The sequence below is a fragment of the Synchiropus splendidus genome, chromosome 8 (genome assembly GCF_027744825.2).
Source record: "Synchiropus splendidus isolate RoL2022-P1 chromosome 8, RoL_Sspl_1.0, whole genome shotgun sequence".
Classification (NCBI taxonomy): Eukaryota; Metazoa; Chordata; class Actinopteri; order Syngnathiformes; family Callionymidae; genus Synchiropus; species Synchiropus splendidus.
This window is the reverse complement of record NC_071341.1, coordinates 18,347,447-18,862,500: the sequence shown is the minus strand read 5'-3', so window position 1 is coordinate 18,862,500 and position 515,054 is coordinate 18,347,447. Positions and strand designations below refer to the sequence as shown.

The following is a 515,054-nucleotide window of genomic DNA, read 5'->3' as shown; positions in this document are numbered from 1 at the left end:
GACGCAACGGTGTTGACTTAAGAGAAAGGTTGTTTCCCTAAGTCATGTCTACGTGCGAGCGCGCGCGTGTTTATTTAGGCAACCCTCATGAATCTGTTATTGAGCTGCTCTGTTATGTCATTACAGAGCTATGTCTGACATTTCCTGATGAATGTAGTGGCATCCTTCCAAATCCAACTCAAAACGAATCACTAAAAAGATCGAAATACCAATAATCATTATTATAATATTATTACATGCTTATGATGTTATTAAAATTATTATTACAATGACAATAAAACATGCAATCAAATCTCTGAAACAATAAACTGTGTTTGGTGTATCAAAAGCTCATGTTCAAAAACACCTATTCACCTGTTGGAAAACTTTAGCGCTGCATTTGTACATTATTACTGTGGTTTAGAGGTGAGAGCACTTTGCCAAAGTTAAGGATGCAGCATTGAGAGCAACGAGTACATTCAAAATATCAAAGTAATAAGATGACTTAGTGTGCCTTTTAATCACCAAAACCCCAAAAGATCCCAATATAACACATTTATCTGTCTTGTCAGCTGTTTGGTTGCCGCTCTGCTCGGCATCAGGAGGAGCGGTACGGGCTTGTGTACGGGCTTGTAAGCACTGCGGTGCAGGTCGGCGAATGATTCTCACCAGAACTCTAGCAAACGTCCCTTCAGAAGCGATGACAGTAGCTTTTTTCCCCTCAAGAACATAAGAATGAAGACAAACAAGGCTCCTGAAGGGGCAGATGTCCTTATATTATTCTTAATGTGTAACACATCACCTATTCACATAAGCTACAAACCTATGCCACAACATGGCATGGCAACAACCATCTCCAAGGGCTGAGAAAGAATGGCCTGCCAGAGGAAAATATGAGCTGCAGTTGGTGTGGAGGAAAAGGCCTTGACCCCATGCCACGGAGAACTGAGGCAACTCTGAAGGCAGGTCCAACTGGGATCGATAAAAATGGTGTGGGAAGTTTCCATTTAAAATGAGCGGATTCTTGTTTGTTTCTGAAGCCCCAGATCATTTTCACCTTCTCCCCATTACAGTTTGTGGGTGTGAAGTGTTTAGCGCAGAGTTAGTTGGAGCCGCTTGACACCAGCTCTAGTAATTGGATGCTGGGTTTCACTTGTGTCTCCTGGGCCAGAACACTGAGCTGTGAAGAACATTCTCATCTGCCTGAAGAGTTTGTGATATGGCGCCGGCCTCCGCAGCCAACATTCCACATAATAAAATCTTTTTTATCAGCAAACTTCCTTGTTAGCTGGGTTGAGGAAGCGGCGCCGACAGACTCTTCTCTGTGCGGACGTGGATGATGTGACTCCCAACCTTCACCTTTAACCTCCAGCACCAGTGGACTGAGTATGTATTATTAATCAGGCTCAAATTCCTCTCATGAAAAGCCCCTATTGTGGACGGAATTATAGCTTCATGCAGCTTCTGCTTCCACTGTTCGCTTCCACTGCAGTGGCTTGGTTATCAATTAAAATGTACAGAACAAATATTGTGGATGAGAATTTAGTAAAATGTGAAAAAAATCGTTTAACCAGGAAACGCCACCTAAAAACACTGGTATTTGTTTGCTTACTGTCAGCTCCATGAAGCATGTTCACCACCCAACTACTATGAATGACAGTTTAAATGGACACTGCTTCATGAAGATTCCTCGTCCCACTGAAAGGTCAAATGCAGTAAACATGGGCCACATATTTTTAATCACATTTACTCATCGAAATTAAACGCAACCAAGGAGATTAAGTTCTGATGAGTCATGCTTTGTTTGTGCCAAAAATCCCATGATATTTACATTTTTCTACTGCACTCGTTTCTGATTCCAGATAAGCTGATGCAGGATCTATACATGACCACCAGATGCCGCTGTTTTTCACAGCAACCTTCACGTTCACACGGAAATCTGCCAGTCTTGGGAATGACTTCGCTACTGAAGTCTACATAGAAGTCAGTCTAAGCCTATGTAAAAGCCTATGTAAAGAAAATCCCGCCTTGTTGTGGAAAAACACTCCGGTCACATTTCAGATCCTCGGCGGAGGATGGAATAGGCGAAAAAAAACAGGTAATTGACGATATCAGGATCACCGAAGTGTCCAGATCGTCGTTCACCCACGGCGACGGAGCCAACTCACACGGGTCTGCACCACCAATAAAGTTCAATTTTTCCAAGTGTCGCGCATTTTCGTGTTCATGAAGTCCCTCTCTGTATGTCATGTCACTCCCAACTCATTTCGACAAGCCTTTCTGTTTGTTTGTTTTTTTTGCGTTTTTCCATCGCACTCCACTCACAGCCTATGGGGATGTTTACAAAGAACTGCAACTGGATTCTCAGGAACTGAGAAGTGTAGCGAGAGAAGCGTGAGGTGAGGGTCACTGTGCCAAGGGACGTGTTGTGAGTTATTTTGACTCACGCTGCCAAATCTACTTGCCACCTTCACACTCACAAAATCCACGTCATTTACACTTGAAATAAAATGGTAGAAAACCTCACAGAGGAGATTTTAATGAACCAGAATCACAGTAGAACAGTGAGAGGGCAACAATATATTTTCTGTATCGCGCACCATTCATGTTCCGGCCCCTCACAGTGGATCATTTCCTGCAGCCGGATCGATATCCTGCCGGCTGCTGGGTGACCCAGCCGGGTTCTTGAAGGCGTCTGCGGGCAAAGCGGTGTCCCTGAATCACGTTAATGTCCACTCAATCACGACCACGGTGACTTGGCTAAGTTTAGCAGGGAATCCAGGACGAACGGATCGGCTTACACTTGCAAGCAGATGACCCTAATCGCTCGGTCAGAAAGCACCGGCAGGCGGAACAAAAGTTTGTCAACACAGATGAACTTTAATCACCAGCTCAACATTTTCCAGCTTTTCCCACAACAGCTCTATTAGAGCCGCGACTTGACCTCACCATGGATTCTATTTTCTCCCCCCGGTGAAGATATTAACTGGACACCTGCCCGTGGTGAATGTGCACATTTATTTGAGGCCATTTTTCACCTCACCTAAGCCCCGACCATCAATCTTTCCCAGACACGGCGACACCAACGCGACTTCAAGTCTGCACACGAGCATCGATGGGCAGCCGCACACTGACCCGCCCGCATTGATAGAGGAGTCAGTCAAGCAGCTCAGAATAATAGAATTTAAACAGCAAGGCTTAGAGACAAGTGCTGAGGGGGAAGAGGAAAGAAGGGGGAGGCCAGAGAGAGAAGGCCACTGGAGGTCGGGGAAAGGAAGGGCTTATTTGTGATGGTGGAAGAAGTGATGGTGAAGGTGAAATTGCTAATGATAAGGCGCCGGGCAGCCATATTTATTTGTCAAGGCGTTCTTCTATTATTAGCTCCGGAGCTGTGCGTGTGTGGGTGTTTTCAGAGGACAGAGTGTTTTATCAGCTATTTCCCTGAGCAGGGAACGCACCTGAATGCTGATGGTATTTTTCTATTAATGGATTATAGAGGGAGAGCGGAACCAAAGTGTGTGTGTTTCAGCATGCACTTTTGAGTGCACCACAGATGCAGACGTGCCGGAATATTCTAAAAGCACTTTACTTTTATTTAAATTGCTCGCTCCTCTCAGTCATTTATCAGTGCCGCGTTGAGAATGTCATCATTTTACCGGCGATGTCCACGCTTCTCTTCCATGAGCCGGAGCTGAGAGTGGAGGTCTCTTTACTGTGACAGCCTCATGAGCTGGAGCGGAAATGTAACCTTTAGTCGACACTTTCATTCTAGAAACGTACAGAACTGTTCAGGGATGATGCAGATCCAACTTGAATATCTTTTTTTCCAGCAGAATATATGGCATCACGCAGGGTACACCTCCTCCGAATCACTCCAGTAGCTCAATGAGTCACAGACACATAAGCGCCTCTAAAACGATGCATAAATATGCCGTATGAAATGATCATACATCATCCACAAAGGTGGTTCCGGTGAATTACAACACTATAATATGAGTAAATCTACTTCTAAGTGAATCAAATTCAGAGCGAGAACTGGAAAGGAGCCTTCGTGACCTCAATAGAGGAGGATCCCGTCGGCGCACCAATAGAATGCATATGTTCTTATCAAAACGTGAAGAGCGTCACATATAACTGAAGCCAGTTCAAAGAATTAGGGTGACTAGTTTCACTGCTTTGTCAGATTGTTTTGCCCTGAAAGTTTGCCTCAAACGGCTTTTGGACTGCAAATCCCTGCAGTTTTCTAAAATAAACAAAGGGCAAGCAATGATACCAACACTATCAAAACAGTACAAAGACACCATGAAAACAGTGGAGAGGAGGCGTCAACCCTGGCTGAATACGTGCCACTGTTTACCCAATCACACAATGTTTTGTACTTCTGACCCTTCTTACATTACTGTTCAGTGTTGCTGTCCGTCTGTCATCCGTTCAGGCACTTCATCCTCTCATAATAGCCCGTGTCATCATTTCAACAACAACATGGTTGGGCTAAAAATAAGTCCTTTGCTTACATGAACCTGCTCTTCTTCTTCAAAAACCGTTGACAAATCCCACATTATTTGCGGAGATTGCCGCTACTTCCACCACTATTGAGCACAGCTCGCCGGTGATTGGTACCTACCTTATTTGCTGTTTGCTTGCCAATCCCCAAACACAGATTTTGGAATCCTTCCCATTTTGAGTTTCTACTTCATGCCACCGCTATGTGAGTAATGGTGTCAGCCTCGCCACCCCCACCTTTTTTCTATCCTTTTTTCTTTAAAAAGACAGTGACACAGTTTCAGTTTATTTTGGTTTGAACACAAAAATGAACACAACACAACACACACACACACATATATATATATATATATATGAGTGGCCAATGCTACTCAAAGCATGAGGCATTTTTGGTTAATTTATCTCAACAATTTATAGCTCATGTCAACACCAGCGTTGTCCTGAAGTGTCATCATTGAGCAAATATTAAAACAGGGTGTGAGTCGTTTGACTAATCCTGACAAAACACAGACACACACATATTAGGACAGGCACCAAACCAAGAGACGATTAAGATTCATGCTGGATGTATCCGAGCGTGAGTCAAACACAGCGGTGCGAGTCCAAAACTTCCATCGGACGCTCTCAGCCTCAGCTACATTTGGAGCTGCCATAGGGTAACTTTGGTTTATGACGACGATAGCTGGATGAACTCACTTGCTGGGAGCTATTAAAAGCACAAAGCTCCAGGTTTAGAGTCAAGGGGGGGTATTCACCCTGGGTATTTTTAAAGGTGTCTCCCTTTGGAGCTCAAACATGTCTTCTCAGAGCGCCCTCCCACAGGTTCATGAGGATTAGCTTAATCCTATTTTGGGGTGAATCTTGTCTCATAACTCCATAAAAAGATGTGTTGTTTGTCTTGAGTCATGCCCTCCTGATAGTGAGGGCTTTGTGTTTCATTGCAACGCCTTGGGTCCGGGGGATTAAGACGCTTATTGTACAACACTCCGCCGCTCATCCTTTCATTCTTTATTCCTGCCAGAGGTTTGGCTCCGCTGAAGACCAGATGTCATGAATAAGAAGTCGGCGCAGCAGAACATGCACGTGCTTGCGATGCTATTGAGGTGATTCAAAGTCATGAGTCGACATGAATATCTAGTTCGGCACAGAATGACGACTCATGTTTAGCGCCGTTCCCCACACGCCCAGTTTGCGACGTTTCCGCTCATGTATCTGCATTGTTAATAATCTTTCAGCATATTAGCTGCGGCGACTGCTTTTTGTTCTCCCTTATCTTTTCCCCGTCCATTTCCTTTCATCCAGCCTGTGTGCGCCTGCTTTTATCCCAACTTCATTTCACAGCTCCACTGCAATCTCGCCACTCTTATCAGACTGGCTGAGTGCGAATGTTCTATCTCGCTCTCGGGGTTTTACAAATATCCTGTGAGGCGACACACGGTCCCTCAGAGACAGTTGACGTGAGTATTTGGCAATTACTGCATAAAGTGTGATTTAAACAGCAACAGGCTGGACAACCAACCGCAGTCAACAGATGGGGAATAAATCTTTCATCTAGTCTTCTAGACCTGTTCGGTACGAAAGTGCGTTACACGTTCATGGTTCGGTGTCGCAATTAAAGCAATAAATTAATGTGGAAGTAGAAACCATTGAAGTAGTAGGGGGGTGGGGAGGGGAGCAACAAGGCAGCTTCAGCGTCAAAAACTGAAAATCCGAAAAAATCCAGATTTCATGTATGAAGAGTGGAATGAAATGAAAGAGAGGTTGACTGTTTTTTTGGTTTTAGGGCTACAATTCTGCCTCTCCGATCTACCACTAACCCCCCCAAACCTGTTGCTGTTCACCAATACTGCCACCAGGGGGAGCAGCCCAGAGTCAAAACCAATATGGCGACTGTGGAAGAAGTATTGATAATGCACCTCTTGCACAAAAGACGAAACGGAGGCAGCGTTGCAGAAAGCGGTGGTTGGTGAGGACCTTAAATATATCGTGACAGGAGGACGGAGAATTTCCGCCATTGTTATGTCTTCTTCGTATCTCATTTGAGCTACATATCGGGTAGTAACAGCAACACTGCTCCCCACGGTTTCTAGTGCTTCTGCACTCTTTGGTCTGTATCCGTAAGCTTTATGGAAACATGCAGAAACAAGGAGAATACAAACGCAGAGCACGGACAGAAGGATCCGTCCGTATCTGGATCTGTACGTAACATTGAGCATAAATGGGCCAAAACCGGCGATTACTTGGCAAAAAAGGCATCAAACGTTTAGTGTGAAATCATGTGTAAGGGACCTCACAGAGTAGAACCCATGTGCGTGTGGTATGAGGAGCTCTCGGAATGAAAGTGAAGCAGTTTAATAGACACAAATACACGAACAATAGAGACACAGTAAGAAGAACTCAGTAAACTTCCCTGTCAGATGCCATCCATTCCAGATCCATTTAGGCAGAAATTATTATTTATATTATTAACAATTTAAGAAAGACAGAAAAACGGACTGTACTTTTTTTCAATGTAAGAAAGAGCACCTATAGGGGCCACACCTGTACATGCATTTTTTGTGTAAAGCAGTTGCTCGGTAGAGATCTGTGCTCTTACTTCACCCAGCAAAAAGCTGGATGATGGCTCCAGAGTCAAAAGGGGACGGTGAAGAATAGTTTGGATTTTCTCTGCGTGGGGGGGAAATAAGGTGCCTCACCAATCTTTTTCTGGCAATCCAATCCCATCACTGAAAACACCAGGACGAAGCCGCACATATCAACACTGACACAAGTCTTTTCTCAACTCTCAACAAGAGCCCCGAGTCGATCATCCACTTGAAAGAAGTCGAAAATGCTGAGCCCCTTGATGTCAGCTAATCGTTCCGGCTGACTGCAGAGATCAAGCCAAGGTCTGATGGAAATGTGAGGAGATTTATTGAGCTAGAATCCAAACATCTGCTGTTCACCTCACTCTGCCTCCCCTGTCTGACGTGGCGCACTGGCTCGCTTTACACTGTATAAACGTGACCTGGCTCCAGGCTGGTGGCTGCTGTGAACACCTTCCTGCGACTGCCACGAAAAGAGTCGCTGTTGTTTTGACTAGTAAGCAGTAAATCAGACCCTCCAGTACATTTGGCCGTCACACTCTCTCATGTCTCGCTGTCAAAATGAAGTCATTACATGCAGGTTGAAAGAGGCCGACCCGAAAACTATTCCCCCCCCCCGCAGACACTTGTCACAGTCTGGCTTTAAGTGGCTGTTACAGTCGGCGGCGACGCTGCCTCTGGATGTGTCGTTCAGACATCCATCATCTTGACAGGGTGGTGGTGACACAGCTGACTGTATTGATTCTGAGAAGGAAAATGAACCCAAATAAAAACACTGCTGCAGATTACGTCCACAGTAGGTGGAGACAGGTCAAACCCTTAACAGGAAAGTCGATTGATTTCATTATAATTCATATTAGATCTTGTTCTGTTTCAATTTGAGTAACATGTTTATCCTCAAAAACAGGCTGCGTCTGGCAGAACACGTCTTGCCGTTTCAGCTGAGCTGCCCTAAACTTGATTACCGTCTGGGCACTGTGCCACGAGTGTCCTCAGAAAACACACAGGACGACTCTCCTGAAAGACGAATCCCAAACTATCCATTCCCAACGTTTTAAATGGGTCTTCTTGTGAACAAAACAGGTAGCAAAACCATTGTTTTCTAATTTTCTTCCCCTGAAAAGACAGGGAGGGCGAAAGGTGGAAGCGAAGGAGGAGGAACTGGCCAGCAGCCCAAATTTCTGCAAGTTAAGATTTGACACTCGGGAGCTTTTGGCTCGAGGCTCCAGCGCTGGCTGAGTGCGGTCTTCCTTTCACCTACTCACGTGTGCGCACTGAAGATTTATATCACAAACAGATTTATTTATACGCCAGCAAGTCTGTGCTTCATGTTCGTGACACCAACGCCGCTTTTTCAACAACCATCAAATAGATATCAGGACTGAAATTCACACCTACTGAAATAAGGTCTTTGTTGCCTTTAGGCTTTCAAAGAGGACTACACACACACACTCACACACGCCACACACACACAGAACAACTGCAGTTTACACCTCAAAGTCAGGAAATCAAAAGCTGTTTGTACTCATGGGCTCTGTTTGGATGAAGAAGGTCGGTGGGCTTCCTGTCCCCCACAGCTCAGGGGGAGGCCCTGGGTCCTGGCGACTGCCACCCCCCCACCGTTGCATGCATCAATAACCCTCCACCATTGTGACGGTCACAAAAGCTGTCTGAAAACAAGCCAAAAGGGAAAAGGTGCCACTCTATATTCCTCTCTCGTTCATTTCACTTCCTCCTGGACATGTTAAAGGAGAGTCAAGTGGAACACGGGGAAGAAGAGCAGGGAGGAAGATGGTGAGCTGAATAATCCCAGAGTCAGTCCAGCCACTTCAGCGTGACGTTGGTGTTTATCACAGAGAAATTCAAAACCATGTTTTTATTCCACTAGTTTTCCATGACATATGATGCTCACTGCAATATCATAAACAAAGTTCTCCCCCTGACCTTTCCTACCGTCTTCAGTGTATTGATAGTATTGGATTTAAGATGTTTTTGGCAAGACAAGGCGGCTGTTTGACATCGCTACATATCAAAAGGAAAGGTGACACCAGACTTTTGATCAAGTCCTTCGGCTAGAAATCCACCCGAATGGCGATAATCCCTTTCTGTGGGAGATGCAGTACGCTGACATGAACCCCGAGGACTAAAAACCTCTGACAGTGATGTATTATCGTGCATGACAAGGCTGCCAAACTCAAGCTTCAAACTTGATCTGAAACTGATTTACAGTTCAAACACAATGCCACAATCTTTAACCAAGTTGTAGTTCAGGTACTGAGATGTTGCCAGTTTTAGCTGTTTTAACCCTTTAACCACCATCATGGCAAAACTGCGAAAGGCAACGTCACAGCATTTAAACAAGCCCAGCTGCAAATATGAAGCCCGATGTAGTTACTACCTCACACAGGCAGAGAGGTAACTTAAATCATAAATCCAAGCAACATTTGTGGGGCATTTTGATAGTGTTGGAGTAAATTGAGGTTTTAAAACCGACCCCACAGTAAACAAGGGAGGTTGTAGTTATGTGGCAGCAGCACAAGCGAACACATTTGACGGACTCAGATTGCGAAGAGGAATCATCCTCTGATGAAGATGCTTAGTCGTGCAGTGAGACAGAAAGTGACACTTCTTCCGCATGTATAGGGAATGTGGGGAAAATGCGGGAATAGCGGCAGATACAAAGTAAGCCATAGAGAATGCAAAGCAAAAAGTGGCAACAGTGGTGTTCACAATCCTGTGGCTGGAAACATGAAGAAGAGTATCAACAGTGGACCAGAAAAACATCTGTTAAAGTCATAAGATACAACTTAGATGAATGAATTTACTCCCATCCAAAACTTTGGTCCATACTGCGGAGTACAGTAAGCTTTGTTCTTTTCAAGCCACAGCATTTTGAAATTGCCATATTAAAGCTGAATATTGAAAAAAGAAATAATAAAGAATAATAAATAAATAAAACCTGGCGGGTAACAGAACTTAGAACTGATTCTTTCTGTATGTTTGGAATTGCGAACATACTAAAAATCTTCCGATGCCATATAAGCCATGTGACCGGCCGATAAACGCAACATAAAACCATGTGGCCAAGCAGAGAAAATGATTGGTCATGTTCACTCAAAATTACTTTACGACAACAAGTACAGATACTATAAGAAGGAGTGGGAAACTAGAGCAAACAGCCACTGTGGGGCGGCAGTAAGCCCTTTGGACCTGATGGTGAAAAAGGGTTTAATTTTATTTAATTATTTACAGGTTTTGCCATTCATTTATTTGGATTCTGTTTTTAATAAAGACCTTTGGAATGGTGGAGGTGAGTGCTGTCACAGTGCTTTTCTTGTTCATGGTGGTTCAGTCTCGCTGGCTTATCATATGTTTTGCTTTCCTTTCCCACATTTGTAATTGAAATAGCCACTTTCAATCTCATAAATACAGATGAACGTGATATATGAGCAGCAATCAATAGCCACAGCACGCGTAACATCCGATAGGACAGAATCTTTCAATGAATTATCAACAAGAATCGGGATGTTGGGTAAACATCAGCCACATGAACAACTTACCAAATGATCTGAGATCCACGTGGCACATTTATTTACGTCGCTTCTTTCACAACAGCTCACCACATGACAGATACACGGGGCGTTTAGCACAGACATCTAACATCTACTCCTGGTCAGTGTACAGTAGGCACACGATCATTTGTCCAGACTGACACCAACAACACACAAACACAGTGCAGTATTTTACACATCGAGGTATGTTCACACATAAACCGGATATTAATGATACAAAGTCCTTTGTACACAACCTTCTGAAGTTTGTCAGTGTTTATACTCATGCACTTCATCTCAGTAAGTGATAAAGTAGTTCACATCTAAAACATCACGATAGCCTATACAGTACATGGGTAATACCGTATATACACAAAATACTGCCAGTAAAAGTCTCCCTCACAGTCCCGGCCAGTGACCTGCTGCGGACCTGATCACGGCTGCATGGAGGATCGAAGAGCAGAAGAGATGGGTCCTCTTTAAAACAGACTACAACCATAGTGCATTACATTGCCTCACCGCACATCCGTGCAGAAGAATAGTGCATTTCCAAACACCGTGGTGGAGCGTCACTTTCTCAAAACAAGGAAACATGTTGATGTTCAGTGATCACGACAGGAGAGGAACCTACTGTGGGACGTCCCTAACACCGTCAGTGCTGGGCGGCACACCAGTTCAGACACTGGTGTTTACGTAGGTTCAACACCCTTAGCTGGAATGACATATAGACTGCGATAACTTGTTCAAATGCTGAGCTGTGGCTGAAGAATGCAACAGTGGGCTAACGCGAAACTAACCAGTGGAGCGAGCTCGGACAAGCCATGGCCTTCAGTGGGGAGGCTAGATATTTTGCGCCAACCCAAGCCTGCACAGCTGTATTGATGTTACCAATGCTTAGCCACAACTTGTCCTGATAGGTGGCCACTTAAAAATTGTCTTCTTCTCAAGATAAACTGAGCTCTGATACCGTATGACTTCCTCCGCCTCTTCTATCTTTCGGCATTTCCCATCAAGGGTTGCCAAAAACTCAGCCTCCTCTGCCTCAGCGGAACTTACGCATCCTCCCTAGCTAGTTATCCGCTTCCCAATGATTCCTGATATGCTCCCTGGAATGTCGCAACTGACTTGGCACTTCCACTTCGGAATGTAAACTGCTCTTGACACATTAATACTGCACAGTTAGGTCTTTTGGGGTTCATTTTAGCGTGATGAGATGAAGTAAGAGAAAAGGTCTGTCGGCATCCCATATCACTGCCAAGTTTGCCTGGGTCCAACTCAAAGCCCAGGGGCCAAATCCGGCCTGGAAGTCATTTCACATGTTCCGCAAAAGCTCGGTATTGAAATCCTCGTCAAAAGCTTGGACACACCTTCTCCATTCATGGCTTTATTTTCATGACTATTTATTGTGTGAAATTTCTCAAAACCTTTTTGATTCTTCAAAACCAGCCACTATTTGCTTCCTTGCACACTCTTGGTATGAAGTCATGACCTGCAATTTTCCAACAGGTCACTACATCATGAGGCTCATTCTGAGTCCAAGGGTTGGCAGCGCTGTCAACAAAGCAAATGGTGGCAACTTTGAGTGACCAAAAATATAAATGTGTTATTTGATTTTTTTTTCTTTGCTATGCTTTATGATTCCATATTATCCTGCTTCATATATTTGATGCATCGACGTTGCAGAAAGTAGTACAAATAAACACTAGTGACCCACTTATTGCTTCGGTATTCAACAGGCTGTTGTTACGAAAACAGAGTCAAAATGAATCTAAGAAACTTCCCCAAAATGAAAATGATGCAGTTGTGACTTGGTTAAAAGAGGATGTGCTTCATGGAGAAAGCTGGAGTCATGAGACATGAGATTTACTATTGAAACTCGACTTGAAACTTGAAAATCGATACTAAAATTATCCTCGAATAGTCGTTGATTTCCTGTTGTTCAGAAAGTATAAAGCCAGCGTTTACAAGTGATTTCAGTTTGAGTGTTCGAGTACAGCTGTGTTGAGCCTGTCTTGCTCAAGAGCAACATCAGGTGGAAGATGAGGCGGAGCCAACATGATCAACCATCAACCTTTTAGCACCTGCAAGCTACTCCAAGGGCGCTGTGTGACCTAGCATGGGTTCAGTACACACTTCTAAAATCATGATATACAATGAACGATAAATAATATTCCTCTCCTTGCTGAGTTTTCACAATAATTACCAATGGTGTAATTAAAAAAGTAATAACAAAATTAAACATAATAAGATGGTTATTACATGAAAAAAAATACATATTTTATTTATTTATTTTATTCAGACCCTTGGGTCTCTGTGGGCTACCTAGTGCACCATGTTAGTGACACCTAATACACACCATGGAAGCAAGCACTATGTTTTTATACCAAAATATATGTATAGATTTTTTCCTCCTAGAAATAAGGTTTCTTCACTTTAGGAAATCATCTATTGGCATTCTTGGTGTTACCGTCCAGCACTGACAACTAGGTAAGATATATCCAAATGGAAATGTTTTTTCGAATCACAACGCAGCCTTCAATCCACAGAGTGATAGTAAATACGAGGCCCACTGTTGGCATTTGGAGCTTATTTCCTGAATCTCCACCCGTCGCCGGGCACAATGCAGTCACCTCTGTGCTCCCTCACATCCTCCGCTCGCCATTCTCCACATACTCCGCCAGACTGTTGAGCGCCGTCTCCTCGCTCTTGGACTGGAGAACGTTGTCCCCCTTCCTGGAGGGCTTTTTAGTAGCCTTCGACAGCTTCCTCCTGAAGGTGTCGCCGGCCAGGAAGTAAAGCACCGGATCCACGCAGCTGTTGAGGCTGGCTAGACCTCGAGTCACCTGGTAGGTGGCATAGACCCGGTTGTTAAACTCGCACATGTCGGGGCTCTGGAAGTAGAGGCGAGCCCTCATGTTGAGGTTCTTCATCACGTGAAAAGGCAAGTAAGAGATGGCGAAGACGACCAGCACGATGATGACCAGGTGGATGGACTTCTGCCGCAGGTGCGCATTGTTCATGTCGTTGTAGATTAAGGACTTGACGATCATGCCGTAGCAGCAGAAGATGATGATGAAGGGGACGCAGAAGCCAAGGACAGTCAGCGTCATGCTGTAGATGAAGTAGCCCGGCAGCTCGTCCACGGTCGTGGTGTCGTAGCACGTGGTGGCGTTGCGCTTCAGCCCCGTCCTGGAGTAGTAGAGGATGGGAGACATTCCTACCACGACCACGGTCCACACCAAGGCGCTGGTGATGACCGCGTTCTTCTTCTTCAGTCGACCCAGAGACTTCAGCGGGTGCACCACGCCGGTGTAGCGGTGAATACTGATGCAGGTGAGGAACAAAATGCTCCCATAAAGATTCACGTGGAAAATGAACCTCTGCAGGCGACACAGGACGTCGCCGAATATCCAGTCGGTTTTGTTGAAGTAGTAGAAAATAAGGAAGGGCAGGGAGAGGACGTAGCAGAAGTCGGCCAGCGCCAGGTTAAACATGTAGACCGAGATGCTGCTCCAGGGCCGCATGTGGCACACAAACATCCAGATGGCCAGACTGTTGCCCACCAAGCCGGCGATGAACACCATGATGTAAACGGTGGGCAGGTAGTAGAACTGGAAGCCGGTCTTGGTGAGGGAGCATCCTCGCGTGTGGTTCTGGAGCTCTGCGTTCAGCAGGGAGGTCAGGTTGAGGTCTGAAGTCATGATTCTGGAAACAGTGGGTCAGAAACATCGCAGAGAGTTAAAGAGGCTGAGATCTGAAACTGGGATCGACAACACAATCCTGGACCTCTTAAGAACAATCACTTGCTCCTGAATAGAGGGCAAAGTACACAGACAATATTACAGTGCCGTAAACATTCAATACATAGGTATATAGTTTATACTGAAAATCTTCTAAGGGTGGATCAATAATATTTTTTAAAATAAAAAATGCTCAGTTAGTACTGTTTTTTCAGAGCAGATGACCTTATGACCAAATAAAATTCTTGTGAAAATTCGTATTTATGTGTACATTTGTATTTACGTGTTTGTAAAACTATATACACGAAAAACACTCCTACTACACAAAAGCCATTATTTTTAATCAACAATTATTACAATGTAGTCACACTTATTTCCTCATCTCCTCAAGCATTTGTAGTCAGAGCTACAGCTCAAATATTTGCACAAGTAATGGGATTCTTTTTCACCGTTTTAAATGATAATTTCTCTCACATTATTCGCAGTGATTGCCGTGACATGTTTTGTCATTGTGTGGCAGCTGGTCACGTTCCTGACTGACCTCTGCAGGGGTCCAGGACTCCAGCTTGCCAACAAGTAGGTACAATAACCTGGTCCTCGGCACTTGTTTATTACATATCAGTGATGATGTTACGGACTGTGACGGTGCTATACTATTATTTTTCTCCTTGTTGGGGGTCAAAGTGAGAGGTGGGGGACACCCTGGACAGACGGCCAGTCCACACGGGCTTCAGTGTGTGGTATGGGACTGCGTTTATTGAATTTAGCTTCCCTTAAATGACGCGGTTAAAGCCGTTTGTATGGCTCTAGAAGCCGAACACAAGCGACATTGAAGTTCTCGCGAAACACCCACGCATTACACACAACTCCACGCACATTCATGACAGCACTCACCAGTGGCAAACGCTCATATTCCACATTCCTGAAGGCGTCACGCAGTTCTCCCACCCACGGATGAGGCGTCGCGCGCAGTCAGGTGTCTTCATCCAGGCCTCGCGCTGCCCCGAAGTTGCGTCGCTTCTGGGGAAAAGCAGAGGAAAGTGCTCCGTGGGTCGGTCGTCGGTGCAGGGGCAGAGACAGCTGCAGGCTTCTGGCATGAGGAGCAGGGATCGCGGAGCAGAGAAGGAAGCGCGAGGGGAGGAGGCGCGCTTCTCCACACCGCTCAACTCCGCAGCTTCCCCCCGTCCACACGCCGCTCTTTCACTTCCTCCCGCCCTCTCATGTTTTAATATCGCTCTGCTCGCCAAACCGCTGGCCAGGAGACGCGCAGAGGTGGACTCGGATGCGATAAAGTCAGCTGGACTTTGGCCGGGCTTGTATCAACCACCCTACTTGAATTAGGTGTGTGGGTTTTATGGCATTTTTACCACCGCTTTACTCAAGTTTAACACTATAATCCTCGGTATATTTACATGAGTTTCAGTGATCTGACAAATGCCCTCAAATCCACGTTTACATTAGAATATAACGCGCGACAAAAACGTTAAAATAAAAGTCGTAATTCAACATTCTGTTGCTGGTGTGCACAGGAATGCGAAGAGAAATGAGGCAATTAAGAATTTTCTATTGGATTCCAAAACATCCCCAACAAGGGTGTAATCGAATTGCCAACCGCAGAGAGAGAAACAGAATGAATTGATGGCCGTTCACAGGAATCTCTGCACTATTTGTTCCGTCAGCGAAAAACAACCTTAAATCAAAACAAACCATGCTTGAATATGTGAAATATTACTGGAGAATATACATTTTTATATTTGCCGTGTGTCACTTTCATTTGAACCTGGTAAATTGTGGCATTGTCCCATAAAAAAACACAAAAAACCCTAAATAATAACTGCACTGCAAGACCAGGCATTTAGGAAAAATGAATGCAAACTGAAATTCAGTTTCAAAAACACATATTTACCACTTAGATTTGTGTGATCTGAATACACTGGAACCTGATTTTCATTTGCAACCATTTAATATGGACAGTATTCAAGAATCTGCAATAAAACATGTCCATCATTACTGATATTTTGCCCTCATGAGAGACATGTATTGCCTGTTCTAACTATTTAAAATCAGCCTGACTTTCAAACTTATGTTTATCATTTAATTCCTGTTGATATCCTGACTCATCAGTAAACAAGACTGGTGTGTAGTGAGGAGAGACACATGACACCAGTGACAAAGCCGCTCTGATCAGCGATGCATCCATAAATAAAGGCTTCTATCAGAAGAGCAGCATCAGGCTGGCTGTCACTATTCTGTTCAATACTCTCTGGTCAAGAGCGGCCTCTGTTATTGACAGGGCAATAAGGATAGCATCACAATGGACAGGTTGAAACAGAAACAGAGTTGAAGCTCCAGTTAAGAGCAACAATCCAGAAGCATAAAAACCTCCTCTCGATGCGGAGACTGATTTTATGTCTCAGAGAGAGACAGAGACGGAGGAAGAGATGAGGATGGATTCAGGACAAGGTAGTGGAAGACCTAAAGGTTAAACTAATTATGCTGGGATGCAGAAGTGTCTCTCGCCGTGAGGCCGGTTGAAGCTATACCAGAACAAACAGAATAGTCATGTGAATATACTTGCCTCATCGTCCCTCTAAGTCCACAACAAAGTCCAAAATAAATAAATGTACCAAGTTATCAGAGAGCTGAAATCATCAGTCTGTTTGTGTAGCTGTTTGTTCGACCTGCTTTGAACCCTCTCCGCCAGTAATGACTAAACAACAGCTGGAAAGAGGCATGTCTTAACTGTCGTGACGTATTTACAGAGAAATACAGAGAAAGAAGATGAGTGATGGCTACACAAAGGCACAAATGAAAACAGGATGTTATTTCCTGATCAAGCTGCCGTTTGCTTTATTAATCACCAAGGCTATCCACCAGTAGGGGGCAGTAGCAAATGCAGTAGTGCGGTGAAGGAGAAGGGAAAGAATGGGTTGTTGAAGTGGAAGGAAAAAGAGTGAGAAGAGGGGATGAGAGCAGGGAAGAGAAGAGCAACAGGAAGGGAAAAAAGGCGTCCATCAAGCTATTGTCTGCTGTAAAGATGCAGAATGCCTCACTTTCTTTCCACAGAGGAGCATCTAAAGCAAGAGTCCAGAAGTCCTTATATACCAATCCATGATGAGTTCAACCTTGTCTGTGGTTTATAGTTGTCTCTGCTTCTCCTGTGGCTTTGATCTTTGGCCAGGTTTGACCAAACAAACTTGGACTGGCGAGTCTTTGATCCGTTATCTGTTTCTGAACAAGTACAGCACAGATGACAACACACCATGGACTGAAAGAAAGCCATCATTAAGGAGATGAAGACGTGGTGGAAGAATAGAAGTGCAGCAGAAGAAGCCGAGAAGAAGAGGAGCATCAATCCAGTGTTTGCCCGGGGTCCACAGAATAGTAGCCACCGCAGAGCCAATAGTTTCTTCAATTCAAGTTGAGTTCATCCACCTCCGTGTCTTGCTTCTACAGCTGTCTCTCACTCTGCTGTGGTTTTCAACTGCTCTGACCCAACCAAGTTGAAGAGTTAAGTCTTTGATAATTGGTGACATCACCAGGAACAAAAAGAACAGGAGGGCGTCGTGATTATCATTGCTGCAGTGGGACATGAAGAAGGGCAGTTGATGAGAAGATGGGATGGAGTATAAGTAGAACTGGGGAGGAAGGAAGATGATAAGAGGTGAAATAGAAGAGGAACATCAAACCATAGTCGACCATCAATTTCTTCATCAATGTCTTTGAAAGAAGATTCAAGTAAGTTCACCATTTGCTCAACCTTTCCTGTTGATGTAGCGGTTTCTCCCTCCAACTTGACCCAGTTATGACAAAACAAAGATGATGGATGACAGCATGAAGGAGCACAAGCTTTGACATGACTTGTTCACGTCTTTAACTGACTTTTTTAGAGGAAAGCAGTTGCACAGTGAAAGAGAAGATGATGGCATGGAGGAGTAGAAGAACGTATACTGAGTTTCAGCCTGTGTGCCCAGTCGCTGTCTCCCCTTCCACCTAGACTTTGAACCAGTTATGACTCAGCAAAGACAGTTCAACGCAATGGATGACAACATAGAGAAACACAAGGGATGCATGACTTTTCATGTCTGCAACGTTCTTCATCCAACCACCTACCTGCAGGGGGCAGTAGAAAAGTACTGTGCCATGAAAGAAGCGACGTGATGTGATGGCGGAGAGTAGGGAAAAGAGGTGGTGAAGAGAAGGTCCACAAGCACCAGATAAAAGAACCAACTAGCTACCAGTGGGGGGCAGTATGAAATGCCGTGGTGGAGGAGGGAGAAGGAGATGATGGGTTAGTGGAGAAGTAGAGAAGTAGAAGGATACGAAGCAGATGAGGACGGAAGACAGGGAGGAGAGGAAAGTCCAATCGATTTGTTTGCTCCTACCAGAATTCCAAATGACCTGTTTTCACTGAGGGTCCACAAAGTGAGTCAGCAGCCAGATACCAGTCCAGAAGCAGCTTGTCGGAGTGTTCCAACCAATGAGGAAGCTGAGCCTCATCTGCATCTGCTTATGTAGCCGTCAGTCCGTCCGCTCTGGCTTTCAAATCCTTTGACCAGTTACGACAAACGGGACAAACAAAAAGGTAATGAAGGACTCAAAGGTTCGTTTACATCAGTGGTGATGACAACTCCAAGGACGTTGCTCTCTGTGGTGCGGTTTGTACATGTGCCAAACTGCAGAAACAAATGTACAAACAGACTTGCTGTTTATTCACACTTTGCTGTGAAAGGCAGAGACGGGGAATCTGCTGGCAGAGAAGAAATCAATCGGCTCTCGGGAGGGTCTGGTTGTACATTCCTGAAACACAGCAGAGCAGCCGGTTTGACAGGAGAAACGCAAACCATCAAAGAAATCTGACGGTTGACTTGGAAACTGCAGAAGTAAATAGAGAAAATGCTCAATCAAAAACATGGCTGAATGAGGGTGAACAAACATGGCCGCCATCACCGCTGCTGCGCCAAAGAGCCTCACGACTTCTGACCCAGGATAATTCACATTAATCCTAATAATAAACCTCCATTTACGAGGTTATCGTGGCTCATGTTGGCATGAGACCGCAGCATAACGCAATTATATATCGGTGCATTGTAGCAGTGCACATGATAACATAATCCAGTGTGACACAAATACACCCATTAAACATTCAGTCATCATCCAGGATTCCTCTTGGGCAGGTGGCACCGCTGAGTGCTGGAGCCGGCCCAACGGGGGGAAGTCAGGGGACGTCCTGGAAAGGCTGCCAGGTCACCTGGAGCTGAAGCCAGGAGTGCTCTAGTGTTGTGCTGCTGCGGGTGGGAACCAGGCAGAAAACTGCTTAACTTCAAAACTATGTTTATTGTAAGGCTTTAGGCAAAAAGTCATGAAAATACACCAACTTATAATGTTTTAGCGATCAGAAAATCCAGCTTAGTGTATTAAAATATTGGGAAAAACTATTTTCATATGTATCTTTTGCAGTAAAAGAATCAAAACTATTTGTAATTTAGGCTCCTTCATTCATGGGTTTGTTTATGTGCTCCTGCTATTTGAATGGAGCTCTGTGACACACATGTCTGCGGCTAAACATAGTAACTAAACACATAAAGGTTCAAACATGTTTTTCTCACATGCAAGCCAAGGATCATTTGGCAATGTTTTTGTGTCCGTTAAAAAGTGTTGTTTCATCATGGCATAAAGTAAAAGCTCTAAACCAAAGATATTTAAGTGAAAATTAGTGGTGGGACTTTAACAAGTTTAACAACATTGTTATGATTCATTAATTACAACAAAAAAAGTTATTTTATTTAATTTAACAGTTTGCTCTCCAGACAACAGGGAACCTTTGTAAGTGCTTGTGACAATATAATTCCAGTTCTTGATGCATAAATAGCAGGGTTAAACTCCCTCATGGCTGCACTCTGCAAGGCCAGCAGAAAATGTCAATAACTCATTTGGATATTAAGAGCGTTCTTAGGAACTGCATGGTGACTATTATTTATAAATCGCCTCCACTTTCACTTTCATTTCCGCTGCAGCTGCGTCAGGTGTTCCGTCCCCGGGCGGCTCGCATGCCTCCAGGTGTGACCTCAGATAAGCCCAGAGTTGAAATCATCTTCTTCCGTTATTAGAAGAGGAAGCTGGTGTTGCTGGTTCGCTGCCCTCTAGTTGGAAACCACTGCCGCCTCTCGGATTTTAATGACCGTCAACAACACACACTCGCACTCAGACCTGCAGGGATTGCAGAAGCGTCGGCTCCTTCACTCATTCATTTTCTCCGGTTTCTTCCCAGTACGGAGTCACAGCAGTAATTTCGTTTGATTCACTTGGGTGAGTTCCGCGACCGCTGTGAAGCATCGCTCCGGCAGATGTTGTTTTGACTTGTAAAAAATGCAGCATCTCTGGTTGAGCAAGTAAATTGAGTACTTCCTAATAAAGGCCAGAAATAAACCTGAAGATAAACAAAGCGCTTTCTTTCAATGGTTTAAATGAACGCAACAACAGTGTTGGACTTACCTTCATTGTTTCCCGCACCTAGTAGGTCATGTTATTGTTAGCGCACCGAGCAGAATTTTCTGGAAAGTATTTCAGCAACTTTTGGTTTCTGTGTCTTTGAAGCAGGTTCCAAATGCAAGGCTGAGGCATCCTGCACATTGTCTCAGCCAATTATTCCCCAAAAGCGTACCGTTTAGACAAAGCTGTTTCCGCCGTCCATGTGGATCTATGCTAACAAATAGCAGATTAGCATCATAAATTGACTGCGTCAAGAGACACCGGCAACATGGAACTACTGAGCCAGAGTGAGAGTGTGTGTGGTGACAAGTGTTTCTCATGTTCTTCGAGCGTCGAGCTGAGCTGTGGTAACCTGCTTCGTTCAACGTCGACACCAAAGGAAGTCATCAGCTTGAACTTCAATTCCGGTTCTTGTTAGCTGCTCATTGGAATGAAACCGCTACTGCTTCAAAGTGGCGACTTTCGAGGAGAGGCAGACGAAGCGTGATGTTTCAAAACAATCCACTGTCCATACAGAGATTCGGATTTGGCGCTTTTAAACGTATTCGCTCTCGTACCTGGTTTCAAATAGTGTCGGATACGGTGCATGAAAACGGCAGGTCCGTTTTGACGTACACACAACTACGACCGAGTCCGTCTTCGTCTGGACGGGAAGAACGTGGTATCATGTCATTCAGGCTCAGGTGGCGAAGTGGGCCTTACATGATGCCACTTCTCATGGCCTATGACAAACCATTGACCAGAAATGCTACTATTCTTTGGCGTTAATCTGCTCTGATCAGGTGATCTAGGTGCAAAGCACACATGGGCACCAATAAAACATGATCAACTGTGACTCACACTTTAACACTGAATGAAATTAAATAATGATAGAATGATAGATTCACTTTGATGCTGAGGCACCAAAGACAAAAAGTAACAAGAAACATACCAATAATGTCGAGTTTTGAGTCAGACGGGACCATTAAATTATTATTTTTTTCTTCTTCAGGATTCCGTTTCATATCTTTTGCTTCATTTTTTTCTCCAGTAATTGACTGTGACATACTTATCGAGTATTTGCATCAAAATGAAACGCTCATATTTCTGCTAGATTACGTTCAATCTGGTTTGCATAGAAAGACAATGACTAGAGAAATGTTTATCCCAGTGACTTGTGATCATTTGCACCCAAACTGTGATCTTTTTTTTTCCTTGTTTTTTTCACTCAGCAATGGCTGATCGTCGATCTTTCACATTCCAGCGAGTTTTCATTTGGCTATCGCTGCAGATGACTTAACACTTGCAAAACCTTGCTTCTCTTCAGACCCTTAAAAGCGGCGGACAATGAAAAAAGGATAGAGACGACTTGTCCTGACACCGTAAAAGCCTAAATATACCCCATTATTTCAGGTGCCTGAGGGTGGAGGACTCAATAAAGCTTTGCCCGGTGACTCCATTACAAACATGGCAGCCGCCATAAAGAAAGAAACCCAGCGTTGCCTCGCATTGCTGGACTCGTTGCTTCCTCTGACAACCCATTCTTTATCAGACGTGGAGCGGGCGCGCGTCCCGCTCCTGTTACTGCGATTGACCACGGTGGCGCTGATCCCAGCCGGCGGCTCGCAGCGACGAAAATCAGACTCGTAATTGCATTTGCATACTGGGAGCGTGCGCTTGAGTCTCGCTAACAATTTCACAAACTCCAGGAAACTTGCCGCTGCATCTCTATCGTGGGTCACATTGTGCTCATCCGCAGTCGCAGCCGTTTGTCTTTCCACAGCACTAGTCTCTCTCTTCCTTTCCGATTCATCTGCTTCCAAGAGCAGCACACAGCACATGATGATTAGACAGAACAGCAGCGCTGCCACTGATATTTCCTTATCAGCTGTCTGACAGACGGGAGTTGAGACTACTCATGTTTTGCTTGCCATCTTTCCAAATGACTTCCCTCCCTCCTTTCATTTACAGCAAGATCCCCGATTTCTCTCTCTCTCCTCGGTGAGTTCCCTCAATGTTTGTGGTCAAAACAGCAATTAACATCGTCCGCTATTTTCCCGACATGTCGTTTGACGAAGAGTAAAACGGGGACAGATCAACTGTCGGCTGCCTCTGGCCGCAGTGGGTCTTCTGGCTTTAATGATATTTCATGGCTCACTTGCTAAGCTTGGTGCCGACAACATGCTTGGATCCCGCTGCTGTTTTGCTGGTGTCACGGAGCCGAGCTCAGCAGGAATCAACCATAATATGTTTATTTTCATTTGGATCTTGGGACATTTCGGTGGTCAAGTGTCCGGGTAAGCGTCACAAAAAATAAAAATAAATACAAAAATAAATTAAATTTGACTTTAATTTGAATGTAGTTACAAAATCCACGTCTATTTAACATCACTTTCTGAAAACTTTAAAGTTAATAGTATAATAATAGTACTGTAGTGCAGTGATTCTTAGCCATACGGTACATCGTGTTTACCTGTCTCGTGCTGCAGGTCAGGGGGGCGTTGGACTGCTGCTCTGAGCGGCATGAGGGGGAGTGGGAGGGGCCAGTGCAGGGGTGCAGGTCAGGGAATTTTTTTTTTAAACCTTTTCCAATCCCTCTCTTTGCGATGCTGCAGGTTCAAGCATTCACGGTGTAATACTGGCTGTGACCACCAGGGCTCTTATCAGAATTAATAAAAGAAGTAGTAGTATTTTGAGAGGTAAAGCTTCCTCCCAAACTTTGCCACCCTTGAACCGACATCTCTTCTGTTCTCTCCAACATTGGAGTTAGTTGAAAAGTCCCGAGCTTCATCGATGTCACTCTTCTCTTCAGCTGAAGTGATCACATGACTGATGCAGACGGGGCCTTAAAAGAAAGGTCAGTGAAGTGGGCACCGAGGAGGTGTGACAACCAACCTCAAACACACGCACACACACACTCTGAAAGGTCAGCCAGTCCACGGGGCTCCTTCAGCTGCAACCAGGTCAACATGATGATTGACTGAAACATCAAAGCTTCATTTTCTCCTCTCGCTTCGAATCCAAAATGAATTTTTCTTCGTCCAAATTTAGATCTATTGGCTATTAATCAAGCTGAAGCGAGGGCCGTCCATCTTGGACTTCCGTTGGACGGCGGACCTTTGTGTAAGACGATCGATGGCGCTGAATGTCACTGTTAAATACAGGAAAAGGGCAACGTGTCCATCATGTCAGCAACAGTCCAGCAAAACATTTCAGAGATTTGATAAAGTGACGCTGACCGTCGCACAGTTGTGAAGCGTGAAGATCCATTATTCATCTCCCGAGTGCATCTTCCTCCAACCAGCGAACGAACCAGACCAACAGTATAATTAGAAAAAAGTCATTTTTTTCCACAGGAAGTAATTTCCTACTGCTCTTAAAAGGCTATTAAGATCTGATACTGGCCTCATTCTTTATCTTCTCCATCGCACATTCCAAAGTTCTGTGACTATTATTTGTAACTTAATCCTTTTCTGTTTCATTTTCTGAACACAAATAAACTTGGTAACAGAAAACTCAATAAAAATGTGAGCGTCAAATATGGAAGGACTGTTGAGTGAAGCGGGAAAATTATTCTGTGAGTTTACATTACCAGAGGGTCTGCAGCGGCTCGGCCAACTCTTCATAAATAACCCAAGAAATAGAAGAAGAAGAGCCCAACAATTGATGTGGAAATCATGCTATATTCCTGCGTGAATGTGTGTGAGTTCAAGGCAGATGTTGTTGACTTAAGTCCAATGTTCTGCTTATCGAGAGCAGAAGGCAAGACGCATCAATATCAGATAAACTACTCTTTATTCCTCTGACTGTAATGTTGCAGTCTTACAAAACAGCAACACCAGTGAAAATGCTTCTCATAGGTGAACAGGTGAATGTGTCAAACCCATGGTCCAGGGGCCAAATCCAACCTTCAGAGAGCCGAAGTCTCCGCCCCTTTGCCTCGTGCCCTGGATTTTTCATGTGCTGTACCTAAACTTAAATAATAAATAATGATGCGAGTTGCGACCATATTTGTCATGTCATTTATGATTTATTTGCTGGTGAAAACACGTAGTTATTTGAACTACAAATCAAAGGCCACATATCTGGCGTCACAGCAGAATCCGACAGAATCCCACATATGCTTTATTATTTGAATTCTTCATATAATTATTAATTTTGTTTTTTAGGTGTTCATTCAAGAGATTATTTTGATGAGTGATTTTTTTGTATTTTTTTTAGTTCCCTCAAAATAAATAAAAGATACAGTCGAAAAAATAATCAAAGTGCCTATGAAAATTCATTATAATAATAAAAAAATTATATTTTATTACATTATATTATTATTTATACAGAAAATCTCTGTAAAAAATAATAAATAATATTTTATCCAATAACAAAAGCATATAATGTCATGGCATCTTTCCCCTATTTTAATCCAGGTGAGTTTTTTTTTTTCCTTTTCAATCTCTGTATCATGTAAGAAGAAATAGTGACAGCATTATCTGTAATGTATGTAAGTAACACAGTAGTTACAAAACAATCATACAATTTGTCAAGTAACGTTTGAAATGCCTGTAATTCATCTGTAATGCATCAGAGAAGTGAAATAAACATTCATTCTAAGTTTCCTTCTGTCCCTCGGTCTTTGGATTGAGGGTCCCTCACGTTGATCACAGGAAAGATTGTGGCCCCTGAGGGAACGTAATGGCCCACCCTTGCTTTAAGCACATTCCTGGCATGATCAAATCCTACTGACCCAAACAACACAACTTTTATTTGCTTCATGGTGACAACAGACATCTATATTTTCACATTTCCGTCATCCTGAAACGTTTCAGATCAGTAGTAGTGGACTTGAAAGTGTGCAGCGTACTGTTCCTTCCCTCCGCGCCTGTGAGCAAGTGTGGGTCACAGAGTTAGTGCTAATGGGGCACATTAGAGCAAAGCTCTTTGACATAGTGGTCCTAATGTTGATTTCTCCCGACTCAGCGAGACATAGCGGATGTGCATTACCGTCCTCGGATATCCCATCGCCCGTCCGTATTCCCCGCTTTTTTTCCTAATAGAATTTAAATCCTGTGTACAGTGTATCTGCTTTTCTACTGTAAAGGCTGGTGCTCATATATCAGGTATGTGGTGCAGCCATTGCACTTGTGTTTGGTCCAAGGCTGTGGATTAGTCTGAAAGTGTTTTAGAGTGGAAGTCCCAAATGGAATGCTGCCAATTGCTGAAAGACAGAACAGACAAATGGGAGGAAACGTGAGTCTAAATGACACGCAACCCATAGGAGGACTGCACAAGCTGTTGAATGCATCCATATTTCTGAGACGTCATTTTCTGTTTAATCTGTTATCTGTCGAAGCGCTGCAGGTCGGAACATGTGCTTGCACAACCACAATACACATTTGGAAACAAGTGGGAGGGAAACTGAGATGCCAAAATAAAAAGGGTTGCGAGAAAGTGATCGAAGACGACATGATGTAACAAGTTTGAGCGCGTACACCCACAAGCCCTCGCACACCGTGTGAATCGGCCTGACACTAGCGTGTCTCTTCAGTGTGTCAAAAACCAAATTCACTGTTTATTTTTTTCATATCTGCTGTTATTTTTGTTGAAGAAAGTGATGCGGTTACAATCCGAATAATAGTGCGAGGCCGGTGCAATGGTGTCAGCGTTACAGAGACTCCACCTAAGTAACCTATCAGAAAGGAGCACTGCTGAATGTCCATATGTTTCAATGGACTATTCAGTGGACCGAGTCCATGTTTTTGGAGGGGCTTCACATGTCGGACTCTGTCTCAGGTTAAAGTGAGGCTCAAGTGTGAACACAAGTGAAGCGGACTTCAGTCCGCCTGGAGTGGCGCCTTCTGAATAGTAGAGCAAGCTCACAGCAGGAGGAGCGAGATATCAAAAAGTGGAAAATGAAATGAGCGTTGGAAAGTTTGAAGCCATTAAATATGTTGTCCAGTCAATATTTGAGCAGAAAACATCTCTACAAAACACATTATAATGTGTTTGACAGGAAGCAGTTTAAACTGAGCAAGAGTGGGGCGTTGGTGTTCAGAATGAGTCACTCACAAACAACAACTCCATCCTGCTACCTGATGGCCAAAGTAAGTATTGAAGAAAAGACTGTGTGGCACAGTGCTGCTGAAATGCCCTCGGGAGCGTCATGTGTGAAAGTGTCCTTGGTCTCTCTGGAGTTGATTTGATTCTCAGAGAATAGCTGCTAAGCAGGTGTGCGATGTTTAGCCCATCATAATTTGCGCGACTCAAAACTGCAAAACAGTCAAGGGCAAAAGGATGTTTCTGATGCAGTGAAGTAGAGTTGTCATATCAGTGTTGAGGTCCATTTATGCCATTTGTACCTGTCCGTTTCAAATGTTACCGCCACTGATCACATGAGTTCTTTACATTGGTATCGCTGTTCACCAATATATCCACCAGGGGGAGCAGCCCAGAGTCAAACGTTTATGACAGCGACAAACTGCTAAACCAACACGGCGACTGTGTAAGAAGTATTGAAAATGTACCTCACTAAAGAGGACGGCGGAGGCAGCATGGTAGGAGGCGGTGGTCAGTGAGGCCTTTGAATATATCACAAATGGAGGACAGAGAATTCCTGCCCTTGTTATGTCTTTTTCGTGTCTCATTAGAGCCGCGTATCGGGTAGTAACAGCAACACTACCTCCCACGGTTTTCATTGGTACTGCTCTGTTTGGTCCAAATCTGCAAGCTTTACAGAAACAAGGATGACTTGAATACAGAGCATGTACAGAAAGCTCTATCCATATCCGCATCCGTACGTAGTGTTGAGCATAAACATGGCCTATAGGATCACCACTTGGACACTACTTAAGGTGGGGTCTTACTATCACACAATTCAAGTCAACTCCCAAAACGTCCAATAAGAGAAAAGCTCTTTAAAGGTGTTGGACCTTTCTGTCCTACACGTTTATGATTTTATCACTCTCGCGTTTATGTCCATATCAGAGCGAGCTAAATTCCACATCAGGCGGCCAAATCCTGCGTCTGCCAACGGTGCAGCTGGAAAGTGTGCAGAAGAGCTTAACAGAGCACAAACAACTGACAGAGAGATTGAAAGTCAGTTTTCACTCCAATGTCGACACCAGAAGGAGAGAGGTGTAGCGTCTTAGCATATGATGCTATCAACAAGGAGAGTGTGTCTACTGTACATGGATGGCAAACAATCCCAGTAGATCAGAGGTGGGCAGTTAAAGTTCCTAAAGGGCCACATTTTGACCTGTGACTGTTGTGCGGGGCCATCATGCCAAAAGAAAGGCAGCGATGGCTATGAAAAGTGACGAAAAAAAAAAATCTTAAGTGACGTGGATGGAATGAACCACTAAATATTCAATGGAAGCAAGGATATTACGAAGTGTAAATATGACATGAAACCTATTAAAAAAGGTTTTACAAGCATCTTATTTGAATATGAATCATAAAAAAACTACAAAATACTTATTGATAAGTGAAAAGAAGAAACAAAATTTAGTCATGAATGTGTTGTATTTACTCTTGAACCAGTACTGGCTAAAACGGAAGCCACAGAAAAGTGACAACGTTTCAGTTGTATAATTTTTTGTCTGACCTCAGGAGGGCCACAAGAACACAGGCAAAGGGCCACATGTGGCCCCCGGGTCACACTTTGCCCAGGCCTGCAGTAGATGATGAAAACGGGTAAAATAATCTGTTTCATGACAATTCCAGGAGATGGGAGATTTTTTTTTATTATCATGGATTCAAGTTAAACGCTTCAACAGAGGGAGTCACACTTCAATAAACGAGTACTTGAGGAAGTATTAAAGCTGACGGTTCTTACGACAAACAGTGCCTCGCCCTCTCTCCTGTTAATGGTCTTCATCCTCTCATTGCTCTTTGCTGCACTGAGAAGATTCACAATCATCTGTCTCCACGAGATGCATCTGTGTGTCCGGGGGCAGATGTTCTGGGGTTTGTTAGTACAGAAACAGACAAATGTACAGAAACATAAACCGCCCTTCCTGTGCAGTACACAGTCATCAAGTGACTGAGTTGAAGGTTCTTAGTGGTTTGGTCTGAATGTTGCTCTTTGTAAGATAAAGATACAGAGAATTCAGACTGTGGATCACGACTGTAAACTGTTGTTACTGTATTTTTTTGGACTAAAAGTTGTTCTAGAATATAAGAAATGATGTGTATGAGACACTGCATGATAAGTAGCATTTTTTGGGAGGGGATTTATTTTACAAAGACGGAAAACAGGAGTGGACACTTTATAATAATAGCAATAGAGCAACAGGCTGAATAGGTGTTGCGCATGTGACTCATAGTTATATCTACATTTGTCGCACCCAAGAGTAAGTTACAGGACCAGCAAAACTAGAAAGAACTGTGTTTTTTTTAATCCAGAAAATAAGTTTTTGTATGTATCCACGCCCCCTTTGATGTCATTGGTCAGCTCAAAATAGCAGACATTTCTCTGTGTGGAGAGACACACCAATAGCAGGATGACTACGCAACTGGATGTTTTATTACAACGGAAAACTACTAAGACAATTTTTTTTTTTTTAAATAAAAGCTAAAAATGGATTCACATTTGTATTTCATATTTCATATGCACGCTGATCCACCAATAACCCAAAATTACAACCCCTCAAAACTTGGCAGTTTTGGTGCCCTTAAACATCAAAATATTTGCCTCTGAAGACAGGAAAGTTGAATGAATCATCCTGTTGCCAGCTAATGGTCATCGACTTCTTTGATCGACACAAGTCATGGATGGTTTTATTTACATCATTTTTTTGTTTCGATAATGTGCCAGGATCAGCGTGTTTTTAGGAGTGAAGGAGCCAGTGAGTCCCTCTCCAGAGTCATGCCTAAACCCCTTTCATATTTCTGAAGCCAACCATTACCCACCTTTCCATTGACACCACGTTTCCCTCAGTCAATAGCACATCTGCGCCCAGTGCTCCTGCTAGTAAACCAAACAAACTGATTGATGTTATCTGCGATCCAGCGACATGAATCCAGGCGACAGCTTGCCAATTAGGAGAGAACCCTGGTCGGATTCCTCACAGATAAAACAGGGACACATGAAACGTACCGTGAAAGAAACACAGAGCTGCACGGCAAAGGCTATTTCCCTGCTGGACTGATCATTACAAACATTCCGTCGCCACACAGCAAACAAGACCAGGGGGGAGGGTTAAAGCAGGTGGAGAGGAGTGAGGGAAATAGGTGCTGAAACTGGCTATAATTTGGCGTAAGAAATTAGAATTATGTCACGGAGCTGTGGGAGGAAAATAGCTCGAGACTAGAGAGACTTTTTGTGATCACTGTGGCGCAACACTTTGAAACATAAGCTCACAGGAAGCGGCCGACCGGACGATGCATGTGTTTTGGATATATGGCTCTGAAGTGCAGCAACTGTTGCAGTGCATTATGGGAGTCGCAGTGGTGGGAGAGCTTTTTACCTTTCAGGCTCTCAGGTACATGTCGCCGACTGACATGGTTTGAAGAGGAGACTGTGTGGGATGATGGAGATGGAGGTGCCAGGAGGTTTTAGCTTGCTGCAGTTCAAGGACTGGATGGAGCATATTTTTTCAGCTCCACGAGTTAAATTCTAAGGCTGTTTTTTGTGAATGTTTTTTATCAACATTTTGCCATTTTGGATTACACAAGACTGCGTCACACAAAGCAACAGTGTGAAGCACATCTCTTTCTTCTTCAGAGGAGAATGAGGAGCGGCAGGAGAGCAGTGCACCATGGGAGCTCTTTGGTGTTTAATTAAAGATACAACGCTGAATAAGAAGAACAAAGCACTTTCAGTCTGATTGTCTGCAGTTTACGTTGAACCGTGGAAGTCGATTAAGTGGTGGAGAAACTCTTCAGTTCAGCAGTTTTCTCCAGCCAACTCTGATTGTAGGATCCTGCGAAGAAGATGGACGATAACTAAGTCCTAATTTCATCATCTGCTGACCCTGCTTTCGCCCCTCTCCACCATATCCGATTGCTCTCACTTATGAAGAAAAGCAGCAGCTCTTTGATGGATGACCAAGTTCTCTCTTTATTGCTGGGAGTTTGACACACCCCTTTCACACACTTGTGGACATGATGTTGCCAAAAAAGGTCTTTAACTTCCTGTTCCATTGTCTGATCTTCCATGAACCTCACTAGAAATATCTGCTCAGACGTTCTCATTCCATCCAAGCAACATCTATATGTGGATGATGCCATGCTGATTTTCTTTTGTGGATGAATAAATGTACTTCAGGTGGTGGTAGCGGTGGTGGTGGTGGGGAGCTCACTCAGTGGATTAAAAGTGACACATGAATTTAAAAAATATGAAAATATGAACACAATTTAAAAATCGTCCTGTGAAAGTCAGTGGCCCAAAAGCTGGACTTTGGACTTACTCTTGAGATCACATTTGACAGTGAAAAGTGTCCAATATTTGGGGCATTATTTTTCATTGGCTGTCCATCCATCCATCAAAAAATGAAATCCATGAGGCCCAGAATTCATGGCAGCACCAGTCCCTGTGACACTTCTATGGTCAACCCTTTCCCCGAACTCGAAGACTAAGTGTCGTAAGATGTTTGGCTTCAGGAGGACACGCTCCCTTTGGACTCAGAGGTTCTGGTCCAGGCCCATCTCCATTCGTTCTTGTTCTGATGGTGTGGAAACGAGTGTCAGGCGCTGAAGTCCAACGTCAAGTTCTTTAATGTACAAAAATAAACAGTCCAATCATCTAAACGGATAAATCCACTTGACGAAACAAAACAGGGAAGTCAGTAGTGTAAACAAGCGACTGGGCAGTTCTGCCTGAGAAGAGAAAATAACCAGATAGATCCACTGAAGAACTGGGAACAAGATGAGGGAGTGGTCAGCCTGAGTGTGGAAAACTGACCTTCTGGTGGTGCATTAAGAGGCACCTCGCTTCTTAGCAATGATGGCGAATGTCCAGCCTCTGTCATGGTAGAGGGACCAGGAAGACAAGCACCAAAATAAAACTAAGAGGAAGTGAATGTTGGCGGTACTTCCTCATACAAAGATTCAGTTTCTTTTCTTTTGTTATTTGTGTGAACACATTGATCTTCTTGACCCTTTTTATGTCACTATTTTCTTCTTCATGTGAAAGGAGTTTTGTTGCTTTTACCACGTAGTAATTTAGTGCTGCTCACACCAAACCCTTTCCTTCCCTAGATGCATATCTTAACTGCCTCACTGGATTCTTTCTGTTTTCCTCTGCCGTCTTGGAAGGAATTTCAAACTTCATTTTAAACCCAATGATAGCACAATTTTTCCAAGCCTAATATAGTGACAGTTTCTGGGAATGGCAGCGTTTGCTTCCCCAAATGTGCATCGCTTCCCCAAATGTGCATTGCAACGTTGAAATCTTCACCAACGGGTCCGAAAGTGGCAGAGATAAAAGTAGAGCGTCGCGGGCAGCTGTTTGTTCTTGTGTGATTAAGTGAGTCTGAGTCACGCTGCTTGGGATTTTTCACGCTCGACTTCATGAGAAAGTGGCTTCCTGCATGAACACACCCGGCCTGAAGGTCACATCAGAGAGCACGCGCTGGCTGCAGCAGATAAATGAGCTTGGCCAGCTTTAAATAAAAAAGCCATCCAGTGCTTCTGACACTCTCTGGCCATGGGGTCGTCCCTAAACTATTCTAGATCATACCATTGTTTGTTTTTCCAGGAGCCAAACAAAGCTGCGAGATCTTTGTGAGCAGAGAAGATTAAGACCTCGTCCGCACCGTCGTGTCCGCAGTTCATTTCTTTCATCCAATAGAAGTTTTTTTAAAACCGGGTCTCACACATTTCAAAATGTCTGACAGCTGAACCACAACCTTCTGAAAAGGACGCCGGCACTGTCTCATGAAGTCGCCGCTTCACGACTGTAGTGCAGCGCTCAAGCAACAGCTGCCGTTGGGATCGTGGCTATTGTTATTATGCTGTGTTCCAGTTACCTGTGAAGTGGGAGTAACAAGAATGATGTGACAGCTGAGCTCTGCGTGTTCCAGTTGCTGAAGCAAGACACTCTATAAACAATGTTGCAGGCATCGACCAGACTAGCAATATCCACTGTTAGCACTACAAATTCCACTACAGAAACACACCTCCTTCTGGGGTCTTTTTGCCGGTCCCCACAAGATTAGGTCTCAATTTGAGGATGAGGGCTTCAAAATAACTGGGTCATTGTAATTGCATTTACCGTAATTTCCGGACTATAAGCCGCTACTTTTTCTCACGGTCTGAACCCTGCGGCTTATACAACGGCGCGGCTAATATATGGATTTTTACAGGCTGAAATCAGATGAAATCGGAGGCCAGGAAACCAATGGAATCTGAGGCTTTTTATTTACTCATAAAGCGCTCAAAATGCGCTGTTTTCGCCCGTGTATCCGCAGCTCCATCAACTGAGCCGATCTCCAGGAAGTCTAGAATCGAGAGGCAGCAGCTGAGACCAGCAGTGGTGTCGGAACTTCGGGCATGCGGGTGAAAACAGCGCATTTTGAGCACTTTAATGTCAATAAAAGATGTGAGGAGTTCATGATTCAAGTTCAGAGGATTGCTTTGTTTGTTTCATGAGTCAGTCTCCATGCCGAAGCCTGTTTTCAAAACTAGTTTGGAAACTGAAGTTTGGTTGAGAGTCTTAATGTTTAGCCATATGTTTTGGATGGTTAGGTTTCGGATGAGAAGCTTGGCGAAGGGTTATGTCAAAGATGGCATGAGAAACCGAACACTGTGTGTTGAACAACACTATGTGTGCGACTGATACAGAGACAGAAATAATAGCTAGAAGTCGAATATACGCAATATTCCAGAAGGTCTACTGACACTCCGAGCAGCCATCTTGGATTGTGGTGAGAATACTCCCACCTTCTGACCAGGAAATCCAACGTTGGGTGATGTCAACTAGGGGGTGGAGCTTCTCAGTTCAGAGGGCAACTGGAACGCAGCAAAGTCCTCATAAACACGCTTCCACATTCAGATTGTTATGCTAATGTGCTAGCCTCCATGCTAACAATCTTCCTCCAGCATCCAGTATGTGCACCATGATACTACTACTATTCCAACAATTCGAATGACTGTGGACACCTTCATTTTCACAGAGTACTTCTTTTTGACTCCGACAGAGAAAACTACGTGTCTCTGTGTGGATGTAACTTGAACTTGACGGCTATCTGCTTTAGCTTCAAGGACTTCAGGACAAGTGTTCTCAATGTTTGAAGTAGAACAAGAGAAGAAGCCCTTGAGACTGTTTGCAATCTTGTTCACCGTGTCAGCGTCTTATTTAAATATGGCGATCGACCATCGCACTGCGTTACAAGCAGCCTCCGCTGATACACACAGGCGGAGCAATACTCCAGCCTCAGCAGCCGCCGAGCTCACTATCCTTAAATCTCTGAATTACTGACACTGCGGGCAATTTGGATGCCGACCACAGCTCTGGCCAACAACCTGGCTTCATGAGCTTAACGCCAGTTCGGAAGATGAATCAGATGAAGGCGAGAATGAGAGCTTTAAATGCCGAAGATGGTCCTTAATGAGCGGGATGGATTACAGGTAATAGTACTCGGACGCCCGCTGCATACTAACTAGACTCAGATGTGTGTTATTGTCAGATGTGAATGTTTTACACTCTTCATGAAGTGCTGGAGATTCAAAACACCTCTTTGTGCCTCTCCTGACCCCCCGTCTTCCCTCTTTGTACCCGTCTCTGTAGGCTTCACGTCACGCCGAGGGACATCCTGTCGCCGTGTGAATAGCGGCCGTTCTTCTCTGGGTACAGCTGTGGCCTCAGTACAGTCTTTGTGTGACCCATATTCAGTCAGCAAGATTCCTTGCCAAGTCTATTCCCCCCAACCCCCACAGGCCCTTGCCAGCTCCCGCTCCATTATCTAAGCATCGAAGTGTTCAGGACAATAAAATCGGATCTTGCTGAAGGAACATGACCACGTTTAATTTGGCGTGTACTAGTCAAAGTTTGAATGTTTTTCGCTGCAACATTAAATTCTCATTAGGATAATAACGGAGAGAGTCACTTTCACCATCTTGGTGAGGAGCGCTTCACTCCGCCGGGAGCGAAGAGACCTGGAGCACGGTCAGTGTTGACGGTAAATACAGGCAGCCGCTGGTGTCCCTGGTGACCTCTGTGAGACTAGGGACCCCAGGTGAGTCGCGCCGTTCGAGAAGTGGCGGAATTTTCAAAAACTTCAGCTACTTGTATTAAGATACGCAATGTTTTCCCTGCATTAGTGGCACCACAGATGCTAAAAATGGTCATGCCACTCAGTCATGTCCACATCGAGTTTTACCGTAAGAGGAACTCGGGAAGAACTGCACGACCTCGTCAGTCAACCCAGTAGAACCGGTCTGTTTCCACAAGCAGGATGTGATGCTAACCTAGCATTGTGCTCAGGCTGTGCTTCTTTGAGTGTTCCAACGCCACCCACTGGCCAGAATGAGAAGTACATAAAAAAAAGTTTCGAACATTTTTAAGGAGCACCTTTTTGAATAGGAAAATGTGCGTCACCTACTCATTCCCACTCCCAATGCGTCAAATATTATTTTCAACTGGACTTTCGTGTCCGATGTTGATGCTGAAGTTAGTCATGCTGACTCAGCTGTAGGAGTTCCAACGTGATATAATGTTGTCCCTCCCATGTGCCATTCCAAAGGGAGGAGTTAGAGTGCGGACATGCTCTATTCACTACTTCACTTGGAGCACTCTAGCTGGCTCCGCCCTCCCGTAGGGAGCCGTGAAGGCACCAAGACTATAATGCACGATCGTGCGACAGTATATACCAAATACCAAGAGACACACAAATTCATTTTGAGCGAAATGTGCGCCAACCCGTGGTGAAACCCCATCCCGATCACTGCCTTACAATGTTTAAATCCGGGGTTCTTAACCTTTTTGATCTTGGGTCCCACCTTCTCCAGAACAAATGGATTCTGGGCCCATTCAAGGAATAGAAAACTGATTCATTACTGTGATTCCTGATTTCTGATTTCAGAATTACTGATTTCATTTGTGTCCAGTAACCATGCCTGTAAACAAACTAAAACCATATGAAATTACTTGAAACTATGTGGTCAACGCAAAGATATTTGTCATGGAAAAGTCCAACCAGCAGGAGAATCAGGTGCAAGTCATGTTCACCAAATTTACTAGAGAAAATAAAAAGAAACAAAAATACACTTGATGCAAACTGTTGAGAAAATTGGAAAAACTGTTTGTCGTCAATAAAATTCCGAATAAAATGTAAAAAAAAACTATCATGCTTTTATCCATAAATAAACTCTAAAAAATATAAGTAAAATGTAAATGACAGTATTGCCATAAAATCCTCTGACAGGTGAACAGGTTTTACTTCATTTTTTCTTTTCAAGAACTTCTCCATAGTTAACTATCACAGATTTGCAGCATCACTTTGCAGTCAAGTCAATTCAATTCAATGACACACTACTGCCACCATACATGGCTAATGTATTAAAACTGGTGTAAAGAAAAGAGGTGTAAAACAACAACAAAAAAAAACTTTCTGCGACCCAACCATGGACCTCGGCCCTATGGTTAACAATCACTGGTTTAAGTGACTCGCTGCCCATGGTGGCAGTATATGCCACCATGGGCTACCTGATGCCTTGGGAGTGAGACTGTGTTCATGTCTTACTGTCTAAAGTGAGTTGCAAGAAGTGGAGTCAGAGTCTGGCACTCAAAATACACAGTTGTCAGATCCAGATTAGCAACAGCACGGTACAGAAAGTTGCATCAATAGTTAAAAGCTACATGTCCTTTTGTGTATTTTTCTACCCAGGATAAAACAATTCGGCCTATTTGCAGTGAGGCAAGCATGACTGCAACACAACCAGAAGGTTGGAGACACAGTCTGGTTGCTTGCCTCTTCTTCAGGAGCTGAAGTGAACTTCTTATGGTCCTAGTCCCTCTACTACACTTGTCCTTGTCTTCTAATCAGTTAAATAAAATAAAAACATAAATGGAAACCTCATGATCCAGTGTGATGAAAGCTGAAGCTATATCAGATGAACAACCAGCCAGGCTGAAGCTGCCGTGACGTTCGGCTCCTTCCATAAAAAATGTCTCTTTAACTTGCAATGCAACAAGTGTGAGGAGGGGCGACAGGTACCAGAGACTTCAGGCTGCATGGAACTAAAGGTGCAAAGAGCAGATAACCAGATGAAAGGGAGCGTTTGTACTGCTAGGCTTCTTTTTTTTCCCAACTCCTCTTTACAACATATGAAAAGAAAACCTTGCTACGGCGATGCGTTGCCATGGCTACATCATGCTTTTACGATAATTGAAAAGAACTCAGTGGCAAAAGCCTCCAAAGAATGGTAATGAGCGAGGAAACACGCGGAGAAGCTCAACACCTAATGGGGTCTAATGTGGGCCTCTTCGGGGGACCAAACTTGGGCACCTGGAGGCACCAGCTCCCACCACAGCGCAGCCGAGCGCGGACACTTCCTGTCTTAATGACTGCGCAGTAAGTGGCTGACGTTAAAGTCGGCGATGGACTTGAACCGGCCGATCGATCGGCGGGTTCCCACGGGGGCTGGTGTGGTTACAGTTGCCATCCGGACAGGAAAACACTCACGCACACTTACGGAAAACTCACACAAACACTTACTGTAACAAGCAGAGGAGCAGGAATAAATGGAAGTGTGAGCTCGGGAAAGCTCTCTGAGAAAGCCGGGGTGTTTGGGAACGCCGCTTCGTCGTCGCTGTCGAGCCGCACAACTCACTCCAAGTGTGCGTCGGATCAATACAGTTCGTGTCTTGCTCCACTTGGTCAGTCCTCACGACCCATTAACAAATCCGGATCCTCGGTGACTCACTCCCGACAGGCCTTTTAATGATTCCACCAATCGTTTTAGACTCGCTCTGATCGAGTTACACGTGTGAGGATCGATGCACATATCTGACGCGCTCATGTCGGGATCACCTCCAGAAGTGTTCTCGGCTGGAGAGACCTCTAAGACGGGACAGTCCTTGAGAGGTTGTTGATGATGGTATCTGCTGGTCTCAAGGGGGTTTGGTCAAGTCCAACATGTATGAGCCAAGGTTTGCCGGGAATATGATGGCAGTTACAATAAAATGATTGACAGCTTGAAACACAAGCATCAGTCATCACACAGCCGCTCTAATTGAGAGTCTCGAGCGCGTTAAAGGGGCCAGTGACATGCGTGATTCATGAGTGAAGCACGTCGTAAATCACACTTTGCAAGGCAGCCAACAGAAGCAGCCATTAATGGATCATTAAATCATAACACAATTCGGCCTGTCATAAGTGGCCCTGAACACGAAGGGTGAAGGGAGGAGGAGACAGAGGGGTGTGAAACAGGGGGCGTGGTCGCCATGGTTTTTCCAAGTTGAAACGATGCAGGTGATGTGAGTCGCTCCCGGAACTTACAAAGGAAATGCTGCGCTCTGGTGGTTGATATTTTTATTGCACTATTGCGCTGACGTCACCAAAAGGAAGGAAGTCTTGAATAAATCTATAAAAAAACGTGGTGATATTCAGACGGAGGAGACGCTTGTGAGACGTTTATTGGCAGAGAATGTCTGTGTTGACTCATAGTAAACACATTCAAAGACAAAAAAACACAATTGTTTGCTCAGTTTATGCAAATGTATCCAATCCAACGTTCGGTTTGGGGCTGTATTGGTTCCAATACACAAAAATAAACATGAATATTCTCCTAGTTACCCAGCATTTTTATTTTTTAGTATTTATGTGTATTGAAAATGTAATCAATTTATACCAAACGGTATTAGAGACAAGAGGAACTGTCAATAGGATGAATGTCAGTTGGACTTTTTGCGTTCAAAAAATGAAAACATAAATTCACACATTGTTTTGTTGTATAGTGTTTTTTTCTTTGTAAATGACATAATAGAAAAAATGCAAATACTTTGATGAATATAATTAGTAGTCAGAATGGAAGAAACAGGAAAAAAAAGAATAAATATAATACATTTAGTTTTACTAGTTTAAAGGAATGGAGTTCATGAGAACAAGCCAATTATTATTTACAGGTATGATAGACATGCAGCTCAAAGGGATCATTAATAACACATGTACAGCACACTGTGTCGTGTTTGTTATTTTTATTTTATTTTCAAATTTCATAACAGCAAGAATCAAATATAGCCGAACAGACCCCATGGAAAAATAGCCCGGAGCTCATCTTGGACCGGCGCACTGTCACCCATGTAATATTCCGACCTGCTATTACGATAAATAATCTTCAGAGATACCGCTCATTTTTCATTTGACGTAGTTATGGCTTGCAACCGCCAGGCTCACGTGATCTTTCCGTGGGGTCTGGAACAGTTAAACGAGCAGAAACAAACCGCAGAAGACAGAATACATCATAGTAGCACTTCAAGCAGAGCAAACAAACCCAAGTGTTCAGTTTACAGTATATCAGAAGGGTGTGCTTTTGGGAGATGAGCCGGACCTACCTCAACCAAACCAAAAATAAATAGTTCCGTCTGCTTCATCTGCTAAAAGCACAGCGTATATCAACATAAAGAACAAACTTATCGCTAAGGTGTTTGTGTTGCATGTATTTTTACCTCCAAGTGTGAAACTTTAGTGAATATACTCTTTTTTTTTCTTCTTTTTTTTCCCTTTTAAATGAAACACTATTCTATTTTTGTATGTTTTATATAGATTTTACTCCTTTACATTGATAGAATATTGAATATTGTGAATACATCTGTCTGCGTTTTTCTTACTCAATAGTACTGTGTTATGGTTTTTTATCTTTTTCTGTATAGTTTGTTAAACATGCATTCCTCAGAGTAAAGAAACAGGACAAGTTGTGTTTGGTTGGTTTTGGCCTGGCAGGGTTTGATCATGACACGCCAGCTGGGTTCCCTTCGTCTCAGGAGTCACATTTGGCTCTGAATTAGTTAACTCTGAGTTAACTCAACACTGGGTCTTCTATTATAATGTTTTTTTCTGATCACATAAAACAAAGATCTTTTGAGTGATGTTTGTTTTTCAGGATGTTTTATCAGTGTCTTGCATGGTGGAACAGTGGTTAGTTCAGGTTAGTTCAATCCAGGTTTAGGAAACTCTGAATTGGGCACTTGACTCTTTTTGAGTTTGTCCCTCAGTCAGACATACAGAGGTTAATTTCTGACTACAATTTGTCAGAGTGTTTGTCTATATGTGAACTAGCTCGGGGTGAACCCCAACTCTGGGATAGGCTCCACCCCTGTTATGGGAATATACGGTCAGAAATGAATGAGTGAAAGGATCCATAAAGTTGCTCAAATAATAAGGGTTTTCTTTTTTAAATTGTCGAAATAATCTTTAAAATAAAACGCTAGACAGTACCAAGAGATTTGATGAGTCAACTGTTAATATATGCTAAACAGATACGTCTGTGTGTTTCAGATGCCAATTTCTTTGTCCACAAATGCATGGGAAAATCGGGTTTCATGGTAGCGTGACTGTGGATTCTTCAAAATCATTTTTAAAAGGCGCTTCCGTTGCTATCGCAATGCGGTCCTGCTGAAACACGACCAATAGGGGGAAACTTCAGTGGGACCTATCCAAGTCTGTATGGAGACAGTTGTGCTCCACGAGAACGCAGCGGCGAACCAGACCAACCCATCCAGGCCAGTTTTGCCGGAAGTTTATCTGGCAAACTACAAGCTGCTGACAAAAAAGAAGAGCGACACTTCAGCCTTTTTCCAAAAAGCGGAGTCAAGAACTCCCTTTTTGATGCAAGCGATTTTGTTCAGCCTTTCATAAGATATTTTTGTTGTCCTAGCAAAATTCCTTGTCGTTATAGACACTTTTTTTTTTTATTCAAAATAAGATCTCAATATACATGATTCTCTCTTTTTTGACTATGTACAGAAGTGCAAAAAAGTCAACCTCGATCAGCTTCATCACTTCAGCACCGCACCTCGACTAGGAAAGGTCGCTCCTCCTCATCGATCTCCGTCCCGACAGCAACGCTCACGTTAACGTGATTCAATATGCAGCTTGTTTTCCAACATGGCCCGATTTCCAGGGAGAGTAAAAATATGAAAACATGAGTCATTGTTATTATTAATTGAAATGGATACAGTAGAAAATAACATCTTCAGTCTAAACATCTAGCAACTAGATTATATTCTTTTTAATCTTATCTGACTAGTTACAAACCATACAGTCAATAAAATATCACTTGGCAACGGTCGCTATGACAACAACCCGGCCTTGCTGCTCTATTATTATTATCACTGTTAGATATAAAACATCTTTGTTCAAAGAACATACACACGACAAGGACTCGGTGAAATGAACACGACAGTTCAACATGAAGATACAATCAAACGGAACATGGAATTTTCGGTGCAGTAACACACACGAACACACAACCTTTATGTTTAGTTTGTTTTTTTTAAGAAAGATAAATAGAATGTGCTCAAACAATAGACTCCTAAAACAGCACATTTGAATAAACATTAAGACAACAAAGCAGTCGAGTGCTCTGCGTGTGGATGTGGTGAGAGTTAGGCATCTGGATGGTACTTAATGGCGTTGTGCTGACCCGATGGTACATTCTAAGGCTTTGATGAGAAATACAATCGTTTCGATTCCTTCCACATTCTCGACACCGATTAAATACAAACAGGAGACATGTTGGAAATGAGAACATCTACTCAGCCTCAGCACGACCTCGAAAGCTGACCCAACCGTAACATTTACACTTTGGATTTTGAACGTGTTTTGAAGAAATGCTTGCATTCGACACTTGAAACAACATAGAGACACGTTTCATGTCTCGACACGACGCCAAGGATCTCATGAATCTCATACGATACATTCATATGTAAGAGCCAGAAATATACTTGCTTTTCAACATAGGAACTGCTCTCAATAGAAGCAGCTGTCTGGTTTCTCCCAGGTCAGCTGTGCTCCCACCAAAAGAGGGCACTCAAACTTATTTCAATCTGCTCTTGCGAGAAAAAACAAGATGAAAGATGGCGAACTTTAGCTTTGTAACTGCAACTGAGCAAACCAGTTCCAGTTTCACTTCTGAGCGATGTCTACAACTGTCCATAGTTTTCCACAATGTGGGTTTGTCAGTCTGCGTACAAAAGAACTTGAAAAGTTAGGGACAGATATGGATGAAATTTTCCGGAAACGGACGAAGCAACGCATTTTGCATGTAATCTGGATCAGTTTTTAGCCGTCGGTTCAGGGGTTCAGTTCACATGACTTTTTTGACACACTTTACAGGACTCCATAATTCCTGGTGGCCCACGGGGATTCCGTGCTCTCACTGCCCACTCAGGGAGTTAAGTTTTAGTCCTTTTAAGGAAATTCTTCATTGGCAGAGGCACCTTGACCCTGGTCTGCCCAGTGCCATTAGATCCTTGAAACCTCCATCTCGGTGATTTATTTTTCTTATTTTGCAGTTGAGTCACTGTTAAAAGTTCTGTGCCAGGCCTCCTCCTTCATTGCTTATTTTTGGATCATCAAGGACATCATGGCGTTGGTTTGTCTGTGCCTCAAATAAGTCATGGATGGATTTGGACAAATGTTCATGAAATATGTGAAATGGGATGAGGAACAAATGGCTCCATCTTGGGCGTGATCCGGACCACTGGAATTGATTTAAAGGATTTTATTTTTGAAAGATGCCTTGTCTTTGTTAGATTGTGTTGGGGTGGACTGAAGCTGCTTGGCAGAACTTTGCGCTCAGTGCTTTTCTCGTTTTTACTACGAGGCTTTACTACCTCCATGAAAGAGGTTGTGTGACAGTCTGCATCTGTCAGCAAAATAACTCAACAGATGAACAGATTTCAATAAAAAACTCCAGGAAATGTTGAAAATGGACCCAAGGATGAATCTTCGGTGGTGATCCGAACTACCACCTGGATCCACAAATCCAGGGTTTCCACTACATGTGAACAAGCGCGGCACACCACCACGGCTGAAATGAGAGCCGCCACGACTTCAGAAAAATTATCTTTTTATAGATGAACTATGATCAAACGTATGAAGTGGAAACATAGAAACAAACGATTAACACATCATGGCATGTTTTTCAGTGATAAAGACATTGCTGGCAGACGTCAAGTCGCACACTCCGGCCGGACATAAGAATAGACGACTGCTTATTGGAGAGAAATTTACTTTTCATGATTGAAAACTAAAGTTTCAATTGTCACCAATTCTGTAAATGCCAAAATTTTCCACACTGATTCATTGTTTCTCTAAGGTGTCTTTATTAGTGGTGGTCCTTCACTGTTTTTTTCTACTTTTTTTGCTGCTCTGCCACAAAACCCTGAAATCATTTTAGGATTTTATACTTTCTTGCGAGAAAGTGCTGCAGTGTGAGCTAGTGTGTGTGTGTGGTCCAAGTGAGAGCCTGCCACCTGCTGTCAAATTGAGCTCACTGCTGTCAATTTTGGTTCAAAAGCTTCATGAATAAATAAATGAATTGGTGGGGGAAAAAGGGTTTAACTCAAAGTCATTGACCCACTTTATGATTTGTGTTAATGATCATAACTATGTATATAGTTTTGTTCTTTCAAGAACTGGTTTCCACAGTCAAAGCAAGTATATTTCCAGGCTCGTTGCTTCCTGTGAACCTTGGTGGAAAATACAGGGACAATCTTGAGTTTCTCCACTTCAGGTTTCCTGCTTCACTTCCTGCTCATTGCAAATGTTGTGGTTTGGTAAATGCACCAGCCTGTGGGGACCGTCGACAGCCATCAGACGCTCACCGATAAAAAGAGTCAGAACTACATCATGAGTCGGTGACAATCAGTATTTGGTGAAACTACCAGATCTTCTGTGTTCTAAAGTGCCTGCGCGCATAGTTAATCCATTGGCTGTGACATAGTTGGATGTTCTTAGTTGTCTGACTCGGACATTAAGACTTCAAGGGTTCAGTTACACTTAACTGCCATCTATCAACTCAGTTTTCACTACACAGCACTGCAAAATAAAGGATGAAGTCTAAAGTTTGCATAATTTGAATAAATAGATTTTGTTATCCTGCAAAATCTACTGACATCAACATGTGGGTGAAAACAGCATTTTTCTCTTGATCCTGGATACTTGGCTCGAAGCTCATTCTTTAAAACCACACTCAAAAGAAACAGGAGAATTTGGTGTTCAGTGACCTTCAGACTAAACAGCTCAACAATAGTCAACATGTGATTAAGTTAAAAAAGACATTCAGAACTTTCAAGTTTCCCTTTTTCTGTTTCAGCTAAGAATTAAAGTGAGACCACAACTGAAATACATGGATCACTCTTTGTGTAAACACAGAAACAAATACACATTAAACCCACAAACCAAACCATCTTGGTCTCAGGACGCACGACATCATCGGACACGATGACCAACACGTAGGGTTTTTTTTTTCTTTGTTTTTTAAAACCAAATTTGAACATTCAAAGTGTGTCGGTTGAATTAAGAGCATTAGAATGTCCTTGAACGTCACTCATGGTCTCTGGTGCGTGAGTGTGTGTGTGTGTGTGTGTGTGTGTGTGTGTGTGTGTGTGTGTGTGTGTGTGTGTGTGTGTGTGTGTGTGTGTGTGTGTGTGTGTGTGTGTGTGTGTGTGTGTGTGTGACGTCAGTGAAAACAACCGGAACACCCCGTGTTAACATGCAGGTCTGTTTTCAAACCAGTCCTGTGTCCGGGTTCCATTTCCAGGGCGGATGTTGGAGATATGAAGGGTGACAGCTCATCTTGGACTCAACATCAGCTTGCTCCAGTTCCATCTGCAACCAGTCAGCAAACACAGCGCAGTTGGAAAAGTGAAGATCTCTAATCCAAGTCAACAAATTTGTTTATGAATTTAACCCTCAGTCATTGCTGTGGCATTTCAAACACAGTCTTAATTCCTCCTAGAACCGAAATAAACCTTTCAAAATTAATCTAAATAAACCTCCTCCAGGTCCGAAGTGATGGTACTTCTCCTCAAAACTTCTACTTAAACTTACTTCCTTTTGTGATATGATATTTTTATGTGCAATACTGTTTTTTAGGCATGGAATTGTTCTTTTTAAATAAAATAAAATAAAATAAATCAAAATTAACTCTCGCCAGTGACATTGGGTTCAATAATCCAGCATTAATGGAACACCCCAAAAAATAAGATGCAGAAGGATACGCTCGAGGATCGAGTTCTTCGAGGTCCTGTTCCATGCTTGGTGAGTCTCTTTCACACTTCCTTCATGCCGCGAAGGAAAAATGATCAATGTCACATTGTACTGTTTCGTCATTTCCAGTCTTTATTGGAACACAACTCTACTCGATTGACAGCTAATGTTAGCATAATGCTAACACCTTCACAAGGCTTTTTATCAATCAAAGAACTTAAATTCACATGAAGATCCGCTGGTAAATAATTCTCTTCTTATGGTGCTATATGTGTCTCAAAACTGAAGGAATCTATAACAAAAAACAGTTCATAAATTATTTTTCTTATGTACTTGATTATTCAACAGTATGATGATAAATTACTGGTTAAAAATAAAATCTTATTTAATTTCTTCTTATTATCATTACTACAGTATTTTTAGAATTTATTCATTTTTTTTCCCAGAGGTGCCACACTAATCTCTGAAAGGAAGGACTTTGAAAAATAATTTCACAAAGATGATGCGCACACAACATTTCTGGTGCTTCGATCCTGAAGTTTCTTTAAACTTGAATCTTCTGTCCATTAAAGGGGGCCACACACATAAGGATTTTCAAAGCAATGCTTTTTTAAAAATCATTCAGAGACCCCACATATCAAGACAAAAACTCCCGCGTGTTCACGTGACAGAAACATTGCTACATGCGGGAAGTTGTAGCACAGCTCAGCATGAAAGCCTATTGGAAAACGGTGGTTTTTCAACCCGAAGAAAGAAACATCCGCTGCTCACGAACGGATGTTCACCACCCGCATCAATACTTTGATTTGCTATGTTCCGTTCCAGGTCACAGTTGAGGTTGGAAGCAGCCAAGTCTCAAGTATTCAACACTTACAACTCGACTATGTTCAGAGCATGTTATCAGGACAAATTCACTCTGAACACAACCAGGACATAAGGATTCTCTATTGGGACAGGAGCTGCTGCGATCATGCGTTTAGCATCCTTGGTCAGGAAGAGCCAATAATCGATGATCATTATGTGTGTGGCCCCATTAGCCTGCTTCATCATGACTGGTTTTTTATGACATCACATTGTGATCCTCCAAGAATAAAGCTACTTTACGCTAGGTTATGCTACACGCCTCTACGGCTGAAAAACGCTCCCCGTGTTCTTTTGAGCATTTAATTCAGGTCCCAGCTCTAGTCTGAATACTAACAGATAGACATTTAAAATATAGATCAAATCCCTTGCATTTGATGTTGGAGAATCCAGCAAATCCCAGCGTTGATAAACCAGACATGGCAGCGAGTGGGGTCAGTACCAGTGCACTCATAGCGCTGTGAGCGAATCGGCTACAAATGTATTCACTAAATGAGTGAAAGAAATCCAAGATAGAGAAACTGGTCGAGCGGAGAGAGATGTTTTTGAAGCCAGATTACAGACAGACTGTGGCGTTTATACTTCAAAGACTAGTTTAAAGGAGGATGAAAGTGACCCGGGCGACGCTGGAATAGAAGGGAGGTGCGGTACATACTGTTCAGGTTGGGACTCCTACATCTGGGTCACATACTTGTGACTAGTCAGATGCTCGGCAGATATTATTGGAATCTGATCAGAGGAGAGGAGAAGAAATAGAGGGAGAGAACAAAGTCAGAGAAAGGAGTGACGTGGAGACAAGATGAAATGAGGACGCCGATGAATTCACATCAAAATGGCTAATAAAGACGTGCATGCTAATGAGCAAAGTAATCACAGCATCAGATGTTCTGGAGAGGATCGGAGATTAGCCTCGTGCTTTCATGCATTTTTCAGCGAAGGACACCAGGGAATAGACGAACAGAGCTGTGTGGGCGGAGAGCGAAAGACGGGGAGGCAGGAGAGGAGCAAACCTGATTGGCTGTTGCAGTTGCAAAGGGGACACTTGTGGCAGATGTGGTGGCGGCTGTAGCTGGAGTAGCACCGTGCATCATGGGTACTTTGTGGGGGGGAAAGATCACACAAGCATTTGAACTGGAGCATGTTCACAAATCATCCGTCGGTCAGTGACATTAACACGAAGCTAATGGACGTCCACGCTGCGCTGCTGACGTCCAGGTCATGCAGCGCATCACTACACAAACAATCAGAGGCCGCGTTTCAGACTAGGCGCACGGCGTGAGGAGAACGGGATGGTGGTGCGACTACGGTGTGACTGCAACAAGCATTAGGTGAGAGACAGACCTTGCAAAGCCGAGTTTACAGCACAGGACAATAATGCACACCAAAGGTTAAGACCAAATTTGAAGGGCTGCTTTGGAAATAACTGGGAAGGAAATCTGGCACCTACCCACACTTGTTGCAGGTGTCATGCACAATATGGAGCCTGTCCATCATGCATTGCAAAAGGAAGTGGGTTGAATAGAGAGAGGAAAAACAAAAAACAAAAACAAACATTACAATTGTCATAAGAGAACAGAAATGACAGTCCTTTAAAGACCTTTTCCTTTTTGTCCATGTAGCTCATAGATCTATTATAAATGGACATATACCAGAATGACCTGCTTTCGGAAGCCGTCTGCAGATCTGACAGGCTCCTGCCAAGCCAGTTGGCTGGCTATTTTTGGAGTGTCAGATTGGAATATAGGACTTAGTGCAAGATGACGGTGTCGCGCCCAAAAAGGTGCCAGACTATGCGAAGGAATGTGGAAATTGCCTGCTGAAACTTTGTCGGGTCACCTAAATGTTCAGACGCCAGGTTCCACTGCATGAAAGCGAAATGCAAGATGGACCGCAGCAAACATGACTGATCCTGCTCCTGGCAGTAAATGATCTGCTTTCAGTCAGTTCAGTTTAACACTGATATCTCGGCATTGTGCTCGAGATAGGTTTGATGGTGGCGTGTAGGCATCCTTTCACCAACTTCTGTACTCAGAATTCCTCTTTTATGATAATAATAATGGTCATAATTAGGACCATATATTACCTATATTAACATCTTATTAAGACTGACTTTATTGACTTAGGAAAGGTCCCAGAAAGTTCACTCTAAACTAAGCACTAGTTATTATTAACAGTCAACAAGCAAGCTTATGAATAGTTGATATGGTTTCCCCCGGTACAAAGTGTTTCCTAACAATAATAATATTGTTTATTTTTATTATCATGATTATTAATGATAAAAATTGTTTCGTTTAAAGGCTGCTTTCCCCTTTTATTACACTCGCCATACAGGTCGTGAACAATACCACAACTACAGAAGTAAACAACAACACAATAACATTCCCTTCAACACCCATTGTTTTCTCATCCCAAGCTGCTATCCAGAAACCTTTATCTACTGTAGAGAGTGGTATGTGTGTACTAGTTTCTGGGTCATATAAACTGTAGACTTATTTTAGGATAGGATAATTTTGTTTTTTGCTTAATACAAATGTTTGTGTCTTATTTTTTGCTGTGCGTACAACACAAATATCACTGTAAAATCCCAAAATTTCAACTTCATTTTAGGTCACAGTGAGGGAAACAGTTCACAGTTTCAGATCTTGTGAAATGAACTGACAAATTAGATGTTAATACAGCAGGAGTCGATCACGCATCCAAAGTGCCCTAATTCATGACTCTGCAAAAGAGGGTCACCCTATTCACCCTCATATTTACGACTTGAGACGGAGGTGAGTAGCACTGTTTAAATGAGCCGATCACTCCAAAAGCATGGTCATTGTGGAAGAAGCTTCTAACCAGAAAAATAATAAATAGGTGAGCCTGGATTAGTTTTGACCAAGGGACATGGGATAAGAGCTGCCACAAGATGTCACTAACATTAATGGCCAGTTCCTGATATTGCTGCCAAACAAGGCAAAACAGCAGTTGCTGTAATTAACTGAACCAGGTCGTTGGATCTAATCCAACACAGGCAACTGCCACCATCACAAAATGTGGCTAGAGATACGTTGAATGGACATGTTTACTGCAGGTGTATTCACACTGGATTCATAGTGAGATCAGCTTCCTCCCTAAGCAAAACCAATCTAGTCGGAATAGTCCTTAAAACTGGGCATCAGAAGCCGTGTAGAGCAAGAACATTTAAAGTTCATGCTACTAGATGTGGTAAAAGTGCTCCACTCTGCGTACAATTATTGAGCGGAGCGTTTCAAACTGCCTCCAACTGTGAGTAAGTACCTTCTGCTGCATATTCTTGCAAGTAGCGGCTTGTAGTTGTGACTCAGCAGAATGCAACACGGTCGATCATGAGGCCACTTGCTTTGGCTTTACCTGATGGGATGAAGGCTGCCTGCTGCTGAAACTGCATGTTGGCCAGGGCCTGTTGGTACTGGAACACGCCAGCGTTGAACACTGTGTTGGCACCGTTGGCTTTTTCAAGTGCAGGTCTCTTTGGTAAAGGAGGCAAAACTGGAGGGAGGCCCTTGTGAGAGGAGCATAATGGAGGGAATTAGAGAAACTGGAGGAACAGAACTAAATCTTCATGAACTAACAGTGCAGTTTATACCACTAGAACGAGTGCAGCTGCTCTGATTTGAATGAGAAACGCCGTGAATGTTCCATGGTAGAGTCATGTAAAGTCATAACATGCATGCAGCATGGAAAGAAAAAAGTTCATGCAAAAGGTTAAAAAAGGATCCTGCAGCGATGAATTCTAATGAATCTGCCGTATTTGTTAGTCAATGTTCACATCTACGACTGCAGCAGCCAAAGCCAACAGAATAACACCACAACATGCCAAGCTAAAAGGTGAAAGGTCATAATACCAGGTCAAAAGTTGCGTCGAGGGGTCGCTTCAGCGATTCGACAGCCGACTGAGTCTTAATTATCAGGCAGCGAGCACATGATGGCAATGGGCCAATGGGGTTCAAGCACATTAACATAAACCAGCAAGCGGCGGTGCGTCATGGCGACAGCAGTGCATTGTGGGTCGGTGAGAAAAAATACAAACAAAAAAACAAACAAATCAATTGAATGCAATATACAAGAGTTACAAGACTGGAGCATGCAGAGTAGTTCATGTTCAGTCACTGATGATTCTGCTTATTTCGCCATGTGGCGACTACACAGCTGTGCAAATCAATCTCATTTACATCGACTCAGTGCTGAGCTATGAAGAAGTAACGTTAGCGGAATAGTGGTTGAAGGGTCTTTGCTAATAATGCAGCGTTCCAGTTACCTCGGAAAAGGGAAGTCAGGGCAGGGAATTACATCACAGACAGGATAAGTGTGTTTGGCTATTGAAGGCAGAAAACAAGAAAACGATTCCTGCAAAATATATTTTCACTCACTCCTCATCTGGATGAGCAAGTTCATGATAAACATTTGCTGCATTTGCAGCTAGTAAACCTGCAGGATAAAGAGGAGACACAAGTTTGCAGAATAAGTGCGTCGCTTTTGGCGTGTTTCATTGATTCAATAATTTTGTTTGGGGGCGCCATCTTGGATTGCGTACGAGGGATGGAAATCAGGTGACTTAACCGGGAATTCCCAAGTTCCGAGCACAACTGGAACACATCTCAAGACATTCTAAGTTGTTTCAAGAAAGTTATTTTTGCTTCTTTCCTCATGGGATGTTTGAGTGGATAGCTACCATGGCTGCCGCCGCCGCCGCCTGGTTGACTTGGTGTTGGGCCGCCTTGATCTTGGCCTGCAGGTGAGCCGGCGGGTGAAAGTACTTGCACTTCTCCCTGGAGCAGCGACCTTTGATGTAGTCCATACAAACAGTGACCGTGTTGTCGTTGGTGTCGATCATGGTGCTGTCAGCCGGGTGGGCGAAGCGGCAGTCGTTCTCCCCGCGTGTGCAGTTTCCTCTCTGGTATTCCCGACACACCTGATGGACAGACGTGGACTCCTTCAGCACGTGTATCGAGCAACTTTACCTGGCTTCATATTTGATGAAGCCATCAATCCTGGGCGCCTGACAGCGGCCTCGCCAGATATAACCAATCCTAATGAAAGCACAGCCATTACAGGTGATGGATGAGCAGAACAGAGCGAAACTGGAGTTTACAGACTCATCAATCACAGCATCTAACTCATATTCAAATGAGCTTCCCGCATGCGGTTCTGTAGAGGAACAGCAGGGGGCAGCATCCGAGAGGCTGGATGAGGGCGACTCATTGCTGAGGGGAAAGCTGAAGCTGCACTTCACTCTCTTCCAGTCCTTCGAGCTGAACTTTGAGTTTTCAGTCAGTGACACATTTGTGCATAAAGAGAAGGTCGTGGTTGGTCAATGATGCACATGAGGAGCACGTGTTTTGCAAATGCATGTGACAGACCACTGGAGCTGAAACTGCTGATGGTAGTTGGGATACATCACAATACAAAACTGTAAAACTGTAGGATGCTTATCGTTGCATTATGTAAAGCACTATTTAATTTCCCACCTCTGCCCTAGATCCCTATCAATATTATCATTTTATCATGTTGTTTTCACAGAACAAATGAAGTCTTCTTTGCCACCACATAACCCACTAGAGACAGAATTAATACATTGATTTAAAACATTGAATGTGTTCTTGCCATTAAAACGGTGTGACTTTGGTATCACATATCAGTTTGTTTTATTTCTCAAAATATGTAGTGTCACCAGGTGAGAAAATTTCAACGTAGCAAGTTATCAAGCTATAATATGCAAATAATATGGCCCTTATCAAACCACGCTGAGTGGGATCTGCCTCCTTCTCCTGCAAGAGTTTGAGTGATGTCACCAAGGAAGAGTTACACCACAGAACAGCGGGACCAACACTGGGTTGGGGGTATAAATCGTGATTTCATAAAAGAAATTATTCTTATATTAAAAATAAAATGTACAGGGCAATAATAATAATAATGAAAAGTCTATCACTTGACATGAGACTTTCCTCTCAGATCTATTAGATGTATATAGGTTTGTTTTTATGACATCTGCAGTTAAACTGTCTCCGGCGATTTATGTAACCGTCTTCTTTCCGTCTGCCTTTAATGCAATACTCTCAGATCAGGCTTGCCCTTCGAATAATGTCCCGGCGTCTGACGCGGCCCTGAGGGGGAAATCATTTCCCCTCTGTGCAGTAACAAATGACTTATGATTTCATGAAGTCGTATCGATCAATCCATAATTGGAGGAACAAATTGTTGTTTACCAAATGTCTCGCTTATTAGCGTCTGAACGCTGAAGCGTGTGATTTGTGTCTGCCGGATAAAAAGGCCACCGGTGCTGTTCCGTTCACGCTAACCCGACTCCTGTCACGAGGGCTCATCATCGGAGAATCACGGATCCTTGTGAGCGATCCAGTGCGATACCCTCTCTCTCTCTCTCTCTCACTCTCTCTCTCTCTCACTCTCTCTCTCTCTCTGCTGTCTGTCACCTCTTACACAGAAAATATACACATGCTCTCCACAACCAGCACAGCTGCGACTGGCCTTATTTAAAGGGAGGTTGTTGTCGGGCAGATGTTGGAGAGGAGTGAGGGAGGGAGGGAAGGAGGAGGAGAACGTTAGAGCGGATGGGAGAGAGATTGTGATCCAGATAGCGTGAGACTTCACTGCAATTAAGAGACTCGGGCGGAAATGAAGCACATTTAAGGTTCTTCTCACCAGGTGACAACAGGTGTCTGGTCCAAGTATTTAAACCCACACGAGGGGCAACAAACCCAGCAGATAGATGAACAATAAAACAAAGTTTCTCATGATAAAAATATGGGAATGTTGACTACATCTACATCTACAACACGAACTCGATTCTTACTCATGCTTTGTCTGGATATAAGCCTGGTAAATATGCTCCCCTTGCTACTGAAAAATCCACCAGATGAAGAAACAAATGAACTCAACAGGTTTGTGTCTTTTGGTGTGTTTCAATGATTCAAAACTACTTCCTGTTTGTGATTCGGGAAGCCATCTTGGATTGCGTACTTGCAGCGGTGACAATTCTCCCACTTTCCGAGTGGAAAATCTTGTATCAGGTGATGTCACCAGGGGGGCATAACTGGGAATTTCACAAGTGAAACGCACCATAAAGCACACACATTGACCAGTGAGCTATGCCAACCTAAACAAGGGTCCATGATATTGTTTTTTTGCCCCCACCATGGAGTTTCTGTTTTTCACAGTCTGTCTGTGTTAAAAATAACTTGGGTGTAACGTACCTCAACAGGGAGATATGTAAAGAGGAGAGCAGCTTTAGATCAGATAGTGTCACAATATAATCAAGTTTGTTTTCCAAGATCAGCCAACTGGGATGGAGGGAGCAGATGGAGAGATTGCATCAGAAATCTGGCCCGGGATCTTCATCTGGGTGGTCCTCAGCAGAAGAGCATGAATTGGCCGACAAAATATCCAGCACTGGTGCGCTTGTGTAAGGTCGAAATCCAGATCAAGGGATCATTTCAGGCTTCAAAGTACATCTTCTGAGTCTCAACCACTGACCTGAATTTGTAAAACCCTGGCTGTGGTTTACAGCACTTTCTTAAGGTGACAAACTCTGGTTTTCTGGAAGCTAAAGTCGTGGCTAAAATACAGAAGCCGTTCTGCGTAATGATAATAGCCCCTCATTCCAGCAAGACATTATCATGTGTTCATACGAGCCTTGTGACTTCATATGTCTTTGGGTGCCAGACACTTAGTCTGGAAAACATTTCAGACACAGCAGTCGCGAGGGGTTTCTTCTATAATAGGAGTGCGTCGGAAAGGAAATGACCTGCAACTAATCTACTAACTGGTCTGAGCACTAAATTTCATCAGTGTTTATTTTAAAGGACGTAGTGCAGAAACCAAAAAAATGGCTGCTGTTTTCCACCGGAGATATTTTTAGCGACCCCAGTTTCAGAGACATTGGGCTCTTTGAGAATTTGAGCATCCAGTCCTTAACTGGATGAAAATATCAGATATCTAACTGCACCAGTGGACAAAGTAAGTCGTGTCCCTGGATGACGTCGCTTCTATGATATTCAAATTGACTTTCTCTTTGTTTTTTAAATTAAATAACGTTTTTTTTTTAAATCTCTGCTTCCCACACTGGCATCGATTCCTGCGCTCCCTCCATCACTCTCCAGTCATTGACCCACTCCCTTGCTCTGCATGTTGCCCACTCTGTTATTGGGCCTGCAGACTCCAACCACCTCTCCCCCATTAATTACCCGACTACCTAATGCTACAATTTAAATGTGTCCCTCCTAATGTTCCCGCTCGCCTCCTGCCCACGTCCAACGATTTCTCCATTATTCCGCTGCAAGTGTTTCCCGGGTGGGGCAGCGTAATGGATGACATTGACTTACAGTCCAATTAATGATCATCCCAACACGACCAGAAGGGGCTGCACTCATCAGCTTCCCTGTGACTGATGGCTTTCATTGAAGAAGTAAAGATTCCCTTGCAAACGGCACACTGTAACGGCAGCGCTGCAGCCTCTGCGGCCACCTGTTTTAATGGGGAGCTGACAATGTTTGTACAGATGAACACACTGACATCTCTGTGCTCGCATTTGGGTGATGACTGTATTATGGTAATGGGCTGTACTTTACAGCAACAACAACTGTGTACCAGATACATAATTAAAGTCCACGAGCAGAAACTGATGAATGAAGAAGGAATAAAACACACATCTTTAATATTCAAACAGGCCGATCTGTAAAAGAAGCAGGGAAAACAACCTCCTGGGGTTCATGTAAGCAAGAATCCCGGTATTCAATTAACCAATCTTGTGTTTGTATTTTAAATTACATGCCCATTTTATCTCTCCATATATACATATATTTATATTTTATGTTTTATGAGTGGGTGGTGTCCAGTGCAATTCGGTTCGCTGTGGTTTGCTGGGGCGGCAGATTAACAGACACTAACAGACTCAACAGACTCATCCCCAAAGCTGGTGATGTGGTGTGGTGGTTATGGAGAGAAGATTGCTCCTGAAACCAAGGAGCATCCTGCACAACATCATCCACCCCCTCCATGAGCTCCTGGTCCAGTACAGAAGCACATGGACCAATAGACCGAGACTGCCCAACTCAAACACCGAGCAGCACAGGAGGTCCTTTCTTCCTGTGGCAATGAAAACATACAATTCGTCCCTGAAAAAAATGCAGTGAGGAATGCAACTAACTTTGTTTGGAAATGATCTCACTGCAATACTCCGACACCATACATTATTAAGCAAGTACATTAAAATAATGACACATAATCCAGGAACATGTATTAACCCTGTGAGGCACAGACCATGAAACAGTCGACAGAGTGCTCCAGTTCTTTAAAACTGAGGCCTATATTGGTCCTTGAGAGGAATTTAAAATCATCAATATTCATATATGTGTCTCATCAAAAGGTCATAGTTGAATAATGTGTAGCTCCCTAGTTCAGTTCTGGTTATTATTAGAAGGAGGAGAGACACTGAGGACACTTCACTGCATCTACAACTTACAACCAGTTAGCTCTGAGCTAACCGCCATGCTAGCTGTTAGCTCCAGAGTGTGTGGCGTCTCAGACCAAACACTCTTTCATCATTCTACCATGGTGTGGAAGGGGTTTGCTCATCCTTAAAACGTGTTATCTTCACAAAGAAAACGAAGCCACACTTTACATACATGCACTTTACATGTATACACGCACACACACATTGTTTTTTTTCTCAGTTTTCCTTTGATGCATTCTTCAATACACTTCATTTTATTTGTTTCTTATACTTCCCTTCCTCACTTCCTTTTATTTAATCCATTTATTTTCCATCATTTCACCAGTACTTTTAGATGATTTTTACACTGCTGTGGTGGCTACCAACACTGTGTGACCTCTGTTTCCGTTGTACATTTTCTAACCAGATTCCGTTGGTGGGTTTGTGTCTCACCTCCAGTCTGTCTGTTCTCATTAGCTTCTGTGCAGCAGCAGCAGCTGCAACAGGTACAGGGATGCTTGGGTTGCTGGTGACCAGTACAGGGGCGCTGGGCAAGATGTCGGCAGGCATCAGGCCAGGCGACACAGGACCAAGGTACGGGTTAAATGCAGCGGCCGCTGCTGCAGCAGCATTGGCGTTGGTTGCAAGGCTGGGGGTGACTGAAAACATGGGCTGTGGAAAGACAGGCAGAAAGGAGTTTATTTTCTTTTTAAAATGTGTTACAAAAAAATAGCAGATTGGCTTTGATATAATATACATTAGGGGTGGAAGAAAATATTTATACGCTCATGTATTGTTGTACTTGATTGCATGATATTGTATCAATATATTTTCTTTAATATCGCAACAGTCAATTGTGTGACATTGTCTTGATATTTTATGTCGGCTATATCAATATTTACTACACAGATACTTGGATGTGCTGCTGCATTTTGACATGTTTAATACTAACATTTTCTAAATTAAACTGAAAATATAACTGGACTGATATAACATTACACTGGACATAACAATACACTCTTTTTCATGGTCATAACAATGTACTGCATTATCTGTTTTACCCCTTAAAATTATGGCTCTAATAATATTGCTGAACTTTCACTATCACAATATCTCGCAATGTATTGAAAGGCCTCTCCTGTATCGGGATATTTATCGTATCAACCGGCGAACAAGTATCAAATACTTGCCAAGACACGGCCCTAATATGTATAGAATAATCGTAATAACCGCTAATATCTTTGAGGTGCAGGTGTTTGACCATCCACTTCTTTGCGTGCTGGTCTTGAATGACCCAACATCCCAGTGGAGGCTTGAGGTGAGATGCTAGTGAGACTGTCTATTGATTGTCAGGTTTAAAGTCATGCCAAATGCTCTTTTCAACAAGGCTGAGGTTATTTGTAGTTACTGTCAATGAACTCTGTCGTCCACTGAGTATGGCAAGTACACGGCTGAAGGTTCCGACTTCGAGCAGTCCCTTCACGATCGATGAACGCTGGATTGGACAAGCAAATGCGATAGATTCTATCATGCTTGTTTCAGTGAAATGGTATTGGTTTTATTCAGATAAATAAATTCTATATATTCAGCAATCCATTCCCAATGTGAGTAGAAAAGGAGGCTCTACTCTGTATGACTTTTGCAATAGTACAACCACCTGTTTGTCCACGCCATGACCCCATAAATCCTGCGTTACAGTCGATTAGAAAACTCTCCATGTACAACATTTTAAGAGCTTCATTTAGAAACATTGATTTTTCTCCTGAATCTGCCTCATGAATTATGTCCACGCCGGTCCAGAGTATTGAGTGCTGAAACTATTTTAATCACTGCAAGTCCAGTTTTAATTCCATTGAAGCTCTACATTGCTCCACTGATGGGAATTAGTCTTCCTGTAGGGAGCACTGTTCATAGAGAGGAAAATGTCATCCGAAGGATTTACCTCGTTGAGTGGCAGAAGCTCGTTCCTGATGACATTTCTAAAGGAAACGGATCCCTAATATGATTTTGTCTTCCATAACCTGGCAATGAAAGTGACAGCACCAATTGCTGTGCATTAAAAATGAAGGGTTTTGACTTGCTTCTCTTCTTGCTAATGTAAATAGCTTAACTCGCTGTGTTCCTCACTACCCCTTAAGTCTTGGACTGCTGCTATTGTGGCTGTGGTGCGCACAAACAAAGGAGGGCTGAACTCAGGTACATCCAGACTCTGCCACTGTTTTTTTTTTTTTATTGAAGGAGCCGCAGGAGTTTGACGACGTTTCAAGTTTTCCGTGCACGTTCCTGACCTCGGCCTCAGTTAGAGAACTGTTTTCTGCTCCTAAAAATCAGACAGTGTGGGTAGAAAAGAAGCTTTCTGGGCTGCTGCATTCCGCCAAAAAGTCGGGCAACCAGCTCCAGCAAAATTCAGGAATCCAATAATAATAATTTGTCAAGCCAAAACTATTCAGCATCACGTCGTGTTCTAGGAAGATATGTGTTCTACTTGGCGATAAATCCCAAGGAGTCATTGATCAATGTACAATGAAGGAGCAGAACTCTGTTGAGGAGACATATAGGCTCATGAAATATTCAGCCTTCGCTGGGAAACCTGAATTCAGATAGGATTTGAGCTTCTTCTGGATGTAGATACTTCAGTACAACAAATACTGCAGACTGTGAGGTGGGGCGGGTCGACTCAGAGACGACACGGCTGAATGTAGTTTTGGCCGATCACAAATAACTGAGCATAATCCAGTAGATAAGAGGTTCTCAAGAACAGCGTTTGACAAGATGAGTGAATCACCTGTGAGCGGGTGAAGCTATAGAAGAAATAAATCAGGAGTGTCAAACTAAGGAGCTGCTTTTAAATTGGGGTTATTTTCTTGTGTTTCCTTCCAGGTTTGTCTACTTTATTCTCTGTATATTCCTCATGCGCGTTTCCCTAATGAGGGATTTCTGTTCTTGAGTGTGTTTCTGGTCCTCATGTTATTTCTGTTTCAAGTTCTTCCTCTGGTTCCTTTCATTTTTGTCTCCCAGGTCAGTTCTACTTCAGTGTGCTCCGCCCTCAGACTTCACCACTGGTACGGTATATTCCTCCGACTCAGGCCAGCAGGCGGCAGTGTGCCCTCCTATTAAGGAAGGAAGCACCCACAGATCGCCCATGAATAACTTCAGTCATGGTCGCGGCCACTGGGAAGAAAGCAAGTTGCATGTATTCATAGCACCTTGGTGACATTCGGTAACCGGGGGTTTCTCCTTATTGCATGTCTCTTGTATTGTGTGTATTTGTTGTTAAGTATGACGTACGCGTCTCCCTACTTTTGGACATCGCTCACACTTGGGCCCATCTTAGTTCCATTTAGTGACGGGATGTAACGATTGCTGTCGTGGATCTGTGTAGATCATCCCGTAGATCAATATATCGATTATATCACTACCAGCCTTTTAGCTAGGGAGTCGCTTTAAATGTGAGCCATGGAAAAATGGACTCCCAGTTTTTCAGAAGGATGACCTAGCTGTCAGATTATTAGTGCCCGTATAATGCCCAACTCGTAGTGTCATCATACTGGTTTCCATGAAAAGGGTGCTTCCGCCAATTCACAACCCGTTTGCAGCCATCGCAGTCGCCATATTTGTTTACCGTAATCTATCCACATTTCACAGGAGGGGAATGGATTGGGGGCGTGGGCGGGGCTTTGGACGCCCTGTTTTAAAATCCTAGCTAAAAAGCCAGATCACGACGATCCAGCTGGATTGATCTGCGTTCGATAGATCGGCCTTCCTAATATCCTATATTGATCTAAAATGGTTTTATAAAGTAGTCGACTGTAGATATATTAGGAAATAACGCAGTGCATTTCATCGCAGAATTTATACAACTGTGAATTGATACAACTGTGTTATAAAACTTTTATCATGATTGTCACTCGATTCCTGGTACTGTGGCATCAGGTCACAATGTTATCGCCACAAACAAAGGTGAAAACAACATTGAATTTACAGTCATCCTAGTTGCACCTTATTTTTAAGTATTGCAGAGGTTTGCTTGACTTTAATTCAATCTCAAGAGTTGGATGCATTTGTTTCCAAATGACAAATATATTGTTTCCTTTTCAGGACACAACAGGAATCGAGAAAATGTCACTTGTCTAGTATCAAGGATCATTATCTCAGTTACACAGGTTGGAAGTTTTGGCTCAAAAGCTACTGAATCGATTTCAAGTTACTGAATCACATGGAATCGTACCATTCTAAATGAACCAACATCGAATCTTATGGGCAACCCCACACCATGATGTGAATTGAATACTATTGAATATTATTGTTTAATTGTTATACTCCAAGTTTTGTGAAAAAAAAACGTCATTCAAGGGGCCAAAATTCTGGTCTTGGTGTCCCTTTTTCCTACGGAGGACATTTTTTTATATAAATGCCATCCGTTTTTTAGAATATTTAATCGAATATCATGACAAAGTAATTAACTAAATAAGCAAAAGTGTAGTTGCAAGTTAAGGTTCTCAAGAGTATATTAAATGTACCCTGATCCCAGTTGTGAATGTGTCCATGGCATGATTCTGTCTTTGTGTAAAATCTATCTATTTGAAATAGACGGATGGTGTGTGTGGATCCAAATCACACTGCAGAATGGGTCGAGCTGTCGGAGGGAGACAGAGCTATTGGTATAAATTTAGCCCCAAAAAAGGAGCTTCCTGGAACGCCATTAGCCTTCTGCTCCCAGTGCAAGCGCCTCACCTTTGTTTTCCTGACTTTTCTCTTTAGCTTTAAAGGCCTGTCATCCTATCTCCTTCACTTTACCAGCCCATCTCCTCCCCGTCCACTCGCCTCTCCTTGCCTCATCCTCCCTTTCTTCTCCTGCTATGTCCTTCTCTGTCAGCTAATTCTCTTCCTGTTGGCTCGTCTTACTCTCCTTCTCTCCATGACATAAACAGAAAAGAAAAGGTTTACAGTCCCGGTGCGATCTATCGCTTCCGCAAATCCTTTCACGGCTCCTTCTCTGTCTCTCAATGGGCCTTTCTGCTCACCTTCTTCTAAACAGATCGCAGCGATAGGGCCGGTGGTAAACTGTGAATGTGTGCCACGAGGCAGAAGCTACTCTCAGTATTCTAAATAAAGTTTTGCTCCTGACTGTCACTTTGACTCGAGCCATATTGTCTGCGCTGGCTGAATGAGGTTGTCAAAAATCCTTCTCTGTTATTCCACACTAGCATACATATTATAAAATATTCAGGGGGAAAAAAGTCTCGATATTGCCTCATAAATATTTGATTATGTTTAAAATTGAAGCACCGTACTTTAAGTGTATCCAAAAGTTATAAAATGCAAAGCATTTCCTCAATAAATGTAAGAGGTTTGCCTATGTCATATACTTTGGCTTCATAAAATTATTTCAGCCCATGATACATAAATATTCCAGAGAAGATTCTCTAGCTTCATTTCAGTCCATTTTTTATTCACTGTCATACAGTTTGAAAAGTTAGTAAGAAAGAATATATTTAATAACTTATGTAAAACCCAGATACTGCAGAATTTGTTTTTCAAAAATTTATGAACATCTTTTGAATAGATTTGTTTACATTTTTATATTTCAGGAGGTGCCAAGCTCAACCACACTAAAGACAAACATGTACAATTCTATGTACAAAAAAAAAAATCACCTTTCAATAAGTCTAACAGAGTGCATTGGAAATTTTGAGTCTGAACATATTTGAAGCTTTTGAGGGCCACGTAACACTTGTTGGCAGGCCAGATTTGGCTCCCAAGCCTCAAGTTTCACAGAGCAAAGTTAGCCTGGCAAGTAGGACCGCGTATACAGATGGGAATAATAGTGAAAGTAAATGAGGGAATTCTGTTTTTAGACCGCAAAATATTGATTTTGGTTGCAGAATGAGTGAAGAAACCTAACTGAGATGACTAATAGGCGACATTTTTTGGAAACAAAAATGCTAAAATAATAGACGGGGCACTCCGTGGAGTGGTTTGAAGTGAACTTTTCTTTGAAATTTTCATTTCAATTTTTGGATTCCAACATATCTTGGAGATGAATCCAGACAAGTAAGATTAATGGGACTGTGAATAGCTCTTCTTCTGGTGCCGAGAACACCTTCATCCTTCTTTTTAGATTGTTATTGAGTCCTCGGGGGAAAATAGGTAGAAACCCATGAACCATGGTCTGGTATTATGATACAGCATTTCACATCGACATACTGCCTGGTATTACTGGTACCTGTTTATTGTTTTATATTTATTGTTTATTTTAATTCACGACTGTTGCATGACACCTATTTATTACATGCTAGAGATTGCTATAGCGTAGTGTAGATTATTGCTAACACTTTATTTATTACGGTCAATACTTGGTAACTATGTAATTATAATACAAATACTTGGTATTATGTTGTTTAGAGTGAACTTTCAGTGACTATTCCAGGGTAAAATCGAGTCAGTGTTAACAAGACACCAATCAATACTTAATATATACTACTACTACTACTACTAATAATAATAATAATAATACCGTGTGGGGAAAACCAGTGATGCAAATTTTATTTGCAATCCATTTCTTATCTCTTTTCTTTGTTTTTATTCATTTATCATTTCTTGCGATCCGAAAACATGGAGAAAAACGCTGCCTTACCACTGGCTGCAGCTGCGTGCCGGGGATCATGGCGTTGGCCAGCTGCATTTGCTGGGCCAGCATCACCATGTTTTTCTGCTGGATGAGATTGTTCCTCCCATTGATCTCCAGCTGGGTCTTCAGATGGGGCGGCGGATGCAGGTATTTACAATTCTCCCTAGAACAGCGGCTCTGATGGCAGAAAAAAAAGGGAAGAAGGTGAGGACAAGGAAGGAGAAAAGGCGGACGGGGGAGGGACGGGCGAAATAGAGACAAGGAAAGGGCCGTTCGGAACGTGTTTCTCTTAACTGTTGACTAATGTAAAAAGTAATGAGCCTCGGCAAAAAGTTGCTGCCCTCGCTTTTACAAGGTGCTGACCTAATGCACTCGACGATAGGGCCGGCAGTGTGTGTGCGTTTATAGACGACGGATCAATTCCACTCGCAGATATTTGCGTTCCACTGATTCCTTAAAGAAGAGATGAAGCAAGCTATTTGTGTGCACGGCAACGTATTAAGCACATCATTAGAAGCAATGTGAATTTAAAAGCATAAGGAGCAACAACAGCCACCACACCAAGTCAGTGAAGCAAAAAACAGACACACTTTTCAACCTTAGAAGATCCTATCTTTTGAGTCACAAGCTCAAGTTTTATATACACTTCTTCATCTGATTTATTTCACCATAAACATTCTAATAAATTCAAGAATCCAGTCGCCTGCTTATTATATTAAAAAATGATGTGAGAGGAAATGACCTGAAATGTATTTATTCTACCCTGAACCTAACCTTTGAATCTAATCTTTTCACCACTTTTTTAGAAATGAAATGATCATATATATGGACTCTTTTCAAAGTGACTTTAGATGTTGCTTTCATGATTCTACATTTCATCCTTATCGCTCTCAAAAAAAGGGGAGATGGTTCTGTTTTAATCCTGTCAGATCAAAGTACAGCTTATGACATCATGAACCACACGTTTTTGCTGAATGGTCTTAACTCTTGAGTGGTTGTCAAAGCCACTGAACATTTCATCCATTTCAGTCCATTAAAATAGAACGTCTTAAGTTGCCATTCCGAGCTTCTTGTTATACATTGCAAAATTTACATCTGGAGTTCCGCAAGGTTCTATTTTGGGCACCATTATATTTCCCATCTTAAAGTTGCCTCCTCTACTTATTCAATTTCTTTCAGCATTTGCTGTTGGCAGTTGCCATAGCAACTTATACTCCTCCTGCTTAACTTATCTTAATGGTGTGACCATTGCTCACGCCTCTAGTGTTCATGTCCTCCTTTATCATATCCATGAGCTTCAGTGCTTGCCATCCTCATCTTCCTTAGCACAGAACTTGCATTTCTAACATTCCTTTTCCAACGTGTTCTCAGTTTTATGTCTCCACACCTCCAAACCACCTGAGCCTGGCCTCTCAAACTTTATCATCCAATGCATTCTGCACTCTTCTTTGCTTTCACTAAAGATCACTATAAGGTCAGCAAACATCATCGTCCCTAACCTTGTCTGTCAGTCTGGCCATAACAATGGCCAATAGGCAGGGCCTGGGACCTCACCCCTGATGTTCTTCTACTCTCTCCTTGATACCCTCCGGCGCTCCTACAGCAGGCCTCAAACATGTTCTGCACAACCCTCAGATACTTCTGTGATGCCCCTGACTTGAAAAGACGGATCAGCGAAAGGTAGAATAATTAAATAAATAAGAAAAAAAAACGAAATTATCTGAGTTAGGAGCAAACTTTTATGAGTCGAGAAAATCCCTTTGAGCTCATGGCGATATGTTTTGTGAGCACTTACTTCGGATGATAAACAACTTTTTCCTTGCACATCAATATTTATCTTTTACAAACAGGCAATGAATTGCAGCGTTATGCTTCATATTGTTTTACTAAAGATGATGAAGTCACAGGACAAGAAATCAATACTTGATTGGACTCTTCTGCGACAGCAGAGATCCACGCTCTCGGGCACCGGGTCCGATATTGTGGAAGTGTCCCGAGACGCCACAATTTGTGTCGCGGTGCTCTGTGCTGTGGGTGATTATATTCATCCAGCAGCCAGTTGCCTGAGGGGAGAAGGAGGGAATGTAATTTAGACTCTCATAATGCCTGCTCCACTGAGCACTCCCCCGGATAGGTATAATATCTTACACATCGCCCCCTTTTTCTTTACATCCCTCCTTTCTCCTCTGGTTTCTTTCCTCCTGCCTCAGTCCTCATACATCCTGAGCCTCATGCTGATATTTGCTCTCCTCATCATGAATACAGAGCAGCGATGGCGCAGAGGTGCTGCTGTGCCCAGGGTATTTGAACATGCATGCGTGCAGAATACTCAAAAACATACAAGTACTCGACTCTATCATTCTTTCCTGTTCCCCACTTTCTTCCCTCTAATGAAAATGCAGGGCGTCCGCTGCCCATCTCTTTCCTGTGGAGTTCTTTCTCCCATGAAAGCAGCTCTACAGTGTCACCTCCCATGGGGAATTAAAGGTTGACTGTCATGCTTCTGCTTATCGCCGTGCGATTACCTGCTGCAGCTCTCCATGGCTGCTTTCATGCCCACTCTTCTCCTCTCACCTCACTTCCCTCACCTCCTTTTACCAAGGATTTTCATCCCTCCCATTTGTTTTCCATTGCAGTCTGTTCTGCCTAGCGACAGCACTGGAGACATACTTTGCATTGGACAGTGCTAGTATGTCAAGAGATTCCCTGGATTCTCATTGGTGAAGAGGCCCAATATACCCGGCGTGCCGGTTGGCCTTGAGGCACACATTCACTAGGCTCCCAGTCTTGCTTGCTGCTGTGTGACTACTGCAGTTTATCGTCACTAACTCAATAACATCTTCTAATTTTCAGCACACCTGGCTTCTGGTTAAGTCAACTCCAGCTGTGCGTGACTCATTTGCATGTACAAAGTCAAATAGCAGTAATATGAGGTCATAATGTTTATATCAACAGAGACACTCTCCTTCCACTCTTCCATTTCCTTAAATATTTACCTTGTACTGTCCGTGCTTTGATTGTTGAGGTCCAAGCCAGGCTGAACCTCCCTCCTTTGATCTGCCCTGGGGCATCCAACCAGTTCGGCATTTCTGTTGCACCTCAACACGACACCTCCAAGTGTGCTGGCTAGCTACCAGAGCCACCTCAATAAAGTGCAGTGGTTTGACTCGAAGTGGTAATAGGGGTATACCACCACTATGTCCTGTCAATAAGGAACGGTCCTTACAACCTGGAGAGAAAGGAGTTCTTTCAATCATACCTTGCACTTTCGGTCGATAGTCAAAAGTGTGGATTGGAATAAGGCCTGCACAATTCGGAGGAAAATAAGAATCCCGATGTTTTAGTGAAGAACTGATATCACGATTCTCTGCCATGTTTTTTTTTCCTCATGAAAAATGAAGTTTATTGCCCACATAAACCATGACAAAACAAAGTTGCAGCACCAAACATATAACGTTCCGAATGTCACACTCGGATCGGCAGCCTGCCGCTGAGGAACCAGTGGTCTCACTTTCATGAGCCCAGAAAACTCTGTGCGCGGTCAAGTGCTGGCGCTTTACATGAATCCAAAATACAGTCACACAACTGAATGTGAGCCTATTTTTGGAACAAGTTCCATTTGGGACTGCTTGTTGGGCAGATTCTCGTAACTAGTTCCCGGTTTGCCATCCATATTTCTTCAATTTCAATCCTGTTGTCAAGCTATCGAATCATTACCACATTCACGTCACGAGTGAAACACGTGACTACAAGGCGCTTTGTCATTGGCTGAAGGTAAAGTCATGAGCGTCGTGGGAACTCAGAAAGTAGTAGCTTACAGTGTCGCTTGGGGGCGTAAAAGTCAGGAAAGTAGCAAGAGCAATGCAAATCCAGTCAGTTTGTAAATTAAATGCGAATCAAAGTGAACTGAAAATTAAATCCGACAAGGGTGAATCGAAATCTTTTTTTTTACCATTTTTCGTGCAGGCAATTGGAATCTGGATGGTAGTACTTGTAGTCTTTATTATATGTCTTTATTTATCTATCTGTTGGTCTTACACTTCTTCCTTCTGTAAATGCAGACAAGAACCAAAGCCAAATGGTTGGTTGCACCAGAAGTGCCCTACTCCCGTAATAGAGTCGCGCCTGGCACCCAATTACACAGTGAGAGTTTTAAATTGGAGCGTCTCTGCCGCCGCTGGACTTCAAATTATGCTTTCGTCGGAACCCAGGGGAAAGACACTTGGACTCCACCTGGGATAGCTTCAACATTCAAGGTACCCTCCTGTTCAGAGTGAACCATCGACAAGACAACCACAAAATCCAATTTAAAATGCTCAACATGGCCCATTACGGTAGTATCCAAAACTTTCTTTCTGCCCTTCTCAACTTATGGAGGATTTCCAGAGAGATCTTTCTCAACAACGGTAATCTACGGTACTGGTTACTGGCTTTCAGGACCAGAGCCACGCAGTGTTGACAAGCAGAAACTGACACCTGATTTTCTGAATCTGAAGTGATGGCGACACACAGCCAGCTGAAAATCTGAATGGATCTTTGGCCTCTGTTTGGTGAAGTAATCGCACACAATAAACTGTTGGAGAAATAATTTGTGCCAAATTGTAATTAAAACATTGAAGCGTCTTTGCGACCTTGACTCACTGATTTATGAAAATGACTGAAATACAAGGTTAAGTTTGAGACTGGAGCTGCTGCCAAACACAGTTAACAACTCACCAAATCATCTCTTGTTTCTGAGCTGAACCAGACCTGGAAACTAACTTCAGGGGTTAGTGACTTGCACACACATTATGACCTGTTTACTCAACAAGTCTAGCAAAAATATCCTTACATTATTGCCATTAAGTTGTGGCAGTTTGCCAGGATTTAGAAAAATATAATGGACCTATTTTTAATAAATCATAAATGCTTTGCTCCAATTTTATATTCATCGTGCATCTCATTTATTTATCTTCTTCCTATTGCCAAATGGGGGAGCTGGAGCCTGTCCCAGCCACTTAGGGCAAAAGGCAGGAGGCACCTTGAATAGGTTACCAGCCAGCTGCAGGGCGCATATTCAATCGCACACCAGCAAATAACTTAAAGACACAGCCTCTGTGTATGGTTTTTTTTGCACTGTAGGAGGAAACCAGAGCGCCGGAGGAAAGAAGCCCAAGGAGAACAAACAAATTTCACTCACACATACAGAGATGATGCAAGGCGCACACGAGTGGAGAGTGAAAGTGCAACCCCACAGTTCAAACAAGGGAAGGTCTTGATCCAAATGCAGGCTTGCGAAGCTACGCCAAAAGGTAACTAAGAATAAAATGGCATTCATTTGAATTCAACCTTTAAGAAGCCAAAGAAAGGACAAATAATGGCAAGATGAGATGAGAGGGGTCAAAAAGCTTGACACAAATCAGGACCAAGAAAATGTTAATGGAACAGAGACGTATATACCGACGTCTTGATTTTGAACGATGGTTTTTAGGTAATGTCAGCTTGTGTTGGCGTCATCCATCACAGCCGAGGACGACTCCTCTTTGTTATCAATCTCTCTTGCCACATATATCATTCCGGTGAGGCTTCTCCGACATAAACAGGAAGATTAATTAAGATGGAAATATAATGAAGTCTTACTCTTTATTGAAACCCTGCAGCTCAGCGCATCAATACGTCATCAATTTGTATCAATATTCTGCTTCCACTTGACTTGCCTGAACCTGCACCTGTGGCTGTAATAATCTGGCTTCCCTCCAGCTTTCCTCCCTCATCGTTTCCCTGCTATATAAACAGTGTCAGAATAGGTTAACAGCAAGTCTGCGCGCCCTCCAACAGTGCTCCCGCGGCTTTAGTCAGTGATGTCACCCAAGTTTGTTCCGACTCTCTCACTCTTTGCCACTTACCTGTTGCAATGTTAATTCTTTACTCATCTCATTCCAGAATGCTGCGCCGATGGTTTTTAACACGACCGTTCAGACATCCCAGTTTGACAGCTGTTGCAGACAGATCCACCCCTGAGATTCAATGATAGTCCCCAGATGAGGAGATGTGTAATTTCTCTCATCACTTCAAGTATCCTTACATTAAAACCGTACTCATAATCTCCTTCTAATGTGGACCTGCAGCAGCAGCAGAGCGGTGGCAGAGCTTTGGATGCTTTTATGCAGCATAGTGTCGGCCATGAGAGTCCACTTCTTTCTCTGTTCTTCTCCTTCAGGCCATAATGTTGTGAAGACCGTAGCTCAGAAAATTAGAGTTTATCCTGGTTATGTCTGGATAGCACAACGCCAAAGAAGGACCTCTCACTTCCACTGTGAATCTCATTTCAAAACTCACCCGGTGAGAAACAAACTTAATGAAGCACTTAATGAGAAGGCCCTTTATGGAGATTTAGGAGGTTTCCTGATGAAAAATGGAGCTAAATGTATAGGTGAAGATTTGAGGTTTTCAAGCTGTGAACACAAACAGAACGGGCTCAGGTCCCGGACTTCAGTTCTTGCGGAGAGGTGAGTTTTGTCCCGGATTTCTCTGGCAGATGCGCAGCAGGGGTGCCATTGTTTGCCAGAGCCAAGTCTGAGTAAGATAGGTTGGGTCCCATTCGTCCCCCGCGGGTCAGCCTCGCACCTCTGCACCTCAGGCGATGTCCATTTAGTTCTTCTCAGCTGGCGATGCAAAGTTGTTTTTGAAAGTTGACGTCAGTCGAGATCAGAAATCTTTTTACTGTATACGTAGTTTCCTGCATGTCGCGCCGTGTCACCTGAGGCGAGACGCTCACCCTCCCACGCGGTGAGGTGCAGCTCTCCAGGCAGGATCAAGTCCGCGGGCAAAACCCGGGTCACTTGAGGTCACATGCAAGACTTCTGAGCCGAATGCACTTTGTCTCAAGACAGAGTCCGCAGTGTGAAAAGCCCCTTGCGCTGTTTCGGGCCTAGCTGTGATCTGAAGATTGGTTTGATGAAGCAACTGTGTTCCTGAGGTTTTAAAGGAAAGTCTTTGCGTTAAATTGACCAGATCAGACCAATGATCTTTGCTTTGACTTTGCGGGTCTCTGTGATGGCAAATCCAGGTCCAGTACACCCCTAGTGGCTGTCGTGTCCCAGTTCTCAGCTGCGCATTCATCATTCCTGCTGAACATTTTGCTTTTCCACACATGTGAAAACAACCAAGTGAAGCCCTTAAACACGTCCCTTTAACTGTTGATTCAAATTTAAATATACATACATACTAGCCCTGCGCGATAAAAAATTGCGAGTTTGATTCACCCTTGTGTCCGATTTAATTTTCAATTCATACATTTGCATTTAGTTTACAAACCAACTGCATCACAAATGCTACTTTCCTTTGTGACTTTTATGCTCCAAAGCAGCGCTGCAAACTGCTGCTTTCTGAGCTCCCACGATGCTCATGAGTTCATGTGTGTTTCATTCGTGACGTGAACGCGGTAGTGATTGGATAGGCTCTGAGACAGGCTGGAAACTGAAGAAATATGGAACACAAACTGGGAACTAGTTACGAAAATCAGCCCACCAAACGGTCTCAAAAGGAACTTGTTCCGAAAAAAAGGCTCGCATTCGGTGGTGTGACTGTATTTTGGATTCAAACCAGAGACGACGTGTTTTTCACTTGTCGCAGCAAGGTAACACCACAAATCTTTATCACCACCTCAAACGTCATACGTTTGGTGCTGCAGCTTTGTTTTTGTCATGGTTTATGTGTGCAATGAACTTCGTATTTCATGAGGGAAAAAAATCATGGCAGAGAATGGTGATATCAATTCTTAGCTAAAAAAATTGTGCAGGCCTAATACATACCATAATAACTAGACACCTCATGAAAAAACACCTTCAAAATTTGGAACTACAAATCCATATACCCACTTATGCCAGTATCCTTGTATCTTTCTCTTATCTTAAAACTGTCTTAATAGGCAATGAGGTATAAGCATGACCCAGCTGCGGTGGTCCAACATGCATGTGTCCTTGTGCATGTGTGCGTGTGCACTCGCTGGGGAACAGAGCATTCCGCACTTATAAATCACTTTGGCCCCATTACACCAGACATCTCTCAGCCGTATTTCAAATTCTAGACACACATGTACCGCGTTGTCTAGACAGAGACGCGCACACTCTGAGATTTTATTTTTTTTCTTTCGGTCCCTCCGAGGGATGTCACAGAGGCTTAGAGATGCTTCCCAAAACATATTTATCTTGTCACATGGTTTAACCACTCGGAGTAAATAATAAGGCTATTTCTCAAGCGCAGGAAGGAAATTAGCATAAAGCAGGCGTTCAAATTTGGAAATTTGTTCACTATCCCCAAGATGAAGTGTCCAAACTCCTGTCACCAAGAAAAGACCTTATTTGCATGATCAAGCGAAACATGAGTTTCACCTTTAACTTAAACTGTTGAGCCGTAGTTCTGTTACGTCATATATGGGAAGACGGAGAATGACAGACCCACGTCAACTTTCCTCTGGTAACTTTTGGTGTTTCATTATCAACCATCATCACTGTTAAATAAACAGCCAAAATAGGTTGTGGGTCCCACACGAATTTAGCCTTGACTCACATTCTTCATTTGCAAAGATTCATGAAGAGTTTTCCTTCAGACTGAAGGACACAGGAAACGGAATACAATGATACAGATTATATTTAATGAGAGCAACCACCGACATCACCTTTTGGATTATTGTCCCATCATGTTTTTCTGCTATGGAATAACCTGCCGAAGTTTGATTCAAGTGACTTAGCAGTGTATTACTCAGTTATTAGTGTCTTGTTAAACCAAAAGTTCACTTTAAACAATTTTTCATCTGCACAAATCACATGTTTGCATCACATTGAAGCTTATTTTTGCAATTCATAATACAACATAACATCGCATCAATAACATAACAACAAACATAAAAATACCAGACAGCTAACTAGAACTGAGGGGGCATATACTTCTACATAGAATCCCCAGGAACAGAGCTACGTACAGAACACTATTGGGCAACAAGCTCCTGAAGACCGGAGTGAGGAGAAGAAAAGCAGAAAACCAGATTGAGAATGAGAAAGCAACCTATTAATATTAATCAAAGCAGCCGGTGCGAGCGACTTCTTAACAGTGAATATGGACACTGATTCAATCAAAACCTGTTTTTACTGGAAACGCACCACCTTTGATCACGGCGTTGACTTGGCCAGCTGTTTGTGGAGTCACCTCGGTCTGCCGCAGCTTCTCAGCGAACACCGTGACCGACATGACAACTGTACCACTGAAGTCTGGACAGCCACTGTCCAAAGCCCCTGTGCATTATTAATTCCCTCCCATCGGCAGCACCTCTTCATGCCGCTCCAAAAGACAGCCATCAATCAAGTCTGCACCATCTGGATGGGGTCTGTGACAAGAATACACAAACTCTAAAGTGAGGACGGGGGAGTCAGATTAGCCAGCCGACTTGGGAACTCAAAGTTAAAGGAGGGTAAGCTACAAAGAGCAATTTGCAGCACAACTTTTGACTTCAGATGCAATAAATGTATCAGTGACCTGAAGCCTTTCTGTGCAGTGACTGATCATATCCGGAGCACTGCTGGTACATTAGAACACGGTTAGTTAATGACATCTAAACCTCATTTAGAGCAGAGGGATAACCATCTCTGAGACAAGGAAACGATCCGTGTGCCGACAAAACATCGACTGTCATGCAGGAAAAACAACCAGCGGATTCTCAGAAAACACTGGACATGTACCTCATCAAAGAAGGAACATCCCATCGAAGCTTTTAACTCCAGTGCTCAATTAGTCAAACCCAATGGCATCACCCTCGGCGCTCTGGTTAGCCTCAGAACATCCAAACATGCTTTCGGTGGGTTTGCACAGGCTCCCAACGATGGAGCCAAATCATTAGCCGCTGTGGTTGATGAAAGCACTTTGCATTAGCTGACCTGAACTCCTTTTTTTTTTGGTCCGTAAAAGCAACAATGGAGACAGAAAAGTGCCCGAAAAATGTTCACTTTAGTTCTATAAATAAAGGGTAGACACATCCAATAAACAAATGTGCACTGTGCTACTTCTTGGTCTGAGAGTCCGGAAAGGTGAAAAGCTCGTTCTTTGAGGAGCATTTTTCGCTGTACATTAATAAATGTATCGGTGATGGTCGTAGGTGTCGACTGAGAAGACGATAATAATGGCAAATAATAAAAAGAAAATGCATGGAAATGCCAGCCAATCACGATGAGTATGTTGTCAGACCAGGAAGTATAGAAGAAGAAAGTAGACATATGCTTGGCAAATGACCATCGAATCCTCCGTTTCCAGTTTCATTTACTCATTACTCACTGTCACGCAGTGTTAGCCGTCGCCAAATCGGATTCCACCAGAGAATTTCTGAGAAACTAAAATGAAACTTTTAGCCATTGAATTATTAGAATAGCTTAATTTGTTGCTGTACACTTTGAAGTATTGGTCCGTTTTTACACATGAAAGTCATATTTAACAGCCACATATTTGCAACAGGTTCAATGGGAAGAGTATGTTTGCAGAGACTGTGGAAAGAAAAAAAGAAAGAAGATTTAGCACTTAAACTACAAACATCCAACACAGACTCGGAGTAGAAGAAGCGCTCCTCTATATTGAAAGAGAATGGCGATGATCAAGATGCCTCCTGGAGTGAACCTCTTTGGAGACAATGGCAAGGTTGTTAGGATTCCTCCATAATAGCTTGAGGTCACTTCAGTAGAGAGGGAATCCAAGTCTATTTGCCTAAAGTGGAACTCAACTTCTGCTAGCTGGAAACCAGATGGCTCAATCTGCTGCGTTAACTAGCATCGGACCTCCAGTTTTAGTTTAACGTTCTTTTAATACCTAAGAATTTTTGGCAGATATTGATCTGTCCAATAAAATAACTGAAGTATGAAATGGTGCACATGTCCTTGCAAATAAAGACAAGACTGACAATGAGCGTTAGCTGCCTCCGAGTAGTTCTGTGATCTTTAGCAACAACAGAAAGTGGCCTCAAGGTGAAAACCAAAAAAAAAGACATTTATTTTCTTGCAGCTTGTAAAGCTTACGAGACACCAACAACAACAGGCAGAGAAATGTTAATGTCTTCTCTTTCTACAATCCAAGGCAGGCTGTTGTTTGCCCCCACAGAGTCGAGATCAGACGCACTGAAGTCAGACTGCTGGAATGTTCTTTTCTATTCCTCATCTGATGAGCTAACAGCGACGTGACAGAGGAATCACAACACCAGCACGCGAAGCAAAGACTAGAAACCTCTCTCTGGTACACACCAACATTGTGTGTCACATCACTGGCATCAGCAGTTAGTGTCATTGCCTCGAGGTTAAAGCAGATAAGAGAGGATTAGCATTCATTACAGCATAAAGCCATGATACCCAACACAGACACACATGGGAGAAAGACCAGCCCTCCTTTCTTTGTAGCTGCTGCTCTTCCAACAGTTTCAAGACTATCCATCGTAAAAGAATTAACTCTAATAAAATAAGTAATCCTACAACTACAGATGTGGAAAATCCTCTGACAGGGGGCTTAATGAACAGAAAAACGATTGAGAAATAGAAGATAAATTCGTTCTCCTCGGAGCATTTGATTAAAGTTGTCACTGCTATGATTAAGTAGTATGAGGAGTAATGCTGCGGGGGAGCAGCTCTTCATTTAAGCAGGGGAAAAAAACGATTTGGAGATGTGCGGTCTCAGACCTACTGAAGATCATTGTATGTATTCATAGAAGTGTACGGAACGTTACTTCTGAAAAGTAATTCATTTGCACTTCTCTCAAAATGTCATTGAGTTAGCAACTTAATAACTTTGAATAAATCCACAATAAAACTCACTATTTACCAGGCAACAATGGCATCAGTGAAAAAAAAAAGAGAGAGAAATTTGTCCGAAGTTAGTTTTACTTTTACAATTGCAGAATTCATAATTTGAAAAAAATAAAATATTAATTTAAAAAATAGAATTCAGCACGCAATCAAATCAACAAACAACTTCCATTACTCAAGAATTGTGTTATTTTATGGCAAAAAAAGAAGCATCCAAACTACGTATTGAACCTAGGCTGTAATGTTAGCTTAGCAACATTTACAGAGGTGTCGAAACTATAGCAATCTAATCTAGATGCTGTGTTTCACAGTGTTTATAAAGATGACCTTGGAGAGCAGTGGCCCATGCAAGTGAATACAGCTTCATAAATCCTCATGGAACCACCACGTAAATTTAGTCATCCGTTCCTTTACCCCTTCCATTTCACTTTCAGTTTCTCCTATTAATTCCACCACATCACAGCGACAGCATGTTCTCTTGAACATACCTGGTGATCATTCTACTGCACTAAATTCTGTTTCGATCACATTTTTTTTTACATTTTTAAATCCAATATGAGCTGCTTGTCCTTCTCTGATAGTAGAGCTAACATAAGACATATCTGGTCAGTGATGACAACGTCTTTTTGGCCACAAGTTTTGTGGAAGTGTGAGACATACTTCATTAGAATAGTGCTACTCACAACTTCAAGTAGAGTAATGGTCCATTCAGTTTGTGTTTAGAGCAGGGAAATTCCCATCTACGACCCAGTGATGTCACCCAATGTAGGATTTCCCAATTGAATAGCCTTCACCACCCCAAGTATGCAATCCAAGATGGCCTCCCTATATGTAAACATAAAGTTGAAGTTTTGAATCAATGAAATACACCAAACGAAAAAACACATTCTGCAAATTGGTGTTTCCTCTTCACCCCGCGGGTTTTGTATTTGCAAAAGGACTGAGAAGAAGTAGTTAAAATCCGGAAGTGTGGGAACAACTTTCCGACTATGATGCCTAAACTCGACTTGCATGTTGCTTCTGCTTCAACTTCTGGTTTCTTAGGTCACTGGGACACAGCATTAGTAATGTCAACACATCCTCACTCAAAGATGTGACGGGGAAGGCTGCCATTGTCTTCGTTACAGGACAGAGACGTCCACTTTCCAGGTAAAAGAGGCAGGAAAAAGCCGCGGAGATGAAAGATCAATGGAGGTGAAGAGGAGAGTGCAGGGCAGGGTGGAATGAGAGGAAAGAAAGGTAAGTTAAGATGCTCAGGTTTACATTGAGAATGACTGAAAAGAACAAATGAGTAGATCGGAGGGCCACAGCTTGTTTGGGGAAGTTTGGAGACCAAAGCCACGGGCAGATGGTTTGGTGGAAAGTCAATGTTGGACCAAGAATGGAGGCAGCAGGGATGAGGTTCATGGATGTGGAGAATCAGGATGCTTGAGATACTGCCGCTGACTTGCAGTGCCAGCCCCAGATCGCAGATGCAGGAAGACAAATCAGTTATAAACATATTTAAAAAATAAAGTGGCAAGAAGATAAACTCATCTCATCCAGAGACATGTTGAAAAGAGTAACAGAGAGGCAGGAAAACAGTGAAAGAGATGGACGGAGACAGACATTTATAGGTTAAGGATATATTTTGTTAGTGTGATACATCACCGAGAAGACCGTGTCATGGTGTGTCTTAATTCCCTCCCACACACACACACGCTGCGCGTCAGAGCAGAAGGCCATCACCCCTCCCTCGCCACGTCGCGCCTTCCGGCTGCACACTCATCCACATCGATTCACATTGATCAAAGTCAGCTTGTACCACTTTAGCGAGGAGAAGGGGAACTGAAGAATGACTTGCTGGGACACTTGTTTCTAATCACGTCGCTCTGCGGCCATAATTCCTGCAGAAAATCCAATCAAAAAGTGGCAAAATTATAAAAACAATATTGAGCAAATTACTCAACGATATTTGTTTTGACATTCAAATTGAATTTTCACTGTCGTTGCGACTGTAAATCCAGTGCGGGCCGGTGACCGACAGCATCCTGTCGGCAGACACAACAAGCCTCAGCTGTTGTGTGTTCCTCTGATGGCTAACTCTGATAGCCACGTAATCCGGTTAAAGCCTTTTTGAAGAATCACAAAAGAAGCTTTGCACGTTAAAGCGATATTACAGACATTCCTCACCCTCACGTGCGCCCAGCAGACGTGGAACATGAACTGCCACTCTGGCACTGACTGGTGTTATTACTTTTTCCCTCCACATTTTCCCCGTCTTCATCCGTCTGTCACTTGTCCATGTTACACCATTAAAGTCTGCGCAGTCATCCATCACTCTTTCCTCTGTTCCAGCGCTCCACAGTCACTTTTGCTCCATAATCTGCTTGTTGACGCCGCCCGGCTGTCTGCCTGTCTCCGCAGAGTTGTCTAATGTCATCCTGACGCAATCGCAGATGTAGCCACATGACAGGTGTAATATTACTAAGATTCCATCTGAAGATAATGAAAATATGGAAGCAGCCTTCGGGTCAATGATAAACGTTTCTGTGAATTACTATTCATCAAACAAACACTCCCAGCCCCCTTTGTTCATTAAAAATGTTGTTCCTTAACTTGGTGATTTGTTCATTTCTCAGCGTCTGTTTATGTTGTCCTCCCAGCCAGTGAGACATATCCGAGCAGGGACAAACAAGAGGGGGGTTCTGTGTTCCTCTCATAGGCGTGATGAATACTGCACTCCTGTGTTTGCGGCTGATGGCTCTTACGGACCAGATTTAATGAACCTCTCATCCAACTCTGATTATTTTCTAATTAAAGGAGTGAGTGATGGAAACAATGAGTGAATTTATGAATGTCTTCATTCCTTCCGGGGGAAAATGTCTAACAACAACGTGATGACAGACAGTCCCCCGCTGAAGTCAGGTGGTTTTAGCAAACATAGGAAATGTTGTTGCTTCATAATCCATTCGGATGGGTTCTTGACTTTAAAGTTCGGAAAAGACGCTCAAGCTTTCTTATCGCTGGAGTCTGGATGCGTTGCGTTTCCTGGCCTCAGCTGCTGAGACGGCGAGCGTGAGCTCCCCATCAAGGGCAGGAAGTACTGCGAAATGTTATTTGAGTAGACGCAACAGAAGTGCGCATGGTGGTTTTGTCCAGTTTAAAAGTGTAGTGAAGTATAGCCAGTCGCAGTTCGAACTAAATAACGTCACGCAACTGAAGCGGCTAATATACAAGAATATTCTGATACATTTTGGAGCATCATAAATTGAAGTGCATTCTGTGATTATGAATAACCAGATGAGAAATATGAGACATCTTCATTTCACCTCGACAGTAACATCAGAGGACGATATATCAGTTACACGCCTCTTCGTATTACAGACGTGGCGTGTAAAAACTACCATCGCTATAATATTGTGTTTCGCCATAATGAGAGCGAAATTTAAGGCAAAATAAACACTGTTATGGACAATTATGATTAGATTTATTTGCTATGATTCAGTTGGGCTGTGAGTGAGCAAGTTTGATCTGTGTTTCAGGATAAAAGCGAATAAAATCGTCATGAACTGCTTCCATACCTGCGAAATAACAATGCCCTTTCCCCTCAAAAAAGTCAATTATTACAGATTATGGTCGTATTTGTTGAGAGAAATATAGGCAACTGCCAACCAAATAAATTATTTACGTGAAGTACTGACACTCAACACTGTATTTAGATACAGTTGATAGGCGTTCTGTTGCTCTTCACCTCTGGCTTCTGGCTTGTTGGACTCCGGAAGCAGCTGCCGGGTAACAAGTGGAATCATGGTGTGCAGCTGTGAGGCAACCATTCAGATGCGGGAAGGGTTGGGCGAGACCATGGAAAAGAAGTTTTAGTTGGCCTCAGAGAGATTCTAGCCCACCACACGATGGATCCAGGGAGGGGAAACAAGGGCAGGTAAGAGACTTTGCAGTGGTGATGGACATTGTTGGCAAGCAGGAGAAATACTTTGAGGACCTCCTACACTGACTGCTCTCCACTGAGGAGGCAGAGTCAGAGGACTGTGAGGCAGGTCAGCTAGTTAAAAAGCTCCTCAGAGGTCGCGCCCCTGGCGAGGATGAGATCTGACTGAGGATCGGGAAGAAGAGAGTCGGGGCTTCTGTGCCTCCATTGGTGTCCCTGGATAGACGATGGATTACTATACCATAAGGAAACACATTTATTTCTAAACATCACCACGTCTCAATGCTCTGACTGGGTTTCTAAAGGCGTTTAGGAACTCCAATAACACTTTAAATAGAGATGAGTTTCGGCTATGTGGCACCGCTTGATGTAGAGCCAAATCAAAGCAGTATATTAAAATAATAACTTATGATAAATACAGTTAATGATGCGGCTGAAAAACCCGATTAGTCGGGTAGTGCATTGGAATCGAAAGAAACGGTGCGAGAGGACGAGTAGAGGGATTCCAGCGGTGATAGTGGAGCTCAGCAGAACTGATGATCAAAGCATTTTAGCGGTGCGTTTTATGTAACCCTGCTTGTTACGACCCGAGTGCAGCACTTGAACTTACTTCAGTAACACATGTAAAGTCCTCATCAAAATGATCTTTAAACAATGGATTTCCTTTTGTTCTATCATTTCATTATAAAAAGCAAGATGTTTTCTCAGTGTAAAACAGGAGGTATTATTTTTATTTTGTCAACAAGCAACTGATTAAAGTGACCTAGATTTAAAAGTTCAACATCGCACTTAAGCGAAACACAAATGTGATTTGTTCACAGCCACAGTGATTACAGGTAAAGCAAAGAGACGCTACCCTCAGCCTTGAGATTCAGCAGTACAAAAAGCTTGGTTAAACTACAGAGAATATCTCATGTAAATATGTTATCTCTGAATATTTACAGCCTGTTTGTAACCGCCCTCTAAAGAGTGATGCAGCACATTCACGTGAGACGGCCGACAAGTGTTGGGGATGAGAGCAGAAGCTGCGGAACATTCATTCACTCCGAATTATTTGCCAGTTTCTCCTTGTCGGTGGCTTGGCAGCTGCATATGTCTTTGACTCCTGTCTGCTTGATTCCCTCTTCTCCTTCCCGGTCACATTCTCTGCTTCCTCTGAGACGCTTCAACATGGCCAGGTGTGGCGTCAAATTGACAACAAAAGCCATGTTGGATCTCCTCATTACGGAGTGAGTTTTGCCTCTGCTGCCTTTGGACATGTTGAGGTGCTAAGCAAACAAGGCTCTGCAGCGTTTTTTGCTCAACATCAAGGTAACTAAAATATATATTTTTTGGATATTGAAAGCCATGTTTGCCTTTATGAAGCACCATTTGGTGTAAAATTAAACAAGACAATTGTCACTGAACACGACCACAGTGTCCCATGAGCTCCCCTTCTACACCAGCAGCTCTATTTTTAATACAGAGTGTTAGCATTGCTGCCCACACACATGTTCTCTATTTCATCTTATATCTCTTTGACAGTCGAGTTTGGAGACCTTGTATTGATTTTTCTGCCACAGGAACTACACTTAAATATATTTATATTCAACTATATCAATTCCACGAGCTCTTAAAATCAACAGCAAAACAAAACGTTTTTTGGCAAATACCACAATAAAGACACAGTTTATTTATGTTGCTTTACTTTTTTGACAAATATTGTACTCGAAAAAATGTCGCTGAGACAATAGGAAAACAGTGTAATATGAATAAGGCACAAATGAAGAAAAGCAACTTCAGCGTAACACTGTTAGCGGAAATCTTATTTTTCAGCCTCACAGGTGAAAAAAATATTTTCAAGTTCCGATAGAGCATCTCGTTCTCTTTGGTCTTCCCATGTTTACAATCACTTGTAACACTTGCTAGCCGGTAGCCATGCTATGGTAGCGCTAGCTAACAACTGGCACTGCTGCGGCTGCTGTGAGCAGGGTTCTTCAGTCTGGAGTAGAAGGCGGAGAGAAGATAGTGCGGACGCGGAAAACACATTAAGTGGCGCTGGATGCTTTACATGGTACTATCCCATTCCCTTTTTTCAACACAGGATTGATTTATTTGTTTAAATTCACCTCAATTTCAACTGATGTCTTCAGTCAGTTCTATTCTTCACAGGTGGGACGTCATAGAGACGTGGTGAAAACGATGGCAGATGACAGTTCATGACACATTTTCAATCAAACGTATGCACAATAAAACAATGTTTACTGTGTTCGCCTGTTGACTGACAGTTTGGAATCTCTGGACGAATCAGGATGAAAAGCTTTTTTCCATCTCGCCCGCACTGTATTGTCAAGCGTAACTTTGCGTTATCGTGACGTGACATTCAAATGACAGGAGATCAGCTCAAAGTAAAATTGCGTCTTTACCAATAATCTTTCACTTAACATTAAATTATCTTAACAGCAAACCATATCACCCAAACGAATAAGCAACCGTGTTGAATAAAGTTAAATGTTGCCATGGTAACCCATCACACTAGTAAGCATAACAGTTCTAACAACATCCGTTGTTAGTCTCAGTTTTATAAAAAAAGTAGTGTCATTGCAAAGTTTGAAATATTTTCTGTGTTGTGCACACAGAGTCTGGCGATCTCCTGTTTGCAGGAGGTGAAGGCAGATCTTCTCAGCATCCACAGGCACAAGGTTCTATTTTAGGACACATTTCTTTTCTATCATTCCACTGCTACTGGGATGACACACACATATCTGCCGAGGGATTCGCAAGGCGATTGTTTTAGCCTGTGTTGATGATGTCACCAGTCGACTGGCTCAAATTCCCTGCGGCTGAACCAGTCAAAAGAATAAGTTGACGTCCTTGATGATTTAATGAGAGCCAGTTCTTAGAAAAGCATGAATAAAAAAATGGAAGAAGGAAAGCGTATTGTGTTACATTCCCCTCATCATTTTCATTCATGGCTTCCATGGAACTCAATGGCGAGCCACGTGATCGGCACGTTTACCCCATTTGACGGCCAGTTAATCCACTAACAGACCATCTCCGCAAGAACCAGGTCATTTAACAGCACAGAGAGTGTGTGTGAGAGAGAGTCGATGCTGCTTAAACAGACGGCAAAGTGTGCAACAATGCTTAAAACAATTATTTCACATCGACAGACAGGTGACTCACAGAGTGGCAGAGTTTTAACTTCATAAGTGCATGAAGCGCCTTGGATTCAGATGTTTAGCCCTGCTCCCGACGGACTCGGTCCAGGTTGCCCAAGTATCAGCAGAGAGACAGAAAGATGGATAATTCAGTGGGGGAGCATGACAGGCTAACAGGGATATATTGGGCCATAACTGATTAGCTATTCGCTTCACAACAGCAGGAACAGCAGGAGCTGCAATAGCGGTGGGACATTACAACTCAGCATGCAGGGATTCGCTTTTACCTCTGGACTGCTAAAACAACCAGAATCCTTCAGCACTGTCTGACACAAACAGATGAGTCACTTCGGTAGGCTGGGGCAGAATTTTTATGTTCGGCTAATAATGCGTGGAAAGGGAGTAAATGAAGGGTGACAAAGCATTGGTGGCAGTGGCCGCTTCCTAAATGCCCTTGTATGTATTTCTGGCTCCAACGTTGTGTCGTGTCTCCATGCTGAGGCAGCAGGTTAAGAGATGGATGTGAATGTGCATGTGTTGTCCATGCTGAGGCAGCGCATCCACAGATGGATGTAGAAGTGGTCGCCTCTCTGAGGGCACAGAGACATTTAGAGGAGACACCGCAGCTACTGACCAGTAGCGTCCCGCAAACTTTGTTGTCATGTCAAAGTCACTGTTGTTTTCAGTGGAAGTATCACAGGGGTTTCCACTACGTAGAATATATTAGCCTTAAAATGTGATGCTATTGTACAGTGGACAATTCATCTTATGAATGCCATAAATTCCGGGCTATAGAGTACAACAGAATATTAGCCACACCCAGTAAATTGAAGAAGGAAAACAGATCTTGTTCATGCATAAGCCGCAGCGGTCTATAAGCCACGGATGCAGTGGTGCTATATGCTCCGTAGAAAGGTCAGTGGGGCTTAAAAATTCATGAGGATCACTTCTAAACTAGTTTTGAAAACAGGTTGCAGCACTGAAACTGACTCATGAAACAAACTAGGCAGTGTTCTAAACTTGCATCATCAACTCCTGACATCTTTTATTGACCTTAAAGTACTCAAAATGCACTGTATTCGGCCATGTGTCCAAAGTTCCGACACCACAGCCGGTCTCAGCTGCTGCTTCTCGTCTCCGGTCCTCCAGAAGGTCGGCTCTGTGGGTGGACCCGCGACAACACGGGACGAAAACAACGCATTTTGAGCGCTTTAGGGTCAATAAATGCCTATGATGACATCAGTTTGATGTGAGGAGACTCGATATTTTGGCTCTTTAGCCTGTAAAAACCCATATATTAGCTGCATAATTACACAAACCACAAGGTTCAGAGAGAGAAAAAAGTAGTGGCTTATAGTCGGGAAAATGCGATACATCTACTGATACCCAATTTGGGTGACTGGACTCTCCTCTTCCTCTCACTCATATTTGGATGACGACTCCATCATCTCACGGCACCAATAGCTTCAGTAGCCCAGCTAACATTGTCAGTTCCAGGACACTGTGATCACCCATTGGCATCCCATCTACTGCAGAGGTCAGGATCACAAGATAAGTTTCTCAAGAGGGTGAGAACTGCTCTGTCTGCATCAGTCCGGTGCTCATGGCTTCTGCAGTGGTCATAATGAGTTGGTGCAGCCAGTCAGTAGAGCAGCTGAGGTTGTGTTTTGGGATACCTTTCTTTGAACACAATTTGAAGTCGGAAATAGAAATAAAATTGTAAAAAAAAAAAAAAAACATTTCAGCAGCCCTGACACAGGCTTTTTATTTTTATATTTTTTAAGGATTCATTGCAAAAGGACTGGAGACAAAGTATTCATAGCAGTCTTTGTTGCTCTGATGTAACAAAGACCAGCAGTAGAAGAGTTTTCTTGGATCTATATTTGAAGTCAATACATGAAAGAATAACATTGAGCTATGTTTATGTACTCTATGCAATTCTGGGAGTCAGACGACACCTCCAAGTTAAGGACTTTTTTGAAAGTAGCCATTAGCGTGGTGATAGAGAGAGAGGCCAGACTCTGTGGTGGTGGTGAATAAGGAGGTGATGAGGAAAGGGTGGAATGATCAAGATAGGCTGAGGTGGTAGGAGTCTCTCTTGCTCATGCAACCCTCCATGAGAGATGCTGACAGAAAAAGAATCTTGCAAAACTCTAAACTGAACCGTCCACTTCGCCTCCTCTGGTTCCCAACTCATGCAGAAGCTCCACACAGAACAACTTACTGACACCAGTGTGGCTGTTTTTCAGTTATGAACCACCTCTTATGAGGACAGGGAATTGACAAGAGAAGACACGATAAAGACAGGAAATTGATTCCCCTCACTCGCAAACAAAACAACAATTTGAGAGGCTCTTTATCACAATCAGCTTCAAAATACTATTTCGATTAGAGTTTCTCTCAAAATCTCCAGTCAAAGCACCGCTTTTAAATAAATTTGAGCAAACGTGTGACTCACTCGTCCTCGCAGAACGTCGCTGGAAGACGAGTGGTGCCCATCAGCCACAATTATTACCTAATAGTTCTCTACAGGCCGACAAGTGAGAGACTTATGATGAGAAGGGGGGGAAAAATGATAAAAACCACAAGGCTTGAAATGGAAATGAAAGTGTCTGGGATCCTCTTTGGAGAAGAGGGAGAGAAGGGGAGGATGTTGGGGTTGAGTAGAGACGGATTAACAGAGGTAATGAGAGAAGAGGATGAGAGTGAAGAGCATGACAGTGGAATACAGATACGGAGCAGATTAACACCGCTGGAGTACGTTTCTCTTTCAAAGAGTTCTTATCCGCTGTGTCACATCCCTCTGAGAACCAAGACACACTCTCACACACACACCACCGTTACCTGCTTCCTAAAGGGCTCTCAGCTCAGCACACATCCAGCTGCTGTGATATACTTCTCTCCAGCCATTTTAAAGACACCATCTAATACACAGAAATACTGACACATACAGCACACTATATATATGTACTGCCCTCAGTGTGCGTTTCATTAAACGTTCATCTCTGGCTACAGTATATGAATTGCATGTGTGTGTTTGTGTAGGAGTGTGTGCGCAAACCCGTTCAAATCATTTAATTTCAACTTTTATTATTTTGCTGCCTCTGGCCTATTAAAAAAAAAAAAGAAAAGTCATAATTCTTCAGAGTAATTTTTAATTAAAATGTGTCCCACACTCTCACCAACCGAAGGTGAGTAAACACACACTCTCGTGCCTCATTTGCAGCGTGTGCTCAACTTAAACTGTGCAAATATGCACGTGTGTGTGCTCAGCTTCAAGAGGGGGTGTGTGAGCGGTTAAACAATCAGAACTAAGTGCAGTCTCCAGCTCCCCTTTCATGCCCGCGAGTCATACTGATAACTGCCTTTTACTGGAGTTTCATTGGACTCCACGCTGTATGGAGCATGTGCTCTGCACATATGGAAGCTGAATCTTTCAAAGTACACTCTAGTACTACTAAAGCACGCTTCCATGCACATCTGAAGAGCTGAAATGGCTCTTCAGATTGTTGAGCGGATTGTTTAAGATGTAGAATTGTGTTTGGTTTAATGTAATTCCACCAGCGACTGACTATAACAAGAGTTGAACTGATATTACTAGTATTTCATGACAACACTATCACACTGTCTAAATGACGGGTACAATGTACAATGTGTACAGTGTTATTACTGCTATTATGAATAATCTGGTTCAGTGTCAGTAAATAAATAAAAAGGGCCCAATAGGCTCAAACTATTTAAACTGCAGGCTGAAGAGAAACTATTTTTTAGCATTTTCAAACTGCCATTGCTAAATAAGTGTGTATTAAATCACAGTAATGTCCATTGTCAGGGTCCTGTTCCTCATAAGATACCAAAGTTTTACCCCCATTTTAATGAACTTGCATTTAAACCTTTCATTACACTGGCTTACGTCTGCAGCAAAATTATTTCAGCCGATGATCTCTGCATTGTGACTTGACCCATTTATAACAACTTTAATTGATATACATTCTAAGCTATATTTTAACTTACTTTGTAACTTTGCATAGATATTGAGGCAAAAAAATGATAATACTGCCTTTTTATTTAGCTCAATTCAGAAAAATAACTATAAATAGGTCCTTTAAAGTTTTAAATTCAAGATTAAATTCATTTACATCAATAGACAAAATAACATTGGAACGTTGACAAGCATGTTGCTCGGACAGCCTCACTCTTACTGTACGCTGTTGTACTGTACTGCAACGGTTTGTTTGCATTCTCCTATAAATGTTTAAATACCGAGATAGCGCCTGTACCAAGGTCGTCTCGTAAAGGTTTTATGGGCTACACATAAACTTAAAATTCCAGTCTGCAATTGAGTCAGCGTGAAAATGACTTCCCCCAGTGAGACTTTAACAGGAGCAACAACATAAACGGACCATGAACGAAATGCAATAAACTACGGTAAAGGTCAGGCTACTGGATCTCAAATGAATTTTGAAATAGCTTTTAGATTTGGAGAAAAAACCTTTTTATTTTAAAACGTTTTATTACATAGGTGTTCAGGTAGATGTTTAAAATGTTTTTTTTGTGAATATTTATGTTTTAGGAAAATATTTTCCTTGAATTAACAACTATTTTTTTTCTGAGAATTTCACGTTGCCACGTGAATGATTATTCCTAGTTCAACAAGTAGTCATTTATGTAAATAGATATTGTGTTTCTTAAAGTGTCTGTGTCACATGAACTCAACAATTTGAACTTGGAACGTGACACAGCCGTACGGAAAACTCCCACGTGCTTTGACTCGAATCATCAACAATGACAGGTTTGTCGCTTCAGAAAAGGTTTGGAGTAAAAAAAAAATCAAGTGAAGAGTAAAATTGACGTGATGAATAGAAAGTTGCCACACACTAAAATCACTGTCCACCAGATGAGCAATTTGAGAAAAGCACCGCTCCAGAGTGAACAATGTGGCCATTTTGTTTTGGGGATGAAACAACCGCAGTGAGAATATTGCCTGTGAGAACAAAGCGAAACATAATAAATCCTCTGGGTCGTAAGTGTGGGGTCTGTCACCTCTTTGTGATTCTCCCTCTGCCGGAGTCGGAGTTTCACTGGATTTAAATGACAGGTGATATCACTCAGCGGCGTTAGCCACACTCCCCTCTGTGGATTTACACAGTCTGGCTGGTCGCCGTGTGAGCGCGGATACACGGATGAGAGGCGGACGAGGCTCTAAAATGTCCACAGCTGCCTGCAGCAAGATAACCACTGTGTCTCATGGTGCATGAGTAAGTCCCAGTCTTTGACAACGTTGCAGGAGTGGGCAACGGTTGAGGGCTTTGGCAAGATTGATGCTTTGTGAAACAAGCTTTCTGAGCGGAAAGCGTGGTGGATGTCGGCGAAAGGGAGAATATCCAAGCACATCCTCGGATTCTGAGTTTCCCAAACTTTCCCACGCGTGAGGGCTACGTGGTTAAAACATCAGTGTTTCAAGAAGTTTGATCTTCTCGCTCGAAATAAGGCTTTTTGTTTTCATATTTCATGTAACGTATTTATTTGTATTTTTTGACAGGTACTTGCTGACCTTTGACCAAGGCATTAATATGTCTTTTGGACTAAACATTGAGGAAAAAAATGACATGTTTTGTACATTTTTAAATGTAAGTTTTAAAATGAGCTATTCATATAACAATAACATATCGGGTACCAAATTTAAGTTGATATTATTAACATATTTTTTACGCTGATTTATTTATTTATTTTAATTTCCACTCACAAGCACTTATTTTGTCTCCCTCATATTGGATGTTTTGGTTATGAAATCACATTGTGTAATGTGGCACCAGGAAGTGGTGAACTGCGTCATATGTATATTCATGTGACTCATCTGTGATTTGCACCAATTTATTTTTTTTTCTCAGTAATTAACTGTGTGAAATTCACATTTTAATGTATATTCTCATCGTGAAACTGCTTCACGTGATGTTGCATTTCCCTCTTTTGTTTGGCACAGAAACACAATTCCATTGTCGATCAGATAGTCAATACGATCACACATTCATTTCAACTAGAATATAAATGCTTTTCCACCGCCTATTTTTTGTTCCTCTTTATCACACAATTTGAAGCAAAACAATTTTCCTCACCTCAATTAATTCTGTAAAATGCTCCACAGGCTGTGAAGTTGCTCAATTCTGCGGGGTGAGAATCGCGGTGAGCAGGATTGACAAGGTGCTGCTCCGAGAACCATCCCTCTCCTTGTCACTGAATTGCTTTGTTTGCTGGATTGTGAAAGTTTGAATTGGGTCGGATTCAAATGGCTGCGTTTGGATTGGAAGTTTTGATTTATTGCAACAGCGATTTCTACCAGAATCTGCGCTGGAGCACCATAGACACATGGGTTGGTGATGCGTCCCCCTCATCAACACATGCGCACCGATTAGTGACATCACCGCAGAGCTACTCTTTCACTGTCGTTCTCAATGTATTCAAACTTCCCTGGCTCCTCTCTGTAGACATGAACGTAAAGTAGCTCCACTTAGACATATTTTTCATCCCTAAAAAACCCCATCTCTCCAGGTGCGATAGCGTTTCATCGTAACTCAGCAACGGCACCAAAATGATGATGTGTCATAAAGCCTTTCAAAACTGATCCTTTAATCCCGAATCATTAGCGTTCAAGGTGTGAAACATTTGCGAAGTCCTTCGATTCAGTGCCTTTATCTATCGCACATCCGCTTGCCAATTTCCTTCATACTTTCTTTTTTAATCGAGCACTTTGTTGTACACTGATGTCTTTGTTACTGCAGCCAGCGCACGCACTTCCTGCTGCAGAAAAATCGTCTTGTTATTCACTGCTGTCTCTACCATCTTTAATGTTTCGCCAAGGACTATTAAACAACTGGATACCTTTCAAAGGATTTTGGCTCTCGCTGTAGACTTCGTCTTAGTCGTTCTCCTTCGCTTCATCCGCCCGTGCTGTTCTGCTGAAACAACCTCACTTTTGCCCTCCGCCATTGTCTCCTTATTAAAAAAAAACACCCTTTCAAACACCACCTGTTCAAGTCTAATTCAATAGCCTTGTCGTGTGAAGTGGATTCATCTCGGTGAAATTGATTTCATGGTGCCGGCCACACGGCTCCTCAGACGACGCTAATGTGGCATCGGATTTACACAATAACAACCCAGAAAGTATTAGAAGAGACGTCAACAGAGGGTGGTTAAACAGCCTTTTGGGTTGTTGTTTGTTTGCTTTGATACCTGCAAGTGTTCTATAAAAGGTATCTAATATTCCTAAGTTGCTATATGAACAAGCAGCTTACAAGAAGCGTGCATCTTCAGTCCTCAGGTAAAAATGTTACAAATTGCTTTTATAAAGTTTTGAGCATTAAGTGCTTGTCATTGTTACAGATAAACCACCTTCTAATTCACACATATGTACTGCTATATTATTTCACATCAAACATCCATACGACAATTCTTTCATCAACTTGATCTGAGGGCTGAAAAGGAGGTGAAAAACAGTATTGTTCTTATAATTTTCTTTCTTTTTTGGGCTTTTTTTTCCCCAGACAGGCGTCCTTTTTGCCGTCCATTTTGATTCGGCGAGTCATGTAAGTGAACTTAAGTGTAGGATACAGTGATAGCATGGAAGCTAATTACTTTAGCATGAGAATAAATCATTACTAATAACTGTTTACTGCTGCAAACATGTACATATTGTTAGTTGAATAATGTCTAGAACATCAGCTACAAAGCTTTATTAACTACATGTATGTTATGGATTTGACTAGATAGCGCTGCTAGACTTTTGAATATCTTTGGGCGGCTAGCAGTAGCATTCCTGAACTTGTTAGCAGTAGCGTGGGTAAAATGGCAGCAGCTGTGTTGGGAGTCTATAGGAAACAGATGGCTATTTGGATCACCACCAAAATTCACTGACCTGGTCCTTGACCCTTTTTCAACATGTCCCAAAATTTTCCCTTCAATCTGTCCCAACCTTTTTGAGTTATTTTGCAGACAGACAAATGCAGTGATCATCAATGGGTGATGGATATACGTTTCCAACGACACATTCTGGGAACGCAGAAGTCAGCCTTTTCAGTTGCGTCAACTCCTTTTCGACAATGTGAAAGGCCTCGGAAAGGAAGAATATGATACATTTGAAAAGTCTGATGCATCAACAAGCCACTTCGGTGTCAACATTTGAAGCCAATGTCCACCACACCGGGGGTCAATCTGAGACGGCTTTGGTGTGAGAATGTGTTGTTTACAAAGGTCGGATCACGCACCTAAACAAGACGACAATAAAAACGAAAACTACATTGTTTGTTAAAGAACCCGTGTCGAAAAGATGAACAGACCAGCGACAACTTGAGGACAGTGGTCGGCCTGAACACCAGCAAATCAATCTGTCTTTTCATTGCCGAACAATACCCGCAGAATGAACGGTGACACTCCTGTATTACGCCCATCCTCCATCATTTTCAAGCGGATGATTAAAATGCGCCTGACAGGACACATGATTTTCTTCCATTAACTCAAGTAGTCCATCTCTTCTGTCTGCTGTATTCTAATGGAGTTAGTTCGCCCACACTTCCGCCGTCTTCCGCTGCCACCCTGCAACTGCTGCCTGCGGTCCTCTCTTTTCTAAAGCCACATCCAACTTTGTCAGTGAAATGAATTTTAAAAGAAATGTTTAAGTTAAATATGCGCAACTAATGCACAAGTAAAGTGGCTTCAAAACAACAAGGAGGATTAAGAAGAGACAGGTGAGTAAGATGAGGAGAAGAAGTCCAAGACGTCACTTTCTTTTCTCTGGTTTTGAATCTCCATGCCTCCTCTTCCTGATCCCCTTGCCTCTCCTCACCACGCCTGTGGGTTATGAATTCATCTAAAGATAAAACAGATATATCATGCTGTCATGGAGGCAGGGGAGGGAGGTTGACTGTGGAATGCCCTGGCACAGAGAGCAGGGAAGGGATCTGAGTACCGTGCTACGCCTCCTCCAACATTCTCAGCTCAGCCTGCTTTGCCCTCTTTGGTTGTGTCTGCTGCTCATGTGAGCCAAGAAACGCTCCCACAGCAGGCACTTCTTTACCTGTGCCGAGATTTTAATATCCGTCGAGGAACGTTACAATAACACGGCTAAACAAGAACGACACCTCAGCAGGCAAAAAGCTTTTGTAAGGACGCTGTTTGAGCGGCTTCCAGCGCCGGTCTCCAGTGACATTAAATGACGCTTGCCGATCTCAGAGGAGACAAATTGGAGAACAAGTCTACGGCACAAACAAGTCTGGATTCCTCAGTCATCAAGCCAAAGCAGAGCATCCAAACAATGAGACGCGTTATCAGAAGTGAAGGTAGAAACATGTTTGGAAATGGTTGGAGCAAACATATTCCTTCCCCATGGTAAACTGGTACCTATCATGAGTGTTGCTGTTCTAAAGACCAAGATGTTTAATGACATTGACAGAATTTCTGTGGATTCATTGAGAACACAGGTGGGCAACTCCATTTCCTAAAGGACCACATTAGAAACAAAAGAAAGACATAGATGACTACAAAACATGACGGCAAAATATATACTTAAGTAACAAGGACAAAATCAACCGAAAAAGATGTGAGTAAAGATATTAAGAAGTGTAAATATGCCATGAAACATAATGAAATATTTCATTTTATAGGTATTTAATTTAAATATAAATCAACATAACTATGGACCAATTTATTTCATATAATATATTTTCAATATTCCTTCAATGTATTTTGAGGAACAACAAAACCACACAATAATGGCCAATGAAAAGAATATATATTTATATTAATATATTTACTTTGGGAGTGGTGGTGTTGGTGACTAAAAGAGAAAAAAAGAGAAAAATTACAATATTTCAGTTTTAGTCTGATGTCAAAAGGGCCACAAAAATACAGGCATCGGGCCACATAGGGCCCCCGCGCTGCACTTTGCCCAGGTCTGACTCATCTCGTTTTTCATGAGTGAACAGACTCAAGGAAGAACGTGATATTTAGGAATCTGTTTTTGGCGACACCGTTGCAAGTGCTTTTGCTTATGTATAAAGGTCTCGGACAAGCAGCAACAAAAAATGTTATCACAGGTGATAATTCACGGCATGCAGTCAACCATATGCTTGCTGTGGGAACTCGGGTTTGTTGCTCTGTCCTATCGGCCAGCGAAACTGCTTGACCCAGATTAGTAAACTTTATTAATATCACACGTTTCAGAACGCTGTTCGAGAACATTAACAAGAATATGCAAAGATAAAGGCCCAGTTTTTCTTGTGTTTTCTCGACATCATGCATGAATTGTCTTTCAAACTGTTTGTTTTATTTTTATCCAACTTCAGAGTAACAAACTAGAACAGTAATGTTGGTTGCATAATGTAGACAGAGACACCAACTTTCTGCAAGTCCTGCAGAGAGGCATTAGCCAAAGAATTCCCACCATAACGGTGTTCAGTCACAACTCAACCGAAATGCAGAAAAAAGGGATGAGGTGAACTCCTCTTCCAGTGAATTATGAGAGCAAGCACTCTGGAGCTTCTTTTGTTCTTCAGCCATAAGTGAATGTGGCAACTGTACATGGTTTCTAGCCACCAAATGCAGGATGCGGTGGAGACGACAGACAAGGAACATTAGGTGTCAATGAAAAGACATTTATGCTTGTGTAAGCAAAGCCACGCTGAAGTACATGTCCCTCTTTATTTATGTATTTTCTAATATTCTTCCATCCATCTGTTGATCGAGAAATGGAGACAGAGTGTGTTGGCTCAATTTGCCAAGACGAAAATAGAAGGCAAATTGCAGGGCCGTCTTTGAGAAGCCTACTATGCTGCATGAACTCAAAATAACACTCTCTGGCAACAACTCTGGGTCCCACGTCCAAATGCTTAACTAACTATTCTACTTCTGTTTCACTTGCATGACAACAACATCACTCATGTGCTCAAGGCAAAGTCACTCTCTCCAAAAACATTCGATTTTTAGACCAACAGTACTGTATATTTCCACAGTGAGAAAAACAATCATTCAAAATAGACCTGTAAATGGTGATGTATGAACGGGTGGACATGCATTTTGGCTAGGTAAATATGGCGGGGCACAGTTGCTGAAGCCAGTGGACGTGAACAGTCGGCCTACAAAGATCACAAAATTATATCTGCAAAAGTGACGGATGTCAGAACCGTGCAACACCAGCGAGCTGCACAGGAGGTTACTGACTGTAACCGTTGTTCTCAGAAGTGGAGAACAATCGCAAAGCCTCACTAGAAGAAAAAAAAGTGGACACCCTTAAAAATAACACAATCTCAGATATTAACAGGACATGACTTTTCTTTAAAATATTTTGTGTTTCAATAGGTTTGGCTGCATTATTGAGACTTTATGGAAACTATGCTTTTTTTACTGACAAAACAAACTTCATGATAGTTTTAATATGTCAGTTTTCAACCTGGCTGATGTCAAAGTCAACAGAAATGACAGAAAATGTGTTCAAAACAGAACAAAAAAATAAATGAACCATCACATTGTGAAATTAATATTCAGCAATCCTGCCATCTGCCTACTGAAAACTTTTTTCCTCCAACATAAGCGGCTGAATATTCAGTGGTTGAACGTTCACTGTTGAACAGAGCGATTTCTGGTACTGAAATGCACATGCATATTTTGTTACATGGACTGTAAATGGAGCCATAAAAAAGACACAGAATGAACTTGTTGTTTGCATGTCATGCGTCTGATTTCCAGCAGTGTTTGAAGAGATGTGCAACAAACTGTTGTCTAAGGCCGTAAAGTGATGGGAATGAGAACTTGCAGTGAGAATATACAGTGTTAGCTGTTCAATAAAAGCAATGTCAAGTGTTGTAATGTACGGTTCATTTCAAGTAGGGCCACAATGATGTCTGTTTTTGTCAGATTTCTAAAGAAGCTATTTCGCTCCGGACTCACATGAAAGAGTGACTGAGGCTCAACGATGCATTAAAATGACCTTTTCAAAAATGTTGAGGATAAAAATATCAGTTGCCTTTTCTCTGCTTTCCGAACTGATCAATAACTTCACCTTTGTTAGAGTTCAAGCATTCATCACGGTGAGATCGAAGGCTATAAACCCGCACAATAAGGGAAAAAAAAAGCACTCCGAAAAATCAACATCTTACTCACCTTCAGCGAGTCAAAACAGGCAATGACTCGGCCATTTTCCACTTGACAGCTCTTGGCAGGGTGGGCGAACTTGCACTCACTGTCGGGCCGCGAACACGTCCCTCGCTGGAATTCCCGACAAACCTCCAATGTCAGCCACTTTGTGTCCCGGATTGGTGTCACATTCACTGCCATTTTCGAGCGAGCAGGTGAAGGTGCTTAAGGGTAATGGATATCCCGCTCTTGGAATGAAGTGTGTCTCTGTGCGCTTCGGATGATCGAGGGAGCGAGGATGGAGCGGGATAAGTAAATGACATGGGAAAGATCCTTGGTTGTGTGGTAACGTCTTGCAGGGTTGAACCAAAGCTGGAGCCTGTGTGGCTGCGGACGCTCCTAGCACCTACAATCCATCCTCAAACTTGATGCCTATCACTGAGTTCCCTGCAGCCAAGTCAGCTGGAGGCCATGGACGTCGGTGTCTATCTTGGTGAAAACATCAACCACATTGGCCCATGATGAGATGATTTAACTCAATAAAAAAAAGAATAACTTAAAAAAAAGTAGTCTTCTAACCCGCGCGGTTAAATGATAAGAGTCCTAAGCATTTGACTCCATATTTCTGCACGATAAGGTGGATCCTACGGTCTCTGGTGTGGCGTGTAAGTTTGGAGTCCTGGCTGTCCCTCAGGTTCTAGTTTGGCAGCCGCCCCCCTTTGACATGGAGAGGCACACAGGCGGAGATGGCTTCTGGTGAGCCAAACAGCCACGGGGTTCAGAGAAAGAAGGCACTTCTCTCTGTGGAGAGAGGAGAAGAGCGTCAGCAGAGAAGGTCACACACAAACACACACAGAGGTTAAAACATTCATGCATTATTTGAAAATGTTCCCCATTCATCCGCGGGGCCCTCGCAGACATTGCCACACTCTCAGCTGGAAAATCAAAGCAAACAATATTCAGAGGACAGTCAGGCTTAGACGTCCAGCCACGGCAGGACGGCTGCTGCTGCAGTGCCCCCACCCTGAGGATCATTCTCTGGTGTACTTACAGTATATGCACCAGTTAACAGCTGCCCCATCTGCATATGATCGGCAAGTGTTTTCTCGCTTGTTCCTCGTGTTCATGTCGGAGCCAAGGTTAAAGATCTAAAGATCTACTGGCACTGAACTGGAGAATGTATTATCACGAATACTGTGCTAAAAAAAAATATATATATATATATATATATATATATATATATATATATATATATATATATATATGTCATGTTTTTTGTGATTAATAACAACAAAAAAATTTTTTAATTTAATATAAAATTGAAATTCTTTTACAAATACGTTCAAGACATGAAAAGAGCATTAGTTTAAATAAGGTGATATAAAACTGTGATTTTAATAATTGTGATTTCTTGTGCTATTGTCAAACTGATGCAAAATAAACAATATTTTGTTGTTTAAATGTATGTACATCATTTGATTCAGTAATATACCAAATTCATTGAAATTGAAAAATGTGGCTTCTTGTGGCAAATATTCTTATACCATTAAACTGCGATTAATTGAGATGAATTAATCAGTTTTTTTCCATTAATTTATTTACATATCGTAGTGTATGATATTTTATTTTATGATATTTTCACACAGGAGAATGTATTATCACAAACACTGTGCTTAGAAAAAAAAATAAATAAAACAAAAATGAACACTTTCCTAATGTGCTTATTGTTACTTGTGATTCACAATGGCTTGTCATATAAAACTAAAATAAAAAAAATGAGAAAAAAACTGCAAGTCATGTTGCAGACAGGAAGATGTTGGTAGAAAATACTCTGGATACATTGTTGCTTCCTATTACGAAGCAAAGCTATGTCAATAGTGATTAAAGGAAACTCAGCTGCAGCAAATGTCTGTGTTTATTGTGCTGCTAGAATCAAAGTGTGGTGTCTAGCAAAACACCCTTGTGACTTCTGCTGCGTGTGCTGTTCATGATAATGATAAAAATATGCTAATGATCGTCATCCAAGTCATCGTAAATCTACATTAAAATTTCCCACGTATCCCGGAACAATATGGTAATGTTTTGTTGTCCTTGTGGGTGAGGGCACGGTCGCTGATTCACTACAAATGAATTGTCCTCTGACGTGCGTGAAACTCATTTAGATGTGTCGCCAACTTTATCTAATGGTGAATTTGAAATGCATTTCGCAGACAAATTAGTTTTGCGGCAGGTAAGATGAGGCGCCAACAGTTTGTGACCTCTTACTGGTTTGTTTGTGATATGGTTTTGAGACAGTTTATAATGTCCCTACCCCCCCCAAAAAAACTGGTGATGAGTAAGAGAAACAGTATTGTGGTTTGATATTAAGTTTTGAGGCATCGTGTTTGCAGATCATGCAAAAACCATGTAGCCATGTGCTCACCAAAAAAAAATGTGTCAATGTAAACAAGTGGAAGGAAGAAGAAGAGGTGGCTGTAGAAGCCGCAGAAATAGTAGATGCTTGCACACCTGAAGAAGAGCCAGTCACAATAGATTTCACTCTGTTGTCAAGTTTATAGGAAACGTTTGGCAGCCAGGGAGAAAAAGTGGCCAAAAGCCATGTAGCCATGTGTTGCTAGACTCGCGTGACTCTGAGAGTGTTGTGTTGCTGGCAAGATTACACACACTTCCTGTTGCTTTTGCCAGAGGCAGTGTTCAATGAAGAGTCAAGAACGAATTCAGAAAATGTACATTTCAAACAGTAGAATTCATGAGGAAAGGTCACAGATTTTTTGCAGGTTTAAAATGTAGCTAGCGTAGTCAAGAACATTGAGTTGAGCACTCTGCAATATTGCATTGCAGGTACCTAAAAAAAACCTTTTTTTTTCCCTGTAATGGCTCTATTTTGCTGTGGACATCGGAACAATCCATTGTGATACACCTGGATTTTCACAATGCAAGGACCAATGCAAGTTTTTAAGTTGATCGGCTTCCTTACTGTAAGAGAACGAATATTCGCTTCTTCCTTCAGACCCTTTAGGCGCCTTATATGATTGACTATCTTCATGAACAGGATCTGCACTCAGTCATTCATTGTCTCAATGTGTCTTCTCCATTAAAACCAAAGGCTGTCCCCAATTCAGTATCCTTCCTTCTTCAAGTTCTATCCATTCAGGCTTTAAATGTTGATTCATTGGAAGTAGATTCATGCAGTGGAGGCTTGAGATCGAGTTTAATACTGTAGGGGGCGTTAAGTCAGATCAGAGGAGCACATTTTTAATAACCAAAACAGCAATATAATCTGCATGAAAAATCTCTGTCACAGTCAGCAGATGCACCGACACAAGTAGCCAGACTAAAAAGTGATTTTATACATTTATGCATGACTGAAATATATATTTTTTATTCGTCGTTCAGTTCAGTTGTTTACATATACATTCCAGTAAACAGTAAACTAAGTTAAGTTGAAGCCACCACTTTTTACAGTTTATAAACCTTGTCAAAAGTTGTCAACCATGATCACGAACATTCATCTGTGAATCCTTATAAACGCAGTACAATGTCTTATGAATGCTTTAAATGAACTATTTCCTCCTCATCACAGTTTTTCTGCTTCGTCTTGTACGTACGATTGGACTCCAAACCTGTCCTCATCTCTTAAATCTTTATGTCCTTATTTAACGCAGAAACATAACTGTCGCAACTCAACTCTTAATTTTATCATTATTTTTTTTATGTTTTTGCAGTGTAACATTGACTCAAAAAATGAAAACTGTAATTGCTAAAAAAAAAAAAAAAAAGGTATTGGACCCATGCAAAAATGATGGTTTTTGTCTCCCCTTGCTCACATTTATTTAGAAGTTAAACGTTGAATTATGTTGTAAAGGAAATGGTTCAGTCTACTGTAGCTGTACTGAAGCTTTTCTTTTTCTAACTCACATTAAATTTGATTTTTTTTTTTGGTTAATTCCAGCGGTGAATTGCATCATTGAGGCGGAAGCCTTGACAAAGAATCATCAGCCATTTTAATTTTATTTTCATAAGACTTCCACAAATTTGTTTCTATATTTGTTTTAATAACCATTGTGTTAATTTATGATTCAAACCAAAGTGTTTTATCTCTGACTTGCATGAACATCACAGAGACACGTTTTCCTTTCTGGGTCATACTTTTGTGAAATATTTTGCAAAGTGTAAAATATAATACTGAGGCTTTGTTTCTCAATTTCAATGTAATGATCGTGTTAACACCTTTTAAAACCAAAAATTTCAAAACATCATCCTTCAAAAATCACCTCGCCCTTCTTTGAACTGGAAACCTATTTTGAGAAGCAATTTGGAAATCTGGGAAAAGTAGTGGAACAAGCTAAATCCAGCGTCTGAGAACTTTGGTATGCGCCAAGATTAAACAGAATACGCTTCGCTACCAGTGACCGCGCGAGAAAAAAAGAGCAAACAGCTGCAGAAAGGCTTCAAATTAGATTAGATAAACTGCTCCAAGCGTCCCAAAGCAATGTCATGGCAGTTTCCTCAGAGGAGCTGTGTATTCTCTCAGCGTTCATACCGTAATAGAAGCAGCAGATTTGACACAATGAAATGAGTTTAATGAATGATTTCAATAAATAGGTTGTATTTTCCACTCGAAGCGTCGAAGTTCTCTCCAAAGCGCTGGTTTCAAAAGGAGGGATGATTGACGGCTGCTGAGGAAGCCCACGTCAGAATGTGAGAAACGACCACGGCCGTGAGAAATATATAAATAAAGGAGTCATCAATAAACATCTTAGCATGTGTGAATAATGTATGTGGCCATTTCCCACAGCCAGAGGTAGGAGATATTATTACACCCAGAGATCAACTTGGTAATAAGCTGGGGAGGACAGAGAACGTTACATGACCACAAAATCACAATGGTGATCCATTCTAGGGAAATTTTTAATTTGGCTCATTCGGACACAACCCGCTCAGCGCACCTGCGCTTTTGCAACGGGTGAAAAGAGGAGAGACACGTGACCACAACAGTGAGGAGATGGGGAGATGGTGATTTACTTTATTTTTCCTCCTTGCAACCAGGACAACCAAGAAATAAAATCTCTCTGGGGAGTCCTGGGTCTGCTCCGGGGATTCCTCCCTGCCAGGCAGGCGTCCAGGAAACAGATGGTGGAGCCACCTCAACTTGAGAGAAGCCTCTCACCCCATCATGGGAATTAAGAGAAGACCTGCAGCGCAAACTTATATCCACAGCTGACACTGCCCAAAGCTCCTGAGCTTTGGTGAGGTTTGGAGTGGATACACTCAGAGATCCGCGTGTGACACAAGAGCTTTTGCCATTGTCACACTGACTGACTGATACAGAGTCCGGGAAATGGTGCAGGAACCAATGACAAAGTCATCCTTTGTCCTCATGTCATACGTGAAATAAACTTCAGTTCCTCAAGAAATTATTTGTTTTTTCAGAATGAGAACCACTGGCTCCGAATGGAGGCCATCACATCAAAACACCACCACTTGCGATTCAGCCATCATGAGAGAACAGAAGTTTCAGCCACTGAGGTCCATTCAGGGGTTAAGAACAATTTAATCTGTCTCCACGGCAGGTTCCACCAGAGACCCTCCATCAAACCCACAAAACTGAAACCAAGGAACCAGCTTAAATCTGCGCTTTTTTCTTCTTTGAACCAGCACCGTGGTTGTTCTCGATCACAGCAGTGCAGTGCAGTAAAGGTCCATATATAAAAGCAAATGTGCAGTGTCCGCCTCATGCAGCCGGACTTCCTGACTTTGCTCTGAGCCACGTGGAATTGCAATTCACTTTATCGAGAGGCCTCGGTTAACACAAGCCATATTTGCTTCACTTAGGAGAGCAATACTTACAGAGAAAGAATGAGGAAGTGAGCAAGCAGCTCGGGATGAGAGCCATGTCTTCACCTCAAATGACTCCCAGAAGTAAAATAGGATTTAAAAAAAAACACTTCTCTGCCGGAATGTGCTTTTATCTATCTGACCTTTTGGAACAACAGACAGAAATAGTCAAAAATGTTTGATGCGGCAGAGAAACTATTTGTCTCTAAATATAATTGCAAACATTATGGCTTGTTGCACAAATAGCCCTCAGAGATGGTCTTGTAATCAGAGTTTCCCCTGGGCCGTGGTTGGACTCTGCAAACATGTAATGGAAACTTAAGAGTTGGTTTTTCATTTTCTTTGTCATGAGTATGTGACATGGTAACCCAGTTCTGAGTGAAAACTGGTAAACAACCGGTCGGTGTACATTTCGCAAAAACTTAACCTAAAAAAAAAAAAATATATATATATATATATATAGTTAAAAGAATTTGAGAAATAACAAGAAAAGCACCTACAGAGCGCAGTCCTCTGCCAAGCAGCTCAACTTGGAGACACTTACTTCGATCTGACCCACAACCTCGGCACCTTCCACCCACCTCTCAAGTCACGTTAAAAAGCATGGGTCAATCTGCAGATGGTGGGTTGGTGAGTGGAAATTCAACATGGCGGGTCTGAGAGGCAAAATCCTTGCCCTTTATCTACTCCATCAGATGTGCTTTCAGTGACATACATTACTAGTAAGATCTGGGCTGACACAATGCTAATTGTTGCCAGAGTTCAGACATTACATTTTCAGCATTTGAGGTGACAAACGTTTGAAACTTGCCGACACTGCGACCTTGTCGCTCCAATCCTTCCACCAATATTATAAAGTGGCAGATTGTCGCACGTCATTGCACCCCTGCAGTAACTTCACTCGTAAATCAGTTGCTTTTGCCGGAAGAATTGCGTTGGGTGTGGCAACCCATCCTCACTCCCATAGCATAATATACAAGTAACATCCGACTTAAGTCCGGGATCGGTTCCGACCAACCGGACGTAAGTCGGATTGGACGTAAGTCGAATGCCAAAACAATACATTCAAAATAGCTGAGGTTATTAGGTACAACTGTAGTGGTAGATCTCTGTGTGAGAGTGAGATGCTGGGATACTGTGCTGCCATAACTGTCGTACGCGATGCAGGCTGCTACGTGCTACGGTTCCAGACATTGAATTAAAGAAAATAAGCATCTGCTGGCCGTGGTCGTAAGTAAGTCGTAAATGGACATAAGTCAAGCAGGTCGGAAGTCGGATGTTACTTGTATAGGGTTAGAGTTAGGGTTAGGACTCGGGTCAGCATTTGTTTCACTTGCATTCTAGTTAAGCATCTGCTGGCCGTGGTCGTAAGTACGGGTGGACGCAAGTCGACTTGTATTGACGTTTGCGTTACATTGAAGCCAAAGGCAGCCTTCCGTGTTGCATGTGGACACAGAGGTGTTTCAATGGAGTGAAAAATGTTTTCCTTCCCGTGTAGTGAGAACATGCTACGCTGAAGGCTGCATTTGGCGTCAGTATAGGACGGAAAATCCTGCTTTCCAACATCAATATGGGAGTGAGGATGGGTAGGGTGTCCCACTTCCAAGCTCATTCTTTATGGGCTGTTGGACTCTAAATGTCATCATTAGCTGTTAGCAACAGTGCTGCATTCAAGTGGTGTCAGAAAACAATGAATTGAATCCCTGCATTTTTCTGCAAAATAATGACATTGTTTCAATTATTGACTGCGCTGGGATGTTTCTGTCACTGGCTACAGACGCCAAACAGGTCAGTAACCCTTCAAAAGATTCCTGCTCCAGATGGAAACGCCTTCACCGTTCATTCATCTGTTCCTTATCAGTTCTGTTTCCTGAAACTGAAATCTGCTCATAGCTTTTTGAGTTATTCAGCAAACAGACAGTCAAAGCCAGCAAAAACATAACCTCCTCCTGAGAGGTGGTAAATATTGATGTTAACAGATGGGAATTCATAAACCTTGATTACAAATTTATTACAAACTTCTATGACATTCTGTCCAATTAGAGATGAAATTGTGCACCGCATGTATTATTTTACTTATTTAGTGTCCGTCTGTTTGTTGAATAAACAGACATTTATATTCAGGTTTTTCCAGTGGTCGACATGATACAAAGCAAGGGACCTAAATTCCCAAAGAATTTGGGTTGTGATCCCAGTTATGTGTAGAGTGCACTGTCTTGAATGATAATAGCAGCACTATAGACAGATGCATCGCTCTAAAAATATAATGGCAGCGCAGGAGCGTGGTGTAGAAGCCTGACCCTCTGCACCTCTCTGTCCTTGCTTAAAGCGCAGTTTCTGTGCTTGCGATGACCTTGCAGCACGTCACCGTGCAACTGCACCATAAGGTGTTGTGTGAACAAGAAACAAGAGGGAGGGGGAGGGGCCAAAGGGGCCGAGTCCGGGAGCCAATGAAACGGACAGTTTCTATTAAAAGAGGATCCGAGTTCATGAAGTTGTTGATGTCACATGATACTGGCCAGGGCATGTCAACAGAAGGCGAGCAGATTTCAGAGAAGGGGGAAGATTGAGGGTGGAAAGAAAGGCGGGAGACGAGGAAGAAAGCAGGAACAGGTGTGGATCAGAGGACGATAAATGAAGGAAGATGGGAAATGTCAAGATGGTGTCATGCCAAGATGCCACTCCACGTTTTCTAATCCACTCCTAAACCCCTCGTACCTGCTCGCACCTTTCACTGGCAGACGCAAAATGCTCCTCCTCCCAGCATGAAGGGCAGCTGAGGTCGTCTTAAAAACGGTCGCTGCGATGCAGAGTAACATGAAGATCCCAGCATCTGCTTTTTGACTCCCCTTTCACGTTTCATCTTACTTTGCTGGAACAATTACCTTCAGACTTTTTGCAACTTATCTTCAGCACACAGCAGTGATCGACATACTTATTTTCAAAGGGGCTTGGATTAAAGAGGCAACTACAGTATATCTGTGTTGCAAAGCAAGTCAGCCTCACTGAAAAGGCATCATATATTGAGGTTGAAAAAAATAGACTTTTGCGTCCTATACTGACGACAAAGGCAGCCTTCAGCGTTGCATGTTGACGCATTAGGTTTTCAATTGAAGCACATGTCCTGCGTTCCACTTTAAAAAAGATGGAGTTAGGTAAGCCATGTGAAGGCGCTCCATTACGCATAATTTGTATAAGACGCAAAAGTATATGTTTTCAACCTCAATATATCTCGCCATGGGAGTAGGATGGGTTGTGCTAAGCAAAATAATTTTGTTTCTATTCTTTCCTCCTGAACATTTACAATTTATATAGTTTATTTTACATAGTTTATTTTTGATTTATATTATACATTTTTAATGTATATAGTTTAACCTCATTGAATTTCACATTGAATTTTGGCGCCCCATTCGTTTTTAAGTGAAACATCAGGTTTTGCCAGATTTAGGATAGAAAAACCGGCACTTAGATGGTAAATAATCCAAGACTGAAGTGTCCAGTTTGATCCCAGCACGTTCCTTGACACAGATCTAATTCTCACTTCCCCATTTTAATGGTCAGCCACAGAGAGGAGTGAAACCAGGCGACCACATTCATTTTCCACCCGTTCATTTTAATCCACAGGCACAAAAACGCTGCCTTATTCCCCAGCAACAGAATGACTCAGGCACTAGCCACAACTTCAATCCACGGACGAAACTTGCCGACCGTTCAGTGGAGCTCCTGAATCCCCCGCACTTGAACGCAGGTGATACTGGAGCGACATAACTAATGAAGATAATGAAGTGTTAAGTGCGATGAGTGTGAATAATGAATGTCAACTTACACGGGCCAACAACAGACAATTAGCGGGTCGCTCCCGATGTTCATACTGTCACATCTGAGGCACGAATATTAAAGAAAACTGACAGAAGGAGGACGGCGATGGCGATAATGAGCTCAACTACCTTGCCACCGGGAGAAACCTACTAATGAGGCGAGTCGCGTCGGAGTCCGCTCGGCTTTTTATTTACAGCTCTCTGGAATCTGCCGTATCATCGGGATCATGTTCCGATATGTACTGTACCATCAGGGTAATCTAAGATGTTTGTTACACACGCACACACATTTGTATTGACCACCAACCATGAGACAGCAAATCCTCGTCTTCTACACTCAAGAGATGAGTGGAAGGTCAACGCGTGCATTGATATTCAAGACGCAGCCATGGGTGATGCATATGCACAACACCAACTCAACCCCTCTGTTGTGGATGCACAAACGCTTCCGGACCCCTCCTTCGACTGTAACAGAAGGGAAGGAGACAAGCAAAGCAGTCAAGTGGCACGTGTGCAAGCTGTCATCTGCGCCGTTCTATCAGCGCAAGCGCTTGAATAGCTTGACACGCACACTGAGACGAGGGACTTGCCGTTTACAGTCGGTGCTCAGAGATGCGAGGTAACCATTACACTTGTGCATCGGCCAGGGAGTATATTTTCATGGAGCCTGGATGTGGTGTTGCTGGTGGTGTAATGCAGTGGTGGCGAGAGTGTCAGCGAGTTCATGGACATAAACCAAGCCACCGCCAGACCAGACTGCTCCCCTCAGGAATAGCAATCGGAGGAGGTGTGTGTGAGTGTATGCTTGCATACTGTAAATGTGCGTGTGGGCTAGATCAAGATCCGGAGAATCAGACTGACAAACAGTGGAATGAGACATGCCGGTACGAAACCGCATCAACTCAGGAGGAGTAAATAATAGCATGAAAGAAGGCAAACGAATGTCGCTGACTCGACACTCCCCGGTGTACATTTAACACAGTACCTCTGCATGCAGAATTCCAACCAGCGGGCCATCAGCATGCGGAAAGACACTCTCTTGGTGGAGAAACTTCATCTCAACTAAAACGAATTCTGGAAGTGTGACAGGAAAATGAGGCAGGTGGATGAGTGAAATTGAAATGAGATGGTAAATAACACTCAGAATAATGGAAAGGCAAGGACACCTTTTTCCACTTTTTTCGCTCAAGCCACTGATGTTTAACTAGAATGCAAGTGAGCCTTAACTCTAACCCTATACAAGTAAGTTACATCAGACTTACGACCTGCTCGACTTACGTCCACCCGTACTTACAACCACAGCCAGCAGATGCTTTTTCTTTCTTCTTTTCATTCAATGTCTGACAACAGTTACGGCAGCACAGTATCCCAGCATCTCACTCTCACACAGCGATCTACCACTACAGTGGTACCTATAACCCTCGTGTTGGCAAATTTTGAATGGCATTCCACTTAGGTCCAATCTGGTCGGAACCGATCCCGGTCGTAAGTCAGATGTTACTTGTAGTAGTTTTTCACAGGTCTCCAGCTTGGAAGAGTCGAGACCACAGTTGCCTTCAAACAGACAGAAGTCTACATGGAAGATGTTGTCCTTCCCAGTACGCCGTGCAAAAGATCCCCGTGTTAAAGAGTCCTAGAATGTTGTCATCATTTTAGTGATTGTGTTTCTTTAGTGAAGAAAGATACTCTTACCTCACCTGTGAGGTACTTTATAGGATAACACGATAACACAGCTGCATTTACTGAAGATTGCAGCTTCCTCGTGGCTGCATTAGTCCTCTGACAGCTCTAAAGACGGGTGGGAAAACAACAGTCACACGCCACTGACTGACAGACTGTGATTTCACTTTGCGTCGAATGACCCACAAAGAGCCCTTCTGCTGTTTATTAAATTGACGGTGGAGCAAGCCAGCGACGCTCAGCACGGACTTTCCGACGCCACGAAGCCGACACCTGCCTCCTTGATGAGCGCAGCGTTTTCCTCTCCTTGTTAATTGAGTCATGCAAATCAGGTGACGTGTTTTCTTGTCATGACACGCCGGCTCTTTTATCGAAAGGACTAATTTGTAATTACGTGGGCAGTTCTGCGTCTGCCGAGGACGGCGGGTGAGTTATTTCACTTCAGGGGAACAGCTGGACTCTAGAAGGGAGAATGACATGACAAGGATTTGTGCTGCGAATATAAAGTGAAAAAGGATTCTTTTAAATTTGTGCATACAATGACCCTTAAAAAAGGGGCTTGTGAATAAATAGGTCGGTCAATGGGAACGGATAAAACTGGAGTGGAGCCCTAAACAGGAGGCACCAGTGAGCAGTGGTGGCTGGTCAGTAAGGGGCGCTGGAGCTTTACCCATATACAGTGAAGCCATATGGTGCTGCTGGCTGAAGGGCTACTCTTCTGCAGTGCCCCATGTTCCCCATAAACAGCACTACTTCTTCTGCCTCTGGTGTTAGCTTAGCAGTTGCCCTGGGCGGCCATCTTGTCCAGTAACTACAACAATATCGAAGGAACATTTTGTCATGGGAAAGCAAATTTACTGTGCTGATTCGATTAGTCTAGCTATTTTCGCCAGTTGCTAATGCGCCGGAGCATCAGCAGTTTTTTTTTATAGTCTTTATTTGTCATCGTACAAGTTGGGTGTAACAAAAGGAGACATGCAAGTGAATCAACATCAAACTTCACCAAAAGTTTATCCCATTTATGAAGGGTTTGCTGAGAGGCAGACACATAAACGCGAGCGACTCATTCAGTTTACTGTAATTTAGAACGCCAATAAACAACGGTGTTATGAAGTGCCATTGTGAGCGCGGTTAAAAAAGAAAGGCGTTTCTAAGGGACAGGACATAAAGCGTGTGCCAGAGTGGCAGTCAGATGATAGCTATATAGGGAGGGAGGGAGGAGGGGGTTGATGTGTGAGCCAGAATGAGCCAGTGTGTGTTTTCATTCATCCATAAAACCATAGTGAAGTCACACAGCAGGAATTAATGGGAAGTCCAGCTGAATGGGCGAACAATAAACTCTGTGTGTGTGTAAAGTGTTGAAGCTCGGGCAGCCCGCAGAACATTTAGCGCCAATGTCGCTGCACCTTTGTGAGCTCAGGTCTTTTCCACATGAAGCCCTTCCCACCTCCCAAAACTTTAGCGGCAAACATGTGCACGCGCGGTAAAAGCGAGGGGAGGAATGCAACTGTAAAGTCGAATCTTGCTTCCTCTCCACACAAACACACACTCACAAAAGCAAACTGCAAAGACTTACTGTGTCCCGGCAAGGACTCATCTGACTGCCGCTGAGGGGAGAATGGAAAGTGCTCATGCTTGCTTCTCGGCACTCCTTTCTTTCGCTCCCTCCTCCCTTTTTCCTATACTTTCTCTCTCTCTCCCCTGCCTCTTTTCCTTCCTCATCCTTTTCCTCTGTCCTTCACCCTCCGCCTCCTTGCCCCCTCTCCTCTTGGCAAAGCCCTACTGTATTCACATGCGCTGGGCTCCATGTAAGCTTCTCAGCTAAACATGTCACACATAATTTATCCACAGCAGGCAGCCAGTTCACCTTTCACAGCTCACGCTTGTGAAAAGAAAACAAGGGGAAATAAGGGGAAGGATGGGGGGGGCTGACTCTGACAAACTTGTGCTACATTTCCACACTTTGACGATGCAGATGTGTTAACTGACGCTGACAGGCTGAGTGTTGGAGCACAAGTGGAGACAGCCTCACCTGCATTGTTACCCTTCTCCCTCTTTCATTCCCCTCCGGTCCACCATCTCTATCTGCAGGCAGTAAATCTCGCACAGATGCAGTTTGAGTGACCTGCCCACCTGCTCCTCCCACTGCTTCCATTAATTGTATTAGTTAAACTTGACAGAAGTCAGCTGGGAGAATCAGGATTCTCAGAAAACAGCAGCGGTTTTCAAAGCCTTAAATTTACTAAAACAAAAATCAACTTCCTGTGTCATAACTTGTGCCAGAAAGAAGCTTCAGTTCAGGTAAAAAAAAGAAAAAGAAATATTAAAAAATGTGAGCGGTTATTTGATGAGTTTTGTTTTTTTTTGTTTGCCAGAGTTTCACACAATGAGGTTACGCCTGTGCTAGAGACCAAAAAAGAGCATAAATGAAATGTGTGGAAAAAAAGTATTTTTATTTTGAATATAACTTTTATTATGATACTAAGGTAGAAAATATGTTTAGTTTTTAAAGAATAAAACGTAAAAAGTCATTAAATTTACAAATTTAATATGGTTACACCTTAGGTTATATACTGTACATATTTTAAAAAAAAAAAAAAAAACGTGTTCTCACTACAAATACCAATTGCTATGAGGTCAAGTGTACAGCAGCCGGTAGTTGTGCAGCATTAATTTTATCATTTTATACTTTTTCATGCATATGAAATATCATTGATAGCAATGTGCACATCGGAACAGCAGGTGGCAGTCGTGCACACCACGGCAAGCGAGAGCGAAGAAGAAAGTGCTGACACATCCTTGATGATAAAGGATCCGATGGCAGTGTTGATGAACAGCGTGCTGACAGGCAGACGGATCACATGACCTCCTTGGCGGAGGTAACAAGAAAGCAGCCGCTAATAATATTCACAATTATGGTTATTGCTTGTGTTGTAATAGAGTGCGCCAGGGCTGTAATTCCGAGAGATTTATGTTGTTGTTATTGTGTCTGTGAAATTGCAATGCTAATCTAAACGTCTTTTTGTATGAGCGAACCCAGCTCTGCTGCGTACGAGAGCGAGCGCGCCGACGATACGTCAACAAAGCAGGCTCCTTCCAGAGAGCTGTCTGCTGGCAGCTGTGAGAGTCAGCGCCGTCCCGCTGATGATGTGTCACTCTCACACTATTGATAGCTTTAAAACAACACCGGCTCGACGACCTCTCGTCCGCCGGCCTGCTCCACTCCTCCCGGGTGAAAAAGAAAAAGTCCGATGGGCAGAGCTGGGGATTTGGGTGACGGCCGTACGAAGGAGTGATGTAGGTGGTGGTGTCCCCTCCTCCTCCCCCGGAGTGCCAGTCCACTTTCAGGACAGTGAAAGTGGCAGCTCTGTTGCCATGGCGTCCTACTCCATCAAACACCACGTCAGGTACATGAATACGTGTGTTTGTGTGTGGTGTGTGTGTCAGGTGAAGACCTGCGGCCCCTCGCTGGCTCTGTGCGAGTGTGCAGTAGCGACAGGTGTTTCAATGAGCAGCCCTCGAAACTGCACTTGATGGATCCCCGCGCGGCTCTATGTGTTAACGTTTAGCTGGCCCTTCTGTAAATATTTAGCATGTCATTCATAGAGCAAGTCACGGCGCAAGGCAGGGATTTCAAATTTACTGCTGACCAGATTCACCGGCCAAAAATGGGCCTGCCGTTACCTTCAAGGATTCTTGTGTTTACGCCATGCTGTCATCGGCGAAGAGGAAGGAGTCTGAGAGGGTCACGTCCAGTTTGTGTCGCCCTAGTTTTTGTCCTGAACTTCACCGCAGAGAAATGTCCTCAGAAAAGATGGACGTACTGTAAAAAATAAACCACAACTTTCAAATAATTTATTTGGTCTCATCTAAAGTGCCTTAACCCAGGCACCAAAAGTGAGGCGCTACTATTACACTGAAACTAAGAATGACTTGGAGTCAATTGGAGCACTGGCAACAAATCCATGGTGTCGCCTGGCCGCTAAAACAGGAGCGAGCCTGAGTCAGGAGGATCGTTCTTCCCGGAAATAAGTCCATAAAAGGGAATTGCAAACCCGCCCTCACTCCCATGGTGTAATAAAGTGATGTTGGGAAAGTTTGCGTGTTCCCAAAACTGACACTGAAGGCAGCCTTGTTTGTGTGGTTAACAAATAGACATTGTGATATAACAAAAAGTGTAGCGATCACAATGATGCATGTCCAGTTGATGGACTTTAAATAGCCATTGACAAGTAAAGTAGATGCAGGAATTTCAATTGAAAACCTAATGCGACTTCAGTGTCAGTATAGGACGGAAAAGTCCACTTTACCAACATCAGTATATTACGCAATGGGACGATGGGTTGGAATTGAATCCATCACATTCAACTCTTGAAGCGCCGACATGACACGGTGCCGGTGGCACGGACCCCAACACGCAGCTGATACTTGACACCAGAGTGCCGCCCCTTCAGAAACCGCCGGTGGCAGGAGCTTTTCTGCTGCCGCAGCCTGTGACCGCTCTTGGTTTGAGTCCGGGGTTACAAAGGCGGTCTGAATACAATACTGAGTCATTGTTGCTAACATCACTAGTACCGTTACGTAGCTGGCGGTGAGGTAGCACTGACATTGCAAGTCACCTTCACGAAGCCACTTTATCTCTCACTTGACTTTCTTACTCTGTTTCCACTGTGTAGTACAAGCAAGTTCCAGCATGCTACTGCCACCTGCTGTCCAATTCAGCTCATTTGAATTTGATATCAAACACTAAAAAAAAGTATCAAAACACAGTCAAAATGAATTTGTGGAAATGAGCTGCTTGGTGGGTGTCTGCGCTCACCCAGTGCTTTTCTAGTTGAAGCTTCATCCTACAGGATATAAGTTTACCTGGAGGTCAGAATTTGGAAAGAATTCGCTCTGACGTCAGCATTTGCTCTAGTTTGCTTGCGAATCTTTGCCTTTCACAGAATCACTCAGCATTCCTTCCGACAATGTGGGGCCAAGAATCATATTGACGCCTCTGTCGAATGACTTCACTGTATGAAAGGTTCACGCTTAGAATAAATTCTGAGAGATAATGGAGAGAAATTCAGGATGTTCAGGATCATCCATACTTCATGATATCTTCCCAAAGTGTACTGTACCTCATGACAAAAGATGACCACAGCTGAAAGGAGTTCACGGACGGAACGATGAACAAGCCAATAGAAAGTGCTATAAGCTTCAGCAGATCTATTTATATCATCTCTGCATTAAATCAGCAGAACATGCCGAGCAATGGCCCGGAACACCTGAGGTTTGAAGTCAATATTTAGCTTTGTCGGCCGGTGACTCTCCACTGATGCAATAGTGTTGACTCATATTTTTATTAAGACCGGTCTACTATCAAATCATGTCTTTTATTTCACAGTCGTGGCTGTATTGGTAAACTGCTGTCAGCGTTATTGATGGTGTTGCAGTACTTGATGTTGACAGTCAAGACAGTTCATCGCATAGTGCGTCCATTTTTGCGCCCATTTTCACTCACTATATCAGCTCATCTTCGTCGTGTTGAAACTTAGTTTTGCACTTTCTGATTCCACAATGACCCCTTGGTCTTTTCCCCCGTGTTGTTTACAAGTCTGGGCATTGCATTCACAGGATTTCAGTCAGGATAAATATACTATGTTAAACTCAAGGTCTGAGGGCCAAATCTGGCCGGCCAATTCAGGGCGAGCGGCCCACATGAGCTTAAAATACTTCTATAATATTTGTATTTTAGGATAATTGGACAATGTTTTATTATATTTATGTCATTCATAATTCTATTAATGCCATGTACCGTGTTTATTTTTTCAATTTACTCAACAATTTGCATCTATTGTATTTTTTTTTCTTTTTTCTTTAGTAAATTTGATGAATATTACTTTTGCCTGGTTCTGCTGCCATTCTGAGTTTTCATTTACAAATAAACATCTCTATGAAGATCACATGGAGTTTTTGGTTTCTTCAAGTGAGTCTATTAAATGTAGTTATCGAATACAAATAAAATCAAGAGTAACATTATGAATTCAAATCTCTGGTTTAAGCGATGAAAAGGATGCAACGGTTGAGTGTTCAGTTGCATTTAATTTAATTTAATTTTTTTTGTTTTGTAGTTTTAGTTTTCTGCCCTGTAACACATCCCATCCGGGGTAACATCCCTCAGAGCCCCTTTTTGGCCCAAAGTTAGCTGAAATTCTTTGCATAGACGTCTAAATTACTCCCGTTAAAAATATGTGACTCTACTTTAGAACAAGTAGAGACTTTGTGTGCCTATGAACAGTGTGTTTATGGCGTTATATTCTTGGGTAAAGACCCTAAAGAAAAACAGATTAGTTCAATCCAGAGTTTTTCTGGTGGAGTCTATGTTTTCTCAAACTATATTAAGGCCATTCAAAAGAGGCCAGACATAGCTTGGACCACCGCCATGTCTGAGCAAGTAGCAAAACATGCGCGACTTCAGGTTCTGAGAGGAACATGAGACACACCAACGGCCACCGTTGTTTTTCAACCCTATCGGGCCAAAATATTTCTGGTCTGACCGCTGCTATTTTGAGTTAAATTTATCCTCGAGAAAAATCAGAAAGAAGTGTTGAAACAACCAACAGGCAGATGCATCTCACTCTCAGCAAAACACCTTCAAGGACACGGATGACAATCCTCACGAGCCCACGCACTTATAACAAGCAGCTGGAGTCACCGAAGTTAAATAACCAGATAAAGATATCTACGCTGGACAAGCCCATGTGGAAGAGCCACTGACTGAGCGTCACTTTTGATGGGAAGAGATCACCATGCGAGGAGCCTCAGAGGTGGCGCTCTTCCTCTGCTGAATCTGTGTGTGTGTGTGTTCCAGTCTGGTATCTCATTTTAAACCTCAACAGATGCCGTGCTGTGACAGCAGTTAAACAAACCTCATGAGATGATGAGCGGACGTTGACAAAACAATCGGACTGCACAGGAAATGGGATTTTGACTGAATTTCATCGACGATCAATAATGCATGATATTGATCGGCGCAGCAGCAGCAATGATCCTTTTCACAACACGAAGTGAAGAGATTATTGCACAACGCGGTTCGACTTTATGGATGACAATGAAATATTGTGGAGAGCTTGAGCTCCGTGACAAAGCTTTGTCATCTAATGAAGACTCAAGGTAGAGCTGAGTGAGTCAGTGAGTGGTTGGAATATAAAGTTTGATATTTGTAAACAGATTTGTATTTATATATTGGGATAACACAGACTTACATCACCTCTTTAAGGTATTATTTTATCATATAACCACAGCTCCACAATGACTTTTCTTTTTTGTGGAAGGGTGGAGAGCAGACGTGTCTTTGGAGTCGTAAAACTTCCACCCGACAGAAGCCGCAGTCACACGCCGGTCCAACAACAACTGCTGCTGGTATAGTGACCCAGAAAAGAGTTGACGTACTTTACCTATTTCAAAACGATTCCGCAGAAAGGTGAATGAGATTCCCTTGTTTAAGAAGGACCTGATTTCCTGAGCCTTACGCGTGAACATGACTGACCCATTTAGTGCCGACCGTGTCTTTCAGGGAGCCCAGCGGGACAGGTGGATGCAACAAAAGTCAAATGAATCCCACAGGAAAAAAAAAAGTGCCCAGACACACGCTGTCAGGTGGATATGTAAAGACACCCCGGCCCGCCTTGTTTTCCAGTCACTCCAAATGAGGATCCCAGCACGGCATCAGTCACCAGCAACAGGCTGGGAAGTTGCAGAAACCACATCATGTCAAAAATGAACGGCACGCTGTCATTCGTCCCCACTAACCCTCCTGGTCTTCTATGAAAATCACTCACCGCTGACCAGTCAGATGGAGAAAGACACGGAGAGGCAGCCTCACCTGCGGTGCTGTCTGCGCCTTCCTCCTGGTCCGGGTGTGAGGGAGCGCTCACTTGCACACAATCCCTCCGAACAGGAACTGATGAATCTGCACGACTTGAGCCCCGCAGCGTGCAGTGCATTATGGGGTTTTGGTTTCTCTCCCTCTCTCTCTCCCTCACTCTCCTCCTCCTCCTCCTCCTCTCCCTGTTGGCTGTTGGTGGGGGATGTCCTCACCTCCTGTCTGGAGAGTGAAGAACCGAGTCACACACGTTGTGTCCGCGCACACACACACAATGCAGAAGAAGCCTCATGATGACGAGCGCCACAGCAGTGGTTGCCACAGCAACAGCCTCCCTCCTCCCCTCCTGTATCTGAAGCTCTCCCTCTGTCTTGTTCGGCGAAAGAGTTGAAATATGCCGAGGTTCTTTGTTGCAAATTGCCCAGACTCATTCAGACTAAGTATGAAGTAAGGGAAAAATGGAGACGTCTGGTGTCACCTCTCAATGTTGAGAGGAAGGGGGCGGAGCTCTTGTTTATCAGAGCTGATATTTTATGTTCTTGAAAGCAGACGGTAGTTCGTCTACTTCTGCACCACTTAAATGACACGTCACCAGTGGCTGGAGTGGAGCTGGACAGTGCTGAATAGATGACGTGTTCCAGAGGGAGGGATATGTTAGCAGGTACTGAAAGATAATTCTGGGGCGGGGGGAGAGAAAACAGAGAAGAAACAGAAATATATTGGCGTGACAAAGGGCAGAAATGACAAAAGACAGGCGAAAAACTAAGAGGTGGAAAGACAACAAGGGATGGAGGTGAGAGGGATACAGAGATGAGACCTTGTCTCTGCTGTCTCCCATGGCGACAGAGTGGGTGGAAGGCCAGAGCTTTCCTTCAGGCCCTGTAAATCCTGCCAACAAACATCCAAACGGTAACCCTGAACACTTTCAGCATAAAAGCTTCCTGTGTTTCTGCACTTGTGGCTCTTCGTTTGGTTTTGCTTTGGCACAGATCTTTCACCAGATAATATCTCGTGCTTCATTTGATGAAAGAAAATTGACATGGTGTTTAAAATAGCGTTCATCACTAGGTAAAATAAAAGCTTTTCAGCTGGTAACCATTAAACCTCCAGAACAGGGGTTTGTACGGACCAAAACGTGTGTGAGTGCTGAACTCTCACTTTTCAGAGTTGTTGTGGGGACGGTTTTCGAGCATCTGTAGTCAATATTATTATTATTTAGTATTTTATTTTATTTTTATTTTTCCACTGGTCTCTGTTAAAGACATTAATTTATAACAAGCAACGATAAACCTTTGGGAGAGCACAGTGACTGCGCTGGCAATCTGAACATGAGGATATCACAGGTCAGTTCCATGCTTTTATTTTGAAAATCACTGCTAACAAACTTCCTCCAATATGGACAGGGTTGCAAAGAAGGACATTTTTCACTTCAGTGTTTATTTTGTTGTCAGTCATGAGCTTTTAGTGACGAAAACTGACTCAGGGATGAGCTCTGTAGGTGTCTCAGAGCTGATTTGTTATCACGCCAGCTGATAGTTCCATCCAGGTTGAAGTTAAAAAGTCTGATTTGTCATTAAAATTAGTCAATATTTAAGAGAAAATAACATTACATGTGATGATCTTTACTATTAAACTGATCATTGCCTGCAGTCACACCTCTGCTATACTGGTCAAACATAAAGTGCATGTCATGGCTCCGCTTCCAGGCTCCGAGTCCTGGTTTTGCTTTTTTCCCTCTGTTCCTTTGGCACACGGCTGGAGCCGTTTAACCTCTAATCAACTAAGTACTTAAGCACCTGGACTCCAGCAACATGTGCCAGATCGTCACCTTCTCTCTGTTCCCCATGATCGTCACTTCCAGTTCCATGGACTCACCGGTTGTTTTCCTTTCCTGGGATTTTGGACTCCTTGTTTTCCCCGTGGTAACTCCCGATTCTTGTGGCTCTTCTCTGTTCGGCTTCTTGTGTTTTGTGCCAGCTAGCTCATTTAACTCCCGGTTCTCATTGTTTCGGTCTCTCATGCTAGCTAGCCAGTTCTCGTGTCTCTCCCTCTCTGTTCGGCTTGTTATATTGTGTGCTAGCTAGCTCATTTAACTCCCGGTTGGTGACACTTTCGGTTTGGACTTTGTTAGTTTGGTTACTGGTTTTTTTTTTTTCATTCTGTTTGCTCTGTTTCTCCCGGTTCGGTGACGCTTTCCGTTGTGTTTTCTTGTTTGTTTAATTATGAAATATTATAACTCGCTCCTGCCTCAGTGTGACTTTCACCACTCGCATTTGGGTCCAGTCTCCACGTCCTCTATACGTGGCTCTAGCTCCCTCATCTCTTGACTCGTTACAGTGCAACTCAATTTTAAGAATGCATTTTTTTAAAATACAAATTTACTTAGTACTACAGTGTGAGAGCAAAAATCACTCCCTCAATTCAACCCTAAATAGAAATGTAACTTTTTTTGGAATGTTCTCACACGTGAATACTATTTTTAACTAAATAGGAACGACATTCGATCTGACTTGGGACCGGTTGGTCGGAACCAAACCCGGTTGTAAGTCGGATGTTACTTGTAGTTGGTGACCTCCATGCAAAGTAACGAATGGAAGATGTCCATGATATTTTCTTGAGTTTAAATGGATTGTCTTCCGTTGATCTATTTTACATGCTACCTGCGCATTCGAAAAGTCCACAGGGCTCACTTGAATTATTTTCTGATGCCTGAGGCCCAGACTTAAATCAGAAGTGTTGTTTTTTTCTGGGTTTCTTTCCTTTTTTCGGTTAATTTTTTTTATTAGAACAGCAATGACTGTTAAACTTTGGTTTAAAGCATCTGATCTCCTGTGTGATGACGCCTCAGCATCACTGAGGTTTCCAACTTCTTTGGTCCAAAAATGAAAACAGAATTCATCCAGTTAGTTTTCTTTGAAAACCATTTCATCTGGAGAGAGAGCCATCGAATGAGCTCTGGCCTCAATAAGTGCGGTGTTGCGGCGGAGCAGCGCTCAGAGCTACAGTGTCTGACGTGTTTGACTTAACTCAGTATGAGGGGGTGTTTATCGTTTTAGTTTACCTGGAGACATGGCACGTCATATAAAAGGGGTCTTAACAAGAAGCATAATGACAATACATTAACATTTTAAGATCCATTAAACCATCCATTAACAAATGTTGCTTCAATTACAGGAAACGTCCCGCAATCTTTTCCCGATGACTCAGTCAGAGCTGCCCCTTGGAAATGGTTCGGGGTTTTTTCAGGTCACGTTATGTGGCCGTACTGGCTCCAACACAGGCGTCCGACTGTCACTCACACCGTTCGCAGCGGAGTGTGAACCTGCCAGGACCCGGCTCCTTGTCAGGGATGTGGAATTTGGAGCACAGGTTGGAAATGAGTCCCTGCCACAATTGTAATGTGAGATGCGTGACATCAGCACAGTCTTCCCGGATGAGGCACTGGTGTGGTGAAACGAGCTGAGCCGAAAGGCAAGTCTCTGTTTTTCACCCTCAACTCTGGTTACAAGTCGTGACAGGAAGAAAAAAAAAAGCTTTTCAGACAAGGTTCCTCTGCAGGATTGGCTCCCTCTTTAGAGATAGAAGTTGCAGCAGGGCTCATGAGAGAGGCTCAGGGGGAGCCACATGGAAGGGAAGCCTATTACAGAAGGCTGGGTTTCTGGTAAAGATGCCTCCCTCCTGAGGGACTGCACAACTGAGCTGCTGCCTTGGGGTAGGACACTTTGGACTCTTTGCTCAGACGGCTGTTCCGACCTCTGATAGGGTTTTTTTTGTTTTTTTTTTTGCACCCCACATTCATACTTCTTATTTGCAATATTTCAAAATGTTTTTTGTTTTCAACATCGCTGGAAATCAACGTCACCAGGTCGCTCAGTCACAGCAGCTGGTCGCAGCATCAACAGGTTGGATAATGATTCATGTGTTCAGGAAAATGTTCTCATTTAATTGGAGGTGAAATTTGTCTAAATGCACAACCGCGCCGACGGCGGAGTGAAGCCTAATCACTAAAAACAACAGGAAAATAGTGTTTTTTGTTGTGAGGCACAATATGCACCGAGCACAGTGGGAGCGAATAAATAACAGCAGATTTGCCTAAATATTCATAAGGAGGCTCTTTAGTCTCCGCTCGCTGACGGATGTGTGAATGTGGGAGACGGAGGGGAACGATGTGGAGAGATAATGCTCATCGTAGAACGTGTTTGACGACAGATGCTAAGAAACCTAGCGTTGCAGTCATTAAAATCAAACTGTCGCTGGTGTGCTGCGTCTTCTTGCGTCGCATTCATTTAAAAATGTTTAAAAACGCTGTCACGTGATCTTGTTTAGTTCAGCTGAAAACCAGGAAAGCAATGAGTGTTCACCACCGTCAGAGAAGACAAGAATCACCTGAACCCCCCTGACCCGGAGTCCAATCTGTTCCACTGAGATCAGACCTTTTTCATAGATTCATGTTGCAATGGTGACGGGACAGATACATACAGCATAGTAACATGACGGAATAAAGACATGTTTTTTTCTTACAACAAATGACACGGGAGACTGTGATGAACTCGTCTTCAGCTCCTCACTTGGTTTTTCCACTTTGCAGAGAAGCTTTTTTGTGACAGCATCATGTGACCTGGAGAATGTCAGAGAAGTCCTTTTTCAAAATAAAACACCGTTCAGATTCCAATAAGCAATACGGCGTAAATTAGATAAATTATTCTCAGTCTTTCAGTGTGTGTGTGTGTGTGTGTGTGTGTACTTTGTTTATCCTACTTTGTGGGGACCAACTCTTGACAAAACACTGTGGACCGTATGACATTGTGGGGGCATTTGACTGGTCCCCACAAGGTTAAGCCTCAATTTGAGGATGAAGACATCAAAATTACTGGGTCATTAGAATTGAGTCAAAGTTTTGTTCTGGAGTCCTGGTTAAGGTTAGTCATGTGTTTTGGATGGTGAGGTTTAGGGTGAGAGTCTGGAGAAAGCATTATGTCCATGGTAACCTCACAATGTCCCCACAAGGACAGAAAAACAAATGTGTGTGGACCAGTAGACCATAAGCAGTGTTATCTTAGCATCATGTCCATGTTCTTTAACATTTGAGTCGACAATCCTTACGATCCTGTGAAAGTGGATTTATTTTGATGATTTGATTGTATGCTATTTTACCAAGTCATAGTTGTTTGTTTTCCTTCCCTACTTTTGAACGGAGCATGACACATGAGCAGCAGGTGGATGACTATTCCTTCAAATCCTCCCGGAATCCCGACAGACACAGAGAGACATGACTGTTCCATCACTTCCACAGCAGAGGTGATAAAAAGGTGGGTATTTAAGTAAATCATGGGGAGACAAAATTTAAAAAAAAGTTTTAAAACTAAAAATAAATGAATGTATAATATGTATAATAAAATGAAAGAATATCAAAAGACAGCACACAGTTTATAGGAAAGGAATTTGCATGATAATACTTTTATTTAGGGCACACGTCTGAAGCTACAACTCTTTTAATGCAGCGACCTCATAGTTGAAAAGTAATAGTCTTAGTAAATCATCCATTGGTAAAGTAAAATCAGTACAGCAAAATTATAGACTGCAACTTTGCACACTCACAGTATCAGTTTTAGCTTAGTAAACCTAAGTGTCGCAAAACTATTTGCCAGGTTTGATTCAGTTATAACGTCAGCCAGAAGTGAATAAAACAAGGCTGGAAAATAAATAGCTTGAGGACACAGAGTGTTAATGCAACTGCCGTCGAATGTACGACGCATGGATTCTGATCAAATATTGAGTCTGCCAGTGGATGTGACCTCTATTTACAGATTTCCACGGACCCTGAAATCTCCTTCAAGGGATCTGAGATGTAGACTCTCTGTTGGAACAGAGGATGTTTGAATTGCTGATGTTGAGTCAGAGTCTGCCGCGCTTCTATTCACGCGGCTGTGTGGATGTTTCACATGCATTTATGATTTAAAACACTCCATGTCTTGTTTGGTTGAGTCTGAGCGTCTCTGATGACAGCTACAGATGCACAATCCTCAGATCAAATGATGCGAGGAGGTGTAAATCATTGTGTTCGCAGAGTGCGGTGACGTTGTTTGTCCCTAGCCACATAGCATCGAACGCCACGGATCAGCGGAAACAAGCCACTGTCCTCAGATTATTGTACCTAATGTTTCATTTTATGAGAAGACAACACTCCTTCCTAAAACAGGTTTACTCTGACCCATGACCCAAACTCTACCCTCAGTGTTTCTTATTTCAACCTCCAGAATTGACCTCCTTGCTCAGAAATCCTTTGAATTTCATGAAAGCAAGTGGTAAAGTGCAGTTTTCACACTTGTTCATACTTTGTTTATTCTACTTTGTGGGGACCAATTGTTGACTTGAAAACTGTGCTGTTGCTGTATCCGAAGTTCCGACACCAGAGCCAGTCTCAGCTGCTGTTTCTCATCTCTGGTCCTCCAGGAGTTCGGCTCTGTGAGTGGAGCTGTGGACACGTGGGTGAAAACAGCTCATGTTGAACGCTTTAAGGTCAATAAGACGCCTGTGTTTTCATCGGTTTGATGTGACGGGGCTCAATATTTTGGCAGCATAACGCTCTTTAGCCAGAGACAAAAAAGTAGCGGAATTACGGTAGTTACTACTTTACACAAGCAAATGGCGGACACCTTATTGAAAGTTTGCGACAGCGAGTCCACAAGCAGCGCATGCTGGACACGGGCCTTGGTGGATGCAACGCCAAACATTTCTTGTTGGAAATGTGAAAAAAGTGGAAAGAAGAAGTGGAGAAGCAACAGTGTTCACAGTCCCGCCATGAAGAAAGAAAAAAGCAATTTAATTCACCACATCCACTGATTAGTGGGGCCATAACATATAAGTAGATGAGTGACTTTGCTTCTATTCCAAACTTTGGATCACTCTTTTTCCCAGTTTCAATGCACAGTGTTTCCTTGCTGAACTGCAGCTTTGTGACCACGGGTTCAGTTGGACCTCTGTGGCACCGCTACCAGTTGGAGTGGGCAAAATCATTCAGACAGAAAATCAGGCCGCAAAACCTTCTGAGTAAAACACTGCGTGTAGACGTTATTTGCATTTACTGTGAAAGAGGAACAGGAACATTAGGAAATGGTCAACACCAAGAGCATGCAAGTGTGGAGGATTTTAGTTCTCAATCTTAGTTGTAATTGCACTTTTAACTCAAGAAACTCAAAACTTGAGACTGACAGTTGTTCTTCCTGAGGCAGCTACGGAAACTACGACTGCCGACGAAGTTGCTGGTGGAGTTCTACACAGCCATCATCCAGTCCATCCTCACCTCCTCTATCGCTGTCTGGTACAACAGTGCCACCTCCAGGGACAAGAGCAGACTGCAGCGCATCGTACATTCTGCTGAGAAGGTGATCGGTTGCAGCCTGCCACCTCTTCAGGACCTGCATGTCTCCAGGACCCAGAGACGTGCAGGTCGGATCAGAGCGGACCCTTCTCACCCTGGACATGGACTGTTTGTTCCTCTTCCCTCTGGCAGGAGGCTACGGTCCATCCAGACCAGAACAGCTTCTTCCCCTCGGCTGTCAGACTGTTGAATTCGTGAACAGCCTTGTTGTTATTTTATTTTATTTATTTATGATTTTATTTTATTTTATTTTATTTTATTTTATTATTTATTTACTTTTTGACTGCACGTTATTCCAAAACACTTTCCTAGTTAGTGGGCTCCCCACTGACCATGGCAATAAATTTGATTCTGATTCTGTGATGGCAACCCCTGATGATGTTCAAGTTGAATATACACACAGCAGCACTTTGTTAATGACTTAGTTTAATTTCAAAATTACCTCCCATTATAGCAGATTTTGTCCACACAAGACTTTCGTGGCAGTGTCATCGACACATCAAATGAAGCATTAAAAAAAGACAGCTTCACAGAACCTATTTTTGAAACTTTCTTTAGTAAATCCAGGCTCTCTTTTTTGTTTTTGTCACACGTAGATTTCTTACAAATAAACTGAATTTTCTAGCAGTTGAGAAAAAAAAAGCCTTCAACGTCAAAACCTAAATTCAAATGAGCAGCTGAGGAAAAGGCGACAACGGGCATCAGCTAGCGCCTCGGTTTCAAAGCTAAAAGCCGACGCCAAAACCCTGACTTGTACTGCGACATGAAGATATTTCAGAGCGGAATGAGCAGAAAATGTTCTTAGCAAATACACCCCACTCCTTTCCACTGTCTCTCAGTGTCAACATGTAGCTAATGATTCAACCCACGACCAAGACCAAACATCACCAAAACATATCCCTCTTTCAGCTAAAAGAAAGTCTGTGAGGTACTGTGGGGCTTAATAGACTAATTAACTGAAATCCCAGATGAATTCTAGCCGCCAAATGAAATAGAAAAAAAAAGAGCCCACACAACAGCTTGTGCTAAAGCTGGAGAATTAGCGACTGCTGGTCCAGGATTCTTGACTCGAATATCACATGTTTTCCACATCTCTGGCGCTGGATGTCGAGAGACGCATCTCTCCCGGCGGAATGATTATTTTCTTTTCACACAATTTTCTGCTCTTCATTTGGTGACAGTAATCCTGAGCAGCAGCGGTAATAGCATTAGCAGAGCACATCAAATCCGTTTAGTCCCTCCGTCTGAGAGCTCAGGCCCACGCTGACGCTCATCTGTTTGGGTGCCGCGCTGCCGATAATGCAAGCAAGAGGTGCCATTAAACTACAGTAACAAAGGCTCGTGTTCCTTGAATGATCACAAAGTGTTACAAAAGGCCCCATTTACTGGTGTGCTATTATAACCCAGAAAATATTTTCAGCGCGACACAACAGTGGCAACATTATGACAGCGATTTCATGGTCATATTTTTCTGCCTTCTTTTTCTTGTCGCGGGGTAGTTAATATTACTTTTCTTCTCTGCTTTGTTGAGTTAAACAGACACTTTAAACTACAGCAACAGTTTGTAAATTCATTGATCTATCTGCCTCACCAAAGCCCTTTTTTTCTTGCTACACAAGGTTGTTTATGTGGCTGCTTGCAGAACTGTAATGGTGATGTAGCAAAGAATGTTTCAATATGTCTGGTGTTTTCTCTGGTGTCACTGAAGTGCAGAGCCTCCAGAAAATTCCTAGCTTCCACAACTGGTCATTTGAACTGCAAGCTAGTCGTCCGCCATCTCTAACTTTATTTACATTAACATCCATAAAAATGGTCATGTGATCGTCTGCGTCTGATATGTCTGCAAAATGACTGGATCTCAGGATTCAGACGGATTCACACAGAGTGAAATGGAGAAACAGCATCTGTGGTTGATCTCGGAGAAGCGATGAAGACCAGCTTGGCTTTGCAGATGTCTGCGCTCTCTCAGTGTTTTTCGAGTTGCAAGACATAAAATGATTCCCAAGTTCATCTGATGGTACAATAACACTTTTCACTGAAACTTTTCAGGAACTGTTGATAATGGGTGGTAATAATTTTGGAGGTGTTCTGGACTTCCGTCTGGATCTTCCTGGCTTCTTGCCGCTACAGCTCACACACCAAACATATTCTCACTTCTACAGGCCAATTTATGCTCAACGTTACGTACAGATCGAGCTACCAACAACAACGCTTATGGATACGGACCAAGCGGAGCAGTACCACCGGAAACAGAGGAGGGCAGTGTTGCTGTTACTACCAATACGTAGCTCTAATGAGACACGAAGAAGACACAACAATGGTGGAAATTCTCTGTCATCCATTCAAGATATATTTGACGGCCTCACCGACCGCCCGCTCTTACAACGTTACCTCCCTTTCGTCTTTCTTGCAAGAGCTACATGATCAACACGTCTTCCACAGTTGCCATGTTGGTTTTGTACTGTGTCATTGTCATAAGCTTTTGACTCTGAGCTGCTCCCCCTGGTGGATATACTGTTGTACAATAAACTTAAGCCTTACTAAGGGGGACAACGCATACGCACTCGGAAGTTACTCACGAGGCCCAAATAACAGAAAGCACTCGGTGGTGAAAAAACACACACACACACGAAGAATAACGCTAACGCAGAGAAAAATGAAAAGGCGAGTAAAACAAACACTCACACACAAGCTAAATAACGAGAGGTCGATAAACTGAAAGAAGAGTAAGGAGAGTAAACTAAGGAGGCGGCTGAATGAAAGTCAATCACGCAGAATTGGAATAATCAGGAACACGAGAGAAAGGACTATCAAAGGAGTTACAGTGAGGACGCGAAGCAACCACCTGGCGACGTGAGCTGGCATCATGGTGCAGAGTATATTGATGAGAAGATCACTGCCAGCTGCGTCGCTCGGGAAGCTGGAGGAACCACAGGAAGAGGAAAACACACCAAAGAAAAACAGAAGTATGAAAATAAAAGCACGAGGAACAAACAAACATAACACAGAGTTTCATAAATGTGAGCTTTTCCAGGTACTTTACTTTCAACCGTGTAGAAACTGTCCCAAATCTTAGTGTGTGATAGTAAAGTTAGAACTTAAAAAGAAAACACTATTTATTGATTTGGACGAAAACAAAAGCTTTTGAGTGCAAACCAAATATGCTTCCAAACAGCGCCTACTAAATCAAAGCGACGGCAGGCCAACCAGAAGTGGCCCAGCCTTCCCTCCAGCTCCTGTTAGCCTGCCTGCCAAGCCGTGAGCCCCCTGAATCTCACCGCACAGTGTGAGTCACTGAGACGAAAACAAGCTGCCACGACGTCAGCTCATAGGTAATCTTTCCACTATGCAGCATCAATATTGTCTTTGTTCTTGTTTTCCCGGCAAAGAAATAGCGAGAGGAATAAGGTGAGTTGAGCTGCGACCCGAAGCGGAGCGTCTGATCTAGCGACGCCAGTTTGATGTTTGGGCCAGACGACCAATCCTGTAATACCTAGAAATTGCATTATGTTTCAGTTGCTCGGGTCAGGCCTGTGTTGAATGCTGAGCTTTGCCCGTGGCTCCACCGAAGATGACATCATGCGCAGTGTGAGGCTGACATCCGTTTAAGAAATGTTTACAGTGTTTAAACAGCCTCCGTGCCGTTTCACATGCTGGTGTAAACACCAGCGTCGCAGAGCATGTGCACTCCTGCATAGTTTACACAGCGCAGATAAATGTGAGCCAAGCAGGCGGCTGCAATCTTTTTCAGTTTGATTCTGTAATGGAGCTGCACGAAATAAAGAGTGTTCCCGGGAGTCCGCTCTAAAGGGCATCACAGATTTGAGGGGGCAAGGTTTTCTGTGTACACAGAGGTGAGGAAGAGGCTCAGGAATGCTGTAAATCTGTTGGTAGAGTCAGCACGCCAGTGAAAGGCTTAAACTTTGGAGCTCTGCCGAAACAGTGGTGGATAAACAGAGAAGACAACTGGGAATTAAGCCGTAAGAGCTGAATACAGTCAGCCATTAAAGTGAGTTTTACACATTTCCAGCACCACTAAAAACCCACCAGCTTACCTTGGTATTGGACTCCACTCTGTTTGCCCCACAGCGCCACAATCTCAAATTTCTCTTTAATGCTGTCAGTCCTTCCAGTTCTGTAATAAGAACCATTCTGCAAGAGAGGGGAGCAACATCTATTCGAAAATTTGTGGATCAGTGAAAAAATTCATCCTGAAAATAAGCACATCAAAGAAAATGAACAGGAGATCTCCAGAGTTACGCCAATGTTGTTTTGTGCTACTGTTTTTCAATGAATGGTACCTTCTCTCTCTCAGCGGTAAAATAAAAGAAACAGGGACTAGTCTCATGTAGTTCATCCTGTGTTCATCCATCGCATCCTGTGGTGTGATGTATTGGAACCGGCTGTGTGGGTTTCAACCTGCCAGGGTGTCGCAGCATTGATCAAATATGTCCTCCCCGGGTGCATGTCACTGGACCAAATGGTTGGTGTAAGGGCTAAACCATAGGGTGGTGCTCCGTCAGGTTGGGATCTTAGAATGCAGTTTTTGAAGTGGTTCACTTGAGATGGCTAACACTTCAAGGTGTAACACAGAAGGCTGAAGGTAGCGTCAACATTGGAGACATGGAGACAAAGGTCCACCAATCTGAGACTGTATTGGTTCAAGAGATATAGATTTTGAACTCAAAGTATTGCAGATTAACAGACCAACAAAGTTCAAATATATAAATCTATAACCATTTATTTCAAATATATAATTTGACATTTTTGCAATTGAAATATAGTTGATCGCAATGAGCTCAAGGGGACAGCAGGTGGCAGTAGCTTTCTAAAATGAACTTGTGCGACACACAGGCGCGAGAAAGAAAGGCAGTTATGCTGCAATTTTCTATTGACAGAGAGTAGGGAATTCTTATATAGAAACGCAGATCTTAAGGGGAGTTTGAGGCTTAACTAAAATTAAAATATCAATTTGGCCAAAGGGTTGTGACACACCAGATTTGATCTGTCAATGACCTTAAAAATATGGCTTTGATTGTTAATGTCTGAGATTATCAGAGACCACACACGTAAATATTATGTCCTGTCACTGATCAAGAAGCTCGTCCTCCACGCCGGTCAGCATGATCACACATGATGAGGCAAGTGGAAACGCAACACAGCACCAAGGAAGTGCATGCGATTAATGTGGTTTTATGCGTTTTTTGTTGTTGTTGTTGTCGTAATAACTAAATCACAGGAACACAACATGATTTTAACAAAACTTTTTATTGTCATCAATTCAATAAATGTCAAAACTCCCCTTTTTTCTCCCACGTTTGGCTGTAACACTGTTTCTTTGTTGGCTACATTCTGTTTTCTGAGCCGATTATCGTGTGCCTTTACCAATTGATTTCAAACAGACTCAGGATAGATGGAGTCTGGTTCTCTAAAGGGTTCGGCTCCCAAGAGGATGTTGGTTCATGCTCCTGTGGTGTGATGGACCTCCATTATTCAAAGAACTACCGAGTAATTGTGGCAAATCTAAAGAAAGAAACATGGATATGACTGAAACACATCACTTCGTACAATATTGAATTTTCCTATGAAATGCCACTTTCTTTAAAAAAAAAAAAAAACGAGGGGAAACGGTGTCAATCTAATCGTGTGACGCTAAACTTGGCAATTGAAATTTGTTTAAATAAACCTGACTTGCTGTAAGTGCCTTTTCATTTTTCACATTATTCTGACCGACTTTGGCAGAGTGGCTCCTTTTAAAGGAGAAAACATCAACTCAAGGACGGTGAGTCAGCCAAACAATATCCGCCTAATCACATCTAGGGATTTGAAATCTGAGACAACATGAGAGATGCACGGCTCTGGTGTGACAGCAGGAGGCCATGAACCTGTCCACCTGCATTGGAAACCGCAGCACCGAATGTGGGTTAAGAGGCTCTTCTACTCCACAGTGTGTTCAACCGAGCGTAAAGGTGAAACATTAGTATCATGTCATGCCTGAGCTTGAGCGTTACTCGCATTTGTAAAAGCCATATTTTTCCCGAGCAGAGAAATGTGAGTCATTCCGCTCCTTTGCTACAGTGAGCACCAACAAATGTGATCTTTTCTTATTTCCTTTGTCTAGTTCCATTAGACCAGGCAGAAAGAGACGAATTCCTGCGGGTATTTTATTTAGGGGAGCGTTTGACCAGGCGAAGAGAGTCCCGGCCTTTTACTGCCAAAACACACAAACCAGGGAACCATACACAACATTCTTCATCTCAGACTCGCAGAGCTTGTTTACAGGCGCACTGCACCTATTGGCCGTTCTGTTTGAAGCTGTTATACAAGGTGATAAGCTTAATCCCAGGTTTCTAAATGCTCTTTTGCAGGGGTGAAAGACCTGCGAATTTCACTGTGAAAGAAAGAACTTTTTAGAGATTGAAAGTGGCTCTCACTCTAGAGAACACCATAACACACGCAAGAACAAGAAGTGATGACAGAAGACCGGATGTCTGAGCACGTGTCACAGAAGACAAAAGAGTTGCGCGTGTGTCTATTGACAGCGCAAGACAATACTATGGTACAATGATTCATTGAAAAGGCATTGTATTCCTGAGGCAGTCAATTCCACAGATGTGGGCCACAATAGCTAAAAGAGCCCTCTCCATATTGACCGATTTGTGTAGTCATAGTCGACAGTAGTGATGGGTAAATGAGGCATCATAAGGCGTTTCGACACAATGACACACTGTGCTGATACTGTGTTGATACTGTGTGACATTACTTGGACATTACTTATACTGACACTGATTCAATTACTGTTTTCAATAATATCATTTAAGTCTTTGTATTTATTATTACTCCAAATCTTTAAATAATGTGAACATGTATCGTAATGTGGAAAACATTTTATTTAAAAAAAAACTTTTTTTTTTTTAATTTTCTAAATTAAATTATACCTTGAACTTAATTTGAATTACAATGGATCAAGACAAGTCGAAAGTCTGAGACAAAATTGAAATAAATACGTTATTCTCCGATAGGAGATCATAATGCTCCCACACAGCAGACAACTTGTGTTTCCCGACATTCACAAGGAACTGTGAGATTAGATTGTTTCAGCGGTTGCATCCTGTGGACAGATGCGCTTCCTTTTAAACACAGTTCGCCACGTTTTTACCAAGTCGATACTGTCACGTGATTGTCTTAAAACGGTACGCACACCGATGCGGGGAGCTGATTCTTTGAGTGAAAAGTTGTGAGTCGTCGTAGGTCATGTGGTTTCTTGGCTTTGCCCGCTAGCAAACTGCAAAGTGGTCTGGGTTTGTTTTAAAACCCGTTCCTTTCTCTCTGTGTTCCCACAGCATAAACATTTAACAGGAGCCTCCAACATTTTGTGTTTGCCATTAACGCATCACGCCACGGCAGTATAACCGCGGTGTAAATCCACAGGGCAGGGTGGCATTCAAACCAACTTCAGCTGTCATTTACACCCACCGTCCTCAGCCCAAATCTGTGACGCTATGCGGGAAATAAGAGAGTTGCTACATGGCTTGTCTCCCCTTCCTGTCAAAAACCTCACTCAGGAAGAGATATTCCTTTGTGAATGTGAGCCGGGGTCAACTCACTCTGGCTTAAGAACTTCCTGATGTCCCTCAGAGAAAGATATGTGGGGTTGTAAACTGAGACACAATGTTGTGCAGGACACGTGTTGCTGTTACAGGACTGGAACCCAGGACCGTCTCCATGCGCTACGCTAACCTGTTGCACACAATTCCGCGGATGTTTTGCCCAATTTGCAATGAAATGCATCACTTCTTCTTGAATAGTTTTCCCCCGGCTCCATTCACAAACACTGTTCTCTCGGATGGAAAGAGATTTCCGCGACATATTTCGCGGTGTTGAGAGATTTCACAGTCCCTTGACACGACATGACACCAATTAGAAGGCTACATGACAGCCCATTGGTCCAAAAACGCTATTGACACTGGCTCCCTCGCTGCCTTTCCTTTGCTTAAAATATCTGGGAGAGGCAAGGAGTGGAACAGAGGAGAGTGAGGGAAATTACAACAACGAGGAGGAGGGAAGCCGAAAAAAAAAACAAAAAAAAAAACAGGGTGATTGATTCTAGACAGGAGCTGAAAGGTAAAGTGGCTGGTGTCGGTACTGGAAAGCAAGTTTTCAGTTGTCAGACGACAGTTGACTGTCAGCTGACGAAACTGTCAGTGTTAAAAAACTTCATGGAAAGGCTGTAAAGGCATTGCAAAAGGCTGCATCCACCGTAACAAGTGGCTGAAATATCAACCTGACCCGTACGGTTTCGTGTCAGCCATCGCTGGGCCCCAAAGCGGGGGTGGGCAATTGAATTTCTTAAGGCCCCATCACTTTATAAAATGCACAGAAAATGTTGGTTTGTTGTGTTTTTACTGAATTTAAACCACATTCAATTTAAAGATTCACAATGTGTCTCATACATTTCAAAATCTACTTTCAATTCTGATGTATTTTCAGGGACAAGAAATACTCCTAAAATAGTCAACGGAAACGACAATTTAAACAATTTTAAAAAATAAAATAAAAAGAGGAAGTTATGTTTAGGTTGCATCATGAGGATCAAAAAACAAAACAAAAATGTCAGAAACATTCCGACGTGATCGGTTTTATCATTTTACTCTGACTCCAGGAGGGCCACATAAATACAGTCAAGGGGCTGCATTTGGCCCCCAGGCCGCACTTTGCCCACGTCTCCAACAAAGGGAGCCAATAGTGACACATGTGACTGGCCCACGGGCGCTGCTGATTGGATAGATGTCAGTCGGGTTGCTGCAGCAGCCATTGTTGTTAGCGTCAACAACGAAAATCTGCCATGAGTGAAAGGAAACAATGGAACCTAAAACGTCGGCAAATTAAGAGTTTAGCTTCTTAGATCCAACACTGGTGCTTGTAAAGAGTCATGACAAGATCGTACAGCACTTCAATGTCATCATCAGCCACAATGCGAGCCGAAATGCTAATTACAAACGTCGCATCTCTGCCCCCCAGATTTTGCACCAAACTTGAGGACAAATTCTGCGCCTGGGGAAACGCCGCGGGGAAAAAGGGACCCATTACTAGACTGTCTGAGACATTTGGGGGATTCAGGCTATAAATGTTTATAACAGGTTTCTTCCTCACAGACTCATATTTGAATTAAACATTGATTTAAAAGGTTAACTTCAACTGGAGGTTGTTTTGTCTTTTATCTGCAGAGTCTAAACAATACAATAATTCTGGAAAGATGTTTTTAACCCAAATGAAAAGACTCACTCGACCACACTGTACATAAAGCGAATTCAAAAGTGACTCCCGCATCCCATTAAAGAGCCCACTAAATGAGGAGACAGTAAATCTCACACAGATTTTACTTTCCTGTTGCACACTGCCCACGTAATTTAGGGAGCTGCTTTCATAGCTTGTAAAAAAAAAATCCCTTCAGCCGAAGCTACCTCTCCCCCGAAGCTACTGTTAAAAGCAACTAAAAGCAGATTGTCTCCTGCATGTTTATTTGCGAGAAAAAAAACCTCTCCAGCGGTGAATCATCATTTCCACTCAGCCACAGATGGGCACTTCTTTTAGCTTATAAGAGCAATAACCGAAAACACGACAAGGTTAGATTTACGGCCCCGCGGAGGACAGGAAATCGTAGCTCGGCATTATGTACGGTGACTTGTATTACATTAAGCTGACTTGACGCTGGTATTAAATTCACATGTCCCTGAAGACAGTAGCTTTCAAACCCGTGACACTGAAAGCTCCTGACACAGCACACACCCCCTCCACGTATGTTAAACAATTGGCTGTGACAGAACATGATACCGACACGACATGAACGTCCACCTTGAGCTGTCATTCAATTACATCGCATCGACAACCTCTGTGGAAAACCCTTTGGTGGACTGAAAGGCTGCGCAGGAAATTCTCCTTATTCCGACCGTGGTTAATATCTGGAACACACAATGGCATTTCATAATTCACAAGCAGTGTTGCCACAGTTACTTTGAAAAAGTAATCTGACTAGTGATGACTCATTACTCCCTCAAAAAGTAACTTAGTTACTTTACTGATAACTTGAATTTAAAAGTAACTAAGTTAGATTACAAGTTACTTGTCAAGTTACATTTGGCATTCATTTGACTACATCTATCATTGCCTAAACAATATATTTTGTCAATTTTGAGGTTGGAATTCTTGCGGGTCCAGTGTTTTCCATGTTTGGGGTCTTTTTTATTTTTTATTTTTAGCACAATCTCAGTTATAGGAATGGACAGTCAATGTTTTGCTTTGACACACTGTAACCCATTGGTCACTCACAAAAAGCAATGAAAACAAAACAAGTGATATATTGCCATTTATACAATAAAATGTAAACTTTTTTGCTTTTTTTTAACTGCGAGGCAGATGTTTATAAAGTCTCAGTGTGTCACGTCTCCTGTTGCACTTAAGTGGCTGCTGTTACTCGCCTCTACGCTCCGTCACGCCGGAGGATCATTTTATTTCTGACTTTCGAGAGAAAATGCAACATCAGTACATCACATCAGTACCGTTTTTTCCTGCACCAAAGAAAAAATAATTCATAAAAGTTGAAAAATCTGTCATAAGTGTTGTTTAACTTGACCTATCAAGAGGATTTTAAAAACTGGTAGATAGTTTTTTGAGTCCACACTTTTGACACATTTGCGAGGCTACTTTATTTCGTTGTCTTTAACCAGTGATTTCCGCGTGTTGGTGGAACTACACTAGTAGTGTTGGTGGAACTACTAGTAGTTCAAAGTAGTGGCTGTATTTTCAGCTTATTTACACATGTAGCCGGAGGATTGGCACATGAGCTGCCCGCGTGTTGGAAACGTGACTGGCGTGTCCCGCACATGATGTCATGCCGATGATGTTTCTCTTCCAGACAATGGCAACATTAGTAATGCACAGTGACTTAGATAAGTAACTTTAATATGATTACTTTGTATGAAATAGTAACAGTAAGAGTAGCACGCATCACTGTTCACAAGTCTCCCAAAACGTGTGTAACAGTGCTAAGTGAAATGGGAAGTGTCCAACCTGACAGCCAATGGAAAAGTTTTTTAGCATCCCTGCACTGGACTCAATAGTCTGACCAACGTCTTCACAACTGTTGCCTCAAATCTGATTATTACTTCATCCCCCAGCAGCAGCAGCAGTAATGTGAACCTAATTCGATGATGACGGATGCCTCCCTCTGACACGGATCTAACAGCATGGACTCTTTACAGAAGAGAAGCCCTAATGAGCCTGTTCGAGGCGGAGAGATCAGTGGGCTCCCGGTGAAGCCTGCGATCTCACCTCTGTCCGGGCTTGACCGCCGCTCCAGCAAACACTCGATGAATTATTGAAGCAGCCTCGGACTCGGGCTTATGACAGCGCGCTGGGGTTTGATGTCTGAATGAGATCGAGGGAGAGGGAGAGATGACACTCACCAGAGGAGGGCGAGAACGTTCGCAGGAGACTGATGAATTAATATCCACCCTTTAAATATCTTTTTTTGAATTGCACGGATGGACCTTGTCTCACTCATGCGCCTCAAAAGGTCTGTGACACTGTTTCCACCAAGACACAATGAGGAAGAAAAAAAAATTATTATGTAGAAACAAGGCCAAAGAGGAGATTTATGGAGATGGTGAAGGAGGACATGAGGAGAAGACAGGGTGAGATGGAGGAACAGTCTGTCAATGCAGTTCTTTCATAACAGGGAGGGAGAAGCCAAAAGGAAAAGAAGAAGAAACAAATATTGGCAAAATCATTTTGTTTCACTGAACAACCATAAATGCCATTCTGATGCAGATGAGTGTGATGCTCGGTTGATGTAACCAGAGGAACCAACCCTGCCTACACGCTCAGCTGACTGTCGTCCTCTTACGATGATGTCATCTTCACCTGTTTGTTTTCATTTGAAAACCAAGCGACAGCATCGGTGTTTGTTCACTGAACTAGCTTCAGCCAGTTTTTATGAAGGTCTGCATCTTTGGGGAAGAAAAAACAGGCTCACACTTAAATGGAGTATCGGCATGTCTTTTTTCTTCCTTGATTTAATAGCTGAAGCACTTGTTGACTTTGACACCACACAGATCAGAGACAGGATATTCCTCTCGTGATGTCATCAAGGCACCTTCTTCACTTGGAAATAGTTTTACACTTCTTATAAGTTTGAATCCAACAGAACCAACCTTGTAGACAATACAAGATCTTTTCATATTGAATATTTATGCGTCGTTCAGGAGCTTTGTCACGCACCTTTTTACGTGGCAAGCTTGTAGCAGACTAGGTGTGTTTAGGTGTGTTTAGTATCTGTCCAGCATGAGGAACAGACTCTTCAAAACACACCACAAACTGACCTCTTTACATTGTTCCTCCAAGGTTTAACTGATCTCAGCAGAATTGGAGCAGAGTTCTCAGGGAATAATTCATTATTAAATCAATATGAGATATAAAATAAACTGACCACAATTCCTCGTTTTGACACATACATGTTCCCGCCGTGCTTTCTAAGCGACTCGGAATAAAGGAATAACATCATGCTCAAACGTGCTAAATGGGAGTGTGGCCACAAGGACACTAGCTACATCCGTTTGATCTAATTCACTAAATGTCAATCAAGCCTCATGTGAATTAGTTCACTTGTTAAACCGCTAACTGTGTCACCTTCCAGAAGTGGGGCAGTGAACGCCACACGACGAAGTGGCGCCCTTGGGAAAGGGCGCTCATTTAGATCGGGCCAGAATGTGAGCCACTCTCGCTCAAGTTAGGCGCAGCAGTCCAGTCTGGAACACACTGGTTGTTCCTCACATTTCAGACAAACACAGTGGACTATGTAGGATCAACTCACTTGTATTCACATGCAGCTGTGTGGATGTTGGACGGGAAAATAAAAGCAGGTATCAGTCAGAAACAGTGGCGCAGAACACAATCCGGAATGTTTCAAATCAGGAACCACTTTTTCTTTATATTTTCTTCGTTCCATCGTTTTGAATTACTGAGTGCATTTTGTCTCCCTTCTCCTTACTGAGCATTGCCCAGCGTTTTAGAGAAATACTGTCCTCTGTTGGTCAAACTAAGCATCGCATTCGGGCGACGAGGTCGGATTTGAATCTACAGGTAGAAAAACATCCGCCCAACTGAACCTCCTCAAGTCATTCGCTCCCAAATTAAAGACAGAAAGGTAACTTTTAAGATTATTTCTGTGATCGGGCCTATGATTTTTCGATGTCTGAAGCCAAGAGAGAATGGAAGGGGGAAAGAAAATGTGGAATTACCAGACTTCACCACTAGAGTGCACTATTTTATAATGTTTCAGATAGGTAGCCATACATACAGACAGACAGACAGACAGAGAGATAGAGGTAGATAGACAGACAGACAGACAGACAGATAGATGTAGATAGACAGATAGACAGACAGACAGACAGATAGAGGTAGATAGACAGACAGACAGACAGACAGACAGACAGATAGAGGTAGATAGACAGACAGACAGACAGACAGACAGACAGACAGACAGATAGATAGATAGATGGACGGATGGACGTTGATAGATAGATAGACAGACAGACAGACAGACAGATAGATAGATAGATAGATAGATAGATAGATAGATAGATAGATAGATAGATAGATAGATAGATAGAAAGACAGACAGACAGACAGACAGACAGATAGACAGACAGACAGACACATAGATAGATAGACAGACAGACAGACAGACAGACAGACAGACAGATAGATAGATAGATAGATAGATAGATAGACGGACGGACGGACGGACGGACAGACAGATAGACAGACAGACAGAGAGATAGAGGTAGATAGACAGACAGACAGACAGACAGATAGATAGATAGATGGACGGATGGACGTAGATAGATAGATAGATAGATGATAGACAGACAGACAGACAGACAGACAGACAGACAGACAGACAGATAGATAGATAGATAGATAGATAGATAGAGAGACAGATAGATAGATAGATAGATAGATAGATAGATAGATAGATAGATAGATAGACAGACAGACAGACAGACAGACAGACAGACAGACAGACAGATAGATAGATAGATAGATAGATAGATAGATAGATAGATAGATAGATAGATAGATAGATAGATAGATAGATAGATAGATAGATAGATAGATCAACGACGCGACTTCACGCCAGCAGAGTAAAGGATCAAACACAGCCTTGTGTCTCTGGCCCGATGTTGACCCAGCAATGAAGGAATCACGGAACTACGGCAGCACAGGAATGTCTAACGTGTGTTCCTAATCCCGCAGTAATATAACCAAACAAACCACGGTCCCCCCCGGAGCGGGTCTCCTCAGGACAGCCACATTCTAAAACACCTGCCGTGCTCGGCCAACCTTAGAGAAATGGACTCGGCCTCACATGTCTCCCAGCCGCCGATCATGTGCTGCCTGACCATCTTTGAGTTCTCTGTTGCCAAAACACACAATTCACTCTCCAATCGCCAGAGACAGAAGAAGGGCACTTGAGAGGCCGACAGCCAAAATAAAGTGAAACATGACACACATCAATATTTTCATAGAATTGATAAAAGGGCTCAAATGATGTGTCTTAAATGAAAACAAATCAGGTGAACAATAACTGTAGCACTCTAACCGTGCCCCATTCACAGTTTGACGTCATGGCTTTGTTCCTACATCGGACGTATTTTAATATACGTCTCCTCGATGCCGCAAATATTTCAGAATCTTTGTTTTGAGTGGAGGGAAAATAAAATTTGATCTCAGCAGTGGTTATGTGCTTAACTATAATATTTTGATAAATTAAGTACCAATTTTCTTTCCCACATTCGTGACCAAAAGCATCCAAACAAAAGGTCTTTCTGAGAGCTAGTGAGAGAAGTTTAGTGGTCGGAGAAAGTGCTTTTCAGAATTAAATGGACATTTTCAGGTAAAGACAGAGATAGAAGGGACACTTTTTAGTCAACATTTTCACTCTCTCACTCTCTGATCAAACCACCATGCCGTTGTTTAATTGCACATAAACAGATGAGAGAGACGAAACCAAACAAACTGGTCCAACAACAACAATAATACATTCATGAGAGGTGCCCTTTTTTTTGGGCACCAACTAAACATGCGGGTTACCTGACCCGGACAGCTGACTCAAGGCTTGCCCTTAAACAAGCTAGCAAGTCGAGATGTCAGGAATTCTTGTCGGAAATTCTATCAAGTGAAGCAGGTGAAGGCAATTTGATGCAAGATGCTTCAGGAAGAAAACTGGCTCATGTGTGGTGAATTAGTTTGAAGGACACATGAGCCAGTTCATGTGTTTAGACGCTGCCTACAGCAATGCTAATGCTAAGATTAGCCTTCTCCGGTCGAAACAGTGCCTGACACCGGGTTCTATTTCTTTTTGTTATCACAGAACTGCCTTGACAGACTGTTCAATAAATATGGATGTTTTTAGAAGGGTGATAAACAAGTCCATCAATTTTCTTGCCCTGCATCACCTCTTGTCCAAGCTCTTACGCTCCTCGTGCCTGTCTACATGGCCCTCAATTTTCCCTCCTAAACTGCAGCTGGTATCCGTCCTCTGCATAACATTAGGTAAAACATGAAACTTTAAATAGACTATAGTGAAATACAAAGTGCTGGTTGAAGTGAAAACAAAGGCGATTACGCTAACATGGAAATAAGATGAATAAGATAAGGATTGCTACATCCTGACTTTAATCTGCTTCATCTTTCTTTTGAGAAATCTCAAATGACACAGCTTCTGCTTTTCATACGCCGCCCTCCGCCTTGACTGAGCACCTTCAAACTCACTCTTCAGAGGACCGAGGCGACGCTTTTCTACTCCACCAAAATCAACATGGTAGGTCCTGCACCCACATCTCCGCTGCTGTTGTATCATCCTTGTCGGCTCTGTCTTTCTGTTCTTCACATCCTCAGGTGCTGAACTGCACAGAAGTACACGACGTAGTGGAGCAGTACTTCCTGCCGCCAGCGTACGGCATCGAGTTCTGCATCGGGTTTCCTGGGAATCTGCTGGTGGTTCTGGGCTACATATTCTGCCTTCCGAATTGGCAGAGCTACAACATTTACCTCTTCAACTTGGCCGTGTCCGACCTGGTTTTCCTGTGCACGCTGCCGCGCCTCTCCTACATCTACGCCAATCACGAGTACGAGATAAGGCCAGTCGGTTGCATCTTGAATGGCTACGTCTTCTACGTCAACCTCTACTCCGCCATCCTCTTCATGCTGTGGCTCAGCATGGACCGGTTCTTGCTGATAAGATACCCAGCCCGGGACCACTTCCTGTTACGGCGGAAGACGGCGTTGGCCATCACCGGACTCAGCTGGCTGGTGGTGAACCTGGAAGTGATGCCCATGATATCCCTCATGGTGCAGGACCTGCGCCGCAGGAACAACAGTCAGTGCAAGGATTTCGCCAACTTACAAGGGAACGTGAACACCTTCGACTACAGTCTGGCGCTCACCTTCACCGGCTACATCCTCCCTCTGCTCGGGCTGTGTGGCTTCTCCCACCAGATCAAACGTCTCCTCCAAAGCCATGAAAGAGCTCGACAGCGCAGAAACACATTTAAGCGACCTCTTAGGTTTGTCATGCTCGCCACCACCATCTTTCTTGTCCTCTACACTCCCTACCATGTGATGAGAAATGTCGGGGTGGCGTCTCAACAAAGCTGGTTCCGGCCACCGCTTTGCACAAGGATGTACATCGAAGTCGCGTACGTCTTAACCCGACCTCTGGCCTTCTTGCACAGCGTCGTCAACCCTGTCTTCTACTTCCTTATGGGGGACAAGTTCAGAGAGCTTCTCTTGAGCAAAATCGGAAAGTTACTAAGACGGAACGGCCAGTCAGAAGATAAAAGTAGAGGTCATCCGCTCTCTTGATTCCAGAGACAAGATGGTCTCATTTGAGTAGCCAATACAAGTAACATCCGACTTACGACCTGCTCGACTTACGTCCTGCCGTACTTACGACCACAGCCAGCAGATGCTTTTTTTAAATTTTTTTAATTCAGTGTCTGGCACTGCAGCACGTAGAAGCCCGGCATCGCGTACGACAGTTATGGCAGCACAGTATCCCAGCGTCTCACTCTCACACAGCCATCTACCACTACAGTAGCACCTATAGCACTTGCGTCGGCTATTTTCCGATCCTGGTCGTAAGTCGGATGTTATTTGTATAGAATATAAAGAGGTGTTCATTCACAATTCCAAAACAGCTTTTGCAATACAATTTATCTACACCAGTTTTTATAACTGGGAATTCGTTGAGCCACTGGCATGTCTAAAAAACGTCCAGAATATTCATATTTTTTTGTTTGTTTTCCTTTTTCCTGTGTCGGAGCGTCGCCAGATTGGGACTAGGAATATGTGTTTCCTTCACCTCCACCTTCACCTCATCGTATTGCGGTTGGTGATCACAACCACCAGGCTTCCTGCGTGTCTGCTATACTATCATTATAGTCCAATGACTGAGTAACGTCACTTCACCTCATGAGATGTCTCATATACACACAATAAAGGCTGCTTTTTTAAGGGGACGTTGCCTCATATTGTCTTACTTTGACATACAGTGGCAATTTTGTTGATGCAGCTGAAAGTGATACACTTTCCATACAGCAGGTGTGATGACAATGCACTGTCATATGACACATCCTAAACATGTGGTGCCATGGCAGAAGTTACTGTATATCAAGGGGATTATTGAGAACAACAGACAAGCACAGACATAACTTCCTCAGTGGAGGTAAAAATAAACAATTCCTTTATTAAAGGAATGCTATTTCTAAGAAACAGGGGCTTAGTTCTGTGGTATTTGAAGCTGAACAATGCAGATAAGAGAGGATGTTTCCAAGGAAGAAGCAGTGTTGTGTAAGCCTTTAAATGAGACACACACTTTCCTCATATTTTGGCTCATCCAGACTCAAACATGACGCCACTGATAGGGACATCCTCCATTATTCTTAGAAGGTTTTTCATCTCTGTGTTAGGAAACTGCAACTGAAAAGTTCCTCATTGCTAAGACGTCAGAACTTCCCGCTCAGTTCTCTACCAGCAGAACTCCGTGTTTACCGTTTCTGATGTAGAAATAGAGGCTCCAACTGCTTGTAGTCTCACACCACATTCATACCAGCCACTTCTTATAACGTAACTACGACATGGTGAGTCTAAAAACTGCATTATTCTTACCTCTTAAGAGGGTGGTATTATTCTACCTAGAAGCATGCTGCTGCGATGTTTGCAAGTGAGCTGTCTGAGGATGTTTGGAGTTTCATTTACTGACGCCACGCGTGCTTCTTCCTCCAGGTTTGGAATTGCACTGCGCTTCACAGAATACTGGACCGGAACTACCTGTCGCCTGCTTATGGCCTGGAGTTTGCAGTGGGATTCCCGGCCAACCTGGTGGTGGTCCTGGGCTACATATTCTGTCTTCCCAAGTGGCAGAGCTGCAATATTTACCTCTTCAACTTGGCCGTCTCGGACATGATCTTCCTGTGCACCCTGCTGCGCCTCTCCTGCCTCTACGCCAACGACGAGTCAGAGACCAACCCCGTGGCCTGCATCCTGAACCGCTACGTGTTGCACGTCAACCTCTACTCCTCCATCCTCTTCATGGTGTGGCTCAGCATGGATCGATTCCTCCTCATCAAACACCCAACCAGAAGGCACTTGCTGCTGCAGCGGAGGACGGCCTTGGTCATCACCGGACTCAGCTGGCTTGTAGTGAACGTGGAGGTTCTGCCCATGATATCCCTGATGGTGCAGGATCTGCAGAGCTGGAACTGGAGTCGCTGCAACGATTTCGCCAGCTTGCACGGACACATCAACACTTTTGACTACAGTCTGGGACTCACCTTCACTGGTTACATTCTTCCCCTGCTGGGCCTTTGTTACTTCTCCCACCAGATCAAACGTCTCCTCCAAGCTCAGGAACGAGCCGTGCAGCGCAGGAAAGCGTTGTACGCACGTCCTCTTAGGGTTGCGACGTCCGCTGCCGCCATGTTTTTTATCATGTACACCCCGTACCATGTGATGAGGAACGTCAGGATCGCGTTTCCACAGAGCTCCTGCAGTCAGCAACTGTGCCAGGCGTGCGTGGAAGCTGCGTACACCGTGACCCGCCCACTGGCCTTCTTGCACAGCGTCATCAACCCTGTGTTCTACTTCTTCATGGGCGACAAGTTCAGGGAGCTCCTCTTGAGCAAGATCAGAAAGCTGTTCGGGAAGAAAGGTCAGCCAACGAGCTCTGAGAACCTTTGAGGTTCAGATGAAAAAACGGCGGCCATCTTATTCACAATACATGCATGTTTACTTCAGAATGCTAGCTTTAAAGACGAGGCCGTAAAAAGCTGCTTTGCAAGATCGCATGAAATACTCGGAGAACTTGAATTGTTAATAAAGGGGTGAGGAGCCTTTTGGAATGATGTATTCTCATTCTCTTCCGTCACAGTCACGATCAGTCGCTATTCCCTCTTTCTTCTTCTTCTCAATGACTTAAGGCGCCATCTTTGAAAGCTTCTTGAGTTTGTTTTCTGGTTCCTGGTCCTATGGACATGGGCAGTCGGGAGATGGAATGGATCCTGAGACTGTGTTGGTGAACTCTCTTGAGATTCTGGACGCCCAAAAGGTACCGATACATCAGTGCTAGATCAACGAAGAATGGTGGTGGAAGCTCCTGGACCAATCCTGCTTCCAGTGGGTCTAATGGAGGCAGAGACTGATAGTAAACTGCCTTAGAACTATAGTCCTGATGGCAGAATCTCTGTGATCTACCTTTTGGATCACTCTCCCTCTGTGTTTGGGACAAGCTCACTGTCATCATGGAGTGGATCATCTCTGCGCCACTTAAAATAAAAATACACTTCAGTGCCATTAGTTCTGTTCGGCACATTCGAATTGGAAAAAGAAATTCTGAAGTGTTCTGATTCTGTTCCAGCCTTCTTGCATTCCAGAGTGAGTGAGAGTAGAATTTGCACATGCTTCTACAGTAAGCATAATCCTCACAGGAAAAACTATAGTTTTTTTTTTTTCACAGAGGGTCAGCAGTAGTCTGGGATAATCCATCTCACATTACTGTTATTAGCTCCTGGAAATGAGGGGATTAGATTTCAGTGAAACCACTTCATCGTGGCGAGTACGTCACTCTAGTTTGGATGGCTCGACTCGAGGAAGTGGTGAGAGATTTTCTGAGATAAAACGGGCTGCAGTCTTGCTGTTGTGCTTTATCTCACTCACTCACTTGATCAAGATGCTTTGCAGGGAGTCGTGTTCTCGCTATAAAGCCCTTGTTAAAGTGCAGCATTTACTCCCCGCGCTGTCCAGTTCATGAATATTGCAGCACAGGAAACCTCAATGACAATAACTTTTAGAGGTTTGTGTTTGGATGACGATGCTGTTTCCATTTACGGAAATTGAACTCAGAATTTAACAGGAAGTTTAGGCTTTTAAAGTGTGATTATACACTGAAAACACAACTTTTGGAAGAGAATTTATTGCGATAAAACAAGAAAAAATGATTCTTCTATCAAACCAAAACCCGAAAAAGGAACAGAAATATCAACAAGGAGGGATGAAGGGTGTATATTTTACATGGATGAAAACTGTTTATTCTCAAACAGGACCAGATCACAGGCCTTCGCTGGAGCTGGTTTTGATGACAAATGTTGTTGCATGTGGCAGGAAACTGAAACTACAGGGAGACACAATGTCAGTGAGCCATCACCTCAGTAAACATGCACTGAGAGGGATCACTGAGGGTCTAAAACTATATGTACAATTTCAAGATGGCCTTTGGTTCACACACAAGCTGAACTTCACCCATGTTGTGATTTTTGTGCTCGATGTTTTTACCCTACATTTACTTCTATAAACCCATAAAGCATTAAAAATATGATAGCAATGAGCGCAGTTGGACAGCAGGTGGCAGTAGTGACCCAGAATTTACTCCCACATGAAGACACAAAGACCAAGAACCCAACATTGAATCAGCTTGTCTTTGTCCAGTTAATTTCGGAAAACACCCTTTCAAATGTGTTTTTTGACTTTGACTTTTGATTTTGACAATGAACAGGCGCTGTCGGAGGTAATAACAGAGTCATTACATTCTTAAGCAAATCTAATCTAATCTAATAGTGACCAATGAAGGGATATCAACCGCGCGGAAAGAAAGGAAATAAAGGCTGCATATTCATGAAATCAAACTTGTTGGTTAGTGAAGCAAACTCGCCGTGATTAAGACATAAACAGTTCGGAAAATTCATGTCACCCACTTGAGACAGATAAAAGGTGATAGGAGAAAAATGAGTTGTATTTAAGACATTCTTTACCCGGATTGACGTAGCCTTAACGGAATGTGGTTCAGTCTGCCGCACACTGATCAGATAAAATGACTGTCGCAAACATGTTTGATGCACCTGATATTAGAGCTGTTGGAATAAGAAACTCTTATTCAGCTTAACGTTTGGTTATAGACGCCAGTAAATAGTGTTGACTCCCCAATGGTTACTGTTAAAAACAATGCTGCTTTTTGCTAACGTTACAGTAAAATAAGACGCTAATGTACTTCATGTCATGGCTAATATACTTAGTGGAAAAAGATAATCCTTCTTAGGAACCACACAGACCAACGACTGGATCATGTTCTGCACCGCTTGACAGTCAAAGGTTTTTCATAGGTTTTCTTTGATCCATCGCACATAGTTTTCCGTCATGCGGCGAGCGAGTAGAAAGTCCGTTGGCCACACTGTGAACATGAGAGCTCCGTGGAAGCCTCCTTCGTAATGTTCATGAGTCACATCAACGCCGGCGGCTCGGAGCCTGGTGACGTACATGATGCCGTCGTCTCGGAGAACGTCGTACTCACATGTTAAAATGTACGCCTTGGGGAGCGAGCGCAGCGCTGCGTCTGGCACCAGCAAGGGAGACGCTCTCGGGTCAGCAAAGGACAGAGTTTTCCCGTCCGACTGCGCCACGGGCGGGGCAGCGTAGCTATACTTCCCATGGTAGGTCTCAGGCAGGAAGGTGCTCCAGTTGGCAAACTTCAGCAGGCTGGAGGACTCGCGATTGTTGTGCGTGTTGGCCATCATGGCTCTGAAGAGAGCCTTGTCTCTCGTGAAGTACTCGCTCCAGAAGCGCACCATGAGTGTGCGGGGCAAAATGGGCATATCCTGGTTCTGCTGATACGAGGGTGTGTTGAGATCGAGAGCCTGCAGAACTGGGTATATAAGGGCCTGAGCCTTCAGCTGGACCTGCTGGCCCGGCTCTTTCTGCAGCTGCGGAGAAGAGAAAATCGGTCAAAGCCGAATTCACCAACCAAAACCAAAACTCGACCCTACATTCGTATGATCCCCATAATGCACTGCAGCAATTGAAACTCCAAGTCATTTGATGCATGAGAGCAAGTCAGACTCAATACTTCAGTCTTGTGACAAAGGCCTCCAGGAGATGTTGCTTCAAGGATTGAGAGAGTGTGCAAGAGTTTGCTGTATAACTGAGACTCTTTGAGATTCATTGTACAAGGAAACATGCAACGACTTTTGATGATGAGGAGACTTAGAGCACTAATTCTTGGTTGGGCCGCGAGCATCCCCTAGAGGGCCGCTAAAAGTTTGACGCGAGACGCTCTTTTTTAGTGCATTAGCCAGGTACGGTTGCAGGAGTGTGTCACTGAATTGACTGGACAGCTGCAAATCTATGAGAGTTACCAACTTTGGAGAAGGTCTTGAAGTTACATATTTGAACATTTTATGCATTTACACTTGACTGAAATCTTTGTTGTTTAGTTTAAATAAAATATATGATTTCTATTTTATGATATTTCGATATGGTTTTATTATATTTATTTTAGTCAGAATTTTATTCAGTCCAATTTTCTCAACAGTTTCCATCAAGTATTTTTTTTTCTTTAGTACATTTAATGAACATGACTTGCGCCATGTTCTGCTGCTGGTTGGACTTTCACATGGTTTCATGTCATTTCACAAAGTTTTGGTTTGTTATGTCGAAGTCGATTAAATATGGTTGTGAAATCAGGAGTAATGAATTAGTTCTATTGAATTGGCCCCGGGCCCATTTGTTCTGGGAATTGTGGGCCCTGTGATCAAAAAGGTTTAGAACCCCTGACATAGAGGACGATGACATCGGCCTGGCTTGTACGGTATGTTCTGCAATCAGTCTGAGTTCATGTAACTGTCTCAGCAAATAAAGTTTATACTTTTTTTTTTACAATTTAACATAATTTACTTTTGTATACAGAGAAAACGACACACCCGCCGACGCTCAGGATCTAATTTTTCAGGTTCTGACCCAGTTGTTTTCCATGTCTGAACACGCCGGTTCATATTGCGCCGTGGATCGGGTCATTCATGCATTTTCCATTGTACCAGGGCTGGGCACACCTGTCCTCAAAGGGCCCGGGTGCTGCAGTATTTTGTTCCAAGCCACCTGCCACACACATCTCCACCTATCAGGTCTCTGACCTCTGTTTAGTGTTAGCTGACATCTCATCTCATCTCATCGTGCGTGCGTGCTGGATCAGTTGGAACGAAAGCCGGCGCCACCCGGGCCCATTCAGGACCGGTTTGTCCACCCAAACCTCTATTTGCTTGCAGACGTGCCCTCTCTTATCTGGCAAAACATGCTTTGCTTGTACAGAAAATACATATATTTTCGTTCATTTCTAATTCTCTGTTTGCTCACCAACATTTGCCTGAACATATATCAGTGAGCTACAACACAGTGAAATGCTCTACTAAAAGTCTGATCTTCAGAGGTGAGCTGCGCACTCACACTATTAAGTTGAAGTAAGTAGCAGTACAACAAATCTAAATGAATGAGAGTGATGTCTTCACTCGACAGCGTCTACACTGGGGGATTAAAACCTTAAAAAAAAAGTGTGACGTCACAGGGACTTCATTTTCATTTGACTCTGAATCTCCTTGTTTCTGTTGAGAAAGACAATGTAGTGCAGTTTTCATGAATTTGGAGTCAGTGAAAGCATAAGTGGGGGTGAAATATACAAAAACAGTCAATCCTCAGTCCAAACATGCCATCTTGATTGTGTGGGGACCAAATCTGAGGGCGAGAGGAGAAACAGTGACTCACTCTACTGTCAAACAGCAAAGAGTAAATTTAATAAAGAGTTCATTTGGACTGCCTGCACCCCCCTCACTTTAGGATCGCAACGAAAAGTCAAGAGAGCAAAATCAAAACAAACAAAAAAAGATCACCGACTGGAAAACACCCAAGATGAAATGGACTTAAACACAAAACAATTTGAGGAGAGGAAGATCTTCTTCTCTGATTATGTGAAGTCTTCGGGTTAAGTTTTTACCATAAAGGGTAAAAAGTGGCCTTCGAACTGTGATGCACCTCAACCTGAATCACATCTGAGGTTTCATAAGAACAAGCTCTGCTCCTCTGATCACTGAGCCGTGGCACTAGCCCTGACATCTGCCGGGTCACACTCAGACAGAAGACAGAACTGTTTTCTCTCAATGAATGGGCTCTTGTTCATGCACACACACAATACATATATATATTCCTTATTATTATTATTCGATCTTGAGAAAAAATGTATATGGTCGCAAAGGTTACACCTTTGATCTGGCCCAGTATAAAAGGCACACAACCTAAGTTCATAGGCCAAATGGTTAAAAGCAGTTTCACAAGTGATGAGTCCCATAATGCACTGCAACAGTTGAAGCAACTTGTCAAATATATAGATATATATCAATAAACTGCAACATTTTTTATTATAATTTACATATTAATTTACTTCGCAAACTTTTCGTTTTATTTCTTCCCAAACAAAAATGCATCCTCTCAGTTATATCAGAAATCCATGGATCGTGGATTGTCCTCGGCCGACTGCGACAACACACTGGATCCCTGCAAGTTCCCTGCCCTTGCTTTGGCCGAGCTCACAGCCAAGATTCACGCAAATACTGCCTAGTCACTCCAACCTCTTTGACGCCACCAGTCCTGATGAAAAGTGGCAGAATATTTATCGGCGCCAGTAAAACGGCTGACTCCACTGGATGATTCAAGCGAAGCACAATCTGCGTTTAAACCAAGGAACAAATGGATGACTGCAAAGAAAGAAAGGCTCTGTTCAGTTTTCTCCTGGATCCTGTTAGTCCTGGAAGACGAGTGGACACACCAAGCCAAGCACAGTACACAACCTTGAGCAGTCGAGGAACAAAAAACAAAACATCTCCAAACGATTAAGCCGAAAAAAGCCAGGCTAATGGAAGATGACTTTCCCCTCAGTCTTCGGTTCAGGTTGTGGTTCGTGTGAAGGATGACAGTGTTGACTAGAGCTAGAGCAACAAATATCCTCGCAACTATGTCAACACAACTAAGTATGGCATCACCTCATTCACCCTTTCTTTGCTCTCAAGCTCTTGTTGATCCAACTGTTGTTAAAAAGCAAATTTACGTTTTATTTACCCCATAATGGGGAAACAGCATTTGGCTTCCAGACCCCAAAATCATTAGGGGATTTCCTCTGAAGAACTCAACACCTCATCTGCAGGATGAACTCTGGTGAAACTGCTGCGTATGATTCTGTTTATATTGATATAAAAACTTGCTGTTCCTTTTCTCATTATCACGTTTAATGAGGCAAAACAAATGTGTTTATCAACAAGCAGAGCGAGGAAGTCACCGAGACATGCAGAATTTGATGTCATATTTTGGGCCAGTAAAGTTCAACGAAAAAAATTGGCACTTATAACATGAAGTTACATCCATTCGCCCAAATCAAAGATGCATTTTTCATCTTTAAATAAGAGTCAACAGTTTAATATATGTTGCAGTGCATGAAGGAGTCAGGAACTTCAAGCCAACGCCTTGGCAGATCACAGTAACATAAGCAAACATATCAGTCATATACGCCAGTCTGCAGCTGGTGCTGTATTTATCTGGCTTATTTAGTGCCACACTGAGGCCGTCCTCTCGCTCAGTGACTCTTAGATACAGCAGCATGGATTTTTATGGTCTAAAGAGCCTCATGCTTTCAAAATATTGAGCCTCCTCACATCAAACTGATGACATCACAGGAGTTTTATTGGCCTTAAATGTGATGTTTTTGCCCGCGTGTCCGCAGCTCTGCCCACAGAGCCGATCTCCTGGAGGAGCGGAGACAAGAAGCAGCAGCTGAGACCAGCTGTGGTGTCGGAACCTCGGTCACGCGGGCGAAAACAGCCCACTGCTCAAGGTCCAGAACATTGCCCAGTTTGGTTTATGAGTCAGTCTCCATGCTGCAGCCCATTTTCAAAACTAGTTGAGAAGTGATCCTCATGCGTTTTTAAGCACTACTGACGTTTCTACATGGCAGACAGCACCACTGCACTCGCGGCCCAGATTTTCCTTCTTCAATGTACCAGGCGCCACCAACATTGCAGTCTGAAGTGTGCGGTACGTCACAGAGAGCAGAATGTCACAACAGTGCAACACTTACCTGTTGTGAGACAGCAGCAGCCAGGTTTCCTCCGGCACTGTCTCCTGAAATAGCAATGCGCTGAGGGTCCACCGAGTACTGGGCCAGCACCGACTTCTGGAGGAAGTGTTTGACTGCGCGGTACACATCCTCGTAAGGTACGGGAAAGGGGTGAGCCGTAGCGAGGCGGTACCTTAGAAAGGAGTGCAAGTCATTCCCGGCATCAGCATCTTTCACCAACAGGTATGTAGTATCACTTATTTACCATTACTAAAACTATTCAAATGGTTGCTAGTGAGAAAAAATCAACAGAGCAGATGTTCAGTTATTCACTCACAGTTCACTGTAAACAAGTCCCTCAAGACTATGCCATCCTTGCCTCGGGATAGAAACGTTTTCTAATATTAGTAGTGCATTAGCTATATTTTAATTCATTTGACGCCAGTCCTTCCCAGAGCACTGCAGTATCGACGCATCAATGCCAATCTAGAGCGGAGCCCGGGTGCTACTTGTGGCCCTGTGCCTGTATTTATGTGGCCCTCATGAGCAAAACTCCAAAACATAGCGTACAGTTTCCATTATTCATTACTTCTGAAATTGTGATGAGACATTTTTTGAGCTTTGAAATTGGATTCTTCCAATGTGTGAAAGTTTTTTTTTTCAAAAACACCTTGAAAAATGGCTTTATATCCACTGTTGAAAAGGTTTTCCAATGTTTAGAATTTATACTGACAATTTAAAACTGCGTTGAGGTCGGTGACCAGTTTCCTGACCAGCACATCATATGGACTCATCCCTGTGTGTAGGTCAAGACACAGAAAAGCAGCACAGAATATTCGCATTCATTCGCAGCTTGTCATATTAGCAGGGTGATTCAGCAGATTGCTGGAGCAGCATGGCCTGAGTCAAACAGCGGTTCATATTCCTGTTATTCCTGCTTTGGTTCTGCTCCAAGTCAACTATTCGGCTGTTTAACCGACTCTGATTTTAATCCTAGATTTAAGATCTGCCCCGAAATGTACCCGCCAAACCACCGGTGTGTCCAATGCCAGGCCCGGGACCCATTCGAGGCCATTGATCAAAGGTGCATTTGCAACTAAAAACAAAATAAAATCACAACTATGAATGAAAATGATTTTCAAACATCACTCCAACTTTCTTAATTAATAACTAAATGATGAATATTCTTGCTTGCTGATTAAAAAAAATAAATTTTAAACTTTCTGTTGGAAAATCTTTCTGCTAAGGACAGGTACGATACTTGGTCCCAGCAGGTAGGTGTGCAGACATTTTGGGGGACTGGTGCTGAAGTCAGAAAAAGATATCACCCATTGCAAAAAAAAATTGTTTATCAATAAATATTATTAATAAAATGTTGGGTTTTGGGGTTTTGCAGTTATGAAGCTCAAAATGCAATCGGATCACTGAAATAATGAACTTTACTGTGTTTATTGTGACAAAAAAAATGTATTATGTATATATTTGTGTGTGTGTGTGTGTATGTGTCCTAATTTATAATACTGAAGCAGCAAAATTGAATTTACATTAAATATTTATCCTTCTACCTTTGGCTCGATGGCCCCTCCCACAAGTCTCAGCAAATGATGTGGTCCCCAAAGGAATTTAGTGGCACAGCCCTTATCTAGCCTGACAACACTTCAACCAAGAAAATACCATTTAAAACTGGAATGAAACACGTGAAGACGGCAAACATGTATTCAGAATTCTTGAATATGTTATCATTACCTTTTGAGCCACATATAGAGGAGATTTAAGTCTGAAATGTGCTACACTTACTCGACAGAAACAACCACTGCGTTGAGGTCGGTGACCAGTTTCCTGGCCAGGAGATCATATGGACCCATCCCTGCATGGAGGTCAAGACACTTCAGCGAACACAAGAAAGCAGCACAGAATATTTAGCATTCATTTCTCTGTCTATGTCGCGGCTCGTCGTATTAGTGTGGCGATTCAGCAGATTGCAGGAGCAGCGTGACCTGAGTGAAAAGGCATGTCATGTCTTTAGGGCCTTGTGGCTCCCCCTGCAAGGTCCCACTGGTCCTACAGACTCATCATTTTTCATGGTGCTGTCATGAGCGCTGCTGTATTGAGCCGTGTCACCACGCCACACATCAGTCCTGGTGTTTATAGTATAAGAGCCGTGCTACTCACGGGAGCTCCCCAGACACCAGCCGCCGCCGTGCAGGTAAACCACCGCCCTCCTGAGCTCAGCGTCGCTGGCCGGCTGCTGCGGCTGGTACAAGAACAGCTCCACGCCGTCGAACCTCTCCTCCGTGACCTTGACGTGTTTGTCCGAGACAGGCACCACATTCTCCACCAGGGTGATGATGTACATCACACCCATGTAGTCCTTCAGCCCTAAGAGCTCGCTGAGGTCAGCCTGGGAGGCAATACACAGTGGGAAAATACCACATATCTGAACAGTCATTTCACAAATCATGTTTAACCACAAAGCAACTGGAGCGCTTGATCCAGGACATGAGCCAAAGACCTGATCGATATTGTTTGAGCTCACAGAGGACAGTGGAGAGTCGGCTGGGGAAAAAAGATCCTGCTACTTGTTTTGACGGTGAAGTATGAAAGCGTTTCTTGTGCTCAGCCACGCCTGACAAAGGTGCAAGTCAGCTGATGTTCAACAAGAATGAGTCGCATCAAAGGGTCATTTACACTAAGCTGCTGTCCAGAGAAAGAAAGAGAGCCAGCGCCTTCAGATCGGAAAGGAAGCTGGAAATGGTCCAAACATGAATTTTAATTTCAATCATTTGACTTTATATGTTACATGGGAATCAACGCAGTTGTAAGAAAATATAACAGATAACCAGCTGAATGTCACACACACATATATATCTATATATTATAATTTTATATAATAATGAAAGTTTTTGGTTTGTTTTTCTCATAGTTTTCTTTACTTCTCTCGCCAATATTTACTAGCTCTGTGAGTCAGTAATTCGCCTCTTATGATTCTCATAATAATTTGGAGTATTTATCTCCAACTACGATCAATAGACAGCAGCTAGAAATGCATTAATGTGCTCTATACTTAGCACAGGTGAGGAGGGCTATACGCTGCATGGATTATCATCTGACATAATCTGCTGTAAGCAGCATGTTCAGCAGATGGTGACTTATTAAGGTGAGAATATGAGGATGATTTGGAGCAGATTCTTACCAGGTGGCTGAGGGTTCTGAAGAAAGAGTTGGTCAGCATGAGTTTCCATCGCTCCTCAATCTCCTCGGGAATTGGCTCGTAGATGTAATAAGCGGTGAAAGAGCAGAAGGCGATGAAAACTATGATGCTTCCCAGCCTCATTTTACGACACTGGAAGCTGCCAACCCGCGGTGAAGTGTCAACAAGTCGGTCCTCGGAGACTTTTTTTTCCTCCCCCCTCAGGACGCGCAGCTATATATGACAGCGCGCATTTGTTGATATTGGCTTGTTCGGCGGGTTCCGTCGCGGCTCGTGCATGACAGTCCCGTGGAGGTTGGAGAATCAATTCAGGGCGCGCTCACGATGCCGCACCGTCCCACCTTGGCCCGCGCCGCAAATTCCTCAGGTGCTTCCTAAGCGCGTGGGAGCGGCTTACACGGGAGCGCGCACTGATGGGCCGATCCTGATCCAACTTTTCAACCACTTCTATGTCTCAGGCGCGATTCCGCCGCACTCCGCGGCCCCACAGGGACTTGTTGCAAGGCAGTCAAAGCTAATAATATGATCCTGAGAGCCGGGGAGATGGCTCGAATCCTGGCGGGCAACATGACTCCCCCGCCCTCCATTGGCTCCGCACGAGGACCGGGTCTCGTGTCGGAGTCGCACGAACGTCACTTCAGTTCACGGTTTATATTCCTGTTATTCCTGTTTTCTTCTGCTCTAAGTCAACTGTACAACCGTCTAACCAACTCCGATTTTAATCCTAGATTCTTTTAGCTCTGACCTGAAATGTACCCGCCAAACCACCGGTGTGTCCAACGTCCGGCCCGTGGGCCCATTCGAGGCCATTGAACAAAAGCTCATTTGCAACTAAAAACAAAATAAAATTACAACTATGAATGAAAATGATTTTCAAACAGCACTCCAACCTCCTCTTATGAATATTCTTACTTGCTGATTTTAAAAAAAATGCAGTTTTAAAGTGCACAATAAAATAACACATGGTCTAATCTTTCTGTTAAGGACAGGTAGCAAGACAGAGCAAGTCGGTGCACATTTTGGACATTTTGGGGGACTGGTGCTGAAGTCAGAAAAAATAGCATGCACTGCAAAAAATAAATAAATAAAATAATGTTGGGACAAATGTTTTTGTGGACCTATCTGACACTGGAGTCAGGGCTGTTCTCTCCTAGCCTTCTGATGACAAGGTTCATCCCTGCACCTTCTACTCACAAACACTCTCTTCTGTTGAGCGCTACTACGACGTGGGGAACTGTGAACTCCTGGCGGTGGTTGCTGCACTTCAGGAGTGGAGGCAGTGGCTCGAGGGGAGGTTTTTGAAGATGAAGTTCACATCTCAAGTTTGGCAGGCTTTCTGCAGGGCTGTCGGTGCTTCGGCCAGCCTCTCTTCTGGATACCACCCACTGTCCAACGGCCAGTCTGAACGAGCTCACCAAGACCCTGAGTCAGCTCTTCGCTGTGTTACTGCACCTTGGAGCGCTCACTTACCCTGGGTAGAATATGCTCACAATTCCCTGACGTCATCAGCCACCGGCCATCAGCTACCAGCCTTCACTGCACACCAGGACGTCTCTCTCTCGTACAGGAGGAACCAACATCTGGTGGACAGGAAGTGTGGCTATCAACTCATGATCTTCCCCTACAGGTTGAGTCCTACAAGTTGGCTCCTCGTTTCATTGGACCATTTAAGGTGGACCACGCGGTGAACCCCTCCACTGTTCGTCTCAAGTGCCCGGCATCCTTAAAGGTCCACCCCACATCCCATGTGTCCCTTCTGAAGCCAGTTGCCTCAAGTCCTCTCAACAGATCTGATGAAACTCCTCCACCACCTATTATCATCGACAACCACCTGGGCAACCAGGGCAACAAGATACTGGATGTTCAGCATCAGGCATGACTGGCAGTTGCACCTCATTTCGCTTCTCAAGGAGTAGCTGGACGACTTCTTCCTCCTGGTTTGCCTTGCGCCTGAGTATTTTTGTGAGTTTTATCCTGACCATGATTCGTGCCTGATCTACCTTGCAAACTCTTCCGTTTGGACTTTGGACAAATCCCGACCTTGATCATCATTTATTCTCTGTTGGAGACTCCTTTTGTTATTGTTATGAACTTTGGGCTGCGTCCCGTTTGTGTTGGCTCTGTCGTTTTTGTTTATTAAACACTGTTTTCATCGGTTAGCCACCTTGCCTCTCTTACTTCCTGCGGTTGAGTCTCCTGTCTTCGCTGAGCCTCTTGACAGGATCACTGTAATTTTCAACGTAAATGAGTCTATTGTGACTTTTTTTTTTTAAATGAACATCAAGCTTTATAGCAGACTTCAATGTCATGTTGTGGTGGCCAGAAATAGAATAAAATCGAGCTTTATTGTCATTGTGGTCACAATGAAACTGCATTTCAGAAGCAGATGCATTATTCGTCCCACAGTGGGGGAATTTGAAGCAAGGATTCAAATATATTCACACAAAGAAACCAAAACACATTGGGCAGAATTGATGAGCAAGTTCTCAAGAATATAAAGAATAAAGAAAAAACAAATGGGTTCCAGAATAGGGAAGAAAAGTTTCCTGGTTTTTCTATCACAGCGGTGGAGGAGCCAAAAGACAAGAAGAATCCTGTGTTTCCACCAGTCACTTAATAGCCGAGAGTGTGAGGCGGGGGACACCCTGGAAAGGTCACCAGCCCACATTTCGGGGTCACATGAACAACTCACGCAAGGTGCCTGGAGGAGGCCCACTGTGAGAGACAATTCACCTCCTCCACTATTATCTATCGGTTGGAAACTACAGCCCTCTTGCTTAACTGTGGATGCAGTGCTACTGGACCTACTATGCCATTGTGCTTCTACGTAAATATGGCGGCAACACTGGAGTCGGGAGAGAAGAATTAGCTCATTGTCTTTTTTTTATCGTGCAGCAGCCGTTAAAAAGTGTGGCTTTGTGACGGTGGCCTCTCGATGCTCCATTTAGAGTTGCAACAAATGCGACCACCAGAAAAATATCCTGAGGTTATCCAGCTCTCACTCTGATCGCAGCCAAGGAACAAGCTGAACGGCTCCTCAGACTCTTGGAGATTTGTCACCTCTTCTCAGTCCAATTCTGCAGCAACAAGCCTGCTGTTCAGTGGTGGCCACCTGAATTCTGAAAATGAAGAGTGTCCTTAGAGGATAGAGGAAGCCGATGCAAGCAGCCGTGGGTCACATGCTTGCTTTACATGTAGGAATCTTTTTGGACGTCCTATAAACTGAAAATGCAAAGCCAATTTTAAAGCATGCATTGAAGCAGGTGAATCATTCCCCACCCCACCCATGCAATTCTCCACTTCACTGGTCTGCCAAACAGCCAAGTCGACATTTTACACCCGTTGTATTCACAATAAAAGCATTCATCAGGTATCAAAGATCCCAGCCACCACCCAGGTCAAGTTCCTACCCCATAACGTTTATTGTTTAAATAAGACTGCTGATAAAATACTGAAATATATTGCTCTATAATGTGCTGGACCCAGTTCTCCAGGGTCATTGCCTTGCACTATGGAACAAGTCAAGTTTGATTGAGGAAATTTTAAAAGACTTCAACCCAGCTAGTTCATATTGTCGTGTTGTTGTCGAGACTACCTAAAACCCAGGGTGGGCAATTCAGTATCCTATCGGGTCCAGATTATATCCTGTGACCGTGGAGAGGTGCTGTCAAACCCAAAGGAAAAGAGAGTAAGTGAAAAATGAAAATAAAAATCAAATGATTCGACTTTAAAATATCCACAGAAAATGTTGGTTTGTTGTGTTATATTTAATTTAAACCATAGTGAATTTAAATATTCTCCGTGTGTCTCATATATTTCAAAATCTACTTTCAATTCTGATGTATTTTAGGGACAAGAAATACTCCTAAAATAGTCACTTTTTCACAATAAATCATGAACTGAAAAGCTTTCACTTATTCAGTTTGTTCTCCGTCTTGGTCTTCACTCAGATGGTCAGATGATGATCAGTCTTGACTGAAACACTATCATATTAAATAACCAAGTGAAATGAGCTTGAAAGGCTACACAGAGAAAAATTGGAAGACGCCGATATGCTCAGTCTCAGGTCGCATGCTTACCTGTAGTTTCAGCATCTTCTTAACCATTTTACTCCCAACCAAACACATTTTGAGGTGTCATGGACGGGTCACCACCCTGGTCTGCTCACAGTCCTCTTGCACAGAAATAAACATTCATTGTTCAGACAGAAATTGCAGCGGCCGCATTGTTGTGACATTCCCAGCTCAGGTGACAGATGACCCAGCCCAAGTTTACCATGACTGTCATGCACTTGCTCGGTAGTACTGCGACGTCCTTTACACTCAAACTTTCTTTACTAAAGAAAGTTTGAATTGGTAATGAGGTGGCAAGTGTCTCCTTCCATCAGCCATCACGCTCAGCGAGGATGTGCGGCGAAGCTGCCGGAGTAACGGCGGACTGGCGGAACCGCTGTGAGTCTGATCGCTGCTGAGCGCTGGAATATTAAATGACTTCTCTGAATACAAATTGGTACTTCTGACACTCAGGGATTCCCTTCGGAACTCCCCCTACTGATTCCCTCGAACTGGATGTCCTTCGCCCAACTTCTGAAGGGGGACCACCTCAGTTGGTTAGTAAATCTTTCATCAGTTTCTCCTCTCTCTTCTGTGTAAAGTCAGCAGAAAGGAAGGGTTCGGCAGGGTGTCAGAGGGTGTGTGGGATGGGGTGTTATCTTCATCTGTGTTGAGCCCTGCTGCGCAGTAATACACCACGTGGACGCCCAGTGCCCCGCTGCGTGGGGAGGCTGCTCAGACAGATGTGAATTGATCTGAAGGCTCCGACGCGGCCTATTGAAGTCTGAGGATTAAAGTGCGCGTGGTGGACCGGCTACTTGCGCGGCACATGCATGCAGATGCCTGGCTCTGTTTGTGTTGCCTTTTAGATATTACATAATTAACCGCGCTCCCACATCTACTATTGATGAGGTCTGGCTGCAAACTCAAAAGTAACTTCTTAATTTGCAGGAGCCCCGCAGAGGCAACAAGATGGGTCGACAGGCATCTGAAGGCGCCGCGGATTAAGAGTTCAGGGTGAAGTGCGGGGGAAGAGTTTGTGATATTGCAAAGAAGTTTGGGTCACCAAAGCTGATGGGGACTGGATCAGAACCGCGTGTTGACGTGTTTAAACAAGCAGGGATTGTTTGGTTTTTAAACAAAGTAAGTGGAAAATTCCTAGTTGCATTTGCTCACCTGTTAACGAAAAATGTAGTTATTTCAGTTGACTCTAAAACACCAAAGTAGCTGTGAGTTAATGTAGCAAAAACCTGAGGAAAGTTAAACCAGCCGATGCTGTTACAGTCATGATGTACAGGCAAATATGCAAGAGAAATATCACTCAGAGACCGGTTTTACCAGTTTGCTTCGCTGACTTTGTAAACTGAAGAACTTTTAGATTACTTTCCAGACGCCAACTGGCGCCTATCCTGGCTAGATAGGGGTGAGATGCAGGGGGGTCAAGGACAGGTCACACATCTCAGGGCACAGGCTACGAATGCACGCACACTTACAATTAGCATGCAATGTTTTTGCACTGTGGGAGGAAACCAGAGTGCCAGAATCCAGAAGAAGTTACATTGAAAAGACTTGAGTCAAAGGGTCGGGACAGGAAAAACTAGACTAGGCACACAGAGAGCGCAGACCTCCGCCAATAAACAATCAATCTCTACAGAGCTGTAACTTTGCTCCCTGAGTGGGAGTCAAGCTTGGGCAACAGAGTCCATCGCTTCATTGATCACATGGTGTTTATGTTTGAAAGTAAAATGTGATTCATGAAACATGAATATAAATGTTATTTTTAGTCAGTTTTCTTCATTGCACAGTTCCAGGATGTTCTTATAATAATGTATTTTAATATTGAAAGAGTTGGGTTTTATTCAGTTTTACACCAACACAGGCAGGACTCAACATTTCCTGTGTACTTCAATGCATTTTAAAGGTGGCTTGCACACATACTTCTGTTTTTTTTCTGTCTTCAGTCATTGTACTAGGTCTAATAAATAAAAATAAAATAAAACAATAATTTATAATAATCTTTTGCAGCATATTATTTCTGTTTTTCTTTTTTAGGAAAGAGAACAATCCGACTCTTTGGTTGCAAAGTTTGCCGACCCCTGCCCTCCAGAGAGCCCTGATACCGTGAAAGTGTGTATATTGTGTTTGGAAAATGGTCGCACATCTCCTGAAAATCTCATGCAAATTCATCAACTCAGCAATTTTGAATTCAAGCAAACCAACACATGTGAAGGCTTCCATGCCACATACAGTCCATTGACTCCACGCGCTGCTGTACGTGCCTCTGACGTGAGCAGCAGCAGGAGTCTTGAGGGCTCTTATTTCCCTGTGAGCCTCAGGATCACGGGACTGGATGCAGGAAAAGTAGTGGATAAGCTCTTTATCAGCACTTCGCCTATGCAACACTTCTGTCATCAGGAATGTTGGCCTCTCACCTCATTCCATGTATATTTTTCAGCGCCATCGGCAGCTCCAGATCAGATTAGATAACCTTCATTCGTCCCACTGTGGGGAGAAGCAAGGGATAGGGATTTGGTTACTCATTAATGGCTCACCTAAAGTATACAAGACCTGTGTACCTGGTAGTAGTTCCATGTTAATTATTGATCATGCCTGCCCTGAATCAAGCGCTTTGCGAGGTGATAAATGAAAGATGTGTTTTGAAATTTAATAAAAAAAATAAAAATAAATATAAAATTTCACTCAGTAAATTGTGTACTTAAAGAAATCCAGTGTTTATTCAAGCTTGACGACTCACAAAATAATTCCCAGTTATATTCTCTATTCAAATTGATCTATTTTCTATGGTGTATATATCGATATTTTAAGAAACTAAATGCGTCTTATTTACGTTTAAGTTTTTTTTACCGGTAGATGGTGCTATAGCTCAAATTTCAATCTTCCGCAAGTTGTTTTTTTTTTTTTTTTTTAAGCGCGAGAGCTTGAAAAGCGCGCTTTTATAGATGCTGCACACCCACGCGCCTTCGCACATTCAGCTGCGACACATTTGAAAGCAGAATTAAAGGCTTTACCTCCGTTGAATGTGATGTCATTAACACCTCCTCATTCTAATCTCAAACAATAGGATCAACATTGCTGGTCATTTGATCTGATTCCGAACAAGTATAGCGCGCCCTGAGCCTTTCTTCCAACTCGAACTAATATAAAACACTCGAGTCAAGTGTGTTGTGTGGTGTTTTTTACTCATGTTTGGTTTCTCACCCGGCGGCTGCTGTGACTCTGGCTCTCTCTACTGGTAAGAAGACAAAGCTTCAGTCATTATTGAAGCTAGTAGCAGAACCAAAGGGACGTCTAAAATGCGCCAAAATAACCAATAAATAATCCTTTATGGAACACAAATATCTGTTTGTTTATGTTGTTTAGTTTCACTCATCATCCCACGGACAGTGCCCATTCATTCCTTACATGCTGGAGTTACTTCAGATTTCCACAGGGATTCTGACTGAGCCACGAGTCACACTGCACCACGTCTGCTCTGAGCTGATGTGGAACTGTGTCAGTGTCCAACTCAGCATCACTGTTCGACTGTATCTCTGCGAGCGACGTGGTGGCTGTTGCGCATTACCAAGATCCTGCGTCAGCAAATGAACCCACACATCTGTGTACAATGTGGCTCTTTTATTGAAGCGCAGATGAAAGTCAGTGATGATAAGTCACAGGACAACCAACAAGACCCTGATTTTATTGGGACCATTAGGGCCGACAGGGCCAATAGGCATGGAACACCAGCAGGATGAAAGAGGCACTTTCATTTTCACGGTCCCAGGTCACCAAAACTGAATGTTAATGGGGACTGGATCAGAACCATGTGTTGACGTGTTGAAACAAGCAGGGATTGTTTTGTTTATAAACCAAGCAAGTGCAAAATTCAGCACAGCAGGTCTAAATCCGAGTTGCATTTGCTCACCTGGTTATGAAAAATGTAGTTATTTAATTTGACTCTATAACACCAAAGTAGCTGTGAGTTTTGACGTAGCGAAAACGTCATAATGTACAGGCAGATATGCAAGAAAAAAATCATTCAGAGACCACGGACCTCTGCCAAGCAGCTCATCACCGCCATATTGTGAGTTTTTCTCACCCAATATTTTGGTCATACATTCATTTTGTTGATATACTTCATTGTATTTGAATGAGTGCTGATACTACAAGGCCAATGAGACAGCAGGTGTCCATAGACTCCCACACGTTACTACACAACACACGAGGAGCGAAGGAGCTTGTACTGCACCTCTACAGAGATACAGCAGTTATGTTGCTAGTTGACGGACGGACTTGACAGATGATACTCAACCGCTGAGTTTGTGAAAAAGTATGGGGTTAAGAGTCGAGGCCATGTCTTACTGTGAAAAGAAGAAGAAGAAAAAAATCAAATCCAGCATCAATTGGATCGAAATGAAAAATGATTTTTTTAAAAATACCATAAAAAAGCCTTTTCATTTAAGGATTTTTATATATATATATGTCAGAACTACGCACAAAATGACAAACCTTTTATTTAACCTCAAAGAAAAATAAATTTTAATTTAAATAAATTATTAAAAAATAGCATTTCTCAATCATCAGTGACGTTGTAGTCAAGCCCAGAGCAAGACATTATCAAGACTGGAGAGCATTGTGCCGAGGCCAAGGCAGTGTATATAGGAAGTCTCCAACCGATCCACAAATGAGCCGCAGTGGGTGCAGGCACACGCTGGTTAACCACTGAACCGACTGAACCGACTGAACTGAAACAAGCAGCGCAAAATATATTAAACACCGAGACCCTAAAAAAAACAATCACGAGTCCTGCAATGCAAATTCCCAGGACTGGTTAAGTGAGATGACTGTGTGTCTGGGGTGTATTTCACAGGAAACTATTAATCTTACAGTTAAACAACCAGTGTTGTGTCTGTAATCCTGTATCAAATGTTAGAAGAAGTGACTGGAACAGGACATTTGAAAAGGTTAAATCTCAATTTAAAAAGGTTCGCAACATGGCTAAAAGCAAACGTGGACTTGCTCTTCATGTCGTGGAGGTTTATTGATATCCATGACTACACGTCTTCACTTTCAGATCAAAGCGCAGTATCAGCAAGAAAAGTGACACGACGATGAAAACAATCTCGTCTATTTTCAACAGAGCTGCTTGTGAAACTCGATCACTACAATCAGTGAAGTAAACAAAACAGTAAACACAAGTTTAGAGGTCTGCTAACTCACACTGGGTGGCTGATGGGATTATAAATACCAGAATGAGGTCAGGAACCATGACACATAACAGACACGACTGGCCCCCGATGACACCCCTGGATCTCAGAGCCAGCAGGTCCAACCCTGAACAAAACAAGAAGTATTGTGGGGAATAAAGAGGCTGACCTGCTTTTGTTACTCTGAAAATCGATCTGACTCAGAAGTTCCAGGCAGCAGAAGAGTGACGGATGTGTGGAAAACAGGTACCAAGTGGTTTACGGCCAGAGCAGAGCTCCAGGATTTTGAACTCTTCCTGAACTATGGCGTGTATTGCCGAGGTGTGTGAGGGCTACCGTGACCGGCGGGTTTCAAATTTATGAGTTGGAGCAACAAAAGATGATCTCAGATTGTCATGAATATAACAGGAATACGTTTGGACCCTTTTCAGAGCGAGGCTGGTGGATTCACATGAGAGCAGGATGTCTAGACGTTACTCAACCTGAAGGCTGGGGCAACTCAGTGAAACTAGGTCACGATAAAGAAAGCTTTAAATTTCATCTTAAATTTAAATTCTCCCAAGAACATGACGCTGTATCGACAGATGGGAATCACCCGCTGCATTTTTTTTCCTTTATTTTTTAATGTCATTTCTGAATTCTGTTCAACCATTAGAGATTAAAACGTATCTGATGTGGAAACAAACATTTCACGGTTGAATGCATCACTCCAGACATCAGGTTCCCATCAACCATGACTTGCTGCTCATGTCGCCGGGTCAAAGGTGGTGGATTTAGTGACATTTAGCAAAGTGTTTGCTCTTACACAGTGTTGGAAGGCGCTTTGCAAGAGCAGCTTGTAAAACTACGTCTGCCTGGCAGCGGTTTGGAAAACTGCGGAGGGTGTGTGAGGTGTGTGTACTCATTAGGAACTTCAGTTAATGTGGTTTAAGAAGCATATTTCATGACATGAGTCGTCCTCCTGTCTGTGACAACAGCACTGTTTATTTCGCTAAGAACTTTAGTTACCTTTATACAAGTGTATCATCCATAATGCATTGTTCGTACATTCAAAACACACATTTTAAGGCTTCATAGATGCAGGTTTTTAAGTATTACAAAGCACAAAATTTGGCAGAACATTATACAGAGTAGTTAAGTCTAAATGGCCGTACATGAATTATAAATGCACTGATGCAGCATTAGAGATGAGCACTTCAGTAGCGTGGCTTTATTTATTTATTTTCCTCACTAAAATTGCTGTAGCAATTTGAGTACATTAACTACAAAAAGGTAGTTGAATTTACTTGATGCAGTGCAAAATATGAATGTAGTAAAAAACTGCAAATAGTATGTGGTTGAAATAACTGAGCCTCCCACCACTGCACATGGATTTAGTTTCTCAGAAGACTTTTAGTGAACAGATAAAACCTCAAATTGACTCAACACTGCATCTGAACAGAGAATCTGGAGGTTTTATTGCCACCAAACAAAAGGGTTTTAGTTCAGTCACCATGCCAGAACACTCTTCCCTGTAGCTTAAAGACCCTTTAGATTTACAACATCACTGACATGGGTGAGTCATGGCGACATATTGGTCACCGTGATGTCAATCTCAGGCGGCTTTGTGAGCTTAGAGAGCATCAATGAAAACCTCAGGTATAGCTATGACCAACATTCCAGTTTCGCACATGTTAGTAGTTTTCAAAACAAAACAAAACTGTCCTAACAAGTCTCTCTATGAAGATTATAAGATCAAAAATGGCGGTTGAAACATCTATTCTTCACATTTAAAATGCCACACGTCTCCAAAATAGTAACCTGCCAAGTCATGAACCGACACAGTGAAAGGTCACGCCTGACCTACAACAGCTGTGAACACGTATGACTAAAATGCAGTTCAAGACATCCTGGCTCCCAGTTTACAATAAAACCGGGTCTGTGAAACATAAGCTAGAAAACATACAGCAGTAAACATGACGCAAACTCATAGGTTTCAACTCCTCTGTTTCACAGCAGAAGTAACTTTGGTCAGGACAGAAACTAGAGAGGAGGCAAAATGGGTGTATTCAGAATTGAGAGCGGTGGTAAGGTGATATTTCTTTTTTCCTAACCGCACTATTCCTGTCACTCAGAGCCGGGCCCCACGTCAGAACCGAGCGCTGAGGCCAATGTTGTATGTGCCTCCAGATTCCTCAGAGGATACCAGCTAGCTGTGACTTTTAACAGTCGAGACCAGGGTTTGGTCCCATGTGGAGGGAAAGTAGTGGATGTGCTGTCGACCTGCTGCACATTTAACACCGCTTTAACAAAGTGATGTAAAACAGGGATTGTGTCTGCATTCACTGCATACTACTATGTAAATTATTTCTTTATTTCCTTTGCATTCAGTCTTCAAACAAGGCTCTTGAATAAAACAGAAATCCATGTGGATCTCACTTATCATCAGGTCATGTAAATAGACGTTGTAAATTCAAGTGTTTTCTTGTATTCCTCCTGCTGCTACACTGATATGAGAGCGCCTCACTGATCCCCTGCTCACAACCATCCATTCAGCGTCGGCATGTTCCATCACGCTGGACAGGGCAGCATGCAGTAACTCGTCTGAGCCTGTGAGAGGTGCTGTTTCCCGCATTGTCTCCTGACTGCCAGTCACTTCAAAAGAAATTGAAATGACAAAGAGAGGGTCCTTGTGAGACCCACCAGGGAGGAAAAAATAAAAACTACTGATGATATCATACTTCCTTCTTATCAACAATGTGTGTGAGATTTTCCAGCAATTCGCAGCTCATGTTCATGACGGTGATGATGGTGTGCGGAAAACATCCTGTGTGTTTGTTGAGGGCCGATGTTGCGGATGAGAGCTCTGATAAACACACAGCTTTAGGAAACAGAACCTAATATTTAGGCCAAGCAAGACACGCACCTTGTATTAATTATAGAGCCGCGGGGCCGAAGGCTGCTGCTTCATGAGTACTGTTTATGAGTCAGAAATGTTGATGGCTGCAGTGAGCAGAGTCGTCTCCAAAACAGAGGTTATGAAAACTATAATCTGCTGCTTGTTTTACAATGAAGCAGCCAATCTGCTTTGTGTTTAAGTCAGCAAAACATGGACGCACGACAAGCTGATGAGTAACAAAACAATTAACCCATGTTATAGTCTGATTTTTCAGTTTATTCAGAAAGCAAATAACTCATATTTATTTAAAAAAAAATCTGTTTTCACCGTGATAATAGTTGTATGTTTCTGTCTCTGTCAGAAAAACTAAGCTCAAACATCAAATGTTTCCAGCAGACTCCTCCAGCATCCAGCATCACATTTCATGCGAACACGGAGGGGGTGGAGGATTCAGAAGTGAGCTCTCATGCCTGCAGACCACCTCACACACGTCTGACAATCCCGGCTGAAGGAACATACAATATGTGGGGCATTTTTTTGACAGGATTCTTCTCAAACAAAGTCAAGTGAATGGATCTATGCTGAAATGTGCGGTAAGGAATGCGTTTTTGAATTGAAATAAACTAGATCTGTTCAATTTTAATACACTAGATTCCACTGTAAATATGTCTACAAGAGGAGAAAAGTGTGATGCAAGACTGTGACTCTTTCTTTCTTTGGAATTTTAGCTGGGTTTTCTAGAGTGTTTCTGACCACGGAAGCTCAGTTTGGGGCTAAGATGTGTGGCGACAGTAGTGCATACCTGCGGAGGTGGCTGCTCGTGATGATGTTGATCCTGGCTGCAGCGCCGTCTGCAGTCGGTGGCTGCCCAAGATCCTGTCTCTGCTCGGTTCCCTCAGAGGTCCACTGCACCTTCAAATATCTGACCACAATCCCAGGCCAAATCCAGCCACAGGTGGAGAAACTCAACCTTGGGTAAGAAACTTTGTGTGTGTTTGACAATAATAACCTTTTAAATAATTATGTATTTTACACACATGTTTACTTTGAAATACATTTTTATTGAACAACTAATTGTTACTATATAATAACTGATTATTATGTATATGTATAATTTTGTCTGTAGTCTTTGAGCTTACTACTCCAAACCTCTGCAGAAAACTCAAACAAGAATAGACTGTCTTGACCAGCTTATTCTTGGCTGCACTGCTCCCCATGGTCCAGAGGGAATTGGCTCCATTAGCTGAGGAGACTAGCTAGTCATGCTAGAAATAAATAGTTATAGAGTTACAGCATGTGCCTCTTAGAATAACTCCAGAGCTATGTAAAATCATTAGAGACTGATCGGTCAGTTCGCTGCTAGCTCATTCAGGAAGAAAAAAAAATCAAAATCAAAAAGGACATTTTAGTACAATGTGTAATTGAATAGCAACATAATGTTTTTAAGCAAAACAACAAAGAGAACTCTTTGTTCTCATACCATACATCCATGAAATTTGTAAAGACAATTTTACAAATCTGAATGGTTCATTGGTGCTTGAACATACCAATATATCACAAGCCAAACTGTTCAGCATAGTATGGGACACCTATGGCGACTGTTTCACACAACGGGGGAAAACTTCGGTGAAAAAAAATTTAAATAAATAAAATAAAAATAAGAATTTTAAATATAAATTTCTTCCCACGTTTGTACATTTCTATAATAGGTATAACAGCATAACGCTCTTGAGAGAAGGAGACCTTTCTGGACTGAAGAGATTAGAGCAGCTGTTGCTTCACAGCAATACAGTCCACAAGGTCGAGGACGGAGCGTTTGAAGACCTCAAATCATTACAGGTACGTTTCATGCTTTCACCTGTATTTACACTGCGTTGCAAGTTTCTGAAAAAGTGTTTGATTCTTCTTCCCAGGTCCTGAAGATGTCGTATAATAAAATAAAGGAACTCAATAAAGACACATTCAAAGGCCTGGAGAGTTTGCTGCGACTCCATGTGGACCACAACGACATTCATTTCATCAACCCAGAGGCCTTCAATGGTCTCAACAATCTACAGCTGCTTAATCTTGAGGGAAACCAGCTGCAGCAGCTTCACCCTGACACCTTCACCACTTTAAGACACAGTCAAGTCTTCAAAGTGTCCTCGCTGAGGACCATCCAGCTGTCGGACAATCTTCTCACACGTCTGCCTGAGAATATCTTTTCAGGATGCACTCAGCTGGAGAACCTCTTTCTTCATGGCAACCATTGGAGATGTGACTGTCACATGAGCTGGTTTCCTGCATGGACGCAGAGAAACAGAGGTAAATAGACGAGGTATTTATTTGCAGTCCAATCCAACCACCCTAAGATTACTACCTTTCTGATTCCAGGTCTTCTCAAATGCAAACGGGACAGAAGGTACCCAAGAGGGCAGGTGTGTCCGGTCTGCGAGAAGCCCTCATTACACCACAACAAACCCTTGTCTCTCCTCCCGGCGGATGCCTTCACCTGCTCCACACCTTGGATCCAACAGCCCGCGAGACAAAAAAACACAACCCTTGAGCAGGGGGACTTTATTTCACTTCACCCCAAAGACTTTATCGCTCCACTTGGCTCCACTCAAATGAACTTCACCGATCAGTTTGGAAATGATGCAAGCTTGTCCTGCACTGTCCAGAAACCCAACAAGTTTGAGAATCTTACTCTCACACCGGAGGACGGCGGAGGTGCCAATATAACTAAGCTCTCTGCGAGTATTACAAGCTACCTGGTGTGCAATGTTGACAGTCACAACATCCAGCAGTTGTGGCAGATCCTGGCCGGCTACAGCGACTTCCCTTTGAGATTAGAGAGAGGCTCGATGCTGGCTGGAGGCCCAGAAATGGTGTACAAGTACGCCCAGATAAAACAGGAGGAGGGGATGTACGGCAGTATTGAGGCTGAAGTTAAAGCTGTCCCGGCCTGGTTGATGCAGAGTGAGATCAACCTGCAGCTTGATCGTACGACTACTACCTATTCCACCCTGCATATCAAGTACCAATCTGAGGTCAACCTCCGTGTGGAAACCTCTTTGCCGAAGAAGGATCGATACTCCTGGGCCATTATAAAGAGAGACAACTTGACCAAGACGGAACATGCAGCTTTGTCAGGTAACTTAAAAAGATTTAAATACTTTAATAGTCAGATCCAAACCACTGACATGTGTATTTGTTTGAACGCAGGTGGTGTGGCACAATTAACATGCCAGATTCAGGGTGACCCAACACCTTTTCTCGAATGGATTCTTCCTGATGGAAGCAAGGTCCGGGCACCGTACAGCAGTGAAGACAGGAGGATCATCATTTCCGCTGAAGGGAAGCTAACACTGCGTGGCGCTGATAGCTCAGATTCAGGTCTCTACTTCTGCATCGCTACAAACTACCTGGATGCAGACATTCTCGTTCACCGGTTAACAGTTCTGCCTTCTTACGTCGAAGACGAAGAGTTCAATGGTGGTCAAGTCCCAAGGCAACTTGGAGAGAACCTTGCTCTCGATTGTATCACCACAGGAAGTCCGGAAGCGTCAGTCCAGTGGATCCTCCCTGACCAGACCATACTGGACAAGTCCCTAGGAAACAGGAAGGTGTTTGATAACGGATCCCTGCTCATAGAGGGACTAACTGCAAGGGATAGAGGGCTTTATAGGTGCTTGGCAGCTAACTACTTAGGGGTAGACATGTTTGTTTCTCAGGTAACAGTCGAAGCTTCAGATTCAGTGAGAGTTGGTGAAGGGGAAGGATCAGGATTGGAACTATCTATAAAGGAGGATGCCAGCAAGAGCAACGAGGACATGACATCACCTGCGCACTTAGACAGAACAAGTCAAGAGTCCAGGATGATCACTTCAGATCGCCCATATCCCAGACTAAGAGGTGAAGAACGTTCGCCCAAAAGATTGAGACAGAGAGGCAGGGGGACTTTTCGAAACAGACACAATTGGAGAAGTCGGCTCTTCACTAAAGCAAGCAAAGATCTTGACCGTGAGACATTTGCCAAGTTTATGAAGCAGGCAGAGGATCGTGCAAACGCAAGGAGTGCAACAGGAGGAGAAAACACAAAGTATGTTCCCTCCACGGATGATGATACGGGCTCTGGTGACCTTCTCAGAGAAGATGGGGTGATTATTGTGCATTCAACGCTTAAGCCAATAATAACTGCACCACAGGGACACGGGAGGGAGGAGGGAGAAACAATCACAAGTTATGTGGCAGAGGATAAGCCATCAGTTCACATGAGGAAGCAAATAAGCAATTCAGTTGACTTCGTTCATATTTCAGAGACCACAAATGTACAAACAACAGCTTCCTCTCTTCTGCCACAAACAAGACCCACGGTGACACAGAAGGAAATAATAAAAAGTGATATGGCTGTGGTTCTCAACACAAACTCACATAGCACACTGATGCCCGATGTGAATGGAAGATCTCATTTATATGGAAGAGATAATGCAACCGAGCCGCCCAGCCTAAATTCTCCAGCTATTGCAGCAGGTTCTTCGCTGCTTATCTATTCAGAAGAGCAGCCGCAACAATCAGACTCAACTACGCAGTCAGCACTTACATTTACGAGTGATCCTCGTGTCACTCCGATGATGGACGACCCAGGCAGAGTGAATGTAGTCGTTCACACAGACCCCGAAAACAAAAGGACTTTCACTGCTGTTACCACGACAGAGGGACAACAAGAGCAGATCACCTTCCACACAATGCAAACAATCAAGTCCTCACATCTGCCTCCAGGATCCACCATCATCTCCCAGCAGCAGATTCACATAATTCCGAAAAAGAGTCGGAAACGCGGAGGACGTAGGAAGTCTCTCCAAAGCCAGAGAAGACTCATTAAGCCGAACAAAATCTCCGACATCCAGTCTATCATCAATAAAATACAGCAGGCCACAATAAAGGAGAGAAATTCTACGATATCCTACACCATCAGACTGACCACAGGCAAGTGCACATGTTTTACACGTGTTCATTGTTCTGTGATCTAAAACCATTTCTCTCTTTTAGATGCTGCTCATGATGATGGCAAACCTGACCAGAGTCAACAGATGAAGACAACTGAGGCTCCGACTTCAGGAGCAACCCCTTCACAAACAGCAACTACAGAGTCGGTAGCTACTAATGCACCCATCACCTCTGCATATTTTAGACCAAAGAAAGAGTCGACTACTTCAACCACACCTACTACCACGAGGCCCCCAAAGAGAGTACGTGGAGATATGACGTCAACCAGGACACAAGCTGAGGTTCAAACTACAACAAGGTCTCCAACTCCATCAACACACTTCACAACCTCTGAGCAGGTATCCACTGAACCAATGGACGTTTTTGCATCCAGAACAGAGAGCCTATCAGGTGATGGACTGTGGCGGCGTGTCACAACAGATATGCCTGGTGTTCAGCACATGACAACAACAAGCTCAACTACAACAGTGGAACCACCATCAGAGTTGGAGACGCTTCCCTCCCCTCCTACTGTCAAACCGTCCACAAGTGAATTCCCAGATGAGGCCTCAGCTTCTGGGTCTGGTGGACTCCCAAGTGATTGGTTAATAACCAGCACGAAACCTAAGAAAACACAGCGGTTTAAAGGACCCAACAGAAAAGTCAATATTGGAAGACAAACGATCCCAGAGTCCTTGATCACAGAAACAACAAAGACAGAGACTAGAAAGTGGACCACTGCAAAACCTCAGCTGGTCGACATTAACCGACCTGTTTATCCCAAACAAATGCCAGAGCAGAAGACAGACACTGAAGACGCAGACTCAAAGAGGAGAACCAAGCCCCCAATGGACTACACAACCACAATGTTTCCATCAACTTCAAAAGGCTTCTACACAAGTGTGAGGAACCGTATTTATGTCAGGCCAACCAAACAGGCGACCCGCGATCACAGGAAATCCATAATAACAAACACATCTACGGCACAAACCACTGATACATCCAGCAGTGCGCAGAAGGAGCTTGACAAAAGTATTGTATCTAAAGCAGAGCGAGAACACACCAGAGAGTCCAAAAAAAAAGACAGACACAGTGTGATCTCCAGAGTAACTGGCAGTGCACCATCCAACACACATGTTTCCCACTTTGAAACCACTACACATGCAATGACAAACAAGCCCAGAATAGTTGGTGGAAATGCTGCCAGCTTCACAGTCTTATCAAATTCAGACGCATTCCTGCCATGTGAAGCAGTTGGGTATCCCAAACCGGATGTATCCTGGAAGCGCTTTTCTCCACGAACAGGTACATCTTAAGCGCTCTAATCCTCGTGGTGTGACAGATGTGTGCGTTGTTCCTTTTCATAAACAGGTATTATTCGAAGCCAATTCAATGCTGTGATTGTGTTGAGCAGATTGGAACGTTTTGTTATCAATTATTGGACTAAAAAAGAAAGAGTGGTTTGGGCCTCTGTTGCAACAAATTCTGAGTGTTTGTGTTTGTCTTTTCCAGGAAGCACAGTTGACATTGATGGATCAAAGGGGAAGTATTGGATTTTGGACAATGGCACACTGTCAATCCAGAATGCCAACATTCAGGATCAAGGGCAGTACCTCTGTCTGGCTCAGAATAGCCATGGATCAGATAAGCTTTTCGTCACCCTTTCGGTGGTGGCCTACCCCTCACGAATCCTGGAGCCAAAAATCCGTGAAATGAAACTCCATGCGGGAAACACAGCGACGATGGACTGTAAAGCCGAAGGGCGGCCCACACCTGTGATATCGTGGATTTTGGCCAACCAAACTCAAGTCAAAGAGCAAAGCGCATCTTTCGGTAGAGCAGCTGTGATTGCTGGAGGCGCGCTTGTCATTGAAAATGTGTCAGTATTCGACCGAGGCTTGTACAAATGCATCGCCAGTAATCCAGCTGGAGCCGATACTGTGACTGTCAGGCTTCAGGTGGTCGCAGCGCCTCCAGACATCTTAGAGGACAAACGCCAGCAAGTGAAAGTCGCTGTACGTGGAAGCGTGTGGTTGCCCTGCACAGGCAAAGGTAGCCCTGTTCCTGCCATTCATTGGGTGCTCCTCGATGGGAAAGTGGTTCAGCCTATCAGATCACCAAGAGACGCACGAGTTACAGTCTTTAACAACGGAACTCTTCTCATCAAGGACGTTACTCAAAGAGATATGGGTAAATATGAATGCATTGCTACCAGCTCCACTGGCTCAGAGCGAAGAGTGGTTTCTCTGACTGTGGAAAAACAAGAATCTGCACCTCAAATTGTGGAGATATCCCAGCGTGTAACTGAGTTATCCTTCGGAGACCAGTTGAAACTCGACTGCGCTGCTACCGGGGAACCTAAACCGAGGATCTTTTGGAGGCTTCCTTCCAAAGCTGTGGTGGACCAATGGCACAGGTATAGTTATTTTATCAGCCGTAACTACATGTTAGTGTTAAATATGCTAGCAGGGTTTAAGAATATATTATTTCACAAACTCATGATGTCCCATACGACTGGATTTAGTCCCCAGCGTGTCATGTGTTTTGTTCTACCTCTGTTCCAGGATGGGCAGCAGAATCAAGGTCTTGGAAAATGGAACATTGCTTATACACAATGTCATTGATAAAGACGATGGAGACTATCTTTGCGTGGCAAGGAGCAGAATAGGAGATGACCTGCAACTTCTAAAGGTCAGAGTGTCGATGAAGCCTGCTAAAATAGAGGCCAAGCTCTATGATAAGAAGCAAGTGACCTACGGCAATGACTTGAAGGTTGATTGTAAAGCTTCTGGAGCTCCCAAACCTGAAATCTCCTGGGGACTCCCTGATGGGACTGTGGTCAACAAGGCTTTACAGGAGGACGCCAGTGCTGGCGGAGCCCGGCAGCGGCGCTACACGCTCTTCGACAATGGAACGCTCTACCTGAATCAGGTTAGAAACTATGAACATTTGTTATGAATGTGACTGACAAAAATGGTGACAAGTGTTTGTGCCTCACTAGGTTGGACTGTCAGAGGAAGGAGACTACACCTGTTTCGCTGAGAACCAAGTAGGAAAAGATGAGATGCATGTTCACATCACTGTGGTGGCTGCTATCCCGAAGATTCTCCAACCGAGCCTGACACATTTAAAGGTCAAGCCTGGTGGAAACGTTCGCTTTGACTGTGAAGCTGTTGGAGAACCGAAACCCAAAATTTTGTGGATGCTTCCTTCGAATGACGTTATTGCAGCATCTAATGAGCGGTACCTCATGCACGTCAATGGGTCGCTGGACATAAGAGACGTCAACCTTTTTGACGTGGGAGAGTATGTTTGTATAGCTCGGAACCACGCAGGTGAGGCCAACAAAGTGTTTAAACTTGACGTCGACGGAAACCCACCAGTGATTAACGGCTACCGGCAGAACAGAACTGTAATCAAAGACTATGCAACCAAGTATTCTAGAAAGCTGATAGACTGCCAGGCCGAAGGTAACCCCACTCCCAGCATCACATGGATAATGCCAGATAATATCTTCTTAAAAGCACCATACTTCGGTAGCAGGATTATTGTCCATTATAACGGAACTTTGGAAATACGAAACGTCCGCCCGACTGATACAGCTGAGTTTATTTGCCTAGCTCGGAACGATGGCGGGGAGGCGGTCCTGGTTGTTGAGCTTGAGGTCACCCATATGATGAGAAGGCCGATTTTCCAGAACCCGTTTAATGAGCGTGTCTCTTCAAGTGTTGGGAAATCCATTATTCTAAACTGCTCCGCTGATGGACATCCGAAACCGGAGATCATCTGGACCTTGCCGGATGGAAAACGGTTAACTAGTGTCCACGTTAATTCCTCTCATCATCACCTAGGACCTGATGGGAGTTTGGTCATTCACAAACCTCAAATAAGGGATGGCGGTAAATATCGCTGCGGTGCGAAGAATATGATGGGATACATTGAAAAGTTAATCATTCTGGATGTGGGAGCAAAACCGTACATTCTGTCGCGCCCAAGAGGAATCATTCGTGGTATGTTTGGAGAAACTCTGGTTCTCCATTGTTTGTCTGATGGGACTCCCAGGCCGAGTATATCCTGGACGATGCCAGGAGGACACACGCTTATAGTCCCTCAAGTGTATGGGCGTCACCAGTTGTTCGAAAACGGCACTCTGGTTGTCCGGGACACCACGCTTCTTGACAAGGGCAACTATATCTGCAGGGCCCGAAATGAAGCTGGACTGGCTGCACTGACCGTTCCCGTTATGATCGTCGCATACCCTCCGCGCATCACAACGGCCCCACCGCCAAATGTTCAAGTCGTGGCCGGGACGCCAACACTGCTGAACTGTGTTGCCAGTGGGATTCCAAAGCCAGAGATCACATGGGAGATGCCCGATCATTCAGTTCTCTCAATAGCTAACCAGGCGAAACCTTTGAGCAACAGAGCGATTAACCGTCACGGCTCTCTGGTCATTCAGAGATTTACAGTATCAGATGCCGGCACATACAAATGCTTCGCCAAAAACCAAATAGGTACGGATTTGAAGGCCACTTATGTCCATGCCCTCTGATGATGTCATAAGGGACCAAAGAAATGTCTTGTATTCTGAAAGAAACCAGGTACCAGAGAACAATACTCTGATTCAGTCTGATAATCTCCAATATGATTTCCATTATTGAACTTCTGGAGATTTGTCGGTAGACGCGAAAACAATGACATGATCTTGAAAGTGGACAAAAAATTCCAAAAATTTGTCCCAGGGCGTTGATGATTTCTCCAATAAAATTATCAACAAATATACTTCTAATTACTTTCAAACATCATTGATTCAAATAGGTATTGAAAGTATTTACAAACACAAAAGCCCAGTTGACAGTATCACAACAGTATTTCATTACATACATAAGCAAATCAAAGGAGCGAAACTGTATTAAAATTGTGATTTCTCGCCTCCACAGTTCCTAGCAAATACACATTTTGTATTCCACTCACTGTCAAACGTTAGATTTTGCTTGTGTTGTTGAGTTGTTTTAGAGCCGATAGCGATGTTTGTTAGAGTGCAGGCAGTCTTCTACTGCTTCAGATGGAGCGTTCCTTGAGAAAGCACTTCACTAGCTAACGCGAATGATAGGATTTTAGTAGCTTGTCTTTGCCTGAAATAGATGGTTTCTTGGAAATTATTTTCTTTATTTCAAATGAACGCGCCCTCATCTTTAAAAGAAAAAAAAAGCTCTTTTCAGCAGACATTTGTGTCCTCAAAATGCTTTTACATTTACCACACTGGACACGGTTAAAACTGGATAGACTGATTAAAATACTTAATATTTATATTTGAGCTAATGTAATTGTCTATGGCCCAGGTTTAATGATGCTACCCAGTTTTTTAAAAAGTATTTCCAGTTACCTTGGTGTTATTTGCAAAGAGTTCATGCTATTGTGTTGTACACAAGAATCTACAGTAATGTTATACATTATGCTTATCTGTAAAAATAAGGGTTTTCGCTTTTGTAGTACCTATTTTTCTATGGGAGAAAATATGTCAAATAAAAATGATCCACATATTTCATGTTTGTTTTTATTCATGGCAATGATGATGACGGTCGTAAATCTTCTGTGTGTTTCTGTCAAAAGTATTATATTCTGACAGCAACTATGTGATTGAGTTCTGGGTAGCCTCCAATGGGGTATTTATGGAGAGTTCTCTGCAGTGTTGAAAGAAAATCAACCGACATGAGAGAACATTTAGAAGCACAAACCACACTCACCAAAAGGAGCCTATTGTCTATGTGATTATAGAAGCTCATTTCCTCTTGACCCCAAATGAATATCGGCTCCGAAACCATTTTTTTCCACCACAGCTGTTGAAGTGTTTGGTTATTAAAGGCCAAACTGCCGTTTCATGGGATGAATAGACAGAATGTTCTCCTCCAGATGAGGCTGGTGTGCTCCGTCTTTGCCAGCCTTAAATTGGTGGGAAAACATTGGAAATGTGCTTGAAATGAAATGACCTCTTACTGTGAACATGGTCCCCAGTAACCAAAACCCAAACCTCTCCAAGGGCGTTGCTGTGTAAATGAGACAGACATCTTCAAACACTCAACGGAAAAGGTTGTTTTTTTAAGTAAAGGGTTCCCTTCGAGACTTTGGGTGGTTGAATAAAAGTATCATTATTATTATTATTCACTGTAGTTGTAGTAGTGAAGTCTTTCTGCACACTAGCATGAGACTGTATTACACAAGTGAAGCAACACAGTCAACTAATAGACAGTTTTGAGTTACTTCTACTACTAGTAGACTTGGACAATAGTCACTAGTACATAGTAGTTAAAGCTTTACTAGTAATACTGGTAACACAACAAAAAAATCACGAGTATAACTATATTACTTGAAGTCCTAGAACAACAAAAAATGTTCACTAGTTTGTTGTTCACTAGCGCTAGAACCTAAAACCTGAACCTGCACTAGTACTGCTAGTAGGCCTAATGCAAATTCATCTACTAGCAGTACTAGTAGACCCTATCAGAGAGAACCTACTCTCTGATAGGTTCAAATATTTGTACTTTTATGATTTGTTTTAGTTTCACTTATGGCCGCAGTATACAAATGTGTCTACTAGTGCTACTACTTGAGATTTTTTAGATCTCCTAGTAGTACATGTGACACTTTATACTTTACTAATAAGGTGAACTTGTCAACCAAAACTGAGTACAAGTACTCAAAATGCTCAAGTATTCAATACTTGTAGAGCTAAAACAAGATTTATGTCGAATTTATGAGCAAATGGCTTTCCATAGTTGTATAGAATAATACAACAAATTAGATAATAATAATAACAACAATAATAATAATAATAAACTGTCCTATGGAGGAGTAGGAGAAATGTGGCCGGATGAATAGAGCATGTGGAAAAGTGGGTTCAAACAAGACACATTTCTGGTCTGCGGTCTAAATTCCATATTCGCTGTTGATTGTTCAAACATGGAGTCTCTGACTGGACGCCATCGAGCTGCTGGTTTAAGACAACGTTTCCCTTTTTCATTGAAGAAGTTGCTTTTCGTTTCGTTTCTAAGAAATGGGTTTTGAGAATCAAATACAAACACAGCACTTTCTAGGATACAGTAAATGTGTGTGTTTCCCGGTGAAGGTGGAATTTCACACCAGTCACGCACAATCCACACCTCAGCCATTCAGCCACTTGCATGAGATTCATTCCTGAGTGCCCCTCAGTTTTTGTCATCTGTTTTGCCTCTGCTTTACGCCACACGCTCTGAGAGGGGATCAGTAGTTTCTGACATGGGATGAGGAAAGAATGAATAATCGATCAGTGTTTTCTGCTCAGTTGTCTCAGCAACAGGATAAACCTTTTCTTTTGGCTCAGTCTTTTACACCAAACATACGCTTGTTAACCTGTCGATCAGCCTTCTCCTTGCTCTTCTATTGCTTTCACCTGCATTTTTATTTCCCGTTTCTCTGAAGTAAGATATTAGAAAATACTTTCTTTAGACTGAAGTGATTTTATTTTTCACTTGAGATGGACTCCATACAGTCCAAGCCCTTATTCTTGGTATTTTCTTCGTCTTTTGAGTAAGAAAAGCTGCACTAAGTTCTGAGCTCATGATTATATGAGGTATACCAAGTGATATCAGATAGTGTTCCAAGGATGGAATCTTGAAGAGCATCACTCAGTGGCCTAATCCTTACCCCAAACCTTTTGCACGGCCAGATTAAAATGCTCCAACGGTAGGCGCATGTTGGCAGGTTGGTTAGTGCAACCCCCCCCATCAAGAAGGTTGCAGGTTCGCTTCCAGCATGAGGGAACCTCAGTCTTTTCTGACTGGAGCTTGCATGGGTTTATGACCTGCGATAGGCCGGTGACCTGTTCAGGGAGTCCACCCTCCTTTCGCCCCAAAGAACCAGGGATAGGCTCCACCCACCTCTGAGCCCATTGAGGAATCAGTGGTCGAAGATGAATGAAAACCTAATCCATCAACATGTGAGTTAATTCAAAGACGAACAGATACGGTGAACCAAGGATGCCGACACCAGAACACGGAACAGGAAATACACTCAAGGGCCGAGGAAAACCTGGATCAGAAAAAAGGCAAATCATAACTAATAACTAATAGGGAGAACACAAACGCACTTGGAAATTAACTCACAAAGCCCAATTAACTCGTGGAGAACACACACATGCACACGAGGAAATAACGATAGCTATCGGAAAACAAAAGGTGAGTTTCACAAAACACTCACGCGGTTCAACAGGAGAACCATCGCAGAACAGAAACAGAGAAAACTAAGGAGGCGGCTGAAAACGGAATCAAGCGTGCACAGAAATTGGAAGATTCAGGAAGGCAAAACAAGAAAGTGGAGTCGTGGGAGAGTTTATCGTAGGAACGCGAAGTAACCATCTGGCAACACGAGCTGGCACCGAGGTGTTGGTATCCGTGGGAGCATGATTAGCAAATGCTGTGTCGCTCGGAAAGCTGGGGAGAAACAAGGAAAATGAAAACACGAACACAACCGGAAATCACATAAATAAAAGCACCAAATAAGACGGCATGACAAGAACAGGTCTATGAATCCAAGAGCTTGATTCACAACCTGGTCAGTTGGAGATGAGCTTTGTTTATACGCCCTCATGTCTATCACTGGTCAAAGCTGTTTGACATGCTGTTTTCAGATGATGGTTTTGAGTGAGGTTATTGTTTGACTAGGCTGGTGTGAAACTGCCAAGTCACCTGAGCAATATGTATCCAAAAAAGTGGCAGAGAGCACTGGAAGTGCATCAGTAGGGGTTCCCCTGCTGATGGGGTGCAGATGTTTCCCTCTGAAACTAAGCAGGTGAATATCCAGGCGGCCTCTCTTCACTATAATTTGAGAAGATCAAAGCCTCTCCAAATGATGAACTCCCAACGGGGTGAGGCTCTTAAACCCGCCAGATCTTCCAATTAGCCTGAGTCAACAACGTGGCGCGGCTACTTTATTCCAGATGTTGATGCTTCTCTCTGACAGGTTTACTGCTTCAGAGGACGTGTGTGCGTCACTGTCAGCGGGTCGTGCGTATTTGAAAACTTGAATGGGATTTCATCAGTGAGGAGTCTTGGTGAAACGGAGGCGTCCTACATCGGCTGCCTGAGCAGATCACTTACTGATGACAAAACCAGAAATATTAGATGGCCCTTTTTCTTGTAAACACACTCACACAAATGTTGTTGCTGAGGAAACATCAATGCTTGGAAGAGATACCGTTCATCAGGAGAGGAAAAGAAAGCCGCCAGCTGGACCCAGCCACGTGTTTTTATGTGAGCCTTTTTCTCCAGGACGCCTGAACTGGACACCTGGGGCTCATGAGAGAGAAAGGGAAACACTTCAGTCAGCACTTTTGTGTTAAAGTTTTTTTTTTATGTATATATAATGTAATATAGGTGGAAGGATGCTTCCAGATAATTCAGTCATGCAGTATGATTTTGGCTTTAGATACTTGTAATGGTCTGATGTTAAATAAAACAAACACTCTGCTCTCTTCATTCCCTGACTTCCATGTGCGCCACATTATTTTCGCCAGCGTTGATATGCATGTGGGAAACATATGGCGCTGGATATATGGTGACATGCCAGAAGCGGTAGCTGCAGAAACCTTACCCTGTCAAAACACAAGCGCGGGGCTCACACAGACACAGAGTTGGACGTGAAAGGGAAGTGTGTTCTCGCAAACACATGAAGTCAAAGAGCATCACAAACAGGCTGTGTGCGAAGACCTCCGTGACTTGTGTCCTGTGTCGTAAGGCCCTTCCTGTCTGCCCATCACGATGACAAGTTGATTCAGGTTCAGGGGTCGCACATCACTCAGATTAGAAAGCTTTTCAGAACACAGCTGTTGCAGCGTCAGATGGATGTTTGCTCTGAAACAATGGCTTTTCAATAACCTCATAGTTGGAGCTCCTGCTGTCAACCTTTGGGAGGGTGACAAATGGTTCTGAGTCTGGCGGCGCAGCAGCTGGGCAGCACTGTTGCACTCGCCATGGCTGATGAGAGAAGCAGCTTGAGTTTCAGGCTGGTTATTAAGTTATTGCACAGGTATTACAGATGGTCATACTGTCTCCAGCATCGTACCCATGCCCAGCTCTTTTCATCCTTAGTTCTGCTCCTACAAAAACTGTCTTCTTGTCTTACAATTGTAGCACTACTCCTCCTTGTCACACGCCCTTTCACTCTTAGCCTCAGCAGTTTGTCTCCCCCGACACTGGATGCACTTCAACTCACAGCTAGCGCCACCTCTGTTCATAAGTTTAATTGCCGCACACAAGTCTATCGCAAGTACAACTTGACCTGATTTCCTTATGAAAATGGAATCGCCCTGCTAAAACAATGGGCTTTTGAGAAAAATGATGGCTCAGCATCTCGTTGAGCTCATCATACGATGCACTTCCTGGTTTCTCTGGTGCCTAGTGATGGGTGGATGAGGTTTCATGGCACAGTCAGTCACTGTTGGTTCCATTGTAGCCCAGAATGAAGAAATCATAACAAACTTTCAACATTTATTATCAAGAAATATACATTACTGATGACACTGTTACACATTTTACAGACACATAGACACGGTTGTTGACCTTGGACTGTCCTTTGTTCATTTTCTTGGTTTTCTTATTGGTGATACTCAAGGGTCTCTAAAGGTTGATCCCAAGAGAGGGACTGGGGAGATGTATAGAATATAGGTCATGCAGTGAGGCCATTAGTTATTTATATTGTTTCGTCTGAGGTCATGACCTCTTGCCCTGGGCTAAGTTTAAACAAGCTATTTAGTTCTCTCATGTTCAACTCAGATTTACCTCAAATAGTACGTCTGTTGTGAGGCAGCAGGACACAATGCACCGACAGTTCCACTGTGCTGCCCTTGCTTGGTGACAGAAAAATCTGATGTATATCAGTGAATTATGGCTGGAATTCTACACAGAAAAGACATTTGTTTTATACACAAAAACATCTCGTCTAAAATAATAGTCATACGGTAATAATACGGTAATGCCTTCCCACCATCAATAATACAAATCCCATAATGCACTACATCAGTTGAATAACCAACAAGCCGCAAAGAAAAATAAATGGGAGAATACATTAGCAAATATGAGTCACCGTTCAATAGTGCAAAGGTGAGTGGAATGAAATCATGTTAAAGAAGCGATTCATGAGAGACGTTTCGCCTTTAACATCCCTGATGTTAAGAGATCATCTTCCAAAATTCAAATAAGCAATAAAAAAAAGTCAAACAGAGAAAGTGAAATCAGACGGAGCGGAATTGGATTTTGCTGACAGAGGAACACAGGAACATTGAGAAGAAAGGAGAAGTGACTTACATAAATCACCAGACCAAGAAGAAGATGCAGGCCTGAACAAAAATAAGCTTTCACTTATACTAGTAATATTATTAAGTAATGTTAGCAAATAATAATATATACATTTGCGCATAAATGAGTAAATAAACAAGGAAAAAAGGAAGTACAGGAGTACTTCGTACTGGACACATTCGACCTTGTGAGGACCGAAGAGGTGCCAGATCTTAAGATCAGTAGCCAACCAGGATGGTTATGGCAGGGTGATGATGGAAATATTCCGAGCAGTCTAGACATTCCTTTGTGTTGTGTGTGTGAAAAAGTGTGTTTGTTTCAGAGCTCCAACCTCAGAGGTTGAGTCCAACACTACAGTACCATAACTGATAATGACGACGGTGATCATTGGCTCCATGTTTGACCTGCGGTGCACCATGGCACCTCTTACACCGACCTCACCTCTGGGCCGACTCCAAGCGGTTGTAACCGCCGACAGTGGAAAGTAAAATCTGTTTCACATGAAGCATTCTCAGACTCTCAGCAGGTGTTGGATGAAAAAAAAAACTGAATTCATGTTTGGACTCTTTTGTTCTGAGAGTGGATGGTTTGTTTGTTTTCCTGTAAAAATGTGACCTTTCATTTCTGCAAAAATATATTTCAAAACCGAAGTGAAAGGACTAATGAGGAAGAAGCAACCGCAAAAGGACCACAGCTACAGTATTTTCCGTATGTAACTTCACTCATGAGTTCCTTTGTAGCACATGGTTATGCTTTTTTTTCCTGACAATTGTTTACTCCTGTGTCGCAAGTCCTTCGTGTTCCGTGTGTCTAAGATTTTAACTGTCTGCAGCACTTCCTCATGACAGGAAGGAGAATGCGGAAGGAGCTGAGAATTAAAGAAGCTCTCAGTGTTTCAAAGTGTGAAGACATGCAGAGAGACGTGGGATGAAAATGCAAATGAGGTATTGCTGATCAAGCCACAGTTGAGGGTGAGTGACTTTAATTTGGCCAGTTTTGGAAACATCTGAATGGTTGAATGACTCAGGCAATATTGGATGTGATTTTCTTGCAGATGGATCTCCCCATGGACAGAAATACAAGTTTCCCAAACGTCTTTAGCAACCGCAGCAACACCAGCAACACATGCTCCCGGGACAACGTTCTGAAGACGGTGGTTTTTCCAGTGCTCTACTCCATCTTGTTCCTGGTGGGACTCTCTCTCAATGGCCTGGCGGTTTGGGTGTTTTTACGCACCCCGTCGCGATCCCACTTCATTATATATCTGAAGAACATTGTGGTCGCGGACGTCATCATGACCTTCACCTTTCCTTTCAAGGTCAGAGACTGCACATTGTTATATTTCCTACTGTCTTCAGAACATGTGCAATATCTGTAGATAAATGCTTCAGTGAAATGTCCTCCTGAGGCTGCCATAACAGGTTACTAGTGGAGAGTGAGCAGTTGCATAGGTCACAAGAAGAAATTTCACTTAGTAAAAATCTAATTTTGGTCGAAGCCATTGCATAGTATGTATCTGATCGGTGAAACAAAACAGCATTTTAGACACACATTTAAAATAACTTAGGGTGGTGACAAATAAATGGGGAAAAATACTGACATAAAAATGCTAAAAGCAAAGAAAAGTTTTGTAAAAATAAGCTAAACAAATACAAATATTTGTCTTCAGTAAAATTTATGGGAACTTAGGACACGCAGGCGAAAACATAATGTCAATAAAAGATGTGAGGAGTTGATGATTCCAAGTCAGAACATTGCCCAGTTTGTTTGTACCTTTCTACGGCACAGAAACCACCACTGCACCCGTGGCTTATGTATGAACGAGATCTATTTTCCTTCTTAAATTTAGTGGGTGGGGAGAATATTCCCGTTTGCTCTATGGTCCGGACAGTTTGGATCATGAAGGTCTGCGGTCTCTGTGTGCATTCAGTATGGAATGATGAGCGACTTACGATTGTTGTGTGTGTGCAGGTGTTGTCAGACTCCAACATGGCCTCTACGGCAGTGCGTGTGTTCGTGTGTCGGGTCTCCTCCGTGCTCTTCTATCTCACCATGTACATCAGCATCCTCTTCTTCGGCTTCATCAGCATCGATCGCTGCAGGAAAACCCTTGACCCGTTCAGGGCGACCAACGCTACGAGGCTGGCCCGCCGCAAGATTCTCTCCGGCGCCATCTGGGCCGTGCTGCTGGTTCTTTGTCTGCCCAACGTTATCCTGACAAACGTCCCGCCGAGATCCCATTACTTCAAGTGCAGCGACCTGAAGACGCAGGCCGGACTCTTCTGGCACGAGGTGGTGAACCATGTTTGTCAAGTCATCTTCTGGGGCAATCTGGTGACGGTGATCATTTGCTACACTCTCATCACCAAAGAGCTGTATCGATCGTACTCCAGAACCAAGTCCCACGCCGCCGATGCCACTCAGAACAGCCGCCAGTCCAAAAGGAAAATGAACGCAAATGTTTTCCTCGTCCTGGCGGTTTTCTTCGTGTGTTTCGTGCCGTTTCACTTCGCACGTGTGCCGTACACCATGAGCCAGACCCGGGGTCTCCTCTTTGACTGCAAGCTCAAGCTGTTTTTCTTTCAGCTGAAGGAAAGTACTCTCTTCCTTTCATCCTTAAACTCACTTCTGGATCCCCTCATCTACTTCTTCCTCTGTAAATCCTTCAGGACCACTCTGTTCAAGACCCTGCGGCTGCCCGCTGGTACCTGCAGCAGGCTCGTAGGAAGGGATTCAGACTCAGCCAGTATTCACCTCAGGGACTCCACCGCCTGAACATCTCACCTTTAAAATCCTTTTTGGGGTCACTTTTGAATTGATGCAGGAATTTCACAAGTCAGTTCGTCAGGTTTCAAGTTCTCCTCTGCATGATCAGATTTTTGTTGAGTGACGCCACCTTGTGGTTAAAAGGTATATCGTCATTGCGCTCCTCTGTCTGTCGGTCAATTTTGATTCAGCTCAGCGATGTCGCAGTGTGAGTGGTAATAACAAGATCGTACTGTTTTAATACACTCATTGTCATAATAGCTCTAGTGAGACGGACCAATATATTATTAAGTAAAAATAAATAAATAATAATAACTGGTGCATCTTGATCATCGGGACTGCAGTCTGATGTGTGAATCATGTACAACACTTTGGTCCACGCTAAATCATTAATTCATTCCCTTCTGCTTTGTAATTTCATTTCTATATTTATTCATAACAATATAATAGATCAAGCAGGTGTAATAAGCAAACTAACATCCTCTGTGTGATGTCAGGAATCATGTACCTGTTCAAGCCAATTCTAAATAAATCAGCTCTCCTCTGAGTGTTTTGTGGCCTCTTTAACATCTATATTTTTGACAGTATTTTCAATGGCAAGTCGCTGGCCTGGCAGCATGTCATTTGAATCCCACCACAGTTGAGTGCTTGTTTGCATTTTTCGAGGTAAGAGGACCGTCACTCTGTCATCTCCCAAAAACTGAGGTGGACACAAGAGTAAACCTTCCTGGTGAGTGATTTAAATATTATATATTTTATTTATTGTAGAGATTCAGATAGTCCACATGAGAGTATATTTATTTAAGTGTTTTCTTATTTTGAAATGTACTTATTCTGTCAGAGTCTGAATCTTAAAGCATCACATTGAACATCATGTGAAGTACTTTACATTGTTTTATATTTTATTATTTACGTTTTTAATCAAAGCAAATACAGAAAAATGTGCTCCATTAAAAGTGTTTCAATAATTTGATGACAAAACCCACTAAAAATGCCTCCAAAAGGACTCAAAGGATGATATAAAAGTAAGTTCTAACACCTTGTGTTCCACCGTGTTAGCACAGATCGCTGACGCCATCGCGTTTAATTTTGGGTTCTAATCTTCTCTCAGTTAGTTAAAACACTCAAGTTTCCCATTCAAATTCTGCTCATTCAAAAACAAAGCACTTCAGGCCCGAACGATAAATGCAAATCGCCCCCGACAAGTTAACAAGTTCAGGGAAACGACACTTGCCAGTAGAGAAGCTGCACCGACATTTGTTTGCTTTCCACATATATTTACATTTATCGACTGGATTATGTATTAAAAATCATATTTGGTTTTCATGCTTTTCTGGGACAGAGCAGAATAACAATCCTTCACCTTGGTATTGACTGATGCTAATGCTATGCCAACTAGATATTTACTTGCAGCCACTCACAACCCGCCTCCTCACCGACTCCTTGGTGTGTATTGAGTTATTTCCCTCTGCTTCATTCCAGATTCTGACAGCGATGTCAGGTAACTCTTCGCTCTCCGCTTGCTCCCACATCAACCTGGTGGCGGTAAACACAACCCTGGCCTACCTCTTCTTCATGATGTCCCCCGTGGCCTTGCTTCTCAACGTGACTGCAGCCTGGGTCTCGCTGGAGCTCCAGAGCAGCTCTGCGTTTATCGTGTACTTCAAAAACCTGATCGCTGCCGACTTGCTGGTCACCCTGACTGCCACTCTCATGGCGGCTAACTTGCTCCCCGATGCCTCGCTGTACGTCCGCATGTTCGCCTGCCGTTACTCTGACGTCGTGCTATACAGCAGTCTGTACACGAGCATCTGTTTGATGGGAATGATAAGCCTGGATCGCTTCTTTAAAATCGTCCGACCGCGTGGGACGGCCTTCGGTCAGAGCGTGCTCTTCAGTACGGTATCCTCTACCTTTATCTGGGTCACCATTTTCTTCGGCACCGGTCTCCCGACGATGATTCTGACCGACCGGCATCCCACAGACCACACCGAGGACTTGTGCATGAGCATGAAAGGCCCAGCCGGCCAGTTCCTGCATAAGACGGTGGTGAGCATGATGGAGTCGGTTTTTTGGCTGGTCACCACCCTGATCGTGTTCTGCTACATCTGCATCACCCTGAAAGTCCTGCAGTCCTTCAGGAAGTCCGGCAGCAGCAACACACAGGGGAAGAAGAGGACCACGCTGCGGGTGTTTCTCATCCTCACCGTGTATTTCGTGTGTTTTATGCCGCTGCACTTGACGCGTGTTCCGTACATTCTTGACAACATCACGCACGATGACTGTGTTCATGTCTTGCTCAATGTCTTGCACAGGTCAGCGCTGTGGATCTCCATCACCAACGTCTGCCTTGACCCTCTGCTCTACGTCTTCTTGTGCAGGGAGTTCAGAGAAAAACTGGTGGAGAAAATCCATCGAATCTGTTTTTGCTTCCTTGGAAATGAAAGCGATTGACACTTGAGTCCATATTACCGTCTCCATTCTGGATACATTTAATATTATCCAAATGATCATAACTATTTGTGCCAATGACAATAGCAGTAACAGTTATTTGTGTGTTTGCTTGCTTGCTTCTTTGTTCATTTGTTTATGAATTAGTGAAACTCAGAAACACACTCGCTTGCAGTAATACAAATGTCAGTGTTGAAACTTGCACAAGCAAAGGTGCATCGTAATAAAGATGTTCCACTTACTGTTTGGTGGAAGGAAAATGTCTGTCACCATATGTGGCCTTTTGACTGTGCAAAAAATAGTTTTACCAACCAACTTTTAACAAAGCATGTGAAGGCGAACAACATTCATTTTCTGTTGACATTTTCATTAAAATAAAAATAAAATCTAGTGTCATCTTCTTCATCTCTTTGTATTTTTTTTGTTTTTTGTTTGTTTGTTTGGCATTTGACATTTTTTTGACTCAAAATATTCTCACTCTCGAGTGGTTATTGTTGTTGTTGTTATATATATATATATATATATATATATATATATATATATATATATATATATATATAGATAGATATATAGATATAGATATATATAGATGTCAAGTTCCACAAAGCACAGCAACAGTCGAAACTCTTAAAGCGCTGAAAGTGTTGAATAAAATATATCTGTGAAATTTTCCCACATTCTATTGGATCCTATTTCTCTGATTTTGATGCTAAATACTTTCTTAATTTTATTTGTTTATGTATTTCATTTAATGCCTCACAGAGTACAACACATTTATCCGATGAGTTTTCCATCCTCATCCCCATATTTTCTTTGGAAAGTGAAGTACCCTTCCCATTTCTTTTCATTCTTTTATTTGGATTAAAAAATGAACCTATTGACAGCTCCACATAGAATAGTGAATGACATTCTAAATAATGATTATAGCCTTTATATTTGACATGTGGCATTCACCTTTTAAAAATATATCACATTTTAAATCATCATGCAACGCACCATTAATCGATAAGCTATTATATAAACTATTATTTATGAAAATAGAGTGAAACAATTTATTATCTGATTACATCCGAAACACATGAGCCAGGGACTTTTACGATGCTGTGACCTGGGAACATATTGTTCCTGTTTCATCTGGTCCCCACCAGAATTTTCTTAATTTTGCATATTTCTACTGGAGTGCTAGTAATTCACAACTGAAATGTTGCGTATGAGTTTTATGAAAATCAGCAGTGTTTCTTTAACTGCTGCAACAAGGACCCGGACATCGACACACCTGCCGTTCCAAGACGAGGAGGAGGTAAGTTTATCATTCAGCCTTCTATTAATATGATTTTTTATGGACTCGTATATTGCCAAAACATCAGAGGGGTTACGCACTGTTGCAACAGAAAGCGTTGTGAAATTTTGTCTTCAATTTCAAAATATTCTGCTTTACTCAACAAGGTTCACCATGAGGTCAGCATTTGGAACGTTTTAGGAAGCCGCTGTAACCTCAGTTCTTTTCTGTGTTCTACAGATATTTTAATTTTAATGCAGGAAATGCTATGAGAAACTACTCTCTTGACTACTTGTACAGAAACATGCAGATAAAAAAAGGCTGGTGATCGAAGTAAGCTTTTCACAAATTTCCCCAAAAAGTATTTCTGATTTCACATCCAAAATGTCACCGTTCTTTGTTTTGTTTTGTTGAATAAAGATTCATTGACACAAACCCCCATTAGAGGAAACAAATACTAAAATAGAAATCATATGTTTTTGGTGTGAATACAATTGACAGCTACTATCAAGTCTTTCAGCACATGATCATTTTTAATATCTTCCTCAATATATCACCAAAGAAGACAGTGAGTACACACAATATAATATATATATGATTCAGATAACCTGAAGTATTATTACATATTGTCTGTTAACGTGTGACACTTAAGTGTGAAAAAACAGGTTATGTCTATGAAATTCTGTCGGCATTTATTGACCAGAAAAAGGAATAAGAAATTCCTTTTTTTTTCTTTGACCCAAACATTACATTCTCCTTCAGCATGCCAATAGCGAAGCATCTCTTGCAGACTTCTGAGAATGCTAGTTACTGTGACCATCATCATATCCTGGAAACATCCCTGAGATCCATTCTTGATTTGCTTTTCCAGGATTGAGCAACATTTTCACCCTGTCTTCCCTGCAGGTCTCACGATGCTGCTCAATGAAACCTCCCTCAACAAGTCTGCGTGTCTCACTGAAACTCAACATCCTCAGCACATGATTCCAGTTCTTTACTTCCTCATTTTCCCGACATCTCTGGCCCTGAACGGTATAGCAGCGTGGGTGTCTCTGTACCTCAACTCCAAGGCCACTTTCGTGGTCTACCTAAAAAACCTACTCGCCGCCGACCTCATCATGACCTTCATCCTTCCGTTCGATGCTTTGAAAGACCTGAACAGCGGATCTGAGTGGCTGTTGGTGCTGATGTGCCGCTACCTAAGCACCATCTTTTACAGTACGATGTACACGTCCATCAGCTTGCTTGGGTTGATCAGTGTGGACCGCTGGTTGAAGATCATGATGCCTCGCAACAGGCTGCCTTGTCACAACATCCAGTTCAGCAAGTTCATGTCCGCTGCAGTTTGGCTGATATTGTTTGGATTTACCTGCCTGCCGAACATCATCTTAACAAACAGGTCAGAGGACAGCATGGGGGAGGTCCAAACGTGCATGGATCTGAAGGGACCTCTGGGCCTTGAAGTCCATCAGCTGATCATCATTTGCCTCAATGTGTATTTCTGGATTGTTAGCCTGCTCATGGTGGTGTGCTACGTGTGCATCGCACACAAAGTCATTGAGTCCTTCAAGAGATCCGGCAGCAATAACAAGCAGGGAAAGCAGAGAATGAAATACCGAATCTTCTCCGTCGTGATCGTCTTCTTTATCTCCTTCAGTCCATATCACATTATCAGGATCCCATACACCTTCCAGCAGGTCAGCTCCGACAACTGCGCTTACATCCAGGGGAAGTTCGCCAAGCAGGTCAGCCTGTTTCTAGCCACCGTCAACATCTGTCTCAGTCCACTTCTCTACGCCTTTCTGTGTTACGACTTCAGGAAGAAACTGATGTCGCTGTTGAAAGATCTTGACATTCCACTGCCGATCGACTTAACCGACAAAGATAGCAGTGCGTCAACGCAGCCATCCAACAAAGCACCGGTCAAATGAAATAAAAAAGAAGGATTCACAATGTAATTTACGTTGTGTAGTATCTATTAAGGATCAAATTCAGTCAGTTCACGGAAACCGTTGTTAAAAAAGTATGTGAAATTGATAGAATATTATTGCTCAGAACCCACCTGTGACCAAACTTGCTTATCTTTTAATGTAGCCTGCTGTAGTCCGTTTAAATAGTTTAAAAAAAGTTCAGGGTAGAAACCCAATAAAATGCGTACCACAAGCAGCGAAGAATTCGCTCATGACAGGAGCGTTCGCGCTCACGTCTACAGAGCCAACTTAAATTTGATCACTCTGGTGTCAGAAGTTAATCAGAAATGTATAACTCTTCTGTTGTAACTGTGTATTAGACATGATATATATACACTGTAGATGTCTACCAGTCCACTAAGTGGCGTTGGCTGAAGTTGTTGGGGCTCTGATAGCAGTAGACGAGGAATTGAGTATTCTGTGTGATGTGGTAGGAGATACAAGAGTGCTTGCCAACAATGTAAATAAACCCTCATTGCTCAGCATGAAGCCTTCTGTGGAGTCACTGCACCTTTAACAAGATTGTTTTTCTTTAAATAAAGCCACACTCCTCCACACTCCTCCACATCCCACTGATGCACAAAACACGTGGCAGCTAGGGTGATAACAACAACAACAATCATGGAGGAATCCCTGAACAAAAGCAAACAAAAGCATCTGTTGGCTTTTGTTCAGGGATGTTTTTCGCTACACAATGACCAGGGTTTCCACTACTCTGAATGGACTTGAAATTCTTATAAAAATGAAATTCTTATACAAATATTTTCAAGACACTAAAAGAGCTTTAGTTTAAATAAAAAAAATAAAAAAAAACAGGAGCGTCTGAAAATTAGCAAAAAAATAATAATACTCAACAAAACACATGCTCCAGTGGATCCACCTCTTGCCACATGAGTCTCAATAAGCTAATGTAAAAGTGAACTACAGTAATGAGATGATGTTTTTAAATAGGCCGCATTGTCAGCAAATAAATACACTTTCAGATGTTGAGAGACCAAGGAGAGGCTCTAATACTGTTCCGTGAGAGTAAAAACTCTGTTTAGTATTAACATTAACATGAACATTAACAGCCACTCTTGTTTGAGTGACTAGGATTAAAGCTTGTAAACAGAGTATTTCCCCTGATAGTTGGATAAAAGCAGCTGAACGTTGCAGCAATACTGTCTGTAAATCCTTCCAAACATCATATAAATATGTTGCTGCTGCTGCTTATTCTGTTGTTTATTTGTCATATAACTACAAACATAAGATGTAGATTTTACTTATTCAACAGGTTGTGCCAGTGAGTTATCAAGCTGTTTGGTCTTTTGAGAAATGTTTCCATTGTTTTTTGTTGTTTTTTTTGCCAGGATTAGCACTAGCTTTTGGTGATGTTTATGAATCAGGACTGTCATGCTGAGGTGGAAACCTGCATCAGCAAGTGAAGTAGCATATGTACATGGAAATCATTGCGGAGGTTAACAGCAAAACAAAGTGTTCATTATTGCTATCAATGATCAATGATGATGTTTCTGCAGCTGACGCATGCCTCTGTCATATCCGGCTGGTGCAATGCAGAACTGTGCAAACTTCACTGAACCTGACCACTGGTTATCAAATGTGGTTCTTTTTGAGCAGCTGCTTCTGCAAACCAGAAGCTCTGCTCTGTCTGTCGCAAGGTTGGTTAATAACACTTGAGTTAAAGGGCGACCAGGGAATTGGAACTAACATCATCCCATGTTTTCCCATCTGTCCACATTCCTGGTCCATGTCCAAGGCCAGTCACACAGGAAACGGTTAATAAAAGAATTCACTATTTTAGTCATGAATGTACAAAACAGAACTTAAAGATGCTTTAGTAACAACACAACAGCTCTCAAAGACAGGAAATTGAGTAACTGGCTTTTTTTGAAGTTCAATCCTTTGAAGAGACTGTAGTGGGTAGATTCAGATGCATAGTGGCAGAGGGAGGAGGATATAGATCTGAGACGTTCTCTGAGACCATGACCTTGGCAGCTGCTTGTCAAGAGTAACTGAGGCTGACGGAAGTGAGCAGAGGCAGGGGGACTGGCACGGAGGAGGACCGGTTCCTCGGAGGACAATTGGAACAGGAAGCAAGGAAGGAAAGGTTCTTTCACCCAGAGGACGACTGGCAAACTCACTGGGATTGTGACAAGACAGCCACACAGTAGCCCCAGAGACCACCCATTGTAAGATCGCACACACACACCAACACACACAGCGAGTGGAGCTCTGTTGGGTCCGGAGTAGTATTTCTTCAATTGGAGACTCAAGCCAGCAGGAGCATTGACCCCTCACGCCTTTCAGTATTTTGGGCTTTTCCTCTCTTTCATTTTTTTTTTTTGCAAAGGAGAAAATTCCACACTTGCGAATTTCACTTCTTCCTTTTTTTCTCATAAGTTGGCTCTTCCTCCGAGTGATTCATTGATTCCTCGAGGCCACGGTGGAGGAGGACACTTGAAGAGGGTAGGTTCAATATTACTCGACTGCTGTACTTTTAAATGCTCTGAATTTAAGGACGCGGTTATTAGTGAAGTGTGAGGTGGTTGACACGGCATCAACTGCTACCTGCTGCGTTGTTTTCAAATTAAATTCCAGGATGGTCAAGATACTTCGAGGAATAAATAAGGAACCCCTTGCCACCTTTTTGAGTGAGCCTTTTTCCTTTATAATAAAGTGTCATAATTGATCAGAATACGAATACAAATTCTACACTTACACTTTTTCCTTTATAATAAAGTGTCATAATTGATCAGAATACGAATACAAATTCTACACTTACACTTTTTCCTTTATAATAAAGTGTCATAACTGATCAACTTAAAACAGCTACTGAAATGAATTGAGACTTTTGTTAGTTGCATTTCTGTTACAATTGAACTGGTGTTAGGATTCGGACCACCTAACTCAGACCAGAGCATATCATGGCAGAGACACGACAAAGACTTAGAAGGGCTGAGACGGAGTCAAGACCGAGAATCCAAGCCAAACAAACCCACAAACCACCATTGAAATCTAACCATTTCTATATTTTATACAAATACATTAATCATTTTAACACAGCGGAGACCTGCAATACATTTTTCCCTTCGTCTCTGAGGTGAGTAAAGTTAACTAATAGGCACGGAGGAGCATTCAAGTGGTGTTTTTTAATTGGACAGGAATTCAACGCAAGAGAGATTTTTAAAAATAAATAAACATTCAATAAAATGTAGTCACCCCAAGTCACGGCAGTGACTGAGACGAGTCTACATACAGTCAATTGTGAATAGGAGCTTGGAAATGTGGTCTTGATATTTTCTGTGGAGGCTGTAAATAAAAAATAAAAAATAGATGGACTAAAGTGACATCAAAGAGGAAACCTTGCTCACCAAAAGTGACTGACCCAAAAGTGATTACTATTTTTTTATATTTTGAAGACAGAGACGGGTCTTGAGTCGTACAGCATTTTAAGATAGACAGCAGATGGATGGATGGACAGACGGATGTATGGATGAAGCCATAAATACCGCCAGTAACTATATGATTTTTCTTTCACCCAATTTCAGCAAAATGAACACCTCCCAGTCCAACACCTCCATAAAGTGTTCTCGTGACACCAGCGTGACATCAGTGGTCTTCCCGTGTCTGTACAGTCTCCTCTTTATCGTGGCTCTGGTTCTTAACTCTCTGGCAGCCTGGACCTTCTTCAGAATCCCCAGCACCTCCACATTTGTGGTTTTTCTGAAGAATGTGGTAAGGCATCTCTCATATTTTCGTTCTTGTGTAGAGACGCAGGAAACAAAGTTTTCTTTTTCTCTTACCAAGGTTGTGGCTGACTTTCTGATGACGCTGACCATCCCTGTGAGGATCTTAAGCGACGCAGGTGTGGCGACGCAGATACGAGCCTTTCATTGCCGCTACTCTGCAGTTCTCTTCTACATCACCATGTACATCAGCATCATCTTGCTCGGCCTCATTAGTCTGGACCGCTACCTGAAGATAGTCAGGCCCTTTGGCAAGAGTGTCCTGCAGCGGGTCCGTGTGGGCCAGATGATTAGTGTGACAGTGTGGGCGGTCGTGTTTTCTCTGGCTCTGCCTAACTGCATTCTCAGTAACCAGCCACCAAAGATCATCAAAGGAAAACTGAAGTGCTCCTCAATGAAGAGCCAACTCGGCCTCTACTGGCATGAAGGCTTCAACTACTTCGGTCAGGTACATATTTCAACTTACATAGCAAAAAATACCCACCGCTAACTGTATTTTCGTAAAGTTTAATTTCAAAAACATTAAGGCTTTGTTGCGTTTTTTTTCCCCAGGTTATTTTCTGGTGCACCCTTCTTCTCATGGTGGTTTGCTACACTTTCATAAGCAAGAAGGTTTATGAGTCATACAAAGCCTCAAAGAGCAGCTCGCAAGCAGCCAACCGCCGAATCAAAGCAAAGGTGTTTGTGGTCGTGGGAGTGTTTTTCATCTGCTTTGCCCCATATCACTTTGCTCGGGTGCCATACACTCTGACCCAAACGCGAAATGCTGTGAGCCACTGTCAAGCACAGAACGCTCTGTACATTGCAAAGGAAACCACTTTGTGGCTGTCAGCTTCCAATGTCTGTCTGGACCCGCTCATCTACGTGTTTCTGTGCGAGGTGTTTAGGAAGCGGTTGATAGCTGCCCTCAGTCGAAAGGCCCCGCATATGAGTGGGACGGATTCTCACACAGGCACTACAACTCAGTTGGAGTTGACACAGGGAGTCAGCGGGAGACTGCAAGATTGAGAAAATACCATTTCAAAGTCATGTATTTTCTGTGGAGGCTGTAAATATAAAAACATACGTGGACTAAAGTGACATCAAAGAGGAAACCTTGCTGGGGTGAAGGACCCAAAAGTGATGACTATTTTTTTGTACAAAGAAAAAATGTGACGTTCAAACACATTTCCTCTTGCTGTCACTTTTGACTTCCCCCTCCCTAATCTTGTTTAAACGGCCCTTTCCCATCGCAATGTTTTGTACAATACCCTGTCACAACATTCATCTGCATCACTAAAATACTGACTCATGAAAAAGTTCAGTGTAAATATGTTATCAAGCCGTATTTAAACAATGCTGATATTTCCAACATTTTATGTGTTTTGGTGTAATTTTGTAGCAAATAAAATGCAAATATTGGAATAAATGGTGATTTTTAACTTGATAGATGATGAAAAGAGTCATTGTTTCTGTACATTCTGTCAAATGTGTCCACAGGCTGAAATGCTCTGATCCATCTGACTTATCTCACATTCAGTTATCAATAAAAACAGTGTAGTCGTTGAACAATATTTTATGAAAACCTAGACAATGTTATGAGACTAGCTTCTGGGTTATTTTGATGTCTAATGCAAATGAGATCTGTTGGCATTTTAATAGGATTTTTTTTCTTCCCGAGACTTTATGTGAGTATAATAAAGGTGAATAATTTAATAAGGACATACCTGCAGCCTCCATACTCCAGTGCATTCAGATCATTTTTGTTGAATCCTCACATGCTGTGATTAATGGCACATTGAGGCTTTGCTAAACGTTTATTTCAGGCTGCAAATTAATGCCCAGATTGCTGCTACATGTCATCACCATTTGTTAGCCACATATGACCAAGATGGATGATTTATAGAGAATCCCATTTGTTAGAATGGATGTGAATAGAGTGGAAAGTTATGCACTGCTTCTGACAACTACTTGCTTCTGTGAATGTAGTTTGGTTGTGTGTCGATAGTGTGTGTTCACTTCAGTTCAGAGATTTAAATATAGATTCACATTTTAATGTGGAGCAAACTGGTAACACTAGATTTCATATTTGTGATTGGTTCAATCAGAAAATGTATTTGGGCACGCTGATCAGAAATGAACAATGGCAACGCACAATAATGTTTTAAAACGGAATGCATGCTGTTTAATCACTCCATATGTTGTGTTATTATCGAAAGCGTGCTGACTATTGACATTGTTTCGCCCAGCCAATGACGCTTTGCAAAATAAGGCCACGTGACCGGCATCATTGGTCATGTGACCGGTCGTCTTCCGCGTCACTGCTGCGTTTGTCTTCTGGCTCGGTAGTTCCCAAACAAACGACCATGGCGGACCCCGAGGAGATACGCAGCCTGTTGGGGAACGAGGACGAGGGTTCGCGGAGGGGACCCGGCCGACCGATGTCGGCTATATGCGACCCGAACCACGTCCTGCATCGTGTCGTTGTCCTCATTTTTATGTGCTTCCTCGGATTCGGTGAGTTCTTTGTTGTTTCCTGACGGAATCTTTTCGGATACAAACCACTGTCAGGTCCCCCTAAAAGTATTCACAAGCAACACTATTTAGAAGGAAATAATATATGTCAATGTGTTTGCTTTCAGGAAGCTACTTCTGCTATGATAATCCTGCTAGTCTTCAGACTCAAGTCCTGCAGGTACCAAACTTAGTTTTAAAACTTCTATAAAACTGCGATATGAACTCGGTAATTAAAAAAAGTAACTTTTGTTCTCTGACTTTAGGACTTGGACCTGAACACAGCGAAGTTCATGCAGCTGTACGCCTGGTACTCCTGGCCCAACGTGATCCTCTGCTTCTTTGGGGGATTCCTCATTGATCGAGTCTTTGGGATCAGGTATGAGGCTGATAAAAGTGAAGCTATCACAGCAATGGAGGTATAAGGCAAATATATAAAAGCTGTTTTTTGTTGCAGACTCGGCACAATTATATTCTCCCTTTTTGTGTGCGTCGGCCAGGTAAATGTTTAACATCACAAGTTCTCGAAGCCCTCAAGTCAGTTTATCAGTTGAATTCTTTGATGTTTCTGTACAGGTCATTTTTGCCACCGGCGCCCTTGTCAATCATTTCTGGCTGATGGAAGTAGGCCGCTTTGTGTTTGGGTGAGGAATATTCATCTGTGTGTTACAACAATTTTAAACCTGTCAAGCTTGGCGTGTACATGTTAGATTCAACGACAACTTGTTGAGAAGGGCTGATAATGTTGCGGTGAGTATTGTGCACTCATTGTGTTCTCATTGTTGCAGTATTGGGGGCGAATCCTTGGCGGTGGCTCAAAATACGTATGCAGTCAACTGGTTTAAAGGAAAAGAACTCAATCTGGTGTTCGGCCTTCAGTTGAGCATGGCCCGCCTGGTAATAAAAGACTGGAACATTATTGCCCTGCAAAGTTACGTGTTTGTCAGTAAATGTGTCTCCTTGTTCACAAGGGCAGCACAGTGAACATGAACATCATGGGCTGGGTTTATGGCCAAGTGGCGACGGCTGTGGGATCCACAGGACACACGACTCTGGGCATCTCACTCATGATAGGTGAAGTGTGACAAGTATTTTCAATTGCTCCGCTAGATGACTGGCTCGTGCTGCCACAAATCGGGAACTAAAATTGCTGCAGTGACTAAATCATGATGACAAGCCTCTTTCACTTCTTGATTTTTGACACGTTCTTGACTATAGTCGATGTAATCAGCGGTCATTCAACTGTGACGCCTTTGATAATCTAATTCTTGGTCTGCCACTTATCTTTTAATGTCGTCTAACGCCTTCTTATCTGCTCTGCAGCTGGGGTTACATGCCTGTTCTCCCTCACCTGTGCCTTGCTCCTGGCGTTTCTCGACAAAAGGGCTGAAAGTCTTCTTGAAAATCAGCGGAGCAGAACAGGTAACAGACGTGTTTTGTTTTTGTTTTTTTTATCTGTTGACGACGAACACATCAATAAAGAGATTTTCGCAGCAGTGAGGAGCTCATCAAAGCGAGGTATTTTGTGGTCGTTGTTATCTTCCTGTGATTGACCGTCTGTACCACTGTATGTTGGACTGCAGTTATCTCAAGCCATGTCCATCCTGTTTGCTCAGAAAAGTAATAGAATTATTTTTGATCTTTATGTTAATATATTCTCTGTTTCAGGTGATGTCATTAAGCTGACTGACGTGAAGGACTTCCCCTTTCCTTTGTGGATCATCTTTGTGATCTGTGTGAGCTACTATGTAGCCATCTTCCCTTTTATTGGACTGGGCCAGTGAGTATCACAACAGGCTTCCCCCACTTTGACTCTCCACATGGGCTGATGTTTTCTGACTTGTGAACCTTGATTATAGATTTGTTTTGACAAACATAGGTTGAGGAAGCTGGTGACATTTCACCCAGTTTCATGCAGAATAAAGGGATAAAAACATATTATTTTGAATTCAAAATGGGTTACCAATATCAGGTGTCCGGTTTAGTGATGTTGAAAATATATTTTGTTATTGTTGCATTTTTCAGTTTAGCCATTTGCAGCAGCCATTTCACTCTCCTTTAATTACACCGGAATTGGCTTATGCCTTTTGTTTACTTAAATATCTTCATGTTCTGTAACATACTCTGTGTTGAGTGTGTTAGCAACAGCTCCTCTCTGCTTTACTTTGGTGTTTATTTTCAAGTTGCTTTCTTTAGCATTTCAGTGGTGTCAAAAGTATTTCGAACATGTCTGAGCGACATGTCATTAATACTGCTTGTCCAAATTCGAGCTCTTGCTCTGCTACATGTAAGACTAGCCTTGTAAATTCCAGTGTTCTAGCACGCCACCTAAAAGTGGGGAAAAAAGTGAAAAGAATGTGGCGGAAATGTAGTTGGCGAATCACTGGATACCTTAGGTGACCAGTCAGCAACATCTGTGGGTTGACAAATATGCCAACATGACTGTGTTGTAAGTCAACAACAAATAGATATAAATAAAAATGTATGTAAAATGTTTAAAATACATGTAGTGTTAAATGCTGATTTGAAGGATAACATTTGAATATTAATTTCTCAAAATGTGGCGTGAGGGGTATGTGTCCTTTGATGTGTCATTTGATGAGAAGTGGTCCCACATTTTCAATGTTTTTGGGTTGCTGCAGTCTTGGAGCCTCTCACGGCGGATTGTGCTGAGAGAATGACGACACCTCGACTAGTTTAAGAGTCGATTAGAGTCGAATGTATCGACTTGCAGCTGTAAAATTGAAGAATGTTGTAAAACATCCTAAACTAAATTGAACTGGAATTGAGTCACCAATCAAATGGCACTCCAAAATGATTTGGGAAATTTAAATCAATACCCAGGTTTCAGCAGAAGTGAGCTGAATGAGAGCATAGCTTTTGTTGGCGGTCATATTCACCCACCTTTTTGAGGGAACACATCTGTGGCATCGTGACGCGGAACAAATCTTTCATCAAAGAGATAGTGAGCTTGTGCAGACCACCACAGTTGTGCCCATATTCAATGAAAATGTGGACTAACTGAGCCTTAACTAAGAATTTATCTGATCGATATGTTCTATGTTCTGATATTACCTCCACCCATTTCTTCCAATTGAAACATCATTGTCTCCCTTGACTTAGGAGTGAACAGAGAACATGATCAATTTTGCCACAAGTGGGTGCTGAATAATTGAGCGTACTTGCGGACGGTTAAATATTGCATCCTAAGGATGTTGCATTGTCATCAGGGTGTGTTGCAGCCAGAATGGGAAGTGCTTTGACAATGCAATAAAGGGAATCAATTCAAGATGTATTTTCCTCCAATGACTTATAAGTTCTGGATCTGCTCGGGGTCAGCACTTCCTCAGCAAGTCATTCTTATGCAAATGTTGAATGTGCGAAACTGCGGAAGCAGCTGCGACACTCTGAAAATGACTCTCTCTCTTTCGTCATCAGGGTGTTCTTCATTGAGAAATTCAACTTTTCCCCAGCTGAGGCCAGAGCTGTCAACAGGTAGCACTTCATTTGTTGGACACTGAATAAACATTTTTGGGTCACATTGAGGGAAATAAGATGTATTCCAACGGGAACCATTGGTGTCATTTACTGTGGCGACTTCACTTGTCATAGATGTGATAGACACCACTGCTTCCTCTTTCTCCTGTGACTTTGCAAACATAATCACATTCTGCATCTGTGCACCCACAGTAGGGCAAGCTATACTAAACTATTGTCGGCTACCAGCTCTGTTTTTCCTGGCCTTTGTCTTCTCATTTGAAATGTAAACAATGCATGTTAGATCCATTGATTTTACACGTCATACCATGTGAATCTGAAACTTGTGTAACATTGTGATGCCCGTATGAGTTAACTGATCTTAAAAACCACATTCTTCACCAATAGATGCTCTAACTCACTGGTTCTTACACTGTAATGTCATTATCACAGCGTTTTCTCACAAATATCTTTTCCTTTGTTTTGTTTTTCACAGTATTGTCTATATAATCTCTGCACCTGCGTCTCCTATTTTTGGGTTTATGGTGGACAAGACAGGGAGGAATATAGTTTGGGTAATATGTGCTGTGATCACCACTCTGTGTGCCCACATGATGCTGGCCTTCACCTTCTGGAACCCCTGGATTGCCATGGTAAAGTGAACTAAACATATTTGGAGTGCATTGTGAAGTATTTTGGGGCGTTCAAAGACTCTGTAGCTTGGCTTGTTTCATTTAGTCATTGTTACACACAATTCATTTTTATACTTACATGCATACATTTTTCAACGATAGTGGAGTTAATACTTTCACCCTTTATCGACACTGGAAGAAACTTTTTTCATTCGTTTTTTTCCCCTCAATACTTATTTTGCAGTCACTCCTGGGGGTCTCCTACTCTCTCCTGGCATGTGCTCTGTGGCCCATGGTGGCCTTTGTGGTGCCAGAACATCAGCTGGGGACAGCCTATGGCTTGTAAGTGCAGTAATGACACATACACACGCCAGTTTGTTTACCATTGTTTTCCCTCAATTGCCTCAAATATTGTTTTGCTTTTTTCCCCTCAGCATGCAGTCGATTCAAAACCTGGGACTGGCGCTTATCGCCATAGCAGCCGGAGCCATCCTGGACTCCAGAGGATACCTGGTTCTGGAGCTGTTTTTCTGCGCCTGCCTCTGCAGTCAGTCATTCATTTCTCTCGAAAATAATTTTGGGACAAAGCAAACTAATGTTTTCATTCCTTTTCCCGGCAGTTGCGCTCATGGCTGTGGTGACGCTTTACCTCGTGGACTACATGCGAGGTAAGAAATGTTCGATTATTACAAACCGCAATGTTGTTATCTGACGCTGCATTAACCTTAATCCCTATGTAATTACTTGCTCTAATAACACTGATCGACTGCTGTTCCAAAGCACACTCAAAAACATCTGCACCTTTTTGTTCGTACTCTCATTCTCATCTGGTCCTCGTCCTGTCAGGAGGAGAGTTGAACAAGTCACCTGCAGCCAGAGATCAGACGGAAATCACCTCGGCTGCTGAGTAAGTACATTTGAGTGTTTATGCTGTGCAGTTCTATCTCACACAGCGTCACATGAACATGTGGCTTTCTTCTTTTCATCTCATCTGTTAACCCTTTAACTGCCAGCTCCACCACACAGTAGGGCTAAATGTCAGACATTTGAACTCACAAGGTCAGAGCTGGGCTCAAACTGTCTGAGCCATCTCTACCATTCGGTTGATGTGTATAGCTTTAAAAAAAACCCCAATATATTTCTATAAAATGCAAGCCTCTGAATTCCTCAGTTTATTTTTGTATTTTGTTGGCATCTGAAGCCCCATTTAAACAGAGATACACAAACTTACGCACCACAATTTAATGTCGATTTTGACACGCTGTGAAGTCATAGTCCAGAGTGATGATGTCACCACACACAGATCAGGGCCACAGGTTCATGGCAGCAGATTCATATAATACCGAGTCAAATCCGCTGTGATATTTGCCTGTTGAGCATGTTTAAACAGTAGACACGAGTGTGAAAATGGGTGAAGACAGCTTAGTCAGCCACTCTTAATACAGCACTAAACTCTCGGTACAACGCTGAGGTCGCAAAAAATATGTGGAAAGGAGAGGATTCACTCTCTTCAGGAACTCGTGACAATGATGCATTAAATGTGAACCTCTACTACTTCGCTTAGTGATCGCCATCTTGATCCTGACTGGTCTATCAGTGGGACCCTAGCAATTACCCTGTTTAACCAGTGGGGGTGCTACAGACTAGTATTAAAAAAAAAAATTAGAAAGAAAGAAAATAATTTTACAAATAGATTTTTTTATCACTGTCAAAATAAAGCATTTTTTCAGATGTTATGATAACCTCTTTGATGTATGGGAAACTGGTGTTAATATGAGCCATCCATATAGAGTAATAAATATTTCTGAAATATTATTATTATTATTATTTGGATACTTATTGTTACCCCTCTAATTTAATGTACATTGTCACTCAAATACATTTGTGAAATTCATGGCAACAGCTGCCAATTGAAATTCAACTATATAAAATATTAGCAGACTTAAATCGCCGCCGTTTTTAGAGAACGCGGTTTACAGATCATTGGTGCTAGTTCGTTGGAATCTCTGGAAGAAGAAGAGGAATCCTTCAGTACCTCATAAGAAGAGAAGAAGGAAAGGGAACACTTTGAAAGATGTCCTTGGAACTGCTACAGGGCATCTCTGGTCCAAGTCCTTCCCTCTGCCCAAACAAAGCCACAAGAAGCCCCTGGACACATGGAAAAATATGGAGTTCAAGAGTTCAATTTTACCACCTCCTGAAGCTGCGGAGACCCCCTCCCAGTTCTCCAAGAGGATTTTCCCAGATGAGATGACTTAACATGTTTCTCATCACACACATCTGTACTCTTCTCAGGAGTTGGGGGAATCCAATCAGGACCACCTTTGAGGAACTAGAAGACTTCTTAGAGTCCTCCTGTTTGTGTGTTGTTTCCACTCTCTATCTCTGGAAGCTTTCTGGAGCCTTGAATAACAATTCAGTCGTCCCTAGTTTGAAAGAGGCCAAAGGGCATGGGTCCAAAGTTGGCCTACTGTTTTCCCGCTTCTTCACCACCTCTGAAGAAAAGGTTCGACCTGAGACCCCATTTCTACCACAGTCACCGCCACACATGATGTACAACAGCTTGGGGACACTCCACAATGGGGACCTGGCAACTATGGTCCCAGAGCTGTCTCTAGTTGGAAATGTTAAAAATGCAGAATTGCGACCCAGAAAGTAAAGAGGAGGGAACAAATGTGTACGGCACCACCACACTGAATGTATAAGCAATGTATTTTCCAATGTTATTTATGTTTTATCGCCTGTTGCAATTCTTTTAACACCACCAGTAATAAACTGGACCCACAAATATGTGGTTTAACTTTTGAGTTATGTGTGAATATTTGTGGCATTTTTGTCCATCTCAACCGTCTGGTAGAGGCTGATATTTTGAAAACTGAAGGGCTTGCCATAATAACAAAAAAAAAAAGTATTTACTGTGTGACAAAACATCAATATGACATTTTTCCATTGCTTATTTTTCTCATGCAGTAGTTAAAGGGTTAATGTCTGAATAGTGAGCGCAGCACAAAAAAAAACAAAAACAAAATTAATTACAAAAAAACTAGCAAAACGTAATCCTCGTCCTGCCATGAGCATGCAGTAGAATACATGGGTGTGTGTGCGCGTTTGTGTGTATGTTGGTGTGTGATTGTGGAATTGGTTATGAGGAAGCAGCCATTTTAATTGTTGTTTTAAATATTTCTCATTACTGTGACTCACAGAAATTAAAAAAGTGAACTGTTATTTCAGAAACTGTTTGGAATACATTAAAGATGTGGTTTGCCATTTAATCTTATTTAGTAAGCAGTCATTTAGTTTGTTTTATGATTATTGAGGCTTTGTTTTTTTATTTTGATATTGCTATCCGCCTGTCTTGAAATTACTTTGTTTGAATTTATACTTATAAACACCAGCCATCTTACGTTAAATAAGACATTGTCCTGACAAACTAAAAAAGTAATTTAAGGGCCAGAAAAAAATCTGCAGCTGCAAATACACTCTTTAGAGCAGAGCGTCACAGCGAGTCTACGGAGATATGACATCATCATGACGCAGTGTTTTGTGAACGTGCAGAGGTATTGAAGACATGTCTGTCGGGGTGTGAGCGTGTGTGTGCGAGTGGTGGTGTGTCTGCATGTCCAACATGGTCGTGGTGTCCCTCTCCCCTGCCCCCAATAGCTGGGATTGGCTCCAGATAGGAGCAAGTTCGTATCAGACGCATGTTAATGACTGGCAGCTTTGACTTTACATGACGCGAGTGTTTATGTTGGCTGTTCCCGGGTGTCTCCCGTTTACACTTTGATGTCTGATCTACAAATGATTTACGAGTCTAGTTGCACAGATGAGGTGCTGCTGCTTATCCCCAAATCCCTGAGCCTCACTGAAAACAAGCGCCACTTCAAATCTGTTCCAGCGAGAAACTCTCCATTCATTCAAAGTCTCACACTCACGTCAGCCTTAATCGTGATCAAGTCGTGGTCACATGACTCACCCACCTCTGCCAGCATGACTCCGTCTGTTTGATGAATTTTTGAAGCTCTAGTTTATTCATCACACGCACCTCACCTGCCACATGCCGAGTCATTTTTTATACTTAACTGTTCAGATCTTTCTGAATTGAAGTCTCATAATCCATAGGGTCTGCGATTAGCTGGAGACCATAATATATAACATTATTTTAACGTCAGGTCAACTGTGTTCTGAGTCTTCTGAGTGAACGAAAGAAGCCGGAACCTTCATCATGTGTTTGAACTGCCCGACTCTGCTCCCTTAATTCCCTAATTTGTCTGAAAGAATTCAATTATGTCTTTTACTAACACAATAATTCTGCAGGGTTTTGTAAAGCACAGACTAATGTGTGGCGCATGCTGTAATTGATATTTTCCAGATGATGATGATGATGATGATGGTTTCGGGAACACACATGGTCCTGGGCTGCAGAGCCTGCAGGCTGCACTGTCCACCCCTGAGCTGTCGACAGTCCGCTGAGGGGGCAGGATTAGCGCTCCTGACTCCACCCAGTGCTCCAATCTGTGCTTCTTCCCGGCACAACTGACTGTCTGGACACTATTTACCTTTTAATGTGCTGGTTATGATGTAATCAGGATGCTGCGGCGGGACAAGCGTTCAAGTTGCTTTCGTGGAATTACCTCATGAGATGACTTTTAAAACACTTTTTGTTGTGTTTTCACCGGGATTCAGACACAGAGAGCCTCAAAGATTGACAACCTTTTTAAAGCTAAACATCCATAATCTCTCCTGACATATTGTTCTGACAATGATGACGCCGTAAAACTGATGCACGGCTTATTTTGTGTTTTAAACTATTGGGGAGTTTTTTAATGTGTTTTCTAATGTTTCTCTTTTAGAGTTTTGAATATTTTAATAGCACTAAAATGACTTCTTCCAGTGTGCTCCCTAATCTCAGCTTTTTGTACTGCAGAATCACAAATCTTAAAAAGTTGCTGCTTCATGTACATTTAAATACAAATACTCTGTTGTTTTATTTGTTGCCAGGATGCTTGATACTTTTTGTACCTGTAAAGTTCTATTATGCCCCGCAGCCTCTCTTTTAAACTTTACCATTTTGAATATAGTGGTCTTTTTTCCTAAAACTGTTTTTATGAAAAAAAGAATGTCTTATAATACAGCATCCTCTTCTAGCATGTGGCTGTGGGTGCGGAACAGGTCAGGTCTTTGTTTTGCCAACCTGAGGGTAGAATACAGTGTATGTTTGTCAGGGATTCCAAAAAGAAAAGCGCACTTCCTCTACCTCTCTCTAGTTTTTAAAGTGGCTGTATTGACACTATGGAGCTAAAACCTCCTAACTTGCTGGTTGTATATGGGGATGAAAACTTGCTGAAATCTGATGTTTAATTTCTTATTCAGATATGTAAGCTCCATATATTGTTTTCTACATTTTTGTTCGACCAACATTTTGCATCAATTAAAAACTGTTGGAGAGATGTAACTTTGTTTCTGTTGTTTCTCCAGAACCTTTCCTGTCAGTAAGTGATCCATTCCGCTCGAAGCCGTCACATTACTTATTGTTTTCACGGTTGTTTTAGATGTTGCTGATGTAATTTTCCATTCCCACAGGACTCCAAAGCCAGCCAGCAAGCTGACATCGGGTGAGCTGGCTCGGCGAACACCCATGACTGCCTTTGGTTTGCGAAATCGTTACCTGTCCAGACTGGGAAAACAGGTACGCAACCTTGTTCTTGTTTGTAACTTAAATGGCATTCTTGATTTTACTGTTACCCCTAACCTTGTTCTCACCAAACAGCCTGTGAACGTAATGCTTTTGAGACATGCCTGCTTCTTGAGTTCTGCCTCTCATTTTTCCCAGCTCCCAGACCACTATTGCACCCACCTGTCATCACTGGCTCACAGGAGCGTCCTGAAGTGACCGTCTCCCTCAAGTGGCTGCAACTCCAAACAAGGCCAAGGTGTCTGCTGCAGCTATTGCGTTTCCCGTTATTTATAAATGTTTAATTTATTCGGAATTCTAATATAATTTATTCTAATTTATCGTTTATGGTTGGGAACAAATGGAATGCTGCATTGTGTTGCATTTACTTATACATTTTGGCATTTTATCTTTCGGGCAGCAGGGGGCGCTAAATCGCTCTAATGTTGATGGTGTTTTATCAACGTTTTAAGAAGATGTCTTATGCGTTCGTTTACGTTCGTTTTAGTGCCTATGGGCTTTTTTAAATTGACATGCGTACATTGAAATTGACCAGTTGAATGTTTTAACTAATAAAACGGTGACAAAACCTCCATGTTGGTCGTCCTATTGTCTTTAACATCATGAGCATCTTTCCTGTTTTATCCCTGACCGTTATGTTCCTTTTAAGCAGTCATGAATGCATATTTAAAGCTGCCTGGTCAGACCTGAAGGAAATGCAACCGCTCACTCATCACCCTTGCATTGATCTCAGGTCCACTTCTGAGGGTCAAGTGGGACCTTCTTGGTCTTTCAGAATGTATTCAGCACCAAGAGGTTCATCAAAGACGAGGCATATTCTGACACGTACATTGAACAATGTATATGAATTGAATATTTATTTACATTTTTGATCATCCTTGTTTAAATGTTGATATATATATATATAAAAACAATTAATATTTTCCTCTTGAGTATTGCCCTTCTTTTTCTGTCAGTTTTGATTTATTTATCACGAGGGCGAATAGATTTACTTCTTATTTCCGTTGTAAGGGGTTAATACAGAGCATAAATCAAATAAAAATGAATTTAAAAAAGAGTCCCTTCCTGCTGAATGTTTTCCATTTTAAGCGTCAATTTAAAGGGCTTCCGCACTGCTCCATTATGAAGAAAATGAGCGTATTGTCCGTGGCTTTATGCGAAATTGACTGCGTTTGCAGAGGAAATATTGTCGCATGAGAAGGTTCTATTCCCAGAACAAGCAGGGCTGAGATAAGTGACAGAATCAACAGTGGGGCGGCGGTATATATAAACGCTCTCCGGCTCTGCAGCTCATTGGCTGAAGGAATCTCAAAGTCTCCGGCACCGAGTGTCCACTCCATCCGAGTCTCGCCGCCGACACAGCTCGACATGCTCAGCAACAGCTCGCGCAGGTTAGTGTGACATCATCCCTGCCTGAAACTCTCGCCGGCTTTTCACGGTGGTGGCAGCGTGGGCGCGCCGTATGATATCGCCGTGTGACCGAACGACACGTTTGACGGGGAAACAGTGACGTATTTCTGAGTTCTAACTTGAGCTTCGTCCTTCCAGAAACATGCAGCAGGCAGAGGAGGCGAGGCGGCGCAGCGGGAGTCTGGTGCGGGAGCGGAAACACCTTGCTCTCCGCATCCACCACCAGGTACCGGCCAGCCAGTCTCTTCTAATTCATAGGAATGGGATATCAGTTCAAACACTTTTGTGAACTATTATAGTCACGTGGACACGCCCACGTTATGCTCCCATCTCCCATAGGTGTTAATAGCTAACAGCTAATGCTAAAAGTGCGGAATTTATTACTAACAACTAAATATATCACTCTTATTTATATTTGTTTATCCCTCGTTATGTCCCTATTAACGTTATAAGGCCGCTGCTAGCTATTTGGGACCAGAGGCAAGGGACACCCTGGACAGCCCTGGGATGTTGCTCGCATTTTCTCGCCTCAAAAAATAAAGCCAAAAAAATGACTTGATAAATAAATACATATAGAACGTAAGACGAAGTAAGGATGACCCCAAATAAGTCCCTTTTTGGTTCCATATCATGAACTAACATACTCATGTGAGTCACCGACCTTTTTTAAATATATATTTTTTAATTAATGTTATGAGTCACCATACCAAAAGGCAATTACAGAAGTTATTAGAAGTGAAAGGCTTTTTCTTAAAATGAAAGTTTGCTGTTTTCCCCCCCATCTTCTACGTATCAAAAATGCCAACTATGTTGATGATGGTTTTGGACTGAGGTGTGGCAGGGTTCTCCACAGTCAAAGTCAATTTTATTGTCATGAAAACTGAATAGTGCAACATGAAATTGCAGTCATCCCAGCACACAGTTAAGAATAAAACAATAAAAGAAGATATGCATGCATGTACTAAAAAAAGGAAAGTAAATGCATAAACAGAAGATGACACAGAAGTGCAAAACACCAGCTCAGAGAAGTGAAAGTGACTTGTGCATATGCGGATGAGGAAATTAGATCAAGTCAGTAGGAGGAGCAGGTGTGAGTGTGGACAGAGCAGGGAGGGAGTTGAGTCTCCTGACCACATAGGGGTGTCTCTGATGGGGGTAGCAACGTGTCAGAGTTTCGCGACAGAGACGACAAAAGCAGAGGGTATTGTATATGTCCTGTCCTTAAGAATCTTTAAGGTCTTGCTAGTCTGACTGAGAGGGAGCACTGACATAGCAAAGTCATATGTCACTTCATGTTCTCGTGGGTGAAATGCCAGTACACGAGGTCAAAATCCCCGTGTAGGAGCCCTAGTCTCACTAGAATGGTGCCCAGGCTTGGAATAGATCTTGAGCTGTGGTCCCTCTAACTGAGTATTCAGAACTCATCACCCTCAGTGTAGCCCTGGACTGGATTGACTGCATGATTGCTGACATGAAAGCAAATCCTAATGGACATTCACTATTTTTTTAGCATAGTTTGGACTTTTTCTACACTAAAATGACAAACACAAGTTGCTGCGGAGTTGCTGCAAGTTCATTAGAACTATACAAAGATGGATTACGTGGTTCTAACTTGGCCTCAAAATAGAAATGTAATCCAGATTTATGATTTAATGAAGCTGCATTATTAATGTTTGCCTTTCTCTCCCTCAAAAGTGTGGGAACAGTTATTCACCTGGTTGTGTGGCGCTCTTGATTGTTTAATCTGAATGATACAGCGATCCCAATAAGCATCTGAGGATATTGAGCTCCATGCCGCTGCATTGCTCTTTCAAATACGCTACAGCACATTATGAACCCGCGACACGCATACACTTCTCCGTCTATTTCCCCGTAAAATTTCTTCATTTTGACTCCGCAACTGTTTCAATCAGTTGCTGTTGCGCCATCTGACAGTTGAATTTCATTATTGACTTCAAGAAATGACATTCCCCAAATTGATCCAGCTTAACTCTGTGAGATGTCTTGTCAGAGGAGAGCCCCGTAAGACTGCAGAGGACACATGGAGGCTTGGTGAAGGACTAAGCAGTAATTGGTGTGTGAAATATGAGTGAGAGTGGAAATGCAGGTTATTGGATAAAGAAGCTGCTTCGCTGGCTGCATCTGTATGAGATTCAGAGTCATTGCTGAGGCACACACCGGAGAAATGCATTAATCTATCCAGCTATTACCCCTTAATCAATGGGACAGCTGAGTTTTACGGCCACTGGCCGTCGTTGTTAACCATTTTGCGCTGAGCTTATTTAAACAGCATGTCAGAATGAAGAGGGGAGGAGGTCGGGGACTTTTTAATGAGGTTAAGCATGAAATTTACAGCATAGTTGACACTGCCTTCATAGTGTTTGCTGTTCAGGTCTTAATATTAATATTTACTCTGAATGCTAGGGATGCACTTGTCTATGCTGTCTGATAATTTATGTTCATGTGTGCACAGCTTGATCAGCCAAAACAGGGAATTCCTGCAAATGACATTTTTGACTTATTAAGCTAGTTGTTTCTCTATGGCTCTTAGAGCACAAGAAAACAAAGGTTGTCATTTTCAGGCCTCTTAATGAGTTCATTTGGAGACAAAAAAGTCTGGTGATATCCAGGAAAATACACTACAGTTGTCCGTAGACGAGCGTCATATTTCAGAAGTGCATTATCTTCCCCCCGGTGGGACCAAGATGTGCTGAGTGTTGTTTGCACCAGCTCACTCAAACGCTCCTCGATTGAGTCGTAATAGCCTGTGTAGGAGCGAGATGAGCCCACACGCTGACAGATAGCTGTCTCTCTGGCTTCCATGTTCACATGATGAAGAAATGCATCCTTTGACAGTATATACTGTATGTGCTGGCTCCCGTGCTCGGTCACAAAACTAAAACAAATTCCCTACGTTTTACAGCTTAAGGCTTGCATGTACTGTACCCCCATACTCCACAGCCCGGCTCCCATCTATCGCTGTCAGTCCCTTCCCATTTCCTTGAAGTCATGGAAGGCTGATTTTGTCTAAGGGAATGAGCTCACCCTTTGATCTCCAGTGCAGCTCTTTACTATAATGTGTGTGTTTGAAACGTATAGATGTGTATGCTTGGGCACTCCTCCGACCAAACCAGCACAGAGCCTCACTAACGGAACCCTCTCCGGCCCACGGTTTTGCATTCTGATAGGAAGTATAATCACTTTTTCACATACGCCGACCCCCACTTGCGCTACACAGGGTTTCTTCCTGTGCTTCACAAAGGCGATGTGATCTCTGTTGGGTTGTGCCTCATGTTGTTTAAGTGTTCATTCTTCACATCAGGTTTCATCGTGACTTGACGCCCGCACTCTATTATGGATCCGTTTTGTTTGAGGATGTGATTAATCTGAAATAAAGGAATCCTGAGTGTGCAAAATTCAGCTGCAGCAGTCGAAACTAGTCAATTAAGAAAAGAGCAAAACTTGAAGCATCACCCCAATGGATCCTACTTCTCACTGAAACTTTTAATTTTTTTTCTTTTTTTTTACGTCTCCTGCACTGATTTCCATGTTAAAATACAGTATTTGTAAAATACATACCTGCTTAACAAGATGATAATCAGTACTTGGTTACTTGTTGATATGCTGCAAATACACATAGCAATAAGTACTTTATTTATGAGAGTATACATCCCTAATCTAAAGTGTAACTGCTACATTATAAGCCTAGTTATTATCATGTTTCATTGGGTTCAATGCCTATTGTTTTTGTCTAGATTTAAGGGAGAGGGAGGCAGGAGTGGAGGGAAACACATATCACAGCTGAGGGTATTGTATAGTAGGGCAAAAAAATAGTTTTCCCAATGCATGATGATGCATTGATGCAATGACGGGACGTGATTGATTATTATTATTATTGTTTTTTTAATGATTATTATTAATTAGCATACGTGACACATGGCAGGGTTTAACTTCCCATTCCATGGACACCAGCGTACTGCATAGCAACCTCGTTCATGACATGAGCCGACCCCAAAGGCGCAAATTGCAAAAGAAAAACAAATAAAATAGCGACAGAGCGGCTGATAAAAAACTCTCTTGCTGCGCTGAAAGTGGGCATCGGGGCTCATTTTGGATTTTACAAACTAGAAGTTAACAAGACACACGTCGTGTTTAAGATATGTTGCATGGAAATAGGGAACTAATCTAAGAAACCATGCAGTTTCCAACCAGAGACTCAACTGCAACTACTGTAGCAACTGCTACTGGAGCAGCAGAACCAGCCTATACAATGATAGTTCTAATATTTTTTTTTTTTTTTTTTTTAATAAAAAAAAAAGATTGAGGTCCGTCTGCGCAGGATCAACAGCCTCTTTTGGTCGTGGGAAAACCTCATGTTTTGGCAACGGCCAAGACATGGGAGCCACAGAACAGGCTACCATTGATGTTACATTAGAATTCAGGATGTAAACTGTTGCAATGAATCGTGATATCGAATTGGATTGAATCATAGACAGGGTTATCTCAATCGTAATGCAATTGAATTGTGAGACCATTGAAGAAGTATCATATCCTGAGTGATGAAATGAGATTAAATGAGGTAAAGAGGAGGGTGCAGGCAGGGTGGAATGAATGGAAATGGTTGTGATAACCCCTAATGGGAAATACCCGATGTGTGTTGTGTTTAGTTCGAATACACATTTCTCATCATATCTGAACATTCGTAGGAAAAGATGAGAAAAACGCAGCCCATCCGTATACATAGACACAGAGCATTTAAAGCTTATAGAACGGGAGTGCAAGCAAGTTTGTCGCTTCTTAAATGACTTTCTTGTCTGCGCCTGACTGTTTTCTCTTCATTTGGGGAAATTACTTCAATTTTCCACTCAAATGGAATCACTTGTTTTAACTAAGAGGAATTGACATTTCAGACCAGGTACTCACATGCTTAGACTTTTCGATTCCTGGTGCTCTATACAACCTGTGTATCACATGGAAGATGAAAATTGATTTCCAATAAGCAAATGAAGGAGCCTCACTAATGGAAGATTGTTATGGAATGTCATGGTCATGTTCTACATTTAGAAATAAGATGCAAAGCAGTGTTGATACAGACCAGGCCAGCTCGATGCTCAAATCTATGAGGCTGGCTTTCAGGTGAGATGAGGTATCTAAGAGATAGACAGTCAAGGTAACACTTTTCACGCTATTTTGCTAAACTCCTCTCTCTGTTGACACTGCACTTATTAGTGTCCCTTCGCCTGCCCAAGCTCATGTATCGATCGCCCTTAATCTGATATTGAAAATAACACCATTAAGCTGTTTACATGCCCCGCAGCTGATGCTTGTTCCTGCCTCTAGTGTCCATGCTTTTAGTAATTGAAATATGAATTGGGATATTGATGCTGTCGGTTGCCAGATAAGTTATAAGTGGTTCATTTCCTCTTTTGTGTGTTCTACACAACAAAACTATGTCTGGATTTTGATCCTTTTGCATGTATAATAATAGACAAGGAAAATGGTTTTGTAGACATGCTGATATTGTTAACATGATTGTTTTCTTCCATCCTTCTTCCTTCATTCTTCTTCTTTTTTTTATAATAACAACCCAATTTATTGCAAATTTATTGCTTACGAATATTGGCCCATTGTAATCACCGGCTGCAGACAACTACCCTTCATTTGAAAATTAAGTTTAATAAAAACAAATAAACTTAAATAAGAGCAAAATAATCTTCATTTTAATCTCAGTGGTTGAGTAATCGCTAATGGGTGTGTTTTGCCATTTCACGCAAATTTGTATTTTTGCTATGCAATGTCCACTTAAACTTGAAAACCGACTTAAAAAATACACTTACTTAAATATGAGGAAACCATTATATATACCAACCTGCCCCTAGTTTTAGTTTCCAGGGGTGACCTTCTTGCAAGGCGGCCAAACGATCTTCTCACGACTTTCGATGCAGCGAAACCGTGGCTTTCCGGCAATCTCTGGAGGATGATAGAATTCCTCCCTCTATCTCTGAAAGAAATAGCAGCCAGTCACCTATAGAAACCCATCTGGAAAAGCAGTGATGCAACAGCGCGCTCACCAAACTGAACACTTTATACTTTTATCATCACAAGTAGCTCTATATGTGATCTATGGAGAAAGTGTGACACGAAATTCGACTTGCTTGCACCAACATGGAGCCAGCCAAGAAACATGAATGAATTTGGAGTGATCCTGATGCATGCCCCTCTCCACTGCCAGAAAACTTGTGTGTGGCAGTTCTCCAGACTCTGCGCTGCCACCTGAACACATTTAAATTCCTTTCACCCGCCATGCTGCTTGATAACTACCATCTGTAAATATTTGCATTTATATTAACAAACACATCTGCAGCATTTAGCAATGATGATAGTCAATATTGTTTTCCTCGACTCCGTGCAGATAAGGAGGCCTGCAATTAAACTCCAGCAGTCACATCTGAGTCATTTCCTTGCCAATGACAATTAAGAACTTATTGACATGTTTGTGTTTTCATTCTTAGGAGGAAGTGAATAGATATCATCGCAACTGCAATCACAGCGGAGGGAAAGTTTTGCCCAAGGTGGAGAGGTAATATCTCTTTATTGTTATTGGATGATGCTGTCTTGAGCTGTGTGTCAGCATTGTATGATACAACATCTTTGGTGTTCACAGTGTGTACAACTACTAGTCAGAGCTACACTAAACTAGACTTGAGAACCGATGTGTTAAAGGTACGCTCATACTGAACAGGAACAGGCGACACTTGCATGTTGCGTGGCTCATACGAGTAGTAGCTCAAGTTGGGGAAAAAAAAAAATCCTTAAGTTGTTGAACAGTGTCAGAGATTGTAGGATTGTTTTCCTATATCAACTGTGGTGTATATTAAAAGCATTCCCCCTTGAAAATTGCCATCTGCCTTTATATCGCACCATTTTTGATCGTAAATGTTCGAAATATAACGCTGCACACACGATTTACAAAAACACACCCGACTATCAACATTTGAGAGGGCGGATGCTCAAGTACACAAGTATTTTTCGACAAAAATAATATGTTCTCCAAATGGAACATTTAGAGCTCATTTGCATATGACTGGTCGGTGACCTAGCGGTCTGGGAAGCGAAAGGTTGCCGATTCGCGTCCAGCCTCAGACTTCCAAAATGGATGCTTGGAACTGATAAGAGAGTATCTTTCTTTTCTCATGAATATAAGAAAAATGGGTTAATGCAGGGAAAAACAGTAAAAAGGGACGGTGGCTGAGAATGACTCCGGCTGTATCTTGCATCAGGCCCACCCTTTTTTTCAAATGGTGGAAAAAAAACTGACCATACCCCTGTGATTTTGTGTATAACTCGATTGACAAACACGCTGGAACCGCGACCTCGTCACCCTGAAAAAGTTGCACCCCCTGTTCCCATGTTGTTGGGCATTATTTTGCAGCAAATAACTGTGCCTCCAACATCACTTTCCATGTTGCATTGATCGTACATTTTGACATAGCTATCGTTCCAGACTATAATTGTACTTCTTCTTGTCGTAAGGATTCATCCTCGTAGGTCTGATGAGGACGACGACAACAGTCCCAAACGCACCGGGCAACACCAGAAACTGGAGGTCAAGGATGTTGTGTGAGTGTGACTGTCCCATTTTTTGCATTTACAATTTCTCCTGCTTATTTGAGTCATTTTTCAAAAGGAGATTAGCCGACATATAACTCTGTATGGTTCAAACTACTCTTCCATATGATTTGGAGCCACCATTAAATGCATTCAGCGGGAGGATCGCCTTAAGCCTTCAGTTCAAAGCAAAGAAGTGAAAGCAGGTACAGCGATAGTATTGTAAGACAGTTGATAGTTGAAAAATGTCAAAATGCAATTGCTGAAGGTTGTTATTTGAGGAATGAAGTCAGCAGGAGGACAAGTAGTGACAATACAGGAAACAGAAATGGAAGGTATTGCTTTTGACGCTGGAGGCTTTTGTTCGAAATTCACTTTGTCCCAATTGGCTCAGCTGTTTCTCCGGTTCAATCTATTGTCGCATCATGTAATTGATCCGGCCGTCAGAACGAAGCCTTGCGTAGAATGAAAGAAGGGATAGATTGAAAAAGCTCAAGGAATTCTTTCCTTCACTCATGTCTTATGCATATATTAGTTCAGGCTCTGGAACTTGAACTAACCAAATGTGCTGTATCAGCATTCTAACTACAAAAACAAATCAGCAGTTTACTATTTACATAAAACTGCTCACAAAATTATTACCCTTATAACCAGCTCTCCCCTGTGGGTGGTGAGTGGTTTATATTCCCGACAACAGTGGGGAGGGAGGTTGCTCAGAGGCACTGTGTAAATCAGTGCAGTATCACAGCTGTAAACTGTCCAACCAGAGCGGACCCCGCCGTGAAGCTACTAAATTACAGCTTATAAACGGAAGTTCTTGTTCGTCCTAACTGTTTATTCTAACAGTGATTTGCTTTTGATAAATATACCGTGGATTTATAACAAGTGCTATTAATGGCTTGCTATTGTTGGTGTCAGTCTCGATGATTTCGACTTTATTTTCTCTCCAGGATGCAGCAAGCCTGGCGAGCAAGTGTGTCCGCTAAAGAGGGCTGCGAGGACCAGAGCAGGTCCTTCCATCTTGATGCCCCACCAGTTCCAGACAGTGGCGTGGCGACCGCCGCTCTCACCCAGGTAGGAGAGAAGAGTTGCCGTCTATTGCTGTCTTGTGTCTCACTATTGACTCTTTCTGTGGCGAGTGGCGGCAGTTTAACAAACACATAAAGTGGAAACGGATGAGGGAGGAGTGTTTACCTCCACTGTGATCTGGTGGGAGACCACAAGGGTCGTATTTGTGGGGGCGGACGCTCTGCCAGCTGGCACAGTGCCCGGATCTGTAATTAGCAGTTAATTAGGTAAATTTTCAAAGCTGGTTGATTGATTAATGAAGTGCCTCTAACCTTGTCCTCCACAATCTCATCGTCACCCGTCTTCTCACCCCACTTATACCACTTGAGGGAGTCCGAGGAGAAATTAAGCAGTGTTCATGGGGCAGTGGAAGAAAAATAGCAACACTAGAAGCAGTAAACAAGAGAAGGGAAGAGGGTGTGTGTTGATGCTACATATTGGACGTCCATTTAAGTGACAGACACCGACACAAAGAGTCCTGCTGGTCTTCTAGTCTGTGTTGGCTCCAAGAGTAGTAATCACATCAGTGTGCACAAGCTCCCTGCCCACGCTCTTTGCAGAGACTGCACAGAAAAATATGATGTCATGTCTGCATAGTCACCAGTTTATGTGTGTGGCGAATACGCCTGTGTGTGTGGAGGTGTGTGTATGTGTGTGTGGGATGCTTTGATATTTCTCTTTTTAAACAGTGAAGCAAATTCCCTGAGCAAACAGATGGGATGGTGTCATGTTGAGGCAGTGTGCGTCTGAGTGTGTTTGCTCTTGTGCTTTCTTGTTTTTTGAGAGTTTCCCGCCTGACTTGCAGAGTTTGTTGTTCATTACCGTATAATATCTGCTTTATAGGAGCTTAATTTTTTTGAATTCATAGATAGGAACATGATGGACATCCAAGATCGATAAGTAAGCAGGAATAACACAGGCATAAACATTTTAAATCTGAAGAGTCCAAATTTTGATTCCATTTGTCTGCACAAACATTGTGAATACAGTTTAGACTAATTTTTAATCCAGAGAAGGTCAATAACCTTGATTTGTGAAACATGATACAAATTTATTCACACTAGTTTATCTAAAAGAAATAGAAAAACGTAAGTACATTTTGAAGTCTCTTGCGATGTGTGTCGGTGGTGCGTTGGTCAAATGTATTCAAGCATATTCGTCTAATAGACAGAGGCCAGCAGAGAAACAGAATATATACCTTGGCATGTTCGCATGCTCAGGTTCTTCAGGCTCCAAAGACTGTGGTCCTGGCCCTCAAGGAAAGAGGGAAGGTTCAACTCATGCATACTTCATGAATCGCATGTATTGAACGGAGCTTGTATATTGACTGCAGACTCAGATGAGCACGAGAATTTGAAAAAAAAGAAAAGAAAAAACATGTTCTTCCAACACTTTTTGTTGGTCTTGCATCCAGGTAATACTGGACATGGTGTTCAGGTAACCTTACCCAATTGTCTTGTTCTCTAAGGGCAGGGACCGACATGCAATTTGTGATCTTGTGATAGAAAATCAATAAGACTCACTCTCATATTGTATGTAGGCAATCCTGCTGGGAAAGCTGTGTAGGCTTTGTATGATGCCAGGTTTAGAGGCGTTTGAACACCACTGCAAGGTATTTTATCTATCTGTCTATCTATCCATCCATCATCTATCTATCCATTTATCCATCCGTCCATTCATTCATCTATCTATCTATCTATCTATCTATCTATCTATCTATCTATCTGTCTGTCTGTCTGTCTGTCTGTCTGTCTGTCTGTCTGTCTGTCTGTCTGTCTGTCTGTCTATCTGTCTGTCTGTCTGTCTGTCTATCTATCTATCTATCTATCTATCTATCTATCTATCTATCCTGATATGATTCACTCAATTGTTCCTTTGCTGCATTTCTTGGTATCATTGTAGTTTATTTTTAGAAAGCTTGCACGGTTTTGCGCCGCTCTGTAAAGCTTTGAACTGGCTGCTTTCTTTATGTACCATCATGTGAATGATCTGAAGTGGATCCCATAATTCGCTCGAGTGTCCCCCCCTGGGAGGGTCAGGCGAGCTTTAGTCAGAGACACAAACCGGTGATCAAAGCTTGTCATGATTTGAGAATGACATGAAATGTTTTAATGGGGGTCATTAACCAAGAAATTCCAACTGAGTCATGTATTAGAATGTTTCAAGGATGGCCAGCTAAAGGGACAGCAGAGTTTGGGATCAAAGTTATAGTGGAAGAGCCAAAACGATGTTTTCACATCATAGAGCATTATATATAGATTTGGGAGTCCGACGACATATCCCTTGTCAGATATCGACCTGTTTCTGTCTCTGTGACACCAGCTGAAGTTCATTTCTTTCCCGTGGCATAAGTGAGTGTGCTTGTAAGCGATCCTGCAGCTTGCATGGAAAATCGTTTTCTCATCTCTCAGAGGCAAGAATCTTCCAAAGCGAAGTGACAGCTTCATCCAAGTTGAATGCGCCTTTCTTCCACCTCCTCATGCACACGCACACCTTCCATGATGAGCACAGACCACTCCCCATGTTCTGCAGATGGTGTCTTAATGATGCAGTCACTTGTTCAACATTAATTTGTCAGCGCAGTAGTTACACTGACATCCAGATTGCATTAACTGTACTCGAACAAGAAAGGATGTTGATTAGCAGAGAGCGTGGCGTAAAGCCTCTCATTAGGCAGCTTTAAAACTCCAGTCTTTTTGTTCCCTCTGCATTTTCAAATAAAGGTAGATTATTGAGAGAGATCAGCGTTTCGTTCCGTCAAAGAAACCACCGAGCCGTGAACATTCCACAGCAGGACATGGTGCCACATGAGATGGCACTCGAACCCAATTAAATGTACTTTTGGGAACAGTCACTTAGTTCAAGGTGAACTGGTTTTCATTCAGATGTTTTCAGGGTTTCCACCTACTTTCACTCATTCTTGCCAATGTCTGTTATTGGCAACAAATAATCCCAAATGGTGTGATTTTCAAATAGCCTTCTACCACAAGGGAGCTGATTATTTCTATATTCAATTAACTCTGAATAGTAATGTGACACTGAAGGCTCAATTTTACTGCAGATTTTTTCCTTAACAAGCTTTGTATTCATGGAGATTTTGCAAAATACCTTTTGACAAACTCATCTTTCTAATCCTCTCCTCTGATATTTTAGGTTAATTTAATCCTGGCCTAATTCAGTGAAAGATGGCTAATCCTGCTTTTTGGCAGTGCGTTTAACCATGTTAGGGCACATTTTAGCTGGTTGGTATTGGTGTATGATGATGGATATTATTTCCCATTTTGCTCAAATCATTGTTAAATAAGCGTTTATCAACCTGGCATATTTATATTTACTCCATCTTTTGTCTTGAAAAGGACAAAAGCTTGACACTCAAGCTTTTCTCAATAATGCGATGCACCAAAATAGCCATTGATTTTGTTAAAGCCCAGTGGGAAGAGATCTTGGAGATTTATCATGCCTGTACACTATGGGGTCAAAAGAAATGAGGCGAGAAGATGACTTTACGAGATAAAAGGGGAAAATGTGAGTTCAACCTCTGCGTCTAAGGACGTTTCTCTGTGGGCTTTATTTTCAATTAAATAAAACACTTGTGTGACTGATATCTGCAACTGAAATGTTTACTTTATATTTCATAACATCACATATTTGTCATCGGAGTTTTAAAACGATTTGATGAAACGGTGACTATGCCCCAGTAAAACTGAGTGAACCTCAAGGCACATCATGCGAATCTGTGACAAAAATGGACATCAGACAATCTTCGAAAACATTTATCAGTCTTCATAGCTAATTCATTTGAGCCGTCAGTGTCCCAGCGACGGAACGGGAAATGAATTGCCTCATTAGGGGTTTAATATGGTGTAACCAATCCCTTTCTTTCCGAATCTCACGGCTGAAATGACTTTTGTCCCCTAAATCAGTACTAATTTGAACAAAAGGGACCATTAAACACCTGCTAATGTTATCTAACCTGTGTTACACCCATCTGTGGTTTGTATTGTACCATGAGCAGATCACCTTCCTATAAAGCTGTCTTTGGGCTTCAGTCTGCTTTTTATCCCCCCATGCTGAACGAGTAAACAGGGCAAGGTTCCTGAATGTCGCTTGCATACATGCCGCTTTGTATGCACCCATATCACAACGTTTAATTCTCCTTAAAACCACACCAGCCATCTGTAGCAGCAAAAACCTGAGGCGTCACGCTCCGTGCACAATATTCAGCCCTCCGTACTCCATCTTTGCTCCTGTCTCATCCCTAGTTTATTTCCCTTCCTATACATTGACTCACCCTCATCTGAAGTCCATCTTGTACACAGATCTAGGCTCGGTTCTTATGGTCAGTGTGTCTACCATAATGAGATCCCTCGAGGGTAGGGGAGACAACATAAAGAGTGGAGAAGGGCAGGAGAAAGGAGAGGTATAGTCAGCGGTATAGCTGCTCTCTGAGCGGCTCTAATAGCCAACCCACTGCCTTCTCCCAACTTCAGTGTGTTACTATGATACACGCTTTTTGCATAAGCCACCATTAATGTCGGTTATCAAGATCAGAGGCATTATAATCCACCTCTGACAGCGATCCTGCTGTGCCTACAGATGGAACCCTGCAGCAGTCTTTGGAGAGATAACGCCATGAGTGTTGCAAAGTTTGAACTAACTTTCAATGGAATAGATAGAGGGAAACACTGTAGGGCAAATAGGATGAAGGAACGAGCTTCATCTGATCGCAGAGGGAATCTTTTGATCTTGTCTTTGGCTCAACACAAAGGTGGAAAACCTTAATGGAGCTTTATGGTCACACAATGGCTAATACTGTCAGGCTGCTAGGGAGAATCCCTTTTGAATATTCAACTGTTATTCTAAACAGGAGATATGTTAATGCGTTTGGTGTAATTACTATTGAACAGACGTGTCATTCAGAATGTTAAGCAGGAGGTTCCATGGACCATGATGTTTGCTGATGATGTAGTGATTTAGTGATTGTATTTAGTGATAGTATTTGTTCAAATATTTGGGATCAGTCGTTCAGACTAATGAATGGGGATCAAAGGAGGGCACAAAGTATCCACAGACAGGACAGAGTGGCCATGGGCCTGGGAGGATAATGAGTATATCAGTGAGACAGCTCATGTGGAGACGTTTGGGGACCACTGAGGGAGGTCAGATTGTTTGGACTGGAGGAGAGACAATGTTGGGCAAAGAACATTAGAAATGGAGGTGCCATGTAAAGGGAGAAGAGAAAGACAAGGCTTGGTTGTATTGGAGGAGGCTGACCTGCTGTGGCAACCCTTCATGGAAATGAAGAGAGAATGCATGAGATTTTCTTGAACACAAAACATGTAGTCTAGTATGTACTTGAATTATTATTTGCTTAAGATGACAAGGGAAAAACACATTTAGCTTGTCAACCCCTCCTTATCAATGAAATACCAACCCGCTTCTGAAAGACAGCTTAGCTGTGTCAGTAGCAGCTGGATAGTAGCTTGTGTGGAATAGTTATATTTAGCTTCTTATCTCCCAGACGGTCCTCTGAGCACACAGTTGCCTGATACAACAGCCTATTCTCCTCAGAGCTCAGAAACGGAGAAAAGCTAATGCCAATCTGGTCCAGACATGCTTAGTCATTTTTGCTGTTTGCCAGCAGACATGTCTTTTTCTTACACAGTGCGTGTGTTGCGTGATTCATGTTTCATATCCAGTGAAGCCAAGCATTAAGAAGAGGCTATTTAATTATGTTACGTAAAATTATTTTCTTTTTTTGTTGCAGCATTTTGTTTCCTATCATGCCTCAGTAGTCATCTTTACCTCATTGTCCTTTATCCATCTTAATAAAGATTCATCAGATTAAGCACGTGTGCTCGTGTGATTGAGCGTGACCATTTAATTTGCGTTTCATCGTGTTTTTCCTATGACATCCTCTTTGCTGCCTGCCTTGTGCATGTGACAAGGTCGTCATCGATTCTCGTATAGATCCTGCATTTACTCAGCAAGCTCTCGATACAAAATGAATTCAGCTCCCTGTCGTGGATGCACGCAGGTGAATGCATCGCGCATGGTTGCGTCATCTTATCTGCAGCTGCTGAAATACAAAAGCAAATCTTCTTTCTCCTTTTCTTTCATGACAATTTTGCGCGTTAAATACAAAGCCCGGTTATTGCAGATTGTGTCAGGATGCCCGTGCATCCACGTGCGAGACAGCTCAGTGCTGCTACAGGGTGTGAGTGACTCTCATCTTTAATGCATGCTTACCAGTGAGAGCTGAACTAACACCCTTTCAGCTGAAGGATTTCCTGCTGGTTAGGTACTTGGATTGCAGCTACAGTCACTAAGCACAGTTCCCTTGTATTTTCCAGGATAGAATCCCTTTCCTTTATCAATTTACTGCTGACACCGACTATGAGTCAGCTAATATGAAGAAACAAGATTAAAGTTTGTCATATCTTCTTATCCTCAGTACAGCTTTGCAAATGATGCAAGGGAGACCACCATCTCTGTTTTTATCTATGAAAAATATGAACAAGTTTTAATCTGTCAGTTGTCAAGGTGCACCACCAGTAAATGCAGATTTTTTTTTTTTCTGAAAGGCGGATTATGAGAAATGCCTGCTTTCTTCTTTGTGTAGTCAGTGGAATGATAGTCAGAGAACTGACTCAGGTTAGAATGTGTGTTTGTTTGACCTGGATGTTGCCGTGAATGGAGCATCATTGCAGCTCTTAACGTTGTTCTGGTGAGCGCCAATGATGAAGAGCATCCGATGCTTTGTTGTCGTCTTTTTAGCATGTGGATGCTAATTTTAACTACTACTTTTAACCACGAGCATGAAGGGAATCCATCTGCTGAAGGAAGAAATACAGTTGAAATTAACAGAATATTTAATTTTGTCATAAAATGTAGGAACATTTGGAACGAAAGCTGAGTGAGGAATAGATCCCCAATGGTGATCATCACCTCCGTCAAAGGCAGATAACAAATGGACAAAAGATGAAGCAACGATAGAAGACAAGAAATAGAATGAGCAAAGACCTCCATTTTGTGGGCTCGCCTTTTCCCCTAAATATTCATTCACAACTCTGAAACAACTCAAGTTGCAACAGGATGAGTCCAGGATGATTATATTTATATAGTGAAGTCATATCCTTATTTATTGGGTTTTTTTTATTTAATGTTTTGCTCATCGATTGAAGTTGATAATTTGGCAAGGACATTCATCTAGACCGCTCACACAGCACTACCAGGACTTCATTATAGTTAGAAATTAAGTAATCTCTGTGTTCCAAATGATATATATTGTATTAAAAGTCCCAATCAGCAAATGTCTGGGAAAGTTATAACTCCGTCTCAAATGTCTGCAGTTCATCCTGAGACTGACCCCAATTTTTCAGATTACTTATTACTTTTTAAAGTAATACCAGTGTAGCGGAGGAAATGAAAAATAGGTCTATATAGATTCATTCACAATTGATGTGGTTTAACATTTTCATTTTGGAAGCTCCATCTGAATTCTTTAAACCCCATAATGCTTCACATAGTCCAGTGGCATATGATGATGTCTCTGTCCTAGATCGCTTATTCCCATGGCAATCAGGCCACTGCAATATAGTCACTGACAAGGGGAAAAAATGACCTATCAGTCTTCCGGCCCTATCTTTGTCTGCTCTTTTAACTCTCATCCCCTCTGCCCCGCCGTCTGTCACAGATACCCCTGTGGGGTATATAGCCAGAGGTCACACTGCTTCCTGCCATTGTTGTCCAGTGGAATTTTCATTGAAAGGAAATATAGAGATAAAAAGGTTTTTGACACAGACTTAGATGGGTGTGTGATTGTCTCCAGACGGAATTTAACAATAGTTTTTGTCAATATGTGCAAGGTCCATGAAAGGCAGGTGGGTTGTGGAAAAAAAAAAAAAGAGTAAATCAAATGTTAACTGAGCTCAATTATTTCATTACGCCCTGTCCAATTGACAAAATAGTAAAATTATATATATATATATATATATATATATATTTATTTTTTTTTTTCTTTTGCCAAAATATTTTTTTATTAAAATGTTCACAAATTAAACCTTAATTTATATTTTAAATTGTGTGAATTAACATAACTATATAATAGAAAACAAACAAAGAAATAACAAACATTCTGCAAGCCTCTCTTATTCATACAAAGTTGATCTTTACAATACATTTTTAATGGCTAAACACAAAAACTAATTTTATGTATGAGGAAATATTCACGTAAGATACTACAGTCAGTCAAGCTGAAATCTTTCACATAGTTAATAATGGTCTTTAATTTATTTTTGCTTTTATTAAACATTATTAAAACAAAAATAACTAAGCGAAGAATGTCGCGTCATAAATATGGCAATATACCTGCAACACCTTGGGAGACTTTATACAGAGAAATGTTGCACAACGTATCTCCTTTCATGTCAGAGTAAAGCATAAAGATAAAAGGAGGTGAATTAAGAATGCAGGCAGGGTGGCCAATTTACTGTAGATACAAAGTTGGGGAGGACAGATTTTTGTTTGGACGGGTGGAGATGAGAGATGATATTTCACCAAGAACATTAGACATGGAAGTAGCGGACAACAGAAGTAGAGGAAGACCACCACTTGTGTTCATGGATGTGGTAATGGAAGATAGGTGTGACTCGGGAGGATGGTCAAGATAAGATGGAGGAGCCTGATGGGAAATGTTGAAAGACAAAAAAGAAACAAAACTTACGTTGGATAATAACCAAACCACGTTATATATTTTTTATATTCTGCATCATTCCGTCGACAAATTAGTCCCATAGACATCCATTGAAATGACTTCATTGCCTTTAACCCTGTCTGAAAAAGACACGACAGCACGAGTATTTTTTCCCCCAGATTATGACCTAATTGAGATTCTGCACCGAGCCCATCTCTGCACACATAGCTTTTATCAGTGGACTTTTATCTCCTCACCCTGCAACCTTCATCTTCTAACCTCGACCCAGCAGTCAGTTATCACAGCCTGCCCTCGGCCCCAGGAGCCGAGGTGGCCAGGTGCTGGCCCAGCCCCTTCCCTGCACTACCACCACCGTCTCCATAATCACTGCGGAAAATACATATTTATTTTAATTCCACAAACCAGAAGAAGAGTAAGAGATTGTCTTTTGCTTGTGGAGGTGAGCTCAGTCGATTGCTCAGATCTTTCTTCTGCAGGCGTCTGGTGTGCGGGCTGCATTTAATGAGTTCTGGTCAATTTTCCCTGCTTTTTGTGATCTATCCTTTGTGACGTTTTTGTTCTATATTTCATTAAGCATCATTTACTACATCTTTTTCCTCTGTTACATTTCTTCAGCTTAGTAAAGTGCGAGAGAGTGGAGTGTGGAGTGAAATGAGAGCCGAATTAAAGAGTGCAATATGAAGGCTTCCTTTTGTTTTAGAGTATGTAAAGCAGGTCACGTTTAGAAGGTCGTGCATACGTCTGTTCAAATATTTGCTGACACTGGCTTGTGCCCTCCAGCAAGTCTTTGCTTACAAAACCCTTATTAATATAGTAAAAGATCAAGATCAGGGTTTCATTTTTACATTTGGCCACCATGGCAACCATTTTAAAATTGTGCTTCATGTTTATTATTTTTCTTTTTTAACTCATTGATTCCTTCTTACCATACAAACAACAAAGAGGTAAACCGATGGATTCAGATTCTCCACAGACTCTTGTGTGTGTGAGCAACTTCTATACAGTGTATCCAGCGTGGCCTTCACCTTTCTCCTCATGTTCCTGGCATAGGCTCCAAGTGACTCTCAAACTAGCATACTGAGCAAAAAACCAAAAAAAAACACTCTGTCCATGTGCTAAAATGCTTCGAGAAAATGGTCTCACTTTGGATTGCAATAGGTACCATATTCATCTTAAATTCTAGAATTATTTTTCCCAATTGTTCAGTCTCAACAGAGACACTGTCACTAAGTTCGAATATGACATTTTTTCTTTGGTATGTAGGAGTATATGTTAAAGAAAAATCTACCTCCCTAGAGTTACGTGAGGCAGACAGAAACTTACGAGCACGTACAGACTGGAGGGGACCAGTTTCCAATGTAAAAGCTGTGAAGAAGGTTCCTCAGAATTGTGAAGGATCCATTTGAAGCAGGGAAGTGAAGAAATGAGATGAAACGGCACAAAGGAAAGAACATTTTAACGCCTCCTGAGCCCCTTCCATCTGCCCCCTCGGTCGGAGACATTGTAAGGGAACATCAGTAAGAGTGTGAAAGGATGTGAGGGTAAAAGCTTAGCACCTTCCTGGTTCAGATGGGAACATGCGTTCTATCAGCCAGCTGTAAGAAAAGCATTTTTCATCAATTGTTCTGCAGAATGTGGTCCTACGGCTGAAATAAGACCCATTGACTTGACACCCGAGACATGAGGTTAGATTGACTTTATGTTAGGGTTGTGCTGGAATACATTTAAAACCTGTCAGTTCTCTTTTGTAGATGCAGACATCTTCCTTTGCTCATATATTTTTCCCTTCCACATTCCCACTTAGTTGTTTTTTTTAAGCTCATAAATCCTTATTTCACCTCATTTATTTTTTTTATTTTTTTTACCCTGCAAGCTGTTACCTGGGAGACAGAGAATAGGAGATGAGCGAAATCTTGTTCTCTAATTTTTGTATTGTGACTAGAAGGAGTCATCAAATGTCCAACCTCCATGGCTAACCATCATGGAGCACAATTATTTCAATGACTTTGATGACAATCCTGGGCGTTCTTTCTTTTTCTTTTTAATTTAAACAGTGAAAAATACAATTTAAACAGTGACCTTCTCGAGGTCAGCCACAGCTGCCCCAACCTGTGCTGGCTGTTTACACAAAATGTTTTCCTTTTGGCCTAAACATGAGCGTGATGACTCCTGATTGCAGACTAAAAACAAAACATTGCATCACCAATAAAAGTCTGATCATCATTACTTTCATGTACCATTTGAGGAAAACACTGCAATGCGGGTTTTGCCACATAATCTGAGCTCTCAAACGCCGTTTAGTTCTGACTTTTTCCCGCTGTGTTTGGATGACGTCTTCTTAGTTTGGCTGTCCATTTTTCTAGTCTGTTGGGCACAAATGTAAAAGGCTAGTGCCTCAGTGTATAGTGCGAGTAGCAGGGTGAGAGAGTGGCATGGGTAAGTTCCCTGTATTGGACAGCCTACTCCTAAGTCTGATGCTTTGCAGTAACATAGACATACTGTTGCCTCTACTGCTGCTGAAGCTCTATCTATGGCTTGTTTTGTTAATTTGATGTGATTGTAGAAATTCTTACAACCTATTACGCCTGCGTTTTTACGGCCATGATCGCTGGCCTAGTGACCCATTATATCCAGGCTTTACATTACCGCCAGCATCCAGCTGCATGACTAATGGCCTCATATTAAACAGATAACAGTCTTGTGTGTGGCTGTAATTGTGTGAGCCTATCTCCATCTGCACAACACACCCCTACTTCTAATAAGCCGCTGTTTTACTGGTGAGAATTGGGATTTTAATCGACAATTAGCACTTGATTTTCCCCAATACGGAGTTCTGTTTTTGCACAATGAAAGCCATATTTCAATATTTACAAAGTATATTTAGGCTATGGACATTTTTTCTTTGCACCAGGTTCTGTTTTGTGACTATTAATATTGGGGTGAAATTGTGTGTGAGATTGAGCACACGAGGGGCTTTGCTCAAGCGGAGTCCGGATATATGCATGCACTAAATCGAGTTCTTATGTGAGGTAGGTAGTTCTCATGCCCTTGGGAGCTGGGGCTGACATGTAATTGCCAAAAAAATCTTTCCGCTTTTGCGATATATAGTAATATTGGGATGTCTCTATGAAAATGTTTTTAGTTTTTGGTTTGTTTTTTTTCAAAATTGACCCATTTTTTATTGCGAAAATTAGATACTGCACACTTTCTTAGGTAATGGAAAGAGTGATGAGCAGACACTACTTCTTGAAAAAGACATTATAAGCCATTATTGCCATTATTAGTCGGCGCGGACACATGCAGCGGCTTCTCTCAGTCCCGTCCAGTGTGTGTTCAGCTGTCGATTTTTATATGTCATGCCGTCCGGATCTGAGAGAACAGATATTTCATCCATGCTATATGTCTTGTACTGTAGCATATTTGACAATAAAGCTGACCCACCTTTGACCCACCCACCAAGTCGACATCCTTGTTCGAGATCTTTTTACCTGTCTCTTGTTTAGGGTGCCATTTTCTTTGCTGCCTTTTTTTCTTTGCTGTGGAAGCAGCATCAGACCAAGTGATAAGAACAGACCAAGCAAGATTATCAATGCAATGTGTCTCTCTGATGGGGGCAAGGCTGGAGGCATTTCATTCTGTCACTCGATAAACTGCTCCTCCTGATCACCCACTCCACCACACAGTAGAGGAACACGTTCTACTTAAGTCTCTTGCAGCAGCAATTGACAAAATGTAAGATGATAAATATGCTTGTAGATTTGTCTTATCAAATTAAAAGAGGCCGGTTCACTGTTCATTTTTAGTTAGTATTACATCTCAACATCTCAAGCATCGTCTCAAACTATCAACATGAAATATTATTTATTGTTGCATATCATTAGTTTTGTTGGCTCCAAGAGGTTAATGAATCTACCTGTAGAAAAACTTCTGACAGATTTTAAATCAGTAATACAAATTTGACAAGGTTTAATGAGCTTCAGTGCATTTTGGGCCTTGTACGACTCAAGAGCCATTAATAACTAACATTATTAATATGGTGAGCCATTTATAATTATGTCACGGGTCGAATGTGGCCTGCAGGCCGTGAGTTTGACATGAATTTGCGAAAGTAAAGTCCCTCTGGAAGTATTTGCCTGGAAGCAGACTTGAACACAGGTGGCTAGGTCAGATCGCCACGGAAACTGAAAATATGAATCTAATTACACAGACAATTGGCTTGACATTGACCCTTTATCCCCAGAACAAATCTTGTTCTTTTTATTTGACTATGTTTTGGGGAAGATCATTTTAATATCCCCGGCTAGGTGTGTATAGAAACAGTAATTCTGGCCAGCTTGATTGATGAACCTCCGGACGATAAGTCGCTACTCTTTTCTCACGCTATGAACCCTACGGCTAATATATGGATTTTTACAGGCGTCATGCTGCCACATTATTGAGCCTTGTCACATCAAACTGATGAAATCACAGGAGTTGTATTGACCTTAAAGTGCTTGTTTTCGCCAACGTGTCTGCAGCTCTGCCCACAGAGCCGATCTCCTGGAGGACTGGAGACAAGACGCAGCGACTGTGGTGTCGGAACATCGGACACGCAGGCGAAAACAGCTCACTTTGAGCACTTTAATGTAAATAAAGGTTCAGACCATTGCCCAGTTTGTTTCATGAGTCTCCATGCTGCAATGCATGAAGTGATCCATGAAGTGATCCTCATGCATTTTTAAGCCGGGTGCACCACTGACCTCTGTACAGCGCAGGCAGCACCACTGCACCCGAGGCTTATAGACCAGTGTGGCTTTTGCTTTTGAAATTGAGTGGGTGTGGTTAATATTCCGGTGCACTCTGTAATCCAGAAATTACGGCACTTGTTATATCAAGTTACGTGCGAAAGGTTGACATGAACGATCACATAAACTTGAAGAGAAAGATTCATCAACAACAATGGATACTACTGTTGTGAGTCCTGCCAGCAAGGAACAGAAGCCAATATTCCTCTTGTGCATTGAAAATATTGTTAACAAAGTTAACACTGTGGAGCTGCAGAACAAGCTATGTTGGTAATTGGCCCATATTTCTTGAACAGGGCCCAATATTGCCAGAATGACATCAGGCATATTTGTGTTGGGGATGGTGTTCATTACATTGATAGAGTAAGGCATGTTACAGATGGCTTCAGTGCATTCATTTTAATGAAGGAAGATTGAAAGGCAAAATGCTGCGATGCAGTCCAGTACTATATATTTACTAATTACTGAGATAGATGGGCCTCATGTTATGGAAAAGTGAGTTTTTTTCTGGTACTATATGTAGGTTGTTATTTTGCTTTTTTAGTGCGTAGATAGGAATTCCCATTTCACTCAGATAATATCTGATCAACTTTTATTTTTGAGTTAAATAATTCTATTTGTGATTCCACCACACAGTTTGGGATCAAGTCACTCGCTTCATGTCACACTGTGATGTGTTTCTTGACCTTGAACCTCTGACCAATCGCAGCAAAGGACGGAAGGTCAGGGTGAGTGGAGCGGGAAACAGCCAAAGCTGAGGGGGAGGGAGAAACTCTACTTCCACTCCTTCTCCTCAAGTTAAGATTTATGGCAAATTTAGTACAACAGACTACAGCAAAATGGGACCGTTAGTAGTGAGTTTGAAAGTTTTTAGTTCCATGCTATTATGAACAACTCTATTTTATATACTTATTTTTCCGATTTGATCTGATTAAAATACTGAAATTGGAAGTTGCACTGCGTCTGAGGAAAGGGAAGTCTGCACTACTGCATATGATGAATTTAAATCCCCCTCAAGCCGTGAGCTTTGTGCGTGTGCATCAACACTTGCAACCGTCATTTCCTCAGTCAGAGCTTAAATTCAGCAATATTTCATTTTAATGAACATTTTATCACTAATTATGCAATCAACCGAGTGTGTCATGGTTATGAAGTACGAATACATTTACACCAAATTACTGTCTTTTGTTGCGGCATCAGATAGGCCTTGAAACAAATTATTAAAATGAACATCTGCAGTGGCACTGGTTTTACAATCCCTGTAATGAATATCAAGTTAATCCACGCTGAGACGTTCACTATTCAGTGATTTCACTGAGTAATTGATACGGACAGTTTTATGGTGTAAGCTATGACAATTGCTTTGAAGATGCATTTTAAACTCTCTTTATATTCATAATGTGCTGAAAATTTCCATTGAATATGTGCATGGATTGCTAATCCTCACCATGTGCTGCAATGCTCATGGAATTATGAAGTAAATACCCGACAGCCACGGTTGCAAAAAACATATTTTATACAACATATCTTACGGAGGATTGAACTTAAACGTGTCATGAGCCCCGCAGTCACTTTCAACTTGTTTGCGGATAGCGCTTTCTTAACGGAGCCAGAACAGCTTGTGGTCAGCTTGTGGACATCCCCCCTCACCGCCCACCCCACCGTTTATGTTGCTTCAACACATCCATCAATCTTCTCACTCTCTTTCACAGCCTTGGAGGATAGAATGACTTCGATTAACCTGCTTGCTTCTTGGCATGCGGGACCAAATCAGGAAACATTCTCGAAAACAAAACAATGTTTTATCAATGAAGGCATTAACAACCCCCACTGCTACAGTAAAATCCATTCAGCTTTATTTTACACAAATAGGGGTAATATGTATTTACACTCACGAATATCTTATACAAAATATCATGAAATTCATTGTGTGATCTGCTGATATCGAAGGTTATTTTTGGAAGGCAATATTAGCTGTTAAGTCAGTAATTAATCAGTAGTGTGGCCTTGGCCTTTTCGGTTATGAGAAGACTGGTAATGAAAAAAAGATAAGATCAAATTCTCACAGGTCTTCTCTTCACTCAACTTCATTTTGAACACAATTTCTTACTTAATCACTCAACTATTCTCTTCTCTCCGGCAAATAATTTATAAAATATGTATTAAAAAAAGTATATATATATATATATATATATATATATATATATATATATATATATATATATATATATATATATATATATATATATATATATATATATATATATATATATATATATATATATATATGAAATATTTAACATTTCCTTCCTACCCCTCAGTTCCCCTGCTCATCCTTTCTCTCCCCCTCTTCTGTTGCTTTGTCTCAAGCTCGGCTCGCTTCTCTCTGCTTCACTGTGTTGTGTAAAGTGGCTTCATGGCTCCTTTGTAATCTCTCTCAGCCTCAACATCAGTCAATCACCAGCGACCCAATCTGCCATCTTACACCTTTAGCCGCTCTTTCATCCCTCACATCTTCTTTTGTTTTTTTTGTGTTTTTTTTTATTCACTCTTTCATTTACCCATGGTCGACCCCCTCCTCACATTGATTTTGGACCATGAAGAGAAGCACTTCAAATGGACTTTAATTCATGCTTTTCGTATATTTGTCTCTTGTGTTAATGAAATTGTCAGCCGCGTGGACAGAGAGGGGCAGAGGGCTTTGGCTGGTGGCTTTAAGTAGATTATTTGTGTTCTGATAATTTGCCTGACCTTTACATAGCCCTGCCCTCCAAACTATCTGATTTGTTAAACCATCAACATTGACAAAAGCGAGGGGCAATCGCTCTCTGCCTGGTCTATTATTCATAGTTTGAATAGTCTGACATTGCTGCCGAATTGGCTGAAAACTTCTATTATAACCTTGAATTTGCTTCAATGCCATGAGGGGAGAAAGACGCTTTAGAATAACAATCGACCTATCAAGGTCTTTTGAGCAAAAACTGGAGCAGGGTTTTTGCTGGGGAAGAAAATAAATATGACAAGGAAAGAAAGAGAAATGAGGGAAAGGTGGCAGGATGACGGGATTGAAGACAGAAAGGTCGAGTAATGGGCAACAGAGCAATCCGCACCAAGATAGATTGACTTGGAGGGAAGTGGTACGATATAGAGAAAGGTCGCTTTAAGACGCAGAGACCAAGACATGAGCTATTGAAACAAAAAGTTATTGCAGATGTGAGAAAAGGATTCAGTGATGGTTTGGAAGAGCTGATGAAGAGACGAATCCTGCTGTGATTGGTGAGGTGCATATATTTTTAGTGTCTTTGGTGCTACGTTTGAAAATATTTGTTAAGTAGTTTTGCTGAAAATCAAATAGAAAACATTCCTCAAAACTGCACAGGGTCAGAGCCAAACAAAGTATACTGGTTTGAAGACCTTTGTCGCAGTAAAATGGAGGCTGAAACATAACTATCGAGTTGATCTGCTGTAAAAACGCACCGCTTCTGTTTGGGCAAAAGTGTGACAAGACCCCTATCATGCATTATTTATACAGAGAGATAAACCGCATCCTGAGATGAGTGTGTGTTGAAGATGTGTGCAGTCATGAAGCAGTGGGTGGAGAGGCGAGCCGCTATCTGCACAGTTGGGCACTAGTAAACAGTGCCAAAAGCCCAATATTTACCAACTCCCTGACATCAATACAGCTGAGTACAAGCAAATGTGGATTCCTTTCCGAGCCTGCTTTCGATACTCTTATTCTCAGAGAATTAAATAGATCAGCAAAGAAATCCATTACACGCCTGCTCCCTCTGCACTTTCACGCTATTGAGGATGCTGCTGCGTGCCGTGTGTGTGTGTGTGTGTGTACCTGGTTTATCCTTGTGGGGATCTTTATGGAGACCATTTGACTGGAACTCACCAATCCAAGCCTCAGTTTTAGTACGAAGACGTCAGAATAACTAGGTCAATAACATTAGGTTGAAGTTTGCTTAACAGTCGTGGTTTTCGTTTAGCCATTTGTGTGGGAGTTTTGGTTTTTAGATTTAGCACAGGGTCTCAAACTGACCAACAATGGGGCCATTGTGGGTTTTTTATTCCAACCAAACAAGCACATGCACTTTAGCCAATCAGCTGTCAACTGAAACAAGCAGCACCAGACTGGCAGTCAACTGATTGCAGTCTTCGTACACCTGACTGGTGAAAAGGCGATTGGCTGGAACAAAAACCTGCACCGTTTGTGGCCGTTTGAGGACCAGTTTGAGAACCTTGGTTTATGGTGAGAGACTGGGGAAAGCATTATGTCAATGAGTGTTCCCCACAAATTGACAGCTTTTAGCTTTGCTTCCCGAAAACAAATGCACTTATTCCACCGTTACTTCCATGTTCTGATGACTGGTGTCAAGACACAAAGTCCCCAAAATCCAGAGGAGGACATCCCCCACAGACATGAGTCTGAGATTTCATGTTGTTTGTCCTACTCTTGGTTCCCTCTTAGATGAACCTCTTCAGCAGATGTTGAAAGTGAAGGAGTGAAGAGGCTAGAAGTATTAACCTTTTTCCCATCTAAGTAATCTAGCTGCCCTTGCATTACAGAGTGTGAGTGATTTAATGTTTGTCCACATGTCCTCATCTGACGGTTTCTTAATCAATAGGTGCATGGTGTACAAGTGTGAGTTTAGCGACAACATCTTCAGCCTTGAGACTTGTTTTAAAGGATGCCTGAAGAACTACTTGTACTTTTTGTGTACAGTAGCTTCTTTAAGCTGATTCAAAAGTAGATACTGAATGTACACATAGCGTACGTCCCTCAGGATTGACCCCCTGTGAGCAGAGCTGGAGTTCTCTTCTGCTGATTCTTTCATTTTAAACTTGAATTATTCATTTTGGCAAAAAAAAAACTGCTCCACTCCTTCCCTTCTTTGTCTCTCGCGGCCTTTCACTTCAACTAAACACAACACTTTTTCATGTCCACTCCTCCCTCATGCCCATCTCATCTCTCTGATATCTAACTCGGTTACACACCACTAGTCCCCGCGAAGCTGTCTGTTTGTGTAATTAAGATTTGTATCACACTTGTCTCCCACAGTCCTGCAGGCTCATTTGATTCCTTTTGATGACAATCTATTTTTTCCACAGTCCAATCTTTGTCATTTTCCGCACCTCTTCATCTCCCTGCACATTTTCCCTGACTCACTGAGTCATGACTCCGGTCCATTAGTGTTCCTCCAGGGAGGGCGGTTCAACGATGTGTCCTGTGTTTCCACAACAAAAGGGAGACTAAACAAAATCTGTTTACTCTTCGTTGATTTGTTGTAACTTTAACTCTGTGTAACTTTATGTATTCACAAACCTTCAAAGGGGAAGTACAGGTACCTGGTGGTCTACTGATGTATTCTAGTCTATCAAGAACGGAGGAGCTGTTTTTCATGTGATTTTTGGGTGATGTTTATCATCAGAAAAGGAACGGATGATTACATTTTGGTGGTGTTCTAAATTACCATCTGGAATTTGAAGATACTTAAGTCCCACAAACTTCTGTTCTTGCTTTGTGCCTCCACAGGCAAGTGCTGCTGCCACCTGCTGTCCCTTTGAGCTCATTGTTATCAACATATACAATTGTTTAGACAGCTGAAATGAATGTGGGGCAAAATGAAAGCTCACAAATGGGTGTGCTGTAGAAGGGCGTGTTGCTGGAGGTCTGTACTCTCTGAGTGCTTTTATCTTTGTGCCTATAATGACGATGTCTCTGCTGACCTCAGACTCCTGAGCCGGTCACATACCCTTGTACATTAAAAACATGACTGTCAGCAATTTTCTCTCTCCATCCCTCAATATTGAAAGTAAAACATGCTCTCAAGGTCCCTTTTTCTTCACTCACACCTGACGCTACACATGAGAATGATATAGTGGTGTCTCAGCGTGTGCAGGTTCATGTGTGTTTGACGTAACTCAGGCGAGGTTGTGACAGAAGGAGGAGGGGAAGGTGATGAAATGGTGACATGGAGACAGACCTGAAAAGACAACATAAAACACAGAGTACCACACTCCTTCTCTCCTGAGGCCAGAGAATTACTCCATCTTCTTCTGAGGTACCCGAATGGCCCTGTGACCCCACAGGCACATTGAGCTGGCTCTGAAAAAAACAGATCGACCTCTCTGACCCTTACCTTCACACAGTCACTCCCGGCAGCCCAAGCATATTTCAGTTCTCCAGATAAAGATGAACCACAGCGTACATATGAAGATTCTTCTCTTCTTGTGCCGTAATTGTTTTCCTGTTATGCCTGTTGTGTGAGATCCCCCTCGGCAGTCTTTTCCTAGGTGGCTGAATAGATCGATTATTAGTTGTGTTTTAGCCATTCCAAATTATAAATGCTTAATCGTCTGCAGGTCTCTGTAGTCTTTCAATGTCAATTTGTGTGAAGTAGCCAAACCTGTATGACACCTGCTTAGTATTTTCACAGTGCATATATTCATGACAATCCATTATTTTATTGCAATTTCATTTGGTCAAATTATGTAGAATATTTCCCCACATCTTAAAGTCTTCAGTAACACATTAGATTGGGTTACACATATGAACAATTCATAAATTAAACACTTGACTATTCCAGGGTAAAATCTAGTCATTCTTAGCAAGACACTTAAGAATCAATACTTTATAATGATTGATTACTGGCTAACATGCTGCAAATAAGTAATAAATGTTCACAAATCTAAAGCATGACCAGTTTTTGTCATTTTTGGTTGAGAAATGTTGAACATGCATATGTGCTGTGTGTGGTCCGCATGTCTGTATATATATTTGTATATGAGGTATCTTGAGATTAATTGTGGAAGATACTAAACAGAGATTGCAGTGAAACACTATCTTATATTATGGTACCATTCATATTTGTTATTGATCGATGAAATCAACCTCCAATTGGACTCAGTCACCCCCTGACTGTTTAACCAAAGGCATTCCGATGATCATTAGCAACATTAAATATGGTTCAATTTGCATGCATTTGTTCCCAAATTTCCCCCATGCTATTCTTCAGCGATTTTATGGCTAGCAGGGTTTTCAGCTCTCCACGTACAGTATAATTTCAAGGTTACGGTTTCAAGCTGAAAATTGCCCAAATATTTGAATCAAATCAGGATTCAGTTCTCCTGGTTTTAGCATGGCAGTAGTCGTGAGCTGACTGAAGTTTCTATTTGTCTCCTCACCAACAACCTTGATCTTTGAGTCAGTCCTGACAAATATGTATTTTTTATGTTTGTAATTATCTGTTTCCTAGAGAATAATAACAAGAAAAGACGTTTCATGTCCGTATGATATTTAATACTTTGATATTTTTTTTAAACAGGAAGGAGTTTCTTAGCTCCAAATGAAAATGGGAATGCACTCGAAGGCGTAACTTTCCTCTCATCCATTTCTTCTGGGTTGCATCATCGATGTACCCTTCAGCTATCTCAATTATGTCCAGGAAAGAGAGCATTTTTCTCCCACGACACCACATTTAAAAATAAACTGAGTAATCCAGCTTTTGGAAACAAAAGCCGAGTCAAAACCGCAACAGTTCCACTGAAAACATCTGTTGTTTCTCCTCAACGGCTCCCTGCTTTTCCTTCATTATTCCTTCAAAAGAGCAATGAAGAGCTGAGATTTATTATGCTGTGTGCTGACATTAAAACACACAGCGATACATTACTGATGCTTCTCAGGTATTGTATGTGTACACATGCTAGGCTGACATCAACAGCCTGATATACAATGCTGTGGCTAAATGCAGCAGCGTGTTTTGGCTGTAAATAACCAGGCAGCTATTAGAGCAGTGCAGTAGGACATGCACACAGCACTGGGAACAACATATCAACCACCTTGATACTCTAGACTTGCAGCTACATAAACTGAGAGGTGAATGAACACTTCCCCATCTTGGCTGATAGCAATGTGTTATGAAGAATAAGGTTCAGGCAAATCATTAAAATGCAAAGCTTTTGTGGATATATAGTTAAATATTGGTAACCTTAGTACAAATGTATTAATACACAGGCCTCAGTATAAGCCATCACATCCCTGGTTAGTTTCAGTTTTAGTATAAGAAATTCCGACGCTTATTAACTCACCAGTTGCACAGATCTGAGATACGTAGATCAGCGCTTCACCTCAGAGGGCAAAAGAAATGAAAACAAACTGGAGCTATGACGTGCGCAATTCCTTGGATGGTAGGAGAAGGTAGTGCCTTCCTCGCCCATTGATTGGCCAGAATATCTCTCATCTGATTCACTATTTCATTTGGCCAAAAAACATAATCTCACGTTAACAGCAGGCTAAATGTTCGAGGTAAATAGCAGAGCCGTCACCACCCGGAGCTGTACAACTGAGGCAAGTAGCTGAGCCGAGGCAAATGATCAGTTCTTCAGCAAAATAACTACATTTGGAATTGGTTAGGGTTAGGGAGGAGAGGCATCCGATTTTGTTCCTGTGGCAACAGATTTATTTTAGCCTGATCTATGGTGGCCTGAAGTGGACAAAAAAAGTCACTGAAGAGGGATTCGTGAGAAAGGATAAATATCCCATTACAACCCATTAGAATCATCAACCCAACCCCACGTCTCAAAACTACGTTTTTTTTTTTTCATTTATGAAGTGACCTACAGTATACAGTTACTTTATCTTGCCACATCACTGTTTCGTTGTTTTATAATATGGCTATTGTTTTGAGGCCATGCTACATAAAATAGAACAGTTGCATCCTGCTTTAACAACTATAAATGGTTTGGTTTGAATTTGTTTTTCATTTAAACTTGTACAGACTATATGCTGGGGTTTGAATTCTTTAACTCAAACTAACATGGACATTTCCATTCCAGCAAGTGTAATAGCATGAGGCAGAGAATCCAAGGGAGGTGCAGGATCACAGCAGCTTACTGTGTTTTGAAGCCAAGGTCACCCCAGTTAGCTACATTTTCTCCTGGTTGTCAAATCACAAGAAGCTCAAACAAAACCACATCCATGAGAGGAGTCGTTCTTATTTGCATGTGTATCCAAAGGAATGAATGTTCCATTCTGAGAATGCAGAATAAATGTGTGCGCCGGTTCATGTGTAATGGAGATGGTGAGGTCATTCTGCTATGAATAATGAATGTGAATATGCATAAGCTTTGTACCATTGACAGCAACCCATGTAGCTGTCACTCAGAGCCTCGGGTGTATTCACAAATAGCAGCAACATATCCAAAGTTTTACTTCACATAAGTGTGTCAGTTTTCTTGCCCTTATTTACGACTCTCCAGGGTCGCAGGAGTCAATCCTGTGGCTGCCGGGGAAAGGTGGCTGTCTGTCAGTGAACAGGTTTGCTTAAATTGGTTGCACGTGTTTTAGGTGGGGAAAGAAATACTTATTATAGATAGCAGGATGTTTCCTTTCCTAACTGTGACACATGCACAGGGACAAACTGAAAAGTCTCAATACCACTGTAGCATTACCTTTCCTAATGCAGCTGCCTCCACTTGTTTTACTCATTTATTGTGCAGCGTTCTGATAAGTGTGGCCTCCAAATGTAATATTATCTTTTTTAGTGTCTGGATAAGTCGCATTTTTCATCGCTTTGTGCCACCTTTTTTGACACTGCAGCAATGTAGATAGGCTTGGTTTAGTCAAAACAGAGAACCAAAATGACCAAACAGCATTGTTAGTTTCCCAAAAGTCTGAGGAAATCAGTGCTGTCCCCAAATTTTATATGCATAAAAACCCTTTGACTTTTTCTCTGAGAATCTCTTCGGTCTAACAGCATCAGAGTGTGAATCTCTTTACGCAAGCGACTGCAGCCTTGTGTTCCTGCAAGCTTGTTTAAGTTTGTATAAATGAAGGCTGTTTGCTTGAGCATCATGGGGAAGATGCAACTGATTTATTCATTGAACCTGTCCCTAAGAGTCATTATGTAAACAGGGCCGACTCTAGCTGCTGAGTTTATGACCGCCAGTTAATGCTCTAACTCCCAAAAGCTTAAATTCCCGCTCAAGTCCTGCTGGAGAGACAGGTGCAATAAACATGACTGATGTCTGAACTGAGTCCCCAAAGATCGGCCTCTTAATTGAGCCTGTGTGTGTGTTTGTGTGTTTGCATGTTGAGGTATATATATCTCAAGAATATGCGTGAAGGTAGTTCCCCAGGGCGAAAGCTCTTGATGGGTACAGTAGCCCAGAGCTGAGAATATTAAAAAGAAAAAAACTCATCCCTCTCAATACTGGCTCAGGGTGATGACTCCTGACTGGAGTGATATACAAGGTGAGGGGAAAACAGAGTTAGGGAACCGTGAAAATCATCCCTTGTCAGACCTTAAATGTTGACGTACAGAAGCAGGTGTACATCCTCAGCCACTGCACTGTCATTCAAGTTCCTCAATTCTCCCATCTGGTTTGCACGTCTTTCCAAAATAATGACTAGTTCATTGTACTTTCCAAAGAGCCGAAAGGAAAAAAAACTTTCTATACCAGGGAAGCCTTCAAAAGAATCCAATATGTGTCAGGTCTCCAATCAGCGAAGGGTGTCAGATTTCATTTTAAGTAAGGGACACTGTGACATGAAGAAGACGGTCGAGAAGTCGAGTCAGAATAGAAAAGTTGAGAGAATAATTGGTTGTTTGGCTTCTCGTTCACACTCACCTTGTCGCTTCCGCAGTTTTGGGCACTTGTGTCCTTCTCTTGCGATGTTTTGAGAGTCATTGCTGTTCCGTCTCATGAAATGATCTAGTTAAAATGTGGCCTCGGGGACGGATAGCAGATAGACAATCTCACAGCAGCATCCTGCTTTCTTAACTGAGGCAATCACAGCAATTATTTTAAGTAAGATAGGAGGCTCTACATTTTTCCGCATCAGCTTTGCAGCTCATGGGAATTGTGGGGAGCTGTAAACCTGTGTGCTTACACAGATTGTACTAAATTTCCCTGTAGAGAGGATTAAAGTTTATGTTCTGAGTACTAATAATTGTGTTTAAACTGAGAGGTTTAACACTAATATCGTTCACATATGATCCAATTTAATAGAAATAAGAGAGTGAAATGAATGCATCTGCATGTCTTCAGTTTAAGTGTCTCAAGCACTGCATACGGGAGTTTTCACCTTTTTTTTCTAAAAACATAATGAAATATGACTCCATTGTCAGTGCTTCCGCACCAGCAGTCAAATAGGACTCGGCCTTTTAAGGTTGGATCATAAGGAGGACAATGAATGTTGTACAATGCACTGTGCTTATGTGTTCTCCATCGTCAAAATCTGACACAGCGCTGCTCCCACCACCACCAGAGACACCACACATTCTGGTGAGGACCCAAGATCTTCCCAAAGACGGATATCCTGTTTATATTGTCTGTTTTTTGTTCTGGTGGTCCAGACGAGACTGGAACATACAGACACTAAGCCCAAGACAGTGAGGGCCGCTCACCTAGTTGACACTAAGAGCAAGCGTGGACTGAAGCGTGAATTTGTTCCAATGATAGTATTACAGTTTTGATTTATTTTGAAGCAATTACCATTTGTTTTTTCAGCAAGAAATAAATGAGTGTGTCTATATGAATAATAGACTTATGCTTCTGTACCCTGTACAGCAGAGCTGCCTAATCTGGTCTTCAAGGCAACACCAGACTGACAATCAAATTATAGTTTTAAGACATTGACTGGTTGCAACAAAAACCTGCTCCTACTGCGGTCCTTTGTGGAACTGCGTACTCCCGCAGTACTATGTTTGGACTGGGTCTTGGTCTTGATTTTGCCCCCCTCCTCATTGTTCTTGGACTCGACTCAAGTCAAATCCTGGGTTTGGTTGACTACACTACAACAGTAGTTTGTTTTTTTTATCTGTCACAGGCAGACAGACCAACAGAAAGACAGAGTGCTAGTGGAGTAAAACCGTACATTCTCTTTAGTGTTTTCTCCTTGTGTGCACCAATTGGATGCACCAGCTATAGTCATCAAATTTCGACTGATTTAGAAATGTCTCGGATTGAATTGTTGCCGTACTGAATGGTTAATGGAAGTCGTTGTTTAGTGTCTGAAGAGGAATGTGAATTGGAATGTCTTTTAAATATTAAATTCTTGGTGTGAATGTGTAAAATGCTTTTAAGAGGTTTTCTTTGAGGCTCGACACCTTTGGAGAGCATAACCTTAATATTTGAAATGATCTCAGTACAGGGGGATGAGAGAGGGATAATGAGAAGGAGAGCCAGGAGGAATAGCCTCATCGCTGGCGCTCCTGCTGCAAGCCCATGTGTTGGTGGGTGTGTTGGACAGCCCAAATGGCTTGTTTATGAGCAGATTAATTGCTTTTATGGCCTTGTTTCTCTCGGCGAATGGTGCTGGGCGTTTTAATGAACACCCACACCACCAGGTTTTTCGATGCCATTCGCGCTTCTCTGCTTTTCAGAGCATAGCCAGGCTTTGGCTGGAGCCCACCGCAGCTAATGCCTAATGCTCTCTGCATGGCCCTGCACAGGTGACTGATTTCACTGGAGTGTGTATGTGGCCCCTCACAGGTGGGCGCTTGCACTTGAGGCTGAGAGCCACCAGCAGTTAACTGGACCGTAACTTTAATCATTTCCTGCTGGGCCGTGTAGACGTAAGCAAGGACTCTGAACATAATATGCTTTCAGCAGGCCAAAGGAATCTTTAGAAAGGCGTCAAAGAGAAAGATTCATGACGGCCGTCTGAAAGTAGAGTGGAGCTCATTAGATGGGACATGAGCTCAATTCACTTCGCACCTTTATGTTTCCATGAAATATGCAGCGCAAAAGAAGCATTACGAAGCTACTCTTTTCGACCTCCATTCTTCTATTCCTAACCCTTTTTCTCGACTACATTAATCAAGTCTGCCATCTCATTCTCTTTTGTCTCCTCTTTATTGAGTCTGTATCAGGCGTGCGCCACATTTAATAGACTTGGTCTCTAATGTCGCTGTAGCATGAGTTAGGAAGCAACTACTGAGTCTCAAAAATAAATGACTACCCACAAATGCAGGCAGATGAAATTGAAATTGGGATTTGAAGAAAGAAAATAGTTCCAGATGAAAATTACAACATTTACAAATGAGCAAAACAAACTTGTGGGATAAGTAATTCAAATGCCGTATCTCCATATTGTGAGTAACTATTGATGGGGTAAGTTCCAAACTCCTCCCCAGGGACATCTCCTTTCCGACTGCATCTCTTTTACTGTATTTGGGCGTTAACTTTTACAATCTTATTAACCAGCAGTGCAGATCTCTCTATTTGACCATAATGCCCAATAAAAGAGACTTTATAGTTTATGTGTTTACCCGCAGCCCTTTGCATATATATTGCTCTGTTTCTTGCAGTGGTTGCATCCTTTAGTACGGTGGTTTTCTGCTCGGCTGCCACAGGGACACGCCGTATTGAATGTTGTTGTAAAAGAAGCAGCTTTACTGTTTGCTTACTACGGCATGTTATAGGTCGACTTTAGAGCTATGATCAAGGCCACCAGGGGATCGCAGAGTGCTAAATCTACAGGGGGTGCGTAGCAGGGAACAAGGCGCACCCATTAATGCTCCTTATTCCTTCATCATGGGTGAAGGTTTAAAAACTTCAGGGTCACAGCAGAATTTGTGGCGAGGAGATTTGCAAAAGTTCCAGTGCAACACACAGAGACACATATTGCTCTCTAACTCTTCCACCGTCACTGCATCGGCAGCAATGGCATGCCTGCGTGAGAGAGTGTTTGCACTTTGAAATCGGATTCAGGTTGCTGTATTTATAGACTGATCTTGTGTTAATGGAGTCTTAATAATAATAATAATAATAATAATAATAATAATAATAATAATATCTTGGAATGTAAATATGGTGGAATTACAAAAAAAATCAAGCACTTTGTTCAATGGATTATTCATATTCTAAAGTAGATAAGATCATTTAAAGTTTTGTAAATGCCAACTAGCTTAAAGTCGAATAACTGGCATTTTAAGGTGTCATAAGGAAACTTGATCAAGGTCACTGCGAGCTCTTAATTCCATATTTTGTGACATTAAGGTTGTGGAAAATAAAAACAAGTCTTCTTGCTCACTTTATGTTGCTCTTATGTTCATTACTGTGTACATAATATGTTTGTGTGTGTGTGGTTATGTTTTTTTAGTTTGGTTATGAGTAAATGTTAAGGTTTGCCATTTGTTTTGGATGGTTAGGTTTAAAGGGAGGCTAGGGAAAGCATTATGGCAATGACGGTCATCACGAGGAAAGACAGAGCATGTGTTCATCCTTTAAATATTTGGGGTAAATGTGGGGATATGTCTGGCCCGTGAATCCCAGCACTCGCACAGAAACACATACGTTATCTAACCCTCCCACAAACACACTGACAGGTTTGTGTCACTGCAGCAGAGCTGCAAAATGAGGACATGAGAATGATGGCAGAGATGGTCGCCTGGCATGCCGGGGCAAAGGACTCAAGGGAGCTCTGACTGATAGATGCTGCTTCTCTGTCCAGAAAATTTGTGCTGTGTGTGAGGCAGATGGTATTTTTTGTGTGAATAAAGGCTGGTGTTGCTGCAGGAATGACTGGTTTAGAGGTGAAAAATGTACCAGCCTCGAGGTCATAAAACTGTTTAGTTGCAAGGGAGACCAAAAGAATGTCTGGACCTTGTACTTTGTTTTACGATCTTCCACTATATAATTGATTTAAAGAATGAATATGTAAATATAAAAAATCCCTCTACCTGATTTTTTTAATTCAGGCTTTTCATGAATGGATGGAAATAAGTGGTTGATGAACTGATGGACCATAAAATAGAATAAACATTGTTTTTAAAAACATTCAAGACACACGACTTTAGTGCCGCATTTGACACGGAAATGAACACTGTTTACTAATGTAAACTTCTCTGTGTGTGAATGCATCTGTGTTTGTAGCTATCAGCTTGCAAAAATGGTGATTATCAGAGTAAAAAAAAACTAATATGTATTATTTTAAGAGTCCTAAATGCCACTGAGGAATATTTTTACAGACTGATTGCAGTTCTATGGATATATTTTGAGTTGCAGTCTGATGCTGCGCCACCTGATGGCACTAGTTTGCACTCACTGCAATGGAAATGTGCGCGAGGGTGTATTGAGGATTCCAGTTAATTAAGTTCATCAGCAAAAACAAACAGATGGCCAATGTTCTGCAGTGCTGGAAGAAGATAAAGTGACGACGAGGGAAACGTTTGCCAGCTCCTCACGTCGCAAAGCTCATGGAGCATCAGTTGAGACATGAGACAAGCGGAGAGGAGGCTGGAAGAGAAGAAAACCTTGGTGAAATTTATCATGCGTGTAATACTACTGGGAGACAAGGCCGTGGAAAAAGTGACCTTAAAGAGCAACAGAGTTGAAAATAGCCGAGCAATGGAGGAGCTAGATTATGACTTTGTCACTGTTTTTATAGGGTGATGGGATGTGTGTGTTCCTGCGTGCGCCTGGCTGTCGCTCTTTAATCTCAGCTGAGTTAGGGGGGACTCTGGAAGAGCGGGGAAGTGATTTAAATGATGCGTGTGAGTGTTGAACTGGCTGTAGATCAGTCGGAGGTTCAAGGGACAGATTTACTCCCCATGTACTGGACAGATGAAGGCCGTTTCTTCAAGCAAGCCATTTCTATGTTTCTCTCACTGGTTGGCTGGCGGTGGTCCAGTTTAATTTCTTCAGAGCCTCCAGACTTCTTCTCGCTCACCTTACCGTCTTTTCACCACCAGAGGGGAACTTCGTTTTAACGCTCTTCCTCCCACTAGTCTCAGGATGACTCTCAAAGAGGAAATGATTTTTGTCCTTTGAGTCGTTGTTTGCTTTGTCTTTGTCTCACCCCATCGTTCGCTGATTTTTTTTTTCCATATATAATCATGTTGTCGCACTTGTTTCTCTGTCTGATATATCAGTACTTTGCGTCAAAGATGATTCTGTCTCTGCCTCAAAAATGAAATATTTCACAATGAAGTATTTCACATATTTTCATTGAATGATGGTTTATCTGTCTCAAAATGAATCATCATGAATCATACGTTTCCGCATTGGCCAGATGTGGGCATGGCCCGCAGAGAAAGAGAAGGAGCTTGAGTATATATTTTTTATTTATTCTGTTTTTCTACACCCAACGAAACTGGCACTTACTTATGTAACATAATGAAAATAAAATCTATGTAAGATAAGAAAAAAACATTTGATGCATGTGTCATGGCGTAGTTGCATTCCTACCGTTTTTCTCCTTATTTTAAAATATTTTAGTCACAAAATTAAAGTTAAAAGTAAGATTCTTGATGCCACACTATACAACGTGGCCCCTAAGGAAGATGAATTGCCCTCCCCTGACATAGGCGTATGAAAGCCAGAGTGAAGAGAGTCGATCTTGAGTCGAAATGTACCTTAAAGCAGCCGTTCAGTGCCACACATTTTCAATCTGCTACATCATCCGAGAAGCTCTGAGTGCTTCAAATGAAAAAGTTTCGGAGAGTTCTTTGTTCCAGCTGGTTGGACGACAGGTACCTGAGCTAAATCTCAATATGTGACTTTATCACCCAAAATGTGTTGAGGTTCTAAAGGCTGCAAAATGAGCAATGAACCAGTTCACCATCATGTGCAACAATGAAAAACAATAAACCAAACGATCCCAACCAAACGATTGGCGGTATTGTTTCCCAAACCAAACAATACCGCCAACGATGTAAAAATAATCAGTCGCATAAAAGTTGGACATATATGTTTATATATATATGAGGTGAGGCTAATAAAAGCACGGGAGCACAGCTATTTACAGACAGTAACCTTTATTATTCCCATCTATTCTGGATTTCATTGACTGCTTTTCTCCTCTGAGATCGCTCACAAACCAAAAGGGACGTGTGTCGAGTCTTGCGCTGGATTGATTCCCTGATATTGTTCGCTCAAAAAATTGCAATAAAACTAATTGCCTGGTGGATAGAGAACACAGAGGAACAATGAATCTTAAATATCAGTGTCTCATAAAGTCTTTTGGAGAAAAAAAATGAAAGGAGTCCACCTGTAATAATTGTAATTTACTTTTACAGCAGAACACATTACACAGTTTGTCTCGACAAGCTAACTGGTGTGCTGGATTTATTCTGAATTTGAATCTGAAGTGACCATCACCTGCTTCCCTTGCTGTCGCTGCAGTGTGAATGAAAGTAAAACTCAAGCTGTTGCAGTGACCAATCTGCGGTTGTTATTTTTCTATCCTTCTTGTTTATCTTTCTCACGGTCAATTACTCCGTAATAAATCCACCAACAGCTCACATATTTGCACGCACACGCACACATATCCGCACCACGATCGATAGTTGCCTGCTTGGCACTGCCAAAGCCCAAAATGACTATAGATTTTCTGTCTGCACTGCTACTGAATTATGCAAACCTCTGGTTTATGTCCCAGTACTTTTTTTTGGCATTGCCTTTCCTGACATGATATGGGCTTTTCCTCAGGGGCAGGGGTTTATCGGGGGTGTAATGATGCGGCCGAGATATGAAACCAAGTTCGCAGACGGTGGAGCATCAGACGTGTTTATGGAAGTCAACTGTGACTATAAAGCAAACGTTAGCTGCATGAAATCAATTCAATGGGATGCTAATTCAGGTTCTCTTTTCCGTAACGCCTCCGGGATTTTAATGTTGGAATCACTCTGACGAACTTATTTGAATAGTCAATGAGAGATAATAAAGAAATCTGTTTCTGTCAAGAGTTTTCCCATAAATAAATCTGTTTAAAAGTAGCCACGGCGTTCTATTTGACTTCTGCCTGGTGTTGCCGTCATTCCCAACTCCTAACTGTATCTAGCAAATCTGTTATTGTTGCTTAAGCAAGCTTCAAACAACAGTCCCCAAAGGCTTGTCCAAGCCTAAGTGGATGGCACCGTATCCATAGTTTCTGTTTTCACTCTTAAAAAAACAACAACAAAAACTTTAAGTCCTCTATTTCATTTTGAGTTGTACTGAAATAGTAATGTCAGTTTTATGTTTAATTTATTTATTTATGCAAGAAAAAAAGGGGTCGGTGGGCACTCAAACACGGCTTGGTCCTTTGCTGGATAACATTTGAAAGTTGTCATAAAGCATCATGCCATTTTCCAATGGTCAACATTAAACTCTGGTTAATAGAAAAAATGTCATCATAACTGTTCATGATCTACTACATCTGCAGGGTCTGTTAATCTATAATTTATTACATGTTTTATTGGCCCCACAGATAGAACCTGATCTGTATTCAACACAAGTAGGATTCTGTTTCCATTTCAAAACTCCTTATCTTTGGTAATACGTCAGAGGAAAGAAGAGAAACAAGACAGAACAAGATGTAAAACAGCGCTTTGAAGTGATCATTGATCACAAGTCAAAGTCCTTGATTCAATCTAATGAGCTACTTGTTACTTCTGGGAAGCTGAGGACCGAGAAAAACAGCTCTGCCTGCCCAGGGAAGTCAGGCAAACAGCCAAACATGATGAATAGGAAAAGCACAGTGTGCTGTTCGTGAATGACTTTGTTTTACTCGTGAATATTCCTGATGACCATGAGTTAGAACATGTTTAATTTTCACAGGAGATTTATTTATTTAGGCTTGCTTGATGTTCTATTTGACAGGTAAACAATTGTAGCACAGACAGTTTTATCACAGTGGCAGCTTCAGTGAAGCATGGCTGGCTTAAACGCAGACCTCTGTGGTTCTATGGGGATGTGACATAGCTCACAGTCTCTTGTGAAAGCAGAGCTGTCCTCATCTTTTCCGTATGCACCACCTGCGTGTTGTTTTACGCTTCTGAAATGTGCCATCTTTATTTCTGTTATGAAAAATGCAATAGAGCTTCTGGAGGTGATTTAGTTGAACTGTACAACGGCGGCTGCGGCGCTGTGTCCTCGTGTGACCCTTTTGGCTCATCAGGCTGCACTTCAGATTTGTTGCTCTACACTATGTAATTGAATTAGTCTGCTGTTTTATGTCGAGGCAGGCCGGTCCTCATGTCACGGCACCATTAAGCCATGAGGATGGAGCAGATTGCAGTGGGACAGTGGGGAACATGGCAACTTAAAACCATTTTACTATCTTCATAAAGTTTCAGGGCCTCAAGCCTGATTGTGTCTGGTTCATCTGCACAACTGTGAATAATGTTCCCCTTCGAATATTAGCCTCACATGTGTCAGACAGTTAGCCACCGATACTAATAAAGGGAAGCTGATTTTGAAGCTGATCTGTAGACATTCCTCTGATTTGTTGTTGCATTTGAACCAGCAGCATATTCAAGTGTTTCCTCCTCCTCTGTGTGCCAGGAGCAACTGAAGAGCCTCGAGAGTAACTTCAAGCAAGTCCTTGATGGAGATTCCCAGCTGCAGACGTGAGTTGAGCCACACTCAAAATATCTTTCTCTTTAACAGCGAAATTTGTTAATAACAGTCCAAGCTGTCTGTGTATCCTCACAGCAACCTGATCATGAACCTGGACAACAACATCCACATCCAGCCTTTTGAGTCGAAGGTGTTAATGTAAGTGCAGCGTGTTTTATCAAGACGAGCAGTCTGCATCATTTATTTAGAAAGGAAATAGATCTCATCTCCATTGTAGTTGTTTTCCACCTGAGACTGTTGGTCAGGAAAGTTTACTGGACCGCCTCCACTCCTCGGTGAGGAATTGGTCATAGCTTTCAGACAGGACATCTTCAGTCACCTGGCACCTCCCCTTCTTTTAAGTCCAATTCTGTTATCTATCTTCATGCGACCGCTTGACCCAATCATCCACTGTCACCTCGCACTTTTCCACTGCTATTTTCACACCAGTTTGCCCATAAGTGAATCTGTACCAGTCAAAAAAAAGAAGTATTAGTCTTCCCTCACAAAACTCTCCCAGCTTCCCCAATACCAGCCTTCGTCCTTTATCCAAAAATATGACTCCTGTAGTATAAATCTCAGCGTCCTATTTTGAATGTTTACTGTCATCCTCACATATAAAAAGGGACAACCAAACTGTTCCAGAAAGGATACAGCGCTGACTCCCTGTTCTCTTACAATTTTTTTTGATAACTTTTAAAGCCCGTCTTGGCTGGCATCCGACTAGCAGAGCCACCCGGAACCCTCCGATCCTCAGGTGGAAAGTCAAGACTTAAATTTAGGGGCGTCAGGGCTCCTCGACTCTCAACTGCCAGCCAGAGGAGATCCAAAATGTGTGTCCCTTCACTTTTAAAACACTCTCACAAAACGTCCTTCTGCTTTTGCTTAGATTCCATATACATAAAGATCTGTTATTATTATATTTGTATGAATCATCTTTACGCTCTGGAGATGAATCAATTGCTTTTTCCTTTTTGGATCTCTCCAGTATTCAGCGGGCTTGGCGTGACTTTCTCCAGAGACAGGAAGTGGAAAAAAGAAGCCCCTCCCCACACTCCTTCTCGTCTTCTGACAAGATGAGCATGTCCATCAGCATGACCACCCTGTCAGACGGCAGCACCCCAGTAAGTTACTGGAGCATGCTCACATGAGATCGTTCGTGTTGGCACTTAGATTCTCTCTTCATTTAAGATGTTAGACAGCAATAGTGATGATCTCGCTGCTGTCCAGAAGGTGGCAGTGCACCCCAGCAGTACCGCTGGGACACACAAACTGCTCTCTTCTGTGAGTCACTACGCAACACACACACACAAGGATGAGAAGGAGCCTAGTGAGAATTGAAATCAGGGAAACAGCCATTCTCATTCAGAACATCCTCTGCGCATTTAGGCAGACCACAGTAAATCCCCTGGATTTTCTCAGCTGCGCCTGTTCCGGTCATTACGATTCTATACCGGCATCACATACAGTCTCCGAGCTGAATAGCAAGTGTGTGTACATTCCTCCACTAATCTCTGTTGCTGCAGTCAACAGGCAGGGTTAAATCCCAGAGACGTTTGGGAGAGTTTTGTGTTTAAGCCCAGTTAGTTGCTACCTGTTCACTCCATAACAGAAGGAAAGGGCTTTGACTGAGAGTGAAAGCTGTTTGAAATGGGATCTGCTGGATGAAAGCGGGTCAGGAGGGTTAGTGGGCTCAATTCACAGAAGCAGCCGTGTAAAATAATAGTTTTGGTCCTCGCATGATGTCTGCAGTTGAAGGCGAGTTGTAAGTCCAGAGTTAAATCCTCCTTGGCCAATAAGGTCAAACCTACACACAAACACACATGTGGGATGAACACACACGCTCAGTAAACACTGGTGTGTGAAAGCCTCTGGGACGGTGAGGAAATGCTTAGCTCAGTGACTGCAACCTGCTGACAAGGGCAGATGATCATCGCGGCCAGAAAATGAGAGAGACTGCGTTTGCATGTGTGTGTTCGTCTGTGTGTCCTTGATTGTGGTGATAGCTCAAGGGGAACCAACGGTTCAAGAGACCAAAGCAGATGCTCGACAACTCCACTTAATGAAATGTCTGCTTTCAAACTTTCCAACCAGAATTTTATTCACGGGATGGTCCAGCAATGTTCTGCTTGAGCTTCTAATAACTGTGTTTCTGTTGACCCAGCATTCGCTCACCTCCATTTTTACTGGAACCACTCACACACGGATAAATGTGAGCTGGAGTCATATTTTTCTGGGACACAGTGATGTGGCAGCCTTTTCTAAAGTGATTGAATTTGTAACCTTTGCGCCGCTAACATCAGTCTTTGACAAACCCATGCTGCTTGACACTGTGTAAATACATATGAGCTTGCCGGTGTGTGTACATGGGACGTCAATCTATGTCAGAATACTAGCAATTTGTATTCATTCCTTCATGTACAGGGCACATAACCTCGTAACTAAGTCAGACATGACAATTTCATGTTTGCTATCGCCTTGGCATTGCAGCTGAGTTAAAACATCACTGGAAATATGCTTTCAAAGCATGTTAAAATAATAGTCAGCAATTGAATAACTGATTTAGCCAAGCACAAAATATATGTGTGAATGTTAGTATGTACATGTTATTGGCTCCTCAGGTTCATCTTGAATCATCTCCTGTTTTAGCCTCATTTTTTGGATCGTGTGGGTGATAGATGAATTTTCACTGGTCGACAGATCAATGAATCTGTTTGTAATCCTCATGTCAAACATATACAAGTGTTTATAGCCCACACAAGCTGACACTGTCTCTCGTTAGATAAATGTTTGATTCCATTTTTAGAAGCTTGTTTGTGGGAGGGAGCTGTCTTCTGCTGTGGTGCTGAATTGCTCCGAGGGAGCCACCAGTGAATATATATATAACTCACCATACTATGCTATTCTGTGCTATACTATGCTATGCTACTGTATATGATGCAATTCTGAGCTGTCGTTTCCTGTATTATGATTAAGCACAGTATGCTATCTAGATGGCCCTTTGGTCTTAAATGCAAAATTGAGTCTAACTACTGACCGCACACTCTGACAGCATGAATAAACCTTCAACATCATCTTTACTATCTTAAATAGCCCAAGGGCATGTTGTTTTGGGCATCAACGTGGATGCAAAGTCTGAAACATAATTGTATTTTTACAGTAAGTTACATATTGATTTCTACAACAACAAATGTCTGCTATAAAATCTATTCTATTTATTTTCGTTGCCTTTCATATTTGGGAATTTAATTCTTTCAGTTTGACTTGGAGTAATTCTCTTTTTATTCTCCTGTTTTTATCACTTTTAATTTGGCAAATTCAGTTTATATATGAACGCACCTGAAGTTAGCATATAGGACCATAAAACACGTTGAGAAATCTCAGTCCTATCTGTTTGTACCTTTGAAAATGTTTGCTTTTTTTAAATTTTTTTATAATAAGCTAGTGTGTTAGTAAGTGGCAGTGCCTTGGTCAGAAGAGACAGTTCTGCTGCCTATACATTGTAAAGGACGTGAATCTGCGAGTACAGCAGCTCACTTTCAGCAACTAATCTTAAACACATCCAATAAAAGGCTTTTGAATGCTCCCGCTGGACTTTAAGGTGCGAGGCTGTTGTAACATCTGCATAAAATCCATATTAGGTGTATCATCACGAAGGACACACAAGAGTAGCTTTGCCCTTCGAGTTATTGGATGTGTAATGAGACTTCCCCATCTGCCAGCTGTCATAGCCCTGAACTCCCCCTTACTCAATTAATGCTCTTTTAGTTTGTAATTTATTTGACGATTCCTTTTCTCTTGCAGGCCCTCTCCTCCCTCCTTGCTAAGCGTCTCTCCTTCTTTATCCCTTGCTCACCCACCTACTGTTCTCTTGACTTTATCAGGTCATGCAGCTGCAGCGCGGCTCACAGGCACCTGGCAGCAGCGATAAAATAGGTTATGGAAAGTTTGGGCAATTTTTGTAGTGGAAGACTTTCGGCCATAACGATATACAGTACTGGTACATACAGTAGCGGTTCTCTCCACGGAGATAAGAGACAGTCGGCCATGTTTAACTGCCTTCTCAGCCTTAATACTTTGCATGTGTACTGTATGTCTCTTGTCCCCAAATAACCCTTCACGTCGCTCCCCTACTGAATCATCATTACTCCAAGCCTCGGCAGATTACTGAGCCAGCAGGAAGCACTCTCACGTTCCAGTAGTTAACCCTTTGCGTTACAGTCACCCAGCTTCAAGTCACAATCTGTCTTTTACAGTGAAGTCAGAGGAGGTCAGGGAAATTGCATGGTTATTATATATAGGGGTCGGCATTGTTATTCTAAGATTGCTGCCCCCCAGGCCTTTGAGCCCTTGTTCACTTGGGCATAGGAAAATTACATTGTAGGCTTTATCATTTAAAGAGTGGGTTGTTCAAGTGGAAGAAAGGTTCCACCGAGAAGTAAATGCCATTGTTACCAAAAACTGTCAATGATGAAATATGTGTCAAATTATGTTCCAGGACTGGAATTTCTTTGTGATGGGAAATCCATGAATGTTTAACATTTTTAGAACAGGTAAATTAGTAGATAATTTGGTAAATTAAATTGAATTAAATTAAATTAAATTAAATTAAATTAATCGCATTGCATCGCATCTAACGATAATGATAATAACAATTATCATAATTATTATTAGTAGTAGTAGTAGTAGCAATAGTAGTATTAATAATAATAATAAAACACAGAGTGAATCAGAATCTCAGAAGCTACTACTACTTTTGTGATGCCACAAAAGAAAGTGTTGTAATGTGTGAAATGGCCATGTGGATGTTTGTATGATCCTTTATATGGAGTTCAACATCTTAAACATGTTCCAAAGAGAGAAAACTTGGAAATGCATGATCTCATTCAAAGAAAATATCCTCAGACTTGTGATAAAAAGAATAAACATCACACTGGACATACATATTTTTGTGTCCACATTAACATCAAATAGAATAACAGTTGAGTCGATTTGACTCTGCGCTCAGGTTCATTAAAGAGCCGTGCGAGCTCTCTTGAACATTCTTTTTTTTTTTTTCACTTTTCTTCCAGCATGTACCAGAATAGCCAAGTGATGATTTATTGTAATTATGCAAATGCGACACAAGGCTTTGAAAATGAATGCTAACCCCCACAAGTCTCTTTATCTCTGGAGGATGGGTGGAACGAGAGCGAGTGCCTTTACAATCCTGTTACCATAATACCATGTCCAATGTAAAACACCTAGGTCAGGCAATTAAGGATTCCCTTGAATTAGTTATTGAAGTCGCCGGGAGTCGATTAATCTTCTTTTTTCGCCATTCATTAACTTTAAATTGATTGGAAAGGCTTCCTGCACGTGGTTACACTCCTGGTTTTATTCCTGCGAGTGGCTCTCGAGCAGCGTATGTGGTTTAATGGACATAATCCCTCATGTCATATTTCCTCTCCTTGATAAGATCGGTGGTGGGTGAGTGAGGTGAGAAGTAGAAAAAGCCCGTGTGAGACAGTATTGACAGATCATGCGTGACCTCTCAGCCCTGCTATGATGATAGAAATCATTTGACTGGAGATCTCGCTCGAGGAAAGTGATATGTTGATACAGCGGAGCTTTCTCTGTCCTGGCCAGAGTCGCCCTGCAGCCATGTGAAGGACATTCTTTGGACCGTTGTAACTGTGTTTGACGGAGACGAGGCCTTCTGTGCAGTAAAACATGATGAGGGCAGTGAGGGCTGACATTCCACTAATCACCTGTCATCAATGTGTCCAAGATGGAGCCCTTCCCTCCAGAGACCGTGCACGTGTATCCGAGCACAATGCAAATATTGAAATGTCACTCTGCTCCCATGTTTTTAATTAACTTGCCGTCTTTCCGGACGGTAATGAGCGCTTGTCTTTGGTGGACATATGGAAGGGAGTGGAGTGATTGCTTTACTACTTGAACGATTATTATTTTTGCTTTTATGGTCAAGTATAAATACAATTGTGGACATTGTACATTACAGTACGGTTTTGCTAATTACGCCATGGAGGCATCTGTCTAGTAGCAATAGCTCAAAGAGGTCTGAATGTCCTTCATGAAAACATCTGGTAAACTATCTTTGTAGGGCAAGGTACCGATGACAACAGTATTTTGGTTGTGATCCAGATCTTTGACTCATAATGATACTAGTGATATTTCAAATGTGAAATAAGTTATCCACTTATATAGATTAAAGTCGAAGAATAACATGGTGTCTCTAGTTATTCTCTAATCTCTTCTTTAACCTTCCTTCTTTTTTCTTTTTCTTTCTTTCGTTCTTTCTTTCTGTTTTCTTTCTTTCTTTCGTCTTTCAAATCAGAATTTTTCTTCTCTTTTTTTGGTATGTTAATTTGTTTTTCGTTGTGACCTTGACGTAGTTTTATGCTGTCTTGCTGTTTTTGTTTTTTTCCCCAAGTATTTGGCCTCATTCCATTTATCCTCTCCTGACATTTCCATCATATATGTTTATTCTTCTTTAGTCCCTTAAGGAAAGAAGCGCGGTTATCGGGGCATCTTTTCCGTGTGTTATCTGATGAAATCCACAGGGGGTCACTGTTTTGCTTTATGTGAAACCCGCTTGTTTCAGCTTTGTTTCACCTGGATCCCGGTGTATACTCTCCTCCTGTTTTTATCACAGTTCGAGTATCAAGCTACATTCATATCTAAACTAATAATAAAAAAAAAAAAATTAGTCATTTGACTGTCTTTTTTTATTAACCTAAATGATTAAGTTGATCTCTTGAACAAAAGAAACACACCAGCTTTCTTTAGAGGCTAATAAAGAACCCTTAAATGGTGTTCTGTGGCCCTATTCTCCTTGAGTGTTTTAAAGAGTGTCCAATGAAATATTTAAGCATTTTCTGAGTTACGTCAGACTCAGGAACGAGCTGCCGGGTTTTCCGGCCCTGCATCTATATTTATATCTCCTCCCTTCTCTCCTCTTCCTCCATTCTTCCTTTTTGATCTCTTTTCTTTGTTCCCTTTCAGAAGTGAAGCTCTTATTCTCATTTCCCCGAAGAAACACTATCATATAATGTCATATCTATTCACCGGCTTGAAACGGCCCCACATGAACATCCGCGTCTGATTGATACCATTGAAGCGGTTCAGACGACGCTCCTCATTCTTTGCTGAGCTTCTCTAGACCAGATTAGCTGAACAATGAAGTGCTGTACTTGAGTTTGAAGATATCATCGTCGTAAGAAGTTTAATCTTAAAGCATGAAACTGATTAGCATGATTTGTGAGGGAAGTATGGATTTCATTAAGTCTACTCAACGAAGTTCTTCATGGCCCTTTTCTACATTTAGATGGAAGAAGGTGGAACTGTTTGGTCAGTAAGACTTAGCATTGTCAGAGTCTCTGCTGCCAGAAAGTAAGAGTTTGTGACTACTAAGAAGTGTCATTCATTGATATGATATTTTAACTGTTTTTTGTCAGAAGATGTTGGATCACAGCTCTCTAGCAAGACCTTCCAGAAAACCTTGGCCAGACATGGCTTTGATACGGTGCCAAAATTGTGAATTTGGCACTGCGACTGACATCAGTCTTAGGTGTCTCTGTTTGGCGGGCACACAAAGATGCTCGCCGATAGAGGTTTAACGTCGCGGAAGGCAGCCCCCCGAGGCTCCACTGGCTGTAACCTGTCTGGTAGCAACTTCTACTGTATGGCATTTGAATCCACCCTAGTGACTCCTTTCTTCACAGTGTTGCAAACAGGGATGATGCTTTCCTAAGTGATGCCATGGCTGGATGCATTTTATTCCGCCGCACATATGTGTTTGACTGCAAGCAAAACTAACGGTCAGGAATGAAAGAGTTAAGTCCTCTCTGTAAAGCGCTCACTGACAAGCAGCCTTCAAGAGTGGGTCCATTATACTGAGTTGTAATGTGATCATTGTTTTATTGACGTCATATCATCCTTATTTAAGCCCATATACTTTATTTTTCTCATCCTTCCAAAGGGAATAATAAATATATAAGTACCAGTCACAACTTAATAATGACACCAACGGAGGCTTTGTTTCCTGAGATTAAATATTTTATTTCGACAATATTGAATGCAATATCCTTGCTTTTTACTCTCCCAACATATTTCATAGTTACTGCATAGTTCAAAGTCAACACCAAACTGCAAGTTAAGATGTCATGAATCCTGTATTATCTTTACACATCTTACTTGTGTAGCCATGTTGTTATATGCATTTTTGAGAGGAAGCTGATACATCCCATGCCATTCCGTACCATACCACAATGTACCACACTGTGCAATACCATATTATAGCATACCACACATACCAACAACATACCATGTCATGCCATGCCATGCCACATCATTTCCAGTATTTATAAAGCACTGAAAATACAACACGTTAGCCACAAAGTGCTTCACACAATTGAATAAAAACAAACATTCAGAACGATAAAATAAACAAGGAACAACAATAAAATGTTCTGAATACAAATAAAACAACTGAATGCATATAAAACAATAAAAGAAAGACTAAAACTTAGCAAATAAAATAACATCATCTGTGAGCTTGGATAGAATCACAAAACCAACCAACAGTGATCGCGGCCTTTTGCAATGGGACGTACGTGACGCCAATTAATCTTGTCTTAACTTGTTTCCTTACAATAAATACTGATTACAACACTCTTGCTTTTTATTTCTTTGCCACAAAGTCCAGAGTTTCTGCGTAGTTTAACTTCATGATTTATTGTGTTATTAAGGACGTTACTTGCATTTATCTGAGAGGTCCTGACACAAACTGAAACACATTAGACCTACTGTATTGCTGACTGCAGCCTCATTTGGCAGAAGTCCTTTCTATTCCATCAGCAGTGTAATTACCAGCTCCGCTTCCTCTCAATTAAACCAACCTTGAGAACATCTACTTGTGATGGTCTCCGTTTATCCACACGTCTGTAAGGCTGAGTGGATGGCGGCCGGACCAACCGTGTGGTCATTGATGTTTGATATATGAGACAAATCACCAGTGTTTTTTAAATGCTACACAAATTTAATTCAAATATATTCAATATCTAGATTATGTTCAATTTATCCTGTAACGCTGAGCATAGTTAAGAATAGCCATGTCAATGTGTTGTTTGTAATTATTAAAAAGTAAAGGATGGAAAGTAGAACTCACTTGTCTTTCCATGTATTAAAATAACAAGTCATTCTGTTTGATTTTGACAAACTGGACTGTCTGGCTTTCTGAGAGGTCTTTGTTGTTATTCAAGTTGAACAATCCTGCTGCTTATTCAGCCCTGTGAGATCCCACTAATAGTCTCGGTATCAGCTGAGCCGTGGAACAGAATGTTACACTAAACTGACTCTAGAAATATAAAAGACAGCAGGAAAATACTCCTCTCTGGTTGTTGTGTGCGGGCGCCCGCTCAGATGTGACCATCTAAGCTGTGGTTTTTATTAAAATACTAAACTTTAGGTCTGTTCCAGAGGCAGGGGATTTTGTTTTTCGCTTTATTGGTTCGACGTTTAAAGACTGCAGAAAGCCGAGAAGAGGAAGGGAGGGGATGTGTTGAGCAGAAGGACAATAAAAAAAAAAAAAAAACGAGGTGAGGATGAGAATGTTCTCCATCCCACTGAGTGGTCTGGTCTCCAGAGGGAAATAAACTGATTTGTGATTAATGAAAAGATGGGGAAGAAGTCTTTCTCTGTCTTTTATTCTTGCTTTCTGCCGCCGCCAGATAATCCATCTCCATAATGGCATCTGCGTGTCGACGCTGATGAAGAGGGAAATCACTGCCAGAATGGGGAAAGAAAAACATTTTTTTCTGGACAGTGTCACCAACTCGATAAATTATGTATGTATTTTTGCTTCGACCTGTTTGAAGACAAGGCCTTTATAAGTTTGGGGAAAATATTTCATCCTGTATATGTGACTGAAACATGGAAAAAATGATCAAATGAACAATCTGCTATTAAATAAAACGCAAATATTACAATAGTAGTACAGATAATTCAAACATTATGAGCACGATACGGGTTAGCTTCAATGAAGTTGACCGTGACCTGTCAATAAGCTGTTTTCTAGAAATTGTCAAAATTGTATCTGGAAATTTATAAAAATCCAAAAGGTGATTCGTGAAAAAGCAAAGTATCCTGCCATGGAAGCTAAACTACAGATATCCTTCTGGTTTCTCATGTTTTGGACTCTACAGCAAATATATTTTGTCTTTAATTTTGCCCCTGTGCATGACTGTGTTGACACCCCAGTTCTACTTTCAACTTATTTAGATTTAAGACTACCAGGCCTATGGTTGAGTCACTCAAAAAAGCTTTTAAAGCTGACCCCAGGGGCTTCTGCACAACTCTCATCTAGCTTTAGTCATCTGTATGAGATGAATATAGAAACCTCACTTTGTCTTTCTCCCTTAGTCACCATCTGATTTCACTGTGTCTACTGCAGTGACTCAGTTCCTCAGCTTCCCTTTTATGACTCTCTGGTGGGAGATGGCTAACAAATGCTGAATGGGTTGTTATGTGTAATGTTAAATATGGGCCGAACGCTTGGTGGAGCTTCCGGGTTGGTTTTATACTTCTTTAAATGCTAAAAATGATCAGTGATTTCCGCTGTCTCAGAATCTGCTGTTGAAGTTATGGACTCCTTCAATAGCTGGCTGTAGCAATAGGGGAAGCAGCATGTAGATGAACAGGTTTGTCTATGCATTCTACGTGAAGAGAGACACAAACAGTGTTGTTGTTTTTTTACTTTTATTTATGCGGCGAATGGTTGCAGACATAGTGTAGACGACCACGTCTGGATATTCAAACTTTTCAAGAACGGCTGCATTTTCCAAACAACACAAACAGAGCTCGCCTGTCAGCTTTGATATGGCAACACTTTCCCTCCCATGGAGCTTGAAATCAGTCATGCACTGAGTTCATGAACTCTGAATAAAGTGAAAGGAGCTGAGGAAAAGATGGATGTACGCAAGCGGGTGTGTGAAAGCCGACTTTTAAGTGTAAATCACAAAGGATAAACTGTCCAGGCACTACTTCTAGAAGGCAGAGAAAGGAGATATTTTAGTATTAAAGAAGTCATATGACTTTACCGAAGGGAGAAGCAAAGGATGTGGGGATTTGTCTTTTGTAGTAATTGTCTTTCTGTAGATAAATATACGCTCCCTGCTATATGTGCTTCCTCTGTCCTACATTTGTGTTTGCTAATTCATCCTGTCTTGCTCGGTGCACACCAGCTGCCTTTCCTACACCGTGGATAAATATTTCATTGGGTGATTTACATTCACCAGTAGGCAGCTGTCGTCTTGCCATAAAGGCTGGAATATGAAAATGACCAGCATATCTCTGGCTCCATAAATGTATTCAAATCACAGCACATCAATCACATTATGGATCTAATACACTTCCAGACCAGCGGCCCTGATTTGCATGTATTTCAAAGTCTTACAAATTCACTTTTGTATTGCTTCAAGTACCTTTGTGAATTGGAGAATTCGCTCTGAATCCACAATGTGGGGCAAAATTCCCTGCTTGTGTGGAGTCTACCGGAACATGCAGCGGTTCTCAGTGAAGTTAGCAACATGTCGATCATCTCAGCGACACAGACCTTTTTGTTTCTGATATTAGGTCACATTCTTTGGAATATTGGACACTGGCTCATTTTTGAATTTTGAACACAGCTGTCCAATTCCTCAATCTTAACCCTCAACTTTAGCCGTCCATACCAAGTGTTCAAGCAAAGCCCATAAAGTAGTGGTATTAATTAGGCCTGTCAATAGATTCAATTCTTTAATCTCAATTAATCGCACTAAAGATTATTTAACTCAGGATTAATGGCCAGTTAAAAAGTCACATATTTTGGATTATCGGTTTTTATCACCACAAGAGTGGCGAATAATGTGTTGATATGAACTTCCTTTAAGTTACATTATGAATAGAAAATACGTGATTAATTTGCCTGGAATCGCGAGTTAACTCATCTTTAGTGTGAATAGTGAAGATTAGAAATATGAATCTGTTGAGAGTATTGTAATGTAAATTATCTAGTTCTGTCTTGTTATACCCAGGAACAATTTTCTTATTTTTTATGTGATTTGTTGTCTTTAACATGAGGTTTCAAAAAGATTTACAGCTCCTATTTGAATTTAAAAATAGATTTATTCCCCATTGTTTTTGTGTGCTGACTGCTGTTCCTCTTCTGTTGAGTGGAGCTCAGTGGACCATGCTGCTATATGACTGGCCTCAATGTGTCTTGTAGCGGTGAGTTATGCACTGAGATTACCTAATACACTTCAATAAGTCATTCTCCTACACGAAAAGCAGTCTTTCTTAAACAGAAGCGCTGCCTTATTTCTCAGTCTGGAATCATTTCTTGACTTGCTTTGCTCTTTGTGTGCCGTATACGGTGGGCGGAATTAAAATCGCCACTCATCAACATGACATGAATGTTGAATGTTCTGACATGACATGAAATGGAGGAGTGTTTTGACATTTGGAAACAGACCTGCTATAGGGATTGCAAATAAGATAACTGTTTACAGGCAGAAGGAAAGGTCTAAATTAGATTTTTTTAACGTTTGCCAATGTACTATTTTATTCATAACTTTTGCCACTGAGTTTGTAGTGAGAAGGGAACTTTGGCAGTGAAGGCTTCCAGGCCTGCATTGTGCTGCGTCTGTGTCCCTGCGATGCGTCCTTGTATTTGTTTATATCGAACAACACTTTCTACTCTTCAATAAATTACTAAAGGGCGGATCAGAAAAGGCAACACTGTGTGTTTTCCCAAAGGGCTTTGCTGTATTTTGTTTCATTTATCTATCCGGCCTTTGTGATGTGGCACCACCTTTTGAGGTAAGCCACAAATAAATGTATTTGTTTGGTTTTGCTTTTTTCTTTTGCTTAAATTTCATGATTTGTTGAGTGCAGCTTCTGTGGATTTTTTTGAAATTGTTAATGTACTGCAACATTGATGTGTTTTTCAGTTTTAGATCCACAGTATATAGGGCCTGGGACAGAGCGTCTGAAATTATAAAACAACAAAACACACTGGACACTGAACACTTAAGATTACGCCCACTAGAGCCCCGACTCTTCTGACCCCTGACATCAGGGTGAAAAGTACCATCTCTGTATTTTATGCAACAAATTGCATATTTATTGCAGCAAACATGATTGGCTCACATGCTATTTACCACACCTATTCTCAAGTGACATTTACTATGTCTAAATGGTTCATAAAACTTCACTTCCTGCAGTAAAACCAACCTCTTAATGCATTACCCACATTTTTTTTTTTAGAATAGTTATGATAGAAAATCATTTTTCTAGCCTTCATTTCCATTTTAAAACATGTTCACTGTCACAACATTGTGCAGTGATGGAGCTGTGGTGAGAATATCATTAAACAAGTGAAATGAGCAGATGGTGAAGTGCATTTCACGCCTTAACTTTTGCAGACTGATGAATATCGCGTCCATGTCATTCATCTTCTGCCAGTCTATCTGCTCAATGCCAAGAGAACAAGATCACGGAACTTCAGAACTTGCTCACGGGAACTCTGTAATGTGCACAACAGCATGTAAACAATTTGAAACTATGCAAAGAACGATGAGCAAGAAGCAGTGGAAACTTTAAGGCAAACAGGCTGCCCCCCCCCGGCTCAGCTGCCAGCCTGGATCCTTCAAGTAAATCCATCAACACACACACAGATTTATTTCATTGAAAACCACAGCTTGTCTGTCTGACTGTAGTTTAAAACCCATTAATTCCCAGCCCTCTATCTCACCAGTGCCCTAATTACATGATATCAGATGTGCTGTCTGCTCCCTCATGTCTGCTTGGTCATCATTCATTTAAAGACGAGTCAGGCAAACTCATTACTAAACAGAGACGGAGAGGGATTAGACCAGTTTAGACGATTTTATATTCAAGATTGATGCCCACATCACTATTTTATGGACTGTTCAGCGAGAGAGGTCCCATCGTACAAAGATGACAGTTATTAGAAACTAAAGGAGACACATTGTTTAGTCAATGTCAGTTCTAATGACTTGTACTGTACTGTATATATAACGGACAATATTAGATCTAATAATGAATAATTTTGTGACTGTCCTGAGGTGACACTAAACATGTCAAGTGGAAAAGAAAGAGCAGTCTAAGTCATGAATCAAACTGGATGAATTTTACATTTCGTGTCATGAATAGGTCGTAGACAGTAATAACATTGTGATGTTCACAGCATCATCCATGAGTGGTTCCATTCATAATCAGTTAGAGAACCGGTATATTTCCAGATTCATAATTCAATTATGGGTAGTCGCAGATCACCCATATGAGATTGGAATTCCAACGTCTTGTACCAGGATCTTCGGTTTCTTCAGCGCTTGTCATATTTCACATGCATTGGTCGTTCCTGCCGTGAAATATAGAAGGTCCGGCTCCTCGCAAGTGTTATCCTTCAGCAGTGCAGGATGCACCCCACAGAGATGATCAGCTGGGGATCCATCTCTCTCACAGTTGGATTCTGGCACTCTGGCTTGTCACAACCTCTGTGCTCTGCTTCTCTGAGGAAGCAAAGTGCAAAGCTGCAGGTATGCTTTGCAAGGAACAGTTGGAAAGGAGGTTATTTTAGGGTGGAAAATGCTGACAGAAGTCCGCAGCACAGTATCAAGGCCTCTTGTCTATTATAAGCCGGCAGACATTTGATCGTGGAGATCGATAATCAAGGCATTGCTGTCACACATTCATCTCCCGTCTGACCCTCCTTGCATACTCATATCGCTGACTGGAAAGCACCATGGACAGTTTCCCAGCACAAAGCCAGAGACCAAAAACAGCTCAAATAAGAGGATTATTGGAATGAAGATGACTGAACAGAAGATTTAGTGTTGGTGCCCAGAAAGAGTGATCAGCAGCTGACGGCTATTGAGCATCTCTCAGACTTTAAGACTGGCTCGTTCTCACTCCCCAAATCCAGACTTTATTTCCTGAAAATCAGACTTGAGCTCGACTGCAAACTGGTGCTGGACTGCCTGAGTAATCCTTGTTTCATATGCTTTCGTAGAAAACTTCTTCAAGTTTTATTGACTCGGTAAAATCAGCGTCATCTTCAGCAGTTTTGCTGATCTATTTATTGATAAATCCTGGTCTTCACACTGGGTTTGTGGATGTAAAAAAGAAAGTAGGCTGACTTTGTTCTTCTGCTTCCCACTTCTTGATAATTTATCATGTAATTACGACCTCACATTTACTATCAACTTGTGTAAATAAAGTGCTCTAGTGGTGTGCATGTAAGTGTGGGTGGTTATATTGCCCCAGCATTTTAGTGCCGTCGATTTAAAGCCAAGAAGATATATGTTCAGCTTTAATGCTCTGGAACGACTGAGTGCTGTAAAAAAAAAAAAACAGGACCATAATAGGCTGTATCTGAAACAAGCCGGCAAAGTGAGGATCCCCGAAGGACCCCCAAAACTGAGGAAGCTAATTACTCACAGAGACTGAAAGGCACAGTCACCACCTTTTCTTCTGTGCTCGGCACATCACGCATCGAGCAGCAAGATGTGGGTTATCCCTGATCTGAACAGTTTGATTCTGTGAAAACTTTGTGTTTGTCAAATGAGGTGATTCCTTCCTAAAACTGGGTGAAATATGAGCTTGCTGTGCTCTTCTATCAATAGTGAGTGATTGAAAGATATTGCCTCTGAGAATACTGTCAATTGGGTAATGATTTGTTGAGATAAAAACGTCCCATACATTTTTAATTTAAGGATCAGGGAGGAGGCGTCAGGCCAGATCTTTAAGCATGTTTACATGACGTCTCAGAAAAACTAATTATTGCGTTGAGTTCTGACTTTTAAAATGCATTTAAACAGCTTAGTCTGTCTAGTCTGAAATTTGAATTTCTGTTAGCCAGACTACACGGCACACACTTCAACTTCCTTCTCCCAGGTCATTTTTATTGTTGGGTCCTACTAGAAGATCAGAAGACGTGATGTGTTGGTTTAAGGCAGTATTTCGATGCGATGCCAGGGGAACACTTTTTTTGCCGTACTAGAATAAAGTGTACACCCTAGTATACACTTTATTCTAATATATATATATATATATATATATATATATATATATATATATATATATATATATATATATATGTTATGCTACAAGGATACAATGTTATGCTGAGGTGTATTTATATAATAATTTTATAGACAAATGCTACCATTCACAGTGGCGCCGGAGAGTTGGAGGGGCCACGAAATGTTTACTTGTTCATGGGGGCGGTTGCAACAGAAAATAATTGAGAAGCACATTACCTCCATGTTAGTCGGGGCTTACGTCAGTGTTCAAAAGCGCGACTCTGTGCTTTTGTGACACAGTCTCCTGCATATTTAATGTTCTTCACAAACTTGCTAGTCTAATCCAGAGATCTGCCATAGGAGGCATGTTGTCGATGATGGAACGGCGCTCAGCCATCGCTCTGTTGAGCGCAGCGGCCAAAGAATGCTATTGCCGTACTCAAGCTACCCTCTGCTTGTAACTCTGTGTCTCCCGGTTGGCCTGGGAGCACCTTGGTCTACCCCTAAAAGAACTGAGGGGTGAGGAGGAAGTCTGGGCCTCTTGGCTCTGGCTCCCCCGCGACCTTGGTGAGAAAGAACTGTTTCAGTGAACCGGAGCATTTAGCTCTGCATCCAGTCACGAGTTAGGTGCCTGGAATGTTGGTTAACTGCTGTTGTATCCATTATAGGCTAAGTGTACAGCTCCAGCACTATTTACTCTCATGAATAAGTGCTTTAAATCAAGGATGCCAGAGGCACATTTGTCAGTTTGCCAAGCGTGGGTCTTCTCTCACGCTGGGATGATATAAATAAATGTGAACACATTAACACAAAGACAAATGTGCTGGGAAATCTATAGTAAATCAATACGATGCTAAATGAATTGTTTCTTAGGAAAGGAGAAAGTGATGAAGGAATGATGAAAGGGCACTTATGCCAGACTGTATTTCAGCTGCGAAAAGCAGAGCAGATGCTTTTTACAGTACTAATACAGGTAAAAAAAAAAAACACCTTTTTTTCCTTCACTTTTGCATGTATTTCAAAATCAAAACCTTTCTGTCTTTTCAATCCGCAGACGCCCTCACACACAGGGAGACAAACACACATCCATAATTCATCTTTCAGCACCAAAGCAGTGAAAGCTTTTAAAATCAAACCTTGTGCTGTCGGGCTTGAAATGTACTTTGCCGTCATTTCCATAGGACACATACACGGAAACCAACAAGCCATTTACTTTCTCAGCAGGGGAGCAAAAGTATTCATTCCCTGTTCCTGTGGCAGATGTGACTGCAGTCATCTTTCATTTGCATGTGTGTAATGCAGTCCAGAAAATAAAGCAATGCTGAGGCGTAGATCCTGAGGACAAGAGGTTCACCGTAGCAGGTGAACACACAGCTTGAATGGGAACCTACTGTAATGTACTGACCTCAACACTTCAATCTAGTCACATTTAGATGCCATGGCTGGAAGGAGCTTGTTTTTCAGTAATCATTTGGTTGTTGGTTTGGTTGGTTGTTGTTTCAAATGTGGGATAAACACTTGGAACTGTTGGCTGCATGATAATAATTATTTTAGCAAGTTCTGACAATTTACTCTTAAAATTTTGACTTGTAAACTCGATCATTTTAAACTGGTAAAATTAAGTGTTATTGGCCAAATATTTACTAATCGTTATAATTGACAATTTAAAGCAGACCTAGGCAAAGTGCGGCCCGGGGGCCAAATGTGGCCCTGTATTTATGTGGCCCTCAAGAGGTCCAAGTGAAACTGATCATCTATAAATGTTTTCATTTATTGGTTAGCACTATTCAATTCTAAACATTAATTGTGAGGAAGTAGGACTTGGTTTTCTTTTCTCCTTGTTATTTTCAATACCATTCGTGCATCAATAACTATGTGATAACCATAACGAATAAAGGCAATAAATGACGTTTTGGTGAAAATGATTGTCCCTCAAAATAGATTTTAAAAAGAGATGGTTTATTTTGTAATAATGTTTTTTCACTTCACTCCTGTACTAGTATTTGCTACATAAATAGATAATATTCATGTATTAATATAAGCTTTATACCTCCGATAAAAATATATCTACAATTAATCTATGAACTATTATATTAAGGTATTGTATTACCTTAGAACCCATTTCAGAACGTGTGAACGTTTTTTTTATCTATATTTGCAGCAGTTGATCTTTGTATTATTATTATTATTAACATGTTTACTAACTTTTTCCTGTTTTCTTTATATATTATTTTTCCCTTATTTCACGTCTATCGTCTTTTGGTTTGATGGCCTCTCACACCAGTAGTATACGTATAATGTGGCCCTCAAGCAAATTCAGTTGCCCCCTAAAGCCACAGTGTACTTAAAAATATTTCAGTTGGCACGATTCAAAAATGTTATTTAAGAGTAAGCAGAAGGTAAAGGTAGCCAGTAATTGAAATGTCCAAGTTTTGTAAAACATCTAACGGTCGAGTTTATAAACTGGCAAGTTTGTGGATGACTTCAAAATGTTAAATTTATTTGGGTCTGCAGTGCAGGCACACAGACAATTTTGCAAATAATTTTGCGAATCACAATTGAGATGATCAGAAATATGCATTACAGTAAGCTGTTTTCTCTAATCAGAAGATTGCCACCATCTTAACACCAGAACGGCTCATTCGTCACCCAGACTACAAAAACACAATTTCTATGTTCATGACTTTATTTTGAGCGAGCAAATTAAGCTGCTATTTTCAGCCGCGACAACATGCTAATCCTTATTGCTTTGCGCAGTATGATAACAGAGTTGAACAGTCGCACCGACCCATATAACGCATGGACAGTGAGACAGATTTGACAAACCTGTGTGGACAATGCACCAGTCATTTGTCTCAGTCACAACTTCCTTAGTTTATGTCAGCATTCGCCAATTACTTTGAGAAGTTTTCGGTTCTGTTTACCTCTAAACAACACAACATAACCAACTGAATGGAACTAGCTTGCTCAGCTGCTTCCCAAATATTGGTGGAAGAGATAGCCACCATTATCAGAGTAGGAAGAGGACATATCCTGATACTGCAGATGTTCATGTTTGACTGTGTGCAGATGGATGCGTGGCGTACACTTGTGTGTTCCGCCTGTGTGAATACCAGCGCTGATCCGGCCACGCTAAAGCCGAGCCATTAATCATGGAGCCGGCCCTATGCATATGTCCTGGAGGGATTCATCTCATGTGAGAGAGAGTGGGGCTTTAATCATGCACAAGAGGCAAGTCTTTTGTCTCGGCCCCGTCTTCTGCCTCTCCACCTTTTTGCGCGATGAAAGCCATTACTGGAGCTTTCACCCAACTTTATTATTTTCTCATCGCACAGGCCAATAAAAATGAAGGAACCTCATGGAGTCTCCTCCTCCAAGATAATGCGACTAAACTAGTGGGTTTTCTGAAAGTCTTTTGTTTGTCTTTGAGCCAGGTCTCTCTCATTAGAATGGTATCCAAGTCTCACAAGCTCAACATCTAATCGGTCATTTAATCTGATGGACACCCACTTGGGGAACTATCGGGGGGAAACACATCACTCTCTGTCTGTCCTCTTTACTCACCCTGTTAAAACGTGCATGACCACACGTGCCTGTCCCCTCGCTGCTGCTGCTGCTGCTGCTGAAGGACGAACCACTGCAAGTGTGAACACCAACTCATCGTAATTCTCATGAGGTTTCCACTAATATTCATGTACCTCTGGATCAAGAAATGTTTTCTCGAATCAGTAAATATCACAACACAGGCCCATTGGTTGTGGTGGTGATAGGGAGAAGGAAGTCAACTTCTTTCTGGGCTTGGCGGTTGCCGCTTATTACCACACACTGATGGAGATGTAGAACTACGTCACCAAATTTCTTCAGTAGACCTTGAAGATCAGGCGTTGGCGCTGTTCATCACCTCATCGCCATCTCTTATACTGTTAGTCACATATGTCAAACCGAAGGAGGATAAGTAAAGGAAGATCACAGCCAATACATGTCAATAGTGTTTTAACTGCCCGACTATGTGTTGTTGCTGTTTTTCAGCAAGCAGATATTATAAATGTCCTTAAGTGATCTGGTAACTTCCCAAAAAAAAACGCTGAAGGGAGTTTGGTGTTTCTTGTGAAGCAGATTAATCTCAATTAATCACGCTAAAGCCAAGTTGACTCGCGATTAATATCAAATTAATCACCTATTTTGCATCTGTTCTAAATGTGACTAAAGGGAAGACTTTATCAACGCAAGAGTGGCCAGTTATATTAGCATGTTTTAGAACCACTTCAGTGCCTCTGAGGTTATTCTAAAGGATGTTCTTGACAATATCTGTTATGTTGGGTTGTTGTAGTGAACAAATGTTTGGATGAGGAAAACGTTATTGGCCACTCTTGTGTTGATAACATCTTGCATTTAGAACAGACACAAATGTGTGATCAATATGCAATTAATCGCAAGTTAACTATGGCTGCAGCACGATTAATCGTGATTTAAAGTATTCATTATTGACAGCCCGAATTACTTTCAACTGAATGAATATCAATGTAGAAATTTAATTCTCAAACGGCATTAAACTGTATTGAAATTATGTGTCTTTAATAAATTAAAAAAGTAAATGTACGAAAAGGCGACCACCGCTAAGACTCTTAGAAATCTTGATCCAACAGCGCAAGAAAAAATACTTTTCTTTGACATCTGTCATAAACCTTGTCCAGGGATATGCTTATTGTGTTCATGTTTAAAGTGAATGTCATTATGGTTGAAGCTCCATGGGTAAATTCCCTTTAATCTGTTCTAGCTGTTGGGTATGTAATCCTTCCAGAATCACACATGGTAAACAGCAACTGCACGTGGATCTGACACCAACATAATTCAAAAAGCTCGGCAGGCATGAGAGTGTTGGGCATATCCTGGAGCTGATTAATTACCAGGGAGATAATCCACAGGTAATTACTCTTTTCTATTAATTTCCCTTCAATGCGCCATTATCCCCTCATATAATTTGTCCCATGTACAGTGGGAATGTGCGTAGAGTATTATGTATTTAGGCAGGTGTTGTTCCTATCATGGAGAGATTAGCCGTAATGCTGATGTAAATAATGTGCTTATTTTGCAGGACTTCATGGCACATTATGTTCAGTGGCCGGCTGTTTTTTTTAGCTTAGTATATTGTAGGTAGGATTATATATTAAAAAAAAATTTAAAAAAGGATGTCAGGTTGAAGTGAGAAGACACCGTGAATCTTTGGGAAAACAATTTCCCACACCTAGTGAGGTGAATTAAGGGATAAGAAAAGTTGCTGCTTCAGGAGGTTGAGGTTGGGGAAGACTCTGAGTTGTAGTCGGAACAGAAGTGTGACATCATTCTCCATCTTGCAATTAAGTCTTCCTGAAACAGATCTCAGTGGAAATGAGGTTCCAAAGTAAATGTCTCCCGATAGTCCAGTTACATGAATGTGCTGTGGTGTGCAGATAGGTAAGGGAAAGGAACCTGATTTGTCAAGTGGGGGAACAATTGGCTCAGGACACATTCCGCGGCTTTCCTTTCTGTTTTCGGAGCAGTTGCATCTGCGAGGTGTTGACTTAACCCCGTGCACCTTTTAGGCCGGCAGCTTTCCTTCTTGGCTGTGTAGATATGGTTTGATCATTTGAGCAGTACAAGAGTGTGTCTGAAATGTCAGGCAGTTACAGACTCACTCACTCAGTTTTGCTTTTATCACCATGTTTAAGTGTTTTGAAAATTAAAGGTACCTTGATGACTGACCGTTTCAGATGCTCAACAAGGTGAGAATTTCTATAAAAAGGCGGCAGACAATAAACCCTTGTTCATTCAAAATATTAATGAATAATAAACTGAAATAAAGACCTGATACATCTTTGCTTCTCAAACATTTCTCAGTCCTTTTTTAAATTCTAATTCAATTCTCAATTCAATTCTTTCATTCCAAAAAACAATGACGCTATTTTGTCTTATATGAACTCTTATATGGTTTTGTTTTTCATTCAAGCTCAAGCCCAGCTCTGTTGAGTGTGTGTGCATGTGTGCTTAGATCCTAAGATTGTTGCTTGGATGCACTTCCTTCGCTGAAGGAAATTAAATCTAAATGACTGCACAATAGCATCCAAGCAATTCATAATGTAGTCATGACTGTCCATCCCCCTTACGTGCGACCACATGGATATAGTGGGGCCTGGTGCTTGTTTACTGGGAGAGCATGAAACATTTACAGCTGTACATGCTATAGTTTGATTTATTATTTATTATTATTCGCCTGCATAGTTTAACTGCATTAGAATATATATATATATATATATATATATATATATATATATATATATATTTCTGTGCACAACTTTTCTATTTACATTTTAAAGTCCTGCAATTGTGGCGTTACAAGGTTATGGAGGGAAAGTGAGGTCACAAAGTCTGGGACCAGACTTTAAGAAGCTGTGATAAACTGCATAATAACCACATGAAAAATGAGTTCCAAAGTTGAACGGCAGGAGATTCAAATACCAACGTAATTAGGGCTGAGTTATGCACTACAGTATTGGCCTTATTGAACCACAAAGTAGAGCATTTAAAAGGCAGACAGCTCTAGTGGCTTATGAGTAATGATTTCTCTGCATGCTGATTTAATTTATCATTTTACACTTTTAGTCATAGTCTAATTTCCCTTCACCGCTGAGGTGATTCTCTGGATGGTGGAGCAGCAGGATGATGTATTTTGCTTTATTTGAACACTTTCTTTATTAACTTCATCTATATGGCGGACGTAGATTCAATGAGACAGCAGGAGAGAGAACCGATAAACACAAGATCCATCAATATTACAGCAGCAATAATTGGTTTTATTGTGAATGATGTGACGGCGTGCTGCTTTGTCTACTCTTCCCGTCTGCACCTCTCAGTCCGAGCTCATTTAAGAGCTGTCCAACATTGTATTCCTTTTACTTAGTAGTCAATTCTGTTCATCAGTAAATTGTCTCCCGATGCCTTTCTTGCCTGTAAAACATCAGTTTGGCCTCGGCAGACAAGAAGTAGTAGATACATAAAAGTCTTTTTCAACAAGCCAAATGAGGTCATTAATAGTTTTGGATATTTATACAGATTCATTGAAATAGATGAATTGTAGCAGCACTACAGCACACAAAGAAGGCACAATGACTGTCAAGATGTGGTCATTTTATTTATTTATTATTTGTTATTATTGGTCTGTTTATTTTGGGGTTCAACTATGGATATTTGAGACTGTAAGAGAGTATGTCATGGCTGTAAACTAGTGCAGAAACAATATGGGCAGCAACCATGAGCCAAGTTGCTGTGAGTTATTTTGTTTGATTCTGGTTTCGCTTCCCAACTCATCCACTGTAGAGAGTGTGCATGTTTTTTCACTGTTTGTCGCTAGTGGTGGATAGATGAGGCATCATGGAACAGTGTTGCAGGGTTGATGAAACAGTGTGATCTACCTTAAAGCTTTTTTAGCTTTAAGGTGTTTCCATTATTTTGGTCCAACCCCTCTATGTGCCATCTGGTGGCCTCTGAAAACCAGGGCACTGTCTCATGAAATCTACTCGTCAATATTTGTTGCTCTTTAAAAAAAAAAAAAAAGGTGTAAAAGGTGTGGAATTCCCAGTATTAAGATGTATGTACTGCATGAGTTTTTTTTTTTTTCAGTAGGCGGCAGTCAGGACAGGGAGCAGTCAAAGAATCCCTGTTGTGTGCTAGATTAAGCAATAGTAATAGTTTGATAGTGTGCTGCAATGTGTATCCAATTTGGGGTGTTTATTTAGGGTCTTTTTGGTGGAGAAAGTAAGTGATAGATTTAACAGCTTCAATCGGAAGTGCTAGCATGTAGCAATTGCATCTTTATTTCACATGTTGTGGCGGGATCATAATCAATTGACTCCAAACTATATAGGTATAGCTATATAGGATACGAGTCAAGACGTGGAGTGGGTTACCGTTACCGAACTGGGAGAGTCAAACAAACTTAAATCTGTAAACAGAGAGACAAATACACAATGAACCGAAATAGTCAAATCACAGAACAAACCAGGAAACAGAGGAAGGAACTAAAACTCTAACTCAGGCACCAAGGTTTCAGAGAGTGTAGTCAAAAATGACCAAACTCGAGCACAGAGAGAGAACAAACAAGGAGCGCCACTTTACCACAGGAACAGAGGGGTCGATCTGGCACACGTTGCTGGAGTCCAGGTGTTCTTATACATGGGTGATCAGGGATTGATTGGCTCCAGCCGTGTGCCACAGGAACAGGAAGAAAGCAAAACAGAACTCAAGGGACCAAAATAAAAGCGGAATCATGACATAGGTTCTGTCAGGTCATGTTAAATTCAATGCACTCATCTTCATCTCACTGCGACCCTATCTTATCATGTCAAGGAAGTTCTGGTTGTATATGTAGTTCATATTCAGGACAAAAATATGATATTCAAATTTCCGTTAGGGGACATTCCGACGTTCTGTCCCTGATTCTTGGAATCCGTGCCAAGTGCTCTCTGGCTCATTGCTTCGCATACAGGAAATCAACTCGGGCAAACGGGCAGCTGCTGGCATTAGAATGTGTTTAATGCTCCGCAAATGGAGAGCAATGCAGTAGATTAGTTATTTTAAATGGCTGTTTACCCCACCATCTCTCTCCGCCTCACACTCATGCTGGTGCTGCCCCTTAACTGCTCTGTCTGGCCTGAGCTGCTTTCCATGCCCACCAATTAGAGTCCGGCTCATTTTGGACAATGTATTCTGGATTATTTGTCATTTGTTCCATCAGAGCCGCTTTACTTGACTCAGAACTGCCAGTTAATTGGCTGGGAGACAGGACAGCGGCTCTGTATGGGTGCTTACGCTGGTCGCTGACTGATGATGATTGCTACTCGGGGACCAAGACAGCCTTTCTGTCGGGTAATGGAGACTGAATGGATGGTGCCCTGCAGATGTCTTGCGCTCTCCATTTGGCCTACATAAGCCCTTCCCTGACTATAAAAGGTGCACGCTGGTGTCTGGACTCCTTGATTAAACCTGGCAAGTCGTGTACTGTGGCACTGCCAAAGCTCATTCAACATGTTCATGAACAGACATGTGCGACTAAAGAAGCTATTGTGAATCTACATATTCTCTTCTTGACCGAGATTGCCAACTGACCTGTTGTGCTGGGGAATTGTGGAATCAGTTGACTGTCCAGAACCAGCTGGGACACTATAATCGCTGTTGTTTATTCTTTGTTTTCCACTTGAATCTTTCGTGAAGTGCTTTCGAAGTAGTTGTGATCCCCAACCTGGAACTTGTGTGGCAGTGTGTGACTGTATATCAAGCTTTATCCACGTGATGGGTGGTCGTCAGTATGGCGCAAATGAAAGCTTGTATCAGGGTAGAAATAAAAGAGGAAATTAGAAAGCCGCAGCTTCTCTCTGAAATGGAAAACTAATCAAGTACGCCCAGACTGCCGGGTGTCAGACAACTGTGGATGAGCGAAGAAGAAACCATCAGTGTAGAACAAGAGGTCATTATGGCTTTTACCGAGATGAAGGCAGACCAAATGTGGTAATTTCACACTTGGCTTCGAGGTCCACTTTCTCCCCTCTGCACACTTTTTTTTATCATATTTCATTTTAGTATGGAACATGGACATACTCTACAGCTCATGTTCTCGTCCTCCGTAACCATGCCAACCATGATGAGTCCTCTAGTTAGTGGCAAACATTAAATCAGCGATATCATTTGCCTCCTGTCGCTACCTCTATTTCTGGAGTCTTCGTTGCATCATTACTGATGTGTCACGTCGCTTCAGTTTGCTGCATTTATCAAAGTTCATGGATATGAGTCGGCTATGATTTGAACATGTACAACGGGTTAAACAGAGTCTCCCTCTTGCACTCAGTTTGCACAGATTCAAAATTGCATGCCCACTTTGACTCAGAGTTGGCCAAACATTTCACTCTCACAGCCTTCGCTGTTTGGAGCAACTCACAAAGGATGTTTCGGGAGCTAGTTTGAGGCCTGAGATTAATGGATGACCTGTGGTGAAAGGGTTAAGACGGAAGCTGAGTGTTGGGTGGAAGGGATGGAGACGCCGGACTGGCGTGATCTGTGACAGAAGAGTGTCAGCAAGAGTGAAAGGGAAGCTTTATAGGACAGAAGTGGATCATGCCAAATGGTGATTGAAGATGCTCAGGTTCTCACTGGGAGCGACTAGAGAGGACAAGATCAGAAGTGACTGCATCAATGATGCAGCTTGGGCAAGCCACGTTATGGGCAAATGGTTAGGACATGTGAAGAGGAGTGACTTAGAGTCTTCACGTAAACTTCCATTAATTCACATGTATCAATTCCTCACTCATTTTAATTTCCCTTTTAAACATTCAGGCTGCTTTCTTGCAACAAAGCAGTCGTCAGAGGTGAAGGAAATATTGAAGGGCCTTATTGATTTTGGTTTGCGTCCAATTCTTTCCAATTCAGCGTTTCCGCATATTCAAACACGTCAACTCCACAAAGCCCTAAATGCCTGTGTGAAACAATTTAACTCAGACTTCTTTATTCATCAGTTTCTCCCTGGCTGAAGTGTGATGTTTTCTCCAGCAACAACACAACGTTTTCATCTCGTGGCATTCAGCCCTGTTCTGCACCTCTCGCTGTCCTCCAGGGACTCTAAAGCCCTGGGAGACAGAGTGCAGATTGGATGCTACACATCATTTTTATATCTCATTCTGTTTCTTTAACCTCGGCGCGCCTCTTCTTGTGTCATTGATGCAGAGATAAATATGTTGTTCTAAGAGCAGCCCTGTTGCGGGACTGCACTGCGGAGAGCCAGTTAAAGGGGAGCAGTCTGGACAGCGTCACACAGACTGGCATTCTTGCTAATGGCACGCAGTCCATGACAGTGACATGGAAAGTTGGTGAGAAAGTAGTTAGGCAGTTCACTTTTTGAATGTGCTGCATGGTGATACAGAATGGTTGGAGCCATTTTGAGGCGCATGCATTACCACAAAAAAAGATCATGCGCCACTGGAGAATCCCCTGAGCATTGCCTTTTAAAGGATGATACCTCCTGCTTCAGAGCTAAAAGCTAATAGATGATCCCAGTATGAGTTTTAGCTTACACCAGACTTACCAGAGTGTTCAGGTTCATGACAGGTGAAGCTGACTCACTGCAGTCATGTGAGTTTTTCCAGTCTGAAAACTTTTAATGTCACTTCTTGTAACATTATCCCCATGAAATGTCTTATATATTTGGTGTAATGTCAGCAATGTTTTATCATCCAATTAAAGCAACAGTTTCCCCCTTTGAAATAAAGGTCACGCCTAAGATTGAGAGGAAATCTATTAATAATTTCTATATGCCTCTGATCTAGAACCGCTGCAGCAGTTATGTTGATGAACCATCTGTGTTTCAACTGTTAAGCGTGAGAACGGGGGATGGATGTTAAGTAGAAGCCACTTGTTGGTGTCCCTCAAATTTTTATTAGGGTGCATCAGTGGAAGAAGACGGTAGGAAGGTGTGACAGAAGCAGCAACTGGAATGAAAAGGGAATCTTGAGACGTTTTGAAGAGGTCCGCAGTGGTAAGTGACTTGGAACTCCACCAGGAATTGGCGAAACCTAGGCAGTAATATTGGTCGGGCAATAATATAGGACATCCCTAGCCTATCTGTAGGGATCTCCAATGGTTATGTCATGAGCTGCCATTTGCTTTTGAAGCCTCAATCCAAATGTTAATATTACTGTCATAATTATTTTAGATTGTTTTTTTAAAAAATTGATTATATTACTTGCCAAACAATATGACAAATTTGATACAGCACTTGGCAAAATTGGTAGACATTTCTGTGCCAGGTGACCAGCCCCTTCCCAAAAATAAAGAACGCAGGTCAAATGTGTCTGATCTTCTGAAGTGTGTCTCTTCTCCGGAGACCTTTCTGTGAGTCTCCATTGGGCTTAAAAGAAGACAAAAATTATACTTGAAATTTATCAGTCAATAATCGCATCAAAAGCAAATTCCTTTGGTCCATATGCTGTTTTCTATGAATAAATGTCACAACACTTTAAATGAAGAAGAAGAGGAAGACAACTTGTGAGGTTCATGGTTGAGGTTATGAAGGCGGTAGGGTGGATTATCCATATAGGTGGAGGACAGGCCTCTGGAGGCAAAAGAGGGCGTCTCGGTCTTTCAGATTTCATACTCGGATACCATCACTTGATCAGTTTGTGGAACACAGTTTATAAAGCCAAAGTTGCTTGTATAAGTGTGCGGTGACTAAACAGAATCTAAGATTCTGTCTTGCAAGTGTAATGCTCAGGTGACTGCGCTATCAGGGACCGTGTGGCCGCATGCTGAGACGGTATATTTCGTCTTGTAAATTGTATTTTTTTTTTTATACGTCGTGCCACACTAGCTCATCCTGCAGCCTTGGCCTATTATTTACTGTGTTCTCCACTGCTGTGTCCTCAGTTTCGGCACATAAATGCTGAGTTGTGTTAGTTTAAGCCCAGATAGACCACAGGCCTGCGCACATATTTGTTCAGAGAAATGCCGACACAGCTCAACTTCCTGTCAGACTCGGTAAGGAGTCAGAGACTGAGGAATCTGCTGAAGGATTTTCTGCCGCTCTGTCTTTAATCACAATGCTAATTAAAGTTTACAGGCTAATTGTGGCTGAGATAGTGACTGTGTGCGCTTCCTTCGTCCGTGAGCGTGGGGCTGGGCTAATTACATGGCTAATGGTCGACTGGCCAGCTCCGCTCTGGGCATGACACTGATGCATGAATAGTAAAGTGATGGATTGCCCTCGGGTGAGTCAGTCCTGGTCGCTCTGCCGGGCTTCCCCCTTGAAAGTCCAAGTTTTCAATCAGCAGTTGCTTATCCTTAATTCTACTCAACTGCAGTTAGTCTTCAGTGCTGGAACCAGTGGGGCTGATTTATTTAAAGTTTGTGCATTCTAAAATGGCTGAAAACTTGTTGCACACACAAAAACTTGAATGTTTTGCATCTTTTAAAGGTGTAGAATTAACCTGCCTGTGCAATATCTGGACCTAAGTTGCTATTTTCTGGCTTGGGAAAATACAAAATAATTATTTTAAACACAAGTTAAATTGTCTTCTTGGCACGTTCCCAGTGTGAGGTGTAGACTGTGTGTAATTGTGCACGCATGGCTGCAGTGATCATAGTGAAGAATCAATAATCTGTGGAAGAAGAGCGACAACATTTACTTTTTACAGCAGAGAGCCATTCAGTTTGATATATATGATTATTTTTAAGTGAACTAGCTTCAGTCAGCCTCTGCAGATTCACTTTCCCTGCTGCAAATTCACCCGAGCGAGGTATACTCTAGCAAGAGTGTGGATATGTGACTATTTACACAGCTAGGATTTGCTCGGCCAGATGTCACCTCAAGACAAAAATAAAACACCTTCACTTGTGACGGGCCGGCGCTATAATGCGGCCGAGTTAATCCTCAGTTTTTATTTTTATGTCAGCTTAGGAGACTTCTTATCAGCCAGCGTTCTTTAAACTAATCCACTGAGCCATAAGCACTTTTGTCGTTTCTTGCATGGTCAATCTGTCCCAGTCGGGTTAAAGCAAAGACAGCTGGTACTGACAGGTGGATGTCTCCGGGCCGGAGCTTCAGGTGAATATAAAGTTGGGGAGTGTATCAGTTATAACTATGATTAACAGGGTTAATTGTGCAGCAAATTATGCCGCTAAGAAGCTGGCGAGAAACAGTGAGAAAGCTGTCAGACCACAGTTTCAGAGCAAGACTGTGTCATTCAAACCTTTCATGCCTTTCATTTTTCTTTTGCATGTAGGACCCACCGACCTCTTTTGTGCTTGACTTAACTGGACAAACAAAAAGCAATCATGCTATTCTGTGGATAAATGGCCGTCTCAAAAATATTCGTCTCATGCTTGTTTTCTGGTCATTTTTGGCCGTGAACCGTCTACAGTACGTGAGGTAATTTCAGAATCTTGTTCTGCTTTTAGTTCATTCCTGCACCATGAATGTGTGTTATTCTGGTGAACACAATCACCTGTCTATAACAAGAGATGTGTCCCATTCCTCAGAGGCTGAAGGCACAAAACCTCCCCTCAAATCCTTTCATCCAACACATAAGGTGACGGATATTTAAAAATATGTGTAATAGGGAAGAACAAGCCCCTTTTCTGTGGAATTCTATCTGCAGACTGAGGTTATTGAGTTTGTTGCACACAAAAGCTCAGGGATCCTCAGAAGACAAGCCTATTATGAACACAGCTTCCACTGAATACGTGCGAGTGTGCGTGTTTGTCCTTTGTAATCAGACTTCTGTGATGTCTTGACTGTTTGTCAGATGCACTAAAGCCCTCTGTGGTGAGAGATTAGAAGCACAAGGGCGAAGGAGAAGGAGAACAGTGAGCAAGAGCTATTTGAATTTGGGATTTCTCTTATTCACCGCAGACTTTGAGGCTCTTGAGGAGGCTCGTGATCGGATCGCGGATGCTGGGAGGAATAGGATGAAGAAGGGGGTGATGGGGATTTTTTTTTTCTTTGTGGGAATATGGGGCCTGCATTTGTGTGAAAATGTGGGTTTGACACTGAGCTTGTCATCATGATAGCACTCATGTTCGCTCAAAGCGGCTACTTGTATCTCACTCAATTAGACACCCTCATTGTTATTATGGCTGTGGGACACACACACGGCGACACACACGTCCGATGGCCAAATCATTTTGAGTCCTCATCATCCATATCAGATTCTTGATTAAATTAAATCTGCATGTTTTTGCTGTAAGAGGATTTCATCACATGCATTTTGCATGAGGCTGTAATCGTCACCATAACTATCTGAGCTGCTATTCAGCCGAGGGATTATGAGAGCGGATTACAGCCAACAATTCCGAAGATGTCTGTGAAAGTATAGCACCGAGAGTGGCTGCATTCAGGGAGGGCGGCATTATAGGAAATATAAAAACGCTTTATAGTGAAGGAGAAATGATTGGTGAGCATGTGTGTGTGTGTGACTTCTGTTCCCTCAATGCAGGTTTCGACCTTGTGCTGATGTCAGACTTATTGATCAGGAAGCCTTTTGCTGTGGAGTTTCTGGAGCCTCTTGACTCCTAAGAGCTCTTGTGTTATGGAAATGTAAAACCTTGCAGGCTGTGTTCCTATGCAGATAATAGTTATCTCGCTTCTTTGCTTATTTTAAGGATATGCTTTTATTCATGCTGGTCCGGCAGAAAGTTGCCTGAAGTTGCCCAAGGCCTGCTGCAGGGTGGCTGACTTAGATCGGTTATTGGAGGTGTTTTGCTGCGGCAAGAAGTCAACGACCTTGGGTGGAGTCGATACCGGGTGATGGCCGACGAAACCTCAGAATAACAAAGTGTAGCGTCGTGGGCCTATTCTGTTTCTCTCTGGTGTGTTTGTGAAAATACAAACTTTCACTTAGTTGTGTGCTCAACATGTTACAGTGGTCTGAGACCAAATAGGTAGCATCTCTCACCTGGGTCTTCACCTGCTTTAAATGACCTTGATCATTTTCCCTTCACTAAAAAAGTAATAAGTAAGTCAGTAAGTAATCTCGACTTTTGTCCAGTATATGCCCTCCATTCGTCATCTAGTGAGGAATTCTTCGCATTTCATTTGTCTTTTCAGAGACTGGTTTTATCCTGAATTTATTTGTTTTTAGGCCCTAAACATTTCTGAGCTTGCTTATTTATAGTATAACGTTAGATTATATTATTATTTAAGATACCTTGTCAAACATCTCTAGTTTTTCAACCAATAAATGAAATGCTGAGTTTGCATGTTCTTCCCGTGCCTGGGTGGGTTTTCTCCGGATACTCCATCCACAGCCCAAAGACATTCTCAGTAGGACTGGCGACCTGTCCAGGGTGGTTAACTGACTATGTATGTACAGTTTGTATGGAACAGAAATGCTCTCACAACAACATAACAAAAAGACGTCCTGGTCACCTGCCCACTGTGGTGTTGGCATGGCTTCAGGTGTGAGTCTGAGGACATGAAATTGGACTTGGATTTCAAAATGCAGCTTACTGAAATGGACCATACCTGACTACTTCTCTGCTAGATAAACCTGTTTGCACACCTGTTCTGTTCCATTAACCACATTGGTTGGCCTCCTTTGCTCCCATCTCCATTGTTAACATTTTTGGTCTACGATAAGTATGCAGCTAACCTGGGGAAAACAACCTTTTTTGGGGGGGGGATTATTTAGTTTTTTCAGAATTGACAATTTTGCAAATTTCTAACTGGCGTGTCGTTGAGGAAAAAAAAGAGATAAATGAGAATATTCTAACATACAAGGAGGTGGGAAAAATGAGAGAACACACAGCCGTATCCAAGCAGTTCCACATGCTATGTTCAGGAAATGAATGGCCCTGGTGACAGACCCTCTCAGTGAGGGATCCGGGGGCTACAGCCAGCAGCATATGGCACGCCTCCCTTAATTGCACTTTCATTCAAAGTGGAAGTAATTGATGATGGGATCAATTAAGGATTGAAACACCTGACCCACCCACCACTGTTCGTGCTGTTTGTTGCCCTGAGTCTCATTTGTTGTTGTGTTTCTGCTTGTGATAAATAACTCCAGCCTCTCTGAGCACATGTTTGTGGAACAGGAGGAATGGAAAACGCGTGAGGGTCTAAAAATGCCTCACTATTTCCAAACTCTTAATGACAGGAAGTACTACGACCGCTCTCTCAGCTCCATGGTAACAACAAATAAATGGAATTCTTTTCTGCATTTTCTTCAAGCCTTCTACGGGTATTTTCCTTTGTAGTCACTACCTTTGAGATATATATATATATATATACTTACATACAGTGGTACCTCGGTTCGTGACCACATTCTGTTCCAGACGGCCGTTCGACAAGCGAAATCTGAATTGGTTTTTCCCATTACAATGAATGGAAAAAGAAATAATGCGTTCCAAGCCTTAAAATAGTCTTTTGTAGGAGTGAATGTAGAGTGTCTGCTGCAGGTGCGCTGTTCGTCTATGTGTGTGGCCGCTGCATGTGGGAGGGGTTGCCGAGTGAGTGACGTCTCTCCAGAAGTGAAGAGGTGCCCGGTGCGTGTCCAGCTCTGAATGTGCGCTTCTGTGCAGTTTGGCTGTGACAAAGTCATAAACCAAGTCACGCTCTGTCCCAGACTCGCCTCATCCCTGTCCCAGCTCCAGCCCACAACAGGACATCAAACCCTGGAGTGAGCGCTCCAGCCTCGGAGGTGTGGAGAGCGAGCACCTCCCCTGTGGCACTCGACCACGGTCCAGTGCGGAGACAGAAAAGGTTTCACACCTCAATATGAAGAAAAAAAAAACAGTCAGTAAATGTAGCTAATGGGACACGTCTGCATACAGAGGCAGCGTTATACACAATAACAAAGCGTGGGTCGGCTGATCGGTCCGCGCGTGTTATGTTTTTTTTCTGGCTTTTTTCGGGGGCGTTTGAGTTCTGGATTTTCATCGGAAATCCGAAGCAAAAAAAATCTCAAAATTTTTTCATTCAATTCAGTTTTGTTCGAAGTCCGAGACGTTCGAAAACCGAGGTATATATATATATATATATATATATATATATATATATATATATATATATATATATATATATATATATATATATATATAGTGGTATATATAAGTATATATAGTGGTACCTGTTTTTTTTTTTGGTTTTTTTTTCTAATTATTTCTCAGCCACATGGTGCCTAGAATGCATGCATAAACAGAGCCACACACAGCAGTCAGTGTGGCAGGTGTGTGTATCCACTGCCAAATGGAAACAAATTAGCCAAAAATCTCTCTTCTGCTGTGTAAAAGAATAGGATGCTTATTCAAATCAGGTTTGGCTCCACTGCAGTAAAGCAAGCTTGGCAACTGTTCAGAGGACTGAAGTTGTGAGAGAGAGAGGAGAGCGATGTAAGATGTTTCAACCAGTTTCCCTGAGGAGCGATGGAGGAGGGGGGCAATTTATTTTAACTGTGATAGTCACGTCTATCCCTGTATTTTGTTTTAGGGTTATCAACGTAGCTTTGTGTCTCACTTCATCAGCATTTCAGAAAACATCACACCTATCCAGAATAATATTCCTCAGAAGCTGCTGTCTTCTCTGAGATTCATGTTCACCTCTTCAACTTCCAGGAATTTTAGTTTTTTTACCGTAATCTCAACAAGTCAGCTAATATATGGATTTTTACAGGCTAAAGAGCGTCATGCTGCCATGACTGTATGAATAAGATCTATTTTCCTTATTAAATTTAGTGGGTGTGGCTAATACTCTGGTGTGCATTATAGTCCGGAATTTAGTCAAACAATACTAGTTAGTCTTCTATTGTGTTTCATAGTGGCTATTTTTTTCTTAGTTTTATGGCAGCAAAACGGTGATAAAAAATATGGGTGAGGGATTTTTTTCTCCCTTTAACGTGTTCAATATCTGACTGTTATTCAACATTACTATATATTATATACTGTATATTAGTATTTGACTTCATAATAGCGATTGAGCACTTTAAGGGACTCCTTCAAAGGACGTACGATGTGCCATGCTGTTCTTTCCTCCACTGCCACTGTCAAACTCCGACACATCGCCCACCCTTCCCTGTCAACTCTTGGGTTCGCTCCTGGTTTTTCTGCCGATTGATAAGTTCAAACTTCAGTTGTTCTTTAAGCTGTGTGTGTCTGTGTGTGGTTTTAAAAGAGATTAGAAATGTGAAACAACTAGCAAATGACATCTCTGTCCGACTTAGAGTCTTTCACCTAACAAACCGACTTGTGCTTCTGCGCGCACGTCACTGCAGCTGTGTGCGTTCAGTACATTTCAGGCATCACCATGAAGGCTCATGCCATGCATCTTTTAAAACTAGCCACCTGGATCGGTCAGGACTTTTGTCCTGCGAGGGTGACTCATGAGCGTGCTGGATTGACCTCAGATGGACGACCCTGAATGATGTCATGACACATCAGCGACGTTAAGTTAGCGAGACACGAGCTAACAACATAAGAAAGTGGCAAAAATACATTTGTAATTTCAGTGGTTCATGAACATGGGACATACCTGGCACTATTACTCAGTCATTTTATAGCCTTTAATCATATATATTTTATAGAGCTGGGTTGCCAAATGACCCAGTTTTTTTTTTTTCTAGGGGATCATGAAATTTTTATCTTACCTTCTCGAGAGGGATAACCTCAAGTGCAGGGCGGCTGCATGGAGCCATAATGGCTGTTAACAAAAATCGCTCACGGTGTGTGAAACTTGGTGAGAGGAAGGAGCTCACGTAGGACTGTGGGAAGAAAGGAGGAACGGTGCTGCAAGACTAATGACCGATCAACACTCCATGTCTCAGTTAAACTGGGAGGTGTTAACGTGTGTGAATGACTATTTTCACACCAATACCCCAGCTGCTGTACAGCCACTGTGTCACATTGATTTATGGCAGTTTGTCCTTCAACTTACTGTCAAGACTTTGGATGTCAGGACCCAAGTGAGAGAACAGGCCAACGTGACCAAAGTCATGTATTTTTTTTTAAATCATGCATCATTGATTGAAGCTGGAAATACACAGAAAAATCCAACTCATAATTCATCTAAAAAAATCGAATGATGTGAGGTATTGACCAGCAATTTTGTTCCTATCTACTACATAGGACGGCGCGTCATCCTGGAAATGATCATTCGTACTAATGCTTTTTTCATGAAATCTCCCACATATTAAAAACACATTCGACAGCAAACCAGGCATGTCATTATGGGCTTCATCACTCACCCTGCCTCCCCTCTTTATGGGTGTTTTTTACCCAGCGAGCCGTGAGGACGTAAATACTCCTGCAGCCCTCTGACACTGGGTCCTAAACGTAACATGAATGCTGACATAATTTACCCCTCCTCTGCTAATTACAGTGAGAAACCAGTGAGGTGGTTACAGTCAGCCCTCGTGAGGATGGGAATTTCATGCACTGGTGTTCATGATGGGAGCAAGAGGGCAGTGGTGTGTAAGAGGCAGAGGAGAGGGGGGTATAATTTGCAGGAGGAAGGGGAAGGCTAATGGGAATGATGCTTTCATTCATGCTAACACATGTAACCCCCACCCTCTGTTCCATGTTTTAATGCCATTAGTACCTGTTTTTCAATAGGAACACGTAGCAATGCGTGCACTAACTACTGAGCTGAGAACTCTTCCATCGAGGATATGGAAAACAATATCCAAATTTGACCTCAATGGATCGCAACACAGTCCTGGGTTGATAGGAACAGTGGTTTGTTTTTTTTCTGGCAGGGTGACCCAATATGAAATTCAATTCATGAGTCAAGAGGTCACTGATCGTGAATGATTTATGTGGAGTCTTCAGGATGTCAAACTCAAGGCTCACAGGCCAAATTATGGCCAACCAGTTGTTGTATGTGGCCCACAAGCCCTGTAAGCACATAGAGTTGAGATCAAAATGAAAGTGCAAACTATGTTGAATAGTCACTGAGAGTCGACTTTCAGTGACTATTCCAGGGTAAAATGCAGTCAGTCTTAACAAGACACTAATAACTGAATACTTTATAATTATTAATGATTAATGACTGGCTAATATGCTATGAATAAACATATGAATGAGTAGTTTATAGAGGGTAGTTCATGTTCCCCAATACATTTACTGTAGAAAGGGAATTTGGTAATATATGTGGCAGTGGAATGGAGTGTTTGTGACTGACTCCTGAGCTGTGAGTCAACTAACCAGAGGAGGTATGCCATCATTAAAAAGATGGTTAATATTGCTTTAACTGCTTTTACCTGTAAAGTGCCTATTACAGGCTTAAATTGCAACGACTTGGTCTGTGTTTGAAGTGTTGTCCACTTGCATGATCGACTCTGACACCCCTAATTGAAGGTCAGTTCAAACCCGGCTTTGAAAACATTGAATAGCAATCCGAAAACCTGCCTATTCCTCACCAAAGTTTTGTAGATTATCATCGCTCAGGATATAAACGGCTCATGCTTTCGGCTGATTGAACACTTGGCCTCTGTGCTCTTCTTGAAGTGGCGCCTCTTATTCGCCTGCTTGAGTACTTCAGTTCAATGACATTGTGCTTTTCACCTCTGGCATCGAGATTATTTGCCTCTTTGTCTGTTATCTGTCTCTTTGCTCGATTTGCAAAAATAATTTAAAGGAAAAGGGACGATTTGACTGAAGCAATGTGCATCTTGTGTTGCACGGAGGTATGTACAGAGCGGAGTTTGTGCGTCTCAAGAGCGAGCAGGAGGACAAAGAAGATGAAAGCAGTGAGAAGGAATATGCATGAGAGTGGAAGTCAGCCTCAAAGCCAGAGAAGCTACAGCTGTAGCATAACCTTGGGTGTGTGCGTATAATTGATGAGCAAAAAGCGTCATTATCGGTGCGACTCCCTGAGTGAACCGTGTACGCAAGTCAACAGGCGAAGCCATTCTCCTGGAATGAACTCAAGCCAGCGGTCCGTGACCTCGGTTTTTAGGTAAATCGACTGAGTCTCGCGCTGCCAAAAACCCCATCACACGACTGTGTTCTGTTAGCTTGCCAACTAATACATCTAAGGTGTCCGCTGCTGGGAGTTATTGTTCCTGTCAGACGGATTTTATAACAGTATTGATCGCTCAACTCTTTCTGCCTCTTCTGTTACCAGGCTGCTAAAGTGAATTAGTTTCAATTGAACGAAACATTTCAGGTCAAAATTGACACACTATTCAATTACCATTACTATCAGTATTACTGTATGCATTCTGTGTTGACTGAACTGTGTTCCACAGTCAGTCATGCATCAAAATGTGCTCTGTTTTAAAGTTATTTTTCTCCTAATTCAGATGCCAGTTACATGCGAGCAAGGCAAACTTCAGGCCCCATTCAGCCCACATTGTAATGTCTTGTGGTATAATTTAGGACTGTCAGGAAATATTGTTAAGCTCAAATATATACATATATACTTGATGGCGCAAAAAAAATATTGTTTAACAGACATACTAATGAGAGTTTTAAGTATATTTTAGTAAGGACTATTGTTGTTATTTCAATGCAGAACTTGCAACGCCGCTATTTATCGCGATACATATTGTCACACCTGTGTCAGAATACGTATCATGTATCGTAAGTACTATGTTGGATAGGCCGTCCGTCCACAGGACATCTTTTGCATGCCGGATCCCCGACTGAGTACAGTACACTGTTCAGTTTATTGTTAATATTGCTAGGGAATCTTCAACTACTATGTCATTGTAATGAGCGGCACACACTCCACAGAAAAGTCAGTCACAAACAACATTTATTCAAACAAACTATAACCAAACAAGAACAGCATGGTGGTCGACGATGACCACTGAGCTGCTAAAACCACTCGAAACACCTCTCTCATGCCTGTGATGACTTGTAGTTCATGTCAACTCTAATCAAAGCTGCATTTGTGCGAGCGGCGTGTTGTCTTCTAGTTTGTTGCTAGAGCATGACAGCGCCTCTACAGTCCTGGCATATGCACTACATCGTTTTTGATCGTTTTATTGGATCCCTGTGGACAGCAGAAAGGAACATGTGCGGATCCGTGTGGATGTAGCCAAAATCTGTTTGCCAGCTTCAGCTTTGCCAGTTTCATTTGATTCATGATACGCTTTGGCCCTTTCTGTGTCTGTGTTTCACACCGCAACTCTTGGAAAATGTGAATCCTACAAGAATGTCAGTGAGCTGTGCACCGATCAAAGCCTCTGACATGTGCAGTGCTACAGGTGGAGATATTAAGTTCTGCCTGACGTAAGCAGTGCGCAGTGACAGACGGTTAATGTTTGATTTCAGCAGATACTAAAAAGAACTGAGTCATGTGTTTATATTCATGCTGACCAGTTATCCAAAACAAATACCCTATTATTTGCATGACTTTGACGTCTTTCTTTTCATTAAAGACTTGCTCTGGATGTGAGGTCAAAGCCTCAGCGCTGGGGTCTTTACCCTGGAGGGAAACAGAATCAATGCACAGGAAAAAGATATCGTTCATCTTCAGCTTCATCGATTCTCCTTCGCCTTCCCCTTTCCTTCGCAGAGCCAACGCATCTGCTCACTTGAATGCCGGAGTGCGAGTGGATTATTCACATCTGTCTGTTGAAAAAGCCTGATTCCAGATTCACGTGTCTTTTCTCATCACATCCTTTCCGTCGCTGGCTCTTGTTTGCTGCGTGTTCCTCCTAAGCGCAGGTCTTTTCATGTCGCGTCGCAGCTGGAAGTAAAGCAGCACAATATGAAAGTGTCTGCTGTGCTTTGCCTCAAGGTCCTCTCTTGATATCTCCTGCTCACAATGTTGACTTTTATTGTGTCAGGGCTGATACCTACAGTGGTGTATGTTGACACGGTTCTCCCTTTTTGTGCTTTAATTATTCCCTTTATCGTACCTTTATTTTGGAAACAGTGTGACACGTAGTTTGCTTGCTTGCGGTTGTTCCTTCACACCACAGATACATTTCAATATGCATCGTTTTTCCCAGGCCGGTCATGTAAGGTGCTAATTATGATGCTGTGGGCTCATCCCACGAGCAGAATATTGATGAGTTCAATGTTGTAACATATAGTCCTCGGGATACATCACGGCACGCAGTTGTGATAAAATGATATTACAAAATCATAAATGTATACTCCCCCCGATGACTGCATAATGGAGTCGGGTAACATTATCAGTATCAGTGGGTCAGTCTTTCACCAACAGATCTGTCATAGAATGATATTACAAATATAAAGTATCTTAAATGTAAACTTGAGTTTCACTACAGTAATTACAACAGGGGTTATGTACCTGCAATGTTTTCACAGTAGGAAGAATTGAATTTAATTTATACAGAGTTTCCGTTACAACTTTAGCAGTCGTAGCACACTGCCAAAAGGCTTCCGAAATAAAGGTCTCTTTTTAAAGATATAATCTCAGATCAATTGTATTTAATCAAAGTGGAAGCATCATAAGACATAAGACATCTAAAACATCTTAACCCATAAAAGATTTTCCATCTGCCTTGTGAATGCCTGGGTCATTTGAGAACGTCTGGAAGTGGTGAATAAAACAGTTCCATCCACTGCATTGGAAGGGAAAATGGCCGTTTTTGCAACATGCATGGCTCACTCATTAAAGGTTTAGAATATTGAACATATTTTGGACAGAAGGACGGAACAGAAATTCAGCTTGAAACAGCTGCAAAACGGAATGCATCTATGCGCTCGAACAGACTGCAGCAGACAGACACTCAACTGCAGTCAGTTAGGATTACATCACGCAGATCTTTCAGAGCCATTACCAGCCTGACTTGGAAGTGGGGAGTAGGTGGTAGCAGAGACGGGGACGCGAGGGAGGTCAAAGAAATAAATGAAAGTGTGTGGGTGAGACTGGAAAAGTAGTGATAGAGAGATACAGATGGAGAATGAAAAACAGCCAGGAGTAAAAGTTGGCCGATATGGACCAGGCACAATTTGTTACGGCTCAGTTTCCCTCCTAGCAAGTCCGTAAGCTAACAGCGATGTGAAATATTCAAAGAGGAACCAGGAACACAACCACCAACCTCTCTGTGACGTAATGCAGCTGCAACACTGGAATAATGCTTGCCTTTTAACTGGAGCTTTTGATATTCAATTCTCAAGTTATGAAACAATGAGACAAACTTAGCACAAGAGTTTCCTGAGATCATTCCAAAAATACCTTGTTTGCTTCATCTCATTAGTTTGTTTGATGCAGCAATGGCGACACATGAATGGTGTGCAGTGGTTGTATCAGGAGTAAAATCGACCTGCAGAGGGTTCACGGTTCAACCTAAGTAATTTCCTTGTGAGTCCTCCACCTTGCCCCACCTCTTTCCCCTCTTTGTCCAACCTTTAATTAAACCTAACCTGTCCCTTGCTCATCTCTTCCTCCGTCCCAAGGTCATTTGTCTGTTATCCATTAACATTTTCCTTTTTCTAGCCGAAATCCTGCGGCCACCGTGAGAGAAAAGTGTCTCTACTGGGTGTGTTTGTGTATATATGTGAGGCAGGGGACATTATGGATGACTTCATTTGGGGGGGCTATTAACCGAGCATGTCCCTGGGCTGTGGACCTTTCATACAGTTGTCCCCAGGAGGGGCAGTAAACAGTGAAAATAGAAAAGATTTGAGGGCATGCGGTGGAAAAGAGATGTCATTGAATGTGTGATGTGTGTGTTTTCGCTCAAGATTTAAAAGTCAGATTTGATAACCTTGGCTTCCAACACCAGCCTTTATTTCACAACTGCAAGAAAAGTGTGCCGTAAAAATCCCAGGATCGTAGGAAAGGCTGCCCACAGAATACATGAGCAGGTCCGGGGCTAATATATGTATGTAAGCACCGCTCTTCGCTATAACCTTGGAAGTGCCCTGCTTCACAGGGGACTGCTGCTAATGGTGCCCACACTGGCCACTGGTGTTCAGCTTGTCGGTCAGATATCCTCTGTGAATGATGATGCTCATAACGTTGTCACGCAGTTGAGTATTCATCATGCTGTTTAGAGTGTAAATGTTGAACATTATAGTTGTACTGTAAAGCTCTGGAGGTGTTTGTTCTTTCCCAGGTAACTGACCCAACAGAGTGCCTTCTGGGTTCAATTCAGAAGAACATAATGTTTTGTTTAATTAAATATCATTGTGAAATCTTCTCGGTAAATATGGTATCCTCTATAGCTGGCTTTGAAAATGTATTAATTGATTTGATTCATTTTTTCTGTGTGTGTTTGTGTTTTACCAAGTGCAGTACAGCCTGTAGTTTGAACCAGAATGAAGACATTAGTGTTTTTAATCTCTGATTCTCTGAGACTCTCTTCCATGTTCACGCAAAATTGCTATAAACTGACCAAAAGAAATTGAATCGTGAATCAAATCAGGCCCTTGTGAATCCAAACGGATCAATTTGGGAATTCTGAATCGCAGTTTAACTTACTAGCCACTTTTCTTTAAAACAGATTTTGTCTTTGAGTCTAAATTTGAGTCTAATTTGGTGCGTTCTTGTCTGAAGCTTGTTCCACCTTCTGGGGACCAACTGTGAGTTCAGAGAGCGACATGATCCTCTCAGTGAGGGAACAGCAAGCCAATTGATTTTTAGTGGCCCAGTAGGCACATGCAGTACCACAGTATAATAGATTATGATTGAAGATCGGATTAGCTGTTGCATTCAGGGCGATTTGATCTGATGGTAGCCAGGAGGAGGCTGTAGTGGTCAAGAGATGCCAGGAGGATATGTCCTCTTGATGTTGTGTAGCGTGGACCTGTAGACATAGCAGCAGCGTTGACAGTCGGGGTGAGTTGGTCCTGGACGGATGTTTTTACTGTCTGTAAGGATAGGTTACCTAATGGAACCACCTTTCTCTGAGAAAGGGGAGGCCATTGAGTTTTCAACCACTCACGGATGCCCCACGTCACTTCAGACGATGAGAAATGAGAGTCAATGCAAGCTTGAGGACCAAGCACAAACCCCTGTGGTACTCCAGTACTAGCAACAACTAGCACTATTGTCTGTGTTCCTCACACTTATCTAGAAGCCCCCCCCTGAATGAATGACGGGCCTTTACTGGGTCGGCCCCTGAGAGTTTCTAACATCACCACTCTTGTGTGTCAGAAATAAGTCGCTTTCACATGTGACCTTTTTGAATTTATGTTCACCTCTGAGGTGCAGAGTTTCTTTCCGCTGATCAAAGAGCTGCATAAACGCCTGAGCTCTTGTTCCTGCATATATCAGCCATCTCCTTGTTCCATCACTCAATAACTTCCTCACCTCAGAGGGAAATAGCAAGAGAGTGCGTCAAAGAGCGACTGGGCTTTTATCTGTTTCCCATACACCACAGCCTGGAGAGAGAAGGCTGAAAATGATGAGGCTGAATATGTATACGGCGGGACATGGAGGATAAGTGAAGAAAACCAACAGAGGGAGACCAACAGTCAGGGAATGCATCGGCGAGTCAGTGAGAAAGAACATAGACGCTTGTAAGTATGAAGTTAAATATTGACAGGAGTGAAAGCGTCTCCCCATCGCTGCACACAAAGTCCCTCGCTGCCTTTTTCTCTTCACGGCTCCTCGATGTTGGAGTGAAAACCAGCCTCTGAAAGATGCATGTTTTAAATGACTGACGGATCGACATCTGATCTCAACAGAAACAAGCCAACTGATCATGTCAACTCCGTTTTTATTATTAATCAAGGGAGAATTCATGTCAAGAATGGCATCACAATCTGGGCGATTCAGCTGTTTCAAGTACACGTTAGATTGTATTCATCATTGAAGAGTTTCCCAGCTTGCCTGGGGTCGGACTGAATTATGATTGGCAGATTAAACTTTTAGTATTCACACTTGATCCAGAAGGACTTACTCGCTCTCCGTTTTAAATTTTAACATCAACCCTTTCAACAAATCATGTTGGATTGTTAAAATTCTAGAAGGATTTATAGAAAAGAAGCAGACTCACTTTGCTCATCTGTGCAAGCATTTTTCTACTCAATGGTTTATTGACATTTGTTTTGATACATAGTCAAAATTCCACACTTGTTTCTCTGATGTAGGTTTTTGACCATCATCGGGAGTTGAATACTTCTGTTGTAGCAGGCTGCAGCCTCCCGTCGGCATGAGTCAAATTTGGGTTTCGAGCTATCCGAAGTCTTTGGTATGTGAAGCTTGTATTTGGGTTTAGGTTCCTCCCTCAGCCCCAAAACACACAATGGTAAACTGAATTTTCTGTGGGTGTGTCCAACATAGGCCACGCCTCTCTCCCCAGGTAAGACTCGCACTCGACTTCCTGTGGATTCACATTGTTATTTTTCTGTCAACCACAGCAGAGAATTGAATATGAAGTATAAGTGATTTATTTTGCTTTGTATATTTTTTGTCCTGCCGCTGCCTCCAATATTCAAATAGGCCAGAAATGATTGAAGCCTCAAGCGCTGTTCACTCATATAGAAGTTTCCCTATTTCTGTGGAATTAGTTCTTCTTATTGCAGTCGCCCCGTATTGATTGATGGTAAGCGTCACACATCACATACATAAACAAAAAAGTTAGGCAGCTGGTGAGTCTGTTCCGACTGAACTGGTTAATTGTTGCCGCCCTGTGTTGAAGGAGAATGGAAAAAAAAAGGCTGATGTCTATGTCACACGTGGAAAAGCTTTAGATAGCGTTTCCTGATCCGGTAAGTCCTTGATCGGCCAGGACTAGGACGGAGGGAGTGAGCAAGGTTGTCATTGAAATTCACCAACTAATGCCACAGTGCCGCTAAATTCCACCTGCAGGATGATTTGGGAAAATTAAATTTGGTATGATCAGATTGTTTCTCCACCTCTGTGACATTGTAATAATGAGCTAAACTCACGCCAGGGTTTAAGTCCTCAGGGCTTTTTGTTGGTGGGTGGCAGCTCGCAGAGAACTGGAATTAAAATCAGGAAAAGCCATTTAAATGGATTTCTCTCGGCAGGAATTAAGCTGCTTGACTTCACTGGTTAGATAAGGAAGGAAAAGCGATGGACCTGCGACAGGTCACTGATGCCTGTTGGTGGTTTAAACCGGGTGCAGCTGGCTGTGCGGTCAGAATACCACAAGTGTGCTGCCTGGAGTTTCTGCAGACGGATCTCTGCTGGCTTTGAGGCAACTTCAGAGTTTGTCTGTGATAATGGAGATCCAAACCAAGCTGGTGCCTTGTTTTTGAGCCTATGTATCCTTTGCTTTTGCAAGTCTATCACAGTGGCTAGTTAGTGTTGCATCATGTTGAACTGTTCTGGGAGTTTAATAAGTTTAACAGTTTGCATTGAACGGATATCCAGTGAGGAGAGTCCACTCCCCCTGGAAAATAGTGGGAGTTGTTTTCACGTTCAGGCTGAATACATTTCATGCGTGGGTTTCCTTTTGACATGATGCCGAAGCCATTGTTGGACTTGGTTTCGAGCGTCAGGGAGCTCTTCACAAATGAGTGTGACCAACCAGAAACAGGGTTAGGATTCACCCTAACAGGGAGGTTTCAGTGTGTTGATAGTTTGATATTGGAGTTCAGTATACCTTAGGCGGAACATGTGCCCCTATTGACACACTGAATGTGCTATTGATATAGTACTTTATTACTGATAGTATTTTGTTTATCTATGCATTCTTTTGTAATTTGTTATTTATTGTGTATGTTTGCACATGAATGTGTTTGCTGTTGGACACCTAAGGCTCGGTAACTTGATGAAGCAAACAGCAACTGAGGTGGTTGAAATTCCATGGAAGAAGAAAAATATCAACCATACGAATGGATGTGGATACTATGGGATCCTCCACTCATACATCTTTACTTCAATCTTTCTGTATTGACTTTCCAGACATTAGTGTATTTTTTTTTTCGTTTCATTCTGTGAAAGCTACATTTATCGTATTTTTTGTTGCTTTTATTTCCGTTCATTTCCAAGCGATGGCCGGGGAAAAACATTTCTCTCGATCATCTAGTGCACACTAATAGAAAATGAGAAAATTTTAGCAGGATATAAAACCGTATTCCTCCCTCTCTCACCGTTTTTCCTCATGTTTTCACTGTCGCCCCAGACGGCACTAAAGTAATTCCAATCTTTGACTCATGCACCATTTTTATGCGACTGTCTCCTCTCTCGGGGTCGTTGTGTGTTCTCCACTCTAATGCGCGGCGCATGATTCTTTTACAACATGTTCAATACCACACCACTGGGCCATGCTCCTCAGGCAGCAACTCCAATGAAGCAAAGGAAGAAGAGAGTTAGACGGATGTGACGATTGACGGAGCTCAACTATCAAAGCAGAATAAAGCCATTTGTCTTTCCCATCTTCTCCACTCTCTCTTTAGACTATAAAGCAGACTCGGCGAACATATCAGAAGAAAGCAGGAGCTGCACATTAATCCTACTGAATGCAATTTTACATACAGAGATGAAACGAAATTACAACAACAAAGATGACAGTAGTTACTGGCGGAATAGTCAGAACTTGTTCTTCATATTGTAATTTAAGAAATGCTTGAAAGAATCGTAAAATGGATGTAGATATGATCTGTAGTTGTTCAGTTATTACAATTTCTCAGTACCTTGGAACCAGTGTGGTACTGTGTTGGGGCTTCCCCATTACAAGAAGGTGGCATGTTTGAATCCAGCAACTTGCAGCAAACCTGGCTCCTTTCTAAGTGGACTAGCATGTTCTCACAGAGCTGGCCTGGGTTTGCTGGATGGCCCTGGTCACCCGGTTCTGACAGTGATGGCAATGTTGTTCACCAAGCAAGTTGATAAGGAGGTTCTATCAAAAGATGGTGTCTCTCCTTGAATTCAGTTAGACTGAAGATTCAGTTGTTATTTCAGCCACTATGGCTTTCAAGGTCTACAGTTTCAGCCTTTAGCTTTGAGTTGCTCTCAGCCAGCATTGCACTCTTCTCCACCAGAGCCAGAATCCTTTGTTCACAAGACTAGAAATAGGTCTTTGGAGTGACATGCTAACCACGCTCCGTCACCGCAACCCACTCCTGGTCTATTTCAACCTGGAGAACCGTGAAAGTGGTTTTGAAGTTGACGGAGACGCTATTTGTTCCTGCGCTAGCATTTCCACTCAGAGCTGAAGAATCTCCATCAGTTCTCAGAGTCCTTTTATTTTTGTCGTTGTCGTATAATAAAAAGTTTTCAAGAAGTGTTTTGTTTTGGTCACAGTTGGGAGAGCTCAGGATAATCCCTCCACTCCTGAAACTGGGAACTGGAAGTTTGGTTTCCTCACCCTTAAGTCATCATCTCCAAGGTCTGTTTTGGTTTCAACAAGCTCAGCAGATGTGTCCAATGTTCCAAATTAAATTCTTAAAACATAGACACCAGGTCATGGTGTAGAATGCAGGCGGAATTAAGGGAGACGTGAGTTAATATTTGCGCACTTATCCATTGAGCCTTGTGAATGAGTGTTAAGGCCGTACAGATTAGCTAGCTCCACCTCAGGCACTGAAGCCATCAGCAGGATACACTCTCACTTAGAGTGAGGCTTTCAACTCAATGTCACCAGCCTGAGTAACAGAGATTTAAAAACACGACCAGAGTGATTGAATACCAAATGCCGCCGGAACACCAATACGTCACATTTCCTATTACGGGATACTCAATGTGTTCGGACCTCGGTTGTGGTGCGTGATTTAACTAACTAATGTCTCCCACGTTTCTCTCGAGCTGCTGGTAAACTGTAATCATTTGACAACACGGCCTGATCACTGATCATTTGATGTTGCCAAAACTGCCCATGAGGATAAATCATCGTTGGAGGTAATATGATTATTGCGCTTTTTCTAATTCGTTTTCTCTGGAGGGTGTCTGGTATCGACTTTGTGAGGACAAACACCCCTCAGAAACAGGTTCTGTATTCATTTTGAGATCAAATAAAAGCAAATGAAAGAAAAAAGCTTAACATTTTGAAAACAAGTCACAGCTCCATGTATTTCTGTGAGCTGCACTAGTTTGGATTTTGTTTTCCTTTTGTCCAGGCTTTGTTATTATCGAGGTAGATGTTTGATGTTATTTTAAATTGGTAAAGTTGTTGAAAAATCTAATTTATTATTACCATGTTTGCACCAACTGGAAATAGGCTACAAAGGTAAGAGGCCGGAAGAAGGTATGTGCTTGGGGAATTGGATATAAGGAAGCATTGAAAGAAGGATAGAACACAGCAGTGACAGAAAAATGAAAGGTTTCACTAAATGAGGGAAGGATAGAAAGAAAATACAGAAGGAATCTTGGCAAGGAGAAGGAAGGGGCACAGAGAGAAAGAGAGAAGATAGCAGAGAAGGAAGGAAGCATTGAAAGAAGGATGGAATTAATGATATAAAGAAAAAGTACAGAAGGATCTTAGACGAATAGAAGGAAGCATGGAAATGTCAGGTGGAAGCATAGAAAAAAGATGAAAAGAAAAATGAAAGGATGTTGAGAAAGTTGGGAAGAGGACAACAGAAAATGCATTAAAGAAAGCAGAAAAAGAAGGATGGAGTCAAGCATTGAAAGTCCTACGGGGAGCTTAAAAGGAAAGTAAGGAAGCCTTGGATGAAGGCAAGAATAAAGGAAAGAAAGATCAAAGGAACCAGAGAAACAAGGATGCAAGGAAGCATTGATAGGACTAAAAGGAGCTTAAAAGGAAAGGTGGAAGGAAGCATTGAAAGGGAGTTTAAAAGAAGGATGGACGGAACGTAGTCATACATCTTTTTCTCCACGAAAAATCACGACTCCTTAGTCTTGTGTATAATGTGACCCCCAGCCTACTGTCACTGCTTTTTGATGCTAGGCCATCGTGCAACATGCTGAAAATGGAAGCTAAATGAGTTTTGTTGTGTCGTGGTTATATAACATACAGAATAACAAGCTCCCAGAGCAAGACGCGTCAAATAGATGAAATACAACAAGCATCCAGCGGCGTTTCAACCACTGTATGGCCTCCACAGATGTGGCCGTGATTTCTGTCTGCATGCACCTGTGAACATTTAGCAGCTGGTTATTTAACGGTCACAAAGTCTCCCATGAGGACAAATGAGGTAATAAGACTGTTGTGTCTCCTGCGTGGTGATGCAGCATTCCTCCATGAGCTCAGCAGTATCGACGACGCGAGAGCAAACATTGTCTTTCAATAAACATGTACGCTATCGCCATTTCTATTTCAGGCTCAATTAGGAACCCATCGACTGTGCGGTGGCCAAATGAGCGCAGCAAACATAGTCCATAAGGGAGAGCATGAGCTCATACAGAACAGCGCTGCTCATCGCCACACAGCTAAGGTCCTTTGAGCTGTTCCTCCAGACGTGAATGAGCGTGTTTGTGTGTTTGTCCATGATGTAAAAGCAGGATGTTCAATACCTCTCAGCTCTTGTCCTTCACGCATGGTCCCCGGAGAGGCTTGATTTAGATCGTAGACAAAAGGAGGGCGACTGAGGAAGCAAGCTTTTAACCCTTCCCTGCGTGGTGGTTATGTAAGCTGAAAAATAGCTGACTCCATCTGCACTACCTGCCTGCCATGTTTCCCCATCACTAACCCGGTGGAGATTAAAAGGCTTCCAGGGAAATGGGCCAGGATGACGCCGTTACAGCGTCTCTGTAGTTGGCTGAAGAGAGCAGGAGGCATTCCTGACAGAGATGTTTATGAGTCATATCTTTCTGGAGTTGTCTTCAACTTGACATCAATTCAAAAGTGTGTATTTCCACCTGACCCCCCACTGACGTCTTTTATTGTAGTTATAAAACCTGCTTTTACTCCAGCAATTGTCTATAATAGCTTATCAGGATTTTCAAACCCAGCTGAGAATGCAAACAGCCCTCCTTTATCTGAAGACGAAAATTAATTTTTTTCCCCGCCACGTTGTCATGCAAATATGAATAAATACACAGAGCCACGTGCACAAAAAACATCATAAAGCTGGGCTGTTATCTGTGATATGCAATTAGGGGAATGTTTACCATTGTGCTGATGGCAGCGGTAATGACTGGAGCTTTTATTTATTAGTATGCACAGGCTGTGTATAGTTCGCTCTGGAACATCACCTTGTTAAACCGTCGGAGAAAAGTTTCAGCTGCTTTCTCTCCTTCTTCCTCAGCTCCTTCTTTATTGTGTTGATTGTGTTTCATGACTATATCTTCACCCTCCTTAAAATCCTATTATTGACTTGTAGTGGCAGAGAAAAATCCCTTTTATTTATTCATGTGGTTTTTGTGGGTGGGAATGTTATTGGCGGTTGAAAGACAGAGTACATGGTGAGGAGTCATGATTTGATTTGGGAGGCTCGGCTCTCTTCGCGTTGTTTTTTTTGTCTGTGATTTCATGAATAGACAAATGAAGAACTCTTCTGAGAGGAAACTGTTAAAATAGCTTTTTTGGATTGGAAAAGAAAAGTGAACAATCCCCACGATACACAGCTTTGAAATTAGATCGGACTGAAATCCTGTGACTTGAGTTGCAACATTAATATCAGATGTGGTCACAGTCTTCACTGACGCAGCAGAACGTCGCATCCTCTTTCTGTCTATGGACGAAACAGGATTTAGATTCGTCTTCAGTAAATGTAGAAGCTCTGCGGGGACCATTGCACCATCTCTCTCACGGAGAGTTGTCAGGGAGGCAGAATTCATGCAGCATTCACAACACTTAGAATTTGATGTTAAATAAAACATGTTTAAAGTTTACACAGACTCTTTCACTAAGGTCCCCATATGTACATATTAACCAGCTGCTAGAGGGCTTGAAATAATGCAACAACTAAGGACAAAATAACAAGTCATAACTGCTCACGCTTGCACAGTGCCGACACACCAGCGCTCTGCAGTTAAACATTGCATCGCACCGTTCAGAGCTTGCTAAATAAAGATGTAACAGTTTGGTAACTCCCATCGTGGGTGGTAAATAAGTTTGTATTTCATCCTCTAACTACTACGACTTCTGTGTGGTGTGTTTTTTAGCACGTTTTAGTACACGCGAATCACTAATAAATCAGTCCCAAGTCTTGTTAACCAAATATTAACTATGCTGAGTCCCAAGTGTGTTTACTAGTCATCAAAATAAAGTGCTATCATGAAGATATTTCTAACAATATCAAGACTAATTTTGAAGTAATGGCCACGTGCCTCACACAGGCTCCAGTTCTTGTCTTGCTTTCACCCCTGCTTCCAGCCACTGTTGAAGCGATTGGCTTTTTCCCCCCAGGGTGAGGAAGTCATTGTTGATCATATTCTTGCTGGAGCTTTTATGGCCTTTCAGGGTCAATTTACACTCTCATCTGCCGATGGTAATTCATGGTAATTAGCCTAATGCATTTCAAAAGCAGGTTGATCTAAACCGACTTCAAACTATATTAAACCCTGGCAACAAGATGCTTACTCTGGGAAATTTGAAGCTGGAAGCGTGTGAGATCCTGCGTTATATTAAAGGCAGCAACATCCAGTCGTGTTTCTAGTTTAAAGTTCATGCTAGAGTTGGTGTCTTCCTTCTGGCAGCAACCTTCTGTTTTATAAGCAATGATTTTCTGGGGAAAACTGTCGTCCTCACTTTGAATTGCAGCAGCAGTTTCACTACAGAAATCATTAGGTGGGTAGAAAAAACAAGTTCTGAGTGACTGAATATACAAAGTAGTACATTTTTAAAAACATTTTTGCTCAAAATGCAGAAGCATTATTTCTCCCTTGCATGTTTAAAGTAGCTTGAAAGGGTTGATTCGTAGTCAGTAACTATTCTGCCTGAATAACTAGTCAGCTCAATTACTAATAGAATATAAGTGTATAAACAGTAATTATGCCAACATGTATGTGGTTGTGGAGAGGAGAGACATCTTTGAATGTTAAAGATACCTGAGAAAAAGGAGAAGAAAACCAATGTTCACAGATGAAGTAAGGGAGAGGATGGTTGCAACTGCAAGAGGGTGATCTGCAGTATTAACGGCTTGTTCAGAACTCACACAGGCTGAGAAAAAATTGACACACACTAAGGAAGAGTGTCGGAAAACTGGGAAAATTAGACATGACATTAACACTGGCATCAGAAAGCAAAGAAAAATACAATGTGAACTGCCAAAGGAAGCGCTGTGCAGGCAGGGAACGGATACAAGAGGCCATGGCTGGACTCAAAAATACTGCAGGTGAAAGGCAGATCCTGCAAGATCTGGCCACAAGTTAATGACAGGATGAACTGCAACCTGAGTCTGCCAAACACGTCACGAATTCAAGACTCAGACACTGCTCTCGTAGTCAGCGCTGAATCCAGTAGCAGTTGTGAAAAGGGAGCTTGTATGTCGTATGGAGGGTGGTTCACGTGTTTGATCTCTGTGAAAGACTGTTGTTCAGATGGGAAATCTCATGATGGTGAAGCACAAGCTATGAGTAACCACAAGGTTGCTCTTTCATGAAGAACAAGAAAGCCACAGAACCAGTCCTGAGTTCTTGTCGATTGATCCACTCTCTCAACAAAGTTCTTTCCTGCACCAACGTTCAGTTTGTTTTTTGTTGATCTTCTCCTGGAGAGCGAGCTGGAGCTTGTGATGAGGTTTATAGCGTGAGGGAGGAGACGATTCCGTCCCATATAGAGAGCCATAAAGACTGCTTCCCCGACGCTTGAAATGTGATTATTTGTAATCACAAGCCCTTCAGATGGAAATCTGCATCTTTACCTTCTTATGAACCGTCACATGCTACAGCGTCTGCTCCCAGCTGTAGCTGCAGAGCAACTAATCCAATATTGAAGTCATATCATACTGTAATCTAATTCATTTAACCTTCTTTTTCTGTTCACTCTCCCAACGCTACGTCTCACTTTCTAGCCGCGCGTCACACACACACAGACACACACTCTTTAATTGCTGCAGTGCTGGCTGGACTGAGCCGTACATCATTGATCTGTTGGACTGATGGATGGCAGTGATCAAAGGGCTTTGGTCACTTCTCTCACTTTGACGTAATCGCTACTCTGAGCTTGGTCAAGCGAGTCTTCACTTCTACTTTAAGGTTTTACTTTTGAAAAATGTTTTCTGAATGTCACACTAGCTGGTCACAGTTTGGTGGCCTGAAGGTCTGGTCCCTGCTATTTGCAGATGATTCGGTTCCTATGGCTCCATCACGCTGCGACCTTCGGCTCTCTCTGGATCGTTTTGCATCTGAGTGTAAAGCGGCTGGGATGAGGATCAGCACCTCTAAGTCCCAAAAGGATGGACTGCTCTCTCTCTCTGAGTTCCTGCCTCCAGTGGAGAAGTTCAAGTATCTTGCGGTCATGTTCTCAGGTGAGGGAGTTGGAGATTGGTCATCAAATCGGCACAGCAGGGGCAGTGTTGCAGTCGCTCAACCGCATTGTCATGTGTAAGAGAGAGCTGAGCCAAAAGGCAAAGCTCAATCTTGATCCCGACCCTCACGAGCTTAAGACCATGAGAGCGAGATCCCAGATAGATGCAGCTGAAATGAGTTTTCTCTGACGGGTGGCAGGCGTCTCCTTTAGAGATGAGGTGAGGAGTTCTGTCACTCAGGAGTGACTCAGTGTTGAGCCGCTGCTTCTCCACGTTGAGAGGAGTCAGAGGAGTGGATGTTGCCCAGGAGAAGGGCATTTGGTGCGACCTTTTGAAGCCCCCACAACCTAGCAACGGATGAGCGGATCAGGATGGACTGTGACTAAAACGCAAGACCATTTTACAGGCTTTAAAATGGCATTGTTACATGAAGAATGAATGTAGCGCCATCCCATGGCTTTCCTAAGCTTGTTCTCATATTGTGAAAACTGATGGTGACGAGCCACCACAAACTCTTTATCCTTGATAGTTTTCCCTATTCTCTTTCGAGCCTGCGTCTGGATGCGCGCCGTGGAAACCGTCATGTGAATGACTTATCGCCCGAGTGGGTGATAAAATGTCTCTCTCCTATCACAGAGCAACAGGAATGAGGCTGATAATGATGCAACCGACAAGTAAAAGTAGCTCGGCATTCAGATAACACCGGATGGAGAACACTGCCTTTTCCATTGGTTTGGATGTTGCAGAATGAGCGTGGGTTTGGGGTTAGAAAGCAAATCAATCTAAATGTTTCCCGGCTGAGAGTGCTGCCTCATGGACATGCAAAACTGGAACCCAACATCTATAAAAGCAAAGTGTCAATCAATATTGACCTTTCTGCCTTTTCCCCAACAGTTAATCCCTGACTCAAGGCCACCCAGGACTTGACTCACATCAGCGCATCAAACACCTCCCTGTCTCTCTTTGGCTTTCTCTCCCATGCTGTTCTCTCTGTTCCAGCCTCTCATCTGTGTGATTGATGTTCCACACAAACCCCTGCAATCTCGATGTGAAGTCTTCCGGTGTCCCCCTTTTCCCTCCCAAACATATTTTGCTCAACAATAATAACCGTAAGCATGACGTTTTTAACCCTCTGAGCCTTTTATCTTCCGGCATTAGAACTACTTAGGTCTTTGCTAAACAGACAACAGGTCCCATTTAAATGATCAAACACCATACATAATAAGATTGTAATGCTAATATCCAACAAAGAGACATTGATTTGGTATTTTTTAGCTGTTTTGGCTTCACCAGCATGTACTGTACAGTGTCCACTCACTAAGCTTTCAACTGAGATATAATCATATGACGACACGCCAAAAACATGAAATAATTATGCTTTGAATCCATTTATTTAAACACAAGTAACATCCGAGTTACGTTCACCTGTACTTACAGCTACTTGATCACCGCAGCAAGTAGCAATCCGGCATTGTGTACGACAGTTACGGCAGCACAGTTTCCCAGCATCTCACTCTCACACAGCCATGTACTACTACAGTAGGACCTATAACCCTCACGTCGGCTATTTTGAATGAATACTTACGTCCAATCTCACTTACAACCGGTTGGCCGAAACCGATCCCGGTCGTAAGTCGGATGTTACTTGTAGCATACCTTACTTTTTGGTGTTAGGTTTTGGTAATAATGGTGTGGTCTGTGGGGTTTCACCCATTGACCGAAGGATTTTGTTTACTTAAATAAAGTCCTTTCAGTTTTATTGATCATCACCTCCAAATGTATGGAATTAGTTTACGGTCCAACAGCAACTATTGCCTGTGGACCTCTGGGTAGCTTACGGCGTTGCATGTTGACGCATCGGCGATTTAAAAATGAGTCGTTTTGTTGCATGTCGTCTTATCTTAATGAATTGGAAATTTGATCCACCTCCTCTCAATAGATGGATACACAAAGTGCTGTCTCTTTTACAATTAGAAAAAATGAGAACCACACTTAAGGGAACTCCACAAAAAATCTATAAAGTTTGGTCTCCATTTATTGATAAAGTCAAGTCTTTGAATTGGCAAAACAGTGACTCAAACAAAAACAGTGAAACAGTGAGCACCGAAACAATGTTGCCTTGTATATAAAATAAGTCATGGATTAGTACTATATATATATATATATATACTAATTCATCACTTATTTCATTGTTGATCATTATTATTTTATTATTTTTGTTTTTTGTGCTTGGTCGGGGGGTGGGTGGGAGAATGGATGGGGGAGGGATGTGGGGAGGAGTTATTGTTTTTGTCTGCGTATGATTATATTGCACTGTTTATCTGTCGTTGTTTGTTGTCTCTAAAAATGAAAACTGTTTGAAAAAAAACAAGTGATTTGGGGTTAGCTATGCTCCCATTGATGGAGAACTCTCAGGTGTTACCAGCAGTCTTGCACTCTTGCGGCCGCTCTATGTGCCAGGCTCCAGCTTCATGTCACCCGTCCTCCTGTCTCGTCTCTCTTTCATCGCCGCTAATAATAATGATGTCCCATTGTCACTTTTTTAATTACTTTGCGTGTGGGTGGGTGTTTGTATCTAATCTTTTGGTGGCAACCCATTTAAATTTCACACACACCCACTCACACACAGAAGCACGCTTTCTTCTTCACTCGCTAATTGCCTGCTTTTCTTCCCATTAATCTCTGGCAAAGTTTTTCGCCGGTGTCGGTTGGTCGTGAACCACCTCACTGGAAGATGTATTTTTGCCAGACGCTGATCGAGCGTTGGTGAGTCAGACGGAAGAGCAGACAAGTGGCCGACCAAAGATCTTTTATTTGGTTGTGTTCTTGATTTGCACGATTGCATTTCCTGTGGTGTCTTTGTGAGTTCGAGCCCCAGGATCCATCAATGTCCACCCACTGATGAAGCCAAGGAACAGACTCATTAAAGCACCTCCTCCTCCCCCACCCTCAATTATAACTTATCTTAGAGGGTTGAGGGGAGAAATAAGGGGCGAGTGTTAAAAAAAACCACTAGAGGCAGGTTTGATAAGGATGCACATGGATGAGAGATTCAATTAAACAAGTTTGTGCCATGGGGACATGGAGTGCCAGAATCCCTCATGTGTCCTCACGTGATCTGACGGGCAGCCAGACTCCACGCGAGACACTCGCTCCCTTTGTTTTTGTGTTTCCCTTCGTTTCCCTGTGAGTCTGATTCCAGCGCCCGGCGACTTCTTCAGATCAATTTCACTGGGGGTCAACTATTGCACTCATTTTAGGAGTCAAAACAAGCTCTGCTGGATGTGCTCTGGTCAGAGACATGTGAAGTCCCGAGGGCCAAACCTTGCCCTCCAAGTTCGGCAGCTCACGAGAGCTTGGAATACGGATGACTCACAGTTAAATATAATTCAAGCCATGTGACTGCATGTTGATGTCATGACCCACAATGAGGCTTTCCTTATCCTGACCTCTATAATGGAAGGTGATGAGAATGTTATTTATTGAACCAGCTTTTTTCATAGCAACTACAAGTAACGTCCCACTTGCGACCGGGATCGGTTCCAACCAACCGGTTGTAAGTGAGATTGGACGTAAGTCGAATGCCATTCAAAATAGCCGACGTTAGGGTTATAGGTCCTACTGTGGTGGTAGATGGCTGTGTGAGAGTGAGATGCTGGGATGCTGTCATACGTGTTGCCGCCTGTTACGTGCTGCGGTGCCAGACATTGAATTTTTTAAAAAAAGCATCTGCTGGCCGTGGTCGTAACTACAGTTGGACCTTAGTCAAGCAGGTCGTAAGTCGGATGTCACTTGTGTAAAGGTGTCCAGGTTGCGCCACCATTTACTGGCGCTACATTGACATGCCCTGCTGGGCCTCATGTTGGCTCTGACTTGGAGATACTAGGGGGTTAAAGTGACCAAACAGAATCGAGAATGAGATGTGCAGGATTTGGCATATATTCAGTTTTGTTTCTGTGAACGCTAGTTGACAGAAAGGTTCAAACTTCCCTCAATGCTATGGTAGTCTTCCATGTTGTGATCAGCCCAGTAGAATTGCTGTAGCCATGAGTTCAATAACCAAAGCCAAGACAGTGAGTGTTTTCGAAACACGGCAAAGTTTGCAGTGAAGACAAAAGCTTATTCTTCTTCTGAGACTGTTCCCCTGAACTGATGGTGTTTCATTTTGCACTCAGGAAAACCCAGTTTCATAAATTGCCTCAAAGAAGCCTAAAATCTTTTGGGATGTTTAATTTGTGGCACCCGTCAAATCCCTATTTTATTCCTTCGTTTTCTTTAGAGGCTGTTTTTTTTTTTTTTTCATTTTTCTTAACAGTCGCCCTTTTCAGACCTGCGAGTATTTCGCATTTAGAGAGAGCTGTTGTGGTTTCTGAAATGGAACTGAAGTTGGTGTGTAGTTGTGTGTGTCACTGTGTTCCTAAAAAGTGGACGGACATTAAACACAGATCTAGATGAATTGCGTCTGACCCAATATTGCCCGCAGGACGGCAGAAACACTGCTGAGGGATTAACCGCAGTTTAAGCCCTTATGTCTGGGGCGGCTACACTTTATGCTCTTTTTGAACCAGTCTGGGAATGTGTGTGTGTGCGTGCGAACATGTACAGCAATGTCTGCTGTTCGCAGATTAGCACTGAGAATGACAACAATGGCGAAGCTCTAAGAGAACCAGCCGAGAAAAAATATTGTTTAAGGGAAGAAGAGAGGATGAAGCTGGGATTGGTGTTATTGAGGGATCCTCGGAAAAGGAGAGTATAGAGATTATTATTGGAAGAGGAAGTTTAGCGGGGATGACACGGAGAAAAGTGTGCGTCACTTTATGAACGCTTAACTCTACAATTTGCCGAAACTGCTTTTGAATTCTTGTGTTTTTGTCTTTTAACATACACACTGTGAAGATTGAAAAAAGGGTTTTGTATTACACCTGAGCTGTGAGCCTTACAAATGTTTAAGAAACAATGCAGGAGTAGACACAAGTCTTGTGTCAGGCAGCATGTAAGGGAGATAGATGGAGCAGGAGAATTAGGAAGACGGCTTCATGCGAGCATTTAGATGCGAATCAATCATGAATTCTGCACAAGTGTGATGGATTTGTCTTCGCACAAATGGCGCATTTACAAAACAAACCAACAGACGCACCTTTTCGCCGCCATCAATCAGTGGCATCCCCCCACTGAGCCCTGTTCTCGCCCGTAGCCAGCAGGTGTCACATCGTGAGGGAACTTGGCCCACGCCGAGCTGTTGGCTGTGGATCAGGCTGTGTCAAACAAACACACTCAGATATACACCAGCAATAACCCACACAGCTGCTAGCACACCTCGGTTGTCTGACAGCCTGGCGCAGAGCTCCACACGTTCGTGACTTCCTCGTCCGCTAACCTTCATCTCAATCTACTAGCATGACACACGAGCAAACACACGTTCGCAGGTTCAGGAAAACTAGTTTCGTCTATAGTCTGTATCGGTTGTGTGTCAGTCAATGAACGGAAAGATTGTCCACTGACTTCCAAAGGTTGTATTAAGGACGATATGGGAGCAAACCATTTTGTTGTCGATGCACACACCTATTTTCTCTTTTAAAAAAAGAGCTCATTCAACACGAAACATGCCGACTGAAAGTGTGGGTCATGAAATTGCAATGCAGTGTCTTTTTAAAGCCGTCCGCACGTGTCTCAGTCGCACCACCTCAAATGACACGTCTGCCTGGATACGGTCCTCTGTTTTCGTCCGGAGCCACCACACTCATAAACCTGTCATTTAAGCACTCAAATATTTGCTAAGTACAGCCCAGTCATAATGTGATCTCCACTTCGTCTCACCACTCACCGTATTGATGACATATTCTGATTAAAGCCAAGAAAGTGTGCATCCTTCCACCGTGGAGCTGCAATTACTTACATAAGCACGTATACACACATTACTCCTGCAGCCTATCTAACTAGGTCATGTGTCGTCCTCCCAGCTATCCATCCATTCATCCATGCATTAGCTTCCCTTCAGCCCTCATTTCCATCTCATCATACTTTCCCAGACAGCCCTCCGTCCACTCATATTTCACCGCTAAACGTAAAATATCTGTGCTCATGACATGGAGGTCGTGTTTTGGCTGGTCTGTCTGTCAGCAAAATAACTTTATTCACTCATTTCATCATTACATCCTGGTGGTTCTGGATTACCATCTGGATCCAGCAATATTTTTTAAAAAGTTTCTGACTTGTTTGGCTTGCTGTCCTCTGAACATCGAAAAAAACAGGACTGAAATGAAATCAGTAAAGCAACTGATGCTTTGTTCATTCAACACTGTTCATGTCAACTTTGTGACAACCTCAGTGGAGATCAACGTTATGCACCCGATACAGACAAAATCACACCATTTAGTGGGCGGTTTTTATGGTACACACCCATGCAAATGAGCCAGTAGGCTCCACTGTGCCTGGTAGAGTCGGCGATCACACCATTCAGTGAGATAGGGATGAGTTTAGTTTTTGCTGAATTATGGGTCGCAAAACGTGAAACTTAAAAACGTGGCTAGAGAATATCATTTTGTCATGAAACATAGGTTGCCCATCCCAAACACCTAACCCCAACACATGACAAGGGACGGGTGGAAATGAGCTCCTTGCTGGAGGTCGGCACCCAGCTGCTAATGATCCCCACCTCACCTGCTTAGCAGAGAGTATAGTGCAGTTACATTTCAGTGTTGCCAGCCACTATCAGAGAGATAAGAACCACAACTGACTGCAAACATTAGAGTATCAGCAGAAAGGAAGGCCCTGCAGTTATTTGTTTGTCAGGTCAGGCCATTAGCATTAACTTTACAGCATTTACGAGAAGAGTGCAGGAGGTTAGTCTTTAGAGTTAGATTCAGTAAAACGCTCTGTAGATAAACACCAGTGGTTGTTCCTGCCATCCTCCCTCTGCATCACGATCCTCCTCCTTGAGCCGGTGCTGCTTTTGTTTAAGATACTAATCTGTGGTGTAGCACTAACCCTGAAGCAAGTGCATCAACAATTCATTCTTGTGGACGCTCCTGAGTGGTCGGAAAGTAAACAGGGTAAAATATTTGAAATACACATATTTTTATGGCGTTTAAGAACAACCCCACTCTTATTACCTCCGGCAAGGAGGTTGTGTTTTCGCCTGCGTTCATGAGTCTGGTCGCAAAATAAGTCAAAAAGCTATGTACGGGTTTTGCTGAAATTTTTATGAGATGTTGATTCAGGGTTCAGGAACAGACTCAACATTTTGGCAGTGTTGACCGTCTGGATCGACTTACTGTATAAAGGCAGAGGGACAGAAGAAGAAGACTCTTTAATTGTCTTGATCAAATATCTGAGAACATAAGGAGGGAAGTGTGGGTGTAGAATTATATGCTTAAAATGTGTTTTTTGGTCCCATGTTTTGTCATTTTACGTACATTTTGTTGAAAGATTCTCTCTACATAGCATACATATTTGAAGACCCTGGCAATAGAACTAAGGACAAAATGTTTATATGATAAAGCAATTTTCTGAAGTATAATTCAGTGTATTTTATGTATTTTTGGAAAACAGATAATACATACATATGGCCACATATGGCCCCCTGCCTGCTGTTGAGAAGGCCACTTACACTACAGCACAAGCAAGACCGACTTTCTTGCTAGGCTTCTACCGGGTTGTGCGAGCGAGTTCCTTAGTGAGCTCCTCTGACTCTTATTGACCTCAGTGATATTGATATTGGGTTGTATCGATCTGGTAACTGCAGTTATTTGATGTAGCTAGTCTAGACAATTGATTCATGGCTTCATTTTTTTGGATACGTTCAGTGTTTGGATGAGGTTCTGTTTTGGACCGCACCTCTTGATCCACTCTCTAAGTAGAGATTCAAAGTTCTTACAGTAATTGTGATTCATTCCGATACAATTTCCTGGCTGCTCTTTTTTAAACGTGTCTCCTCCCCTCCCTCCCTCCCTTTTTTCCTGTTGTGATTGTAGATGCTTCAGAATGGGCTATTGAATTTGGTAAAGGGATTTGGTGGAGGGAAAAACACTTTGCGCTGATCTCCTTGCTTCCCATTGAAGAACAAGAGGCCCCGCCCGCTTGACTCAGACATATGCTGCTACTTTTCTATGCTCACTGGACCGATCAATGTGTTTTGTTTATGCTGAATCTTTGACGGTTCTGTTCCTGTCAGACTCTTGGCTGGAGAACAGCCGGATGGCATTCGTGGGGCGTGTTTGATGGACTCACTGTGAGCAGCTGGGGACAACGATAGAGCTGTGTGGAATGAAAGACGGACAAATGCTGAATCGCAGACAGGAAAAATACATTGTAATTTCTGGTTGTTCATAATTGAAAGACCCATTGAGGAATGTGGTGTGAATTTTCTTGATAGGTGAATTCTTTACAAAAGCCTTTGTTGGTATTTCATTTACTGTTGAATACCAAGAGCTCTTTTTTGACCGTGTAAGAATTGCTTTTCTCATGGAATAATCTACGACAGTACGTAACAGGATTAGTGCTAGTGGAGGAAGAAAAAAGTCTCTTAAAAAAAAATCTCTTACATTTTTTTTATATTTCAATATATATATATGTTTTATCTTAAACTACAAAATGTGAATTTTTTTGCACAGTTTTACCTCTATGTTTAAAATATATAAATAAATACAAAAATATTCAGATTTCATCAGGAAAAAAAGGAAGTTGCCAAGTTGTTCATGCCAAATCGCCTGTATCTACTTCTGACTTGTTAACTGAAAAACCGTTGTTGCCAAGTATGTCAAAGACAGAAGATTTTAATCGCACTCTATGCAAATTGGACATAGCTGGAGTGAGAATGGACCCCCCACAAATGAAGATCAGCTGCAGTGATGATGGTTGAGGTTTGAGGAAAGGTTCATTTCAGTAGAGTAGAAACCTTGAAACACTTCTCCTTCTTTAATTGTTTTCCATGGCTCTTGGTGAAAATGAGACTGTAGACAACCGTTTTATGTATCAGCAGTGTGTCATCCCCATTTTCTTAGAAACTGTTGTTCCAATTTTTTATTACATTGTCCTTTAACAAATCCATTTTGCCAGATGGGTTGTTGTGACTAGCAAAAACGAAATAAATTGCAACCTTCTCCTGTAAGATTTTGAACAATTTTACTGCCAGGGAACCGTAATAACAGTCTTCAAGCGGATGGTGATCAAAAGATGTTTGGTGTTCGTTCTGCTGAAGGTGAATACTAATGCTCTTTAGTCTAAAGTGCTCTTTGCTTATCCTTCTGTTCTGATCTTCCTGTCCGCATCCTCTTCCTTCTTCATCACTCCTTCGCTCAATCTGTCCTCCCCTTCCTGCTCTCAGAGTTTTTCCTCGGCCAGACATTATCTGTTTTTCTGCTTCTACATTTTTGTCCTCCCCGGATTCATCACATCTTGCCAGTTTCTCTTTCCTCCGCCGCACTCCTTCGCTGGTCACCGCTCCCTAAGGCCTTCGCTGCATTCCCACCCCTGATTTCTCTTCTCATGGCTTTTGTGAGGAATGGTCTGAGGCTACTCTATCTCTCTTCCATACACCTCTCTCTCCCCTCGGCAGAATGTGAAGGATTGTGTACATTCAGTCGCCCAGCTATCGTCAAATAGCCCATAAATCACTGGGACTTGGCATGGTGGGGAGGAACAGCGAGCCGGGCCAGAACTATTAACACCAGTGAGCCAAACTCATCATTGTCCCTTTCTCTCCTGTGTTGCCCCTCACTCACTTTCTCTGTCGTCCTTAGCATACTCACATTAGCAAACACTTCCAGCCCTGAATGGCCAGTTAGAATTCAAGGCCCTGCATCTACGATAGGCATCCTACTTTCATTAGAAGTGCACATTTATATCACTTACTGAGCTTAGCGTAGACAGTTTTCTACGCTGCAAAACCGGTCATACATATTGGGTTGCGTCGTACAAATACAACTCGTCTTTCAACTGAACTGAAGTTGCCGATCCTGTAATATAAAAGAGCCCTTCCTTGACTGGAAAAAAAAAATTGCTTTAGTTTGGCTAAAGCTACGATGCATGTAAACAGCTTAGTCCGACTACTGCAGAGAAATTTCAATTTCCCTTAGTCGGACTACACGACCTGGATAATGTGGCTAATAGTTGGACTGAGCTAGCATGTAGCCACGTAGCTTGACTGTGACCGGACCGGGTTATGTGTGGCTGCGTGAGCTTCAGCTACGCACGGGACGTAAACAAACTTCTGGATTAGTCACGGTCTAGTGATGTCTAATAACCTTCTGTACAATGGAGAAGTCGTGTCTGTGTTACTGGATGCAGTATGTGTGTTCCTCGGTCTTAGCCAGTGACTGCGGTGAACAAGTGACCAATCTGATATCAGCTGTGTTATGATCTGCACATGTATAGATTTGTCTTCAACTTCCTTCACTCGGGTTGTTATGATTGTTAGTTCTCACAGGAAGATCAGAAGACATATTTTTTTGGATTTCGGAGACACTACCTGCAGGTTAGCAACCGTTAGCATGGTCGCTAAGTTCCTATTCCACATGGAGTATTTGCACGTACCTTCCAAACATGCAAAATAAAGATGGAATTTCTTTGTGCAAAGGTTTGATTTGGGGTGGTTAACATCAATTTGCAATTTTCTCCCATCAAAAAATGCTGAACAAAATTCCCACAAGCCCCTGTAAAGATGCCGGTCTGAACAAGTTTGCACATTTTTAGCTGGAGCAAAAAATAAAAAAAAAACTTCTTGAGCATGATTTCTATACATGAAGCGACACATTTTCTATATAAATGTAAATCTGAAGTTGTTTTTTTTAAATAGAATGTTCAATAGTGTAGCACAATTCAGGTTTAATTTCCCCAGTACATAATCCAGAGTCTGGACTGAAGGACTTAACTTCCCTCTTCGTCAGATACGTTTCTGTCCAAAGAATCGAACATGCTGTGCTCCATCTGAGTGAACAGATGGATTAAACCTGCTGCATGGATTGTGTTTGCCAGTGTGTTGAACATCTTCTATACTCACTCATTGATATTCATTGCTCCTAAACGCCTCTCTATATGATGCTGTTTTATTAGGCTACAATGCCAAAGTGGGGTTCTTTCAGTGGAGCTTATCCCCGCGTGGGTGGAGTGCAGGGAACCGTAATACCAGCTCCTTATTGAGCTATAATCCCTGCTCCGTCCCTCCCTCTGTTTTCCACATTAAAAACTGAAAGAGACAAATGAATTAAAGTAGCTCCGTACGTTTGGCTGCGCGTGAGGAAGTCATTTGCCTCCAATACTTCTGACAAGTTAAAGTAAAATTAATATCTATTCGAATTATCTGCTTCACTCTATTAACACCGGGCAACTGGAGACAGCAGTCCACAGCCCCGGCTTTAATGCACCCAATCACGGAGGCCACTATCTGCACATATTCTGAGCCTATTTCTCATAATGGCAGTCTTTTTGTCTGCCTTCTCCTCTTGTGTCTACTTCACGCCCGTAAATGCACAGCCATATTAAACCTCTGCGAGGTCGTCCAGGGAGTTTGATTGTGAACAGAAAGCAAGATTACAGACATTGTTTAATTTCCCTCGAGTCTAGTGTCTTGGAAGAACCCAGAATCTCGTGGCTGATTCTGCGGCCTGTTGCACTTCTCTGCTAATGTGGACCTGAATTCATTTGTGTGGGCGTGGGTGACTCCCCTTTTCTACTTTTTGTCTTGGATGCATTTAAACTATTGTAGGTCAAATTTGGAAGATTTGGTATAGATAAACCAGGAGTCCCTTTGGTGGAAGCGATGTATTATTTTTTTGTTTGGTTCTTTTTTAATATGGCAACCAGAGGGTTCCTGGTTCTAAACAAAGTGAGTCAAGCCGTAGTTGAACAACATTTCTTAGCACAAACACTCACTTGCGCATTGTTTGAAGAGCAGAGTGTCAAACTTTAACTTTAAACAGTTTCAGGCCAAACACAATGTCTATCTCTCAGCGTGTGTTGTTGGTGTACTTTGAATTCTTAAAGACTACGTTTAGGGTCTTTATCTCAGTGTTTAGTGTTTGTTTATTGTCCATCTTCTCTACCGACTGACTCATGACACATAGATGATTTTCCTCTGTGAATCACTGTAATTCTCTTCTTCATCCTTCCACCAATTTCTGGATTTCTTATTGAAAGACAAAGCTGTGATCTTTAAAGTGTGCATTACTGTACACATGTCAGACTCTTGTGGGCCACAAGAAATGACTTGGTTTTGCAGAATTTGGCCCTAGTCCTGTTCAAGTAGTTAAAAATTATTCTGAAGTAATAGGTGCTTTATTGCGCTTCAAAATGTTCTTAGTTATTTAGATTATTGACATTTTTCTCAGATAGTTATTTTTTATGTTATTTGTTTATATGAGTATTTATTATTTATTGTCTTGTGTTGTTTGATAACTTGAGTTCAATGGGGGGTTTTTTTAGCTTTGTGTCTTTATGTATGCCGATGGTTCGTGAACGTCTTTGATGTTTGTTGTGTATCTTTAATATCTTAGGCGTCTTTTGTGACTTTGTAGTCATTCACTGTAGCTGTTGAAGGATGTTGAATTTCCCCACTGTGGGGCTAAAACAGGACATCTAATCTGTACACTGAGGATCTGTAGATTCAGGCAACTTCAGTGTACCATCAGTGAGTTTTCCAGTGGCCGCAAAACATTTAGAATGTAGTGAACATTTCATTGCCGTTGCATTTCAGTTTATTTGCCAAAAAGAGTTGCTCTTCCAGCTGCAATAATGAGCGGGTGCTACATTTTAATCACTTTCACACCTGCTGTTTCTTTGTATTTTTTGATTCACGGTTTTGAACACACATAAGCCGCCGTCGCTTCTGCAATGATGAAAATTCAATTCTGTTATTCTCTCACAGACACTGACACTTTACAATTCCATCGTGTCACCCGCGTAATTGGTTAAAGGAAAGACACAGCAGAGCTCCCTATGCTAGCGATTTAGAAAACAACAGACAAATGAATGTGAGTTTGCACCGAAGGCTGTTTTCCCATCACACAGAGTGATCTTTTATTTATAAAACTTTCAATGAATACTGAAGGAAACTCATTCGATTCAGCTCGTAGTGAGGTTACACGACATCATCTGACTTATGCATTGAACGACACGAGTGTAGTCGATGTGTGCAGGTCCAAATGAAAACATCGAGAGAAGGTGGCAGACTCATAAATAAAGCACCGTGTGCAGTGAGTGACTAAACTTGATGTTCACCAATTGGGCTGAGATTTCAATTCAGCAGGGGATATGATGGAGCAGTTCAATTCCCTTTTGAAGGAAATTACAACGTAGCGAACCTCATAAATGAGTGAGACCTGTTGAAGCTAAAAGTCAAATAGCATTTATAGTTAAAGGCTGAAGACCATCAGTGTTGGGCCGTTCTTGAACTTTTGATGAATGCTTATAGATAGCGCTGCCCAATTAACGGTCTCATTTGTCATTGTCTGCATGCCTTGGGACGGAAACCCAAGAATAGGTGTCCTGGTGCTATTTTATTTGGCTGTTTCTATTATAGCTGAGCGTTTAATTTGAAGTTCGAAGTTCCAAAAGTTTCTGCTCTGTAGATGTGATGTTTTCTCCTCTGAAACTGAACAGACTGTATTGACTTTTGTGTTGCTTAAGTTGACAGCTCAGCACGATTTGTTTGTTCCATAGACTCACTGCTGTCCACACTGGTCATGTGAGAAGTGCAGTCAGCCCACGCTGATGCAGATGGATCAGATCTATTGACAGTCATTCCATCCTGCGTTTTCACCCGCCGTTTCCCGATATACGAGCAAGCTATCCGATTCATTTATATTCGAAGCGTGAGCTGCATGTCTTCAGGATTGACTCCACTCAAAAGAAGATCCAGTGGTGGATCCGTTTGTGTCAGTCATGCTCGCTGTTAAGTGGCAAAATCCCACCAGGCTTGTCATCTTTCAGGCAGATTCTGACCACTTGTCTCCACTGTTGGCCACCAAGGTGCCATCTCTGCTGTCAGAGTCTGACTGATTTTGTCCTCCAAGTGTGTCTTTTTCCTGCCAGCTGGACCTCTTGCGACCAGTTACGTGGACTTCCTGTTGAGCAGTGTGTCACTGGCTTCACTACTGATGATGAATGTGATTTTTTTTTTTTTTTTTTGCTTCTTTTGTTCTCTGTCTTTATTGTATTGCTGCTTCGCCTGCTCGCCCGAGCTCACCCTCTAAATCTCATATTAGTTTCACTCTGTAGAGTTATGATCCCTCTTCGAAACAATATGCTGAAGAATCATATTTAGATACTTCAGTGCCGCACGGACACCTTCCATAGTTTGTGGGAGTTTGAGCCAGAGCTTTGTGTTATTCTCCCTGTTGCAAAGGGTGAACCCTTTTAACCGTGTGCATGTGTGATTGGATGCAAATGAGAAGGAGTGTTCTGAGAGGAGAAGTTTCTTTGTCTGACAGGCGTTGGCATCACCGGCATACCAATCCCACTAGCTCAGCTGTAGATGTGTCCATCATCTCCGGTTATCGAAGGATGGGAAAAGAGGCAAGCCCCTGATGAAAGCTAGATGAAGCTCATGCTCATATGACCCTCAACAGGAGTGAAGGGTCAGAAAAATAGTTGGGTTATCGAGGAAGCCTTCTCTCACATCGCCATATCTATCAACGTTATGTTTCATAAATAAGGCAAAACACTGTTAATGGAAATTGGTATTTCTCTCACTGCTGACATCAATATATGATAACTAAGAATGCTTAACTTACTTTAAATATAAGATCCACTCAGGAAATGTAGTGCTAGCCAGATACATGCTGCACTGTAATCCCAGGTCCTGGCAGGGCTTACGTTCCAGACCTGCCTTCAGGGAGGGCGTGTCCCACCCTTTGGTTTAAGAACCATTTCTTCTCTGTTTAAAAACAGAGAAGAAACTCTCAGAGCCCATCTTCTCTTGTCCCCAACAGAAGGGGGGTTTGTGCTGCCACTAGCGTATATTAGTGTTGTCAAGACCAAGACACTGAACTCAAATCCCATAATTTCAACAAAGTTTTATTGAAATATGTGTGTGTTCTGTGTTTAAGTGGACTAAGTATTAATGATCAGCAGAAGTGTAATTATTGATTGCATTGATGTGCGTAGCGCTAGCTTGGCGCTCACTGCTTTTTTCCCCCTTATCTTTGATGTAAATAAAGTTTGAGAATGGACATGAAGGTAGAATTCAGTTGGTTGTCACTAAGATGAAGCACACAGGACTGGCACAGTGAAATTGCTGCCAACTTCTTTGACTGCATTTGACTCGTGTACTTTGACTTCATTTCCTTTTTACTTTAATACACTTTGAAAGTGTGAAAACTGCTATTAAGAACTCGCAATGAAGTGAAACATTCCACGTTACGAAACCAAAAATATCGTATATATTGACTACATGAAAGTTGATCTGGTGTGGGATTACAGTATATTGTGTATCGCTCATTTTTTGAGACAGCCTTTTTAAACGCTTGTGAGAGTGCTCGGTTTTTCAGGTCTTTACAGTGTGTAGTCATGTAATATTCTCTGTACTTCCATATGCTCACATAGCTAACATTGGCAGAGCTGTAAGAAGGTGCCACGAGGTTGAGGTGTGCGGTAGAAGCAGAAGAAAAAAAACATTAGGGAGCTAAATAACAAAGAAGCCTACTCAAAGGGTGATCTGAAACTTCGCTAGGGACAGTCAATTTGGCTCGGAAGACTGGGTATCAAACACATTTATTGAACTGATCAAAGGCTTTTGAAGTCATCCAACTCATCTGCACACCTTCCAGTTGGCCAAAGAAACAGTGCCAATATCGTCCAACTGGAAAAAGGCGATAAACACCTTGTTGGCATGTCCTGCTGAGGATGTTTTTAAATGTTGTAATTCAGGGCTAAAAATTGTTAAAAGCGATTACCTGCTGGTTATAATCAGCATTTGTGGAGCACAAAGTTTTTGCTACGATTTAATAGGGGCTTATCACAGTGGAAGGGAAGGCCTTATCTGCTGCAGGAACACTGCGCCGTGTGAGATGTGTTGCTCCGAGCCAAAATAAGAAGCCTCCCATTCAATTAGCATGAACAGTTACAGGAATAGGACTTCAGTTCTGTTCCCCTCTGTGAGTAAATTATGATAATAAAAATGTATTTCAGGTATTAATTCACATACAAAAGAACTGTGTTCTTTTTTTATTAATCTCAGAGAGTCAAAAAAGGGTTTTAATCATTTAAATTCTTTTATGTTGGAGTCGTCATCGAGTCAAACTGTTATGGGAGAGACTGAACTTGCTGCATGAGTGGGCGTGTAATTTATAGCAGCTGCCCTTTGCATGTCACCCTGCTCCCTCCGCACGTCCCTGACAAGTGACGCAGATCTACTAATAACCTCCCGAACACACACTGCACACACCGACTGACTCACAGACCGACATGCAAGCCGCCCTTTTGGAAAGTGTCTCGCAGACAGTGGGAGGTAGCCAGCAGCAGTTTAAAGGAAATTAATGAGCACAAATAATGAATCCATCAGCGACCTGCGTGTTGGCGACTGTGGAAAGACAGCCGTAAGATGCACGGCCGCAGCAGCCCACAGGGAAGACAGAGATGGAGGCTGCTCAATCACTATGGTTACACAGATGGACCCCAGAGAAACAGAGAGAGACAGACCAGAGCCCGGGATCCAGCCAAATGACACCATAAACACACCAGAAGACTTCCCCACATTTCATTCTGTTGTTTCAAAGTGTATCCATGTTGTCAGATCAATATCAGATCATTCAGTTCAATTATTGCCATGACTTTGACCAGGAGAGTAAGTTTGAGTCAAACACTGTATTTTAATAAACAAGCTTTCAGTCTTTCTCACCTGAATTCCTCCCAGAAAAGGACTTCTGACCTTCTGGAGGCTCGGCATGGGCTGTACAGACCAAGAAGGTCAGCCATGCGCTGCGCTGAATGAAAGGAAGGCTCTGAAAGTCAGGAGCGGAATGTAAAGATAAGGTCAATAAACAGAGTAGTTCCATTGCTAATAAAAGCTATTTGAAACTTTCCCAGTAATGCAATGATGTTTCGGTTTGAGGGGCCCGGAGTTTTGCATTGATTTTCTAAAGTTGGTGTTAAATTAGGCGAGTAAAGACAAATGTAAAAGCTACATTTGGGCCCACCTAAAGTTTTAGAGCAAAAAAAAAATCTTCATTCCAGCTTTATTGATTTTGTCATGGTCAATCATATCATCATCCAGAGTCTCACCACGGAGACAGCGGTTACAACAGCAGGCCATTTGGAGTAATATCTTAACTTAGTTTGAGCTGATTTGTCTTTTTGACCTCAGATAAGTGGTAAACCAATGTGGTGTCCGAGCTTCAGAAAAGACCTCTATTGCGACTAAAAGTTACTGCTTTGGTTGTTTTTGTGTGTAAAAAAATGTTGGAGTTTTACTAAATACTTTTTCTAAGGATAAGCTATTGCATCCTTAAGTAAATTGATTCTCTTGTTCTGTGTAAAGATTGATGTTCCTACTTATCCTCAGCTTGTATCTTTTACTTTAAAATGTCCCGTTGTGCTTTTTAGTCCTGACAGTTTCGATATATCTAACAGAGCCGTTGAGCCCAGTGGAATAAGGCCTGTGACAGCCTGGGCAACAAAAAAAAACTATTTTCTCCTCGCACTATAAAGTTTGATTGTCTCTTTTCTCTCTGGGAATTGTAGTATAGATACTATCAAAGAGAACGATATCGCTTCTGTGTGCTCCATGTCCTCTGGAGAGGCAGAGAATATATCACGGGAAGAGAACCAGAATTGGGGCAAAGTGAGATTTTCCTTTCTGTTCCCGTCTCTTACTCTTTAACCGCATTGCCACCGATGACTTGTCTTATTTTTGTGCTTCCTGGTGTCCCTGATCAGCTCTTGCAGGGGCATGATGTCATCCTTCTGTCTCGGAGGGTTCTGCAGCCTGACAACCGAGCAGCCGGCCGTCCCCTGCGGCCGCGGGTGCTGCAGGTTCACAAAGATCTTTCGGGCATGTTCAACTGGGAGGAGAGCTGGCTGCAGCTGAAATAGTCCAAGCTGAAGCCTGTTTTATGAACGCTCACCAGGTCCTGCATGCCAAGTGCCCATGAATGATCAGACATGTGAGCGAGATCCTGCTGTGGGAACTGAGGTTAGCAAGTGACCGTGACTGTCTCAGTAAGTCTCAGTTGGATTCATGACTGACTATTATTAGACTGGAGACAGGGCACTGAAATACAAGCCGTGATGTTTATGGGGCTGCACTTACACCTGTCTGTGCTGGGGCTGGAACAACAACAATAACAGAGGATTAGAGATAAAAACTTCTTTTACTTAGCTGTCCGTTTGTGCCTTATTCAGGTTCCTCCGCCCAACTCTGCTTCAGTCCACTCATAAATACAGTGGTTCTAAACTATCCGCGGTGATGAAGCCTTACCTGTCCCATGGGGTATCTTGATGTTGGATGAGAATGCTGCTGTTATTTCATAATACCCACCACCTAATGGATGAGGCAATTGTAATATAGCGCTAATTACAATCTCCATTATTAGCTCAGTATAAGGTACACGTTCTCTATTTTTTCTTTACGATACCTAAACTAAACTAAACTGAAGCGTTATAGACAAGCTGTCTTTTATACAAGAAATTGGTTGGATTTGTGACACTTTTTGCAGAATTGTCTTGAAATATTTGACCATGAAAGCAGTGCCCTGAAAGCAGGGGTCTCAAACTCGATTGACAGGAGGGCCACCCAGAGGCAAAGTCTTCAGCGGACTGAGAGGTCTTCTGGTTTAGCTGCTTCATCTGATGTCGCTCGTGACTTGCATTGAAAGAATCCTCGTTTTCCACTTACTGCCAATGTGAGTTGCTTGAAGAGCTGAAGACTAGGCTCCGGCGTGGCCTTGAGCTGTCCCATCATGCATTGCAGGACTGAAAGGTCTCAGGTGTCTAAGCATTTAGAGGGCGCAACCAGTGATGGCCCGCAAAACTGCATCCTGAGGGCCGCAAGTAGCCCACGGGCCACATTTTTGTGACCTCTGCCCCTAAGGTATATGACGTTGAGTCAGTAGAAATAATGACGGTGAACTACCAGTGGGATATTGATTGACTGTTCAAAATGTAAAATACTGCATTTATGTTCTGGTTTTGCTCATGTTACCCATCAGTCTTGCTTTTATTCTCGACCTTTCCAAATAATCGATTAACCTGTTTGGCTAATAGGAGAATGTCAGAAGCACACGTGTGAAGCCCGAAGACAGTTTTAATGCGAGATTTCTACACACCAGGGATAGATGCGGGTCACGGAATCAAGACCCTCTCCCCCTTCTCTGCTCTTAGCTACAGCATTTCTCTGAGTCATTCGACCATCTGCAGCAATCCCAGTGCTACATCAGGGGTCACCATGCTTTTTAAAACGGCAAGCTATTTTGAAGGGTGGCTAAAATAGCCCTGAAATGGAAGAACAGATTTCAAGGGAATATTCAAGAAGATGATGAAGGGATGAGGAAGAGATTATTTATATTTGGTGGTGGTCCAAATTACAATCTGGGCCTACAAACCTTTTGAGCTTCACCTCTTGCTCGTGTGGTGTGTTGCCATTAAGTTTGTTCCTATAGACAATGTCTTCGAACATGAAACATGAAACATGAAACACAACATGAAATTATGTAGACAAAATGATGGTAGGATGAAAAGAGACACACTCAATATGGGTGTAAATGGAGGCTAGTGGAGGTCTGCGCTGTTTGAGTGCTTTTCTAATTGATTAATGATTAGTAGGCATGGGCAATATGGACAAAAAAGTTATCATGATAAATGTTATTTCACCTAAACTGGTTGTTTTCCATTGCCTCATTGAAGATTTCACTAATACTTTGACCGCTTTAGAATTTGTTGATGGTCCCTAACTGATGCCGGGCCGTAGCATTAGCGCTGCCTGTGAGAGTGTGTCCACGATCAGTGAACCCTAATGGGGACGCAGAAGAGGACGCGCTGCCAATACCAATGTAAATTACTCTTGCTAACCAGGCAGAAAATAGATATGTTTCAAGTGCAACAAGAAAGTCATATTTATCTCTGCATTTATTCTGCTGTTTCCTGCTCCAAGTCTACGTTGCTTGAGTGTTTAGCAACTCTCATGTACAGCTCTTCTGTTTGCCAGCAGCTCTTGACGGCTGTGGTTGGAAAATATCAAATAGTTCTTGCTTGTGCCAGAAAGCTGAGCACTTGTCATCGACATGTGACTCAGGACCTGCTGGATCTGCCAGACAAACCCAGTCAAGTGCAAAACCAATCGAGCTCATTTGTCTGAGCGCAGCAGAGCTCAACAGCGCTTGTGTAATTGTCCTTGCTGTTGTGAGTATTGCTGAGATTTCTGCGTCCCACAGCCACGGAGGCTGTATTTCACAGCCGGTATGGCGTCTATTTCCAGAGTGTCCTTATATATCTAGCAGCATAGCAAGGCCAAGTCGCGATGCATATGAAAAATATAAAGCCTGATGGCATTTATGAGCAGTAAGCTGCTGTCCCTCATCTGCTGTGGATGAACTGATGTGTTTCGCAGTCAGCAAGATTGTCGCCTGTGACGTGCAGGACTCTTAAGGGAACTTCGGTTCAGGGTGAGGAAGCAAAACAAGAACAGTGTGGTCGATCCATTGATTTCAATTAAAACACTCAGCGTGGGAGCGAACCTGAGTTTATAGGACGCTACGTCAGATCCGTGGGCTGCATAATATCTCTGCTCTGCGTTGTCGCGTCTTTCATTCCCTTTGCCCTTTTGACCAAAGAGCCTATGTAATTAAAATGTTAATGAGTTGGATCAGTTTAATAATGTCACCAGAGTGAGACTCATCAATCACCCCTTTATATCGAACACCTTAATGCTGACGCGAACCCCGTCACCATGCAGTTAGGGTCGCTTGGCTCCCTGGTTTCAACGCAGCACTTTCTCTTCAAGTTTTGACGCGGAAAAGTTTCAGGGATCCTCAAAATGATCAGTCGCTCTCCAGACTAAACCGCTGCTGCCTCTAGAATAAAGCTCCAGAGGTAATCCTCTGTGCTTCTTCTCTTCGACTGGCTGTCATTTTTTCCTTTCTTTTTTGTCGATCCACCAAGGTCTCTGGAGTCAGACGTGCTTCGACAGATGCTTAGATTGCACTCAGCCTTGTGATACCAGTTTTTGTCACCACGGCATTTCTTACGTTGCCATTTTCTTTCATAGCTTGAAAAGCAAGTATCTTAGAAGATGCCGTTTTCTTGTGTAAAATATTCTTTTTTTTTGTAAGTGAAATGTGTTATTGCATTCATTTATTCACCTCACATTTCTCTGCAATAGTGCTGTTATTTCACTTTGACCCAGCCTGCTGAGACTTGAGATCAGAGTCAGGTCCAAGACAAGACTGGGACCGGTGTCTGAGACCGAGACAAGACCGCACACTCACACACACTGATGCACTGCATCAGTTTTGGATTGGGTTTTTTTTGCCAAAAGTTTAAGTAAGTGTTATTTTCGTTCAGGTGTGAGGGAAGTTTATGACATCCAAACAGTGTTGGTTTCTACCATTCCCATATGGGGGTCAGCCTCTTGATCACGCTCCTCATCCAGTCCTCCATGAACCTCATTGGCTGTTAGCCTCTTCCTCCGTGCTGCAGCTCAGGTTGGGAACTTTAAACTGCTGTCAACAGGGCTGTTTTTGTCATCAATAATAAGTACAAATCAGTTGACATAATACTCGATTGAAAAGGTTAACAACTGTCCACCGACAACCAAAAGCACAAGTTCATTGTAATTTACATTTCTTTGTGGTTTTACTATTTGAATCACGTGCTAATACTTTAATAAGATGGTGTTAAATAATTTATAAATTACTTAAAATGTCATTTCCGGGCTATAAGCCGCTCCATCTCCTGGAGGTTTGGAATCGAGAAGCAGCCGCTGACACCGGCAGTGGTGTTGGAACTTTGGGCACACAGGCGAAAACAGCGCATTTTGATCACATTCATGTGAATAAAAGAGGTGCGCGCTGTCTCCGGACAAAGTGTGTTCGGCTCAAAAGCCCGACGTGAACACAAGCGAGACAGGTTTTGGCCACGGACTTGATCCCGGCTGGAGAGCTGCACCTTGTCAAGGGGTGAGTTTCGAGGGGAGAGGCGACTAGGCCGGAAACTACGTAAGTTTGATGAATGCCGGGCAGTATAGGGTGTGATCGCTGTCTGGGTGGACAACATCGTTCAGAAGCAACTTCCCTGAACACTGAGGTGTGCAGCCGGGAGCTGCTGGAGACTGGCGCTGCAGTGGAGCGCAGTGGTCCGGGACTGGAAGATCACCAGACTATTCATTGATCATCTCTGACGTCTGGATCTGTACGCCAGTGATTAAAACCTTCTCGATTGTCAGTAATCTCTCTCACTGTGTTCAGCGTGTTGTGAGAGCAGCGTGGATCCATCAAAACGCTCTGTATTACGCAGCTTGTTTCCGCTATTTTCTTACTCTTGATGCTGGACCCTGTTGTCAAAACAAGTTTGGAAAAGCGTTTCTAAGCCGGTGCACCACTGACCTAGCCACAGCGCAGACAGCACCAACCTGAACCTGCGGCTTATATCGTGTGGCTTATGTAGGAACAAGATCTATTTTCCTTCTTAAAGTAAGTGGGTGCGGCTAATATTGCGGTGCGCTCTATAGTCTGGAAATTACGGTAATGTAACTGTTTATGCCTGTGAGTAGTGAGACAGGGAGGTTGTTGTCACGAAAGGCGGCGTCACATCACCACTGTCGTTTTCACTGTGTATGCTCTTCCGTCACAAGCAGATGACCCGCCGATAAATCACAGGTCTCCGAACAGACTTGACTTTTAAAAATGGAGCCGTAGCTCGTGCCACCACCAAGTCATTTCAGGTGCCTTTATTGGTTTGGACGGCGGAACAGAGCCAAAGTGAATTTTCAGCGCAGACCGGCTGATGATCCCAGAAGTCATTTGGCTTGACGTCTCTCCCTGTCCCTCATACATTTTGTTCATACTTAGATGGAAGCTTGATGAAGCTCATATGTCTTCTCAAATTCAGCCACTCCCAGAATGTCTGCTCAGGATTACTCTGCAAACCGTCCGCCCCTCGTCTCGACACACTAAACGCCGGGTGACTTCCACTTATCATTACATTTAGCGCTGTTGCTTTTTGGGACTGCTTCCTGCAGCTGACTGCTCGCTTCCCTGTAGGTAACTTGGTCGACTTGTCATCCTAGTTTTTGTCCTGACGTCCCCCTGGGAACCCGACCTGCTTTCGGTATCTACTTTTGGATCCTTTGTTTTGCTCACTTGGGCTGCTCTTGTTGCTCCCTAAAGGTTTCCTCAACTGCGGCGGTCTTTTCCTGTCGTCGTCCTATGTTTTGTTACTTATAGATCAATAAAGATGCCCAGCATTGCAAGGCTCTATCTCGCTGTGGTTTTTGGGTCCCGACCTGTCACACAAGCAATTTAATGCTACCGGCATGTCGCTCACTAAATCACTAGCCATCCCACACTGCAACTGTTTTAGAGGTTAGGAGACAGAAGCCCAGCATTACTGAGAGCACTGGTGTGATGAAAATGCATAAATAAATGAGTTGCACCGTCATAGTTCCCAGAAGCAGCAATAATAAAATAATACTTTGTTGTTACTCCTCATTATCTTTCATCTTTTACGAGTGGATGGCGTGGTTCATCTTTATCTTGCAATCCAATTTCTATTTCCTCTCAGGCCTCGCTGGAGTCGGGCCGCCATTACTCACCTGATTTACTGTCACCAGTGCATATTTGCAAGTCGTGTGGTTGACTTGGAGCAATGTCTGGGTTTGATATTAAATGATGCTGGTGGTTAGCCAGTGAGTGATTTACTGCTCACGTGGCGGGTGTTTGTCTCCATGTTTGGGACTTGTCTGATGCAGTTTTGCAGGATTCCAGCCATACAGCAGCCTGCATCCATTTCAAATTAGCGGCTGATCGATAGTTGTGGTAGCCATGTTGGAGCAGGGGAACGGTGACATTTCAGCGGACAGGGATTACTCTGTTGACCTTATTGTTGTGATTAAAATTCAGTCCAGTACTCCCATGAGTGACCTCACGCCGAGGTGCTGGAGGCTGTTGAAAAGCCATGTCATCGTTGCCTTTTCTTCTGCGGTGAAAAATCCCCCAAAAACACCCGTAATTCAATTCTTTGTTTCAGTCTTTTCTTTGCTAAACTCATTGCTACAGCAATGGCAGCTCTTAGATTCAAATTATTGCTACATCCATCTTTTTGCTTTTACTTAACTTCCAATTTACTCTGTACAAGATTTTCAATTTATGGCATGGCTTCCTCTGGCTAATGTGAGTCTGCTACCTGCAGTGCGCACACACACACTCACACACAAGCATGTGAGGTTAAAGAGAACCAAATCTCCATTGAACCTTGTTTCTGGTGGTTTTAAAGAAATGTCTTCAAATTCATAAAGTGAATGTACTTGGTAGTGTAGTACACAAGAGACCATGTTGGGACCAGGGTGAATTGAAATTCTTCCCTTGATCCACAATATTAACTCTCAACCTTAGCCCCCAAAACCAAGTGTTAAGGCCGATGTGTGACTCAGACATGGGACAGCCCTTAAATGCAGATACGACCTCAGACTGCGAGGGGCAGCATTGCGCAGAAATAATCCATATATCCATAAACCACACTTTCCACCATCGCCATGATGATGGTCAGAACCGGCTGTACTTGATGTTTGACACCATGGACAACAAACAAATGGTCAAATAAAGAGGAAATGTATGAGACATGGATCAGAAAATGAAAATTATTTTGACTTGTGTTGAATCGCTCCTGTTTGGTGAGCAGCCAACCAGGTAGTGAGCCAGGGAGTCGGTGCTGTCGCCACTGAAGTGTATAGCTTGTTTCACCTCTGCAGCACATTTGTTGAAACACACTTTCTATTACATTGCTTTGTTGATTTGAAGTGAAAGACACCTTTCAGACCTGCTTTTGGTAGTGTTTCATTGAGTGACACACATTACTGGTCTGACACAACCAGTTATAAACACCGGCAGTAACTAACGCTGCAACTGCGGAAGTTGACATTAGCCTGGTCATATTATACCATTAACTGCATAAGCCATAGTCATATAGGTTTGTAACGTGACAGAATTACCACCTAGAAAAATGAGCATTTTGTAATGGTGACTAACTTAAACAGAAGCTAAATGGCTTGCCCGCACCAGCCGCTACTGACAGAACTTCGGAAAATAAAAGTAATTGTGATGCAACAATGAGGTAAATAATCCATAAAATGGGCGGCAAGTAAGGTAATACAATGGATTTTTTATAATTTTGTCTCCATTGACAAAGAAAATACATTCGTAGTTGGCTTTCCTCGCCACTTTGGATGTAATATTTTATAGGCTGAAAGGACTCTGGGTATACCTCCATCCTCAATGAAGGCAAATACTGAGGAAGATACTGTCCTGAAACTTGCTCCTCAACTTAACTTCCTAAGAATCAGTACATTCGCGCACATTTCTGAGGGTAAGGACGGAGGGTGAGGACCAAGGAAGGAGTTGGAATTCACCGCAAGACTGAGACTCCAAACATTGCATTGTCTCTAAGATCGGTCCACAAGCGATCGCAACTTCTTCCAGCTTGACTTTCCATCACTTCAATTTCTTGTTTTTAAAAAAATCACTCAGTACTCCAAATGTTGCACAAAACAGCTTTCAGTTGATTCAATCCTCTGCTCCGTTTGGGCTTGTCCAATACGTCCACAGTCAAATGATAAATTGGACAACAAAGTTGTTTGTTATATCACTGGGATCACTTCCAAAGCCATTATTCTTTACGAAGTGGTTGCTGTTATGCTCACTGCTGTATTTTTGATCTGCAACCTGAGGCCGTTGCTTAATTGTTTTGTTTGCATGACTGTATACTGACTCTCCAGATGGGGAGCATCCAGTCCAGGTATGTTTGGCAACAGACAGAATTGTGTTCCGTTGAATTTAAGAGTGATTTTGATCATTTCCTACTTTTCTACATCCACCACCTTGGTCCAATATTTGTGTTTAAATGAAAAATATATAGGGTTTTTTTTGTTTTTGTTTTTTTTTGTGAATTTCTCATTAGCGTTGCTCTGGAAGTTGCATGCATATATGTGAGCTCTACTGGCACATTAATAGCTGTGTGATGTAAAATGGACCAGCAGCAAGCGGCAAAAGAGCAGGATGGCAATTTAGTTCAGGTTCCAGTGAAGGGGAAGGGAGTCAGTTGGTTTAGGAAGAAATCCAAATCTGTCACACCTGTTTGAAGTGAGTGCTGTTTATCTCGCTCACAGAGCAGCGAGCTCTTTACTGTGGAGGAGAGGAGAGTGTGCAGGGAGCGGATAATGGCTTATAATGGCTGGAGTTGTGAGAGAGGAGGACAGCTGTGGCACCATGGCAGTAAAAATGGGGATGGAGTGGTAGGGAGTTCGATGGCACCAGGGAATCATTTTGAGGGTGAGAATTCCTCGCTAGCCTTCACCGCTGCCACTTTAGCAATAAGGTATAGGAGGAGGTGAAAGACGGGAGGCAGATGAGGAGAGAAATATGATGAAGGGGAAACTGACAGATTTATGAGAGCAAAGTGGTCTGAAAGCCTCCCACATCCTTCCCCTTCCCAGGATAGGTTCCTCTGGATCTTAGCGTCCATTAAAACGGCAGTGTGTGTCCTGGTGTTGTCCTTATACCTCCTACCTTATTCCACCCTCCTACACAACATGCTGCATTAGTCGGGACATTTGCTTTATGAGAACAATTCAATGTAAATACAGGCAGTGAGAACTTTTACGAAACAATTTGCAACGCAAGGGTTTCATTTCCGGACCATACGTTAAGAAGAGTGTTGCTGATTTCTGCATTCATTTTTCATGTCTGAAAGTGATGGTGATTCGATGCCCTCCTGCTTATTTAGCCTCCAAGCCTCTTTGGCAGTTATCTTTGGTGCTGCACTGAACATCAGCACGTAGAGCCTAGAGCAGAGAGATGAAGAGAGGCGATGAATCCAGAATATAAAAGTAGGAATGAGAAGAAGGAGAGAGGAACTGGGCCAGTGGGAAAAAAAATAGCTGGAAGTGGAAAAAAAAAAAACAAGAAACACGTGAGCTATAATTGGAAAAGCTGATCAGTGAGATGGCAGGTGAATCATGTGACTACTCACGTCGGGTTATGGCTTCAACAGAAGAATTGTTCTTTATTATTTGAAGCTGTTTGCCTCAAAAGATGCCAGAGAGTTGTGTTCATGTTTTATGGGTTGCAGCATGGTGGCTTTGGAGGGGTCTGTAGCCTCCTTGATAAAACTTCCAACATGGCACACTCAGGATTCAGGACCGCCGGTGGGACCTGGAAAAGTGAGGGTGGAATGCAGGGCATTTTAAAAACATGTAATCCTGCGTGCAGTGCTGAACCCTGTTGAGTTTGGAGCATCACCGCCTGTGTTCTGTCAGTTTTCTTTTGGGGCTAAATTGTCAATGTATGAGATGTTGAGTGAAAGAGGTGAAAAAGGTGGTGGTAGCTTGAGATCGACGTCTGTTGTGAGTGTGAATTCTCAACTCCCTTGATAAATCACTTTTGTTTTTCTGCATGTAAAATGAGTTGTCATATAGCTTCATACACACAAAGTAAACATTTTCGAATCGAAAATTCTAGTCATCTTCATAGTCTCATCATGAACACCCTGCTCCCCAATGAGGTCACACGACGGTCACATTTCGCTGGGACAGAAGAAGGAGGGTGAGATTGTCTGATTCCACTACCCTGAATAGGACCAAGCGCTGGTTAACTAACAATGTATGCATCATTTGACCAATCGTGTTTTACATCAGTCGTATGTTGGAGACACTATATCCACAATAGTGTCCCTGCACCTGCATTAGAATGCAGCCTTGTTTGGCGGGGATCGAGTGTCGTTCATGTTTGTAGACCATATGGCTCCCTGCTGGAGGAAGGTGAGATACAGTGGAAGCTCCTGCTGCCAACATATGGAATTAGATGAAATAGAAATTAGGTGACAATTCAATTAGCTCCGTGGCAAATTCAATTTTGGTTTAAATTAAAAAATAAAGAACGATATCAGATTACAGGGTTGACAGGATTCGCTTGTTGCTTTGATTCAATATCTTCTCGGAGGCTTGAATCACACCATTAAGTTCCTGCCTCATTCCATTCAGAGGGTTAGAAGAACGGATGAGTTGACGTCATTGCACATCACACAGGACAATATGATGGTAGGAATACAACAAGTTTGGGATATGAAACAGCTGGATTGAGGATGCTGTTGTTATTGTGGAGGAAAGATGAGCTCTCAGTGTATCCGACATGGAAGCTGAGGCCTCTCACGACAGGCAGGACAGGATCAATAATTGATCCAGACACTGTTCCACCACCTGCAGGGCGTCCTCGGAGACACACACACACACACGCATATAATGATCCTTGTAGCTTTCACCATCTATGTCAAATGTCAAATTCAGCTTTGATATCCAAATCTCTGTGGCAATTCCTGGTCCAACCGTGTTCAGATGCAGCAGACCTCAGCTGCAGGTGGGTTCTTAAAGCAGCAGGAGGATCTGTCTCTGGCCTCAAAACCTCAAGCTGTAATCTCATCAAAAGTATGGGCGCCTTCGCCACCAACTTGGGGAATGTTCTGTTTTTTTTGTGGGTTTTTTTTTATCGGGTTTGTGGTTCAATACTGCCCTGAAATGAACTTACGTTGCACTTCCTGTGCTTTCAGGATGATTAGAGCAGCAGCAGGTAGGATTCTTGCATAAAACAACAGGGAAGTGATCCAATTTGGTGAGGGCAATAAATTTTGTGGACATCTGCCCACTGCAAAGCACAAAGTTGGCCAGAGTGCTGACAGGGCACAGAAACTGCCATGGAGCGGCGCCAGACGATCGGGGGATGGAGACTTGAGTTACTGTGAGGGACTGGCTGCTCACAGCAGTTCAGGGTTTATCAAAGAAGATATAATCATAAATATCAAATTATTATCATAGCTTTAACCGACCGTAAGTTTCCAACTATAGAGAGCACCAGGATATTAGCCGCGCCCCATAAATTTAAGCAGGAAAATAGATCTTGTTCATGCATGAGTCGCACCATTCTATCAGCCGCGGGTGCAGCGGTGCTGTCTGCACCGTAGACAGGTCTGTGGTGCACCCGGCTTAAACGTGCATGAGCATCACTTCTAAAGTAGTTTGGAAAATGGGCTTCAGCATGGAGACAAACTGGGCAATGTTCTGAACTCCTCATATGTTTTATTGACATTAAAGTGCTGAAAATGCGCTGTTTTCCCCCGCGTTTCACGAGACATCACAGTTCCGACACCACAGCCGGTCTCAGCTGCTGCTTCTCATCTGCAGTCCTGCTGGAGATCGGCCCTGTGGGCGGAGCTGCGGACATGCAGGTGAAAGCAGCACATTTTGAGCACTTCAAGGTCAATAAAACACCTGTGATGTCATCAGTCTGATGTGACCGAGGCTCAATATTTTGGCAGCATGATGCTCTTTTGCCTGTAAAAACCCATATATTATATATAGCCACAGGGTTCAGACTGCGACAAGAAATTATCGTAATTGAATGTCTACAGATATTTGGTAACTTTGCATTAAACGGGTTTCTTTTGGAGATGCAACTTTAACACATGAATAACAATTAACAGATAAAGTCAAAACCTTTAAGGAATGTGGTGCATCAATTTCATGAACTACTCTTGATACAACTTTATCCTCATTGGAATTTTTAACTCACAGCTACTGTCAGGTCAGGTTTGTGACCCAGCACTGTCACAGTTGGTGGGATCCTCACTGACCTTGGCAATAAAGCTGATTCTGATTCTGATCAGTATGAATACATTCTGGAGTTAAACTAATCCAAAACTGCTGGGTTTGGTCCCTGAAGTGGACTCAGGAGCTGCTTCAGTGGCTTGCTTTTTCATCATTCAGAAAGGGTGTGCCTTTATTTCCTGTTCTATTGTGTTGGAAGTCGGGCTGCATTTTCTGTCTTGAACATACAGTCAAATGAAGTTCCGTTTTTCTCCTTGATTTGCCTCGCAGCTTGTCGTTTATGATGATGGCGGGTCTCAAAGCCATTTGAATGAGCTCCCTCTCAGCTGAATATAGCTGCTGTTTGTGCTGCACTTGTCTCTAATGCTGTCACCCTCATCAGCACAAGTGCGGCGGTAATCACTCTGATTTTTGTTTTGATTGTGATTTTTATCTTCCTCCTCCCACTCCATTATACTTCCCGGTCATCTGTGTTTTTGTGTCTCTATGTGCCTGTTTGTTCTCCACAGTACTGCGGCGTTCTTGACTGGATGGAGAAGGGAAAACCTGTGCGCAGAAGTGCAGACTGAAGCACTATATGACTCCACTTTCAATAGCTATGATTGTACGTTGGACTGAGTGTTGTTCTCATTTCACAGTTGGTTAGCAGCTGAAATTGTGGACTGGATGTACAGTGTTCAAGATGGATGAATGACAGGCAGGTATTAGTGTTGCAGGGCACTGAGAGCACGGCCTGTAAAGCATACAGCAGCAGTTCATTTAAACAAGTTTGCTGTCAGTCACTGATGCACAGGTGTCTGCGGATTATTAAGAAAAAAATAGTGGTCGGACTTTAGCGAGTTAAAAGTAAAAAAAAGTGTGAAAATTTTAATTTAATTTAATTTAATTTTGGTAAGTGCAGGAGTTTCTGGTCCACTGATCTCACTGATGCACAAGACATGTGGCAGCTAGGATGATAACAACGACAACAATCATGGAGGAATCCCTGAACAAAAGCAAACAAAAGCAGAGAGTTTGCTTTTGTTCAGGGATGTTTGAACACAATGGCCAGGGATTCCACTACTCTGAATGTACTTGAGATTCTTATAAAATTTTCAAGACATTAAAAGAGCTTTAGTTTAAATAAGGTGATATAAAAACTTGAATATAGCCACCATCGTGATTTATTGTGCACTGATGCAAATTTGTTATTTAAATGTATGGGTCCACCATTTGATTCAATAATACACCAAATTCATTCCAATTTTTCTGATGAAAAATGTGGCTTCTTGTGGCAAATATTCTTAGACCATTAAACTGCGAGTAATTGAGATAATTAATCACAAATTCTCTAATTAATGAATGTAATTTTTTTCATCGAATCCCACCCCTGAAAAAACGTCTCCTTTGCGAACCTCTTCTTGAGGGATCTACTGATTTGAAATGGAGTCCATCGTTGCTGTGTTTGAGGAAAAGATTGATGGCTAGTTTCAGTGACTTGACCACCCATTCCCTTCTAAAAAGGCAGGTCAGTGGGCCGGTCAAGGGTTCACCCTCTATTCTGGTCCTCTGACACTTCGATTTATCATCAGCATGTCGGGCTGGTAGCGCCGCTCCTGTGTTTCGACAGCTGCTTTTTATAACAGCTTTATCGTCGCAAAGGGCAAACATTCTTAAAAGTCATTGTCTTTAACTGCTTAGGTTGGAATCCCTTTCCAAGGCACTGACATGAATATTCATGGCAATCCTTCCACCTTCTCTTGTGTCTCCTGCTTTACATTCATAGGCAAGCAGACACTGGACCATCTGAGCATTGTCTCCTCCTATATATGATGGTCCCAGAATGGCAGATTAAAGAAGCATCTGACCATATCATTCTGTTTTACAATGGACCTCCACTCTGTCAGTTATTCCCAAATAGGCATTAGTTCCTTCTTTAAAGGGACTGAAAAGTAGTTTCCCCTCGAACAGCGATAAGCTGCACCACTATATGTTCCAGCTTGACGTAGAACATGACTGTTTGAAATGCTGTTTCAAGGCAATTAAGGGAAAGGCAGTGTTGGTCTTAATGTCAAGGCTGTGACCTTTTTGCATAGAGAGCTAGATTAAACACAATATTTAACTGCATTTAGCTTGATGGCGCCATCTTGCCAGTTAGTTTTGAAAATGGGCTCCAGAATGGAGACGGAATCATGAAACAAACTGGCCAAACTTGAATCATGAACTCCGCACATCTTTTATTGACATCACACGCGCACCATCACCCGTGTGTCCCAAGTTCCGACACCACAGCCGGTCTCAGCTGCTGCTTCTCTTATATAGTTTGTACGGCTCTATGGGCGGAGCTGCGCACACGTGGGTGAGAACAGCGCATTTTGAGGTCGCTGAAACGCCTGTGGTGTCATAGGTTTGATGTGAGGAGGCTCAATATTTTGGCAGCATGATGTGCTCTTTTGCCCGTCTTTGTATAAGGTGCAGGGGTCAGACCGCAAAAAATAAATAAATAAACAGCGGCTTATAGTCCTGAAGTTATGGTAGTGTTATGCCAATTTGAAGAAGCCATAACAGCATTACTAGAAGACAAATATGTATGAGAATAAATGTACCATAAATAAAACTGTGGTTTCTGGTTCTTCACTGACCTAATAACTCTCTGAAGTAGGTCAGAGTCAGAGAGTTTTAATGTTTGATGTTATTGTTAAAGAAGACAGAAAGCAGTCTTCTGCCTCCATCTGCAGCTCCAGTCTCGTACCTCAGTCAGTTAATGTGGTGGGGGTTTTTTATAGGTTCTCAAGGTGAGGGGAAGTGAAGCAGGAAAGACCTGCGGGAATGCACCCAAACTCACTTTTGGTGTGGAGTTTTTCCTCAGCGATCAGCGGAAGGTTAACAGCAAGATGACATGAAATGCGGGAGATGCTTTCTCAATTGACCGAGGTCTCCTAATTTCCCATTGCACGCACTGATTCCTGAGTAAAGCTGTGCACTAGAGCAGGTAGTTGCTCTGTTTTGGTGAAATCTCTCAATGATTTCAGTCGCAGTCTGCATCCAGTGTCAAGACGGTCCCTGTCTTCTGCCAACACCTGTGCAGAACTAGACCTAAGGTCACCAGTTTGACTTCCTTCTTCCAGTTGTTACTTATGATTCTGTCTAATTTACATCCACTGAGATGATTATTAGACCAGCAGATTCTTATTCTTCATTATCTTATATTGTCCTCAAAAAAGTGGCACCACAGGAGTGAACACTGAGTTCCGAAGTCTTTGTCTGCAATGTCGGAGTGGCTCTGTTAGCAAAGTAAGATGAGTTTTGTCTCCTTAACTCTTGGATTTCGCCCACCTCCATCTGCTTCCTCCAACATCAAAATCATGCAGTTTACTTTTACAGGACAGTTGCTGTGCCTGACCAATGTTTGCAGAATGTTTGGAATGGAGTCAGAGCAGTGGTAGGGAACAGACTGGTACCACCGCTACCACTTGCTCTCTGTCTGTGTGAGGAGAAGCACAGCCAGCGGTCTTTGATCTGCATCTGCTATTATATTGATGAGTTCGGTTTGTTGCCATTATAGATTCTGTGAACCGCCGCTATCCTTCAAACAACCCCAAATCTGGGCTCAACTGCTGAGTTCAGTGGCTCTGTGCTGAACGCCTGCTCCCAAATGTTTGATGCATCACTTCAGAGTTGGAATTAAATGTAAAATAAAGCTCCTCCCACGGGTTTATCAGCCACATTCAACTTGATCTCCGTTTAAGCGAATGGAAATTACCAGCTGCTCCCAGATAAAACATAAAGTGCGACATGAAGATGTCATGACATGATGGCGTTAACGCCGCTTCAGCTTTGACACTGCAGCTGCCATCTGCTGAAGTCTAAGTGTGTGTGTGTGTGAGAGCGGGCGTGAGCTCGTGCGTAAACTCTTAACGCTGCACTTTAATCCGTCATGATCCGCAAGCAGGACTGAAATAAGAAGCGTGCGATGACAGAAAAATAAGCAATGTTTGGAGACTCATTATCAAATTTAAAAGGGAATTCATGATGACACAGGAAGTAAAGCGCTTCCCTCATTCTTTAATGACTACTAAACTGTTGCTACCTCTGATGCTTGTTGGGTGGTGACAGATAAATACTGAATACTGGAGCAGAATGCTCAAACATGTTGGGATAAAAAAAATGAATGGATTCTGATTCTAGGGTTTAGTCACATGGAAAGCTAAGTAAAGTGAAGTACATAAAAGAAATAAATAAAAATATGACTGATTCTTTGTATAAAATACTTAAAATAAAATAAATTCAATTCATATATTGTTTTATTTACTGTATAATCTTTGCTTTAGCTAAGATGCTGCTATTGTTTTAATAATAATAATAATAATAACGAACTATGTATTCGCAATATAATTGTTGTCACAACAGTCTGACAGCTGCAGGAACTTGGCCTTCTTTTTCACAGTGCACCTGTCAGTTTTAGCGTCATGTACCAACACTAGGGGGCAGATTTACCGCACTGAAACACGTGCAAACTCGACACAAGGACGAACTTGTGAGATGATGCCAAATTGAAAAAAAGCCGTTTTATACTTTTCCCTTAGTTCAGTTTAGCTGATCGGTGACAGCAGTGCTTATCTGTTTTGGGGTTTCTGGGTGGCGCAACGTTCATAATTTGTAGAGCTGAATTAAACATCTGCGTGTTGAAACTTTACAAAGTTAAAATATGTATTTCGCAGCTCCGGTAAATGGCTTTCTCCGCCTAATATTTGCAGATCATATCAATGGAGCAGATGGTTAGTCTCCAAATCAGAATCAGAGCGCGTGCTGTTAATTCATCTTTAATAATTCACCTTTGTAGCGCCCTCCCTCCCTCCCTCCTCTCTCGCGCTCTCTCGCTCGCTCTCGCTGTGTCGCTTGCGAGGTCAGTGGGTGCGGGAGGCTGGGCTTCAGTCCTCGTCACTTTCTCCTCGGAGGTGGACCGGCTGAGCGAGACTCGAACCCAGCAGCGGCGCTATCAGCCACTCTGATCTCCGACTTGCGCGTGGCTGCGCAGGCTCGCCGTGGGGGCGCGCTCAACTCCGGTGCTCGCAACTACAATACCGGATTTAAACCTCGTCCTTTCCTGAAAACAGGCTCGATATTTTTTTCTATTTTTCACGCCAAATCACCAACTGTCTCGCCGTCAGAGCCATGAATTACCCACCGGCTTCCTGCCACTGCTCCGGCGAACACACCCGCCCTTAGAATCAAGCCGCTGCTGTGGGAGAAATCCACGGCGTCACAGCTGACTGACAGCCGGGATCCGACTCTTGACAATGTCTTGAGACGCGGACGACAACAAGATGATGACAGTGAGTAACTTGGAGACCAGATGCTGAGCGCACAGTGGGCCTGGTTCTGATGAGGATGACACTATTACTGACGGGAATCCGTCAGCTGTGCCACCACCATCCTCCTCATCATCATCATCACCTGCTTGTGTTCTCTCCTCGTTGGTTTCATTTATTTTGGGCACATGACATCATTCAGCGATGACTTCGCAAATTGAGCGCGTCACTCTATTCACCGTTACTGTGCTCTGGTCCCACTGGGGCGTGGGTCTGTGACACGAGCTAAACCCTCTGTCAGGTTGTGGAGGGGGTGGGGGGTCGCTGCAGCTGTCAATTTGCATGCGTTTGTTTGTGGGTTCCATCCCGCCTGTATGGTCCTCTCTTAATCCCGTAGCGGATCAGCTTTAGCGCTCCAGTCTGCCGTCGCTCTGCGCCTTCCGCTGCTCTCTCTCTCTCAGTCTCTGTCGCTCGCTCTACATCAACAAACACTTGAACTGATTAAAATGACTATGATCGCGCGCGTGTGACCGGCGGCGGCGGCGGTGACATTTGGAATAACCAGCAGACGGGACGACATTTGGGACGGCGCGGATCCGGTGACCGGGATTGAGCGGCAGCAGTCTGGATACTCTGTCCTAACTATAAAGCGCTCGCTCACCGAGTCCAGTTATTTTTACGCTCCAGCCGCGTCCGAAGGGGTCACAGATTCAGAATGAGCGTCTGCTTCTCACGTCGTTGGTGCCGGTGGTGACAGCGAGGTGGCGGGTTGATGAGCGCGTCGGTGAGGTCGTTAACCAGCGAGCTGCCTGGGAGGAATTTGGTTTGTTTGTGTCCTCATTTCGTTGGATTCTGTAAGGACCACTGCTGCAATCGCGTTTAGGAGGCGTTAGGCGTTGACTTCAGGTGTTTTCCTTTCCAGTAAATGGGTGCTGAATTTAATCTCCAGGGTTGAACATTGTCGTTTTTACATAGAAGGATCGCTTGTGGTGCAAAAATGTTAAGCAAAGGACAGTGTTGTTGAGAAAAGCTGATAGATAGAATGACCAATAGATAGATAGATAGATATTTTTAAAGTATGAAAACACAACTATTTAAGTGTACGGCAGCTGCTAGACCCTCATATGGTTTTCAACCTATGATGTCCTTGTTGTTACTGGCCACAAGTCTTATTTTACATAATGTGTATATTTTTTAACCACTTGATGTCAAAACTCTTTATGTGGAAAGCTATCTTTAAGTTTCCGGGTAACCCCCAAGCCAGCTCCTGTTCATTTTAAATGTTACCCCTGGAGAAATCCCCCCGCACTCTGCTTTTCATTTAAAAAAAAAAAAGCCATGAGGCCCGTGGGGAAATGGGGCTGATAACTCTGCTGGAGAGTTCAGGTTTTGTAGAGATTTGTAGATGGTTGTAAACAACATGGACGTTTTCATGGCCTGTGAACTAATCAGACAGCGATTGTGGCACTGCAGGAGCAGGGCCTTCAAGGTTAGACGGCAACTTTGGTATCATCTGTCTTCTGATGAAGTGACAGTGCAGTGTCAGTCAATTTCAACATTGTTTTTGCTGTAGTTAGACCAATCTGCGCTCAAAAATCCAGCCCTCCTCGAACAAAAGCAGGAAGTGGCTTTGCCACCTCGCAGGAAGTTCCTGCGTTTGTGGTTGTCAACTTCAAACCACCAAATAAATAAGCGCTCCACCCTTCTGTTTGTTTTGTGCTCTCTGCTTTCTGACCTGGTCTTGACGCTTCCTGCTCTCCTCTTGTCATTGCAGGATTATAGGGAGGATGGCATGGACCTGGGCAGCGACGCGTCCAGTCGCTCCAGCTCAGAGTCCAACTCCAACAAGGTGACGCCTTGCTCTCCTTCTCCAGACCTGGCCACCTTGGAGGACTACAAATCATCTCCTTCGCTGGACCTAGTCACTTTAGATGACTATGAGGAAGACGAGGACTACCAGGAGTATAAGAAGAAGGTGATGGAGGAGTGGGAGAGCGAGTATGGAGAAGAGTGCCCCTCACCACAGCCGCCGTGTCAGGAGGAAGGCGTTGGCGTGGATGCGGTGGACGATGTCGGTGGAGGCTTCAGGAAGTCGGTGAACAGCCGAAGCCTTGCAGAGGAGTTACAGGATGTGAAGACCATCCCTCCTCTTCCTGCCCCCACCGTGCACATCGCCACCTCCGAAGCTGCCGTCCCGGAGGAACTTAAACAAAACGGAAATGTGATTTTGCCCAGAAACCACCAGCTCCACTCCTCTGTCACAGCCCAGGGCCGTGGAACAGGGACTCGCAAACCCAGACACCGCAGTTCAAGTCAAGGCAGAGGGAGGTGGAACACTGGGGGAGGTGGAAGCGGCGGAGAAGATGGTGGAGGCGGCACTGGGGCAATAGGGCAGCGTGTGGGGAGATACAAAGAGGAAGAGGGCGGCGAGGACGACCCTTTGCCCACCATGGACTGGGCCGCGCTGGAGAGGCACCTGGCTGGCCTGCAGTGCCGAGAACAGGAGAATCAGAACCTCAACCACAATCAGAACTACAACGTGGGAAGAACTAACTACACTTCGGTAAGTCAGCAAAACTTTCATGAGGATGTGACCCGTATTTGCTCTCCCAGGCTCGGGTGGGTCGTTCTGGTCCAGACTTTACCAGTGTCTGACTGATTTCCAGCATGTTGCCTTCTTTAAAGCAAATAATGACGCTGCTAATGTTATGTTAATGCTATTTCTACACTGCTAATGTGACCTGACCCTCATGACAGGAAGGGGAAAGCGAAAAGAATTCTTGCTGCTGTTTTGACCCAACAACTACTGCAAGTCTCATTGGTGAAGACGACTGACAATGTGTACTTACTAGTCTCCTAACTACCAGAAGGTGTCAGTATTGCATTGATATTCTTCTAGCCAAGCGCCTACTTCACTCCCTGCAGTATTGCCTTTGCTTTAAACATATAGATATTTACAATCAAAGCATCAATATTCAGTGGTTTTAAAGATTGTGTTGGTGGTTATTACCACTTTTGCCATAAAAATAAACGCTGCTGCTGTGTCTATTTTGGGAATGTGAAGTTAAATATGTGCATTAAGTAAGGATATAGGGTCTTGGGGGAGGAAGGCATCCTTTGTCCAGACAGACAATGACTGCAGCAAGTGCCCGAGTGGGTGTGTTGGATGTCTTTGTTGGTCAGTCCCAGGGGCCCTTCTGTCTCCCTGAGGCATGTCAGGAATGCAGTGGGTGAACTGGGGGATGAGACAAAGGAAATAGAGAGGAAAGTGCCAGATGATATCTGTAGGATCATGCCGTCGCTGGCTTGTGTGTTTCTGTCAAAGTTCATTAGCTGCTGTCCACCTTAAACGGGAAGGTCATGGCCTCTTGTGCTTTTGTCTGGGAAAGTCTTGGTCTCCCTCCACGAATCTTACATCAAGGAAGTGACCTGGTTTTAAGACGATCTGTTTCCTCCCTGTTATACTCAGCCCTAGCTGACTTTAAACTGATACTGTAAAAGTAAATACTAAAGCTTTTAGTTTACCCTCCGAAGCTCAATATGATGGCAGCAATTCTAGACCATTGTTGTTGGGTATTTAAAGGCTGCTTGTTTAAGAGAGGTTTAGGAGGCCACCTGTCCTTTCAATGTAAAGATGTTTCATGCGGAGACTACTTTTTTCTGCCGCATTGTTCTTATAGTTGGTGTCGATGTAGAACATTGCTGCTCAGGGTAGCTTTTTATTTACCATGACAAAATGGTACGGTATCCTCTAATCAGAATCAGAATCAAATTTATTGCCATGGTCAGTGGGGATCCCACCAACTAGGAAAGTTCTTTGAAATAAAGTGCTGACAAAAAATAAAATAAAATAAAACAACAAAGGCTGATCAGGAATTCAACAGTCTGACGGCCGAGGGGAAGAAGCTGTTCCTGTGACGGGAGGTTCTGGTCTGGATGGACCAGAGCCTCCTGCCAGAGGGAAGAGGAACAAACAGTCCAGCCCAGGGTGAGAAGTCCCCATCCCTCCTTAACTCCTGAACAGATCCCCCAGATACTTAAGTTCCTCTACCTGCAGAAGATGGTCTAACAAAAAACGAAGCATCATACTTGCTTCCTTTCTCTTGTCTATTTAAAGCTCTTTGGTCACATCAGAATGGTTTCATTTGAAGGGCATGAGCAAAAACTACAGCCCTACATTGAACCTGACAGGTGGCTGATGTGGAGGCGGAAGAGTTGACTAGGCTGCAGGGTTGACATGCTGCCAAGCATATGGCTCTTCCAGGTCTCGCACTGTAACTAATGGAGCGGCGGTGAGGGTCTGCTCTTGTGATCTTATTAAACATTTAGACATCCGGTCAGTCGGGTGGGGCCGTCTGTCTTGCCTTGCTGTGGCCCTGGGGGACAGAATTGTTCTCACTTGAATGGAGTGGAAACACTGTTGCCTTCCTTCTTTTGAGCAGACTGGATTAGCAGTGGCGGACAGATCACATTATTGCAGATGAAGTCAATCGCAGGATTGATTTTCTTAAAGGCGCGGTCAACGCTTTGAGGTTGGTAGCAGGTTCCTAACAAACGATGGAGTCGCGTGGCGGCGAGAGCCCCGCAGACTCAGCCAACACTCCCTCTGCTTCACCGTTTGGCTCTCGATACTTGAAATATAAACAATAATATTGATCTCCGGAGTCCGTCTGGACGTGAGGGATGAGGCGAGGCAGGTCCGCGGTTATCTTTGCTAATTCAGTTTGTTTTCGCTCTGCGCAGTCAAACATTCATGCCCAGAGGCGTCTCTTGTGTGGATACACACCCAGAGTCCTTCCCTTAAATTAAAGGCGCAGGTGACTCATGTGTTTGGTCATGTGTTGAGAGACTGACACTAAGAAGCCTCTCAGGAGTGGGAAGGGCATCATGCTACGTACAGTACAGTTCCACGCGTGTGGCATGCTTGTTTTTTTGTGAGGCAATTATTGGTCTGGTATTATGTTTTTACATGCATACAAGTAGAATCGATGGCAGTGTTTTTTACCTCTAATCCTTTTATAAACTATTCACGCTAGTGATTTCCAGATGAACTCTCCCTCATGGTTGAATATTTTCACTGAAACTAGTGGGCAAACTAGATTGATCAAATTCTGAATTGTGCCCTTTCTAGCTAAAGAGCATCTGTTTTTCAAGGTTTGTTGTTCCCTCCCTCCCCTGAAGACAGCAAAAAAACATGAAACAGAACACAGCCAAAACAGAGCACTAGAGAAACGTTGAAGTAGGAGGGAAAGTTTTGACGTTTACTGAACTGGTGAGAATAAAAACGCTGGTTTTTAACCGTGACAAGTAAATCTCTCTCCGTTCTCTTTTCTGTTTATATGGCTAGGAAACCCTGTTCTTGCTCCACGGTTGTCTGAAGTTTCACTGGGTGACTGAAAAGTAGTTTCTTGTTTCAAAATTCATCAAATTTTATTTGAAACGTGGCATAGGCTCATTGACATTTTCAAGTTTTCACCTTGAAAACATAACTTCAAGTCTGAAGTCTTTGGTTTGGTGCAGTAGACTGTTTTCTATGTACCGCAATATCGAAGGTTCGGTTTTCATAGAAGATGCCATTTGGCTTGTATTCTGTGAATGGCTGCATGCCCACTTCCCCTGGTGATGGATGGACCGCCATGGTCTGCAAAAGTGGCCAACCTGTGTCCTGACTTCGGTTGCCGCGATTCCAGGGCAAGTGAAAAAGTTTCTGGAGCGCTTCTCTAGTTCCGTTATTAAAGTGTCGAGTACCAGTATGACTGTGTGATGCGGCATATTTGGTGCACCAGCCAGAAACTGCCACAACAGAGGAGTGTAAAAACAGAACTCAGTAGCGAATGAGAGTGCAGCAGCTGCAGCAGAAGAGGGCTTTTCTGCTGTTTTCAGCCTGTGATTATGATCACCACCCTCCAGCGTAACTACCAGCTCTGCTCAGCCCTCAGACGGTGCCACGTATGTGGAATGCCGACAAAGTGGGGGGAAGAATGGTCAAATAAATCTTGAGTACAGTGGGGTGTTTGGTGTGACGATAAAAATGAGATAAAGTGCTTGGGAATAACAGCCAGGTCTCACAGGCAAACATGGATTTATGTCCGTCCTGCGTGTGACTGGAAGTGGGGATGGTGGTTGAGGCTTAAGGGGGCAGGGCTTTATCCAGGTGTGCCGAGCCCCTCCAGTGCGGTGTCTGGTTCAGACCTACAGGCGATCCATTCTTTCACATCTTTGTGTGTGCATGCGTGAGCACGCTCTTGTGTGCGCGACCATTCGAGCAAAAACACGCCTGGGCTTTTACTCACTGCGGCTCCCTGACACACACACACACACACACAAGTCTGCTTGTGCTCCAGAGTGGAGCAGTCTGGAGACATCCACACGTTATATCAAAGGGATATCACTTTACCTCCTGTGACATTCCTGACAGTTTTTTCAGATGTTTTCTTTTCTTCCTCGGAGTTACTCCATTTAACCCTAACCTTGGATTCCACACAGCAAGCTGGGCGCTTGACACAGGTACAGTCGATCACCTTTCTGAACCAGACTTTATTGTTATGATGCAATGGCCAATCACCAGTATTGCTTTGACTGCGAGACCTCCACGTGTCATTGTGTTTCTCCTGTTCAAAATTCCTGCTTCTTATCTGTTTGTGGGGAGCAGAGCTTTGTGCATCAGTCCTTCGACTGTAGTTGACCCGCTATTAAAAGGCAGTCTCCTGTGACGCACAGTTTCAGGTTATCTTCCTTTATTTGGTGGGAAAATGGATGGTTCCTGAATGACTTTTCAAGCGCCAAGGCTTGTGCACCTCTTTTGAATTTTACATTTGCATGAAGGAGTGTTCTAGTCAGGTGGTGCGTAGTCATTGCACCATTAATGGACTCCGTCCTTTCGCTGAGCTATAAAGCATGTTTAAAAAAAAGTAATTTGAACTTAAGTATTAGTCGAATGATGTTGAAATACTCAACAAATCTTCTGTGGCGTTGAGAGGATAGCAGACCACCATATAAGGGTAGAATCAGCCAAAAAGCTCAGCTTGACATCTTTTGTAAACTTGACTCTGCTGAGTGCCAAATAGTTCCCCTGGACTCTCTCTCGACTCCTCGTCCCTACACGCAGCTCAAACGGGTTCAAACTCAGGCGCAGGTGTGGCGTCTCTTATCTGGTGCCAAAGTACGTCTTAATCAGCTGACTGCTAAGCACCTCAACATCTAAAACACCATACACGGCAACGGTGGAGGGTGTTCGGTTTGCCATGGCTGCCAGGCAGCAGTGTGGGTACAGCTAACAAAAGTGCTGAGAGAGATGCTGTCTTTTTGTGAGTCAGCAAAGCCTGCGGCTACACATTCCGCCACTAAGAGACTGTGTGAGTCAGTCTGACTCCCCCATCTCTGGATCCTTGTCAGAAGATTTGTGGATGAGGCTCCTCCTCTTATGGGGCGTCAGCCACTGGTTATTCGAAAGAGTAAATATTTATTTCAATTCCTCATCGAACATATACACAGCAACGCTCTTTCATCTTAACAGTTAAATGGCATTGAAAACAAAACTCTGTTTGGGTATCTATAACCTCATTAACTCAAGCCAAATCGAATGACATGAAATCTATGATGTAACTTTTTTTTTTTGAGCCATCAGCTTGTAAATTATGCATGGATAGTACCTGCAGTGATGAATAGGTGTTGATAAGCAGCCTGTAATGACTTATCGAAAGCCATGCTATCACGCTTAACAGATTGTTAATGGCTGGTTATTGTTGGCTAGAAACAGCAGCCTCAGAAACGTAGTTTGAGTTTGACAGATGAAAAGATATAGTCGCTCAAGTCTCAGAAGTTTCTTGAGCGTGGAGCTTCTTTCATTGAGCGACCTGGATTCCAGGTACTTTGAGCCTGTACGAGTTAGCCTTCCTAATATAGTGGCAGTAATACTTGGAAAAACTCAATGCCAATGTGTTGTGGCCAGGCAGCCAAGGAGGTCATGCGCTGAAGTGGGGGGTGAGCTTTCCCGTGACCAACCTTAAGGCGCTGTCACAGAGGCACATGTGCATTAAAGGTCAACATAATCCAACAAGAAGTAAGGTGGCAGGTGCCGACTTTATCTGCTAACCAGTTACTTAAAATTCAATGATCGGCTCATTGAACCCTTTTTGAATCCATTGCAGTTTGTGCTTTGTTAAGTGGGGTGCCCCTCTTCTTGAGTAGGGTGTGCATTTAATGTAGATTTTGGGGGGCTTCCACTCATCTCTGCACCCCTACCTCAATCCCCAGCCAACTGTCCCCGTCCTCCGGCAGTTAGGAAGACTTACAGCGCTCTTTCGCCGCCCACCCTCTTTCTTCTCTATGTAAACAATCAAATCAGGCGTGCTGCGAAGGAAATGTGGATTTATGTAACGCTGCCCCCGAACACGAGGCCTCTGTCACCCGGCAGAGCTGCACGACGACCACACTCCACTGGGATCCAGACATTCATGTGGGTATGTTTGGGTGGAGACGACTCGTATAAGTACAGCTCTGCTCCTAATTATAGCCTCTGTGTGGCGGAGGAGAAGAAGTGGGCCCCGCTGTTTGTACTCAGCTAAAAATACTGATAAGATCTCTATCATTTCGTTGTGGCTTTGTGTTTGATTTTTGAGGTGACTGCGCTCATGTCAGTGTGTCTGAGAGGCAGTAGCCTTTTGTTTAAGACACAGGCCATCAGCCATGTCATGCTGGGAGCTTCATCTGTTCTTACAGAGCGGAACATTTTCACCTCGCAGTCTACACTGAAAATAAATCATTCCATCAGATGGAAGAGCTGCAGCATTAAATACTGAGCTGGCAAAATGTTTCCAAAATATTTTTGTGGACTGGTTCTCCAGCCAGGAGGTGACATGAGATGAGTATCCGTCACTGTGTCATCGCTATCAATATTTCAAGTGCTAAAAAAAGCTGAAGAATTGTGTGGGAAAATAAATGTAGGGCTATAATATTGGGTAGAAAACCATAACGTGTAGAAATGAGCGGCGGAGGGCTGCGCTCTCAGAGAGCTTTCAAGTTGTGTGACCAGTTGAGATTGGCTTTTCATTGGCCATCGAGTGACATGCCTCACTGACGGAGCAAAATATTCTGACCTGGGCTTAAGTTCTGACCAACAAAAATCACTTTTGTTAGCCTTTATAGCCTTATAATTATGATGTTCTTGTTGTTTGCATGATGTTGCTTATTTATTAGAGGAGTCCTGATCCGATATTGATATGGGATATTGTTCCGATATCAGCTAATATTGGATTGTATCGGACAAAATCTAAAGCCTCTGATATGTGTGCTACAATAAGCAGTCTATTTTCCACTCAAGCATATTTTTATTGTTGTTTTTTTTAGGTTGTTTTTCAGGGTCTTCTTGAAATAGATATTATAGATATATATGCAGATATTATTTTGCAGGTGAAAGAGTGTGTTGCCAATTGGTTTTCTCATAGCTACTGTTGCTGACTATTCTCGAGTAGTTTGAATTGCATCAATTGACCAAGCCTTTTCTAACATTCCACACCACAAAATAAGTAATAAACACGTGTGATTCATGCTCATGCTGTATCGGATCAATATCAATAATGGCTGATGCTCAAGGCAGCAATATCGGTATTGCATCAGTGGTGGAAACTCAGTGGAAATCGGGCCGTCCCTAATATTCATATATGTACTGTATATGTATTTCTTTCCTTACATGTGATTCCTTGTTCGGATTGTTAAAAAGCAGTCTGAGTCTCAATGACAAAGTTGCTCACCTCCTACTGCTGTGAGCACTACTGTATCTTGACACTGTCTGCTACCCACAGCTGAGAAATGTGGGAGGTATATCTTTCTATTCCTCCTGTTCTAGGAGAGTCTTGTTGGTAAAAACAGCTTTGGGTTAGATTCTGTAATCTCCTTTTGAATCCTTTTGATTTGGAGATACTTGTGACATAAACATGAGTGAAGCGGTAGAGATTTTTTAAATAATAACACTAGCATTAGTTGATCGTAACTCCTGCATTGTTAAAGGTTGAAAACCCAAATCTGCTGGCTGTCCAGACCAAACTTCCATATTTGGAATAATAGTGCCTGACGACTCATGCAGACTGGAATCATCTTTTTTACCATTTTACTGCCTGCCACAAGCCGACTCAGCCCCTGTCACAGTGTCCTGCTCTTGGTTTTGTGGTGATATGCAGTTCTGCTTCATGCTCAGGCCTGTAACCTGCTTAACCAAGGGAAGTGAAGTTAACATTGGGGAAGTGATCAGGAAATCTACAGCCAAACTCTGGCCTATTTAAAAAAAGCAAGATGCATATTATACCACTCTGGTGGAGCCAGCAGGCTCTGCAGATCCTCCACCAAGTGCTCATTAGAACAACTCACACACACACACACACCCAGGGAGCGATGTGGCCTTCCACATCAGTTCCTCCCTGTCAGAGCAAGCTCATTACTGCCAGAATGTAGCCCTCACACTGAGCCAACCTGCTTTGCTATGCAGTGTTTATACACTGGCACAAAATGTCAGCTCTCTAAAAGCATCTGGGCCACCGACTTTCCGCTGAGAGGACTGTCGGAGGCAGATGGAGAGAAAGAGAGCGACGTGGAATACGGTGAAAGAAATGAAAGAGAGGCAAATGCAGTGGCACTAGAAGGACAGCGATAAGCAAGAGCAAGGACAGACTGAGGTGAAGCAGTCGGACTGAGATGAGGCTGCCTCTTTCTTTCAGTCATGTAGTTGGGGGATTTAGTGTTTGGTCACGGCCTAGTATGACTCCTGTGTTCAGGGCAGGACACGCTCGGTTTCTCTCGGCATCATCCGGGCACCATGCTGCAGACCAAACCAGAGTCATTTTCACGGTGGCTGCAGCCATCAGACAGAAGCAGGAGTCACATTGATCCACGTTCAGGTCGTTTAACGGAAGAGTGGTGTTATCGGGGAAAAGCAACATCAGCCCACAAACGTCAATATGAGATATAAAGACTTGAGATAGCAACACATCAAATATCGGGATTTATTGGCGCGGACAGCAAACATGCTTCTCCATTTGGTGCCGTGGTGGAAGGAACTTTGTTTTGCAATTCACACCACGATGTCATGTGTCGTGGGAGACAGAGTTATCTACTATCTCTCTTGTTATTCTTGCACACCAGCATGATTCTCTGCAGGTGATTGGCTCAATACTTTCATTATCGAAGGCTATTTTCCATGATGGATAATAAACACAGACTGTGGGGTTATGACTCAACATACAAGAGAAAGTAGTGTGTTATAACAGTCAAAGGTCTGCGATAAGAGAAGGGGGAGCAGATTATGTGCTTGGGTTGGCCTCCATGTGGATTATGGCCTGGCCATCTGCCTCTTGTTGGGATTATAATCTGACAATGGGACAGACTGATGGAAGGTGATGCTCACGAGAATGTTTCTCTATCACAGAGAGAACCAGCAACTTCTTCATCAGATCTTGCTTGTGACGTTTATTTCAAAATCCCTTCAGTTATAAATGATCAGATTCCGGGTCACATGTTGGACTGAAAACTCAATGGATGAGGCAAAACTCTGGATAACTCTTGTTACTGTTATGTTTGGCCTTCTTATTTGGAGGGTGAAAAAATACTGCTACACTCACTCAATTCATTCCTTTTTTTCCCTCAACGTGAAATAGATTTTCACGCTTCCAATCCTCCACTAATAGCCAGTTTCTCTCCTCAAAAATTTTGCTGTCCAATATTCACAGTGTAAATCACTGCCTGCTAAACGCTCTAGTGGAAACACTGCAGCCTAGTGGCGGGAGGTTGTCATTTCGGAGTGTCATAATCATCCATACATTGTGGGAGAGCTAGTTTTGGACATGCTTTAGATCACTGTGCTGCAAGTCGACGAAACATAGAAACAGAAGTGTCCGGTGAATGTTTTCTTGTGAGGACATTTTTTGAAATTATGAACTCATCGTTTAATCAGGAAGTGGCCTTTGTGTTGGTTATTTTAAGCCGTCTGATGACGAACATGGTTCTGACCCACTTCCATGTGAAAATGTGATGAAATGATGTTGCCGTTTTTAAAGCCCGTGGGCGGAGGCTTTACATATCTGTACGGAAAAGATTAAAACAACAGGAAAGTCGCTCATCAGCCCTTCTTCCTCTCTGTGCGCTGGCATATGAAACACCCCCCCACCCCCCCACCCCTCCTCCTTGTCACTTCCCTCCACCCACCTTCCGCTGTCCCAATGAGCCAGCACTCTGCGTTCATTCGGCCCGCTGACTCCTCCTCCCCTGCAATCCAAACCAGGCGATAGAGAGGCGACGGGACTGCTTTTCACAGCCCCCCCCCTCCTTTTTTTTTTCTCCTCGCCTATTCCCACACCCCTCCCCGGTCTCTCTCTCCCCTCCCTTCCTTCGTTTTTTTGGGAAGTCAGGCTCAAACTGTGCCTTTCTCTCCAGACTAGCAGGCGCACCAGAAAACAGCAGAAATAGAAGAGCACACGGGTGCGGAGGATTGATTTTTGGCTTAGTCACATCAGGGTGAAGTCGGGCCCACCTATCGCCTTTGGAATACAGGGGCTGGGGAGCTTGTCCCGGTCCACCTCTCGTTCCCGCAGCTCAGCCCGCGCCGCTCTAGGATGCTGTGAAGGATGGTCCACCAGGAGAACTGTTCTTATCAGGTATATTTGGCTTTAGAAGCTTTACTTTGGTGCCATTGGTTTGATCATTAACTGATCTTGAATTTCTTGATCATGTCAGTAAGCAGATTTTGTTGCTGTGTGTTGTGTTGTTGGAGATTTAGTGGCTAGTACAATACACTCAAATCCAGAGTTGGAAGTCGTACGCATGATGACATGGTGACTCAGTCCTGCTTCACTTGAAAAGGAAAAGCCAGTGGGAGTGGATCATTAGCTAAAGCAGGCACACCTAAAATGAAAATCAATTTTTTTTTGTCCATGCATGAGAATTCTGCAGTGCAGTGTGGGAAGAAGAAGAGAAGCAGATGAAACGCAGTGGAGAAGAGCTGAAGATGCCGGGGGAGACAGTGAGGGGGAGTGCAGGAGCTTCTTTGATGGGGAGAGTGTTTGAGGAGCTGCAGAGGAAGAGTTCTGAAGGAATCTGGAAAACATTCACTTTTGGAGTCCAAATTTGTACCTAGAAGAAGTCGGCAGTTTTGAGGTATTCTGTGTTTGTCATGCAGGGTTTGGTTGAGTAAGCAGTTTCTCCACAATATTGCAAGTCCAGATGCCCTGGACTGTTCATTCATTCGGTCACTTCTTTAGGGGACTCCCTCACCACTTACACACGTTACGGTGGCCAGTTAACCTCGGGGACTCAGGGAGGAAACCGGAGTTTCAGGAGGAAACCTCAAGTTGGATGTCTTTCTCGGCTGCACATCCATCTTTGATGTGTTATGACCTGCCTGTGGAGGGCCCCACAGTGCACTGCAACAGTTGAAGCCCTTCCACCACCCAACCAACCAACTTCATTTTCTTCCCCGTTGTGCTGCACATGTTAAGCCCTCTTACATGTGGACCAGCTCACTATGTTGTAACTGTTTCAATCTATTCCAAATTCGAGAAAATCGTGTGTGTGCACCGCTGGATTTGCTCTGGCTTGATAACAGCGCAGTTGTGCAACCGGATAAAGACGCTGTGCCGTGTTTGGTGGGAGATAAGAACAACACTGAGTGACAGAAAGATGGCAAGATGGGAGCGAAGCGCCGGAGATAGCCTGGGAAAGCCGAAGGATCCAGTGTCGATGGCTGATAATAGCGTAATGGAGTAAAGTACCAGCGATGAGAAAAATGTTTCAGACTTTTTCTCTTTCGATTCTCGTCGTGTCTAAGTCAGCAAACAGTTTAACTGAACTAAAACATAGAGACGGTAGCAGCTGAGGGCGGTGAGCAGAGTAGAAGGTTCAGCCTCTGATAGCAGCAGCTCTCCAGAGGCCCCTCAATTAGACCGGTAACCTGGCAACCAGCACCGAGCCAGCGCCCCTCTCTCTCACGCACTCACACACTCACAGAGGATGTAAAGATATATAGAGCTGGTGGAGGAAGGAGCAGGGGCGAGAGGTAAGACGAGGAATGTTTAATGATGGAGTCACGATCAAAGACACGGTGGCAAGCAACTCTCCTCTCTGCTCGTAGATCGGGGGCTGGAGGGAGGGGAGTCTGTGTCTTGGAGCGATTTGAGTCTTTCATTAAGGCTCAGTCTTTGATGAGACGTTCTGAGGAGTGGAAACATGATGCGTGCCTCTCACTCCCTGGTGTTTACCCCAACTGTCACAAATGTCACGGAAGTTGTCGCCTTTAAGATTGTGATCAAACAAGCGCTCCCCCTCAAATCCAGCGACATATTCCTGTGGAAGCAAACAAACAAGTCCTTCATTTAGAACGTCAGCTTCTGCCTCGCTGTGATGTCAATGATGATACTGTCAAGACGTTTGCTCTTAATGCGGTGGCAGTCGCTGCATCCGTGAGCTGTTTGAACATTTCTGCCTTCCTACTATAAACAAAAGGATCTACCTGGTTAACGCCAGGGTTTTGCCCAAATGCTTGTGCAGACCTTCATTTCATTAAGTGCTTAACAGAGCCGGAACCAACGCCGCCGTGCTGCGGGCGCTGAGGTTTCAATACGTCCTTGTGCTTTATGAGAATCTATAAATCAGCGGTCGTGTTCAGTCAACGCTGCGCGATGAGGAGATTTATCAGCTTGGCCACCGCGTGTCATCTCAGACTGGGGGAATATTGTCAGCAAGCCAGGGCCTCGGGATTGACTGTCGAATCCTGTCTCACGCAGTGTGTGTGTGGAGGGAGCGGAGGAAAGGACGTGTGTACGGGAGCTGGTCCTCCAGCTGACTGGAAGAGATGTGAATCATAGTGTTCTTCTTGGTTACTACACTCAATTCTAAATGTATTGTCATGTTAATGGAACACCTCTGAACCGCCTTGATTTGATACTTGATACCAACGTTTTGCTGAATTGATGCATCATGTAAACAAGAAGATACAAAATAAATTATTATTGTTATTATTGGTTGCCTTGTTGGAAAATGCAGAACAAATGCAGACCAATATAGAAACTATGTGCCTGAAAAATGTGTAAAAAATAGAACTTCAATATTTTTGAAAAAAAATTAAAATAAAATCTATATTTTTCCATTTATGTGGTTATTACAACAACATTCCTCAGTATATTTTTCTTCTTCATGGGTGACAATCTAGTCAAGTCTCATGCATTACAACGACAAATTTTACAAAATTGTGCTGAACTTCAAAATCTGCACTGCGGTAAAGTGGTATCGGTTTTGCAGTATCAGTGGCCATTCTGCGAGTACTCGAGTACTCAAGCGCAGTATCGGGCCCATAACAGCATCGGTGCATGCCGATTAAAAACATAATAATAATAATAATAATAACAAATAAAACTGATTTCCAGAAATGTAAATACAGAGAACTTCTTGATAAAAAAATGAAAATAAAAAATATTGAAAGAGCTGACATTGCCGAGATATATGGAATAAAAAGTGCCAGTATTTTACTTAATTCAAATAAGTAAATTAGAAATGTGCATTGTTCTTGACCAGGGTTCTCCAAGCTGGTCCTCAAGGAGGACCACAACGGTGCAGGTTTTTGTTCCAACCAACCAAGGGCACGCTGTTTGACCAATCAGGTGCAAGCTGAAACAAGCAACACCAGGCTGTCAATCAACTTACTACACGGAAACCTGCGCCCACTCCGGCCCTTCGTAGCACAGTTTGGACACCCCTGTTCTCGACCCGTCGTCATACGTATTTAGGAGATATTGAATAGAGTCAGCACCATGCTTTGGTGTGATCAGAGCCCCTTTCTTTCCTCAGCTCCACAGTTTCCATTAGCAACACAAACAGAAACACCAGCGACATTCCCACATTCCCGAGGTTTTTCCATGCGTACACACTGCTGGCTAAGAAAATGTCTTTCTACTGCTGTTTTAATCAAAGTTTGTTATAAATCAAAGTGAGACATGTGGACATCCGTGAAAGTATGACAAATGTTGCCATGTAAAGTTTGCCCCACTCTCAGGCCTCTGAGGTTCAATTTGTGAGTGAGAAGACTTCCCGATGGGCCGACCCGTGCTGCCTTTCACTGCCCAATTTGTTTGGAACACAGAGCTGTGCCGCGGAGAAATTCGTAGCATGTTGCTATGGCAGCAGACCCAGTTCTGCCCCCTTCACTTTTCAAAATGGCAACAGGGCGACCATGTAGTCCTGGACTGGATCTGTTGCTTCCCCTTTTTCCTGGTCTCAAATTGAATTTGCTCTTATTCATGCATGCGATATCGTGGCGGAATCGTGAAGGAGCGAAAGCAGGCCTATTTGTTTTGAAACATATGCGCACACACACATACACACGCTTGCATGCAGAGAATGGCTTTTTGTTCCAAGTGAACAGAGGGTGAATGGGAGAGAGGACTCCTGGCACCTCCTGAGCCTGGCATCCAAGGCCAGTGGCTCGGTTGGTGTGTGTGAGACAGTCAAGCCATAGTTCCTGTCTATGCTACCAAGGCCGTCTGACTTCAGGTTTGTATGCTGCAAATATCGATCGGAACAACATGAAAACAAAATGGCTTCATAAGGAAAATGTTGTGTGCGTGTGTTCAAGTTATTATTTAGTGATTGAAGATAAAACCGACTGCTGCAGTACAGTATGGGACATGTTTAATTGCGGGTCACTACTCGCTCGAAGCCCAGAGGACTGTCTTGCCCTTATGAAGAGAGCGATTGAAACAGCGAGATTCACTAAAATATTGAATATATTCTGGAGAATATTTGAATGGAAAAAAGTAGGAGACACATTTTTAGATTCCTTACTGCTGGCTCAAAACAATGACAGTGAGATTGAGCTGTGAAATTCAAGCGTAACGTCGGAGTGTCACTGATGTGTTGACGACATCCTGGTGTGACTGAGCAGTGGCGTCCTCGCTCAGGCGACCTGTCGTTCCCAAAAACCTTGACTGGTGTCGGCAGTGACTTCACCTTCACCATGAAGTCAGCCTCAGTAATGAAGCGAAGCAGACTGCCCCACCCTCCGCATCCCAGCGGCCCACGCTGCTTGTACTGGCAGTGTGTGTGTGTGTGTGTTATCTATTCTTGTTAGAACCTTGTGAAGACATCTGGCTTAGTTATGACCGTTTTGCTGGTCCTAACAAGGTTAAGCCTCAATTTGAGTATTAAGATATCAAAATAACTGGGTCATTACAGGTGGGTTTCAGTTTGGTTCAGTGTCCTGGTTCAGGTTTGCCCTTTGTTTTGGATGATGAGGTTTAGGGTGAGAGGCTGGGGAATGCATTATGGCAATGAGAGGTCCCCACTAGGATAGAGATACAAACGTGTGTGTGTGTGTGTGTGTGTTGTCCCGAGCAGCAGCCGCAGCACAACATGAGTGGATCCAGGAGATAGTGAGACAATTCCCCTGTAATCCGGCGCTCAACACAGAAGTCAAAGCCACTTCCTCTTTTTCGATTTAACCCTTTGTGTGAGATGGAGATAGCGTGCGCTTGAGAGGAGCGCTCATCTTCGACTTTGATCTGCTCACATATGCAGTTTATTCCCCAACTCCCTGCATATTTTATTATTTTGGCTTCCGTGCTGTCTGTCAGTCTGATGAAAGTAAGTCACGTTTGTCAGTTTTCCTCCCCGCGCTCTTCCCTCTCATCTCCCCTGTCTGATCTCTCCTCAACCTTTTTGTCCTCGGAGGGCGATTTCTACCCACCGTTGGATCCTGGGGTTGTTTAGTCAGATTCGTCTCCACGCTCCTCTGGTGGATGATTTATCCTTCAAAGAGTGAAACAGTGTAGACGCGCTCCTTCCCTGCTGACAGACAGTTTGTTGCTTTGCAAGTTTTTAGCTAGCAATTGAGAAAGAAAGAAAGAAAGAAACCCTCAGCTAGCAACTTATTAGCATTCAAACACTACAATGCTAATTGGTGGTGTTGGCGGCTAAGTGTTCCTGAATTATGAGTGAATACACACCTTTTTTTTTCTTTTTTACTTATTATTACTTTGTTTTTATTTCTTGCAAGTAGTTTCCAGATGCTAATATTTTAAGGCTTTCTTTAGCTGCTAGCTAACAGACAAAAACAGGCCATCCACACATGCTATGTATGTGCACATACACAGTGCAATACAATACGGTGTAGCATATTAGCATCCATTTTTGTACTAATATATCCGCCTTCCTCCCACTTCCGCCATGGAGGATATGTGCGCGCCGGCGTTTATCTCTGTCTGTTATCAAAATAACTCTCAGGACAGGCAGGAGAGGCAACATCCCAGTTGGTTTAGCGATCCAGTTTTGGCACGGTTAGCGCTGCTGCCCAAATTCAGATTTCCCTTTTCGCCGTGAGCCGACAATTACCATAGTGTCTGAGCACAATGGCTTTACAGAGCTCCAATCATGCTGCCTGCTTTATTCATTTTATTGGTCTTTGCTTTGCAATAAACTAATAATTTCTCATACAACATAGTCCTTTGCTGTGGTTGAAAGAAGTCATGTGAAATTCAACATTCAAATAATAAATATATATATATATAAAATAATAATAATAAAATATAATAAAAATAATATATAAAATATATATCATATAAAAATATAAATGTTTTTTAAACATTTATATTGAATTTAAAAATATTTTAAAATGTAATGCCCCATGAGTGAGACCTCCTTTTATGCTCCTAGGCCATATAACTCCTTGTTGTGTAAACAGGAATTACGACTAACCCTTCTGGAATGTTTATGGTGGAAGACCTGAGCTCCACTGGTTACTACTGGGTTTCTGCTAATGCTAGCTCATGTTAGCTGTTGAATCAAATGGAGTTTTGAGTTATTAGTTAGTTAAAGACTGAGCGAGCGACCCCTGGCTAGCAGGCTACTGAGGGCAGGGATGGGGCCCTGGTGATGGTCCCTGTGATGCCATGTTCCTCTGCAACACAGCTGCGGGTGTAATTTTCTGTCTGGGCTGCTATGACAAATATATGAGTCACGGGTCGATAACGCCTCGCCCGGATGAAATCATCACACGCTGTGAAGAGCTCAGATTGAAAATGTGAGCCGCTGATACCAGACTCCAGAGATCTCTGCGTCCGTGTCAGAGTGACTGAGCAGTGGCCGCGCGCCGGACTAATGGGCCATTGTGCTCCATCAGGGTTTATTTAGCGGGCCGGGCCGGAGTCCAGACTATTTTTACCTTGGCAGGAGGCGTCACAATACGCTGGCTGTTCTGTAAACATTTCTCCGTTCTGGGCGTCGAAAATTGAGAGGCAGCAGTTTAATAGTTTTCCGTGCACAATTCTTGGATGGTTATGTTGTTTTATAGTCATTGTGAAAGCCAAGTTTCCTCTACATTCTTCTGACCCAGCAACACTGACAAACATAGATAGGGGGACATTTTTGGAGCACATTTAGCTATAAGTTTTTTGAGACCTTAGTGCTTCTCGGTCAAGACATAGTTTTAACCCTTTATTTTGCAACAATAATAAGGTTATGTTGATACCTGCTTGAATTTTCACTCATTTACACATTTATTTTATCTATGATTCTCATCTTCTTATAGGTTTCTCATGTTTAATCGAGTCAGAAAGGTCATTCGTGAACTTCCTTTATGGATAGATATAACTGACCACTAGTGGTGGGAAAAAAAATATTTAATTGAACAGTTTTCTCTCCAGACAACAGGGAACCTTTGTAAGAGCAGGACCTCCTGGTCCACTGATCACAGACAGCTAGGGTGATAACAACAACAACAACAAACATGGAGGAATCCCTGAACCAAAGCAAACAAAAGCATCTGTTTGCTTTGGTTCAGGGAGGTTTTTCGCTACACAATGACCAGGGGTTCCACTACTCTGAATGGACTTGAAATTCTTATAAAATTTAAATCTAATACAAATATTTTCAAGACATTAAAAGAGCTTTAGTTTAAAGAAGGTGATATAAAAACTTGAATATAGCCACCATCGTGATTTATTGTGCTGCTGTCGAACTGATGCAAAATAAACAATATTTTGTTGTTTAAATGTATGTATGGGTCAATCATTTGATTCAGTAATACACCAAATTGATAAATGTGGCTTCTTGTGGCAAATATTCTTAGACCATTGAACTGTGATTAATTGAGATTAATTAATCACAAATTCTCTTACTAGATTATTTTTTTAATCAAATCCCACCCATAGGTTTAACCCTTTATTTCTCAAAAATAATAAGGTTATATTGGTACTTGCTTGAATTTTCACTCATTTACACATTTATTTTATCTGTGATTCTCATCTACCTATAGATTTCTGGTGTTTAATCGATTCAGAAAGGTCCTTCCTGAACTTCCTTTATGGATAGATATGTGGTAAATCATTACACTCTCCGACAGACAAGTCCTTTTTTATGAAACTCTCACACATGCTGCTCACAGAGGTGGAGGCAGCTGCTGCCCTCGCTCACGTCAGGGCGTGAAAATGGGGGGGAAAGCACCACAGCCACTTTCTTTCACCCTTGTCTCTCCCTGGCTGTAGGAGGCCGTCCATGAGCAGGGTGGAGGGCAGGGAGGGTCTAAAGGGGCTTTACCTCTGGCCAGTGTGACTGGCAGTCCAGAGCCTTCCAGCAAGTGGATTGTAAGCGCGCTCCGAGCCAGCGGTGGCCTGCTGCCGGGGATGTGCCTGAGTGGACTCAGTGGAAAGAGCGAGTGGAGAGGACGGACAGAGAGGGAGGGCAGCCATGAGGGAGGAGAGTTGTGACGGAGTGGATGATGTCATCCGACAAACCTGTTGTCTGGAGCTCAGCGACCACTACAAGGAGGTACTTTATCCGACACTTGAAGTTCATTTGTGAGTGTTACAACTTTTCTCTTTACTCTCTCCACTTGTATACTGATACTGACCGTGTGAAGTACAAATATAGATCGTCCTCTGGTGAGATGTTGGGTCAGTGCTGTATCTTTCTGGGAAATCTACAAATTCTTCCACTGAGTTCCCCCCATTCCTCCCCCCCGTCTGAGAATTAAAAGCTTAAATGTCACTCAGAGCTCTATTGTCCGTCTGAACTCACTCCATGCTTCCTGCATCTCCTGCCTCCCTTTGTATTTTTCTATTTGTCCTCTGCTTTAACCCCCCCCCAAACACATGAAAGCAGCTAGCAATTGCTGAGCGACAGGAGCAGCCTAGCACTGACCTGTGGCTGAACTGTGTGTCGGGTCAAAGGCCAGGTCCCTTATCTGGGATGGAATGCCGTTCCGCCTCGACGGGGAAGTCTCAGATAGCAGCGGCGAGTGGGTTTCTAGCGTTCCTGACACACACCTTGAGGCGAGCGCACAGAGCCGAGACTGTTTTCAGCTCCGAGTGTGAAGGACCATCTGTGTGAGTCGAGAAACACGCCACGGAATAGACACTGACCTTGAGTCTGTTTTTGAAGCTGTGGCAGTAACTCAGTGTCAGGTCTGGGAAACAAATCAGGCTGTGTTTGGATTCTCACACGGACACACGGAGACACTAACTTATGCTCCTCACTCCTGCGTAGATGAAGATGTGCGTCTTGTTTTCTCGTCTGTGTTTTGTGTCTGCACAGATTGGTTTGTCCCCACTTGACTCTGGGTGAAGTGCTCTGCAGATGTGCACTCGGGTCGACCTGCACTCGGCAGCGCGTGATGGCTTTCCATAACAAACCCCATTTCACTTCCTTTCATTCACCATTAAGGCCTGTAATTTCTTCTATGGTGGCCTGGAAGGAATTTGCTGCTGAGAGTTTGGTTTTACACCTACAGAGATAGAAAATACAGGCGGTGTTTTCCACACCTGTGTGATTGCTTTATGGCATGTCAGCAATAAACACACTGGCCACACACACACACACACACACACACACACACACGGAGACACACGCGCGCGCTCACAGCCAGTTAGTAAAGTAAATAGCAGATGTGTGCACATGAAGTGAGAGAAGTCTGACACGTTAAAACCTTCACTGCTTCCTCCTCTAAAGGGGAATTATCTCTCAGAGTTGGTGCAGCGGTTAAATAACTGCACCATCTGGGTGGAATGGACCGAAGATGTCATGGTAGGTGATGGACGTGATGGAGCACTGAGTCATTTATATTCTATGCTTAGCTTAGTTACCTCTGGTGAGTAGGACCTGACGTCAGAACCTGGCTAGTCCCAGTTCCACTGAAGGTCTTCCAAACAGAAAGATCTATTGTCTGAAGTAGAGCCGTCCTTAGAACACCTGAAGATCAGGTGTCATGATCCTGAGTGGTGGTCATTCATGAAGCACCTGGGCCTTTATGTTGTAAAACACACTCAATGTGTTTATATCGGTTTGAGCCTCAGACTTGTGTCGTGTTTTTCTCCAGATCATGGGCAGGTTTGTTTCTTTTTCAACTAGAAAATTGTCACCTTGGCATTTTGACTGAAATCATAAATGTCACGGAAATGATCTGAGTATTGGATAGTGCTGCTCTAACCTCCTTTTATTGCATGGTGAGAACTGAAATTTTATCCAGCCCACATGAGGTCAGCCCACCATGTAGAATTGCTCTTCTGTCTTTGATAGTTTTAAATTGTTTTTTTAAATAATAATTATGATTATGAATTATTTATTTATTTAGTTTTTTATATTATTCATTATAAATATATTCATTATTGATCTTTAAATTCATTTATAAACCCATTATCTGCAGCATCAGGAGCATCATGTTACTCAACATATATTTGTGCATTTTCCTGATATCGTTTCTGAGATAGTAAGATATTTTGCTTTTTGCTAATAATTTAATTTTAAAACAGACGTTATTAATAATTTTCTCCTGCAAAGTGTATTTCTCACTCTTATAATCATTGTTTTAGCAACCATTTAAAATGTTGTAAATCACACCAATTGACATCAATATTTGATGTATTTCAGCATTTTTTTTACACTTGACATCTAATAATTTTTTATAAATACATATTATTATGACTGTCGACACAAAACTGGTTTTACACACCAATTCATAGCGTGGCCTCTTTTCAGTCCCGATCCAGACTGTGCCGTCTTTTGTGACAAAGTACCTGGAGATGAGAATTGAGCCCATTACTTCACAAACAAAAGTTTGTTTTCTTTCACGTGCTCCGCCTCCCATCACCATTTGACTGCGGCTGTGAACGTTGGACAGGCCTGTTTGATCCGTAGCGTCAGAGTTGCAAAGCTTCTGACCGAGTGTGAAGAGTGTGTTCTTCTCGACAACTCTTCACACGCTAAAAGGAGCGGAGCAAGGTCCCCTGTGCACTTGTTATGTGGACCCTTGTGTGGAGTGGGATTATGCTAATGTGTCCTTGATGGAGACGCTCTCACCAACGCCTGCACACAATCGCCACGAGACGCAAGACTGAGAGGAGGGCTGGGAAGTGAGGAGGTGAGGAAATGAGCAGGCAGATTTTTAAAAGGGTTGAATCGTGGAAAGCTGCAGGCAAAGAGATGAGGAGGGGAGGATCAACAACTTATCAGGCCTCGATCACATGAATGAAAGAGTCGGGGGAGGAGTTGGATGAGAAATGTGGAAAATGTGAGGGACTAAGTCGATGTGGGACAAGATCCAGAGACGGTGGGAGATTAGACCGCCAGCATCTCTTTCCTTATCTTTACCTCCCAGAGAATCGCTCTGTCGCTCCACTGCTACAATACATGTCTTCACTGAAGAGAATCCACCACGCTGACGTCTCGGCTGTCAGATGTTTTTGCTCCCCTTCTGTCAAAGTCATGACAACCTTGTGTGAATGATGCACAGGTCTGGACTAAAATCTGAAGTCCTTTGATTCACGTCTCCAGAGTCTGGTTGTCTCGAGGTTTCTGCCCCAGAGATGGGACTCTCATTCAGAAGCTGTGTGTGTGCATCATCATGTGACAACACATAAATCAAAGGAGCAGCTGTGACTTGCTCTCTCTGCATCCATGTGACTGGGAGGTGTTTTTAGAATGAGCTCCGATCACCTCAAAAGTGCCTTGTCTTTGATGTGGGCAGACGGTAGTTTGCATCTGAAAAAGCAAAGTCATTCTTTCATTTTCACGCGTTTGAACTCTCAACCTACCACTCACTGTGCTTACTGCTGAAAATATTTTCCTGGCGTCATAGAGACGGGTGAAGCACGAGCCTGTGCTTTCTTAGACAGCATCGCCACCTACAGGTTCAACTACGTCATTACATTCACTGTATTTGTTGACTTTAAAATAAGTAACTAAGAAATAAAAAACCCACAAACAACGGGGAAAGATTGCGTTTAAAGACGTGGTGTTTAATGCTGTGGGACTTGTGTTGCAGGCCCAAAAGAATGAGAGGGAGTCGATCAGGCAGAAGTTGGCCCTGGGCAGTTTCTTCGACGATGGACCCGGCATCTACACCAGCTGCAGCAAGAGCGGCAAACCCAGCCTATCGTCAAGGTAACACAACCCCTCTGAGGCAGAGAAAAGTTCGTTTTGTATTTTTTTACTTTTTTTCTGTATTTGTTGGGAAGAGGAGAACAATTTAAAATGTGCGTGCTCAAAGAAAACATCACGAGTACAGTGGTCATAAACCTGAGAGGCTCACTTGGTGTTCGATGTTTGCCCTCTTAGTTCCCAAACTTCTCTTGTAAACACTGGCACAGCAGCCCTGCTCTGATCGGGACTGATCAAATCTATTCCCTTGTAATTGGAATCAATCCGCTGTGTTTGTAATTACTGCATTGAATGAGCAGACTATTGATCTGAAGTCAGGTCCGACGGTGTCGTGGTGCGGCATGGTTCGCCTCCTCAGGGTGTGGATCACACCATCCGCAGGCGCCTGGGATCAATGACGCTGAAGAGAACACGAGGGCCGATGAGAAACTGAGGCAACAGGGTCTTTCCCTCACATTACTTTTGGCCCCGGCGGATCGACTTTCCGTCTCCTTCGGTCATGTAAACGCCTGCTGGTGTGACCGACACTCATGCGATGCTGGTGTCTCCTCCCACCTCAGGCTGCAGAGCGGGATGAACCTTCAGATCTGTTTCGTCAACGACAGCGGCAGTGACAAGGACAGCGATGCAGATGACAGCAAGACGGAGACCAGCCTGGACACGCCCCTCTCCCCCATGGTATGTCAGTCAGTCTGTCTGTCCAGCAGAGTCGTGTGAGCCCAGATACACTTCTTAAACTGGAATTCAGGTTTTCCCTCTGTAAACCATGAGCCAAATCAAACAGTCAAATACATTCCCTTGGATACATGGTGAAGAAAAGCAAACGTTCAACTTGAAGTATAACACTTTAAACACTTAAATTATAGTTTAAATAAATATATTATATATATGTAATATTTTGCCTAAGATGACCATAATCTTGGGTCCTGTCCCAGTATCTATGTTTGTCAGTCTAGAGCAGGGTGGGCAAACCTACCCTGAAATATAAGTGGATGTAAAGGAGGAGTAGTTTCATGAAAACACTTCAGCTTTATGTGGCTGGTTCATTCATTATAAATGTATTCATTATTCATTTACATCCATTTATAAACCCTTGTTATTATTATTGACAGCATCAGAGTTGTCAAATTCACATTACTCAACATGTATATTTGTATTTTTAATTTTAAAATAGACGTTTTTTTATAATATACTCATGCAAAGTGTGTTTATTTCTCGCACTCATTTCTGCCACTTCCAAAATTGTACTCTTTGATTTAGCAACCATCTAAAAATGTTGTAAATTACACTCAGTGACATCATTACTCAATATATTTCCGGGTTTTTTTTTTTACTTGATATCAATTCATTTTTCTTACAAGTGTATAATTTTGATGACACAAAACTGGTTTTACACACCAATTCATAGTGTGGCCTCTTTTCCATCCTGATCCAGACTGTGTCGTCTTTTGTGACAAAGTACCTGGAGATGAGACCATAACTTCAGAAATAGGTGGATAGGAGAATGAATATTAGGATTTACAGATTACTATATCAGTGAAACAGTTGTCGATGCCATCTTTGTTCAACAGTACGCAGCCCGGGAGGTGACTTGCACCACTTTATTTTTATTTTTTTTATCTCGAAGCGATACTTTTTACCTTGTGATCATTTTTATTGAGATCATTTTTCTCTTGAGATAGAAATTATCTTGAGATATTCTTATTGGATTTTGTGAATAAATCCCAATGTACAATCACTCAGCAAAAATGTCTTAATAAAACAACATCTCAAGATAAAAAATAAATTGATAAATAAACTAATGCATGTCACATCCAAACGTGTCACCTCCCGGGCTCTGTACTACAGAGAGCGCTAGCTTTCTACTTTTCCTCCCTGTGAGTCGCTCTCTTTTTCTCAAGGGTAGAAAGAGGAGGAGAGGTTAATGTGTCTGCCATCTAGCCGGTAAACCTGGGCATCGCAGGTAAGAGACGGTGCCGAGCAGGAGAAGAAAGGTCACGCTTTTGGTGAGGTGGGTACAGAGGGGAAGAGGCACTGTGGTTGGAGCGACCACACTTGTGAGCAGATCCAGAACCTGGTGTGAGGGGCCACCCCACTCCTAAGGCCAGAGGAGCCCAGCCTTGTGTGTGGGCTGTCCCAAGTGACGAAAAACCCGACGGATGGTTGAAATGATGAAAGAGGAAGAAGTCATGGCTAAAAAGAGACATGTAATGTACATTAAGAAGGCTATGGACGGAGGATGGGAAATTCAATTTCATCACTGTGTCATGTTCTCCATGATCAGAGTTCTACTTTGATGTTTCGAGAGTGGCCCTAGGTGGCTCCCAGGCCGCACTTTGTCCAGCTCTGGTAGAACACTGTCGTGCGGGCTGTCGATGAACTTCCTTCTTTGTGTCTGTCCCCCCCTGCAGTCCAAGCAGAGCTCCTCCTACTCAGACAGGGACACCACCGAAGACGACTCGGAGTCTCTGGAGGACATGGACTTCCTGAGTCGGCAGAAGAAGCTCCAGGCGGAGGCCAAGCTGGCTCTGGCGATGGCCAAGCCCATGGCCAAGATGCAGGTGGAGGTGGAAAAACAGAACCGCAAAAAGTCACCCGTGGCTGACCTGGTCAGTGTGCATTTGAATTTGGAGTGTTTCATGTGGAATGAATGGTCCCCCCTTCCTCCCCCAACTCCTCCTCCTCCTCCTCCTCGTGCCCCCCATTTACAGGTGATGATGACCCTGTTCATCATTATTTCATGGGTTTTTCTCTGCTCCACTGGCCGCTCGCACTCACACCGAGACTCGCACTGTATTCGCGCTCGGACTGCTTTACTTATTCAGGAACGAGAAGCGCAGGTCAGCCCGCTTCATTTTTAATTCATGCACCGGAAAGAATCGACGTGGAGGGATGTAGCGGCGCGGCCGTCAGAGAACATCAACGTCACGTCTGGAAGGAGCCAAAGCTGAATATTAACACACGACAGAGCCGTCAGTAGCCACTCAGTCTGCGCTTCACATCTGGGTTGGGACCCGCCCCCTTGAAGTACGGACTCGTCCTGTATTTCACCTGTCCCTTGTTGAAATACAGCATTCCTGAACGCACCATGTCATGGGTTGTTTATTGATAGTTTATGTCAGGTGTGTCGTGGGAAAATGATCCAGTTTCCCCTCATGTGCATGTCCTTGTCGGACCCGCGGCGCCAAAGACTGTCTGCACCGCAAAGCTAACAGAGCTAACGTGACTTTTGTTGCTAGCTATGTATTGTTGATAGTGTCAAACTATTCATTTATGTGATTCATGAAATACAGAAAACTAATGTCACATGTGTAATAGAGTGAATTACCAGCAGAAAATAATACCAAAACGACCAAAGAGTAGAAGAGGAGTCCCATGAACACATCTCAGTGATTCTGACAGTGACTTTTTTCAATGATTTGTACTCCATATCAAACACAAGGAAATATTAGAAACATCAATAATGTGTTGTCTGTTGAGTTATTTTTGTTTAGAATTATTATTAAATGTTCTCATATTTTCAGCTATAAACCCTGGTCATAATGAAGTTGCTGGTTGAAAGCAGATTGGGTCAATATTTACTGTTGTCTGAAAAAAATGTCTGAAGAAGCTCCAACTCTCATCACTGTAACTGTATTACAGAGTGAATTTTGCTCGACGCACTGGCTACGGCGGCCGCATAGTTCGCCTAATTGTGGGCCGCACAGCAAACTGGGCCCCTCATTTTTCTGCGTAAAAGGTGGCAACCCTCACTGGGTTTGTTTCTACGTGAAGGCGGCAGCTGTGCCCCGCATGACTGCGTCCCTCGGTGTGTGTCTTCACAGTGATACCAACTACGGGCCTTGTCCTTAGCACGTGGTGGTGAAAGCCTCGCTGGCCTTTGACTGGTGGTGACTCACTCGCCTCTGCAACCTTACATTTCTCGTTATGTCAGACAAACTGAAACTTGAAACTCATTTGAGTTTGTTTCTCCACCAATGTGAAAGCAAAAGAAGCTGTAGAGGAACTGCAGGTGAACAGCAGCGTGCGTGTGGTGTTCAGGCTCTGCCCTGTTTATGAGAATTGTAGCGAGAAAAAGCTGGTGGAGGTCTTGGGTTTCGGTAGCAGTAAAACACGGTCATCACAGGAGTGACTTCCCTCTTGGGTGAGTGGAAGTGTCAACGGCAGGGCGGCAAGATTAGGAGCCAACGCACACAAGTTGCCCTCAAACAAATACACCTTCACTTGTTGAACACGTTTTGATCCTAGTCAGTGTGTTTCTTTTACTCCATGTGCGACATGTGTTACAGAACTGAGCTGCTGACTCACGTGCAAACGCAGAGTCAGTGGTGTCACCCGGAGTTTCACCCTTCACTCTTTCTGACGTCTGAAATTGAGTTGGAAGTCAGAAAGAATTATGAACACGACTTGACCTCTCACCTGAATACACTGAGGCAGAAGCATTTTCAACATCTTCAGAGATGTTTTATCCGACAGAGACCCTACACACATGTCTGTGCTGCACCTCCATCGGCTCAAAACTAGGGCCGCAACGGTTAGTTGACGCCATCAACAGCAAAATTCATCGACGTCACAATCGTGTTGCTGTTGCTGTAAACACACACGGCTGCAGGATGGGCATCGACAACTGGTTGTTATCGAGAAGCAGTGAGGAACTATCACATTGTCTGGAATCAGATGTGTTCGTTTCTGCTCCTTTAATTGGTTCCTGACTGAGGCGACGGGTCGTAGTGTTCACAAGTGTTTGCGAAGGTAACCCGTCTTAAGGATGAGCAAACCCCTTCCACACCATGTTTGGTCTGTGACGCCACACACTCTGGAGCTAACAGCTAGCATGGCGGTTAGCACAGAGCTAACTGGTAAGTTGTAGATGTAGTGAAGTGTCCTCAGTTTCTCAGCTCCTCCTGATAATAACCAGAACTGAACTAGGGAGATACACATTATTCAAATACGACCTTTTGATGTGGATGTTGATCAGATATTTTATATGGAATACATATGTGTAGAGTGACGATTTTAATTTCTTCTCAAGGACCAATATAGGCCTCAGTTTTAAAGCTCTGTCAACTGCTTCATGGTCTGTGCTTCACAGGGTGAATACATGTTCCTGGATTATGTGTCATTATATTAATATACTTACATACGTTAAAATTCAAACTAGGTCCAAACAAAAGTAAAAATAATGAATCGTCCTCCAAGCCAGAAATCTCCTGTGGTTTCATGAAGGAGAACATCGCAACAACCGCACGACTCAACATGTCAAAATAAAGCATGAAAAAAAACCCATACTGACTCTGACTGAGAGGAAGACAAACCCGACTTGTTGATCGATTCTAACGTGAGCCTGTGTTGTGTGTCTTCCAGCTGCCACACATGCCTCACATCAGTGAGTGTCTGATGAAGAGGAGCTTGAAGCCCACCGACCTGCGGGACATGACCCTGGGCCAGCTGCAGGTCATAGTCAACGACCTGCACTCCCAAATCGAGAGTGAGTTCTTCTTCACGCATCATACTTGACTTTAAAAGGAGGAAGTGAGTAGCTGGCGGCGGATGTTGAAGCGTTTGTAAACAGAGTTTTTCTCACTGCTGATGTAACGATTGCTCTTCCTCCGGGATGATCTGCATCTTTCATCTGTCATGAAACAGCCTCCAACAAAAAGTCCCCGCCAGCCGCTGCCATCAGCTCGACTGCATTCAACTCTATTCTCCTCAGAAATGTGTAGCTCCAGAACCTTGCTTTGACTTTTGCATCATTATTGATCTCAACCTCAGAAAACTGATTGCTGTGTCCCTCTCTGCCATTTGACCCACGAGCTGTGGTCTATCACACCTGCATCTTCCCATCCAGTCGCACTGGCTGTGTGGCACTGGCAGAAGGCATGTCCCAAGTCACATCCTGACACCAGGACCTTGACTGACTTGAAAGCAAAAGACAACGTTGGGCCTTAGGGATTTCTCGACTGGTCGGCATATCATGTGTACGGGTCGCCAAAAAAAACAGTCATTTCAGTAAAAGAAAATAATTGTAAAAAATGCGTAACATGTTTTGAAACTTTAGATTTGAATTGCTCACAGTGTGGTGTGAAAGGGATGTGTCCTTGGATGTGTGAAATGGTCCCATAACACAGCTCCTATAGCCATATTTCCTCTTACTGCAGATTGTGCTAACTGTAGGATAATATTACAACTAGTTACTAGTCCTTTATGGTTGATTATGTACGAAACCCAGTAGGTGACATGCGTGAGTTTATTTTTATTTTTTTATCTCAAGATGATTTTAATCTCAGGATAATTTTTATCTCAAGACCATTTTCAGTATATGTCATTTTTTATGTCAAGATTGTTTTTATCACCAGATCATTTTATTCTCATGATCATTTTAATCTCAAGACCATTTTTATTGTGTAATTTTTTTTATCTCAAGATCATTTTCAGATCATAATGGTTTTTTTGTTAACTTAGATAACTTTATAGTCGAGTTTTTTGGGGGGTTTTTTCCATCCAGTAACATTAGCTAATCCCGGTAACAGATGTCTTTTGCTCAAGTCTCGAACATTTGAGGTCAATTTTTATAATATTTGTCTGACTTCCAATTCGCCCGACCTCACTTCAGTCTGGCTGGTGTTTATTTTCCCTGCTGTGACTCAACACGAACTCAGGAATGTCTCCTGAGCACTTTCATCCGACGCTGCTCACACAGTACTGAATGAAAGGGGCAGGAATCGTTTTGTCACTGTCACATTCCTGGTTTTTTTTTGTTGTGAGGAGCGTGAGATAAGATCACTTACCTTCAGTCTGAGGTTGAATCCTCCCAAGTTCAGTTCTGGTATGGGTGTTACACTTGCATTGAAACCGGTGAAACCAGAACGTGTGCCCAAGGGCACGTGGAGAAGATACATGTATCACATTTATTTCAACTCAATATTTACACCTATCTCATTGGCTAAACAGGGCTTTATTTGATTGTCAACATCGGGACCCAGTCATCCCCTATCTTGGTCTCCAGCGGCGCTTCTCACACTTCTCGGAGGATTTGCACCACAACCGTGTTGCACTCAGGTTTTTTTTCCTTCTCTTTTGCTCCAGGTCTGAACGAAGAGTTGGTACAGATCCTGGTGGTCCGGGACGAGCTGCACATGGAGCAGGACGCCATGCTGGTGGACATAGAGGACCTGACCAGGTGATACTGAACTCTAATTATAAGATTATGTCAGGGCGGGGGAGCGGAGAGGGGGGTTGGGCAGTTTGGTATCAACACTGTGTTTCCATGGAACCATGAGGAGCTTGGGTGCCACGCCTGGCCATGTTGGAATGTGGGCAGTGTCCCGACTCCCTGTATCTCTGCTGTTAAAGTCGGTGTCATATTTCCCAGCTGTCTCGTGGTGTTGGGGCTGAACTGTGGAGTTCAGGTGAAAAAGTAAGGTAGCAGCTGTAGATAACACCTGGTTCATCTGGATAGGTCACCTTCAACTCCCTGAAAGGGATGCTTAAGTACAGTAAACCGGTTTCTTTGCTCAGCGCCCCGGAGCTGCGTTTGCCTATTCTGTGATGGTTTTGTGTGACAGCGAACTGTGCGTCTCCTTGTTCCAGGCACGCCGAGAGCCAGCAGAAACACTTGGCTGAGAGGACTCTCACCAAATAAGAGTTGCACCGCGCCCACATCCAGCAAGACCCAGGCCGGACTCCATCCTCACCCCCGCCCCACCCATGAGTGATAGCTACAACAACGCATTGTTTTCTGGAGGCATTAGTAGTTGCTTACATCACTCTGATTTCCTCCCACCAAACTTAAAACCAGGTTGCTGTGGGGTGGACTTCCCATGGAGATTCTGTTTTCCTCCCACAGTCCGATAACACACAACAGGTTGACTCTCAAGGTGTGCGACAAACCTCCACCCTGTTAAAAGAAGTGAATGAATCAATCGGAGTTTCTAAATTACGCTCACTCCACTTCAGTTCCATGGCCAATATGGTGGCTTTAGTTTTAAAACAGTTCAAGTAAATTAGTCTGTACGATAACTGTGTCATGTGACAGGCCAGCAACCTTTCCAGGGTGTCCCCTAGCTGCAGCTCCTCTGAATGTCAGGTCATGGTTGGAGGAGAGGGAGGGGCAGCTGTGTCAAACAGCGTCACCCATGAAATACGAGCAAAAGCAGGCGTTGTTGTAGCTGCCATTTCTACATTTGCTTCAGCAGTTTGACCCAGGAGTTTGGGGGGGCGAGGAGCTCCCCCACCTGCTGGAGGAGGACAAAAGTGATGATGTAGTGTCATGGTTCCCAGCTTCCTGTGCAGTGAGCGGCATCGCTTCGCTATTGTTTGTTTCAGACTTTCTACCACTAAATTATTACTGTCAGCAGCAAGAAGATTCAACCATAGTGGCAACCTAAGTAGAAAAAAATATATATATTGTTATGATGATGAAAAATCAAACACCGTCGGCGCTTTTTTTTTTTGTTTTCGTTATGTGGACAGTAAATTGAAAGTATTTCAAAGTTTTAAATTCTGCACAAAAACGGTAGTCTTCAACTGAGAATTGTTCATTTGAAGGTGCTAATACGAGTGTAAAGGAATCATGCCTGCCTTGTAGTGGAGTCGTAGCTTTTGGTAAAAAAAAATTAAAAAATTAAAAAAAAAAAACACTAATTGCTCTTCAACATTTTGTGAATGTTGATTTTTTTTTTTTTTCTGACACAAGTCATTTTAAATGAGAAAAGTGTGTTAATATTGTTTTCATCCTGTCGTTCTCAGAATGTTTATTCGAGGGAGGAAATGTTTATGTACAGATATGTAAAAAAAAAAAAAAAAGAATAAACTTTGTTTCATATAAGACGAGCTTCGCCCTGCGGTCTGTCGCCAGCTTCCTCTTTCTGTCTCAGCAGTGATCCCGGACAGTCACATGACTGGACGTTTCAGTCGCCCACAACACTTTCTCGCTCTGTTTCTTCCTTCATTCGCACAGAAACACTCGGGAGTGTTTCCCCTTTACATCATCGTCGTCTTCCACCACTCACGAGACGCAGCAGAAGTCGCCGTGGTCTTGTGGTGGAGCCGGAGAAAGGCCTGGAAACTCCTATTCATCACTGGTCTCTTCACGACCACAGTTTCACAGAGGAGGCTCCGCCCCATCGCGACCAACCGAGGGGGGGGGATCCTGAGCGGGTGACGTCGGCGCACGTCGCCACAGCGCGGTATCACTTCATTGATAGTACTGCGATGACTCGACTGCAGCAGGAATGAGTGGCACAACTGTTTCAGTCTTGCTCCAATATTGTCTCAATATTATTTTACACAAACGTTAAGTCACATACAACTGACCAGTCCATATTAAATATTGCTACTTTTCGCTTGCTAAAAATGACGCATGATTTGACGTATTTATAGAGCATTACAACAAAATTAAAACTTAGAATGAATCACGTTTTAATATCCAATACAGAATGATCAAATACAAGTTGCATCTGTGACACGCACGTGCACAGCTCAACATCTTGTGTGATCCGTCCGTTAAATTGTGTTTATATCCATCAATGACTATATTTTTCAGTTGAATTAATTGGATTGTGATGCTGAAGTACAATCGAGGACGGTGGGACAAACTCAAACTAAATAAATCTAATTCATAAAGCGCCCCGGGGTGAGCAAACACAGCTCCTGCACAGAAGCGTTCGGTGCGTCTCTTTACTTAGAAAAGCGTTCCTCTCTGGGGAAGCGGCTTCCTGTTGAGTGCATCCTGCTCACGGGAAAATGTTTGGTGCCAAAAAGCTGCCTCTAATTCAGCAATCGGAAGCTTCCGATAACTGCTACTTCGGACACCGTCGTGGCTACTTTGAATGAACTGTCACGTAACGTGGCTTTATCATTGTGGCGCTACATGTAAGTCAGTCAATATTAATATCTCTTTACAGTTCACAGAGTGAAGAACGGTTTTTATCATTTACGCCTCTTTTTTCCAGAACAGTTCTGTGTGTTTTAATGTTAACAATAACCTTTGTTTCTCTTGATCGTGATTGACTGTAGACACGCGCGTTGCTGAGAGCGAAGGGTAACACGCACGCGTCACAGAAACACAAACATTTCAGAATTTCTGCGGTGGTTCATCTCAACCACCAAGCGCTCCAGTGTCCAGCGTGTCGTGAGCGCATGCTGCAGCCGCGCCCACCCACTGCCTCCTCCTCTCATATATGGCCCTGCGCCCGTCTGGGCCCCTCACTAACACACAGCGAGCGGACCGATGGCCAACTTCACTCTCCGTAAGTCTCCTGCTGCACCGCGGCCGCCGCGCTCTCGGCTGACGGCGTGTGTTTACCTTTGCAGACATGCGCAGGTGCGCCACGCTGCTACTGCTGCTCCAGTTGGGCCGGAGCGCCTTCGGAAACCCGGTCACCACGCGCCCGCGTGACATCAAGATGAGACCGGAACTTTTTAAGGAGCTACTGGACAACGTTGGTGGACTCTTGAAGAATACCAGCGCCAAAGGAGTAAGGACGCTCGCTTCAAGTTTCCCTTGCGCAAAAAGTAGTTGCGCTCATTTTATGAAGCGTGTTAGAATCCAGGCATAGTACCAGGTATCTACTCCATAGAGACACCGGAGGAGTACATGTGAGTCGTGTTCTTGCATGGTTTAATCTCAGTACATTGTTAGCTGCTTACTTTATTTCAATTGTGGTGGAGGAAACCAACGTATCACCTGAAGATCAGAGATGACAGGGAGGCTGAGAGGCGCAAAACCAAACACCAAATCTCTAAAACCAAACACATTTTCACCAAACTGACGTGTTGTGTTTGGTTTTGCGCCTCTCAGCCACCGAACTGTAAAGTGAAACCTGGTATGTAGTAGCAGCAAAAGTCTGTTTTCACCCACTGCCACACAGTTTGCTTTTGAAATATACAGTTCTTACTGTACTTACAGTACTCACACTGCATGTACACGAGAGTGCAGTATTATATAGAACATATAGTGTATAGAACATTTTAAAAAACACAGGAAATTTCAAGGTACAGCATTATTTACTGCTTACTTGAACTTCAACAGAATACATGTAGATTTATAAGAGTAGTGCCTCAAGCTGAATGTGTGATGTGTTTATTCTGCTACTGTAAATCTGCACTTGGATCAAGACATGCTCAGTGTGAGTACTCTGAGAACGATGTGGAGACTGTGCTTAAAATCTATGAATGTACATAGTACACTTCAGTACATTATTTATCTAAAATACACTATGTCAGAAGGAAACCTGGAGTAAACTGTCTGGGTGTAAGAATACTCACCAGGATGCCGGGTTTTAATCCAGTGGGTCATATACCTCACTCATGTACGTGGCACCTGCAAGGACCAGGTGCTTTAACCTTGAATGAAATCAAGTATTACTTGCCACTAAACAATAAACCACAACCCGCACTAGTACACTGCACAATAAACACAATAACCAGTTAGTAAATTGATAGACTGTAAAGGTATTAGTATTTTAGGGACTGCACCTGTCTTGACTCTTGTGGTAGACCAGCGTTAGGGCGCGGGGGGGAGGGTCCAGACAGCCAGCCCACATCCTTACACTTCTGCAGTTTTACTCAGAGGCTGCCTTCAAATGTGAAAATGAAAATGTGAAAAGAGGCGTCCTTTTTTATAAAAGAAATATTACTGTTGATATGGAATGTTGCTGACTGTTTAGGTATTTTATTCACTGTGGAAGACTTTGATATAAAGTGGGTTTTATTAATACAAATCATGCATTTATATTAATAAAACTCTGGCCCCCGTAATCTGGTGATGTATGTGAGATTAGTCAGGGAGCCAGTGGTCTTTGGAGACAGATTTCAGGTGTGACAACAGACAACAGGAGGCTGGTGCAGCGTTCACAAAATCATTCAATTTCATGTCCAAAGTCCAAAGTTCCTGTTGTCAATAGTGCAAAACAAAACAAAAGTAATCCATGACATAAAAGAGGGCAATGTCGTAAAGGTCCCCAGAGGATTGAAATGGATTAAATGAAGGTCCACATGAGGAAAAAACAGGGATCCTACTGTACCTGTGCTGGTCAACTGTGATCATCCTCAGAAAAACCACAAGATACCCAGTCAGTTTGTGGGTCTTTGTGTGGTCACCGGAGACGGAGCGGGCTGCAGGGTCGGGTCTGAAGTGGCCCTCCGTCAGCAGTACAGATGTGTGGGGGGCTGGGCCAAGGGCCTCTCCTTTGAATGAATGAATGAATGAATGACTGCTGGTGGATGCTGACAGTCCGTCAACACACTTGAAAACTTGTGAGATCTCACTGTCCATTACACGGACCTGCAGGCTGAGCGAGAAGTAAATAACATGTATGTGATGTCAGACGTGATGAAAATACTTTGAACAAGTCACAGAAAACCAAGATTGCGTGTGTAATCGCACTTTGAAGCTTCAGTCTTTATGATTGTGAGATGACAAACCATTTCGATCACCCTGGCTCCAACACGTCCACAATTTCACCCCAAAATAAAACTGACAGAAGGCAACAAGGTTCTACTTAATAAAAACGCTAAAAATAACAATAAAGAAAAACCTTGTTTTATTGCGTGTTTTTTCTTTATTGTTATTTTTAGCGTTTCATTACGTGCATTCTACTCATAGTTGCGTTACCATGTTAAATGTCAACATTTAGGTGTAAATACATGCACACTCACTACACCACGTAACTTCAGTTTAAGACACCGTTCTTCTGTGGCGCCTGTTTTTGTAAGTGTAGTAGCAGCTTCAGCAGTTTTCCTCTCAGGATGTTCTGAAGTAAACTAAAGGTTGCGACCCTGTGTTTCAGGAGATTTGCTACTTCACCGAGTACAAAAATGTGCACTTGAATACCCAAAGTGAGACGGTGGAAGTCTGCACCCCGGACGTGGAGCAGGTACGAGTCTTTGACCTCCATCCCACGCAAAATTAAAAAATATATATATATATATAGAAAGTGTGGTTGACTGTAACTGCTGTGATCCTGCAGAGTTCCAGTTGCATGATGGGAAGGAAATCCCCCTTCAACAAGGTGCGTTGGGCTGAGCTCACGGCTCCTCCGGGGACCTGACTTTCTCACCCAGACGTGTCTCTCTGACAGGACAAATGCTGGAGCAGCATCATGGCGGACATGGCTCACTACCACACGCTCATCCAGTCCTACCTGAACGTCACCTACAGCCAGGAGCAGGAAGAAAGCAAGAAGCACGTCCTTTATCCAACTCTGGGCCTCATACAGAGGCTGGTGGTGAGTGTGCTGCACAGGTGGAGGGGGAGGAGATCATGTCGAGTCGAACCAATGATGAAGCTGTTTTCTGTCTGACACAGAAGCTCCATGGTGGCACCATGAGGAGCGACTCCTCTCAGGTGAGTCTCTCCAACGCTGTCTGGAAGGGGTGCTAGAAAGAAAGAGATGATGGTGGAGGGAGATCAGAAGCTCAAACAATAAAGCTCAAATAAAAACAGAGGATGGGGAAAAGCAAAGAGGTGGAAGAAAAAGGACTCGAGAAACGACAAAAGTGAAAAGAAAGATGGATGTGAGTCAGGACAGTCGAGCTCAAAGCTTAGGGAAGAAAAGAAAGTGAAATGTAACGCTAGCAGCAAAGAATGACAAGAAGTTCCTTTGTGTTTTCAGGAGGAAGTTGCGAAGCTGTGGCAGCTGGATGGGAAGGACAGGCTAAGGATGTGTGACTGGGTGAGAGGCTTCCACACGCGCCTCCTCACCGTCAACAGAGCCGTCGGCTACATCGCCTCCGGAGACTACAAGAAGTGAACAAAGTGCCTTCCTGCTGACTGACGGCGGCGTGTGCTGCCACCCGTCTGTTTCTCCTGCGCAGCTTACTATTTAATATATTTATTCAAGATATTTATTTCACCTGTCTAAGTGTTATTTATATTAAAACTATTGACATTTCAACCTGCTTCTTGTGGTCTAACTAAAACACCTCACTCCAGTTATGATTTATACTACACTATAACTATATGAAGTTACATATAACTTCTTACAGTAAGAAGTGGAATCCTTCGGTTCATGGTTTCACATTACGCCACTATGGTTGTGACATTAAACATGTGACAAAAACATCTATGTTTAGCACAAAACTCATTTGGCCACGAGAAGGAGTAGTTTTTTTTTCAATGACTACGGTTAGAAAGTTTTACACAAGACAGTAATTTCACTGGAGTTTTGTTGACAAAATCTTCGCAACACTTTCTGAGAGACCACAGCGAAAGCCAAAATGAGTTGTGGTGATGACGGTGCAGTTGCAGGCGAGTACAGGGGCTCCTCCACGCTCAGGCCTCCGGCAGCAATTCTGTAATTTTAACGTGGAAATTCACAAAAACTTCTTTGACGCCTCCATGTGATGAAGGTCAGTGAAGGCATTGCAGCGCGCGACTGCCGGTCACATGGGGCCCAGCCTGGATCACTGACAGCTGCTTCGCTAACGTCTGTATTTTCAGAGGATTTTCTCAATTCATATTCATGTGTTTCTGTGTTTTTGACAACGAAATGCCGACTAAGGGAATTTATGGCTGATGTCATCGGTGACTGACAGCCAGCTTGAGCGGACACCGTCTTTAATTCCTAATGTGTTGCGAGAATAACCTTTAAGTAAAGAGGCAGCACAGGTCACGTCTGCAGCACATTTGCCTTTCACACACCAGGAATGGATTGGGTAAGACACAGAGAAAAATTCAGCTTTCTCTGATCCTTCTAGTCTTTTATTTTGAAAAGTGAAATACAGGGCCTGTGTCGGTTGGAACAAGCCGACGCTCAGAAAGACCATCATGAAGTCCATTTAAAACCCTTTTCACATCCATAGTGGCATAGAAAAGTACAAAAGACAAAAAGGCCATCAACAACTCAAATGTTGGACCAAAATAAAAACACTGTAAACTCTATTCTGAATTTAAAAAAAAGACATATTGGCCAAAAAACATCTCCAGCCATCAGCCATAGTGTGTGTTTGTCAAGAATGATTCTACATGTCAGAGCTCTGGTCCCTTGGAAGTGTTGATGGGTAGGTGAGGTGTCATGAAACAGTATGGCAGGGTCGATGAAACTCTGTGATCATTTTCAGAGGCCACTAGATGGCGCTCAAATGATGGGAGGTTTCACTGAATTACTTGTTCAAGTCCAAGCATTTTACAGCAGACAGCGCTGTGTGTGACAGTATCTGGTGGCCTCTGAAAGCCAGGACAGTCTTTCATGAAACCTCATCCTTGAGCCTCAGCCTCTTCTGCAAACCTGTCAGCGTCTGTGGTTGAACTTTGGTAAAACTCCAGCTCTGTTTTCCAACGATTTCCATTTCAGCCAGCAGATCCGTTTCAGTCTTTCTCCGTCACAGATTCAGGAAACCCTCCTGTTCCACAGTGCATGAACCAGGTGCTACCCTGGAACCTCCCGACTCCAGCATCACCTGCACTTTCACGCAGAAGGTCCGGTCCAATGGGTCAAGTTCCACAGCTGCTATTTGACTTTGGCTTCTTCAAAACAGGACCATTTCAAGGCTGCCCGTTGTTTTGAATCAAAGTGGCACCGACATCACACTGAAGACGACATTTCATGAGCTCAGCTTTTGGACGAGTGGAAACCCCACAAGCAGCACCACATCAGTGTCGATGAATCCAGTGGCAGCTCCTGATGCTCCCGACAGGTTTGCTTCCATCCCAAACGGAGCAGCAACACATGACGACCGTCGGGAAAAGACCAAGAGGCATTAAAGTCCTGCGCAGTCCTGAGACCAACTCTGGCTTCCTGAGATAGTTCCTTGGTCACGTCTCTTCACTGAGCTGCTTGGTTCTCCATCAGATCTGAAATGAAGAAGCACGTTCATCATCCGCTCATCAGGACGAAGGCGTGAGGCGGCTCAGTACCTCGCAGGAGGTAGTGGACCTCAGACGGCAGGTCGTCCAGGTCCTGCAGGCTCCTCCGCAGGTGGTGCGCCGTGGCCTTCCCCGGCTCCTGCCTCTTCTTCCACTCCACCAGCATCTTCAGCTTCTGCATGTTCACGTCCTTCTCTCCGGCCTGGATGTGGTCCAGGTCCCTGGTGTTCAGGTCCAGAAAGATGGCCACCTGCTTCCACTCGCTGCCCAGTCGCCGGCTCAGCTGCAGCAGCTGCTTCTCCGACAGGTCTGCGCTGCCGTTGGCTGCCGCCGACCGCTTGACTCCGTCTGCAGACCCACCACGAGTCAGTGTTAATTCAGAGAGTCTCAGCAGAGCTGCGAGAGGTCAGGTCTCGCTCTGATACAGAAGAATGTTTGGCCTCCCAGCTGCGGTTGTTCTCACCATGCTCATCCTGCCACCGAGGCCTTTTGATGATCATTTCCTCCTCCTCCGACCGGCTGCTGCTTCTCTGTCGACCTGTGAGGCAAATATGAGAGTTGAGCACCTTTTGGAGGCGAAAACAAAAACCTCAAATCGACTGACAGTCAGCTGTTCTCTTCCTTGGTTTCTTTTCCAAGTTATCCACACAGTCTCCTGAGAAGGACAGGACATGGTTATTGGGTCACAGGACCTCACGACCTTTCCCTTCAGCCCAGCGCACCTTCTCTGATGGTCGCTGACCACACCGTCTCCTCGGTGTTGGTTTCTATCAGAGACAGTTTAAATGGAGGCGGCTGCTCGAAGAAGGCTTCAAAATATCCTTTCATCTTGGTCACGGCCAGCGTGAACTTCAGCTCCTGTGCAGACAGACAGACAGACAGACAGACAGGTTTAGGCCCGAGGTCGGCAGTGAGCCCGCCTGAGCCGCTGGTCCCCACACACCTGAGGCTTGATCTCTCCGTCCGGCTCGCTCACCAGACGATACGTCCCTTCCTCCAGCTTACATGTGGGCGGCTTCTCGATCCGGAAATATCGGTTGTTGTAGCTTCTGACCTGATTACTGACGTCCTGGTTTTCAGTGGAGACAAGTAGGTGGAGTCATGATGCCACAGAGTAGAGTCATATATACATGACTCCAACACTATGACTGTGAGTCATAAACACCATCGGCATCAAAACGATTCAGGGAAAAAAAAGATTGGATTTTAGATTCTTCATTCAGAAAAGCTATTATGTCCTCTGGTTGCTAGGCACAAACCCACAGAGGAACCCAAGGAAGACACTGGGATCTAGCTTCAGATGACCTCTAGCTAGTGCAGTAGTCAAGACCACACAAAGTGAGAGCAAGACACTGTCGAGACCAAGACAAGGCCAAGTTATCTTGAGATTGAGACAGAGACAAGGCCAAGTTATCTTGAGATCAAGACAGAGACGAGACCAAGTTATCTTGAGATTGAGACAGAGACAAGACCACGGTATCTTGAGATCAAGACAGAGACAAGACCACGGTATCTTGAGATCAAGACAGAGACAAGACCACGGTATCTTGAGATCAAGACAGAGACAAGACCACGGTATCTTGAGATCAAGACAGAGACAAGACCACGGTATCTTGAGATCAAGACCAAGTCATCTTGAGATCAAGACCAAGACGAGGCCAAGTTATCTTGAGATCAAGACCAAGACAAGACCAAGATATCATCAGATCAAGACCAAGACAAGGCCAAGTTATCTTGAGATCAAGACCTAGACAAGGCCAAGTCATCTTGAGATCAAGACCAAGTTATCTCGAGATCAAGAACAAGACAAGACAGAGTTATCAACAGATCAAGACTAAGACAAGGCCAAGTTATCTTGAGATCAAGACCATGATCTGTTGAGAACAAGACCAAGACAAGGACAAGTTATCTTGAGATTAAGACCAAGACAAGACCAAGTTATCTTGAGATCAAGACCAAGACAAGGCCAAGTTATCTGGAGATTAAGACCAAGACAAGAACGAGTCATCTTGAGATCAAGAACTTATCGTACACTATATACTGCCAAAGTAGAACCCGACTGCTCCGGCGCTCAGGCAGACGCTAAAGGTACTAAGCTATCAAAGGTAGAAGCTAACAAACATTAGCTGACATTGCTAAACACTTAGATGAGATTCAGATTGGATGGCCTATATTTCCATGACCCGCCCGCTGGCTCTCACTCAACCGACTATGGAGTGAGAGCCAGCAACCAGCACTGTAGTTTGGTGCCACATATCAGACAGAACCTCAAGTAACTTTTGATGCCAGTGGAAAAGCAGCGCTCTCACGCCATGAGAATGTGTCTCCCAAACTCCCAGGCACCATATGTGAGATCTATGGCATAGGCAAGGTCCCAAGAAGCAAAAATAGATGGGCGGGACTTGGGCTCCCCACCGTGGCCAAACTTAAAGTGTATAAACAGGACGGAAGTCAGGGTTATTAACCTCTGATATCAGAGAGGCGGTCGAAACCAGACACCGTCGTCCGTCCACGTAGCATATTGACGCACAATGCTTCATTTTCCTTCCCGTGTATCATTCCAGGTGCAGTGGAGACGTTGGGGAGCCCTCTTCACTGACTTGAACATCCATGTCGGTTGCTATTTATAAGCCCTTTATGAGACTGGGAGTCAAGTCAGGAAGTCAGCTAGGGCCATTTGTTGGGCTTAAAATGGCAATTGACGTACAAGTCTACTCCCCAGTGTCAGTGCATTAGAAATAGTGAGGATGTGAACGCTTGATTGTTGTCAGATCCGTGCTCTCAACACATGATTGATATTAAACCACTGCTTGTTTTCTGGCACAGGGCAACGTTCTCCACTACACATCACCGGCGCAGAGTGTTTTCATTGTCAAGGGAAGCCATAACTCAAATAGAATTTTGATTGTACAGCCTGAAAATGAAGCATAATATTTAGCCGTGTTCACTCTTCTTCTTTTTCTTTCAGCTCCTCACTTCTTGGGTCGCCACAGCGGATCATCCTCCTCCATCTCACCCTGTCTTCTGCCTCCTCCTTCACCACCTCCATACATCTCCTCTTTGACCTTCCTCTCCACCTTCTGCCTGGCAGTTCCAACCTCAACATCTTCCTACCAATGTACTGGCTCTCTCTCCTCTGTACATGTCCAAACCATCTCCATCTAGCCTCTCTGACTCTGTCTCCTAAACACCTGACATGTACTGTCCCTCTGTTCTACTGGTTCCTGAGCCTCTCCATCCTGCACACTCCTAGAGAGAAGCTCAGCATCTTCATCTCTGCTACCTCCAGCTCTGCCTCCGGTCTTTTCCTCAGTGCCACTGTTTTCACCATTGATTCCATCCTGCCTGCACCCGCTTCTTCACCTCTTCCTCACACTCTCATCCTAAGTACTTCAAATCCTCTATTTTTTTTATCTCTGCATCCTGTAGCTTCACCTGTCCACTTGGCTCCCTCTCATTCACGCACATGTATTCCGTCGTACTGCAGCTCACCTTCATTCCTCTCCTTTCTAAGGCAAACCTCCACCTCTCTAGCTTATCTTCCTGCTCTCACCACAGATCACAATGTCATCCGCAAACATCATCGTCCAAGGGGCTTCTTGTCTAATCTCATCTATCAACCTGTCCATCAAGGTCAAATAATCCTTCATTGGAGATGTTCAGATATATTCAGTTAATGCGTCTTCTTGTGTTGCTAAAGCGTTGGCGGGCGGAGAGTTGGCGCCGTGGCTATTCTGAATCCAAATTCATATCCGATTTAAACAAAGAGAAGGAGATTCTGTCTCACCTTGATGTCCGACCTGCTGTTGGTGGACAGATACACGTGGAAGCTGTGCACGTTGTTGTCGCTGCTGAGCTGCTTGTAGAGCAGAACCACACCATGGTGCTCGATACAGTGTTTGGTTTGGATGATGGGACCCACTGGGGAGAGGGAGGACACATGCCACTTCACATGGCTTCCTGAGTGGTCAATGGTGGGCTCGATCAGTGGGCAGTGGTTCTTCATGTGCAGGACACTGAAGGTCCGCTCATTGTCTTGGTCTGTGTGTAGTAACAAAAACGATGCTTCAAGAAACATGCAACTTATTTGCTGGCATGTCATCATCTCACCTGCCAGACAGACGGAGTGAGGAAACTGGATGAACTTGAGGACGGACGGGTCTTTGTCAACTGTGTCCACGTTGAAGATTGGACCAGCAAACCTCCATGATTCTGGCAGGAAGGAGCCAAACTTGGACCAGGACAAGATGGAGTATCGCACAAGAACCGCCTCGGACGCCTCAAACACCAGGCCCGTGACAGAACATTCAAATGTTCCCTCGCCTTCCAGTCGCACTCTATAACGCACAGACAAACAAAACTGTGAACTCGGTTGCTTCACAATAAACAACCATCGACATCCGACCACTTGACCCATTTACAGTATCTTAACTTTCAAAGCTTTTACATTTGAAACTTGTTTTTGCCTTTAAACAGTGTATCACTGTAGGATGATGTACTTCGTAGCTGCCATGTTAGATCCAAGAAAGTTTTTTTTGCTTGTATCCAACAATACATAAGAGGCCAACAAAGAATATAAGAATGAAGAAGGACAAAAAAGGAAGAAAAGACAAAAAAGGGCAGGGACAGTTTGTATGTTGTGCACACTTCACACAGTATATAATACACACAAAGACACCAAAACCAACAACATGCATGCTTTGCTGTGTAAACAAGCTCTTTGCTATGTAAACAAACATTTTTCTGCTTATGTCCTTATTTTACGTGTCAATAGCTCCATTTCAAATATTTCACATACAACGCAGTTCCACTCTTCAGCAGTCGGAGACTGTGCTCTACGCCATTTTTTCGTAATTGTCTTTTTAGATGCTGCCAAAAATATTTTAAATGAATATCGGAGCTCCTTTTGAACAATGTTTACATTTATGCCCAGATCTAACGCACTGCTAGAGTGTGGAATGTTATACCACATGTTAAATATACGTACATTCTGCCAATATTTTCTCATTTCAACACAATTTCACAACAAAATACGTGAGCATGGTTTGCAATGAAGGCTCCACATTTCCTCCATTATGGTCCTTCTGTTGCGAATTGTCTACTCTACGTTGACTGTTGTGTTGGCCAAATCTGTAACCACTCTTTTTGAGAACTGCTGACATGAATCTGCAGTCTGAATCTTAGGTCCAGTCTATTTGGGGTGAAGTTCTTGTCGGGAGCAAGACTCAAGAAGGTTTTGGACTCACTGTAAACGTCCCTTAGACAGCATGCGAGGAACAACCACTTCACTGCCATGACTCTGCAAAGCAAATGAAATTAAGGACAGGTTTTCTCCATATTTAGTGATAACATGGACAAGAAGATTCACAGACCTGCTGCACAGTTTTGCATTTTTCACAGGACCAAGATGCTCGATGTTCACGCGGCTTCACATTCACCATGGACGTGGAACCTAGAGGGGTTAAACCAGCAACTTAATTCAGGTAATTCAAATCTTACAATTGATACATTACAGTAGTTCAGAGTAGTGGGTAGTTCATAACAGTGTTTTTCAACCTTTTTTCCACTTCATTCACTGACAAAATCCTGAGGCTCACCACCAATGGAACCTCAGCCAAAGCCCAATTGTGCTCAGTCGAAAGTCCTGTCAAAAAATCCTTTTTAGTTTGTGAAAAATAGTATCTACTGACACCCGGCCATGTTGGCATGTTATTTGCAGGAACAAAATTGCAGAAAATGTATTTGGGCAATGTGACAAAAATACACCAGGATTTTATTTTTCATTTTTTTTAAATAACTGCAATGATTTTATCACAATCTCCCTTACATTATTTTATTCTAGTTTGGGGAAATTCCGGACAAATATTTAACATTCTTTGCCTCAGCTTGCTTTGTAACAACAACGATTCTTTCTCTCTTCACATTTCAGGGCGTATTCTGCATTTAGCTTTTAGCTGACTATTGAACCACGAAGCAAATTAAGTTTTGAAGTGAGATGTCAGCCATTAGCACTGTTAGCTCTGTGCTGCAGACAGTATTTCTGTCTCTCGCCCGACTGTCAGAGACTGTCTGAGTCTACAACACTCTCCTCTTCACCTCAGTTTGGAATACGTCGTCCAGAAACCTCACAAAACCTAACACATTCCTTACCTTTCTCCTCTTGTGTTGCCTCGAGTTCAGATTCTGTTGAAAAAATAGAAAACAAATTACGATTTTCATGGTCATTTCAAACAAGATTGTGAGCTAGACAATGGAATGTTACATTCAAGTATACTTCTGTAGATTTTTTTTGTTTTTAATCGTTCAACACTCACGTGTTCTGTCAAAACCAATGGCTTTTCATCATAGTTAGCCCAGTAATGAGTACACAGTATATTGAGATAATATTAGAGGTGTTCTGAAGAGATCATAACAATAAATAAACCAGAGTGAATAAAATATGTTGTAAATTTCTCCCTGGATATTAGATGAGATGACTATTACATCAGAAAAGAGAGAGAAGAGATGGTGGGAATAGACATGTTGGAAATGCAGTAAATAAATCGGATGTACTTCCTTGCATTTCCTTATTTATATTCACATTTCTGTCTGAATTTATTCGCTAAATAAATGAATAATGTTTATGTCTGTTTCCAATCCCTTATTTATTACCTAATTATGGCACTCCTGTAATTCAATATTTTGTGTTATGTTTTGTTTTAAATGACAAATCCGTACGTATGTCATCTATGTAATGTGTCTTGTGATTTAGTTCTCATTGCGTGAACGTGGTGGAATAAGCCACACAACTGTTCAAAGGACTGCTGCATCTGCTCTGAGAGACAAATGAACTGGGCTTCATTGTAAACTTGCAATCGATTGCTTGACACAAATTCTGTGTAGCACAGGTAGCAAGTTCATCGTTCATCAAATGGCACATAACAGGAGCCAGTACCTGTCCTTCTCAACAATAACAAATAATATTCAAATACATGTAACACATCCAGTAGTCTGGGTTGATTTTTACCTGTTTTGGAGCTTTCACCACCTTCATTTCCCTCTGAAAATGACAGAGAAATATATACCTTTAAAGCTTTTAACATGCTCGGGAGCAGAACTTTAGAGATAAGTCGGGGCAGTATTCTTACACTGAATCGCCCCTCATTCTTACCAACACCAAACGTGTGAGAGCTATTTATGGAAGCCATTTTTACTATCATCTCACCTGATTCTTCTTTCTTTTCGTGATCTTCTTCCTCCTCTTCTCCAGAACTTTCTTCAGTGGACGACCCCGTGCCCTCTGCTAGGTGGCCACAGATATAAGAAACACTTTGGCAGAAGCAAACAAGTAAGCAAGCAGATGTGCACTGACCTGAACTGTTGCCGTCACTTTCAGTCACCTGAACTGAAAAGGAGGTTTCAAGGGTTACACAGAAATAATACATAAAACATGGCCCATTAGGTCAGTCTTTGTCGCCCTCTACCGGTTAGTAATGCTAACACATAATAATTGTCATGACACACTGCATAAAATGAGAGATTCATACTGGCCGTCTTACACTCGGCCTTCCCGATTCATCCGCTCAAATTCAAATTGTCGCCAGACAACCGTTCAACCAGGGCTTGACCCGGCTCTGACCCTGATTCTCCGTGCTCATGTCGAAATAATCATTGGACTTCCTGGTTCAAGGTCTGCACCAGGAGGGCAAACATCAAACTAGTCCAAAAGAAAAATGTGTTTCACTCGCACTACTACACATAAAATGTGTGTGTGGGATTGAATTATTTAATCTTGGGCTTAGTAAGAGCCATTTTGCTGGTCAATTTGGTTCAGAGTCCTGGTTAAGGTTAACCATTTGTTTTGGATGGTGAGCTTTAAGGCGAGAGTCTGGGGAAAGGGTTGAACAGACCCCACAAAGATGATGCATCAAAGCTGCGTGTGTGTGTGTCTGTGCGTTTCATGGTTTTCATTTACACAAATGAGTGAGCCTAAAACCATTGCACATAACAGAGAACCAACAGGGGGAACATAAAAACAATGTTTCAATGTTTTTTGATAATAAAAACTATGAACTAAATGTTCATTAAGAAGAAATGAAACTGTAAAATTTGGTCCAATATTAAACGCCGTTAAAATATTTTAGACAATCATAAAAATGTTTATCTGTAATATATTTATTTGTAATTATAAATGGTGAAGAAAGATATTTCCATGCAGTATACAAGTGTGATTATAAACATCAAAGAAGTACATTTTTAGGGTGACTTCAAGATGATTTTAGGATGACTTCAAAAAAGCCACGGATGCAAATGTAATGCAAACCATGAGACACATATTTGTTTGCATTTGCATGACTCACAGAGACAAGAATTAGTCCAAGAACAATGGCGAAAACTGAGTGACAAGAAGGCAACTATTACCTTTATTCTCCTGCGCTGGGATTTCTTCATCTCTGGGGGAAAAAGAACATTCACATAATGAAGTGACGCATCGCCCATGAGCAGATCCATGCTTTCGTTACAGCTACAACTTCTGCTTCACAACCGGACGCATCATTGAAGAGCGAAAACAGGAAATGTGTGGAACTGTCACTTTAATAAAAGCCACCCATGAGCCCACTTTTACAAACAAGTTCTCTCAGTGACCTGGTTTTTGTTTTTAAATGCTACATCAAACAGCGCATCCCTATAAATCGCAAACCTTTCAGAACACATGCCCATATTTAAACTTTTAGTTGGAAGGCTGATGTTTTAGTATTTTGAAAACTTTTTAAAGTATCAAGATTAAGCAGAGAAATAGCTTTAGATGAAGTCATGGAGCCTCATTCACATCCAGCCGCAGACACTTTCATGGCAGTTGATGGCCCTTGTTGCAGGACAGTTTAAAGTTTTCACCATGAAATACAAAAATATTTTGATATGTCAATGTGTTTATTGAGATGATTAATATTAAAAGGAACCATTAACATTTAAGAACTGAAACATAATTTATTATATGCTATATAACTATTACAGCATATATAATTGCACCTTCTTTTGCTCCCTATTTTCTGAGTTCAAAGACTGTTCACAGCAAAACTGAATGGGGAGCAGACAGCCGATGGAATCTGATGAGAGAGTCTCGACAAGAGGCAACACGTTCAGGGCCCATTTGTGGGGAAGAGGGAGGGCCAGTGCAAGTAGAACAAGTTCAAGAAAAGTAGGTCATATAGGATGCTTTTTTTGTTTACCCACTTCAGTCCGAGCTTTAGACGACGCACACCTTTAGCACTTAATATCAAAAGGATTTCATGTAACGCATTCATTTGACAGTGGTTTCCTGTCGCGCTGTGCCAAGGTCTCGCCTTTTATTCCAGCTACCAAACACAATAGCATGAGTCACCGCGCTGCCATACAACTGTCCTTCCAATTTTTCCATCACTTCAGATGCAGTACTTCCCACTCAATGTCTGCAGTGGCTTCTCACTTTAATCTGATTTATTGTTTTCAAGATAAGGGAGTGGCAGAGTGACATCCAACCGACACTTGGCATGAAAAACGAAACTACTTATTCCAGCAAAATATTAATGTGTGTGCTTATTAAGATGATCTGGGGACTTTGTTTCAGGCGATATCCCAAGCAGCAATGAGTCATCAGTATCAACCAACAGCACCACAAGACACTCGGCAAACAAAACATACAGTATAGCTTCTGTTACACAAGTCTATGGCAATTTAATACTTCTTTGATAAGTTCCTGCTTCCAGTCAGTAATGTTATAATAATTATAATAATAACAACAACAACAATAATAATAATTAATAATAATAATGTATAATAACACAACATATTTCATGTTTGGATTCGCAACATAGCTATAAAGGATAAGATTATTATGACGAATGAAAGCATGATGAATAATGTCCAGCCAAAACTCTTCTAAACTTAACGATTGGAGGCGGAAGAATGGGTTCCTACACAGTAGTAGCGCGGATGCGGTTTCCCTGTTCGGACACCATTGACAATGTGAGTCACCAAAACACAAGAGCGTGCTCAGCGTTAACAAAGACAACCGCGTCTTCCTCGTCTTTCGTTGTTATTTAAAATGGTATTTATCACAGTTCAGCGTAGAAGAAAGTGGTGGTTTATCAACATATGGAGTGAACTTCCTGCACTGATAGAAGGAGCTAAGAAGCTAACATGGTGGCGCTGCCCATCATCCAGAAATGTCAAGGCAGGTTAGTGTGACGGGAACGTGAGGCTAGACTCCAAACTCTCACCCGTCTTCCTGGTGGTGAGCTGCTCCGTAGATCGCCATCTTCGCCACCATCGTTTAGCCCTTCAAGTCCTCCACAAAACCTCCGCACCTGAGGAGGAAACAGGATCCACGGTGTCTGCTTACAGCTGCAGGCGAGCATCCAACTACCGCCCGAACCGCATCCTCAAAGTCAATATTGAAACTACGGCGCTTAAACCAAACAAAGACAACGTAGTGGCCCGCATCCACTTTACATCAACAAGCTCTGTGGTATCTCTTCGTGACGTATCGACTCCGAGCTTGGCAAGGAAACACAGTGTCAAAACAAAAAAACGATTCGGCGGGAAACCACGCGAGCTTCTTCGGTGTAGCGTCATATACGCACCAGCAGAGGTCGCAAAAGATATTATTACTGGCGAAACCGTCATTTCAATGTACAAAAAAACTGTATCATTACTGTCGACTGTTCGTCATCCTTGGCCACTTTGTGTCTTATTTCATATCTTGCTTCAAATGTATATATATATATATATATATATATATATATATATATATATATATATATATATATATATATATATATATATACATTTGAAGCAAGATATGAAATAAGAAGCAAAGAAAGTAAGGTCATTTAAAAAAAATTTATATTCTTGACACCTCTCAAGAATAAAAGTATAAATTATATTTTATTCTGTAATTATGATCACCTATGGTCACAAGCTTTGGGTAATGACCTAAAGGATGAGATCGCGGATACAAGCGGCTGAGATGAGTTTCCTCCTCATGGTGGCTGGGCGCACCCTTAAGGTACGTTCACACCAAACGCGACTTTTCAGTCGCATTCGGTGTGAACGTACCTTTAGAGATAAGGTGAGGAGTTCGGTCATCCGGGAGGAGCTCGGGGTGGAGCCGCTGCTCCTCCACATCGAGAGGAACCAGCTGAGGTGGCTCGGGCATCTGATCCGGATGCCCCCTGCACGCCTCCCTGGGGAGGTGTTCCGGGCATGTCCTACCGGGAGGAGACCCCAGGGAAGACCCAGGACTCGCTGGAGAGATGATGTCTCCGGTCTGGCCTGGGAATACCTTGGGATCCCCCCGGGAAGAGCTGGAGGAGGTTTGTGCGGATCGGGAAGTTTGGGCTTCCTTGCTCCGAATGCTGCCTCCGTGACCCGACCCCGGATAAGCGTCAGAAGAAGGTGAAGGTGAAGGTGAAGGTAATTAAAATATAATTTATAATTTATAAGACCAAATTTACCGTTCATTTCAATCACATCTTTGCCGAAGCTATTGTTATCAAAGTGGGAAATGCACTTCATGTATTTGCATTAATAAAGTTTGAATTCTTGTAGATGGGGAAAAGCCTCTTACTCAAGTGACACTTCCAGATTCTTTCTCTCGAGCGCGCCCCTGTAACTTCATATGCGATCCTACCAGCATTTTCTCAATGTCACGAGCATTCAGTAGAATACTAGATTGAATGAAAACTAAAGGACATCTAAAAAGACAAGTGACATCAGTCTAAATGAAGGACCCTGCACAAGAGAAGCAGACACACAATCAGACTGTGGGGTGAACCACCAAAACCTCAGGAAATTAGAGAAGATAGTGAAGGCAGAAGGGTCAGGGAAGGTCGTTCAGTGAAGGGATGAGGTGAGTGGAATTTAGTTTAAACTTTTCAAATCTACAACACCATACGGAACGTTTCAAACCACAGGAGTGTTATGTTTTATAGCGGACAAAACAGTGGATCTCAATCATTTGTCAATGAAACTGTACTGTTCTGGTGCGCCTGTGCATGCATGTGTTTATTTGCCCAGGAAAAAAAAATAACCTATTTGGAAAAGATGATGTCAAACACCCTGGAGGGTTAACATGAGCCGTCATTGATTGCCGACTCACTGTCCTCCCCCTTCCTCTCCCGCACACATTGAACACTTAGGTCAGTGGAAGAAAGTTGAGCAGCTCCGAAAATGCTTCTAATTTTAAATGACCAAAAAAAAAAAAAAAAAAAAAAGGAAGCCAGGAAGAGGTTTCTCTGCAGTCGCTTGTCTACCAGTGTCACAGCCAAGACCTGCTCAATGCTTCTTTCAATCCAAAATACAGTTGGTTTAAGACGTGATGGAGACATTTTAATCTAAGGATTAAGTGTCCTGGAGTTGTGTGGTTAAATTCTAATTTAGAAAAAATTGAACTTGACTTAACTAAAACTGCATGACGTCCTGGAGCTGTTTAATCATGGGTTACTTTGAGGGTGTCCTTGGAGAAGCCAAACCAGCATCCCAGGATAAGACTGACTCGTGTAAAAACCTGTAACATAAGTCCTTCTCATGAGATCATTCACTCACAGAAGCAGTTTGTGCCCCTAATCTTGTCATACTAAAGGGCAAGATTATGACTCAGTCACACGGAGTTACATCTGAAGCAACTAATCCCAAATTGAATTAGGTGTTAATATTGAGGGACACTCACAAATTCTGAACTTCCTGAGAGGAGTTTCGCTCATGATCCCACGGCAGAGTATGTGACAGCACACTGTCGCCCACGCTGTATCCCTTGTCAAAACCAGTACAAGGACAGGAATCAGATGGTCAAACTGGCAGACCTCCGCCACAAACCAAGGCTGAAATGGAGAGCAAACTAAATAATTGGGAAAAATAGAGCAACGGTTCAAATTATTAGTGACATATTTCATTTGTATGTTTTATTCATGTGTCTACAGTAGACAACGACTAGATTGACATCCATTAAGCCATAGTTTTTTCGTTTTATGTGCGAAACAAAGGGCGGTCTAAATTTCAGCTGATGCAGAAAACCACATATTGTCTTTATCTTGCACAAGATACACTGTACTTCCAGATTATTTTACTAAGGGGCACCTCACTCAACATCTTATGCATTGAGACTAGGACTTGTTCCTATTTGGCCCTTCATCAGAATGAGTCCAGAACAACTTATGCTATTTGTCAGTGTCACTTGTTTCGGATTTAGCTAGTAGAGTTTGAGATTTAATGAAAACCAAAGGACATTTAATAGGAAGGGAGGAGTCTTCATTACACCTGGTTGGTACCTGGCATTTCACTCTGCTGCAACATTGATTTAAAAAATATTTGAAAAGGAGAGCATGGGTGTAAAAAAAAGGTTGATAGCCACTGTTAAAGTATTTCATTTGCTTCCGAATTTTGGTGACCTGCCCTTCAATTTCCTCGATTCATCAATGCAGTTTCTTCTCCCGCAGCAATTGCTTGGAAAGGACACCATGAAAACAGGCACATCTTGAAGCAGCAGAATGTTTTCTCTCTCAAAAGCTTTCATATATTGTTACTGTATATCTGCATCTCAACCCTGAAGGAAGCCAGAGGCCACAGAGGGATGAATCCAGGGACAAGATGTGGGCGTTTGATGGAAGGCTCCGACGTGCAGTCATCCAAGACCCCCACTTCTTTGGAGGTGACTCAGCACACTGATGTGGAGGCAGGGGTGTCCAAAATCCCCTCCTGCCCCATTCCCTGTAGCTTGTAAAGAAAGTGTGGTATTGGGGAATTTTATCCTATATTTAGCCCCAGGTGTCTGTCTGGGTTGTGAGGGAGTGCCTGGAAGTGAGGACTCGCGACTGAGTCATCTGCAGCTGCATGTCGGTAGACAGCTTATCTTACAGCGGAAAGTCTGGTTCTTGATCGATGTGGGGGCTTTTTGGAGAAGATTAATCGGCGCTGCAGAACTGATTTAAGATGACGGTGCATGTGAGTAGTGTGAAAAGGAAAAGGAACTGATTTGGTGTTGGGAGCAGTTAGATATGACCCAACAAAGTGGGCTAAATGTTTCTCTGGAAATCAGGTTTTGGTGTAATGATGTCAGCCTCCTGCCTTTTAAACATCTTATACAAGTCAGTTCCAGTGTTGCAGGGGAGTTCGGGTCATGGAGGAAGCGAAGGTCTCACCCTTTAGAAGAGCATTCGACCAGGCTCTTAGGACCGGCCCATTTTTAACTGCTGTTCACATGAAGCCACTCTCATTTTCCCATCCGCACCCTGCACCTGTCCAGACCGATGCTTCTGTGGCCACCGTGGTGATCTTCCGACTCTTAGCTGCCTAGCCTTAGCAGGTTCTGACCTCCGTGGCCACTGTCCTGCTTTTCTTCATTGACCCACCTCTTTTCCAGGGTGTGGTGTGCATAAGCATCAGGCACCTTAGTTCAACTCCTGACCAAAGGCAGCCCACTAGGCAGCAAGTCAGGCCATTGAAAGTTTGAGAATAGGCTGAGATAGTTTCAGCCCCAAGGCCTCGGTGTTATTCGCAATACCTGATGAAACTATGAGAACCAGCTCATAGACGGTTTGATGGCTCTCACACCCGACGGCAGAGTGATCGGCTTGGCGGGAAAAACATTGGCAAGGGTCGGCTTCGGGCCCTCATTCTACGTTGCCTAGGATCGATCAAACACAACCAAATGACTTGGCATTAAAATACCTGATCTGCAAGTCTTTGAAAAGCCCACAAAGTTTGTTGCTGAGTCCAATGTCTTTATACCCTTCAAGCCCGTCTCATTGATGGTCTTAAAAGGTCTTGATTGATCCAGATTTTTTTCATCATTCGGCCTCGTTCAGCACATTTTGCTTTTCATATCTTGTTTCTCATCAAAACGCATGTGATATTTGAAGAGCCGTGCTGGTTGGGCAACACGGTGGCACAGTAGACAGAAGCAGTCAGAAGTGCTTTTGTCCTCCACACTCTCTCACAGACGGCGAGCGGTCGATTCAAGGTAGCCAGCGACCACTGCCCTAAAACACCCCATCTTGCTTCAATTAGCCGTGTCAGCACATTGACACATGATTGGGAAAATGCTCCAACTCCCACTCAGTCAAACCACAATGTAAATATGTTGCTCCTCACAGATCCACTCAACACTCTCGGCCCTTGTCTCTTAAAGACCTCTGAGCCAGCAGGGCCATAAGATTAGAGGAAGCATGTGGGTGTGAAACAGCCGCGGTGTGGGACTTTCTGCTATCACACCATCGACACTCTCCGCAGGCATCGTTTCATTCCAGTTCAAACTCATGGGAACGTACAGATGCTGATAACACCCACGCACGTATGTCATCTTTGCACGGTTGCTGTGTTTATTAGCACAAACAAGAGACAAGTCACTGCAGACAATAGCTGTACTAGAGGATAATCGCTTCTATCACCAGAGGCATGGACTCTCAAGGAAGCAAATGTCTTCAGGTGCCGCAACTTGGAAGCTTCCTCCGCATTGATATGACCAACCATATCACACCTAATTTCCCACATCCATGAACCTTGTAGGATGTCACTTTTGTTTGTAGGACCACCATCTCCACCAAACCAGTCTGGCCTTCCTAACTTTCTCCACATGAATTCTCCCTGTGACATGCTCCTTTGTCTCTACCTTCCATCTTCCGACTTCTAAACCATCATGGCAGACCTTGCTACCATCCTACAAAGCTTCCAAATCACTGTAGCTCTCACTCTTCTGTCACCCATAAGAGTCGAGTCGCACCCTGCCTGCACTCTCCTCTTCACCTCTGTCCATCACTCTGGATGATTGATCCCAAATACAGTTTTCACCGCTGCATCTTCATCCTTCCTCCCTCACACACTATGTCTTGCTTCTATTGATTTTGATTCCACTTCTTTCCACCTGGACTCTCACCTTATTCTCACTAGAGGTCCCAAGATGTGACACCACAAATAGGTGGAAAATTGATTGAATAACCCACAAAACTCAAAAGTAAATGTCGACCGTATTCGGTCAGTGACCTGAAGGTTGGCACAAACAAAGCAAGCCCATGAAGCATCAGTAGGTCCATTAACAAAGCTCAAGGCCTGACAAAGCATTTCTTTGTTTCATAATTAATGCAAGCATGATAACCATGACATTGACTGTCCGGCAGTCCGCGCATCTCTACACTTAAAAATGAAAGCAGCCATTCATCTTTACACGCAGCTAATGGACCCTCAAGACTGAATTATTAAGTGCAACAAAAGAGACCTTTGTGCTGGAGTCACGGGCGTGAGCATATGTTACAGTGATTCACATGTCAGCGTGAGTCTCGGCGGTCGAGTCTTGTCCTGCTTCGGCCCTGACAGGAATAAAGATGGTAAATGGTGCACCTAAAAATTCACCAAAGTCTCACCGACTCCACTCAGCATCTTCCTGCTGCACTTAAGATATTTAAAGCTGCGATAGAAAGCGGCAGCCGCTTCCAAAACACGTCAATAAGGTCCAGACAGAGAGACAGAAATGCTGGGAAAGACCTTTATCTGAAAACTGGCCTGAAACCAGTTGCCGGCCTGCCTCTGCTCCGTTCTATTGATTGTGTATTTGTTTATCCCGTTAGAGGAAAAGCTCTGTGATCATGTTTCTCAAGAGCACGGAGAGAAACACAATGCCACATAGATTGGTTTGGTGGAGGCTGTGTGATTCTCTGCTAATTAGATTTGGCCTATTATTGTGCATTAGAGCTTATTCAGAGAAGAGAGCGCGGCTGGCAAAGAGAAAACCATCAATCTCTCTGTGTATTTTAATGATTTAGCTCTTTTCTGTCAAAAAAAACAAAACAAAGATTTTGTTTATATTTGACTTTTTGTGAAGCCCCAAGTTCTATCATCTCGAGCCAGTCAAAGTGGCCTCAGAGGGCTTTGAAATTGCAGGTTTGAAGTCACTTTCAATTATTTTCTTCTCATCATGATTTAAAAAAAAAGCCCCAACGGTTTGACTTGGGGAGCTTTGTGACTCATCCGTCATCGCGGGGATGTTATCAGACAAGCGATCATCAGTGTAAATTAACACGTTGGGCGTGGAGACTATCGTTTAAAGTGCAGATTTGGTTTTATGATTATGCTCCTCGGGCCTGCAGACACACAGCCCTCAGGGGTGATGCTGGACTAATGTGATGCCAGACACTCGCCTAATGGGGGCCATTACAGCCCACATTGCAAGAACTATTCATTTTTTATGAGAGGGGTAGATCTGCCGGCGCCCTTCATCGGGGGAATCCACTCTTGCTGCTTACATTTGTTCAGGTTTCAGTTGGGAATGTTTAAAGGACAGTCAGGTAGTTGCCTGGAGACTAGGGCATAAATGCTTGAGTTAAAATGATTGATCAAGTTAAAATGGATTGAAAAAATGGTGGAGGTAAATATTTACTATGGTTCACAGCTATTGAGGTTAGCAAAAGAAGCTCAAGTCCAGTGTGGTGGACATAGGTAGTAGCTCTGTACGCATGGTTTCAGTTCTGCCACGGTTTGTGGAGCAGTCTTTTTGGGTGGCACACAAATTTCAGATTGTGCCTCCGGGTGATCATGGTCATCATAACTGTGGGCTCAGTAGGGAGTTAAAGGTAGTGTTATCAGTCAGTATGTGCTATATTTCGAATTACAGCCTGCTTACTCCAGACTCACTCAAACCACGCCTGCAGAGACATGCAGCATCAACTTGCTAACTTTTCCCTCACAGTGGGGAAACAAATGGACATCCTTAAAATTGGACTCAACCTCAAATATTATCATGAAAAAGTTATTCTGTTTCAAAAGGCTGTGTTATACTGGCTGAAACAAATACACTGTTTATTAAAAAAATAATAATAATAAAAATAAAGTAAATTCAACATTTGCAGTGTCAAAGTCAACAGAAAACTGAAGAAAAAAAATTAATGAACTATCAATGTTTAGTTGCTGTTAGCACACAGTAGAATGCTTGGAGCGTCCAAAAGCTATTTTGCCACCACTGTATATCACCATCGAGTCATCGATGTCATCATACTGAGGGGTTTGTTTGCATTATTGGACTGCCTGATCAGCAGGTGACTCTTTGGTGTGTTCTAGATGTGAAGGAGATTTTAATGGATGTAGCGGTAGAAACTCATACCCTACCTTTAAACGTGATAGTTACTGAAGGATTTCTATATTTGGAGTTTAAATTCAAAGGGAAGGAGGTGGGTCAGAGAATCAATACAGGAGCACCAGCCAGGAGGCTAAGGTGTCTGGTGTCGCACGCTTGGTCAGACAAATAACCCATACAAGATGTATACTCAAACAAGAGAGCTCATTTTCAACATTTGTATCAAACAGATTCCAGATTCCAAGCAGACTATTGTGCACTAAGTGAGCGAGTATGGATCTTCTCCCCCACGTTATTATTGATCATTGGTCACGGGGTGGGACAGTTGGACAGTTCCTGATGTGACACATTTGCAGGCTTCTCTAACGTGTAGAACCAGAGAGAAGCGTCTCGTGATGTAATTCTCTTCGAGTCGTCTCCAGAATCCTCAACCGTGGAGCAGCAGCAGCAGCAGACAGGTTCTCCTCAGCGGGGGAGGGGGCACCTGCTGTCCCGCTGCAGAAGCAAAGAGAGCGGCGGACGCGCACATCTGTAACACCTGGCTACACCGACACACGCGCCGTGGACCCAGCGGACAGCCCCCCCTCCCTCCCTGGAGATCCCGAAATGATGCCCCGTCTGGCGGGCGGCGGCGGAGCGACTACCGGCATCGTGTTTTCGGCGTGTCTGGTGTCCGTCTGTGAAGCCCTGAGGACCTGCGGGGAGGTCCAGTGCGGCGACGGTCAGCAGTGCTGCCCGCCCATCACCAGCGGGAACGGCAGCGCCAGCTCGGCGGTGCGCTGCTGCAAACTCCCCATCCACATTTTCTTCGACAACGTCGGCTGGTTCACGCGGAAGCTCTCCGGTATTCTGATCCTGCTTCTCCTCTTCGCTATGGGCTACTTCATCCAGCGGATCATCTGCCCGCGGCCACGCCGGCACCCGAACCACGACCGCAGCGAGGAGCCCTCCCTCTTCCACGGACATGCGTCGGCGTCCCAGGACTCCCTGCTGGACCGGTACCCCGAGTACAACCTGGGAGGCTTTACCTCCCCAAACCTGCCTGCCTACGATGAGGTGAAGTACTTGCCCACGTATGAGGAGAGCATGCAGGAGATGCACAGGGACCGGTCGGATGATAACTTGCTGGCCGAGAACGAGAGGAGTGACGCGGGTAGAGGGCGAGAGCAGCGGCGGGCGGTTCTCGAGGTATCGGGACAGCCACACAGCCCAAGGACATCGCGGAACTCTGTCTGAGAGGCGACAGACACTCACCCCAGACACTCTCTCATTATCTCCGGGGTCAGAGGTATAAACTCAAGTGCAATTATAATCCTGAATGTTAAGAATAAAAGACGAGTCTTGAGAAAAACCTGCGTGTTTTGACCAGATTGTGGAGGATTATGTTCCTTTTGTATGCAAAGTAGCTACTAAACGAAGGAAGAGAAGAGATTAGAACGGGAGACAGCTGCTAAAATCCAGGGCTTTGTGTTTTAGTCTGCGGAAAAATCCCATTAAGTTAAGATCCAGCAGCTCAGTTTTAAGGGAACCGTGACCCTTCAAATTCTGGACCCCGCAAAAAACCTCTTTGAAAATGGAGAAAAAAAAATCTTGTTTTTTTTTTTCTCATTTCAAAATTCTGAAATATGAGTAAACCAATAAACATCTGAATTAAAAAAAAAAATGTTTGAGAATTTGTTTTTTAACTTTTCATCATTTGAATGTAGATGGATAAACTTTGCTAATCCTAATATTATTTTACTGTTGAGGACAGATCAACATAACTCATACATTACAAATTAAGTATTTACATTTTATCCGGGTGTTTGGACGGCCAAGGGTCTGACTAGTTTGAACCAAACCATCCAGCAATAACAGCTCTATTTCACAAAACCACAGTGAAAAAAGGTTGATATCTGATAGTAATCACTTTGGATGGGATGGATGATTCAGGGTGAACTGAATAAATCATCCAATGCATTTTGAGATGATAATCGAGGCCCAACACCAGTCATGATCTAGAAAATGAATAATGCAATGCACAGATCAGTTGCGTGTGAAAGGTTTTCATGGGTACAAGCGCCTCCTCCCCCTCAGATTGATGCGGAACAAGAGCCATCACTTGCTTCCCCAATGCCGCACAGTGGGACCCTCAATGAGACGAATGAAATAGATCTATCACAGACTGTGGTGATGGCTGTCAGTAAAATGCACCAGTAACCTGTCTACAAAATGTACAAATGTTTAGATTAAGTTACAATATTGTGTCCTGCCTGATTGACGGCTGCTACTATAAGCAACATCTGGTTCCCTCTGGCCCAAATACTCCTCTGCGTGTGCAGAGTCTTGCTAACTGAAAGCATGAAAACGTCCATTTCTCCTCGTTCAAGCTGCAGCTGAACTACTGTGATTCGGATGTTGCCAATAACCAGGATCTGGTCCTCTTAAACGGGATCACTCAGTGGTTTAACAATCATGTCTAAAATTGTGTTTCTGGTAGTCATGGTCATTAAATATGTCTGGTGAGTGATAACGTGATATTTGTGACAGGAAGGAGGACAGATTGTCGCAACACTAAACTAGCTCATATTCCTTTTCATTGGCAGCCGCCTGAAAGCCATATGAAGAAATAGGTAGTGGGGCTATAAATCACACAGCCACTATTGCTACTCTATCTACAAAATGTAAGATTATAAATAGAGCCCTCCTGTGAAGCTCCTAACATGAAGTCTGAGTGGAAATTGTGGTGTCCTTTGTAATCCAATACTCGGCGGCCATGAAGGCAGAGTACGCGGTGAACACTGATGGCTTCCTATCCACAGTGAAATTTGTGGGCGGCAGGCGTTTGCACTTAAAAGCATCAAATCCATAAAAGGCATTACACATTGGAAAGCCACTGATGGACAGATGAGATGAAGTGTGTGACCCCAAGTGTCAAGCAGTGCTGCTCCAGCCATGTGAGCTCGTGTCGAACATTTTTACATGACACAAACCGTTTAACGGAGGCGAGAGTCTACAGACAGGGGCGTGTACAGACAAAGACAGATGTCCAGTGCACTAACAAACGCGATACGCAATTAGGTGTAAGCAAAACAGACGATCCGGTTACTGACTCGCTGGACTAGATAACAAATAAACTCTAAAAGGCCAAATCAATGCACATTATGTGTCTCATAAATTGCACATTAAACCCAGACGGCATTATTTGTCCAGCAATTTATTAGGCTAGAAGTCTGCAAGTGTTGTAATGAACATTTGGTGATTCATATTTTTATAAACCCCACAACACTAAGGGTTTACCAATCACTCTTTGTCCTAAACGTGTTATATTACTTCACTGCACCTCCTGTTGTTGGCTGCTTTCCGGTTTCAGTATTTGCCGATTGGTCAACAGAGCATCATGTTGCATACAAATGCATAAACTTTCTTCAGTTTTGGGCCACACACAAGGCTTTTCTCAGATCTAACCTGAACTGACTGGTGACTGTCAACAGCCCTGTCGTCCCTTTTCGATAGTAAGGAGTTAGCTCATTCCTTCGGGGTGGGGTGGGGTGAGCGCTTCACAGCTTGTCCAGCTATAAAGAGACCACAAACAGACAAGCACAATGTGATGCAGCACTGAAAAATCTCACTGTAAAACACTTTCCTTGGCCTCATGTTACTATCCCACCTACACCAATTTGACCTCCAACCCCAGAGTGGAAGATCCTGAGGGATGTGGACACCATCCATTCTTCTCCAAAACAAGCCATGCTACACCTCCCCTCCGGCCTTGAACACAGGAGTTCAGTCATGTCTGCGGTTCCTTCATACTCAAAACATCACCATCCCAAATAGTGACACCAGGAGTAAGAAGATTACCTGTCCTGACCTGATCTCACCCTCACTCAACTCCAAAGATGTTTGATCTGTCACAGAAAAATTTGATCTCCAGTCTGGCTTGTTAACATCCCTGGATCAGTTCACGTTGCCAGGAAAATCGTTTCAACCTGAGAAACAGAAGACGTTTCAGATAAAACGTTTAATGTCATTTTCTTCTAGAAACATAAAAAACACTTTTTGTAAATACCAATCCAGCACAACATAGAGTGAGTCAGCCTTTCCTGTACACTATATTACATATCAGAGTTCTGTTGAATTCACATCAGAATCAGGTCAAAAAGGCTGTGTTCTTGTTAGTGTCGTGTGGCCACGCTGCTCCTGACTGAGGCGCTAGCAGCTTTCTCTCGCTCCTGGGACAACTCCATCTCTATCTTCGCCTGGATTTTCTCCCAATCCACCTCCACCTGGCAGAAATGAAACAAGATTACAGGTCTGTTCGTCCCTCAGTGTTAACAATAGGTTGAACCTTATGCATATTTAGGGATGTATATTTAGGGATATTCATGTGAAAAAGCCAAGCTCTTACAGACTCCTCAACCAGAGTGAGAAAAAGGAGCGCAAATAGGGGAACTAGTTCTTCATCACTGAGGGCTCAAGCTCACTGACTGACCAGTGACTGATTCCCTGATCACTGGTTTTCTCGTTCTCTCTATTATTATATCACGTGAGTGTACAAATATGCACTGAATGTGGCCTTTCTTTAGTGGATAATCTGACCAAGTTAAAGCTGATTTTTTGCATTTAGTTGTTGTTTAAAGGCGTATCTTAATTCTGACTTAAACTTCACAGAGGTTCGACATCCAGTTTATAACGTATAACATCATCTAACTCCAGTAATACAATCTATCTATGCTCTATGATGAGAAGAAGAGTAGCAAGACAGAATCCAAACATAAAGGCAGGGAACAGTAGGGGATCTCCAGTCTTTGGAGAGCAGCGCCTCCACTGCTCCCTGCACACTTCCTGGAACCCTACCGACACTGAAAAGCTTAAGTGCTGCATACAATATATGGTTGCTAGATTCAAGTGCAGCACATTGATCAATAGAAAGTATATAAAACTGCAATAGAAACGCACAGCTCAACAAAAGCAGTAAAGGGGTTCCAACTCACCCCGACAGAGTACTTGAGGAAGGTCTTATTGGTCTCTTTTCTTCCAAATTTCTGCAGAAACCTCTCTCTGTAGGCCAGTACGGTGTCCACATGAGTCTTATGCTTTACTGCCAGTTCCAATGCCCTGAAAACGAAACAAGTATAAAGATAAAGAGCCGAAATGGAGATCTATTGTTCAGAGGGCCGGCATAAATCTTCCCAAATTTGCCAGCCAACACTGCATTTGCATTCACTCTGCTTTCTCTTCCTGTACACAGAGACAGAGGAGGAAAGAGCTTCACCTCTCCCAGCAGAACAGATCGATGTTGATTTGAATGGCCTGGTAGACGAGTCCGGCCTGCAACAGCGTGGCCTCTGCTTCCAGGACTTGACCACTGAACATTAGCATATGGGCCAAAGATGACTCCTTCGAGGGCCTTTCTTTTATATACTTGATGTATTGCACTCTCGGCAGCTGCAGGGAAATAACAAAACGCAATCTTGCATGGTTCCCCATATTCTAAAGAGTTCAACCATCCTACCTCTCCGATAGCAGCGTAGGCCATTTCCGCCGTGTTCAGCTCTCTGCTGGCCATTGCCATACCAGCCAGGCACGCCCACAATGTCTGGTCCTTCAGAGATATGAGGCGACAAGAGTCATGAACACAGCAAAAGATTCATATCACTTGTCCAACATTGTTAAATAAAGACTTGATTTTGGTTAAAAGAGCAGCATAAAAGAAAGAAATGTGTCATCACTTTGTTCCGACAAACAACTTCCATTATTAAATGGAGCTCAAACCACCAGATGTGCCAGCGGATGAATCTCACAATTTGGTCAACACTCTAATTCCCTTTTTTATCACTGCGCATCATCAACGGCTTCGATCAAAACAATCAGATAGTTGTCCTCTTCCTGAGGAGAACAAGTCGTGAAAACACAGAATCACAACATGTGACCTGATGATTTAATGTGCCTGATAATGACTGCAATCCCTGGCACAGCCACAAGGGGCGGCAGATTCAGGCTTTAGTTAAACAGCAACTTGTGCTTATGCAAGTGATTTTATACTCGCGTCTGGAAGCCGGATCCGGTAAATTGTGTGCCCCATCTAATTGAGGGCTAATTAAATCCAGTGGGTTTTTTCCTATAAACTAGTTGACTCACTTTTTCTTATACAAACACACAAGCATGAGTGTGTCACACACAACAATTAAAAACATGCCTGGGTCACAGTGAAGGCAGGGCTATTCTGAATGAACCACATGCACGACCACACTGTAGTCAGCTCATGAAAGAAGACAAGAGTTTAAAAGTGAAGGCTGCTTACTTTGGCAAAACGACAGAGACGAAGAGCGTCGTCCCAGTGTGCTGCGGTGCTGTACTCATGCAGGAGAGCAGGGTAAGGTGGAACACTGCTGTATACCAAGGAGCCATCTCCCTGGCGTAATGTCACTTTGGTGCCCACATAGTTGACTACTTGTGGGGCTTTGCTGAACTCGCTGAAAAAAAAAAATTGAAAGTAACATCAGTAAATTAAACATATGTGGTGACACTTAAAAAAATCTATAAAAATAAAACAAATAATGGGAAGTGCCCAACCACGACAGTGTAGCCAGTGAACTGCTGCTGTCTTTATGCAATAGCTTAGTTTTGTTACTCCAGAGGGTACAAAAATGTCGAAGTCAAAGCCTAAGTATACTGAACGCTAATGTTATTTATTTAATGCATATATTTTTGGAATATTAACAACTCAAACAACCCATTACAAATCAGATTTGCTAAGGAGGAAAGCACAACAGAGCAAGTACCTGTTGTCCTTTGTGTACAACGTTTTTGAAAGCAGCTCCTTGTCAACAAAGACGACGCCTGGGTAGTACCACACTTTAACCTGGTTGTCTTGGATGCCGCAGAGGATGTTCGCAGAATCATTCCATGCCATACTGTGAATCATGCTCCCTAAAAGACACAGAAGATCAATTACGGTCCTGAGAAAAATATCTTCCTTTATAAAGATGACCACCTCGACCTTGCGTACTTGAAATTGCCACATTGAAGTCAAATGCTGGAGCGTCAGTTATCTTTCTTACCAATCTTGCAGACTTTAGGTTCCTTCCCCAGGTAGCGTATTGGCGCCAAGTAGAGGTCCCGGTTCTTGTCAATCAGAGCAATTCTTCTCTCATTGGCTGCTCCACACTGATCCAGAGCGATTTCTGCCACCTCCAGCTACGTATTAAATAAATGTGAACACAAAAGAAAATGATCTGTAGCCAATCATGTCTCTCTTTTATCAAGTAGAAATACCTTATGAGTAAGATGCTTCCCATCGCCTAGGGCCTTGCCAGTTAGAGCATCAAATAGAAGGATGACTGTGGGAGCAGAAAAAAAATAAGTTGCAGGACAATGCTTTGTAATGAAATAATGAAGATTTTATTGACCTTTTTCATCACTCTTGTCACGAATCGCGATGGCGTCGTTACTCAGAGAGACACTCTGTGCGTTGAGAATGTCAGGTCTCATCCCAGGGAACTTGGGTGAGGAGATGAGACGCCCATCATAGGAGTACGTATACAACCCAGCGCCATCCACAAGTAGAAAATGCCTCGGTGGGAGAGAGATACTGACAATGATTCTATCTTATGAGGTGACGTGACGTGAAGACACAGTGAATTAGCAACAGTGATTGGTAGTTGAAGCTGTTTAGCACTGCATCGCCTTACCAAGCAAGACACATCACATTCAGCTGTCATGAGAGAACATACAACAAAATCTATTTAGCACTGAAACGATACGCACGGCCACTGCTCAAGATCTCCTGGTTATCAATTGAATTCCCCTGAGCAGTGATGCTCTCAGACTTATTGAATGAAGATGCTGGCTGAGTGTGAGCCTGGGCACTCGGTCATACTTACTTGTGCTTGTAATGGAGCGCTGGTTGCCATTTAGTACAGTGCAGAATAATGATGCTCTCGAGAAGATAACGGATGATCCAATGAGCGTCTCCACTAATGCAACTCACCTCTCTGCTTGCATGATGAGACTCGCAGTTCCTTCCTTGAGGTCGAAGATTAGAGGAGTGTTCCAGTTTTTTGTACTGAAAAAACAAAAACAACTAAGCTTAGATTCCAGTGGTAAACATGAAGATAGTGCTCCAATACTAGAGATCTGTCATCTGTTAAACTAAGACACAGCATTATTATTATTCATATAAACCACATATTTATAGAACATTTACTCATCTGTGTCATTCATCCACCCAAAATTACTTTTCCTTACATCTGCTTCCAGATGAAACAGAGTGAGTGTCACTGTCATGGTGCTCTCAACCAACGTATTAGTGTCATGACCACATGAAACATGGAACTACATTCAAGGACTATGTAGGGAAATGTATGCTGAAAATACTGTATGAGTGGAGCTGCTGCTGAAGACAAGTCAGTTGAGGTGGTTTGGAAATGTCATAGAGACTTCCGTCTCTAATGTGGTCTGGTTTGACACATTCATGGAAAAAAGATAAAGGTCAGATGAGGTGTAATAAAGTACAGGTCGACAAGGTTTACTTTGGAGAAACACACAGCTAAAGTATTTTACTGACTCATTATAGATGATTGCTTTATCAGGTTTTGTTTACAATAAGTTGTGGTGAAATGACCAACCGTTATTGTTAATATAAAACCCCCCAAAACCTAAAAACAGAGTTACAGGAAGCATGAAACTGACTTGTACACGTAGCACTGCAGCAATGTGGCCACCACTAGGTGACCATGAGCCAATGATGCTTTGATGACTCGATCTCTGAATTCCAATATGTCCACCGCATCGTTCATCACATCCCGCACCTGAAAAAGACACATTCATCCATCGCCCAAGGTTTGAAAATACACATTTTACAATGTTTACAAAAATAAAGACGCTGTCTTTTCCACTGAGAAAACTGAGACTTTCTCTCATAAACACACCAATAATTCAGCATATTACACAAGCGGGGCTCAAAAGGTCAAAAGAATACATAAGGCAATTGTTGTTGGAGTGGGCAGTTTATACAGCACGGGATGTGTGTGCCGCTCAGTGCTTCATTTTTCATCAGCATAGATAAATACCTCCCTCCCGCTCCCGCTTTGAATGAATGAAAGGACTTTTTCCAGCACCAGGTGAAAGGTGTGGTTATTTTTACAGCTTTACAAATCTTCCTCCTCTGCCCCCTCAGGCAATTTAACATGCAACACAACCAGGAATAAAAAAAAAAAACATTTGACCGCAAGGTGGTAAATTTAGCTTGCTGATTCATAAACCACTGGCAGATGTGCACGTTTTAAGAGAACTGTAAAAGGGAGAGCTGATGGAAAAAAAAGTACCAGTGTGGATAAAAATAAATGCCTGATGACCCTCGCTTGTTCACAAACTCGCCTTGGTAAAGATGCCCATAAAGGATGCATTATCATGTGACTTTAATTGTACGATGGGATATAAGGGAATGCACTGTATAGTTAAACATTTGGGTGTGTAAACTGTGTAAATGCTACTTGTGGTAAGGTTGAGTTGAAACAGTACATAATGGTGGAGAGTGGGAGTCGGCAAAACAGACTGGTCATTGTCACTGGCTGGCACTCTGATCAGATCCAGCTGAAATATATGGTCACACACAGTGGCTTGGACGCAGCTATATATTACTGCTGCATCAGAAAAAATATACAGAACCCAGGATTGGGGCAACAAGGATGAAAAAAATGTATTATGGCGTGTGTCGACATCTGAGGACCTGCATGGTTCTCCTCTTCGTGAGGGTGACGATGAAGTTCTTCCATTCCCAATGCTGCTCCACCACATGGGCAAAGATGACATGGCCGTTTCCACAAGCTCCTGCCAGCTGGGTGCCATCTGCGGACCAGGCCAAGCTGAACACACTGCCTGTGTTGGGCTTCTCCAGCGCATACGACCACTGAAAAAAAGCCCAGATAACAGAGGCAGGGAGAGGCATGTTATAAGTTAACCACAAGTTACATTAGTACACTGGTGATGTTGCTGTAAATGCCACAACAGCCCGGTTAGCTCCGAACTTTACTGAGCTGTGATGAGCAATGAGGCACTGGAGGATCGTTCTCAACAAACGCATGCTTTCAATCATACAATATGCTAATGCTACTAAGATGACCAACAAGACCACATGAGAAGAACTTATAAAACTCAATGGGTAGAGATGTTTTCCTTCTTGAAAGTTGCAAGCATCAGACTCAGCCTAAACCATAAAAAAAACCTACGTATTTATCCGTGAAAAGGTTTGGGGGAAGCAACAAAAAACAATTCTGTGCAGAATAAAGGGTATTTATCCATCAATCTATAATATTATGACCAACCGTGATTTATTCCTGAGACAACTCTCTCCCTGAGGGAGCATGCTTGAAAGTAGGAAATAAGCAACTCCAACATGGCTGTTAAAATTAGACAACCAATCCCTTCATCATATCCTGTCTTGTTTACGTTTAGTGGGTTGCTTGCAAAGGAAGCAAGAGTTTGGTAAGACAATTCAGGTTATTTTCACTCACTTTTTGGTTCTCTCTACAAGCAGAATGAAATATTAGCACTTTCCAACATACTATTATGAAAGAAATTTGTGTATGGATTTAATACACATGCATTGGAGGTAAAGTCAATTTCCATTGAAGTAACAAAACAAGAAGAACCATATATATATGAATTCCTAGCGATCATGAATATGCTTCTATATTCTTTATTCTTTTGTCAACACTCACAGCAGTGTATGCCTGTCGTACTACTGAGCAAGAGTACAATAACATCAGCATTACTTGCTTATGGAACGGCATGTATGAACACCCGCTTGCTTTTCAATGCGTGAGAAACGTTTTCTGGCAAGGAAAAGCATAAAAGGATGTAGGAAAAAAATCATTAATTTGAGGTCGCCACCCCCTCCTTGGTCAAAAATGATCTAACAGCCATTTGATCGCCAAAAATAACGATCGACTGCCAGATTTAAGTTTAGGAAGAGTGAATATGTTCAGAGTGAAGATGGAGAGCCCACAAGAACAAAAAACTCGAGTAGAAAGCATTGATGTGATGAGGCAACTGGATGCTGGATAAATACAAAGCAGGCCAAGCTGCTATCATATTAGCGGGTCTTGAATTACCACCACAATAAGTTTTCGATTTTGAAAGAACTTGGCTTGATGAGAAAGGTTTGAGGGGAAATAGTATTAAAGCCTGGGAGCTGATTCAGTTTTTCTTTGTAACCTTTTTATGGGATTTAATGAACCTTTATTATCGAAGTAAGAAAAATAACCCGAAATCAATAGACAGACTAACATGAGTCAAATTCCGCATTTTTTGACAAATCAAACTTGGCACCAAAGAAGTGATGGATGGGAAAAGTCCACCCTGAAATTAAGTGGCTCCACTATTTTAACACTAACAACACTTCCAACCTATTTAAGCACTCCAATGTCAATAATGGGCGTGTACGACGACTTTACTTCTGCAGATCACTTTCAGCCAAATTGTTTTGTTGTATATCTGTACAAATAACACAGGAACTTTGAACAGGATGTTTGGGGGTGGGGGTGTGCTAATGTTGGCTAATGTCTTGCTGCATGCCTGCACTGGTCAGACAAGTGCGTCTCAGCAGGCCGAATCTTGCGGTAGAGCTCAGAGAAAAGGACTTCACTGTATTCGCTGCCTTATACACATACAGCTGTGGCATGTGAGGTGTGGCGTTATTTCCTCTCCATCGCCTTTCACAGGGTTAACTCTAACAGTTGGCTGCCTACAGGTTGCAGACCATCTGCTTTGATCCCTCTCCATCTTTGGGTGCCTCTGTTGTACTATATGCATATAGACATTCAGCTGGTTTTGGTTTCTACCTGCTGACAGCAGCGAGTGTCATATCAGATCTTTATATAGCGCTAGGAAAAACAGTGCTCGTACAGCTGTCATGTGAAATGAAATTGCATTCAAGTTGTGCCCACATAACATGAATGGAGATGATCTTACAAAGTATGGGTCAACAATAATAGCCATCCTCAACTTACAGCTGGCCTTCTCAAATGGCCAGGTATGGACGTAGTGTTGTAGTCAAGACCACACCAACTGAGACCAAGACATTATCGAGAATGAAAGGTATCGAGAACGACACTGGTCTTGAATAGAAATGCAGAGTCCGTCCAGTCTGTGTAAAAGTGTATGCGAGACCGAGACCCTAGAAAGTGGTCTTGAGACCAATCAAATACTACAACACTATATGGACAAGCAGGGATGGACCATGGTTAAGACACAAGATATATGATATCTAGCACTGCTGCATCCATGTTTAGTTACTGCCATTACCATATTGTGCTACTGAGCACTTAGACCCATCTGCAGATTGCTAGCAAAGCCAGGATTTTTTTTTTCAAATGCTGTCCCCGTCAGTTCCGTAAGTAACGGACTTCAGTTGTCATGTTTCTTTCAGGATTTTCTGCAAATGACACGGCGAAAACCATTGTGTTCATGCCCACCTCCATGATGTGCTATGTGTTTGTTTCGATGGTTCCACTTCATTTTAATACATTTGCGATTTCAGCCCTAAAAGGAGATAATTTTTCTGAAGGTGGCAGCTCTCAGTTAAACTGTGACGGTGCACCACGCTGGTTTATCTGTGGTGAAAACCCTGTATTGCATTTTTATGAACGATACACCGACACCTGACATCCACGTCATGACATCACTAATGTGGCTCAGAGAGGTTGAATATATTCTTCTAAACTGACAAACAGAGGTGTGCAATGAAAGGCACCATGCAGTCAGCCCTATGTGCACCAGAGAAAGAAGTAACATATGTTGAAGCCTGTTAATAGCATTTGTGTACTTTTCTGCCTCAGTGGGATATTAATCTGAGCATTTTTTTACATGGAAAAAAATAAAAATAAAAAATCTGCAATACAAAATAAAATTATATTTAAATATGTATAAAAACATAATAATTAAAATAAAAACAAAATAACAAATCAAATGAAAAAAAAATCAATTAATTACAATCATAAATAATGTAGACAAAAATGGTGGATCATGAAAAAGCTCAAGTGGAAGTCCACTTAATGGTCAGTGGACCAGGTCAGACCATAATGGACGTCTCTGTGGGCAGAGGGAAGGTGACAGACATTACGTGTAGTTCTTAGCGAGGATGTGGGGGAGAGACCCCTCGTACTCACAATGAGCTTATACACACAGATTACATATTTATAGCAGCAATGCATGACTCTGCAGGTATGTCTTGATAGACACATGGGTGCAGACAGAAACACACATGTGCACTTGTGCTGAAGCCATGGCAGACGACCAAGTCTTGATGATCTGCGTGAGCACTAAGCGAAACACCCACACATGTATCCTGTGTGTGTTGACACAAGCACGTTAATGCAGCTCAGACTCACAGACGTTGGTTGCATGTAGGTGACAAATCCTGAAGTGTTAAACTGCTAAAATTGTGTCTCTGCCGCGTAGAGAACGTGATAATCCTACACCACCAGTATTTAACTGAATCTTTTTGAGCTCTTGATGTGACTGAAGCACAAAAAAATACAAGTAGACAGACTGGTAACCAGGTAGTGAAATGATTTCAGCATGAGCGCTCGCAAAACGCAGAACCAAAAGAACCAAAATGTACAAATGTAGGGCTTCTTTAAGGAGTGTGTCTCCACACTCTCTCCTCCCTCTCACATTTCTGCACATATGTTTATCATTAGGACTAGCAGGTGTTGTGGGCCTGCCCCTTTTCTCTATTGTTGCCTGAAGCCTGAGCCAACTCTGAAGAGTCTGCAATATGGGCTGTTTAAAAATTGCTTAAAGGCTATACTCAAAAGAAGCAACTTTAACCTGCTACTAGCTTTTAGTCTAACCAGATGCAAAATGCTCCAGCCTACTTTCATATAAGTATAAAATTGTAATAAGCACTCTCGTGTTTGTGAATATAATTATTTTGTCATTTCTTGAGTACAGATTTTGAATATGAAAAGAAATCATTTAGATGTTTCAGCTACAACTTGAAGCCGAAGGGAGCTGCACATTTGATGAAAAAAGCCTGCAGGTGGTGAGCCACAATACTGACGCATGACATGGGTAAACCAAGCAACAATAAAGGCTATGTGATCTGGTCCAACAAGAATCTCTCCTGAGAGGTTTACCTGGAGACGAATTTTGACAGCAAACAACACAGAAATACAAAAAACTAGCATGAAATTAAGAGCGCGACGTGACAGTGAACAGTATCTAGAAGGGTTTCGATGACATTGGCTTCACCTAAATATGTTTAGAATGACCCTGGATTGTGGCAAATATGTGCAACTTCAAACTGAACTGAAGAATCTGGATACAGCACTTTAGATTGGTACTACACAACAAAGAGGTCGAAGGTGGTCCGATCCCAGAAAATGCTGAGCGTTACACAAGTTACGCTCAGCATTTTCTGGGATCAGAGTCTAATATGATGGAGCTAGGAGACGTCTGCTATTCAATCCATACAATACACTTTAGTTCATGTACAAGACTTAAAATATTTTGGTACTTGATCTCAAATATGATTTTAGTAGTTCACAATGAGATCAACCCTGTACAGAAGTGTCTAGCAGACAGTGATCAACACAGCACGTTTAACATTAGACAAGGCTTTCTATTGTAATCTAATCTAAACCAAGCCGCTGTCATGTATTCACAATTCACCAGCACACAATCGTGCCTGAAAAAAACCACACTCTTGCTGATGCTGACAGACACTCAGGCAAATAATGGACTGAAGTTATCATACTGGGACATTCTTAACTTGGTGCTGAAAATGTTCTGGACTGCGCAAACCAGAGGTAGCGACTTACTAAAGCTGCGGCCACCGCAACCTGGCAAGGATAAGTGAACGAGGATGGAGAGTTGGGTAAAGCAGGTCTCAAGCCTCGGGAAAAGCAAATGATGAATGTTTGGACCACTGACCCATTACACAATCCTTAAATATATCAGCCTGGACGCCCCCTTCTTCAACTCAATCAGCTTATCAGACAGAGGCATGTTGAAGTTTCTTGTCTTCTGAAACCATTCACCCATTAGCTGTCCTGTCTGAGGAACCATAAATATTAAAGATGAAAGCAAGAACCTACATCTTATTGGTGCAAAACCGACATTATGTTAGTTAATGAAGTTTCTGATAAAAATGATTCCGCTTTAGCGCCACAGAAGCATTCAAAAAACCAAAATTCATCATCAAGATTGGTTTGAGAATCTAATCTTAGGTCTGAGCTTTACTTCAAGTAGCCTCATGCAACAGGCATGTGCAACAGCAGTACTAAATATTGGGTATGACCACACCTGAGACTGCCTCTTAATGAGTCTTATTATAATAATAATGTCAGAAACAGGACAAAGTGAAAACTTGCGGATTTCGCTCCTCACCTCACATATGCTTCCTGGTGCTGCCATGAGGAGCCTAGTCAAACAACCAAAATGAACCAACTCTTAAGAAATGTGACCGTGTTGTTGACAACATACCAGGCAACAGAAGTTCCTTAAAGCGTAATGCATGGATTAAAAAGGAACTGCATTAATTCTGGTTTAATACTGGCCCACTGGGAGCTAATAGGAGTCAACCTGGTGCAGGGTTAACAGCCTTACATAAATCAGAACAGCTGGGAGACTCCCTGCCAGGCCAGCTGGCTTCGGTTTGCTGTGTGTTTGTGAACAGGACAGGACCTGGCAGCGCAGGTACTGAGTGTAAATCCTAGCACTTAATAAACACAACACAAACGTGTGAGTGTAATGGACATAAGACATATACAAATGCTGTCATAAATTGGCATTGGGTTTTGTTTACACTGAGTTGCGAATAATCTTGCCATACTTAATCTGGAAGCTAAAGAAGGTGTGTAAGTGCTCGACTTAAAAATGAAACCATTTGTTGAGTGGAGATGGCTTTGGACAAAGTTTCATCAATCTTTCCTTGTAAATGTCGTGGGGGATGGGGTTGACTGCTAAGATAAGGCCAAGCTGGGCTGATGTCCAGGACTGCTGAGAATTATGTGAGGAAAACTCAGGCTGGAAATCGCTGTGATTTACAAGGATTATCAAAAAGGACGCTAGTTTTCTACAACTGAGATTATACACATGCGCAATACTTCAGTGCAATTACGTGTCGGCATAGATTCAAGATTATTTATTATACAAACAGAACATATTTTGGCTTACGTCAGTAGAATTTGAAACTGTATTAACAAAGCATATATGTGGCTACATCCCACCAGAACAAAACCAACTGCCACTTTCCCAACTTGAACTCACGAATCATGAAACAATCAAGAGTCAGAGTGGAGATACCATCTATGGAGCTTGTCACGGGTTGATCCTCCTGCCAGCCGGACACACCTGGAAGTGCTACAAAGAAGGACCCACTAGCAATGGCTCCATTACACAGTGATGTAATATAATAACGCAGTATATTATATATAAATATTTAACACAGACAACAACCAGACAAGAGTCACGTGATCGCCACAAACTCGCCTGTCAATACCTTAGTGTCAACACACCGTTTCTTCTTTCAATAGAATGGAACCAGACGTTTGAATACTGGCAACAGAAAGTTCTCTTCACGGAGGAGCGACAAAGAGGAACATGAGAAGGAGCATTGATTTTTAAATCTGGCTCAATTGCTGTTGCCATTCATCAACATCTACAACATTAAGAATGATGTGAATACTAAGCTAACAAGATTGCAATCCTGCTTTCACCCCGTTGTGCATGGTTCTATGACGAAGCACAGGATGTTCCCACTAAATCGCTTATTGTCAGTAATAATAGTTCACATTGACTCCACAGATTTAGTTGCATGGTGAAACTAGAGGGCAAATTAGAATCTAATCCAAGTTTTAATGAACTTTTCCTACTTAATACTGGCTGTGATTGAAATGTTTATTGTGCAGCACTAAACAGTGCCTCCACATTCGAAACCACAGGACAAGCGCATGAACAAGCTTTTGCATTGCAAGAAATTAGGAGAAGGGTGGGAGAGCGAGTGTACACCGAGACAAACTAGATGATAGCAAGAGAGCGGGGTGGTGGAGGAGGGGGCAAAGAAAGAGAGAGCGAGTAATGATCTACACATGGTTCCATGCTAAAGCCTCAACCATAGACACATGCTGGGGCCTCCTGGGACTCATCAGCAGCACACAGCTGTGAGCTGGACAGCAGAAATCTATTAGCACCAACCATACACATATGCACTTGAAAACTCGCTCCTTCTCTCACATGAACGGGCACATGCACACTCACCTACACACACTAGCTCGGGCACAGATGCAGCCAGACTTAGTTTCCCTGAATTGACATTCTAATGTGGCCAACACTAAAATGACAACATGCAAACAGCGCATTATTCTGAAATACACTGTAATGCAAAACTATACAAGAACCCAACCATTTGTTAACAAACAAGGGCAAGAAGACAGAAAAAAACAAACACATCAAGTTAAGTACAAACATGTGTACGGATTGTGATGACATGCCCATTATTTCGGCAGAGGAAACGAATCATTGCCAATGAGCAAACCATTAAATAAATAAACTTTATTGACTTTACTAGCGCGGTTTTAAAGCATGTGGATGAATCTCATTCATATATAAGTCAAATACTAAGTCATTTTCCGACCGTTATTAGAGACAACACATGTACGTTCTTACTGCTAGTACTCATAAAACAACAATACTACAGGAAGTAATTAGGTATGGTGTCCAAATTTCATGTAGATAACCAATAGCAATACCAAACACATCAGCAGAGATAGCATGACTAGATGACTCCCTCTTTCAAAGCTAATCCACAGCAGGAGGACAATGTTTGGCAGAGCATCTAACAGAAAACCGCATCTAGTTCAGAACATCACTATTTTTCCACTGTCTGTTCAAGAGCTGATCAATAGAATCGGCAGGAAAGACTTCAGTCATGGTGCGTAGTGAATGGTACTCCAGAGATGTTGCAGAAATGTGAAATCTGAATCTAAACACAAACAATGATTTAAAAAATATAGCAACACTGACATCCAAAACACAACAATCACGTCGCGCGAGCATCGCCAAGTTAGTTCTGCCTGTGATGAAAAGAAATGTGTAGTAAAGAGGCTTCATAGAAGTGAAAAGTTTAAGTAGCAGTGAATTTATAGTCAAACACAGAGTTGTTTGCAGGACTTGAACAAACCCTCGTTCTTTCAATTGTGACATGTTTGTCTAGCAAGTGGAGGTAGTGATTTACTGCTGCTAAGAATGATGACTCTGCCAGTGGAGCTGGCACAGCGCTGTCTCACTGTCATATACTTACTCCAACTGTTGGGGGAGGAAAAGGCGGGTGGGGAAGAGGAGAGGGGGGGGAAATAAGAAGTGGGGCGAAACCAGAGCGAGAGAGAGAAACCACCATCTTTTATGGAGAACAATCCTCGAGGACGCACTGCCAAGGCCAACTTTATAGGACAGTTTACTCTTAAACACACCCACCGTCCTATACTCATACTTCTCAGAATATCCTCTCATTTGTTTGTTTATCACAAGGCAGGACTATAGAGAGGCATCTTTTCTAATCCTTGCAAGGAAGAAGTGAATTTATTATCCACCTATTTCATCAGAAAATCTACTACTACTACTACTACCAAATATTACTTGTTTATCTTGCTAAACATATTTGTATAAATCACCAAACAAATATCCTTTTGAGTGCAGATATCCAAGTTTATCTGAAAAAAATGGGTTATTATAAGATAACCTGAAGTATGACTTATTAAAGCAGTCTCCTTTCACCTAAAACTGTGTGAAGAAAATATGAAAAAAAACACAGATTTGAGAGGGGAGGGAGGAGAAAAGGCCAGTTGAGTTAAGAGAGGGAGAGAGAAAGCGAGGAGTAGCCCAGCCCAGTTGCCTGGGGTAAAAACTGTTCAGCTGCTGACTCAGGACTCTCTTTGTTTGGCATTGCTCCCTCTCTGTTGCGCACTCTCGTTTCACACTTGCGCGCGCACAAGCGCACGCACGCAGACAGACCTACATCGAGTATGAACAGCTTTAAGTTGACAAAACTTAATGAAGCCTTGATGTTCACGTTAACACTTCAAGTTTGGCTCTGCTGCCAGAATCAGCAGCAAAATGTTCCTCTCTTGGCAGAGCACGAAAAGTCCCCATCTCAGATGAAACAAATTATAGTTTGATAAATCTCAGTGGTTTCTTTTGCTCTTTTCATCCTCCACTAACAGTGGCTCATGATCTTTGTGATTCTTTGTGGTTTTATTTTGTTCTAGAAAGGGCAATTTCCAGATGTTGGCAGCAAACTATCAGCAGTCATCCAGGTATATCAAGGGAATATGAAAAAGTAAAGGGCTTTTTGTCAAAATGAGAGCCATTATTAAGGCAAATGTCTTGTGTCAGAGAGGACTAATCCAATAAAGTGAAAAAAAGATGAAAGAACGACTGAGCACTGGCAAAACAACAGCAGAAAAATCATGGACTCCAAGACAAAATAATAGTTGTCAGTTACAAGGATGATAGATTGTACTGAAAACGAGCAAATTAAGTGGAGATGGGAGTCGTGAAAGAAGCCACGGGGATTCCAAAAAACATGGACACTTTCCCAGTTCTCAGTGTAGCAAGGCAGAGCCAGACTTACAAAGACCCTAAGGGGACTACCGTGATGAGCCCAGAATGTGGCCACAGCCTAATGGAAATGGATCCAACTGTGGCAGCTGGTGAGCCCGAAGTGGAGCAACACACCTTTCATCTAGATGGTGCCATACAATTCCTCAAAATGTGTACACAATTGGAGCATTGTAACCTTGACAGGACAAAATTTAATGTCCTGGCTATCCATTTAAAGTTGTACTTCTTATGTGAGTAAGTTTTGAAAAGAAGCCATTGAACTTGCCAAATGCTGCTAACTTAATCAGGGAAGAGGTTTGGCGCCTCCAAGTCAGAGACAATAACTCTCAGCATAAATATGTGCTCAATAAAAGACTTTATACCTCAAAGACCAAAAGTGGTATCCAGACATGGTGTTTGCAAAGACACTTCCAAACTGAATGATCAACAGCAGAACTGACTTTCCCGTGGATCATAGTGAGGGATATTAGCTGAGGTATCAGGTTTAATAACACATGGCTGATGTTTCATAGAAGTTAAGAACTGACTCCAACTCCACCATCTAGCTAGCACTGTGGGCCAAGGGAGCCCACAGTGGGGCCAAGTGTAAGTGTGCTTAGATGTATGGAGTACAAATGTGTTTATACTGTGCAAGTTTTACATCTTAATATGTATTATAATAATAATGCTTAAAAAACAGGAAACATAGAATACATGCACATGCTCTTATCTTATCTTGGTTATAGTAAGAAGATGCTTGAGTATAAACTTCCCCAGTTAAGGGAGACCTAAGCTAGGACAGACTGGTTGGCTGAAGGCAACAATGAGAACTGGTCTTTTATGCCCAACTGTGCAGCAAACCAAGCAGAAAGGTGGAGAAATTCATAATTAAGAGGTCTGACCTTGCTTTCACCCGAATATGTTAACTGTTTATTTGACAGCACAGTCAACAAACTACTTCTTAAATAAACAGAACTCATTCAATCCAACCATCTACACTACTCTGGCATGAGTGAATGTGAGCGTGATTGTACATTAGGGGGGGAAAGAGTGCATTGCGCACAGGGGGGGAGTGATCTGAAGGAGGAAAGGGGGAGAAATGGGTAAAAGGGAGCTTGCTTGGCACAATGAGTCCTACTTGTTAGCCAGTGACAGTGTCAGGGATCGTGACAGGGTCCAGACGCTAGACACCAGCTGCAGGGCCTCGTAAATAGACTGCTGTCTCACAGGCATATTTGCACGGCAATGGTTCCTGCATGTGCGCACACACACTGGTGCACACTCGGCAGGCATGTGGGCACATGTATTTTACTGTGGAGGCACACAGACAGACACTGACTTATTGTCTCTGCCAAATCTTGTAAAAGGGACAGTGGACGTCTTTGTGTCTTCTGCCCCGTTAAATCTCCACTGCGGCAAAAGACTCCACAAAAGCCACATCGGCGCAAACATGCCAAATAAAGGAGCTACGCACATTATATTATAAATTACAATGAAATCTTTCTGAAGAATAAACTTGAGTTTCTACAAGTAGACACTTGAAATGGGTCTTATCTAAACTTCTGCGTGAGTCAGTGTGTCAGCGAGAAGTTCACCCTCCTTCCTCGCAGATAATCAAGGGGGGGTAATGCACTACATCTGCCCATATGCGCTACAAGGAGGAGGGGCAGAGCAGACCAAAAGACTTTTCCAAAGTTGTGGAGAGTGGAGCTGGACTGGGAGGTGAAGGGGTTAAATGTGGAGAGCTGATCCTGCTGAGCCAGCAGTAGTATGTTAAAGTGCAAGGTTTCATTGTAGCAGATACAGAGTGGAACTCCTGCCCATTAGTCATGCTAGAAACAAAAAACACCAATACTTAACCCTGGATTGCTCACAAAATGCTCCACGGCAGGTAGAACACTTTAACATTACAGTCAAGATTAACTAGTAATGCTGTCATGTACACAGAGAAATATGTCCAGCTTCTTTGTTGCAGGGGACTTAACAGGGGGTTTCCCAAATTCTAACATAATCTGTGAACTTTATTCAAACAAGCCACTCATTCGCAGACTGCTGAAGGTAGGTAAGCAGTTCTGTTCCTCAGTCAGACCTAACCATAATAATCACCATCAGCGCCAAGAACAGCTCAGCAAAGCAAGTAGACTCATAACAATAAAGTGAAAGTGAACCCCTTTAATTTGACAGTGTGCAAAGCTACCTACACTTTATGTAAAAATAGGCAAAGAGAACAGCATTTTCTGCCGACGGAATAAGTTGCATTTAATTTGAGCAATGATATTAATGTAAAGCTTCAGACGCACAACGCTCCCGTATGTGTATATGCTTTGGCGAACGCCCGCTGGATTGACAGCAGAAGGACAAATGAAAAGCGTAAAATAATTCTAATCTAATCAAAATGAAGCATGAAATGGCATGTGATCTTGCATAGGAGAACACAGCCCTGTCTGTTTGGTTTCATCACAACCGGTCTGATATAGCAACACACAGACATCTCCATGTAAACAGACTTCAGCTCTAAATGCCCCACGAGGGCGGAGAGGGGGAACAGAAGTGTTGTTGCTGGCCAAACGCACAGCATAATAAAACAACAATTACCATTCATCTTTTTCTCATTTCCCCTCTTGTCACAACTCTGGTTACCATCAGGAACAGGTAACAAGAACATACAGCCTAATGTGGTTTGCAGACACGGGGAAAAAAGGAAACATCCCAAAGCAGCAGTCGACATCAACACACATGATAATCATGAGGAGACACATTTGAAGAACACATCAATGCATTATCTTTTCAACACCTCCAGAGACTCTTCAGTCTAGAGTTATTGAAAACGTAGCCACGTAAGGGAAGGAGCAATTGTATATATAATGTTAATTCATAAAGCTCCTCTTATCTGTGGCTGCGTTCTGTCATGATTGAATTCTTATCTCTAGTAAAATTCTCAGATGAATGACTGAGCCTCTAACTTATAATCAGTCAACTCAGCATTCAACCAAATAATCCACAATTAAAATAAAAACACTGGTCTTTCCGAAGTGCATGTGTTGTCATTTGGCAATCAGCAGATAATGCAGTATGTGTGTGCGCGTGTCAGTGACTGTGTGTAGTTGAGGAAAAAGGAGAATGAGCGTAAGCTACTGCCACTGAGAAGAGTGTGTATGTGTGTAAAATTCCACTAACCACAGAGCAGTGTGAACAGAACAAAGATGGAGGACTGAGCACAGGAGTCAAGGTGGTTTTGGAAAGCTGCAAATCCCTCAATTTACTTAAAGGTATATGCTTAAAACGCTCCCTAGATTTTTCAGTTATTGATGTGTATTTTAAAGGCTGTTGCTTCAATTTTACCAGCTTTCATCTGATAATGTGTGATCACATATGAAAAATAAAAGGGGGATACAACCTTCCATTTTCTTACCCCAGTTTTGTCGCACAGTCGCAGCGTATTGAAGGAGCCCATGGCGAACACTTCGCCATCTGGGGCCCAAGACAGCGAAGTGACTGGGTAGTCATGAGCAAGAGAGCTGTACAGCAGTCGTCCGTAGCTGTCCCACACCTACATGTACGAGGAGGACACGTAGCTATTAAAACGGGCATCAAATGAAAAACAATTCAGTGAAACTACCTTGTATTTACAGTCTTCTCCTCCAGACAATATGAGATCATTGACTGAATTCCATTCAGTCCGGAGAACAACTCCATCATGGGCTTTCCACTATAAAAGGAGAAATAATTTCAGAACGTCAATAGTCAGAACTTCTAATTTCTTCATTACAATCTGTGTCTGTCACACATTTGCAAAGAAAGAAAATGTGTCATGATATGTGTCACACAGAGGGTGAAATAAAACACATTGTAATAGGTTGTATCTAGCTATATCTAATAAATAAAACAATATCTAAAAAATCCACTTCTGTAAAGTTAAGTAGAACACTCACTGGTGTTCTGTAGGTGTGAGGTTCTTTTTACATGCATCAGTAGTTTTTGCAGATTATCAATTCACCATCTTCTGGAGGTCGCCCACCCACGAAGCTTGGCAAACACGAAATGCACGCACGAATGAACTAAGGTCACCTTGACCTTTAGTCAATATGAGAGCCAACTGAGTGTGAGGCTCAGTGCCGACGACGATTCTACTGTGCAGCTTATTAAAGCCGCATTCAACTTTAACTGTACCTGTATGACTTTGGCGCTCGGTTGGAGAGGTTTGATGACCAACTGTCTGCCTGATGTGAAGAGGATTCTATCAGAATCTGGGCCCCAGGCCACTGAATACACAGGAGAACCTGCAAACACACAAGATGGTCACATTAGTAGCACTGGTCTAGATTTTCCTCTATTTAGTCTCAATATTTGTTTCATATTTGCAGTACATTGACCAACATTGATGTTGCTGCTTAACCTCTGATCAAAAGTGAATGTGTCAGCGCACGCATACATTTGAGCATGTCCTCCCACATGTTCTGCTTCTGTTCCCCAAGTTAAACTCTGTTTCTGTCCTCGGAACATTGTTGAAAGGCACCAATCCTGCTGCACCAGAAATAACGGCAGGTTTGGCAGCAAGAAAGGTTGTGGTCTGTGCATGCGACTACACAACTTGAGAGAAAATATAGCCAAATTAAATCCAAAATTTTGTAGAGTCCTTGATACTTACGTTGATGTAGTGCATGGTGAAACCTCTGTTGGTAAGATAAGCAGCAGAAAAGATTTGTGTACATAATTTTCCTTAAAATGCATCACTATAGCGTGGGGCTCTTTTATAATTCCTTTCATATGTGATGGGGGGGAAGCCTGTACGGGTTGGTTTGTGGAGGTGCACATGTCAGAAAGGGGGTGACATTTAGCCTCACTCCAGGTGCATGCGGTTTCTACCAAATGCCAAAGCGTCACATGATCAAAATCTCACAAAGCCAACAAAACAAGCGCAGATCTCTTTTTTTTTTTCTTCACACTTCAACCTCTTCCTGAAAATCTTTTCTGTTTTTAAAGTGGGTCATAATACCAAAGAAGAACATCGCTGTCGCACATAAACAGCTTGTGGCTAAGCGTGAGTGTAAATTGAGTTTTGGGGTCTCAAACACAAGGAGCACCTGCAGTGATCCGTGCGCCATATGGAGAGTGATGCGTCTCTGTGCAGCCTTAGTATACCCAGGTGTTTAACAAATCTGTGGGTCTTTTGTAGCTGCCTGCTGGCCGGCAGCTCATTCTTCATACAGCTAGTGAGGGGAAAATGTTTCTCCATACTGGAGCTCAATTTCCGCTTCCCTGCCAAATTTTCCACAGCACCCGTCATTCAGTAGGAGCGTGCCATTGATTTCCCGAGAAGGCCATGTTCATCCACCTTCAATTTTATTTCTTACATCCCTGAAGAAACGCTTCATGAGTGAAAGGAGTTAAATAAATGTGTGAGGAAGTGAGCCATCTACACAGCAAATGCTGGAGAGAGAAGTGATTCATTAGTAGTCTTTTATAGCTTTTAATAAAAACAATTCCTAAAGTTCCTTGAAAGTTGTGGTGGTTACCCTTTAAATTTTTAATTAAATGGCCCTGCTTTTGATTTCTCCGGACACAGTTACATCCAAGCTTAAAACATACACCATAATGGGACAACTCCATGTCCAGAATTACAAATTACAGAAGAGAGGAATTTAATAGTCCTACTTCAACAGCGCTACACAAAAATATTGTTTTGCTTGTGGACATAGTGAAGCATGTGAGCTGTTAGAATCCACAGTTCCGGTCAGTGTGTATTTCAGGAAAATTGAGAGATGAAAAAAAAAAAAATTTAAAGCGCAAAGCAAATGAGACAGATGAAATAAATTCCCTTTTTGGTGCCAATTTAGCAAAACAAATAAGGGAATGAGCTCAAGCATGACAACAAGAAAAGGATGTCTCCTAAACACTAAGTACTATTTTGTGCTCCATTCATTCTTTGTCTTGTTTTGTTCAGTGCAATTTTTTGCAGTGATGAGGGGAAAAACATCATCAGTCCTCAACAAAAGTGTTAGATATATAAATATTTTTCTCATGAAGTTGATCAAAGTGAAGCACTTGACTGTTCTGGTGTGGTCAGGGTTGCAGACAATACAAAGCTAGATTTCATTCTGTGGTGAGGTTTTTTTTCCACAACAGTGAAAATGTTGATGTGATTGCACCTAATATTTTCCCCTCGATTTGTTTACCAACATGATGCTGACGACAAGGCGACAGAGAAATAAATGCAAACACATTTTTTTTATCTTATAAAAATAATGGTACACTTGATGTTGTATTGTGTTGTGTTGTGTTGTGTTGTGTCTCCCTGCCACAGACTGATACTGTTACACTCTGCTACTATCATGAACATGAGGGTTTTTTTTCCTTTTTCCTACCTTGGCTGGCAAATGTCGATCGCAGCATCCCACTTTTGGACCAGATCTTGATCTGCCCATCTTCTCCAGCTATTTAATTCAAGAAATTATCAGACACCTTTGCAAAAAAAAATATTTTCAACTATAACATGAGACAGACCTGTGATGAGGGCAGTGCCATCGTGGTTCCATCTCCCAGATAGAACAGCTCCTTTATGTGCCTCAACACTCTTCTCAATGCGTCCTAACTTGGATGCGAGGTGGAACTTTCCTGCAGTAGAACAAAAAGAAAACAAAAACAAAATAAATCAACAACCCATACTATTTTTCATAACCAGATGTCTGCAGAAAAAGGCATAACAAGCCTTTATAACAACAAGTAGGCATCAGAAGGCTACAAAACAAAACATCCCAGCAGTTCCAATTCAGCAAGGCAGGAAGATTTATGAACTATAAACCTTTAACCGAACAATAAATCTCAGGACACAATATTCATAACAAAGCTATATTTTCCTTCTTCTAATTTAAGAACTTGGACTTGTGCTGGATATAAATGTCATGTTTTCTTGAAGCAGAAGATGTAGACAGTTATTGAGTGCAACATATACTTTGTGGCATTGTGTATTAAAAATTCTGAATGTTCTATGTAATTTTTGGTGAAACTAAAATGGCAAATCAGTATCTTGCTGCTCTGTCCTTTTTCTATATTTGAACTGAATGCAAAAATAAATTCTTCTAATGTGGCAGGTAGTGAGACCTACAATGCATAATTTCAAGACTTTCTAAACTGCGTAAATTGTTGCTTGTTTACTTTGCAACCTGGCATGTTGCGTCTTTTTAAAAGCCAACATCCAACAACTTTAAATCTGCACCAGGTTATAGCAACAAGAAAACATCCACATTGTCCCTCTGCATTTTAAAAGATGTTGCATATATATGCATTTAAAGAAAACATTTATAAAAAAAAAAAAAAAAAAAAAAAAATATATATATATATATATATATATATATATATATATATATATATATAAATCTAACAGATGATTTGCCCTCAATTAAAATGCAAAATGAAAATACATGGAAATTTTAGGACATTTCTTACGACTACATTAAAGATAAATAACTCAACTTGCTGCTTTGTCAGTGAAGGCTTGCTTGTGGGTGAGTGTAACATTACTCTGCCATTAGTGTTGTGACCGCACATCTTCTGACGTAATGGAAAATCAATATTCTGTGCATTTAAATCTAATGTGGACCATGACTACCTAGATACACTGAATGTTAGAGACATTGCAGACTAGGATAATACTTTCATTCATAATTATTCGACTTTCATTTTCTTGGTGTTTGTTATAAAACTCGTCTCGAGTTCTTCATTGAAATAGCAAATAAATAAAAAGACAAACGCTAAATCTTAGATTACGTCACATAATATGTGATAATATGAAAATGTAACATTCATGTTGTATGGATATTTTGCTTAGGAATATTGAAATATTCATCTATTATTTTTGCAGTAATGAGGGGAAAAACACCATCAGTCCTCAACAAAGGTATTAGATATATTAATATTTTTCTCATGAAGTTGATCAAAGTGAAGCACTTGACTGTTCTGGTGTGCTCTGGGCTGCTGACAATACAAAGCTAGATTACACACTGTGTTTGCAGATAGAGCTAAGAAACAAGATTTTTTTAAAGACACAAAAAGAACATATTTAGTGACAGATGAGTGATGAAGCTTGAAGAGTTCCTTATTTTGACAAGCAACAGTAAAAATGTTGATGTGATTATGTCAAATATTTCTCCTTGATTTGAAGATGATGCCGACGACCAGGCGATGTATCTTATACATGTATCTTATAAATAATGGTGCATACTTATTGAACATATATTGCTGCTGATTTACGATGAAATCGTACGATGAGATTAATATTCAAATATTCACAACATATGAATGCTTGAGAGACAAATGTGACTGAAGCAGAAGTGACTTTTTTGTTTATTAGTGAGTGCAACTCTGACATCTTACCATCTGTGCTGGTCAGGACAAATATCTCCGCCTGAGTTTGTTTCTTCCCACCAACAGTCTTTGGGAACCAATGCAAGTCGATGGGGAATATATCCTCAGGTAATTTCACAACCAAACTGGTCTCGTTGGTCAAGAGGTTCCACTTCAGGATTTGGTGGTCCTCACTGCAAGAGTAGAGCTCATCTGCTGTGGTCCAGCCGACACAGCTTACAAGTTCTTTATGTGAGATTCTATTAAGAAAAACTTGAGAACACTATTGGGGATAGTCTGGACACGTTGAGACAAACAAATGTTGACTTAGGGGCTTGAGCAGAATCAAATCATAGAGTTTACGTTATCATGTAGTGAATATATTACAGCAACAACACAGATAGAAACTAGATGGATACAAGATCCATGTCTATCACAAGAAGAAGGATATGCTTTGGCTCCTTGAGCAACGATGTTTTCAATCTCATGGTTGGCAGTTTCACAGCAGCCCCCTGAAAACGCGAGAACCGTTATTAGAATACCACGCAAAATTGAACCTCTACGTGTCTTTTATCGCAGTAGTAATGCGCATTCTCTCCATGCAGTAAATGAAACAAGCGTCTGTAGTTGCTAAGTTACCTGTCACTGTTGTGAACGCCTCGCTTGCTTCCGGTCTGTCGCAGTGACACGAAGTTGCATTAACGCCGCGTTTTTGCAACACACTTCATTTTGATGCTTCAGCCGAGAATGCAATGTCAGACACTGGCTCGCAAAATATAGATATTTGAAGTCAATCGCCTCGTTCAGCACACGGCCATTCCCTTCATTTTACCCAAGCTAACCACCTAGCCATGTTAAGTGGGTCTCGCGCAGCCTGGAGAGCGAGGTATCGCGAGGATTTGAAATCCCGTCTTGTTAAATTAAATATTTTGAAACTTTTCATGTTAACTTAGATATAATCATATGAACACACTAAGCAGACGCATGAAAAATATGCATCAAACATAAACGCTTGGAAAGCACCGCTATTATTGTCTCACAACTCAGTGCATTTACTTATACCGATATGTACGCTTCATTTGCCGCGAATAAACCCATCAAAGTCAAATACGTCAAATTATGGTCGTAAACCTGTATTGCTGTTCCTCAACAGGTGATAAACTACGAGCAGTTAAATATTACTGTGAACGCTATACGCTTCCGTAGATTGGTCCCTCTTTTTGAATCTGTTTTTTTCTGCCTCTTTTTCAACGTACCATGATGCATTGCGTCAGTTAGTAACGAATCTGGTTCGCCCCTCCGTTTAGGCGCCATTTACAAGCCGCAGCTTCCCTGTGAGTACAGCCACTCGGAACCACACTGGGCTGAATCTATGGATTATACGTTTTCACACCTTTTCAGATTTTGAATCGAGGCTTGGACCAGACAGGAGGAATTCCACGGATTAGGCGCGTAGTGTTGCAGGCACCCGGGGATACTGCGAGTGGTTCCGCTGGGGGTCCGTCTATTTGCTGAAATTCGCGTTATCGCAGCGTCTAAAATTGGGATATATGATGTGTACATGACCACTTTATACGCATTTTCGGAAAGCGGAAATATGTTTTCACGACAAAACTAAGCGGCATACATTTAATTGCATTCTAGTATGTTTACTACATGTATGAATTCAATTCGCATAGAAGCTCACTGTACCTTTTCCGACTGTCTACGTCAAAGTATTTAGCCGTTGCTAAGCTAATGGAGTTTGTCGTAACAATTACTTGAACTTTATTCACAAAAAAAATCTTCAATATGTACTATTAATTATTATCACCCTGCCATTATCAGTTATAATAGTTATTAGCTGAAGCCATCGATAAATACATTAGGACCTTTCCTGACAAGTAAATCAGTTACATGACGTACTTCAAAATTAGCTGTCACTGATGCGCATTTCCTGACACTAAAATAAAAATAATTTGTTTTTTGGCTTAGATTCACGTGCTTAAGATAACTTCTCTCGTTGCTTTTACCGTTTAATTTGTAAACTACAGCTTGGACCTGTACTTATGAGTTAAGTTAATTTATACTTCTAACGAATAGCGTTATACAATGAGAGAAACGTAACGGTAAAATGATTTCCTTTTTATAATCTAGAACTTTCAGACTTCACGTTTATGCATTCTTAAATCAATGTGAAAACAAGCGTTACATGTGCAGCAATGTGATTTTAGTGTGGGTATTGTTATTTCTGGCACTCAAAACAAACATGACGAAGATTCCCTGGATCACAACCCACTCATGGATATCCCCTCTCTACCAATGACCCCCTTTAGATCGCTAAAAATGACATCTAAAAGTGCAAAGAGCTCCACCGCTTCCGCCAAGTCAAGAGGAAAGGGGTCGCAGCCTCGGGATGACTCCGAGGACGAGTTGGATGTTCCCTCTGCAGAAACAAACCCCAAAGACCAGGAGGAGGAATCACCACCGTCAACTGGCAAGTAACAAAGGCTCTCTTTTTGGCGTCTGCCGATCTAAATAAGTTGTGTTCAGTCCCTGGCGAAGCTTTTGTTGCCGTCATGGCAGTGGCTGCTTGTTTTTTTCTTCTTTTAATGGATCACATTAGTAACTTGTGAAAATGAAATTACAACAGCGTCGATTGATTCGGGATTATAGCGGTTAACAAGGTAATTCATTTTCTATCATCAACCTTTTGTGTGTACTGCATTTATCTTGGACATTATTGCTAAAACGTCTTAAAGGCCCTGACAAAAAAGTTTCCTGTATTTTGCGTTGTTGTGTGGAAGCTTGAACTTCATTTGCTGTCATCGAGGTTGTTTATGTGAGCACAATAGATTATCGGTCTGTTTGTTATTGCAGTCGCTTTCGTTGAATCTATCACTGAAATTCAAGACGCGTATGTCAGTTAGGATTCATCGTGGCGTTTAGGTCGAATCTCCGGTGGATTTTTTTCATCAAATGTGTTTATAGATTCATTTTATCGACAATGAAGTGCCGCATCTTCTGTCACGTCCTCTGACAGAACGCGTTTGTGTCATAATGAATGCCCTCGCGGCTCTGATCGGTCGCTTGTTCGTGTTTTTGAATGAAAGCCGAAATATAGCGGCTGTCAACTTTATTCGCTTGTCCTGCTCGCTGTTTGTGTTTTGTTTGGCGTGTGTTTTTTTGCTCCTCTTCCCCTCCCCCACGCAGCAGTGCAGCCCCCCGTTCCCTCACCCTCTCCCCCCACCTGAAACTGACTGCACAAGCGAATAAAAGTTGTGCCTCTCTGCCACAGATCCTACTCATGGGGAAGCTGCCGAGGCGGTTGATAACCGAAGTTTGGAGGAGATCCTCGGTAGCATCCCCCCACCCCCGCCCCCATCGATGACCAATGAACCGGGCGCGCCCCGCCTGATGATAACACACTTGGTCAATCGCAACTTTAAGTCTTACGCTGGGGAGCAGATTTTGGGGCCTTTTCACAAGGTATGGGCAGAATCACAATCGTTGGTCAACAACTTGGCTGTATTACATTTAGAAATCAGCACTTAGAAAACCACCAAAAAGTAGTGACAAGACTCTGATTTGCATCTAATGTTGACCTAAAAATCAAGCTCAGTTGTTTAATAATGTCACTCTGGTTATGTAGCACATAAATGTTGGTCAGTCAGATTTATAGTTCACTTTGACAGTTTTTTTTTGTATGAATAATTTTAGGCCCCAAAAACAGACACAGCTACTGTGCTGTGAAGTTTAGTAATAACCTATCGCTTGTCTCTCCCTTCTGCCTTACTTTTTTTAAATTAAGAAATTAATATTGAGCAGTGTGTGCAATTTTTCAATTCCTGTTTTCCCTTATATCTTTTATTTTTGCTTTGTGCATTAATTTTGTTGTTGCCCAAAAACTTTAATGAGTTTTTATTTTATTATTTTTTAAAATCCAATTCAAATGTTTCTGGAATGCACTTGTAAACTTTTATTTTATTCTCACCTATTCATTTGATATATATATATATAATTTATATTTATTTTAAGTAACTCATGTCTGTTTCACCGGTTTAAAATATGTTGTGTATATCTAGATTAAAAGCTAAATTGACGCCATTAAACATGTAGGTGTGTAAATACTGTAGTTGTGTCACTACTGCTTTTACACATAATTTTGTTTCTATTTTCTCAGCGCTTCTCATGCATCATTGGTCCAAATGGAAGCGGCAAGTCAAATGTGATAGATTCCATGCTGTTTGTGTTTGGATACCGAGCTCAAAAGATCAGATCCAAAAAGCTCTCAGTGCTGATCCACAGTTCTGACGAACACAAAGACGTACAGAGCTGCACCGTGGAGGTGCACTTTCAAAAGATTATTGATAAGGTACACACTTCTGCAACTTGCATATGTTGACACATGTGGATTAGGTGACAAAAGATCAGTTTGGATTTCCCTCGTAATTTTGTGAAAACTGGTTTTAAAGAACTGACAGGATTGTTATTTTTTTTTGTTGGTTTACACAGCTCATGAAACTTATCAAAAACAAAAGTGCTGATATTGAGGGACCTTAAATATAACACACACACACACACTTACACTCATTGACTTCTGAAACACTTCTGATTGAAGCCCCTTTTATTTTTCATGGAATATTGCTTTATATATTTTTATTTTTCTAAATAATTGCTCGTAATTAATGTAGTGGTTGGCTGAAACTAATTGGATGTTATTATGAACTAACAATAAATAAACTATAAGCAATTATTTACATTATCTACAATTCATGCTCTCAATCTAATGAATTTAATTTCTTTTTATTTAAAATATCAGGGCATAATTAATTGCTCTTTGTTAAAGTGCATTTTATTTTAATGAACTTGCACTTAATTGATGCCAAACATTAGCCATACAGAGCAGCATGGCGAGTGAGGCTTTAAAGTCAATGTTTGCTAAATGTTCCTTGTACTAGTAGCGCTTGTCTTCGTACAGTTTGGGTGTTATGGAGTGTTATTTGTGTTATCTGCTGAGCACAGTGAGCCTCTGCTGTACTGTTCTGCTCTAAGCTGCTGTGTCTCTTCTGCCCCTCCCCCCTCTGAGTCAGGAAGGAGATGACTACGAAGTTATCCCCAACAGCAAGTTCTATGTTTCCAGGACGGCCAACAAAGACAACTCCTCGGCCTATTATGTCAATGGCAAGAAGGCTACTTTCAAAGAAGTTGGAGTTTTACTTCGGAGCCATGGAATTGACCTGGATCACAACAGATTCCTCATCTTGCAGGTCATTTGTGTTCTTTTTTACTTTGGTGGTGATAATATTTTTACCACTCTTCTAACTATTCTTGTTGGACTTGAATCTTGTTTGATCATGACATGGTGCTCCGGACTTCCGAACCAATTTGCTCCTTGTGACTCACCTTAAAGTGCTCTAGCAGCGCATCATGGTTTGATACCGTGTGATAAAAGTGCGAACCATTATTTGCTGCTTTAGGATTTTAAGGAAACGCATTATTTTTAAACTGACCTAACCGGGTCTGGGTTGACCTTTTGGTGTGCTCATTTCTATTTTAAAGACAGATTGGACCTATTCTTTTCCCCATGTACCTGCCACGCTTTAGCAGCACGTAAATATTGGCGTGTGAGAATTGACCCCAACCCCAATATTAGCAGTGCTGCTTCACTGTGGCAGGAGCACACACACCATTCATTATCATGGCTATACATCTGCCTCATTTTGTTCTTTTATTCTGTATTAATACCACTAAAACTGCTTATTTCACATTGACTTTTTAAGTTTTTTTGCTGTGATTGCTGCTTACTTGGTTTATTATTGATTATAATGGCTCTCACTCAAAGCTACAGTAACTCGCTACAAGTACTTTTTACTTTTTCTTGTTCCAAAATACGACAACACAAACAACATGGAAAAACGGCTGATACTTGAAATTACTTGATGTGATTTGGTGCAGTGTGTGGCCTTGGTCATTCTCTCTGCTCATGATTCACGTGTGGACATGGAAAGAACTATAATCCGTTCTTCGGTATATTAGTCACCTTAAACTGTCCTGGAGTTTAGATTGTAATGCGTTTCTAAATTTCAGTCGTAAGTAGTTATTTTCTTGTTACCTTCCACATAAACAGGCACATGTTTTCATTTAAATTTGTAGCATGCTTGTTTTATTTCAGTGTTGATGACAATTTGAATGTAATATTACATGTATATCTGTGAGATTTTGTTGGGTTTTTTTTGAGCAATTTTACATTATTTTTAGAAACTCAAGACCAGTATTTTATGAATGTTAGAAATTCACCAGACTGGATGTGTAACTATGTGTATATTTAAATCATGGGTAGATACATTGAAGTACTTCATACTGGCTGAGACAATAAAAATCACAGTAGTGAATGCTAAGAAAAAGTTGCTGTGGAATTTTTCCATTTCTTTTTCATGGAATGTGTATTAAATTGATGTTAACCGTCACACTAATGACCAGAGACTGCGCTGGCCGTCATTCACTCTGCAGGTGCTCCTAAATGTGACAGACGCCGGCTCAGCAGGGCCTTTCTAACACTGTTTTTAATGTTGTTGTTTTCAAAAAAAAAAAAACCTTAACTTCCATCCACACTGATTGCACCCGTCTTTGTGTCTCACTGCTGCAGGGCGAGGTGGAGCAGATTGCTATGATGAAGCCTAAAGGCCAGACGGAGCATGACGAGGGCATGCTGGAGTACCTGGAGGACATCATTGGCTCCTGCCGTCTCAAGGAGCCGATCCAAACACTGTCCCGCAGGATGGAGCTGCTCAATGAGCAGAGGGGGGAGAAGGTGAGCAGTCATACGAGCAGCGACCTCTTTGTCTCTGTCACTGGTCCACACGCCCTCCTCTGCGCCTCATTTTCAGCCAAGGATGCATGACTTGGCTTTTCATTTCACCCAAAAACATCTAAAACAGTTGGATTGTAATTGTTACCTGCTGATATCACATTGAAACATGTAGCCAAGGTCCTCATTCATGTGAAATATGTCAATCACATTTCAATTTTTGATTGATTTCCCAAGGTTTTCTTAATTTAAAATTGTTGGAATCTTTGTTCTTCTTTTAAAGAATTTTGAAGAACCTTTTCTGAAGTAAATTAAGGGAAAAATGATCCCAAACAACCTCCACAGTACCTCAGGGTGGACAGGGTTATTACACTATTATAACAGTCATTCTGGCGAATCAAGATTTACCACAAATAACCGCATTCTCTCATTCATAAATTGCTGGTGGTGATCATTTTCTGAGCCCATGTCGATCCTTCTGCCATCATTTTAAATCCAAATATACAGAAGTTCATTATGGGGGCAAATAAAGGTAATCTAATCTCATCTAATATGGTCATTTAAAATCCTAGTTAACAGGGATATATGTTCATGTAACTGAAATAGCTATTTCATGTCCACCTTTCCATTTACCAAGCGGAAGCTGTGACGGATATCAAATTCAATATTTTCACACACATTAGTCGAACATATTTCTATCCTATAATCACAGTTTTTATATTTGTTGTTGAATATATTTGCTTTGATTGAACATTTTAAGTCCAACTTAATGTATCAAAGTGTGTCTAAAATGAAGTTGCCTTTTCTGTCTAGTTTCATATTTGTGTTGTCTGCTTGATGTGTGTGTTTACTTTGTCAGCTCAACAGAGTGAAGCTCGTGGAGAAGGAGAAAAACGCTCTGGAGGTGGAGAAAAACAAAGCTGTGGAGTTTCTCACCCTGGAGAACGACTTCTTCAAGTACAAGAGTCGCCTCAACCAGTACTACGCGTGAGTAGAATCACAACTTCTGAAGAGTTTTGTACTTTCTGAGCAAAATTGGAAAGTGACATTTTAAGCGGTCGATGTTTTAAGATCCAGATCCTAATACCTGCTACGCCACCAAAAACTCTTCTCAATTAAACAACTGTAAACAAACCTCACTTGTCGGCGTGCCATGACAGGATGATGGCTGTGGATGACAGTGGAGCAATAAATCTGAATGCTCTCAGCCTTGAAGCAGTGATGTGATTTATGCTTTGCTTGTATACAAATATATAACTGTCCTCCACGTGGTGTCTTGTAGTTACGATCTGCAGAAGCGTGTTGTGGAGAGAGAACAAGAAAAGCAGAAGATCAAGGAAGACACCAAGGAACTCTCTGAAAAGAACGCCAAAATCGCTGAAGAAATGGCAAAAAAGAACCAAGAGCTGAAAAACGTGGAGAAGTAAGCGCTTCCTCTTTCCATCCTGACAACAAATGGGGCTGATTTGATTTAGTCATCACGTTGGGTGTCAAGAACATGCTCCATGTATCTTTTTAGAATGAAGAAATATGGATGTCGCTAACTGTGTTTCGTCTCCTGCAGGAATCAAAACAAGCTCAACAGGTACATCGAAGCTCAAAAGGAGAAGTTCACTCAGCTGGACCTGCAGGATGTCGAAGTGCGCGAGAAGATAAAACACTCCAAGAGCAAGAACAAGAAAATGCAGAAGCAGCTGGAGAAAGACAAGGAAAAGGTGGCTACCTCCGTCATCTCTGGTGCCAGAGAGCACGTGGTGGTAGTTTTGAGTCACAACTCTCTCGCCTCCCTTCTCAGCTGGAGGAACTGCGGTGTGTTCCCGCGAACAGCGAAAAGGCCATCTCAGAGGCGACGGCTCGTAAGGAGGAGCTGGACAAACAGAAGCTGAAGGAAGAAGAGAAGCTGAAGGAGGTGATGGAGAGTCTGAAGGAAGAGACGAGTGGGCTGCAGCAGGACAAAGAGGTCCGTGAACACAACACAAAACTCTTCGTGGCCCACACCGTCATCAGATAAGCAGCTTTTCCTCTTTGATCAGACCAAAGAGAAGGAGCTGATGGAGCTCAGCAAGGCTGTGAACGAGACCCGCTCGCACATGGACCTGGCTCAGTCCGAGCTGGACATATACATGAGCCGCCACAACACGGCCGTGACGCAGCTCAACACCGCTAAGCAGACCCTGCAGAACACAGCCGACACTCTGCGTGAGCGCCGAGCCGCCATTAAAGACCTGCAGGTCAAAATCCCGCAGTTGGAGCAGGAGCTGCAGAAGGTAGAGTTTTTGTTTGGTTTGCGTTGAGTAGATGGTGATGTGCAAGTATGTCAAGGATGACTCGCTTTCTCCACCCTGGGCAGGATGAGGGAGAGCTGAACCAACTGGTGAAGACAGACACAGAGACAAGAGAGGTGGTGCGAGAGATGAGACAGAAGGTGGACGAAGCCAAGAGCTCTCTGTCCTCCAACCGCAGCAGAGGCAAAGTCCTGGACGCTCTGATGCAGCAGAAGAGGAGCGGCAGGATCCCTGGCATTCTGGGACGCCTGGTAAATACAAGTTTTCAATAAATTATTTCGACTTTTCCTCTTCAATTCCTTTTCACATGAAGGCAGATGGGTTCTGATGTGCAGTGAATCAACCTTGGTGTCTTGCTGGCAGGGTGACCTCGGGGCCATCGACGAGAAGTTTGATGTGGCCATCTCCTCCAGTTGTGGTGCTTTGGACAACATCGTGGTGGACACCATCGACACGGCTCAGAAATGCGTCACCTTCTTGAAAGAGCAGAACATCGGTGTAGCCACGTTCATCGGCCTTGATAAGGTCTCGCATGAAGTTTTCCTCACCAAACTATTATTTACATTTACAAATTGGGCCCAAACCTTGAGATCAACTGGGGGTATGGGGGGCCACTGAAGCTGTTTGATGTGGCTCATCTTCTTTTTGGTGAGGTTTCCCATTTGGGAGGAAGCCCCAGGACACACTGGAGAGATTTTGTCTCTCAGTTGATGTGGGAAGATATGAATAATAATAACTTTTGAGGTTAAATCCATGGGAATTCTGATGGTGGTTGCTGGCATCTCCTGCAGATGAAAGTGTGGGAGAGGCTCATGGCTCCCATCACGACCCCCGAGAACAGCCCTCGTCTCTTCGACATGGTTCGAGTGCAGGACCAAAGCGTGCGCCCGGCCTTCTACTTCGCCCTGAGGGACACGCTGGTGGCCCAGGACATGGAGCAGGCCACACGCATGGCCTTCCAGAAGGACCGGCGCTGGAGAGTAGTGACCCTGAAAGGGCAGATCATCGAGATGGCCGGTGCGTGTGGGAGGTGCCTCTCTTGGTGATTTCCACTCATCTGCATCAACGTTTGTCTGCAGGAACCATGACTGGAGGAGGGAGAGTCCTGAAGGGCCGCATGGGCTCCTCTATTGGCACCGAGGTCTCTCAGCAGGAGGTGAGGACGGAGAGGCCACTGTCAATTACAACTGACTCCACTTTTGTTCTGTAACTGGATCTTACATTCTCAGAGTGTCTTTGCATCAAACAGTTGTATTTAAAAGTTATATTGGGTTTAAGTTTACAAAATGGCCACTATGCTGTTCTGTTCTAGAAGGCAATGAGAACTAGAAAAACAGTGACTCTGTTTTGGTCTCGACTGATGGCAAATGGCAAAACAAAATTGTTTTTGCATCTCAACCCGTGAACCCACATGGCTTCACATGCGAGAAGAGGAAGTCTTCATCGTGGGCTGTTTAGAAAAGCCCAAAACACTAGACTGCAGCAGTTGTTTAGCAAAGGCAGTGCCTTATCAATCCCATGATCCTTTGCATGAATGTGCTTCCTTCCGTCAGAAATATCTGTAGTTGAATGAGTCAGAAATTTATTTTATTTTATTGCGATTATGTTTTTGACTGCACATTTCCCAAAGCACTGTCCTAGTTGGTGGGATCGCCACTGGCCATGGCATTCAATCTGATTCTGCTCCTTCACATTCCAGTGGATGTTGAGTTTCCTTCTTGCCCACGCTGGAGATCACTCCTCGAACACTGCAAAGTGAAACAGCAGCCATTTAATGTTTCAAGTCCTCAGCGACAGCTCACTCTCTTCTCTAACTGCCAGAGGCTCTGCCTCATCTGCACCTGCTGTTCAGACTGTGCTGATGTTATTGTCTGCCAGTGTCACCTCGGTTCCTCAGACAGCTTCTGGGGGGGGTCCTCAATGGTGTGTTTGCTCTGCAGCTCGACCGTATGGAGGACAAGCTTAAGGAGAAAGTGGGCAAACTGCAGGGCTGCCAGGAGAAGAAGCTCCAGCTGGAGGAGAGCGTCCAGCAGCTCCGGCCGCAGCTCCGCGACATGACCAACACGCTGGAGAAGTTCACCAAGAGCATCACAGTGCGCAGCGTCCCTCCGTCACAGCGTGGCTGGATTCATGCACTGATCTAAACTCTCCTGCCTCCATCAGAGTCTGGCTGACCAGGAGACCCACTTGAAACTGCAGATTAAGGAACTGGAAGGCAACGTGCTGGCTGCAGCTCCAGACAAAGTCAAGCAGAAACAGATGGAGAAACGTCTGGAAGCCTTCAAGAAGGGTAATGTTCTCCAGGAACACCAGCTTGTGTTTACGCTTTTACAAAGTTCTGACAACAAACAGTGCCTCCGGCCACGAGGGACGGACCTGAGTCAGCGCCGCCGAGATCCCCTTCCTGAACCCACTTCTCTGTTCCCGACTTTTGACAGACTTCGAGGCAGCGTCCAGCAAAGCTGGGAAAGTGGAGAGCGAGGTGAAGCGGCTCCACAACCTCATCGTGGAGATCAACAGCCACAAGCTAAAGGCTCAGCAGGACAAGCTGGACAAGGTCAACAAGGAGCTGGACGACTGCTCCTCCACCATCACCAAGGCTCAGGTGGCCATCAAGACGGCCGATCGGTGAGCATCGCCGGGAACTGTTTGGTAGGGAGTGTGGCTCACGCTGCCGCGTCTGCCTTGCAGAAACCTGAAGAAGTGTGAGGAGAGCGTGACCCGTCTGCAGGCAGAGATCGAGGAGAACGAGAAGTCTCTGGCTGAATTCACCGACCAGCTGAAGAAGCTAGAAGACCAGGCCGGGGAGATCATGAACGCGTGTCACGCAGCCGAGGTGAGACATTAGGTCCTTCCATCACTGGGGTCAGTTGAACATGGCAGCCCTGTGGCTCCTGCAGGCAGAACTTCCGGAGGTGCAGGAGCAGTGCGAGGCAGTGTCCAACCAGATCAAGGCTCTGCAGCAGCAGGAGCACGCGCTGCAGGAGGAGTCGCTCAGCGTGCGGCTGCGCATCGAGAAGATCGAGGCCATCATCGCCGAGCACGACGGCAAGATCAAGCACTGGCAGAAGGAGGTGCGTGGCACGCTGCCGACCTGAAGGCCAGCGCTAACAGCAGGGTGTGGTGCCTCTGTGCAGGTCACCAAGCTGTCGCTGCACGCCATCGAGGGCCAAGAGGCTGAGCTAATCCCCACCCTGACTCCAGAGGAGCTGGAGGACATCTCCGACCCCAACGTCATCATCAACAAGATGATCACGCTGGAGACGCAGTGTGCGCAGATGAAGCCCAACCTGGGGACCATCGCCGAGTACAAGAAGAAGGTGAAGGAGCCCAGAGCAGTGCAGGAGAAAGAGCCATGTGAACTGGAAGGTGGTGTGTTTTCAGGAGGAGCTGTACCTGCAGCGAGTGGCCCAGCTGGACGAGATCACGGCGGAGAGGGACCGCTTCAAGCGCGGCTACGAGGACCTGCGCAAGCAGCGGCTGAACGAGTTCATGACTGGATTCAACATCATCACCAACAAGCTGAAGGAGAACTACCAGATGCTGACACTAGGGGGCGACGCGGAGCTGGAGCTGGTGGACAGTCTGGACCCCTTCTCTGAAGGCATCATGTTCAGGTAGGACAGCAGTCCCCGGAGCCGCCCCCCTCCCGCCTGTGCTGACTCCTCTGTTCGTCTGGACGCAGCGTTCGTCCGCCCAAGAAGAGCTGGAAGAAAATCTTCAACCTCTCCGGAGGAGAGAAGACCCTCAGCTCTCTGGCGCTGGTGTTCGCGCTGCACCACTACAAACCCACGCCGCTCTACTTCATGGACGAGATCGACGCCGCGCTGGATTTCAAGAACGTCTCCATTGTTGCCTGCTACATTTACGTGAGTGTGGCTCACCGTGGAGGTGTCTGGGCGTGTGCCCCACTCATGACTCACTCTCCTCGCCTCCCTCCGCAGGAACAAACCAAGAACGCTCAGTTCATCATCATCTCGCTGAGGAACAACATGTTCGAGATCGCAGACCGTCTCATCGGCATATACAAGACTCACAACACCACCAAGAGCGTGGGAATCAACCCTAAGACCATCGTCTTCAGGGAGCACGCTCTGACGGCCTAAAGCCTCACCACTTGTCCAGTCGGATTTGTAAATATTGTCCTGTCCAGTGGAACTTCTCTGTAACTTTTCAATAAAATATGAAGTCATAAAAGATCGTTTCCATGTCACAGGTGTGTTCTTGTCACCCGGCTAGAATTTCAGGAAAGTACTTTGCTGCAGTAAAAGTGATACACATCACATAAACGGCACCATCTCAAGACTTGTTCTTTGTCCAACCCAGCGATTGTCCATTGTTCTACTCCATTCATCTCAGTACAGTAACCGACAAAACATCAGCCGTATTGTAGCTGCACAGGTGCTGTGTATCAATTGGCCATGAACCATGCGTCACCAGCGACATCTTTCCATGCACCGGTTTATTCACCATTAAACCATTAATGTGAAGAGTCATTTAACGACGTAAACGTGAAAATAGCGCAAAATCCTAAACACAAATATATACATATGGATATATATATGTAGATATATAAATAATGTAGACAGCACAGAGAAATCTCGTCAAAAGCTTCAGTCTTTATTGTCAAATCGACAACAGGCGGTTACAGGTGATGAGGATTTGAGTTCTGCCTTCTGCTAAAAATACAAAATATTAAATTCAATGTTTAAAAAAAAAACATCTGGTAAGTGGATTCTGTGCAGAAATAAAGTGCGATTGTGCAAATGATGGTGTGTGAGTGATTCAGATCTGGATGTGCACTTCGACCTCTGTCAGGCAGAAGCGGGAAAGAAAGACTTGTGAGCTTCAGACCTCCAGCTTGAGATACTGACAGCTTCAGGCCAGAACTGAAGGAGGATCGTTGGTCTTCAGCCAGGAGGCGGGGCTTCTGAACCAGCTGTAGGTGTCCAGTCAAGGTCCACTTCCACCTCCTGGAGATGTTGTGAATAGAGGGTCTGGCTTCTCTCCTCACCAGCCCCAGTCCCAATTCAGAACTTGAGGAGCTGCATGTCGAACTTGGACGTCACGAAGTGCAGCACCCTCCCGACCTCCTCGTAGATGTTCTCTCCGAGAGCGTGCACCAGGGAGAGCCACAGCGCGAGGACAGCGTGGGCCGCCGCGCGCAGCATCTCAGCCAGGCTCCAGGCGGAGGAGGCCACCTGGCTGCTGAGCGCGTGCAGCGCATGCCAGGCCTGAGAGAGGCAGCAGAGGCGGAGGCCTGCTGCTGGGTAACTCCACAGCGCCACAGCCACCAGCAGCAGGAAGCCCACCACTAGCAGACGCACGTCCTGGACTCTCAGATCAGCGGCCGCCTCCTCCACCTCCAGCTCCGGTTCAGATTCCAGTTCCGCGGCAGGGGACCTGGGACTGGAGCTCACATTGGGAAGGGGAATCTCAGCGATGGCGGCGTTCCAATTGTACTGGAGACACTCAGCCGCCCAGGGGCTCAGGCAGACAGACAGGTGGACCATGGCGGGCAGGGGAGCCAGGGCGAACTCCTTCTCTCGCTCCCTGAACAGGTGAGCCTTCTCCAGGAAGATCAGTGGCGAGTCCTCCTCCTCCAGCTCTGAACACATGGACACCAGCTGACCGTGCTCCTCCTGCAGGAGAACACACCTTTACTTTGGTCTCTTCAAGTCAGGGGCCACATGGGACCACTCCACAGTCGCTGTCCGCCCGTTGTTCATTTTTTTACTTTTTAACTGGTTTCCCTCATGCGGCACCAGTGTTGGAAGACAGAAACTTCTCTCCCTCCCCACTTTTTTTTTTTTTTCAGTGTGTCGCAATTTTTTTTATATTTTAGAACTGCATGTTAGACGCTGCCGTTTATGAATAAACAGCTTGTGAATGCACCGTGCGCCACCGCCATGCACGTGCTGTCAGCGGAGGCCCGCAGCTGTGTTTGAAGCTTTGAACAGCGTTTCGAGCTCAAAAGATGGCCGAGATATGCAGCGTCATGATGCTTCAGACGGTGACTTCACCGGTGACCCTGAACAAACGGCTGTATCCCAGAAACTGTAGCAGACAGCAGTGAAAAACCAAGCACACAGTGAGAATCCTGAGGCTTTCGTCTCCAGCTGACCCAAATTTCAAGTGTCGACAGTCTACGGTTAGGCCAGGATGGTGAGTTGAAAACCAGTAGCTTTGCAGCGATTTTCGCGCGGCAGCCTCTCCTCACCAATGCACTTTCAACGGAAGGCAGATCCGCGCGTCCGCGACTCTCACGCAAATTCGGAAAGTGCTACAGTATTTCTCAGCACATTTTACAAGAGAGGACAAGTGTGGCTACAAAACTGGTGATTTTCATGTGTCTGTACCACACCGTTTGGACACAGTCGCAGTTTAGAAACGCAAAAGCAACTTTTACCAGCTTGAACTTTTCGATTTTTGCCAAATCTCTCCACTTTGAACCCGATTTGTGAGCAAACAATGCGTCACACAAAAGGCAGGCGAACACGGGGTGCAGTCCCGATAAAAATGATCTGGTGAATTAACAGGGAGATGGCCACAGCTAGAAGGTTGGCAGTTAAAATACAGCTTGAGACGAGGCAGATCAGTGTGGAGTGAGGATGCTCTCTCTCCTCTGCACACTCAGGTTTCCTCCCACAGTCCAAGAACATCCAGAGGCACGTGTGTGTGCCTGTGTCAGAGGTCACCAACATGGTGGTCAAGAAAAAAAAAAAATCATGTAATAACCTTCTTATTAGGTTTGATTTTTTGTTTCACCAGTACTTATGATTGTGAGAACTCAGCAATGAGACCAGTATCTGAGAGGAATATCATTTATCATCCGTTGTTTACGTGCATACTGAACCCATGGCAGGTCACACAGGGACCTTGCAGGAGCTGACGGTTGCTAAAAGGTTGGTGACCCCTGCTCTGTGTTCGACTGTCTGCCTCTCGCCCCGGGTAGCTGGGACCAACTCAGATAAGCCTAAGGTCACGAACGTTTTATTTTTTATCCTTCGTTTTTTAATAAACAGTTTCTTCATGACCACCTTGACATGTGTACATTTTTAAAAATAAAACATTTATTTAGTTGTTTTTTTCTGGTGCTCATGTTTGACTGCGGGGCCGATGTTTCATATCAACACATACCTGCAGCTCTTTGACTTGCAGGATCAGCGGCTCGTAGGTCTGCGACACCTTCACGTTGGCTTTGTCCAGCGCGTCCAGGTAAGCGTGCTTCTTGTTGGCCAGCTCCTCCTCCAGCGAGTGGAAGAACTGGAGGACCTTCTGTCGGTCCTGCCTCACCAGCTCCTCGCAGCGACTCTTCTCTTGCTGCAGCTGCTCCGCCAGCTCACGCACCTGGGGGACAGAAGCAGAGTCGGAAAGTGACCCGGTCGAATCCATTTAGACCAAAAAACCTGTCCCCCACCTGAGTCCACCTCTTCTCCGACTGCGTGCTGAAGGAAGCTCTCTGCTTCTCCCGGAGGAAGGCGGCGTGGAGGTCGTCCACCGAGTGACCCTGGTGCTCCCCGACGGTCAGACACAGGCCGCAGATGAGCTGTTTGTCCACGAAGCAGTACATGTTGAGGGGCTGTCTGCGGTGCTCCTGGCAGGTGGGGGTGCGCGGCGCACAGTTGCTCTTGTACTACACACACACACACACACGCCGATGACTTCAGGCTCCAGGTGGGAGGCCGCTGTGTCCTACCTCCTCGATGATGTCCCGCAGAGGGAGGTTTCTGGGCAGAGCGTCGAGGCCCCCTATGGGCAGCTCCACCAGGCTGCGGCACAGGGGGCAGTGGATGGGCATCCTGAGCGGGCGCCAGATGGAGTGGCTGACCAGGGCCTGCAGGAGGCCCCCGAGGCAGCTCTTGCAGAAGTTGTGCATGCAGGGCAGGATCCGCGGGTCGGAGTAGAGCGAGTAACACACCGGGCACGTCAGGTTCTCTTCCAGACCCTCCATGCTGAGGGCCTGACCTGGAGAGGAGGAGGAGGGGGAAGGGGGTGTCAGTTGCATCGCATCCCGCAAAACTGCAGTAGTTCATTTAGAAACTAAAATTTCCTTGATGTAAAAATAAACATTGACACTTGAAGGCAACGCAAAAACGCAAATCAGAGAGTTTGCTTTTGTTCAGGGATGTTTTTCACTACACAATGTCCAGGGTTTCCACTACTCTCAATGTACTTGACATTCTTATAAAATTGAAATTCTTATCCAAATATTTAAGACATTAAAAGAACTGTGATATAAAAACTTGAATATAGCCACCATTGTGATTTATTGTCAAACTGGTGCAGAATAAAGAATATTTTGTTGTTGTTTAAATGTATGTTTGGGTCCATCATTTGATTCAGCAATAAACCAAATTCATTCAATTGAAAAAATGTGGCTTATTGTGGCAAATATTCTAATACCATTAAACTACGATTAATTAATCACTTCTCTAACGAGATTATTTTTTAATCCAACCCCAGCCCTAAGAAATATACATTTACGGTATACATAGAAATAAAAACGGAGTTTTCTCCAACACGTTTGATCGGTCTGTTTGCCATGGTATGCGCTTCAGTTAGAGCAAACAGTTGTGTTTTTGACTGACGGTCAGAACGAAGGGACTTGAAACTTGAAGTCTCACAGCACCTCAGCGAGAACAGCGAGCGAATAACGCGTGTACGATGCAGACAGAGTAGTTCCACACTGTGGCTAACTTTGGCGCAGCTAACAAAGCCATGAAGTCGCGTTTCAGCGTGTTTTGTTGACTAGTTTACATCGGAACTCACCGTCCGCTGGAAGCTCAGCGACTCTTCCTGGTTCACCAAAATGTTGCGTTCACGTGTAGCACTGCAAATCCGCCGTTGTCTATCGCGTCCGGCTATTTGAGCTCAAATAAGTTGAGCCACGGCGCCGCATCGCTTCCACCCGGTCCTCTTCACGCTGTAAAGGAACTTTCATCAACAAAAAATAACGACAGCGTCCGGTTTAATAGTACATGGCACAAATGCAAACGCGGAATAGTTTCTGATCGGATGATTTTGAATGCACCCTTCGAGAAGCGCGAGCGACGTCCGCGTCCAATGACCATCGAGCTGCACACAGTTTAAATTGGTTGCAGCAGAGACGACTTCATCTCTGAGACCAGATTCAACATTTGGCACTGAAAGGGCCGAAGAGCGCCTCCGTCCTTGGGTCGAGTTTCACATTCGTGGAAGTCGTCGTCCGGGTGACTGATATAGGTTCGCGCCGCTCGGCGTTAATCCCGTCCGTCGTACGTGGATGACGTCAACAAGGGCGAGCGGTCTGTGCCTTCCATCTTTGAAACTGGCAACCCTAGAAGCGTCACTCTAGCTGCCAAGACAGACTTTCAAAACCGCACGCACTACAATTCAAAGAGGAGACGCCCAGTACTTCAGCGTTACATTTCTACAAACCGTTTATGGACCTCAGATTATTTTTTTTTATGAAACAGGTGGCTAGAAATAAATCGCACAACAGATCACGATCCAAAACCAACAGAAAAGACAAACCACACAAACGCAGAAGTCTCAGTTTGGGTTTCACTATTTATTTTTGAAGACAACCTAAACTGTACCCTTGGATCCCCAAAGAGGTGTTTGGGTGATCCACCTTTCTTCCTTCCATGTTATAATTTTAATATTTGAAACCACATCTTTGCTAACACGGAATGCTGCAAAAAAAATATCCCTATGTTCAACAGAAGGTTTATGAGCACAATGTGTAATAATCATTTACTACAGTGTCAAAGTTAACAAAAACTGGAGAAGCTTGTACACCTAAGCTGGTATGAGAGGGGAAGGGGTGCCAGGTCAAAGGGACAGTCTTTATAAGCATTATTTGTTTTTTTTTCCTTTTCTCTCAGAGATCACCCACAAGGAAACCTCTCATCCATGTCCCATTTGAATTCAACAAAAAGGTTGCATCCCATCATAGTTTGAGAGATAAATTAACAGAGCGCTCTGTGAAGCTTCTGAAATAAAGTGATCATTTTCTGTTTAAAAAAAAAAAAAAAAAGAAAAGAAAATGAATGATCTCTATAATAATAAAGACTGTGGTCAAGTGACGCTCATGATAGAGGCTGGTGTCCAGGAGCACTGCTGACCAACACCTCGACACTCTGTATGTGCAAAACCATACATTATTTACCAAGTCGGACGCTAGTGACGAGTAAAGGAACAGGGGAGGGGGACATGTAACATTGAAGCACAGTTTACTTAAAAGAAAATTACACTGTATCCACAGCCTAAGGGAACTAAAAGACCCTAAAAATAACTGTGCCATCATTTTAGTACATGCAAAGGTTATGCTTAACAATCCTACACGTAGATGGCCGTCTTCTCTTTTCCTTCAGTCGTACGTCAAAATCTATGGCAACCACACTGCGGCGCAGCGATTTTGCTCAAGTTGAAGGAAAGAAAAAAAAAAAAAAAAAGGAAAACAAAAAGAAAGTCACAAATGAACAGGTCATCTAGTCGGTTATAATGACGGTGGAATTCACAGCATCAAGCCCATGTCCGGTGCCAAGGTTTTGGGTGTGGAAATATGATCAACCGCTTTTACAGAAGCAATGAAACTAAAAGCAGAAAATAATTAAAACATAAAAAAAAATAAACACACTGGAGGCATAAAAGAAAATAACCCCGAAAAGCCACCAAATGCATCTGGATACAATGCACCGCTGCGCCACTGTTAGCAAAGTCCAGTGTCAATTAATACTAACATAACAATAAATGAAAACAAAATAGAATCCTTACGATGACTTGTTTTTTTTTTTTCCATATCCAAAGTTCTTCCTTTCAGGGATTTGTGGATCCGCCTCTTTTCAAAGGCGGACTTTCGCTCTTGCAACCTTTCCTAAACTCATCGTTGCGTTTTTTTTTCTTCTCCTCGCTTCTCTCCAGATGTTTCTGTTTCCCGCCTCTGCATGCGCTTCTCATCCAGTCTCTCACGCAGCCAAGCACACACAACTCAATCGTCCAACTCTCTTGCACACACCACCGGACTCCTGGCCACGCCCACTGGGGGGGAGAGGGTGGGGCCCTGTCGGGGCGTCTTGTCGGAGGAGATGAACCTGGCTCCTCAGCGCTGAGTCCAGACATTCATACACAATGGGTCCATTCACACGTCTGATAGCGTGGCCGATTGGGGAGGAGGCGCGTGGAGGGTGGCGCCCCCTGTCGTCGGAGGACCGCAGGATTGCGATGGTTGGTGGTTCATCTCAGTTCGATAATTGAAGTTCGATGCATTGTCTTGTTCGGTGAGATTACTGGATCAGTCATTTTGGGGCGTCCTTGGTTCTCCTCGTGAGTTTGTATCGTCGTCGTCGTCGTCGTTTGAGTCCATTTTCGGAAGAAAGCAGCTCCAACATCAGAAGTTACGTCGGCACGTCTTTCAACGATGTAGATGTTTTGCTAGTTTTGCAACATGTAGCCACTCATTCTCACTCGCACCCACTCGCCAACTCAAACTTCATTTGGGCCGGTTCCCCTGGAATGCCAAATGAAATCCACACATTTCTCTCTCAGATTAGATGCAGCCATGGATCCCACGAGCCAAGCACAATGGATCAAATTTATCACACTCTCGCTCTCGCTCTCTCTCGCTCTCCTAATTTGTTTTATGTTGAACAGAGTGCTGCATCGTGAACAAAACTCCAGTGTACCCCAGATGCCGACTAGAACTGGAATCCCTCAGCTGGCACGTTGGCTGAGTTGAAGTTGTAGGTTCCACCCTGGATGGCGTCTGGGACCAGGTTGGTGTCTTCATCGATCTGGAACACACACACGCAGACTCAGAACAGGACTCAGAACGGATCTTCATGCTGCAGCAACAAGCAAGACCCCCAGACAGACCCAGATGAAAGAACTCACGTCGGATGAGAAGAACTGGTCGATGATTTCATAAGCCAGTTTGTAGATGTCTTCGTTTTCATGATTCTGCAGCTGCTCCACCTTCTCCAAACCTGGCAGGAGAACGTCCACATGTGAACAAGCGGCAGTCGAAGGTCACGATGCCACACCACGATTCTCACCTCCGCACTCTTCGATCAGGTTAGCAATGGCCTCCGCTTCGTCGTCAGCCATTTTGAGGATGTTGCTGAGGCCATCGAGGACCACCTGCACCACTTGGGCGTCCTTCACGGTCAGCAGGTTGCAGAAGGGAGGGATGACCTGCTTCTCGATCAGATGTGCCACCTGACAGAAACAAGATCCTTTCAGTGTGGTGAGCAGCGGCCTGGCAGAAACCCACACAACCCTGATGTATGCCAAACTGGAAGTCACTCAGCGAGTCGGGCCAAATCCACACCCCCCACTTGTTGGTTCACATACTTGAGAGACAGCGTAGTGACATTGACGGTGAAAGACCAGGATCACAAAACAGGTCTTGGTGAGCACAATAAATAAATAAGACCAACTTAGATCCACATGACTCAACTGAAATGTCAGGTCGTCTTTATCATGGTTGTTAATCCCCAGAAGGTGCTGACATCAGGAACAACCAAACCAAAAAGACCACGTGCTGCTTGCAAGTAAGGGAAACTAATATTTTGCCAAGTGATGTACATAGGCTGTCAAATTACCATGATGTATTCATGTTTACCTGGTCTTTTCTTCCACTTATTGTGAGATTGCTGATGGCCCAGGCAGCTTCTTTTTGAGTTCCAAAGTCGCCCTTAAAAGAATGAATTTTTAGCAAAAAAAAAAAAAAACTGTGGCTGATCCATGAAAGATATATATTTTTATATATAGGAAATGAAAAGGTTGAAGACACCTTATCAAGCAGGTGAATGATCATAGGAACCAGTTTTGCATCGATGACAGCCTGAACCTGTTGCTGGTTTCCAGCTGTGATGTTTGACAGGAACCACACTGCCTCCTGTAGGACAGACAGAGCAAAGGCATTAAAGGCAAAGGGAGGAGGCAACAAGAGTTCCAATATTGATTTCTGTCCAGATCAGAACCCAGAGATCCAGAGGATGGACCTCTGGTCGAGACCGAGCGCTGTGGGTGGGGTGAGAGTTCAATTGAGGCTCTAATCATTAACCAGGTCACAGAACGGCCTCTTTTTAGTGACCGGTCTCAGATGCACTTCATTATCAGCAGAGATATTGTCAGGACTCTAACCACCAACCCAGGATCAGTCACTCACATTCATACAGGCTGACTAAATTCTTGTACCATCTTTAACCACCTTTGAGGTCCTCTTCTTCGTCGTCGTTGTCGGGATCTTCATCGCGAATGTTCTCCAAGAGTGCGCTACACTAACAGCATTCACACCACGTTCACACGAGCACAGGGCCTCTGCTTTCATCACTTCCAGACAACGTGACAGGAGATAATCTCGACTGCACAGGAGGGACAGCCTTTCAGGTACAATCACCTTGTTTATTTTCTCCTTGGGGTGCGTGAGCAGAGCAGGGAAGTGATTGAGAGCGTCGCAGTTGAGGACCACCTGTGTCTGCTCATCTGTGCCAGTCACAATGTTCCCCACAGCCCTCAAGGCAGCAGTCTGCAAGCAGAGAAGTCCAAACAAAACCCAAACTTGTCACCATGTGTCCGCTTGCCTAGAAATCTGCTTTAATGTTAACATTTAGCCCAGCGACTCACAGACAGCAATTTATGGGACTTCCAGTCCAACAGTTGTAAATTTAATCATTTTCTGTACCTGAACTTTGACCTCCTGGTGACTTAATAGAGGAACCAGGTGTGGGACAATGTGGGAGTCAATGACCATTTGGATCTGCTCGTTTCCAGCGTCAGTCAGGTAGGAGAGCGCCCACACTGTGTCTACCAAGATCTGCAGGCAGAAGACAAGATGAACACAGTTCAGATGCTTGTTATTGTACAGCACCAAAGCTAATTCATTTCAGAAATATGAGTCAGGTGTGTCACACTGGACCTAAATACTTACACTGACGTCAGTGTGGTGGATCAGCACACAGAGAGCTGGTAGGATCTGGATTTGAGAGGGAAAACATCCCATTAAGACACATAACGCGAGGACTCAGTCAAGTACACAGAAGGATTGACACAGCTGTCTTTCCTCTGTGTTTCTCAAAAAGTTTGTGTACATCTACACACCTCAAGGATGGTCTCCATGGGAGGTGGCGGGTCCTTGTGACGGCAGAGATTGACCATTACCCACGTGACATTGCGGAGGAAGGTGATGGGAATGGAGGGACTGATGAATGTGAGCAGAGGCGTGACGACACCAAGGCTGATGACGTAATCTCTGCATTGAGGACCATCACCTGGAGAAAGATGTGGGTGAGCATTTTGGGGGTTTGGTCTTGACTAGGGTCAACCAGTGTTTTTAGTAACCAACAAACAAAATCTCACCAATGATGTTTCCCAAAGCCCACACAGCCTGCTCACACACGTTCTGATGAGGAGAGTGTAGAAGCTTCATGAACAGAGGAACAGCGTCTGGAGAGAAAACATCAGGTCAGTACAATACTGCATCAAAGCAGTGACGCCTCATAATGGAATGGAATATGTTTCTTATTGAAAAGGAAAAAAAGAATCACTAAAACTGAATTAAAATGCATATGTGTGGGAACAATTGGAAACAAGGACATTTTAACTGAATATGAACAGTGAGCTACAGGGACTACTTACTGGACTGCACCACAGCTTGAGTCTGCTCTGAGGTGCCAGATGCAATGTTGGTTAGAGCCCACGCTGCCTCAAACTGAAGAGAAGGGCTGAGGAACAATTGGACATGAACAATGTTTAATCCCAGGAAACATTTGAAGATTGACTGGTTTTATATTAAGGCCAGAAAAAAGTAAACATAAGAAGGGAAACATGCTGGAGATCATCACCATTGACCCAAAAGGATTAACTTCTTGAAACCAAGGAGCAGCTTTCTTACTTGTCTTCTCTGTCCAGGCAGTGAACCAGAATGGGAAGAATTCCAGACTTTATCAGGTCATCAATGGGAGGGTTACGGTCGCTGGACAAAAGCTTCCTGAAAAATCCAAAAATAAATGCATGAATTCTTCTTCTTAACCTACAAAAACACAACAGCCACTAGTAATGTGTGATATAGACCTGCTGAGCATTTGAGAATTAGGTGAGGTGAGTTAAGCAGCAGGCCAATTCAGCCATTCTTCACTTATTGCTAGCTTTTCAGTCATGTATGCTAAATCTGCCTTTTGGTCCAGTGTAGACGACCAGACGACCGTGACATTTCAGCAATGTGCAATATATAATTAAATTCAAAACAAAATGTTTTGAATTTGAACCCACTCATGAACAATGTACAGGCTTCTAACTGACTGGTTAGGGTTAGAAGAGAGATGCTGAATTAAATGACTAATATCCAACTACATTCAATGTCTTTAAGTCCAGGATGACCGTCGATCACACAGATGGTGTTATTCCAGTGTCTACAATTCTGCCCATTCTCTCGTTTCCAAGGTGAAACTCGGGCAAATGAAGCTTTTGCCACACTACACGTGCCATTGGTCTCACATTTCCAACCAAATGATTTAATATACATAGGTCATGAAAACAGCCTGCACTTTTTTTTTAATGACATATTTGAGAATCAACTTTTTCAACTCTAATGTAAAGAACTTTATTAACCCCTTGGGAAGAAGCATCTCTCTTGTAAAGTCAGATTTTTGTCAGTCTTTCTCAGAAGTACCTCCACCCCCCAGACCTGTTGGCTGTATGCAGGCACTCATACTCTGGCCGTGGTTTTGCTTAGCGTTAAAACGACATGTTTTTTCTGCGGTTAAAGTTTCCCTTCAGGGCAGAATTTACAGTGTATCCACAGACTTTTACTTTTAATGTTATTATTCTCTACACTAAGTGTGTTGTGCAATATGTGGCTTTTTATACTTTATGTACATCTTGCCGAGTCAAATCTCCCCAGTGTGCAAAGAATAATCTATTCACAAACTGCTGGGTTCCTGTTCATGAATCACACACTGCTTCCTGTCAACAAATGCAAGCGGCCTTTTACACAGTTGAGCAACCCATCAGTGAACTGCAAAGGAATTTGAATCACAACGACAACATGGTATGGGACGCGCTACACAACTCCAGGATTACATAACACTTGTTCAGCAAGAATTTCTGAAGAAACTATTGTGCTATTTTAGAAAACTAGTTTTCATTTAAAATGATTCATGTTTACAAAACCTGTGAAAGCCAATCACTATGGAATCTGACAAAACAACGGTAGATATAAATCTGAGGACAATTATCACAAAGCTGTGTTCAAAGGGAAGAGTGCTATAAAGAGGAGGTTTAGCCATATAATATGAAGAAACAACTCTCGTTATTGATGTAGCATTCGCTTGGCCAGCCTTAAGGATAAACAGTAGCCTGCCAGTCACACTCAGTCATCTGCGCTTTTGTCTTTCACTAAACTATTGCAGGTTGGGAATTCTACATAAAGCACCTACCTTTTCTTTTTTGCCATTCCTGACATTCATCATTTTTTCAATGACGCATAATAAAGGAGGAATTACTCTTTTCACTCGAATTAACAGATAATGTTAAAAATAAGAGTCATGACATTATGATGTTTCATATTGTGCAACACCACATATGCCATCGTAAATCTGCTCCTTTGAGGTGTTCTGGTCAGCAGTCAGTGACTCAGCCAAAATAAACCTGTGAATCTGATACCGTTTAAACAGATCCACTGAGTCACATCCACTCGAACAGCTCACGCATTTAGTGCATTTTTTCCAGTTCTCACCTGGCTGCCTGGACTGCACTTAGCTGGATGCCCTGGTTATCACTGGTGGCATTCTGAAACAGCCACAGATGAAAGCAGATGTTAATAATATCCTCAGCACTAAAGACATTCAATTATAAAGGTTTGTAGTTTGTAATTCATTAGCCTGTGGTGAAGTTGGCGAAGGACGGTCTCACTTACTTGAACTATTGCTTCAAGGGAGGTGTTTTGCTGAGGAAGAAAATAATTGAAAAGCAGTTAAAGAAATATTCACACTGTTCACATGTAATCGTCTCACCAGTACAATAAGCTATGCAGAAAGATCGATCTTCTCTTAAGACTTGGATAAAATTCATTCATAATTCCCAATTTTCTGTTTCAATTCCACCCTAATTTTCCTCCTACTGCAAAAATCCTTTGGAAATACAGCACAACACTTGGCCAACTGAAATGAATGCACATGCACAATGCACTTTAAGGTGGAACGGCTAAAGCTGTCTTATGTTGAGCTGATAGAAGATGGGTAGCAAGGCCATCTATTCTGGTGCAAAGTCACTAAAATTCACGATCAAGAATGCACCCTTCTGTATCGAACACATCACCAGTGGTGTTTCTCCATTAAAATGTCCACTCAGCAGTTTGAGAATTTAATCACAGTAACTGCCCTCTGGTATATCGAGAGCCCAGTAGCATTGGACTATTTAGCAGTAAATCACCGGTGACATGCAGCTCTGACTCACAACAGTAAAACATCAGAGGTTCCAGTGGACGGGCATTCATCATGGATTTCATCGCATCAGACCAACAGCATTTCAGAAAAGACTAGTGACATTCCATGATTCCCATGTTGTGCAGAAATCCATTACATTCTGATCCCAGACACTCGCTCTCAAGAGAGCTTAAGGCCCTGTATTTTCAACAGTAATGTGGACAAGAAGGTGCACTAGAGAGCCAAAATAAGAATTACAGCAAACAAGCGAGTGCATCTCGATTAAAGTTTATTTGATGGCCAGTGAATGTATAGTTTATAGGTAGCTCACCGATCTGAAATCTCCCTCGTCGTCCTCACAAATATCCTCATGAGGTACATTTCTCCTCTTCAAAAGGTGCTCGTCTCTTTTGTTCTGCAGGAGAGAACAGACAAGGTGGTGTAAGAGTAGCTGCGAAATCACCGATAATGGTAAATGGCATCATATTTAACTCACCTTTCTGAGCTCAACCACCACTTCAGTCCTCTGTCTTCGCATAGTCTACAGGAGAGACAGAAATGCAGTGTTATAAAACTTGTTGATCTGATCTGTTATGAGGATCTAGTTATTCACAGTCTCAGATGAACATGAGGCTGAAACAGCAGCACCCAAACAGTTGATTATGCAACAAGCTTTGGTTGCAGAGACACACTTGAAGCTAAAAATCCATTGGAATATTGCATCATCAAACGTTAAGTATCAACTTAAAAAGGCCATAAACGATCAGGGGAAGAAAAATAAACTACTTGAAAAATAACACGTATAGCTTGAGCACAATTAGACAAAAATAAATTAAAAGTAAAAGTTGGCACTGGAAGCCAGTCTTTTCTAACTTCATTATGGTCAGTTCATGCATCACATACAAATAAACATTCCACATTCTTCTTGTAAATAAAGTTACAGAAGTGTGGGCTGTAATGTTGAATTCTGGAAATAATTTGAGGAACATAAATTATCACGAGGAATTTCTTGGCTGCTTAAGTTGTCCCAATCAATAACAACTATCTACACCACTTCGTTTGAACGTTCTCATTCTTCAAGTACTGAAAAATGTGTACGACAGTTTTAAACAACTTCAAGATTCTTGCAACACATTAGCATAATTAAGGCCTTTGTTTTCAAAAGAACATTTACAATGATTCGTTTTTGGTAGGCAGATACCTACCATCTCCCTACACTTATTAATTGTCCATGATCTGATTGAAAAGAGTTTTTGGTCTTCTCAAAACATTCTCTCCAACACAACATAAGCAAAGTTCTAGAGGGTGACACTTGGGGAAAAAAAAAAACTACAAAAGCTGCGACAAAGGGAAGGAGCACACAAACAAACATGAACCACGCAGTCCAACATACTTCTTGACTTTTATAATGACCGTGAATCACGACCAGTGAATTGTCAGAGGCACAACTGTACACACTGTTTCTAGTTCCCTCTGCGCAAACATAATCCAGATAAAAGTTAAATTAAGACATTAAGGATGCATAAATTGTCCAAGCACCTTGAATGAATGTGGCGACATAATAGTCATCCATTTCAGGGACTAATCTTGCTGCCGATTTCAGTTATTTCACATTACGTGTATATATATATATATATATATATATATATATATATATATATATATATATATATATATATATATATATATATATATAATACACAAATATTTAAGGCAGTGATTGGATTATATCTTTTACTTTGTGTGGTTCGCTATGAAGGCCGATGGTATACTGTAGCTACAAGTCACTGGAGCTAACGTTTCCTGGTAACCATGCTTGTTTACCGACCGCTAATATTGATATGGTTAGAGAATTTCAGCGAGATTTTAGACTTGTCTTGTCTACCAGTGGACAGGTGGTAAGACAATTAATCTTGTGTTTTCATCATGATATGTGTATATACATTTTAATATGGGAGGAAAGAGCAGAAACCGAGAGTGTGGAGTTGAACCAGAGATCGAACGCAAGCAGGCGTGTAGGTCATGTGACGGCGTTCGATATCATTACTCAAGATTAGCTCATTTAGAGATTATGTAACGACACGTATGAACATTTTGAAAAGCAACAGTAGAGTTTAAAACACGCAAAGCAGAGCCATGCTCGTTATTTCCGCCATTGTTTTTGGTGGTAAAGACGGGGGATGGGTGGAACTGCAGCCGCTCGCCTGCACAGGGATACACGGTACCGACATGGGCTGCCGAAGTACGAAGCAACGAAACCACCCAATCTGTTGGTGTTTCACATAACAAAACCGGTAGTCGGCAGGGAACTCGTTACGGGCGTCTCTATTTGCCAAACTCATGGTTTACGGAGCCCAAGCGTTTTGCGGGCCTAGCTAGCATCATGCTAGCGCAGAGCGGAGGCGTACAAGCCGGACTAGCTTTTCCGACAAGCGCAACGTGGTCCACCAGGACGGAGAATCCACTGGCAAACACAACAACCCAACAGAATGTACAAGTGTTTCTTCATTATTGGCGTTTAGTGGGCCTTCTGAGGGCTGAAAATTAGAAACGACGTCACAGAAGTGCCAGGAGGCGAAGCTGGCCGCGAGCTGAGGCTCGGCGCCGACGCAGAACACACCAGGGGGAACTCTTTACCTCTAAATCACGGCCCTTGTTCTTGAAATTCTTCAGCCGCTGGTTGTCCAGTTTCTCGTTGTCGGCCATGTTAGCGGTTGTGGTGATAATAGTCGTCGTATTCGGTCTTGAGAGCTACTCTTCCTTCCTTCGTCGGTTCCCGATTCTCGGCCTCTACGTTAGCGGACTATTTTTTGCTGCCGTGCCCGCGGTGCATGCTGGGAATGCCGGTGGTGGAGGAGGGCAGCCTCACAGTGACGGAGAGGAAGGGTGGGGAAATCCCCCCTGAGATCGGGATGCTTCAACACACGCTGTCATGAGGCGAACCCAAGCTGACTTTTAATGCAGTCACGTTAGCACCACTGATCTGTACTGCGTGTCTGAGGTGAGATTTTGTGCAACTACAATGACACTCGGGCAAAAATGCCAAATCTTTTAATGGCGCTCACCGTGCGATGATTAAACAAAGACACCAAAGTCAGTAGAGCCTCCATCTCTGACTCACACCACAGTCGGATTTGAATGACCTTTTTGATGTAAGCAGACAAAAGGCTTATTCACCTTACTGTAGTTCTTACAGTGGAATCCCCATCTCCAACATGCTCTCTCCAGCCATTCTTCATTCCACGCCTCGCTTCTTCACTTGTGCTTCATCCATCTGATATACTTGTTTCTGATCTTTGAAGACCAGATCTTTCACGTTTCCTTCAATGAATTGATGTCTCACAAGTGTTTGACTCTGTATATGAGTCCACCCCAAAGTCGATAGTGTTATAGTGAACTTCAGCATTCACTTTATCCTTACTGTGCCAGACATCATTCACATGTATTGATCAAGTTTGCAGCCCTTATTATGCAAAATGTATCCACCCAACACAGAAACAAAAATGATAAACCTAATGGTCATTATTATTGAACAGGGTGAAAAATATAAAGTGACAGGTGTATTAGTATCAACACAAGCACAAGCAACTAGGTAGAAAGAGAACAATGTTCACACTCATATGTACTTTACATGAGGCAACATCGACCTGGTTTGAACCTCAGCACAACAAGCCGTCCTCATATAAGTCAGGAGCTGACGCATGAAACACGTGCTGCTAGTTGCTACTGCTCCTACCAGTGAAGCTTAAATGATCCACTGCTCCATATCATGATTGAGCTGTCGACACAGCCTGACCACGTTGTTCTCAAGCAAGCATATCTCAGTTGAATGTTTTTCATTCTCCTCCATCATCTGTTACACAGGAGTTCTCTGATACCGAAGCTCTTTGACTTCATCTTCACCTTTATGTCCTCCTGGGTCTGCTTCAGAGGGGTCTTCATCAGGTAGACTATCCTCCTGAATCCCTCCTCCAGGCCGGCACCGGTTAAAGCCGAGCAGGGTTGGATGAACCAGGCTCTGCCCTCGCATACTCTCCCCAAGTCCAGCCTCCTGCAGAGCTGCTGTGGACTCAGAGCTCCAGGAAGGTCCTGCTTGTTGGAGAGCACCACCAGAGGGACTCCTCGAAGGGTCTCATATCTCAGCACCTGGGGTAGATCAAAATAGGAAATTATTAATGTTTAGGGGATTTTTTTTGTGTGTGTTGCTGAGTATTAAGTTGAGAGCCAGTTTAAAGATGATTCCTGGGCCGTTTTTCATTCAAGCTAATAAACATTGCAATATTTTCTTATGTTGTAAAAAAAAATAAATCATTTTATCTATTATTTCGTGGCTAATGGCAACTAATTATCAAAGTAAGGTACAAAAAATGTACATTTAAATAAAGATATTTAAAGTTACTAAGTAAGAAAGTCAACATTTAACTTATAAAATATACGTTATTGAATCATTGTATCATCACATATATATATATATAAAAAGAAAATAGAATTGGAGTGTTACAGTCAGGATATATACAGAATAAGTTACAGTTTTGTTCCACTTTATTTATGAATGAATGAACTGATTCTTCATTGACCCAGCACCACTAAAACCCCATTCGGAGTAAGAACAGATTGAAGAACTGAAATGACACAACTGTTTCTGTCACGTGACGTTAACATACTTAAATATAGTTTCATTTAAACAATCAGTTAGAACCACAGTGAGTGACGGTGAGAACAATCTTTGGGATGATCTGTTTATAACTCAAGACTCATGAATGATAAATGTTATTAATAATTTATTCCACTAACACAGAAGCCTAGCTATGAACTGTAAACACTCTTTCGGTTCAGAAGAACTTTACCCGATGAAGCTCCTTTCTGGCCTCATCCAGCCTCTTCAGATCCGAACTGTCCACCACAAACATCAGCCCAGCGGTATCAGCATAGTGATGCTTCCAATGGGGCCTCATCTTCCTCTGGCCCCCCACGTCCCACACGGTGAGCCCTGGACTGCTCCGGTCTGTGTCCAGCGTCTCCACGTTGAAGCCCACCGTCGGGACCGTGGCCACGCTCTCGTTGTATTTCAGCTTGTACAGCAGCGTGGTCTTCCCCGCGTCGTCCAGACCCAACATGAGGACCTGGGCTTGCTTCCGAGTCCTGGAAATGACAACACCCATGACTGGATTCCGAGCCGCCGTCTTCCTGTTGTGTAAACCAATGCAGCCCTGGGCTTTATGTCCACACAGACTTAAAGACCCCTCCCCTCTGTTATGACAAGATTCCAGTTGTGTATGTGCAGCTTTCAGTAAAGCTATTCATATCAGAGCTATTAATACCAGGAGTGACGGTGCAACCAGGAGGAGAGGCATGGAACTCTCCAGTTACCAGTCAGTGACATCACAGCGGCTCCTCTCAGAACCAAGACAGCACCACTGACATGAGCTTCTGCAGGGACCTCACTCAGGGAAACTTTGTTCACTGGACTTTTCTGAGACAACAAGATGGAGGAGGAAGACGGATCATGAAGCCAAGCGCTGCGAATATCTCTCCAGGGGTTTATTAATAAACCCAGCCTCCCATACTATTTACAGACGGCAGCAACACTGCAGAACATTAAAACATGCTCGGTCTGGTCCTAGGATCAAACCAGGTTTAAGTGCACATGATATGAAGAGGAAAAAAAAAACACGTTGAGAATGTATGTTAATATATTCATTTACAATTTTAATGTTTCCACTTTAATTTACATTTGTGTGTGTGTTTTTAATAAAGTTACCAAAACAAGTACAAATGGCACATACACATCCGCTCATCTAAGATTTGAACACGTGATATGATGAAGTTAAACAATCCAGACATCGGTGGTGTTCGAGGAGCAAGAGGAGGAACAGGAGCAGGAGGAGGAGCAGGAGGAACAGGAGAAGGAGCAGGAGGAGGAGGGGACAGGTGAGGTGAACACTGAGATGTTCGGCAGATGAAGTGATGATCAAGAAATTAAGGCAATCAGAACAGACGTTGTTTAAAGAATCACTGTGAGAGAACTGCTGAGTCAGCTGAATATTACAGAAGAGAGGTCATCATTGAGGTTGAAAATGACAGTCAAATTCATTTTTTTTTAAATTGGTGACCGAAGACACATTCCTAATGAGCAACATTCTAGCGTGAACATTTTTAAGATAGAGATTTACTGCAACGATCTCTAGTTACAACAGGTGACACAGTAACACACACATCCAGATTCGACAACATGATGAACATCCAAAAAAACAACAACATGATGTCGACCTTGTTATTGCTACACAATCTGAACATTTTTTTTCTTTGAGGATTGTAAATACAGTATATTACTGAAATGATAAATGACCCTTTAGAGTGTGTGCTGCCACGGCCGCAGCCCTGGTGGACCACGACCCCCATCTGACCCATCAGAGCAGGGCCTCACCTGCTCTCTTCAATCCCTCACTTCACCATGATAAAAAAAAATAAAAGTATAAAAATATCGCTTGCATTCTTGTCGATTAAAGAGAAGTGAATCTGGACTGTTGTCGAATCATTTTACAAAGTGAATTGGCCACAAGTTGATCGCAGCACACACACACACACATACCAAAAAAACAGAACAAAGCTTAATCCATGTAATTGCATAACCCAGCTGGCTGTACAGTGTCGGAACACAGTCGAAATGAAGCGTTTACATCATTAAAATGGATGAGTTAGAATCCGTCAGGGGCCAATTTGGCTACATTTAAAACACATTCCTAAACATGACACAGACACTGCATGGGAGGCCGAGAGCCGACTACTGCTCGCTGGCTTTGCCTTTAAACTTCACCACCATGACAGTGATGTTGTCGGGACAGCCGCGGTAGAAGGACTGGAGGACGATGCTCTTGGCTCCGAAATGAGGCTCTTCCAGTCGCTCCCTGATGAAGCGCACCGCCTCCTCGTTGCTGAAGGTGTCCCACAGCCCGTCCGACGCCAGGATCATGAACTCCGGCTGCAGCTTGTTCAGGTCAAAGGACATGATGTCGGGATCTGGGATGACCACGTTCAGGTTCTTCAGGGGGTAGTCGCCGAGAGAGCGGGACATGGCCAGGATGCCCTGAACACGCCAGGAGCCGTTGAAACTGATGAAGCCTCCTGAAACGTGCAGGAAGGACAACATCCACTTCAAATTCTTAAATACACAAAGATAGCAAAAGAATTGTGTGGAGGACGCACAGCAGTGAAAATGAAGTCAAAACACCATTTAAAAGTGCCATCACTGTTTGCTCATACAACACAGTTATCGGGGCTAAAATACTTAAAACAGATGAGCAGATTAGGAGGAGGTTCGGCTTCTTGTCACATTAACATTCTCTAAATAACAATGATCTACTTTTTGTAAGTACTAAATGTACTTTTTGGAAAAATGTAGACAACTATAGATTAATATATCCCGCCTGTTGACTCCAATTTAAGGGGCTGCAGCCCAGGTATTTGGAACAAGAGGTGGGGGACACCCTGGACTGGTCACACATGGACAGACAACCACTCACATCGATGGTGAATTTAGAATCAACCTCCATTACACTCATAAGATGAGAAACCTCGGCCGCAGTGAAACATTATAGTCGAATCTGAATCACCACTAGGTGGCGATGAGTCACTGTCTTGACCCCGATTTGTCTCTCAACAGATCGCAGTCAAATTCAGTTCTCGGACAATGAACCAGCAATTCATTGTAAGTGCTTTTGAAATCGCGCTATTTCCGATTATTCTGCTTTAAAAAAAAAGTATTTATTATTTAAGCTTATACATTTTGATAAGTAGGAATTCAGATGCTTCCATTTAGAAATGTAGGTGAATGTATGCCAACAATGATGTAGGTTGCCACTGATAAATGAATAAGAAAGGAAAAATAATGATAGAATAGAACTATGAAAGTTATCCAGATATGGTCCTGAGAGTTCTCTCACCAGCTTTCTTGATCCTTTTGCGCTCCTTCAGCTGGTATGGTTTGTGGTCGTGGGATAGAGGGATGGCGTTGCCATCTTTATCGCAGAGAACTCCACGCGAGTCTCCAACGTTCGCGACGGTCAGTTCCTTGTCAGACAGCAAGGCCACCAGACACGTCGTTCCTAAGGAAGGGACAGATGAAGGATGGAGGGAGACAAAATAAAACTGGTTTATTTTAACCGTTCCACACAAAACATCTTCAGTGTTATCATGATCTCACCATATGTATTAAATAATGTATTAAAGTGTATTAAAGTGTTAAAAACTACACTTGTTCAAGTCTTTCTCTTAGAGCAAAATAAAATGCACAGCACTTTAATGTAAGTATGGAACAGAATTTCGATCCTTTATGAGAAGGCCAAAGTTCTGCATGGACAAACCAAGCTACTTTGCCATCTGCTCTGCAGAGACAAAAGAGAGGAGGTGGAGTGGAAAAGGGGGAAATGAAAAAGAGAGTGCGAGAGAGTTTGGACCACCAGGACACAGAGAGAAGAAGCAGCGACTTGTGTTGGCGTGTAAAAAAGCAGCAGGTGTTCTGAACAGACTCGACTTTAAAAGACCCACGACTACTACTCCCAACTCCCGTCCTCTAAAGAGGACAATCCAAAAGACTTGGAAGAAGCAGACAGCAAGAGACTTCAAGTCTCATGATCATACGATTCCTTAATCCCGCTGCCTGTAGCAGCGGCGCTGTCCAGCTAATTATCCTTATCTCGTTCCCATGGCGATCAGATAATGGACCAGGGTACCTCGCCGGTGCATTCCTGTCCAATTAGCCCAGCTATGGCGAGCACACGCTCAGCGTTCCCTGGAAGGATGGCACAATGGCCCCCGTGCACCCAGGCCTCATGCCAATTACCCGGTCAGGAATGTTTTGGTCGCTCCGGCAACATTCACGTCTCAGCGAGTTGCACCGCTCGGTTAGCGTTTGTAAAGTGACTCATTCACATCCACATCATTTTAAAGTTGGCACTGATGACAGAGAGATGTACATCACCCCCAACCATTCAGGTCAAGCCTGGTGGGGCGGCCATACTGACGCCGTGGTCAGACCGGGTCCTCCTGGACCGCTCCACAAAACAGAACCAAGGACCAACCAACGATTGTCTGTGAGTGAGCAGGAATCCATTTCCTCTCTGACTCCTATACACAAATAACAAAGAGGAAGAGTTGAGGTGGGTTATAACTTGGTGACAAGTGTCACACCAGACGGAAAAATAAGAGTATGTCACACCCTTTCTGTAAATGAAAGCATTAGTTAAGTCAGATAAACAAGGTTCATTCTACTCTAAATAAGAATTTTATTCACCACGTCAAATATTGATATTCTGTGTGAAGAGTGAATCATAGCGGTAACATATTATTCATTATTATTATTATTTAGAATAAACTACAAAAGAATAAACTTAGTTAAAGAATAAACGTACTTTTTAAATCAATACCGACACATTAATCAAGTTGAATTTCGAAGTGGAAATAGCTCAGTTTCAAACATATTTATTTTTAATATATGACTCTTATTCACATTTATCTTTCAGTTTTGTTCTTTGGTTGTGGTGTTCAAGAATTCAATTTAAAAATTCACATATTTAGAGGTAAAATGACTCAAAAACTAAAAAAGCACTCAGAGAGCGCAGACCTCCACCTAACCACCCTTTTATACCCATATTGTGATTTCTTCCACCGACTTTTTATTGCTTCATAGTTCATTTACTTCACACTTTGTATTATCTATATAACATGAGATACAATTTCCCCCACCGTGGTACTAATAAATCTAATCTAACATTTAAGCACATGAAATACCAGTGGAGTAATGAGCTCAAAATGACAGCAGGTGGCAGTAGTGCTAAAGAACTCACTGGCACAACACATAAAGCAGGGTTGAAGAAGAAAGTGCTACAGATCTCTCCACACAGTATGACTGGTAGATATATTTATACCCACAAAATATTTCATCTCAACTGCTCTATATCTCTCAGTTGTCTTTGCGATGAAACTGTTTTCAGGAAACAGTAACAATGTGCCAACCTGTCAGCGCCGACTGGCATCCTACACCTGGAAGGAATCGGACACGTCCTCCAAGACAAACGGCAGGATTTTGACAGGATATATGGACAGTTCATCTTCTTTACAGCGCAGAGAAAATGACAGCGCATCTGATGTCTGTATTAAGTTCAGAGGTGAGGAGGTTGGTGAAGATGATTTTCTCTTCAAGTGTGAAGTATTTGACTCCTGTTCCCTCGAGAGTAAACCTGACAGATCAGACCATCATTTGTGACGGTGCTTTCATTTTTCATCACTCCAACAACACATGAACCAAGAACTATTTTAGTTTTAAAATCTTGCAAAGAGCACCTGGCACCAGGAGGCCGGCTGTTACAGTTTCAGCAGGATAAAATAAATTAAAAAAAAAGATAAACTGGTTCAATAACTTCTAAAAGCTATTGGGCATTCCATTAAGCGTCCTTATCTTCTTTCATGTGCTGCTGTTGGCTGATAAACACTGGGATGAAAGAGCAAGAGGATAAATCTGATACGCCGCCGTCTTGGGGACGGGAACTGAATTACGAATGTATCTCAATTCTGACCCTCTTTTTCTCTCCTTGTCAGTTTAATTTAAGCCTCAATTACAGCAGCAAGCAGCAACTATAAATGATCTGATGCTTATATCCGATACAGCAAGCACCACCATTATCTGGTCACATGACCTCCCTTCACGGTGGTCAAATACCTGAACGTCTAGACAACACTGGGGCGTGTTAGTTATGACAAAGGAATTAAAGTTAATCTTTAAATCGGGGGCTGTTTTGGGTCCAAATGAAGGATTATGTAGTGAGAGGAAAACCTTGCAGAACTTGGTTATTGGCAGGAACGGAACCATTTCTTCATGCCGAAACTTGGCAAAAAAGTTACAGGATAATAGAACAGAATATCCATGTTAAAAAAAAGTCTTTAAGATAGTCAGTTGAGGAGAAAGAAAGGCAAAATGGGCTAAAAGCAGGAACAAAAACTTCATGGTTTTATTCCTGCACACGATGATTATGTTAAAAAAAATCAAGATATTTTGATTAAAAAAAAAAAAAAATCTATATATATATTTCAAGAAGAATTAATTTGTAACACAGATCACATTACTGATCATAAAGGCCATCTAAAAACAACAACATTGTTGTGTTAGTGATTTAAAAATAATGAAAAAAATTAAGTTAAATTAGTTGTTGTCTTAATGCACGGAGAACATCGCAAGAGACTCTGGAACAAAAGCACAATTACACTTTATGTATTCACTAATACTTAATTGAATGTTCTGAAAATATAGAAATATATATTTTTTTAAAGTTTATACTTGTTTAAACTCATTTAAAAAGACAGCACAGGAAAACTGCATTTCAAAACTGATCTAATTGAGCCGAGACAGAGAGGAACGTGCCCTCGCCGCTGCTCAGTGACCAGACAGATATGAAGTGCAGGGAAATAAAAATGATTAAAAGTCCATCCACATCGAGGAGGCGGTCAGTTGTCACAGCAGACCAGCTGCTGCAATAATTGCATTATGACTTTTGAAGGATCTCTATGCGTCACATGACTCGCCAGACTCGAGAGAGTTGCTTAATTTGACCGACTCAATGGCCCTTCAGTAATAACGGCTCCCACATGAACTTCAATAGGAGTCACATGTGGGAAGTGGGCTGTTCTCTGCTCAGACTCGCACTGTTCATATGGACTATGGCCTGATTCTCAGCTCTCCTTTGCCTATAAGCATAAATATCATGTGATTCTAAGACTCAGCATTCAGGTGAGCTTTATAACACTGAGGCGGTTTTGTTCAAGACTTGGTCGTAAACTTCCAGAATTGTCAATATTAATCACACTAGTGGGGAGGAAGGTGCAAATGTCACGGCATGAATGGTGCTGGATCACGACTTGAAAACGTTTGTCTATGAAGAAACTCAAATGAATCTTTGATAGCGACATGGCAGTGACACAATGGTGCATCACATTCATGAAACTCCAGAGGCGTTGCCTTAAAGCCGAGCTTTTAACTCCACAATGAAATGGAATCAATATTCGACATTAGTTTACATTGACTTACGTGGGTTCACTCTAAAAGCGCTAAAGAGTAAATCCATGTCTAGCAAAACTGACTCACAGCTACACAGTGTCACCAAAAAAAAAGGTTTTTACACAGCTACATAAAGAAGATGAAACAGCATGAACTGAGGGAGGAATGCATGAGATCCTCAAACATTTAAGAGGCACGAACTCACTCAGAAGATGTGAAACAACGCCACCTACCCTTTCATCGCAAATCAAATCCCTTTTATACTCATTTTCAAACTCAATAAGCGGTGTCTGATCCTCTGATCCAAACTTGTTTTCCACGACGGCTGCAGCTGACGACTGTTTTGACTTTCTCACTGATAAGTCGAGAAAGTCAGAATGTGAAACTCAGCCAACACGTCTCGATCGTAATACTGTGCATAGTATTTATATTTATTTGATTATTTTTTGCCACTTCAGGTCTGGGGCTCCGTAAGCATGAGCTTCACTTAACTCTGTCGAGCACTGAACATTCCACCAATATGCTAATGACAAGCAGACACAGCGCAAACCCCACCCCTTCCCACTCCCCGCCCTCCACGCTAAAACGGTGCCACCTTGAAGAGAACTCGGAAGACAAACATCGGCAATGAAAAAAGGAATATTGACTGAAAAAAATATAAATATTTTTATTTTTAAGCCATTCCAGTTTTCTTTCTCAATACAAAAATGTTTCAGCCAATATTCCTTTTCCATTATGATGGTTGTACAAGCAGTTATCTGCTTCAGATGGTTTCAAGCTTCCGGATAAAAATATGCGCGTCAAATCCTATTGGGGGCGAGTTCACCGCAGAGATGATGATGATAAACAGCCTCACGACAGAATGCAAACTGGTCCTGACTCCTAATTCACAAGCACATTTTGTTAATAATCCAAAATATGCAGCGAGCAAACAGAAAGTGCTTGTGCCAAAGTCAGCCAGGTGGTAAATGCCAGCCAACACAATCCTCTGCCTGGTTTTGCAGGAAAGATTCTGCCCTGCTTCTCAACCAAAGTTTCTCTGAAGATAGCGTCACAACTAAATAATAATTCAACCCTATTAGGCTGTTTAATTATTTGTTCATGAATGTCTCTTAAATATCCCCAAATCACCACAAATGCTTCAGAACACTCCATATTTCACCTCAGATTATTGTTACTCCTTTATGTACTAATAATTCAGGTTCCTAATCCCACTCTGCAGCAATGACCTTATCAGTAAAAATGTCCTCCTCCTGCACAAGTCCCTCCTCAGACCGCTCTCCTTCCTCTTTACATCCATCACTCCCTCTCTTGCGTCACCCCTCCTTCCCTCCCTCCCACCTCCATAGATAATTACTACAAGCCTTGTGAAGATCGGCTTGTATTTAAACAGCTGAATAAGCAAGAGCCTGCGGCTGCTGAAACTCACTGTTCACCAACTGTTAAGGGAGACAGGAGGAGCGTTTATGGTTCGTGAGAAGCTTTTAATCTTAAGAGGAGCCGTCAACGTCAGAGAGGCAGGTTTGCTGTTGGCCTCGCTCACAGTTGAGGGGTGTGTGCAACACACACACAGATCACTGAATGAAACCAAAGCTACACGGTTGATATTCTTCAAATCTTTCACGATATTTCCTCAGCAACAGTCCATCGCCTTTACATCTCTATTTTAGATGTGCAGTAGTTCAAATCGATTTCATAGCATTTCATTTTAAGAATCTTAGTCTCGTGTCCCCATAAGAAGGCAGCATGATAGCTCTTCGACTGCAACATAGCTTTCAAATATATTTGAAGTTTCAAAACATCATTTCACAAGCCCCTATAGCTGGTGGTCAGCTCCCCTCTGATCCCCTGACAGGTAACCAACACCATTTCCAAGGGAAACCTTGGCGAGCATGTGAAAGAAGCTGCATGTATTTGCAGTCACCACACAAAGCTGGTCACCGACGGTGAGAGAAGCACTTTAGGAAATGAACAACTGGGAAGGAAACAATCCAGGTTCAAGTTTTTAGCATAGCAACTGACACATTAGCATTTGCAGGTCACCGAGGGACATTGAAAGCTGCTTCTAGGAGAATAATTTTGATCTATTATTAATTCTTCTGGTGGCAGGACGGGAGAGTAAGAAGCTTCATAAAAGAAAACATGAATATTTAAACAATGATGTTGTTCATTTCAAATGGTCTCACATATTAAAACTGTATGTTCTTCTAACCCCGTGGGTGTTTGAGATGTGAGGCGGAATGATAAACTCCATGTTTCCCCCGCATCACACGCCCGGAGCAAATGTGTTGCTCCGACACTTTGAATAACACATCCACTGACAAACCTGCTTCATTGTAGGTGGCAGACAGCTTCTCCAGCATTTCTCTGTCCAAATTCAAGATCTGCTGCTCCAGGATGGACGGATAGCTCGGGCCGCCGCGCTCCTTTTTCTCATCCTTGTCTTTTTCTCTGTCTCGCTCTTTCTCCCGTTCGTAGGTCAGAAGCTGCTGGCGAAGCGCCTCGGGCAGGTGGGCCTTTGCAAAGTCAGCAGCCGCCTGGAAACGGAGATGAGAGAGAGGCCGAGGAGGAATTAGATGACTGCAGGGTAAAAAGAGACACCTCTTTGGCCCTTAATAAAGTTGTTTTTTGAACTATATTGGGCTACAGGATTTTTCAGCCCTGGCTGTGGACTGAAAATGGCGAACTGGGTTCAAACACCGAGTACCTACATATGATACCATATATTGATAAACACTATAACTAAATTAAAAAGTGTGGGCACACATTATCACCTAGGGACAATCCAGAGTGACCAATAGTTTGGAGATTTTTGGACCATGGGAGGAAACCAGAGTTCCAGCAGAGAGCTCAAGCAAGCACCAGGAGAACATGGCAACTCTGCACAGAAAGTTGTTCAAGCTATGAACTGGAGTTGAACCTACAACCTTCTTGGGAAACTGCAGCACGAACCACTAATCCACCGCACTGCCACTAAAGGAGGACACTACTTATATAGTCATTTTAAACAAAAAACACATTCTAAAACTGCTATTAATGATCATTTTTCTGTCTCCTATCCCGCTACATTGACTTTACTTTGTCCCCATTTGATAAACACCAAAAGGCAGTGCGTCAAACAACAACTCCCTCATGCCACATTCCAGTGCTGCCTCAACCAAAACCATGTTGTATCCTGGTGTTTAAACTAAGAGGTTTCTGATGGGTGAAGTTCATATAGGAAGCAGATATTTTAGCAACTCATTTTATTACGTTGCAGAGCCCCATGATAATTAAGAGACTACACTAAAAGCCGAGCAGAAGAGGAAAAAATATGGAGAGAAGTTCCGTCCCTGAGGGAAATTTATGAATCACAAGTCTGAAGAAACTTGGACAATAAATATGCGCATAATCCACCAGGCATAGAAAGGAGAAAGAACAGAAAGAGAAAGGAAAGGCGAGCAAAAAGAGGACGTTCTTTTCATTGCAGTAGAAGTGTTGTTATGTCAGCAAAAATAAAATATGAATAGATAAATAAGAGCCAAGTAATGATAGTTTTTCTTCACCTAAAATTCAATAGTAAAGGGACATAATTGGATGAAAATTTGATCTTTAATTCATACTCTGACAACACAATAATTTGACATACAAATCACGTCATTTTAAAAACATCGCCTAAAAAAGTCAAATTATTCTGAATTCAAATGAACAAGAAGGGTGAAGACTGTTCCTCACGACAGCAAACTGGGAGCAGGAAATGTCGAAACAAAGGGAATAACAGTTCCAATAAGTGCAACTAATAAATAATAGAAATTATAAATTGTTGAAATGATTATGAGTTAATGCAGTTCTCATGCATATTTCAGCATTTCCAGCACACTTTCTACGCTTCCATGGTGAGGTGAATTGACTTTCTGTCATGTCCACCGCATGTGGAGTGAAGAACCCCCCGCCCAGACAAACCTTCACCCCTGTGGCCATCACGCATCAGCAGAATGGATCAAGTTCGGAGGTCAACTGTGGTCAACCAGGAAGTCTTTCTCCCCCTGCAACTCCAGACCAATTACTAAGCAATTGAATTGACTTCCTGTCAATCCATAGCCCCACAAAGAAAGCCAGAGTTCTCTCTCACTTGGAGACCAGAAGCATGCGCTGGAGTGAAGGAAGAGGGTGAAAGTGCTGCAGGATATCAGCACCAAGTAAAGAAACTTCGAAAAATGAGGCTAAAAGCAGCTGCGAACTGTGAAGGTCACTTCTGATGCAGTTTCCATGGGACCAACAGACAGGACAGAGAAGCAACACGCAGTAAGGCCAGGTAAGAATTAAAAATAACCTGAGAACAAGGTCAACAAACGCACGACTGATCAGTCTTGGACATGAAAAAGAATTTTGATACCCCACAGGGGTGCAACCCCCCCGCAAACATGCATTTATATACCATTGAAATTCACTTACAAACAATGGAGGCATTTTGGTTAATCTCCTCCAAGAGCCGTCGCCCCAAAAGGGAGGTGCTGTCCTTACACAGTAATTAGTCATTGTTGAGTGGAACGCCACTTCGGTTTGTCCTTCACACTTCACTGGCAACAGCAGCATGTATTTCACCACCGTGAAGTACACAAACAAACACACACATGTATCCCAGTGGGCCGGCCATCACTCCGCTCCCCACTGCTCAGATCTTCGCGGCCAAGCGGGATGCAGGGCTCCAAAATGTATGAGCTTTTTTGGAAGTGAAAAAGGAGTCATTTGGTTTCCCCCCGGAAGACTAGAACAGGGTACCCTTTTATTATTTTGGAACAAGTCAAAAGAAAAAGGGAACACGGGAGCACAGGGGCATTTATTTTAAGATGAGAAAGAGCCGTGCTAGAATGTAGCTGAACAAATCGACACAGTTGAGCACCGTTAACGGCTTAGTGAACTGATTTATGAATTGAAATGCTTGAGCAGCTAAAATTATCCAGCAGAAATATTTGGTGGTTTGTGATCATGTAGTGAGATGATGTCAGGCGACTTAAACTGACCATGTCCATCCTTCCTCATACTTCAATTCAACCTATGAGCCTCATTGGTTGTCCATTTCTATCTTTCTTCATCTGACATGTCCACCGTCTCTCTCAAGGCCCCCCTAACTTTAGCCCCAAACTTTGAGCTGACCCACTGATTTTGTCTTTGTCCACTGTAGTCACACCTAATGAAAACCTCACTATCTTCAACGGCAAACCAAACATCATGGCAGTCATGATGTCCCATTAAACTTGCTTTCATTCCACCTGCCATTTTCCTCTCACAGATCATCTCCACCTGTTCCACCTCGCCTCCATTCTCCTCTTCACTCTCCTGGATTTTTGTCAAGGTTCGTAGAGTGTAGACATTCACAGCCTTGAGATTTTGACCCCCCTCGCACTAAACAGAGATGTTTTCAGGTGTTATGGTAAATATGTAGAGGTGTGACTCCCAATGTCAACCCTTTCACCCACCATCATGGAGACACCACCCACGATGGGAGTAAATCTTGGGTCCTGACTGTCCCTCCTACTGACTATACTGTCCGCTAACATCATGGTCCGCATCCGCCACATTGTCCATCACCAATAATAGCAAGTACAGGCAAAGCTAAATACAACCTATGCAGTTGTAGCATTATTTACAGACCAGTACACAATGAAGAAGATGGGTTGAATGAGAAAGATGTTTTAAGATCATGTTACGTTACAATGTTTAAGACCACGTCACTCTCATGTAGACCACCACTGCAGACATTTTAGGAACTACTTCCTCCTTCTGCAGAACAGCAAACGCCGGAAAGCAAAACTTTCTGCTCAGCAACAAGGTGGAGGCAGACTGAAAATGTAGGCGTCGCTGCATCCCCAAACTGTCTTGTACACAAAGCTTCTCCTGGCATCCCAGAACTAGTTTGCACTCCCAACCAGTAATTCTCACCCAAAACCACAACAAACACCGACAGCACAGATGGGCCCGAAGATGGAGGGCTGCGGTGGTACAGCAAACATTAGATCTCCTTCTGCTGCAAACACAAACAAACACGCTTCGCTGCGCTGGCTCAAGACGAGGCATTTCGAAACAGAAAAGTCCAGACAACATTCTTATTCAAATGATCTCGCAGCCAGTTTATTTAAAAAGCTGGGGAAAGTCGTGCTGCAGGAATCGTGAACACAGCAGAACTAATGTTTAGAGAGGATCATCCAGGAAGGCCAACTATTGTCCAACTAAAACCCTTAAGGATTGAACATCTTGGTGAGTGTAGTCACGCCAAACAACTGCGGTCTTGACTATCTTCGCATCGAGTAAAGGGATCTGTGACTGAGCTGATTTATAGTCAGGAGAGCCGAAACCATACATCTGGCTCGAGACATGCAGTCCACACGCAAGATTGCCTTGCGTGTCCTTCCCGTGACAGCAGTGCCCATTAGAAGAGGTGAAAACCCATATTAAAGCTAAACACATTATTAGGAGGACGCAGGGAGAAGTGATCCATTGCTTCCTTGATCTGAACCAAGATGCAGAACACTCAGTCAGTGTCACTACAGCGTACTAAGAAGGGAGGGTCGGTTCATGACGCTTTCAACGGCTCAAAATCTATCTAAAACCTATATGGGGTCAGTGACAAAACTGCATTCTGACTGCTTCTGTAGTAGCACAGTGACCCACTGTTTTATCTATATTTATATATAATATATATCATTATTTTTTCTGTAATACTCCACAGTAAAATACTATTAAAATAAATACTTTTTTTTCTGTTCACGATTTGTATATTGTCATGATGTGCAACTTAATCATGTAAATTATTGTTTCACTTTTGCCATGTGAACGTTTCTCAGTAATGATGATTAGATGGTGCATATTTTTTAAATTGTATACAATTTTTTATATGTAAATTATATATAATCTGCATTAAAAACTAAATAGGATATATTAATGGTGGGATTTGAGGATTTGTGATTAATTCATCTCAATTAATCGCAGTTTAATGGTATAAGAATATTTGCCACAAGAAGGCACATTTATCAATTTGAATAAATTTGGTTTATTGCTGAATCAAATGATGGACCCATACATACATTTAAACAACAAAATACTGTTTGACAATAAATCAGGATGGTGGCTATATTCAAGTTTTTATATCACCTTATTTAGACTACAGCTCTTTTAATGCCTTGTCTCGTAATAACATTGTTATTAATTATAATAAACTTGTTAAAGTCCCACCACTATATATATATATATATATATATATATATATATATATATATATATATATATATATATGCTACACAATGCCTCTATGATTTTAAATTGCATTAAAGAACAAATCACACAGAAAAACAGGTATCGGCGTCCTTTTTGTAGTCAAATGTGTAACCATGTAAATAAAATGAGCAAAACCTTTTGTATGTTATGGATGAGGCAGATATATTCGTAGCGAGACACAAAGCTCACTGGCCTCCTAAACCGCATAAGCTAGACAAGATGTAATTAGTGACCTTGCGGATGAATTAAATGTGTCCCTGCTACTCGGCTAATCACGAACAGATGTTGACAGACTTCTCGTGGTTCACTGCAGACGAACTTGGCAGATTGTTTGCTTAATTTTGAAACATAGTCGTCACAGTGGCATGTGGCTGCAGGCGCTGAGATCCACCAGACTGCCTTTATAGGATCATTTATGACAAGGCCTTCAAAAGAAAGTGAAGCACAGTGAAGCATTTAGAGGTTCTGCATTACAGCCAACCAAAGACATCTAGTTCCTTTTCATCACGGAAGCTTTTATCTCAACTCTATTTCTACTCTTGTGTTGTTCCTTCGTTCATTTCTAACATCTTATTTTGCTCCCACCGAGTGGGTTGAGAGGCGTGGAACACTCCTGGACAGGTAAAAATAATAATGAAATTCAGCAAAATTCTACATGTTTAAGTCTAAATGTAGGTTCATATGGAAACATTGGCAGCATAATAACACAGTCTTGCTGTTGAATATGACCGTCCACATGAGTGTGTTGCAGACACATGGACAGACAGGCCATTAGATCAGGTACCGGTGCTCCACATGTCACACAGCTGTCACCCAGACCCAAAGCGGTGGAAATTATAATGACCTCAACTGGCATAAATCATCAAGGCCCATAAACACCAGAGTGGGTGGAAATAAGAGAGAGAGAGAGTGATGGAAGCAAAATGGGAAATGAGGAGGTGATGAGTGGGAGAGGGAAAGAGTGATAAAACAAGAGTGCACTCAAGTGACTTGAAGGAAAATGAAGGAAAGCAATCCTGTGGATAGAACAATGAAGAATCCAGTCGGCGCAGGTGTAGGTCCTCGGCAGCACAAACAGAAGCCATACCAAGAGTGACCTCATCAATCCAGTCCCAGCTTATTAGCGACGATGACTTGAGTACACAACATTATGTCAACAGATATTCTTTAGTGGCACTGCTTAGTGGAAGCGTAGGTGGCTCCCGCTGCCGCTATCTCAGCCGACGCAGGTCTATTATTATCCGGGGTCACCAACAACAGCCTGTAATCCCAGGCTGCCCACATGAAAACAAGATCATTCCAATAAATATTACACATTCCTGGCCAACCAAAATAAAAGCGGTTCTCCCTGGCAGCCTCTGTTCCCAAGGTGTAGCCTTGAGGAGTGTGGACCTCTGAGCATCTCCATTTTTTTGACTTGAATAACTTTAGCACAGATATTTAATCAAACAAACTAAATGTTGATTGTCCATGCAGCAATTCTTTTTTTCCCAGGATTTTTAGTGCCGCCCTGGTGGTCAACTGTGGTAAGTGCAATGTTGAGGCGGTTATGAAAACCCACTCTCTTGAGTGTTTCCCTAATGACTTGTGGTTGTTCAGTGACGTGGGTCGATGGAGCGGCTCAGTGAAACTATGGAAGGAACAGAGACAAAAGACAAACATTCCTGTGCCAAAGCATGAAATCTTCCAGTCACTACCTATTTAAATAAAATTCCATGAAAGCAAGATGTAATTTTTCTATAATAAATTGAGAAAATGAAATCAATTTTTTAAATTAATAATGCATATAAACCTGGATAACTCCAGCCTTGATCAACACTTCACCGAGTTAAGTCTGAAATTTTCTACTCTCAAGAATGGTCCAAGAAATAGGTCAAACCACCAGAATACCATTCAAGTGAACCAGCAGGAGAAACTGCACTCTCCATAAGTGATAAAGAAAGTAGCTTGGTCATCAAGGAGCGGTTCAAAGTAGAACTGCTGCGTCGCTGCATTGAAGGAAGCCACTGGAGGAGACACGGGCAAGAGCCACGACCAGATTATGCCTCTCAAACTTACGTCAAACCCAGGGCTGGGGTGCCAAATCTGATCTGCCAACTGATGTAGTGCAGCCCACCAGGGCTTTAAATGTGTACAGTAGGCTCAAACCTGGTATCAATTCCAATTTAAAATGTACCAAAAACTACATCTGCTTGAATGTCAAGGTCAAGACCATGAATTACAGAGTACCGTGTTCACACTTTGCTGTTGTTCCAACGGTTTCTTGCAGAGGTTACAAATGTCATAAATGGACCTGCAATTTCCCGAAAACTGAAAAGTTGATGCACGCATTTGGAGACATACAGAAGTGCCTTCTGCAAAAATTACTCTTCCAGGAATCAGATTTTTTGTGTGTGGGCAACTAATAATATCGAACATAATAAAGTGAAATAAATGAACTCGAGTGAAAAAGTAAATGGACTAAGCGGAAAATAGAAAGGATGCCAACGTTTAATTTTATTATTGTATTAAATTCATTCCTCATTTTGCTGGTTTGCTGGTTGACTCTCATTCGCCTCTAAGTTGCTATGGTACTGAGTAGGTGCGTCGTGGGAGGCAAGTCTGGGCCTCATTGCAAAGACTGCAGCTCCCACCACTGGCTTCAGAGGTGCTCACCACCATTACTATGGGAGAGTTGGTTCTCATCTTCCTCGATTCCAAACCACATTAGAAAACTGCAGTTTATCAAAGCATTTTAAAAATGACTTGTCAAATAAAAGGGAAACTGGATAAAAGCACACTCAGTGACGGAACAGAAGACACAGTTCACACTCAAGAAGCATGTGAATCACCAAGTATATCTTCGACCCAGACATGGCAGAAAAACCTTTGAAAAACCTATCAATTAGTTTCACTGCGCTGGACTTGGCAAGCATATTTAAATACATTTGTTATAGAGCCCTCCTTCATTCTAGCCATCGTGGAAACTAATATTTACTGTCCTGGGTTATGGCCTTTGGCGTCACAGAGAAAATATTGTGGTCTAGTCCGTCAAAACTTTTTTAAAAATTGGGCCAGGAAAAGCTTAAAGGAGAGGAGCTAAGTAAATGTCAGCCATGGCTCCTCTTGGACACCCACTAAAAGACACCTCTCTTCATCTGACTCCTTTCTTTCTCCTCATTCTCTGTCGACATTTTAATCCCTCACCGTACAAACACACACACACACACACACTTGGCATGTGTTCTTATTTGTATTCCTGTGATCTGAAGCTTACATTCCCTGGCAGACACTGATATATCCATGCCATGAATATTCATACGCTCGGCAGGGTGGTAAGTTACACCAGGCTCTCCAAGACACTGCTGGAATACTGCTGGTTCATGCATCTTAAAGCACAGCTAACAACTAAAATATGTAAAGAGCAAAGTGTTGCGCGTCACCACAGAGGGCTCTTTAATTACAGCCAAATGAACTGTGACTGTCACGTCAAGCAAAATGTGCACACAGAGAAAGAAAGTTCACTTCGTCTTTGGCGAGTGAATCCATTTAAAATCAATTTATTGTCGTGGAAAAGTGCTTTTCTAACCACAAGAATGGCACAATAGCTGGTAATCCTGTAGACAGCAATCCACGCACCAGGAACAATGTGAGGGGACACAACAGGAGCTGAATCAATCCATCATATTTTCAGCAGCCTGAACGAAAACCGTTACATAAATGAAGAGCTTTGAAGCTAAACGGAGTGGTAAAGACGACTCATCACAGCTCCTGCTGTCCGACAACTACATCGATCAAGCACGTCGCGAACAATATTTTAAGAGAGATGTTACACAGAGCTCTGCCTCTGAGAATCGTATGATTTTAGTACGCCGTACCACAGATTAATTCAGGAAAAGTCGTCATGACACTTGGTACACAAACAAAGCCGTATAGGAGAGTGGCTGTTTTGTTATTAGCGGTTATTAGCATGAAGGCCATTGAAGCTAGTGTAGGTCAATTCTTTTCACAGCTTCTTACATTTTGTTGAGGCGGTGGTACCAGGCATTGCCATCTACTACTGTTGATGTATAATATATATTTTTTTTCTACTGTCAAAATATGGCAGAGACCATCTGTTGCAACTCATCATTTATATTTTTATATATAGTAATATATAAGTGTAAATAAAACATTTGTTCACAGTGAGTTCATTTCCAGTGATGTTGATGTTGCCGGTGCATAAAACTGAATAGAATATTTTTCAATTTTTTTTTAAATCTTAGTATTTGTATGAATATCAGTAGTATATTGTATTTAATGTTATATACTACTGTCCATCTACTCTTAATTTATCATCCACTTTCAAAACATTTGAGCATTTTTCATGCTGTATCTAAGAAGTGCACTTGAACTTTAACATGAATATGCTGGTCTGTTCAATATATATATTACTGGGAAAAAAAAATATCAGACATAATTAGTCGTCTGTGACTGAAGAAAATTTGAATAGCCGAGAAAATAATTGACCTACACTGGTGTTTAGAATTAGGAATTAGCTGTGGCTAGCAGCCTTCAGTGACTAATGTGACTCAGTGTTTACTCCTTTAAAAAACCTGCTACTAAGGAAGAAAGAAATTAGCTCCAACTCTACCACTGCTGTTTTAAAAACAACATACATTAAATGCGATACCAAGACGCCTGACGCCATTTGAGTTGTATAAAAAAAATAAGTATACCCTATTTATTCTTGCAAATAAATGCAAGAATAAATAGGGTATACTTGTTTTTTTCATTTCTTTGTACATTTTATTGTTTTTTTTTAAATTGAATACGAACTGTATTAAACAGTACTGTTTATGTTAAGATTTTTTTCTATACCAGTTCTCTCATCATATTTTAGTACCAAGACAACTCTACTAGTAAGTGTGAGGAATATCCAAAAATGTGTCGGTCCACGCTCTCAGGAAAATGAAGTTGAGCAAGACAAATGACAAATCTCATCATGGTGAAAACACCAAGGCTACACTGAATATGATTTAGGAACACAAGGCTGGTGTTGTCTGCATGAAGCGTAGGAGAGTATGATAAATGTAGGAAGCCATTAAAGGTGCTGCTGGTACAGGACCTCCATCATTGTGTTTTCGTCATCTCCTCTCCCACATCTTTCAGTGTGACTAACACGGCTCATTGCTCGTGAACATCATATCTCCCACCGACACACATTCATGATGAACTGCTTCCCTCCTCTGATCCTCCATTTCAATCTGCATTTCTCTTTTTTCGCATACTCCCTTGATAATCGACATCTTGTCTTCAGCGTCGAAACGTTCACCAGCTTGCGTCCTGTATTCAGACGCCTACGTCACGTCATGCTGTTCATCAGGAGCTTAAACAATGTATTACGGTGTTGAAGACATTAGAGCCTATAATAATACTAACAACAGTTCGGAGATGAAAAGAAAGCTGAAGACGGATGTGCGCCTGTGACCACCTGTGTAGTGAGAGGGATGATGACAAAGGAGCCCATTCATTGGCAGGAAGAAAGTTACTGCCAGATCGGAAAGAAGGATAAAGTTGTTTACATGAAGTCATCCCAGTCTTGTTCTCTTCCAGCTTCTGTACTACCTTTAAACACAGAGTAGAGTGGAAATTTTTCATTCAGCTGAGGGACCTGAATCAAGCAACACTTGCCACAATAGAAGCGTTGACATTCATCAGCCAAACGTTTCAGGTCACATTTGCAAGGGTGACGTCACTGACATTTTCATCTTTTGTACCACAAGTTAGCTTAGTTGTGCATTTGAATAATTTCCATCTCAGTGAACATAATCTTCTGGTACCAAATAACGCTTGTGTTAACCCTCACAGCTCGACCATGGGACAAGCAGATCTTTACGTCATTTTTAAAAAAATGCAGTAGCATTCCACATGACCTTCAACATTAGAGGACGACAAACAGCTTCGTCCTTAGGTCAAACTCCAGGGTAGAGATTTCAGTTCTCCTGGCATCTCCATCAAAGCACGTCCTGATTCCGACACAGCTGCTCCGTTGGCACATCCTCACCACTTCAAAAGGCTGAAACATGGAGTGCTCCTTGAACCTCATGTCAAAGAAAACCAACCGAAATCTGCATAACCTCTCATGTTGCACAGGTCGGGGCGACATGAAGCCTATGAGGGTGACACAGCAGTAGGAAGCAAAAACCAACAACAAATCCTAAATCTAGGTCGATAAATAAAGGGACGATTTGGACACGATGCTCAAAACAATTCAGGCCACCTCATAAAACAGCTTGCTTATTCAGGTGCTTCCATCTAAAGGCACCTCTCCCCTCTCAGGCCTTGATCCTGCTGCCACTCTGGAGACTGACGCCGAATTTATCACAGTAATTACAATCTGACTACGATCTCTCACTCGCTTGGCTGATTAAAAGCACTTCAAAACGCCCCACCGAAGATTAAGTCCACAATCTCAAACGCTCCACCAGAGCATGCCAGGAAAACTGCAGTTAAAAAATTCAAAGCTGGATAATTTAATGAGGGGATGTGGAAATTCAGACTGGTCCGCACACTTGAATACAAGAACCACAGAAGAAATGGGGTCCTCAAAAATATTGGTAGTCGGAAAAGTATCCATATTTCGAAATGTTAATGATTTATCATAGAATCAATAGTACCTGGCTGCAGCGGCTCCTTGGCTTTGTGATGAATTCCAACTGGTTAACAAAGGCTCAGACAACATTTACTTAAATGTGTTTAACTGATTACTGATGTTAGTCTGGCCGGCAGCCATCGCTTTTTTTGGTTTTTAAGCACACTATTCTACCAACAGCTCAATGAACCTTTTCTTTTTAGTCAGAACTGCAACCTTTAGCTATCTAGATTGATACATGTTTTCATCTGAGATATCACAGCCACTTGCTCTGAAAAACATTTTAAAAAATGAGGCCAAGTCTCCTGAAGCTTTGAGTAAACAAAGCCTGTTGCAGGGTGGTACACAGACCTAATATTTATTTTGGCCATTATTATTGCGGTATTGCGTTTCATGTTCATAGAAACATTTTTTTTGTATCAGGAGAGGAAGGAGGGTCCCAAATTCCACCCTCAACTTTTTCTATTCAGGGTGAACCCTACCTTTTAGCATGGCTGGCATTGGCTCAAGTACCTTGTCCTTTGTAGGATGATCCGCTTGATAATAAATACAAATGGCACAGTCTTGGCATCAGATACTTTATATGGGTCTACTCAAGGGAGTAACACACTTTTGTTATGCCTCTGAGTGCGACGCATGTCAAATCTGATACAGTACCTAAAACAACTAAGGTGGAGTTACCATACCGTCTTCAAGTTCTGCCTCATCCTCTTTTAAAATCAAATTTATCAATGTGGAAAAACTGAATCATATTTTTGACTCAAATTACTGGCAAGTTCTGAAAACACTGAACTAAACTGGGGGGTTTCAGACAGCCACACAAGCAACTACACAGTTCAGTCTGACCTCATCTAAAGTATTGATTCTACATTTGTGTGATAAACGACCATGTTCATGAGGGGAATCATTTAGAGATTAAAAACGCTAGTAATAATTTCAGGTTATTTTTCAATGCTTAGACTTTTGTACACGCGCCAGCCTGGTAAGGGGGGTGGGCAGGACCACCGAGCCAACAGGCATCGGGCCAGTGCACTTGAAGGCAGCCCAGTTTCCACAGCAGGTGAAAGTATTATCCAGTCTTAGCATCCACAACCTCCTCGGGAGACTCCGTTCTATTAATGGCAGCGACAAGAGCCCCCCAATCCTTGAGTGATTATGTAAAACTTCTCCTGCCTGAGACTTCCAGCATGTTTGACAATTTAGTGTTAAATGTCATCAGTCCCTTGAGGCGCACACTTAATTTCCCAAAATACATGATGACAAGAGCCTACAAAGCTTACGACGTAAAAACATATTCAAAGAAACCAGTGAAGGACTAATGGACTTTTTGAATAACAAAGACCTTCCACTGTTAAATACAGCAAGAAATAAATGATCAACTATTTTAAAATGGGAATATTTTGGCAAGCCTGCCATTTGTAATAACCAAACTGATTTGGGTGGAAAACTTGAATATAGCTTGGATCTTGCAAGCCTTTTCTTGAGGCTTTGAGGGGCGGCTTCCATGACCTGGTTAATGTTCACAAGGAGGTAATGACTCACAGTCACTGCGGAAAACATCGTGCAACTCAGACTGTGCCCGAGTTTTTTGACCAACAAGCCATGGATTACTCCTGACACAAAGGTCATCCTCAAGGAGAAGAAAACAGCTTTCAAATCAAAGGGATTTCTCCCCCATCTGGTGGGAAGAGTCAACAAATTTGATTAGGCATCTGCTCCTCCCACCATCTTTTACCACTGCTGACCTCACCGACATCGAATCACACGCGTCCCATTCCAGAGAAAGAACAAACTGGACAGACACGACAAGATTTCGCTACATAAGCTGGATGGAATGAATTACTTAAGGTCCATTCTAGGGCTTCAGCTGTGCTCCTTAGGGCCTCTCTTGGCCTCTTCTTTGGGGAGGTCCTTGTTTCATGTCGATGAAATGAGTCACCTCTCAGAAGAGGGAGGCATTTTCTTATCTAATCTATTGGGTTACCGTGCGCTGATTTTGGTTCCTTTCCAAAATACCTTTGAGTACTTTTTTCTTTCCTGGTTTACGTTCATTTGTAAGGAAGCTCACTTGGCTCAAGTATGTTGGGCATGAACGACCAATCAAAGCACATTATCATTTCTTCACTGAACAAGTCATTCCGCCTTCATGTTCTAATGGTTCAATGGTACAGCTTTTACTTTCACCATCAAAATAATATTTTCCCTGGTAACTTTCCCACCTTTTGTCATCCCTAGCGCATGGAACAAACATCACACTGAACTCCTGTACTTCAGAGGTAGTAACAAGTCAGTGGCCTGAGCGCAGATGGTACCTGATGACAAGTCTCTTGTACCGACCTGAAACATTCTCAAAGCCGGTTCATGTTCCTCAGTCTTGGCATTAATGAACAACTACACTTAGGAAACTGCTCAGGTAAATGTCGTTCCGACCTCTATGCCAGAGCTTTACTACATTGTTAAGATATCGTAATTGACTGGAAGCTAAAAGGATGGACAGTGTTTTAGCCATGTTTGACGCACAGTCTCTCCACTCCTGCGGAAGATATGCTTAAGTAAAACAGAAACCATCATGAAATTTGTCTTGTTATTGTCTTTGAGAAATGTGAGCAAATCTGCAGTTGAAAGAATCTTGACAGAGTTATATCACGAGAATGGTGGGCTCCGCCAAGACAAACCATGAGACAGGTTCGGTGATGGTAGTCCATCCCACCACAAACCGTAATGCTGCCACCACCCCAGCGTTCTCCTCGCACTACCAAGTTCGCCCCGTCAACACCATTCCTTGTAGACAAACTTCAGGCAAGTGTCAACGTGGCTTGTCGGAAAGCAGAAAACCATGCCAACGTTGTAACTGGTACCTGATGACAAGTCTGATGTGCCAAAGTAAAAGGCCTGAGGCCTGTTCATGTTCCTCTGGTGTCAATCTTGTCTTGACATAAACCACTTTACTGTTGCTCTTTCGCTGTTTTTGTTGTTTTTGTTTCTGCGTAGCTCACAGTCTCATGTTTTGGTAGTAACATTTCAAACATTAAAATTCTGTCTTGATATACATTTAATTATCACATTGCAAACTCAAAGGTGGCACATTTAAAATACAGTTCAGCGTTTAACCTTTTATTACACATAGAACATAGGAAACTAGTTCTTTCAAGTGGTTACCAGAACAGGAAACTTGAGAAAATCTGGGGATGCACTGAGGGCAAAGAGGATATGTGGGAGAGAGGGTTGACCAAGTGCATTGTACATCTTTCTCCGTCCTCCTTAACAGCCTAACTTAAAAGGCGGAGTCCTGCTCAAGGAGGGAGCGCTGACACATTTAAACGTTCATTTACATACACATTACAATTTGTAAAATGTCTTTTTTACTGCACTCTTAAATGATTCAAACATCTGTCCCGACTCCCCAACATTTTAAAACACGACCATGATTGTGAGAGATGTGCTCTTTCAAGAAGACAGTTTCATGCAGGTAGTTCTTGTTTCAAGAAAAGTTGCGACCTTCCCTCAGGACCTGAGGCAGCGGGCTCTTAAATATTTTAGGTTGGTGACAAACACGGAAGACAGAGTGCACAACGATGAGAGGACGGTGTTGAAGTGGGGGAACACGACGATACAGACATCTGAGGCAGTGAAAGAGTGGACAGGTAAATAAAGGTTTCAAACGACATGACAGAGTAGTCAAAACCGTTCCTGGATCAAACAGAATTAAAATGAAGTGAATATTTTGGAACTGGATATGTTTGATGTGAATTGGAAATTAGTCTCTCACAAAGTTAACTATTCATCTGCTTCTTCTTTTGGCATTTCCACTAGAACTTGCAACATTCGGTGGCTGAATATATTCGGCTGAATAGTGAAAAAAGTCAACATTAGTGTCGTGTGACAAGATCAAACATGGTGCAGCCTGAACAATGACTTTCACTTACGTTATAAAATGTGTTGTTGTTTTTTTTTTAAATACAAAAATGCGTCGGGGAGGTGAAATTAACTCTGAGACTCTATACTGACGAAACTCTGGCAACCCACTCCCCTCTTTTTAAAGCGTTGGAGAGCGAGAATAGAATTGCAAATGAGTGTTCAAACTTATTATGCTAGCTTCGACCACACATTTTAAATTCGGTGCATCCCTAGTTGCCACAGCATGTCAGACTCCTCCACCTTAAATTCACTTGGTTGTTTTCCTCTGCTCCTTTTCATGGTATATTCATCTCCAACACTCTCAGTTTTTGACCCCTTACGTTGAGATTCCACCAGCATATGGGGTGTTTTCGCTGTTTTCGTCAACATGTAGAGAGGTGTGACTCAGTGCGTCTGCACTCCCTCACCATCAGTTGATGTTGGACGGTGAAGGATGTACAATGTTGTCCTTATCTCCATACGAAACATCAACTTAATAGGAGTAGGCTTTGATAGAATGTCTAAAACTAAAATTGAGTACATTCAATGTTGGTGTTTTTGGCAACTTTTGCTGAAAATCAGTCCATTTGTAGCATTAGCTGGTTTCAACACAGCGTTATATTTGCTCCAGCAACTTGATCTCTGTGGTGAGGGGAGGTCACTTAATTTACTATATTATAACACCATACTGTTATATTTTTCCACATTTGTTAAGTGAAGATTTCCCTTATGTTCTTTGCTATTTACTGTTACACATAGGTAGATGCTCCAATATCTGACATTTAATAAAAGGGGGATCGAGCAATACAAAATTTCTTCCATATCTCACAGCCGTAATGTAGAACAAGAACCATTTTATTTATCACTGAGCACTAAACAACAGCAAGCAAACAGAATCCTCGTGTTTCAGCGTGTTGAATTAATTGTCTTACATAAAATGGGCTTTAGTCAGCGGATTCTGAGTTTGTTAAGAAAAGGGTCAGGGAGAAGTGATAGATAGCTGGTCCTGATCCTGTACAGAAGGCGGATAAGCATGTTGAAGGCCATGATGACGAGGCAGGAAGTGCTGTTTAAGAAGAAGAGAGGAAACAGACAGCTACTGTGGGAAAAGGTCAGCTGAGACAGAGTACAGTAGGAGAAGATAGAAGATGAGATACGGAAGAACAGGATGGGAAAGTATGTCGAGCCTCCCTGCAGACAAGTTCTCCACTCGACAAAGCTCAAGATCAAAACGTTAAAACCTCCAATGGTATGGTTTGAAAAACTGACTGAATGAAGCAAGTGCATACACAGTGACTCCAGCTTTACCATCCTCAATATATTTTATATATATAACACTTGTACATCAAGAAGCCTTTTACTTCAAATGAAAGAAGAAAGAAGGAGAAATTCATTCCAACTTGAACAATAAGGTTCAGGTTCAGCTTTACTTTACAGAACATTTAAAACATTTATTCATTTCAAAGTCTAAATGAAAGCACTACAAAACTACAGAATGACAAAACAGCCTTTATCTTGCAAGGTGACGGTCATGTTCATTTCCTAAATACATTCAATCACGCTCTTGTTTTGTTCTTGTAATTGAAGAGAAGGTCGCGCTAAAGTGCCACTCCACACAAAGTGTGATGCTGGAAATGTTTTCTTAATGTGCTTTTAACGATAATTATGCACGTATTTTTAACCAAGTTCCTTAAGAGCCGTGCTTAAATAATGCATCCACGCACCAGTTACTATCACACCTGCCTCCTATGATGGCACTTCCTGTCCTGGTTTTCCAATTCCTCGCCTCTCACTCCTGAAATTGCATCTCTTCTTCTGTGAGCAGCTGTAAGTATGGCTGCCAGCTATGCCAGTAGATAAGCTCATTAAATCATCCCGGGAAGAGGGCAGCACGCAGGCCGCTCCAGCTGACAAACACTTGCAGGTACTGGATGTGTAAACAACCCTGGCAGGGAAGAGCTCATACTAAACCGACTGAATCGGGAGACAGAACGGAAGGATGATTTAAAAAAAAAAATAAAAAAAAAGTCCCCCAGTTTTACTGAAATGATGAGAAAGAAATACATCTATGGATGGGGTGTAACCCAAATCTCACCAGTGAGATTAGTGTAAATCTAATCTGCTTGCAGTCTCTTCAACTGCTTTTAGCTCCAGCTTAGACTCACTAAGGAAGAGAGCAGGGATGCTAAGAGCCTTAGCTGTTAGTATTAGCTCACATCATCATGAGCTTACGCTGTACCACGTTAATCAATTACATCATACAATCGTCATACTCTGAGCCCAACACCCTGGATTTTTTTTTGATGATCAGTCATGATGATCCTGTCTCACCATTGTAAATACCAAGCAGAGCAACATACTGTCGGCCCTCCATGTGAAATTTTGTGGCTTCACGGAAATTTGGCTTAAAATAACAAAAGTACTAAAGAGTACAAATATTAATTCATATTAATAATAATAATATGAATACAGATTACAAAAATGATAAAATGCTCAAATGTGGATATAAATGTCATTCCGGCATCATAAATATATTTTATTTCATATTTATTATTTAGATATTAAAACAATGAACAAATCTGTGTAGATTCTCTATTCAGGTGACAAAAATCCAAGCATCAAAATGATTGAACAAATCATAAAAAAAATATTTTGAGGCACAATAAACATGACAGTTCTAATATAAAAATAAAAAGGGTACAAAACTGGAGTAAAATAAAATTAAAAAAGTGAAAAATGTAAAACAAAAAAATTACAATTAATCTTTAGAGTTAAAATTGTAAAGGATAGTAGTTAAGCAGAGCAAATATTCAGTGGATGTTATTTAGTATTTTAACATTTCACACAAACATTTTTTTTGTTTCACTCTGACCTCACAAAACAAAAAACTTTGGTCTTGGATTTTACAGGGGTAATGATGAGTGCAATGAAGCAAGGCATCTGGTGTCAAGTGTTTGCAAAAAATAAAATAAATCAGTTGTATAAATGAAGTGATTTGCAGAAAACATAACAAAAATGGGATCAGCGTTCCCTCAAACAAAGTAAAACTAGAGAGAGAAATGCATTACTGCAAGTCAATGAACAGCAGAGTTAATATATTTCAGAATGAACAGACAACTTGGTACCAACTTAAGCATGCGTACCAAGTATGTCATCAAATCCCAAACTTGGCTCCTCTGTTGTGCATCTATCCAAACAATTGGTCAACAAAGAATCCTCAATCCTCTTGCAAGATTAAGTACATTAATTCAAGGAGCTCTGATTAACAAGTAAGCTATCACCGCTCTGCTGAAAATAACCGTCCATCTGCCTTTCCCTCAACCCTGATGTTCACAGATTCATTCAACCCTTAAACAACAGACAGGTTGCGGTTAAATCTTCTCCTTGCACCACCCTTTTCACATAAATAACTGACAGACACAATCTGAGGAAAACAGGAGGTCTGGGAAACTCAAAAGGGGCAAATATCAAGGTCACCAGGCAGCGATACGTGCACTCCAGTGGGATGGAGTAATCACAATACACATGCATGTTTACACCAGCTCCAGCCAAATCTTGATCCCGAGAAGAATTACAAAGTTTTCCTTTCATCCATGGATGGAGTGTAAATGAAAAACAGCACGGCCCTTTTGCCGCCGAGTCTATTTGATGGTTGGAGTCTCACAAAGTCATGGAGAGCACATGTGCAAATGCCTAACGTTCGTATGATCTGCATTCCTGCTGTCCAGATCGACTGATGTCTGAGAGGCTGTGAAGCACATGTGAGACGCCCGACATGCGCCGTCTCACGAACGCCACACATGTATGTTTCAGACTTAATGAGACAGAGGCGAAGGAGAAGATTACTGAGGTTTGCCTTTAGAAAACACACCAACTATCTGAAAAGAATATTTGCTACAGCAGGACGGACGATCATGTGGAGTTCTCCAAGAAGAAACTAGCTCCATTCAAGAATCTTCAGTGGAGTTATGTCAACACTGTTTGCAAGTGAGGGGACAGGGACATGCGGGACATTCAAAATACCACAAAGCTGTTTAGTCCCCCAATGCATTCAAACGCTTATTTTCCTTAAAATAAACAATGCCATAAATAAAATACTTCTTTCGAGAGAAACTTGTTGCCTCCTTGAGAGACAGGACCAGGAGCTACTGAGTCAAGGCAGAGTTGGTGTTTTGATGCTTGCAGCGACATTAGAGACTTCAGTTCCTCCACTTAGAAAAGAGTAAATAATACGCTCCGTCATCTGTCACAGTTGAAATGAGAGGATCGACTTAGAAATAGTGGGCGAAGGGTGGCGTTAGAATCAACAAACAACTTGAAATGGAATTCATTTCAAGGAAAGCAATGAGAAGCAGCTTTCCCTGTGAACAGTTCATTGGTATTCAGAATACAGAACTTAATTTCAGTGGCGTGAAAGACGTTTAATTGTATGAAAAGCATCGAGTCGTACGAAGACAAAATATTTTTGTCGCAGACGCACAACATTATTTGTTTTCTGACGTGAATATAAATTCAAGTCTGGCTGAAAATAGTCAGCTGTCAAGCTAATCTCGACTTTCCTCATCCTGCCATAAGAGGTCGCAGTCATATCCTCCATAATATTGATGGAAAATGGATCAGTCAGGCTGCTTGAGCATCACAAAATGCAATTTTCTTTCTTGATATTTAAACCTCAAATAACCCCTAGAGTGAATGTCATTTTCGTCCCTCTCCTTGGCCATCAATCTTAATCTAGAGTTTGAGTGAAAAAAATGAATTGTCCTACCTTGATTTGCATTTTAATTAGCAAACTGCTTACAAGATTAATTTAGTTAAGACACCATTAAAAAAACTAACATGAAGGACAAACATGAAGGAGAAAAAAAAACTTTTTTTTTTTTTTAAACTGTGGTTGACTGGAAGGCAACGACAAGCCAGTATTCTTTCACAGAGATGCACCTGTTTATCCATCAAGTCGCTGTGAAGAGCCACAACTGCGACACGTACGGAAGCTTCGACTCTTCATGCACACAATAGCTCCAATGTAGCGAACTCTGTGCAGCTGTGAGTGGCCCACTTCTCTCCGCCAACATTCTCTTCCTGCCAATGCAGCCGGCCGACATTCTCAATCACTTGCGGACAAACATTCAACTGTGCTGTCTGTGTCTGCATGCCTTTTTAAATAAAAACATGTTTGTATAATTGCGCTGTCGCAATGGAGGTTTGAGTAAAAGAACAACCCCCTGAAACAAAACCGAAAATTAAATTAGACACACAAGCACAGAGCAGAAGATGATGAAGTTGTCTGCAGTTGCAAAATTGTTTAGTTATAAGTTGCCTTTTTTCCGGGAAAAAAAAAACGGGGAACGCCGTGCACCAAGTAGATATTTAGACAAATAAAGATGTTTATATTCTGAATTATGGGGCTAAACAAGGGTTTTCAGCCAGAAAATGATTAAGGGGAAGAAACTGGGAATTAAAGAGAAATGTTTCCAAGTCTGGTAGCTTTATTCAAATCCTCAGCGTGTGAAGGCCAGGATGAATGAGACCATACATAAAAGCATCGTTGGAAACATCAGGTTCACCTTGAAAAACAGCCCACTATGAAGACAAACTTGGACCGGAGTGCAAGCAAACTATGACCAATGTCTTGTTACCATTAGATTTCAATTATATTCATGCATTAAAACAACAACAGCAAGCACTGACAGCAGCATCTTCAGATGAAGTGTCATCACTTTAAGATAGTGAATCAGCTCATCATTCTTGAACAAGCCAGCAGTGACAGTGCAACCTCCAGGCCTGCGAAAACGTTCAGCTTGGCATTTGAAAAATGGAACACCAACAACAGGCACGTTCGCTCCACAAAACTGTCTGAGTAAGCATGGATGACAGTGCGCCACAGAGGGAGTGGGCGGCTGTGGGCCAGTTTATTACTGCTGATAACTGGGGGTGCCACACAAGACAAGAGGGGAGAAAGTGGGCAAAAATAATTGGAAGACACAAACACCGGGAAAAAACCAGGGGAGGAGTAGGAGGGGGTGTTTACTAAAAGTCAGCAAAAGCATATCGTTTCAAACCAGAATTGGTCCACAAACATCAGCTGGCTCAGAAAAAACCTTTAACCTTGAAGTCGCATCTTCGCTGAAACTTTGTGGCTTCAACTTGAGTGTATATTTAGTCCTATAGCGGAAACCCACTCAATTATTCAGCAGTCTGGGTAAGGAGAGAAGACGCGAACAGAGGAGAGGTCAGGAAAGCATCTCCAGCTCAGAACAAAAACCCAAATTGTAATAGACCAGTGTGAGACTGGTGTGCCGTGGGAAATGATCAAGTTTCACCTAATTTGTCTGGAGATATAGGTGGATGATATGATGACATTAAATCATGAATAATAAAAACGTGTTGACAACCTACCGACGTGAGGAGATGACTTGGATTCGGTTACATTCTGTCTATACACTATAGATCTATGCTGACGTGACTAGTCCATCACTCACAGTGCAGCGTGCAAAGCTCCTCATCCCACACACTCACAGCAAAGAAGGCAGTCAAATGCGCAACTTCCAGTCGATTTTTAAACCTGATGTGCCCCTAACTTGACCACACACTTTCACGACAGAGCGTTTCTTTCCGGTCCCACGACGCCAAAGATTGTCTGTCGCACAGAGCTAACAGAGCTAACGGCAAAAGTGATGTCTCACAAGTTTTAGTTTGTGGTTTAGAAGTGGGATAAAAACAAAGAGAAAAAAAAAGTGCTCTAAAATGTGAAGAGATAAAGAATCGTTCTTATCAAGCTGAGGCAAAGAATGTTAAAGATATTCCCCCAAAATAGAATAAAAACATGGGAAGGTTAATGTGAAAAAAACAAAAAAACAAAAAAATAAAAAAAAAATCGAAACATAAAACATAAATAGATATATTTTTGCCATATTGCCCAGCCCTTTCTGGAAACATTTTTTAAACAAATACATTTTCTGCCACATACAGTGCTACTAAAATCTTTCAAGAAAACTCTGAGATCCAAAATGACTTGTGAATGGCTGTCAAACCCAAGCAGCGCACAATGGCAAGGTAAAGGGTTTAATGTTCATGCAGCGGTTAATAATTTGTATTTCTGACTGGGCTTTGCAGTCATGACCGATAATGGAATCACACTTCCCCACGAGGAAGCGACACCTAAAAATGTCATGGGCTGCCTTGGCAGTCCTCAAGCTCATTTTTAAAGAATATAACCTTTTGTGTGCCCTTTACTTCGCACTCCTCTAATCATGAAGGTGGCAGTCAGAATGTTGTGCTGAGACATAAACATCTGCTGCCTCGTTTTTCATTCAAAAATACATTGCGCATGTGTGAGTGACGGAATTATTTGATTTTCTCATTAAATTTGGCTGTAACCTTTTCTGAAATGGCTAAAAAAAACTGACCAAAACACAGAGTGGAGCTCCTCCTTTAATCATTTTAGCAGAAATTAAGCAATTAAAAGAGTGATGTGTGGCATTCGATGACCAACAGAGGAGATAACAGAGTGTGGGAGGAAACTATAGAGCAGTACGCCAGGAAAAAAAGAGAGCTACTCTGGCCTGAGGAGCACCCAGATGCGTGGAAATTGGCGAACTGAAATTGGCAACTGGAGCAGCAGGAAAAGGGCGTGGCAGTTCAGCCTCATTGTCGTGCCACAGCAGTCAAAGGAGATGACCTGCAAGGGTGTTGGACTTCAGACAACCGCGGGTTAGATACAGCTACCTTCTAAAGGTTCTGTTTCTACCGTGGTGAGCACCACTTACCAGAGTGCCACACCAATGGAGGGGCCCTTGTGGGAGGACACCGATGTGAGGGTACGTATGGCTGAGTGGGGACTACAGGTACCAGGTAGGAGGGAAGCAACGGAAGAGTACACCAGGATGGAGAGACACACGGGTTGGAAGATGGATGTAATGTGCTCGACAGCAGGGGGCACGTGACGTGCATGAAAGCTTGAATCATAACTACCATAACAGGTTGAATAACCCCCTTGTTAGTTCAGCCAATACCATTCAGCCTTGTTCTGACACAGACACAAGGATGCAATGTAAAAATGTGCAGAAGTCAGTGACGGAGGACATTTACTCTCGCATTAGTTTCGCTTCACAGAACAGCGAGCTAACCAAACGAAAGCCTCAACTTCTTTCAACAGCGCAGCATTGCATCTACTTGTGCGAGCTTGCATCACATGGCCTTATAGAATGAGCAACACATTCAAGTTCTTCATTTTCAGACTCCATTCCTCTAATCCTGTCGGGTCGAAAAGGCATTTAGTCACATGCTGTCTCTCCCTTTCATCCTGCAATTGAAACTGCGCTCAGGGGGAAATTCAAAATTCTTGTGCGTTAACTAAATGCCCTCAAACCAATCCCCTTTTAAGAATTGATGGACATAATACCAAGCATCAGCTGGTCCACTTTTCTAACCTGAAAGGATTCAAGGTGTGTGTGAACAAAGGTCACTCCACAAGATAAATAGCATACATATTACCTACAAAAAAAAAATAGTCATCCCTTTAAGGACCCCAGGCTTCACATAACCACAGTCATCAACACTAAATTAAAGAGCAGAGCACAAGTCAAAGAGGTAAACAGAGAAAAAGCCATTTAAACAGGTACACTGTCTTCTGTGTGCTCTGTAGTTTAAGGTAATTCTGGCACGCCTGAGGACAAAAGCCCGACTGTACGGCATGGCTGAGCAGAATACAGCTGACTCGCTGCATGTTAGCCAGGAACAAATGGCTCACGCTGCCATTACACAGACGCCCATGGTGATCGCTTTCGTGAAGGTTATTCCCACGTGTCAGCTCAAAATCTATCTCCATTTAACTGATAAAACTCTCCACTAAGGCAAGATTTAAAGCAATTCTGAAGGCTGCAGAGACACTGGATTTGTGCTGATGTGTGAGCAGTTGTTTGGACCAAGAGAGAGGTAGTCAAGTGTGAAGATCGTGATTGAACTGTGAAGCCATGGGATGGTGCTCATATGTGTGTAGGTGAGCTTGACCTGAAAGCAGATTCTTTACTGTAAGGAATGCAAGGAACTATGAACATGTGCTTTCAGGCAGAAAACTATTTGAAAAATCAAAACCATAATGTGTCTATGAAGTCCAAGCTCTTAAGTGCCTGCGGGGAAAAAAAGGGTGTGGGCAACCAAGTGACGACTTCATAAGCAGACAACAACACCAATCTCCTCGCCGCATCTCTAGGAGCTTCACGCTAGCTATGGAAAACACTCTTTCAGCACTTTTATACGGATCTTGTATTGTCTTTATTTAGGGTTATCATGAAAATGGATGCACTGTGGCATAGGTCTGCACGATTCAGGGGAAAATATGAATCATGATTTTTTTTCCTCATGAAAATGTGAAGTTTATTGCACACATAAGCCATGCAACGAAAGTTGCAGCACCAAACAGATGACGTTTGAGGGGCTGATAAAGATTTGTGGTGTTACCTTGCGGAAACACATGAGACTGACTCTCGTCCTCCGGTTTGAATCCAAAAGCCACACAACCGAATGCGAGCCTTTTTTTCGGAACAAGTTCCATTTGAGGCTGATTCTTGTAGCTAGTTCCCAGTTTGTCATCCATATTCCTTTAGTTTCCATCCTGTCGCCGAACTATCGAATCATTACCACGTTCACGTCACCAGTGACATATGCGACTACAAGGCGCTTCGTCATTGGCTGAAGGTGAAGCCATGAGCATGGTGGGAACTCAGAAAGTAGTGGCTTGCAGAGCCGCTTGGGAAAGTAAAACTCACAAAGAAAAGTAGCATTTGTGGTGCAAATCTAGTCAGTTTGTACATTAAATGCGAATCGAAATTAAAATCAAATTGAAATCGAGATTTTCTCACGATTTCTCGTGCAGGCCTACTGTGGCATCTCAAGTATGTTCTTTATGTTAACCTTACAATCCATCGTCATCGACCCAAACTTCTCTTGTTAAGGCCAAGAATGATGACCATACTCTAACAGATGTGTCCTATCACTGACTGAATTGAAGATATAGGTCCTCCCCTGAGGTTAAGCAGCAAAGGGGCTCAACCCTATTTTCCCAGAGTAGGGAGGAGTTTTCTGCTATTTTTGCACTACCTCAGTCAAGAGAACATCATCCCCTAGAGGAAGACTGTACGACACGCTATGCCAGGTTCCTCATCAGTGTGGCCCCTTGGCGGCTCCCTCTCCCCCCTGTGCAGGCAGGGTTGGGTACTTTTATATTAGATGTCCTCTATTTGTTGAGAACCTATATGGTGGGACACCAAGGTGTCAGCACTCAACGGCACTCATTTTGTTGGTGCTGTGTCAGTTCATGGTTCAGAAATCTCCATTGGTTGGCTCAGGAATTTCCTGGTCCGTCTGAATTCAGTACCCATCCATTTTGAAACTGACCATCTTAAACTATGAATCCAAACCTTTGGTTCATAAAGGCCCTCCACTGCTGCAGGGCATTATGGGTCATATGAGAGGAAGGATTGCTTTCAACTAGTGGGCCATCAATAATAGACATTACATTAATAACATAACAACCTTCAGTTTTTGAGTTTGACATGGTGTTGCTGTTGATTCTATTGACCAAAAAACAAAGCCCAATCAAGAGGTGCTGATCCACATTTCATTCTCTTCTGAAAGTAATGGTCACACAATAAATAAAGAAAAATAATTGTCATGCACTGCCCAAAATGAACCACAGGTTTGAATCCCAAACATTACAAGGAGACTAGACAGCAGCACTGAGCATGAAGCAAAACTAAATGCACATCATTATCCCTACATGTCATCTCTGCTGCCAATTATCCTGCTTCACAGTGAGAGACAGCATTGATAAACTGACTACTTTCACCTGAGGCAGAGCTGGGAGGTAAGTTGACTGTTGAGGAGCGGAGACTACAAAACTACAAAAATATCAAATGAACACACCATTGTCATTTTTAGCTCATGAAGGTGAAATATATTTTGGAAGAGAAAATGCCTGGCATTGCTTCAACGGTTTCAAAGGAACATATTTTACTGTAGCTAAAAAGAAAAACGGATGAGGAGAGAGCAAACTATCGACATGTGACATTAATCATCTCATGACTCAAAGCAGGAAATCCGCCGGGATTCAATCAAATGCAGAACATTTTGTTTGATGTTTGCATGTACGCCGGAATCGGTAATCACTGTCAAAACGTTGCTGTATTTGTTAGGTAACTTATCCAGTACCACATCATTGTCCCTGACTTGCATTTAGGATCTGAAGCCTCACTTGTACTGCGCAATAATATACATTTCTGAACAGCACTTCTGCCCCCTATCAGTCTTGGCTTTAGTGTCTCCTCTATTTTGCAGTGTTGTCGCACTGCTGTTGGAATTTGATCTGCAGATTAATGGTGTTTCAGTGAGTTACCAGTTAACAGAAATTCCCTGGAGCTGCTTCTTCGCTGCAGAGATGAGAGAAGCAGCTCTGATGGACTTCAGACATTACAGAAGTACATCTGTCTGACCCAGACTGCATTAGGATATTCACTCAGGAAATCTTTAATTCATGAGCTCATGTTTGCTAACTTTCCCCCATCTTCAGCATCACATATACGCAACAGTTTCCCTGCCAATTAACGCAACAGCCTTTCACACACGATTTACCTTGTCCACGATGGTGCCGCCCTGAAAAACAGCCCAGAGCTGCAACTTTAAATTAGCACCCATTGATTTCCCCCAGCCATCTTTTTCGGGTTAAAACAGCATTTATTCGATAAGAAATAGATGATGCTAAAACATTCCTCAGCCAACCATCTGATGTGGACGTCGCCTTGGGCCACACAGCAGATTCTCTCAGACGTAATCGATGCCCTCTGGTGAGGAAGGTGTCTCAACTTGGATTCTGAACACTGCGGTGCTCATTATGACAAGCTTTTTTACATATTTTCTTGTGTTTGCAAGCTCCAGAACACACATGGATCAACACTCTCACGACTTGTTCCCAAAGAAAAACCTGAGTGACTGAAACCAGGCGCTTGTACAAGTCTCACTGTTAGCGTGTGACACGCGCACTTTAAACATCTCACATGCAAAACAGGGTATTTCCCAGGCATAAAAACAGTGTCCACTGATGACACTGCAGTATATATGGCCCAGAATATACATCACTGCAGGAGTCCGCTCACGTTTAGGGGCCAGTTCCTCTCTTTGAGCAAAAGTAGGAAGGTGAGGTGACATGTGGCGGAGTTGCGAGAGAATCACCACAGGTTCAGAAACTACTTGCTGGTATGGTGAAGAAATTGAGAGAAAGATAACGTGGTCAGTGAAAGAAACATATTCCTCGATACACCTTCATTTTAGCTCGATCAGCCCAAGCAGGAAGCTGTAGCACATTGATCTCAAACTACGGTGGCCTACAGTGGACAAAAAGAAAGTCTCACAATAGACGTATTCTGTAAAACAGGTACAATATATTTACATATAATTTCTCACAATATAGCTGATATGAATTCCTTGAATATTGGTTAAAGATGTATTTTGCAGACCTATCAGTGTTTCCACCAGGATTTCAATAAAAAAATAAAAACACTTTTACATAACCATGAGAAGTAAATATCTCTCTTATCTGCAACCGTCCTCACGTGGACCGTCTGTTCATTTGTGGAGCAGGAATGTGCGTAGTTCTGCGGGCAACCGACTTCAGTCATTCTGACGTTTCTTTCGGGATAGATATCATGATGTGTTATTTCTTTGTCTCGACTTCTTTTCATACGTTTAATCACGTGAGATTTCATCATTAAAAATAGATCATTTTTCTGAAGGCCTGGTGGCTCTAATTTATGCTGTGGCTATACTAGTTAATATGTAATGGAAACTTTGCCTATACATGACAAAGACAAAACAATATTCATAAATGTTCCTCCCCTAAACGTCATTTAAGCTCAATTCCACCCAGTATTCATCATAAACCATTGATACCTTTACAGCCACAGTGTTACAGTGGTTGCCACAGCAGTGCTGAGATCAAAACTTGAGAGCTGGGGTAGAATGTTTTGTTTTTAGTTCACTTGTTCCTGCAAGCCGTAGGTAATTTTAGATTCATATTTCAAAGTCTTAAAAGCCACAATGTTTCCACATTTGGCCATTAATTCCTTTTGCTCCTGGGTCAAATGAATGAGTCCAAGTTTCTTGGACAGAACCTGATCTCTGTCCATATGAAACTGACTATAACAGTCAGTCTCATATGTTTTTTAGAAGACAACTCTAACTCTTGTAAATGGTGGCAATTTATTTAGATTTTATTGAACATTTAAATGTTATTTCAAGAAGTGAAGCTCTGTTCACTGACATTGTTTTTCAATGAAACAAAATTTAAAATAAGCAAGTCAGCCTTTTCAACAATCAGTGCTCAACTTGAAAATGGAACTCGTGCCCCCCGACTTGCAACACTTGACAAAATCAAAACATGTTACATTCAAGACTGACATGAAAATCTCACATACATGATCTGACTTGATGCTTCTCTGGATCCTCATTGACACGCCTATTGATTCCCTACTTTTTTCTGATGCTTGTGTTTACAGAGCACAGGTTGAGAGGAAATCCACAGAGGAAAGAAGTGCAGCGAAAATACTGCAGAGACAAACAATCCATTGACCAATTTTGGTCATAAACTGCAGCAGTCAGCAGCACTGCCTTAAATTGAATATTCTCTATGCCTTTAGGTGCCTATTTTTAGAGTGTTATCATCCAGCCTTAGTCAAACCACAGCAGTTTGGCTGGACAAAAACAGTTTCTGTCATTATAAAAACAGCAGAGCAACTGTGCTGTTTGATGAAAAAGCCTGTATTTAAAGGAAAAAAACCTTGTGATTGATGACTGTTGCTGTTGCTATGATGCTCAATACTTTGAATTACCTCTTGACAACATTGAAACCTCTTAAAGGGGGAATACAAAAATGAGATTCCATTTGTGAATTCGGGACTGCATGGCAGAATGTGTGGCACATATCCAATGAAAGCATGAATGAAAACTTGGTTAAACCCTTAGGTGCTATCAGCTCTCTGCTCACCATGGCAGCTCAATGTTTAGCACAGAAAAGCATAAATATTTTTGCAGATCACAGAAACATATCCGCGTTAAACATATACAAACTAAAGACAGAGAGTCAAGAGTAGACATTAAAGAGTTATGAGCTCCAGTGAGGAAAGAATGAATGATGGCTTCAACAACCACAATAGAAGGGACAGAAGGTCATTTGTTTACTCGATGAGATTATAACTTTAGATTATAGGATAAAAGGTTAACATTTTGGGACATGGAATAGAAACAGAGCAAAGTCCAAGGCTTGTGTTAATCCCACAGAAAATCTGGACATGAGCACGGTGTCATCTTGAAATTCTCTCTCTGACTTCCAAGATTAGAGCACTGTCTGGTGCATCTCTGAGCAACAACAGCTAGGGAAACAAATGATCATCACTTCTTCATTATAAGCCTGTCGGCAGTGAGCAGCACAAAACGGAAATTCAAACACTAAAATAAATATGATGAAGGGTGTAGTAATTTATAAAGTATGATTTATATTGAGTTTGACTCCTGAGAAGGTCAAGAACAGAAAAGTTCTTTTTCTTCTAGGCGTGTATCATTGGAGGCAAGTCAAGACTTCGTCTGCCATCATGACATCATCTGTCACGCTGGACGGGCTGAACTATCAAGACAACCACCTATTGTACAGTTACAGCGACACTTTTTGGTCTTTAACTGATGGCAAGAGAATAAAAATGTGACCCTTCGAGTTCAGAGCACAGGCAAGAGTTTGGTTTTATTCACATTATTTCGGCTGTGTGTCTAAAAATTGAAGGGAAGGGTAGGGAAAATGGTGCTCAAGAGAAACGGAAAAGAGCCTTTAAGAGAACCATCTTGCCCGGATGAAAATGATGTCAACTCAAATCAATAACAGGCAATAATAAAAATAGAAAATCAATAATAAACAATTTCACTCTCATTGTTGCCGACATCACCAATCACTCTTTAGGTCGTTCTGGTTTAAGTTTATGCATATAACAGCAAATGCTTCTTTAAACTGTTCAGGTTGAAAGATCCCCAAATCTCGTGTTAATATTGAAGAGAGGGGACCAATTGGAGGATTGAGGAGAGACTCACAACAGCTCAGTTAGTTCTCTTTGTTTGCGTCTGCTACACATCCTTTTCACTCTGCTACCATCAGGAAAACGGTCTGGGCAGCCCAACCAGTCGACTGAAGGACAGCTTCATCCACCAGGACATCAGGTGGCTGACCTCTCTACCACGCTGCCCCCTTTATCTCCGCCACAGTATGGACAGTAAGATGTTAGAATTTCAGGGACTGATGTGTTCATTGATTCACATATGCACACTCATACACACACACATCCACACTCCCTGTTGCACTTTCATTGTTTGCACTCTCACTGTCAACTCTACACTTGTGTTTTTGTTGTTTAATGTTGTATATGTCACCACCGTAATTACATTTCAATTCTAAATTGACAATAAAATCTACCATACCTTTATCTGGAGGTAGATGAAGCCAAGAACTTCAGCAGTATTTTCAAATGAATTCAAACAAGTTCACATATCAGGTACCAGTGAGAGGCTTGGAGTTGAGCAACCTTAAAAGGCTCGGAGAGCCAGACGAGGTGTTTCATGGCGCTTCAACAACACTACTGGCAGCGATCACTCACCTCTCCACCGTGTCCGTCAAAAATCCCAAATATAGATGGGTGAGTCTTGTTGACGACGTCGGTGAGCACCTGGAACCTGTCCTCCATGTGGTCTCGCCGGCCTTGGATGGAGTACACGGCGACGTTGTTGCTCTTCAACTCCCAGGTCTTGGAGAACTCCGCGTCCAGGACGTCAAGCCCCCCGAAGCGCTCGTTCTGCATCATCTCGGCCACTTTCCCCTTCACCATCTTCACCGCATCCCGGCTGGACTTGACGATGGTCTTCACCTCGTCCGTGTGGAAGAAGTAACTCCATAGTGCCAGGCTGATGCACAGCAGGAACAAGGTCTCCGGTCTTAGCAGAAAATAACGCATGATACGACCGAGCAGGGACAGCAGGGTCATCGTATCCTCTATCATTTATTTATTTACAGGCAGGAGAATCGCGGCAGGTTGAGTCGTTCGCCCCCGCCGCAGGTTTCAGTCCATCGTCGGCATGAGTGGGTTGGAGGCTGGGAAGCAGCGGAAATCATGAATTATAGGTTCGGTTAAAGGCGTACGACTGCTAACGTCTCAACAAGGGCTCCACCAGACTTGCAGCGAGCAGGTCCAAACACAGCGAACCGAGACGACGCTCCGGTCGGTTTCCTCCAGCGCGCTGAGCATTGAACGAGTTGAGAGGATTCGACGACTTCGGACCGCTCCAGGGTCCTGAAGTAAAAGCTAACGATTGAGACCGGGTACGCGCTGCTTCCCGGCCACTTCTCCAGAACTCGTTCCCGAAATAGCGGAGCAGCCAGAGCCCTCACATTCCCAGCTGCCACTGGCTGCGACGCTCCGCTGCCGCCAGACTACATGTCCGTGTGGTGTTCAGGGTAACGTTGTGACACACCGTTTATTGACTGAGGAGGAACTTTTGTTTGCTTAGGAAAACTGCCGCAGAATATCTGCAACGTACGAGTATATCAACGTCAATAAACGACCAACCTTATTTGAATCGCTGACAAATATTTATTCTGGTTTCATGTGGTATGTGTCAAAATGTCCGACAGACATTAAAGGCGCCCGAAAGGCTTTCAAACCACAGGTGCTTCAAATCTTTACATGACATGGTCTTAAATGACTGAATAGATAAAACTCTACTCTCTGATGTTCATATCCGCCACATTTACACCAAACCGGAGACGTTGAAAAGACATTAATTAATTTTGATATGCTGTATATTTGTTGCACCGTTTTTATAAATGTTTTTGCTTTTATTAAACCATTGTACATCGAATTGTGTAAATTCTTCCGGTACAAATTCACAATGGACCACCACAAAGGATGTATCTAAAGATAGTACTTATTGTCCCAAAAAGTTTGTCAATGATTAAATTCATATGAATATGTCGCATTTCGTGCAGTTTAACTTTTTTTTTTTTTTTTTTTTTTTTTAATCCCGCGGTTGCTTGTGTGGTATGCTGACACTTTATTAATACGTGTATAATCTTTGCATAATTTCTTTTGTTTCAACGTGATATACAGTCACTTGGAGGACGTTAAACCGGTGAGCATTTATTTATTTATTTATTTAATAAATGCTGCAAATGGTCTTCAGTACTGGGGTGATGTGAAAACTAGCGCAAACAGCTTGTGCAGTTTAAGATACGTTGTTGATATTGAGTGATAGGTAAGTCAAGTGATCGTTGACTCAAGCCATTGTACCAAATAAATAAACAAATCATCACCATGGGAAGTAAACAATTATTTTTACTTTCTTTCAATTCAAGTCTAACGGTGTTTAATTGCCTGATGGTGGCGAAAGAAAACTCCTGAAAGAAAAAAGTCCCTTATCTTATTTTCTGTACAAATTAGACAAAACAGCCGGAATGTGCATCAGGGGTAGAAACAACTGAACTGTACTAAAACGGCAACATTGCTAGTATAAAATGACGCATACCTGAAAGAGACGCTTGTGGAAAAAAAATATTAGATAACAATAAAAATAAATCCAACAATCTATACTTGATATGCATTCACAGTCTTTTAGTTTTTTAAGATTTTTTTTTCATACCACAAAAAATGATATACAGTAGTAAACAAACAAAAAGTGACTTCAAATATTCATTTACTTTTTTTACTCAGGCAATCGCTGAGCTCTCTGAGGGTCCTTGTTGGTTCTCTGACGTCATCAACCTCCGTTCCCTGGACCTCGTGGAAGACTGCATGGTGTGTTTTTGATTATATTTCTGTGTTTATATTATTCGAATAATTCAACTGTTCGCACTACTTTGTTTTGTGTTGCTTTTTTAAGGGCAAGTTTGTAAATTGTCTTTGAGTACGATTCGTTTAGCCTCTAATGCTAACTAGCTATATGGCTCTATGTTTATTATTGCTCTAAAACGTATCTTTTTAAGATTGTCGGTCCTAGAACGGTGAACGACATAGTCCAGACTCTGTTTATTGATCGTTGACATGCTGCCTGTGTCCTCAAAGATTCCCGTCTAGCTGTCAAAGCGACCGTCATGGAGTACGTGCAACCAGTGGGGCCAAGCAGCCAAGGGAATATGTAAGTGTCCGATATTGTCCGTGACAATCTTCACAACGTAAATACATGTCTCAGATATACTTAACCTCACATCGAAGTTATTAAAAGCCCATCTACCAAAAGTTATTGTTAAGGTTTGTTTGGTTTTGGTCCCGGACCCATCTGAAACGCATTCTTTATCTGTGGACCAAGACTTTCCAGACGTGGATGCTGTCTCAGTGGTCTTTACATATCTTGCATCTAAACTCTTCCCACCACGTTCCCTCTGTCTCCTGCTAGCCTGTGCTGCACTTGTGGTGTCCCTATCCCTCCAAACCCTGCCAACATGTGTGTGGCTTGTCTACGGACTCAGGTTGACATATCGGAGGGCATTCCCAAACAGGTCACAGTGCACTTCTGCAAGCAGTGTGAGCGGTATGTACTGCACGTTCTTATAGTTAGGTCCACAGCTTTTTGAATTCTCACATGTTGTTATCTTTTTAGGAATGATTGGTAATGTATTCATTTTAAATTGGTGCAGGTACTTGCAGCCACCAGCCACATGGGTGCAATGTGCCCTGGAGTCCAGAGAGCTTTTGGCTCTGTGCTTGAAAAAACTCAAGGGATCCATGACCAAAGTAAGTGGTATCTTATGTCTTTATAGCAGATGAAAGCGTTTGTAATAAATGATGAGAAAATCAGCTATTTCTATTTCTAATTCTTCTTACCTTTCAATGCTGATAGTACTGTATATGTGACAAACATTTAGGGATCATAGCTGTGAAACTAAGTGGTTTTAAAAAAACGTATCCATTAAGTCAGCAGAACGCAAAAACACCAAATGATAATGCTGGAAAGAGTTAAGTTGTAATGTTGATTCAAAATATAATGAACTTGGTTGTTAATTTTATTCATTAGAAAGTATTTTGAGGACGGAATTGTCATGTGGCAATATATTACAATAATATATTATATTGGAGGTTGTCTTTCAACCTCTAAACCTCTTGCTGGTCTCTGGAGGCAATATCACACGTGGTGGTTAAAATATTTAGTCCCCTAGAGAAATAAAGTGTTCCTTGTATATTGTAATGTACTGTGTATATTTGTGTTGTAAGAATGCACTCTCCTTCTTACAGGTGCGTCTCATTGATGCCGGCTTCCTCTGGACTGAGCCACACTCTAAACGGATTAAACTGAAATTGACCATCCAAAAAGAAGTGAGCTGAAAGAGAGTTTGTGCTGCTCCAGCTCCAAAATAACCTTCGCAGTCTATAGCCCAGCGAAGAAGAAGATTGAGCATAGAAGACACAATTAAATCAGAATGTGAAGCAGTTAAAACTAATGTTTTAACATTTCCCACTTCAGGTGATGAACGGAGCAATCTTGCAACAGGTCTTCGTGGTTGAGTTTGTCGTCCAGTTTCAGATGTGCGACGATTGCCACCGCGTTGAGGCAAAGGACTTTTGGAAGGCTGTTGTGCAAGTCAGACAGAAAGTAGGTATTATGGCTCTAATTGAGTGTATCATCTAGTAAGCTACCTTTTAAACAATGATGTACCCAATTGGCCTTATCTGCACTGATGCTGCAACCTGTTATGCAGTCAAATAATTCCTGTTGTGTCAAGTTGATTCAATAGTAATTTCATATTGTAGAAGAAACTCTTGTCAACTTTTTGGTTAAAATTCTCTCTTTGAATTCCATCTTCTGACTATGGTTACTTTTTAACACTCCCAGTACTTCACCCTTTTCAAATCTGAATGTTCAGCTTGTTTTGTTCTCTGAAGCTTGTCAACAGTGATGATGATGCCTCTGAACATGGACAGTTCCCAGGAACTAGTTTCATTCAGGCATGGAATTAAAGTGAAGTTTTTGTTACTCGGTCATGTTCTAAACACCAGTGACGCCATAAAGTTGTAAATACAACACTCGTCATTGAGGAGAAATCTAAATCTGGGCTTTACTGAACTTGAGACCAAGGTAAGTTCATTTTCCACAAGAACTAGTTCAAAATTCATTTCACAAATGTCAAAATGTTTTGGTTCATTCATAGTTCAGAATTGTTTATACTTAATAGTTCTCTCCATAGTTCTAAAATGCACTAGTTAGTTTTTTCTTTTCAGTTTCAGTATATTTTATCATTTTTAGCACTGAAACTATGTTAGATTTAAATTTTTGAATCATTAAAACCATCCAGGGTTCGCATTTGTATGCGGTTAGGAAATTACAGGAAATAAATTGTCAAAAACTTATATAAGTATAAGTGCGAGTGTGGAGTTATCCGTGTCCGAATGTCTCGGAATCCGAATTTTCAACTCCTCCAAAAGTCACAAGGTGAAACTACTAAAAAGGAAAAAAGGATTTACAACCAAGAGTTTACAAACATGTTAACACATTTCACGATGTGTCACAGCAAATGCAGGCGGAATGTCTAAATGAATGTTGTGTAATCTAATCTGTTCAGGTCTCTTTAAAATGTGGTCGTCAAAATAATTAGTCTCGTGCGAGCGTAGAGGTGCAGGGTGTTACGTGTCACCTGAGAACTTCAATTGACTCCCAGTAAAAGCTTTTGGTTGTTTTGGAATGTTACGACATGATGCTACAACTGCTTGGGTTTTGCTTTCAACATTCGTCTCACCCTTTTTTTTTTGCAGACGCTTCATAAAAAGACTTTTTACTATCTGGAGCAGCTGATTCTGAAGCACAAGCTCCACCAGAACGCTCTCAACATCAAAGAAATCCATGGTGAGTTGTTTGGGAGGCTGAAATTCCATGATGCACTATTGCAAACAACTGAAGGACACACTTTGATCGTGTTTATATTTTAAGATGTACACTCTTTTAGAACCGGCTAGTCGTTCTGGCTGGCTTTTTATTTCTCTTCCTGAGTCTGTAGTTTGTTCCATTTCAAGTCCTTCAGCCACAACTTCGATCCGCTCTTGATTTTTCCTGGAGCCATTTCTCTATTATGACCTTTTTGCTACCCGCCTACAGAAATATGTCGCCCTCTCGGTCAGTGCTGTGGAGGCAGGAATCTGATGCCTTCAAATAGTATCGTCCAAAGTGTTCTCCATCACCCTCGGCCTTGAAAAATGAGATCATTTTTATTAGAAATCCGAGAGCTCATCGTCTCCCGGCAAGTGATGTGGACTACAGCCCAACTGAGCATAATGACATGTCAAGTGTTAATTACCAGGCGGCAGCCATGCGTTGCATGTGGCTGGCGCCAATCAGCTCTCACAGCTGCTTTCGTGTGGACCTCAAGAGAGGTGTCCAATCACGGTGTTGTAATCGGGTCCGACGTTCCACACTCGGCGAGCACTGCAGACCTCTAAGGGCATTTAGAGAATTCAGCATCCACACGCATTGAGTGAAAGCTCAGCAGTTGTTCCCGGCACCATTTGACAGCACTGTGGCGTGGATTTTGGCTCAAGTTAAATCAGCCCCACGTTTCCGAAAATACTTGAAAGTACATGTGGCTGCCAGATATCTATGCCTTCCCTCGCTTGTGCGTGTGTGTTCTTGTACTTATGTCTTTGTGAGAACCTGTAGGAGTTTTTAATCAGGTCCTCACTTTGTCAAGCCTCATTTTGAGGGTTAAAACTACAAAATAGCTACGTTATTATTATTGGGTTTTAGTTTGGTCAAGAGTAAAGGTTAAGTTAAGCCATTTGTTTTAGGTGGGATGGTTAGGTTGAGGGGGGAGAGCCTGGGGAAAGGGTTATGTTAATGTATGTCAGTGACAGCCCTCACCTAGATAGGTGGGGGAAAGGGTTATGGCAATGAGAAACATCACAATGTCCCCACAGGGATAGCAATACAAAAATGTGTGTGTGTCCACATGTGGACTTGATTTTTGTGTGTCTGTTACTAGTTTGTCCCTGCAAATTTCAGAAATCTAATGATGTTTTTTGTTTTTTTGTTCTAAAGACGGTATTGATTTTTATTACGGTTCCAAGCAGCACGCTCAGAAAATGGTGGACTTCCTCCAGTGCACCGTGCCCTGCAGGTCAGCAAGTCTGCAGTCGTGACTGTGAAAACATTCTTGTTGTCTTTCTGTGAGGATGGCTCTAGTTAAAGAAAAGTCATCTGTCATTCATTCATGAAACCCAGAGTAGCCGCCTATGCGTGTTGACGCTGAAGACGTGTCTAAGATGGACAGAACTGTTTATGTTCATTTCTAAGTGAGAATAATCTTGACTCATAGTGTTCTATCAATGTGGTTTTCATGCTAATATGTAAAGAGTACTTCCAGAAGTAATGAACCAAATTGCTAGAATATTGAATGAAAGTTCCCACTGAAGAGCCAAATGACCGTCCAGAGCATGCATGAGAGACACTCATTCCTGGCCTTATTATCAAGCTGTAAATATTGTTTAAAGTGTAATTCATGAAAGGGCTTCTTTATAAATGCATTTGCAGGTTGAAGACATCGCAGCGTCTCATCTCTCACGACATCCATTCGAACACCTACAACTACAAGAGCACCTTCTCTATAGAGATCGTCCCTGTCTGCAAGGTGGGTTTGGTTTATATTGAGGTCACGTCTTTATGTGGCTGCTGGTTGACATGATGCTTCTAAAGCTTGCTGATTGCCGTCGTGATAACAAGACCTGTCTCTCGGACGTGTCGTGGCAAGCTTCGCACTTAAACAAGGAGTGTACAGTGTTTGTTCTTTCCCTCTGACCTGAGCCTGATCTCGGCTTGTCTCTTGTTTCCAGGACAACGTGGTTTGCCTTTCACCACGTCTGGCACAGGCTCTGGGAAACATGGGTCAAGTGTGTGTGTGTGTTCGTGTCACCAGCACCATCCACCTCATCGACCCCAACACTCTGCAAAGTGAGTTTCTTTATTGCAAGTCAAGCCGACATCTTTATTTAGACCACCATTAAAATAGACTTCAGTATGACTGAAGTGACTATGACTATACTTCAATATATGCAGTGGATTTTCAGTATGTATAGTAGTACAATGATGTTCAGAAACTTCTGCCACTGAAAGTCAAGTAAATAATGGAAGAGAGGTCAATGATGTGGTAATTTAAAGACAGTGTTTGATTTATTTATTGACCAAGTTGATCTGTTTGTGTCTTGTGTTAAATGAGTTTGAACTGGGTTAGGATTAAGCAGCAGGTGTGTGAACTGTCAAGTACAAACAGTTGTTGGATTAAGAATCAAGTCTCCTTAACATAGTTTTAAGGGCTTTTCAAACATAGCAAAACGTAGTCACGCAGCCCCGGCCTGAAAGATGCATCGCCATCCTGCGACAAAAGTGACTTCCAGCTCCAAGGCATTTGAGCAAAGTTGTCCTTGAGCCAAATTTAGGCAACAGAGGATCTTTGTCTTTGTGCTCAAAATATATCTGAAAGTGTCCTGAACGTCTGTACGTTTGCAATTGTGGTGAATAAGTGAGACACACTAGAGCTCAGTTTTTATATGTCTGGGTCTTTTACTGGATCCTTCCATGTGTTTCTTGTATCAAAACAGAAACTACTACTCATATTGTTAGTTTGAGGTAAGACTAAACAAGTACGATGCCACGATCCGATTGTTTCTGGGCCGTTTGTTCTGCACTATTTGACCTCTCTGCTGCAGGACTTTTTTTTAACCTAAAATTGAAATCAAGTTGAAATTTGCTCCTTTTTACCCTCTAAATTGGATGGGCATAGTTGCAGTTTGTTTTAGGCCAGGAGGTCTTAACCTTTTAGATCTCGGGCCCACCTTTCCCAGAACAAATGTTGCTGTGTGACACGCTGTCACTGCTTCAAGAACGAGGCGGAGGCCCATTCAAGTAGTCGAACTGATTCATTATTCTTGATTTCATTTGTCATCAATAACCATATTTAATCTACTGACAGGCAAAGCAAAACCTTGTGAAATGACATGAAACCATGTGATCAGTGCAAAGATATCTATTTGTCATCTAAAAGTCCAACCAGCAGCAGAACCAGGTGAAAGTCATATTCATCACATTTACTAAAGAAAAAAAAATACACTTGATGCAAACTGCTGAGAAAATTTAATAAACGTGTACATTAAGTAAATACAATAAATCCATGTCTAAATATCATAAAATAAAAATAGTATTTTATTTAGACTTCAAAGAAGATATAAGTAAAGTGTAAATGAAAGTATCACTGTAAAATATTCGGATTAATTTTCAAAACTGCTCCGACAGGTGCTTTCATGAACAATGTTTACTGTTAGGGGGGCGACATCACTTTCTTTATCATTTTTTATTTTCAAGTACTGCCACCATATGTGGCCAATGTATTAAAACTGACTGTCTCATGGCCGAGGGGTGTAAAACACAAAACTTTTTGCGGCCCTCTAGGGGGCGCTCTCGGCCCCGGCCCAATGGTTAAGAATCGCTGTTCTATGCACAGACTGATGACGACGCCTCCATTGTTATTATAAGTTACATGTTTCCTGTGCTGACGGTCCTCGGGAGACTGAGCTCTGTGTCTGCGGATTTCTGCGACATTTTGGAAGCAGGCTGTTTTAATTACGCGTCAGAAAGTACATCTGTAGCCGAGAGTGTCTGGGTGAGTGGAAATGAGAAACTGCTCGAAGGCAAATATCTTGTTAGTCAGCGCTGTGATGTGGCTGAAAATTAACAAGGGAATAAAATAATTAAATGCTGCGCTGTCTGCTTTTGATATTGTCTTCTGCATCAACCACTCTGCTCTGATTAAAACACTCTCGCTGCTTGTTTATTTGCAGACAAGTAAAAAAGATTTTTTTCCCCACATTTTGGGTCGTCAGATATGAAATTCTTTTCACTTTGATAAAAAAACAGTGTCTGTAACTGCAGTCACGGTTGGTGAAATCTAGGGCTGCAACGATTAGTTGATGTCATCGATAACATCGACAACAAAAATTCCACCTCACCTCCTCCGACTGACCGCCTCGTTCTCGGAGTTCGAGCGGCGACGGGTCGTAGTGTTCACAAGTGTTGTTTCCTTTGGTTTGCGAAGATAACAGTGATGTACAGTGATGTAGTGAAGTGTCCTCAGTGTCTCTCTCCTCTTAATAATAACCAGAACTGGACTAGGAGCTACACTGAACCCATTGTTTTATATTATTATTCAAATAAGACTTTTTGATGTGGCTGTTGATCAGATATTTTACATGAGATACATATATGAATATTGATGATTTTAAATGGTTCTCAAGGACCAATATAGGCCTCAGTTTTAAAGAACTGGAGCGCTCTGTCAACTGTTTCATGGTCTGTGCTTCACAGGGTTAATACATGTTCCTGGATTATGTGTCATTATTTTCATATATTTGTTTAATAATGTATGGTGTCGGAGTATCACAGTGAGATGATTTAAGCAACTTTCGGTTAATCAGAAATTCAAAATAGGCCTAATAACGCTAATCGCGATTAGTCGATAAATCGAAAAAGTAATGAGAAGATTAGTCGAAAACGAAAATAATTGTTAGTTGCAGCCCCAGTGAAATGCTTATCTGTGCCTAGTTCCATCAATGAGTGTTTTAGACCTCAGTCCTGATACAGATGTCTCTTCCCAGTTGCCGAGGTGGATGGAAACACATACTGGCGTCACCCATTTAACAGCCTGTGTAACCCGCGGCAGCTGGAGGAGTTCATCGTCATGGACGTGGACATCATCAGAGACCAGAAACTCTGTGCCGGCGCCGGCATGAGGTCCAACAAGGTGAGCACAGGCGCTTTTCATCTTGCATGTAGCTGCAGAAGAGATTGTATTATAGCAGGGTCCTCGCTCTTCTCCCGGAGCTAAAATCAATAGTGGGCCATTACATTATCCCCAAACCTGATAGTGGGAGGCAACACAAATGCTCTGGAGTGTTGGTTACACTTGTACAAGTGCTCTGCCCGCTCCCTGTTTTCTATTCTGCGCACTGACATTGATGAATCTGTCGGAACAAATTGAAGCTAAAAAAAAAGTTGCAGTTACTTGAAACAAGATCAGCTGGTCAGAGTTGGCTTTGTCTGAGGTGACTGCACCCTGGTTCTCCTCTCAGCTGGAAGGCATCCCAGGATTCATGTGTCTCTAAGTTGTGATAGAGTGGCCTGTGTGGCCCAGCATTGCTAAGTGAACACACAACCAACTGGCAGCTGATCTGTGCAGCACACCCTGGCCGAGGTCTGGGTCCAGAAGACGTCGGAGCTGAACACCAATCAGCAGTACCACTGCCGCACTTTTCTGGGTCACCTCCTGAACATCGGAGACCTGGTGATGGGGTGAGTCTTGATCCGCCTGCTCCTCAAAAATCAGGAGATTCACCACCTGTCTCCAAACAGGTTCGACTTCGCCAATTCCAACATCAACGATGAGTTCCTCAACAAGATGAATCCTCATTATGTGCCCGACGTGGTGAGACTGAAACCTTTACTCAGCACTTTTTCATTTTTTTTAACGGTTTCCTTAAGTCAATGTAATTTCAATGTCAGACTCTCAGCTTTGCAAGCTGTTTTTGGCTCCGTGTTGACACTGCCCTCTGGTGGTGAACTGTGTGCAGGTGCTGATCAAGAAGAGCTACGACCGCAGCAAGAGGGTCAAGCGTCGGAACTGGAAGCTGCAGGAGATGGCCAAAGACAGAGAGGGAATGGATACAGATGATGAGAGGTGAACTTCAACAAGGGTCTCTGGTGCTTTACTGTGGTTTACAGTTGGGTTTTATATGTGAATATCCGCCCCCTCAGGCAATATCTGGACTTCCTGGAGGACCTGGAGGAGGATGAGGCTTTGAGGAAAAATGTAAACATCTACAGAGGTGAGTGGACTCTCAGTGAGGGAGTGTTAACCTGCTGTATAGATTAGCTGTCATGTTCTGGTCGCTGCTCGTGACGGTTAATCGAGAGCCGTTTATTGACTTACAGATGCTTCAAAGATCCCAGTGGAGAGCGACACCGATGACGACGGCGCTCCTCGTATCTCCTTAATGGAGATGATGGAGGAGCTCAGCCTTAATGATGCGACTGGTGGAGAGGGTGCTGACATGATGACCGAGTAGCCACCACCTGTCTGACACACACACTTTCATGGACTCATTGGTTTAAGTCCCAGAACTTTCCTGCAGGAAATGCTATTCATTGATGAACCCTGAAAGTTGATGCGATGAACTGATCATGTGACTAACTGTGTCAATCATTATATCATTCATAATGTCAAATATATCTGAGGCTTGATCATGTGAGAACGGAATTTCGCGTGTGAAAATATATTGCAGCATGTGAATCTGACTTGGTTTCCCTTGTTTCCAATAATGTCCACCAGAGGGCGGTATACTACAGTGAGCCTCTTCCTTCCCGAGCCGCTCAGCCTCTGTTTGAACCGGATAGTGAAAGCAGGTTTGAGTGTCGCATTCAAAAGTGGGGATTAACGACGATTTACCTCTCTGAAACTCGACTGCGTTTAACCAAATGTGATTCAGTGTTGACTCAAGCAATGATTTATAGCATGTGCAGTGCGAGCACTGGGAGTGGTTTACTGACAGGACCTTATTGAAACTCATAAAAATTCATCACAGGCCATATCTGGTGATGTGGTGAGCCGGATATTGACATGCTTATAGCTCTGGACAGCACTGTTGACTTCTTAATGTGATCTGAGGCTCCAGAGGTGATGTGTTGCCTGTCTTGTTCTTCACATTTGAGGCTGTGTTTGAGAACCACTGGTGCAGTCAGTGAGGTGAGGTGGTCAGAACATGGAACCCGGAAGTGGAGTGACCTTCACGTGAACTCTCAGTCTGAGAGTTTTGGAGGCCCCCATATAGACTCAACATGGCTGCTTCCTGTCGAGTCACTCTGCCCTGGCTCGCTCTGTTGTTTGCAGTCTGTAGCTCTTCTAATCACGTTGTCGAGAAAGCCAGAGTGCAATATCAGCTTATTGTGTTTACCCCGAGCACCTGAGGCGCTTGTGTGCTTTAACCTGCTGACGCTCGCAAACTAATGTGTATCACTGACTATGTTGCTGTGTGACACGCTGCTTCAAGAGGGAGGCGCTGGGCCAAGTTTAGTTTTTCCCCCAAACCTGAGCTGGCTGCTCATTGAAATCAGATCTTGGGAAAGTGGCTGAATGAATCAATGTATATGTGTGTGAGGGGGGGGACACTGAGGGGGTTCTTATGTATCGTCTTTCTCTGTCTGACCTGAAATCACTACCTTCTAAATTGTTGATATTCGGATGCTTGGCAGGTGACATGGCTGCACTGCCTCTGGCCTGTTGCACCACTGTGGGTGACACAGTTTGGCGCTTCAAATAATGATACAAAAGGAGACGCATGAAAGCTACGGTACGAATCCTTCGACAGTGCTGCTGAATGAATTCATGTGTAACTGTTGAACCAAGGCGGCGCTGCTCGTGTTTATACATCAATAATGCATATTGTTGTGAAGCCAATGAACAGAGCAGGGCAGATAAGAGATAAGATTTCTGTGACGGTCCGTCTGGCTCACTCAAAACAAATAGATGTGACTCCGCTTTACAGCGTTATAAACCGATTCAGAATTATGCTCTTCTCCAAAACCACGAGGTTCAGTACCCTTTTGTTACATCCATCTTTTAAGATTTGAGTTTATGGTGTTTATGTTCCTCCAGTTTGTTTATAAATTTAGAATTAATCTTCAATAGCTACCAGGCAACTGGGGTTTAGCCATTATTGAATCAATAAAAATGACGAGAAAAAAGTGTTTTCTGGATTTCATTTGTTTTCCCAAATGCTATTGTCAGATTATTATCTGAAAAATCAATCAATTTAAAAACCCCAAATCAGTGTAAACCGTTTTCTTTTTGCGTTTTCTCAGGGCGTCCAATGACGCACTGAAATATCCGGGTTGTCTTGAACGCAGCACCGGGGGCTGAAGGCGGCTGTGAACATGAACGCGATGAGTTAAAGTTGTGGAAAGAAAACTCAGATAATAATCACGAATCGCTCCCCAAGTGGAAGCCGAACACAGAGGAGGAGTCAAAGAGGGAGCGAAAACTGTCTGAGACCAAGGTGAGAACTCGGTAATCTCCGTAGATGTTCGGCAGCGATCGCGCGACGTTGAAACAGGCCGAGAAAACATTTGAATATCGCATTTTCCCAAACGTCCAGCAGACATTTGCCGCATTCCCACGGAGCAGCCGCTGGTGTGGAGCGCCGCAGCAGCGTCACGCTGCAGCATCATGAGTCTGATGATGATGATGATGATGCAGCGGAGGCTGAGGATGGCTGTGCACCTCAGGACGCTCGGATAAAAGACCGCGCCACTTCACCTGCACGTGGCGTCCGTGGGCCAGGTGAGTGCGAGCAGTGGGTGTGGCGTCATTTTCCTAGTGTGTATGACCTGCAGCATATGGGCCAGACTCAAACTGGTGAGGCAGCTTTTGGTTTACTCAAAGCAGCAGCAGCAGCGGCGGAGCAGCAGCAGCAGCGGGCTGTTGTCATCCCGGGACCGTCACGTTTATTACTACATACATAAATATATATCTGAGAATATAACAGGAGTGGAGCCACCAGCTGCTGCTCAGGTGAGTCACCTTCCAACTCTCTGCTTTTGAGTTATTAATATGCCTTTGAAATGGTCCTAAATCCATGTGCATATGTTTATTATCGCAGCTAATTTTGTTTCAAGTGTGCTTCTCTAAAATGTAGTACATTTATTGGCACTTTTTTTTGGCAGTATTTAGTTTGTGAAGCACATTCTAGAAGAGCAGGTGAGTGCACCTGCAAGCCCCGCCTTCTTCCTGAGTAGCAGGATCTGTTATTCCCACAGGCTTCTCTCCTCATGCCAAATAATGCATTGCTCTCACTTCACACATATTTGGAAATCTGCCCTCAAACATCCAACCTGAGTAAACAAGGGAGAAAAGATCAAGTCAGTAGTGCAAACTGACGCTGTCACGGCCTGATCACACACCTTTAGCACAGAACACCTGACGGGTGATAATGTCTGTTCCCTTAAATATGTTGTTGTGAGGCACAGAATGAGGTGTTGGAAGTGACAGACACGTTTGCCCGAGTTGGCGACACGGCACAGAGGGGTATCGTGTTTCTGTTGTGGAACTTTATACCGCGTCTTTATTTTGTGGTTAACATTTTTGAAGCTTCTCTGCAACTGAAAAGTTGAGTTTCGCTTCTGAAAACATCCATGCAGAACACATTTTTAACATGTTACTTTCAGAACGTTTGTGGTTTAGCATAGCTTAGCATCCCAACTGGCCTGCTGTTTATGCCATAAAAGTTTAAATTCCTGGTTACAAATCATCTTTTTCTGACACAGTAGTAGCTTAATATTACTGGTCACTTTTCACAGACTTGTGGAGTAGTTTGGCTGACAAAAGCACTGTATTTAAAAGTTAATGGAATGAATTTACAGGCACCAAGTGTAGCTGAAATAACCTGCTGTTTTGAGTCAAGCTAAGATGCTACAAACCACGGAAACGAGAAGACCTTACCACTTTTTGTACAGCATGGTTGGTTGTCTTGTATTGACCCTGTTGTGACGTTTCAACCACTAAAATTCTCTGCGAGATTTTATAGTCCGAACGCATGGTAGAAACATCACCTAGCATCATTGCGATTGAGCCGCTGTGCTTAGTGTTAGCGCTGTGGGCGCCTGAGGCCAGCAGGGCACTGACTTCACATCTGTTTAAAGAACATTAAACAAAGACCAACCCCCTCTGGGCTTTTTCTATTAAATCAAAGTCAACAGAATTTCAAATGGCGCTTTATTGTGGATGGCTCAGGTGGATGGAAGTGAATAGCTGTTATTAGTGAAAGGATGGTGTGGAAAAAACAATCCTAGATTTCAAAGTGTGTCAAAAACATGCAGGGTGAGTGTAAAGAAGGGTCCAAAAACATTAGTTTCCTGACACATCTGGCGTATTAATATCTTCAACTTGTGCCGGTAGGAAGGGGTCAGAAGGTTTTCCTTCTCAACAGTGTGTTGTCTTCATGTGTGAAATTATTATATTGTTACAGAGTCATACCCTCCGGTTATTATGGCTCTTTCTGCCCCATTTAGCTTAGCTCAAGACGTTTGGAATAGCTCTGATTTGGGCTTCGTAATAGTGAGCCATGTTAGCACAGTTCTCCCTCAAGGTTTCCTGTCAGCAATGTTTTTATTATTAAATGTAGGGTCAAAATTTCAACACTCATTAAAAAATGACCCATTGAAAAAAAAATGCTTTTTTTTTTTTAGTTTTAGTAAGATGAGAATAAATCCTCTGTGTTCAGGCTGGATTCAGATGAAGTCTGGTGTCGTGTTGACTGAGCTGCATAGTATTCCTGCAAACAATTACTGCCACTTCTGCGCTTAGGAGTTAAGTTACACATGGCGGGATGGAAAAACCGTTTCGCCCAACATTTGCATTGGATATTATATGCAAGTGTCCCCGTGCCTGTGGTAACTCTTGTGACCGTGTTAAAGTAAACCAGCCCAACGTGTGTGTGCGCGCGCGCGCACGTGCGTGCGTGTGTGCGTGCGTGTGTGCGTGTGTGCGCGTGTGCGTGCGTGAGCACCAGAGGGATTCATTTCCTCACACCACTGAAACGTGCACACGCGTGTGTTTGATTGGCTCCTGTGGGGTTTGTGACTGGATGTTTACCTCCCCGCCTCCTCTTTACGTTTTTATTTACCAACGTGTTTTCCTTTGCATTTGTATGTGTACTAGTACAGTAGATGTCACAGCAAGGACCAAATACTAGTGTTGCAATATAACAGAGAGAATAATATTAAAGCCATCGTGATCATAAGTTGCAAAAAAAAATGTAAATGACATAGGCAAGTTAAAGAGAAAACTAGCTATATAAGTATGATAAGACAAGTCTTATTTATTTTTATTCTACAAATGACACACTGTAGTACAATAATAAAACCGTATTAAATCATTAACTCATGACTTTTTACTGAATTGAATGTGCTTTTTACTCCATTTATGCATGTTTTTCTTCATGTCAGGTTGTACAACAGTAAAATCTGGTGCACAGATTGATTGACATTGTTGACAGTCCTTCAACAGTGCCTTATTTATTATCTATTCATACAATGTAATATTTATCCAATTTATCATGATCTATGTATTATCTATATACATATATTTCCCTTTTTAATTTTTATTTATTAATTTTATAATGTTTGTTTATATATTATAGGTATTTCTTTGTCTTGTCTTTTTATTGCTTGTGACTTTTTTTTTTTTTTTGCTGATGCTTTGTGGACATCATTGATGTTTCTTGTGTGTCTTTAATGTCTTTGATATGTGCCATTGTCTCTGTTGTCATTGGCTGCTGTAATTTAATTTAATTTAATTTAATTTAATTTGAGTGATTCTAATTTAATATGATTTTGTTTGTAATGAATTAAGTAGTGAAAATAATGGAATGAATCTAACACTTATCCTGCTGAAATGATCAACTACAACATGTATTATAATGCTCTTATGGTGGGTTTGGAGTCAACTGTTCATTCAAAGGTCTTAGAATGAAGACGGTGTGATGATGTCATGCTACTCCACTGTGTCTCCAGTGTGAAAGAGAAGTTTGACGTTAGCATTGTTGACAGCTGCTCAAGCTAGTTTGCCGCTCCCCAGAGAGCTGCTCTCATTGGCTCATTTGTGTTGAGCTTCCTAACCTGCAGGCTCTCCTTCCTGCAGGATGAACTTCAAGAACCTCCGAGACTACTTGGCCTGGCTGTACTACCAGTACCTCCTCATCACCGGCATCTACGTGCTGGAGCCGTGGGAAAAGTCCATCTTCAACTCCGTCCTCTTCTCGGCCTTCGCCATGGTGGTCTACACCTCCTACGTCTTCGTGCCCATCCACGTGCGCCTGGCGCTGGAGTTCTTCTCCGGGATCTGCGGCGGCCAGCCTGAAAGCACCGTGGCCCTCATGAACTGAACCCGAGGAGAGGCGGATCCCACCCTGATTCTTCTGAACACTGCACCTCAGCCAATCCAAATCAAAGCATCTCAAAGTTCTGGCACCCCCAGCGCCCCTGCTCTCACCCCCCACCCCCCGTACCCATGGTATTAGACACACAACTCTGCATTACTTTCACATCCCTGCTGTGAAATGTCTTGTTTAACGTTGTTGGTCCTTGTTTTTGTTTTGTTTCTCTGCTGTACGTGACGCCTATGACTGCACCTCCCCTGCTGTGCATGACAGCGTCACATATGAATCACAGTCCAGTGCTCACCTCACTGCTGTCCACACACATCCATTTCACAACCACGGTGGCTCAACTTTTATAGTCTATACGGAGGGGAAAATTTTTATTTCTGTGGTCTATACATACATTTCAGAGCCGTCCAACCCAAAGAACCGCTCCCCTCAGGCAGCCGGTCGATGACGTTTTGATCCGCTCATGGTATCAGGAGCCAAAATTCTAAATCAGAAATGGCTCCCAGCTAGAACCATGTTTGTTGCTGAACAGGAATCGCTTTCGACAGATCCGTATCTGCAGTGAAACTTTTAGTTTCATGCTGGATTGCCTCATAAATCCATTGTGAAACTCTGTTCAAACATGGAACAGTAATGGTTTTTGCTTCCGACCTCCAAGCCCAGACGGCCATGATGAGGCAGGGACGGCCTCTCCCTGCCCTTTTATCTTCATTCCTTTTTACTGTCGCTCCGACTGCAAGGCATTCCCAACACTCAGCACGAGCAAATATTGATCCAACACACCTTTGTGTTCTGAGCTGGGCTTTGTTAATATCACTGCTTTTCTTAATCGACCGCCGCTGAACCCAAACTGCGAGAGGTCACATGCAAAACTCCGCTTCCTATAGTTGACCTATAGAGAACCGCTGGTGTCTGCGTGTGAGTCAAGACCAAAACAGTCCGGTGCTTTTGGGTTGGGGCTCGCTATTACACCCCGGACATAATTTATTTGTATGAAGTTGTATATTTTTACACTCTGGTAAATGCTTGGCTGGTTACAATGTCAATTACCATACTTGTTTGTGATTATTTATATCTCTTGTTGCCATAACCTGTGATGTTTTCTGCTCCAACGAAATGCTCTTTTGATCCACTCCTTACCTTCTTGCTGTGACCCAGGCACCGAATGAATGTCATAAATGATGGTGATCCAATGATGTCAGCAATGGGAACGTTAATAAATCAGCTAAACCCTGACTTCGACCAGTGTTTGACAAAGTCAGCAGCGTAATCTCCTCTAATTCTTCTTATTATTTTACTGTTGTTGTAACGGTTCATTCACTTCTATCACTTCCGGTCACATGATCAGATGCGGCTGAATTTAAGGCTACGACTTCTGAGCGGTAAAAACTTGAACTTCACAGTCAACAACATGTAAACCTCTTTGTCGGGACGTAGACATGCCAGCAGGCGGGTATTTTCGGGACAACACCTGCACCTCAGACACGGCTCTCGGACACGGGGAGAACATTCCTGACACAATAGTCTGCACCACATAAAGTGAAGTCTCACAATGACGGGCAGAGTCGCCAAACCAGTTCTCCACACAGACTGCAGGAATGAATGACCGGAGGCTTCATTTTACCCTCAGAGCAGATCCTGCATGTGAAACTGGAGCTTTCGCAGCCGTTAGAAAGCACCTCATCAACACGGTTACTGGGCTTTTACAGCTGCCTTTGATGAAAGACTTGAAAGGAGGGTTGTAAAAGGCCAGATATAATGGAGCGCTCATTGAATAAAACAGGGTATTACTTTATATATATGTATTCTATTCATTTATCTTGGCGAAGGGAGCGATTTGTGCATGAAGAGAGTGAGTATTTGATATGCTAATACATGTCATATTCAGTGATTTATGTATTTTCAAGGTAAATGGTGAAAGCATTTGGGGGCAAAATGATACAGGAATTAAAAGCAAAGGTTTACATTTCATTTAATACTCAAATGTTCATCATTTAAAATGAAAAATGAATGCATTAACAGTAAAATAAGACATGAATAATATTGAGATGAAAGAAAGAGATGAACTATATAATTATGAAACTCAAGATTTCATAATAAATGCACTTGACATGCACAATGAAGATGAACTTGCAATGCAGACAAAAGATAATGCAGAACAAAGACAAAGAAGAAATTTTTAAAAATGCCAAGACAAATCAAGATATGTTTTGAGGATGGAAAAAAAATCACCTGGGAGAATTTTCTAAAATTTTATTAATCTTAAAAAAAAAACTGTTAAAAAATACATATTACAGATTGAAAAACATTATGCTTCAGATTTAAGAGGATGTGAAAATTATTATTATTATTATTATTATTATTATTATTATTATTATAAAGTTCAAATCTGAAAAAACAAGAACAGAACTTGATATGAGGTAACTCATTTAACATGACATGAATTCTATATTTTTTAGGTATTAGAAATATATTGACACATATAGTTACACAGTAGTGAGGGATAAATGACCAAATATACTTACTTTCTCTTCTTATTTTGCTTCATTTTTTTCCTTTAAAACTAACTTGGTTTATGTCAATTTCATTTAATTGTCTAGAATTGGGAGGACATAACACAGAATCAAAGTGACTCTTGTCAAGAACCTTCACATCACAACATGGTTTGTTGTCTTTCCTGAGAAGTCAAACGATGCGGCTACCCGAAAAAACTTATGATAAATAATCCTTAATACCTGCATGACTCTGGTTCATCTTCAAACTGTGACTGACATTTTCTCACGCTGTTGAGTGTTTACTGTTGACATCTGCGGCCATCGAGGAGAGGAGAGGTCAAAGGTTATCTCCATCATGGTAGAGAGCAAATGTTTCCACACACTCAAACCGTCCTGACTCAAGTGGGTGATGCATTGTGTTGTGTTGACACAACGGCACAAAAACAAAAAAAAAACTCCTAGCAACTTGGACTCGGCACATAACGCGCTGAAAAACATGCCAGGGCCACGAGCACGTCTCAGTTTACAAGGAAAGACCAGAAAGTCCTGAAATATTAATATGACCATCTACTTACATGTGGTTACCTTCCACCTTGACACTCACACACACACACACACACACAGCCATTGAAGCTATTGTTTAGCTTTAGCTTACTACAGGTGAGACAATAGGCGTTGCCATGGCGACAGCCGTAGAAAAAAATGTATAAACAAGCAGGTTGACTGACACAAAGTATTTTTAGACTTCGTAGAATTGATCATCAGACTTGTGTTTGACCTCACATAAAGCGGGACTATTTGCTTTAGATCTAGTTTTCTTGATGTTGACCAGAACTCAGTCCCTCCCCTGGACAACAAACTCACGTGTCAATGAGGACCACCACAAAGGGTGCAACTGTTGTCTCTGAATGTATGTAAACAGCAAACACTTTCAAATCCTATTTGCTGACACAAACAAACATCCAGATATCACAACCTAGACTTCATGGACAGTCACGCAACAGCGGAACTCTTCCAGCGGCTGTCTATCTGAATGATTTATCAGACTATGAAAAATAAAAATTTTAGATGCCCGAAAACCCACCGGGACAAAGAAGTACACTTCATGATGTTTTGTTCATTACCAGCTTTTTACTAAGTACAGTAGAGTACAGAGAGTTCAAAGTCTACTTGAGAATTTGGAATGGTAAAGGAAGGAAGGATCCTTGGTGACCAAGGAAGGATCGTTGAATTTGGACCAGTAAAGGAAGGAAGGATCTTCACAGGTCAAGGAAGTATCCTTGAATTGGGAAAGTGAAGGAAGGATCTCCGTTGGTCAAGGAATTGGCAACGGAAAAGAAGGAAGGATCTTCAACTAGTCCAGGAAGAATCCTGGAAATGGGAACATAAAGGAAGGAAGGATCTTCGTTGGTCGAGGAAGGATCATTGAAATAGAAACATCAAGGGATGGCAGGATCCTTTAAGTGATCCTTGAATGTACTGACACTGTACATAAGGACACTTGAGTACAATGGAGATGCAAGCCGATATAACAACCCTCGGAGTGGAGTCTGAAGCTCAGCTGAGCCACATACTTCATGACTGCTTTTCCCATTGCTTTTGTTGACAAGTGAACTATCTTGTGAAAGCACCACTTATTTGTTTGTGGGCCATGTGTTTGATCACTGGGGGCCATGGGTTTCCCCCAAGGATCAAGGCCTGTTTGCAATGCGACGCCACAACATTGGAAAACAGTGACCTCTGGTGGCTCACCTCTGAAACACGACTCCAGAGCTGCGCCTCCACCAGCAGGCCTCCTTCTGCCACTCAAGCCAGTTCATTGACCATCGGGAAACAAAGTGGTCTTTAAACTTCTATTAAAGTGCAGTCCATGTTGAGTGTAAGAGAAGAGGTTGTTTCCATACATGGTGTCTCCATGTCGGTTCACAGCCAGTCTTCCATGACAGCGTAATAAGGTTCTAATTCCTGGAGGATTAGATGTTGCTTGATAAGATCTCAGCGTGACAAATTCAATATCTGCTCCGGGAAGAGCAATTGTTGAACCATTCATTGCTGAAAACATGTCGCACGCACCTTCTCCCTCTCACCTCACAAACCTATAAGCTATTTGCACTAAAGGCAGTTTTGCTCTCCATGAATAGGTAAATGAATCCGCCCCGGCAGCGTCCAGCCAAGACGTCTTTGCTCCGCTCTCTGCTTGACTGCACACGCTGAGGAGATTAACCCTTTGCTGTCCACAGCTGTGAGGGGGCTGGTCAGGTGAGCTGGTCTGGATGATAAGATTCTTTTAAGAAGCCACGAGGACTCGGCGAGGGTCCCACGGTCCAGCACGTAAGTCCCAGCAATACATTCCTCAAGACCAAGGAAGCAAACACACTCTTTCGTTTCTTCATCTCATCCTGTTTCACCAATTTCATTTCCCTTCTTCCTGCTCAATCACGGCCTGTCATAGATCCTCGCGAGCAGGTCAGGCCGTTGACGAATCATGCATGTCTACGACTCAAAACAGTCGAGTTTCCACTGGACACCGATGACTCTCCTGTTACACCTCAAAGAATGGCCCCTTGTTCCGCCGCACACTATGAATCATAGTCAGCGAATGTTCCCCCCCCCCGCCAGCGGTGCTGGGTTCGCGTGGTGAAAGTCGGACACGGTGATCACACGAGCACTGCAACTTGCACTGATCCAAAGGCGATAAGCTGGTGCTTTTGACAAACAGCTCAGGTTCAGAACCGTTGAGTGAAGAGATTATCGGACCTTTGGTTTGGATGCGCACCAGGGGACCACAATGCAGAGCTCCAGCCGCGCACTTCATAGGCGATTTTTCATAACACGAGCTGCTGTATCACTCTGGTACTGCAGCAGGGTTGCCGGTTGAATGTCGGAGGAATGCCTCCCATATCGGGTGACCCATTGCCCCGCGGCCTTTGCTCCTCAGCTAGCTCGCAGCCAGAGAGTGCTCCTCGCCGGTGCTGTATCCCATGTCACAAAAGCACCCTCCGAGACAAGAGGGGTACAGAGAACAGGCCACGGCGCGGTGGTTCTCCTTGGGTCGGCTCCAGCCGACTGCAGTAGTTGGATTTCAGACCTCCCCCTCTGATTCCAGAAGTCCTCATTGGAGGGGTTTGTGAACGTAACGTTGGCCAAAGTTGGAAAAGATCTCAGACAGACCTGGAGCTACCTTCCAGCCCTGCGCCAGATGATAAATGACCATACCACCTATGCATTACTGGGTGAGTCATTTTAAATTCTACACCTCAATGGTTACTTCAAACTGACCATTCATGATAAAGCAGGAAGTGAATATATCAGTGTCATTATTTCCTTCTTTTTTCTTTGCGCTACAAGCCAGTGTCTGGTTCTACATGAGGCTTCTGCTCTTATAGTTACATCCACTTGTATTCAGTCTAAAGGATGCTCCAATAATGCTTTGGTCACGTGACCACAAATATATTCCGATTCCATCTTTCAAATAAAGAAAGACTTAGATCTTGCTCCAAGAAATCCAAATCCTAACTCTCTCCCGTGTCTGTGCGCTTTCCAATTGTAGCTTTTCTTTTATGGATCGTGAGCGTGGCATATCGAGAGAGTTAAGATTCATGAGTCGTCTGCAAAAGTGATCATTTTCAGAGAAGTTTTCCTAACGGCATGAACTCACTTTCAGTCTCCACTCAAACTGAGTTGAAGACATGATGCACCACTTCATCATTAATAAAGTGGGCAGATATTGTCACACAACGTGACTAAATTAACTAACAAATTAAAATTAAATAAGATAAAACCACAGTTATCCTGTTTCAATGAGATACATACAGAGCCCTGGATGTGACATGCATGAGTTTAATTTTTTTCCCCGAGATAACAGTTATCTCAACATAACTTTTACCTTGAGATCATTTTTGTGTCAAGGTTCAATCGTAAATGTCATCTCATGCATAACTGCCTCTGTGGCAAAGCGTTTTGTAGCCACTGTGTCTCCCTTGGCTTCGTAACTGTTTGTCAACTTCACCACTGTC

The 515,054-nt window shown here is 42.7% G+C and overlaps 23 protein-coding genes across 65 annotated transcripts; 14 read left to right on the top strand and 9 right to left on the bottom strand.

Annotated features, from left to right (window-relative positions):
- Positions 1–10,436: 10,436 nt before the first annotated feature.
- p2ry1 (purinergic receptor P2Y1) lies at positions 10,437–20,872 on the bottom strand. 2 transcript variants are annotated; one of them, XM_053873576.1, is made up of 3 exons: positions 20,854–20,872; positions 15,253–15,378; positions 10,437–14,323 (listed from the first exon to the last, which is right to left on the bottom strand). In XM_053873576.1, exon 3 carries the CDS (start codon positions 14,317–14,319, stop codon positions 13,261–13,263), a length of 1,059 nt encoding a protein of 352 aa, XP_053729551.1. In that variant the 5' UTR covers positions 14,320–14,323; positions 15,253–15,378; positions 20,854–20,872; the 3' UTR covers positions 10,437–13,260. The 2 variants fall into 2 exon arrangements, with proteins under 2 accessions (XP_053729551.1, XP_053729550.1); XM_053873575.1 differs by lacking the exon at positions 20,854–20,872 and adding an exon at positions 18,744–18,832.
- Positions 20,873–38,958: 18,086 nt separating this feature from the next.
- On the bottom strand, positions 38,959–112,378 carry LOC128763662 (muscleblind-like protein 1). 14 transcript variants are annotated; one of them, XM_053872707.1, is made up of 11 exons: positions 112,150–112,377; positions 92,971–93,744; positions 61,946–62,116; positions 55,762–55,980; positions 50,533–50,772; positions 49,706–49,759; positions 49,212–49,362; positions 47,287–47,322; positions 46,850–46,935; positions 46,495–46,568; positions 38,959–44,597 (listed from the first exon to the last, which is right to left on the bottom strand). In XM_053872707.1, exons 2-10 carry the CDS (start codon positions 93,142–93,144, stop codon positions 46,512–46,514), a joined length of 1,188 nt encoding a protein of 395 aa, XP_053728682.1. In that variant the 5' UTR covers positions 93,145–93,744; positions 112,150–112,377; the 3' UTR covers positions 38,959–44,597; positions 46,495–46,511. The 14 variants fall into 14 exon arrangements, with proteins under 14 accessions (XP_053728682.1, XP_053728680.1, XP_053728678.1 ...); XM_053872705.1 differs by lacking the exon at positions 46,495–46,568 and having other exon boundaries at positions 112,106–112,378; XM_053872703.1 differs by lacking the exon at positions 46,495–46,568.
- An 18,398-nt stretch (positions 112,379–130,776) lies between these two features.
- Positions 130,777–136,456, top strand: LOC128763460 (succinate receptor 1-like). Its single transcript, XM_053872243.1, has 3 exons — positions 130,777–130,842; positions 135,372–135,413; positions 135,491–136,456. Exons 1-3 carry the CDS (start codon positions 130,777–130,779, stop codon positions 136,454–136,456), a joined length of 1,074 nt encoding a protein of 357 aa, XP_053728218.1.
- A 1,252-nt stretch (positions 136,457–137,708) lies between these two features.
- LOC128763724 (succinate receptor 1-like) lies at positions 137,709–138,891 on the top strand. Its single transcript, XM_053872835.1, has 2 exons — positions 137,709–137,733; positions 137,879–138,891. The coding sequence occupies exons 1-2, from the start codon at positions 137,731–137,733 to the stop codon at positions 138,830–138,832; spliced, it is 957 nt and encodes a 318-aa protein (XP_053728810.1). The 5' UTR covers positions 137,709–137,730; the 3' UTR covers positions 138,833–138,891.
- Positions 138,892–140,047: 1,156 nt separating this feature from the next.
- Positions 140,048–149,669, bottom strand: aadac (arylacetamide deacetylase). Its single transcript, XM_053872832.1, has 5 exons — positions 149,206–149,669; positions 148,185–148,413; positions 147,810–147,879; positions 146,034–146,205; positions 140,048–141,843 (listed from the first exon to the last, which is right to left on the bottom strand). The coding sequence occupies exons 1-5, from the start codon at positions 149,344–149,346 to the stop codon at positions 141,241–141,243; spliced, it is 1,215 nt and encodes a 404-aa protein (XP_053728807.1). The 5' UTR covers positions 149,347–149,669; the 3' UTR covers positions 140,048–141,240.
- A 12,185-nt stretch (positions 149,670–161,854) lies between these two features.
- Positions 161,855–171,831, top strand: igsf10 (immunoglobulin superfamily, member 10). The gene is made up of 10 exons (XM_053872831.1): positions 161,855–161,953; positions 162,089–162,335; positions 163,070–163,199; positions 163,274–163,664; positions 163,734–164,492; positions 164,565–166,328; positions 166,392–167,633; positions 167,841–168,744; positions 168,893–169,259; positions 169,330–171,831. Exons 1-10 carry the CDS (start codon positions 161,947–161,949, stop codon positions 170,878–170,880), a joined length of 7,362 nt encoding a protein of 2,453 aa, XP_053728806.1. The 5' UTR covers positions 161,855–161,946; the 3' UTR covers positions 170,881–171,831.
- A 6,661-nt stretch (positions 171,832–178,492) lies between these two features.
- Positions 178,493–180,956, top strand: p2ry12 (purinergic receptor P2Y12). The gene is made up of 3 exons (XM_053872834.1): positions 178,493–178,629; positions 178,713–178,976; positions 179,630–180,956. Exons 2-3 carry the CDS (start codon positions 178,713–178,715, stop codon positions 180,431–180,433), a joined length of 1,068 nt encoding a protein of 355 aa, XP_053728809.1. The 5' UTR covers positions 178,493–178,629; the 3' UTR covers positions 180,434–180,956.
- A 962-nt stretch (positions 180,957–181,918) lies between these two features.
- Positions 181,919–182,878, top strand: LOC128763459 (P2Y purinoceptor 13-like). The gene has a single exon (XM_053872242.1). It carries the CDS (start codon positions 181,919–181,921, stop codon positions 182,876–182,878), a length of 960 nt encoding a protein of 319 aa, XP_053728217.1.
- Positions 182,879–185,068: 2,190 nt separating this feature from the next.
- LOC128763458 (P2Y purinoceptor 13-like) lies at positions 185,069–186,085 on the top strand. The gene has a single exon (XM_053872239.1). The coding sequence runs from the start codon at positions 185,069–185,071 to the stop codon at positions 186,083–186,085; it is 1,017 nt and encodes a 338-aa protein (XP_053728214.1).
- Positions 186,086–188,076: 1,991 nt separating this feature from the next.
- Positions 188,077–191,273, top strand: LOC128763782 (P2Y purinoceptor 13-like). Of its 4 annotated transcripts, none has more exons than XM_053872951.1 (5): positions 188,077–188,313; positions 188,525–188,590; positions 189,673–189,859; positions 189,932–190,318; positions 190,423–191,273. In XM_053872951.1, exons 3-5 carry the CDS (start codon positions 189,677–189,679, stop codon positions 190,876–190,878), a joined length of 1,026 nt encoding a protein of 341 aa, XP_053728926.1. In that variant the 5' UTR covers positions 188,077–188,313; positions 188,525–188,590; positions 189,673–189,676; the 3' UTR covers positions 190,879–191,273. The 4 variants fall into 4 exon arrangements, with proteins under 4 accessions (XP_053728926.1, XP_053728925.1, XP_053728923.1 ...); XM_053872950.1 differs by having other exon boundaries at positions 188,077–188,430; XM_053872948.1 differs by having other exon boundaries at positions 188,077–188,590.
- An 892-nt stretch (positions 191,274–192,165) lies between these two features.
- On the top strand, positions 192,166–202,886 carry mfsd1 (major facilitator superfamily domain containing 1). 3 transcript variants are annotated; one of them, XR_008415709.1, is made up of 17 exons: positions 192,166–192,366; positions 192,492–192,544; positions 192,630–192,742; positions 192,821–192,863; positions 192,940–193,007; positions 193,152–193,260; positions 193,335–193,437; positions 193,687–193,785; positions 194,032–194,143; positions 195,802–195,858; positions 196,337–196,493; positions 196,717–196,814; positions 196,907–197,019; positions 197,093–197,140; positions 197,319–197,379; positions 200,842–202,158; positions 202,303–202,354. XR_008415709.1 is itself a non-coding variant. In XM_053873487.1 (17 exons), exons 1-17 carry the CDS (start codon positions 192,216–192,218, stop codon positions 202,360–202,362), a joined length of 1,551 nt encoding a protein of 516 aa, XP_053729462.1. In that variant the 5' UTR covers positions 192,166–192,215; the 3' UTR covers positions 202,363–202,886. The 3 variants fall into 3 exon arrangements, 1 of the variants encoding a protein (XP_053729462.1); XR_008415708.1 differs by having other exon boundaries at positions 198,768–202,158; XM_053873487.1 differs by having other exon boundaries at positions 202,053–202,158; positions 202,303–202,886.
- Positions 202,887–203,492: 606 nt separating this feature from the next.
- On the top strand, positions 203,493–366,207 carry schip1 (schwannomin interacting protein 1). 5 transcript variants are annotated; one of them, XM_053872297.1, is made up of 15 exons: positions 203,493–203,555; positions 203,713–203,800; positions 210,087–210,154; positions 211,108–211,194; positions 212,133–212,256; positions 245,029–245,093; positions 245,179–245,241; positions 246,071–246,206; positions 334,750–335,538; positions 357,265–357,383; positions 357,941–358,058; positions 359,792–359,989; positions 362,745–362,868; positions 364,467–364,560; positions 364,971–366,207. In XM_053872297.1, exons 1-15 carry the CDS (start codon positions 203,533–203,535, stop codon positions 365,020–365,022), a joined length of 2,148 nt encoding a protein of 715 aa, XP_053728272.1. In that variant the 5' UTR covers positions 203,493–203,532; the 3' UTR covers positions 365,023–366,207. The 5 variants fall into 5 exon arrangements, with proteins under 5 accessions (XP_053728272.1, XP_053728274.1, XP_053728273.1 ...); XM_053872299.1 differs by lacking the exons at positions 203,493–203,555; positions 203,713–203,800; positions 210,087–210,154; ... (3 more) ...; positions 245,179–245,241; positions 246,071–246,206 and adding an exon at positions 332,612–332,999; XM_053872298.1 differs by lacking the exons at positions 203,493–203,555; positions 203,713–203,800; positions 210,087–210,154; ... (3 more) ...; positions 245,179–245,241; positions 246,071–246,206 and adding an exon at positions 333,408–333,798.
- Positions 366,208–367,611: 1,404 nt separating this feature from the next.
- Positions 367,612–371,134, top strand: il12a (interleukin 12a). The gene is made up of 7 exons (XM_053872238.1): positions 367,612–367,630; positions 367,695–367,858; positions 370,172–370,258; positions 370,352–370,393; positions 370,463–370,609; positions 370,690–370,728; positions 370,997–371,134. The coding sequence occupies exons 1-7, from the start codon at positions 367,612–367,614 to the stop codon at positions 371,132–371,134; spliced, it is 636 nt and encodes a 211-aa protein (XP_053728213.1).
- A 945-nt stretch (positions 371,135–372,079) lies between these two features.
- On the bottom strand, positions 372,080–383,815 carry si:dkeyp-97b10.3 (uncharacterized). Of its 2 annotated transcripts, none has more exons than XM_053873661.1 (16): positions 383,427–383,815; positions 381,589–381,620; positions 380,540–380,572; positions 380,393–380,470; positions 380,195–380,227; positions 379,339–379,371; positions 378,561–378,640; positions 378,435–378,487; positions 377,299–377,525; positions 376,976–377,229; positions 374,132–374,257; positions 373,911–374,046; positions 373,793–373,843; positions 373,652–373,726; positions 373,240–373,536; positions 372,080–373,176 (listed from the first exon to the last, which is right to left on the bottom strand). In XM_053873661.1, exons 1-16 carry the CDS (start codon positions 383,474–383,476, stop codon positions 373,148–373,150), a joined length of 1,587 nt encoding a protein of 528 aa, XP_053729636.1. In that variant the 5' UTR covers positions 383,477–383,815; the 3' UTR covers positions 372,080–373,147. The 2 variants fall into 2 exon arrangements, with proteins under 2 accessions (XP_053729636.1, XP_053729637.1); XM_053873662.1 differs by having other exon boundaries at positions 380,393–380,467; positions 383,427–383,812.
- A 1,769-nt stretch (positions 383,816–385,584) lies between these two features.
- ift80 (intraflagellar transport 80 homolog (Chlamydomonas)) lies at positions 385,585–420,062 on the bottom strand. 13 transcript variants are annotated; one of them, XR_008415683.1, is made up of 22 exons: positions 419,837–420,062; positions 419,650–419,709; positions 419,228–419,450; positions 417,359–417,469; positions 417,220–417,288; positions 415,025–415,134; positions 414,474–414,563; positions 414,267–414,404; positions 400,980–401,159; positions 399,941–400,059; positions 399,240–399,314; positions 398,659–398,822; positions 398,525–398,589; positions 398,311–398,446; positions 398,032–398,179; positions 397,551–397,722; positions 396,762–396,851; positions 396,522–396,694; positions 396,241–396,364; positions 395,108–395,532; positions 394,921–395,017; positions 391,727–394,821 (listed from the first exon to the last, which is right to left on the bottom strand). XR_008415683.1 is itself a non-coding variant. In XM_053872954.1 (21 exons), exons 2-20 carry the CDS (start codon positions 419,683–419,685, stop codon positions 395,422–395,424), a joined length of 2,334 nt encoding a protein of 777 aa, XP_053728929.1. In that variant the 5' UTR covers positions 419,686–419,709; positions 419,837–420,062; the 3' UTR covers positions 391,727–395,235; positions 395,390–395,421. The 13 variants fall into 13 exon arrangements, 2 of the variants coding, with proteins under 2 accessions (XP_053728929.1, XP_053728928.1); XR_008415685.1 differs by having other exon boundaries at positions 394,917–395,017; positions 395,118–395,532; XR_008415684.1 differs by having other exon boundaries at positions 395,118–395,532.
- On the top strand, positions 391,807–392,909 carry LOC128763785 (uncharacterized membrane protein C3orf80). Its single transcript, XM_053872956.1, has one exon. The coding sequence runs from the start codon at positions 391,874–391,876 to the stop codon at positions 392,501–392,503; it is 630 nt and encodes a 209-aa protein (XP_053728931.1). The 5' UTR covers positions 391,807–391,873; the 3' UTR covers positions 392,504–392,909.
- A 387-nt stretch (positions 420,063–420,449) lies between the features above and the next one.
- smc4 (structural maintenance of chromosomes 4) lies at positions 420,450–432,457 on the top strand. Of its 4 annotated transcripts, none has more exons than XM_053872902.1 (24): positions 420,450–420,531; positions 421,513–421,673; positions 422,475–422,665; positions 423,360–423,551; positions 424,270–424,446; positions 425,826–425,990; positions 426,847–426,974; positions 427,270–427,410; positions 427,552–427,702; positions 427,783–427,947; positions 428,021–428,254; positions 428,338–428,523; positions 428,636–428,797; positions 429,064–429,289; positions 429,352–429,428; positions 430,213–430,365; positions 430,436–430,562; positions 430,711–430,900; positions 430,964–431,108; positions 431,173–431,346; positions 431,410–431,592; positions 431,657–431,889; positions 431,958–432,141; positions 432,217–432,457. In XM_053872902.1, the coding sequence occupies exons 2-24, from the start codon at positions 421,523–421,525 to the stop codon at positions 432,376–432,378; spliced, it is 3,897 nt and encodes a 1,298-aa protein (XP_053728877.1). In that variant the 5' UTR covers positions 420,450–420,531; positions 421,513–421,522; the 3' UTR covers positions 432,379–432,457. The 4 variants fall into 4 exon arrangements, 3 of the variants coding, with proteins under 3 accessions (XP_053728877.1, XP_053728878.1, XP_053728879.1); XM_053872903.1 differs by having other exon boundaries at positions 420,528–420,645; XM_053872904.1 differs by lacking the exon at positions 420,450–420,531 and adding an exon at positions 420,677–420,695.
- A 421-nt stretch (positions 432,458–432,878) lies between these two features.
- Positions 432,879–437,470, bottom strand: trim59 (tripartite motif containing 59). Its single transcript, XM_053873166.1, has 6 exons — positions 437,307–437,470; positions 437,045–437,198; positions 435,972–436,240; positions 435,693–435,908; positions 435,413–435,622; positions 432,879–433,914 (listed from the first exon to the last, which is right to left on the bottom strand). Exons 3-6 carry the CDS (start codon positions 436,224–436,226, stop codon positions 433,303–433,305), a joined length of 1,293 nt encoding a protein of 430 aa, XP_053729141.1. The 5' UTR covers positions 436,227–436,240; positions 437,045–437,198; positions 437,307–437,470; the 3' UTR covers positions 432,879–433,302.
- A 1,569-nt stretch (positions 437,471–439,039) lies between these two features.
- On the bottom strand, positions 439,040–448,704 carry kpna4 (karyopherin alpha 4 (importin alpha 3)). Its single transcript, XM_053873096.1, has 17 exons — positions 448,321–448,704; positions 446,180–446,224; positions 446,015–446,098; positions 445,176–445,205; positions 444,996–445,048; positions 443,154–443,249; positions 442,898–442,983; positions 442,619–442,705; positions 442,361–442,530; positions 442,191–442,235; positions 441,945–442,076; positions 441,660–441,788; positions 441,051–441,155; positions 440,880–440,951; positions 440,311–440,473; positions 440,150–440,241; positions 439,040–440,049 (listed from the first exon to the last, which is right to left on the bottom strand). The coding sequence occupies exons 1-17, from the start codon at positions 448,387–448,389 to the stop codon at positions 439,954–439,956; spliced, it is 1,554 nt and encodes a 517-aa protein (XP_053729071.1). The 5' UTR covers positions 448,390–448,704; the 3' UTR covers positions 439,040–439,953.
- An 828-nt stretch (positions 448,705–449,532) lies between these two features.
- Positions 449,533–450,845, bottom strand: LOC128763456 (ADP-ribosylation factor-like protein 14). Its single transcript, XM_053872237.1, has 2 exons — positions 450,531–450,845; positions 449,533–449,829 (listed from the first exon to the last, which is right to left on the bottom strand). Exons 1-2 carry the CDS (start codon positions 450,843–450,845, stop codon positions 449,533–449,535), a joined length of 612 nt encoding a protein of 203 aa, XP_053728212.1.
- Positions 450,846–451,370: 525 nt separating this feature from the next.
- Positions 451,371–492,036, bottom strand: ppm1lb (protein phosphatase, Mg2+/Mn2+ dependent, 1Lb). Its single transcript, XM_053873237.1, has 4 exons — positions 491,183–492,036; positions 460,059–460,269; positions 453,627–453,788; positions 451,371–452,808 (listed from the first exon to the last, which is right to left on the bottom strand). The coding sequence occupies exons 1-4, from the start codon at positions 491,579–491,581 to the stop codon at positions 452,468–452,470; spliced, it is 1,113 nt and encodes a 370-aa protein (XP_053729212.1). The 5' UTR covers positions 491,582–492,036; the 3' UTR covers positions 451,371–452,467.
- A 1,255-nt stretch (positions 492,037–493,291) lies between these two features.
- On the top strand, positions 493,292–504,332 carry nmd3 (NMD3 ribosome export adaptor). The gene is made up of 16 exons (XM_053873235.1): positions 493,292–493,372; positions 493,640–493,712; positions 493,971–494,105; positions 494,212–494,308; positions 494,807–494,887; positions 495,036–495,164; positions 496,322–496,412; positions 497,598–497,676; positions 498,090–498,186; positions 498,389–498,506; positions 501,203–501,348; positions 501,784–501,896; positions 501,957–502,029; positions 502,175–502,281; positions 502,359–502,429; positions 502,536–504,332. The coding sequence occupies exons 2-16, from the start codon at positions 493,669–493,671 to the stop codon at positions 502,667–502,669; spliced, it is 1,515 nt and encodes a 504-aa protein (XP_053729210.1). The 5' UTR covers positions 493,292–493,372; positions 493,640–493,668; the 3' UTR covers positions 502,670–504,332.
- A 185-nt stretch (positions 504,333–504,517) lies between these two features.
- On the top strand, positions 504,518–509,749 carry sptssb (serine palmitoyltransferase, small subunit B). 4 transcript variants are annotated; one of them, XM_053873204.1, is made up of 3 exons: positions 504,518–504,655; positions 504,755–504,939; positions 508,297–509,749. In XM_053873204.1, exon 3 carries the CDS (start codon positions 508,298–508,300, stop codon positions 508,538–508,540), a length of 243 nt encoding a protein of 80 aa, XP_053729179.1. In that variant the 5' UTR covers positions 504,518–504,655; positions 504,755–504,939; position 508,297; the 3' UTR covers positions 508,541–509,749. The 4 variants fall into 4 exon arrangements, with proteins under 4 accessions (XP_053729179.1, XP_053729177.1, XP_053729176.1 ...); XM_053873202.1 differs by having other exon boundaries at positions 504,521–504,655; positions 504,758–504,939; XM_053873201.1 differs by having other exon boundaries at positions 504,545–504,939.
- Positions 509,750–515,054: the final 5,305 nt, after the last annotated feature.

Excerpts from the sequence above, each read along its gene's own strand:
- p2ry1 (XM_053873576.1), bottom strand. The coding sequence starts at position 14,319 with ATGACTTCAGACCTCAACCTGACCTCCCTGCTGAACGCAGAGCTCCAG.
- LOC128763662 (XM_053872705.1), bottom strand. The coding sequence starts at position 93,144 with ATGGCAGTGAATGTGACACCAATCCGGGACACAAAGTGGCTGACATTG. Across the intron at positions 50,773-55,761 it reads TGAGAACAGACAGACTGGAG|GTGTGTCGGGAATACCAGAG; the intron begins GTGAGACACAAA and ends TCTGTCCATCAG. Across the intron at positions 44,598-46,849 it reads CAACTGCAACAGCCAATCAG|ATGGAACTGGAGCAAGCTGA; the intron begins GTTTGCTCCTCT and ends GACTGGTTGCAG.
- LOC128763460 (XM_053872243.1), top strand. The coding sequence starts at position 130,777 with ATGGACTCTTTACAGAAGAGAAGCCCTAATGAGCCTGTTCGAGGCGGA. Across the intron at positions 130,843-135,371 it reads GAGAGATCAGTGGGCTCCCG|AGGACCGAGGCGACGCTTTT; the intron begins GTGAAGCCTGCG and ends CTCACTCTTCAG. Across the intron at positions 135,414-135,490 it reads ACTCCACCAAAATCAACATG|GTGCTGAACTGCACAGAAGT; the intron begins GTAGGTCCTGCA and ends TCACATCCTCAG.
- aadac (XM_053872832.1), bottom strand. The coding sequence starts at position 149,346 with ATGAGGCTGGGAAGCATCATAGTTTTCATCGCCTTCTGCTCTTTCACC. Across the intron at positions 147,880-148,184 it reads CTGGTGTCTGGGGAGCTCCC|GGATGGGTCCATATGATCTC; the intron begins GTGAGTAGCACG and ends ACCTCCATGCAG. Across the intron at positions 141,844-146,033 it reads CTGCTGCTGTCTCACAACAG|CTGCAGAAAGAGCCGGGCCA; the intron begins GTAAGTGTTGCA and ends TCTTCTCCGCAG.
- igsf10 (XM_053872831.1), top strand. Across the intron at positions 164,493-164,564 it reads GGAACATGCAGCTTTGTCAG|GTGGTGTGGCACAATTAACA; the intron begins GTAACTTAAAAA and ends GTTTGAACGCAG. Across the intron at positions 169,260-169,329 it reads GAACGCTCTACCTGAATCAG|GTTGGACTGTCAGAGGAAGG; the intron begins GTTAGAAACTAT and ends GTGCCTCACTAG.
- p2ry12 (XM_053872834.1), top strand. The coding sequence starts at position 178,713 with ATGGATCTCCCCATGGACAGAAATACAAGTTTCCCAAACGTCTTTAGC. Across the intron at positions 178,977-179,629 it reads CCTTCACCTTTCCTTTCAAG|GTGTTGTCAGACTCCAACAT; the intron begins GTCAGAGACTGC and ends GTGTGTGTGCAG.
- LOC128763459 (XM_053872242.1), top strand. The coding sequence starts at position 181,919 with ATGTCAGGTAACTCTTCGCTCTCCGCTTGCTCCCACATCAACCTGGTG.
- LOC128763458 (XM_053872239.1), top strand. The coding sequence starts at position 185,069 with ATGCTGCTCAATGAAACCTCCCTCAACAAGTCTGCGTGTCTCACTGAA.
- LOC128763782 (XM_053872947.1), top strand. The coding sequence starts at position 189,049 with ATGGCAGAGACACGACAAAGACTTAGAAGGGCTGAGACGGAGTCAAGA. Across the intron at positions 189,225-189,672 it reads TTTTTCCCTTCGTCTCTGAG|CAAAATGAACACCTCCCAGT; the intron begins GTGAGTAAAGTT and ends ACCCAATTTCAG. Across the intron at positions 190,319-190,422 it reads GCTTCAACTACTTCGGTCAG|GTTATTTTCTGGTGCACCCT; the intron begins GTACATATTTCA and ends TTTTTTCCCCAG.
- mfsd1 (XM_053873487.1), top strand. The coding sequence starts at position 192,216 with ATGGCGGACCCCGAGGAGATACGCAGCCTGTTGGGGAACGAGGACGAG. Across the intron at positions 195,859-196,336 it reads GAGGCCAGAGCTGTCAACAG|TATTGTCTATATAATCTCTG; the intron begins GTAGCACTTCAT and ends TGTTTTTCACAG. Across the intron at positions 196,815-196,906 it reads CTGGGGACAGCCTATGGCTT|CATGCAGTCGATTCAAAACC; the intron begins GTAAGTGCAGTA and ends TTTTCCCCTCAG.
- schip1 (XM_053872297.1), top strand. The coding sequence starts at position 203,533 with ATGCTCAGCAACAGCTCGCGCAG. Across the intron at positions 359,990-362,744 it reads AGTCACCCGTGGCTGACCTG|CTGCCACACATGCCTCACAT; the intron begins GTCAGTGTGCAT and ends TGTGTCTTCCAG. Across the intron at positions 364,561-364,970 it reads GACATAGAGGACCTGACCAG|GCACGCCGAGAGCCAGCAGA; the intron begins GTGATACTGAAC and ends TCCTTGTTCCAG.
- il12a (XM_053872238.1), top strand. Across the intron at positions 370,610-370,689 it reads GCCTCATACAGAGGCTGGTG|AAGCTCCATGGTGGCACCAT; the intron begins GTGAGTGTGCTG and ends TGTCTGACACAG. Across the intron at positions 370,729-370,996 it reads TGAGGAGCGACTCCTCTCAG|GAGGAAGTTGCGAAGCTGTG; the intron begins GTGAGTCTCTCC and ends TTGTGTTTTCAG.
- si:dkeyp-97b10.3 (XM_053873661.1), bottom strand. The coding sequence starts at position 383,476 with ATGGTGGCGAAGATGGCGATCTACGGAGCAGCTCACCACCAGGAAGAC. Across the intron at positions 378,488-378,560 it reads AATGCAAAACTGTGCAGCAG|AGTCATGGCAGTGAAGTGGT; the intron begins GTCTGTGAATCT and ends TTTGCTTTGCAG. Across the intron at positions 373,537-373,651 it reads TCGGTGGCAGGATGAGCATG|ACGGAGTCAAGCGGTCGGCG; the intron begins GTGAGAACAACC and ends GTGGGTCTGCAG.
- LOC128763785 (XM_053872956.1), top strand. The coding sequence starts at position 391,874 with ATGATGCCCCGTCTGGCGGGCGGCGGCGGAGCGACTACCGGCATCGTG.
- ift80 (XM_053872953.1), bottom strand. The coding sequence starts at position 419,685 with ATGAGATTGAAAACATCGTTGCTCAAGGAGCCAAAG. Across the intron at positions 401,160-414,266 it reads GACTGTGCGACAAAACTGGG|TGGTCGTATGCGCTGGAGAA; the intron begins GTAAGAAAATGG and ends GCTTTTTTTCAG. Across the intron at positions 396,365-396,521 it reads GATCTGTTCTGCTGGGAGAG|GGCATTGGAACTGGCAGTAA; the intron begins GTGAAGCTCTTT and ends TTTCGTTTTCAG.
- smc4 (XM_053872902.1), top strand. The coding sequence starts at position 421,523 with ATGACATCTAAAAGTGCAAAGAGCTCCACCGCTTCCGCCAAGTCAAGA. Across the intron at positions 426,975-427,269 it reads CGCCTCAACCAGTACTACGC|TTACGATCTGCAGAAGCGTG; the intron begins GTGAGTAGAATC and ends GGTGTCTTGTAG. Across the intron at positions 429,290-429,351 it reads GCAGATCATCGAGATGGCCG|GAACCATGACTGGAGGAGGG; the intron begins GTGCGTGTGGGA and ends GTTTGTCTGCAG.
- trim59 (XM_053873166.1), bottom strand. The coding sequence starts at position 436,226 with ATGGAGGGTCTGGAAGAGAACCTGACGTGCCCGGTGTGTTACTCGCTC. Across the intron at positions 435,909-435,971 it reads TGCGGGACATCATCGAGGAG|TACAAGAGCAACTGTGCGCC; the intron begins GTAGGACACAGC and ends GTGTGTGTGTAG. Across the intron at positions 435,623-435,692 it reads CGGAGAAGAGGTGGACTCAG|GTGCGTGAGCTGGCGGAGCA; the intron begins GTGGGGGACAGG and ends TCTGTCCCCCAG.
- kpna4 (XM_053873096.1), bottom strand. The coding sequence starts at position 448,389 with ATGGCCGACAACGAGAAACTGGACAACCAGCGGCTGAAGAATTTCAAG. Across the intron at positions 446,225-448,320 it reads ACAAGGGCCGTGATTTAGAG|ACTATGCGAAGACAGAGGAC; the intron begins GTAAAGAGTTCC and ends TCTCTCCTGTAG. Across the intron at positions 445,206-446,014 it reads ACGAGGGAGATTTCAGATCG|CAAAACACCTCCCTTGAAGC; the intron begins GTGAGCTACCTA and ends TTTCTTCCTCAG.
- LOC128763456 (XM_053872237.1), bottom strand. The coding sequence starts at position 450,845 with ATGGGTGTTGTCATTTCCAGGACTCGGAAGCAAGCCCAGGTCCTCATG. Across the intron at positions 449,830-450,530 it reads CCAGAAAGGAGCTTCATCGG|GTGCTGAGATATGAGACCCT; the intron begins GTAAAGTTCTTC and ends GATCTACCCCAG.
- ppm1lb (XM_053873237.1), bottom strand. The coding sequence starts at position 491,581 with ATGATAGAGGATACGATGACCCTGCTGTCCCTGCTCGGTCGTATCATG. Across the intron at positions 460,270-491,182 it reads TTGACGGACACGGTGGAGAG|GCGGCTGCTGACTTTGCAAA; the intron begins GTGAGTGATCGC and ends CTCCGTTTCCAG. Across the intron at positions 452,809-453,626 it reads CAAAAGGATCAAGAAAGCTG|GAGGCTTCATCAGTTTCAAC; the intron begins GTGAGAGAACTC and ends TGCACGTTTCAG.
- nmd3 (XM_053873235.1), top strand. The coding sequence starts at position 493,669 with ATGGAGTACGTGCAACCAGTGGGGCCAAGCAGCCAAGGGAATAT. Across the intron at positions 493,713-493,970 it reads CCAAGCAGCCAAGGGAATAT|CCTGTGCTGCACTTGTGGTG; the intron begins GTAAGTGTCCGA and ends GTCTCCTGCTAG. Across the intron at positions 495,165-496,321 it reads TTGTGCAAGTCAGACAGAAA|ACGCTTCATAAAAAGACTTT; the intron begins GTAGGTATTATG and ends TTTTTTTTGCAG.
- sptssb (XM_053873204.1), top strand. The coding sequence starts at position 508,298 with ATGAACTTCAAGAACCTCCGAGACTACTTGGCCTGGCTGTACTACCAG.